General features: G+C 40.5%; 4 protein-coding genes and 5 pseudogenes across 17 annotated transcripts; 3 read left to right on the forward strand and 6 right to left on the reverse strand.

The window, feature by feature from the left end:
- The first annotated feature begins 30,282 nt into the window (after positions 1-30,282).
- Positions 30,283-117,213, forward strand: PKP2 (plakophilin 2). Its single transcript, XM_080663092.1, has 13 exons — positions 30,283-30,609; positions 47,458-47,570; positions 47,931-48,628; positions 55,943-56,078; positions 70,903-71,110; positions 78,620-78,797; positions 94,225-94,342; positions 95,200-95,364; positions 96,419-96,592; positions 101,922-102,075; positions 108,630-108,819; positions 114,984-115,071; positions 115,218-117,213. The coding sequence occupies exons 1-13, from the start codon at positions 30,309-30,311 to the stop codon at positions 115,284-115,286; spliced, it is 2,592 nt and encodes an 863-aa protein (XP_080519218.1). The 5' UTR covers positions 30,283-30,308; the 3' UTR covers positions 115,287-117,213.
- Positions 41,381-41,956, reverse strand: LOC308243332 (large ribosomal subunit protein uL6-like; annotated as a pseudogene). Its single transcript has one exon. The product of its transcript is annotated as a large ribosomal subunit protein uL6-like (transcript).
- A 39,674-nt stretch (positions 117,214-156,887) lies between the features above and the next one.
- On the forward strand, positions 156,888-206,448 carry YARS2 (tyrosyl-tRNA synthetase 2). Of its 2 annotated transcripts, none has more exons than XM_080659840.1 (6): positions 156,888-157,686; positions 158,365-158,532; positions 168,642-168,797; positions 170,078-170,248; positions 173,338-173,631; positions 206,028-206,448. In XM_080659840.1, the coding sequence occupies exons 1-5, from the start codon at positions 156,905-156,907 to the stop codon at positions 173,495-173,497; spliced, it is 1,437 nt and encodes a 478-aa protein (XP_080515966.1). In that variant the 5' UTR covers positions 156,888-156,904; the 3' UTR covers positions 173,498-173,631; positions 206,028-206,448. The 2 variants fall into 2 exon arrangements, with proteins under 2 accessions (XP_080515966.1, XP_080515965.1); XM_080659839.1 differs by lacking the exon at positions 206,028-206,448 and adding an exon at positions 203,041-203,316.
- On the reverse strand, positions 174,977-221,622 carry DNM1L (dynamin 1 like). 8 transcript variants are annotated; one of them, XM_080659831.1, is made up of 21 exons: positions 221,372-221,622; positions 203,005-203,152; positions 200,038-200,076; positions 198,496-198,542; positions 197,805-197,876; positions 194,219-194,305; positions 192,446-192,608; positions 190,370-190,490; positions 188,892-189,023; positions 187,870-188,076; positions 184,915-185,035; positions 184,572-184,727; positions 184,239-184,328; positions 182,772-182,864; positions 180,511-180,567; positions 179,460-179,537; positions 179,167-179,199; positions 177,429-177,605; positions 177,157-177,266; positions 176,873-177,032; positions 174,977-176,659 (listed from the first exon to the last, which is right to left on the reverse strand). In XM_080659831.1, the coding sequence occupies exons 1-21, from the start codon at positions 221,471-221,473 to the stop codon at positions 176,603-176,605; spliced, it is 2,250 nt and encodes a 749-aa protein (XP_080515957.1). In that variant the 5' UTR covers positions 221,474-221,622; the 3' UTR covers positions 174,977-176,602. The 8 variants fall into 8 exon arrangements, with proteins under 8 accessions (XP_080515957.1, XP_080515961.1, XP_080515958.1 ...); XM_080659835.1 differs by lacking the exon at positions 179,460-179,537; XM_080659832.1 differs by lacking the exon at positions 179,167-179,199.
- Positions 221,623-237,932: 16,310 nt separating this feature from the next.
- Positions 237,933-467,989, reverse strand: FGD4 (FYVE, RhoGEF and PH domain containing 4). The gene is made up of 17 exons (XM_080662971.1): positions 467,335-467,989; positions 310,046-310,198; positions 301,609-301,792; positions 296,407-296,914; positions 273,488-273,577; positions 269,470-269,615; positions 268,868-269,024; positions 266,357-266,495; positions 263,355-263,413; positions 262,645-262,791; positions 255,892-256,064; positions 251,710-251,740; positions 250,895-250,987; positions 250,464-250,589; positions 247,371-247,511; positions 242,018-242,158; positions 237,933-240,613 (listed from the first exon to the last, which is right to left on the reverse strand). Exons 1-17 carry the CDS (start codon positions 467,609-467,611, stop codon positions 240,371-240,373), a joined length of 2,808 nt encoding a protein of 935 aa, XP_080519097.1. The 5' UTR covers positions 467,612-467,989; the 3' UTR covers positions 237,933-240,370.
- On the reverse strand, positions 312,102-312,603 carry LOC308243333 (adenylate kinase isoenzyme 6-like; annotated as a pseudogene). The gene has a single exon. The product of its transcript is annotated as an adenylate kinase isoenzyme 6-like (transcript).
- Positions 388,640-390,125, forward strand: LOC308243334 (leucine-rich repeat-containing protein 34-like; annotated as a pseudogene). Its single transcript has 3 exons — positions 388,640-388,645; positions 388,807-389,292; positions 389,547-390,125. The product of its transcript is annotated as a leucine-rich repeat-containing protein 34-like (transcript).
- On the reverse strand, positions 397,290-398,549 carry LOC308243335 (small ribosomal subunit protein eS24-like; annotated as a pseudogene). The gene has a single exon. The product of its transcript is annotated as a small ribosomal subunit protein eS24-like (transcript).
- On the reverse strand, positions 449,193-451,948 carry LOC308243336 (keratin, type I cytoskeletal 19-like; annotated as a pseudogene). Its single transcript has 2 exons — positions 451,934-451,948; positions 449,193-450,170 (listed from the first exon to the last, which is right to left on the reverse strand). The product of its transcript is annotated as a keratin, type I cytoskeletal 19-like (transcript).
- Positions 467,990-476,517: the final 8,528 nt, after the last annotated feature.

Genomic DNA, 476,517 nt, shown 5'->3' on the forward strand with positions numbered 1-476,517 from the left:
AAATTAAAATGAATGGAAAAAGAATTGTTCCCAGAAAGGGATTTTGAGTTACAGGAAAATAATTTGCCTAATATCACACTGGAAACCATCCTAAGTTCAGTATTATGCTAGTGCTTATGTCTTTAAAAAATACCATTTTCTTCTGGTGATTCTTACACAAGGGATTCTGTGCATAGAAATCATGGCAGATCATCTTTATGTACTGATTGATTATTATATATCTCACTATCAACACTACCACTAGAATATAAGCTATAAGTCAGGGGCCTTATCTGTCTTATTCTCTACTGTGTATAGTGTCTATAATGGTGCCTAACCCATAATAATTATTTAATTAAAAGAAGATATAGCAATGCCCTGGCTGGTGTAGCTCAGTAGATTGAGCATCGCCCCATGCACCAAATAGTCACCAGTTTGATTCCCAATCAGGGCACATACTCAGGTTGAAGGTCTGATCCCCAGTTGGGTGCATATAGGAGGCAACTGATCAAAGTTTCTCTCTCATATCAATGTCTCTCTCTCTCTCTCTCTCTCTCTCTCTCTCTCTCTCTCTCTCTCTCTCCCCCTTATTCCTTTATCTCTCTCTAAAATCAATAAAAACATATTTTTTTTAAAAAGATGATAGCAAAGTGTCTGCCAGGTCTTACCAGGAATTTCTCCTTTTTAATACACCATTTAAAACTTAGTGCTTTAAATTTTCTAAAGACAAGTTAAAAGTAAGCAAAATCCAAACATTTTCTTTTCAAAATAATTTTAACAAGTACATGTTTGACTTTATTCAACAGATAAGATCTTCTTCCTTAATATTATCCCCTTGGGGACACTTTTCCAGTGTCTAGACATAAGCACCAGCAGGAATCTGGATTTACATATTAATGGAATTATCATATACTATTTTTTAAATAAATCTTTATTCAGATTATTACAATTATTTATCCTTTTTCCCCCCATAGCTCCCCTCCACCCGGTTCCCACCCCACCTTCTGCCCTTACCTCCCCCCCCTCACTGTCCTCATCCATGGGTGTATGATTTTTGTCCAGTCTTTTCCTAAACCACCCATACCCCTTTCCCCCTGAGGATTATCAGTCCACTCCCTTTCTATGCCCCTGATTCTATTATATTCACCAGATTATTCTGTTCCTCAGGTTTTTAATTCACTTGATTTTTAGGTTCACTTGTTGATAGATATGTATTTGTTGTTCATAGTTTTTCTCTTTACTTTTTTCTTCTTCCTCTTCTTTAAGAATACCTTTCAGCATTTCATATAATACTGGTTTGGTGGTGATTAACTCCTTTAGCTTTTTCTTATCTATGAAGCTCTTTATCTGCCCTTCAATTCTGAATGATAGCTTTGCTGGGTAGAGTAATCTTGGTTGTAGGTTCTTGCTATGCATCACTTTGAAAATTTCTTGCCACTCCCATCTGGCCTGCATAGTTTCTGTTGAGAAATCAGCTGTCAATCGTATGGGTGCTCCCTTGTAGGTAACTAAATGTTTTTCTCTTGCTGCTTTTAATATTCTCTCTTTGTCTTTTGCTCTTGGCACTTTAATTATAATGTGTCTTGGTGTGGTCCTCTTTGGATTCCTTTTGTTTGGGGTTCTGTGGGCTTCCTGGACTTGTAAGTCTATTTCTTTCACCAGGTGGGGGAAGTTTTCAGTCATTATTTCTTCAAATAGGTTTTCAGTATCTTGCTCTCTCTTTTCTTCTGTCACCCCCATAATTCTGATGTTGGTATGCTTGAAGTTGTCCCAGAGGCTTCTTACACTATCTTCAACTTTTTGGATTTTTTTTTCTTTTTGCTTTTTCGGTTGAGTGTTTTTTGCTTCTTTGTATTTCAATTCTTTGACTTGATTCTTGTGTTCCTCTAGTCTGTTGTTGGGTCTCTGTATAATATTTTTTATTTCAGTCAGTGTATGTTTAATTTTAGTTGGTCCTTTTTCATATCTTCGAGGGTCTCTTTATATTTATCGGCCTTTTCTAGGATATTCTTGAAAAGCCTTATAACCGTGGTTTTGAATTCTATATCCAGTCGTTTGTTTTCCTCCATTTCTTTCATTTGTGATCTGATTCTTTGACGCCGCATTTTCACTGCTTCCCTGAGTTGGTAGGGTAGATTTGTGTGCTAGGTTTCCTATATGGCCCAGTGGGTTGGCCTCCCCAGTTAACCTGAGGTTGACACTCTTGGTGCACCCCTTTGTGGACTGTGTGTACAGCCTTGTTGTAGTTAAGTCTTGATTGTTGTTGGTATCACTGGGAGGAATTGACCTCCAGGCCAGTTGGCTGTAAGGATCAGCTGTGTCTACGCTGGGAGAAGTTCAGTGCTGGAGACAGCCTTATAGGATTAGACTTGCCAAATTGCAATAGCCTCTGTGCTCAGCTTGGATGGGGTGGAGTCTCAGGGCGGAGCAGACAGTCTTGGCTTCCAGTCAGCCTTGCACTTGCCTGCGTGCGCGCCTGCTGACCTCTGCCTTCCCCGGCTCCCGAGTCTCCGCCCAAGAGTCCAGATTCCCCCCACAAGAGCGTGGGTCCCCAGGGACTCACCTGGAACTGGGGTTCAGTGCAGTCAGAACTGGGGCTCAGTGCAGTCAGGAGCTTCTGACTCCCTTCCACTAGGGAAAGCCTGTGGCAACATCCACAGCCTTTGTGCGCACTGGCATGCGCGCGCCTGCAGCCTTCTGCCTTCCCCGGCTCCCAAGTCTCTGCCCGAGAGTCCAGATTCCCCCCGTAAGAGCGCGGGTCCCCAGGGGCTCGCCTGGAACTGGGGTTCAGTGCAGTCAGAATTGGGGCTCAGTGCAGTCAGGAGCTTCGGACACCCTTCTGCTAGGGAAAGCCTGTGGCAACCTCCGCAGCCTTTGTGCACACTGGCGTGCGCGCCTCCAGAACCCTGCCTGCCGGGGCTCCCCTGGGTCTCCCCCGGGTCTCCGAGTCTCTGGGTGCCTTTCTCTCTACCTGACAGTCCAGACTCCCCCTGTATGAGCCTGGGTCCACGGGGTTTCGTCCGGGACTGGGGTTCAGTGCAGTCAGAACTGGGGTTCAGTGCAGTCAGGGGCTTCCTTCCCCCTTCCGCCAGAGAAAGTCAGCCAGGCTCTCAGCCATCCTTTCTCTCTGTGCGCACAAAGACCCTTTGCCGTACCTCCAATTCTCTGTGAGCTTTTCTCTTTCCTTCTAGTTGTAGAATTTTCACTCAGCCAGCTTTCCTGTGGTTCTGGATGGTGTCCATTCTGTCTTTTAGTTGTAGTTTTGAAATTGTTGTGCGAGGCAGCAGTTTAGGTGCTTACCTAAACCGCCATCTTGGTTTCTCCGGAATTATCATATGCTATTGCTTTGTAATTATTTTCTTTATACTTATTTATTGCTTTGTGTTTATATTTCTTTATATATTGACTAGAGGCTCGATGCACGAAAATTCGTGCAAGAATGGGCCTTCCTTCCCCTGGCTGCCAACACCGCCTTCACTTTGGCTGGAGCTGCCTTTCAGCCTTTGCTCCGGCCCGGAGCCACCTTTCTGCCTTCCCACACTGTCCAGACGCCTGGAGCAGCTGGGGTGGTGCATAATGCCCCCAGCCGCTTGGCGCCTGTGTATGCAAATTAACCCGCCATATTTGTTGGGTTAATTTGCATACTCACTCCTGATTGACTGGTGGGCTTCGCGAAGGTACGGTCAGTTTGCATCTTTCTCTTTTATTAGTGTAGATCTTTCTTATCTTATTTACAATCAGGTATCTTCAGAATAAGGGGAATGACAGATCATAGATTATGACACTGTTGACTAAAATTTGAGAACTCTGCTCTTGACTACACTCTCCTTCATATCCAACCACCCCCTCCAAAAGGAAAAGGTATACCTCTCCAGAGATAATAAACATTAGTTTTCCTAGATTCTTCCATTCTCTCTCAAAACAGCTATTTGAGACCTTGTATTAGTTTGGTAGGCTACCATAACTAAGTACCACAAAGTATCTGGCTTAAACAATAGAAATTTATTCCCATACAGTTCTGGCAGCTAGATGTTCACGGTCAAGGTATTGACAGTATTGTTTCTTCTGTCACCTCACTCCTTAGTTTGCAGATAGCTGTCTTCTCCCTATAACCTCATGTGATCTTCCCTCTGTGCATGTCTATGTCTTAATCTCCTCTTCTTATGAGGAAACCAGTCATATTGTATTAGAGCTCACCTAATGATCTCATTTTACCTCTTTAAAGACCCTATCTTCACATATAGTCACATTCGGAGGTAACTGGGGTTAGGACTTCAACATATGAATTTGATGGATACAGTTAAGCCCATAACAGACCTATATTTATGTTTCCATAACATATACATTCAAACATTAAGTTTATCAGTAAAAATTTTGGGACTACTGTACTTTATCAAAACTCTAGATTAAGTAGTCCAGATAAGGTAACTACAACTTTGACTAGAAGTTCCAGTTATTGGCAGAGATAGAGATGGTTTTACTACTTAATTTATTTGTATTACTTTTTCCATTTGGATTTGCAGCTCATCCATGCTTTTATTTATCAGAATGGATGCTTACTGGAAAACACACTAATCTTCTATGTGAAATCACCATCAGAATGTAGTGGCAGCCAATAGCAGTTGAGGAGACATGAACATCTGGCATGCTGCAGTTGGTAAAAATGAAGTGTTTAAAATGCTTAATGTAGTCACTTATCACTTTGTCATCCAGGCATTTTCATTTCCCAGTGAGATCCGACCCTCAATTGCATCTTAAATTTATGCAGTATCAATTACCTATGCCATTTGATACGGCACAACCTTTTCACAAAGTACCTGCTGGGGAATAGTTTCTTCTTGCTTAATGTCCACATTAATTTCCAAGACACCAGGGGCCTGAATAAAAATCAAGGTGCATATTAATTTCCTTCCCACTCAATTTTTTATTCAAGAATTATTTTCATGTATTAACCTTGGTGTGAACAATTTTCAACACCTCGCCTACAAAAGGCAGTTACATAGACAGAGCTCAGAGGCAGGAACCTCACTCACTTAATTGTAAAAATGGGGTCAGTGACCCATTTTTTTCAGCCTTTTATTGGGAAGTTTATCAGCAAGATACAACAAGCTCGTCTATGATTGCTGTTTTCGTATTTCCTGAGTGTATGTGTGATAAACATACCTTAGGCTTAGAATATAGACTCTATGGGAGAAAAGGTTTGAGAAAACTTCAATATCAGAACCAGTGGCCTGCAGAGAGAAAGAAACTAAGACCCTTATGTTGATGTTTTGCACTCTAACATCTCCTGTGAAAATCAGTGGTCCCAACATTAAATTGAAGCCTCAGTTAACATAAAGGGGGACAATTATAAACTATCAGGTGATTTCAGTACCTCAGTTTTATTGGCAGGTGAGAAAGAGATTATTTTTAATATCTCCATCCTGTATAAATAACCAGAAAGTACCTGCTGAGTATTAAAAGGTCATGAGTTAAACCTCCTCTGAACTTTGCCACTATAAATAGCCAGTGCATATAGTCAATTTCCAGGACACACTTCATTCTGAAAATGTAGTATTTTCCAGACATAAAGAACACAATGAAATGCAACATCATAAATATTCCATGAATTAGTTTATCCATAAGCAAAGCTCTGCTACACCCAGGAAAATCAATTTTGTCAGTGGGCATAAAGAAAGGTGGGCAAGGATAGAACCACATTTCTCTTTTCAAAATTATATAAACCCAAAACTAGTACTAAACCTGAAAAACCACAGCTTGAATTAGATCACTGAGAAATGGCCTCTATTCAAAACACACACACACACACACACACACTTCCTGTCTGCAGATCTCTGTCTTAATATTCACAAAGCGTCTAGGGAGAGCTGAAACTCATTGACCAAATGATGACAGACTTACCACCTCCCCTCTCCTCCACTCCTAGATAGACAAGGAAGCACCTAATAGATATGAAGTCCTCCTACTTCTTTCTCCCTCTAACCCAGGAGAGCCAAGCTTATGTCTTTTAGCCCAGCCCCCACCCAAGATCCATGGATCACAACAGGTTATGTTTCGCCTCTCTCTCTCTCTCTCTCTCTCTCTCTCTCTCTCTCTCTCTGTGTGTGTGTGTGTGTGTGTGTGTGTATGTTAGAGGCCTGGTGCATGAAATTCGTGCATGGGGGGGGGGGTGTCCCCTCAGCCCAGTCTGCACCCTCTCCAATCCGGGACCCCTTGGGGGATGTCCAACTGCCACTTTAGGATGTCCTAAACTGGCAGTCGGACAGCCCTCTCATAATCCTGGACCACTGGCTCCTAATCGCTCACCTGCCTGCCTGCCTGGTCACCCCTAACTGCCCCCCCACTACCATCCTGGTCAACCCTAACTGCCGCCTGTTGCCAGCCAGGTTGTCCCCAACTGCCTCCTCCCTGCTGGCCTGGTCACTCCTAACTGCCCCCCCACACTGGCCTGTTCACCCCTTACGGCCCTCCTTGCTGACCTGGTCGCCCCCAGCTGCCCCCCTCTGCTGGCCTGGTTGCCCCTAACTGCCCCCCCTGCCAGCCTGCTCACCCCCAACTGCCCCCCCCCTGCTGGCTTGGTCACACCCAACTGCACCCCCCTGCCGGCCTGGTCACCCCCAACTGCCCCCCCTGCCGACCTGGTCACACTCAACTGCACCCCCCCCCACCAGCCTGGTCACCCCTAACAGCCCCCCTGCCACCAGCCTGGTTGCCTCTTACTGCCCCCCTGCCAGCCTGGTTGCCCCCAACTGCCCCCCTCTGCAAGCCTGGTTGCCCCTAACTGACCCCCTGCTGGCCTGGTCAACCTCAACTGTTCCCCCTGCTGGCCTGATCACCCTCAACTGCTCCCCCTGTGGGCCTGGTCACCCCTCATGGCTCCCCACCCCCCGTCGGCCTGGTTGCACCACACAGTCTGCTGTTCAGTCGTTTGGTTGTCCCTCACTAACCCCCCTGCTGGCCTGGTCACTCCGCACAGCCTGCTGTTAAGTTTTTTCATCATCCCTCACTAACCCCCCTGCCATCCTGGTCATTTCACAAGCCTGTTTGTTCAGTCATTTGGTCGTCCCTCACTAACCCTCCTGCCAGCCTGGTCACCCCATGCAGCCTGCTGTTAAGTCATTTGGTCGTCCCTCACTAACCCCCCTGCTGGTGTGGTCATCCCACACAGCCTGCTTGTTCAGTCATTTGGTTGTCCCTCACTAACCTTCCTGCTGGCCTAGTCGTAGGCAGCCATCTTGTGAGGATGTGATGGTCAATTTGCATATTACCTCTTTATTATATAGGATATATCCTAATATATAAAAACCCTGGGTCCGTCACATCCACAATGACCAGGAAGCTCGACCAAGTGGAAGTCAGTCCTGCAGTCAGTGCTGGGTTGCCATGACAACCCAGCACTGACTGCTATGGCTGCAGGCACGGTGACCCAGCACTGACTGCTGAGGGGGCTGTGAATCAGGCCCAGAGAGAGGCCTGAAGAGAGGAGCAGGGTCTAATCCGTAGCCTCTGTGGCAGCTGTTGATCAGCACTTGCCTCTCTCTTTCTTTCTGGGCCTGGTCAGCAGCCGTGCCTCCATTTCTCTCCAGGCCTCCACCGGAGCTGCTGATCAGCCCCGCCTTTATGATCAGGCTCTGTTGATAGGCCCAGAGATGCTGACTGGCATAGAAACCAACCAATCAGAACCAAATCTGGGTTAACTGTGAGGAGCCAATGGCTGCCTAGGAGGCAGAGCTTTTGACGCTGACTGGCATAGAAACTGACCAATCAGAACCAAATCTGGGTCAACTGTAGGAGCCAATGGCTGCCTAGGAGGTGGAGCTTTTGATGCTGACTGGCATAGAAACTGACCAATCAGAACCAAATCTGGGTCTACTGTGAGGAGCCAATGGCTGCCTAGGAGGCAAAGCTTTTGATGCTGACTGGCAAAAAAAAACAGTCAGAACCAAATCTGGGTCAATTGTGAGGAGCCAATGGCTGCCTAGGAGGCGAAGCTTTTGACACTGATTGGCATAGAAACTGACCAATCAGAACCAAATTGGCCAACAGAGGAGGGCAGTTGGGGGTGAGATCAGGCCAGCAGGGGAGGGCAGTTAGGGGTGATCAGGCAGGCAGAGGCAGTTAGGGGCAATAGGGCCGGCAGGCAGAGGCAGTTAGGGGCAATCAGGCCAGCAGGGAAGGGCAGTTGGGGGCCATCAGGCCAGCAGGGGAGGGCAGTTGGGAGGGTCAAGGCCTGCAGAAGAGTGCAGTTAGGGGGAACCAGGACTGCAGGGGAGGGTAGTTGGGAGGGACCATGCCTGAAAGGGAGGGCAGTTGGGGGGGACCAGGCCTGCAGGGGAGGGCAGTTGAGGGCAACCAGGCTGGCAAGGGAGGGCAGTTAGGGGTGACCAGGCCTGCAGGGAAGGACAGTTAGGCATGACCACGCCTGCAGGGGAGGGCAGTTGGGGGTGACCAGGCCAACAGGGGAGGGCAGTTAAGGGCAACCAGGCTGGCAAGGGAGGGCATTTGGGGGCGGCCAGGCCTGCAGGGGAGGACAGTTAGGGGCAATCGGGCCAGCAAGGGAGCAGTTAGGCGTCAATCAGGCTGGCAGGGTAGTGGTTAGGGGGTGATCAGGTTGACAGGCAGAAGCAGTTAGGGGCAATCAGGCAGGCAGGCAGGCAAGTGGTTGGGAGCCAACAGTCCTGGATTGTGAGAGGGGTCCCAGATTGGAGAGGGTGCAGGCTGGGCTGAGGGGCACACCCACCCGTGCATAAATTTCATGCACCGGGCCTCTAGTTTGTATATAAGGAAACTCCTGAGCTCCAGGGGAAAATCCAACAACCAGAAAAGAGCAGATGGAACAGTCTTCAGAGCTCACACTGGGCTGGAAAATGTTCCTGTTCCCATCCAACAGAGTGCTCAAAAGGCCTCAGGATAGGGCAAACAAGCCCTAGACTGCTCTGGTCCTGCAACAAAGGCTAAAAACAAGGCTCAAAATTAAAATGTTTCAAATAACTGTATCCCAGAATAATGTTCAAGAATCTTACCTAATAATAGACAAACATGTAAATTGACTGTACCTCCGCTACGCCCACAGCCAATCAGAGTGAGTATGCAAATTAGAAGGCCAAAGATGGTGGCCACCCAGCTGCTCCAGGCACGGAGTGGCCAGGCAGGGCAGGATGCCTGCTATGAGAGGGAGGGTGGCGGCGGGGGGCGGCGGGGGCGGGGGGGACAGGGTGAAGGGATCTACAGGAGCGCAGTGCCGCAGCGAAGACAAGACACAAAGACAAAGATGGCAGACTCCAGCCTGAGTCTGCAGCAAAGATGAAGAAGGCAGACTCTGGCCAGAGCGAAGGCCTGGGTCCTGGGTGCCGGAGGAAAACCGGTGCTTGAAGCCAAGGGAAGGAAGGCCTATTGCACGAATCTCTTCGTGCAACGGGCCTCTAGTATTATTAGAAAATGCAAAATACCCAGCACTTAACAGGTAAAATTCACAATATCTAGCACCCAATAAAAATTGGCAGACATGCAAGAAGCAGGAAAATGGCTCCAATAATAAGATAAAAAGGCTCAGAAAGATACAAATGTTAGAATTAGTTGACAAGGACATTAAAACATATATATGCTATATATTATGTTCTCCTTATATTCAGGGATGTAGAGAAAGATTGAGCACATTAGGTAAATAAATACAATGTCTTAAGAGCAGATTAGACCCTGCCAAAAACAACATTAGTAAACTTGAGGCATAACAATAGAAACTATCAGAAAAGACTGAAAAACATTGAAACAGCACATCAATGAGCTGCAGGACAACTTCAAAGGGTCCTAATATACATATAATTGAAGTTTTGAAAGTAAGGGGATGGCCAGAAAAATTATTTAAATAATGGCTAAGATTTTTCCAAATCTGGTGAAATCTTTAAGCCCATACATCCAAGAAGCTCAACAAATCCCAAGAATAAAGAAACATGAAGAAAATTATACCAAAGCACCACATAATGCTTAACATTAAAAAAGCAACTCTGGAGCCCTAGCCAGTTTGGCTCAATGGATAGAGTATTGGCCTGTGGACCAAAGGGTCCCAGATTCAATTCTGGTCAAGGGCACATGCCCGGGTTGCCAGCTCGAACCCCAGTAGGGGTGTACAGGAGGCAGCGATCCATGATTTTCTCTCAACACTGATGTTTCTATCTCTCTCTCCCTCTCTCTTATTCTCTCTCTGAAATCAATAAAAATACTTCTTTAAAAAAATATTAGCATTTGATGCATTCAAATTTTTTTTAAGAAAGAAACCCTGAACCTCATCCTATCCCTTACCATGCTGTATTTTCTTCTTAAAATCAAATTTTATTTATTTTTATAGTTATTGAATTACTATTTCTTTCACCCCCTTAAAAGATGAACTTTTATAACAGCAAGAAATTTCTCTTATTTTTATGTATATATTTCAATATACCCAACAAAATCATGCCTAACACACAATAAACACTCAATAAATATATGTTGAATATTTATTCAGAGGTGAGTTTAATTATTCTTGACCCAGTTATTTATTATACTTAAGGAAACAGAGTTTAGACTACTTCATCTGCTATACTCACTTATTCTGTTACATGTGACATGATACTGGCCACTGGGCTAGTTTTATAAGTAGTCTATACCAATTCTCTCAATGAAGTTTAAGCATTAACTGTAGGCATTTTTAAAACAGGAAAAGAGACAACTCAACAAACAAACAACAACAAAAAACATTAAAAATGGGCAAAGGAATTGAATAGACATTTTTCCAAAGTAGATATATAAATGGTCAACAAAGCACATGGAAAGGTCCTCAACATCACTAATCATTAGGGAAATGAAAATCAAGACTATGGTGAGATTCCACTTCACAGCCACTAGGAAGGCTACTGTAAAAAAATAAAATGGAAAATAACAGGATGTAGAGAAATCAGAACCCTGTCAAGGATGTAAAGAAATTGGAACCCTGGTGTACTGTTGGTGAAAACAGAAAATGTTACAGCCTCTATAGAAAACAGTACAGCAGTTCTTTAAAAAAATTAAAAATAAAATAATTATGTTATTCAGCAATTCTACTTCTGGATATAAATATAGAAGAATTGAAAGCAGAGTCTTGAAGAGATATTTGAACATCCATATTCACAGGAGCATTATTCACAAAAGCCAAAAGGTGAAAGCAATCCAAGTGTCCATCAGTAGGTAAATGAATAAACAGAATGTGGTGTGTACATATTATCCAGCCTTTAAAAAAAAAATAAATAAATTCTGCCCTAGTGGGTTTGGCTCAGTGAATAAAGCGCCAGCCTGCAGAACAAAGGGTCCAGGGTTCGATTCAGGTCAAGGGCAAGAAAGTCGGTTGCAGGCTCCTCCCCCACCCAGGCCCTGGTCAGGGCGCGTGCAGGAGGCAACCAATCGATGTGTTTCTCTCACATCAGTATTTCTCTCTGTCTTTCCCTGTCTCTTCCACTCTCTAAAAAATCAATGGAAAAATATCCTCAGGTGAGGATAAAAGAAAAAGAAAAAGAAAGGAAATTCTGACACAGTGATACAACATGGATGAACCTTGAGGATGTTATGCTAAATAGTCACAAAAAGGACAAATATTATGTGATTTCACTTATATGAAGTACCTAGAGTAGTCAAAGACGGAAAGTAGTCAAAGGCAGGTGATTCCTCAGCGTTAGGGTTGGGGGAGGGAGGGTTAGTGGGAAGTTGTTGTTTAATGGGTATAGAGTTTTAGTTTTACAAGATGAAAAGAGTCTGGAGATTGGTTATACACAATGTGAATGTATTCGATGCCACTAAACTGTACACTTAAAAAAGGTTAAGATGATAAGTTTAATGTGTTTTGTATCTTATCACAATTAACAATTAAAAAGCTAAATTAAAACAAATAACCTAAACTTTTTTTTTTTTTAAGGAAAAGATGTTATTTTGAGTGAATGGACAAAAAGGAAAAGAGAGAAATGGCACCCTATCACCCATCCCCCATCTTCACCAAACCTGATTCCAGGTCTTGCTCCTCTGGTGCCTTTGGCTGACCCTCCCCCTACATCCAGAATTCCAATCCTGTCTTTCAAAATCCAGCTCAGATGTCACCACCTCTTACTTTATTGATTCATCCAAATAAATCTTTCCACCTTTGAATTTCTGCAGTCCTTTATTGATCTTCTACAATGCATTTTACTTATATGCATTTTTTATCTCCCCTAAAAGATTGGGGATTCTTTGAGTGTCTAACACTATAAATAGTTATTTTAATATCTTCTCCCTTCCCCAAACTTCAAACCACAGTTTACATAAACCTAATCCTCAGCTATTTATCCTGCCCTATTTCCTTTTTTTCCTTTTTTTATTTAAATCTATTGGTATAACATTGGTTAATAATATATACATTTTAGGTGTACAACTTTATAATACGGCATCTGTATATTCCATTCTATGCTCACCACCCAAAGTCTGGTCTCCTTCTGTCACCATGTATTTGACCCCCTTTATTCTATTCATCCTTCCTCCAGCCCCCTTCCTCTCTGCTAATCACCATACTGTTGCCTGTGTCTGTGAGTTTCTTTTTTTGTTGCTGTTTGTTTTATATCCCACATATGAGTAAAATCATATGGTTCTTTTCCTTTTCCATCTGACTTATTTCACTTAGCATAATATTCTTAAGATCCATCCATGCTGACACAAATGGCAGTATTTCATCTTTTTTTATGGTTGAGTAGCATTCCATTGTATATATGTATCACACCATCTTTATTCAATCATCCGTCAAAGGTTTCCTGACCCGATCCTGTGCCCACCGCAGCGTCGTGGCCCACAGTTCCTTTCAAGGTACACGAATTCATGCACAGGGCCCCTAGTTATGAATAATGCTGCAGTGAACATAGAGGTACATGTATCTCTTTTTCCATTTTAGGGAGGGGGGGAGAGAGAGAGATTCGGAGAGAAACATCAATTTTTATTGTTACACTTATTTATGCATTCATTGGTTGCTTCTTGTATCAGTCCTGACTAGGGATCGAACCCACAACCTTGGCATATCGGGAGGACACTCTAACACAGCCAGGGAGGGGTACATATATCTTTACAAATAAGTGTTTACAAAAATTTTAGGTAAATACCAATAAGGGGGATTACTAGATATATGGTAGCTTTATTCTTAATTGTTTTAGGGATCTCCATACTGTTTTCCATAGTGTCTGCAGCAATTTACATTCCCACCAGCAGTGTGCAAGGATTCCCTTTCCTCCACTTCCTCTCCAACACTTATTTCTTGTCTTATTGATAATAGCCATTCTAATAGGTATAAGGTGGTATCTCATTGTGGTTTTGATTTGCATAACCATTACAGCTAGTGAAGTTGACCATCTTTTCATATGTCTGTTGGTCATCTGTATGTCTTCTTGGGAAACGTGTCTGTTTGGATCCTTTGCCAATTTAAATTAGATTACTTGGGGTTTGTTGGCTTTTGTTTGTTTTTTGTCATTGAATTGTATTATTTCTTTATATTTTTTTTATATCAGCCCCTTATCTTCTCCCATTCCTGACCTATTTCTTGCTTGACAAGAATAGAAAAGTAAATGCTTTTGGAAGTTACATAATCTAAAACCCATCTCTTCTCCTCCTGCTTATCTACCCCAAGGCATGGAACCTTATTCTGGTGATATGATACTCAGAGACCCTTCCTCTAAAAAAAGAGATACTGAAAGATATTCTGAGTTTTCCTCTTTAAAAAAATAAAAAATAAAAAATAACTGTAGCTGATTTTGGTATAGCCCATGCTGTCAATAATGTTCTTCATTCCCCAGGGTCAGTTTTGCTTATCAGAATTCAGCCCATTAGGCTTTCACATTCCCTAACTTGAAGTGATGAGGAAAGCATATTAGCTCAGAACATTCTCTATGGAAACCAATAATAAGGAAAGAAGAATACAAGACACGAGCCTAGGACTAAAAGAAATGTAGAGTATTAGATAGTGCTCCTCAATACTGGGCAAATCCCTCAAATTCTTGGTTCTTACCTTTTCCACTTGGATAAAAAGGGAGAGTTAAAAGATCTCTGTAGGACTTTTTTTTTCTTTTTTCTTTTTTTTAGCCCAAATAGTTTATAATTTTATGAAACTTCTTTCACAAAAAAATCACCAAAGACCATTTTAATTGTTACACACAGTATTTGTTAGTCTTTTCTCATTTTCCTTTGCCTCTGCCGCATTTTTCACTCTTAACTACATTTTCTTCTTTCCCTTGATTTAAATGAAAAGTTGTGATTTCCTTAGGAGAGGTAACACTTAAGACCACCGTGTATGGTTGTATAGGATGGGCATTGCCCAACACACCACATCCAAAGGGCAGTATTTCCATCAAATACATCATGCCTGTGTATTTCCTCAACAATGACCAGCATGTATCCAAACAAAGTTATTTTTTAGCATTTACTCTTTTTAAATGAGAGAGAGAAAAAGAGAAGTTCATATAAACAGACTCCATTAATTCTACGCTCCTTTCCATTTTCCAGCCACAGTATCTGCCAGTCTCCCTACCTTTGGTCTCATCCTCCACCAATATGTCTTACACATCGCTACCAGTTATGTCTTCCCAATATACAGGCATGATCATCTCTTTTGTTTTCTTGACAACATCCATTTATTGCTGAAGAAAATATGAGTCATCCATGTTCTGGCCCCAGTCTACTCTTCTGGCTTATCTCCTGATTACTAAGTATTACATACTAATGAGTGGGGGAGGGTTAATAGAATGACTTGGCAAAAGAACAATTATTATTGGCTACAATATAAGTGCTTATACTATGTCTGTGTCCAAGTAGACACAGTTGTTTTCAATCCGTTTTAACGTCTGATTGGGTAAAATAAAATTAAAAATTCTATCCTCTTATTTGGTGCCTTGAGATAATTTCATAGGGATTTATAAAGTGCCCAGTATTTCAATCCAGGGACACTTTCCATTTAAGGTAAAGCAAAGCATTCTTTCTCATCTTGGAATGATTTATTACTCAGAAGCTAAAGAAAAGTACTCATTAATCCCTCTCTATTATTCACATATGAATGTGACATGCAGAGGGATGTCTCATCACTTAGTCATTCACAAGTTTTAGGACATTTAGCTCAAAAATAGATGATAACTCATAAAAGTTCTCTCCCATTTATTGTTTCTGGTCATTACATTGTCTACAGCAGCAAGTCCATGACATACCATTATCAGCTGACTGCTGTTTTTAATTTTTATATAAATGTTCCTCTGGTGAATTTTCTAAATGGACTAGAGGCCCGGTGCACAAAATTCGTGCACTTGGGGGAGGGGGAGGGTTGTCCCTTAGCCCAGCCTGCACCCTTTCCAATCTGGGACCCCTTAGGGGATGTCTGACTGCCAGAATCGGGCCTAAACTGGCAGTCAGACATCCCTCTCACAATCCGGGACTGCTAGCTCCCAACTGCTCGCTTGCCTGCCTGCCTGATTGCCCCTAACCACTTCTGACCTCCAGCCTGATTGCCTCCTAACCACTCCCCAGCTGACCTGGTCATCCCTAACTGCCCTCCCCTGCTGGCCTGTTCGCCCCCAACTGCCCTCCCTTGCCAGCCATCTTGTGGCAGCCATCTTGTGATGACATGGGGGTGGCCATCTTGTGACCACATGGGCGCAGCCATCTTGTGACCACATGGGGATGGCCATCTTGTGACCACATAGGCATGGCCATCTTGTGACCACATGGGTGCAGCCATCTTGTGCAAGGGCGTGATGGTCAATTTGCATATTACCTCTTGATTATATAGGATTATATAGGATAAGTCTTCTACTTGAGATGTAAAATGAGTAAGCATCAAAGAGCTAAACGGAAGGCCTATTCTTTCCCCCACTTAGAAGGTGGCTAAGTCTATTTTAAAATGAAACCTATTTCATTTTAGTTTCAGATTTTAGAAGCATAAGATAGACATGTTGAAAAAAAATAAGAAAATGAGATTTGAGAAACACAGGTGCAAAAGTAAAGAGCACTTTCTGTGAACTGGTGACTTGGCTCTACAGTTCTTGCACTAGCATAGTCAGCCTGGGACTAGTGGCTCATCTAGTTGCACTTGCAGGATCTTACACAAATCTTTGGTTCCACATACAAAATGATGGTCCCTGGGATCAAGAGTAATCCCACATCCTTTTTTGTTTTTCTTTTTTTTAATAATTCAGAGTTCTTCCTCTGCCAGTGTTTTGAAGTGACACAGTCCAGAGTAACCAAACATCTACATGCCAATTAATTTACCAACTTCCTCTTCTTTCTTTTATTTGTAAGTTGGGTGTGTCTTACTCTGTTCAACAATTGTATTTCTTTAAACTGTGTATATCAAATATTTATAAACTTAGTCATAAATATACTGTGAGATCACTGTTTAAAGGAAATCTTTGATGAATGCTATTTTAGGTAAAAATAGAGAACCACCTCTTAATTTCTCTCCTATGAAGTCAGGGATTTTTTTGTGATTTCTTTAGCATTGTTATATTTTGGGTACCTGAATTTTAGCTCACTAGGCATGGTTACGAAAGGAGCGTTGACCTTTGTCATAAACTCATTGAATTTTCTTGGCATCAGCCCGAAGTATTCTCACTTTAGTCAAGTTCATAGTGCTCTCTCCTTGATGAGTCATATTGTTTTAAAACCACTGACAGTTTCATCAACATTATCATGGTTTTTGCATGTACAGTTTAGCTTAGGCTTTCTTTCACTTCACTGAAACCACCTGGTTCTAGAAACAACTAACAAAGGTGTTTATATTGGAGAGCACTCAAAGGATCCCGTCTCAGGGTCAAATTTTTGTTGTTGTTTTTCTACACTTTTAGCATTTTTTGGCAGGTAAGGTGTGCAGAAACTAAAGAATACATCCTGAAACTGATTGGGGAGGAGAGAACAATACCCTATTTAAGTTAATTCATTTAAATATCAAAGTCCCAAATAAAAAGGAAAATACCCTATAACAACCACTTGATGTCACTGCTGTAGCTCCTCTCCAGCTTTGGAGAAGAAGGGAAGTGAGCTACTTCTTAAGTCACCAGAAAAGAGAAGACAAAGAAGGTTTTAATATTTTCTCATGGACATTTTTTTAAAAGTAATGATTGCTTCTGTTTTAAACTGGGTTTTTCCACCATGTATCTTTTACTTGCTCTGCAGAGAAGGGAATTGTGTGAAGGGACTGAACAGATACTACTGGACAAAGGCAAATATTTCATTCCCTTGTTTGCAGTTCTCAAATGTAGCCATGTATCAAAATTTATCTGGAGATGTTTTTAAAAACACAGATCACTGGACTCTACCGTACAACTACAGAATCAAAATCTCTGGGGTGGGGCATGGACATTTACGTTTTTACAGGTTTTTCAGAGTGATTCTGAATATCAGTAAGGTTTGAAAATCTCTGTTTCACTTTGTCCTAATTTATAATGTTAGAGAATGTAAGCTGACTTGATATTCTATATAACTGAATAATTTTACATTTTTATATCTTCATATGCCACTCAAAATGAACTTTTATCCCTCATTTGGCCCTGTTTTCTTTCATCTCCTTTCCTTCATAGAACTTCTTTATTTTTCTCTTCTTTAAATATTACACTGTATACGTATCTCTAATAGTAATAACTACATATTTTGCTTTACTTATATATCTATTTTTCAATTGAAGGAAAGCTGAGCTAATTCCACTCCTCTTTGCTGCTTGGTCTTTTCTTTTATGACAAGCACAATTTTAGTTTCAGCATTTTCCTAATAATAAAAACAAACTCCCATATTAAATTTATATAATGTTATAGGTAAAATATATATGTGTTTTAAAATAATTCCCTTTACTGGTCAATTACATGCCTCATCCTATTTCATATAAGTGCCTACATTCTCTCACAAAATCCTTCGGGAAGTATACCATTAATGTATCTTTACAAATGAAACTGAAGCCAGAATATTGCCTCCTCCACCCCCACACTCTAATATTAGAGTCAGAAATTCTAACACAGATACCTTTGCAGGTTTCAGATATTGCTTTGTCTTATCAGAAATATGATCACCTTGCTACTGACCAATTTATTAAGTGTCCATGTGCAGACTTCAAGGAAAATTAGACTGCAAGCTAGATATGAAGAGCCTTACATAAAAACATAGCATGCAATCTTCTTGATGTGTTATACACTGAGTGGCCAGATTATTATGATCTCTGAACGCATAATAATCTGGCCACTCATTGTATATCCTATATATGCAAATTGTCCCCTCAACCAGGAGTTCGACCAGCAGGCAGGCCAGCCAACCGCCCATGTACTCTCCCCCTGGCCAGGCTGGCCGGACACCACTCATGCACAAATTCATATATATATATTCCACCCCTCTTTGCTGCTTGGTCTTTTCTTTTATGACAAGAAAGAGATCATAATAATCTGGCCACTCAGTGTATTGTTTCTGATTACCAGGGAAAAGAAGCTAATGGCAAACCCCAGAGCTGTGAGCCCACTGCTCTATCAGAGTCCAACACACTTAGAACACTTCCCAACTTTTCCTAGGTAAGGGACAGAAGAATCTATGCCTTGGAAAAAGAATCAAACGAGTAGCCCCACCTTTGGCTGATAAATTGAAGGTTATAATGTCTTCTTGGTTTTTATTTTGTTTTTCAACAACACTCAGTGCACTTCAGCTCTTTTGTAGAAAATATCAACAATCTCAAGTTTCTTGCTTGCTTTTAGACTTGCTTTTAAAGGGGATTTATGACCAGAAACACACTCACCCAACCAATCATTTATGTAAGAAAGACTGATTTAATTTTAGCATACTGCCTAATTCTTCCTTCTTCCTAACACAACAACTGGGAAGAATACCAAAGCAAAAATTGCATACTGAAGTCTGATAATAGCCAAAATAATGATTATGCGAGCACCAGATACTTGAAACACTGCCAACAGAAAGAAAACAAACACCGTTCATTTTGTCTGAGTAAAATTGAAAAAGAAATTCAGGTATTTTTTTTTAAATAAATGAAGCAAGCCCATTACTTAAGTCTGAATAAAAATATTTTGTCAGTCTTTACAAGCAAAAAATATCTCATGACAAAAGGGGACTAGTTTCACTCATATCTCAAACAGTTGCACAAATGCTTTTCCTCAAAACAATCCTCTCACTTCTGTAAGCAGCAGCAGTTCTTTACACGTGTTTCCAAATTTGTCATTCTGGATTTTTAAAAGGCACACACTCAAAGATCAAGATTTAATAAGATGAATAATTGTTACCGCTCCATCAAGGATCCCCCTGAGTGAAAGCAGATTGTCTTCTTTAGCAAGTGTGTGGCAGTGAAGCCTACCACGACTCCTCGTGCAGTGCAGGGCCATTGTCGGGCCAGCGGTTTTACCCACCACTCTTTTCCACCTGACTAGAGCACTTCTGGCTGCTATTCCCAGACCCAGGTAAACATTAGACTCAAAGAAGAAACGTTAAAAATCATACAGATTCTTGGGCTCCATTGCTCCATAAATCAGAATCTCAGAGGTAGTGCTGGGAATCTGTGCAAATGGCAACGTGGTGAAAAAGACAGATAAAGTTTTACTAGTATTATTATGAAAACAGTTTTACTATGCAGAACTCTATGAAAGGATCTCAGGGAACTCTAAGGGTATGAACACTATGCTTTAAAAACTATTGCTTTAAACTTAGAAGCCAACCAGAGAAGTTATACAGGATTTTTTTTTTTAGGCAGGACTAGAAATTTGGGATTCCCAAGCAAATCAGTAGAAAATGTGTCCCAAGAGTTGCATGTGTTAAGAGCCAGTGAGTCAGAGGAAAGAAAAGAAGCAGCCTTAACCTCCTAAACAACCAACCTTCTTCAGGGTCTTTTGAATAGTGCTGAACATCCTTTCCACATCAACATTGTTTCTGCTACTATTCCTTCCTCTGGCTGAGAAAAATACATACTCTAGAGCCCTATTTCCCCTTATGACCCCAATAACCACTACATTACCTCTATGGGATCTCCTACATGGAGATCAACTCATCTCTACTTTCTTTTCTCTTCCAGGCCATTCCAGAGACTATAAGTAAGTAGATGAGTATCTTAGATCCATACCTCAAAGCACTGTCACTCCTCCAAAACTTTCTATGACTCTCCATTGACTAATTGCAGGCTTTTCATAGGGTTGCCAGAGACATTTTCCCCATTGAAAAGTATCCATACATTACTAAAGTTTGGGAAGTACTTTTGTATACAGTACAAAACCTACTCTTAACATTCAGGGCCTTGGAGTTTGGACCTCAACTAAATTTCTTGCATTATGGCCCATTAATCCTTTTTACCTGTGGTTCCCAAACCTGCCTGTTCATCAGAATCACATTGAAAGTGGTTTCAAGCTACAGATTCCCAACACTACCTCTGAGATTCGGATTTATGGAGCCCAAAAATCTGTATGATTTTTAATGTTTCTTCTTTGAGTCTAATGTTCACCTGGGTCTGGGAATAACAGTCAGAAATATTCTAGTCAGACTAAGTTCTTATCAACCTTCCAACTATCACATGTTTCTTCTACCTCCACACTTCTGCTACCCACTTTCTTATACCCTCTACCCACTTGCCACTTAACCAATTCCCACTCTAAAGATTTAGCTCAATCAATACCCAACCACAGTCCCTACAAATATCCTCCGTGACTGCACCAAGAGGAAAGCTATCTCTTATTCCTGGGACTTTAGGAATACTGTTGATCTTTTCAATTTATTCGGCACATCACCCCAGACCACTCCATTGTTGAATAATTTTTAATATGTTATTGTTATTTAACCTTTACATATTTTTGTTTTATCTCCCTATCTACAATCTACAATGGAAAGGCCTCCAGAACAAGAATGTGCCTTACCCTTTTGGATACCAAGCTTATAACTATTGTCTTGCATATTGCTGGCTTTTAAAACAATCTGCTACTTTGATGACACATATCTAAAAATTCTAAAATATGCAAGGTAACACTTAACATTCACATAGTACTTTATGATTTATGAAAAACGTTTCTACCTATTATTTTACTTGTGATGTTATCTCTATTAAATGCAGTAGTATTTACTGCCCCCATTATTAAGGCAGAACTAAGGCTTAGGGAAGTCTAACAACCTGACCAAGGTTAAATAACTATTAAGCAGCAGAGTAGGGAAAGTAATTCAGGTTCATCTAATTCCATATTATATTTATATATCATACCTTATTATTCATTTTTATCCCCTAATTTTTCATTTTAAGTATCTTATAAACAAGCAAGCATAAAATGAGCCTCTTTATTCAGGACACTAGGCTAAGCTCCTAAAAAATATCATCTCATTTAATTCTCAGGAACAAAACCAAATGATACTAAGGGGTCTGGGGGTGAGGCAAAGAGAAAACATGAGGACAGATGAAGTCGGCCTTGCTAAGGAGAGGAAGCATAAACTGGACCTTAAGAGATGGGTAGAAATAAACTAGGCAGCCACTGAAAGTAAGAGGAAATGAGCACCAGTAATTTAGGGGCTGACAAGAATTTTAGCCTGGCCACTTCAGAATCTTTGTGCTAGAGAGTTTCATATTGTAAAATAAAGTCATCTTGCTAGGTGAGACTGATGGGCAAGATCTTAGAATGCAAGGATAACTAATACTGGCTTGATCCCTTAGGCAACTGACTGTTACCAGGGTCACTTTCTTACTTAAATACTTTCCAGATAATATCTTTGAAATTTGATTTATTGAGTCAATATACTATAGTATGTTGTTATTCATGGCCCCAAAGCTTGATATTTCTGCTGAAATCTAGAACATCGAAATATGAGCAGGGTCCATCAAAATACCCAGCACATCATTCTGAATCTTTTCTTTAGAAGCTGTTGCCACAGTCATAACTTCAGAGGGACTTCTTTCTTACCTTTTTTTGTCACCTAAAGAAACCACTAGGATTTCTATTTGACTTCGGTTCTATGGCCAGAATTTTTTCTTCAAAAGATTTCCTGCTTTCTGAGATACACGATTTTAAGCTTTAAAAGAGCAGACCTGAACAGGCTCTAATTGGAACTTATTTGTTTCACTGCAATAGTGATATTGAAGAATTTCAGAAAACGTGGGCTGTAAAGATAACACAAGAAGGCTCAGGAATGCAGAGTTATGTGTCCTGTTTAGACCTATCCCTGAAACCATGAAAATCCAGAGCTTCTCAAAAGGTCTTTGCCCTTTAGAGGATTTGGGTCACGACTCTGGGAGATTTGCCAGAAGTCAGCAGTAAGCTCTGGGTTTCAGGTTCCAGGATCTACTACAAATTGTGAGAACAGGCAATTGCTCAACCTTACTCTCATTTAACACATTGTTACTCAGAGCATTAAGTTTTAAAATAAAAATAATGAAATAAAATAAGTAAATAAACCTCAGAATCCCATCTTCAATTATAACCCATATTTTTTAAAAAACACTAAAAGATTTGTCCCCACATTGAAATTCTACTTAAAAAGAGAGAAGGACAGCCCTAACTGGTTTGGCTCAGTGGATAGAGCGTCGGCTTGTGGACTGAAAGGTCCCAGGTTCGATTCCGGTCAAGGGCATGTAACTTGGTTGCGGGCACATCCCCAGTAGGAGGTGTGCAGGAGGCAGCTGATCGATGTTTCTCTCTCATCGATGTTTCTAACTCTCTATCCCTCTCCCTTCCTCTCTGTAAAAAAGCAATAAAATATATTTAAATTAAAAAAAGAGAGAAGGACTAAAATTAAGGTGTATTTCTATTATGCATTTATTTAACAAGTCATGTGAGCTTACTAAATGTATAGATTCTAATAACTACAGATGAATTGGTGAACAAGAAAAAGTTGCTGCTTGCATGGGTCTTACATTCTAGTTGGGAAATAACACATATGAACATATATATCTCTGTAAATAAGAAAACTATCGGGCCATGGTAAGTGCTTTGTGGAAAGTGACAGGATAGCTATTTAAGACTGGTTGATCAGGGAAATTCTTTCTGAGGAGGAGATGCTTAAACAAATCTGAATGTCAGAAAAAAGCCAATCCCTTGAAAATGCAGGAAAGCATCTTCCAGGAAGAGGAAAGAATAATGCACAGGTATATTTCATAAAGAAATAAAAAAGAATACTACCCCTCCATACACACACATACCCATCCTCACCTGGACAATTTTTAAATTGGGGTTTATGCTGCAGACCTAATAAAAGAGAACAAAACATAGTTGCTATGGTCTGAATGCTTGTGTCCCCAAAATTCATATATTGAAACCCAATGCCCACCGTGATGGTATTAGAGAGGTGGGGCCTTTGGGAGGTACTTAGGTCAGGGATGGGGTAGGGGGGTTTGGAGGAGAAGACAGAGCCCTCATGAATGGAAGAGACCACAGAAAGGTACCTTCCCTATCTGCCATGTATGGACACAGCAAAAAGGTGCCTTCTGTGATCCAGGAAGGGTCCTTACCAGACACCAAATCTGTTAGCGTCTTGATCTTAGACTTCCCAGCCTCCAGAACTTAAGAAATAAATGTTTATTGTTATTAAGACAGCCAGTCTATGGTATTTTATATAGCAGCCTGAACAAACTAAGACAATAATGGAATAACAACGTAAAATAATGGGGTTGGACTGACAATTGGTCTGTCCTCTCTCATTCACATCACTCTTTGCAATTGTTATTCTTTTGAACTATAGCAACTATATTCCAAGTGAATAGTATACTTTCCTTACTGTTATAAAGGTGTCATGTATTTTTCCCTTATCATTGTAAGTAGGGATACCACAATAAAATTGTTATGACATTGATCACTTTTGAGGTTAAATTTTTTCATTTTTATTTATTTTTTAAATTTAGTTATGAGTATACTCTGAATAAAATCCAAGATTATGATTGTTCAAGCACCAGTGACCTCATTGAGATGGTGAATAAACTGGAACTCCATTCACTTTTAAACCAGTAGAGGACAGACAGTGAATCCTTCACATCCAGTGAAACACATCTGGATTAACTGCACTTGATTTGTAAAGATACCCAAGGTTCCTCTGAATAGAGTTTACACTCCACTGATAGGACAGGCAGAGAGCTATTTGTATCCGCTAATCTTGGGTAAATCCAGATTGCTTTCCTTTGGCTTTGTTCCTCCAGCCATCAAAAGGTAATAGCAATTCTGCCAAATTCTGAGAGATATGCCAATTCTAAATAATAATAATGATGATTATGATAATAATAATATCAACTACCATTTATGGAGCAGTAAGGGTGTTATATGGTTTGTAAAGATGGTCACAATATCTCCTCCCATCCCTGCATGCACATCCCTTGGAATAAAACTTTGTGGCCTCTCCTTCAAGAATTAGCATCTTTTTCTCTACTCTTTGAATCTGAGCTAGTCTTGTGACTTGCTTTAGCCAAAAGGATATATGGTGTACCCCAAAAAAGTATACACACATATTAAATAATTATAAAGGCAATGTTTATTAAAATACATTCCATTTTCCATGGACACAGACAATGGTGTGGTGAGGGCCTGGGGAGCGGGGAGACAAGCTGGAAGGGGTCAATGAGGAAAAAAGGGGACATCTGTAATACTTTCAACAATAAAGATAAATTTAAAAAATAATAATAAAATACATTTTATTTTCAAAATTGAGCTATCAGCTGTTAAAGTGTGGATACATTTTTGGGGGACACCCTGTATATGGTCAAAATGACATTAAGCAAGTGCCAGGGCATGGGCCTAAAAAGACCTATTGCTTCTGCTCTTGCTCTTAGAATGCTGCTGCAGCCCACCCTGTAAAGAAGCCTACTGGAGGATGGAAGGCCATATGGACAGAAAGGCTCAACCATCCCAGCTGTTCCAGCCATCCCAGTTGAGGTACGGGACTCATGAGAATGGCTGTCTCAGACCATCCAGCCTGAGCCCAGTCACCAGCTAACCTCAGCCACATGAGTGAGCCCAGGCCAGACCCACAGAAGTATTGTGGAGTCAACCACAAAACCATGAGGAGGAAATCATTCTTGTTTTAAGCTCTTAAATATTGGGATGGGTTTTTTGTAATTATAGATAATTGATATGCTAAATATTGACTAGAGAGCTAAGGGCTTTATATTTAGTATCTATATGAATCTTCCTAATCCTGTAAGGTCAATACTATTAATGACACCACATTACAAATAAAGAACTTAAAGTTCCGTGAATTTAAGTAATGTGTCCAAGTCACACAGTAAAGAAACAAATCAAACAGAGCTCTGGCTTCAAGCACACATTTATATCAACCAACCATTCTATATGATGTTTGTGAAGGAACAAGGGGGGTTGGTGAGGCTTTTAAAATCCAACTCAGATTATTAGTACTATTTTTCTATATGGAATATAATAATTCTGTTTGGGGAATTTCAAGAAAATAGTAATGTGTATGAAAAAAGGAGACAAATATTAAAATGCAGAAAATATATTTATGAAGGACTAATATATCATTTGATAACATATACTGTATATCAATCAATATCTTATGTTCAAGTAACTTCCAAACAAATAAAAAAGTATATAGTGCAATAATCTTAATAATTTAAACAACATATGACACTGACATGTTAGATCTTCTATAAAGTTATATAAAAATAATCAATTCTACTGAATTTCTCTGCTACTTTCATAAGGTTAAAAATCACTAAACATTGTTCTCCTCTGGGTACTCAAGTCACTTTGATGTATTGTTTCAGGCCAGGCCACCTCTTCAGAATCCTTTCTTTCAGCTGCATCAAAATGCCTATAGGTGAGAGGTTACACTCATTACTTAATAAGCACCTAATAGTTATCTCATTGCAAGATTCAGGGCGGAGACAAAGAGGTGAAGATCATGGTCTCTAATGTGGACAAGAATATGTGATAGAAATCAACCAAATTTTCCCCTCCCTTCACCCTCTCTGGCCTTCAGATGAGAGGTCAGACAGCCATTAATGTAGCAGCTGTAGTCACCACCCAGAAGGTAATCATTTTACCTGATCTACCGAGCTCATACGTGCCATGAGTCACGATTAAAGGAACTGTCTTGAAAGCTTCAGTAACTAGGAACAAATTGTGCATTGCCAGCCCTAGTGGTTGCCCACCTGGTTTCCACCTCCCACACCATTTAGAATAATTTTCAGATCTACACACTCACAATATAGCCACAACAGCGGACAACATGAACATCTGCATTAAAGAGAAACACCTTAACCCTCACTGCTATTGAGAGTCCCCACTGGAGATGTGTCCAGTGCCTCCTCGTTCAGAGCTTCCTTTTCCAGTCCTGATCCACTTTCGTTACATGTGGCTAATGTAAAACTGCTACCCATTGCCTTGGCAACACGTCCATGTGCTAAAAAAGGAAACAAAACCTGAGGTTTATTTTAAATTTCCTATCTGCCAGAAATACTAATTTAAGAAATACTTTTTAAAAGCAATAGAAAATAATAGCCTACAAATAGTAACAGAAAAATAGTTCCTAAGAGAAGACATTCATGAAACTGTATTAGAGTTTATCTTTTAAATATGAATCAAAGACTTTTGATGCTGTTCATGTTATTTAAAGTTCTCCATTAAAATAATATTTCCATTCTATAATTTATACTATATTTAGTCTTTTAGGAACTTCCTGAATGTTTTGCATATTGAAATTTCCCATAATGGAATTTATATATGGCTAAAGGAAATAAAATTACTCCGAGGAAGCCCTAACTGTAGATTTGAAAACAATAAAAGATTAGTGCTTTAAAGGTAGAGTGTGTAAATCAAAGAAAAATGCAAGTGTAAAGTTCAAGAATTTCTGAATCATTATTTTAAGTTCCCAGCAGAAGGAACTGTAGCCTCATAATTAAGTTGTCTGTTATTTACATTCTACTTCTACATTCCTGTGGTTCAAACATTTTATTTTTATTTTTTTTTATCAAATTCAGTTGGTAAATGAAAAATAAAAGAGTTTCAAAACTGGGCCTAAATATTAAAAAGTAGCAGATTGTAGAGCAGCCAAACACCACAAAGGTACTGGGAGCATTTTATTCCCACACTTCAGTATGTTGGCTGGAAGCTACTGTCCGCTGTCATCTCAGGGCTTGCTCACAATTTAGGAAGCTGGCTAGGCAGTTTTCCCAGGAAACAGGGCAGGGCCTGCATTTTGTTGGAATAGAAGCATAGCTAGGACTACGTTTTGGGGCAAAATGCCAGTCTGCATACTTCCTCACCCGGTAATTAACAGTTGCTATTACAACAGGATTCTTATCTCCAAAGGGAGCCATTTAATGAGTTTATGTTATTTTCAAAAGGATTGTTTTCTTGAATTATTGAATTCTGAAACTATTTAAAATTTATGTCAGTATAATTTTTTATTTATAGGGATTATTACATAACTAATTAATTGAATACCTAGAGTACATAGGATATCTATCTGACTTTTTAAAAAATAAGTTACATGCCCTGGCTGGGTAGCTCAGTTGGTTAAAGTGTCATCCCATACGTCAAGGTTTTGGGTTCCATCCCCAGTCAGGGCACATACAAGAATCAACCAATGAATGCATAAGTAAGTGGGACAACAAGTTTATGTTTCTCTCTCGAGTGCATTTTCTCTAAAATCAATAAATTACCAAAAAATAAATTAATAATAATTGTAGTAATTATTATGTACCATGTAATAAACTAAGTGCTTTTATGCATCATTCATTCATTCATTCAACATATACCTATTATCTACTATGTGCACTATTCCAGGACCTGGAGATCAACAGTGAACAAAACAAAATTTTTGCTTTCATTATTCTACAGTAAGGAAACAAGAATTAAATAAGCAAAGCATAAAGGACGTGTAATGAAAATAAGTGCTATGGAAAATGTGTATTTGAATAAGTGTCTCATTCAATGATAAGTTGACATGAGCAGAGACCAAAGGAAGTAAAAAAATCCAAAATTGGCCCTAACCGGTTTGGCTCAGTGGATGGAGCGTCGGCCTAAAGACTCAAGGGTCCCAGGTTCGATTCCAGTCAAGGGCATGTACCTTGGTTGCAGGCACATACCCAGTAGGGGGTGTGCAGGAGGCAGCTGATCGATGTTTCTAACTCTCTAGCCCTCTCCCTTCCTCTCTGTAAAAAAATCAATAAAATTTAAAAAAAAATCCAAAATTGGATCTCAGGGGGATGTCTGTTAAAGATCATTGAACAATTACTTATTGAGGATTTCTTATAACCACTTACCATTCAATCCTTACAGCAGCACTTCATGGTAGGTGTCTTATTGCTCCCATTTTGCAAGTAAGAGAACTGAGGCTTACAAATGTAAGGAAACTTTCTTAAAGCCACACTACTTATAAAGGACAAGCTAAGATTTAACATATCTGCCTCAGTCACAAGCTGTGCTTTTGACCATCTTCCTCCTGTCAAATCACCCAACTACCCAAAATCAAGATTTTTACATGCTCAATATTGGTGCCTATTTAATAGGATAGTCAATGATAACATCACATTAAAGAGAAAAAAATAAATTTGAGGGGGAGAAGTAAATGAGGTTTGGCTCAATCAAATAAATAAATGGGAAAAAAAATGCTCTTCACTCCCCTCTTGAGGGATCTAGATGGAGGCAGAGCAGACCTCTTTAACTATGGCTCTCCAGGCATACACACACAAGGATTCCCTAGCTGGCCCTGTAGAGGCATGTACTGAAATCGTCTTCCAAAGCAGCACTCTCAGAGCTGCCAAAAGAGGCCGTGAGTAAGGAGAGGGAGAGAGAAAGAAGAGAATAAGAGTTTGTTGTGGGAAATCTCTATCATCACTTCCCCTTCTGTTCACCCCTCTCTGTTCAACTGAATCTCAGCATCAAGTTGGATATTTTCATTTGGCTACATCACTGAACCCTTCATAAGGTACAATCTACCTCAATACTAGTCCTGCTGGGATGGAAGGAATTGCTTCCAAGATCTACCATCCACATGACTTCACTTAAGCACTAGTTCCGCAAGGACTTAGCCATGTGGTTGGCTGAGAAAGGGTGGCAGAACTATCACCATTTCCTTATTCAGGATTGGGACCCCTTGATTTCCCCTGACTCCCTGACAGCTCAGGTAGCTTTGCATTAAGGGTTTATGTAAAGATAAAAGGGCGTGCATAGGACAATGGGGAAAGGGAAAGCTGTGTTCTCTAGCCACTCCAGATCTGAATAAGTGGAGTTTTACAGTAATTGAGTGGCTTGAGGAAAAGTGAACATAGGAACCCAAGCAATCAAAGGAAGATTATCTTACTTAATACCTGGGATAGATGTTTTTCTTTCTGCCTCTCAAGTCCAAAGAGGAAAATCAGGATGAGTAGCTTAGGTTGTAAACTTTAAGGTCAAGGACCCTTTCTGTTGAGCTTAGCTTTCAAGTTCTCAGTAGTCAAGTACGTGTGAAACATATTTACTAGAGCGATAAATATAAGTTGTGGAAGATGAAATTGAAAGTCAGAGGTCCCTTCCAAGGGCCCCCTACAGAGCCTGTCATAAGGAGGACATAATCAACATTAGCAGGGCTATTAAAAAGTATCACCTATTAAAGTGTGCTCTTCCCTAGAGCCTCTAACTGGAGTTTCTCTGTGTGGGTGTGTTCCTAGGAGAGGAGTCGTGTGCATAGAGTGTACTGGGTACAATGTGTATTTATTTGTAAGAGGAAACAGAAGATCTCAATGAGGAAGAACATATGTTTCTGAGACTGCATCTGTGCAAAAAAGTACATAGTCCTTGAAGTTGTACTAAGAAAAAAAAGTACCGTATTATAAAAAACACACAAAATCTTTTATTTCACGCAAGTCCTCTTGGCACAATTCCCTCCTGCTTTTTCTGCCTGACCAAATAATTCTTTCTCACCCTCAGGTCCAGGAAAACCACGAAATGTTTTGAACAGTCTGGCATAGCCTGACTACCCAGGTTAGTACTCAGGTGGGGATCCCAGAGGCAAACCTTAGCCCTAGAAGAGACGTGACTCTTCAGGGATCACCTGCCCGAGGCGCTACGCAATGGAGCTGAAATCATCCTTTGAGGGCTGGGCAGAGGCCCAGGAAGGAAACTAAAGTTGGGCGCGGCCCTGGCAGGTAGCAAACTAGGTGATCTGGAGTGTGCGCGACCACCAGGTGTCCCACTCGCCAGGTGTCCCTGCTGGCGGCCGGCTCCGCCCCCGCTCCCGGGCCCAGTGCGCCTGCCTGGCAGGAGCCGCGCCCCCTCCCCCTGGGAGGTTGGGCTCCAGGGCTCCCTTGGCCTTGCTCCCCTCCGGCCTCCCACAGGCGCTGGGGGCGGGGCCGGGAGGTGGGGCGGGGCCGGGGCGGCGGGGCGGGGCTCGCACCAATGCCCCCGGCTCGTGGGCAGCTGCTTCACCCGCAGATCTCGCAGCAGACGAGCGGCTCGGTCCCCTCGGTCGGTCCCATGGCAGCCCCCGGCTCCCCGGCGGAATGCGGCTACATCCGGACGGTCCTGGGCCAGCAGATCCTGGGGCAGCTGGACAGCTCCAGCCTGGCTCTGCCCTCCGAGGCCAAGCTGAAGCTGGCGGGGAGCAGCGGCCGCGGCGGCCAGGCGGCCAAGAGCCTGCGGATCCAGGAGCAGGTGCAGCAGACCCTGGCCCGGAAGGGCCGCAGCTTCGTGGGCAACGGTGAGTGGAGCCCGCCACCCCCCTGCATCGCTCCGACCCTCCTCCTTCTCCCTCCTTCCCCCTCACCCCGTTGCTCCGACTCCCTGTTTCCTGAGGGTGCGGGACCTGGTATCCTGCCCACCTGTTGCTCCCGGTCCCTTTGTACGAGGTGGCGCGCCTCACGACTCAGACCGACTTACTTGGGGAAAGCAGTCTTTTCTAAAATAACCTCCCACTCAGCTTTGTCCTATATGTATCAACGTATATTAAATGCACATATATATCTCTGTGAAAGAATTCAGTCTAAGATTTTTACTCCTTCCTTAACCGGCTCCCCTCGCCGTCCTCCTCCCGCCCGCCCCCTCCCCCTCCCCCCCGCCCCCTCCCCCCTCCCCCCCCCGCCCCCGGGTCTTAATGGGGAGGCTCCGGGAGTCTGTAAACACTTTCAAATGCTATGCTATGCAGAAAGTCCATAGGATCATTTTTCTAGGGGAAAGGTTTTATTAGTTTTTTTTAAAGAGTCTAAGGCCGCAATGAATATTTTGAAAAAGAAAACCTGAAAGTACTGGCGCTCCTACAAACTGTAAATTGGGATGGCGGTGCCTCGCCCAGGTACTTGGGGCGCTCCACCCAGTGTACTGCGCGAGTGGTTGATCTAGGAAGTGAAAAAATTGGGAAGGAGGCTTTGGGCCAGGAACAGTCAGCACCCCGCGAGGGGAGATGGGGGGAGGAAAGGGACTTTGGCCGGGCCAGCCGCAGCACCCACACCCACACCCCCCTCAGCCTCTCAGAGGCGAAAGGGGTTTTTAAAAAAGTAAAACACTGTATCAGTAATTGATAGTCAGGGGAGAGGGAAGGTGAAGAAGATGGCAAACTAGTTCTACCAATTAGAAAACATGAAATATTTCTCCCCTGCTAAAATCAGGTGATCGAAGCTACACAGTTCCACTTTTATTATTATTTTTTCATTATAAAAGTATTAAAGGGTTATAGGAAAGAGAACCGGTAAGAAATTGAACAGTTAATTAAGTTGGGATATCGTTTGTTTCCTGCAATGTTGAACTGTTTCTCTAGGAAATAATTCAGCAATGGCAAATGAAGAGCACATTAGGAAAAAGAAAAACGCTTGCAGGTAGGACTAGAAATTTAAAATATAGTTTTCAATTCGTGTAAAAGAATCCTAAAGGATCAGGCAGTCAATATTTACATATTTGAAAGGTAAACAGATGTTTGATGATTACAGTTAATCTGAGTGCCTACTATGTGCCAAGAATTGGACTATATGGTTTATGTTCATTGTGTTATTTATGCCCCCACCCCCCAAAAAAGAAAATCTTGTTAGGTAAGCCCATTAATCCCCATTGTACAGATGAAGACACTAAGCAGTTAGGTAAGACTCAAGTTCCCACAGATAGTAAGCAGCAGAACCGATATTTAAACTTCCAAGCCTGAATTTTTAAACTACTCATCAGTTATATTGTTAAGCTTTTTGGTTATTAATACAAAGTAGGATCTTTATCAGACACTAAGTTCCCTCCCACTTTTCCTTAAATAAAATTGAGGTGGTTCTGAGAGAGGAGGTGTAGGTAACACAGAATTGCCACAGTGCATAGAAAAAAACCTCTAAATTTATGTTTAGGTGGCTGACTAACGGCTTCAGGAGAGCTGAGGTCAACTGTTGACCAATGGAGTCACTGCACCCCATTAGTCTGTGCCAGTCCAGTGCTACACTAGAACCAAACTAGCTTCTGCTTGGAGACACAGGAATGCGCATTATCAGGGGTCCTCAAACTTTTTAAACAGGGGGTTAGTTCACTGTCCCTCAGACCGTTGGAGGGCCGGACTATAGTTTTAAAAAAAAACAACAAACTATGAACAAATTCCTATGCACACTGCGGGCCTGGGACGAGTCGGCTGCTAAGCAGGACAGGCAGCGGCACCAGCGGGCCAGATAAATGTCCTCGGCGGGCCGCATGTGGCCCACGGGACGTAGTTTGAGGAACCCTGCATTAGATCATCTTCTGTACCCTCTGAGAGTGGCTAGCCAAAAGTAACAGGACATCAACTATTCAATAAACCTGAGGAATAAATAGAGAAGGAAAGGGAGCATTGCTGAGCATCTAGTATGTGCCTAACCCTATTTAAAAATATGTTTGCATTTTATTATATCCTTAAAACAATTATATAAGATAGACACAAGGAGTCATTTCACATATGTAGAATGTGTTGGTCTCTCCACATTTATTGGACGCTTAGTCTCAAATCCACACATGATCTGTCTCTCCTCTCTTACAACGTGATGAATTCATGTTGTTTCATGAATTCAAGAACTATCAAATGAGTCTGTTCTTCATGAAGGGCACTAAATTAAACATAGACTCTGCTTGCTTTAAAGCAAGGAGTTTAAGGTCTGAAGAAGGAAACCTATCTCTAAAATAAATGTATCAAATAAAACATGGTAAGTGACACTAAAAAAGAACAGCTAGTACATTATGGAGTTTAGAAGGATGAATTAGACCACTGACTGAAGGGAATTTTGAGGAGCTGCTTGGAAGAATTGGGATTTTAGGTCCCCCCAAATTCAGTGGGATTGGACATATGTTGCTGGAGAGAACATTTTAGGCGGGAATAGCAGGAATGTGTCATAGTTCACATGGTTGATATGGTAGAGCAAAGTGCACTGTCATGATACTTCTCCTCTAATGCTAAGGGCAACTGGCTGAGTGGCTCTTCAAACTAAGGAACAAAGTGTTTGAAATATTTTGTTTGCAATGGGAGCTTCCCAGCAAGCTGACATGCACTCAGCAACCTACACAGAAGTGCATGTCAGGCAGAGAGATAAGGCAGCAAACACCTACTTACTTTAAAGCCTCAGCTTTCTGAAGCTCAAAAAAAGTAATCCACCTGAAAGGAATTTAACATGACCATGCCATGAACAATTACCAGAGGTGGTTCAAGTATGTTGTTTAATCCAAGTTCTTTGAAAAGGTCTGGGGGCTCTTGATGGTTGTGAGAATTGCATTTATTATTTCCGTATTACTGTCATGTCTATACAGTTGAAACAGACAAGCAATTGTTGAAACAGTGCTGGTCTGGAAAGAATCCTGTATCAACACAAGAAATTCAGGGAAGAAATGACCCTGGTGTTGACTGTTGTTAGTTCCATGGGCCCTGGAGAATTCTGAATTGTTGACATACCTGTAAGATTGAGGCAGCAGATAATCTGCTGAAAAACATGAGCTATATGGGGCTGATCTGTTGATAAATACCCTGCAAGGATCTTTAACCCTGTTAGTTTCTCTCTAGTCCCTTAATATTGGTGGGTGGTTTTCGTTGTAAATCACTCTAACTTGTGTTGTTATTTTAAACTGTGCTGAACGCTTTTAAAGTTAGCTGTAACTCATGGGGGTGGAGGCAGAGGTGTACAGCAGCATTGTGAAATGAGTCTGTATTGTTGGGAGTTGTTTTTAATTCTTTTGTAAAAGTCACAGAGAAGACATTTAAGGATTGCAAGTATTAGCAAAGGGAAAATTTTTAATATCCATATCCTAGTTATTACACTTTGGAAATACTACCACTTTACATATTGCATTGTCCCCCCTGGGTGCCAATGTAGGAAGAAAGTCATGTTTTAAAGTGCTGTCTGTAATACTTATAAAACACAGTGAACAACAGTATCTTAATAAAACTTGCAACTTCTTTCAAATTTTACCATAAAAACTTGAGGCATGCCATTTACTTAGATTGTTTCCCTGGCCAATATCTTTTGCATATCTGGCATCAGGGGGAATTCTGGAGAAAGGACTGAAAACTGGCTAAGGCAGCAAAAAGGCAACTGATAGGTGTTACTGGGGAGGGGGAGTTAGACACTGTTCAAATCCTGTACGAATTCTTTTATTGCCAAAAAGGAATTCCAGGAATGAAGCAATTCTGGGAGGGAAGTGACTAGTCATTCTGAAGGTAAGAGAGATTAGGAGGGGGGAGAAAAAGAAAAAAGAGTTCAGTGATGGGGTGATAAAGTCATGGCCATGCTGCTCTGAATGAAAAGTGTTGGTAGTGCCACCTAATTTAATGTACCTCCATGTCTACCTAATATCGCCCATGGGTGACCTTTTGTCCAGTGTCTAACAAATTGCTTACAGAGAATTTTTTTAAAAAGTCTTTTTTTTATTATTTTTAGAAATTCTTCTGATTATAATTATTCGAAGAAAATAGAATGTTAAGACAATGCTGATTACAAAAAAATGAGCTCTTCACCCCTAGAAATGGTGAGAACACATCTTTTGTGGGTAAGGCAGGGTCTGGTAGAGAGGTTTCAGAATCAATGGAACAGTGTGTGATTATAAAAGTTCCTTGCCTATGTGTCACAGATAAGATACAGGAAATTACCTTAAAGAGAAGACGACTGTTCACTCTGGTGTTTTAAAAGGCTCCATTAGTGTTATCTATGCCCTGTGCTCCTGGTTCCAATAATAGGAACAAAGGGTAGCTCACTTGAATTAGATATTCTAGGTATGTGTTGTTCACATTAGCTCATTCTCCTGAAGTGTTGTTTTGGATATCAACTGTAAATGGCTTTCCCATATAATAAATTAAGGCTACACATATTTATATTATTTTCTCTTCAAATAGTTAACATTGATTTTACACTCAAATTGAATTTCTGGTCTGGTCAACAAAAATTACTGGCAACTTAGCAATGATAATAATGAAATATAATAACAAAAATGTTGCTAAGACCTCTGGTATTTAAAAATCAGACTTGATTAATGTGACTAATAATAATATAATTTGGTTCTATCTCAGATAACATTCAGGAATTTTAAGTTATACAGATCTGAGATTAATGTTCCAGCTATTTTGCATGTACACAAATATGTGAAGACAGAAGCACCATACTTCTCCTGGGGAAGTAAACAGTAAAAGGCAGTGCAAGTGGGATAGACAAAATTAGGAAAAAACTTAATCATTGTATTAGAATGAGCCATCTCACTCCCCTGCCTTATTAGGGTAAGAATAATAATAGAATTTCAGATCCTCTTCCAATGGAAATATTAAGAAATCTATTATGTATCTCTGTGTAATGCAGTTAATGATGATTGGATATTGGATATAAAAACAGTTGTTATGTTCTTAAATTCTTAAAGATGAGCTAGGGAACCCAATATATAGCCTTAGAGAAAAATGCATATTTACCAAAAAAAAGAAAACACAATTTCGCCACTACCATTAAAATAATTCACATATTTATATTCTTGGAATAATCAGCTTTAGGCTTTAACAATATTAATTGGCCAAAGCATGATAACCATATTTCAGCCATTCCTTTATTTTCAGAAGGAAATATTGCTCATTAGAAGTTTAGTAAATTATTCCCACTAAATCTTAAATCTCAGTAATACATCCATGGGATGGGGTTGAGAAGGATCACATCAGAATTATTGTATCTTTGTATCTTGATTACCTTTTTTTCTTTGAAGGAAACAAACAGGAACTTTTCTTGAGAGATAATAGAAAGTTATTGTAGACGACCAAAATATTACAGATAAATAAACAAGCCACGCAGAGAAGAGAATGAGAGTAAATATATATTATCCAGATGTCTAACTAACCTTGCCAAAATGAGCATAGTCAGCTTTCCTAGTCACTCAGGAAGAAAGTCTGCCTATATTTGGGAGAAATTTTTCTTCCCTATATGTTTCTTTCTTTTTTTTTTTTTAATAATGATTATTTTATTTTATTTTTTATATATATATTAAATAAATCTTTATTGTTCAGATTATTACAGGTGTTCCTCTTTTTTTTCCCCCCCATAGCTCCCCTCCACCAGATTCCGCACCCCACCCCATGCCCTTACCCCCCGCCACTGTCTTCATCCATAGGTGTAAGATTTTTGTCCAATCTCTTTCCGCACCCCTCACACCCCTTTCCCCCTGAGAATTGTCAGTCCACTCCCTTTCTATGTCCCTGATTCTATTATATTCACCAGTCCATTCTGTTCTTCAGATTTTTTATTCACTTGATTTTTAGATTCACTTGTTGGTAGGTATGTATTTGATGTCATTTTGTTGTTCATAATTTTTATCTTTACCTTTTTCTTCTTCTTCCTCTTCTTAAATAATACCCTTCAGCATTTCATGTAATCCTGGTTTGGTGGTGATGAACTCCTTTAGCTTTTTCTTGTCTGTGAAGCTCTTTATCTGACCTTCAACTCTGAATGATAGCTTTGCTGGGTAGAGTAATCTTGGTTGTAGGTTCTTGCTGTTCATCACTTTGAATATTTCTTGCCACTCCCTTCTGGCCTGCATAGTTTCTGCGGAAAAATCAGCTGACAGTCGTATGGGTGCTCCCTTGTAGGTAACTAACCATTTTTCTCTTGCTGCTTTCAAGATTCTCTCTTTGTCTTTTGCCCTTGGCATTTTAATTATGATGTGTCTTGGTGTGGTCCTCTTTGGGTTCCTCTTGTACGGGGTTCTGTGCGCTTCCTGAACTTGTAAGTCTATTTCTTTCACCAGATAGGGGAAGTTTTCTGTCGTTATTTCTTCTAATAGGTTTTCAATATTTTGTGCTCTGTCTTCTTCTGGCACCCCAAAAATTCGGATGTTGGTACGCTTAAAGTTGTCCCAGAGGCTCCTTACACTATCTTCATATTTTTGGATTCTTTTTTCTTTTTGTTTTTCTGGTTGGGTGTTTTTTGTTTTCTCATATTTCAGATCTTTGGTTTGATTTTTGGGGTATGTTGATCTACAGTTGAGTTTCTGTATATTCTTTATTTTAGACAGTGTATGCTTAATTTCTGACTGGTCCTTTTCCATTTTTTTGGCATTCTCATTAAGGTCCTTGAAGGTCTCACTAAGCTCCTTGGAGGTCTCATCAAGTTTCTCGGCGGTTTTTAGAAGATTCTTGAGTAACCTTATAAATGTGGTTCTGAACTCTATGTCGTCCAGTAGTTTGCTTTCCTCCATTTCTTTCACTCATGACATGTTTCTTTGTCTCCGCATTTTGCTGCTTCCCTGTGTTGATGGAGTGGCTTTGTGTGGTAGGTGACCTATAGGGGCCAGTAGCTCAGCCTCCCCAATCACCTGAGGTGGACGCCTTTGGTACACCCCTTTGTGGGCTGAGTGCAAAGTCTTGGTGTAGTTAAGCCTTGATTGCTGTTGGTACACTGAGAGGAATTGACCTCCAGGCCAATTGACTGTGAGGACCTGCTGTGTCTATAATGGAAGAACTGCTGCGCTGGAGACACGCTTATGGTGCAGGACTTGTTTCAGTGGGGCTTTGGTGCTCACTGAGTCTGCCTCTTGAATGTGTCACTTATGGATGTGAGGAGTTGAAATCTGGTGTCTCACTCTGACCACTAGGTACACTGGCTTCTGGATCTCCAATGGGGTGCAGGTCAGCTACTGTCTGAGGCCACCCAGCAGGCGCTACAGCGAGAACTACAGTTTTCTCCTCTTTGCTTGGGGTTTGGAGGTTTTGGAGCTGTCTGACCCGGGCTGCAAGTTTGCTAGGTTAAGCTGCGATAGGGCAGGCCATTCATATGCTAAAGCCGCTGCTTGGAGCTAGGGTGGGTTTGTAGGTTGTGTGGGGCGGGGTCTCAGGGCATCACTAGGCTAGGGAGTGGCAAACAGCCATGGCTGCCAGTTAGCCGGCTCTGAGTCCCCGCGTCCCACGCCCCAGCACAGTAAACAATTATTCCTGCACGCAGCCCTGCAAGCAAGCCTCCCTCACTTTCTGACCCGATGGCAGACAGTCCAGCTTCGCCTCATAGGAGTTTGGGTCCCCCGCGTCTCCCCAGAAACTGGAGTTCGGAGTAATCGGGAGCTTGTCTCCCTTTGGGTTGAAAAACGCAGCGCTCCCAGTCACCCGTCGCCAGCCCAATTCGAGCGTCTCCGTACCTCAGCTTTTCAGCACTTGTGCACCTCTCAGTGCTGTTTTCTCTTTCCTTCTAGTTGTAGAACTTCCACTCAGCCAGCTTTCCCATGGTTCTGGGTGATAGACGTTTTGTCTTTTAGTTGTAGTTTTGAAATTGTTGTGCAAGGCAGCAGTTTAGGTGTTTACCTATGCCGCCATCTTGGATCCTCCTTATATGTTTCCAGAATAACAGGAACAGTAGAAAGTATTTGAGTATCTTACATGTTCTCCAAGGCAAAAACACACAAGCAGCCATTCTCTCACATTTTGGTTCCATGGTGGCAAACCGCAGGATAGATGTCAGCCTAAAGCATTAAGTGTAAACTGAATTGTGTGACTAGCAGATTTTGAATGGACAGGAAATATGACTCATCAACAATTAACTTGTCAAGTGCTAATGCAGGACTGTACTAGACATGGAAATAAAGGATGTGAGTCTTCATGTTGAGGAGGTAAAAATTTACTGGAAAGATAAGGTAACCTCTTCCTGTTTTAGTCTGGCCTCACTCCAATCCATTCTCCCTATAGCTACTAGAGTAAATTTTCTAAAGTCTTATTGAATCATCTTCTGATTTATTATCCTTCTGATTCATTTTCTTGCTGTTATCTGCAGGAGTAAAATCCTCATTCAACATGGCATTCCAAAGTCTTCATGATCTAATGCCTGCAACTCCTCAACTGTCATCCTATCACCACTACTCCCACGGCCCACCATACAAACATGTGCATTTATCTTATATGGTGTTCTTATTTCTACCCCTACCCCACTCCTCCCTCCCTTTTCTGGGCCTGGTTAACTCTTGCAAGCCCCTCAAAATGCAGTTCAGTCGTGTCCTCCAGGGGCAGCCTTCCCTCACCCCTCCTCCACCTCACAGTATACAAGGAGATTTTAACTATGAGTTAAAGATTTGGTCATTATGAGTCACAGAAGATGTTTCAGCAGGGGAGAAACATGGGAAATGCAAGGGTTTTCTGAAACCACACTTGGCAGATTTGGTGGATTTAAAGGAGAAGGGATAGAAGTTATAAAAATCAGTTGGAAGGGAAAAGGTTAGCCCTGGCAATTGAGAAGCTATAGAAATATGATGACTTAAGACCCATTACAAAACCTGTAGTGAGTTATATAAAGAAAAGAAAATTTTAATTTGTGAATTCCAAAAATTCATCTTTTTGACTGTTGCATCATTGTGAAAGTATAATGTGATACTTGTCATTGCAGTTCTAAAGTAATCATTACGGGGATATCTCAGCAAGTGAATTGGTAGGAACGCCAAAGGAGACAAATTACAGGAATTAAGAGATTTAGACATTTCCAGGCTGTAGCAATTTAGTACTTCACCAGTACTAAGTTACCAGTTTATAATGACAAATTCTATAATCACATATTCTGGCTACTCAAACAAAATACATTTATAGCCACCAGCACTATAAAGGTCCTTTTTAATATGTATTTTTTGTAGTTATCTATAGCAGTAATTTAAAATCGGCCCCAAAATGCCATAAACTGATACATCAGAGGATAACCTCCAACTGCTTAGGGGGCTCCTGAAAAGTAAGGACTTACAGTGGCTGTTGGTATATCCATTGACTAGTTACAGAGTGGCACCTGGAGCATGTGACCCATTCTCCCAAGAGAGCTGGTCTGTCCCTGGCATAGTCAACTTTGTTGGGAGGCAGTTATGCTCACCACTATGCCACCAATGCTGACGCCTGGTATATACAACTTAGTAAGAAATTATAGGCAGTACTATCCAGGTGTACCCCCGCTATACTGAATTATTTCTTAAGGTTCATTATATGAGCTGTGTTAACTGTAATAAGAATGACATAATAATCACTACTGCACACATTTTGTTAATTTCTCAATAATGTGAAACATTATTAGACTTTGATGTGCTTTAAAACATCTTTTCACCATTGTTTTGAAACCAACAACTTCTACTCGTTTTCCAGCCTGAGCTAGTACCTACCTGAGTTATATGCAATATGTGAAATTGTTGCATATCTGGTCATTTTTCTTATAAAGCAAGAAAATAAGAAGATAAAGGAAGTTAGTTTGCTTTTTTAATGTAAGTCTGGGGGAAAGAATCCTGTGGTATATGCCCTCACAGACAAACAAAAATGTGTCACCAACTCGGAGAGTCCTGGTAATATGGTTCTTGATGGGTCCTAACATATTTCATATTCTCTTTTAAATTACTGGTAAATAACTTTAAGGAGCCACAGAAATATGAATTGCTATACAGATTTCTTCTAGTAAGTTTCAAGATGCCATGTCTTACCTGTAATGGCATGCCCCCAGTTTTCCTCTAATGGAAGAAGTGAAATATTTGCAAGGTGTGAAGAGAAAGAGCGCTGTTGTTACCCAGAGGTTCCTGTAGAAAGACCAAGTACCAGAGGTGATAGCAGTTAGACTTCCAAGTTCTCTTTCCACCAAAAAGACCATTGTGAATCCACACTGTGAAGGCAACTGCTTGTGAGCACAATTAAATGTAGTATTTATTTTTTTATTTTTATTTTTTAAAGTACATTTTTATTGATTTCAGAGAGGAAGAAAGTGGAAGAAAGAGACAGAAACATCAATGATGAAAGAGAATCATTGATCAGCTGCCTCCTGCAGGCACCACACTGGGGATCGAGCCCACAACCTGGGCATGTGCCCTGACTGGGAATCGAACCTTGACCTCCTGGTTCATAGGTCGATGCTCAACCACTGAGCCATGCCAGCCAGGCTAAGTGTAGGATTTAAATTAATACCAGCAGTGAATGCTGACTGATTTCTATGCATACATGTTTCCCCCCAAAATCAATACACGGCCTTTATTGGATCTTTAAAAATCAAGGTAAGTCTGAGGAATCACCTGACATCTTGTTGTTTCTATAGATGGACAACGTAGATCTCATTTATCAGCCTGCTGACCTGTTCCTTTTTCAGAAACATAGATACCATCCAAATATTTCTGATATCCTTCTTTTTAAATGTTGTGGCTTGTTGAATCAAAGCAGCTGAATTTTATACAAGTTCAGGGTCAGCTCCTTAAAAAATTAATTCATCTTTCTGGGCTTGAGATGCTGAACAAGCAATGCCTGACCTCATCCAAACCCTGCAGATGTATTTTTCACCCAAGAAATTGTGGGTTTCAACAAGAGAACCATTCTGAATAACAATGTTGGTGGGGAATTGAGCATATACAGACCTCATCTTACAATGGAAGCCTGGTGTAACACCCTTGTTCACGTTCTGTACAGGACAGCAGATAGTGCAAATGGTAGCCATCATTTGTCAACCCAGAACCTATTTTTCCCCACCAAGGGAACTGAGTTCTTCATTTATGTGATTGAAGTCCCTCCACTGGGTGCCTTTGGGTTCCTTTACAATACCTGTGCATCCCTTCCAAGTGATGTTGACATTTTCTGGAATGTCAACAGTCTGATTGCTGAGAATGGTCTTCATCTTCTCAATAGAGGTGGCAAAAGATGTGGCATACACTTAACAATACCTGTTTTCCTAAGACTCTCTTGTCCTCCCATCTCTGTACCTTCTCCTTTTAGAGCTCAATGTGAACCAAGCAAATTTGTTTTTAACCAGGCTCAGAGGGTGCTAGATGCTTGAAAGAAAAGATGCTGTGCTGACTATGAATGCTATTCTCTTCTCTAATAGAAGGTTATCTAAAGGATTTGTTTCCTTGTTTGTTTAGCAATTCCCTGTCATCTACTTACCTTAAGGGAAGCTATAGTTGATTTTTCAAATGTGCCCAGATATAAGTAATGGTGTCAAAATAGAGGCTTCTCAATGTGGTTTCATAAAAGTATTTGATTTAACTAATTAGGTAATAAAACTGCTCACAAAACCCACAAAGAAAAAACTGATTATGGAAATCAACTTATTTTTTTAACCCTAAAATAATCCATTATTTTGGATAATGCATAGGTGACCAGAAATCAAGGTATTTTCCTACTAGCTGTTTGGGTATAGTATATCCCTCAGATTAACATTCAAACTAGGAAAGAAAGAGAATTACATTGTCCTGTAAGGTCTACTACACCTCTGCCATCTTCTGAGCAATTTGGAATCCTTCCATCAAAACCAGCCCCCCTTAGCCTACTCCTCCAGCCCCAGCCCTCTCCCGCCCCACCTACAATTGCTTTGACCAGAATTGCTTCCTATTTGAGGAGGGTGGAGTTTAAAGTTGTTCTGTAACTGCTTCCTTTATATCCCTTAAAGTGGGTTCCATAAAATGTCCATGGTGTTCTTATAAGAAAAGGTTTGGATAATATTGCCTGAGTTAATATTAATTTGAAATATTCCCTAAAATCATTACCTCCTTTTTGGAAACACCAAAAATACATAATGCATGGTGCAAATGAAATGAATGGCAAAAAATAAAACAACCCACTATAATGTTATTCTGATCCTCAGTGGCCAGGTTAATCAAAAATAGCCTATTTGACTGTGTGTGGTGGACACACAATGCAATATACAAATCATGTATCATAGAGATATACAATTGAAACCTATATGATCCTATTAATCAGTGTCACACAATAAATTTAATGAGAAAAAATAAAAAAAATAACCAGAAAATAATCAAATTCATTATCACTGGTAAAGTTACCAGACTAAAAGCTCTGAGGTACAACACAATGTAAAGCTTGCATACTAGCTTATTTCTCCTTCTAGAACAAATTAATTCAAGAAAAAGTGTGAACAATAAATTTTTGTGATCCAAATTCTGTTTTAAAAACCATGCCTCATTTTTGCATGTTGCTTTACATTTTCAAAGCATTTGAATGAATGCTTTCTCAGGTAAACCTCGTTCTCAGCAACTCTGTTAGTAGCTGGAATTGAGGGAAACTGAAGCAGCTCAGTGATTTGACCAGACACGTAGAAAGCAGTAGAGTGGAGGCCCAGACCAAGTCCACAGATTTCTTTGGTTGAGGGAAGAGACCCACCTCCTTTTGTGAAATAAATGAATCCTTTGAAATACAGCCACACGCTCATTTTCCATGTTAGAAAAATGTGGGTTTTCATGTTGGATATATTTAAAGCAGGATGTGCCTGTATGTATAGTATGTTTTTGTTTGCTCTCATTTCTATTTTTGGAGAATAATTCATGGCTGAATTATTTTATCTGTTACATAGTCATTATTATGGTATATAATATTTTATCCTCTGATTGAACAGAAAATAATGACTTGCCTTAAAGAGATTAGTTTCCATCCTGATTAATATTTATCTTTTAAGAAAAAATTCCACCTTGTTCAAAATTTCTTTAAAATCTTAGAACACAGCTGTGAATTCACCTTTAATCCACTATACTGATCTCATACGCATGACTACCTAGGCAAATTAATCTGCATTATTTGTTGTTTGAGGTTGGCCTTTTAACCAGAGAAACCATCCTTTGTGCGAGCCTGCAGGTTGAATATCAGGAATCACAACTTCTCTGGAAAAAGGAAGAGAGTTTGTGGTTTAAAGATCCAGTCTTATTTTATTCCTGTTACCAACCCCGTTGTAGATACTTTGGGAACCAGTAAACTGGTTTCAGTTCATTCATCTGAAAACTCAAGGAAAAGCTTCCTTATAAGGACTTGTGTCAGCAAGTAAAGAACTAATATTTACAGCGTATTTTGAATTGCTCAGGCGAAGGTTCTAGAGCAGGAGTGGGGAACTTCCGGCCCGAGGGCCTTATAAGGTCTGCCCTGCCAAGGCATTAGGGGTAGTTAATTAAATGTTTGACCAAATATAGCAGGCTAATTTTTAAGTTGATAATATTGTATGGCCTGTGAATGATGTTATAAATACCCAAATGGCCCTTGGCAGAAAAAAGGTTCCCCACCCCTGTTCTAGAGGAAGGAGAATGATCGTTTTGGGTTCTTATATCAAAAACTAGGATGATAATCCCTTCAAGGCTTTCATATTTGACAATTCTAGAAAAGCTGCCATGCACTTAAACAACAGAGACCAGTGGAAAGGAGGAACCCAGAGTTCAAACCTCATATTAAATCTCTTTGCAATTTAAAGCAGGTAATTTGTTTCCCTGTTTATCAAGAGAAATGATAATAGCTGGCTCTGCATCACAGAATATTGAAAAGAAACCCATAAAATAATTTGAGCTCCTGAAAGAAAAGTAATATTGAAATGTAAGGAGTTCATAGAAATTGCTTTAAAATGCCTTACACCCCCCAGCAACAATGTGAGTTAAACTTCTTACTTCAACAGGCCAGCTTATAAAGCTCAATGATTAACTATTTTGACAGGCTATACTGTTTCCCTGGGTCCTGCTCAAAGATTCTTACACATTTTAAAAATCCTTGCAAGAATCTTAGCTTGAAGATGCAAATAGCCCTCTAACCCCCCAGTAACTGTTTATGAATATCTACTTGTTCCTGGACACTGCAGGGACACGCCAGGCTAGAGGGACCCATTGAAGAAACGTTGAATTCCTAAATCCCTTTCATCATTTGCCATTTAGCATAGAGTAACAGGAATTAATCGTTCTGGCAGCCATCCATATATGCCATTAGGATTTTCCCATTCTGGATTGTCCCTGCCTTTCATATATTTAGTTTTCATACAGTCTAAAATTCTGAACATGGATAACGCTAAGCTACTTTTTTATTAAAGTAATAAATTTAGTTTCTTATACATCAACTGACCAGTAATTTTCCTCCTCGCCATAACCTCTGTAGAAAAGGCTTCTGTTTTATTGGAGGGGGCACAGTTTAAGCACTCCCCCACTCCTGCTCCCCACCCCTCACCACACCCCGCTGCTGAGGACTCCCTGATTCCCAGGCCCTTCAGAATTACAGCCAGCATATTCCCTGGACCTGCTCAGTCAGTCTCCTTTCCCATACTAGCAGGACCCTTGCAGCCCTGCCTCCCTGAAAGTCTGGGATGGATTTGGGGTGGGGGTGGAGGACAGAGGGAACAGTGAGGGGGGGCAGAGTTGGGGACTTGGGGCAGCCTGAGCAGGAACCAGAGGTAGGCATTGAGAGCTCCGTGCTAAGGCCACTCATAACCTTTGCTCTGGGATCTTAGAGAAGATTCCTTTCCCCCATTCATTGTCCCAGTTTCAGGCATTTTCTGTCATTGAGGTTAAAAGTTAAGGGGCTACTTGACCTTTTACCATCTCTTGTGGAGAAATCAGCTCCCTAGAAATCAGGCCTGGCTTACCTCAACTTCTCTGGTCTTTAGAGTGACATTTACAAACCTGCACTGTCTCCCCCAGGACCCCTTGAGGCCTAAAACTTGTTTACCAGCCAGATTGTTTAGCTCCAGGAAATAAGACACATGTACACGCACGTTTTGGGATGGATTCATTCTTCTTAGCGCTCTCACACAGCAATCCATTCCCTCCTCCCTCAAAATAACTTGTGAATCTTACCTTTGAAATGCTGACTTTATAACAATGTATTGGAAAAGTATGTTGGTGTGTTCCAATTGTATTGGAAAGAAAAATCTGGGCTAAAATTAGGGAATCAGAAATGTCCTAGGTTTTGCCAGAACCGGTTTGGCTCAGTGGATAGAGCATCAGCCTGCAGACTGAAAGGTCCCAGGTTCGATTCCGGTCAAGGGCATGTAACTTGGTTGCGGGCACATCCCCAGTGGGAGGTGTGCAGGAGGCAGCTGGTCGATGTTTCTCTCTCATCGATGTTTCTGACTCTCTATCACTCTTCCTTCCTCTCTGTAAAAAATCAATAAAATATATTAAAAAAAAATTAAAAAAAAAATATATATATATATAAAAAAAAGAAATGTCCTAGGTTTTAGAGATCTTTGATTATTTTGACCAGCTTGTGTGTGTGTGTGTGTGTGTGTGTGTGTGTGTGTGTGTGTTAAGGCAGTGGGAGATTATAAAGGAACAAATAACAAGATGGGAGAAGGATCGAGTTGTAGAAGAGGGTGACAACACTGTCTTCCACCACCCGCTCCTCAGAGGAGTGCTTTAAGAGACGCACACATCAGCTGAGAGTCCCTGTAGGCCCCCAGGACTGAGCAGGAAAGGCTGTGCTCACAGCAGAGTGGGCTGGCTGTTAGATCACCAAACTAAGAATGAGCCAACCCAGCTCATTCCAAAAATGTACTCATTTGTAGGGCAGAGGCTGATTTCCTCTCCTGCCTCACTCTCACATGGCTGAATACCTCCCCCCACAACCACCCTCCCACCCCCCACCCCCGCAGGCTTGGTCTTTTGAAGCGGGTCCTTGTTTTCTTTGACTGCACTGAGCCACCTTGTTGTTTATACAAGCTATCTTATCTAGTATTGTTGAGTCACCCTTATATTTATTGCCTACACCTACTGCCTTCTCAGGTAGCTTCTGGGGTCCTGCCCTGGGAATAGTTCTCTGACTTAAGAAGCTGAACTTTTTTTAAATTTTTTAAAGTATATTTTTATTGATTTCAGAGAGGAAGGGAGAGGGACAGAGAGAAACATCAATGATGAGAATCAGTGATCAGCTGCCTCCTGCACACCCCTACTGGGGATGAAGTACACAACCTGAGCATGTGCCCTGACTGGGAATGGAACTGTGACCTCCTTGTTCATAGATCCAGGCTCAACCACAGAGCCACATCAGCCAGGCCAAGAAGCTGAATTTTTATAGTATAGACGCACCTAAGCCAATAAGTGATTCCCAGATTTCTCGGTATTATAACAAACAGACACTTCCTTTATATTTGTGAAAATTTCCTCTCCCCTTTCTTTGCTTTCCTTTAAAATATTTAATTATATATTTTACTTTTAACTCAACTATTATTTTGAAAAGCTTGTAGATAATGCTGTGATAACCTTTCATCATTTGCTACATCCAAGGATAATGTTAAACCAGCACGGAAAAACACTAATATAAATCTAATACTTGTTATTGGCCTTAATACTTAACGCTTAAAATATGCTACTGTTATACAGTGTTTAACTACTATTTTATCTTAATGTACGTGCTTGATTGCAGGAAATCTTCACCGAGCTAGCAGTGTTCCTGAGTACGTCTACAACCTGCACTTGGTGGAAAATGACTTTGCTGGCGGGCATTCCCCTGCTCCTAAAACCTATGACAGGCTAAAGGTAGGATGCCAAAGAATGCGACACTAGTTATCAGAAACATTGTTCATCTCCCATAGATTCGTTTTTAATGTTGCCTTTCCGAAATACTGCTATTTCCTAAATGAGTTATGGGAAGATTGATTTTGTGTGGACAGTGTAGAAAACTGGAAATTTAAACAGCATCAAATCCCAGTGCAAAGAAATCGTCAAACTAGGTTAACCAAGTCTTGTTTAAAAACAGATTTTATCCAGAAAGGGCCCAACTTCTCCAGGTGATTCAGAGACAGGGACACCTTGTGTAAGAGCCCTGGAATAGTTAGTCTTCAACAGAGATGGACACTGACTTATGCCTCATGTAATCTTTATCTCTCCCTGGTGCAGTCAGGCATAACCACGGCGTATGAAGGTCGCTGGGGCAGAGGAACTGCACAGTACAGCTCGCAGAAGTCCGTGGAAGACAGATCCCTGAGGCAGCCTCTGCGGAGACTGGAGATTTCCCCAGACAGCAGCCCCGAGAGGGCCCGTTACTCACACAGCGAGTACCAGTACAGCCAGCGGAGCCAGGCGGGGCCCACGCTGCGGCACCGCGACAGCCTGCGGTCCACCCTCCTGCTGCCGCCCCGATACGCCCGCTCCGAAATCGTGGGCTTCACCTCGGGGCCCGTGAGCAGGCAGCGCTACTATGACACGTACCACCGGCAGGTGCAGTACGGCTCTGTGAACGACTCTGTGTTTGACGGTGCCCCTCCCAACCCCGTGGTGCGGGCGTACCCCAGGCCCGGGACCAGCCACAGCATGAGCAACCTCCTGGAGAAAGAGAACTACCTGACGGCAGGGACGGCCCTCGGGCAGGTCAGGCCGCTGCTGCCCCTGCAGCCCGCCACGCAGAACCGGGCCGCCCGGGCCTCCTGGCATCAGAGCTCCTTCCACAGCACGCGCACCGTGAGGGACGCCGGGCCCAGTGTCGCTGTGGATTCGGGCGGGAGGAGGATGCACATGACCATGACGGCGGGCCAGGTGGCTGCAGGAAGTGGGAACGTGCTGGCAGAGAGAACCGTTTTCACCGACGCCCAGCTCAGGTGAGGCCCCTTCTCAGTCTGCAGGTCCCACAGCCCTCAGGCTGAGTGGCACTTCTGAGGCTGCAGAGAAAGGTGTCCAGAGATAAGTGATTCCAGGAACGACTTTGCAGGCAGCTGCCAATTGACAGATTAGCCTATTTACCTCAGGGACAGAGGCCAGGCTACCTGCTCATAAGGCAGCTTTGGAGGGAAATGTGACGAGTCCATCTGTTACAGTTCCAAATTAGATGCTGGCTGAAGGGTTATGGCTACCTCTCAGCTGATTGAGCACTAACTCCAATAGACCAAGAAATGGATAATTGCATGCGTATTCTTGAAATAAAGCAAGGAAAAGGGCAAAAAGGCTGTTCCAGGTGCTGAGTGAACCTCAAATGCTATTTTGATAACTACTACCACAGAAAGACTGATTGCTAAGCAAGGAAGCTAATTTTTAGATGTCTCCTTCCTTTAGTACCGATACGTTTTTGTTTTAAAGAATGTTTGTAATTAAAAAAATTATTGATTGATTGATTTTAGTGAGAGAGAAAGAGGGAAACATTGATTTGCTGTTCTACTTATTGATGCATTCATTGATTGATCCTTATATGTGCCCTGACCAGGGAAAGAACCCACAACCTTGGCATTAGGTGCTCTAACCAACTGAGCTACCCAGCAAGGGATACTTTTTTAGTCAGCGATTTGGAGGGTATTTTTTGGCAATACCAAATAATTTTAAAAATTGAATTTTCAAAGTTATTCCTTTGCCTGGCTTACTTTGGCTTGACTAATCTTACTTTGGAACTAAATCCTATTCAAGTTTAATGCTGGGGCACAAATTTTATAAACTGAGGAGAAAGTTACAAAGAGAAAGGTTTAAGAAATGGATGGATGATTAAGTTACTAGGTCCTGAAATAATGATGTATCATTATGGTAAAACATTAAATAGATGGTTTTTGTTTGATTTCTAATGTTGCTTAGTGGAAGTTGTCACCTTTAATTATCACTTTAAGTGACATTGTACAGTAAAATCATTGACTATGCAGGTACTGCTGATAGAAGATGATAGGGCTAGTCTAAACTTAAAGCAGGAAATACTTTTTATAAAGCAAAATTCTGCATGAGACTTCAAACATTTCTTGTAGAAAGCAGATCTTTGTCAATATGGACACACTTAAAGAGAAGAAAAATGCATGATAATTATGGAAAGAAAAAGCTGATTAAGGCTTTCAAATGGCTAATTCAAAATGTATTGAATGCCTACTATCCTATATAATAAAGATGTAATATGCAAATGGTCGTTACGCTGTGAAGCATAATGACCGTCCTCGTAATGACCAGATCACGAATCAGGAGGAGGGTGGGGCAGGGAGCTACAAGCAGGTGGTGGAGAGCTACAGGAGGGGGCAAGGCAGCAAGCTATGGGGGGGAGGGGTGGAGGGAGCTACAGGAGGGTGGGGCAGTGGGCGGAGAGCTACAGGAGGGCTGCAGCAAGCTACTGGCTACAAGCAGGCGGTGGAGAGCTACAGGAGGGGGCAGGGCAGCAAGCTATGAGGGGGGGAAGGGGGAGCTACAGGAGGGCGGGGAGCAGGCAGAGAGCTACTGGAGGGTGGCAGTGAGCTACTGGCGAGCTACTGGTGCACACGGATTCATGCGCAGGGCTATTAGCATTCTAAGATTTGTGCTAGGCACAATTTTAATGAAATGGTTTTACCAATAACAGAGCTATCATGCCATATCCTCCAGCAACTGGCATTCTCTTCCTTCACCCCTGTGCCCCATGCTCCTTAAGCCACCCTGTCACTTCCCAGTCTCTCATCAACCCACTGCAATATGGTGTTGCTCCCCGCCTTTGACTGCCTTATTGCTACACGAGAAGTACACACATATCAGTCCTTTACAGTACTCAGCTTCTGGGCAGCATCTGACCTCTGCCTGGGAAATTCTCTCTTCCCCAGGTTTTCAGGCACCAGCCTCTCCTGGTTTTTTGTTGCAGACATTTCTTCTTAGTTTTCTAAGAAAAGACTTTTCTGCATGCCCAAAGAAGTAATCTTTGGTAATCTTTGTCTTCCAAGTTTTGATGCTCTTCCAGAGAGGCCCTGAGTACTATGCTTATATCCTGTGATTCCCAAAGTTTTATTTTTACCTCTGTTCTCTATCCTGAACTCTAGATTTGTATATGCAGGGTGGGGCAAAAGTAGGCTTACAGTTGCGAGTACACGAAACACAGAGTTTATTCTTATATTATTATTTATTAACTAGAGGTCCGGCGCACAAAATTCATGCCCAGGTACGGTCCCTAGGCCTGGCCTGCAATCAGGGCCCACAGCCAGCCCTGCCCCCCCGCCGTCACTCACCCCCAGTTCCTCATTCACCATCAGACAATTGGAGCCTGCCGGCAGAGGGGAGGAACAGAGAGGTCGGCCATTCCTGCCCGCTTGCTGGCCCCACCCTCACCGCAGGTCGCCCTCTATGTGTGGGGCAATTGGCAGGGCAGGGGCTTTGGCCTGGTACCACCGCATCCCTCGCCACCCACCCCTGGTTCCCCATTTGCCATTGGGCAATGGGAGCCTGACAGCTGGGGAAAGGGACGGAGAGGCAGTCAGTGTGCCTCATAGTGACTAGTCCAGCAGTCTTTCTGGTCATTCCACCGTTAGGGTCAATTTGCATATTACCCTTTTATTATATAGGATTATTGTATTATTTTCCATACAAACAATTGATTATTTCTCTCTCTAGTTCATAACCTTTCCATAATCCCACCAAGTTTTCCTGCCTTTTAGCATGGCACGTAAGGCCCATGTTTTCTCCTGCTTATCACTCCAGTCTCATCTTTCTAATCTTCATCCTTTGTAACCACCCTCCCCACACCACCCCCACATAACATTCAAACCACTGGGAACTCTTTTATTTCCCTTAATGGAAGATATTCATGCATATATTTCCTTTCTTCCTCCATCTATCTTCCTAGCTATCTAGCTACTTACCTACCTGTCATCCCTTTTCTCCCAGTAGCTCTGATTTTGCCTGGCTTCACTCAGATATCCCTTTTCCCTGACCACTCCCCTCTCAGTCTAGTCTAGGTGCCCCAGTTAGCTGCACTGTGTGGCTGTCTCTACCAGAATAATATATTATGGTTATCTATTTACTTACCTGCCCTCCCTCTAGACTTTGAGCTCCTTGTGAGTGAGTCTTATCTTTATATTCTCAGCACCCTAAAACAGAGGTAGGTCCATAATCGTCACTATGTAAATGTGTGATAAGAGAATGAAGGGATTAAAGAAGGGAGAAATGAAGTATAAACTCTTTCCATCTAGGTTCTTTTGTTACCCAAATTCTGGAAGAAGTATTAACCACAGTATTTCAGGTCATTGTTTTAACAAAGAGGGTACATTTTATTAGAATAATTATATTTCAAAGAAGAGAAGGAACACTTGGGATTAAGAAATATAAAATAAAGGAAAAGATATCTATTGACTAGAGCCTCAGTGCACGAAATTCTGGCATGGGTACAGTCCCTAGGCCTGGCCTGCAATCAGGGCCATCTTCCCCAGCTACCCACAGCTGGCCCCACGCCCTGCCGCCAACCATGCCTGGTTCTCTGTTCGCCATCGGGCGATCAGAGCCTGCCGGCTGGGGGAAGAGACCAAGAGGTCGGCTGTTCCCACCCACTTGCCAGCCCCACCCCTGCCTCAGGTCACCCTCTGTGTGTGGGCTGACTGGTGGGGTGAGGGCCTTGGCCTGGCACGGCCCGCCCGTGTCCCCCCGCCACCCACCCCCAGTTCCCTGTTCGCCATCAGGTGATGGGAGCCTGCCGGCTGGGGGAAGGGACCGAGAGGTGGTCAGTGCACCTCATAGTGACTGGTCGAGCGGTTGTTCTGGTCATTCTGCCATTAGGGTCAATTTGCATATTACCCTTTTATTATATAGGATGATTACTAAAGTTGCCATCCTAGAGATCAGAAACCATAGAAAGAAACTCTATTTGAAAATGTTGCTCTCTACAGAAAAGCAAAGATATTGCCTATAATGAGGCAAACAGGTGATCAAGGTGCTGTGTATGCCTGACTCTCTTCCCTGCTTTGGTGTGCCCCTGGCTCACGTCAGTGTCTCAGGCTGTCCCCTGCGAGTCCTGCCACTGGGTATGCTCTCCTTTGTGTTGTCTCGCATTTCAAACCTACCCAGCCCCTATTAATTAATCTTTATTGTTGAAAGTATTGCAGATACCCCCCTCTCTCCCCCATTGACCCCCTCCACCCCACACCCATCTTCGGAGGTGTAGCCCTATCCTAGAACCTAGGAACCAGCGTGCAGCAGGGCTGTGCTGTTAGCTAGTAGGGACACTGGTTGCCGAGGGATTGCACACATAAAAAAGTATTGTTTGTTATTTATTGCTAAATAGTTCATATTCTGACCAGGGATATTTTACACTGCCTCATCTTAGATTTTTCATTTACATTGACATCATTTTAACATATTCACTAATAATATATTGAAAAGACTCAGTTTTAGAGAGTATTTTCAGGGGATAATGGGTCCAGGAATACCTGCTCTTCCTGATCCCCTCTTCCATTCCCAACCCCATTCCCAAGTCCCAATTCTGCAGGTTTTAGGAAGAGCTTGAATGAGAGTGAGGAGGGAGGGAGGGGCAAGAAAGAAGGGGATGGAAGGGAGGAGTGCTATAGGAGAATAGAGGAGGAAAGGAATAGTTCTAGCTGGGAATAGGTACACAAGAAAGATTTCACAGAAGAGAGGATATTTGGGTTGAATCTTGAAGAATAGCTAAGAATTAGGTAAAAGGATGGGCTTTCCAGAGAAATCAGAGAGTGGCTTGTGAAGAGGCATGCAGTGTTAAGAAAAGGATTAAAAGTCACATGTGATTGGAGGATGGGGTGGTTGATCAGAGGAGGGAGAAGAGGGGATTGAGGATGGTAGGATTTGGAGCCAGACTGGGGTCAAAACATAAGCTGTATTTTAGAGTTGGGCATCACAGACAGCAACAAAACAGAAAATTGATGCCCTGACAGCTGTAGCAAACCTTCTATTGAAGAAGTTTCATTTAGTTTGGGAACTATTTTTGATGATAAAGTAAAATGGCACTAGATTGGCTAGGAGTGCATGCAGAGTCTCTTTGTGAATCATGTTCAGGAAAATAAACGATTCAAATAATGGAATTATTTTTGGAAATTCAAACTCTCCTGAGTCATTTATGACTTATGAAGTGGATTAATGATTGAATCCTGGGGAGGAAAAAGCTGTATTAAGCAGAAGGCTATTCCAATGCTATGAGTGATCTTTCATCAATTAAAACACCTGCAGTAGTAGATGCTAAAGGCTTAAAATTGCCATTAAAATGAGACTGGTAGAGTTTTGGTATCTCTATAAAGACATTGGAGTCTAGGCATGTAAAATATTTCCATCTCTTTTACCTGGCTTCGCTCAGGTAAGAAGCTCAAAATCTAGAGGGAGGGCAGGTAAGTAAATAGATAACTATAATATATTATTCTGGTAGAGACAGCCACACAGTGCAGCTAACTGGGGCACCTAGACTAGACTGAGAGGGGAGTGGTCAGGGAAAAGGGATACCTGAGCGAAGCCAGGCAAAATATATACACACACACACACACACACACACTCAAATTCTGTTTTTAATGGTAACAGCCTGCTTTTTTTATTTTTACCAATTAAATTAACTCCTCAGGCACAATATTTTAAAATATGAGATCATTATATAATTCTCAGTATAGATGCCAGAACTGTTTTCTGCCTAATTTTTAATACTGTTATGCCCATGAGGTAACACTTCTGTGTTTGAACATGTGTTTCCGAAGCAGTAGGTATTAGATTTTAGTCATGAGGCTCATTTATCCCCTCACCTCTGCCACATCCACCCGTACACAAATAGAACAGTCACAACACAACACACACTCACATCTGAACACGTGTGCATATATTGTGCATTAGCCTGATATAAGAGAGAATTTACTTACTGTGCTTGCTAGAAGGTACTGGAAAACACTCTCCCACAGAGTTTACAACCTGGAATGAAGCAGGCATAACCCTCTTTGAAGCCAAAGCAGGGTCCTAGGTTACCTTTAAGACATGTCTTTAGCTATAATTCTAAGATTAACAGTGTCCTGAGTGGTTTCATGAGTCAATGCTTAAGGAAGCGCATTGATAATAGACTTGTCTAATCAGGCGTCCCTCCAGGCAGAAATAAAAGGGGAGAAAACAATGTCGTTCTATGAGGCATTTGGGAGTTATTGTTTATTTTTTTTACAAATAGCATTTTATTCTTTTTTTTAATATATTTTATTGATTTTTTACAGAGTGGAAGAGAGAGGGATAGAAAGTTAGAAACATCGATGAGAGAGAGACATTGATCAGCTGCCTCCTGCACGCCCCCTACTGGGGATGTGCCCGCAACCCAGGTACATGCCCTTAACCGGAATCGAACCTGGGACCCTTCAGTCTGCAGGCCGATGCTCTATCCACTGAGCCAAACCAGTAGCATTTTAATTGTCCTCTGTAAATTATCCTCTCAGTGTCAAACTGCCTTAGATTTTATCACCACTATAAATACCTACAGTTAGTAAAGAACAAACATATGCTACTAGCTAGACATAATCTCAGTGTCATACAATAGCAAAGGAAATGAAAACATATGTGTATAAAATTTTTTAGGAAAGTGCATATTTATAATTGCATTAAATCATTACCTTTCCTGATAGATTTTGTCAAACCAGCAAAACTTATTTTAACAGAACAAACTCAGTTTTCCTGGCTGTTACTATTTATATACTGTTATACTCATTGAATAAGAACACTTTTTGAATGCTTTTTTAGAAGCTCATTTTTAGCTGAAATGACAGATTCTGTGCAGCTTTGAGAAAAATGTAATGATTTTTGAGGAAAGGTGTTTCCTCTACAGGTGTGACATTACCAGGGCAGCAATAATTTTTCATTCCTGTGGCCAGGTTTCTTTTAAATTTCACCTAAAGTGTTATTGTGCCTTTAAAGTCACCTTTAAGATGAAATGCTCACATTATCCATATTTATCTTAAACAGAGTTCAGTTTCTTTCTCTGGTCTATGTTATGATTCTGCTCAATTCACTGATGTCTTCTGAGACTAGTCTGACCAGAGCTGGAGTATTTCTGCCTCTAGCTTCCTGTGCCTTCTGATCTCAGCTTCCGATTTTTCTCTGGGCTGAAGAAGAGCCAAGACTCAGATGTTCTAGGTGCTTCCCGATATTAGCCGAGTCATCTCTGGAAGATCAGGTTGGTAGGCAGGAGGGAGCAGGTGGGAATTTTGCTGAACCTGTGACTGTTTGTCTAGGAATGCAGACCTGGAGATGACCCTGGAGCGGGCCGTGAGTATGCTCGATGCAGACCACACACCACCTGCCAGGATTTCCGTGGCAGCCACCTTCATACAGCACGAGTGCTTCCAGAAATCCGAAGCACGGAAAAGGGTGAGTAGCATCTTAAGTCCGTTGTGAAACTACATTTCTAGTGGGGGATTATAGTTCAAAAAGGTATGCAGTGAAAACTGAGTTTCTCTCCTACTCCAAACCCCAGCTTACTCCCCATTTCCCGCTTTTTCTCTCACTTGCCCATTCTCTCTACTACTCCCTCTCTCCTTCACTTTCGCTCTCTCCCTCTCTCTGTCTCTCTCTTACCAGTTTCTGGGTATCTTTCCAGAGATACCTTATGCATGTAAAAACAATTATTGGATGGGTTGATTTTGTTTGAAACAAAATCACAAATGGTAGCAGATTATTTACAATGCTCTGTACTTTGTTTTCATTTAATATCTTGGAAATCTTTCATATATATTAGCCCTACTTTATTTTTTTGAACTGCTGCATAGATTTCTGTTGTATAAATACACTGGTTTGTTCATTTTTAAAATACCTTTATTAAGGTGTAGTATAACAAAGTTTTGACATGCTTTGGCACTGTGAAAAATCATCACAATCAAGATAGTATGTCCATTACCTCCAAAGTTTCCTGGTGCCCCTTCGTAATCCATGCATCCCACCCCTCCCCAATCCACTTCCAGACCCTAAGCAACCAATGATTTGCTTTCTGTTACTATAGGTCATAGAGATTTTGTATAATTTTATATAAATGGAATCAGATATTTATTATGTACTAGAGGCCCGGTGCACAAAATTCGTGCACAGGGGAGGAGGGGGAGGAGGGTCCCCTCAGCCCAGACTGCACCCTCTCCAATCCGGGACCCCTTGGGGGATGTCTGACCAGCAGTCGGATATCCCTCTCACAATCCTGGACCGCTGGCTCCTAACCGCTCACCTGCCTGCCTGCCTGATCACCCCTAACTGCCCCCCTCTGCCAGCCTGGTCGCCCCATGCAGCCTGCTGCTCGGTCGTTTGGTCACCCCTCACTAACCCCCTGCCAGCCTGGTCACCCCACACAGCCTGCTGCTCGGTCATTTGGTTATCCCTCACTAACCCCCCTGCTGGCCTGGTCACCCCACGCAGCCTGCTGCTCGGTCGTTTGGTCGCCCCTCACTGCCCCCCCTGCTGACCTGGTCGCCCCATGCTGCCTGCTGGTCAGTCATTTAGTCATCCCTCACTAACCCCCCTGCCGGCCTGGTCGCCCCACCAGCCTGCTGCTCGGTCGTTTGGTCGCCCCTCACTGCCCCCCCTGCTGACCTGGTCGCCCCATGCTGCCTGCTGGTCAGTAATTTAGTCATCCCTCACTAACCCCCATGTCGGCCTGGTCGCCCCCACACAGCCTGCTGGTCAGTTGGTTAGTCATCCCTCACTAACCCCCTGCTGGCCTGGTTGCCCCACGCAGCCACATCATGACCAATTTGCATATTACCCTTTTATTAGTATAGATTATTAGTATAGATGCTATTTTTGTCTGGATTCTTTTACTCAGCATAAATCTTTTGAGATTCATTCATGTATGTATCAAGGAGTAGGCGTAGGGGTGTGTGTGTGTGTGTGTGTGTGTGTGTGTGTGTGTGTGTTGCTGAGTAGCATTTCATTGATGGATATACCATTTAGTTGTAGATGTACATTTGAGTTTGGGCTATTACAAATAAAGCTGCTTATGAACATATTTGTTCAAACATATATTTTCATTTCTTGGGCAAATACCTAGGATGAAATGCTTGGATGATATGGTTTTAGGTGTATGTTTAACTTTTTAAGAAATTACCAAACTGTTTTACAAAGTAGCTGTACCATTTTATATTCCACGAGCAATGTATGAGAGTTCCATTTCCTCCACATGCTAAAATTTGAAATAATGAGTCTTAATTTTAGCCAAAAGTGGTATTTCATTCATTTTAATTTGCACTTCCTAATGACTAATGATAATGAACATCTTTTGACGCACTTATTTGCCATTTGCATATCTTCTTTGGTGAAATGTGTGTTCAAATCTTTTGCCTACTTTTTATTTAGCTGGGTTTTTTTGTTTTCTTATTGAATTTTGATAGTTCTCTATATATTCTGGATATGTTTATTTTTAGATGTGATTTGGAAATATTTTCTCACAGATGTGTTTTGTCTTTTCATTCTCTTAATAGTTTTTAATTTTGATGGAGTCTAATTTATCAATTTCTTTTCCCTTGTAAAGCATGCTTTTCATGGTGTATCAGAAATCTTTCTGTACTCTAAGGTCACAAAAATAAACTCCTATATTTTCTCCTAGAAGTTTTATAAATGTTAGATTTTATAGTTGGTCTATGGTCCATCACCACACAGAGTTGCAAAGTTTTTTCTTGTGATACTTTTAAGATTTACTCTCTTAGCAACTTTCAAATATAAAATACAGTATTACTAATTATAGTTACCATGCTGCACATTAATCCCCATGACTTATTTTATAATTGAAAGTTTGTACCTTTTGACCATTTTCACCCGTTTTACCCATCCCTCAAATACCCACCTCTGGCAACCACCAATCTGTTCTCTGTACCTATAATTTCCTGGGTATTTTGTTTGTTTGCTTTTTAGATTCCACATATAAATGAGATCATATGGTATTTATCTTTTTGTGATTTATTTCACTTTGCATAGTGCACTCAAAATCCATTCATTTTTACACAGTGACAGGATTTCCTTCCTTTTTATGGCTTAATAATATTCATGTTTATTATATATATAATATAAAATGGTATATATAATATACAGTATATGAGTATTATCCTATTCTAGAGGCCCGTTGTACGATATTCATGCAAGAATAGGCCTTCCTTCCCCTGGCTTCACTCCCAGCCGCCCGAGAGCCGGCAAGTCCCCGCTCCTGGCTCGCCCGACAGCCAGCAAGTCCCCGCTCCCTGGCTGCCCGGGAGCCGGCACCTCCTCGCTCCCGGGCCACCTGGAGCTGCAAGTCCTCGCTTCTGTCTGAAGTACCACTACAGTAGCTCCCTCCACCAACCCCCTTCCCCTCATAGCAGGCTTCACTCCGCACCGCTCCACGCCTGCTTATGCAAATTAACCTCCATCTTTGTTGGGTTAATTTGCATACTCACTCTGATTGGCTGTGGGCGTAGCAGAGTGATGGTTAATTTGCATGTTTCTCTTTTATTAGGTAAGATAATAAAAGAGTAATATGCAAATTAACCATCACTCCACTACACCCACCAGCCACACCCACCAGCCAATCAGGAGCGAATATGCAAATAAACCCAACCAAGATGGCTACGGCCACAGAGAGCAGGAGGGAGGCTTGGGTTTCCCCGGCAATGGAGGAAGCCAAGCTTTCCGCCTGCCCTTGCCAGCCCAGGCCTCCACTCAAGGATACAAAGTTTCAATGATAGAAGATACATAAACCCAAACAGAAATGGCAGCAGCCACGGAGCTGGAAAGAGCAGGAGGCTAGGGTTGCCCCCGGTGATGGAGGAAGCCAAGCTTTCCGCACACCCTGGCCAGCCCAGGCCTCCACTTAAGGCTACAAAGTTTCAATTATAGAAGATAAATAAACCCCAGATACCAGGGCCTCCGCTTGGGTCGCCAGGGGGCGTGGCCGGCCGACAAACCACCACAGGCCCCTAGCCCAGGCCGCCCCACGCCCCAAGGGAACCCCCACCCTGATCCGGGACACCCTTCAGGGCAAACCAGCTGGCCCCACCCGTGCACCAGGCCTCTATCCTATCTAATAAAAGAGTAATATGCAAATAGACCATCACTCCAACACACAAGATAGCTGCCCCTATGTGGTCAAAGATCCTGCCCCCATGTGGACACAAGATGGCCACCACAAGATGGCCATCAAGGGAGGGCAGTTGGGAGGGACCAGGCCTGCAGGGGAGGGCAGTTAGGGGTGACCAGGCCAGCAGAGGAGGGAAGTTTGGGGTGACCAGGCCTGCAGGGAAAGGTAGTTGGGAGGGACCCAGGCCTGCAGGGGAGGGCAGTTGGGGGGGACCCAGGCCTGCAGGGGAGAACAGTTTGGGGGGACCAGGCCTGCAGGGGAGGGCAGTTAGGGGTGACCAGGCCTGCAGGGGGAGAGCAGTTAGGGGCAAACAGGCTGGCAGGGGAGCAGTTAGGCATTAATCAGGCTGGCAAGCGAGTGGTTAGGGCAGCCGTGGGCAAACTACGGCCCGTGGGCCGGATCCGGCCCATTCGGCTATTCTATCTGGCCCGCGGAGCCGAAAGAGCAGAGGGTTCTCTTGCTCTCCCCTCCGCTCCTTCACCAGCAGCAGTGTTAACATGGCAACGTCAGGAAACACGGCCGCAGCTCCTTCTTCTGAGTGGGCAGATTTATATCCGCCCATTCAGTAGAAGGAACAACCTCTCAATCTTCCAGAGGCTCCTTGTAATGCCCGCGGACGTGTCCCCCGACATCACCCTGGGAATGCGTAGACACGTTATCATGGTGATGTAGGGAGACACGCCCCTGGAGAGCACAGTATCAGAGCATTAGCTAAAAAAGAGACCAACAACACTGTTCCCACTGAAAAACCTTTCAACCCAGTCTACATTGCCATCTACATCTACGTCCCAGGCATAATTTGGAAGTTGCACTAAAGAAAATGTTTAATTTACTGTTTACACATTTTGTTCTTTTCTATTTGTTTGTTTTAAATTATTTTATTATATTTAAGTTTAATTTGAAAGGCTTTTGTACCTTTCCTTTGTTAGGCAATTTTATTTTGCCTTTGCCATCTTCAATATAAGGTATGTTATTGTGCTATGATTCCTCCATTTTTTGAAGTTTCAAATTATAATAATTAGTGTTTACATTCTTCTTGTTAAAATGTTTGAAATGAATAAAACTATTGAAATAATAAAAAAAAAGACCAGACCCTTTTATGTAATGATGTTTACTTTGAATTTATATTAGTTCACACAAACACTCCATCCATGCTTTTGTTCCGGCCCTCCGGTCCAGTTTAAGAACCCATTGTGGCCCTCGAGTCAAAAAGTTTGCCCACCCCTGGTTTAGGGGTTGATCAGGCTGGCAGGCAGAAGTGGTTAGGGGCAATCAGGAAGGCAGGCAGGCAAGCAGTTGGGAGCCAGCAGTCCTGGATTGTGAGAGGGATGTCCGACTGCCCGTTTAGGCCCGATCCCAGTGGGAGAGGGTGCAGGCTGGGCTGAGGGACCTCCCCTCCCCTGTGCACGAATTTCGTGCACCGGGCCTCTAGTATATTATATATATGTTAAATGTTATGTATAACATTTCTTTATCCAGTCATCTATATGTTAAATATTATATATAATATATGAATATATAACATAAAATCTTATATATCATATATTTTAATATTATATATATGTTAGATGTTATATATATACATATACAGTATATGTACACATATGTATGTACATATACAGTATAGCATTTTCTTTATCCATTCATCTATCAATGGACACTTAGGTTGTTTCCAAAATTTTTTGAAGAAATTATACAGCTATATTTATAAAGGTTACTAATCTGTGGTTTTCTTTTCTTGTAATGTCTTTGTCCAGTTTTGGATTGAAGGTGATACTAGCCTAACACGATAAATTGGAGTGTGTTCTCTGCTCTTCAGTTTTCTGAAAGTTTCATTGTAGTTTTTTTAGACAAGAAGTCTCCTGTCATTCTTATTCTGCCTCTGTACATAATGTGTCTCTGCCTCTCCCCCACCCCATCAAGCCAAGTTGCTTGTAATAGTTTCTGTTTATCACTAGTGTTGAGCAATTTGGTCACAACGTGTCTTGGTGTAGTTTTCTCGTGCTTAGGAGTTCATTCAGCTTAAATTTGTGGATTTCTACTTTTCATCACATTTGGAATTTTGGTTGGAAATGTTTCACCATTATTTTCTCAAATATTTTTTGGCCCTTCGTTGGGAACTCTATTTACATACATATCAGGCTGCTTGAAGTTGTCCCACAGCTCACCCATACTCATTTTTTTTCTCCCCCTGTGTTTCCTTTTGGATAATTTCAATTGCTCTACCTTAAATTCAGTAATCTTCTACAATGTTTAATATGCCATTAATCTTATTCAGTGTATTTTTGTATTTCATAAATTATAGTATAGTTTTCATCTCCAGAAGTTAAATTTGAGTCTTTTTTATATCTTCTATGTCCCTACCTAACTTGTTCCATCTTTCCCCAAGATTTCTGAACATATGGAAGACTGTTTAAATTGCTGCTTAAATGACCTTGTCTGCTAATTCTAATATCTGTGTCCATTCTTGGTGGGTTTCAGTTGATTTATTTTTCTCCTCATTATGGGTCATATATTTCTCCTTCTTTGCATGCCTGGAAATTTCTTATTGAATGCCAGGTATTATGGATTTTATCTTTTTGGATACAGCATATTTTTATTTTTCTGTAAATATTTTTTATCTTTGTTCTAGGCTGCAGTTAAGTTCCTTGAAAACAGTTTGGTCCTTTCAAACCCTGCTTTGGAAATTTGTTTGGTGGGACCAGAGCAGCATTTATTCTAGAACTAACTAGTCCTTCTTATGGCAAGACACTTCTGAGAACTCTACCTAATGCACCATGAATTAGGAGGTTTTCTGGCTAAGTGAGAATAGGAGGGTTTGTGGCCCGTATGTGCAAGAGGAGCTGTTCCCTTAATCCTTTTAGGTGGCTATTTCCCTGGCCTCAGACAGTTTTCTTACACACATGCATTTATTAATACTCTGTTCAATACTAGAGTTTCTTTCTCTGAAGCTCTTCTCTCTGGTACTCTTCCCTGCAAATTACTAGCCTCTTCGTTTTTTCTTAGACTCTGCACTGTCTCCTCAACTCTGCTTGTAGAATTCCACTTATTTCCCTTGATGCACTGCCATCACCTGGAAACTCTCTCCAGGCAATGATCCAAGACAGCAGTGAGGTTCACCTTGCTTGTTTTCCACACATTGAGTCATTTTCCATCATTGCTCCCCACCCGCCCCATGTCCAGTTATTGAAACCATTGTATGCTTTGTCTGTTTTTTTTGTTCATTGTTTCAGGCTGTAGGTAAATTCAGTCCTTTTTACTATTGAGTCATTTTTTATTTTGATAAATAAGTCCTCGCCCAAATTATACAAATTTACACTCCCACCAGTATTGTGAACCATTACTACCCCAGGATGTTATTTCTTGTTTGCTTTTCTGTTAATCTGACAAGCCAAAAAAAAAAAAAAAGAAAGAAAATCATCTCTTTGTAGTAGAATTTTACTATTTTTTTTAAATCAAGACTAATAGTTGGTTAATCAAACAGAGTTACAGAGAAAATGTTTTTTAAAATTATACACGTACACACTTACAAAGTTTGTCATCATCTTTCTTACATAAATGATGTCTTTTATGTATTATTTGCCATTTTTAGTTTCTTTAAAATGAAATAAGAACTTAATGGCACTAATTCCTATGAAATCCTTTTAGAATTTTATATATTGTCTAGTCTTTTAAGTTAATGTTGTCTACAAATAATTACAGAGCTTTTTAGAGTTCTTCACCTTTATATAACCTTTCCAAAGCACTCAGATTAGTTTTCAGAGAGACAGAACTCTTTTCACACTTATATTTCATTCATTTTCAGAATCCAATATAATAAAGAGGTAATATGCAAATTGACCATCACTCTAACACACAAGATGGCCGCCCCCATGTGGTCAAAGTTGGCTGCCACAAGATGGCCGGCAGGGGAGGGCAGTTAGGGGTGATCAGACCAGCAGGGGAGGGCAGTTGGGGGTGACCAGGCCTACAGGGGAGGGCAGTTAGGGGTGACCAGGCCTGCAGGGGAGGGCAGTTAGGGGTGACCAGGCCTGCAGGGGAGGGCAGTTAGGGGTGACCAGGCCTGCAGGGGAAGGCAGTTAGGGGCAAACAGGCTGGCAGGGGAGCAGTTAGGCATCAATCAGGCTGTCAGGGGAGTGGTTAGGGGGTGATCAGGCTGGCAGGCAGAAGCAGTTAGGGGCAATCAGGAAGGCTGGCAGGCGAGCAGTAGGGATCCAGCATTCCTGGATTGTGAGAGGGATGTCCCAGATTGGAGAGGGTGCAGGCTGGGCTGAGGGACACCCCTCCCCTCTTTCACCCCCATGCATGAATTTCGTGCACTGGGCCTCTAGTCAGTAAATAAACTGCATTATTACAATAACCACTACAGTTGAGATAAATACATGGAGAAACAAACCCGAGTTATTCTTGTTAAACACGTAACTCAACCAGTAGAAACAGGAGTGCAAAGCCCAACAAAGAGTTAGCCTACCAGCTTTGATAGTACTCAGGGAATCAGTAGATTTCACAGAGGGAAAAGAAAATGTGGTTAGTCCTGCAAATCAGGTACGTCAAGTCAGACAAAAGCACTTCTAGCTCCAGTTCACTCATGAGATTATAGTCTGAATTTGGCCTAGAGCTGCTGGTGTCTAAAGGCTTGAATGGGGCTGGAGAATCTGCTTCCCAAATGGCTTCTTACATGGCCAGAAAGTTGGTGGTTGTAATTTGCAGCAGAATTGGGCTAAAAATTACTCCTTTTATGGCTAATTCAGGCAAATGGTCATAGGTCAACGCTCAGCCACTAAGCCATACCAGCCGAGCTACATGTTTAAATCTTTTTTATTCCTAATCTTTCAAAACGGGACATTATTATATGTACTTTTTATAATATAGAATTTCATAATATGGAATTACTTGAATTTTCTTTTGTTACCCAAGTTGGGGGCAGATTTCTCCTATCTCTCTTTTATTTTTATTATTTTTTATTTTATTTTATTGATTTTGAGAGAGAGAGAGAAACATCTATGTGAGAGCAAAACATCTATCAGCTGCCTCCTGCACTCCACCTACCCGGGATAGAGCCTGCAACCCATGCATCTACTCTGACCCAGAATTGAATCCAGCAACCCTTTAGGGCACTCAATGACCCCCAACCAACTGAGCCACACCAGCCAGGGTGATTTCCCCTATTTCTTAAATTACTAATTTGATTTTTTTTTTTTTTTGCTTAAATATAGAATAAAAGCTGTGCTTACCTTTTTAACTCTTATTCCTTGATAAGACTAGAACAAAGACTAGTCTTGAGAATAATGAAAACTATATTAAAAACTAAAAACATATGCTTTGTAGAAAATCTAAGAATGGAGATGTTAGAACCCACAAACATTAACAAAGTCCTGCTAATATTAAGCATGATGCTATAGTTTTTAAATTTATGTATAAAAGACAATTATGAGTTGGACATAAAGATCATTTCAGTTCTTAATTTATATGATTAGCACTCCCAGCATTTAACACCGTCCATCACTCTTTTCTTTTTGAAACTTTCTTTTTTTGTTCCAGAGTTTCTGGGTTCTTTTTCCACCTCTCTGGCTCCTTTAGGTTTCCTCTGTGAAAAATTGTTGATTGACCTGTCCTTTAAATACTCGTTAGATGTCTTCCTGGGAGTTTTCATATTCAGCACCATCTTTTGACCTGCCTAATCCATATTCATAGCTTCCATTACTGTGTGATCTAAATGCTGATGACGCGGAACATCTCCAGCCCATATCTCTCCCCTGGGTTCCAAACATGTCCATCTACTTCCTAGCCTTCCCACTAAACTCATCAACCTATCAAAAAATGAACACATGGTCTTTTGCTTTCCTTATCCATTATCCAAACCTCCCTCTATACTTGTTCTCCCTGCTGTGTTGAGGTGGGACACTTGGTGGTTTGAGTATTGGTGCTCAGGAGCCACTCAGGGATGGGTTTGTATCCCAGCACCCTAATTAACAGGGTGAGCTCGAGCAAGATATTTTGCCTCTGTAAGCCTCAGCTTTGCTGCCTGTAAAGTAGAAATAATAGTCCTACTGCGAAGAATTGTTGTGAGATGCAATCAGATAACGGTGCTGTGCCTGCCCAGAATAACAACTCAGAGAAGATTATTTCCTGTGTGTGTGAGTGGTAGTTCACCCAGGTAGTGGTACACATCATCCCTGTCACCATCGTCCCTGTTAATCCAGCTGCCTCCTAATGAATCTCCCTTCCTCCACTCTTATCCACGCCTAATCCGTTCTCCTCACAGCACCCAGGAGACCATCCAATAGCTGCCCTGCTTGTCTGTCTGCAGGATAAGAACAAATTCCTTAATTTAATCTGCAAGACCTTCTTAAACTGGCTTTATTTTATGCTTGTTTTAGATTTCATCACAGAGGCAGTGACTGCCATAACTGTTTTGTAAAGCTAATACAAGTTCATTATAAGAAAAAAAAAAAAAAACATACCCATGGTTCCACTATTATTATCATTTTGATTTTGTTCACTGATTTTTTAAGGCATATATAGGCTGAGGCAAAAGTAGTCTTACAGTTGTTTGCATGGAAAATAATGCAAGAATCTATATATATAAAAGGCTAATATGCTAAGTGTCTGACCATCCGACCGATTGCTATGACGCACACTGACCACCAGGGGACAGACACTCAATGCAGGAGCTGCCAAGCTGCAGTGACTTGGCAGCAGTGGTTCTCGAGTGATGCACCTCGAAACCAGAGAGGAGGGAGCCCCATTCCTCGCGGGGCTGCGCGATTCCACCTTCGGCTGTGGGTTATGTTGTTGCTGGGGCACTGTTGGCCCCGAATCTGGTTTATTGCACACTTGCGTTTTTATTCCACAACCTGTACAACAGCAACTTTGCAGAGTGCCCTCTTGCACTCCAGGATCCCTTGGGGGAAGTCGGAGAGCCGGTTTCAGCCTGATCCCCACAGGCTAGGCTGAGGGACCCCACCTGCCGGAGGGACCCCGCTCACTCCACAGACCCAGGGGAGGGACCGCGGGAGGTTGGCTCCAGGATATGTCCGGCCCATCTCGCCCAGTCCCACCCTGCCGGCCACCTTCTAATTAATTTCCTTTCAATGTGCATGAATCCGTGCACCAGGTCACTAGTTGATAAATAATAAGACAAGAATAAACTGGGTTTCATATACCCACAGCTGTATACCTACTCTTGCCCCACCCTGTATGTACAAAGCTATAATCAAATATGTTACCTTGTCTGTAGGGATTTTTTGTTTTGCTTTTTAAAAGTATGCACAAATATATGTTTGCTGTTTAAAAATATACCAAGTAACAGGCCCCATTCATAATTTAAAACCCCTTCATTTCTCCCAAACCCCCTCATCTCATTCCCTTCTTTATGTCTGTGTTTATTAGTAGAAATGCAAGTATTTTATTCAGCTTTTTTTCAGTAACATTATATCATAAGCATTTTCTCATAACATTAATAGTTTGTAGGCATTTTAATGGTGGCGTATTAGTAGTGATAGTAGTAGGTACCATGCGTCAAGTAATTACTGCATGCCTCGCACACAATTGCTATCTTACACAGTCCTCTTTTGATGGACAAGGGAGCTGTGTCATTGTTCTGCCTCTCCCATGGATACCTACCTCACCATGTGGATATGTGACAATTAATCATTAACCAGTCTTCCCCCATTGTTGGACAATTATGGTTTCTTATTTTTCACTATTATAAATAATGTAGTGACTATCATAGTGTGGTATCATAGTGTCTGCATTTCAAATTGTTTCCTAACTAAGATTTCTGGAGTAGACTCTTCTTACTTTTTAACATAAATTGTCAGTTGCCTTCCTGAAAGGTTATAGTACCAATCTATAGGGAGTGATTAATTCTAAGGGGACAGAAAGGAGAGAACGGAAGTGACATCTCACAGAGGAGGTGACATTTGAGCTGGCTTCTGCAGGATGAGTAGGGCTTTGCCAGAAGAGAGGCAGAGGGGGCCGAGCATCCCTGACAGGAAAGGAAGTGAGAGCAAAGGCACTGGGGCATGAGGGGAGCCCTCACCCCAAGAGAGGCAGTCTGTTCCCTTTGCGGATTTGCCACCAGAAATCCTAATCAGTTAATTATTTTAGAGCTGGCAGGGAAGAGAATCAGAATAGAGTCAAAAGAGAAACTTAAAATTCTAATATGTGATTTTGCCCTTGCATATATTTAGAAACCATCTCAAATGAAAGCTCCTTTGAAGTCCTGAGACATTCGTGTTAGTCTGTTTCTTTTTTCCTTCCCCCGAAGGGAGAACAAATCCCCTGGGGATTTAGTATAACTGGGAAACAGATGTAACCTCTCTGGCTCCAGCTGCTGCCCTGAATTTAAAGGAGCAGGAACAACACATGTGACATTAGACCTGATGTGTATAGGGTTCATGACCAGTGTCCTTCCAGTTCTATGCAATAAGGAGAATATCAGCAGCTTCGTGCATTTGATAAGATTTATATCCATTTGCTTGATAAAAGGGATAAAAGTAACTTTCCTATTGTTAAATGTAGGCTAGATGTCAGACACTAGTGAGTCAAATTCTGCAGTAAAGTAGAGTTGTAGTCGGATTTCAGCATTTATCTGAGCACGGTGTGTCTACAGGTGCTGAAAGCCGAGGGATAGAAGTGGCAGGCTAAGAGAGCGGGTCAGAGAACAGGTCAGAAGGCTGGGAAACAGAAGCCTGCAGCCCGGTCAGAGGTTTCCATGGACCACTTCTCACTAATGCTGTCCTCACGGCTGGAAATGCGGATGGTCAGTAAGCCACCTCAGATCATATTTTGAAGAAGGCAGCTTATGAATTATAAACTAAGTAATAAAATATTTCTAAATCTGCCAAAGTACCTTCAGGACAAATAGCATTTTCCTTTGCATCTGATGTTTATGCTGCTCCTGTGAAGATTTAAAATAGCTGGCATTTGTGATGTTTACAGAGTGAACCACCTCAAAACCTAACTATGAAATAAAATTTGAAGGAATTAGGGAAACGTGAGTTACAGGCTGTTTTTAAATAAATTCTACCTTTCTGCTTTTAAGGAAATATAATAATGGGAATAGATGAAGTGATCCAATAGATAATCAGGTTTCATTGATAGCTAGGAAATGAAATCTTTATCTTTGTCATTGTCATACACATATATTACAATGGCTCTAGACATCGCCTGTCAAAATTGGTGTGGTCCATCTTCCAGTTGTCTCCTGTTCTGCAAATGTCTCCTCTGAAAGGAGCCAGTAAGTGGAAATATGACTCCTCATTACCACCAGTGGAGCCTTAGGGACCAAAAGAGTACTTTCCTTTTAAGGTTCTAGCAAGCTATTGATTGGATAATATTTATAACACTCTTAACATTGTGCTGGCACTTCCTAATGATGGAAGTGGGAGGAGGAGTTATTTTTGTTTTATTATTATTGTGGTGATTATTTAGGTTATTTTATTATTTTGACTTTCATTCCTGCCTTCCTAGTCTTCTTTCCAATCCTAACAAAGGAAGATGTAAAATCGGAAGACTGGATCGTAATAATATTTATCTGTCTGTGGAAGGCAGGCTGGCGTTTGATGAGACACAGGAAATATGAAAACGTGCCCTCCAGGCCAGGTGTGCAGCTCTCACCAAACATGAACCGCTGTGTAATTAGGGCATCATAGGCGATGAACTTCATCTGAAAGGGAAACTCCTGCCCGTTCACAATTTATGTCCTAAAACTGCCTGCATTAAGATGTTGAAAATGACTGGGATCTTTATCAAAAGTTCTTCACCAACTTAAAAATTTTTAAATCACATGCTAATGGAAGCCTATGGGAAAGAAAACTCTTAGTCTGCAACTTAACATTTCTCTGCAGCAACCCTGTGTCCACCTCTTGATTCCTTTCAATAATATTTGCTGCCTAAAACACAAATATCCTTGCTCAGGCTGCCATTACTTGGCTTCTTCTCAAGCAGCCATAGGTTTTGGGATCTAAACCATCTATTTTTCTTCTTACTCCTAGCTCTGGCCCTTTTTCTAATAGGTAGCATGTCCTCTCTTGTGTATTTGTAAAAAAGAAATCTTTTTAAAATAGCACAATAAAAAGTGTAAAGTTATTTTATTTACTTGAATTAAAATGTTTGAGTAATGTATATAAATCTTTTTAAATACTCAAAGCAATCTATATATATAAAAGCCAAGCGACCAGAACACTGGAATGATGGGTCACTATGATGTGCACTGCGGCCGGCCAACCGGCCCGATAGGAGGGCGGCCCCTCCCTCCGGCCGGCCCCAGCCAGATTGGGGGCCCAGCTGGCTGGCCAACCTTCTGTGAACCCTCCCCTCAGCCAGCCCCTCCTCCCAACCAGCCCCACCTCTGATTGGGGGCAGGGCTGGCCGGCTAACCTTCCATGTCCCTTCCCCCCTGCTGGCCCAGCCCAATCAGCCCCCATCGAGGGGGGCCAGCCAGACCCCACCTGTGCACGAATTCATGCACCGGGCCTCTAGTTGATCATAAAAATAGCTTACATTAAGGGTTAATTTGCATTGCTACTATGATTGCCATGGTAAATGAATTTTTATTGCTACCATTGATGAAGGTGATTTCTGTTCAGTTTCTATTGATTATAAAGTTCTGTCCTAGAAAAAAACACTCATGTAATGTGGTGTTCTTCCATAAAACTTCCCTTATTCCTCAAATTCCCAGTTCTCTTCACCTTTCTTATGCTCAAGGCTTTTATCACTTAACTCTTTATATCCACTTCGCTATCACTTATTCACCTTTTATCACTTAATTTTCTCTTTAATTTTTTCATAGGTTTTTGTGTTAACTTCTCTAATTTATTGTAAGCTCCTTGATGAGAGATGCCTGATAGCAGGACTATATTGTACACCACGCATGTCAAACTCGTGGCCCACGGGCATCATGCCTCATTTATTTGGCCCATGTTGGCCTTTGAGTTTGACATGTTTGTTTACACCATGTGCCACACATAGTTGTTGATTGATGGGAGTTATAATCAACTTCATCTGTTCATTCAAATTTCACTGAATGTCTTTAATGCCACATCAAAATCAATACATATGTACAGTATCTGAAATGTACACCCATTTCTCCCCCAGGTCTATCAGCTTCAAGGCATTCCCAAGCTTCTGCACCTCCTAAAAGTTCAGAATGAAGATATTCAGAGAGCTGTGTGTGGGGCCTTGAGAAACTTGGTCTTTGAAGACAATGACAACAAGTTGGAGGTAGCTGAACTCAATGGGGTACCTCGGCTGCTGCAGGTGCTAAAGCAAACCAGAGACTTGGAGACTAAAAAACAAATAACAGGTAGTGTTTATTGAATATTAAAGTGTATAGACAGTGCACCTCAGCCAGATGTGTTACGTCATCTCTTTTTCTTAAGTTTCCTGGGACAAATGACTGATGGGCTCGCTGTTATTTGACAGGTGGCTTTTAAGGAATATTGTCACCTGCTGGCTAAGACCCCAGGTTCAAGTCAAGTTTGAATTCCTTTTCTTCTGAAGAAGAAATTACAGTGAACTTTGTAACGGGGTTTCAATATTGTCCAATATGTCCAAAACATTCTGAAGAAACCCAACAAGAACCACACTCAATTTATTTAATTACTTACTCAATACTCTATTTGCTGAATCTATACAAAGAAAGTAAATTAGTCAAATAGTGTCCTAACGTAGAGGGTCAGTTTAATCAAATTAACCAAAATACCAGTAATTGTATTTCCCAATCCCTCTATCACCTGAGCCCCTCAAAATACCAGCTTCCTAGCCCACCTAGCCCTCCACCCCAAAAAGAGAAAAAGAAAAGAGTGGCTGGATGTGTTTTTCAATTCTGGACTTCCTATATCTGTTCAAATACTGATTTGAACAAAAGAATATCTCCTTTCTACCCAATGTGTTTTACACGAGGAAACTAAAACCCAAAGAAGATAACCCTTTTAATATATAAATCTTTTTTCAATGGTAATAGTTGACTGTTTTTACTTTAAAATGAATCAGTACTTCATAAATGTGGTTTTAAGTTGAATATATTGTCCTTATGCCATCCACACTTTATTATACAACAGCTTTCTTTTTTTCTATAAAACTATTATATCCTCTCTACTTATTTATATCTTAAAATATCACATGTTTTCTATCTTGATGTATTTTAATTTTATAAAACTACAGAAATTGAGTGATCTAGATACCCATTCATTTATTCAGCCAACATGTACAGGGCAGCCTATCAGGGCCAGGCAGTGAAAATCACAGTCCAGAGAGGTGTTGTGGCTTTTATTTTCCAGCCATTAAAACATGAACAATTATGTAATGGTTAGCATTAAAAAAAAAAAAGCCTCACATTTAGAACCTAACATTTTCTTCATTAAAATATAGTAATGAACCACAGGAGAGAATCAGATTATATTGTTTTACAATTAAAAAAAAAATAAAAGACTTCATGAAGGAGGTATGTTTCATTGCAGACCTTAAAAAGGGGATAGCCTTGCCCTGACCGGTTTGGCTCAGTGGATAGAGCGTCGGCCTGCGGACTGAAAGGTCCCAGGTTCGATTCCGGTCTAGGGCATGTACCTTGGTTGTGGGCACATCCCCAGTAGGACGTGTGCAGGAGGCAGCTGATCGATGTTTCTCTCTCATCGATGTTTCTAACTCTCTATCCCTCTCCCTTCCTCTCTGTAAAAAGTCAATAAAATATATTAAAAAAAAAGGGGGGGGATAGCCTTTAGGCTGATGTCTTAAGGGAGAATGAAAGTTATTCCCAGCAAAGTGAACATTACTACTAGCAAAGCAAAGAAACAGAAAGGAACTGCTGGTCATTTAGAGGAAGCTTGGCTAAGAGTGATTGAGGTTAGGGTACTGTGGTTGCTAGAAAGCTTGGGAGGATGTGTGGGTGTGTATCAAGGAAGTGATTCATTGAATCAGACTTCCTCTTCTTTTGTATAGGAAAATAGGAAACTAAGGTCAGACAACATTCTGTGGTATTGCTGCCATGGAAACCATTCAGTCATCTTTAGATCATCTACAGAGCTGATCAGTGGAGTTTGCTTGTGCTAGTCCCAGGACTTCTAATACAAGCCAAACATTCCTACCAGAGGGTGTTCATTATATGTTCATTGAATTGAGCCGGTACTTGAATGTTTGATACAAATCCTTCTAAATAACTCCCTTTAGTTCTATTAGTAGAAAAGTTAAATAAGTGCTTTCCTGGCCTCAGAAATAAATTGTTTACTTAAATAGACATGTTTATATCTTTTGTTGGAAACACAAAGTGAGTAGCCATATATGTGAATCTCTTCTTGTCTACTTCACAGACATCTTTTTATTGAGTTCCTGTTACGTGCTAGTCACTAAGCTTGGGCTTTTCCTTTTCCATGTCTGTTCCTCCTGACAGCTCCAAAAGGTATTATTGACGATTTACATATGATCAATGTGAGGTTCAGGGGGATTAAGTAAATGGCCCAAGGTTACACAGTTAGTAAAGAACAAAGTCCAGATTTGAGTCCAGTTTTATCTGGGTGTTTTGCTCTATCAAAGTGGCTCCCACTGACAGTGATTAATCTTTACTCATCTTTGGGAAGGGGCTGTCTTTGAGAATCTCGGAGGAGAGAGCTCTCCCTCACTTCTCGTTGACCCTCCCTCTCTCCTCTTGTCACTGCCTGGGTGCAAGCCCTTTCCCACTCTCTGTTCTGCTCTTGTGTAGCCTCAGATCCGGCCTCTGTGATTTGGTATCACACATGCCCTGTCTATCCACCACTCTGCTAGTGATTTCTTTCTAAAATGAAAATATTGTCTAATTATGCCCCCCGTTGCCTATGAGGTAAAGTCTGTACTCTGTGCATGCCACACACAGACTTTATTATCTGAGCCTGATGACCTTGGCAGCAGTGTCTCCTCTCGTACCCCTCCAGCCCGAGTTCTGCAATGCCAAAGGATCCACCGGTGTTCCACGTTTCCCTTCCGTCTCGATATCTTTGCCGCTGTTGCCTTGGACTGGCATCCTTTCTACACCTAGAAACCTTCGATAGCTGTCTCAGGCATCACTTCTCTGAAGTATTTTCAAAAGCCATCCCTCTATTTACTTTCAGCCCCTCCCCCTTGATTTTGAAGGAAGAGGCTTCTCTGATCTACCTTTGCATCCTTTAATGTTAGGTTGCCACTCATTTCATGCCTGTTGGTTTATTGCCATAACACTGTGGTACTCATGTAAGATTCTCAGCAACTGTGGATGTCTGACCAAATATTTTACAAAACCACACTTGTGGCCTGGAAATATTTGGATTATACATAAATAAGAGAATCAGGTGTGTTTGCAGATAAGAACTTGATTTTTCTAACCAAGTTATTAATAGAACCTTCAATTTATATGTTCTCTCCTTCTCTCTCTCTCTCTCTCTCTCTCTCTCTCTCTCTCTCTCTCTCAGAGCTTTGTTCCCTATAGAGAATGTCAACTCACTGACCTTTCTGGCATTTTCTGTACCAGCCTCGGAGAGAAGCTCTTTCCTCTTCCAATGAAAAGACTTCAGGATCAAAGATCTCTCCCTAAGAGATTGTTCCCCCTTCCTTACCAGGGAATGTGGTAGTATACTTTGATTGAAATGAGAACAGTACATACTAGTCTCAGAGATTCATTTTCAAGGTCACTGAGGAATGAGCACTGGCTGTCATGTGTAGGGCTCTGCCTTGGATTAAATCAGACAGGTGATAAGATTTAGGGGATTCTTGTCCCGCTTCTGCATATGGCAAGGAAGAGTCAGGGGAAGACTGTCAATGAAATTTGTTGAAAATTTATTTTAACCTCTGTGTATTTTATGGAAATACTTTTTTGGATTGCTGTATTTTCATAAGATATCAAAAACATTTTTCTATAAAATATTTATTGTGCACCTTCTTTAAATAATTGTATATTATTTTTTTCTGCATTTGTAATGTGCAACAAGATACCTTAGGTTTATTTCTAACTTGGTATAAATGGCCTTTGTGGTAATGTAATATCCCAGGTAAAACTTATAAAATTTAGGTGAAAGGAAGGGTATGTCCTTGCAAAGGAGATTGTTTAAAAAAAAAAATCCTCATGCTCTGTGATCACTTTGTGGTTTTGTTGTTGTTGTTGTTTTAAAAAAACAAAGTTAAGCCCTAGTAGGTTTGGCTCAGTGAATACAGTGTTGGCCTATGCACTGAAGGGTCCCAAGTTCAATTCCAGTCTAGGGCACCTAGGTTGCAGGCTTGATCCCCATCCCTGGTCCAAGCGCATAAGGTAGGCAACCAATCGATGTGTCACTCCCTGATCGATGTTTCTCTCTGTCACTCCCTCTCCCTTCCACTCTCTCTAAAAACAATGGAAAAAATATTCTCAAGTGAGGATTAACCAAAAAAACAAAAACAAAAACAAACAAAGTTAAAGACCCCAGTTCTTTTCCTGCTCCCGCTCCCCTTCTCCTGCACTGAAGAGAAGGATTCATTTAATCATAAAATTTGCACATTTTGCTACCTCATTGTCATGCAGACTTAGTGAAATAACTATACTTCCAGTTATATCTGCAAGATATTAAAATATAGGTAATATCTGTAAGATCCCTTTACAGATCACTAGTTAGCTATGTTTTGCAAATATCACAGTTGACAATAAGTTTCTGGATAATGCAGTTATCATTATTGCTAACTATTCAAAGTGTATCTCTTACTAGAATCCAGTTCCCTTTCTTTTTGGCTTGAATAAGAGCTTAGTGATAGAAACAATAGGCAGACCAACTACAACAAAGAACTATAATAATTGAAATTTAGGCACTATGAATAAATTACCCAGAAGTTCAAGGTGAGACAAATGAAAACCTAAACTCTAAATATTATATCAGGGAGTCTAGAATCAGATCATTGAAAGGGACATCTATTCAGGGTATCTAGTCCACTAGTTTCCCAATACCAGAAATGGGAATCATTTTGAAAATATGAATTCTTGAAATTCATCCTGAGATTCTGGCTCAGTCAGTTTGGGGTGTAGCCCAGGAATATGTGGTTCTGATTTGCCACTGGGCTCATTTGGGAACTGCTGGTTGAGTCTAAAACACTGGTTTCAGAATAAAGCCCTCTCATCAATATTTTGGTAAAAGATGAGCTCATTTTTATCAGCTCCGATGATAGAGCTGGATCTTACAAGCAGATCTTTCTGTTTTCTTCAGTGCTCTCTTAGAAGTTTATGCTTTCAGTGAGCCAAAAATCTCCTTCCCAATCATGTCCACTCATTGGTTCTGGTTTCACCTGCTGTAATCACAGAAAATGATTTTTCGCTGTTGAATTTGCATTTCTTCAGTTACTGGAGAACATGCATTCCTATGTATATTAGACTCTAATATCTGTTAACTTTGGGTTAATTTTTCTACTAGGCATTGAATTTTAATAATTTATAAGAACTATGTATTTTAAGAGTATTAACTCTTTGTCTCATATTGTCATATATGTTTTCCCAATTTGTAATTGATCATTTGTTGTTTTTGTGTGTATATGTGTGAGGGTGTGTTATAAGTGTGTATAATCTTGCATCTCTGTTGAGCATTTAAGCTCTTTCCTAGCTTTGTGCCTTACAGAAATTTGGCAGGCATGACATTTCTGTATAATACCCTACATTGAAAATTCAAAAATTATGTGTACTAAAACACCCCAAACCATAGAAATAGCATAGAAATAATAATTGCATGTCAAGCTATAAAGGACATTGAAAGAAAATTCCACTCCCTTTGTTCAAATTAATCTTCCCTGGGTTTTATTGTAGGTGTACTTTTCCTCTGCGTGCCCTGTGTGGTCCTTAAAGAAAAGGAAAGTATTATGCTTCACACTTTTAAGCCTTTAGCAGGGAGAAACTCTTATTTATTTATTGGGGTGATATTGGTTAACAAAGTTAAATGAATTTCAGTGTACAATTCTATAAAACATCATCTGTACATTGTCTTGTGTGTTCACCACTGCAAGTCAAGTCTCCTTCCATCACCACAAGCAGAGACTCTTAACTTGTTTGCTTATCTAGAACAGGAAGCTTTTTTTCCCTTTTCTCTTTTTAACTTTCTTTGGTATCTTAGTAACCAAAACTCTACCTCAGACCTGCCTTTAATTGTTTTCAACCACCTCGGGTTTTATTCTGTCTCTTGCCCTTCCAGGGCCTCTTAAGGTGAAGTGGGAGGAATGAAGTCATTGTGTTGCAAAACCTGTGGCTGAGGGACACTGAGGATGACTAACTCCAGTGCTAGTTTGATCAGGAAGAGACCTCTGCATTAGCCAGAATTCTAGTCCTTACAAGACTCGAGACCCAGTGTCGCCATATCTAATGGAAGCTAAGTGTAGGTTGCAGTGGAAATCTGGTTATTGTTTTAGAAATTAGTCACTTGTACACAGCCAAAGTAAATTGTTTAAACACAGAAGACTGCACTAAGCTTATCATGTTCTAATTGATGAGCCAACTACAAGTGTGGTTGAATAATTACCAAGCTTTAACTGCACAGACTTATTTCAGTCCTTAATGTTAGAGATGATATCACCACATAATTCAGTCAAGACCGCCATCTTGGCTTTTTTTCATAAAGTAGACTGCCCTGTATTCCTATGCTTCCTCTTTCCTTTCATTCAGACAAAGCAGTACCTTTAACCCATAGGCGTTATTGACTGGGCAGTAGGAGAGTGAATGGGCAAAAAAATGAAGATCCCTTCTCTTTCTGTTTCCCCTCTTTCTCCCTTCCTGGATGCTAGTGAGTTAAAGAAGTTTGCTGAGGGTATGAAAGATGGCCAGGCAACTTTATACCTGCTGAGAGTCACTGGAATAGCAAGCAATAGGTATGTAGTCCTTCCACTGAATCAGAAGTATTTGAGCAAAAAACTTATTTTAAAAAATCCTAAATGTATATACCATTTTGTATTCCTTCTCACTACCCAGCTTCAGACTGTCTCACAAATGCCTGGAAAGTACAGTATCTTATTATCTTCATTTTTTCCTGAGTTGGCTTATATGGCCTTTCTCTCTTTAATAGGGGTGTGGAATGGTATGGGGAGAGTTCAGAAAGAAAGGGAAAGTTAAATGAGCAAATGTGATACCCGTCTTAGACCAATTCTCAGGCCATACAAGTTGGCAGACAGATAAAATACTCTTGTCTCTCCTCCGTTGCCAAACTGTAAATATAAGAAATAGGTGAGGTAGCCAGCATAAATTCCAGGAGGACATAAACTCTATCACTGGGTCGGAGTCAATAAATAGCAATTGGTAATATTGATCAGCTTACTGTTGACAGGCATAAGCATAGTTGGAGGCTTTCCTCAGGCCCTTCCTGTGAGTATTGGGAGGCAAATGTGAGGTGGAAGTTGCAGGTCATGAGGAGCAGGAGGCACAGTGGCGTATTCTCTCCATGCATCTAAGGGAGAAAAATAGGACCCTTTGAAAAAGTTGAAGTCAGTTATAATAGGGTCATTGCAAGCCTCCCTCTTGGTAGCTCAGAATTTATTATTTCAGTGAGCTCACCTTATGGTAGGGGCTTAAGAGAAGTGGCAATAAATGTTTAAGGATTTCATTCTCATTCCTGATGAATTTAAATTTGCATAGTTTTATATTATAAGCTCTCTTGCCCTCCCCCTTCTCTATCTATCTATTTTTCAATTGTTCTTATGGATCAGCTTCCATTGCCATCTAATTACCTCTAAATAAGTTGTTTCAATTGGAAAAGGGGCTGTCTCCCTAGCCCCACCCTTTTTGTTTATTACTAATCATAGCCCTAGAAGTGATGGCCTTAACTGATCTTTTCAGCAGTTCTTTTGACCCAATCCTGCACTGTTTTGATTCTAGGTTTGCTGTGGAATTTGTCCTCTAGTGACAAACTCAAGAATCTCATGATAACAGAAGCCTTGGTTATCCTGACTGAGAATATCATCATCCCCTTTTCGGGGTGGCCAGAAGGAGACTACCCCAAAGCGAATGGTTTGCTCGATTTTGATATATTCTACAATGTCACAGGATGCTTAAGGTAATGCCACTCTGCAATCCCTCTCCACCCCACCCCATACACACACACACTCTTTTCTCTATGCACCTTAAATACTGTATTCATGTCTGTCTAAAACTCTACCCTATGACCTGTAAGGAGAAGCTGTAAGAATATAGATCATTCTAACTACTAGAACCACTATGTAGAGACAATGAGAAACTTTCAAATATCAATAGAGTATTGTTTCCAAACCCATTTGATTTCAGAAGCTACCCACTATAGCTCATAAGAGAGCCGACGTCATTTTCAATAGAGAACCCAGGTATCTGATCTGAACACCTAGAAGTCCATGCAGACTGGCCTTCCCCGTCTTACAGGTTTTAAAGCAGTTTTCATGCTATTTTTAATTCACAAAAATCTGCTTTAATGACATGGCTAAAAGACATAATTTTGAACCTGGTGTTTTATTATTTTTATTTTTTATTGAGGTATAGTTGACCTACATATTATTTTCAGGTATATAACATAATGATTTGTTATATGTATTGTGAAATGATCACCACAATAAGTCCAGCTAGCATCCATCACCACATATAGTTGCAGAATATTTTTTCTTGTGATGAGAACTTTTAAGATTTACTCTCAAATATGCAATACAGTTATAATTATAGTCATCATGCAGTACATCACATCCCCAGGACTTATTTCTTTTATATTTTTTCTTATTTATTGATTTGAGAGAGAAAAAAGAAAAAAAAACTGATTTTTTGTTCGACTTATTTATGCATCCATTGGTTGATTCTTGTATGTGCCCTGACTGGGGATCAAACCTGCAAAGTTGGCATATTGGGAGGGTGCTCTAACCAGCTATGCTTACCCAGCCATGGCCTGTATTTGCAACTTTTGGCACCTTTCATAAATGTTGCTAACACCCTCCATCCCCCAACTCCTCTCCCACCTTCAACAGTCTGTTCTCTATACCTATGCTTTCGGTTTTGTTTTGGTTTTTAGATTCCACATATCACTGAGATTAGACAATATTTGCCTTCCTCTGCTTGACTTTTTTCAGTTAGCATAGTGCCCTCAAGGTCCATGCATGTCATCACAAAAGGCAGAATTTCCTTTTTTTTTTATGGCTGAACAATATTCCATTGTGTATGTGTGTGTGTCTGTGTGTGTGTGCATGCGACATTTTCTTTATCCATTCATCCATCTATGGACACTTAGATTGTTTCTAAATCTTGGCTATTATGAATAATGCTGCAGTGAATATGGGGTTTCATATACCTTTTTGAGTAAGTGTTTTAGTTTTCTTCAGATAAATACCCAGAAGTGGAATTACTGGATCATAGGGTAGTTCTCATTTTAATTTTCTGAGGAACCTCCATACTGTCTTCTATAGTGTCTGTACCAACTTAACATTTCTACTAACAGTGCACAAGGGTTCCCTTTTCTCCTCATCCTCCCAACACTTATCTGTTCACATTTTGATGATAATCATTCTAACAGGTGTGAGGTGATAGCTCATTGTGATTTTGATTTTTATTCCTCTGATGATCAGAGATACTGAGCATCTTTTGTTGTTGTTGACTTTTCTTTTGGTGTCAAATCCCAAAAATCATTGCCTAGACCAATGTGAGAGAGGTAGCCTATATTTTCTTCTAAGAGTTTTATGGTTTCAAGTCTTTAATTCACCTTGAATTAATTTTTGTGTCTGGTCCAGTTTTATTCCTTTGCATGTGGCTGTTAGTTTTCCTAGCACCATCGATTGAAGAGACTCTGCTTTCCCCATTGTATATTCTTGACTCTTTATTGTAAATTAATTGACCATATATGGGTGGGTTTATTTCTGAGCTCTCTATTCCGTTCCATTGATCTATTTGTCTGTTTTTATGTCAATTCCTATACTGGTTTTTTTTAATACCATACTGTTTTAATTAATTTAGCTTTATCATTTAGTTTGAAATCAGGAAGTGTGTTACCTTTAACTTTGTTATTCTTTCTCAAGACTGCTTTGGCTAATTGGGGTCTTCTGTGATTCCATACAAATTATAGAATTTTTTTTATTTCTGTGAAAAATGCCATTGGAATTTTTTAATCCTCACCTAAGGATATGATTTTTTTTCATTGATTCTACAGAGAGAGAAAGGCAGAGGGAGAGATAGAGAAACATTGATGTTAGAGTGAAACATTGATCACTGCCTCCTGCACACTCCCCACCAGGGACCAAGCCCACAACCAGGTATATGCCCCAACCAGGAATTGAACAACTCACAACCCTTTGGTGCACAGGACGATGCCCAACCAAATGAGCCACACTGAATTTTGATATGGATTGTATTGAGCCTGTAGATTGCTTTAAGTAGTGTGGACTTAACAATATCAACTGTTCCAACCCACAAGAGTGTGGTATATCTTTCCATCTATGTATGTCTTATTAATTAATGTCTTACAGATTTCACCTTCTTGTTTAAATTTTTTCCTGGGTGTTTTTAAATAGCTATAAGGCAACATTGCCTAAAGGGACAGAATGTCTTGCCAAAAGAACTTACAAAGTAGTTAGTTTGATCAGCATTTCCTAATATTGGGATGAAAAATGCTTGAAATGTTATTTTCCCTTGGGTTGTCAGATGACAACTAAATCAAGAAGAAATAGAGCCCTCGCCAGTTTGATTCAGTGGTTAGAGCGTCAGCCCGAGGACTGAAGGGTCTCTGGTTCAATTTCAGTCACGGGCACATACCTCGATTGCAGGCTCGATCCCTGGACCTGGTCTAGCTGCAAGCGAGAGGCAACCAACCGATGTGTCTCTTTCACATAGATATTTCTCTCTCTAAAAATCCATGGAAAGATTTTCCTTGGGTGAGTCTTAACAAAGAAAAAAAAAAGAAGAAGAACAAGAAGAAGAAGAATAGAAGCACATGCAAAAGGAACAAAAATGCTAGTGTTAACTTCTCTAGATTCATGCATATCAAGCTTTCTCATATTTGAAAATATTCATTGTTCTTATGTTCAAGGATTAAAAGAAATCAGATGGAGGATGTAATAAAAATTAGGCAGCCCCAAGAAGTCAAGATGTATTCTGCCTTTCAATCTTTTCTCTAGTTACAGAATTCATTTTGTTGTAGTTTTTAGGGAATCTGGGTGTTAACTGAGGGAATTTATTATGGTAAGATGTTTCTCTTACCTCCACAGTTAGTATTGCGTATCAGATACTACTTTTGTGTAATACAGTATGTTAGTTTCTGAGAGTTTTACAAAGAAAAATTAGAAAATCCTTCAGGAGCTTTTAATCTAGCAGGGGATTCTGATAAGCAAACGGTGTAGAACACTGCCACAGTGAAATGTGTTAGAGCAGTGGTTCTCTAAGTGGGGCCCCAGAGCAGTAGCATCTGGAACTTGGAATTCTTGGAATTAGACGCTCTCGGGGTGGGGCCCAGCAATCCACTTTTAACAGGCCCTCCAGGTGCTTCTGGTGCACTGTGGTGTCATCAGAGGTCCAGGTACAGTGCTGCAGGAATGCAGAACAAAGGGCCGTTCATGCCAGCTGAGTGAGATCAGAACGACACTAAAGAAGAGGCAGAGGCGCCAGGTGAGCTGGGCCTTGCTGGACTATTTCAATAATCAGAAATTCTCTAAGGACAAAATTCTTGAACAATATAAGAGGTGCTTAAATGGTCTCCCTTGAACCCATCTCCTATATACAGTACACTGGAACTGCTTTTTAAATGCATTTTTGAGCCTTTAAAGCTTTTTGATCCATTTTAAAACATTTTGCATTTTAAGATTTCTCTGAAGCTCCCTTTACCTTACCATGTGCAGCTGAGTTCTTAAAGTGGCAATTGTGTCAGTCAGGATTTTTTTTTTCTATTAAAAATGGCAGGTGCCAAGTTGGGATTCCTGGGCTCAGGTGGCTGAATGTTGACAATCACTATGAAATTGAAGGAGTTACACCAGGAACTATGGCCTCAAGGACTGAGACAGACATTCAGCATACCTGGGACTCACTCCTTTTTAAAAAAAATTTCATCTGTTTCCACTCCTTTTGCATGTTGGGCTCATTCTTGACAAATGCAGGAAGCATACACATTTTAAAAATCTCTAATTCCTAATGCCTAACAAAGTTTCTGGCATATAGTAAGCAAATGTAAAGTATATGAATGAAAAGAATAAATGAATGAGTAAGTGAAGATACATGGTGAATTAGTTGAATAATCAAGTCTGTCGAGAATGTCAAATTTTGTTGTTGTTGTTATTGATCCTTACCCAAGGAGATTTTTTCCATTGATTTTTAGAGAGAGTGGAAGGGTTGGAGGAGGGGCGGGAGGGGGGGGGGAAGAGACATTGATGTGAGAGAGACACATCGATTAGGTGCTTCCTGTACGCACCCTGACCAGAGCCCAAGGGTTGAACCTGCAATCCAGGTACATGCACTTGGAATCGAACCTGAGACTCTTTGGTTCGCAGGCTGGTATTCGAACCACTGAGCCAAACCAGCCAGGGCAAAAGTATCAAATTTGTGATGGAAAGTAATCAAACAGAAGTTGGAAACATAGGCTAAGGCCTGACTCTGGAGGCCCTGAAGGTCATGTTAAGGAGTTCAGTATGGCCCTAGCAGGTTTGGTTCAGTTGGATATAGCGTTAGCCTGCGTACTGAAGGGTCCCAGGTTTGATTCCGGTCAAGGGTACGTGCCTAGGTTTTGGCCTCGATTCCCAGTGGGGGGTATGCAAGAGGCAGCCGATCAATGATTCTCTCTCATCATTGATGTTTCTATCTCTCTCTCTCTCTCCCCCTCCCTTCCTCTCTGAAATCAATAAAAACATATTAATAATTTTAAAAAAGGAGTTCAGTATCTTCTTCTGTAAGCAATATTATCTAGTATGGGGCGGGTAGGGATATGATAAATTCTAGGTAAAGAAGAATATTTTATCAACAGGAAAGATATATTGAGATGGTAAAAATCTAAAGAGAAAGACGTTGCTTAAAAATCTCCTCCAGTGTCACCCCAATAAATTCAAGAAAAAGGAAAAAAGTATCTTCCTATGGTCTTTCCTGTGATTGAGGAATTAAATGCCTATGTGGTTTGGGAAGACGTAATAGCTGAATACACTCCCATTACATAGTCAATCCAAACTACCGACTTGAACTACTTTTAGAGGAGAATATAAAAAAAAAATCTGGGACATTAAGCACCATAGCATATGCTTGCTAAAATATCTGTTCTTATTTCATCTGTATATCTACTTTATTATAATAATAGCTAATATTTATTGATTACATTCTAGAAGTTGTTCTAAATGAGGATTTTCTCAGTTTATCCTCATAGCAGTCCTTGTAAAGTATATTTTCCCCATCTTATAGATGAGGAAACAGGGGCTCAGAGGGATTGAGTGATTTTCCCATCATCATACAAGCTAGTAAGAGACAAAACTGAAATTTAATACAGGAAGCATGTCTCCAAAGCCAAAGCTCTTAATTAGTATATAGGATACATTAATGTTAGTCACATGTCTACAGACTGTGCTGATGTGGATAAAACCTCTTCCTTCACAGTCTGGCAACCTCACAAGGTCAAGTAGGCCAATTACAGACATGTTCACATCTCATTATGAACACTGTACCTGCATTTTATTATTTTTTATTTTTTTAATAAATCTTTATTGTTCAGATTATTACAGATGTTCCTCTTTTTTCCCCCCATAGCTCCCCTCCACCTGATTCCCCACCCCACCCCATGCCCTTACCCCCGCCACTGTCTTTATCCATAGGTGTAAGATTTTTGTCCAGTCTCTTCCCGCACCCCTCACACCCCCTTCCCCCTGAGAATTGTCAGTCCACTACCTTTCTATGCTCCTGATTCTATTATACTCATCAGGTTATTCTGTACATCAGATTTTTTATTCACTTGATTTTTAGATTCACTAGTTGATAGGCATGTATTTGTTGTCATTTTGTTGTTCATAATTTTTATCTTTACTTTTTTCTTCTTCTTCCTCTTCTTAAAGAATACCCTTCAGCATTTCATGTAATCCTGGTTTGGTGGTGATGAACTCCTTTAGCTTTTTCTTGTCTGTGAAGCTCTTTATCTGACCTTCCATTCTGAATGATAGCTTTGCTGGGTAGAGTAATCTTGGTTGTAGGTCCTTGCTGTTCATCACTTTGAATATTTCTTGCCACTCCCTTCTGGCCTGCATAGTTTCTGTTGAGAAATCAGCTGACAGTCGTATGGGTACTCCCTTGTAGGTAACTGTTTTTCTCTTGCTGCTTTCAAGATTCTTTCTTTGTCTTTTGCCCTTGGCATTTTAATTATGATGTGTCTTGGTGTGGTCCTCTTTGGATTCCTCTTGTTTGGGGTTCTCTGCGCTTCTTGGACTTGTAAGTCTATTTCTTTCACCAGGTAGGGAAAGTTTTCTGTCATTATTTCTTCTAATAGGTTTTCAATATTTTGCACTCTCTCTTCTTCTGGCACCCCAATAATTCAGAGTTGGTATGCTTAAAGTTGTCCCAGAGGCTCCTTATACTATCTTCATATTTTTGGATTCTTTTTTCTTTTTGTTTTTCTGGTTGGATGTTTTTTGTTTCCTTATATTTCAAATCTTTGGTTTGATTCTTGGGGTCCTTTGGTCTACTGTTGAATTTCTGTATATTCTTTATTTTAGACAGTGTATGCTTAATTTCTGACTGGTCCTTTTCCGTTTTTTTGTTTGTTTGTTTGTTTGTTTGTTTGTTTGTTTGCATTCTCATTAAGATCCTTAAAGGTTTCACTAAGTTCCTCAGAGGTTTTTAGAAGATTCTTGAGTAATCTTATAAATGCGGTTTTGAACTCTATGTCCAGTAGTTTGCTTTCCTTCACTTCTTTCATTCGTGACATGTTTCTTTGTCTCCACATTTTGGCTGCTTCCCTGTGTTGATGGAGTGGCTTTGTGTGGTAGGTGACCTATAGGGGCCAGTAGCTCAGCCTCCCCTATCACCTGAGGTGGACACTCTTGGTGTACCCCTTTGTGGGCTGAGTGCAAAGTCTTGGTGTAGTTAAGCCTTGATTGCTGTTGGTATACTGGGAGGAACTGACCTCCAGGCCAGTTGGCTGTGAGGACTCGCTGTGTCTATAATGGAAGAACTGCTGTGCTGGAGACACGCTTATGGTGCAGGACTTGTTTCAGTGGGGCTTTGGTGCTCACTGAGTCTGCCTCTTGAATGTGTCACTTATGGATGTGAGGAGTTGAAATCTGGTGTCATCTCACACTGACCACTAGGTACACTGGCTTCTGGATCTCCAATGGGGTGCAGGTCAGCTACTGTCTGAGGCCACCCAGCAGGAGCTACAGCGAGGTCTGCAGATTTCTCCTCTTTGCTTGGGGTTTGGAGGTTTGGAACTGTCTGACCAGAGCTGCAGTTTGTTAGGTTAAGCTGCGATAGGGCAGGCCATTTATATGCAGAAGCTGCTGCATGAAGCTTGGGTGGGTTTGTAAATTGTGCGGGGCAGGGTCTCAGGGAATCACTAGGGCGTGGCAAACAGCGATGGCTACCAGTCAGCCATCTCTGCATCTCCGAGTTTCTGCATCCCTGCGTCCCACGCCCCAGTGCAGTAAACAATGATTCCTGTGCGCACCTCTGCAAGAAAGCCACCCTCACTTTCCGACCCGATGGCAGACAGTCCAGCTTCTCCCCAAAGGGGTTTGGGTCCCCAGAGTCTCGCAGGAAACTGGAGTTCAGTGTAATCGGAAGCTTGTGTCTCCCTTCGGGTTGAAAAAAACAGCGCACCCAGTCACCAGCCACCAGCCCGATTCACGCGCCTCCGTACCTCAGCTTTTCTGCGCTTGTGCACATCTCAATGCTCTTTTCTCTTTCCTTCTAGTTATAGAACTTCTACTCATCCAGCTTTCCCATGGTTCTGGGTGATAGACGTTTTGTCTTTTAGTTGTAGTTTTGGTGTGGTTGTGAAAGGCAGCATGTACGGGTGTATACCTTGTGCTGCCATCTTAGTTTTTTGTGTACCTGCATTTTAGAAATTCTGTGCCAGTGGACCTCTGCACTGCACTTTATATAAAGAAAAGGTACAAAGGATGAAGCGTATGAGAGTAGAGGTTGTCAGAATGCATGTAAAAGCCACCAGGAGATAAGAATCAGAATGTAAGAAAGACCTGCAGGGAACCTGTAATTAAATACTCTCAGTTTCTGACAATAAGAGATGTCTGCTGAGGAGTTGTTTATTTAAGACCCCAGCTTACTCTAAAAAGATTTTGAGACAGGTGCTGTATGGTTCTAAGAAGAGTGAACGTTAGCTGCATAAAAAGGTCATAAATATTAGCAGATATCTTAATTGCTACAAGTTCACTCAGGTATCCTCTCCCCCAATGGGTATAGAGCCAACAAATGAATTAGCAACATGCGTAGTATTTCTGGCATTGCGGTTGGCTTAGGTTAGTGTCACTAAATTCTTTCAATCTACTTTGGGAAAAAACTTCTGCATACTTCAGTTCCCCTGGCCTATATAGCAGTGGTGCAGAGTGAATCTGCCCTGTAGTTAAAATGTTTGCTTTGTTAATGAACTTGAGGCAACGACTCTGGTTCTGCCCACCTTGGAGCTGCTACATCGAAATTGTGTTCACATAGGAGAACATGCACGATTTATCCTTCAAAAAGACTAACACGGTCAGATATGTCATTTTTGTCAAGTATCAAATATTTCTTTATAAGATTAGCATCTGCCCACAGCAGCATGTACCATGGGCCATGGTGCTTTCTTTAGGTCCTTTTGGAATTATATACTTTTCATGGCTGAACTTACTCACTGAAAAGGGATACAGATTTTGTAATAGGGAAAACAATGTGTTCATGCAAATATAAACTTTTTTCTTAAATATTATAGTAGCATAATGCGTAGTAAAATCCAAGTTAGGAGAGGAGAAATAAATTGATACACTCCAATTTGTGCTACAGCCAGCAAGAGCAATTGTCAACATCTTCATAGCTCCACATATGTGGCCTCATGTTTGTAGGTTGAAATCAGCCATAGTGGAGTATTTATACCACAGAAATTGGCAAATGCTACAAATCAGAGCTCTCCCTGCTCCCCTGCCTCCAGAAACCTAGTGGTTAGATATTTACCAGCAAACTACAGGTGCTGAGTTTCCAATAGTTGATTACTTTAACAACAAAATGTGGATAATTGGAGTATAGGCCATTATATTGAAATTTCTCAATGATAATTAAATTAGTGAAGCAAAAAAATAACATTAACAAAACAAACATGGCCATGCTTACCTGGTAACCCCTTTCTGATCTCCCTGAATCCAGTGTTTCTACAAGTATGTGTCTTATTGGAATTGTCAAGCAGCACAACTAACAACCACCCCCCTTGCAAAGGTCCGCACACCTCAGACTAAATTTTCACTATCTTATTCATGGCCTTAGGAGGAGGGCCCAGATTAAAAAGTTGTACTTCACAGAAAATATATGACATTTCCGTTTGCCCAAAAAAACTCTCTTTATTGTTTCCTATCGGTCCATAAATAGTGACTGCCTAGTATGAGCCCCAAACTGTGATAATTATTAAAGAAAACAGAGAAAATATGGAGGAAGAAGAATCAACAAAGCAAACAGAAGAATCATTTTTATTATATCAAGAACACTGTATTTGCTTGTCTTTCTTCATCAGTTAGTTTATGAGTTGAGTCTTAAACAGGAAAAGAAATTTCCAAAAATGTCTTTGTCAGAGATTTTTAAAAATGTCTTTGTCAGAGATTTTTCTTCATGTTTAAGAAAAATATCTGCGGCCCTAACCACTTTGGCTCAGTGGATAGAGCGTCAGCCTGCGGACTGAAAGGTCCCAGGTTCAATTCCGGTCAAGGGCATGTACCTTGGTTGTGGGCACATCCCCAGTAGGAGGTGTGCAGGAGGCAGCTGATCGATGTTTCTCTCTCATCGATGTTTCTAACTCTCTATCCCTTTCTCTTCCTCTCTGTAAAAAATCAATAAGATATAAAAAAGAAAAAAAAATCTGCGAATACCTTACAATTTCAAATAGTGTTTTACTGACTATATCTTTTGGCACTGAGAGTCTTTAAAAAAAAAAAAAAAACCTGAAAACTATCATCATAGTCAGAACTATTATTAAAATTTTTAATTAATCATTATAAAAAATGAGTGAGTTGACATATTTGGATAAATCCACTGATGTCTTTCTTGTGCTTAGAATCTGCCCCTGTCTTGGAGGTGCAGGCTATTGAAGCAGAATATCATCTACTCTAGGTCTTGAGCATCTTTATCAATTCTAGTCTGGCACCCTAGAGTCTAGGGCCTCTAGACCTTCCCTTTAGGTATCAAGAATGTCTACTCAAGTTCCAGTGGCTTCTGGGCATGTTTTAGAAATTCATTTGCTGTTTATAATTGATTTTAAGTGGAACTTGGCACTCTGTCTTGAACAGCCTGCTACATCAAGAGGAAATGACTGTTGCCTACCAACCAGATGATTACTGGGTGCGTCGGCTATTCAGAATACTTTTGGAAGACCCAAAAACGCAGGAAAGCAGAGCTAAAGGATTTCAAGGATAGATTTTCTCCTCCGCATTCTGGTTTCTTGATGTGTAATAGATGCTGCCATATCCTTGTTCAGTTAATGCTCCTTGTCCTGGAAGGAACAAAACGTGTAGGTTGTAGAGCTTTGTTCTACCTCCCAATGTTGCTTCTGTTTGCAGATATAACAGTTGACTTTGGCTGATGTTGCGGATACGTCAGGATCTGATGTTGACTTCAGAATAACAGGCAAGCCCTTCTTTGGGCGGAGACTTCTATTGCTCTGCCAGTTCAACTGAGGCTCCCCTTTTGTTCTGTGCCACCACAGGCTGCCTCTGCGGCTTTCTCTGGGTTAATGACAGACAAGGCCCAACTGTTTGATAGGTATCAGCTGAGAGTTCAACAAAAGCCCAGACCTAAATCTCAAATAACAAGAGGAAGAAGGATGCCTCCTTATCAACCAGTGTCTTATCAAGTGCCTATTGGGTCTTAGAATGGACTCTGAGGAAGTACTTACTTGACTGGTACTACTGGGGGCCTTAACTGCACAATTTACAACACATGGTGTTGGGAAGCCTATAATTGTTGGTGAACAGGAAGATGCACCCACAGTTTTTTTAAAACTGTTGAGGAGATCACTGTCTCAGTGTGCTGGTTAGGACTTTAACACTGGTCCCATAGGCAGCAGGTCTTGCATACAAGGTGTGTGTAAATTGTGCATTAATATGAAACTGCACCTATTATCAGTAGAAATGACCCCATTAAAAAAATATATCTGCCTCTTAGAATTACTTATTTTGTTGGTAAAGTGTCTTGAAAAGATTTACTCCCAACACTATTATTGTCTGCCATTTTCATGTCATGGAAATAATTATACCCTTTTACTTTAAAACATTTCATATCAGCACATCGTCTGCCCAGGCCAGTTGACCATTCCCTGAGCTTGACTTTCAGTGCTGGCAAACTGACAACACACCTGCCTGTAGCCACGCACACACAGCCCTGCTATGGAAGGCCCAGTAATAATTCTGTTAGGAGCAGGCAATTCTGATTTTAGACAAGAGTCACAGGTCAGGATTCTGAATGAGAGTTTTACGAACCTTAATTGCAGGAATTTTGTGAAAGTTACAGGTCATGATATTTGTAAAGTACCTACGATAATGTCTAGCACACACACTAAATGGCAGCTGCTTTTATCATCTGGTGTTGTCCATTCTTTGGTGTGCCATATGAATTTAAGGTTCAGTCACACTGTCATTCATCTTAACAAAGACATACCATTCTTCCTCTTAATTCCAGTAAGATGCAGAGTGTTTGATTTTTTATTTTTCTCTTTTTCATTGTGATACTCAGGAACATGTGAGATAAGTGGTCCAGGGATGAGTCATGAATCACCAATTTGCTTTCAGATGAAACACCTGAATCCTAAGTATGTGAAGTTTTATTCAGAGACCTACAGAGTTCAGATTCTATTCTTCTCACCCCTTCCAAGTCATATTACCAGGAAAAATTCTTAATTTCAAACACAAATTACAGTTCCAGCTGCATCCTCTCATTCAGGCCCAGACCTACAAAGTAATCCTGACTGTATGTGACGAGTTGTTACATCTTCTTCTCCACTTCCCCCTTCTGAGCGAGTGGGCAGCCTCCTACCCCCAGTCTAAGGACCTGGGTTTTTAAATTTAAGCTTTAGTATACAATAGTATACAGTTTTAGTTTCCTACAAGGTACTCATATACTAGTATTTACCCAGACTTCTGTTGGATTATACCTGCCGAAAATAAACTCATTGTTTAAGCAAATTCAAACAATAGACACTGAATTAAACATCTCCAGTATATTCATTGGTAAATCTAATAATCAATTTTTAGTGAGTAACTACTCTGTATGCTCATTCTCTTTTACTTTTCAACAAGATAATTGTTTTGATATATTTTATTTATAGTTCTGAGATATTTTTCCATATTAAGCCTCTACTGGGCTACACATAGGAAACAGTTATAGGTAAATATTTCTCAGGATTCAGGAGATACACTGTAAAAGGATCAATTCTTCCTAAGATTAGCCATGTTAATTCTCTGATTCCCACAAATTGAAGTATTAGCTATTGAGAATAATACTTTATGATAGATATATTAATTTCTAATAATTATTAGGTGGTACAATAGCAAATTCCTTTCTAACTAGTGAGTTCTATTCATGGAGTAGTGCTATAAAGTAATACACCTTTATCATTCATATTTCTGGGTGGTTGAGTAAGGTAGGAACTATTTTTGATATGCAGGACCAAATACTGAAGCAGTGGGGTTCCATGTGCTTTCTGTCAGCAAAAGTATCAGCTAACTGCCAGCAATCCCTGATAAGTCCCGTTTCAAGCAAGGAGAGTCTGGATAATACCAAACTACAAGACAACAGTTAGTGCGTGTGAACTGTCAGTGCTGCCAAACTGAATTACCATTCCCACCCAAAATAAACACCCTGAAGTTGAAGCTAAGCCATCCTTCTGTAAGGTATGTAGTGGATTTAGCTAGTGAGAAAGACAGATCTTTGATTTGTCAAAGCAATCTTAAAATACTGCCATTTTTCCAAGCCAGAAGTTGAAAAGGTCAAAGGGGAGCTTTAAAACGTGATAACATTGTCTTGGAATTGGGGATGTATGGTATTTGCTAAGCAAATGGCAGACTGAATGAATGTCAAATGAGCTTTGCTCCACTCTGGAGCAGCCCAGAGCACAGAATAAAGACCAGCTCTCCGATCCTGACTTGACCACTATTGCTGTTACCTGGAAAAGTAACCTACACTCAATGGGCCTCAGTTTTTCCATGTGTAAAATAAGGAGACAGGCTCAGAGAGTAGATAGAGGATCTTGATTCAAATGATCATTTCTTGAGGAAAAAAACATAGTAAAATGGTTTTATTAACAGGTTATGAACCCAGTCATTATCTTTTTTAATGTACCAAATATCAAAGTTTTGCCTGGCTGGAGTGAACATCGTCCAGTGCACCTAAAGGTGGCCGGTTTGATTCCTGGTCAGGGCACCTATCTGGATTGTGGGTTTGATCCCCAGTTTCTTTCCTCTCCCCGCAAACCTCTCCCTCCCTTCCTCTCTCTTCAGGTGAGGATTTTTTTTAAGTGTCAAATGTTTTCAGGTACAGCGAAAATTAAGTAAGGAAGTGAATCTTTAATTAGAAATGTCAAAAAAGAAGTAAGGTCAGAGAAGGGATTTTGTTAAAATAAAAAATTGGGGTTGTATCAATTCTGCAACCATTAAGTTATTAGTATCCTTAGTGTTAGGTGTATTTGTCTTATCTCCTCAACTATTAGGTTGAATCATGAAATTGCAATTTTGTTGGTTAAAAACAGTCAGGTATCATCAGTTTCGCCCTATAGATGTCATCTCCATGGGAGCAGAGAACACACAGTGCTGTGTGTTTTTCCCTTATTTCCTTTAGTTCTTGCTATAATGCCAGGCACATTTGTTCTTTGACGTTACTAATTGAAAGTAGTATTTGGGAGCAGAAAGTCTTTTTGAAATCACTTAGAGCAGTATATTATTTTTTTAAATGAAGAAAATAAGACCCCAAAAGTTCTTAGAATTGTAGTTCTTTTGATGTTCAGAATGACATTGAGACATTATAAATAAGTCTTTAATGTGCTTTGAATATTCTACCTACCAGTAAAAGGAACTAGTCCAATACATTTTTAGTAATAGTTCTTAGCAATTGAAGTTGGCAAAAGGCATTGATCTTTTGCCATTTTTGTTAACAAGGAGGTTAACATTTTGGGGGGAGGGGTATTTTTTAATGGTTAATGCTAACAAGAAAAACTTAATCCAAAGGAACATGGTAACAATAATACCTGAATAGCAGCATGATCTGAATCTGAAACATGATCCCCAAATGCATTACTTTACTATATTTCATAAACTTCATTTCTCTATAAGGAAACAATCTCTGCTTGTGGATTTAGTTACTGTTTATAGAAAGGTGTCATAGCTTAGCAAAATTAGAAATAGACTAAGTGCAAAGATATTTATAGGTCTTGTTTTTTTACTTAGGTCGAACACACTGTGAAACCCTGCATTTTTTGTGACTTTCTGCCACTTTAATTATAGAATAATCACATTTTAGTGCATTTGGTTTAATATTTGTCAGTAACAGTTTACACTGAAACCTACAAAAAACCCCAAATAATAGAGTCCAGCACCCTATCTTTATAAATGAGGAAACTGAGGCCCAATGAATTTAAGTAACTTTTTGTACCTTGGAGTTAAGTCACAGAGCAAGTTGGGACTTGGCTATCATACTACACAATGTCTGTTGTGTCATTTGTTCTTTTAATTGCAAAATCTTTGCCTCATATGAGTACCCTCTCAAAAATGGGTGAAGATTAAGTAAATAATGCTATAACCTTGTTGCTTGGAATGAAGCAGAGCCTTTGATTGATGATGACATGTTATCTATACTAATAAAAGGGTAATATGCTAATTAGACCAGACATCCTTCCAGACAAAGCCACAATGGCGGGGGCCGAGGCAGAGGCAGTTAGGGGCGATCAGGCAGGCAGGCAGAGTTGTTAGGGATGATCAGGCAGGCAGGCAGGTGAGCGGTTAGGAGCCAGCGGTCTCTGATTGCAAGAGGGATGTCGGACATCCCCCGAGGGGTCCCGTATTGGAGAGGGTGCAGACCGGGCTGAGGGACACCCCCCCCCCAAATCCCAAGCACGAATTTTGTACACCGGGCCTCTACTATGAATATATTTAGAAGCTGTGTACAGATTTAATGACCACTGAACAATTGATAGAGACCACAGGGCAAGACTGTCACTCTTTGACAAATTTGCTAGTTTTCCAAACCCTTGGAAGAAGCATCAAGTAAAGCTTTGAAACAGGGGCCTATTGGATACATGGCCTATGCTTGATGGTTTTTTGTTTGTTTGTTTTTCCTGATAGAAACATGAGTTCAGCTGGCCCTGATGGGAGGAAAGTGATGAGACGGTGTGATGGACTGATTGATTCGCTGGTCCATTATGTCAGAGGAACCATTGCAGATTACCAGCCAGACGACAAGGTGATGCATGAGTTAAATATCTTACATGTTGAATTACTTTGTCTCACTAAGACTCTTCAGAGTATTCTTGAAGTAGTAGTTTGGGTTTAGCTTTATTCCTTAACTCATTTACTGAGCTGAGGATTTCCCATACACACTTAGAAATATTAAAATATATCAAGCCCCATTTTTTTCTATTTTCCAGACTTAAATTTCCAACTATTTCTTTAACAACTCTGTGTAGATATTCAAAAGGAGCCCAAATGCTCCATGTTCAGCAATGAACTTAAATTCATCTCTTCCCTCCTCCCAAACTTGCTCCTTCTCTGTGCAATCTTTCTTCATAATCACCATCATCCACCAAATAAAAATAGAAATATGGGTAATCTCGCACTGCCTCTCCTCACATCCCACAGCAATAAATCATGTCCATTCTACCTGTGAAATGCCCTTTGCTCTATCATTCCTCCCTAATGCTGCCTACCTCTGCGGTCCTAGTTTGTGCAACTTTCATATTGATTATTGCAATTGGCTCCTGATTGGCCCCTACAAACAACCTCTCCTCATGTTTTCCAATTTCACATGGCTACTAAGTTATATACATAAAATACAGAATCATTGGGAACCCACTCTAAAAAGTAAACTAGAAGGGCTCGCCACTGTTTCAAGAAATTCAGCCTCAACGCCTTAGCACTATGCTTGTGATCATTCATGGTCTAGCCTTAGCCTTTCTGGCCATACTCATTCTATTCCCCCAGGCTCCCTATAGTCCAAGCATCCAGTAAACCTTGTAAGATCTAAAGCCTAATAAGTGCTGTGATATCACACTTGCAAAGGGATGTCTATATGTATCTGATCAATATTTGTGTGTTTCTCAGGCCACAGAGAACTGTGTGTGCATTCTTCATAACCTCTCCTACCAGCTGGAGGCAGAGCTCCCAGAGAAATATTCCCAAAGTAACTATATTCAAAACCGGAATATCCAGATGGACAACAACAAAAGTATTGGGTGTTTTGGCAATCGAAGCAGGAAAGTAAAAGAGGTAAGTTGGGGGGAGGGGGGCTTTAAAAGAAAAAGTGGTTATGTATGTACATTTCCATGTACTTAGTATACTAGGGTTGGCAAAAGTAGGTTACCAGTTGTGCGTACACAAAGCACAGGGTTTATTCTTCTATTATTATTTATTAATTATTGAATTAATTTTCACATAAACAATTGTAGACCTACTTTTGCTCACCCCTTATGTCAGGCATTATTTTGAGTTATTTTCATCCTTACATCAACCCTATAATGTGTGTGTGATTAATACCCTCATATACTGAAGAGGAAATAGAGGTACAAAAAGGTTAATCAGTTTTCCCGGAATTATTCAGCAAATTAAGAGGGGATGAGGTTCAGTTCCAGGCAATCCAGCTCTAGATTTCATTGTTAGCCATTAAAACCATACTGCTTTGTGCCCTGTTGCTTAGGAAATAGGCTTAAGGCACCATGGCCAATGGTATATGAATTGTTTCAACGTTTAAAAACAGCCCAGATATTCAGATTTGGACATTCTAAAAACAAACTTCGGACATCCCAAACGCAAATCCATAGGAAGGAATACTGTTCACACTGGCATTTTATGAAAACTGAAAGAATGTGACCTCTCCTACTCCTTGGGGTGTCGTGGTGTTTGTGAACTTGGAGAACAGCTGGTAAATTTAGAATCCTGATGTGATCCTGGACCACTTCAGTGGACTCGGAGGGAAGAGGCCTGTGTTTCTTATCTTCAGAGAGTTTGTGCCTAATTTAGCTTTTCATTTACCAGCAGCCTGGAGACTGTTCTAGGGCAGCCTGTGCTTTATGCTCTGAGTTCTTTCTCACAGTGAAATGGAAAGTTGAGGGTTGCTAGGCAGAAATGGTCATCATGGGCTAAAAGTGAAGTGATTGGGAATCATACATATTTGCATTTTCATTTCCATTTCAGGGGTTTCTTACTATACAAATTATGAGTCTCTCTAGACGAGTCTCAGTGTTCCTAGTCTCTTGGTTTGGGTGTGGAATTGTAGAAATCCCTTGAAAGCATTAATTCTAGATTTCATCGTGTGTGTGGTTAGCAATACCAGGACATGCCTATGCCCGAGGAAAAGAGCAACCCGAAGGGTGTGGAGTGGCTGTGGCACTCCATCGTGATCCGGATGTATTTGTCCTTGATCGCCAAAAGTGGCCGAAGCTACACCCAGGAAGCATCTTTGGGAGCTCTCCAGAATCTCACGGCAGGAAGCGGCCCAGTGAGTATCATGCCTGTTTTCCTACTTTGTAAAGTAATGACATTATAGACGTACCTCCATTAGGTTTGAAGATGAGATGGTGAGGTAAGAACAAAAACGTTCTCCCTTCAGTTAAGACAGTTCTCTGTCCTGTTGATTCTGGATGAATACAAGTTCAAGGCCTATCAGGAATTGCCAGAGAGTTGCAGGGTTCCAGAACGTTCAGCTTCTGCCAAGCCAGGTCACTGCGAGTGAAGGACTCATAAATACTGATACTAGTCAAAGCTCTTTCAGTTACAAGTCTCAGAATCCCACCTAAACTGACTTAAGTATAATAAATATTTTTAAAGACGAATTTCTTGGTTTACATAACTGAAAAGTCCAGGTGGGTCTTTCTTCTGTCATGGTGGAATGTAGGTGCCCCAGAAACTGGAGTTATGACTATATCTAGGCTCCATTTTCCTCTGTTGGTTTCATTTTTTTAAAAGATTTTTTAATTGATTTTTAGAGAGAGAAGAAGGGAGAGGGAGAGAAAGAGAGAAACATCAGTCAACTGCCTCCTGCACACCCTCCACCAGGGATAGAGCCCACAAGCCAGGTATGTGCCCTGACCTGGAATCAATCCAGCAACCAACTGAGCCACACTAGCCACAGCTGTTGGTTTCATTCTTAATGGCTCTCTTCATGTTGTAGCAAAGATAGCACTAATGATTTCAGGCTTACATTTTATCCAGCCCTATGTCCCCATAGGAAAAGAAATTACTTTTGCCCAGTAGCTCTATTAACAAATTGCGGACCAGTAGTTTTATTGCTAGCTTTACCCAGTGGCCAGATAAGTTTCTATTGAACGAACACAAAAAATAAATGTTTTACATAAATGTTAAAGGCACACTTTAAAATTAAATACCCATTGCATTTTGAAGTTATTTATTACACGTTCTAACAAGCTAATATCTTTTTAAAGAATTCTCGTGATTGGCCACAAGCCTTAGAACAGAAAACACGAGAATTCTTGTGGTCCGTCCACAATGTGTTAAGAACTCAGAACAGCGTGGCTCAGTGGTTGAGCATCGACCTATGAACTAAAAGGTCACTGTTCGGTTCCTGGTCAGGGCATATACCTGGGTTGCAGGCTCAATCCTCAGTGTGGGGCATGCAGGAGGCAGCCGATCAATGATTCTCATCATTGATGTTCCTATCTCTCTCTCCCTTCCTCTCTGAAATATATATATATATATATATATATATATATATATATATATATATATATATGGGTTTTTTTTGTTTGTTTGTTTGTTTTTTTGTTTTTTTTTAAGGACTCAGAGAATTAGTCTTCCTTACCCACTTCTGAATCAGTACCAGGGCCAGGGGCCTGTGATGTTCTGATTGGCCAGGTCTGGGTAATGTGCCCACATGTGGATTTCAGAGGCATGGATTTGAGCAGGGGAGGGTCACTAACACTTCTACCACTGAAATGGTACAGGAGGAGTAGCACCTCAATGGAAAAGCAGAGTGTTGTTACCAACAGGAATAATAAATGCTGGGCAGGCAAATATAGCAGATGTCCACTGCAGTGTGGAGTTGGAAAGGACATCTGTGCTTTGTGTCCAAGAACTTCAACTACACACTAAGAACTGCTTCTCACTTACTTTATATGAGCAACGTCAAAATACATGAAACAGTAAAAGCGTATTCCCACCTCCATATATTTTGCACCTTGCTGCACATAGTTAGGGATTCTATAAATATGTAACTATTTGAACTAAAATTATTTGCCTTAATCATAAAATGATTAGAATAAACTCCCTCAAAATAATTCATGGTATGGCCAGGTGCCAAGTATCCATCCTTATAGGGAAAAGCATCTTATAGATAACAAAAATATTATTTATTCTTTATTTGAGAAATCATATTCATTCTTTAATGAGTTTACACAGAAGCTTGCTCTGCTCTGAATCAAATTGTTCAGTACTAAAACCAACATCTTAGCACTGTGGTTAAGAATATGTATGAACAACTTTCGATCTTTTTTATTTTCTGTAAAATGTACTTGTGCTCAAACAGAAATGGGAAACTACCAAAGAGACCTGAATGACACAGGGACATTAATTTATTATCTTACCTTCTCGTTTTCCCATGCTGAGTTTCCCAAAACTACTGTCACTTTCCCAAACCACAGAAGCCATCTTATTAACCACCAGCCAGCTTACAAGAAAATGTCAATAGAGAGTATTATGCTAAGCAAAATAAGCAAGTCAGAGAAAGATAAGTATCACATGATCTCACGCATTTGTGGAATCTAGTGAATAAAATAAACTGATGAACAAAATAGATCCAGAGATAAAGAAGCATGGAACAGACTGTGGAACCTCAGGAGGAAGGCAGAGGAGGGTGGGTAGGGGGGAAGAGATCAACCAAAGAACTTGTATGCATATATACATAACCCATGGTCACTGACAATAGGGTGGTAAAGGCCTGGGGCACAGGGTGGGGTGGGCTAGAAGAGCTCAAGGGGGCGGGGAAAGAGGGACATATGTAATACTTTCAACAAAAAAGTTTTTTTTTTTTAAGAAAATGTCAGAAATTAAATTGCACTGTGTGTGTGTGTATGTGTGTGTGTGTGTGTGTTTAAGCTTGTTATGCTCTAAGGATGACTAACTGAGCAAACCCTTTAAGCTTGGATTTTAGCCTCTTGCAATCCAAGATCTCTCATGGAATCCAAGCAACAGAGATATCTTCATAACTGCCCTTATTGTGTGTAACCCCTGACCAGTCCAGTCCCCTGGAAGGAGGCCTACAGTGAACTGGTATTAATCCAGAATCAAGATTATGACAATCGAACTTGCCTGGACATTTATAGGAGAAACTAGAGGCCCAGTGCACGAAATTCGTGCACTGGGAGGGGGTGTCCCTCAGTCCAGCCTGCACCCTCTCTAATCTGAGACCCCTCGGGGGATGTCCAACTGCCGGTTTAGGCCCGATCCATCAGCCTAAATCGGCAGTCGGACATCCCTCTCACAATTCCGGACTGCTGGCTCCCAACTGCCCAACTGCCTGCCTGCTGGATTGCCCCTAACTGCTTCTGCCTGCCAGCCTGATCACCCCCTAACTACTCCCCTGCCAGCCTGATTGACGCCTAACTGCTCCCCTGCCAGCCGATAGCCCACAACTGCCCTCTCCTGCCAGCCTGGTCACTCCTAACTGCCCTCCCCTGCCAGCCCAATCACCCCCAACTGCCCTCCCCTGCCAGCCCGATCGCCCCCAACTGCCTTCCCCTGCTGGCCCAGTCGCCCCTAACTGCCCTGCCCTGTAGGCCTAGTCGCCCCCAACTTCCCTCCCCTACAGGCCTGGTCGCCCCCCCAACTGCCCTCCCCTGCTGGCCCGGTCGCCCCTAACTGCCCTCCCCTGCAGGCCTGGTTGCCCCCAACTGCCCTGCCCTGCAGGCCTGGTTGCCCCCAACTGCCCTGCCCTGCAGGCCTGGTTGCCCCCAGCTGCCCTCCCCCACTAGCCATCTTGTGGCGGCCATCTTTGTGACTACATGGATGCAGTCATCTTTGACCACATGGGGGTAGCCATCTTGTGTGAGGTTGTGACAGTCAATTTGCATATTACCTCTTTATTATATAGGATTATTAGCAACATGTAACAATGTTACAGGGACTCTTTGTTCTTGCAAGTTAGGAGATGCTTTTTATTAACATTTTTACTTTTATGAATATCTTCTCTGATTATTTTCCTAACTTTGTTATGCTTAGATGGTGTGATTTTAAAAAAAAAATACTTGGTTTTGTAATTTCTAAAAAGAATCACTGAATAGAAAAACATGAGAAGCAAGCCATTATACATAATTCCAGAAAAAATCCACTCCATAAACCTGTGTTCATAACTGACCTTTAGGAAACCTAGAAACTGAGGTAATTGAAGTGGTCATCTACAATGGATAGATGGATAGGAGGAGGAGAAGGCTCTGAGCCCTCTAAAGCCCCAGTGGATGTTGGGAAAGGACCACTAGGGCTTGAGATGACAAAGAAAATGCTATGTGGGTGACAGAGCTGGATGGCAGTAACTCAGGAGAGCAGAGGTTTGCATATGAGGGAAGACAAATATATAGACGAGTCCTTGGGAAGAGAGAGGAATCCTAAGCCCACCTACATGCCCGAGACATGGGGGTTGTACAGAATAAACTGCCTCCTGTCTAGACGGCTACAGGGGAGGATTCTTCTCAGAGGAGAGCAAATAGTCTAATGAAAAGTGTTGTGAATTAGTGAAAGATAAAGTGTTTACAATAAAACAAACATTCTAAAATAGTGGTTATTGAACTTTTTTGAATCAAGGAGACTGAGTAATAAAAGTTATGGACCCTTTCCCTGAGAAAGATAAACACAAGAGCAGTTTTAAGGGCCACCTGTCCCCTCCCTGAAATCTATATCGGACCCTATATTAAGAGCCCCTGTTCTAAAAGGTACAGTGGAGAATGTAAGAAGGACAGCGATCCCGTAGGGAGCGGGAGAGAAGGAACAAGCGGTGTTTGAATAAGATAAACAGAGAAGATACACCCTGAAAAATGGTCATGAATTGCAGGAATTTCTGGCATGGTGACCTCAAATTAGCTTCAAGTAGAACTCTATAAAGTTGCCAACACACAAGCTAAGGCCTTGGTATGGTTGGAGGTTTGCTGATGCTCGGAAGAGCCTAGTCAGAACCCAGATGCCCTGTGAAAGTAGGCGACCAGCCTAATTCTAGAGATTTGCCTCTAGAGGACCTGGACCTGCAACTAGCACATGAGCCTCTGACACAGAGCATAGCCTTACAGATAGTCTGACTAGCAATGCATTTCTTCTTTTAAAAGCCCAGTGTCTCTTTCATAATACACTGGTTTTTTTGGAAACGAATAACTTGATTAAAATATGTAAAATGCCAAAATTTGAACAAGACGAAACAGAAAAGATGACTAAGCCAACAACCAATAAATGTAACTTTTATTCTACAGCTGTGATACCAAAACATTGTCTTTATCATGTTCATTTCACAGTGACGAACTGAAACTGAATAAAAGGTGCACTGATCAACAGAAAGGAAAGACAAAGAGAGGCCCATTTTATTTATAAACAGATGCAAAAAATACAGTAGCTAACCAAATCTACTGCTACATTAAAAACCACGGCATAAGCTGTTTTTACCCAGTAATTCAATTGAAACCCTAATAAGAATTTAAAGACAGTATCTTTAGGCTGATTTAGTCACAGTTGTAGTTTTGAAAACGTCTTGCTCAATCTCTAGCAATCGACAGAAACAGTATTATTGGGAAGTCAAATGCAATAGTATTTATAGGATGTGTCCCACAAAACAGATGCCGATGTCAGTAGCGCAGACCGTGGTCCAGAAGGAAAATGGCCTGCAGCACACCCGGAAGATGCTGCACATTGGTGACCCCAGTGTGAAAAAGACCGCAGTCTCCCTGCTGAGGAATCTGTCTCGGAACCTTTCCCTGTGCAATGAAATTGGTGAGTCAGTAAGGATGGCTACATGTAGTGTGACCATGTTGGAAATACAAATGCAATAAAACATTGTCCTTATCACATTGTTTTTACAATGATGGGCTGAAAATGTGAATAAAGAGCAAAATGTGATAACTAGACCTGACTTTTGTGCACCCAGGCATCAAGGGTAGGCTTTCTAACTGGGTCTCCAATAGGATTTTTCTTCGTATCCAGCATTTTTGTTCGTTCATTTTAATTACTGCAGAAGATTCAGCATGGATGGTTTTAGAATAAATACAATGAAACATATTTGCTCCTTTTTATGAAAGTCTGTATTGACAAGGATGATAACTATGTTACACTATCACATAACAATGTTTTATTTACTTGCTTAATACTTAGAAATATCTGATAACTGTGAATCAAGTAAAAAACTATAAGATGACATAATGGGAAGATAATGTCAAAATTAAGTATGTTTCCTAATGTTCTATAAAGTAGTCATTTCTCTGAAATTATAAACAAATTTTTGTGGGTTAATTTAATGGAGTGGATTATTCTAAAATTACACACACACACACACACACACACACACACAGCATGAGAGATATTGAAGACTGTGGTTATGTTTTAATAATGTCATTTCCAAAGGCAGCAGGCAGCCCAACCCTGGACAGGTGGTTTCATGCCCATTATAAATATGACGAGCCTGGAAACTTTTCAGTGGATCTAAAAGAGACTTTGCCATCGGCACTCAGCGTTATGGGAGTGTTCCCATTGTCTCATGTGGGCTTTTGTGCTCCGCTTCAGTTGGTGTATAATCCTTCGACTTTTTTCTTTTCCCAAATAAGATGTTGACTCCATCTTTAAAACTTTGCTGATGAAAATAACTGCACTCTACACATTATGCATGTGCCTTCCAGGTAGAAGTGCTGCAGGTCTCGGCACAGGTCCTCTAACTGGGAAGATGAAGCTGTAGCGCCGCAGTTTATGGAAGATGAGTTCACTAATAACCCGCCCCTCATTTTAAGGGCAATAGTGAGATGAGGCTTCAGCAAGATAAATGCAGTTTTTAAATTTTAAATTGGCTTTATGTCAAATATATAATTTGAGTAAAAGGACCTGTCTTGGTTCAGAGTATGAAGAGCCAGGAATAAATGAAAGTCCCTTTGAAATGCATGTTTTGTGTTTCTCTTGAGGGACTTCATGGCCAGGTAAAACTTTCCATGTCTGGCCCGGAATGCAAGCATCACATTTTACTTAGATTTAAAGAAATAAATGTAACACTTATATATTTTTTTAAAATGTGAAGATAGGCAGCTTGGTGTGGTGATGGAGTAATAGGCCTCTGCACAGGACATGGACCTGCGTCCGGCAGTGCCACCAAGGTCACCGTGACTAGTCATTTAACTGCTCCAAACAGGGAGAGATTAGTAATCGCCACCTAACAGTGTTTTCCCAGGATCAGGTAACAGTGTACAGTGTGTGCAAGCAACAGGAAGTATTTGGACACTTCTCTAGGATCTCAATTCACATTCATTCATTGTTTCTGAAATTTTCAAACATCCATGTCTTGGCTTGGGTTTTTAGCCATTACATAAAATCTCCCTCAACAATATGATTTTGAGTTATAACCTTCCTATATCATGATAAGGCCTTTCATTTTAGATTTCACTATTAAAGATCCAATTTTAATTGTCCCAAAGTGAATAAGTGAATGTATTTGTGGAGGCCCACTGTGTGTGTGTGTGTAAACACAGGGTGGGGCAAAGTAGGTTTACAGTTGTGAGTACACAAAAGAATTTATTCTTGTATTATAATAAGAGAGGAAGAGCAATACAAAGAGACCCTCCCTTTCTATATTGTAGTGTTAAGCTTTGTCGAGGTAAACAGTTATATTTTCTAAGAAAAACAAACATGACACAAAATGTTAAAAGACTCTATCTTCTATAATTCTCACTCCTTAGACATGACCCTATCTTTCAACCTTAAAATTGAGCTACAGAAGTGGACTTGCTGGTGGTGGTAAGGCGGAAAGGTGGGGCTCACTCATCAGTGATTGTTCTCACTGTGGGCAACCCCGGTCTCAGCAGCCACCACTGCACCTCACAGAGAGACTGAGCATTTTCTGTTGTGATTGTCACAGACTTACTTTCATGTTTTCAACCTAAATTGAGTGGAAGGAAATGTCATGTTTTCAAGGCCTTTAGTTCTGTGGTTTAACTTATTAAAAAGAGGAAGCCTTCTGGTAGTAATTCATCTCTGTTGAGAGCTTACGAGGCACAGGGTATTATGATGCAGTAATACATATTAACTTATTTAATCCTTCAAACCGGTTTGGCTCAGTGGATAGAGCATCAGCCTGCAGACTGAAAGGTCCCAGGTTCGATTCCGGTCAAGGGCACGTACCTTGGTTGCGGGCACATCCCCAGTGGGAGGTGTGCAGGAGGCAGCTGATCAATGTTTCTCTCTCATCGGTGTTTCTAACTCTATCCCTCTCCCTTCCTCTCTGTAAAATATCAATAAAATATATTTAAAAAAAACAACCCGGGAGAAACCAAGATGGCGGCATAGGTAAACACCTAAACTGCTGCCTCGCACAACAATTTCAAAACTACAACTAAAAGACAGAACGGACACCATCCAGAACCACAGGAAAGCTGGCTGAGTGAAAATTCTACAACTAGAAGCAAAGAGAAAAGCTCACAGAGAATTGGAGGTACGGCAAAGGGGCTTTGTGCACGCAGAGAGGAAGGGCGGCTGAGAGCCTGGCTGACTTTCTCTGGCGGAAGGGGGAAGGAAGCCTCCGACCGCACTGAATCCCAGTTAGGTCTGAAGGCGCCCGCGCGGGCCAGTGCGCACAAAGGCTGCGGAAGTTGCCACAGGCTTTCCCTAGTGGAAGGGAGTCAGAGGATTCTGACTGCAGAGCCCCAGTTCTGACTGCAGTGAACCCCAGTTCCAGGCGAGCCCCTGGGGACCCACGCTCTTGTGGGGGGAGTCTGGACTCTCAGGCAGAGACTCGAGCTGGGGAAGGCGGAGGACTGAAAGCGCACATGCGCGCAAGGGCAAGGCTGACAGGAAGCCAAGACTGAGACTCCACCCCATCCAAGCTGAGCACAGAGGCTATTGCAATTTGGCAAGTCTAATCCTATAAGGCTGTCTCCAGCACCGAACTTCTCCCAGCATAGACACAGCTGATCCTTACAGCCAACTGGCCCGGAGGTCAATTCTTCCCAGTGATACCAACAACAATCAAGACTTAATTACAACAAGGCTGTACACACAGTCCACAAAGGGGTGCACCAAGAGTGTCCACCTCAGGTTAACTGGGGAAGCAGACCCACTGGGCCATATTGGAAACCTAGCACAAATATCTACCTTACCAACTCAGGGAATCAATGAAAATGCGGGGTCAAAGAATCAGATCACAAACGAAAGAAATGGAGGAAAACAAACGACTGGATATAGAATTCAAAACCACGGTTATAAGACTTTTTAAGAATATCCTAGAAAAGGCTGATAAATATAACGAGACCCTCGAAGATATGAAAAAGGACCAACTAGAAATTAAACATACACTGACTGAAATAAAAAATATTATACAGAGACCCAGAAACAGAATAGAGGAACACAAGAATCAAGTCAAAGAATTGAAATACAAAGAAGCAAAAAACACTCAACCGAAAAAGCAAAAAGCAAAAAAAAAAAAAATCCAAAAAGTTGAAGATAATGTAAGAAGACTCTGGGACAACTTCAAGCGTACCAACATCAGAATTATGGGGGTGCCAGAAGAAGAGAGAGAGCAAGATACTGAAAACCTATTTGAAGAAATAATGACCGAAAACCTCCCCCACCTGGTGAAAGAAATAGACTTACAAGTCCAGGAAGCCCACAGAACCCCAAACAAAAGGAATCCAAAGAGGACCACACCAAGACACATCATAATTAAAATGCCAAGAGCAAAAGACAAAGAGAGAATATTAAAAGCAGCAAGAGAAAAACAGTTAATTACCTACAAGGGAGCGCCCATACGACTGTCAGCTGACTTCTCAACAGAAACTATGCAGGCCAGACGGGAGTGGCAAGAAATTTTCAATGTGATGAATAGCAAGAACCTACAACCAAGATTACTCTACCCAGCAAAGCTATCATTCAGAATTGAAGGGCAGATAAAGAGCTTCACAGATAAGAAAAAGCTGAAGGAGTTCATCACCACCAAACCAGTATTATATGAAATGCTGAAAGGTATTCTTAAAGAAGAGGAAGAAGAAAAAAGTAAAGAGAAAAATTATGAACAACAAATACATATCTATCAACAAGCGAACCTAAAAATCAAGTGAATTAAAAACCTGAGGAACAGAATAATCTGGTGAATATAATAGAATCAGGGGCATAGAAAGGGAGTGGACTGATAATTCTCAGGGGGAAAGGGCTATGGGGGGTTCATGAAGAGAATGGACAAAAATCATACACCTATGGATGAGGACAGTGGGGGGGAGGTAAGGGCAGAAGGTGGGGTGGGAAATGGGTGGAGGGGAGCTATGGGGGGAAAAAGGAGAAATAATTGTAATAATCTGAATAAAGATTTATTAAAAAAAAAATAAAAAATAAAAAATAAAAAATAAAAAAAAAAAAAACAGTACCTAAAAAAAAAAAAATAAATAAAAAAAAAAAAAAAAAAAAAAAAAAAAAAAAAAAAAAAAAAAAATAAAAAAAACAACCCTGTGAAGTAAATACTGTTATTACCCCACTTTACAGATTAGGGAAAACCAAGCATAGAGAGGTTAAGGAGCTTGCCCAGACCACACAGCCATTAAGTGGCAGAGACAGGACTGAAACTAAAGAGGTGTGGCCTCAGAGAATGAGATCTAAGCCCTTCACACTCTGCTGCGGTGCTTAAACACAGTCAGAAAGGAAGTGTTCCGGCCTTTGAGGAGAAGGTATGCCTTTCCTGTCAGTGGGGCCCAGGTGTCATCAAAGGATGACATATTGTTCAGTTCCTTTTATCAAAGGTCTCTGTTATAGGCATGGCGGTCGAATATAGACATCCAGAAACGAATACTATGTCTTCAAGGGACCCGTAGCCACACCTGGAATTCAGATAGTCATGTAACTTAATCACAATGTAGACTCATAGAGAGAGAAGTACAGTTCAAGGTGCCACATAAACTCAGATGAAAAAATAATAAAATTAAGCAGAAATATGTAGTTTATTGTAACTACAATAAACACAACACAAAGAGCTCTGAGGAGCAACAACAGCAAGAGAAATATGTTCCATATCTTTTTGTAAATAAATCTTTATTGTTGAAAGTATTACATATGTCCTTTTTTTCCCTCATTGCCTTCTCCCCCATTAACACCCCCAATCCTTCACCACCCTATTGTCTGTGACTATGGGTTATGGGGTGGGCAAACTTTTTGACTCGAGGGCCACAATGGGTTCTTAAACTGGACCGGAGGGCCGGAACAAAAGCATGGATGGAGTGTTTGTGTGAACTAATATAAATTCAAAGTAAAGGAGCGGAGGGGAGAGCAAGAGAACCCTCCGCTCTTTCGGCTCCGCGGGCCGGATAGAACAGCCGAACGGGCCGGATCCAGCCCGTGGGCCGTAGTTTGCCCACAGCTGGGTTATGCATATATGCATGAGTTCACTGGTTGATCTCTTCCCCTGCTGTTCCATATCTTTTTAGAAGAGTCCAATCTAGTTAGAGAAAAAGAGAAAGCATATGTGAAAAGAATTATTGCAAAAAATCAAGTACACATTCATACTGTCCAAAATATATACCATAGGGCAAGTTATAATGAAATCATCAACCATTACTCTCTCTTATTTCTACAAAGAAGCCAAACTAAAACCCTGCTACCAAGAACTTACATAGTTAGTGAAAAATAAATTTAAAATAATCTGTCTTTTTTAAATGATAGTATTATTTGTGTATTAAAGAAACTTTGGGCAGTACAGATAATTTTTTAAAAATATATTTAGGTCACCTTTATACTGTTATAGAAAAACAACTATTAATATTTTAATGTATTGCTTCTAAGGTTTCTTATGTGTATTTTGTTTCCTAATGATATAATATTATGTGTTCTTTATGTAAATAAGTATAAAATTTTTATATAAAATATTAATATAAGTATTTTATTATTTGTGTGCTTCATGGGTATATTTTGCATAAAATTCTTTGCAGGTGTAGTTTAATTATATTCTGTTAAGCTTATAATTTTTCATTTATACATAATGCTATAATAAAGATTTCTACATAAAGTTTGTTCTATTTTTAAAGTGATATCTTTGGTATGAATTCCCAGAAGTAGAATTACTGAGTCAAAGAATGTGAAAATTTTTAAATTTCTTGATATTTCTATCAAATTCCTTTCTGAAAAAGATTTCCAGTGTATTGAGCAAACAGCACCATCTTTTTAAAAATTATTTCAAAACTCCAGTATTAGAGAGGTTACATCTTTCCATATGCTGTATTTCCTCTTTAAAATGTTCTTTACCCAAAACTTCCTGGGATATTGAGATTAAAAAACAGTCTTTAATCAAGTGTTCTTTTTCTTTCATTTTGTAGCCAAAGAAACTCTACCTGATTTGGTTTCCATAATTCCTGACACAGTTCCAAGTACTGAGCTTCTCATTGAAACCACAGCCTCTGCCTGTTACACACTGAACAACTTAATCCAGAATAGTTACCAGAATGCCCGGGACCTTCTAAACACCGGGGGCCTGCAGAAAATCATGACTATCAGCACAGGCGATACGTAAGTCCTTTAGCATCTGCCCAGCGGCTGTCTCCCCCTCCCCACCACCACTCCCGAGTGTAAATCTAGTTATAAACATTGTCACTGTGGACCATGGGCAACATTCAGAAGTGGTCAAACTCCAGAGCTTCCAGCATTTCATTGACCTGATGTATTCATTTGTTTCCCAGAACTACAGCTGTGATTAAAGAACAGCAGAATGTAGGCGGAGTGGGAGGACTATGGACAGGGAATACTCTTCACTGAAATCTGTGGAGCCCGTGTTGGCCCAGGTGGCTAAGAAGAAGTCACAACACAAGTGGGAGACAGCATAATAAGTTCTTCCTCTCTCAGTTTTCTCTGTCACATCTCTTTCCACTTCCTGTTTCCGTTTGAGAAGGGAAGGTCTAATGCATATACATCATCCCACATCCCCGTTTCTGTCTTTGAATTTTCCCCATTTAGAAAGGGAGAAAGAGGCCTGGCTGCGTGGCTCAGTTGGTTGGAGCATATACCAAAAGGTTGTGAGTTTGATTCTCAGCCAGGGCACATGACTGGATTGTGGATTCACTCCCCTGTTGGGGCAAGTACAGGAGACAGCCAGTCGATGTTTCTCTCTCATATTGATGTTTCTCTTTCCCTTTCTCTCTCTCTAAAAAATCAATAAGAACATATCCTCAGATGAGGATATAAAATAATTTTTATATATAAAAGCCTAAGTGACCATTATGACTGGACCACCGGACAACCAGTCGACTGGCTGGTCACTATGACAACACACTGACCACCAGGGGGCAGACGTTTAACGCAGGAGCTGCCCCCTGGTGGTCAGTGCGATCCCACAGCCAACTTCCCATAGCTGGCCAACCTCCCACAGTCCCTCCCCCCAGCCGGCCGACCCCAACCAGCCCGATCAGGACTGGGAGAGACAGTCTCGATCAGCCCTGATTGCCGACCATGCCGAGGGACCCCACCTGTGCACGAATTCGTACAGCGGCCCTCTAGTCCTATATAATAAAAGGCTAATATGCAAATCGACCAAACGGCAGAACGACCGGTCACTATGATGTACACTGACTGCCAGGGGGCAGACACTCAATGCAGGAGCTGGCCCCTGGTGGTCAGTGCACTCCCACAGGGCTCACAGCTGGCAAGTGCAGCGGCTATCAGTCAGACATCCCCTGGGGGCTCCCAGACTGTGAGAGGGCACAGGCTGGGCTGAGGAGACCCCCCCACACACACCCCAGTGCACAAATTTCATGCACCGGGCCTCTAGTAATAAAATAAAAAGGAACAAAGAGAATGAAAAACCTTGTATAATCAAATTATTACTATTACTTAATTTAAAGTGATAGGATTTAAAGAGAGCATGAAGATTATTATCTTTTTCTCTTTATACAATTCTGAATTGTTTGACTTGTTAAAGATAACTTATTTTTATAAATATCTAAAAAAGAGAGAAGTGTTATAGCCCAGTTCTAATGAGTTGCAAAGCAAATGGACTTCACCTGTAATGGACAAGCATGTGCTTGGCCACACAAGGGTAAGCAGAGGGGTCTGTGGCATCCTGGATGATCACCTGTGCCTTCTACCACAGCCCCACCCAGTGTAAACCCCTTGTGCTCTGAGCCCCCCTCTGGCAAAGCTCATGGGAGGGAAGACCCCATTCAGAGTCACACGATTAAAAGGAGCACTGGTTAGATTAAGGTCAGTTCCCTAAGAGCAGGGAATATTCACCTGTTCCCAGAGCCTGGCAAATAGCAGTTGGTCTGTCTTTGGGGGGAAAAGAGAATTATTGCTGCAAAACAGAAATGACTATTTGCAGTAGTCATCCAAACTTCTAAGCAAATTTCCAAAAGACTATATGATTTTACTTATTTGAGTACTCAGACGTAACAGGCACACTGGAGTACACACTATTGCAGGTGAAAGTGGGCTCTTTTGTAGTGTCTCAAGAAAGAAATTTCAAAGGGCTCATGCATGGAGAAGTTTAAAGGTAGTGGTAAGATTTTTATTGGGGTGAAGGGAAATAACACACCCTCGGGGATGTAGAGGGTGGGCAGGCTCTAGCAGCAACTTCCTTGAAACTTCTGATAATCCTCCATGTATTTTCTTGGTTCTCCATAACGAGCAAGGTGTCCCTCAAACCATCCAACCCACTTCCTGATTTCTCCTGGGCTCTCATTGGGCCCTGCCCTTAACCAATCCCTTTCCTGGACCTACCAGGGTTTCATGCCCCCTATCCAATCTGATTCTCTTCCCAGAGTTTTCCAGGCTAGGTTCTGCCTTTTTATGTCACCTTTTGGCTTTTATTTCACATGCTTCAAAGTAGAAGCTCCTCCCCTGTGCCATTTGACTTCTAAGAATTCTGTTGCGTCATCTGATTTCTGCTGTGCATGTGCTGAGCAGAGGAATTTTCTCTCCTCTTCCATCCCATAATCTGTTATCATCAAGCAGCACCCCTCAAGAAGATTTTCCTGGTTGCTTGGAGGGTTCAGTCTCCTCCACGGTCCCCTGGAGTGTGTACATGGGTTTAATGCTATAGCCTCCTAGTAAGTCAGCTTAATGGGATGCTGTAACTTCCTAGTGAAGCAGACCCAATGTGCGATTAGCTTCCCAGTTTATTAAGCTTAATATTTGATTCAGCTCCCTAGTTTATTAAGCTTGATGTCTGCATCCCTTTGGTCTCCCTCTCTTTATTAATAACTAGCTAACTACCTCTGCTTAACACCATCACTTTTGGGAACTTCTTGTAGCTTAGCAACATATGGATGAACTAATCTGTTCTTTGTTGCCCCAAGTGTCCATTTGTGAGCCAGTCCTCACATGCCCTGTCTAAAATAAGAAAAGAGAGAAAGTCAACAAGGAATTTCTACTGTCTGTGCCTGATGCTCCTTGCTTGCTAAAGTGTTGTACAGCTGACCTGTAATTTATGGCATCAACTTAAATGAAGACATTAACTGAGGCAAGCTCAGATTCCCAGAATTTTGAGTTCATTCAGGAATAGCAGAGAAATGACAATGCCGGTAACCCATGCTGCAGCAAGCTACCGGGGAGTCTCAGTCTTCTCTAACCAGACATTTACAGGGAGTCAGTCTCTCAGTTCATACGTTCTCTTCTTCTGAGGGGTCATGCATGGCTTTCTCTATTTCATATCCTCTGGTTTCATTCTAGGTTGAAATCCTTTCACGTGGGCTAGCCTGGGGACCCGTTATCATTTATATCATTTTATCTTTGAATAAATGAGTTCCCAAGTGTCAACAGCCAACTTATAAACAAATTTTATAAATATAACACCCTTGTGAAGGGGAGGAAAAATACTTTTTTCTCTACCCTTCTAGTGTTATCGGGGGAATTGAGGTATTGGGGGTGGAGTCCTTACGATATCTCAAGAAAAAGCATTTTTTGAGACTCACACGGGAGGATGAGTGATTTTTATTTGTATTGAATTACATCCCTAGGTTTCCAAAGCCCCATTTCCCTGAATCCAGTTCTTGAAGAAGTGCAGCTGGGGCTTCAGTAGAGCTAAAAGCAGAGTCAGCGCCCACAGTTGCCATTCCACATTGCAGCGAGGTCCAGTTCAGCAGCAGGCTAGTTATACAGTCCCTTAGTCCATTGCGCGTAGGGGTGGTCATGGGAGTGAATGCAGGAAGCAAGAGTGTGAGAGCCCCGAAACCAGGAGTCAGCCAAGAGCACAGCACGCTAAGAGCATAAGAGGAACCGAGAAAAAAACAAGAGAGCTAACTCCTTTGTTTAGGGGATTAAATTTTCCTGTGCTCGCAGTGGCCACGCCCATTCTGGCCAATGACATTTTCCCAGGTGTGACTGACAAACAAGTACCTTTCCAGTGTTACCCAAACTTCATGGGTCATGTATCCATCACCCCCTGTTCTATGCCTTCCTCCAGCAATCTGTAGGGAATAGACTGGTGGCTCCCTGGAGAGTGTAAAGCTTTCACTTCCTGTGAAACTGCCTAAATGACATGTCTATAATATTTGGCCTTCCCTTCGCTCCTTTCCTGTTATTAATAACTAGGTTCATTACAACAGTATCACTAAGTTCTTGGCTGAGACACCCCTGCAATAAAAAAGACAGGTTAACGAGAAAAACAAAAGAAGTTTGATAACATGTAGACCTTCTGTATCCTTGGGAGAGACCCAGGAAAACTGAGTAACTCCTAGCAATGGCCCAAGCCTCCAACAAAAGATGCTGGGGAAGAAGGGAGGCCAGTTTAGGGGGATTCCCAGGAAAAGCACAGTAAACAAGGGTTGTTAGGCAGATTTAAGTCCTTGCCTTCTCCATTGATCAAACTTTCTAAAGATTTCGTCATCCCTCACTTTCTGGTACAGATACTCCTTACAAATGGAGATTTTCCTTATGAATGTCTCTTTCAAGGGTAACTTCCACTCAGTTTTCAGAGCTTTCTCTATGTCTGCTGTTCCTTAAAAATAATCAGCCTAAAATAATGCCATGCCAGAGAGGCATATTTTGGGGTGGTAAATTCTGTTCTCCTTCACTTGCTGTTGAACTCTTTCCAATTTTAAATATTAGAGACCCATAGCTTTCATGGATTATTTAGTGTCTCGGTTATAAACAAGCTAGTCTGAGAAACCCATGAGGTAACTAAATTCTGTAGGGTGCCGATCTGCCTTACCCTCTCTGCCAGGTTGGTGTGGAAGAGAAAGGCTTTTCGCTGGAGAAGGAGCCCAGCATGCACTTCTCCATATAGCTTTGCATTCTCTATTCTCGGTTGCATGTTTACAAACTCCTATGATAGGAAAGATAAAAGATATGTTTCTTTGTTAAAAGCAAGTTCAGGTGATAGAAGAGAAAAAGATCAAAGAAAGCATTTTCTCCTCAGCCAGAAATAGGAAATATAGGACAAATTTAAAAGCAGAACATCAAAAACATTTTAAGGCAGAACAATGTCAAATTCAGTAGTGACTTGGATTTAAAACAGGAACACATTTGACATTTGCTCTACACAAGAACAAAGACATTTTGAACCTATTTTAACAAATGTTCCAACAAGAATTTTGATTAACTTGAAAAAATTATTCCTACCTATAGAGTCACTCAGTCTAAGAGAAGCATATATATTTTTCAGTCACACTTTCCTGCATTTGCATTATAAATACCAGTATATATATATATATATATATATATATATATATATATATATATATACACACTAGAGGCCCAGTGCATGAAATTCGTGCACTGGTAGGGTCCCTAGTAGCTGCTGGCTGGGTACTCCCTTCCCCCAGCCAGCCCTGCCCCCTGGTCGAACTCCCGGACGAACTCCCGGTCAAGGGGACAATTTGCATACTACACTTTTATTATATAGGATATATGTATATTATAAAAAATGCATGCACACACATTATAAACATACAAATATATTTGTTCTATAAATAACAATATAAATATACAAATATAAATTATATTCTATAAATAATTTTAAGGATTTGTAACATATTGCTTATAAATAGCAAAAGTTTGCTCTATAAAGTATTTATTTGTTAGCACTGTTAGTGGTTTTAAAATACTTTTTTTGCCTGGCTGGTGTGGCACAGTGGTTGAGTGTCAATCTATGAACCAGAAGGTCACAGTTTGATTCCCAGTCCGGGCACATGCCCAGGTTGCGGGCTAGATCCCCAGTAGGGGGCATGCAGGAGGCAGCCAATCAATGATGTTCTCTCTCATCAATGTTTCTATCTCTCTCCCTTCCTCTCCCTGAAAATCAATAAAAAAAATATTTAAAAGATTTTTTTCAAAGTAATTTCTAGCCTGGCCAGCATACTTCAGTGCTTAAACATCAACCAGGAGGCCATGGTTTGATTCCTGGTTAGGGTACATGCGCAGGTTGTGGTCAAGATCCCTAGTGGGGGACATGGAGGATGCAGGCGATCAATGATTCTCTCTCATCATTGATGTCTCTATCTCTCTCTCCTCTTCCTTCTCCTCTGAAATCAATAAAAATTTAAAAAATAATGATACTTTCTAAAAAGTGGTTCCTGGCCTGAAGCTTACCATTTGATTTTCTTGTCATTGTGAGTAACCTGACTTAATGGATGGCTACAAAGCAATAGCAGTTAAAGAAGATTTACAGACTGTCCAACGGCCACCTCCAGGAGCCTCGGACTCATTCTCACTGATCTCGGAATGTCCTTTTCTTCTTTCAGCTGTGCCTCCAACAAAGCAAGCAAAGCCGCGTCTGTTCTCTTATACACCCTGTGGACACACACGGAGCTCCACAATGCCTTCAAGAAGGTAAGAGCACTCCAAAGGCCTGTGTCCTAGTTAGCAGAGCCAGGTCCTAATAGCCCACCTTCTGACCCTGCTGGGAAATCTAAGAACTGCAGTTTTGTGTGTGAAAATGTTGTTACCGTTCATATTTTTGTTTGCTTATTCCAAAGGCTCAGTTTAAGAAGACAGATTTTGTCAACAGCCGGACTGCCAAAGCCTACCACTCCCTTAAAGACTGAGGAAAGTGAAAAAGTGCTCTCAGAAATACCAACCTCACCATTCTCGGCCGCAAGAAAACCCCAAAGGAAAACACCTATTTTTCTACTTCCCAGTCCAAGAAACCTCAAAAATAAAGCATGCCCTGTTTTTATCTTTTTCTGTTTCCATGGTCCCCTGAATCCAGAAGATTTTCACACGTTTGCCCCCAGAGGATACTGGCTTCAGGCTCTATTGGTCTTTGGGATCAGGGCTTACGGATCATGGCCTCCTGGAACCAAAATGTGAATTCGTGTGGAATGGACGTTGACAGAATAAATACAGAAAAAAGCTGTTGTAGTATTACTAGGATTTTAAAAGTTTGATCTACATTTTCATGTTCTGGTTTCCATGTTTTGTCACTTATATGCACATTGCTTCACCAGAGGGCCATGAGTATATTGTCTGCAGTGTTGAAACAGAATGGAAAGGACAAATATTTGCTAAGTTATCAAGGAAAAAACTGAATGGCAAAACTGTTTTTTGTTTGTTTTTTTATTACTTTGTGCTTGTTCTTATCCTCTTGAATTTTTTCTCTGACTTTAAATGAACTTAAGTTTAAGTCATGGAGCATGCATGTCTATAAGAAAAAGAATTGAAAGGTAGTGATCAGCAAATTTAAAATCTTTTCTACAGAAAAAGGAACTTTGGCTATGAAATTCAGTGTTTCCTCTAACCATTGAGTAAATGAGATTTTTGCTTAAGGAAATACTTTACCTATAACAACAACCTATAACAACAGCATTAAATGCAAATCTCTTCTGAACAGTAGCACTCGATGTAATCTATTTCCTGGACTTTCTCAGCCTCTGCAGTGGCTGGTGGAAGAATGGACTCTATATTTAGCTACAAAAGGAACCAAGGTCTCTCAAACTGCAGGGCCAGCCCAGGACTCTGAAAACACAGTTCATTTTAATGAGTTACTTTATCAACCAGCCCAACTTTGCCCACCATTTAGAAAAGAGCACAAAGCCACTAAGTCTCATAATCTTCCTCAAGCCATTATTTTAAGTAAAGGAACCTCTAGAGAAGAAAAATGAAGACGTTATGTTGAGGATAAAGAGGTCTAGGCCACCCAGAAGTGATATGAGAAGTACTAATATGTAAAAGTTGACAACATTGTCTATTAGGGCGAATCTGTATTAAGTGTTATTTTAACTGGACTATGGTTTATGCCATTCATAAAGAAGTAGTCTTCTCAACTACAGTTCTGTTTTATTATGCTTTTTAAAAGAAATCTGACAATGTTTGTTATAAGAAAGTAAGAAAGAAAAAAATTCATCTCCTTTTGTCCAGAAAAGCGTAATAGAAAATAAATCGCCATTTTCTATTTGAATGTGTACGTAAGTCTTTATTATATTTAGAACTTGAAACTTTTTCCATTTTAATAGCTCAATGGAGAAGATTGAAGTTACTAACCTAGTTTAATCTGAAATTATTTGATACCCATTTTTAAAATACTGAAGATAGAAATTCTCTTTTTCCAGAGTTTTGACAATAAGCATTTGGAGTATCTTTATTTCTCCAGGTAACTGATTTCTGTTCAAGAAATTTCTGTATTTTTTAAGGCACTAGTGGAGCCTTTAGTAAAGTTCAGCACAAAGTTAGGCAAAAATAACGTTGCCTGCATTAGTATCTGGGCATCTAATTTATGTATCTTAGTATATGTGATATGATTGATGTCTCATTTGAGGATTTGACCTTATGAACTTTAATCTAATTACTAAGAGTTTAATACTTTGTGTAATTCTTCCCTAACTAAAGTCCTAAGTCCTTTACCAACTAACTCTTCCTGTAAGAAAAATAGGACTAGCTAGTGACTAAAACATGTTAAAATGGAGAGACATACAAGTGCGTTAGTGATTGTTAAATTTTAGTAAATGAAGTGAGTCTGTGACCACGAAAGATAGACTATGTTTGATCCCTGTGTTTTGCTTTGTCACTCTGCTTACAAAAACTTCATACTTTGTATCTGTGAACATCTCTGAGGGAGGTCATTGTTTGATTGATTATCAGTTTTGATCACTGGTCCACACACAAAGCTCTTTTATTTCCCATGTACCCAGACTGTGCCCACATCACCAAAGGAACTGACCAGCTGAGCGGGCCTTTGCATGTATTCGTGCTAAGAGTTCCAAAGGGCTGTGCCTTGTCAGGAATTCTGCGTGGTCTTCGGGAATATGGGATATTGCTACCATTTCTATAACTGGAAACATTTGGTTATACCGATGGGTATAACTAAAGGATTATCTGACAAAATAGAGAGGGATTAACATGTCAAATGGGAAAATAAACAGCATGAGTAGATAAACCACTTTAAAACCAATATAATCACCCTCTGAAGAAGCAATTTCCTAGAAGAAAAGGGAAATGGGAAACATTTGTGTGTGTGTGTATATATATATATATATATATATATATATATATATATATATATATATAATAGTTATAAATGAAATTTCCTTTAAATAACATGTGTGATGAACTTACTGCATTGGAATGACAAGGACTTCAGTATATGTGTACTTTAAGCAAAATTGAAGAAGCCTCAGTCACAGAATCTGAGGATTAAGAGGGAATTTAGAGGGCATCTGGTCATGTCTTTCTTTAAAGTATCTTCTTGTGTCAGAAAAGACTCCATTCTTATTGAAGTGACAGAGAAGAAAAATATGCCAGCATTAATTCAACTAATGCCCAACATAATCCTGTAACTAGCCCAACTTAAGACTCACTAACTGTTGCATTAAAGTGTTTGTTGTGTGGCTCAGTGGATGAGCATCGACCCATGAACCAGGAAGTCGTGCTTTCATTTCCAGTCAGGGCACATGCTCAGGTTGCAGGCTCGATCCCCAGTAGAAGGCATGCAGGAGGCAGCTGATCGATGATTCTCTCTCATCATTGATGTTTCTATTTCTCCCTTCCTCTCCAAAATCAATAAAAAATATATTTTAAAAAGTTTGTTTCCTTTTTTATATATACTTACTAGAGGCCTGGTGCATGAAAATTTGTGCACTTGGGGGGTCCCTCAGCCCGCCTGCGCCCTCTCGCAGACCAGGAGCCCTTGGGGGATGTCTGACTCCCAGAGGGAGCGGGCCTAAGCCGCAGTCTGGCCTCCCTCTGTGGGAGGCAACCCACAAGCCTGTTGGGGGATGGCGCTAGCCAGCGAGTGGCCAGCCCCACCCCCCATTGCCCTGCCGCCACTGCCCCCCTCCCCCCTTCCCTCTGCCTGCTGGCACCTGCCTTGGCTGGCTTGGCGCTGCCCGCTCACCAGCCCCGCCCCCTGCTGACCGGTCATTCCACTCTTCGGTTGATTTGCCTTTTAGGCTTTTATTATATAGGATTCCTTCCCACAACAAACACTTTATTTTTTTTAAATTGATTTCAGAGAGAGGAAGATAGAAACATCAATGATGAGAGAGAATCATTGATTGGCTGCCTCCTGCATGCCCCCTACTGGAGATCAAGCCTGCAGCCCTGACATGTGCCCTGACCAGAATCAAGCTGTGATTTCCTGTTTCATAGGTCAACACTCAACCACTGAGCCACGCCAGATGGCGAGAAACAAACTTTTCAAAATAAAATTCTTTTTTACTAGTAGGTCTATCATTTTAGTTTATACTAGTATTGACCATTTAATCTCTTATTAAATTAAATGTAGCCTTTTAAGGACTGTAAGGGAAAAAAAGCTCTTTTTGTGATTTGTTCAAGAAAGAGCACTCAAAATGCCACATATTGGCATAAGAACTGTTTAAAATAGCAGAAGGGAAATCATTCTGAAGGCCATAGTTTGGGAAACACAGTTAAAGAATCTGCAATATTTAGCTGGAGAGCGGTACTATGTTATTCTGACAGAGTAGAGACTTGTGAGACTAACTCAACAATAGTAGACATATTGAGTATGCCCTACAGCATCCTCTGAAGTGTGTATATATATATTTTTTCTTTTTCTTTTATGTTTATATGTGAAAATAACCTGAAGAGAGAGAGGTTAAGTCACATTCCCAAGTCACATAGCTGGAGAGTGCAGAGGGGCTATATGAACAGGGCTAGGGTGACCAGGGCTCCTGTGGGAACCAATAATGACAGACTCATGTCTCCATGCTGGGAAATGTGGGGTCTCTGGCTTGTCTCTCTTTGGAGAGTTCAGAGGACAGAATGTTGGTTTATTAGGGTCTGATTCTAAAACCAGCTAGCCTGAGCTCAAATTGTGAGTCCTCCACTGCCTTCTCCACTTACTCTCTCTGAGCCTCCGCTTTCCTTATCTATTACATGTGAATGAAAGTAGTGGTTACCTCATGGGGTTGTTCTGAGGATTAAATGTTTTCATAATTATAAAGCTCTTTAAAGCAGAACCTGATACTATGTCCTCAGTAAATGCTAACTAAATTTTGTGGCGTTCCTGGTTTGGGGGGGTCTTTGCTTTTATTTTTTAGTCCATCTCTTTTGAATTTCTTTTTTCAGTTAGTTCAGTTAAAAGTCCCAACCTTTCCCTCATCTACCCATTTTACATCATACACACACACACACACACACACACACCCCTTAGAAGGCCAGGCAGAAATGAGGAAAGCAAATATGGCTCAGACAAGTGATTCTGAATGTTGATTCCTCAGAACACAAATTCTTGAGGGGTATTTATGAATGTTAATGTGAAAAGAAATACCACATACTTCAGTAAATTGCGAAGGGTCAAGTTACACAAAGATCAAAAACACCTGGATTAATCAGCAGATGAGTGGATTGGAAAACTATGGTACATCTACACAATGGAATATTATGCTGCTATAAAAACGAAGGAATTCTTACCATTTGAAACAGCATGGATGGAACTGGAGAGCATTACGCTAAGCAAAATAAGCCAGTCAGAGAAAGATAAGTACCACATGATGTCACTTATTTGTGGACTATAATGAACAACATAAACTGATGAAGAGAAACAGACCCAGAGTCATAGAAGCATCGAACAGACTGTCCAACCTATGAGGGAAGGGGGTGGGGGGTGGGGGGTAAGAGATCAACCAAAGGACTTGTGTGCATGCATATGGACACAGACCGGGGGAGGCGTGGGGGGTTGAGGGCATGTGCTGGGGGTTGGGGCCGGCTGGGGAAAGGTCAACGGGGGAAAAGGGAGACTTATGTAATACATTAAACCAGTGGTTCTCAACCTTTCTAATGCCTCAACCCTTTAATACAGTTCCTCATGTTGTGGTGACCCCCAACCATAAAATTATTTTCGTTGCTACTTCGTAACTGTAATTTTGCTACTGTTATGAATCGTAATGTAAATATCTGTGTTTTCCGATGGTCTTAGGCGACCCTGCTAGCGGTTCGCTGCTGTAGAGCCTAAGACCGTGGTTGGCAAACTGCAGCTCGCGAGCCACATGCGGCTCTTTGAGTGTGGCTCTTCCACAAAATACCACGGCCTGGGCGAGTCTATTTTGAAGAAGTGGCGTTAGAAGAAGTTTAAGTTTAAAAAATTTGGCTCTCAAAAGAAATTTCAATTGTTGTACTGTTGATATTTGGCTCTGTTGACTAATGAGTTTGCTGACCACTGGCCTAAGATCATCAGAAAACACAGATATTTACATTACAGTAGCAAAATTACAGTTATGAAGTAGCAACAAAAATAATTTTATGGTTGGGGTCACCACAACAAGAGGAACTGTATTAAAGGGTCGCAGCATTAGAAAGGTTGAGAACCACTGCATTAAACAATAAAGAACTTAAAAATTTTTAAAAGCAAAAAAAAGAGAGAGAGAGAGAGACCTGGATTATAAATCTTGATTATAAGATGTCTCAGAGTCCCTGACATGCCATGTGCACTGTGAAATCTCAAGGAAGAGATAGAGTGATGTGCTGCATGTCACAAACCTTTTGTTTGAATCAATAGTCTTTTTTTTCTTAGATGACTCTTGAAGAGGCTGTGCTTCTGTAGTAAACACTTTGACTCAACAGTGATCAGAACCATAAACAAGAGGACGGAATCTATTTATGTGGTTCACAGTGCCCCAGTTCATCTTAAGACAGCCTGGAGTTAATCATGAACAGTCTATTAGGAAAATCAGTGATTTCAGTAGACTGAGGTCTAGTTCCTGAGCATGTGGTTTTCATTCCCACCTGGAATGCTCCTAATCTGCAGACAGGATGATGCCTCCTAGTCATTAGCCCAGAGAAGCAGGTGGAGGCATAACAGACCTCCCTACATCTGGCTGATCAGACCCCCTCATAAATCTCACATCAAGAAGCAGCTCAATCCCTAAGAAGCCGGATTTTCACCTGGGTGCCACTAACGCACAATACACCTGGCAACGAATGGAAAACAAGTCCAAAATGTTGCAGATTTTCTTACAACGGTAATAGGATATTCTTCCCAAGAACAACTAATCCTTTGGGTGTTTGTTTTAGAAAAAAAAAGGGTTTCCATTTTTAATCCTTTCAGCATACCTGTGGTGGTAATTCATTGCTGGAGCAGAGGACCAGTGAGAGACATGTTTCTGAGAAACTGCTCGTGGACCTCAGTGAAACTGGCTTTATCGTGATGCACAGTGTCACAATTTACAGTATACTTTGCTTCACCTGGGAAATGAAAAATCACCAACTGTATGGTGAGGGTTAAGGAGCTCTGGGCACATAAGGATCTGCTGGAATGTGTCTCTCTCATAAAACAAGAAATGGTTAGAGTGAGAGGTGGAGAATCATTAAGAAGATATCTTCATTTTTAACCAGGAGTTGTCAGAATTGACAACTTGTAATAAGAGTGCATGAAAATTTTAATATTTAGAAAAGTGATCAAAAAATTTTTTTCTCAAGAGTTTATTTCTTTTACCCCTTGCTCTAATTGGATATTTTCTCCGTTCCTAATTTAAAAAAAAAAAAAAGATGTAATCGGTTTTTTGTGTATTGCCTAAGTATCTCTTTATAAGAATTATGCCTGAACATATTAGGTAGCACATCATCTCGTGTTCACTTTCTCCTGCTCTAGTTTATCACTTAAAATGCTTTATTTGCATTTGAATATCAAAAAAGTTCAACTCAAAATGGCTTAAGCGATAAACATTTTCATTGTAACAAAGACATAAAGGTTTGTGTAAGAGGAAGACCAGCTTTGGGCACAGGCTAGGTTATTTCAGCAGCTCATTAAAGTCATCAAGAACCCAGATCCCTTCCATCTTTCTGCTCTGCCATTGTCAAACTGTACCTTTTGTGTCCTTGTTGTTTTTTCCTGTTGACAGAATGGTTGTAATAGCTCCAAACATCCCATTTCCACAGACTAGAAAGTAATACAGTCCTTTCTTGCATCTGTTACTTAATAAGTAAAGAAATTTTTCCCAAAAGCCTTTATCAGACATCTCTCATTTCATATTGCCTGGAATTACATCACACATCCCTTCCTAAATCAATTTCTGATAAGAAAAATGAAACTAGTGTTCCTTTCTTAAACCAATCATATTTCACTCAAGGCTGGGCCTCATTGATGGTGAGTACTTAAAGTCAGGTTTTTACTGAGCAAGGGAAAAGGGCTGCAGAGTAGTCAACCAACATCACCTGCCCTGTGTAGAGATACTCAAAGAAAGAATTCAATATTTTTTAGCAAACTGACTTCTGGCCTGTAAGATAACTGGGTTCTTTAAAAGGGTGCAGGTTTCCTGCTATGGCTGCTGTTGCATTGCATTTAGGACAAAGTCCATGAAAGTGTGTGGATAAAGAACAAAGGGAGAGCAAAGAACTGCAGATAAATAAACCTAATACTCATGATCTCAAGGAGAATAATGAAAGAAGATGGTAAAACTGGTATCTTCTGAACGACAAGGATGGAATAAAATCATTTCAGAAGCTTCTGTGCCTCTTGTTCATTCTCTCCTTTTCTTGATATCTACCATTCCTTACCTTTAACTACAAATTATGAAATCCAACTATCTGCCCCTCCCATCTGGCAACCATCACTTTGCTCATCTCTGAGTTTGTTTCTGTTTTGTGTTAATTTACCTTATTTTTTAGATTCCACATATAAGTGAAATTATATAGTACTAGAGACCCGGGGCACGGAATTCGTGCACAGGGCGGGGTCCCCGCAGCCCGACCTGCACCCTCTCACAGTCTGGGAGCCCCGTGTGGAGCGAGGCTAAGCCGTCAATCAGTCAAACGTCCTTAGTGCTCAGTGCGCATCATAGCAACTGGTCATTTCGCCTTTTGGTCAATTTGCATATTAGCCTTTTATTATGTAAGATTTGTCTTTGTCTGACGTATTCCATTTAGCATAATACCCTCTAGGTCCATCCATGGTGTCGCAAATGGCAAGATTTCATTCTTTTTTATTGCTAATACTCTATTGTATATATGTACATTTTCCTTGTCCATTCGTCTATTGATGGACACTTAGGTTGCTTCCATAGCTTGGCTATTGTAAATAATGCTTCAGTGAACATAGGGTGTATGTCTCTTCAAATTGGTGTTTCGTATTTCTTCGGATAAATACCCAGATGTAGGATTGCTGGGTCATATGGTTCTATTTTTAATTTTTTGCGGAACCTCCATACTCTTTTCCATAGTGATTGCACCAATTCACAATCCCACCCACAGTGCACGAGGGTTCCCTTTTCTCCACATCCTCGCCAACACTTGTTTGTTGATGTATTGATGACAGCCATTCTGACAGGTGTTAGGTGATATCTCATTATGATTTTGATTTGCATTTCCCTAAAGATTAGTGATATTGAGCATCTTTTCATATATCTGTTGGCCATCTGTATGTCCATTTTGGAGAACTGTCTGTTCAGGACATCAGTATGTCCATTTGGAGAATCCTCAGCCCATTTTTTAATTAGATTGTTTGGGGATGGGTTTTTTATGTTAAATTGTATTATGAGTTTCTTATATATTTTGGATATTACCCCCTTGTCAGATGTATCACTAGCAAATATCTTCTCCTATGCAGTAGGTTTTTTCGTTTTGTTGATTGTTTCCTTTGCTGTACAAAAACTCTTAATTTGATATAGTTCCATTTGTTTATTTTTTCTTTTGTTTCCCTTGCCTGAGAAGACAGTTCCAAAAAATATTACCAAGCAATATCAAAGAGTTTACTGCCTATGTATTCTTCTAGGAAATTTATGGTTTCAGCTCTTACATTTCAGTCTTTAACCCAAAGTTTATTCTTGTATATGGTGTAAGAAAGTAATCCAGTTTCATTCATTTGCATGTATCTGTCTAGTTTTCCTAACACCATTTATTGAAGAAACTGTCTTTATCTCATTGCCTCCTTTGCCATATATTAATTTACCATATAGGTGTGGGTTTATTTGGGGTTCTCTATTCTGTTCCGTTGAACTATATATATGTTTTTATGTCGGTACCATGCTGTTTTGATTACTATAGCCTTGTAGTACTAGTTTGATATCAGGTGGCATGATTCCTCCAACTTTGTTCTTCTTTCTCAAGATTGCTTTGGCTATTCAGGGTCATTGTGGTTCCATATACAGTTTTGGATTGTTCTAGATCTGTGAAAAATATTATTGGTATTTGATAGGGATTGCATTGAATCTGTCAATTGCTTTGGGTAGTATGGACATTTTAACAAAGTTAATTCTTCCTATCTATCCTTGAGGATGGTATATCCTTCCATTTATTTTATCTTCTTCAGTTTTTTTCTTCAGTGTCTTAATAGATTTCCAAGTGCAGGTATTTTACGTCCTTATTTAAATTTATTTATCAAGGTGTTTTATTCTTTTTAATGCAATTGTGACTAGGATTGTTTTCTTTTTTTTAATAAATCTTTATTGTTCAGATTATTACAGATGTTCCTCTTTTTTCCCCCATAGCTCCCCTCTACCCGGTTCCCCCACCCCCACCCCATGCCCTTACCTCCTGCCATTGTCCTCATCCATAGGTGTAAGATTTTTGTCCAATCTCTTCCTGCACTCCTTACGCCCCTTTTCCCCTGAGAATTGTCAGTCCACTACCTTTCTATGCCCCTGATTCTATTATATTCATCAGTCCATTCTGTTCATCAGATTTTTAATTGACTTGATTTTTAGAATCACTTGTTGATAGATATGTATTTGTTGTCACTTTGTTGTTCATAATTTTTATCTTTACCTTTTTCTTCTTCTTCCTCTTCTTAAAGAATACCCTTCAGCATTTCATAGAATCCTGATTTGGTGGTGATGAACTCCTTTAGCTTTTTCTTGACTGTGAAACTCTTTATCTGACCTTCAATTCTAAATGATAGCTTTGCTGGGTAGAGTAATCTTGGTTGTAGGTTCTTGCTATTCATCACTTTGAATATTTCTTGCCACTCCCTTCTGGCCTGCATAGTTTCTGTTGAGAAATCAGCTGACAGTCGTATGGGTACTCCCTTGTAGGTAACTAACTGTTTTTCTCTTGCTGCTTTCAAGATTCTCTCTTTGTCTTTTGCCCTTGGCATTTTAATTATGATGTGTCTTGGTGTGGTCCTCTTTGGATTCCTCTTGTACGGGGTTCTGTGCACTTCCTGGACTTGTAAGTCTATTTCTTTCACCAGGTGGGGGAAGTTTTCTGTCATTATTTCTTCAAATAGGTTTTCAATATCTTGCTCTCTCTCTTCTTCTGGCATCCCCATAATTCGGATGTTGGTACACTTGAAGTTGTCCCAGAGGCTCCTTACACTATCTTCATATTTTTGGATTCTTTTTTCTTTTCTTTTTTCTGGTTGGGTGTTTTTTGCTCCCTCGTATTTCAAATCTTTGATTTGATTCTTGGGATCCTCTAGTCTACTGTTGAATTTCTGTATATTATTCTTTATTTCAGACAGTGTATGCTTAATTTCTGATAGGTCCTTTTCCTTTTTTTTGGCATTCTCATTAAGATCCTTGAAGGTCTCACTAAGTTCCTCGGAGGTCTCACTAAGTTTCTTGGAAGTTTCTAGAAGATTCTGGAGTAACCTTATGACTGTGGTTTTGAATTCTATATCCAGTAGTTTGCTTTCCTCCACTTCTTTCATTCATGACATGTTTCTTTGTCTCCGCATTTTGGCTGCTTCCCTGTGTTGATGGAGTGGCTTTGTGTGGTAGGTGTCCTATAGGGCCCAGTGGCTCAGCCTCCCCAATCACTTGAAGTGGAACACTCTTGATGCACCCCTTTGTGGGCTGTGTGCACAGTCTTTTTGTAGTTAAGCCTTGATTGCTGTTGGTATCACTGGGAGGAATTGACCTCCAGGCCAGTTGGCTGTGAGGACCTGCTGTGTTTATAATGGAAGAACTGCTGTGCTGGAATCAGTCTTATGGGGCAGGACTTGCTTCAGTGGGACTTTGGTGCTCACTGAGTCTGCCTCTTATGAGTGTATCACTTATGGATGTGAGGATCTCCAAGGAGATGCAAAGTCAGCTACTGCCTGAGGCCACCCAGCAGGAGCTACAGCAAGATCTGCAGATTTCTCCTCTTTGTTTGGGGTTTGGAAGTTTTGGAGCTCTCTGACCCAGCTGCAGTTTGTTAGGTTAGGCTGCGAAAGGACAGGCCATTCATATGCAAAAGCCACTGCACACAGTTTGGGTGGGGTTGCAAATTGGGTGGAGCAGGGTCTCAGGGAATCACCAGGGCGTAGCAAACAGTGATGGCTGCCAGTCAGCCTTCTCTGCATCTCTGTGTCTCCGTGTCCCCGAGTACCTTGCCCCCACGCAGTAACAATGATTCCTGCGAGCACCTCTGCGAGAAAGCCACCTTTGCTTTCCGACCCAATGCCAGACAGTCCAGTTTCTCCCTGTAGGAGTCTGGGTCCCCAGAGTCTCGCTGGAAACTGGAGTTCAGAGCAGTCGGGAGCTTGTATCTCCCTTCCAGTTGAAAAAAAACAGTGCACCCAGTTGCCAGCCCGATTCTCGTGCCTCCATACCTCCACTCTTCCACCCACTTCTGCACCTCCTACACAGTCTCAATGAGCTTCTTTCTTTCCTTCTAGTTGTAGAACTTCTCCTCAACCAGCTTTCCCATGGTTCTGGGTGATAGTCATTTTGTCTTTTAGTTGTAGTTTTGGTGTGGTTGTGAGAGGCAGCACGTACAGGTGTATACCTTATGCCGCCATCTTGGTTTCTCTAGGATTGTTTTCTTAATTTCTCTTCCTGGTAGCTCATTATTGGTTTATAAAAATACAGTTGATTTTTTAATATATCCACCTATTTCAATGAATTCATTTATTCTAAGTTTCTTTGTAAATTCTTTAGGTTTTTCTCTATATATAATATCGTGTTATCTGCAAATAAGGACAGTTTTACTTTTTTTCTATTTAGATGCCTTCTAATTTTTTTTTGTCTCTGATTTTGTGGCTAGGACTCTTAATACTATGTTGAACAACGTGGTGAAAGTGGACTTCCTTGTCTGTTGCTGATCTTATATGTGGAATGTAATGAACAAAATAAACTAAGTGGAGGCAGACACATGGATACAGAAAACAGACTGACATGTCAGAGGGGAGGGGGTTGGGGGCTTTGTGAGAAGGGTGAAGGGATTAAGTAAATAAAAAAGGAAGACCTTGGACACACAACAGAATAGTGATTGCCAGAGGGAAGGGGAGTAGGGGGAGGTAGAAGAGGGTAAAGGGAGAATAAATGGTGATGGAAGGAGACTTGACTTGGAGTGGTAAACACACAACACAATATATACATGACATATTGTAGAATTGTATACATGAAACCTATATAATTTTAACCAATGTCATCCCAATAAATTCAATTAAAATAAATTTTAAAATATATAAAGAACTTTCAGCTTTTCACCATTGAGTATGATGTTAGCTGTGGGTTTGTCATATATGGCCTTTATTATGTTGAGTTAGGTTCCCTCTATCTCCACTTTGCTGAAAGTTTTTATCAGGAATGGATGCTGAAATTTGTCAAATGCTTTTACTGAATCTATTGATATGATCTTATGATTTTTATCCTTCATTTTGTTTATGAGTTGTATCATTTTGATTTCTAGATATTAAATAAGATTTGCATCCTAGTAATAAATCCCAGTTGATTATGGTATATGATTATTTTCATGTATTGTTGAATTTGGTTTACTAGTATTTTGTTGAGAATTTTTGCATCTGTGTTCATCAGGAATATATCCTACAATTTTTTTTTATAATATCTTTGTCTGGTTTTGGTCAGGGTGATGCTGGCTTTGTGAAATGAGTTTTGGAGCTTCCTTTCTCTTCAAATTTTTGGAATAGTTTAAAAAAGATAGGTATTCTTTTTTTTTTTTTTCTTTTTTTTAATGTTTGGAGAAATTCACCTGTAAAGCCATCTGGTCTGGGGTTTTTGTTTGTTAGGAGTTTTATTTTGTTGTTGTTATTTTACTGATTCAATTTCATTAGTAGTTATTGATCTGTTCAGATTTTCTGTTTCTTCCTGACTCAGCCTTGGAAGAGTGTATGTTTCTAGAAACTTATCCATTTCTTCTAGGGTATCTAGTTGTCATATAGTTATTTGTAGTGTTTCCTGATAATCCTTTGTATTTCTGTCATGTCAGTTGTCATTTCTTCTCTTTCATATCTGATTTTATTTATTTGGGTCCTCTCTCTTCTTTTATGGCTAAAGGTTTGTAAATTTTGTTTATCTTTTCCCTCTATGTCTATCAATATTTGCTTTATATAATTAGGTGTTCCTACGTTGCGTGTGTAGATGTTTATGAGAGTTGTATCCTCTTGTTGGATTGATTCCTTAATCATTATGAAATGTCCTTCTTTATCTCTTGTTACAGCCTTGTTTTAAATTCTATTTAGTCATATAAATATTGCCACCCAGATTTTTTTTTTCATTTCCATTTACATGAAATACCTTTTTCTATCCCTTTGCTTTCAGTCTGTGTGTGTCTTTCAATTTGACATTGGTCTCTTGTATGTAGCATATGTACAGGTCTTATTTTTTTATCCACTCAGCAACCCTGTGTCTTTTGATTGGAGCATTTAGTCCATTTACATTTAAAGTAGGTATTGCTCGGTATGTAGTTATTGTCATTTTATTAATTGCTTTCTGATTGTTTTTGGAGTTGCTCTCTTCTCTGTATGTTGGTGACTTTCTATAGTGTTGTGTTTGGATTCCTTCCTTTTTATTTCTTTTTATATCTCTTATAAATTTTTGTTTTATGGTTACCATGTCCTTCCTATATACCAAGCTACATTTATAGCAGTCTATTTTAAGTTGATGGTTTCTTAAGTTTGAACACATTCTAAAATAACTACAATTTTAATTCACCCTTCCATGTTTATGTTTTTGTCATTTTTTGCTTTTGTGAGTGTGTTTGGTTATATCCCTTAATTTTACTGTAATTATACATGATCTTCCTACTTTTGCCTTTTAACCTTTGTACTAGCTTTATAGCAGTGGTTGAACCACTGCTTTTACTAAATGTTTGCCTTTGTCAGTGAGAATTTTTTTTTCTTTCCTGTATTTTCTTAATCATATTTATTCTCAGTCTTTTCTTTTCTACTTTAAGAAGTCCCTTTAACATTACTTTCTATACTGACTTAGTGGTGATAAACTCCTTTAGCTTATCCTTATCTAGGAAACCCTTTATCTCTCCTTTGATTCGATGTGGTAGCCTTGCTGGTTAGAGTAATCTTGGTTGTAGGTCTTTCATCTTCATCACTTTGAAGATTTCATGCTATTCCCTTCTGGCCTGCAAAGTTTCTGTTGAGAAATCAGATATCTTATGGGAATTCAACTTGTACATAACTAACTGCTTTTTTCTTTCTACTTTTAAGATTCTTTCTTTATCTTTAACCTTTGGCATTTTTGTGTGACGTGTCTTGATATGGACCTCTTTGGGTTCATCTTGTTTGGTATTCTCTGCACTTCCTGGACTTGCATGTATGTCTATTTCTTTGCCTGCTTAGGGAATTTTTCAGTCGTTATTTCCTCAAATAAGTTTTAAATCTCTTATTCTCTCCTCCTTCTGGCACCCCTATGATGCAAATGTGGTATGCTTGATGTTGTCCAACAGGTTCCTTAAACTATCTTCATTTTTTTTATTTCTTTTTTCTTTTTGCTGTCTCTTTAGGTGTTTTCCACTACCTTTTCTTCCAGATTGCTGATTTGATCCTCTGCTTCATCTAATGTTCTGGTGGTTCCCTCTAATGTATTCTTCATTTTAGTTATTGTATTCTTCAGTTTTGACTGATTCTATTTTATGGTTTCTATGTCTTTGTTGCAGTTCTCATCTGTTCTTCCCCTAAGTTCATTGAGCATCTTTATAACCAGTGTTTTGAACTCTGTATCAGCTTATCTCCATTTCATTTACTTCTTTTTTTGGAACTTTGTTCTGTCCTTTCATTTCGGACTTGTTTTTTGTCTTCTCATTTTGTGTGATTCCTGTGTTTGTTTCTATGCATTGGGCAGATCTTCTGTATTTCCTGTGGCAGAGTGGCTTTATGTAGTGGATGTCCTGTGAGGCCCATTGGCACCGTCAGCCTGTTCATCTGAGCCAGGTGTTCCAGGTGTGCCCTTGTGTGAGTCCTGTGTGCCCTCCTGTTGTCTTGAGCCTTGAGTAGGATTGACCCTCAGGCTGAGAGGCTTTGAGGACTGGTCATGACGGCAGTGGGTATGCTTGTGTACAGGAGCTTACCCTGCAGAGCAGGGCTGCTTCCGCAGGGCTCCGGTGCCAGCCACCGCTGCCCTTCGGGTGGTTCGTTTGTGGAGCTGGGTGGGTGATGCCCTGGTGTGGTCTGAAGTTGGCCACTGGGCGTGTTGGTTCTATAGCCTCTTGGGAGGGGCTCTGATGCAGCCACAGTCAGCTGCCATTTGTGCCTGGCTTGGGGCTTCCTGGTAGGAGCTACAACGTAATCTGCATTTGGCAACTGCCTGTGCTGGGCGTGGAGACACCTGGGAGCAGTGAAGCTGCAAACAAGGCTGGCTGCCACTGGTACCAGGCTGGGACTCTAAGAGCGTGGGCACCATAGTGCAAGCTGAGGCCAGCTACCACTTGTGCAAGGTCTGTGGCTGCTTCATTAAAGCTACATCCCAAGCCAACACCAGCCACAGCATATGACAGGTTTGGAGTGACCTGATGGGAGTTACAACGCAGGTTGAGATCAGTTGCCACTTGTGTTGAGCTTGGGGCCACTTAACATGAGGTTCAGGGCATGTCGAGGCCAGCTGCTGGGGTCTGTGGGTCTTTCAGAGGTTTTAGGAAAGTCCACAACTTGAACCGAGGCAAGCTGCTTGAAGTGGTCCAGGTGTTTGAGTTGGGTGTGCTGCCCTAGGGAATCACCAATGATGTTAGCCAGGTTAATGGAGAGCTCAGATTTGGTGCCTGCCATCTGGGGTGGGGGAGAGCTCAACAAAGGAGCGGTGGTGCCTGCCAGTACCTTCATCTTTGGAGAGAGCTACCCTAACCCCTGCCCTTCCAGCCCCCACCAGATCCCAGGGCCTCCGCTTGGGTTGCCAGGGGGCGTGGACAGCCTGCAAACCACCACAGGCCCCTCACCCAGGCCACCCCACACCCTAAGGGAACCCCCACCCTGATCCAGGACACGCTTCAGGGGAAACCAGCTGGCCCTTCTAGTCAATTCAGTTCCTCTCTGTATGTCCCTGGCACTTTTGGAACTAAACTGCCTCCCCTGTGCTAGAGCTTGGGCGAGTGAATTTGTGAGCTGGCGAGTCCATGAGTGGGCTCCTCAGGAGGAACATCTAGGACTCCAGCAGCCCTCCTTCTCACTCAGATGCAATCCCTGCTGGTTTTTACAGCCAGAAGGTATGAGGACTTCTCTTCCTGACCCTGGTGCCCATGGCTGGGGAGCCCAGTGTGGGCTGGGACCCTTGCTCCTCAGAAGGGACCTCTGCAGCTAGATATCCTTCCAAGTTCTTAATCACTACACGTGGGTGTGGGACCAGCCCATATCTCATCTCCATTTCTCGTCTCCAACCCTCCTACCAGTCTCAGTGTGGCTTCTTTATGTCATTAGTTAAAGGACTTCTGTTCAGCAGTCTTCAGATGGTTCTCAATGATGTTTCTCTAATTTAGTTGTGATTTTGATGTGGTCATGAGGAGATGAGCACAGCCTTTACTTATTTTATCTTTTGTTTTGTTTGAGAGAGAGAGAGAGAGAGAGAGAGAGCACACGCAAGGGAGAGAAAGAGACATCATTTTGTTGTTCCACTCATTTATGCATTCATTGGTTAATTATTGCATGTGCCCTGAGCAGGGATTGAACCACAACCTTGATATATTGGAACAGCACTCTAACCAACTGAGCTATCTGGCCAGGGCATTGCTGCACCATCTTGACTGGAAGTTTTCCTGAATTCTAACTTTACCTCTCACTAGCTCTATGACTCTGGAGCGTTATTTTAAATTTCTGAGTGTTTTACCTCATTGGTAAAATCGTAGGATTTTTTTAGGGAATAAAATAAGATGTTTTCAAAATGCCTGGCACCTCAGCACTCAAGAAAAAGTAGCGATTGCTTCCTCCCTCTTGTAGATCTGGCTGCCACCCAGGGGTCTCCAGTTGTATTCCCCTGCTTTTCACTGTGTCCCAAGGATCACCTTAGAGCAGAAAGCAAACTCCAGGAAACAGTGGTGAGGTGCTAAGAGATGAGGGAGAACTTACCCACAGAACCCCCTCGCCCCCTCGAGCCCCTCCCCGTGCCTCCAGGTTTCCCTCACTTGTCTTCTGCTGACCTGTAACCACAACCCTACAGGCCCTTGTCCTGCCCATTTTAACACCAAACTCCATCCTCCTGAAGAACTCGAATCAGGTGAACCTCCCAAGGGCAAAACGTGCACGGACTCCCCTTCTGGCTGCTGGGGTTGCAGCAGGAGCCCATGTGCTTTGTTAACTCAGGTGGAAATACTTTTTCTATTTAAAAAGTAGGAGTAAATAATGTGTCAGGTCAGCTATACAGTAAAAAAGATTAGGGTGGGGTTTTTTTTGGAAGAATATTCTGAACCAGTAAATGTTTTATGTTTGTATGAAAGTTGGGTGTGGCATGGTCTACACATCACCCCAACGACACCCTTTCTCACCTTTTTCCAATACAATAGAATTTTTAACAGGACAGGTGTCCAGAATAATGACTACATTTCCCCGCCTTACTTGCAGCTGAGTGAAGGCATATGATTCAATGCTGACCAGTGGGATGTAAGTGAAGTATAATCCTGTAGCTTCTCAAAACCTTCCTTAAGAGACAGTGGGCAAGTGCCCTTTGCCCTCTTTTGTACTCTTAATCCATTCTGACTAGAATGCTGATGCTACATACCTGGACCACAAAAGTGAAGGCCACACTCCAGTGTGGCAGGACAATGACCTGAGAGGGACCTCGTCACACAAGCTCTGGACCACTTACCTTCAGATACTGCACACGTAAGAGAGGAAATCTTGGGAGGTGTAAGCTATTATTATGTTGGTTTTCATAACTCACAATCAAACTTAATTCTGTTACTTCTTGACACCATTGTCTGGAGCAAAATCAAGTTAAAAGAAGAAATTTCCAAACCTCTATTCTAGATCCAAATGGCAACTATAAGATTAAAGAATCTAGTAAGAATACAGAGAATGAGAAGGTAATTCAGTCATTTAACTTAGGACTTCAGATCCCTTTATCCTGTTGATAAAGCTCTTTATAAAGCAGTGTTCAGCTATCTTGTGAAATTAGTTCTACTCAATGGAAAAATAAATACCATTCCAACAGGGAACTGGAAGGTGCAGGCTTGACCATATGGTATCAGGTTTCCTCTAAGAAGCATGCTTTGGGCATATTGCTTGGGGAGGAGGTAATACCTGAAACACAGTTCATAAAACTATGTGACCAGCAAAGCCTGTTTTCTACCATGGATTGGCTGACAAATGTCAAGAGGAAAGTTTCCATACAATGAAAACAGTCATTAAGTAGACAGCCAACGTAGGTCACAAACATTTTTAAAAGATCTACTGGAAAACCATCTACAGTTGCCTAACACAATGTATCCACCGGGGCTCTGTTTGACAAAAGGCATCCGATTTCTGGCCTGTGTTTAAGAAACCTTGCCAAGTCATAATAAATAGCCCTATAAGGATTGGTGGGGTTTGCATCATGGATCTTGTCTTTGGGCACTCAGAGTCCAGGCTCACCTCTTCTGAATTCCCTCCTGTTGTATCCTAAGGGCTAGAAGGCAAAAAACTACATTTTTCAGACTCTTCTAGTTAGGGTTTTGGATGCAGCTTATGGTCTGCCAGTATCATGCAGTTGGGTAGGAAGATGGGGGCCATTTTTCAGCTGCTGTTGTGCGGGGAAAGCAAATCCCAAAAGATGTAAGTGTACCAGTGTCCAGTCACCAGCCTGTGAGTGCTGGCAGCCATGATAGTAGCAGATGTGAAGGCAGTAACAGCAGCAGCTGCCCCTGACTTCTGACCCACCAACTCTTCCACAGTGTGTGAGCACCAAATTCCTGTGGTAAGCCCTTTCTACTCAGATAGCTAAAGTGAATTCTGTTTTCTGCACTGAACTCGCAGACAGTATTCCAAACACTTTTATTTTCTAGTAATTAGGGAAATTAGCTTCACAGAAGGGCCTAATTTTGTTCACTGAGATTTTTTTAAAATATATTTTTATTGATTTCAGAGAGAAAGAGAGATAGAAAAACTCAATGATGAAAAAGAATCATTGATCAGCTGCCTCTTGCACACCCCAACTGGGGATCAAGCCCGCAACCCAGGCATGTGCCTTGACCAAAATCAAACCTGGGACTCCAGTCCGCAGGCCAACACTCTCCACTGAGCCAAACCCGCTAGGGCTGTTCACTGAGATTTTTAATGTTAAAAGGAATCTTTGGTATTTGATAATGATTTGTATGCATTTCTCAAACATTAAGCTCAAATGAGATATCTGGCCATTTTCAATAAATCTAGTTGTTTTTCTATAAAACTTTTACTGGACCTGTGATTAACATTCCAAGAGCTAATAAATTTGACTAATTTACCCCCAAATAATTAACACCTTAATTAATTATATTCAGTTAAGCTGTAATCACATAATTTCAGTGTATCTCAATGCTTAGATGCATCTAACAGGGTAGACCATCTAACAGGGTAGATATTTAGAAAACTAAACTTTCCTAAGCAGTTAAATGGTGCTGAGAAACCTGAACAGAGAGGTTTTAAAAATACCTGAGTCCTTTAAACATTCAAATACTATTTACCATATAAACCAAATAAATCAAATACCTTTCTCATAAAAATTACAAGACTAGTATTAAACATTTGAAATTAAATCACAAGTACAAAATGTCAAATTCTCTTAAGTGTATTAAATAAAAAATACAGGCAGATTGTAATAATTTTAAAACTTGCCTCTAGGTGTACACAGAAGTATGAAGATTATTGTTTTGATTTATGTCATCATTTTCTACGGTAATTTCTCTGTCTCTGCTGGGTTATAAAATCACCAGTGGAACTAAGGGAAGCAGAGTTACCATCTCAGGATAGCTGTGTCCATTTGACAGGTAATCCAGGCCCAAACTCAGACTGGTTACAGTCAGATTCCAGACCTGGACCAGGGTTCTGAGTTCCATTTGATTCTACCTAGGCCACTTGAACCACAGATGACCTCCCTCTGTCCTTTCTCACTGATTACCCTTCTTAGAAGAACAGGACTTTTGAAGTACATTTCTTGCTACCTTGTCCCCTTACCCAACCTCTAGCAACATTTTATTATCTTACTTAGGTGAGGTGAATTCACATACACATACAATCACACACACCAAGCAAATTGCAGTTAAGCTCTTTGCTGCCTGGTGACAGTTAATTGAATTCTGCAAACCCACGTACACATAGTAATTAATGATTTTATGCTTTGCTTTATTACCTATCTCATCAGTCATCATTTTTAACAAAAACATTAAATGGACATTGCTGACTTTGGGCCCTGATGCAAAAAGTCTAAAATAATTAAAAACTGGAGAGCAGAATTCCTTTGAAAAGAAAAAGAAAAAAAACATTTTGTTTTTAATCTCTTGGGGTACAACCATTGTTCCTGAGAGCTTAATAGATTTAGTTCATGGGAAATGAAAGGCACTTCCAGGTCTTCATTTATATCCTACTTCAAAGAAATTTTCCTGGATCAAGAATACTTAGCAGTTTTAAAATCATTTTTGAACAAGTGCCTACTGGGGCTTTTGCTTTCCAGAGTTTTAGTTTAAATTTCGGTGAGCAGATAGTTAAAACCATTGATTTGTTCTGTGTTAAGCCACTGGAAATTATCCTAAAAGCCAAGGTTTCTTGTAGGAATTTCTTCTGCATCAGGAAAACCATTAGTGAAAGGCCATTTCCCACAATGCTATGCTTGGCAAATTAATCTTTTTGCAAGACTACTCACAACATTCATACAATATAAAAACCCAAGCAAGTAGCCAAATTCCTCATTCTTCGAGTTGTGGGCTGAAGTTCAACATTTCTTGACTCACTGCCCAAGATTCATTATTTTGAAAAGGTGTGTTCTGGGCTGAAACACCGTGTTTGATAATCGCAGCAGTAAAGCTCAGACATGATGGTCGGGGTTATTCATGAGGTGCCCGTACACACAATTTGTTTCCATATACCAGTTATTCTTTTATTCTTGCTTATCCTTCTGACCTCATTTTTTAAAAGACGGTGTTCCCTTATTTAGTCTTTCAACGGTAGAGTCATAGTTTACCAATTATAAAATGTTAATTTTTAAAACATTAATTATGATCTGACAAAAACCAACAGCCCTTTTTGGGTCAATGGAGTCTGATTATGTGATATAAGAAAAAACATTTGTATAAAAAAAGTTCCTACTTGACGAAGACATTTATATCTGCTTGTCACGGTGCCTGGCATTCCACAATTGGTGATTGAGGCTCTGGTTAAATATAAAATCTCTTTTAAATACCAACTCTCATAGACAAGTTAACACCAAAAGTCCAACCAACTACAAGAGACCATATAAAACAAAGCGGTAGCATTTCATAATAAATCATCACACAATGGAATAATAGTAAAGAAAACAGATGAGCTACAGCTACAAGTACCAATGAAAGTAAACTGCAATTAGATATTGTTAAGCAGAAAAAAAAGACTTTCTAAAGACAATATAAAGTGGGGTGATTCCATTTAAATGAAGTTCAAAAACTAAACTAAAAATCATATTGATTGGGAACAGATATTTATGTGGCTTTGACGAGCTATAAAAATGCATGTAGGGAAGTGTTTAAGAACACATGTACAAAAGATGTTTGTGAGAGTATCATTGGCCATGAGAACATGGCCAAGTCAGTGAATGGATGTCACAGACCTTCTGTAATGCATGGAGAGAAGTGTTGAGGAACACTCGTAATAAAGGTGTTTGTAAGAGGAAAGAAATGTTATAGGCTGAATTATGTCCCCTAACCCAAACCAACTGGTGTCCTTATTTAAAAAAATAAAAGCTATAAAGCATAGTCAGTAAATGATGAACCCCAAAACAGGTCAGCAGTTACCTCTGGACAGAAGAATACAATTAGGGAGATTTATGTGGGGGCTTCCAAGGTTTGGGAAATGGTATATTTGTTATACATACAGATTATCCCCAAAAAATGTATACACACTTTAACAGCTGATAGCTCAATTTTGATAATGAAATATATTTTAACAAACACTGCCTTGATAATTATTCAAAGTATGTGTGTACATTTTTGGGGACACTCTATATTATTATGAGTTCTCTAGCATAATATATGTCATGATTTAAAAGTTTGAAACTAATTTCAAAATTAAAGGTGTACTGCTATGCTTAAAAACTGAAGAAGCCCGAATTCTGGGCAGAGTCGCACACACTTGTCCCATCCCCATCTCTAGTAGAGGCCATGGTGCACACCCAGATTCTCTACTCAGGTCTGAAGCACACACCCCCAGCTCCGGGAGTGTTGGCAACCATCATCTCAGCTGAGTTCCTCTCTGACACTTTGGATAAACCCAAGGTCATGCCCCCTTCCCAGGGAAAGCTCATATCCACAGACTAACTCAAGATTATAAAGGTTAGGCGCTTTGCCTCTCATAGGATTTAAATGTGATGACATGAACATGCTCTAAATAATTATGCAAAATATTAGAAAAGTTTGAGGTTATTGAGAAAAAGTTCCAGTTAAATATCACAGAAAACAGATGTTGCTCTTAAAATGACATGTTAATCAAAACTGCATCCTTTCCAGAATCTCTTCCCCTTGTGGAGGTGTTTTTCATCAGAGACCTTGTACAGTAACAAAAGTGCTATAACATGGACTTTCCCGTTTTCTTTGTGTTTGTGGATGTGAGGCATTCTTTCTTAAATGTAATAACGACAAAATATAAAAGCCTAAATGTTGCCATCTAAATAAATACTAGTATTTCCAATGCAAATGATCGCACCCCCGTTATCACCAGGCTACTGTGTAAGGGCTGTGGTGAGGAATTTAAAAGTCAGAGACTAAAACATGATACCAGCATGTGCCTTTCAGTCTTGTCTGATAATCAGTCGGTAACATCCAAGCTCTGCCTTAAATAAAAAACAGCACTTTGTTCAGTTCTGCTGAACAGCAAAGCAAGCCCTGAGGGGGCCTCCTAAACTATGCAACAAATGGGGACTTTGGAGAGAGGCAAAAGGAATCTATTTTGGCTGAAAATGGAAAAGAGGAGAGAAATTATCTGAAGGCTCCTAGGTTTTATGTTAGAGGAGGAATGTAGAACCACCCTATCATTTTCATTCCTTCCTTCAATCTTGTTGTGTAACAATGTCCATTTAGATGCGAACTCTACAAACTACCCATCTGGAATTTCTAAGAACTTCATCTGCTCAGGGATTCTACCAAGGAATATCTAATGGGATAGTGTGACAATTGTTACCTTAATGTCAACATAATGAAGTCAGTGTCTCCCCCAAATATTTACCAACTTTCCCTTGGATTATGTGAAGGCCCTGCCATTTTTGAGCATATCTAACCCCTTCCAATACCATTCCTTCCTTCCTTCATTCAACAGATGTGTCCTTGCTACCTGCTATGCATCAGATACAGTGCTTAGCACTAAGGATATAATGAACAAGGTAAAGATGACCCTTGTTATGATTCACCCATTATAAGAGGTAGAATTTTCTTTTCTTTGGTCTAAAATGATTTCAATGTAAAACTCTCTTAAACCTTTAAAATGGGCCCAACACTGATCCTTGTTTCTACCGGAAGAACCTGGCACCAGAGCTGGAGAAGCAGAATGCACACATAGGGGCCAGCCCGAGAAAGCTGCAAAGCCACTCCTTTTCTCTTTGACCTAGAATGCTACAAAATTAAAAAATGCTAATCCTACTGTCCAAGGACTCTGCAAGAAGCGTTTGGACTGGAAGGGCTGGTTCCAGGTGACTCGAACATCATCCACAAAAGTGAAGTACGAACAAATACCTATAGAGGTCTTAGGTCAACCAATAGCATTAACCAACACTGAAACCTAATTTTCTACAGAGGTATTTATCCCAAGTCCATTTACAGTCCCTCACCGGTCCATAGACACAGACCCACCCAATACAACACAGATGGTTCATGGTGAGCCTAGAGCTTATGCCAAAGGGTTTACTCTATAGAGTTGTTTTGAAGAAGGCAGCAACTTTAGTTATATGTTCAAAGTAATCCCCTTGAGATCACAGCAGTGATAACTGTCATGTTGGGAGTTCACACTGGGTGCCTCCTTCAGTTTCATCATCCCTAAAATTGCTATTAAAATTATACCTGTGTCATAGCGTTGTTGTACTTCCAATTCCTAGCATCATGGCCTTGGGTCATCATCCTTGGAATAAAGCATTTAGACCAGAAGATCAGCATGTTTCTCCCAATTCTAAAATATCCTGTCATTTTGTTGCCTCCCATGTTCCTTTATTTCTTCTCTTGGTTCCTTTCTTAGATTAATAAGAGATAAAGTGCTGATGGTCATAGTTTATGACCAGCCTTTTAGGTTTGACATTCCTGTCACTTTCTTTGTTTCTATTTCTATTTTTAAAAATATGTTTTATTGACTCTAGAGAGAGAGAAGTGAGAGGGAGAGAGAAACATCAATGGGATAGAGAAACATCCATCTGCTGCCTCTTGCACACCCCCTACTGGGGATAGAGCCTGCATGTGCCCTGACTGGGAATCAAACCAGCGACCTTTTGATGAACAGCACGACACCCAACCAACTGTCACACTGGCCAGGGCTCCCCTCTCTAAACTCCAATCTCCACAGACACATACTCAAGAACTAGTGATAGCCCTTCAGCAACTCTCAAAACCGCTACTGCTTTCTTTTGAATAGGAGTATTCCTAGATCAAAGATTACATTCAAGATTGTTTTCAGTATATTAGGAATGTTGATTTCTAGTCTTCCAGGTAATAAAGGACCAGGAAAAATAACTGCAGGTCTACTCAACAATGGTTTCAATCTCGCTGCAGAGCTGTGATCATTTCTAGGTTATTCCACTTAAAAATATGAAACTTTTAAGGAGACTTCAAAGTGGAATCAAATAACTGAAAAACAGAATATCTAAAAACTTTTTTAAAATTAGAATCACTTAGCTTGGTAAGCAGTGGCAAAAGGCAAACTTAATAATGGCCTCCAGACTTGAAAGGTTTTTGCAGAAGAACTGTAACAAATAATTGTGAATCTCTCTTCAGAACAAGAAAACCCCCCTTTTGAGTGCTTGGTGTTTGCAAATGCACCTATTTTCCTTACGACCTATTGCACAAAGTAGTCTGATTTTCTCGTCTCGAGTTTTCTTGGTCTGTATATTAACTAACGTTTATTGGTTTTCTCAACATAAGGAAATTCATGGTGAAAGATTAATTTCTAATCTGCTTCCCTCTTACACTGTTATGAACTACAAGGATAATTGTAAGGAATGTGGGTGTGTGAGCTCTATGCTGAAAGCCTGCATCTTCCCACCCATTAAAAACCATTCCTAGCACTAAAAAGAGCCCTGGGCTTAGAACTTCCATAGGAGACCTCCCTCTTGTCTCAACAGGGGGCTTAAGAACACTTCCGTCTTTTTTATTCAGGATCATGAAGAAGAAGAGTCCACATACCTATCACATTGGAAGAGAAGAAAAGCAGAAAAAGAAATGCTTCCCCTTTATCTCTTTAAGGGCAAATAGTCATCAAGACTGCCCCAGCCCTCACTGATGGGAGGGGAAAAGCAGGCTCCGGTCAAAGGTGGCTGCAGGGTGGAGCCATAATAAAGTGGATACAAAGTGTCAGTGTTCGACAAAAATGTTACTGCTTCCAATCTTATCAATAAAACCTCATGAAGTGGACACTACTGTCACCGTATTACAGATGAGAAAGCTGAAACTCAAAATGGCTAAGTAACTTGCCTAAGTCACAGCCAGAAAGAAATGGAGCTGAGACTCAAGACCATGCTTGTCTTACTCCAAATCCTGGATCTTCACTGCACTATATGGCTCCCCAGATTCTAAGGGACTCTACTCCGAGCCCTAGCAGGTCAGTAAAGCTGCCAAAGTAGGACAAAGGCTACAGGGGTCTGTCTGCATGGACCAGCTCTCAAAGAGGGAAGCACGTGGCTACCATGACTTCTAGCAGCAAAGCAGAGGTTAAAAGCCACGTGTTGAGCTACCGCTCACCCTGAGGCCCCTACAAAATTCAAACTCTGGGTAAGCAAGTCAGAAAGAAGAGTTCAAGACTGCCAATAGGAGATCTGCATGCAGTGTCATTAACTATCATGGAATGCAACAGCCAGGCTGATTCAAGGCTTAAACCAACTATGGGGAGAAAAAGCCAAGGATAGAACTAAGGTTAGACCCATTTGGATTGGGATCAATATCACACAGTCTTTAAAAATGGAGTGTATCCACAGAGCTGTGACATTGAGGTCTGCCTCATTACCTCAGAACCAGGCCTTTCTGTCCTCTGCTTTTTTTGTAAGTTGCCATTAGATGTGGGTGAGTATGGCCAAGCCAGGGTGTTTAGCTCTCAGTCTGGCAAGGTTCTGTGTGCGTCCTTTAGACCAGAAGGCGTGGTCCTTTGCACACCTTCATGCTTCTCACAGAGCTTATGTGATCTAGAGATGACATTTATAGCAATTTACACCCTTTGGGGTAAAGGTGTAAGTAATGCAAATTAACATGTAGCTATGGAAACCCCAATGCTGGTGCACCAACCCTCTTGCCCAGTAGTTGCATCCTCTGTCCACTCTTTATTCTTTTTTTTAAATTCAGAGCTCTGGGCATCTTGATGCCATCTTTCCTGCCAATAGGATTTCATTTACTGCCTAAATGCTTTCAACTGGAGATAATGCTGAACAATATTCTCTGCTTAGTAGGTTGACTTTCATTGAAGCATTAACAAGAACATCTTTTGATCCAAAGAAGCGCACCTGGAAGAACAAAGCAGGCTTTGCTCCTCCTCTGAACAAACAGACCCTGTGAAAATGATTTATTCTTGATTTGGGGTTTATAAAACAGAGCATTACCCTTCTTTCTTAAAGCAAAAGTTTTCTGAAGGCAGAGCCGTTGCAGCTAGTCTGGTGCAAGTTTGTAGACTGAGGGTGGAGTTTAGATGGATAGCTTATGTCTGAGTTGTCTGTGCAGGCCAGGACAAGGAAGCAAGAAACCCCAAAACTCACTTGTCTAACATGAGCTGATTTTGAATTTACTATTGAGAATAGTCATATTGCTTTAGTCTTGAAGATTCTCTATTTCTCATTTCTATCACATATGTTGCTTTATTTGATTTTACAACAGTTAATGAGATCAACAAATGAATATGTGAGTTCTTAGGCACTATAAAACACTATACCCAGCATTGAAAAGGACACACACACAAACTCATAGATAAAACAGATCGCTGCTTGCAGGAATGGGTGGGGGCGGGTGAAATGGGTGAAGAGGATCAAAATGTGCAAACCGTGGTTTGTACCTAAATAAGTTATGGGGATTTAATATACACATGGCAACTATAGTCAGTCATGCTATGTTATATACATGAAAGTTGCTAATAGAGTAGATTTTAAAAGTTCTCATCACAAGGAAAAACTTTTTTTGTAACTAAGGTGATGTATACTAACTAAATTTATTATAGTGATCATGTCACAATACGGGGTGGGCAAAAGTAGGTTTATAGTGGTGAATACACGAACACAGAGTTTATTCTTGTATTATTATTTATCAATTATTATATTATTTGTCAATTATTGTTTTATTTATTTGTATTACAACTATAAACCAACTTTTTCCCACCTCTATATATTTAATATTGAATCATTATGTTGTACACCTGAACTAATATAATGTTACATGTCAATTATTTCTCAAATTTTAAAAAGGGAATAAAATTACAGGTTTTTATGAGATTATTATAAAAACAAGGGTGCTCTTTCTGTGCTGACTAGAAACTTTGCCAAGATATAATGTTAAATGAAAGAAAAAAGAAAGATGCAGAAGAGTCTGTACACTATGGTATTATCAATATTCTATATTATATATTTGAAAAGATGCAAAAGAAACTGGTAACAATGGTTGTCTTCTGGAAGAAAACTGGACCTCTCTTTAAATGCCACAAATTCGACCCACAAGCTTTTGACATTGATCTTAGGATCTGATGGCCAAATGGCCGAGATCACAGCTCTTACTGTGTCTTAGATAAAGAGTTATTTTTCGAGAGAAAAGTAGTACAGGTTTTCTTTCTATTCATGTCTCTCAAATATATTTTCACATGTGGTAAACCCCAATTTACTTTCCAAATTTCCACCCAGTTGGTGATTTATCCAGACTTTGAATGGCTTCCAGGTTCTTTCCACCTTGGGCAGAATCCAAGTGGACTGCCTCGAAGATAATCATTCCCTCCTCGCTTGTGTGCGCGCGTCCTGTCAGTATTTCTGGAAACATTATTTTGTCAAGTCAGTGTAAATGCGTATGTTTTTAAATGTTAAAATGCAATGGGAAATAGGAATCCCGAGAGAAAACAAGACCGCAGAAAAAAAGAGTGAGCAGAAAAAAAGAAATAAGGAACAAGAAAAATCAAGGATGAAGTTAGTTAAGGCCTAAAGTAAGAAGGGTTACCTGAAGGCATTAAGAAAACTAAAAGCCATCAAAAACTAGTTTAAAAATATTCCTTAAGAGGGAGCAGGGGAGTTGACCACTGCAGGGGGTGGCTTATTTGCATTTTTTTTTCTGAACTGTATTCATCCTAAAATGGAGTGTGTATACCCCATGAAGGGTGCAAATTTATCCACTGGGATACAGGATTAAAAATTAGCATTTTCATTTTTATATTTTTTGTTCCATTTGTATTTAGTTCCAATATGTATTATTCCATACATCATATATCCTTTCAATAGTACAGTAGTCCTCCCTTACTCATGGTTTCACTTCCTATGATTTTGGTCACCTTTGGTTGACCAAGGTCTGAAAATATTAAGTGGAAAATTCCAGAAATAAACAATTCATACGTTTTAAATCGCAAGCCTTTCTGGATAGCATGATGAAATCTTAGGCATCCCCCTCCATTCGCCCAGAATGTGACTTACCCCTTTGTCGGTTATCTGCACGCTGTACATGCTCCCTGCCTGTTAGTCTCTTAGTAGCCACCCCGGTTGTCAGACCCACTGTTGTGGTCTCACAGCGCTTGTGTTCAGTTGGCCCTTATTTTACTTAATAATGGCCCCAAAGCACAAGAGTCATGATGCTAGTGACTCAGAAATGCCAAAGGGAAGCCATCAAGTGCTTCCTTTAAGTGAAAAGGTACATGTGTGTACGAACAACGTAGTATATAGAGGGTTTGGTACTATCCATGGTTTCAGGGGGTCTTGGAACATATGCCCCGCAGATGATGGGGGACTAGTACACAGTCATGAGTTACATAACGATGTTTCAGTCAACAACAGAGCCCATATACAATCGTGGTCTCTTAAATTATAAGGAAGCTGAAAATCTCTATCGTCTGGTGAGTCATCGTCATGTGGAGGCACCACGCATGACCGGTGTTTGTGGTGATGCTGGTGTAAACAAACCTACTGCGCAGCCAGTCGTATGAAAGTACAGCATGTGCAATTATGTACAGCACATAGTACTCGCTAATAAATGACTATGTTAATGGTTTGCATATTCACTGTACCGTCAGTTTTATCATCCTTTTAGAGTGTACTCTTCTTAGTTAAAAACGTTTACTGTAGCCAAAACCGGTTTGGCTCAGTGGATAGAGCGTCAGCCTGCGGACTGAAAGGTCCCAGGTTTGATTCCGGTCAAGGGCATGTAACTTGGTTGCGGGCACATCCCCAGTAGGAGGTGTGCAAGAGGCAGCTGATCGATGTTTCTCTCTCATCGATGTTTCTGACTATCTATCCCTCTTCCTTCCTCTCTGTAAAAAATCAATAAAATATATTTTAAAAAAACGTTTACTGTAAAACAGTGTGCCATGTTACGCCTGCAGCAGCCTCATTCGTCTGTTTACCGCAGCTCTTGATTGTATCCTTTTCTCTTGTGCTTGTATTGTTTTGTTCCTTATGGCCCCCAAGTGTACAAAACCTGCTCCTTAGGTTTCCAGTAAGAAGCCACATTGAGTGATTGACCTGAAAAGGAAATTAAAACTGATGAAGGACTATGAAGGTGGAAAGTCAGTGATGGTTATTGCTCACCAAGCAGGCATGTTCCATTCCACCACAGCTAAGATCTTGAAGAACAAGAGCAACGTGACAGAAGCTGTGCAAGGACCTGCTTCACTGAAGGCAACAAAACTTCAGAAGGGCCTCTGTCAGACCTGGAGAAACTTCTAATGCCCTGGATTGAAGGCCAGACACCGTGTGTATCCCTCTCAGCACCAGGACCATCACAGCCAGAGCAGAAGGTTTATTGGCGATGTTAACAGGCTGGACCTGCCTGTGGTGTTGAATGTACTGCTAGCTCTGGGTGGTTGCAATGATGCAGGAGTTGTTATTCATTACACAATATGAAAGTGCGTGGTGGTGATTCTGGGAGTGCAGATGTTGAAAGCGGCTAAAGAATTTTTGGAAACTCTAGATGTGCTGATTGTGGAGGGAAATTACCTGCCAGAGCAAATATTCCATGTGAATGCAACCTCCCTGTTCTAGAAATGGATGCCCGAAAGGACTTGCATCCATAGGATCAATGCCAAATCAATGCCAGGTTTCAAGACTTTTAAGGACAGGATACTAGTCTTGCTTGGGGACAATGCTGCAAGCCACAAATTGAAGCCCTTTTACTCTAACACGGGTTTCAAGCATATCAACAAGCACACACTGCCAGTGAACCACAGAAGCAGTGAGAATTCACGGGTGACCCAGTTCCTCTTCCATGATGCCCTCCTGTGTACGGTACTGTCCTAGGCCTTCACATTCACTCCCCACTCACTCACTGACTCACCAAGGGCAGCTCCCAATCCTGCAAGCTCCACTCGCGGTAAGTGCTGTTTCAGGTGTACTATTTTTTATCTTTTATGCCATATTTTACTGTACCTTTTCTATGTTTAGATATGTTTAGACACACAAACACCATTGTGTTACAATTCGCCCTACCGTCTCCAATATAGTAACATGCTGTACAGGTTTGTAGCGTAGGAACAATGAGGTCTACCATACAGCCTATATGGTAGGCTGTACCATCTAGGTTTGTGTAACTGCACTCTGTAATGTTTGTACAATAATGAAGTCGCCTAAGGATGCATTTCTCAGAAAGCATCCCCATCGTTAAATGACTCATGACTGCAAGGTGAATAAGGTCTGAGGCTCTAATGTACTAGTATAACATGGTGACTATAGTTGATAACACTATATTGTACAATTAAAATTTGATAAGAGAGTAGAGCTTAAACATTCTGGGAGGGAGGGAGGGAGGGAGGGAGGGAGGGAGGGAGGGAGGGAGGGAGGGAGGGAGGGAGGGAGGAAAGGAGGGAGGGAGGGAGGGAAGGAGGGAGGGGAAGAAAGAAAAAAAGAAGGAGGGAAACCTCCATCACACACCTGCCTCCACATCTCTCATGAGTACATCTGATTGGAGGAACCCAACTTATGGTTAGAACCAGCTACAAGAGATTTTGGACAATATATCTTTTAGCTTTCCGGCCCTTGCAGCACACAAAGGCATAAAGAAGGAATTAGGAATAAATGTCAATCCAATATAACTAACACAAATGCTACCAGGCTAAAATAGTCTAACGTGTTCATTTCACAGCAAGCCTGAGATTGCCCACAGCACCTTCTAACTGTAATCTCCTGCTAAAATTTAAGGACAAGGGTCATCTGTTTTCCTATGTTAAATTCTCAGAACCTAATACAGTTCCAATACCTATTTCTTAAATGAAAAACTACCACACAATCTTGTACAGAGTGGCCAAGAAGATGTTCTTTGTTGTCAGAAAGATCTGGATACAAGTATTGATGTTTCCTCGTCTGTGAACTAGCTAAAAATAATGGAATTTCTATTTTTAACTTTTTGAGGAACCTCCATATCATTTTCCATAGTGGCTGTACCAATTTACAATCCTGCCAACAGTGCACAAGTGTTCCCTTTTCTCCACATACAGGTCAGCACTTGTTATCTCCAACAGATATTCTTTTTGTTGTTGTTGTTAATCCTCACATGAGGATATTTATAGAGAGAGTGGAAGGGAGGGAGGGAGAGGGGTAGAGAGAGAGAAAGAGAAACATCAATGTGAAAGAGACACATCTCAATTGGTTGCCTCCCGCACATGCCTCAACAGGGGCTGGGGATCGAACTTGCAACCCAAGTATGTGCCCTGAACGGGAATCGAACCCTTGACCCTTTGGTGCTTAGGCAATGCTCTAACCACTTAGCACACCTGCCAGAGCTACAACAGATATTCTTAATCTCTTCATGTATGGCTCCACTTTTTGTTTTTATTTTAGAGAATTTTCCGGACTCAATATGAAATATTTGTCATTTTGTTTCTGATACTACTCATTTTATAACCACAATTTTAATGGCTATAAAATATGCCAGCAAGGGTTATATCATAATATACAAGGTGTCCCAAAAAAATGTATGCACACTCTAACAGCTGATAGCTCAATTTTGAAAATAAAATGTACTTTCATAAACACTGCCTTTAAATTATTCAAAGTGTGCCTATGTCTTGGGATATTACATTTTTCCCCAACAGTTTGCTATTTAAAATAATCTGATGCACATCCTTGTGCCTGTCTTTTCCCATATTTCATATGATTGAGACCCAAATATATGAAGATTTCATTGTTCTTATACATGGCTTCCAGTGTAGAAACTTCAAATAGCTTGACCATATAATTTATTGTCAAAGCGGGTCACTTTGAGAGCAAAGGGGGCCATATGAAGAATTAGGCTGAGACAAGAGGCATCTGAAACGGGCTTATAATCACCTACTTTCACCATCATTCTCAAGCGTGCAGTGTGAAATAATGGCAGCCCATGGAGACGGTGTCACAATTGGTGGTCTATGCCAAGAATTTAGTCACAATGTGATACAAACATAAGTGTCCCTGATTCACACTTCCCTAAACCTTCCTTAAACTCTATGCTTTAAGAAGAGTTACATGAGAAACATCATGGGAAGAGGGGCACAGGTAATTATAATTTCTTATGGTTTTAGGAAAAACAGCTATGCACACACAGAGGAGTCACTCTCGTTTGCTCTGTCTGTTACTGAGATCCTTCCAGTTTGGTCTCCCGCCCATGGACAGCTACCAATGAGATCACTGGAGACCAAAACTGCTCACATCTTAGCATAGCCACTTAATTATACATTTCTGCACACATGATCCATGTTTCATTGGTTGTCACTTTCTTTTTTTAAAATATATTTTTGAACCATGTCCAGCACAGCCAGTGGTGAACCTGGGGTGGGCGGGGGGGGAGGGGCAGTGAAGGATTAAAGAAAACAGACAAAATATAGATGGGGCTAGGTGGGACACTGTTCTTGGATGGGGAGACAGTGCCATCGCCTGTAAGCCAAGTCTTTATTTTATAGTCAGATCCCACGAGGCAAAGTAAGGGCATGGTCAAGATGTTTACAATGTTCTCGTGAGTTTGGAATCTACTTACTTACATGCACCTGAGAACTCTATCAAGCTTTGTTTTGGCAGCACTTGCTGCACCTCCCGAAGTCTACATCACTCACCCACCTAGGACCACAGGTTTGGACCATAAGGTCAAGCTTACAACCATAGCCTTTGGCTATGATTGTGCTGGGAGGGCTTTGCCCTCCAAGCTGGGACCTGAACATGGCTTTGCCACGAGAGGACAGTGCCTTCTCATTAGTCTGAGGCTTGAACCTGTCCAAACACTGTAGCTGCTCTCCACATATTTTTATTGATTTCAGAGAGAAAAGGAGAGATAGAAACATCAATGATGAGAGAGAATCACTGATCAGCTGCCTCCTGCACACCCCCTATTGGGGATTAAGCCCACAACCCAGGCATGTAACCTTGACCAGAATTGAACCCGGGACCCTTCAGTCCACAGGCCAATGCTCTGAGCCAAACCAGCTAGGGCTTGGTTATCACTTTCTAAATCTTCATTTTTCAAACTGTGACATAAAACAATTGGACTCTGACTGCAGCCATGCAGACTTGACTTAAACTGACTTCTATTAAGCCAACCAATAAAGGAGGAGATAGATCAACACGCTTTTAACTCCTCTCTAGTGTGACAGCTAAAATAATGAAGGGAAAGAAACAATAAATGTGACCTTTGACTAATGTATTAGCAGAAAACACCTCGGGATTTAAAGCTGAATGAGATTTTAGAAATAACCTACCCCGGGCCTTCACCTGTAAAATGAGGACCCCAAGGCCCCACGTGACACCAGCTGGGCCCATGAGTCCTGGTCCAGAGCTCCTTGTGCCACAGCGCAGAGCTGCACTTTGTCGGGAGGATGGAGGAAGCAATGTTTGACTTTTCTGTTTGGGGCAAGTAAATGCAAGCTATGTATTCCCATTATAATGTTACCAATGGCCCGGTGCACAGATTCGTGCACATTGAAAGGAAATTAATTAGAAGAAATATTTTAATATCACTATTCACCCTTTCTCTATAATAGAAGTGTCAGAGATGAAAGAAAATTAGTAAAATGTATATGAAAATAATATATAAATTGATTAATAAATAAACAATAACAACATGATATAACAATGACATGATATAAAAACATGATATAAAAACAACATTGGTAAAAACAATGACTGATAAATTGATTAAACTTAGTCTAATATCTCCCTGTATACCACATTAAGAGTAAAAACATTTTCAGAGTGCTTGACTAATTTCCCTTGTGATGAAGTATTTACAACTTTAAAGTCACACACTCTTTGAACTCAAGAGAAAGCAACATATAACTGACCATGTCTGAAAATGGGTTCAGGTAGGAATATTCCTACTATGTCTAGAGTTTGTCCTTGTGATTTGTTAATAGTCATCGCAAATGCTGGCATCACGGGAAACTGTCTTCAAATTAATTTAAATGGGAGGCCAGTGTCAGAAGGTGACAAATCAATTCTTGGAATCAGAACAACCTCCACTTTCAGCTTCAGCATGTCAACAAAAACAACCAAATTCACGATCGACGATGACAGATCAAAACACATGCGTGCGATTGGTGCCAGCGAGAGCTTTATATGTATCATGCATGCGCCAGTCAACGTTCATTTTTAAGTTGCCAGTGCGTGTCCTATGTACCAACAAGTCGGACTGCCGGACGTGAGTACGGTCGGTCACTTAGGCTTTTACATAGAGAGATAGAAGAGCCGTTACAGAGATGTTTCCAGGCTTGTTTCTCATTAGATAACTGAGCACACAGAGTTTACAACAGAAGCACATAAAGCCTGTGTTAAAGACACTGAAGAGAAAAAGACAAAAAATAGGTGGGATCACAATGGAAATGCTCTGCAAAAATTAGACTAATCGCTTATTGTTTTACTTCTTCTCCAGTGGAGTTATACATTCACTTGGCCTTGATGGAAAGACAGTGATAAGTTGATTGATTTGCTTGGACAGTATGTCAGAGAGACGAGGAAATTACTAAGGCAATTTGAGAAATAGAAAAATTCCAAAATTATCTTATCTGAAGACGTTATAACTTTTGAACTAAGCTTTTCAAAATACAATCACAACTGGTGTCTCCAAGATTCTGTTTCTAAGAGACAAACCTGCCTTTGGCATCACATTAGCAAACAGATAGGCAGCTCCCGTGGTTTGCCAGTCACCCCTGAAGCATGACCCTAGCCAAGGGTCTGAAACAAAATGTTGGTGTGAGTGAGCCACACCAGCTCTCACCAAACTCAGAGCAAAAGAAGGGTTACTTGAAGAAAAACATTTAGTTACTTGAGAGAAAAAAATTCATCGCAGTAATTGTGAAGGGAAGACACAATTGCAGATTGAAAGGGGAAGAACTGTTTGAACTCGATCCCTTTAACTCTGGGATCCCTTTAATTCTGTGTCTCACCACAACTATTCAGTAAGGGGTCTCCTATCCTCTACAATGTTTCTCTCCCACAGCCCCATCCAAACCTGCAGGTTCCTCAGCAGTTGCCTTTGAGTCATTCCCTGTATCTGCTCCAAGGCTTGGGGGTGGACCAGGACTCTGGGTCAGAAAGAGAAAGTTGCTGAGAAAAATATAACTTCACAGAACAATTCCATCTCCATGAGGTCAGGCATCTTTCTTTGGTTCATGAATGTGTCCTAAGCTATTAGACCAGTTTCTGACTCATCGACTACTTAAATATTTGTTCAATGAGTGAGCAAACTTCTGAGTCCTTGATCCACTAGAATGGTAGAAGACTGCTTTCACCATCACTGAGCTCCTTCCTCCCAAAATTTTAACTAAAATTTGATCATCTTACAAGATGCCCAGGAAATAATATCTCTGATCTCCAACCTAATCTGATCATTCTAGCCATCCTTATTGGCCAAGGCCTCTCCAGTTGGCACTCAGGCATTCCCCTGCCTCAAATGGAGCAGAGGAACCTTTGGTAAGACCAGGAACCCCAGGCCTGAAGGGTCCCAGGAGACCATTTCTTTGAGGCCAGGGAGCAATGCACATCTCCTTTTGCAAGTGGGGCCAATAGCCCAGGCTCTCTTGCCCAGCTTGGGGGTTCTCTTTATAAGGGGCATCCTGTCCCTTTCTCTTCTGCTTCTCCAAGCTTATTTCCTCAAACTTGATCCTGTCCCAGAGGTTTTTGACCTTTGGAAATAAACGGCACAAAAAATCCCAGGCCTACTCTGCATTCCTCCCTGACTTCCCCCAGGCGCTGACACACAGAACTTACTATCAGTTAAATGGATGGACTGGAAAGGGAAAGATGAAGGATAGAAAAGCAGTGTCATAAATATCTCAAATATTCAGCTACATGAGTACGTGACCTGGTGCATATAATTAACTTAAGTCAACTGTGGGCCCTACAGGTTATTCCACTGGCCACAAAACCAGCTTAAACGAAAGTAAGAACAGTTGTCTATTCCTCTAAACTGCAATACAGAAAGGAAATACACATTTAGTAACCCGTCTTCCCCCCCGCCACACACACACACACCCTTTGGTCAATATCCTCCTATCACGAACAGCTTAAAAGAAAGTAAAGAAAGTGATCTCTTCTAAAAAATATTTGGGTGTTAAGTTGATCACCAGCCTGAAAAGCATTAGAGCCACTTTAATAAAAGGATGTAGACTCTGTTTTAAGGCACTTTACTTATATAAAATTACACTTTTAATCTAATATAATGGCATTTTCTTTCTTATAAGGATGATAAGCATTATTGATCTCACATCCTAACACATCTTAGGAGTAGGATGAACCTGGATAGTAAGAGCCTTTACTATGGCAGGATTCTTTAGGATTTATGGTGTGAGTTTCAAGAATAATGGCAACAGGCAACCCATGACAGAGGATGAAATTATGAGGCAGGCTGATGTATGAATTATACACAAACAACAAAGGATTGAAAGCAGCTTTTAGAAATGTTCTCAAGTAGTAGGAAATAGGACTATCAGGGAAATACTTCAACTGCAAGCAAGACCATCCCTAAATCTCTGAAATGAGTTGCAATTTCATTCTTTGTTCTGATCCATTTCCTTTTCCATCCTATGTCCTCACTTATCTTCCAGAAGAAGTCTACACCTCCAGTCTCCCAAGAGAAGAGAAAGCACGAGTAGGAATAATTTTTTTACTAAATTTATTGGGGTGACATTGCTCAACATGAATGTATAGGTTTCAGGTGTGGGTTTCTATGTTACAAGATCTGTATACTGCACCTTGTGCCCACCACCCAAAGTCAGATCTTCTCCTGTCACCATACATTAGGACCCCCTTCTCCCAGGAATAATATTTTATAGTGATTACAATGATCAGAATTCCTCAGATTCCTTTTGCTGTCCTTTTGCTGTGAACTTCAGACAACTCACATTTCAGGCCAGCCAGACCTCTGCTGTGATTTGAACATGTTACATGCTACAGATAAACGCTTCAAAATGAAGTGGGACTGCCTACCTTTAAGCTGCGGGGCGTAAGCTGTGAGAGCCTAGTTAAAACGCTATTTATATTTATCTTTTTGTGCCTTTTGAATGCTTGCAGGCAGACCTCGTTTTATTGCGCTTCACAGATGTGTTTTCTGCACACTGAAGGAAAGACCCTCCACCAGTGAAAACATTACAACTCACTGAGGGCTCAGATAATGGTTAGAGTTTTTTTTTAGCAATAAAGTATTTTTAAATTCAAGGATATACATTGTTTTTTAGAGACTATCGTATAGCGTGAACATAACTTCTATATGCACTGGGAAACCAAAAAAGGTGTGTGATTTGCTTTATTGTAGTACTCACTTTATTGCAGTGGTCTGGAACTGAACCCGTAATATAGCCAAGGTATGTCTGTATATGTATAATTGATTACATTTTAAAAACCAAACTATGTGAACCAGGGATCATTCATCAAATCGAATATTTCTGTGACATTTTATTAGACAGAAGGTAATGGCAAAATAGACATGCCTCTAATGCAAAGTCAGCTAACTTCAAGTTATCACAGTTGAGATAAACCGTATTTCTAAAATACTTTTTAACACTACTCACTTTTTCAGATTAAAAAAAAATAGTAAGAATCAACTTGTACACCTTTCCTTACCCCAAAAACTCAATTCATGGGTCCAGTCCCATAAAATGTAAGCCACGTATACAATTCCAAAGGTTTAAAGTCCACCGTCCTCTATTTCTCCTGTCATTTTCCCTATTACACCAAGACAAATTATACAAGGAAAATAATGGTTGCTGTCACGGAGCCACTGTCGAGTCTCTTAGAACCTACCCTGATATCAACTTCTGTACCAGGCTTCGCTACTTGTTCATGAAATAACCACACTTCATGAGAGACCAAGTCGAATTTCAGTCTGTTTTTAAAGACCTTATAATAAATGCTAATCTCATATATACATTTTCTGTTTTTCCACAGAGTTCTTCTGAGGCACAGGTCCACCACGTAATGTTGAAACAGGTACATGTTTCCATAAGGAGAAGTATGTTTTCCTGAAGTGATTAAGTAATTAAACCACAATATGAAGTCATACTTTCTGGTATAAAATTGTTAACATTCTTATAATAGCCACAGATAAGTCACCAGTCATATTAACCAGAAACCTCAAGAATGAAAGATGCCTCTGTAAAATGTTCAGATCTTCCTGTGTCAGGTACTAAACAAAAAGCGCTATCTGCCGTGTGTTCAGGAGAATTTCCTGCTACACATACTGAAATATGTCCCTGACCAAAGTGGAGTGAAATAAGGCTGCAGATGAACAGGTTTTGATCACAAATTCAAGGATATTTTGAATAACAATACGAGAGAGAGAATACACCCTGCTTATTTTCTTCAGCATTTGGGATGTTACATAGCCTGTTGAATAAGTATCTAAGCATCCTATTGAAGTTACTATTTAGCAATGAAAGTTCACTTCACTAATAATTATACATGCAAAGAAGCTAATTTTAAAAAAATATCAGGTTGCCAAATTACTTTATAATACTAAAAATTTGAAAGAGCCCTAGCCAGTTTGGCCGCAGAGTGTTGGCTGCAGATGGAAGGGTCTCAGGTTTGATACCAGTCAAGGGCAGGTACCTCGGTTGCAGGTTTGATCTGCAGCTGAGGTCAGGGGCACATGCTGGAGGCAACCAATTGATGTGTCTCTCTCACATCAATATTTCTCTCTGTGTGTCTCTCCCCCTTCCTTCCACTCTCTCTAAAATTCAATGGAAAAAATATCCTTGAGTGAGGATTAGCAACAACAACAATCAGTGGAAAGGTCCTGTAAAGAATGGTTTGGAGCATGGTCCAGATTCCTGCTTCAGGACCAAGGCACTCAATCCCCAGCTGCTGAGAATATCAGTGTTGATGGCTCACAGCTGAGTCCTCTTCTGCATCTCACCTTTTGCCTCCTTCCCCTGGGGTATCCCATATTTAATGACTGGTTAATAACAGGGTGCAAAGGCCTGCCTTCTTGCATCAATTCAGGATGAGTGAGTGGAAATCCCAGCTTCATAGCCCCATATGGTATTGGCTGAGGCCTCTACTGCAAATTGTTCACAGTTCAGTGTCTCCCTCTATCCAACTCTGCTTCCATCACTCCATTACAGATGTTGTTCCCAAGAGCACATCCCAATAATCTTTCTGTACACAAATCTCCATGTGCGTCTGCTTCCCAAGGAACTCATCCTAAGACAGTTGGTATTGATAGTGGTCCTGGAAATTAGACTCTAAAACGGGGTTTGGGGGCTGATTCCCTGCCAGCCAGCTGCCAACAAAACGCCATCCCTAGTGAGTGGAGTACTGAAAGGCAATGCGGTGGCATTGGGATTACTAATTTGAATCCACTTATGCTGAAGCTATGTCCCGACCTGCTTACCTGTAATTGAAATAAATAAATAAATAAATAAAACATAGGGCTTTCTGCATTTATTGACTTTTCTCTCGCTATAGTTTGGACAAGACTGCCACCTCCTGGAGACGCTAGTGAATACTGGGGACTGGGGCGCTCTCATCCGCTTGGGGAATCAGTAATAGGACATCTCAACGCCAACTCCGTATCTCTCCTTGAAATTAATGCCAACCCCTCACAACCTCTGCGAACAAATTTTTGTATAGAAACAAGACTTCAAAGGACAATGTTTTAACGTGGAATTTTAAACAAAAGCTAACATCTGTAGCTCGCAATATGCCACGTACTTTCTTAATCCTTACAACAGCCCTATGAGGTGGGAACTATTATAATAAACACCTCCACATTACAGATGAAGAAATTAAGTTCTAAGGGAGTTTAAAGTGACTGGGCATTAAGCGAAAGGGTTAATATCATCACTGGCTAATGAGAACTAATGGGCTGAGTTAAAGTATTAGGTGTGGGATGTACTAGAGCTCTGCTGGAAATAGACCACTAGTCAGGATCAGGATTGTGTGCTTTCATTGCCCTAAGTATCTCTTTCTGTTTCTGATTTGAGAAACTGCTTTTCTTTGTTTACACCCCTGGACAGTTGGAACTCCAGTGACTGCCTAGAACGCCAGCTCCGTAACTAAGTAACCGCCACACTCTTCCGGGCATGCGCACAAAACCTGACGCTATTTGTAGGAGGCCGACGGCAAGCGGCGCGGTGGGATCCCAGCATTCCTTTCGCGCCACCACCAAGATGGCGGCGCCCATGTTGCGGTGCATTTCTCCGAGCCGGTGGTTTTGTACCCCAGGCCCGTTGGGAGTCTTGCCCCGGGGGCTGCATGAAGCCCACTCGGGCGCTAAGGGAGTGCTGGCGGTGCAGAAGGCTCGGGGTTTGTTCAAGGAGTTCTTCCCCGACAAGGGTACGAAGGTAGAGCTCCCAGAGCTCTTCGACCGTAGCATTGCGGGCAACTTTCCCCAGACCATCTACTGCGGTTTCGACCCCACGGCGGACTCGCTTCATGTGGGGCACCTGCTGACGCTGCTGGGCCTCTTTCACTTCCAGCGAGCCGGCCACAACGTGATCGCCCTCGTGGGAGGCGCCACGGCGCGCCTGGGAGACCCCAGCGGTCGCACCAAGGAGCGCGAGGCGCTGGACGCAGAGCGCGTGGGAAGCAACGCGCGCGCCCTGCGCCGAGGGCTCGAGGCTCTGGCAGCTCATCACCAGCAGCTCTTCTCCAATGGGCGGGCCTGGGGCAGTTTCACGGTTCTGGACAACTCGGCCTGGTACCAGGAGCAGCACCTGGTGGACTTCCTGACGGCGGTGGGCAGCCACTTCCGCATGGGCACGCTGCTGAGCCGGCTGAGCGTCCAGACCCGGCTCAAGAGCCCCGAGGGCATGAGCTTGGCCGAGTTCTTGTACCAGGTGCTCCAGGCCTACGATTTCTACTACTTGTTTCAGCGTTACGGATGCCGGGTCCAGCTGGGCGGATCTGATCAGCTGGGCAATATCACGTCGGGATACGAGTTCATCAACAAGTAAGGATCTTTTGACCCTGGAGAAATCCTGGGACCAAATAATTTACACGCGAAATAGCCGGTGATGCACTGTTAGGATTTTGAATTGACGCCCGTCGTCCAAGCCCTTGTTGGTTTTCCCCCCAGGAAGGGTCTGTAATGGTGTTAATATTATCACTGGCCAATGAGAACTAGAGGGCTGAGTTAACGTGATAGGTATGGGATGTAGCCTAGAGCTCTGCAGGAAATAGACCACAGGTCAGGATTGTATGTTTTAATTCCCCTAAGTAGCTCTTTCTGTTTCTGATTTGAGAAACTGCTTTTCTTTGTTTATACCTGAGCAGGTATAGGCTTCCTTGAGTAGCCTCTGCTTTAGCTCTGCACCTTCCATGAAGCTAGGGATGAGCCACAGGGCTAGCCCATGTGCTACTCATTTTTTTAAATCCCTTTACCTTAACTCCTTTACTGTCTCCACCTGACTCCCCCGTAAGCAGCACCTCCCCTTGGCTTGCCCAGAGTCACTGGTTCAGTTGTTATTCAGAATGACAAATGCCAAAATAGAGTGAATGCTGTGAAAGCTGTAAGAGGTCACAAAAGTTTTCTTAGAACAAGAGACCGCACAGAAATTTGAAGGGTGATTAGCAGAATCTACCATCACCTATGCCTGAAACACATAATGAAGTTTTTCTTTATGCATAGGTTGACTGGAGAAGACGTATTTGGAATCACTCTTCCTCTAATTACAAGTACAACTGGAGCAAAACTGGGAAAGTCTGCTGGCAATGCTGTTTGGCTAAGCAGGGATAAGACATCTCCATTTGAACTGTATCAATTCTTTGTCAGGCAGCCAGATGATTCGGTAGAAAGGTGAGTTCTTAATGGTGTGCTGAGAAAAATTAAGCTCATAAGTTCATGATATAATTTTAGCATTGAATCTCTATGAATGTTTGGTTATGTTGTTTTTAAGTTCGAGTATATTAAAGGCATAAACAGTTACAACACAGAACATTGTAACTTTAACTGTCCTGAAGTTAAACACTTTTGGTTGGTTAAAGCAGAAAACCACTGTGGTTGATAGAAAACTTAGATCCAAAGTCCTGATTTGCATCTGGCAAGTACAGTAAAACCTTGATAGAAAGACTAATTCTGGTGAAGGGGTGTCCATTAAAGCTGCAAGTCCAGTATATAATAAAGTAGGTTTTCCGAATGTGTATGTTAAAAATTGACAAATTAGTTTACTTGTTTTTACTTATGTAGACATGTTTGTGTAATTAAAATTAAGTATGTATGAAAAGTTTAATTTCACAGAAAAGTTTTCCATATGTATTGTAATTTTAAATTTATACTGAATAGGTCTAGTAAATGTGTGCATTCACCAGTTACCGAGAGTAAGCTGCTGCCCTCAGCTGGGGCGTGGCTTAGCGCACACAGGAACAGCAGCTAGCACTGGTTAAAACTGCTGCAGAAAGTCACGCCATTCGACAACAGAACCAATAACCAAGCTTGATTCGGTGTGATCATTCCCTGAAAATTGTTTATAAGCAATGACTCTTGGATTTAAATATACAGACTATAGTTGTAGGTATGTAATATTTATTTATGTAGGCAAAATTACTAGTGTTTTTTCCAACGTGTGATCTATTCGCTAGAGTTTATTAAAAATAACTGAATTAATAACAAAAAAATAACCTGTTAATGTAATTATAAACAAATCTTGGTTAAAAGCATTTTAAAATTTACAGGGTGTTAATTTTCTTTTTTTTAAAATATTTTTATTGATTTCAGAGAGGAAGGAAGAGGGAGAGAGAGATAGAAACATCCATGATGAGAGAGAATCATGGATTGGCTGCCTCCTGCAAGTCCCCCACTGGGGATCGAGCCCACAACCCGGGCATGTGCCCTTGACTGGAATCGAACCTGGGACCTTTCAGTTCGCAGGCCGATGCTCTATCTACAGAACCAAACTGGCTAGGGCTACAGGGTGTTAATTTTCATATATGACACATGGACCAGATTTTGTCTAATAAATCCAAAGTCTGTTAAGTTAAGGTCTGCAAAATCGGGGGTTTATTGTATTTGAGCTCTGACTTCCCATCCCCAATCTTCTCTTTATTTCCCTATGTGTCAGATTAATGGTGTGTCTGTTCATGAAATTGTCCATTTATCTAAAACATTTTTTGAAAGTGGGTAATTGCTGTCTTGTGTAAGTGAAATGTCTTGCCCAAGGAATGTAATATAAATAAATAAACAGGGGAAGGCAAGCAGTCTAAATGGGTGGTATTTCTAACAGGGGAACAATCTGGTTCCGAATGCACATTTCGGCTTGAGGAAGTCCCCTCATTTGAGCCCAAGTTGTTAGGCCATGAATTCCTCAGTGACCTGAGATTATAGGGTCCATTTCTCAAGCTGGTTGGGAAGGGTTGCTATCCTGAGAAGTCTGTACCATGCAGAGTGTGGAGGGCTCAGTGAGGGAGTCTACGATATTGTTAAAAATGTCTTCTGCCATAGAGCGGTTAGTATGAGCAGAAGCAAGAGTAACAATGATAGGAATTGGGGACTCCTTCCATAGCTAGACAGCCCAAATGGGTTTGTCTTTATATGAGAAAAGTATCCCTTAGCCATTGGCCAGACCAAACTGTAAGGTGATAATAGCCCAGGAGTCTGAAAATGTGGATCTGCAAAAGTCCCCTTCCCATGGCTCCCTTAGGTGAACACCTACAAGTCCTGCCAGTTGGGCTGAGCCAGAAAGAGATGCCGGAGGCCGGGTGGAATGCCACAGCCCTGCAGCAAGCTACATTGTGTAAGCCAGCGGTCACCAACCTTTCGGACCTCGCGGACCACTGGTTGGTGACTGCTGGTGTAAGCTGCCACTGATGAAGAATACTGACTCCCTGCCCAACTGAGGCATTTGGTCCCAAGGGGTCCCCAAGCAGCCAGAGGAGGAGGAAACAAGCATTGATACTAACTCTGCAAGCCTCTTGAGCAAGGAGCTGAGTATGCAGGAGGCCACATTCTCTTGTAATTTGGAAAGGTCTTAACGTCAGGTTTAGCCCTTCTTAAGGTACCATTTCCGTTTTACCAAGGAGGCATTGGTGGCTTTGCCAAGCTACTATTGTGAAGCATCTCTAACCCAGGGCATTATAGGAATCTGGGTATGGAGTAGTACTGGCCAGTCAGGGCCTTGGTTTCTAAAATTTGATCCCATGTGATTGTGTCAACAATGAGAGATGAAGGAAAAGGTCTAGTATGTGTTGAACTTGAGAGTAGTGAGTAGTTTATAGTGAGTAACTAGAGGCTCACTGCACAAAATTCGTGCATGAGTAGGGTCCCTAGGCCTGGCTGGCAATCAGGGTGGATCTGTGGGGCGACCGGCAGGGCGATTGGGGGGACCCCTGCTGGCACCCGCCTTGGCTGGCCTGGCGCTGCCCGCTCGCCGGCCCTGCCCCCTGCCGCTGCCCTCTTGCTAGCCAACGCTGACGCTGGTCACCTCCATTTGCAGGGTGATCAGGGGGCCCCCTCTGGCACCCTCCTTGGCTGGCCTGGGGCCTGCCGGCAGCTCCTGTGTTGGGTGTCTGCACCCTGGTGGTCAGTGCGCATCATAGTGACCGGTTGTTCTGCTGTTCGGTTGATTTGCATATTAGGCTTTTATTATATAGGATTGATGTTTGACTGTTGGGGGGTTTCGTGGCCCTTAGAAAATCAGATGATGCTCAGCCTTGGATCTTGTAAGGAGCAGTTGCCCAGCCACGTTGGTGTAGGTCAGTGGTCGGCAAACTCATTAGTCAACAGAGCCAAATATCAACAGTACAATGATTGAAATTTCTTTTGAGAGCCAAATTTTTTAAACTTAAACTTCTTCTAACACCACTTCTTCAAAATAGACTCGCCCAGGCCATGGTATATTGTGGAAGAGCCACACTCAAGTGGCCAAAGAGCCGCATGTGGCTCACGAGCTGCAGTTTGCCGACCACGGGTGTAGGTGATGTGTGAGCGTGTGTAAATCTGTTCATACTGCTTCCTCGGAGGGTATGCTTCTCTCAGTATAATGCCAAAAACTGCAGTGTTCCAATGTAAGGTATTTAAACCTTGGCAGTAAAGGTTATGTGCATTTGCCGGGCTGTTTATCTCATTGGGAGCTGTGTAAATGGATATTAAGCCCCTTCAAAATTATTTAAAAAAAAACAAAAACTGGGCCTGGGATTCCTGTACGGTAGGAAAAGAACATATTAGCTAGGTCATTGGCCTTGATCACACTACTCGGTGATCACTGAATTTTATGGCAGCAGGGACATTTTGGGATAGATACCACAGGCAACAAACACATGGCAGAGGCAATATGCAAAAGCACACACCAGCAAGCGGGCTGCATTTCCAAGTGGGTAACACCAGTTAGTAAGCTAGTCTAGGCTAAAGGGTAGTAAGGCTAGTCAACCCCACAGTTAATTGCAAGTTCAGTTATGTAATCCTGCCAACTATGCTGATAATTGTGTTGGTCTCAGCCTATTGATAGTGACACTATTGGCTAAAAATGCCTGTGAGTGCTCACCTGGGCCCATACTGCTTGTGGTGAGCCCCCACAGACATTTCCACATGACAAGACCTGCCCTTGTTATCATTTCAGGATGCAACTCAATAGCAACCTTTGGGACCTTTGGCAAAACAAGATTTATTACAAGTCCGTGAGGGTACATGGCACTCTGAGGGCCACACAGCGAGGTCACAGATAGAAACAGAGGAGGGAGTGTAGAGGGGCTCTGCTTTTACTGGGGACGAGATAGGGTGCCTAAGGTTTCATGGGGTAGCTCAAGTGGTCAGTTATCTAGGTTATCCAGGGCTTTCCAAAAGGGGAAATTCATGAGTGGGGGAGGCCTACTGCCTTATCAAGTTGGTTCACTCCTAGCTGTATCATACAGGGTTGGGTGAAAGTAAGTTCACCGTTGTGAGTACACGAAACAGAGTTTATTGTTGTGTTATTATTTCCATACGAACAACTATAAACCTTTGCCCACCCTGTACAATTGGCAATATGTTTATTCAAGATGGATGTCTTTGAATAGACTATATCCCATGTACATTTTTGCCTCCTTTGTAGATTGGTAATTGATCGTAAAGGAATGGGTTTGTTTCTGCGCTCTCTATTCTGGTCCATTGATGTATACGTCCGTTTTTATGCCAGTACCATGCTGTTTTTTATTACTATGGCCTTGTAGTATAGTTTGATATCAAGTAGCGTGGTTCCTCCAACTTTGTTCTTCTTTCTCAAGATTGCTGAGGATAATTGAGGTCTTTGTGGTTCTATATAGATTTTTGGAATATTTATTTTAGTTCTGTGAAATATGACATTGGTATCTTGATAGGAATTATGTTGAATTGATTGCTTTGGATAATATGGACATTTAATGATTTTAATTCTTCCTCGTGCAGGGCCAGCACAGTCAAGGGTTCGGTGAACCTGAGGGGGGGCAGCGAAGGATTAAAGAAAAGACAGACAAAGAGAATAGCTGGGGCTCAGTGGATCTCCTGTGCCTGGCTGAGGCTACAGAGAGAGATCCAGCCAGCAAGCTGAGGCTTTATTTTATACCAGAGGTAAACAAAGTAGTGGTCAAAGTAGTTAAAATGTTCTTGTGAGTTTCACTTGTTTTGGCAGCACTTGCTGCACCTCCCACAGCCCATTAGCTACCCAGGAAGGATCTAGGGAAAGTCATAAGGTCAAGCTTAATTATCCTAAGAGGGCTGTGCCCTCTAAGCTCAGACTTATTTGCAGCTTTGCCAGCAGGTCAGTCCAAGGCTTAACCCTATAGCTGCTCCCTACATCTCGCCCTTCTTTTATTTTTAAGCTAGTACAGTAAAACTTACACATCAAGAACAAAGCTCTGACTATTAGAATAATAACAGAACAATGCCAATGCAAAACCCAAACTACAGACATGTTAACATTTTAAAACTTGAACATCAAGAACAAAACTCTGGTTATTAAAACAGTAACAAAACAATGCCAGTGTAACACAGCAATAAGAGAAATCAAACTACAGACATGTTAATATTTTCAGCTACAAAATGAAAGTTACCTACTCAGAGTCCTTAGATTTGGCCGAGCAAGACTTACAGAAAACTGGCAGCTCACCAAAGCTAGTCAGCACCTCGGTCCCTTGCTTATCCTTCGTTTTCTTCTTCCGCATCACTATTATTGGGCCAACTCTCAGTCTTTTGAATGAAGGGACAAGGAGCTTCTCTGGGTCCCCTGTACCTCCTCCAGCTGCCTGTGCTGCTTCTCCATCTCCTTGATGAGGATGCCCCACAGCTGCTGCAGGTTGGCGAGCCTCTGTGGGATGGTCTCGGCATTCAGGCTGCTGCTGTTGGTGATGATGCTCTGGCTTCTCTCGAAGATGCGTCGATGCGAAGATGTTGATGCGAAGATGTTGTTGATGCAAAGCTGGTGCTATTGGATTTCCTTTTAGAGGGTCTGATTTTTCTTTATAGTCCTCAGGTTTGGACAGTCTTAATTTCCCATGTTTTACACCTAGCTATTACTAAACTTTGCTCCCTACCTTACTTTTTGCTTTCTGCACGCATGCCTTAAGGGAGCCTCCTTTCACCTTACAATTGTAGTTCCCCCAAACGCAGGCCCCACTTTGGGCGCCACAGGTGCCGGGCCAGCACAGTCAAGGGTTCGGTGAGCCTGAGGGGGTGTGGCGAAGGTTTAAAGAAAAGACAGACAAAGAGAATAAGGTGGGGCTCAGTGGATCTCATGTGCCTGGCTGGGGCCACAGAGAGAGATCCAGCCAGCAAGCGGAGGCTTTATTTTATAGCCAGAGGTAAACAAGATTTGGAAGTTCCCTCTTTGCTGAGAGTTTTTATCAAAAATGAGTGCTGGATTTTTATCAGTGGATGCTTTTTGATATGATCGTGTGATTTTTGTTTATGTCATGTATCACGTTTATTGAGTTGCAGATATTGTACCAGCCTTGCATGCCTGGAATAAAGCCCACTTAATCATGGCATATAATCTTTTTAATGTATTGCTACAATCTGGTTTGCTAATATTTTGAAGACTTTAGCTCTATGTTCATCGGGGATATTGGCCTATAATTTTCTTTCTTTGTAGTGTCAGTGTCTTTATCTGCCTTCAGAATTAAGATAATTTTGGCTTCTTAAAAGGAGCTTGGGAGTCCTCCCTCCTCTTGAGATTTTTGGAATAGTTTGAGAAGGATAGGTGTTAGTTCTCCTTTGGCTGAATGTTTGGTAAAATTCTCTTGTGAAGCCATCCAGTCCAAGACTTTTGTTTGTTGGGAGTTTTTTTTTTTATTTCTGCCTCAACTTCATTAGTTACAATCTGTCTATTCAGATTTTCTGATTCTTCCTGCTTTAGTTTTGGAAGATTGTATGTTGCTAGGAATATCTATTTAGTCCAGATTGTTTAATTTGCAGGCATATATTGTTGTTCATAATATTTTTTATAATCCTTTGTATTTCTGCAGAGTCACGTGTTAGTTCTTATCTTTCATTCCTGATTTTATTTTATTTTTTATTGAGTCCTCTGTTTCTTAATGAGTCTGGTTAAAGCTTTATCAATCTTTTTATCTTTTCAAAGAACCAGCTCTTGGTTTCATTGATCTTTTGTGTTGTTTTTTTATACTCTAATTTATTTATTTCTGCTCTGATCTTTTGTAATTTCCTTCCTTCTACTCACTTTAGGCTTTGTTTGTTACTGTTTTCTAATTTGTTTGAGTGTAAAATTAGATTGTTTATTTGATATTTTTCTTATTTCCTGTAATGCTATTAATTTCCCCATTCGTACTGCTCTTACTGTATTGCATATATTTGGGCCATTGTGTTCTCATTTTCATTTGTTTCGAAGTATCTCTTGATTTCTTCCTTGACCTCATTGTCAACCCATTCATTGTTTAGTAACATGTTAGTTAGTTTCTATGTCTTTGTATGTTTTTCAGTGTTTTTCTTGTTATTGATTTCTAGTTTCATATCATTATGGTCAAAGAAGATGCTTGATATGAACTGAGACTTGTTTTATGTCCTAACATGTGATCAATCCTAGAAAATGTTTTATGTCCACTTGAAAAGAATTTATATTCTGCTGCTTTGGGGTGAAATGCTCTGAAGACATCAGTTAAATCCATCTCAGACATTTTTCTTAGCAAGATGACAAATTTAGAAGGAATATGTCAGAATCAAAATTTAAGGATGAGCAGAAGGAATTGGTTAATTCCTCAATTCTTGTTACAATGATTCATAATATGGATACCAGTGCTGTAAAAATTTCTCCATGAAGTTTAGTTGACCACAAATTCAGTAGTCACATAGCTACCAAAAAAACAGTATCATGGACAGCATTTTTCATTAATACAACATTAAAAATTGATCAGTTACTAAGCTGCTCTTTATATTTCTTTTCACAGTAATCATATATGATACCTATGTTGCCAATATGTGTTCTCCCATGTGTAGATAAACTTTTTTCAAGTACACTTTATACTAGATCTCTGGCAGAAACTTAGAAAATCAAAGTCCCATTGTCTTGCTTTTACCCAAAAGAAACCTAGGGCCTACAGAGAACTGCCGTACAACCCAGTGATCCCACTTCTGGGAATATATGTGAAGAAATACAAAACACTGGTTCAGAAGACTGCAGCGTTATTTACAACTAGAGGCCTGGTGCATGAAATTTGTGCATGGGGGAGGGGGGTGTCCCTCAGCCCAGCTTGCACCCTCTCCAATCTGGGACTGCTGGCTCCCAACTGCTCGCCTGCCTGCCTTCCTGATTGCCCCTAACCGCTTCTGCCTGCCAGCCTGATCACCCCCTAACCACTCCCCTGCCAGCCTGATTGATGCCTAACTGCTCCCTTGCCAGCCTGTTTTCCCCTAACTGCCCTCCCCTGCAGGCCTGGCCACCCCTAACTGCCCTCCCCTGCAGGCCTGGTCCCCCCAACTGCTCTCCCTGCAGGCCTGGGTCCCTCCTAACTGCCTTTCCCTGCAGGCCTGGTTGCCCCCAACTTCCCTTCTCTGCCGGCTTGGTCACCCCTAACTGCCCTCCCCTGCAGGCTTGATCACCCCCAACTGCCCTCCCTTGCAGGCCTGGTCCCTCCCAACTGCCCTCCCCTGCTGGCCTGATTGCCCACAACTGCCCTCCCTTGAAGGCCTGGTTCCTCCCAACTGCCCTCCCCTGCTGGCCATCTTGTGTCCACATGGGGGCAGTATCTTTGACCACATGGGGGCACCCATCTTGTGTGTTGGAGTGATGGTCAATCTGCATATTACTCTTTTATTAGATAGGATAGAGGCCTGCTGCACGGGTGGGGGCCAGCTGGTTTGCCCTGAAGCATGTCCCGGATCAGGGTGGGGGTTCCCTTGGGGCGTGAGGCGGCCTGGGTGAGGGGCCTGTGGTGGTTTGCAGGCCGACCACGCCCCCTGGCGACCCAAGAGGATGCCCTGGTATCTGGGGTTTATTTATCTTCTACAATTGAAATTTTGTAGCCTTCTGCTTGCTCCATGGCAGCAGCCATTTCTGTTGGAATTTATGTATCTTCTATAATTGAAACTTTGTAGCCTGGAGCGGAGGCCTGGGCCAGCCAGGGTGTGTGGAAAGCTTGGCTTCCTCCATCACCGGGGCAACCCTAGCCTCCTGCTCTTTCCAGCTCTGTGGCTGCCGCCATTTCTGTTTGGATTTATGTATCTCCTATCATTGAAACTTTGTAGCCTTGAGTGGAGGCCTAGGCCGGCAAGGGTAGGCGGAAAGCTTGGCTTCCTCCATTGCCGGAGAAACCCAAGCCTCCCTCCTGCTCTCTGTGGCCGTAGCCATCTTGGTTGGGTTTATTTGCATATTTGCTCCTGATTGGCTGGTGGGTGTGACTTGTGGGCATGGGTTGTGGGCGTGGTGGAGTGGTGGTTAATTTGCATATTACTCTTTTATTATATAGGATAACCAAGATTTGGAAGCAGCCCAACTGCCCATCAGTAGATGAGTAGATAAAAAAGCTGTGATGCATTTACACAGTGGAATACTACTCAGCTGTAAAAATCAAAGAAGAAAATCTTACCTTTTGCGACAGTATGGATGGACCTACAGAAGTATTGTGCTAAGTGAAATGAGCCAGTCAGAGAAAGACAAATACCATGTGATTTCACTTATGTGTGGACTCTAATAAACAAAATAAATAAAATAGAAATAGACTCATAGATACAGAGAATAAACTGACAGCTGTTAGAGGGAAGGGTTATGGGGGACTGGGTGAAAAAGGTCAAAGGAATTAAGAAAAAACAAACACCTCGTTGACACAGGCAATAGTATGGTGATTACCAGAGGGAAAGGGGTATGGGGGGGTGGGTGAAGAAGGTAAAGGGAGGTAAATGATGGAAGGAGACTTGACTTTGGATGATGAACACAAAATATAATGTACACATACATGAAAAACAGAAGTGTAAAATAAAATCATGCTTGGGAAGAATGCACACAAATTTAGATTGGTGATTATCTCTGGGGCAAGAGGAGAATATGATGGGGCTGGGGCCTTCATCTATACCTTTGTTATTTTGTGACTTTTGAAAAAAAGATCATGCTCTGGCCGGTTGTCTCAGTTAATTGAGCGTCATCCCATGCACCCAGATGTCAAGCATTGGATTCCCAGTCAGGGCACATTCCTGGATTGCAGGCTTGATCCCCATTAGGAGGTGTGCAGGCGGCAGCCGATTGATGTTTCTCTCTCTCTCCCTCTTCTTCTTTTTCTAAAATCAGTTTTTTAAAAAGACATTTAAAAATATATATATATAAATAAATTAAGGAAAGATGGCAAAATAGTAATACCTTCAGTCTGGGTGGCATGTGTATGATTGTCTTATATTATGTCCAGTACATTTCTGCATATTTGTTGTTTCACAATTAAAAATAATTTTAAAAGCAAAGGGAGCCAGAGATAAAAACTGGTATGTGATATAAATGTAACATTTTATTCTTTGTCCCGAAGGTACCTGAAGCTCTTCACATTTCTGCCCCTTCCGGAGATTGACCACATAATGCAGCTGCATGTCGAAGAGCCAGAAAAGCGGGGTCCTCAGAAACGACTTGCTGCGGAAGTCACGAAGCTGGTTCATGGACAAGAAGGGCTGGATTCTGCTAAAAGGTGGTCTTTTCAAATAATTAACACTGATGAAGTTATTTAGTTAACTAGGGGCCCAGTGCATGAATTTGTGCACCTTGAACTGTGGGCTGCGAGGCTGCGGTGGGCACAGGGGCAGGTTTCCACCCATCCTCTGCACCCCCTCTCGGCCCCTCCCACCATGGCCCCTGGTCCCCTGTCTGCCGGTAGCCCCGCTCCTGCTGCCGCCGCTCCCATGCAGTGATGGTGCTGGCCCCGTTCGCACCCACTCACGGCGCAGAGCAGTTGGGGCCAGCACAGCAGCAGGTGCGAGCAGCAGCTGCTGCCCTGATTGCCCCTCAGGAGCAGGGGGAGGTGGAGAAGCACTTCAGGGGCGATCGGGGCCAGCAGACGCCATTCACATCTGTTGACGGCGTGGAGCAATCAGGACTGGCGCCGGGTGCCAGCCGTGGGTGAGAGCTGCAGCTCCGGCGCCAGCTGTGGGTGCGAGCAGTGGCTCTGGCACTGGCAGCGGGTGTAAGCAGGGCCGGCCGGCACCAGCAGCAGGTGCGAGCGCTGGGCGGGACCACAGCAGGCGGGAGCAAAGAACTTTCAGTAACCACCAGAGGCTCACTGACAGCAACCGGCACCCCACCTTGGTCTGGTGCCCCCGCTCACCTGCTCCATCCCGCTGCAGCCAATGCCCACCATGTTCTGCACTCTGCCACCTGCTGCCGACTCCAGCCATGTTCCACACACACCCCCTGGTGGTCAGCACATGTCATAGCCACCAGTTGTTCAATTCTGCTATTTGGTCTATTTGCATATTAGGGTTTTATATATTTATATGGATAATAGACTTGGAAAAATTTAGAGCCACACTGCTTTCGAGTTGTCCTTCACTGCTAACAAGGATTGCCAGTGTGGGCTATAGTCACTTTCAGACAGCCTCTCTTTATCATAAAAACGATCCTGAATTAAGTTTATAAATTATACCAGGTAAATTTTGCTGTTTCAAAAACTTTCAGTCTAGAACAGGGGTGGGCAAACTTTTAGACTCGAGGGCCACAATGGGTTCTTAAACTGGACCGGAGGGCCGGGACAAAAGCATGGATGGAGTGTTTGTGTGAACTAATATAAATTCAAAGTAAAGGAGCGGAGGGGAGAGCAAGAGAACCGGATAGAACAGCCGGATCCGGCCCGCGGGCCATAGTTTGCCCACGGCTGGTCTAGAACATAATAGGGACTTCATAATTGGTTACTGTGTATTAGAACGTGTATCTGAATAAGCAGTTGCATGATGTTGTCCTCAAACTGTTTTTCAGGTGTACACAAGCCCTTTATCACAGTAGCATAGATGCACTGGAGGTCATGTCTGATCAAGAGTTAAAAGAGTTGTTTAAAGAAGCTTCATTTTCTGAATTAGTTCTTGACCCTGGAACAAGCGTCCTAGATACGTGCCGCAAAGCAAATGCCATTCCAGATGGTCCCCGGGGGTAAGATTATTTAACTTTCAGATTCACAGTTAATTCACTATTAAATGGTACATTTCACAGCATGTGTTTCCACAGAGTGCTTTCCTGAGAATTCTTTAATGGTGTCTCATTTCTTCTAGGAGTTATATTGGTCTGAGAATAAAGTGAAACTGATTAATGGCTTAAATTTTGGCTTATTGCTGAAAATAGCTTAAATTTCATATGAAGTCAAGTCCTACTATACTGCTTCTTATTAAATCAAACCCAGTCAATTTGTCCTCCAGCATTGGAAAAGGCTTGCATTTAAGGAATCAGTTTCTATAATAAAAGTGTAATATGCTAATTAGACTGGACGTACTTCCAGACGAATCTGGGGCTGTGAGGGCCGAGGCAAGCCACCATGGCTGCGACCGACTGGCGGGCTGCAGCGGATGGGTGGGGCCTGGGGTCCCAGGTGACTGCCAGCGGCTGGAGGGAAGCCCGGGTTCCAGGTGCCAGAGGGAAGCCGGTGCTGGCAGTTGGGGGAAGGAAGGCCTACTCTTGCACGAATTTCGTGCATCAGGCCTCTAGTATTCAATAAGTACACTGGGATCAGTCAGCTCAGGATGGTCACAGTTTGAGATCACAAGAACAGAGGCCCTAAGTGGACAGAGCCACATGAGCCCTCTCATATTCAGTCTGTGTCCTCTTTATTTGGGGGAATAGAATGGTTATCCAACCTGTTTAAAATATTAGTTGAATTTCTGAAAACAAGCGTGTGATATAACTTCCTAAGACTATTTTAACTACATACAATTATTCCACTTGTGAATTTTATTTTCTTATTCAGGAAGCAGGTAGAATACTTAAAATTCTTCAGTTATGTGGTATTATTAGGGAATAAGGTGTTCCACAAAAAAGTTATTTGGCTTATATTCAATGCTTATCCACTTATAAATGAAACAGTGTGATGTAGAAGGAGAAGCATTAGTTGGCAAAAGATCCTGGGTCCCTAATCTACAGGAGTTCTAGCATAAGTCAGACAGTTACCAGTCCATGTTCATGGTTTTGAGGGACATTTGTTATATTATAGTTGGTGGGTGTGTTTTTTTCCCAATTGTTCTGGATTATTTGCCTCTATCCTAAAGAGCTTAGATTTCTCTATAAGGAGAAAATATCCATTGTCTCTCTGTGTATCACCTGCCACTCCACCTTGGTTTCCTAATATGCTAGTTAATATTCACTGAACTGAGGGTGGTATCATGTACTTCCCCACAGTGAGTCAGCGATTCTAAGCCTTTTCCTCCCTGTGGAAGCATTTTTCATTTCCTTCTGAACTGTTCTAGTGGTTTATTTACTGATAACAGAAGTTTCACTGCTACTTAAGATGACACCATATCTGATTTAGTCAGAGTTCTAAGCAATACTTACATTTTTTTAGATTGTATAAGCTGGGCTTTTAAACAAAATGTAGAACATGATCTGGGAACAATAGCAAACAACTTAAAATAAAGCTTTGTAAGAGAAAATTTTTTCCTAAATATTAAATCTTTTACTGTTGAGCTAAAACCATGCATAGTAGTTTAACTTTGTTTGGTAACATATTCAGATAAAACCAAGATTTGCCTTGCAGAAGGACTTCCTAGGCCTTTCATGCTCTAGCCCTCTACTAAAATCTCACCTCCGTCTGGCTACTCCCATGCTTCCTCACTGTTCGTGGAAATAACTGCAACCCGCTCTCCCCGTTTCAGTGACACTTCTTTCAGGAAAACTTCCAATCCCCACCCCTCAGTGCGCTCCTAGAGCTAGTAGCTCATGACAGCATTTAATCAGTGAGTCATCTTTGTTCATTTGTTTGCCTCTCTCCACTAGTTTGCTATACTATTTATATTTAGTGCATAGTAGAGCTCTGTAGATGTTTATTGAATGAATTGGATAAACAACTTGAATAAAACCTAATTACTTTATATAGGCCAGCAAAAAGTTTTAGTAATCTATAATTTATTAAATCAGCAACTGATTTTGTATTTCTGAAATTAGCCAACTTTGCTTGGTGTTTTAACAAAATTTGCCCTTATTTTCATATACTCAGAATGTAATTTGAAAGGATTTTCCAATTTCATAAGCAAGTTTCTTAAAAATTTCTGTAGCTAATACTGTAATAGCAGGTCCTCAAATAATGTCATTTCATTATGTTGATGAGAAAAAAAAACAAGACAGTTTCTGGCCAGGCCCACTGTGCGGAGTTTGCACGATCTCCCCATGTCTGTGGGGGATTTTTTCAGGGACTCCGGTTTCCTCCCACATCCGTAAGATGTGCACATGAGGTGAGCTGTCGTGTCTACATTGTCCCAGTATGAATGAGTCTGTGTATGTGCATGCATGTGCACACACATGCCCTACAGTGAAAGGCATCCTGTCCAGGATTGGTGCCTGCCTTGCACTCTGAGCAGCTGGGCTGGGGAAAGCTCCAGCCACGTGCAACCCTGAACTGGCATTAGGGGGTTGGAAAAGTCATCTTGTTTTTATTGATCTTAAATCTATGTATAGCTCACGGTTATTTCATTGTTTAATATTGGAAGTGTTCTGAGTCTGTAGTTTTGTGATATTTTTGTGACCAGAAATATGCCATAGGAACTTAACTCTTACCATTCAGCCTATGATAAAATTGGTTTTGTTACACGTTGTTTCGCTTAAAGTGAGTTTCCAAGAACCTATCAACAATATTAAGTGAGGACTTACTGTAGTTGCCACTTGTATCTCATTAAAAGCAGCAATGTCCTGGAAGTTTCTTTTCTGTGATTTTTCTCCCCAAGGTAGGGGTTGCCCTCCAGAAAGTGATCCATTACCCCAATTCACTTTGTTAAACCCACTAAACAGTTCTATCAAGAGCTGAGATATCCCAGCTCTTTTTTGCCAAGAAACAAGAAACCTATTATGCCTTAAACCTGCTCCTTTAGAAGAGCATTAAAGGGAGACATCATCCAGTAAAAGTGAAGATAAATTCAGTGGTTCAGTGCTAAAAGTTTTCAACTGGAGAGCCTCTGAAATACAATAGTGATGTATCTGTATTATGGGGAAAGATCAACAGTGATTGGATTTATCTAGTTACTAAAGATTTCTGTTTTTAGGTATCGGATGATAACAGAAGGCGGAGTCAGTATAAATCACAAACAAGTAACGAATCCGGAGAGTGTTTTGGTTGTTGGACAACATATTCTTAAGAATGGACTTTCATTACTTAAAATAGGAAAAAGGAATTTCTACATTATAAAATGGCTTCAACTATGATGAAAAATCCTTCTGATGATTCAAACTTACCGTCATTCATTCTCAAGACATATGAAAGGTTGGCTCCAGAACTTAACCTTCCTTCACTTACGCCAATCAGCCGAGAATGGAGTATATACTATAGGCCTCACAGTGTGAGTAATTTCATTATTTATACAGGTTGGTTAATAAGTTGTTTGTGTAATGATGGGATATTTTTATTTCCTGATCCTTAAACATTAAGGACTACCATAGAAACCGTGGTTTCCAGGGTTAGTATGTTTTAAAAATTATACTTTATGAAAAAACTAAATGCTGTCTTTCCAATCCTATCTTGCTCTCCTTCCTGGACATGAGGGGGAACAATGAAAAAGAGGTAATATAAGGAATTGCAGATACTTTTATATCAAGTATATATATCTAACTGATCTCGCTAGTGTCTGTATCAAAACCAGCAGTGCCTCTAGCATCCACATTAGAAATGCAAAATCTAGTACTGGAAACTGATTTTTGTTTAGAAACCAAATATAGTTCTTCTTTAAAAAGAGAAAAATTAGATAGCCATAACTGGCATTAGAAACAATAGAAATAGTTTATTTTCAAAGAAAAGATTAAAAATCAGTACTTGAGTTTTCAGAAAGTTTCTAATTATTTTCCATTCCCTTACCTGTGTTTCAATGGAACTAAATTTACTCACCGCCTTATTTTGTCAAACTACTAAGGTAGCAATATTTTATAAATTTAAGAACTTTGCCCTGACCGGCTTGGCTCAGTGGATAGAGTGTCGGCCTGTGGACTGAAGGGTCCCAGGTTCAATTCCGGTCAAGGGCATGTACCTGGGTTGCGGGCACATCCCCAGTGGGGGGCGTGCAGGAGGCAGCTGATCGATGTCTCTCATCGATGTTTCTAACTCTCTATCCCTCTCCCTTCCTCTCTGTAAGAAATCAATAAAAATATATTTTTAAAAAAAATTTAAGAACTTAAATTAGTTTTAAGTTTCAGCTTCTGTCCCACACCAGATTACAACTTGAGATAAACTGAAAACTTAACCAAAGAAGTAAAAGAGGCAAATATTATGTTATACCAACTATCCAATTATATGAGAATATCAAAAGATACTCAGGTAATGGAAGTTTTCAGGTCAAATTTAAAAGATTTCTTATCAAGACTTAGTTAAGTTCTACATAGTTTAGGCAAATTAAATCTCCAGAACTTAAATTTCTACATATGACAAATCCATTTCCCTGAGGATCAAGTGAAAGGCACAAATATACAGAATGGTTCATAACCAAATATACTCTAGAAAACCTTATAGGCAGCAAAGAGTGGCTTTAATGTTCAAGTTCTAGCCATTTGCTACCTGGATTACTTAGAGCAAGTCACTGTCTTTATATGCAAAAATGGAGATGTAATAATTCTTCAGTGAATTGTTAGAATCTAATAATACAGTCTACACTGCATTAGATTTATAAGTTAAAAAGCTAGAGTTTAAACCTTTTTCTGGGAGTAAAGTGAGGAAGAATTCATTTATTGATAAACTTTAATGTCATTTCATATCAGCAATTTTATTTACACAGCAAGAACATACAGGTATCCATTATAAATGTCATAGATCATCTCCACATTTCAGAACTTCACCCAGTTTAGAGCCAACAAAAGTTTTCTCTTGCCACACCTTTCTTGCCTGTTTTTCTTTGTACAAGGTATGTAGTACTAGAAAGTGCATTACCATAGCATGTCTTTATAGGGAACATTTTTTAATCGGAAATGTTTGATATACTGGAGAAAGATGCATTAGAAGGGTTTTCTTTTCCCTTTATAAATTCAAAAGGCTAAAACGGTAGTTATCTGTCTAAAGTAAATCATGGATGGGTATAATTCAAAGCTAATGTTTAAAGATGGCCGAATGATTTTAAAGTGCACTAACAAACATTTTGGTACCATGTATTCTAACCAGTTCTGAATCTGGGTTTTTTTATGTTTGAGATAAATTGGTGAGCCTGTTATTTTTTAGTAAATGGGTACCTACAGTTAACAGATATATTCATATTGCCAATAGTCCTTCATAAATATTGTAACTTAAAAAGAAATGTTAATATCTGCTAGATGCCTTGAGAATTTTGACCATTATCTTAATAGTTATAATGTAATTCATATCAAAAATCACCTGAGGAATTTTAATAAAAGGTATGTTCTAAACCTCACTCCCAAGCTCCTGAATGCAAATTAGTTGTCTATAAGCCATTAGGAGTGTATGTTTCAGCATGGTTTTTTAAAAATAAGGCTCCACCAGTATTTTCACACTTCTAATTTTGCTGGTGTGAAGCAAAAGTAATGATTACCATCTAATACTTAACTGATCTAGCACAGTATTTGGTTTTAAGTACCGCAATTTTAAGATATATCTGAATTTTTTTAGAACCTCTAAAAACCAAAAGGAACTGGTCATCACCAAGTCTCACTATATAACCAAGTCTAGGTGGTTGTTTTTAATACAGGAAAATGTAGTTCATGCTTCTAGGTTTAAGTAAGAATCAGATATTTTAATGCACTAGGGCAATGTGGACCCAGAAGTGGAAGGGCTCTGTGGCTACACGTTATGCACACTGCATCGTTGTCATTGTTACAGATCCTCTGTGCATCCAACTTTCTAACACATCAAAGGTTGCAGAGATAGAACTAATAAGGACAGGTGTAATACAGTGACTATGAGTAACTTGTCAACCCGCATCTTTCAAAGCCAGATCAGCTTATATAATGCATGCAGTACAGTCGTATGAAATGTCTTGGTGCATTCTTTTTGAAGGCCTATGGCAGCAGGTTTAAGACTACTAACAGATTACACAGGTAAGCTGCTTGTACAGTGAGAACATTAGCATTTCTTTTTAAGTTCAAATGAAACTATCACAAGAAAGACTTGATGTATTTTATATATATTGGGAAACTTTAGAAACAGCCATTTATTTGGATTAAGTGTGTGATTTCATTCTGTAATACAGAGTACAATTTTCAGTGTATAGCCAGTCTTCATATGAGCAGTTCATACCATTGCAATACACAGAAGTTCATAAATAAAATAGGCAGTAATTTTTGAGTCAACAAAGTCTCAGTATTATGTAGTTCTCTTCACCAAAGATGAGTCTCTCTGATTTCAGCAATAATTTGACCTGCTCCTTGTAATGCCTGCATTAAAGAAGATTAAAAAAATTACAAATTCACATTTATAATAGCAAAGAACCTGAATTATGTCGGTAATCTCTCTATTATGTGGTTGATTTATACTAACCAGTATCTGTCTGGACTCTAATCTATTACCAACATCATATGAAGACCATAGTTGTACTCAAGAATCAGAATGCATTTTAAACAGATGTTTAAATAAAGTCACAGGAATACCTTTAGCATATCAGCTGCTTCTTTCCTACGTTGTGCCATGTCTTCAGATTCAGTCAGAAGATCATCCAATAAGGATGATTTATACAGCTGCCCTACTAACTCACTCTGAAGAGTATCTTTCACATGATTAACCAAAAAATGCATTACTGCCTTTGGCACACTGCAAAACAAAACAAGATGATCCATTTGATTGAGAATAAAAACCTAAAAAATTTTTAAATGCATGAATTTTCAAAACAGATCAAAATCATCCAGCAATCTGATTCACATCATGTACTACTAACCTGTCTTGAATATTCTTTCTGACAATAAGAAAGTAAGATTTGATGAGTCGTTCAATAACTTCACAATCTCGCTGCTCACGGGCAGAAAGTTTGCGTGCAACAGGAACCGGCTAAATGAGATGGGGAAAAATACTACTTTTGTGTCATTTTGAAATCACAATGTTTGGCATTCAAAATTCATTGATTTTTTGAGACTTTTAGTTCCTTTTGTCTTTTATAGTGTTTTCCTAGTAATTATCTTATTAGCCCTCAACCAAATTCTCACGGCTTACCACATCCAGCAGATTCACAGCATGGCCTTTTTGTGGACTAGCTGGCATAATTGGAATTGGTTTTGATTTTTCTTCAGCTAATAACTCTTCAGCTTTTGAAGTTTTTAGCATTCCTCTCCAGTTGCCTGTTGTTGGTTCTTGAACAGCATCTCCAACCCCACCACCTCCAGATAAAACCTAAAAAAAAAAACCAAAAAAAACGCACACACCATATGCTCCAAAATCTCTACCAACCATATTAGATCTAACCATAACTAAACAGAGTTCATTTTCTTTGACAGCAGTCAAGGCGAACACACATCCAGTATCCAGCTGGAGGTATAACAGGTCAGAAAGATGGGGTGGCATGTATGACCTTCTTTTAGCATTTGCTAGCTTTTCCAAGTTTTTCCTTTTTTCCAAACCCTCTTACACTAGATTGTAGAAAAAAGTATAAGATGCCCTTAAAAACAAGACTGCTTATTAAAAGCACAAGGAAAAATAGAACTACCACTCAGCTTAATTTCTGCAAAGTAACCTAACTACTGTTGAACTACGATCTCTCCAAAAGTTCTAAGAACTCAAGTTACTTTAGATTTAGTCAAAATATCGTAAGATAAAAGTAGAGACTTTTTTAATGAAACAAGAATATACCCATGATTCTTAGTGACTTTAAGCTGCCTAAAATGTGACACACACACAGGTTCCCTTGATATCTATATCCTTAAGAAAGGATCTACTGAAAGAAATCTAGTGCTACCATTAATCACAACTGTTTTTCACCTTTATTTCTCAAAGAAAAATGACTAGGAAAATGAGAAAAATAGTAATTCATCAACATTTAAGAGATCAGATGCTCTTTAAGATCTTAGACTCTAAAGTGACAACCAAAATTTATAGGTAGAAATTAAAATGGCTTATATAAACAATAGAAAATTGAGTGTTATGGTCAGTTTTGGGTATTATTCTGACCCAAATTTATCTGTTAATTAAGATGAGCTTTATCTAAATATAGGCAGTATATTTACACATTAATTTTAAAATGTCTGTTAACTATACATGAATGGTATAACATAAAATCTTAAGTAAGCAAATTCAGGGTGATGCCATGAGTAAAATAACAAGCAATGACTTATATGTTAGATGGTTCTCTTAAGGTCGAAGCACAGTGGGCTGAGAGAAGACATTTATCAGGTTTTATTTGCAGTTCAGAACCTTAAATCTGGACAATAAAGAAAGGAGCCAAGTGGCAGAATAACCGGATGAATAGTTCTGAAATTTACAGATTAATAATTTCCCCCTAAAAAGGTTATCAGGAATCAACAAGTCTCAAACTCTCGAAGTCTCCATTTGTATTAATGTGCTTAAGCTGTTGAGGCTTATGTTAAGCTACATATATAGGGGGACAAGTGTAAACTGAATGGAAGCATGAGAGGATTACCCATTAGTACTGGACAGATCTCAGAAATACCCAAAAGTATAATTTCCATCTCTGGAATCTTAATTCCCAACCAGAATATTAAATTCAAAACTATTCTCAAAGGTAACAGAAAACAGTGGGAAAGCCTATTATTGTTATTATTTAAAACAACATTAAAACTAGAATTAATGCCATCTTAAAGGGATTAGTTAGATAAAAGCAACATTAAAGACATAACACAGACAAGGAGTTAGATGCCACTGTACAGACAGGTTCTTCAATGGTTTTGAAACAGTGTTTCAGTGAGAACCAACATTGCCATTCTGAAGCAAGACTCACATTTTTAGTTTCTCTTCTGCTGTCCTGAATTAACTGTTAAAAGATATGTTAAAACATGCAGTTTAACAAGCAAAATTTCATTATCAATGGCTTGAAAGTCAAAGTGCAGAAAATTTCCTCTTTAACTTCTTTTTCTGTATGCATTTTCTATATTGCAAGCAAAAGCATTTTATAAATATACATTGTTATATATAGCCCATATTAATATTCTGTTTTTCAGTGTACTGTTTTCAGATGATTATGTTGAACCAAACAACTAGGCATGCAGGCTTAGACTAAGAATCAGAACAGACCTTGCCATCAGCCTCAGCAGAAGCAGCAGGGGAGGGCTCCTGGGAGGCAGGTGCCAAAGCACTTGGAGCTTTAGAAGACTAAAGGCAAAAAATGCAGGGAAAAAAAATCAAGGATGCCAAAATGCATTCAGAAACATTCTATAAATGTGAATTTTCCCGTCTGTATCAAAATAATAAAGTAACATGAAAAACAAAAGTAATCATGGGACATAAAATTAATGTTTATTCTGCCTTATTTCTTGTACTAATGTCACCTTTGTTAAAGGCTTTTTTCAGATGCATACCTAAGGAAAGTCCAAATCTAAAAATTTCATTTTTAGTTTTGGAATTTGGTAAGATCTTTTCTGGTAAAGAATTCGAGATATTGGATTTTTATACATGTAACTATTGCAGGTATTAACCTGTTATGTGCATATTGTTGTCTCCCTCTCCAAAAAGCCTTCCTGTTATAATAAAGTCATTAGTCATTTCAACTAATTTTACAAAGTTGATAAAATCTATGTGAATTTTTAAAAAAAATGAGGCTAGACACTTAAAATCCACCTTTATGCATTAAAAATATGTTTGATTTTTAAATTTTATTTTTCAATTCCAGTTTACATTCAGTATTATCTTATAATAGTTTCAGGTGTACAGCATGGTGGTTAGACAATCATACTTTTTGTAAAGTATGAGTTCCCCAATATTTCCAGTACCCACCTGGCACCATACATAGTTTTACAATATTATTGACTATATACCTACGCTGTACTTCACATTCCCAAGACTATTTTGTGACTAACAATCTGCACCTCTCAGTCCCTTCACCTTTTCACCCAACTCCGCAACCCCTGTCCCCTCAGGCAGCCATCAACCTGTTCTCTGTAAAAATACCATTATCTTTAAATTGTTCAAAGCCTTTTTTAAACTTGTATACCTATACTCAAAGAATGAAATAGCGCCAACAGAATATTGAAGGGAGAAAAAGAAAAAATTAGTCCAAGGAGTAATATTCTGAGGCTTACCAATCCATCTTTGCAAAATAGGGCTAAGCTTTAAAAGTTGTTTTTACCTTATCTCGTGATACAGTTGAAGGCAATTCTCTTGCTAGCCTGTTTCTCCTTTGTTCCTATAAAACACAACCAAGCAAAAAAAAAAAAAAGTGATTATCAGAGCACTGAGATATAAGCCTACTAAAAAATGTTCAGCTTAATTGAAAAGTGTGGAATAACTTACAGTATATCCTCTCACTGTTGGAACTCATGCCATAATTACATTTTAAAACAAACAAATCACTTAACCCAATGCTTCTCAATCTTTTTTTTTCTGCCCCAACACCTGAGGGACACAATACAATTGTCAGTAACAGTGGCTCCCTTGTACTGGGGATTCTAATATGAGGGGCCATGGATTGAATCTCATGAAATATAATATTTGTGTTATATGCTTACAACTCCCACACACAAAACCGCATGTTTTAGAAATATCTGTGGTAAAGGTTATCCTTTAAGAATGGTTCATTTTCTTTGCCCTAACCCTTCTCCAGAATATAAATGTAGTGTTGAAAACTGACAGTCCTTTCGGTAACCTGGCTGATTTAACAGATTAACTGCCCACTCTTCTAGTTTGCTAATATCAAAGTAACTCTAGTACAAGTAGCTAAAGAAACTCTGTTACATTCAAATCAATAGGTACTGAATAAACACCTATATGTCAAGCACCATGATAGGTGCAAGACTATGAAAATATATAAGGATGGGGTATTAATGACTCTCACAGGCAGCATCAAATATAACAGGAAAGCATTAGTTAAAATTGTTGCTAAATAGAGAGCATTTCATGAATACTCTCAAACTTGCAAAAAATTTAAAGTTATTAAAGCTTCACAATGATGTTTTGTGGCTAATAAAATTTTCTGACTTAAATTTAACCCATTTCCATTTTTTTTCCCATGGGAGGGATTAAGTTAACACATTAAAATGTACATTTTGAAGAGGGACACAAAGCAAAAGGCAGGGAAATCCAATGACCAGATATTCTCACCCTAGTCTGTTACCAAAAAGTTCCGACCTTAGCTAGCCTATAGCCCAACAGTCATGGCTTCCTTGCTTTGTTAATAACTGTACAGGTCACCATCGATCTACTCTCATGGGGTTATTGTAAAGATTAAATGAGAATAGTCACATTAAGTTCTTTGGTGCAGAGTCATTAAAACCAGAGATATACTCACTTGTAGAAAAATACTGATCAGAATGAAATCATATCATAAATGACCTTATCTGTAATTACAAAAACTTCGACACAATTTTACATGAAGTTGGTTTCAATGCTACAATAACTGAATCCTTATCCTAATATAGTGTCCACATGCTAATTTTAACATAACTGTTATCTAGTCTACTTTCCCAGTGTTTAACTTAAAGGCCTTACTCATGTGCACTTTAGAATTTTTCTGACAACAGGAGTCACTTCAGCTAAGTGGCTAATAACCAGTTCCCTGTACCTGTTAACGAGAAGTTGCTTGTTTCCTCCAACAGTGCCCAGCAAAGTAGGCACTAAAGTAACAGCTGTTACATCTGTGCATCTCTGGTTCCTCATCTGTTAGTTTAACCAAAGGGTTGAAGTCATAACCCAGGGTACCCTCCCATTTCCCAAATTCCACATTTATTAAATTCTTTTCATCCATATACGTAAGAGGAAATTTGATACAGAAGGGAACTGTGAGGTCCTACTGTATTAAGGAATAGTAGAAAAATTTACTGTTCTTGGATAAAAGCGGCAGAGAAAAATAGCATCAAATCGGTTGCCCATTTGATGCCAGGTTATCTACCAGCCTTGGCTCCATCTGAGGTCTTATGTAATTGCTACATTAACCTCAAATGGAAAAAAAAAGATCCATGAAATGCAGCCATCCCAGGGAAAAGAGTACTCTGCTTTTCCAAATTTACTATAATGCAGTAAATCTTGGAATGTTTCTCTCACAGCTTTCAGAGCCAAATGAGAACAATTTTTAAACATTCACTGTTTTATGCACTTCAACCTGAATAAACTGCAACAACAGTTAATGAAGTGGAGCTAGGTTCTTCAACACTAAAGCAATGAAACTCAGATTCTCTGAGTTACAGTTTCATAAGCAGAAAATGAGAATAATGCCTCCAGGTGGTTTTGAGAATTAAATTTAAGAATATAAAACCCTTGGCATACTGTTTAGCATATAACAGACAATAATATGGTACAGGTATATTTTATAGTTACCCCACGCTCAATATATTTGATACAACTGAATTAACAGATTTTTTTTTCCTCAAAAATGATCATTCGAATTGTATTTACCTCTATATTATTGTTCATTAGCCCACAAGCATCAGCAAAATCTGGATGTTTTGTGTTGATATAAGCCAATTCAATTGCCACTAAGTTATGGACCTAGAAAAAAATAAAATTAGGCTATATACAAAAATATGCCAACTTATTTTAAGAAACTACATATATACAATTTATTAAACAGATAATTCTAAAAAAATTATAGGCAACTGATGCCTAAATAAATATCTGAGAATTATACCCAAACTGATAAATCTTATGCCAAATAATAATTTGCTCTATCTTTTGAATTATTTTTATTTCAGCATCTGAGATTGCATTTCTGGAGAAGGGGGCAGGGATGATTAAGGTAGTTAGAAGTATTTTGTTAGGGAAAAATGTTACCTACCTTATGCAAATCTAAGTTCCAAAGCTTAATGAAGTTTGGTATTAAAACCTCAGACTGTTCACTATTCCAAGTCAAAGTTTTAGGTCAGGTTCAACTTAAAAAACATTTCATAACCAGATATAAAGATAACTTCATGGTGAAGAATACATTTAAAGACCTGAGGTAATGATTAATTAATCTTAATTATGAAGCACCTAGTTTAAATATTATAAATTACATGGGGTTCAAAATTCTAGTGGGACAATAATAAAAAAGGAAGGTTGAAAATAATTTAACCTCAGTACTGCAGAGAGATTAAAGTAACTTCATCTGCACTGTCCTGACAAATGTCAGGTATCAGAACAGCACTAAAAGGTCAAGAACCAGGTGAAAAAGATCTATTCAAATGAAATTCCAATGATTCTGTGACTTGAGTGGGTAGTTTCAGATGACCTGGGGGTCATGCTTGCTCGGGGAAAATTAGCAACACTAACATTTTCTATTTCCAAGGATGCTTTTGTCCTCTCAGTGAACCTCCTTCGGGGCTTGCCATCCTCAGCCAAGAGGATCCTAAGGCACTTTTAGTAATCAGAAAAGAAAACAAAAAACAAACCCCAGGCCAAGGGCAATTTCACATTGTTGTTGTTTTTCACATGTTTTTCTATGAATTTCAGCATTTTCATTTTAAAGGATAAGCAGCAACACACAAAATTAACGCAAGCAACCATGATATTAAAGTGTTAGGTCATTAAACAAGCACACTGTAGAAGTGGACAAATCAGAGTTAAAATAAGAGCTTGCTATAAAGGCTCAGATAAAACTAACTTTCTATTAGATCAGTGTTCAACATAACAACAAAGCTATTCATAAACCTCAATAATTCACTTGTCATGAAAACCTGTGGCTGCAGACTAATGATTAAAATATGAAGAAAAATACACTTTGTATCAGAATTATTGAAATTTCCTTTGAAATAAGACTAAATTTCACTTTATTTCCCCCTTCACAATACACTGGGAAACATTACGCCTAATCTCTAATCATAATGCTGTACAAAAACATTTTTATTATCAGTAACTACAGTGGTGATTTGTGAAATAATAGCTCACCATTTCATTTGTGACTGGCAACCGTTTACGAAGAAGACAAGTCACTACTTCAACTATGGCATCATGAAGTTTAGGAAACCGCAACAGCTCCTATAGATGGTAGAAGAAGGAAAAATATAACTGTCTCTTTTGTTTAAAGGGAAATAAAGTAATCACTGAAATAATGAATTAGATTGGAAGCTACATTTAAATATACGATTTCAAACCACTTTTAGAGATGGGAACTGCATATTTTAACTTATAGCCCATCTTATTTATATATTTCCTTCCACCCCTGAAACCACTATCATGTCTTTTTCTACTGACTCTGAGCCTGTTCCATTTCTCAGTCACCTGGGTACTGTAATTGCTGCAGTGCTGAATAATCCTTTGCATTTCCTCATGAACCAGCTCCACACAGCGGAGGCTCGGCTCTTCCAGGCGTTTGATCTGCCGCTTGACCAGTAACTCAAATGAAACTTCAGGCACAAACAAAGCTGGACGAGGACCCTAAAAAAATTAAATTTCAAGCTCTTATCTCTACATACCATTTTAGTTCTTCCCAAAGGTTAAAATGAATCACATTTTGGTATTTTTCATGAAATTACATCTAAAAGAGCAAAATAAGCTGTACAATATGGGTTTTAAAAAAAAAGTTTAACCTCATTTCAAAAAATTCTGAGTTAAACATACTCACAGTAGCATTTCTAATAGCAGTCAATATGTCAATAGTGTTAAGGCCACCTAGTGGGTCAACAGATTCTAAAGTTCTCCCAAAAGTCTCATGGAAAATGTAACAGATTCTAGCACCACCGCATCTGAAAGGCAATGACAATGAACTATATGGTTTCTAGTATTACTAAAAGGGAAAGAAGCTGCAAGTTAGAAGTCTTTCTATAAGCTTTAAGCTTGACTCATCTTCTGAGAAAGTCTCGGAGAAATAATTACATTTAGACCATTGTTATTTCCATGTGTCCTTAACTCCATTGTGAACCAGTTTCTATGGTTGTTTTTTTATAGGGGAGTCATTTCATGAAAGGCATTCTCACACACACACACAAAGCTGTTCTGTCAGGAAACACCAGTTCTGATAACTATTAAACATCTTTTCTCTGCCCTAGTTTTCTTCAACTAGATATGAGTACTCCTTAAGGACAAGAAACAGTATATTACTTATTTCTGTTTATTCACAATCCAGAGTAGAGTTCAGCAAACTTTTTCTATAAAGTACCAGATAATAAATATTTTAGGCTTTTCAGGCCATAATTGTCTGTCACACCTACTCAACTCTGCTACTGAGCACAAAAGCAGCTATAGAAAATATGTAAACATAAGCAGCTGTGTTCCAGTAAAACTTATGCACACTAAAATTTGAATTTCCCTTGTTTAAAATTTTTTCCCAATCATTTAAAAACTCAGAAATCATTTTGAACCACTGGGCTATAGTTCAGCAGTTGCCAACCTTTCGGACCTCACGGACCACCAGTGGTCAACGGACCACCAGTTGGCGACTGCTGCTATAGGTTACCTACTCCTGCTTTAAACAAATTAAATCTCTGGGCCTATGTACTAGGCATGTTGTGTTTCTTATTTTAATAACTAGAACCCCTGGTATTATCTTTCTATTTTTTTTCCAAGTCCAGTTAAATTCTGCAGATGTCTTTATGTCTCCCCAAATCACCCCTTTCTATTTTCACCATCACTATTCACTATTTCCTTACAGTAGTCCACATAAAAGCCTAACATGCTAAATAAAATAATCCAGACACAGAAGGACAAATGTTATATGATCCCCCTTATATGAAAGATCTAGAATAGGCATATTCAAAGAGGCAAAGTAAATTAGAGGTTATCAGGAGCTGGGGGAGAGAGGAGCAAGGCTATATTACTTAAATGGATAACAGTGTTTCTGTTGGGGAGGTGAAACATTTTGGAAATAGATTATGTAATTAATGGCACTGAAAATGGTTAAAATTATCAGTAATTGGTCTTTCTGCCTCCAACCTTTCCCTCTCCACATAATTTTCATAATGACCAGAATTATCCTTCTAAAACAGCCCTCTGACTAAAAATTCTGAAGATATTCAACTTTTCCACATTATTATTCTTCGGTACCTTTCAAGTCTTACCTCCTGTTATGTCCCATCACTGTACATGCCATTCTCCAAATATATCCTGGATTATTCTTTACTGTTCCAAAGCCTAAAGCACCCTTCTACCTACTGCCTTCCCAAATTCTATTCAGAGCCCAACCCAAATGCATTCTTGAGGAGGGAGCTCTCTCAATCCCTGAAAGAAATGTAAATGGTCTCTCTTCAGTGTTCTAAAAGCTTGATTAGGTGATTACAAAGGTATTTGCTTTATTAACTATTTACAGAACTCCATGTATATTATATGTACTTTTCTGGGTATGTATTCTATTTAATAAGTATATAAATAAAAATAACTGTTGTCATCTAATCAAGTCTCATGTTACCTTGACATGCCTTACTCACTAAACTCTTTAAAAGGCTCATTTTAATAATCTTTATTTCCCTCCATATGCCATACATATACTAACTATTCAATAATTAAATACTCTATTGAATTAAATCACAAAAGCCAGTGGCATCACACAAAATTACATAGAAGCAGACAGACACACACATACACACACGAATAGATGTATAATTGGTGAATTTCAATATGATCTAGGGTTTGTACCAAAGTCCATTTTCTCATTTTGTTATGTGCTACAGTTATGCAAGATGGCAACACTGGGGGAGATAGGGTGAAGAATAAATAGGACCTCCCTATATATTCACTTACAACTTCCTAGAAGGCTATAATTATTTCAAAATGAAAGTTTTTCTAAAGAGTTTATAGAAATGGAGATTCTTATATACTGCTAATAGTAAAACAATAAACTGATTAATAGTATGGCAATAAGAGACTCTGAGGATGTCATACCCTTTGATCTACTTCTAGGAATTTATCCTAAGGGTATACTTGGATACTTGCCCCAAAGACAGTCAGTCACAACATTGTTTATATTTATATGTAACTGAAAACAAACTATCAATAGTATGGTTCAACAAATGATAGATATTTAAAAAATAACATACTGTATAAATCCTAAGATTGATCATACAAACGTATAATATTGACATGTTGATTTAAAGAAACTCCAAAATAGCATATATAGCATCTGATTGTTAAAGATATATATATAATACAAGCATATTTATGTTTTACAGATGCATAGAGAAATGTCTAGGTTAATGCCAAAATCAGCAGGGATTATTTCTGGACGATGGGATTAAGAGTAATTTGGTCTTTATGCTTTATTCTTTTTTCATATCTACATTTTCTTATTTTTTCATGAACAGTTATGCAGTGCGTATCAAAAAAACAAGTATTTTAAAAGGTAAATTATGAAATATTCTTGTGTGTCTTGTAAAAAAACTGAAATTTTTACTGTACTTTAGTTACATAATTTATAAAGAATTTTAACACACACATCAGATAGAATCCTATCATTTCTACAAAATGATATTCCTGTTTTACAGGTAATAAATCATAGTCAAATAATCTCATAGTTATCTTGTTACTGTAACAGAAGATAAAGTAACCTATCCAACAGCCAAATTGATAAGAGAAATTTCTTACTTACAGCTCTGAAGTTTCAATATATTTTGCAGTTCCTTCAATAGTATTACAATATTCTGTGGCAAATTTGGTAATAAGCTGGAGTAAAGTAGCACTTTTATCATCTACAGGTTCACCATAGCTATTTAGAAGAGACTGATATTGAGCAGCTAAAACATTTATTCTTGTCTTCAACTCTGGTAAACAATCTCTGATGTGATGCATTAGTAACCTAACAAAGGTTAAAAAGGAAGGATGTTAAAGCAAAACTGTGTATTTTGAAGACCCAAGCAGGTCAAATTTTACAAATGCAAATAATGGAGACCTGTCTGGTGTGGCTCAGTTGCTTGGAGCATCATCCCGTACACAAAATGGTAACAGGTTTGATTCCCAGTCAGGACACATAGTCAGGTTGCGGGTTTAATCCCAGATCGGGGCACATAAGGGAGGCAACCAATCGATGTTTCTCTCTCACATCAATGTTTCTCTCTCAAAATCAAACATATCCCCTTCAAGTGAGGATTTTAAGAATTAAAAAATATTTTTAAATGCAAATAATGGGGAAACCTGTCAATTTGTCTTGTCAGGAAATGATGCAATCTTAGACTACTATTTAGAAAGGTATTCCAATCCCTCTACCCTCTGAGGGCATTCAGAATTTAAGGTATATAGCTTAAATTATTTTTATGAATAGGACTAAAAGATATGCTAAAGAACAGATTATACGAAAATTATACATTTTAATTCAATTCTTGAAGTCAAAAGTGCAATTGAAGTCATCAGCTATCTAGTTCTATCACCAAAAGTAAATTGTCAAAAATTTCAGACACTTCAAAACTCACTTTAGCATTCCTAGACTACATGATTTAATGCCAACTACCCCAATAAAAAGACATCTACATTACAAGAACCTATTGTACAAGAAACAAAAAGTGAAGTTGTACATGCAAGAACATTATGAAAATATAAGAAACTGAAAATGAAAGGTCTCAGACACCTATTGGCAAATGAAAAACATCTCATTTTCCAAAAGGTAAAAAACATTACCTGTTTAAAGTCCTAGCAAGATACTTTGTTCCATTTCTGTTAGCCAGAGATGGATATTTCTTTTGAAGGAAAGCATATTCATCACGGATTGAATCGGTTACACTCTTCTTATTGTTAATATCTAGTTGACTCCTAAGGTTGAAAAATAATAAAACTATTTAGCTGAAGTCCACTGTGGTTCTCTATGTACCTTGGATGATGAAGGTGATGATATAGCAGCACCAGGCATTGTTCATAATGCCTGACATGGATTGTTTAGTTTAATTCTCACAATAATTCTGTGTGGTATTATCCACAAAGGAACTGAAGCTCAGGAAGATTAACCAACTTACCAAAGGTCACATATTAAATAGTTCAGCCAAGATTCAAACCATGTGACTTATAAGTAAAGCCTAAATAGTTTAGGCCTCCTCATTACATATAACTACAGTCAAAAGCAGTACTCTTAAGTTAAAGGGAAAAACAGGTGAAAAAATGTGTGTCTTAATCAACTGTATATTTTGCCCATGGACAGGCAACTAATTTCTATGAAAAAATAATTAAGTTAACTTGAACAGCAGTCACCTACAAATACAACAGTGTGATACCACCTGCTTGCCTGAAAAGAGAAATTGTTGAGAATTAAAAAAGAAAGTTGGAGTAGGGTTGACGTAGGACATATGAATAGAAGCAGACTGTAAAGGATCTTAGATATCACTTACTGAAAACATTTTAATTTTAAAAGGTCTGAGACCCAAAGATGTTAGATGTCATTTAAACCCATGTTATATCTACTCTGTGGACAATATAATTTCAGTGCTTCTGATTTTATAAAGGCTTTGGGCTAAGAGGGATCTTCACCTGAATCTGGCTCTGCTTTCACCGCCATGTGGCTTTGGTATTGAGTTTTCTGATTATAAAATACACATCAACTCCTACTGCAAGGATGTTGTAAGGAAGGGTTCAAATCGATAGCATTTGCAAATTGATCACAGTAGAGTATCTAAAATATAATTAGACACCCTTTCCACAATTTTTAACACCAGCAATTTGTCATTAGGATACATTTAATAAAATTTCTGTCACATCCTGGCAATTACATAGAATCACTACTGCTAGGGATCAAACCAATATATTAAAATCCTACCACCTTAAAAATTCCTTCTAGATCGGGTACATATTATATAATACCTTTTCGCCTCTTATCCAGTGCTCTCTTCATACATAACAGGCTAGAGTATTTCAAGCCTACCTATTAAATTTCCTTCCATTTTGTGGCACTGCTTACTTTGAAACCTTTTGTCTGCAGAAGGCTTTCATGAATCTTTTCTCCCTTTAAAGCAATGCATTCTTTAGCAAAAACAAGATTATAGTAAAAAAAAAAAAAAAAAAAAAAAAAGGAAAATAGGGACACTGTCACATGTCAGACTGATTTTAAAAATTCAGATTTGCTCTGAAATGAGAATGCTGCAATTCTTATCCCATGCTTGATTGCTAACCTGTTAACTACTCCAATTATTCCAAGTTTGACTGGTATAACCCTTCCCATTAATACATCCATGGCATCAGTACCCGCATCCATGAGATCAAGTTTAGTGATTACAGCTAGAGTTCTGCGACCTGGTAAATGCAAAAAAGAAAAGAAAAGAAAGACTCATTAAATAAAGCTTTTAAGAATCAATCAAGAAAATCACCATCTATAATCCCACTGAACATTACCTCTTGTCATCATTTTGATGATGCTTTTCTAATCTTTGCTTACAAATGCTTTTAAATCTAATTTTAATCATCATGTCTAATTTTTTTACTTTCACATAAAAAAACTTTCGCTCCCAGGGTTAACTTTTTAATAAGCATTTTAAAATTTGTTTAAAATTCACACATTGCTGGTGTACAGTTCTATGAGTTTGTTTTGTTTTTAATCCTCACCCAAGGACGTTTTTCCTTGATTTTTACAAAGAGTGAAAGAGATGCAAAGATCTATGTGAGAGAAAAACATCAATTGGTTGCCTCCTGCACACTCCCTGGACAGGGCCCAGGCCGGGGAGGAGCCTGCAACCCAACCAAGGTTGGTGCCCTTGACTGGAATCGAACCCGGGACCCTTCGGTCCACAGGCCAATGCTCTATCCACTTAGCCAAATCGGCTAGAGCCAGTTCTCTGAGTTTTGACAAATGCAAAGAGTTACATCACTGCCACCTCAAGAGACAAACGGTTCCAATACCCCCAAATTTTCCTTGTACTACCCAATCAAACCCATTTTTCATCCTAGTTTTTGCCTTTTCCAGAATGTCATGTAAATGGAATCATATACATAACCTTTTGAATCTGGCTTCTTTCACTTGGCGTAATGCATCTGAGAGTCATCCACATTGTTGCATTTATCAATTGCTCATCACCTTTTATTGATGAATGTACTATATGGCTATACTATACTATGGTTTGATTATTCATTCTTCATTTGAGAAACATCTGAGTTGTTTCCAGTTTTAGAAAATTACAAACAAAGCTACTATAAATATTTGCAAACAGGTTTTTTATATGAACATGAGTTTTCATTAAACATGGGTAATTACCTAGGAGTGGAATGGCAGATATCATTTTTTATATTTATGGCTCAAGTTCTGTTTAAATTAGAATTAATGCATATAAAATGCTTAACAGTTTACTATAAATAAAACTTAAATCTCTTGGGATAGTTTTATCTTTTAATCTGAACTGAATATTAATTACTCATATAGTAAATAAGTTCCTTAAAAACCTGAAATAATGAAAAAAATCTAATAACCCTGTTTATGGGCATTTTAATTGATAGTCTTAGCACTAACATTTCTTATCCAATTTTTATATGAAATTTTTCTTCAGAGAAGGAAAAAAAGAAACATGACAGAGGCCACTGATCCTACAAATACTCAAAAAAAGAAGTCTCTTGTATGAAGCAAACCATATACAGTATTTATTAGCAGTAATAATAACTATATTCTTGCAAGCTGGCATTTTATATATACTAAGCAATGCACACTAAAGCATTAGCGAAGTAGCATACACTGACCCTGAGTATAAACTAAGCCTTGGGGATATGAATGCTTCATAAAAGAATTTTACCTTTATTTTTAAGGATCGCCTCTTCCTTGAACACATCTAAATGTTTTGTACCACTGAAGAATGTAGATATCATAATTATCTACTAAAATATAATAATCTGCAACAATTATCTACTATGAGAGTTAATTATTCTTAGAAGTCAGCTATTCAAAAACCCAAGTCATTTTATTTACACAAAACAAGAAACTTTTTGCAAAGCCATCTTATTATTTTTAAGTCATTAGGTAACTATAAATATGGACATTATGGTGAAGTATTTTTGCCTAGCTTATACGGCAATTTATCCAGTAAAACATATTTTCCATCAGAATTTCTATCTGAAACTATAGCAAAATAGGAAAGCATTTTTTAAAAAATACTGTATTAGCAGCTAGAGCTATTCCTTTTAAAAATAAAAAGTTCTTTCTTAAAAGTAAATAGATTTACCACTGTTAACCGAGCGTTTCAATAAATATTAACATCTGTCCTTACCATCTGGATCTACCTCTCTTGAAATTTTAAGTGCCTCTGATGTTGCCATATCTGTATTAGCAGCAGTGACAGCGAGGATAATGGAATTTGGATTACTGATGAATCGAAGAATGAGCTCTCTGATTTGAAGCTCAATATCTTTAGGTTGATCACCTACAGGCACCTGAACCAAACAGAGATGAGCAAGAAGCTAGTAATAAAAACTGACTCAGCTTTTCCCCCCATTTATTTAATCCAGAGATTATAGGAATTACTCCATTTACAGGTAGTTAAAAAGAAATTATATACTACAGTGGTATATATGAATTTGGTAATATGTGAAAGTCTCAAAATGAAACTTGCAAATATCAAGTTTACCATGTTAAAGATTGGTCAGTGTTAATTACCTAGAGACAAATTCATTCCTTCAATTAGCAAGTACTTATTGGCAGCCTACTGTATTTCAAACACTGTTCAACATACCAGGTTATGGCACAGTCATGAATAAAAAAAAAAAAAGACAAAAATTCCTGCCTTCAAAGAGCTTACATTTTAGTGGTGAAAAGCAGATAATAAAAAACAAATATAACATTTAGGTAGTGGTAGGGCTATGGAAGAAATAAAGCAGAACAGAATGATTAAACAAGGTTATACTTTTACCTAAACTGTATTGTGTTTTTAAATAAGAGTAATCAGGGAAGACCTCACTCAGATAATGTCAGCTTACAGGTATTTGAGAGAAAAAGCAGAAACTGAAGGAGATAAGAGAGGTACATATAGGTATCTAGGGAAGAATATTCCAGCAGTGTGAACTTTAAATAAAGGGTAGAAGATTGGAGCAGGAGTCAGGAGTAGAGTAACAGGGACAGATCAAATAGATACTTTAGATCTCTAAGAACTTAGGCTTTACTCTGAGTGAAACTGGAAGCCACTGGAGAGATTTTAAGCCAAGTAATGACACAATATAACTTTCACTTTAATAGCATCACTCTGGCTGCTTAGTTAAGAAAGATTATGAGGAAGACCTACTAGGAGGCTATCGCAGTAATCTAGCCGAGATGATAGTGACTAGATCAGGATGGTAGCTATGTAACACATGGTAACACAGAGTTCTGGATATATTTTAAAAGTAAGGAGAGCCAAGATGATTTGCTGACAGGAAGTACAGAGTGGAATGAGTGATAAGGATTACTACAAACATTTTGGCTAAGCAACTGTTAAAAAAAAAGTTGCCATTCATTGAAATGAGGAAGATTACAGAGGGATCAAGTCAGATTGAGGAATGGGTCAGAAATTTGGTATTAAACACAAGATTAAAAAGCCTATTAGACTATAAAGTGTATATGTCAAGTAGAGAGTTGAATATGTAATTCTGGAGATGGATATACAAGTCTGGATCTACTTGACTACTGTCAGCTTACAGGTATTAATGTATTTAAAGCTATAATATTGGATGAAATCATCAAGAGGCTGTGTACTCCCTTGACAAGAGGTCTAAAAACTGAGCTCTGGGACACTCTCTAGTTAAGACATTGGGGAGATAAGAAACCAGCATAAGAGACTTTAAGGAGTGACCAGTGAAGTAAGGCTGTAGACTGTGGTATCCTGGAAGCCAAGTCAAGAGTGTTCTTAAGGAGAAAGAAGGGCTCAACTATATCAAATGCTGCTAATAGATCAAGTTGATTAAAAAAAAAAAAAAAGTTGGTTATTTTCATATGGGGGTTAAGGAAAAACGCATTTGTTCAAGTGAAATAAACATGACCAAGTCCACAATGAGTAACAACTATTCTTTACCTTGGTCATTCCTGGCAAATCCACAAGTGTCAGATTGACAACGTTGGGTGAAAAAATCTTAAGATGAATTGGTTCAGGGCTTACTCCCTAAAAAATAAGTTTTAAAATCTCATATTAAAATCACATTGAAATTTCAATGAAATATAATATGTTCAAGTAAACCTCATTTCATGTAGACAAACATTAGATGCTTTTAAATATGAATTAAACCATGATCCCTAAACCTAAAACATTTCAATAATCAAAACCTGATGAAATACATTGGAAAGTTATAAGGGAGCCAACCAGACATAAAGTATATTATAATCCTATCTCAACTCCTATACCAATAATGCCCACAATTTATTTCCATTATACTTATATTCTTTTCTCTTGATTCTAGGCAGATACCATTTCTTAAATATGTTCAATAGACTTGGTGCTGAACAAAAGAATAACATATCACTATCCAAATTTATGAGGTTCTTGAGCTCAGAAAGCGAGTTGTTAGGTAACAAGTTATCCAAATCAATTTGGTTCCTAATCTTTAAATATTAAGTGACAAGAGTATATATTGGAAGAGAATCCTCAGAAAATTTTTCTGGATCTCCAGATACCCGAATTCAAATACTAAAAATCTGGATAGTGTGAGACAGCCATATTTTCTCTTCTCTTTAGTATGATTATTACACAGATTCTTCACCACTGGCCCTTTACAAGTTTTAGCGTTGAGTTAGCTATATGTAAAACGACACTTATAAAACGTTCGTAACTTGTCTTTTTACACGTCCTTCTTTATCCTTTAAAATATGCTCTCATCTATTTATCCATCTTAATATATCCTTCCCACTGAAAATTCCAATTTCCCAGAGAGCTTTTTTGGAACATCCTTTACTCTGAATTCTCTGTACAATTACATTTACTCTGAATTCTCTGTATAATTACATTTACTATATTAGATTACTCTGAACTACTTTGCTATTTTTATTTTTTTAAATATGTTATTACTGGTATTTTAGAGAAAGGAAGGGAGAGGGATAGATAGAAATGTTGATGAGAAACATCATCAATGGGCTGCCTCCTGCATACCCCCTCCTACTGGGGATTGAGACCAAAACCTGGACATGTGCCCTGACCAGGAACTGACTGGTGACCTCTTGGTTCATGGGTTCACACTCAACCACTGAACCACACTGGCTGGGCTACTTTTCTGTTTTTAAATACTCCAAAGTCATTACATGTTGATATTGGGTATACTTAACTTTTTTGCATACTTCTTTGTGTGGTATCATGTCCAACACAAAGCTTTTTCTAAAAGCTTTTACAACTCTAATCTCACAGATACTTTAAATCCTTCAAGGCATTATTTTGGACATATAGACCATTTAGCTATTTTCACATATAAAACTACTTATTTAAATCAAAGTATCATTTACTTTATTATAAATATGATTTAGAAATGATTTTCCATAGATTTGAAGGTAGGGGACTTCTCATCTTTTGGACACTGGATGAGAAAACCTGCAAGGAAGTCTATCATGTTCCCACCATAAATTACTCATCTTGTATGTATATGGACTAGATCCCTCAGGACATACAGTTTAGTACAACTAAAAACTTTATTTTTTGAATCACCAATCACATCCACTCTACATTCTAGTACTATGTAAAATTACCACCAATTCCTGAGTTCAGTAAATCCATGGGAATCTCAGGAAAGGTAATTCAGACTGGTGTTATCATTAATATCCCAAAAGCAAAATTATCCCCGATATAATTAAAGGACTGAGGACAAGCTAAATTAGTTTCCCCTTACTTCTTCTGCCTTCTATACAATTATTAGAAATTCAGGAACAGATGGCAGCAGTAGCAGTAACTCAAAGATTACCAGCCTAGAGTTCAATAAGAAACAAAGCTGAGTCAATCATTAAAACACAGACAAATAGCCTGCATAAGCATGAAAAATTAACGTGGCTCCAAAAATGCCTTTCTGTCAGGAAATAGCCTCTCCAGCACAGTATCTGGCAAGTAAAAGGGCTCAATAAATATTTGTTGAATATTAGTACTAGGCTAGAGCCCACTTATAAGATTAAATGTGCATCTGGGTATTTATAAGAATGGAGGTAAAAATAAAAAGGAAGGGAAAAGAGAGAAAGGAAATAGAAAAAAGGAGAGAAACAGAATCATTTAAGGAGGCAGTTTGATAGTGTCTAGTGTCAAGATTAATGATATCTTAGACACCTAATTTATCTTAAACTCTCTCAATCTTAGAAAATCAGAAAATATTCAGTTGCTAACATTACAATTGACTCTGGAACAACACGGGTTTGAACTGGTTCCACTTACATGTGGATTTTTTTTCAACTGACCTGTACAGTTAAAACCCATGTTTTTCAAGGGTCAGCTCCATGGTTGGGAATCAGAATATGCAGAGTGCCAGGATTTTCCACTAATCCCACCATTGTTCAAGGGTCAACTGTACTTTTCATATTCACTGAAATAAAAATATTTATCTCTTTGCATTAAGCAAATCCAGCCTTACTCAAGAATAAGAAAAAAGAGCTCTTTAAAATATATGTATCTCGCCCAACCGACGTGGCTCAGACATTGAGCATCAACCCAGGCACAAAGAGGTCACTGGTTCGATTCCTAGTCAGGGCACAGGCCCAGGATGCGGGCTCAATCCTCAATAGAGGATGTGTAGGAGCCGATATATGATGTTTCTTTCATTTTTTTTTTTTTTATTATTTTATTGATATTTTACAGAGAGGAAGGGAGCGGGATAGAGAGCTAGAAACATCGATGAGAGAGAAACATCGATCAGCTGCCTCCTGCACACCTCCCACTGGGGATGTGCCCGCAACCAAGGTACATGCCCTTGACCGGAATTGAACCCGGGACCCTTCAGTCCGCAGGCCGACGCTCTATCCCCTGAGCCAAACTGGTTTCGGCAAATAGATGATGTTTCTATCTCTCTCTCTCCCCCCCTAAAAATCAATACAGGGAAAATTTAAATAAATATATCTCATAAGTTATACAATGCTTCCTGAATTAAAGTACAATCAAACTATCAGAAAAAGATAACTTATTGTAGCAGTATTAAATGGAAAAATTATATAATAAAGTGGTATGGCCGAAACCGGTTTGGCTCAGTGGATAGAGTGTCAGCCTGCGGACTGAAGGGTCCCGGGTTCGATTCCGGTCAAGGGCATGTACCTTGGTTGCGGGCACATCCCCAAGTGGGGGGTGTGCAGGAGGCAGCTGATCTATGTTTCTCTCTCATTGATGTTTCTAGCTCTCTATCCCTCTCCCTTCCTCTCTGTAAAATATCAATAAAATATATTTAAAAATAAATAAATAAATAAAAAATAAAGTGGTATGTACATCACAAAATCAAGAATAAACATCTAAATGAAATACCTGACTATATAAAAGCTCTAAGAAACAAAAGGGATTTTAAGTAGTTTTAATATATTTATGAAAATACTCCATTAGTATCAAAGACCAGGATTATGAATTTACAATGCTCACCACACATTATATACAAAATACTCTGAATGATAAGATTTACTAATGTTTATACTTTCCAGCTCTAAAAGATACCTACCTTATTATTTCCTGAAATTCTCTCTGTTTCATTCTCAATTTCTTGTCGAATTTCATCAAAATCCGTGTAAAGCTAAAAATTATTGAAACAAAAAAGCATGACTTTCAAAATAAGATTAAAAGTTCTTAAGTGGGGGGTTGATAAATTTCAAGATGTTTACAGATCTGCTTTAGAGAATTAGTAAACAAATTCTAATATATACATACATTTTTCTGAGTCAAGGAGTCATAGTTGAGATTTTCAAGGCTCCCTGATTCCACAACAGTTAAGAATCTCCATATAAAAATAGTCACAGGGATATAAAGTACAGCATAGGGAATATAGGCAATAATATTTTAATAGTTATGTTTGTGCCAGATGGGTACTAGACTGATTGTGGTGATCCCTTCATAAGGTATACAGATGTCTAATCACTATATTGCATGCCTGAAACTAATAAAATTTTGTATATCAACTATCATTTTTAAAAAATTTTTAAAGGAATCTCTAAATTAGAGAATAGGGTTCAACTAGTGTTTTTCAAATGAACTACTCTGATTAGAAATGTTACTAAGATAAGCTTTATTTTACAAGCAACAGCTTCTTCAACGTAACATGCCACAATGCCAATGATAAGAAACTAAATTATCAACTACTTGTACAAAAAAATTTTTCAGCATGTTATTTCTTCATGATACTCTTTTGTCATTACCTTATTTTTGGTGTGAAGAAATTTACCCCACTCCTCTGCTTCAACTCCTGGAAAAAGAAAAGCTCCATTTATTGGAAACTATGGAAATTACTTTTTATCTTTATTTAGGAATCCAAAAACGCAACACAATATTACTGGTTCCTATTTTGCCACTAACTGCAGTTTCACGAGTACTTTAGGATCTGCTGAATTATCCTTTCACATTTTAAAAACGGTATCATGTATTTCAAAAACATGACTAATTTCAGATACAGTGGCTCACAGGTCATCCCACCATTTGAAATCTATATTTTATGAAAAAAATTGTTCACTTTTCTTCACATTTTATATTATAGTAAAAAGTACATTCTTTATTTTTAAATATCTTACACATTAAAGTAGGTTACCCAATCAAAGTACTCAATTAAGCTAATGGCTTGAAAGAAGAAAAATTAAGAATCTTACTGAGTAATGCAAAAAAGCATATATAATAGATTTACACAAATAACTTAGGGTAAAAATTTGCAATATGTGAATGAAACAGCTAACTTTTCAACCTGTTTTTTTTGTTTGTTTGTTTGTTTTTAACTTAGCTTCCCATTGGTTACCTATAAAGTCACAATTTGTTCTTCCTATAAAGAACTCTCTCAGGAGTATGAAACTATTGTGTAAAAATTTATATGCACTTTCAATGTGAATTTTTCCCTTCAGAGCCAAGACTACATTTCTAGGCTTGAAAGTAGGAAAGAAATGAAATAGAGGGGAAAGGGGGCACCCCAGCATATGCATTGTATGGAGTTGCTCCACTCCATTACTTTCCAATAATAAGTCTGTTTCTCCTACACTTGCTTTAAAAAAAAAGGAAAATATATTCACTGTAGGTACTGTTTGAGTGGTCTAAAACTTAGCATGTTTTGCTTTATGTCTCCCAAGAAGCTAGAAATGTTTAATTGTAAAAAGGTAAACTAACTTTACCTCTCCCAAGCACAGCTATTATGCTTTGCCAAATTCAGAGTTTTAAATGCTAATGACTGAGTTTATGAATAATGCATATCAGCCACCTGAAATCAAAATAAAAATGACCTTAAGATCTTTAAATAAATATTTATTGAGGGAAAAGTGGATCAATTCTTTGGTGAAATAAAGGTAAATAAAACTGGATCCTTTTTACAAGTAAAATGCTCACCTACTTGAAGCTTAGTACCTTCTTCCAAGAAGTCTCATTGGAGGACTGGAGTAATCTAGGTGAACACAACTCACAGAGGCAGGTACTACATACCAAAAGGGTGTTTTGAATTTACCTTATATTATAAAGGCCTGGCTTCACAAGCATGTTTTTTAAATTAAAAATGCAATGCATTCACCATAAAAAAAAAAAAAAAAAAAAGCCTTCAATCTGATAAAATGCCAAAAGTAACAAGATCCACTAAAACCTGCAACAATCAATGTGGATAAGCAAATAAAAACGGAAGAAAAAAAATGCACACAGCCTGTAAGAGTACATAAGCACACATGCAGGCATAATAGAAAAAGAAGGGCCAAAAACAAATGGATAAAGGAAACCTTTAGAAAGGTGTCTTGAGTTTTTCCATGTAGCAGGGTCTGCAGTTAAAGAGAAACAGCACAGAATGGTAAGTTTAGTGCTTATCCCTAATATTTTAAACCTTTTTTAAAAATGTGCAGGAACCTGAATATATTTCAAATTCTCGTAGCATTCAATTATTCAAAATTTACAACTATATAATTTTCAGTATAATTAATTCTAGTTAGAGGGGTGTATATAATATTTTAAGTGATATAAATGAACATGTTGTATGCCATAATTTATTTTTATTTTCCATTACAACTAATTATGTCACTTCTGGTTTCCAATTCTAACATAAATGGATTAAAAATAATTTACTGTACAAAATTTTGCCTTAGATATTTGATAACTGACTATAGAAAAAAAATAAATTGCCTGGTCAAAAAGAATCTATAAAACATACCAAACACATCTTTCAAAACCTTAAGAGCAAGTAAATATGCTTGTATATATTCATTAAGATTGAGCTTTATAAGGGATTCTTTGAAATGTATATTGAATTTAACAGAATACCACAAAAACAATTTGGTCTTCAATCAGCGTGTTACTTTTGGATTTTGTCTAAAAGGAAATCTTCTTCGGGAAAGCATGATTTTTTTCTTACAGTTTAATTTTGTTTTTATTAAGATTTTATCAGAAAATTCTTTTACACTGGCAGAAGTGGGGGACAAGCTGAAAAATACTATAAATCTATATACTGACACATCAGTTATCCTATGTAATTGTCAGAATGAAGGATTTCATGTTAAGTAAATTTTCCTGATAATTAAATTATACATATCAAACATTAAAATTTTGTTTAAGCCAGCTTTGCTGACCTCTATCTAAAATGGATTATATTGTTCCTCCTAAATTTAACTCTTATTGATAACTTCAGACTTTATTACATAACAAATCCCTCTGAGGCTATAAATCTCTGTACAAAATAAAATGGTAAGATACTTTTTTCCTCTTTTGAAGTTCTTCTGATTATGTTTTCCTCCCTTTCTCCTCTCTGTCAGGCTGTCAGTGGTTCATACTCCTCTGGCTGACTGTTTTTCTGCGTCATTCTTTCTAATATCCTCTGGGTTAGTTAGAATGGTTTATGACTAGATAAAATTGTTTATCCTGAGGATAAAGAGGCTCTGAGGAGAAACTAAAGAACTATCCTAATATTAATAAGACACATGAAATTTAGTACTCAAAATTTATGAAATCTATTTCGTGTTCTGGGTAGCTGAGTTGTCATTTTAAGTGAGGTTTTATCTTCTTATATAAAAAAATAAGCACTAAGCTTGGAAAATATATGTATATGCAGATACAGATATGCAGATTTACTGGCCAACCACCAAGAAGAGACATCAACAAAACAGTGGACATACAAGCAAAGAGTGAGAAACTAACACTTCTATAGCTGAAATGCACACTCTTTTCTAGAAACACTGCCACATCAGCAAATGGTTTCTGAGAGACAGGTTTATCATCTGCCTTTTTCTAGGTGACTAAAGAAAGTTAAAAGAAAGACATTTAATGAATGCCATATAGTACATTAAAGTTTTAGTTTAAGGTATTTGGCAAATTTGATTTAACAAGTTAGTAGAAATAAAATTTTAAAGTGTTATTCTATATATTTGAAACTAGACCATAAATGAGTGCAAAATGATTAAATTCAGGTCCAGAATTTCAATAAAAATATATAGAAATGCAAAGTAATGAATAATATACCAAGAAGCTACCTAATATAATTAAAAGGCTCCTACATATCCTTAGGCAGTCTATCCCAAAAAAATTACTGTTAATATCTGTAACTTCATTAACTTGCGTCAGTGATTTATTTCCTACAGTCATTATAAATGTTCATGACAGGACTCTGTTTCCCTGGGGGGTGAGGGCCAAGCTACCACCACCAAGTTCCTATAATAAGTAAAGAAAAAAAATTCAGATACAGAAATTAAAGTAACTTCAATTTCATCAATACTATCATCTTAGATCAGATACAGGAAGTAGAAAGAAATTGCCCTGAAAACAGATGTCTGCAGATGAGCAACAAACATGGTGCTCTGCTGCAAATGTCATTTAATAATTAGAGCTACTTTACAGACTTTCAGAATTTAACAGTCTGAACCAAACACTGAACTAAAAAAGGAAGGTTAAATATATTACTCTCATCAAACATTCCAAAGTTCACTAATATAAATGATTAATATAGGATACATATTTAATAAGTAATTTAAAATCTGCTGATGGACATAGACAGCATTTCTTAAATATTCAGTTTAATCAAAGAAGTGTAATAAAGGACAGTGCATATTTTCTTCTCTTAGTAATCCAAATTTACTATTTGGGGGAGGGTGATCTAAAAAATCAAAACAGTATGTGCAATATAGGTAAACCTTAGCAAGAGAAGGATAGTAAAAAAATAATTTAAAAAATTAAAACTTTCTAAAAATAATTATCTTATTGAAGGGCAAAAGATTCAAACATAGCAGGCACATTGGTAAGATCAGAAAACTGAAGGTGAGATAACACTACTATGCTAAAAAGCAAAGTCATTTAAAATAAAAATCTTTAAACTACCATCTAAATTACTTAAATTCTAAATCAAAGTATAAAAAGCAAAAACGTTTTAAATACTAGGAAAAAAGTTTAAAACAGTCAAGACAAAAACTTTTTCTTTAAAAGAACTAATTCCTGTTTGCTGAGTTTCTCACTAAATCCTCCATTAAACAGCATTAATAACAGTTTACTAAGCTGAATAACAAAAAGGTACTATTCCAAACAAGTTTATTATCCTCCTCAAAACAACAAAAATTACTCTTCTTTTTCATGAGAAAAGGTGCATACCACTTCTCTTCACAGGACTTCTGATTCTGCTACAGCCACTAATTTCTACCTATCTAATCAATTCATGGCTTTAAGATTTGACCCAAAATAATAATAATTCTTATTCCAATTCTAAAATTTACCATTTTCTTCTCCTGTTGTTTTTCGTTGATCTTCAGGTGAAACATGGACTAGCTGCAGAATGAGAGGTCTCCGGGTGACAATACCAGTGCCTCTGGGAAGCAGGTCCCTCCCCACTAGGCTCTCTAGCACTGAGCTCTTTCCACTGCTCTGAAAACAGAATACATAAGAGCAAAATGAGTTCCTTAACAGATTTATTTATAACTCAGTAAGACTATATAAACACAGCAGCATACACAAAATTATTTTAAATGATTGCAAAGACTTTTAAATGAAAATTGTTACATTTTCTATTATATGATGTTTACTTCTTTAAAATAAAAAAATACAAAAAGAATAAAGAAGTCTCACTCCCCATAATTTCCCTACTTTTCTGACAGTCTCCCAAATGTTGGTATAAATAAAATTATGTCCATAATATGTAGATATTTTACTTTAAATGGGGTAGTACTATATGTATTTTTATCTAACCTTATATTTTATATAATAATCAGAGATACCATTTTATATCAATATATTAACTACTGTGTTTAATAGTTAAATGTATTCTACTTATATAAAATCAAACCCCAACTGATGGACATTTAAATGGTTTTTGCTACTACTAACCATGCTGCGAAGTATATGATTTGTATATATAACCTTACTCACTTCTCCTATTACCTCATTAAATTTACTTTAATGAAATTGCTGTGATTAAATATCATACACATTTTGAGCAATCACAGATATTGCCAGGCTGAACACACGAAGGCAGGCACCAAGCTATATTTTTCCATTAAATTTATTACATCCCCATCAGCACTGAGCATTATCTTTGCTACTTTTATAGATGAACACTGACAGCTTATTTAAATTTGCATTACTTCATTATTCAAGTCAAGCATCATTTTGTGAAGGGCTATCTGTATTTCTCCTTCAGTGATTTGTTTGTTCAAATGCTGGCATTTTATCTGTTTTTTATTAGTTTTACAAAGCTCTTTAGCCATATAAGTATTTCATTTTTTACTGTTTTTAATATTTCCCCAACTTATTTTGAACATTTCAAAGCCACAAAGGAGTTGCAAGATAAAAAGCAGTGAATACCATATACCTTAACAAAGATGCACTAATTATGAACATTGACACATTTACTTTGTCTCTTATTTGCACACAAATACTTTTTCTTTTGCTGTCCCCTTTGACAGTTACATATATCATGACACTTCATCCCTAAATATTGAAGCATCTCTCTTAAGAACAGGGGCATTCTTCTATATAACCACAATTTAATGATCACACTCAGAAAACGTAGATACAACACATCAGGTCCTTGAATAATGTCTTTTTGTTCAACAGCATCTATACTATAAAAGGGTAATATGCTAATTAGACCAGGAGATCTTCCAGATGTCCTTCCGGACAAAGCCGCAGTGGCTGCCTGAGGCTCAGGCAAGCCGCGGATGGTGTCTGCCGCTACCCAGGGCCAGCCCAAGGCTCAGGGATGCTGGGGATGGCCGCCCAGGGGCAGCCTGAGGCTCAGAAAAGCCACCAATGGCCAAAACCAGTTTGGCTCAGTGGATAGAGCGTTGGCCTGTGGACTGAAAGGTCCCAGGTTCGATTCTGGTCAAGGGCATGTACCTTGGTTGCGGGCACATCCCCAGTAGGAGGTGTGCAGGAGGCAGCTGATTGATGTTTCTCTCTCATCGATGTTTCTAACCCTCTATCTTTCTCCCTTCCTCTTTGTAAAAAATCAATAAAATATATATTTAAAAAAAAAAAAAAAAGCCACCAATGGCGGCTGCCCAGCGGCCCAAGGCTCAGTTAGGAGGTGATCAGGCCAGCAGGGGAGCTGTTAGGGGCATCAGGCAGGCAGGTAGGCAAGTGGTTAGGAGCCAGTGGTCCCGGATTGCGAGAGGGATGTCTGAGGGGTCCCGGATTGGAGAGGGTGCAGGCTGGGCTGAGGGATTCCCCTCTGTGCACAAATTTCGTGCACCGGGCCCCTAGTTTCATTATAACATTGATGAGATAACACAGGAACTTACTCTTGTTTAAATCAATTAGCCTATGGTAAAATTGGTTTCATTATGTCATTTTTTTAATATACTTTTATTGATTTTTTTTAATATATTTTATTGATTTTTTACAGAGAGGAAGAGAGAGGGATAGAGAGTTAGAAACATCGATGAGAGAGAGACATCGATCAGCTGCCTCCTGCATGCCCCCTACTGGGGATGTGCCCGCAACCCAGGTACATGCCCTTGACCGGAATCGAACCTGGGACCCTTCAATCCACAGGCCGACGCTCTATCCACTGAGCCAAACCGGTTAGGCCTTTTATTGATTTTTTACAGAGAGGAAGGTAGAGGGACAGAGAATCAGAAACATCAATGAGAGAGAAACATCGATCAGCTGCCTCCCGCACACCCCCCACCGGGGATGTGCCCACAACCAAGGCACATGCCCCTGACTGGAATTGAACCCAGGACCCTACAGTCCACAGGCCGACGCTCTATCCACTGAGCCAAACCAGTCAGGGTTCATTATGTCTTTTTTTTTAACATCGAAGAACCTATCAAGGACACTGAGGACTTACTGTTCTAATAAACGGTAGAAAATCAAACACTAAATAAACCCTGTGTAGTATATATTTTAAATGTTTATATTTTTCTGTTTTTCTTAAGTTTGTAATTAATGTTTTTCTGTACTGTATATTTTCTTAGTAGCCAAAAGTAGTACTTCTTTTAATTTCATACTTTCTACCAATGCAAGATCCTAAATCAGAAAGGGTCTATAGAAAGCAGATGGCCCACTTACGTTAACTTAAGAAGGGTTATTTACAAGTGGACTATTTACAAAGCTGTCAATAAGGCTTAGGAGATTCTCAAAGGCTGAGTGCAATAACCCAGACTAGTAACAAAGGCCCCCTTGCAAAGAATAGGACTTTCAAAAGAGGGAAAGCCAGACTATGGAACCTACATACAGGAATGAGCCAGGGGAATAAATACCCAAACTTTAGTCTCCTTCTTTCTCCAATTCTTGCCAGGGCTCTCCATTTCCAAATCCAATCAGAAGCCAGAGGACATAGGGGCCCATTCATGTTGTCCAGAAAAGTCTCTCATGAGAGAAAACAGGATATGGAGGTCCACATTGAAGATTATGCAGTATAACTAATATTGCTACGTTTTGGTACCCAGGTTTATCCCTCTCATTAAATAAAATGGTGCTTTCCATCACTTTTTTTCTGTACTTTGAAATAACTTAAACAACATGGAAATGTCCTGTTCTTTATGTTTGATAAACCTGTACATAAAAATCATCTAATTCTCCTGGACTTTTAAAGTTATGGACATAACTGCTTAGAAATTGTTGTTACAAATTATTCATTTTTCTTATTTCTAATATTTTATTTTGTCTTTGTTTTTTCTCTAACCAAATTTTTTAAATGACCATTAAACTGATTTAGTCAAATCTGTATTTTATTGATTTCATTTTGTAATTTTTTTATGGCTTAGGTGCATTTTATTGGGTTTTTTTATTTTGTAAATTTTTAATACTGTTAATTTCCTCCTCCCCCTTCCCTTTCCCCCTTTCTTACCCCCCTCCTTTTTACCTTCTCCCCCTCCTTCTTCTTCTGGTGTAAATGTATTATTTACCTAGTCTCCTTTTTTAAAATTGCTTGAGTTAAATGTTTAGCTTATTTTCTCTATCTGAGCTACCAACACTTGCCCCGCCCACCCTATACACACACATCCCCCAATCTGAGTCACCTCTATCCTCTGTCTTCTATTCTGATATGGTGATTCTCAAGGACACAGTTTATGACAAATTAGAATAACACAATTACTCATTTGCTTTTTATTTCACATCACACAGTCTCCAAATAATACCAATTCTACCACTGCCAATATGATTACTGAAAATAGTTTTTTAAATGTTTTGAATATGATCTCTCCATTCTCCTTCCCACCTCTTTACAAACCATACTTTTTTTTTTTTAACCCTCATTTCATCTTGGTTGTCTAACTATATGTGCAATACTAACAATCAGTCCTTACATATGTCTCTCTAGTTATCTGAGTCCCTGAACTTTGTTCTCTAGAAGGTTCCTCAGGAAAGGATGATGGGAACAAAAGTTTTAGCATACTGAAAGTTTGTGACTTTTACACTTAAAATTCAGTTTGGATATTTGTAAAATCTTGGGCTCATGTTTCTTATCTTAAATATGGAATTCCATATTAAATTATGTCCTCTCATAAATTCTCTCATGTTTTCTCTCATAAACTGTTACTGTATAAAGGTATAATAATCTGATTTTCCTTCCCTTATGACGTATGTGACTTATGCCTGCATGTCTGAAAGATTTTTATTTTTCCTTGAATGTCTAATAATTTTACTAGACTGTGTGTGTGCTGGTCTTTATCTCACAAAGAATACTTTTTAAAGTTCTCTCCTGAATTCTGTATTGACTGCATTTTGTTATTCTGATTATCTCCTCCTTTATGGCTACTGATTTTCAGTTGTACATTTTTCTGTATCTACATACTAGATTTTTTTAATGACGGGTTGTTATGGACTGAATTGTATTACTCCAGAATTCATTTATTAAAGCCCTATCAACCCCCTCCCCTCAGAATGTGTACCTCAAAATGTTTTTTACGACAGGGCCTTTAAAGAGGTGATTAGGTTAAAATAAGGCCATTATGATAGGTCCTAATTCAACCTGACAGTTGTCCTTACCAAAGAGGAAATTTGAACACACATAGGACACAGTAAGAAGGCAGCCATTTGCAAGCAAAAGAGAGGCTTCAGAAGAAACTGGACCTGCCAACACCGTGATGTTGAACTTCTAGCCTTCAAAATGGTAAGAAAATAAATTTTTGTTATTTAAGCTACCCCAGTCTGTGTGGTATTTTTTATGGCAGCTCTGACAAATTAACACAGGGTTTACAAACTCAATTACCCACACAAGCAATTTTTAAACATTGGCAACTAATACATTTTTTAAAATATCTATATATATAAAAGGCTAATATGCTAAGTGTCCCTCCTACCATCCAACCGGTCGCTATGATGCGCACTGACCACCAGGGGGCAGACACTCAACACAGGAGCTGCCAAGCTGCAGTGACTTGGCAATGGTGGTTCTCAGGTGACGCACCCCAAAACCAGAGAAGAGGGAGCCCGATTCCTCGCGGGGCCGCACAATTCCACCTTCGGCCGTGGGTTATGTTGTCACTGGGGCACTCTCGGCCCCGAATCTGGTTTACTGCACACTTGTGTTTGCGTTCCACACCCTGTACAACAGCAACTTTGCAGAGTGCTCTCTCACACTCCGGGACCTCTCAGGGGATGTTGGAAAGCTGGTTTCGACCTGATCCCTGCAGGCCAGGCCAAGGGACCCCACCTGCTGGAGGGACCCGGCTCACTCCACAGGTGCCAGAGAGAGACCGCGGGAGGTTGGCTCCAGGGTGTGTCCAGTCCGTCTCACCCAGTCCCACCCCGCCGGCCACCTTCCAATTAATTTCCTTTAAATGTGCATGAATTCATGCACCGGGTCACTAGTATATCCTCAACTCAAATCCTATCACAGACACACCAAATCTACAGCTACAACCAAACCACTCCCTCTGAAACTCAAAAAATGACTGATACACATCGGGCAAAAGGCAAAAGCCTACACTGAAATGGGTAGGAGAGGCTGAAACGATTTTGCCACAAACCCCACCCCAGGTGCAGTGACCCACAATATGGAGGAAACTAAGAATACCCACATTCTTCCTTGGGAACAAAAGGTATGAGCTTCACATCTGGTACCCCAACTTCTAAGATCTACACCAGGGGTCCTCAAACTTTTTAAACAGGGGGCCAGTTCACTGTCCCTCAGACCGTTGGAGGGCCAGACTATAGTTTAAAAAAAAAACTATGAACAAATTCCTATGCGCACTGCGGGCCCAGGACGAGTCGGCTGCTAAGCAGGACAGGCAGCGGCACCCGGTGGGCCGGATAAATGTCCTCGGCGGGCCGCATGTCGCCCGCGGGCCGTAGTTTGAGGACGCCTGATCTACACCTTTGAAAGCCAATAGAGATTGTGTCCATAAGACCCACAAGGCTGTAGTGAACAGATAAACAGTCCTTAAAGGGCTCACACAGGCTCACCATACCCCCTCCCCAGCACAGCGCAGAGTGGACAGAAATGCCCATCTCCCGGTCTTCCCCAGAAAAAGCTGTGAAACGAAAAAAGATCCCAAATAGCCACAGCAATCTTGAGAAAGAAGAATAAAGTTGGGAAAAATCACACTACTTGATATCAAACTACACTAAAGGCCATTATAATCAAAATGGCATGGTACTGGAATAAAAAGATATACAGTAGATCAATGAAACAGAATACAGAGCCCAGAAATAAACTCAGGACTTTATAGTCAATACTAGAGGCCCCAGTGCACGAAATTCGTGCACGGGGGGTTGGGGGGTTGGGGGGTTGGGGGGATGGTGTCCCTCAGGCCAGCCTGCACCCTCTCCAATCTGGGACCCCTCAAGGGATGTCCGACTGCCCGTTTAGGCCCGATCCTACCAGGATCGGACCTAAACAGGCAGTCAGATATCCCTCTCACAATCCAGGACTGCTGGCTCCCAACTGCTCACCTGCCTGCCTTCCTGATTGCCCCTAACCCCTTCTGCCTGCCAGCCTGATTGATGCCTAACTGCTCCTCTGCCAGCCTGTTTGTCCATAACTGCCCTCTCCTGCAGGCCTGGTCACCCCTAACTGCCCTCCCCTGCAGGCCTGGTCACCCCCAACGGCTCTCCCCTGCAGGCCTGGGTCCCCCCCAACTGCCCTTCCCTGCAGGCCCGGTCGCCCCCAACTTCCCTCCTCTGCTGGCCTGGTCACCCCTAACTGCCCTCCCCTGCAGGCTTGATCGCCCCCAACTGCCCTTCCTTGTAGGCCTGGTCCCTCCCAACTGCCCTCCCGTGCTGGCCATTTTGTGGTGGCCATCTTGTGTCCACATGGGGGCAGCCATCTTGTGTGTTGGAGTGATGGTCATTTTGCACATTACTCTTTTATTATTAGATAGAATAGAGGCCTGGTGTACGGGTGGGGGCCAGCTGGTTTGCCCTGAAGGGTGTCCCGGATCAGGGTGGGGGTTCCCTTGGGGCATGGGGCAGCCTGGGCGAGGGGCCTGTGGTGGTTTGCAGGCCGGCCATGCCCTCCAGCAACCCAAGCAGAGGCCCTGGTATCTGGGATTTATTTATCTTCTATAATTGAAACTTTGTAGCCTTGAGTGGAGTCCTGGACCTGCCAGGGTGTGCGGAAAGCTTGGCTTCTTCCATTGCTGTGGAAACCCAAGCCTCCTGCTCGCTCTGTGGCCACAGCCATCTTGGTTGGGTTAATTTGCATACTCTCTCCTGATTGGCTGGTGGGCATGGCTTGTGGTGTAGTGGAGTGATGGACAATTTGCATATTAGTCTTTTATTAGATAGGATTTTACAAAGGAAGCAAGAACATACAATGGGGTAAAGAGAGTATGTACAATAAATGATGATGGGAAAATTGGACAGATATGTGCAAAATAATGAAACTAGACCACCTTCTTACAACATACACAAGAATAAACTCAAAATGGGTTAAAGACTTAAATGTTAGATTCAAAACCATAAAAATCTTACAAGAAAAAATAGGCAGTCAAATCTCACACATTTCTCGTAGCAATATTTTTTCTATCTCCTCATGCAAGAAAATCAAAGAAAAAATAAACAAATGGGTGTACATCAAGCTAAAAAGTTTTTGAACAGCAAAGGAAACAATCAACAAAATGAAGACAGACCACTGAATGGGAGAACAGATTCGTCAATGACACATCTGATTAAGAGATTAATATGAACATTTATAAGGAACTTACAAAACTCAACACAAAAAACAATCTAATTAAGAAATGGATAAATGACCTGAATAGACACTTCTTCAAAGAGGACATGCTGATGGCCAAAAGACATATGAAAGGAAGCTCATCTTCATTAATCATCAGAGAAATGCACATTAAAACAATCTCACACCTGTCAGAATGGCTATTATCAAGAAATCAACAAACATGAGTTGGCAAGAAGTTGAGAATAGGGAACTCTTGTGCACAGTTGGTGGGAATGCAGATTGGTGCAGCCATTTTGGAAAACAGTATGGAGTTACCTCAAAAACTTAAAAGTGGAATTGCTTTATGACCCAGCAATTCCACTTCTGGAAGATGTCCAAAGAAACTTGACACATTAATTTAAAAGAACAGTATATAATAGAATATTATTCAGCCATAAAAAGGAAAAAAAATTGGGACAATGGGGATGAACCTTGAGGGCATTATGCTAAGTGAAATGTCAGACAGAAAAAGACAAATAACATATGATCTTACTTATATGTAGAATCTTATTTAAAAATAAATAAAAACAGGCCATGGCTGGGTAGCTCAGTTGGTTAGAGCATTGTCCTGATACACCAAGGTTGTGGGTTCCATGCTCCAGTCAGAATACATACAAGAAACAACCAATGAATGCATAAGTGGAACAACAAATTGATGCTTCTCTCTCTTACTCTCTTCTCTCTCTCTAAAATCAGTAAATAAAAAATTTAAAAACAAAAAACAGTCATTGGTGGTTGCTAGAGGCATGGGGTGGATAAAATGGGTAATGGTAATCAAAAGGTAAACATTTCCAGTTATAAAAAATAAGTCCTGGAGACGTAATGTACAGCATATGTACAGCAAGATAGCTATAGATAATAATCCTGTATTATATATTTCAAAGTTGCTGAGAGAATAAATATTAAAAGTTCTCATTATAAGATAAAAAAGATTTGCAATTATTTGTGCTGGATGGTCACTAGATTTATAGTGGTGATCATTTCAACATATACACACACATCATTATGATGTACACCTAAGTCTAATGTAACATGTCAATTATCTCTCAATTTTTCAAAAGGAAAAAAAAAATGTGTATCAGCACATACAGACCAAACAAAACACGTCTCTGGGCTCCCAAATTTTTACTTTATTATTACAAATGGTGTTAGCTCCCTCAACAATTGGTTACACCAGTGCTTGTTTTCCCCTGGTGATTTAAATACCCAGTGAATGTCTACACTCTTTCCAGGAAGGTGAGTGGGTACAGGAGTTGCAATATAGAAGTCACAACTGGTTTATTCTGAAAATAGAGTGACCTTCTGCTTTTTTCATCTCCACATACTTCCAAAATTGATTCAATATCCTATGTATTTAGGGGCTAAAGATTTGTGTGCCTTGTCTCAGTCTCATCTTTTAGTTTCTTCCAAATTGTACTGTATTGACGTTTATAGCGTTTGGAATTTATATTCTGAGATGGAACCTTTTACTGAAAAGTCTTTGTCATATATTTAGCTCTTTCCCTCTGGCAAGTAGCATCAGTTGGGAATGGAGAGTTGTAAATATCTATTCATGCCCCATTGATCAATGCTGATTCAGCTTTTAATGTCTAAGTTCTTATTTTTCATCTTTTATACTATAGGCTTCTCAACTCTATTTTGCTATTAATATAACAGATAAAGATGTACTTTTCTTAATTTTTTTACTTTTTATGTGATAATAATTTTAGACATATAGAAAAGGTTTCCTTAATATTTGCTTCACTTATTTTAAATAAAATGTTTCCCAGAATGTCCTTAGAAACGTTAATTTAATGGTATTTAAAATAAGCTAAAATGTTTTTACTGTATAGGTCAAATTCTCTACCTGTTGGCAAAATTTATTTTTTCTTAAATATATTTTTATAAATTTCAGAGAGGAGGGGAGAGGGGGAGAGAGAGAGAAACATTAATGATGAGAGAGAAGCATTGATCGACTGCCTCCTGCACACCCCATACTGGGGATCGAGCCCACAACCTAGGCATGTGCTGTGACTGGGAATCGAACCGTGACCTCCTGGATCACAGGTGAACACAAACACTGAGCCACGCCGGCCATGCCATCATTGGCAAAATTTAAATCTGAAATTTAAACTACTTCATAATTTATGGTGTTAAACTGTGGTTCTTCTATGGAATAATTATTGCACATATAACTCAATAATATTAACACTCCAATTATACAAGATCCAAACTGGCTAAAGTGCTGCAGACCTAACAGCATTTTGGGGGTTAATAAAACTACTGACCCAGTGCTGTCTAAAACATACAAGAAATGAGTGCGATCCAGGTATCTAATAAGGCCATGAACTTTTAATATCCACAAAAATCCCCCCTTTTTGCATGAAAGTAGGAAAGAATAGTATGTTATATTAATCTACATAATGAAGAAGCTCAATTAACTCCATGTAGGAAAGCAATTATAATCAAACTGTTAACAAAGATTGAAAGCAATAAGAGAGCACTATACAGCAACACATGTATAAGAGATCCTCAAGATTAACAATAGATACAAAAATTTTCTCATCATGACTTAAAGTGTTGAAAAAAATAAAAACTATCAACTGAAGATTCTATATTTGATTTAATATTAAGATAGCAATACTCCCCAATGTAATCTACAGACTCAACACAATCTGTATCAAATCCCAATGGCCTTGTTTGCAGAAATGGAAATGCCAATTCAACATTGCTGGTGGGAATGTAAAATGGTATAGCTACTGTGGAAAACAGTTTGGTGGTTCCTCAAAAAGATAAACATAGAATTATCATACAACTCAGCAACACTTCTTCTAGGTATATACCCAAGCAAACTGAAAACACATTCACACAAAAAACTTGTAAATGAATGTTCATGGCAGCATTATTCATCTTAACCAAATGTCCACCAATTAATGAATGATAAATAAACTCTGCCATATCTATACAATGGAAGTTATTTTTCAACCTTTTTCTTCATTTCATGGCAAACATAAACTAATTACTAAAATTCTGTGGCACATGAAAAAGTATATCTTTTGGCTAATCTGACAAAAAAATGAAAAAATATATAATTTTACTCATGAACACTGGACAGCTAGTGTTGTGTTGGCTGTTGTCATTTTTTTATTTGACAACCTAAGGTCGGTGCCCATGACTAAATAGTCAGGCACTGCATGTTTTAAAAATTCTTACAGCACACCAGTTAAAAATTGCTGCAATGGAATATTATTCAGCCATAAAAAATAATGAAATACAAATATATGCAACAACATGGAAGCATCTCTAAAGCTGAGCAAAAGAAGCCAGACATGTATGCTATACACCTAAAACTAATACAAAATAATATTGAATGTAAACTAATTAAAAAATAAAATTTTAATTTAAAGAAAAAGTGGGGGAGGAACCAAGATGGTGGTATAGGTAAACACAGGTACTCACATTCTCCCACAACCACATCAAGATTACAACTAAAATACAGAACAACGATCATTCAGAATTACCTGAAATCTGGCTGAATGGAAATCCTACAAATATAGAGAATTAAAGAACAAAGCACACTGAGACTGGTAGGAGGGATAGAAGCGAGGAACAGGCTGGTCTGACACCCACGTGTGGTGTGCTTTTAATCTGGAGAAATTTCTCGGCTGCAGAGGCCTCCCATGAGGAGTAAGGGGTCAGAGCTGCACACCAGGACCCCAGTCCAGGGTTCCAGAGCCAGGAAGAGAATTCCCTGTAACTTCAGGCTGTAAAAATCAGTGGGAATTTAGCTGAGCCACATGGAGGCTGCTGGAGCCCCAGGCAGTTCCGCTTAAAGGGCCCACCCACAGACTTACTTGGACTCACTCCCTCTGAGCTCCAGCACTGGGGCAATAGCTTGAAAGGATCCAGGGACAGAGCATCAGGGCAAGAACTCAGGGGCAGCTTTCTCCCAGACAAAAGTGCTAGGACAACCCTCCTATTCCCCCACCCCCATCCCCATACCCCAGAGCTGACTGACAGGCACCATATCTGTCTCCATCAACCTGGCCTACACTGTTCATCCTGCCCTGGTGATTCCATGAGATCCCATGCCACCCAATTTGCAGCCCCACCCAAGCTGTTTGTAATGTCTTTCCCCATATGAATGGCCTTTTCTGACTCAGGCTTCAGACTTCTCTAAAATCTCTCAAACAAGCAGTAGCTGGCTGCAGCAAACTCATACCTCAGTAAGTGGCCCCAGACCCAGCACTAGCCACAGCTTGCCAAGGTTCACAGCATGGCCTCTCCTGGGCACCTCCTAGCCCAGTGGTCGGCAAACTCATTAGTCAATAGAGCCAAATATCAACAGTACAACGACTGAAATTTCTTTTGAGAGCCCAATTTTTTAAACTTAAACTTCTTCTAACGCCACTTCTTCAAAATAGGCTCGCCCAGGCCGTGGTATTTTGTAGAAGAGCCACACTCAAGGGGCCAAAGAGCCGCATGTGGCTTGCGAGCCACGGCTTGCTGACCACTGTCCTAGCCCAACACAAGTAGCAGCCATCTTCAGATCGCTCTGTAGCTCCTGCCAGGTGGTCCCAGGCAGGTCACAGGCAGTGGCTGACTTTGCCCCAGTGTCAGTGCACCCAGCAGTCAGCTTCAGAACATACCAGATTACAGCTCTACATATCCACAAGTGACACACTCCAGGGGCAGACTCGGTGAGCACCACAGCCCCAATGAAGCAAGTTCTGCTCCATAGGGGTGTCTCCTGCACAGCAGCTCTTTTGCTGCAGTCACAGCTGAGCTCACAGCCAATTGACCTGGGGGTCAATTCTTTCCAGTGACACCAACAGCAATCACAGCTCAAATACAACAGGACAGTGCACACAGCCCACACAGGGTCACACCTAGAGTGCCCAGCTCAGGTGACTGGGGAGGCTGAGCCACTGGATCCTACAGGATACCTACTACACAAGGCCATTCCACCAATTCCAGGAGAATTAGGAGCTCTACCTAAAACATAAAAACAAACACAGGAAAGCAGCCAAAATGTAGAGACAAAGAAACATGTCACAAATGAAAGAACAAAAGCAATCTCCAGAAAAAGAACTAAATGAAATGGAAGCAAGCAAACTATTAGGTGTAGCGTTCAAAACAATGGTTATAAGGATTTGAAGGGACTCAATGAGAGCTTCAAGGAATTTAGTGAGAATGTCAAGGAAATTAGTGAGAACATCAAAGACATGAAAAAAGGATCAGTCAGAAATGAAGGACATACTAACTGAAATGAGAATAATTTACAGGGAATAAACAGTAGGATAGAAGAGTCCAAGAATCAAATTAGCGATCTGGAATATGAGAAAGCAAAACACACCCAATCAGAAGAGCAAAAAGAAAAAAGAATCCAAAAAATATGAAGAGAGCCTCTGGATAACTTCAAGTTTACCACCATTCGCATCATGGGAGTGCCAGAAAGAGAAGAGATGGAGCAAGAAATTGGAAACCTGTTTGAAGAAAAAAATGACAGAAAACTTCCCCTTTCTGGTTAAAGAAATAGACTTAGAAGTCCAGGAAGTGCAGAGTCCCAAACAAGATGAAACCAAAGAGGCCTACACCAAGACACACCATAATTAAAATGCCAAAAGTTAAAGACAAAGAGAGAACTTTAAAAGCAGTATGAGAAAAGCCATTAGTTACCTACAAATGAGCACCCATATGACTGTCAGCTGATTTCTCAACAGAAACTTTGCAGGCCAGAGGGGAGTGGAGTTCATCAGCACCAAACCAGTATTACAAGAAATGTTAAAGGGTCTTATTTAAGAAGAAGAGGAAGAAGAAAAAGAAGCAGAGAGATTAAAAATATGAACAATAAAATGGCAATAAATACATATCTATCAACAATAGAATATAAAAATTAAAATGAACAAGAAATCTAATGAAAATAAAATAAAATGATTAATAAAATAAAATGATTAATAAAATAGAACTAGAGGCATGGCAACATGGAACAGATTGATGAATCTTAGAGGGAAGTGGGGAGGGGAGAAGGAAGAGATCAACCAAAACACTTACATACATAATCCATGCACACAGACAATAGGGTGGTGAAGGCCTGGGGTGGGGTGGGATTCGGGTGATGGAGGGCAATGGGGGGGGGGGGCAGGGGGGACATCTGTAATACTCTCGACAATAAAGATATAAAAATAAATAAATAACTTAGTAATTTCCATTCTTTTTCTGTGGATCTTGGAACAATTTAAATAGTGTTGAAAGTATCTATTCTTCATGAAAATAAGTAATAAAATAAAGTGCAGAGAGATAACTGTTAAAATAAAGTTGGTTATGAGTATTAAATATGAAATAAATTGAATGTTTACATATGCATTTAAATACTGAGATAATCAAAACTAAATGTAAATCATGTAAAATATGGTTCCATATTTGCAAACACACCTGTATACTTATCTATCTTTATATATTTACAGAGAATATTTTGGAATGACATTGACAGACTATTAGAAATGCTTAATTTTCCAAGTTTATGTGTTTAGTGAATCATTAATTTTAAATTAAAATTTTAATTTTTTTTAAAAAAGAAGCCATTTATATGAAATGTCCAGAATAGGCAAATCCACAGAAACAGAAAGTAGATTAGTGGTCACCAGGGCTGGGGGTACGGCAAAATGGCGAGTGACTGCTTATGGGTAGAGTTTCTAGGGTAATGAAAATGTTCTGGAACTGGTGGGGGTAGTTCCACAATCTTGTGTATATACTAAAACCACTGAATTGTAAACTTTATAATGGTGAATTTTATATGAATTATATTTCAATTTTTAAAATGCTAAATAAAATAACATTGATTTGCAAATTGGTCATTTAAAACCCAAGATTCCAGACCTAGCTGGTTGGCTCAGAGGATAGAGCATTAGCCTGAGGACTGAAGGGTCCCAGGTTCGATTCCAGTCAAGGGCACAAGCCTGGGTTGCAGGGTCGATCACCAGTACGGGGAGTGCAGGGGGCAGTTAGTTGGTCAATGATTCTCATCATTGATGTTTCTATCTCCCTTCCTCTCTGAAATCAGTAAGAATATATTTTTTTAAAAAAAACAAGATTACTTTTCTTTTTGCATTTGTTTGAATTACTGAAGATATACTGCTGAAATCACTGAAATAAAGGCAAAGGAAAAAATACATCTCTAGCAACACTGAGCCAGGGTCTCAGGTTCATGTTATCTGCACTTTGATTCCTATCCTGGCTGGTGCTTAGATTACATGCTAGAGGGCTCCCCCTTCCAATTCTTAATTGAAGAAATGGTGATTAAATTTCTCAAGTTGACTCATAGAAGTTATTTAAGTCGTATCTCCTCCTCCACTTGCAAAGTACACCCTGGTTAAAAGCACCAACCTTTTCTCTCCCCATTTTCTGTTCTTTCCACACAAAAGATCTCAGCTAGAGAAAGAGGAAAGCAATTTATTTAGCTAAATCATAAAATCTCTTAATGATTGACATCTGTAAGCATGATTCCCTCTTCTCAACTCCTCCAAATCTCTAGGCCCCAAATAAGTATTGGGCAATTTAATAAATCAAAGGGTTAGGGGTCAGCAAAGGCTGCTTGGGCCACCAAAAGCAACATGCTACTGGATGGTAGGTATGCCCTGAGACTCAGCTTCCCTTCCCTGTTGTTTTGGGGGTTTTTTCCAGTTTTACTCATTTTAAAATCAAAGACTCACTAATATACTTCAAATCAGAATCTATGAACCATCTACATCAGAATCACCTGTGGTGCCTGGCCCACCCCAGACATAGTAAATCAAAATCTCTGAGGATGGAGTCCAAGAAACTTATTTTCAAAATGTTCTAACATACATTAAGTTTGAGAAACATTGTTCTAAAAAGTTCAATAAAATAGGACTTGCAGCCATTAAGGTATAGGTATGTGTAAGAGACTATCTGTTTTATGAAGACATGATCACTGCCACTGAGTTTACCAGTCAGAACTAAAAGACTAAAAGACAGAACACTTTTATGTCTGGAACTCACTCACTGTACGGTACTCCATTAAATATAAATGTGAGGTGTGTGCTGTATACACACACATACATATACGTATATATAAATTACACAACATTAAAGGCATAGATGACATAGTAGTGATGTACTTATATTCAAATCAAGTAGAAGAGGTTTTCCAACATAGTGAGGAAATATGGAACAAAGACATTTTTCTGTTGGTATTTCTTCTGTACCTGAATAAAGGATTGAATTTCAGCTAATAAAGACCTAAATGGAGACAGCCCTGATTAAATCAAGTAATTTTCCTTCTGAGTAATTTCAATCATCAACATGCAAATGTGGCATGTTAACTGTCACTACCAGGTTTTTGCTAGCACATGTTAATGGTTTTCATAATGTTGAGATCTTTACTTTTCTACCCTGCCTCTCCATTGACTGATTTTTAGAGAGAGAGAGAAACATCTATGTGAGAGTGAAACATTGATCAGCTGCCTCCTGCAGTTCCTCTACAAGGCATCAAAGCCCCTAACCCAGTGGTGGGCAAACTGCGGGGCTCGTGAGCCACGGTTTGCCGCTCTGTTGACTAATGAGTTTGCTGACCACTGCCCTAACCCAAGCATGTGCCCTGGCCCTTAGGCTCAGTTGGTTGCTGGTTGGATTCCTGGCCAGGGCACATGCTTGGGTTAGGGCAGTGGTCAGCAAACTCATTAGTCAACAGAGCGGCAAAAAATTCTTCTTGACTTTAAACTATTCATGCTAGCACACTATAGTGCACACACAATATAGATTCTTTTTCTGCTTCAAGCTTAAAAAGCCTTGAGAATCTCTTAAAAGTATATAGAAAACTTCTGATCTACCACTAGGAAGCACTTCCAAATTACTAGCAAAGATTTAATTTATATCACCTCTAATTCACTTACAAAAATAGGTTTTGATTATAAAAGTACCATTGTTTTAAAAATATTTTCTACTTACAGTGAATAATATTCATTCAAAATATTTATGGAACACCTACTACATACCCCAGACTGTTACAGGGGCTAGGAATAAGAACACTGTAGTAAGAAAATATGCTTAATAAAAATACTAGTTATAACTTGCTATATATTGATGATTCAGAGTCATCAATCATTACAAATACTAAGAGTTACAAATACTACTACAGGGTGTCCCAGAGAAATGTATACACACTTTAACAGCTGATAGCTCAATTTTGAAAATGAAATGTATTTTAACAAAAACTGCCTTTATAATTATTGAAAAGTGTATGTATACATTCAAAGTGTGTATATACATTTTTTTGGACACCATCTATATGTGTAGACAGGACTGAGCAGAATCTATACAGATCTTATAACAGACCAAGGAAATTTACTTTTGAAATAATTTCTATTGCTTGAACTAATTAAAAGCACACGCACACAGTATAGGATGTCCATGGTTTCCAAGGTTTCCAGTGTTTGAATACGCTCCATACATATAGTACTTTGAACATTAAGTTCCCTGTCATAATACTAACACTCTACACTTTAATTTTGTAGCAAGATGTAGCGATTCACCACACGGAAAATAACCGGGAAACCGTCCCTTTTCTCTACAGAAAAGATCACTAAGAAATAAAAGCATTTAAAATCAATATACTAAGTAATCTCTAAAATGCGCTTCTCTGAACTCTAATAAATGTCCTGATTCCTCTTCAACCAAGAAAAGCAGCAGGCAGAGAAAATGAAACTTACACTTCTCTGTCACTCTAGAAATACCATTATTTCTTCATACTGCATATAAAAAATTGTTATCTGTAAGAGACCAGAGAACCTTGATGCCCAACTCAGATGCAAGACAAAACCACAGCCTATGCAGAAAAATAGGACATTCCTTCTTAACACTCAGATTTGGGTTTGTTTGTTTGTTTGTTTCTGGCTTTTATTTGTGTTAAACTGCTTTCGGCGTTCTCGAAACCTTGCAGGGATAGATTGCACTGCAGAAAAACACTCAGGTGCTACACAGTAGCGGCCTTGTCAGCCCCGCCCGCACGCGGGTCCAGAACGGATCCCGCAGCCCCTCAGCAAAGCAAGGAGGGAAAGAAAACACCGCACGGCCGTGAAACCAACCGAGAAGGGGCTGGCCGGCCCTCCACGAGCCAGTGTGCCCCGCGTGCACCGCGCGTCCCCCAAGTGCCCTTGGAAGCAGCGGCCCGCGGGGAGAGCCGCGCCCGGTCCCGGAGGACTCCAGTTCCGCCCGCCGGCTCTTCCCTACCCCACCCCGCCCCTGGGACCCGCCAAGCCTGCCGCGCCGGCTCCGCCCCTCGCCTCCCGGCCAGGCCCCGAGTCCAGCCCCGGTGCGAGACAGCCCAGGCGGCAGGCGCGGCAGAGCCCAGGCAGTCCCGGCCCCAAGCAGCGCCCTCGCCCCACAGGCCGCCAAGGCCGCCCGGGAGCGTGCGCGCCGCAGCCCCGACCAGGCCTGCGCCCCGGGCTTTGGCCTGGGCGGACGGCGCCCTCGTCTCTCACCTGCGTCCCCACCACGACTATCTGAGGCAACTGGATGATGTCGGCGCCCACAGTATTGAAGACATCCTGGAGCTTGTTGATAACAGGAATTAGTGCCTCCATGACTCCGAGAACACGGGACCCCCGCCCGGCGGGCCGCGGCAATGAATGGGGCCGGGGCCGGCCCAGATTCCGCCTCCTTCCTCCTCTCCTCCGCCCTCTCCTCGGGAGCCAGTACCCATTGGTGCCCGCCCGGCTGCTACCTGCCCCCTCCCGGCAAGCCGTGCGCTAAGAGGGAGGTAGCAGGGAACAAAGCCTGCCGGGAGTTGTAGTTCTGCAGCGGAGGAACGCCAGGGCCTACAGCTTCCAGAAGGCTGCGCGGCGCGGGCACACCCGGAGCGGGAGAGGGCGGACTGCTTGTTATTGGATACTTTCCAGGCTCTTGTCAAAAGACTACGGAGTTAAGCCTGGGGAGTAGGAGGGAAGAAATGCAGTTATGCCGTGCTTGAGGCGTATTGGGTGGGAAAATGCCGAATATGTGTTAAGTACAGCTGAATCTCTTGATTATCCAAGATATCAATAAGGACGGGTTGGAAAGGCTTAAATAGCTCCTAGCCTCAGACACCCCAGCCAGGTGCAAAAGGTCTGTAGGCTAATAGTAGACTGCGTGGGGTGCTATTTTGCAAAAATAACAAAACCACCGGTTTGGCTCAGTGGATAGAGCGTTGTCCTGCGGACTGAAGGGTCCCAGGTTGGATTCCGGTCAAGGGCATGTACCTTGGTTGCGGGCACATCCCCAGTAGGGGGTGTGCAGGAGGCAGCTGATCGATGTTTCTCTCTCACAATATTTCTCTCTCGTTGATGTTTCTAACTATCTCTCTCCCTCTCTGTAAAAAAAAAAAAATCAATAAAATATATTTTTAAAAAATAAATAACAAAACCAGCCCGGATTGAACACGGTTCTCCAGGATTTTTGTAAAAATGTGTTCAGAAAGAAAGAGTGTCAGTTTTAGAGGGGAAAGGCTGTGTCCTTGTTCTCTATATACGGTATAAAACGTTATTTGCTGTGTGGCCTGATTCCCTACAAAGTGGAGATCTGATAACTGCCTTACTAGCTTTTTGCTAAGTGTGCCTACTGTTCTATTCCTAAATGTTGTTTTTCTTTTTAGACAGATAGTATCTCTCCAAGCCTCCAAGGTTTCCTATCTCAAAGTAAAAAATGGTGACATTTAAGCAAAGACCAAAGTAGGTGAGGAGAAAGCCCCCTTTCCTACTTTATTTTCCTCCATAGCATTTATCCCCATCTAGCATGCTACACATTGAACTTGTTTACGTTCTCTCACTTTTACTACATTATCAGCTGCTAGCAGCCAGAGATTTATATTATTTAACTCACTGATGTATCCCTAGCCCCTAGAAAGTGACAAGGGAATCAAAATCTCAACCCCTTTGAGTTTACAATCTAACGGAGGACTATTTTAAATCAGTGGGTAGTCCTATAATTGGGTGTATTATGGAGCATAGTCTGAGAGAGAGGAAAGTTCAAGCATGACTTCCTAGAAGTCACTAGATTTAATCCCCAGGAGGGCAAGGACCACCAGCAGTGCAGTACACAACTTCAGTAGATACCATTCACCAGCACAGCCATCCACAGTCGCCCTGAGGAACATGCTTGATGGTGGGTACTCAATACATATTTTTGAACAAATGAATGAAACTAAGTCCTGAAGGTCCACTAGTGGTGGTTTGGTATCTTAACACGTTTTATGAACAATTCCTTCTTTGATTCTTCTTAAAAACAAAACTTTCAGAGACAAAGTGAGGAAACATTTTCAAAACTCCAAAAAAACAGAACAGACCAAAGAGCAGGTATGCGCATGGTGACACTCCATGACCATAACCAGGAACTGTTTCATAGGGGCAAGCTGCCCTGGGGCAAAAATGATGCCACTACAACCTTTTCGCTTATTTGCGGCACCAATAGACATAGTCTTTTCCTAACTGCTAATGGCAAAATTAAAAGAGCAAGCATAAGATATATTCCAGGAAAGACATGTCATGAATTTTACAAGACATTACATATTTCAATTGAAATGATAAAATATCTCTTGTGATGGAACATCCAGAGCCTTCTATTAACATGCTTCAGGAATAATCGTGACTGCTTTTAATTTTTTTTTTTTTTTTTTTTTTTTAGGAGAAGGAAGAAGGATCACATAGCTAGTGCTCAAAAGTTCTATCTGTACCACCACATTATGTTTAAGCAGGTTTGTCCAGTACTTGTTTAGACACTAGAGCGTTGAGTTTATTTGGCACATTAAAGTGTTTGAGGATAGAGAAACAGGAAGTGGTGAGGCCTTGAAAAAGAGTGGCTCTAATTTGATAACATTAAAAAAAAAAAAAAAAAACACGTAAGGCAGGATACTCTATGTGCAATGTGTTTCCCTGGAGACAAAGCAAACCATGGCTTTTCCCATTTTAAGTTCAGAACACTCTTGCTTGTGGGAAAGCCACTTAGCCAGTAAGTATGACTTTTCTCATCTAAAGTAGGATAATGTGTTTCTCAGTGGGTTGCTATGAAATCAAATTAAGCCATTATCAGGTACTGTCTCCAAAGGCTTTAAAAAAACAAACTCCTCCCTCAGCCATCCCTCTCTCACTATAGGTTTATGATTTAGGCAGAACTGCTTGGTTGCAGGTCACAGAAATTTAACTCAAACCAATGGACTCAAAAAGAGGAGCTACTTAACTTGTACAACCACACGGCTAGCATGACCTTGGCCTCAAAAACAACTGGAAACGTGGGCTCAAGCAGCATCTGAATTATCCCTACCTTCTCTCTCTCTCTTTCTCTCTTCCCCTCCCTCCCTCTCCGCCCCCCCCCCCCTTCATCATCTACTTCATTCCCTCAAATCAATTTATTCCTGTGAATGAGATGACCAGGCAGAGGTGGAGGCTGCTGGGGATCTCACTGAGCAAGCTGCCTCTGGGCTGATGAGGTTGAGTGAATTTGGGGAGGAACTGAAACTAGGTTTCCACCTTTTCCCTGGTGTATGAGTTTCCTATTGCTGCCTTAACAAATTACCACAAACATAGTAGCTGAAAACAACAAAAATGTATTACTTATAGCCTTGTAGGTCCCAAGTCCAACTCTGCTCTCCCTGAGCTAAGGTCAAGGTATCACAGGGCTGCATTCCTTTCTAGTGTCCACAGAAGAGTCGTCTCCTCGCCTTTTCCAGATTTGAGACTGCTCACATTCCTAACTCTTGACCCTCTTCCTACATCCTCAAAGCTAGCAGTGTCACATTGCCTTGACCCTTCATTGTCATCACCTCTCTCTCTGACCACAGCCAGGAAAGGTTTTCTGCTTTTTAAGTGCCCATGATTAGATTGGCCCACCTGGATAACGTAGGACAACCTCCCCACTGAAAAGTGTGTACCTTTCATTATATCTGCCAAGTCCCTTTGCCATGTAAAGTCCACAGGTTCCAAGAATTAGGGCATGGACATGTCACAGGGGCCCTATTTCTGCCTACCATACCAGGTTAAGGCAATCAGTCAGGGGATGAATCACCCAAGCAAGGCCATTTAGAAGTCCTCCCTGAAATTTTTTAACTTGAGTAAACCAGAGAATTTTCTCTCTCATTGTGGAGCTATAATGATGTGAGTCATTGTCTTCAAGGATCATACTTCCTACCAAGTGAAATAAATTGTTTTGTAAAATAGACTCCTTATTCATCATAAAATGTTTTTTCTGAATCCAGCAATTGTTTCCTATTTCTAAATGTACATCTATAGCATAGAATCTAGGAATTCTAATTCCCAGAGCGAATCACTCCCTCTTTTGCTTGTTGCTCCTTTCACACAATGTTATGAAACCATTCTTTATTGAGTGCTTACTGTATGTGAGGCACTGCACTATTTTACAATTGCCTTGTGGGATAGGTTTATAGATGTGGAAATTGATGCTTCAGGGGTTTAAGTGAAGTGATACATTTACAAAGCTAGTATGTGGCAGAGCTGGGATCAAAAGGGGCTATTTGTCCAACTTTTAACCTCTATACATACAGCCTCGTTTCTTCATTCATTCCTTCATTTGTTCAACACATATTTATTAATTACCTATTAGGCATATGGGTCTCAGCCAGGAAGAGTATTTGAAACAGGAGAGCGGGGGGGGGGGGGGGGGGGACGACTGTGCACATGACAGTAACATGTCCTTCCTTCTTAGCCAACAGTGATCTCGCTGAGAGAAGTGTCCTATTTAGCTAGTTATCTCCACTACTTCGTATGATGCTTGTTACCTAATACCACTCTAATAAACATGGGGTTGGGGTTCCTTTATTTACTTGGAAAATCTGGAATAGCAAGGATTTAAGTAATGGGTACAATTGCAACTAAGATTTTCAATCAAACCAGCCAAAACAAATTAGACTGGCCTGGCGTAAGACTCCTCATCAGAAGAGCTGCCACGGCCATGTTACTTTGCTAGGGCTGGCTTTGTTCTAACTTAAAATTCCTAATAAGAGAAAGTTCATTTTAAATTAAATTAAAAACTGAGACAATTTTAATAGTTCTTGCAAAAGACCATTCAGATGATTTTTTATAGCATAGGTATTCAAATTAATTTTATGCCAACATTTTGATTATCAGTCTTAGCCAAGCTGCCATTATCCATGTCTTAATACCTCTTTGCCGTATCTTGGAAACTGCCAGTGTTTTGCAACGATGATAAACAGCTTTAATCAATTAGCTCAAATATTGTCAGCGGGTGCAGGAAATTGTCTGCAGAGGGTGGAGTGGGTCAGGTGGGTCAGAAGCCAGCAATTGAATCTGGTGAGATACCGACAGCCTATTAGAGGGCAATGTGACAATACAATTAAGAGTAGTAGAGTCTTCATAGAGAGTGAAATGGTGGTTGTCATAGGGGAGGGTGTTTGAGGGACTGGGGGAAAGAGGTGAAAGGAATAAGAAGTATAAATTGGCCCTGGTCAGTGTGGCTCCGTTGCTTGGGTTTTGTCCTGTGCCCCAAAGGGTTGCAGGTTCAATTCCTGGTCAGGGCACCTGCCTGGGTTTGGGGCTCAATCCCCCAAGTAGGAGGCAGCAATCCATGTTTCACTCTCATATTGACGTTTCTCCATCTCCCTTCCTCTCTCTTTAAAAAAATCCATAAAAAGCCCAGCTGGCATGGCTCAGTGGTTGAGCGTCGACCTATGAACCTGGAGGTCACGGTTCGATTCCTGGTCAGGGCACATGCCCAGGTTGTGGGCTTGATCCCCAGTGGGGGGTGTGTAGGAGGCAGCCAAACGATGATTCTATCATCATTGATCTTTTTATCTCTCTCTCCCTTCCTCTCTAAAATCAATAAAAAATGTATTTTTTTAAATCCATAAAAATATTTTTTAAAAAAGAAGTACAAATTGGTAGTTATAAAACAGTCATGCCCTAACCAGTTTGGCTCAGTGGATAGAGCGTCAGCCTGTGGACTGGTGGGTTCCAGGTTCAATCCCGGTCAAGGGCAGCAGCTGATTGATGTTTCTCTCTCATCAATGTTTCTCTCTATCCCTCTCCCTTCCTCTCTGTAAAATCAATACAAAGTATTTTTTATAAAATAGTCACATGGATGGTAAAGCACAGGGAATATAGTCAATAATATTGCAATAACTATGTATGGTGCCAGTTGGGTATTGGAAATATTGAGGACACTATGTAAAGTATATGATTATCTAACTACTCAGCTGTACCCCTGAAACCAACACAAAATAAAATTGAAAGTAAAAAATAAAAATAAAACAGCAGTAAAGTCCTTGCATCTCCCTAGACTATTTTTTCCCTTTTGTTTCACACACATACACCAATAGAACTTTGCCTTTCTTTTAATCCTTCCACCCTCAAACATGTGACATATTTAACTGTTTGAAATAATAGAGTGATTTCTACATCACGGTAATGCCAAAAACTGAAAATTTCTATGTTAGACATCCCGGTCTTAAACGACTTTACCCTGTCTCTGGGAATTCCTCAGTAGTCTCACAAAATGTTGTTTGGTGTTCTTAAAAGCCCTTCAAATTTCCTTTCTCTGTATTTCAGGCTTCCTTTTTGTCTTCCCTACACCAACTCCATTAGCTCACACTTATGCTGAGAGACGTACAGCTTTTCAGCCCCTGTGAGCTAGCTTTGTGTATCAGAAGCTCACGAGTACACTGGTAAGCAAAAGGGACATCTGCCCTGCAATTCTCTCTTCAGCAGCCAGGTCTAGTAGAGACTTTGAACATCTTCACTCTAATTCCTCAACAAGTTCATCCAAACAGTAGGGGGCAGCACAAGTCAATTTGAGTTATAAGAACAGATTATAATGGATAATAACACACATCAGTGACACAGTAAATCAGTGACTAAGGTAGTCTATCACACAGTGCTATGCACAGCATATGTAATATGTCTGAAGGTTTATCCAACAGTTGACTTTTTGTTTCTTTCTGGTGGCTTTTATTTATTCTAATTCCTCTTCAGTCACTGAATGTTTGACTAAATGGATGGATGGATGAATAAACGTTTTGCATATTAAATATACTTCCCTGGGCTAGTCAGAGACTAAACTAGTAAGTTGTTATTTTAGAACTGGTACAGGATGAGAATAAAAGTTCTGAATTAATCCTCTTTAAGAAGCATGACCTTACTCCCAACCCCTGAGCTATGAAATGGGAATAATGTAACTACTAAGGATGTGACCTACAACCAAAATAAGTTTTTTAAAAGCATTAGCAATACTAGCACGTTAATACAAATGTAGAAAATGCAGCCAAAATCCAGACAGCAGTCTTAAATGTGTGCCTCTATTCACACCAGTAGCAAAAACAAAAATAAAAATGAAAACAGATGAACAGGCATTAAAAATACTATATTAAGCACTAAAGATACAAAGGAGAACAAAACACATTTATTGGCATTCCTCCAAACTCCTCAACTCTCCTTTCTTCTCATTCCCTCCTCTCGAGAAGAAAATGATAGCGTAACTGAGGTCGGCACATAGAAGGATCTAGCCTGGGCTTCCTGGATTAAAGGATGAATAGGAGTTGACCCAAGAAAGAGGAAGATAAAGAACTTCCAAACCAGTCAGAGCGCAGCAGCTTGTGCAAAAGTGAAGATGAAGGAATAAAATGATACATTCTGGTTACTTTAAGTAGCTTAGTGTGGCTAAGTATCAAGCAGGAGGGTCTGTGAGGGGATGGGGAGTGGCAAAGCTAATAGCTGGTCAGTCAGAAGGGAACTCAGGAGAGTGGGGAATTAGAAATGTATTCTGAGGGTAATGGAGAAAATCAGAAGAGTGAGCAGAGACACATGATCTCATGAATTTTATAAAGGTCACCCACCCCTCTTCCCACTGAATTGGAATGAGGTAAGGGAGAATGGGAAACCAGATAGGGAATGTTGCAGTAATTCAAGTAGAAATAATGGTAATGTATACCAGGGTGATAATGGAGATGGAGACCCTTGGACAAATTTAGACCAGAGGCACTAAAGATTTAAACAATAGCCAAGGGCAGAATGAGCAATAAGAGGAGACAGAAGAAAGATGTTAAGGAAACCATAAAATAATCAAAAAGATAAAAGGAAAAATAAAACAGAATGGCTTGTTCAAAATGTATTTCAATCTCCTCCTTGTGGGCTGTTTTTTGTTGTTGGTAGTGGTTTTTGTTGTTTTTTGCTTCAGAAGCTAAAAAGCCAAAAAATTCATTTCCAATATCTTTGCAACTAAGTGTTCTAGATGTAATCTTAATTCCATGAAACAGACACATTCACGCAAGATTTCAATTCTGAACTAAACTGTGAGGATGTAGAGTTACAGAAGGCATCCGTTTTGCTTGTGCAGAGATCATGGGCGGCATGGCGTGGCTCTGGAGTTAATGGTTCTAACAGTGCCCTGCTGATTCTCAGATAGTGGCTGGCGTGAAGAGATCCTGAGAGTAAGCTCCTGACCGTGGTAAACGTAATAGTAACACTGGTGCCCCAGTTGTTTGGGGAGTAATTTCTGAATGTCTAGCCTAGTCATTCTAACAGATATAATTCAGTGTATTAAATCTTTTTCTGCATAAACTTGATAAAGAAGTATATTCATTTCCTAGGGCTCCTGTAGCAAAGTACCACAAAACGTTTGGTTTAAAACAATAGAAATGTAGCCGAAACCGGTTTGGCTCAGTGGATAGAACATCGGCCTCCGAACTGAAAGGTCCCAGGTTCGATTCCAGTCAAGGGCATGTACCTTGGTTGTGGGCACATCCCCAGTAGGAGGTGTGCAGGAGGCAACTGATCGATGTTTCTCTCTCATTGATGTTTCTAACTCTCTATCCCTCTCCCTTCCTCTCTGTAAAAAATCAATAAAAATATATCTTTAAAAACAAACAAACAAAAAACCAATAGAAATGTATTGTCTCACAGTTCTAGAAGCTGAAATCCAAAATCAGTATGTCAGCAGGATTTGTTCCTTTTGAGGGCTGGGCAGGAGAACCTATTATTCCATGCTCTCCTAGCTCTTGTTGACCCCAAGTGTTTCTTGGCTTGTGGCCATGTAAATCCAGTCTCAGTCTGCTCCCTGCATATGTTCACACCCTTCTGTGCATGTCTGTCTCTGAGTCCAAACGTCCTCCTTTTATAAAGATACTAGAGGCCCAGTGCACAAAATTCATGCATGGGTAAGGGTCCTTAGCGGCTGCTGACTGTCAACCAGGGCCTCCCTTCGTTCCGCACCGCACACTGGTGGTCAATGCATGTCATATAGAGTGATTGAAATCCCGGTCGAACTCCCAAGGGGGCACTTTGCATATTAGGATTTTATATATATATATAGATAGATTGGATGAGGGCTCAGTCTAATGACCTCATTTTAAAAGGAGACAGAAGAAGGATTTCAATTCAAAGGAAATTTAAGTTGATTAGCTCTGTAAAGACCTTATTTCCAAATGAGATCATATTCTGAGGTACTGGGGGTTAGGACTTGAACATACCTATTGGGGAGAATACAGTTCAATCCATGATCAGGAGTATGACAGGAACATTTGCTATTCACTAACTATTCATATGGTTATTATTATTATTCCCCAGCCTCCTTTGCAGTCTGATTGGGGCCATGTGACTAGTTCTGCCGTCACTGTGAGCAGAAGGGGCATGTGTTTCTTCTGGGCCGGGTCAGTGAAAAGCCTTGCTCACCCTCTCGCTCCCTTCCTCCACTTTGGCAAACTCTGAAGCTTCATGTTGAGTGAGGTAGCCTGATGGTCAACCCTTAGCCTGGCCCCCTGAGTGTCTACATGGAATAGAGTTCCCTGCCAAGACATATTAGACATGTAACAAGAACAATAAATCACTCTGAATAAGACTTAGAGGTCTGTTGCAGCAGTTGGAGTTAATTATCCTCATTAGTACAGCAGCCTAATTCTGATGGACGCATTATTGGAAAAGTTCCTGACCTGTGGGTTCAGCTTGTTCTTAAAGTGGGCTTTTAAAATATCTAAAAAAAAAAAAAAAAAGAGGGCAGTGTCCTCTCCCAACAAAGACTATCCATGAATAAGAGTATAAAAATCTCTACATATCTGTATTAGTATGCTTATGTTGCTATAACAAGATACCACAGACTGGGTGGCTTAAGCAACAGACATTTATTTTCTCAGTCTAGAGACTGGAAGTCCAAGATCAAGGTGCCAGCAAAGTTAGTTTCTGGTAAGATCTTTCTTCCCAGCTTGCACATGGCTGCCTTCTCCTAGTGTCCTCCCATAGCCTTTCTTCTCTGCACGTGTGGAGAGAGAGCGCCCTCTGGAGTCCCTTCCTCTTCTTATAAGGACTCTAGTCCTATCAGATTAGGGCCCCACCCTTATGACCAGTTAACATGAATTACCTCTTCACACACCCTATCTCCAAATACACTTATTTACAATATATATATATATATCGGGGAGGGGGGGTGGGCGGAGACAACACAATTTGGTTTATAGCAATATCATTAAATAAATAATGCAAAATATGAAAGGCTCCTTACCTCTGATCACACTGTCCAGATCAGAAGCACTGTTGGTAGCTTCTTTCTGTTCATAATTTTCACTGCTCTGACACCAACGTATAAATTAGATCACACTATACATATAGCTCTATTTTTTCACTTATAGTGAGATTATAGGTTTTTTTCACTCTGCTATATACCTTCCATGTCAATACATAAAAATCCCAAAATATTCTTTCAAATAGTTGCATAGCATTCTCTTATAAGGATTATAATTTAATAGTTTTTCTCTTGGTAGATGATACATCACTTTGAATTTATTGCATTATGGATAATGTTGCAGAAAATATCTTTATACATGGTTGTATTCATACTTTTAGTATTTCAGTAGGGTAGATTCTTTAGAAGTGGAATTGCTAAGTCAAAGGGTATGCATCTTTAAAATCTAAATAGATACTGGTTTGGCCATTTATAGTTCTAGCAAAAGCTTATGGGTGTACCCATTTCCCCATACCCACCTTAAGGTAGTATCAATATTTTTTGTATTTTTAACTTAATAGGTTAAAAAATCAATCATTAGTGAATTTTTGCATATATTGATCCTTTATATTTCTTTTCCTGTGAATTACCTATTCATATTCTTTGCCTACTTTTCCCATTGCATTTTTAAAATACTCATTTGTAAGAACTTTTTATGTTTATTATGAAAAATAAGCTGTCATGGATGTTGCAAATATTTTCTCTCAATATGCATTTTGTCTTTTAATTTTGTTAATGGTATCCTTAAATGTATGGAAGTGAAATTACAGGGCTAAACATGGCCTTTTTACAGCTAGATGGTACCAATAAGTGTGTTGAGGGTTAGGAATCAGACTCCATGCCTGGGAGGTCAGCCAGGGCAGAGATGGCCTCTACAAATGCCTTCTTAGTGACTAATGCAGCACTTAGAATGCCTTATCTGACAGTCAGCCCAGCCCATCAGCCTGAATAAAAACTGACTCTTGCAGAGGGGACTTCTATATGTGTATCAGCACTAATGCTTAGCCCACCAGCTACCTTCTTTGTCCTTCCAGGACCCACTGTGCCCATGGGCTTCAGCTGAGCGATCAGAACCTTCTGGATGAAAAGCCACAGAGAGCAGACCCTCCATACAGCACTATGTTAACAAAGCACGTGAAGAACATTTAGAAAAAGAGAAGTGATTATACATACAATGAAATTATACTTGCATATGATTCCAAACACAGGTTTTTTTAAAAGGCAAGTAGAATCAGGGGAACAATGAATAACAAAAGTAAACAGTAAGAATCTTATACTACTGGAGCCTAAAGGAACATTAGCAATTCTCATCATTTTAAATTTTAGTCCAACAATGATATTGTACAAGTAAGGAAACCAGGCGAGGTAAAATGATGTGCCCAGATCACAGCGCCAGGTACTAGAAGAGACTGGATTAGAATTCGGTTCTTGACCCTGAATTTGACAAAAGCTCCCTGATTGAGGACTTTCTTGGATTTCTGGATTTAAAAAGGAAACCTATACATTTAAAACATGACTTTAAGCAGAATTAAAAATTTGTGTTACTAATCAGCTTTCACAATTATTAAGTCCTTGTCGGAGAACCACCTGCACTCTTTGGTAGAAGATGAACACAAGCCCTGAAATCAACTCAAAGCCCCAGGAAGTTGCATCGTGAAGTTTTGCCCACAGACTTGGACTTCAGTTAGTTCCCAGAATCAGCGACTCAGAGCTGTGTTCAGTGTATGATAACGATATATTTAAGTGATCATCTAAAAATATTGTGTCTTGTGAAAATACCATAAAGAGACTATGTGGTGCCATCTTAACCTCAGAGCATTTCCTTTTCTGAGACAAAACAACCTGGCTTTGTTTTTACTTAAAGGCAGGACCCAAACAATGCATGAATCACTTCCTCTAGGAGAGAGTAAACTGCAGACTAAGTGCCCATTATCTACCCCCCAGGACAGGTCCACTCTGACCCACTTCCTCAGGACGTGTATTTCAGCGCCTCTAGCTTTTTCTGGAACAGGGACCAGCTGCCTCTGATTTCCTTACAGTCCAGGTGTGGTGGTGATGCTGGTGATAGTGGGTTGAGATTGGTTTTTTAAAAAAGCAAGAATCCATCATGCAAAGATTGACTAAGGTTTTCACCATTATATTTTGAGGAAATCCTTGACTATGTTTTTAAACCCTTAATTAGGAATCTGGCTTTATTAAAACAACTTAGCTATATAAAATGTTGCTTTCTTTTACTCTCAACCACTATTCCAAAAGTCTGTAACCATAACATGTTTTGGAAGAAAGGTTCTATTCATTTTTTTCCCTTTTAAAGAACCTAGTTTTTATAGTCAGTACTTTATTGAGTGCCTACCATATGCCAGGTACTATGCTGAGAACTGGGGACATCAGTGATCAAAACAGATAAAAATCCTTACCTTTATGGAGCTTATGTTTTAGTAAGGGTAGACAAACAATAAAAACAAACATAAAAATAGGTGATTATTTAATTTGTTACAAGATTATGAGTGCTGTGGGAAAAAAAGAAGATTAAGGATGAATGGGAGTGTGTTGGGATCTAAGATACCAGGCATGGTCAAGTGAGATTGTGGTGGTGAGATTTGAGCAAAGACTTTAAATTGGCAAAGGTGTCAATCACGCAGATATCTGGGGAAGGAGCATTGTAAGGAGAGGCAACAAACAGTAGTGTGTGTTCTAAGGCTAGAGTACAGTGGGCTTGGTTAAAGAAAAGCAAGGAGCCATATGGTGCAGGGTGGAGGTGGAGGAGATATATAGGGTCTAGTGAAGCCACTCAAAGGATGTTGGCTTTTATGCTGAGTGAAATGAGGAGCCTAAGGGACTGGGGTAGAGAAGCAACATGATCGGATTTGTGTTTTACAGACTCCCCTGGCTGCATATCTGACAGTGGTGGGAGGAGGGAGAGGAACCAACCAAAATTTGTGAACTGAACATATATAATCCTAGGTGAAATAACATCTAAGTCTTTAGAATTCATTTAAGGATGTATTTATTTACAAGATACAAATGTTTAATATTTAAGAGGAATTAAAGTGCTTAATTTTACAATGTTTCTGATTCCCCGCCTTTAAGACCAAATATACATATGTTACACAATATATACACTATCTGCAAGTATTTTACATTCATATAGCTAGAAAAGAAAAATTACCTTTATGTATGCTTTTTCACATTTGAGTTAACTCTAAAATTCTGATAACATACCGTTTCAAACTGATCAGTCAACAATTCAAAACCCAGATCACACTTATTCAAAAATACCAGTCAACTGTCACTCACAAAATGAAATGCTAGTTTGGTAAAATAAAAACAGAAGACAGTTTTCTATACAGACATGATTGCTAATGGAGACCCCCCTACCTCCCCCAAGTGATACATTCCAACATCCATATAATGTGTAATATTTAATGTAATTCAGTTATCATAATGGTCCCTACAGATTATTATGCTTCTCCCCCAAAACTACATATATATCACTCTATGTATTTGGTATTCACTTATTAAAATATGCTACAATGAACTTCTTGAATTAATTTATCACTAAATCTACCTAATCTCACCTTTTCAATCTATAATGAATTTTAGAAAGGGATAAACATTGTGTAATTCAGTAACCCCAACAAGTTAAAAATGATCTTGAAGGGGCATGTGCTATTTCATCTCAAAACACAGAAAAGACACTATATTCTGCCAAATGTTCAGTCTGGAAAGTAAAAGACCAGGATGGACTTCAGAGGGATATTTTTTCTACTTCAGTAAACAGTGCTGAAAATGGCCCAATAGAACAGAATTATTTCTTTTATAGCCTAAAGGAAAAAGAAAGTAATGACATGGAGGTCAAGGTGAAAGGCTGTGGTGCAATAAATCCCATCAATATGCAATTATGTAAATTTATATTTTATAGTGTATATCCCTTCTGCAGTGCAAGTATTTTTCTCTGATCTTAACACACATTGCTCTGATCTGGAGACCAGCAGTCTCTTTCTGCCCACCTCTCTGCTCATTCCTGCTTGCTTCTGTTCCTAATTTCATTCCTCTCTACTATATCAGTAAAGAAAGCCAAGTTTTCATCTCATGACATGGTTACGGGCACACATAAGAATGAACTATACTAAAAATTCATGGGAGTAATTTATGTTAAAATATTTCAACTAAAAAGAACAGTTTCTATAAAAATTTCATTCCTATGAAAAAACAGAATTGGAAATCAACCATATTTTTACATATATACATATACTCAGAAATTCACAGAATTTTAAAAGTAGATCTAGTGGTTTTTATATATTTTCCAAATCTGGAGAATCTACAGTAGAGAGTAATATGAAAATAAAAGTAATTTGATTCAACTAAAACTGGATGAGAATAAGGAAATAACATGGTCCACTACGGATATCAATCCAGTGCTGAGAATCAGAACTGGTTAGCCACAGTTTTTATATTAATACATTCTTGAAGAATACAAAACTTTAACAATGAAAACATTAAGACATTCTTGTCTTTTTAATTAATTTTAGCTTATAAATACCATGTGCTTAGACCTGCTCACACGAACATCACATGATGTAAGAAATTTTAATTAATCTTCTGTATTATAGCAAGGGTAACTACAAAAACAAAAACAAGAAAATACGAAGAAGACCTTTGTTCCCTAGAAGTTTATTTGCTCTTGTTGGTGCCTTTTCCTTGGGATGGATCCAGCCCAGAAAGATCATTATCAGAGTTACCACAGACAATATACTCAGAATAAGAACGTAAGGCTTTGAATAGAACCAGAATTGAGATCTAAAATTTAAAGGAATTAAAACACCCTGTTCCACAGAGTAGACAAAAAGAACTAAAGCGCAATTATAAACTCAAAGTATGTTTGATTTAAGGTTTTTAGAATGAATTAATGAATCCTTAATATCCCTGAAGTACTACGAAGTTTGTAGTTTTTTTGTAATATACTTAGGACTACAGCAAGTATTCTTAAAAAAAAAACACAAAAAAACAACCCAATGTTTGTCTATAGATGGGGACAGGGCACATTTAAAAAACTAGTTCTTAAAAACAGTTTGGCAATTTTTAAAAAATGGTCTATTTTTAAAAATGAGGGTAGGTCACCCAGTGAAGGTAAGTACACCAACGTGTATGTTATTAAACTTCATGAAAAATGAAATGTTGCTTGATAAAGTAATGCAGATGTGCTTTGTTTCACTATCCATACTCATTGCAAAAGTAAAATGGTTTTGATAGTTATTTGAATCCAAAGAATAATGCCCACCCCTTCACACCCTCAAGCACACACACTTTCTCTTCCCTCTACCAAGCAATGAGTTACATGATCGAGTCTAGAAGTGAATTCTCTTCTAGAATGTGGCTAAGGGCATTCTTGTTAAGATTTCAGTATAAAAACATACCCTGAAGAGTTTTATTGCTTGCATACATGACAGCATTGTGGATGCCATTGTTACAAAAGTGGCTGGTGGCAGTTTTCATTGTTGAGTCCCACTTAAAACCTGGAGATCCGTCTGCACTACATTTCATACTTAATATCCAAAATGGTAGACTTTCAATAAAGCAAAATTTAAGTTTAAAAAATTGGAATGTTTTATAATGAACATCAGTCTTGAGCAAAGAAATATTTTTAAGTGTGAAGAAAAGATGAGTTGGAAAGCACCAACTTAGAGAAAACAAATCGTAAGACCTATACGATGGGATGCCGGCTTTAATAGGAAAGCAACCAATTACCTTCTTAGGTTCAATCCGTCCTGACTGCTCAGGTGTCTCAGAAAGCAAAAGACGTAAGTTATTCTTGTAACCAATCATACTTTGAGGTCTTTTGGTTTAGTTGAGTGCTTACTAAGTGGCTGACTAAGCGTATTCCTTTGCCTTTCTCCAAATAAAAGCATTGATGATAATTCAACAAAAAACAGGTAAGGCTGCTTCATTGCTTCTCTTTGTGCTTGGCTAAAGAACAAGGGGTGGGAGTGAAATTGGTAACTGGATAATTAAAAGTTCTCTTCTTATAGTAATATTGCTCTTTTATCAAATTAAAGATAATATTAAGAGCATGATAATATTGTCTTCATGAATATTCTCTTTCAATAATCTAAATTAAATAACATGGATATTTATTGAGCCAAAATTTGTCTATGACTTCCACTCCAGAAGAACTCACCGAAAGGGAAAGTGTAGTCTTCTTGTTGTTCAAAACAGTTTTTAAAAATAATCTGGCCAATAGATCTTCCAATTGGCCCTTACATTTCCATTGTTCTATCCACATTTACAAAAGTCACCTTCCCCTGGTAATCATTCTATATTTTTATTGCTTCTCTTTTCTTGAGATTAAGAAAACCAAAAGCATCATCTATAGCTATAGTTTAACCTTCTCAATAACCACCCATGAATACACATGTTGTGTATACACACACACACACACACACACACACACACACACACACTTGACAACTAGAAAAGAAAGAGAAGCAATGTAAAATATTTTTAAGTCTGCCCCTGATTTAATAGGAACAAGTTACCTTTTTTCTTTTTTTTGGCTCCAAGTATTTGGTTTAATATAAAGGATCATGATTGGTATTCCTTTTATGGAAGAAGGCAACCCAACCATGTCAGCCATAATTAGTTTATCTGCTCCTTTGCAGAAAAATAAATGTTTCAAATTTTCTTAAGAGGGCCTAAATAGATGAGTGAAAATTTCCAATTCTGAGCAAATCTATTCTACATTTAAGGTGTAATCCCCGGCCCTAGCTGGTTTGGCTTGGTGGATAGAGCATCAGCCTGCAGACAGGGGCTCGATCCCCAGTGGGGGGAGGGAGGGTGCAGGAGGCAGCCGTTCAATGATTCTCTCTCTCATTGTTAATGTTTCTATCTCTCTCCCTCTCCCTTCTTCTCTGAAATCAATAAAAAAATATATATTTTTAAAAAGGTGTAATCCCCAAAGGCAGAGGATAGTGAGGTCATCCTTGTGGATCTCTAGACGATGCATTAAATGTGATAACATTTGAGGCATAAAAGGGTAAAAAATAACAAAAAAATGAAAAACAAAAAACCAGATCTCATTAGCAAAAAGGATTAAGTTAAATAGCCAACTTAATGTGAGATTTTAATCATAATTACAATATAATGAAGAGCAGCCTTCGTCACAAAGAATTATATTTTGTCTGTTATGATTCCCCAAAAGGATAAATGAGAAAGGAATGCTCAGACTCTCTTCAATTATCTTGTACCTTCCCAACCTACCATTAAAACATTGCTTTTCAATACTGTGTCCCCCACCCCCATTCTTTACTGAGGAGGTTTAAAGAATTGAACATAAACTTCCTTTAATATCTATCCAGCCCCCTCAAAAATAGGTTACCACATGTGAATTTTGTATTATATCTGACAAAGGAACAGGCCCACACAGTTATCTTAAGTATCTATATATATAAAAGCCTAATATGCTAATTGTCCCTCCGACCGTTCGACTGGTCACTATGATGTGCACTGACCACCAGGGGGCAGACGCTCCAAATGGTAGGTTAGCTTCCTACTGGGGTCCGGCCGATCGGGACTGGGTGAGATGGGCTGGACACGGCCTGGAGCCCTCCTGCGGTCCCTCCCCAGCCCCTGTCATGCACCAGTGGGGCCCCTCGGCCTGGCCTGCGCAGTCTCGCAATCTGGGACCCCTCGGGATGTCTGAGAGCCGTTTCAGCCTGATCCCCACAGGCCAGGCCAAGGGACCTGGGCCTCTAGTTAATTATATAGTCCTCATTTAACTATGCTTAACAGTCTTAGAGAAGAAAAACAGTACAGGAAATGCCGTTTCCTGATGTCCCAGTTCTGCTTAAGGTCAGGTATTTTGCACAATCTAGGTTTTTGTGAAGATTTTTGTACATGCTGATATTAACTACTGTACAAATTAGTGGATCATAAAACAAAAAACAACCTATATGATTTTGACCATTCTGGTGCCCAAAATGCACTTTATCTGAGTAAGCAAGACTGAAGCATTAATTAAACCCTCACCTTATATTTAAATAGAAATTATTAGCACCTTCAAAGAGAGGCACTGTTTTAAATAGGCACAGAACAAAAAAAAAATAGTACTTTAAAAATACGGTTGGATTTCACTACTATATCCCATGCCACATAAATTACTGCTTTTTCTTATTATAAAAATATCAATACCTTTAGCTGTCAATCAGTTAAACATATATCACCAAAAACATTAAGTTTAGAACACGTCCAATTCCAAGATAAAACATGCTTTATATTTTAAAAATAAATTAGAGACAAATATGAACCTAAAGCTGAAGAGAAAGGCATGTATAGTATATAGATATATTTATACTTAATACTATATATACATAATTGCTATATACGTAAGATATTTTATTTTTTAGGAATATTTCTACAAAAACAAATATCTTTTCTTAAGTCAAAAGTTTGAACACCAACAATCTGTCCTTTTTCTGTTTTAAAAGGACATACGTTATTTATGCAGCTTGAGCTTTATACACTAAATTAAATAAGTTAACACAACAGCCTAAACTGTCCTTGTAATTTTTCTAACCATGGATCTATTTTGGCAACATGGAGGTATATCTTTCAAACTGTTACAAGTCCTACATGTGAAAAAGAAGACATTAAAATATTTCTCAAGTGAAAGTGGCCTATTCTAACCTGATAGTGACATAATCAATTGATACCATTTTCTCCAAGACAAAAGTACATATTCAAGAAATAGCTCATTAAAAAATGCTCCATTTTTCACATTATTTCCAACTTTTATCGGTAGAATGGCTCTGCACATTAATTTCACCAGAGTACACAAACATAGGAAAATAGTCCCCTAACCAGATACATTTATGAGCCTGTACTTTTCAACATAAAGTGCTAAGAGATGAGTAAGGAGAACTGGGAATGTCTTGAGCGATGAATCTTGAGACCCCCCACTCTGTGGTTGGTCTTGGAGTTCAGCATTCTGATTTTTATTTAGGTTCAGGGTTATCGTCCAAGGTAGCTGAATGGTTGTTAGGACCATCAGGTGTCTCACCTGTGACAGCTAGAAGGATGATTTTCAGCCACTTCTGTTTCAGTTCCTCACTGTCTGCAGCAAAGCTGTGCACAGACTTGGACTGGGTCAGTTTGAAACTGTGTGGCAGGTCTGCACTCCTTGGCATATCATCCACAAGATAGCCCAGGAGTGGAATGGTGGCCTGGGCTCTGACATCCTAAAGGAAAAAATAGTAATACATAGGAGTGTGAGATGTGTTAGCATGCTATACAAGTCCCTACTAAAACCTCTTTTCTGCCCTGGCCGGTTTGGCTTAGTGGATAGAGCGTTGGCCTGTGGACTGAGGGGTCCTGGGTTCGATTCCGGTCAGGGGCCCATGCCTGGGTTGCGGGCTTGGTCCCCAGTGGGGGGTGTCAGGAGGCAGCTGGTCAATGATTCTCTCATCATTGATGCTTCTATCTCTCTCTCCCTCTCCCTTCCTCTCTGAAATCAATAAAAATATATTTAAAAAAACACACACACAAGAACCTCTTTTCCTATGACTATTCCATACAGACTTGCACTGTGAAGTCTCCATGGATAGAGTTGGTGAACCAGGAACAGCACAGTGCCTGTACATGAGGTCACTGGTAATGCTGACTGCATGAATTAATGAATGAGAGCTGACACCTAACTCAGCTAGGATTCACTAACCCAATACCTCCTCTGTGGTATTTCACGAATACCCAGCTCTTCATTCCGTGAAAGAGGGAAGAAAGAATAGTTATCTTATTGTATAAAGCCAGCAAATGTTAATGATTCATTACCAAACGACAGTTTTACTTGGTGTTTCATTCATTAATGAATCAATTTGCTTATGGGCAGGAAAAGGTTATAGGAAAAACCACAAAACAGAATAGAACATATACCTTGGCATTTTAAGTCTATTTCTAAAAAAAAAGTTTTACTAGTCTTCAATGTATATATAGGCTAAAATACAATAGGTACATTGAAAAGTTTATGTATTTCCAGATGAATGCACAATTGGTATACATGCCCTGTTTTTTTTAAGCATTATATACTCCATAGTACCTGGTGCTGCTCTGGTTAGAAGCTAAATCTGCATGTCTGTTGTTCCCACAGATTTATCTCAGATCCATGCACAGATAGTTCTCTAACAACTGTTACTGGATAATGTTAATCTAAGCTTGATTTAAATGTTTTTCCCTTTCAAATTGTTTCTCTTTCGGGTATTCCTGCATTCAAGGGGGGGTAGAGGGAAAGCCTTCCTATTACTTCCTATCATTAAAAAGGCTCCTTCTCCTTCCTGCTTCTCCCTCTACTTCACCCCCTTCTCCCAATGTCCTTTCCTACTTCAACTCATCTTTTTTTTCAAGCCCATAGAATAGGAATGAGGGAAGGGGAGAAAGGATCCATGGGGTGAAGAAATTATTGGCTATAAAAGGAACCCACCAGTTTAAGTAAACTTGAATTTGTTACTATTTTTCCCAATTATAATGAAACTGAACTCTCTTGTTCCATAGAGGGGTGATGGAAGGGTTTTGAGTTCACTGTCTACTTGCTTCCCTCCCCACCCTATCCGCATGACCTCTATCCCTTCAGTCAGGTGTAGTTTAGATACCTGGGGGGCACCGTACATGTACAGCACAAGAGGGTCTTGTTTGGGGATCACACACCAAGCTTTCTGCCAAGGTTTTGACTTCTCCATATACTGAAGAAAGCTGCACACCACACTGTTTCCAGATACTTCTGCTGATTCAATCTAGAAAAATATAATGGAAAGAGTGAGAGTGAGTGAGAATGAACACAAAATGGGCCAGATAGAGAAGTAATTAAATTTAAGGCAACATTCATTAACTACAGTGTGTTTATATCAAATGTCTTCTGGGGTCATCCAAAAAGTAAATCTGCAATTATTATTTAAATACTCATCTAGATCTATTATTAGCATGGGAAAATATCTAAGTCAATTCTAACTGTCTGTATAACCAGACCTTGAATTTAAATGAAGTTACTAGTAAACATTTATTAATTGCTTACAGTGCAGACACTTTTCTTTTTTTTTTTTTTTTAAATATATTTTATTGATATTTTACAGAGAGGAAGGGAGAGGGATAGAGAGTTAGAAACATCGATGAGAGAGAAACATCGATCAGCTGCCTTCTGCACACCCCTACTGGGGATGTGCCCGCAACCAAGGTACATGCCCTTGACCGGAATCGAACATGGGACCTTTCAGTCCGCAGGCCGACGCTCTATCCACTGAGCCAAACCGGTTTCGGCGACACTTTTCTTAGCTCACTAAGAAATGTATTATTTCATTTAATCTTCACACAAACACCATGAAGTTACAACTTTCATTATCTATGAGGTTCAGAGATGAAATAGCTTTCCCAAGACCATACATTTAGGAACTGGGATACTGGGATTTGAGTCTGGATCCAGAGCCTAAACTTTTAACCATAACGCATACCAACTTCACTTATGAAAGGATCAATAACAAAAAGGCAAATACTGGCCAGCAAACTTTGTCTTGAAATCTGAGATAATTCAAGTTTTAAAAAACTTCACTAAAGCCCTGGCCGGTGTGACTCATTTGGTTGGGTATCATCCCTTATACTGAAAGGTTGATGGTTTGATTCCTGGTAAGGGCACATGCCTGGGTTGAGAGCTTGATCCCTAGTGGAAGGCATGTGGGAGGCAGCCAATTGATGTTTCTCTCTCTTTATCTCCTTTCCTTTCTTGAATAAATCAATTAAAAAATCTTAAGGAGAAACCAAGATGGCGGCAGAGGTAAACACCTAAACTGCTGCCTCGCACAACAATATCAAAACTACAACTAAAAGACAAAACGGACACCATCCAGAACCACAGGAAAGCTGGCTGAGTGGAAATTCTACACCTAGAAGAAAAGAGGAAAGCACACTGAGACTCCGAGGAGATGCAAAAGGCTGAGGTACGGAGACTCGCACGCGGAGAGGACGGGCAGCTGTGTGCACGGACAGCTGAGTGCGCGGATGGCTTTCTAAAGCAGGAGGGAGAAGAAAGCTCCTGACTACACTGAACTCCAGTCCCGGGCGAGATGCTGGGAAACCAGACTCATTCGGGAGGAATCTGGACTGTCAGGAAAAGAGAAAGCACACTGAGACTCGGGAGCTGCGGAAGGCAGAGGTCAGGAGGCGCACGCACACAGAGAGGACTGACTGCTGAATGCACAGGAGGCTGAGTGCGCAGCTGGCTTTCTAAAGCAGGAGGGAGACAGAAGCTCCCGACTGCGCTGAACTCCAGTTCCGGGCAAGTTTCTGGGAACCCCAACTCATTCGGGGAGAAACTGGACTGTCTGGCAGTGGGTGAAACTCGAGGGCGGCTTTCTCTCAGAGGTTCTTGCAGTGATTACCGAGGGACACTGAGACCCAGGGGCCTCATAGGGCAGGGCTGATGGGAAACCAAGGCTGCTTGCTCCACCCTGAGACTCTGCCCCATCCAAGCTGAGCACAGAGGCTTTTGCAATTTTGCAAGTCTTGTCTCATAAGGGTGTCTCCAGCACAGAAGTTATCCCAGCGTAGACACAGCTGATCCTCACAGCCAGTTGGCCTGGAGGTCACTTCCTCCCAGTGATACCAACAACAATCAAGGCTTAACTACAACAAGGCTGAGCACACAGTCCACAAAGGGATGCACCAAGAGTGTCCACCTCAGGTAACTGGGGAGGCTGAGCCACTGGGCCATAGAGGACACCTAGCACACAAAGCTACTCTACCAACTCAGGGAAGCAACGAAAATGCGGAGACAAAGAAACAGATCACAAATGAAAGAAATGGAGGAAAACAAATGAATGGATATAGAGTTCAAAACCACGGTTATAAGGTTTTTCAAGAATTTCTTAGGAAAGGCCGATAAATTTAGCAAGACCCTCGAGGATATGAAAAAGAACCAATTAGAAATTAAACATACACTGACTGAAATAAAAAATATTATTCAGAGACCTAACAGTAGACTAGAGGACCGCAAGAATCAAGTCAAAGAGTTGAAATACAAAGAAGTAAAAAACACTCAGCCGGAAAAGCAAAAAGAAAGAAGAATCCAAAAATTTGAAGATAGTGTAAGGAGCTTCTGGGACAACCTCAAGCATACCAACATCTGAATTAGGGGATGCCAGAAGAAGAGAGAGAGCAAGATACTGAAAACCTATTTGAAGAAATAATGACCGAAAACTTCCCCCACCTGGTGAAAGAAATAGACTTACAAGTCCAGGAAGCGCACAGAAGCCCAAACAAAAGGAATCCAAAGAGGACCACACCAAGACACATCATAATTAAAATGCCAAGAGCAAAAGACAAAGAGAGAATATTAAAAGCAGCAAGAGAAAAACAGTTAAGCCCTGACTGGTTTGGCTCGGTGGATAGAGCGTTGGCCTGTGGACTGAAAGGTCCCAGGTTCGATTCCGGTCAAGGGCATGTATCTTGGTTGCGGGCACATACCCAGTAGGGAGTGTGCAGGAGGCAGCTGATCGATGTTTCTCTCTCATCGATGTTTCTGACTCTCTATCCCTCTCCCTTCCTCTCTGCAAAAAATCAATAAAATATATTTTTAAAAAGAGAGAGAGAGAGAAACAGTTAATTACCTACAAGGGAGCACCCATATGATTGTCAGCTGATTTCTCAACAGAAGCTATGCAGGCCAGACGGGAGTGGCAAGAAATATTCAAAGTGATGAATAGCAAGAACCTACAACCAAGATTACTCTACCCAGCAAAGCTATCATTCAGAAGGGCAGATAAAGAGCTTCACAGATAAGAAAAAGCTAAAGGAGTTCATCACCGCCAAACCAGTATTATATGAAATGCTGAAAGGTATTCTTTAAGAAGAGGAAGAAGAAAAAGGTAAAGATAAAAATTATGAACAACAAATATGTCTATCAACAAGTGAATCTAAAAATCAAGTGAATAAAAAATCTAATGAACAGAATAAACTGGTGAATATAATAGAATGAGGGGCATAGAAAGGGAGTGGACTGACAATTCTTGGGGGGAAGGGGGTGTAGGGGGTGCGGGAAGAGACTGGACAAAAAGCGTACACCTATGGATGAGGACAGTGGAGGGGGAGGTAAGGGCAGAGGGAGGAGTGGGAACTGGGTGGAGGGGAGTTATGGGGGGAAAAAAGAGGAACAATTGTAATAATCTGAACAATAAAGATTTATTAAATTAAAAAATAAATAAATAAAAAATAGAAAATCTTAAAAATAAATGAATAAATAAAAATTGCATTGCCGAAACCGGTTTGGCTCAGTGGATAGAGTGTCAGCCTGCGGACTGAAAGGTCTCAGGTTCGATTCCGGTCAAGGGCACGTACCTTGGTTGCAGGCACATTCCCAGTGGGAGGTGTGCAGGAGGCAGCTGATCGATGTTTCTCTCTCATCGATGTTTCTAACTATCTACCCCTCCTCCTTCCTCTCTGTAAAATGTCAATAAAATATATATTTTTTTTAAATTGCATTAACTGTTTGTAGAGCCATTTACAGTTTTCTGCTTTGCCTCCAAATACATAAATCACTGTCTAAGAAGGGAACAAAACCATTTGACTAAATGATGGTTATTACACACATTATAGAAAGCATCAAATCCTTAGGGCAGTTTTCCGCTCTGTTGACTAATGAGTTTGCCGACCACTGCCTTAGGGTATTGCTCCTCAGTGTCGTCAATTCAAGAGTGCTGGTTTGCCAAATGTTTAGTAACTGGTTTGAGATAAGCACAGAAAGTAAGAGTAAATACTGAAAAACTTACATAGAAATTTGACTTTGTGATGATACTCAAGCAAATGATTGTGTGTTTTACAAAATTACTGAGCTATCATGAGGTTTGGAAATAAAACTGGCCCTTCATCACAGATAGTTCAAGAAGCACTGGCTGGCAAACTATGGCCTACCAGCCCACCATCTGGGAAATAAGAAAGGGCTTTCAGATAAACATTTAAAACCAATTTGATAATAGGGAACACTAATTTTGGACTCCAATTAAGGGAAATATTAGCTTCCCTTCTCCCTCTAAAGAATTCCATTCTTATTACCATATTAGAAAAAAAAAATTATACTAAATTATTGTATTTTAAATTTTGTCAATGTAAATTTGTGAAAATTTGTTTTCCCTCTTGTTAGAGAAGTAGTAGTCTCAGTTTTGCCTCTTGGCCTGCAAAAACTAAAATAGTTATTCTCTGGCCCTTTACAGAAAAAGTTTGTTGAGACCTTTGGTCTAGCTCAGTGGTCAGCAAACTGTGGCTCATGAGCCACATGCAGCTCGTGAGCCGCAGTTTGCCGCTCTTTTGACTAATGAGTTTGCCAACCACTGGTCTAGCTCATATAACACTAGTTGGCACAAAGTGAGTTTCAAATATTGCATGTACATGTGTGCACATGTGTTAACATGGTTAAGTAACTGACTCCCCCCACGTTTTTCCTAGAAAACTCCCTAGAGGTTTTTACTTCATAGATATAGCCTGAAACTCACCCCTTAAAACAAGTGATCACATTAATTCAGTCGCATCAGTTGCTGTTGTTAAGCACTGAGCCTGTGTCCTTAGGAGCCAATGAAGCATTTCTTTCCACCCAACCTGCCTGAAAAAAAACCATTTTGGCCTGCCATTCAAGTGTGATCTATACACCCTGGAACTCAGAGTTATATTTTAAGTTTGCAGACCTACACTTTAATCTTAAATGAATCTTGAAGTTCATGATCCTTTTTCAGTTATCCAAAATGACCTTTGTGTACTCTCAAATGCAGAACACTGACCCTGTTCTTTCTGTATGACCCCAAAATTCAACAACACAGAACAAAAGTATGACTTGCTCATCGTTCTCAAAAATTGTTAAATACTAAGAGAAATAATAAAATGTGTTACTTGTCTTCTTCAGGGTTAAAATACAATTCTATGTCCCTCATATAAAAATCTAAAAGACACCCAACATTTACTATTTCATACCTCTAAAATCCCTTTTTTTTTCTTTTCTTCACTGTCTGCGAATCCACTTATTATTTGGTAACAGTCTTTACAAACTTTGCTCAATTTACCACCATCATACTCCAGTTGAGCTTTGTAATCAGAACACTTCCAACAAACCACCTTAAATTAGAAAAGGTAACGAGGAGTCAATAATCATATTTTTAAAATAGTAAGATTTAAGCCACAAACATTTACAATGATAATAAATGAGAAAGAGCTATAAAAGGCAAATTTTATAAAAGGCAAATTTTTATTACGCTAAGAACATCCCCGTGAACATTAGGATTATCACCACAATATTATAGTGCTGTTTGGATGGGCTGTACTTGTTCACCTTTTCTTTCTGACCCTAAAGGTAGGAGACCTTCAGAGGCTCAATCCAGACCCTTACTCTTCATACCTCTGGATGTTTCTTGGATATCTCGCCAAAATGTGCTCATGAACTTCCTTGTCCTCAGCGCTCTCTTTCCCCCACCCCACCCTTCCCAACCTGTCCTCCGCTCCTTTTGCTCCCTGTAGTAGAAGACAGCACAGTCATTCAACCAGTCATGGCAAGTCATAAACCTAGGGACATCCCTGATACCTCTCCACGGCTCACCCCAAAGAGTCATTCTATGACAAAGTTCTGCCAATCTTACCTCCTAGTAAGTTTTCAATCTGTCCATTTTTCTACATCTTCCTTGTAATAACCCGAGTCCAAGCTATCAGTATCCTTGTTTGGACTCTTATAGCCTCGTGATTGCTCCTTGTAGCATTCTCCTTACTGGCCTCCAGGCTTCTGCTCTTACATCCCTCCAAGCTATTTTCCAAATAGCACCAGATGCTCTCTTAAAAATCATGATCTGATATGTTTCTCTCTATTTAAAATTCTTCGTTCTTTCCTTTGCTGTTGGATAATGAACACACTCTTCACTATGGCCTACAAAGTCCTCCCTTATCTGCTCCTATGACTCCCCGTATCTCTAGTGACATGGCTTCTACGGCCCTCCCGCCTCATCTCTGCTGCATGAGTTAACTCGTTCATCCTCCAGATGTTGACTCAAACTTCACTTCTTTAAGGAAGACTCCTCCAACTTCCAGAACAGAGCATGTCACTTAGCACTGTGCCAGTCAAGTTCCCTGTACTGTTTTTCATGTACTGATTTACAAGTTATACTCATATACTTGTGTGATTATTTATTTAATGTTTATTACCCCGACTAGGCTGCAAGCTCTATGAGATTGTTCTTGTGTTATTTTGCTCACCAACACACAATAAACATTTATTGAATGCCAAGGAATGAATAACTCTAATGAAAATACATATGATTTCTTAGTGAATGGTATTTTCCTTAATTACTATAGGATAATTGTTAATAAAAAAAAAAAAACCTTCCACTTAAAAATTTTATCTTCTTGCTTCTAGAAGCATATTTTCCCCCAATTCATAGTGAACAAACTCTATTTAAGAAATGTAAATATTTGTAAAACTTTTGGTTTAGGTTCACAGTATGTAAAATTCATGATATACTTATAATAAAATTACTCTAGGATTTAGAATTAGACTTGTCTGTATCTCCTATTAACTGATATCTTATTTTTAAATCATATCATAGTATTTTGATGATCCACATTCAAACACATTTTTTGTTTGTTCACTGAACCAAATATATCAATACCTAAAATCATTTCAAGCAAACTTGATAAGATTTTTAAAAGTATTACTCTGGGGGAAAAATGGGGGGAATGTTTGCTATCACTTTAATTTGACTACAAAATGGTATTGCTGAGTCAAAACTTAGAAAAAGAGGAAGAATAAATCTATAGTGTGAGGATGATCTAAAAGAGCTATTAATAAGAATAGCTGCACTTTAAGCACACTAATAATATATTATACTGCCATGCCTACCCTTCTGTTTATTCGTTGCTTTTTAGAAGGAAGTATGTAATCTTTAACGAGGTTTATAAGGCCCTTCAAAACCTGCTGCTACCTCTCTCCAGCTTCATTTCATGTTTTGTTCCTCGTCCCTCTTTCCATATGAAACAACTCAATTTCTGAAAACCTGTTATGTGCCTTCTCTGACTTGAGTTGCTGAATTTTGTCAGAGAAAGATCACTGCCATTAAATGGACTACTCTGTCCTTTTCACCTTTATAACCATACACCTGTAATGGGCACCCAGCAGTCCACCTTTGTTTCTCTGACAGGCTCATCTTCCCTGCCCAGAGATGACTATTTCACCCTCAGTCCTTTCTCAAACCGCCTCCACCTTTCTTACCTCCCCCTTCACTTCCAGCCGATGACATGTTCTCCTACCTCGATGAAAGATACATAGCACCAGACCTAAATTCCCTCATTTCCCACCAGCAAATTAAACACCCCCACATTTACAGCCATCTGTTTTGTGTGTTTTTCCCCTTTCCGTTGCCATGGAGGGAAGTTTCCCTCTCCCCAACAAAAGCCCAAACTTCCACTTATGCTAACAAGTTCTATCTAGTCTCTCAAAGCCATCAACTCCTTTGGTTATCGTTTCTCTACTGTTTCTTCTGCCACACTTCCCCTTACTCATCACACTCCAGCACACGGCCTTTGGCAGTCTCAAGAAAAGACCAAGCTCTGGCCTGCCTTGGAGCTTATGAGATACAGACTCTGCAGGAACACATGTCCCAACTCCCTTCTGTGCTTAGCTCTTCCTCACCTTTTAGGCATCAGCTTACATATCAACCCCTCAGATAGATCATTTTTCTAACTAAAAGTGGTTCCAAATCCTCCTTCCTCGCCATTATTCTCCATTTTAAACTTCTAGAATGCCTCCTTATTGCATCTATAGTCATTTGAAATGCTTATTTGTCCATTTACCTGACTTCGGTCTATTTTTCTCCATTAAAATGTAAGCTACATGAAGCTGGGTATCATTTTGGTTACCATTTTTTTCTCCAGGACCCAGCACTATGCTTTGTACATACTTGTCACTAAAATAAGTGTATCTATGAAGTGCCCTACTGATTGAGTTTTGGCGTCTTTTCCAAGTTGATGATTTTTCAATACTTATAGAGTTCCTGGCCATCTTAACGACCAAGAAATCTCACTTACATGTCCACATGCTCGACAATGATGCCTTCTCCTTGTCAGTGCGTTGAAAGGCTCTTTGCATTTCATACACATTGTTACTTCATTATCTCGGATCCATCTCGGGGCTCTTTTCCCTAGCTCAGCAGTCTAAAAAGGGAAGAGAGATTCAATTTTAACAGAGAAAAACTGTTGTTTCCTTCCTTCCTGCCTGCCTTCTTTCCAAGCGCTTTAACAACATTGCTCATACCATGTCCTGGTAAAGAAGTAAAAGGTTCAAAGAAGTTTAAGCAGCATAAAAAAGGCACTCACTATTACATTCAGCTAAGAAGGAATGAGATTTTGTCTAATAGCCAGTTTGGGCATTGTGAAGAAAAAAGGCTAGATAACAAAATGACCAGATAGATCTTTTGTAATTGCAAAGAGCCTAAAGTTAAGAATTTAACTCAACTTACGGAAACCTCTGACTGAATGTCATTATCCTTTGCAATCGCATTTCTGAAGGTTTCATACCTCTGATGGAAAGCATCGATAGTCTCTTGAAGGGCCTAAAATATAAATAAAATTCAAAGCACACATTAAAGTATCAATGCAAACTTATTAAAATACTTTATTAAGCAAATATCTATGATGGGAATCACTTTAAAAATTAAATGACCTTGCCCTGGCCTGCAAGGCTTGGTGGTTAGAACATTAGCCTACACACTAGAGCAGGGGTCCTCAAACTGCGGCCCGCCAAGGACATTTATCCCGCCCGCCGGGTGCCACTGCCTGTCCTGCTTAGCAGCCGACTCATCCCGGGCCCTCACTGCGCATAGGAATTTGTTCATAGTTTTTTTTAAAAAACTATAGTCCAGCCCTCCAACGGTCTGAGGGACAGTGAACTGGTCCCTGTTTAAAAAGTTTGAGGACCCCTGCACTAGAAGGTCGCAGGTTCGATTCCCAGACAAGGGCACATACCTGGGTTGCAGGTCCGATCCTGGCCCCTGACTAGGGGCACATGTAGTCTACAACTAACCCAGGTGTCTCTGTCATATTGATGTTTCTGTCTCTCTCTCCTCTCTCTTTCACTCTTCCCTTCCCCCTCTCCTTTCCACTCTCTCTAGGAATCAATGGAAAAAATATCCTCACTCATTGGATACAGATTAAACAAAATTTTTAAATGACCTTGATCCAATGACTACATGTGCACAATACAACAATATCTGCACATTTGCGTCCACATACAGAGATTGCCAAAACACAAACTAAAAATAGAAATAAGCTTTACCTTGATCCATTCTTCTTTGTCTTGTTCAGAGCTAAAACAAAACAAAATTAAACTGAATGCAGAGACCATTAACGAGTTACACCTGGTGAATAAAACTATGTTTTAATGTTCTTCCAACTTTCTGGAAAACTCAGGAATGTCCAAGAAAGAGTTACAATTAAAATTAAACAGACTCTCTGGCAATTGAACAAATAAATTCTTGAACAGAGTTTTAGAGCATACACTTACTTTGGTACAGATAATTTTTGATGGGGAGAGATAAGTTTAGCTTTTACAATAGAATGCCCTGCCATTAAGTTTAACAACCATCATCTAGTTACTGGTATAGACATTAGGCACTGGATATACAAGTAGCCTTCAATTCACCTTTATAAAAGTAGATGGGGCCAAAACCGGTTTGGCTCAGTGGATAGAGCGTCGGCCTGCGGACTGAAGGGTCCCGGGTTCGATTCCGGTCAAGGGCATGTACATTGGTTGCGGGCACATCCCCGGTGGGAGGTGTGCAGGAGGCAGCTGATCGATGTTTCTCTCTCATCGATGTTTCTAGCTCTCTATCCCTCTCCCTTCCTCTCTGTCTCTCATCGATGTTTCTAACTCTCTATCCCTCTCTCTTCCTCTCTGTAAAAAATCAATAAAATATATTTAAAAAAAAAAAAAAAAGTAGATGGGGCCTTTAAAGGCTATGGGCCACAGCCCATCTTAAGAAAGATTATAATTAGCTTTGAGAATCTCAAATATCTTTGTAAGATTTTAGGAAACTATTTAACACTAGTGCCCTGGTGCATGGATTTGTGCATATTGAAAGGAAATTAATTAGAAGGTGGCCAGTGGGGTGGGACTGGGTGAGGCGGGCCAGACACGCCCTGGAGCCAACCTCCAGAGGTCCCTCCCCAGCTGGCGGCACCTGGGGTGGTGCTGAGGCTCAAATGGCATCTACAGAGTGAGTGAGGTCCCTCCAGCAGGTGGGGTCCCTCGGCCTGGCCTGCAGGGATCAGGCCAAAACCAGCTCTCGGACATCCCCTAAGGGGTCCTGGATTGGGAGAGGGCAGTTCTCGGGTGACACATCCTGGAATCGGGCTCCCTCCTCTCTGGTTCCAGGGTGCGTCATCCGAGAACCACCACTGCCAAGTCACTGCAGCTCGGCAGCTCCTGCGTTGACCATCTGCCCCCTGGTGGTCATTGCGCATCATAGCTATTGGTTGGGCGGTTGCTTAGCCTTTTATATATATATAGATTCCCTTTGATGAACAGTTTAATTTTATTTTGCTAGAAGGCTTCAGGCAATACCATACCTAACCAATTACAGATAAAGCAAAACAGTTTAAATGCCTGTAGGAAGGAAGTTGCACAGATTAATGGACCCCAATATTTAATTTTTTTTTTTACTGGGAAAAAATTCCCTTGACAGTAATCAAATCCCCTGGTTTTCCTGTTGAGGCAAATTTTCTTTATTCCATTCTCTCTTGCAGGTAGCTTATAGAGCTGGTTGTTGTCATATAACTATCTTAGAGAAATCCCCGTTAGTAGACTCTGGACTAAAATCTCCAAAGAGTGGGCTCTGTTTGCCTGTGTTTGGTAGGCTAGGGCTAAGTTTGAGTTCTGCCTGAATGTCACATGCCTTGGTCCCACAAGGATCACATAGTATGAGTCTGGCAGGAGGTTTGCTCCTATGACACTGTTCATCCTTCCAGTAAATTTATTTTTGAGTACCACAATATCCCAAGAATGCTGCTGGAATCTGTACCCATAAAATGAAAGATTCTGCTTATTGTTCATCTGGGGATCCTTGGTGGTGGGGGGGGGGGAGGGGGGTTGTGATATCAATCTCTTCCCTCAAAAAAGATTCTCCCTATTGTTGTGCCCTGCCCCCACAGAATCAGCTCTACTGCCCCGAAAGCTTCCGTGCATGCTAGCTGCTTTTAGCTTTTTAAATGCTAAGGATCTTGACAAGTCTTCAATCCTTTGTTTAAGTTTACTTACCACTATATTTTTATATCCATTCAGCAACCAAAAACCATTAAATAAAAACTAAGAAACTAAGAATACTTTATATTCTTTTGAACATGGAAGGGTACACAGAGTATAAGAGGGTCAGTCTTCAGGCTAACTCATTTAGCAAGAAAAACAGAGCCCTGTTCCCCCCGCCCCCTCAAGTAGCTTCAGAAGCAAATTCTCTTGAAATATCTCTAAATATGTACCCAACTTGGGGTTCCATGTAATCCTACTAACACTCTGACTTTCAATGTTCGTCTCCATTCTTGAGTCATTACAGACTAAATGACAAGTAATCACTTAATTTTGACCTTCAATTTACCATATAATCATAAACAGAACTAAAGCAATGATATCAGGGGAATAAAACATTTGTGGAAAATGATCATGTTTCGATAACTAATTGGAACGTATCCAATACCGCATATTGAAACTCTGCAAAGTGATGACTACCTGCAGTTAAGAAAACTCCCCATGAACCAGCCCCACCCTAAAAACAGCCCAAGCTGCTAAGGAAAGGCTGGAGTCCCGGTTAGGCACCCCAAGAAGCCTCATAATCTTCAGCTGCTCCGACACACCTCTTGGTTTATAGATTTGGAAGTATGCTGACATTTCAGAGCTGGCAGCACCTTCATTCTTCCACAATGGAGACTCCTCTAACAATCAGAACTGGGAGAGTCCTCCTTGTTGCCAGGTCTAATCACCCAGTGAGTCAACATCTACATTCTTCTCCTGGGTTTGATGGCTGGAGCCCAAACCCCATCATGATAAGGTAGAAAAACCATGATATTCAAAGCCAAGTCCTCCACCATTTTAACTCGTGCTTGATATGCCACCTTCGAATCCTTAGCTCAGTCCCCTGGCAGCCTGCCACATCTTCCATAAGTGTAATTTCACCAGTTTCCTGACTTCCAGGGCACACATTCCTGCTAAAATGATTTACTCTTTTTTTTGAAAGTCTGAAGTTTAAGCTCTTACGTGGTCACCGAGTACAAATAGCCAGGATGAATTCACCTAAGCAGCCAGAACCACATACTTTTGGTGCAAAGGAACAGAAGGGCTCTCTGACTCTCCACAGATTCTAGGGTGTCAGACCATCAGTGCTGGGCCCTGGCTGGTGTTTCTCAGTGGTTTGAGTGTGCACCAAATGGTCTTTGGTTCAATTCCCAGTTAAGGGCATGTATGTGCCTGGGTTGTAGGTTCGAATCCACGTGTGAGAGGCAACCAACTGAAGTGTCTCTCTCACATCAATGTTTCTCTCTCTCTCCCCTCCATCCCCTCTAAAAATCAATGGAAAAATATCCTTGGGTAAGGATTAACAACAACGAAAAGAACCATCAGTGCTGGGTGGGACTGGTACTTAACCCTCTGACCTATGACTTTCTGGAGCCTCCCAATTTTCACCAGGCCAGGTCTTTATAGGATGAATGGATAACAGTCTTCTAAAGCAGGTATTTAAAACCCAACAGCACTCTGTCCCGTAGTGGTTCACGCACGAGGTAGCTGTGATCTACTGCAGTGGTTCTCATATTTTCTTCTTTCCAAACATGGTTATGCTAGGGGGGGTGGATGCTGGAACTCCAGCTCTTTCTCTTCCATTCAGTAATGCATCTAAGAACCATCCCTTCAGAATTCCTGGTCACTAGGGGCCACTAGAGCCCCAAATGGCCTCCTTCATGTATCCACCAACTGTGGCAAAAGAATCATTACCTTTTCCAGCCTGTCTCCTTCGAATATTCTCTCCATCAAAGTGCTAATAAGTGCCATGAATGCAAAGCCTCTGAAGGACTGAGAGTTAAACTTCAACATTTAGCACGGGATAATAAGCATCAATGAACATGTATGGACCAGAGGAAGGATGGAGGGGAAAAGGGTTAGGGGAGAACCTTTTCCTATAAGACTCAAAATGTTGGCTTAAATGCAACAACTTCATTCTCTGAGCACCTTGTAAATCTAAAGAGTAAAAATAACTTACTGAGCATTCATTTTTGAAAACGACTATCCTAGGCACTGTGGGAGAATCAAAAGGGAAAACAAAATTCCTGCTTTTTAAGGACTTCCATCTCTCCACTTATGTCCAGCTAGACTCGCAGAGGTTTGTAGCATTCACCTGGGAAAGACTCAGCATTTTCTATTCTACAATTAATTCTGATGATTTTGAAAGCTGTGTGATAAGAACGGCTCTCTTACCTGGCTTGCAATTCCAATGTTCTCTCTTTCCCAGATACCTGGAAAGTGTGCGGATATTCCTCATTGTGAGTCTCCACAATTTGCATTCCATCTAAACCGACCCTGGTTCGAACTGTGAATTTGGAGCCCACCAAGCTGAATTTTGGCACACAGTACAGCAACATGTTGTTGAACTGCAAGGAGACAGAACACATGTCAATAAAGAGGAACACAAAACAAGAAGAAAGTGACCAATACTGAATGTAGCTCTAGACAATATTCCAAGGACTTCCCAAGGAGTACCAGACTTTGTATGTGAGCAAAATTATTTAAATACTATATTGAGATTTTGTGCTTGTACCAAAATTATCATAGTTTAAAATGCATAGCTTATACTTTCCTTTGTTGGTTCACAAATATTTTATTAATATTTTAATAAACCAATCATTATTTTGAACCATTAAAGAAATTAATTCAATTCAGCAACAATATATTAAGAACCTTCCATATACCAGCAACTGAAACCATAAATCCATAAAGTTGAAGTACTTAGAGAACAAAATTTCTAATTGCTATATCTTAGAGAGCAATTCTATAATAGCTGTTAGAAGAAAAGTTTAATATTTAGCCATTCTTTTTATGTGTATTTATTAAGTTAATATATAGCCAAAATTATTAGTTTAAATTTTATTCAAACATGTGGGGTTAGCACATTGTCACTGTAAAAAAAAACCAAGTAACTGTTTTATATTAACCACATCTTGCTTAAAAATTCATCCCATATGAATTAACAGAAAAGTCATCTATTTTAGTAAAAAGTCTTTAAAGATCTTTATAGGATCTATTTTTAAAATGAAAAACTTTATTTTGAACCTAGTCAAATTATGTGTAGTCCCTCTTTTCTAGTCAACAGTGAGCAGCTCCTGCTTATCAGGCCCAAGCAATGAGTGACTTTGCAAGGGCAATTAGTTCCCTTCGAATGTATTAAAATATGCAAAAGGATGAAAGATTAAATATTTGGGTTAATCTGTGGGAAGATCCATACCTATATTCCTACTTCATGTTTATTGTTTCTAGGGTTACAAATATTTTTTAAAGACACGAGCAACTGGGACTTAAACCCTTATGCGCCACGTAACCTCTCATGTCTTAGGATCGTTCTCTGTAGAAGTTACAGGATGTTGACAGAATTAAAAGAGGAAAATTCTGGTTCTGCCAGCTCCTCTCTTTGGCTCCACGTGGCCATAAAGACAAGAAATGATGATGGATATTTAAAGATATTTCCACATGTTTATGTGATACCATCCTTTGTACTCATTCTGAAAGCCGATTTCTCACCAATTGTTCCTCATACATAATTTTGCAACTTCCTGTAACCAGTGTCAGAAATTTCATTTCCACAACTGGATAATGTAGAAATAAAAGGGCACTAAATACATTTTATCAGATATATCTCAACACCACATTTCACATTTACATTTCTAGAAGAGAACACTAAGGGGATTAATGACCCCAGCCTTTGTCATGTCCGCATTCTAACTATGCAATCAGAGCCTCATTGTAACACCTGGGATTTAGATTTGAAACCGCACTGCAAGGTTCTCAGCACCATCCCAGCTTGAGTAAGGTACCAGCTGGCCTGCTACCTGTTCATGTTTACCTTTCTTTCTCTCTTCTAAGCCTTCTGGAAGGGATTTGGTCACAGCTGTGCATGGGGCAGGACAAGCTGCACCAAAATGGACAGGGCTCACACATTCAAGATGGCAGCAAGAACCATTTTTTTCTGCATCCTGAGGGACAAATGTAATGTTTGGTACTCAAGTTCACTTTATAAAATTCAGCAAAGTCTTATTATTTTATAGAAACACAAGTTGATGAATATGGAAGTTCTCAGTATTTGCTTTTTGGAGTTTCGCTCATACAAGATGATAGGCTGTCTTTTTTTAAAAACAAAACAAAACAGCCCTTCCTCACTCCCTCCCTTCCTTCCTAAATAGTTTATTGATGTTTAGAGGGAAAAGAAGCGGTAGGGAGGAACATCATTTGGTTGCCTCCTGCATGTCCCCTACCAGGGATCAAACCCACAACCCGGGCATGTGCCCTGACCTGGAACTGAACCAGCAACCTCTTGGTGCATGGATGATGCCCAACCAACTGAGCCACAACGGCCAGGGCCAGACTATCTTATACTGAACTAGAGGCCTGGTGCACAAATTCGTGCACAGGTGGGTCCCTTGGGGTGGCCTGCGGAGATCAGGCCCCATCTCGTGCCCCCCAGCCTCACAGCCCCACAGCCTTGCCTTGACCTGGCACCACCCCCTCACCTGCTCCACCATCCCGCCTTTGGGGCGATCGATCAGGGCCAGGCCCCCCAGGTGCTGAGGGAGCCGGGTGGCAGCCCCGCCCCCTGCCACTGGTTGTTGTCTGTGGGGGTGACCGGGCCCTCGCTCGTACCTGCCTTGACCTGGTGCAGACTGCTCACCTGCTCCACCATCCCACTGCGGTCCCACTCTCGTTTGGGCCCATCAGGGCCAGCAGCCCCTTCACTGCTGCCCATTGCCAGTGCTGCATCGCCAACGCCCGCCATGTTCCGACCCAACCCCTGGTGGTCAGCACATGTCATAGCAAGCAGTTGAACTCCTGGTAGAAAGACTGCCCAAGGGGACAATTTGCATATTAGGCTTTTATTATATAGAATGATATATTTCTCTTCCTGTTTCATGTTTTCAGGATTACATTTCCCCTATTATATTCTTCCTAAGTGGAACTTCATATTCATATTGTCAATAACTATATTAACCTTTTATTACTTAGGTCACAATCTAATGCTAGTCAATAAATAATCTTTTCTTCTTCCCAGAGATGACAGGGAGAGCTCTGGAAGGAGACAAAATATTGCTTACAAAGAGGTGGATGCCATATATGTAAAGGAATTAGGTGGCTAGCCCTGCTCCCTCCGTGAACCTTGTTCCTGTGGCAAAAGCCACCGTCACCTTCTCTCTGGGTTCCCACGGATACTGAAAGAAGAAGTTAGAGCAACTGTAACTCTGAGTAGATCAACTTTCCTTTTCAGTGTAGGGAGTTCCTTTTTATTCCATGCTCATAGCTCAGAAGTAGATATTGACAAAGCAATCCCTGGCTGGCGAGGTAAGCTCTGGAGGTGCCAGGCTGGGCCCAAACCTAGAAGCAAGCTCAAGTTTATTAAAAGTGTAGGGAAGTGCCTCCTTCTTGATCTCTAATATGCCTCAATTATTTATTTCAAGTTTCTTAAAATGTATTTATTTGAATGAAATAATTCAATTTCATGTCTCAATAGTGACTGTTTCATTAAAGTTTGGGAAAGTAAAAGTATACTGTTGGAGAAATTTCCAGAGCCTAGTCTGTATTCAAAATTTAAATGAGCTGGGGTTGGGGGAGGGTGGGAATCTAAATCTATCAAGCTACAAGGAAATAAGAAATAGAACTCCAAAGGGTCAAGAATAAAACCTCTTGGGTCATTTTATACTTTATAGGATAATTCAGTGATTTTTTTTAAACTTTCAGATGTCAGGTGTGGTTATTTACTTAACAGAATACCCTACCATTGATTATATATATATGGTGTGGAGGCAAGCAAATTTGCAACACACATAAAGATTTGAAAGCCGATATCAGATTCTAAATATGATTTGGCTTTTCAGATAAATGTAATATCCCCAGTGTAGGAAACAGAAAACCGGCCCTCATTTTCTTTCTAGAGAGAAAGGAAAATAAAAATGGTACTTCAGAAGTTTCCACATATGAAAAAACCAAGGATGCTCTATGGGAATAAGAGTGTGCTGGCCAGAGAGATTCTGTGACAAGTACAGTATTAGAGGGGGAGGATTAGAAGAAGAACAAACACTATAGGAAATGCTTCTAAGATGGTCTTCAAAAGATGAATGTGGCTTTTCTAGAATCCCTGCTGTCTCACTTTATTCTCCCTGGAGGCAAATGCATCATGAGAACAGCACTAAAACAGGAGGGTCCTTGCCTCAAAGTTACTACTGCTTTCACCCCCACCAAAAAAAAAAGGCTCTTTGCCACCTGTCCTCCAAATAGCTGCTTAATTGGGCTTTGCACCAAGGTATGCAACCTAAAACTATTTCCAGAACAATCCTCAAATGTGAAAATTAAACTAAGACAATTGGTTAAAAGTTTAACTGCAGAAGCTGTAACACTCATGTGAAAGAAAAGAAAAATTCTCTAAGTACCTAAAGGCCTGGTAATGAAAAAGGGAAGACATTGACTCCCAGGCATTTTGCCCAGAAGAGTGTATTATGCATGTCTCTTTAATCTATATTTTCGATGCTTTAACATCTTTGTTTTTTAAAATATATTTTCATTGATTTCAGAGAGGAAGAGAGAGACAGAAGCATCAATGATGAGAGAGAATCACTGATTGACTGCTGCCTGCACACCCCCTACAGGGCCCACAACCTGGGCATGTGTCCTGACTGGAAATCAAACCATAACCTCCAGGTTTGTAGGTTGATGCTCAACCACTGAGCAACACTGGCTGGGTGATGTTTTGACATCTTGGGACCTTGCTGACCCTGAAGGGACTGCCCTCCCAGGGTTACCCCATTTCCAGAGCCAGGAAATGACTCACCTGCAAGAGTGCCTTTCAAATGGAAACCAACCTATCCAGAGTCCACATACCCTAAAGCCTCCTTTATCAGGCTCTCACTACCTGAGTCAGAACTGCCCTGCCCTGATCACCTAGGGCCAGGTCCCTGACAACAGCCCCTAAGCACCAGAACCTGATAAAATCATGTACACTGGCAAATCCTAAACCTGTTCCCCCTGCCTGGCCCATTCCTTCTTGCAGAAATCACAGTAAAGCTCTTACCCATATTTTCTGCTTCTTCCCTCTGCCTCTGGACTCTGGTGCTTTCTCATGTAACATCCCCACCCCACCCCCGCTCCCCCGCCATGGTGTGGAATGCCCCCTCCTTTGGGATCTGTTAGTATAACTATCTTTTCAATGGCAATCATCTCCAATCCGGTGGCCTCACCACACCTAAATAACAAAATCTACATTTCAAAATAAGTAGACCTCTGAACCCTGACAGGACATGTCCCTGATTTATATGTAGGTCTCTTTACAACTTCTGAAAGGTGAAGTGCTTCTGATGAGCTCAAATGATTCTTATAGTTAATTTGGACAATATCTATGTATTTTTAAAAGTTACTGAAATATAATTTATACACCATAAAATATACCCTTTTAAAATGTATAATTCATGGTTTTTAGGATAGCCATACATTGTGCGATGACCACTACCATCTAATTCCAGAACATTTTGTGACTTCAAATGGAAACCTTGTGTCCACTTCCTCCTCCCATCAACCCTAGGTAATCACTACTTACATCCTACCTCTATGCATTTGCCTATTCTGGACATTTCATATGAATGGAATCATAGTGTGGCCTTTTGTGAATGGCTTTTTTCATTTGACACACATTTTCAAAGTTCATCCATGTAGCAGGTATCAGTAGTTTATTCCTTTTTATTGATGTATCATATTCCACTGCACGGATATACCACATTTTGTTTACCAATCATCAGTTAATGAACATTTAGGTTGTTTACACGTCTTTCCTAGTATGAATAATTTTGCTATGAACATTCATGCACACGTTTTGTGTAGACATATGTTTTCAATTTTCTTGAGTTATACAAACTTGGAATGGAACTGCTGGGTCATATGGCGATCATGTGTTCTTTTTTTCCAAAAATGAGACCACTCCTCTGCGTGACAATTAGTTCCTAGAAATTTCCCATTTAAGGAAGTTGTAACCAGACAACAGAAACTTCTAAGCCCCCAATAAGAACTCATATTATAATGGTGAGATGACTGCCTTGCAGTAGAAAAGTCAGATGTGAGTAACATCCTGAGACTGTATCGTGTGCCAGTCATTGAGCAGCCTCTATGATTCTATGCCAATGTCTCTCTGCTTCTTTGCCTATAATAACAATCGCAATAATAGCTAACATTTACTGAGCTATCACTCAACGTTAGCTTTCTGTTACCCAATGTTAACTACTACGATGATTGTCATATCATTAGATAGGAAAAGGAGCTGGAACTACCAGTGACTAAAAATAAATCGCCTGGATTCCCCAGGAGAGATCTTACATGTCAGTCAAGGCCCAGACTAATGGTCATTTCAGGAAGTGCAGGCAGGGACAGGCCCGACTGCAGTGAAAAGGAACGACGCAGGAAACTCATGTACTTTTCACATACAAATTGTAGGCGCACGTTTTCCAACATAGCTTATATACTTCTTCAAACTACAAAGGCTAAAAAGTAGTGGTTAGACATGACTAGGAAGAAAACGGTTGTCAAGAAATAATATGTTGACACAATATCCAGGAAACAGCACCTTTTAGCCTGTAAGAATGAAAGGAGAAGAAACCAGAAAGCATGTCACACCTCATACACACACACTGACGGCTAGGACTATGCTGGAAAGGTTCAACTGTCTTCAGGATGTGTTACCAGAGTATATTACATCTGGTGAATACACAGAAAAATTATAGAAAAATACTTCAAAAATAAAGATTTGTGTCCTTGAACAAGTTTCAGTTACTGAGGACTTTCCCAATGTGGAGTCTCTTGACAGTGGCGATGGCACCAGGTTAGACACCACTGTTTTGGAGAGCAGGCAAGCATCCTACTTTTCCAAGATGCATATAACAATGCTTATAAATTATTCTTAAGCAAATCTGCTCACACGACAATACTCACTAACAAAAGGTAGCGTTCCTGTGCTGATGTGTTTCGAGCAGCTAGTTTAAGGATCTGTCCTTCTTTTATTAGTTCATTGGAAGGATTTACAATGTCTTCCTCTTCTCCCAGCATTTCATAAATCTCTAAGAGTTTCTTCAGGTTATCCTAAGAAATGAAAACAAAGCACATCAACATCAAATAAGGAAGTTTCACCTTAGTGGTTTTATTTTATTTATTTTATTTTTTAAATATATTTTATTAATTTTTTTACAGAGAGGAAGGGAGAGGGATAGAGAGCTAGAAACATCGATGAGAGAGAAACATCGATCAGCTGCCTCCTGCACGCCCCCCACTGGGGATGTGCCCGCAACCAAGGTACATGCCCTTGACCGGAATCGAACCCGGGACCCTTCAGTCCGCAGGCCGACGCTCTATCCACTGAGCCAAACCGGTTTCGGCATACCTTAGTGGTTTTAGTAATACAACAACCTTAGCTAAAATATGAATAACTCAGAAGCATCTGGAACTAAGCATAAATTTTGGTTTAAAATACGTTGATTGTGAGGAAATTAAGAGAAGATTATTATAGATAACATTAAACAGTTTATAAACAATCCTTCTTGTTTACCTGCACCAATTCATTTTGATACAAACTTTAGATAATATTAGGCTATACCACTGGCAATTATCTAACTAGAAGATTCCCGTCTCCTCTGAAAACCACTTACCATTTTTCTTATTGCACTATTAGAATGGCTTGCTGCTGTAGATATAATTTCCAGTGATTCTAAATGGAGAAAAATAAAATAAAATAAATGTATATTGTCCTTACTATGCTACTAGATAGATGAATAACATATACTTTACAATACAATAAGAAATCTGGAAAAAGAAAAAAGAAAAGCAGAAATCTGAGACCAAAGATCTATAATAATAAAAGTGCAATATGCTAATTAGACCAGACAAAACCAGGGCTACAACGGAAGCCCGGGGTCCCGGGTGCCTGTCGGCAGCTAGAGGGAAGCCAGTGCCGGCAGCCGGGGAAAGGAATGCCTACCCTTGCACAAATTTCATGCATTGCGCCTCTAGTACATAATAAAAGCAGGGGGCAATTTCCATTTACAAACTGGATACTTTCAAAAGTTCATTTGTAAGTAGATCAATACTTGGAACTTGAAGGGTATTTCCTCATTGACAATTATTAGGCTTACAGATAGATTTAATCCATAATGGAACTTTCAAAATCAGCAAACACCATGTACACTAGCTTGGGACAAGGCTCTCTGCCAGGTGCTTTCATAGGTATTAGGTCAATTACTCCTTATACAACCCTGAATGGAAAGTATATTCGCTCCATTTGACAGATGAAAGAAATGGAGTGTGATGTGTCTTGGCTAAAGTGACACAACTATGATATTAAAGAGCCACATTTAAAACTAAGTCTTCTGACTCAAATTTCTACAACATTTCAGTGGTATTATTTTATTCATTTTATGAGCAATTTAACCACTAAGTAGAACCAGCATTCTTTGGGAAAAGACAGCCATAGTTCTAGCCTCAGCCAAAGCTGATGGAGGGTTTTGCTGCAGGGGTGCGTGGTATGGAGAGATGGCAATGGGAACTCATGGTCTGAGCAAGGTAGGAGGCCTGGGGTCCCGGGTGAAGCTGGGGAAGCTGAGGTCTCCTGCTGGCTCCACCCCAGGGAATGATCTCAATACTAAATCAGGTCCTACTCTCTTCCTTTCTTTTCTATCTTGTGAATCCTGGTGGGTTAATTCTGTTACAACAGCCTCTAGTCTCTGGACCAAATTTTCTGTCTTCCTTGTTCCATTACTAAACATATTGCACTTTCGTTGCTTTCCCAACTTTTATGTCTCCCTCTGTGATTTCCTTAGAATTTTAGTGTAAGTAGAAACAGGAAATCAAAAAGAGTAATAAAATATCATGTTGCCAATTTTGTCATTTTTGACATGAGCACATAAGAGGAAGTCAGAGTCTTTAAGTATAGAAGAAACTGAATTTTAATTACGTTCTGGAGAACTATGCTGATACGGGCAATTCTGTGCATTCCACACAGAATCCATGGGAGAGGGAAACAAAGCAAGACAGGCTGGGGCTACTGCCCAGGAGACCAATTTGAGGAGTAGCAGTGGTGACTCCCACCTCCAGCCCAACTACCACCAGTTTGGCCACTAACACCAAGAACTCAGGCCAGATGTATGGAAAGTGGAGATGAAATAAAAAGTGGAAGAAAGCAAGTCAGGAAAGTTCTAAATGGAAGAGGGAGAAAGGGGAGAAGAGCAGTTCCTGTGGTCACTGACTCACTTGGATGGTGGGAGAATCAAATCAGAGACAGCCTGTGTTCAAAAAATACCCAGGCTCCTAGACCAGTGGTCGGCAAACAGCGGCTCGCGAGCCACGTGCGGCTTGCGAGCCAATTTGCTGCTCTGTTGACTAATGAGTTTGCCAACCACTGTCCTAGTCCAAAGATTGTGTTTTGTGTTTCTCATCTCTTATCAAGGTACACTTATAATGCAAGACAAGAAATTATTAGAGGAAGTAGCGATGCTTTAATATTATACACCAGTATTGTTAATACTTGTTGAATATGAACCCGTTTCTATTTCTTAACTTTCATTCTTACCTTCACAGTTAATAGATTTTTTTAAAAATATATTTTTATTGATTTCAGAGAGGGAGAGAGAGAGAGAAACATCAGTGATGAGAGAGAATCATTGATTGGCTGCCTCCTACATGCCCCCTAATGGGGATCGAGCCTGCAACCCAGGCATATGGCCTTGACTGGAATCGAACCTGCGACCTTTCAGTCCGCAGGCTGACACTCTATCCACTGAGCCAAACCGGCTAGTGCACTAATAGATTTTAAGTACATGAGAGAGTAACATTATTGAAACCTTTGAGCTTTAAAGAAAGCCTTCCTTTTATTATCTAAAAGACATATATGACAAGTCTATAATATACTAGTAAAAGACAACTAGCAGAATAGAAATAACGTTTTCTCATGGGAAAATGTTAACTGACACTATATAGCATCCTTTTATCTTCTGAACAGGTAAAGTCAATTCTGCTTAGGTTATTTTGATATAATAAATGCCATCTTATCTTTCTCAGTATGCATCAACCTATCTAATTAACCAGCAGCACTAGTAATTCCGATGGCTGTATTCTTCCTGTGAGAAGGTAATTGTATATTGCCATCCCAGATGTCTCTAAGACTGTAGGTTGTTTGATTGTTTTGTTAATCCTCACCCTCACTGATTTTTAGAGAGAGTGGGAGGAAAGGGGGTGGGGAGAGAGAGACATTGATGTGAGAGAGATACATCGATTGGTTGCCTCCCACAGGCTCCAAGTTACAGGCCGGGGATCCAACCGGCAACCCAGGTATGAGCCCTTGACAGGGAATCAAACCCACAACCCTATGGTCCACAGGCCGACGCTCTAACTGCTGAGCCAAATGGGCCAGGACTCTAAGACTATAGTTTTATATTTCAGAGTTAATGATTAATGAGAAACCAGCATGAGAAATATGATTTGCATTGCTCTAAAGTGCTTGCCTAATTGAGGTGCTGATAACAACGTCCAGTGAGATTATTTTCTGGCACCAATATTTTCCTGCAGTGTCTATCAGACCTATATCTTGCATTGGAATCACAAAGCTGCTTCGCCACTACATTATCCCATAATGGAAAAGAGCGGGGAAAGCATTTACTTTTCGCATCATTCCAGTCTGGAGAGTCAGGGGGCAATTTCCGCAGGTAGTCCTTCAGGAGCATTTCATACCGAGGAATCCGCTGCACGGGTTCCAGCATGTGGTGCTGCAAGGTCAGGCTCCCACAGACCTTCTGTTTCTGTAATTGGAAAGGTTTGTAAGGATAGATTTAAGAATAAGGTTAGCTAGTCGAAAAATGTAATACAGAGCTTTCATCAAGGGCGGTATCTCCCTACAAAGTACGGTCTGTGTATCATCTGCCTTAGATATAACTGCAGTACTATTAAAAATAGGAATTTTCAACCCCATCCCAATCTATGAAACAACAATCTTTGATGTTAGGGCCTTGGCATGTGCATTGAAAACACCTTCTTCCATTGCAGTTTGAGGACCACCAACCGAGGGTAAGAAAGGAAAGGAAAATCAAGCAGGATTTTAAGCAAGAAAATTCCAGATTGCTGGCAACCACTTCAATTAGTCATTACAAGTCTGTGTGAGGTCATATTATTAAATCATACTCTAGAGATTTTCAAAAGAAGCATCTACTGTTTAATGAGCTTCACTAAGAAAAATTTTATTAAATGACTTTGGACTCAGCAGAAACTATTTTATAATAAGGCCACTACAAACGTCATTTCCTTTGAACTTAAAAAAGACTCTACACAGGATGACAAGATCTGATAATTTCATTATCTGTCAGAATTTTTCATTAGGTCATCGCATTCTTTTCCATTACAAACCAAACTCCTTAAATAGATTTTTTTTCTGGGTGGAATTGAATCTATAGCATTTGTTTTCAATAAGCTGTTGACATAAGAAAGGGAAAATATTACTTGAAAAGTAAGATGTGTTCTTGTTCATATTAAACAAAGCATGAATCTTCTGAACATATTTATTCAACTCATACCATGATTAAGGCAAGGTTATACAAGTCGTATTAAGACACGATGTTAGCATTTAAAGCAAACAAGAAACCAAAGGCTTCACAGAGAAAGGAGCATTTAACCTGAACTTGGATGAGGGCAGGCTTTGGGTGGGAAGGCAGGTGAGGAAGACCAGGAGGCAAGTGAAGATAGAGGGACCCTGGACAACAGGCCCAAGGCAGTGGGGCATGAAACATGGTCAATAAAAGGGAACAATGGAGTTTTGTTAGCAAATAATATATTTGTATGGAAACAGGATGAAGAAGAAACAGTAATCTGGGGTAATAATGTCAAACTGAGTTTAGTATTGTTTCAGGTTTTCATGCAGAGGAGTGATATCATTAGAGGTCTACTGAGATCAACCTACTGCAATATGGCTTTAGGAAGATGTGGGGAAGCTAGTTTGGAAGTCATTATTGTAGACCAGGAAATGTAAAAAGAGCCTGAAATTAGCATGGAAGCTGAGGGGTAATGGCTTTACTTAATAAATATTAATGTTATAAGTTTAGCTATCTCTTTTGATTTTCTCTAACAAACATATTTCACACACACACACACACACACACACACACACACACACACACACACCCCAAAGATAATATTACTGATCCAAAATGTGTACATAAAGAAACTGTGGCTCAGAAGAGTTAGGACAGCTTTCTAAGGTAAAATGATTGTTAAGTGGCAGACGAGGATTCTAAATTAAGTTAGCTGATTCTCAATCCATCACGCCTTTCACAGCCCCATCATTTCCTCATAATATGGAAATGACAGACATTGCAGAGACAGATTTCTGATTTGATAAAATATTGACCACCATCACCAGCATCGTGTAGTGAGCACTTATTATGCACCAAGCTCCATGGTAAGCACCTTGAACACAGTATCTCACAGGCAAATAGAGAGAAGGAGGGAACGCAAAAGAGAGCAGTCAAGGGACACAGAATTCCCAACCCCAGAAACGTATGTGATCTAAAGAATTCCTTTTAAATATTTAAACTTTAGCACAGAATAGTTATTAACAACTTCGACTAGGGAATCAAATAGAAGTTACTATGGAATTATTAAATTTTATTATTCAGGTATCATAACATTTTTAAAAAATCATATAAACAAAGTCACAAAAAATCCAGAATAATTATGTTTCTAAAATATCAGGATTTATAACAATTATTCTTTTTAAACAACGTTCTTATTGATTTTAAAGAGAGAGGGAGGGAGACAGGAATATCAATGAGAGAAAAACTATAACTATCATTCTTTATATTCATTTATATTCATTCCAACATTTCAACCTCTGAAAGAAAGCAGGAGAGGCACAGAACTAAATGGGAATTCACTTTGTAATTTACATGGACCCTAACAAAAGCACTCTCTTGCTCTCAAAAGCAAATGGAAAATTTACTGCTCAACACATGGCATATGCTCAATATTTTAATTTTGTAGAGATGGTTTTTACATAATTCAGAGTCGAAGCAATTTGGCTAGGTATCTCAGACAAATATCACAATCTAAATTTTATATCTAGAAACTTTATGATTTGTACAGAACAACCGGTGCACAGCCTTAAACAAAAGAGTCATATTACCTGAATTTCTTCAACTACTGATTTGAACTGGGGAATACGCTCTGTCATGTTTTTAACCAATTCCACTGCGTTATCAAATCCTTTCACATATTCTCCATACATCTTAAGGAATGGTGCCAATTTCTGGAGGATGTCACCAATTCTAGGGGTAGTTTCCCTGTATAAAATATAGAAACAAGTCATTAAGATTTCTTATAGAATGAGTGAATTAATAGGACTTCAAAAGAAGTAATCACCTTTCTACACACACCCTGTGCTTTATCTGATTCACTCTGCTATGAGATTGGTAGAGAATGAAGGAAGGTAGAAAATTAAGCGAAGTTTAGGAATGATATAGTAAAAAGCGATACTAAGAATCTTCAAGCTCCAGATTACTCATAATATCGTTATCTTTGCTAGTCAAAACAGTTTGAAGAGCAGAGATGAAATCCTTTTGAACTAAGTTGAAAACGTACACCTTCTATTATTGGTCTATAGCATAAAAATTTAGCCCAAATATTTGGCTACAGTTCTGTGTAACATTAGTATTTCAATTTAAAAGCTGAATAACACAGCATCTAGTATGACTTCCTTAGACATATCATTTGCTATCTACTCCTTACCATTCTTGCATTCGTTTCTCCAGTTCTGGCAATAGGAATTTACTATGGAAGGCATTTATTGATGAAATATTAGAAAAGATTTTATTCACCATCTCTGCTGGAAATGAGCCTCGATTGGCCTCTTCCAATAGTTTGCAATAAAATACCTGAATAAGAGAATAGAGCAAACATTACTTCAAATGTATTGGCTTACCACCTGGCACTGTGCTATGCACATAGTAGGTTCTTTAACAACTTTTTGTTGAATAAATGGAAAAATTCATGATTCAAGAAATCAATCATTTTTGAACTGTAGGACTGAGTATGTGTTTTGGTTAAGAAGAACCAGTAATTACAATTAGGAAACTTTGACTCTAAGGTAGGCTATGCCTTTTTTTATGGGATGTTAACCTTTCTTGTGCCAGAGAATTTCCAACTGAGGTTAACAGAATTTACTTTTCCTATCCATAAGTAGAATTAAGAGATTTAAAAAAAACAACAAGAAAACTTTACATACACATCATAATTGTGGCATTTTCCACTCCTGCTTATGTCCTTTACTACATATTGCCTTTACTGGTATTGTCATTTGTTGCATACGTCTCTTTTTTCTATTAAAACTGTACACAAACTTGGGGAGGGAAGACATCATAATTTAGTTTCTACAGAAGAAAAGGTACTTAATAAATAACTGGTCAGTGGATGAAAAAAGAATATTTCAGTTCTCTAATGTTTTCCTGCTTTTCAGTAAAAAGACAAAAAAACAAAATCTGCAATCTTAGCTCTACTCCCCTCGGGCTCCTATACCTCTTGCCATTGTGTTAAATGTAGGCAGAAGTAGGTCTGATCCTTCATAATGTCCAGATGGTTGTTAATTTTCTAAATTCACCTCCACTGCATTTTCTTAAGGCAAAAAGAACACAAAATTATGTCCCTAGAGACTCCAATAGATAAGATATATTAGTAATTAAGAGTCTAAACTTCTCTATGGTCAGCAACAATAGCTGAACAAGCTAATATGGCTGGGGGGAAAAGGTGGGGACACATCCAATTTTTAAAAAAGACGTATCTCCATTATAGGAATACTTAAAAGTGTCAGGTCTGTGATCCCCCATGAGGAAAAAACGTTGTTTCAAAGATACAAACTCAAAATAAATTGACTGACATGAAGAAATTCTTTGGAAAGTAATATTTGAGTTGCAAACTCATTATTTCAAAGAACACAGCTTTAATTCGGCCCCTGGGGGCTCACCATAACGGGAACTCTAGGACTTTGATGATAGGGAGCATGCACAGGACCACCTGCTCCCATGAAGTTCCAGTTTTCCAACGGCAGAAGAGGGACAATTCTTCTTCAACTAACACTCAATCATGGCAACTCTCTCTTCTAATAAGAGGAGTCTGTATTAGCAGACAATCTACCAATTATCTTACTCTTTTATCACTGAAGCAGGATTAAGAGACCTTAGTTTTCAACAGTTACTCTTACAATACATTTTAAAATGTTTTCACGGAATTAGAATATTTATATGGAACCACAAAAGACCCCAAATAACCACAGCAATCTTGAGAAATTAGAACAAAGTTGGAGGAATCACAATACCAGATATCAGGCTATAATATAAGGCCATAGTAATCAAAACAGCAAGGTACAGACATATAGATCAACAGACCAGAATAGAGAGCCCAGAAATAAACCCACACCTTTATGGTCAATTAATATTTGACAAAAGAGGCATGAACATACCATGGGATAAAGACAGTCTATTCAATAATATTGAAAATTGGACAAACACATGCAAAAAAAGAAACTAGACCACCTTCTCACACCACACACAAGAATAAACTCAAAATGGATTAAAGACTAAGATGTTAGACTTGAAATCACAAATTCCTAGAAGAAAATATAGGCAGTAAAATCTCAGACATTTCTCTTAGCAATATTTTTTTCTGATATATTTCCTTGGGCAAGGGAAACAGAAAAAATAAACAAATGGGACTACATCAAGCTAAAAAGTTTTTGCACAGCAAAGGAAACCATCAGCAAAATAAAAAACAAACCACTGAATGGGAGAGCATATTCACCAATAGTACATCTGATAAGGGGTTAATATCCAAAATTTATAGAGAACTTATATAACTCAACACCAACCCCCCCCCCAAAAAAAAAGAAACCAATCCAATTTAAAAATGGGCAAAGGGCCGAAACCGGTTTGGCTCAGTGGATAGAGCGTCAGCCTGCGAACTGAAAGGTCCCAGGTTCAATTCCGGTCAAGGGCACATACCTTGGTTGCAGGCACATCCTCAGTGGAAGGTGTGCAGGAGGCAGCTGATCGATGTTTCTCTCTCATCGATGTTTCTAACTATCTATCCCTCTCACTTCCTCTCTGTAAAATATCAATAAAATGTAAAAAAATAAAAATTAAAAAAAAATCAAAAATGGGCAAAGGACCTGAATAGACACTTCTCCAAAGAGTACATACAGATGGCCAATAAATATGAAAAGATGCTCAATGTCACTAGTCATCAGATAAATGCAAATTATAACCACAACGAGGTATCACCTCAACCCTGTCAGAATAGCTATCATCAATAAATCAACAAGTGTTGGTGAAGTTCTGGAGAAAAGAGAACCCTTGTGCACTGCTCGTTGGAATAAAGATTGGTGCAGCCACTGCAGAAACCAATATGGAGTTACTTCAAAAAATTAAAAATGGAACTGCCTTATGACCCAGCAATTCCACTTCTGAGAATATATCCGAAAAATCCAAAAACTAATTTGAAAGAATATATGCACCTCTATGTTCATTGCAGCATTATTTACAATAGCCAAGATTTGAAAGCAGCCCAAATGCCCATTAGTAGATGAGTGGATAAAAAAGCTGTGGTACATTTACACAGTGGAATACTACTTGGCTATAAAAAAAGAAGGAAATCTTACCTTTTGCAATAGAATGGATGGATCTGGTGAGTATTATGCTAAGTGAAATAAGCCAGTCAGAAAAAGACAAGTACCGTATGATTTTATTTGTATGTGGAATCTAATGACCAAAATAAACTAACAAACAAAATAGAAACAGACTTATAGATACAAACTGACAGCTGACAGAGGGGAGAGGGATTGGTGAAAATGGTGAAAGGTTAAGCAAAAAAAAAAAAAAAAACAACAATAAAAAATAAAATAAACCTCTTAAACACAAACAGCAGTATGGTGATTACCAAAGGAAAAAGGGATGGGGAGAGGTAGGAAAGGATAAAGGGGGGATAAATGGTGATAGAAGGAGACTTGACTTGGGGTGGTGAACACACCATATAATATACAGATGATGTATATTATAGAACTGTACACCTGAAACCTATATAATTTTATTAAGCAATGTCACCCCCAATAAATCCAATTAAAATATAAATAAATAAAAATAAAGAAATACCGGGAGGAAAAAACAACTTTCTTTGCAAATGTGCATCTGAAATGACACTCAAGGCTCTACCAGGATGAAAGTACAAAATGTGATAAAGTAGATTCACATATTCAACAAATACTGACTGTGCAACTTTACATCAGTCACTGTATTAAACGTTTCCTACAAGGCTGAGCAAGTGAACTCTCAATATCCCTTCTGGCCCTATGACTGCAGCCACTCAGGTCATGCTCATAAGGCTGAACAGCAAACAAACCAAACAGAATCAGTGATATATTCATGTTAGCATCACATCAGAATCACAATCTCTCATTTAGATTATCATAGAAACATAGCATGGAGAATCACAATAAATGGTCAAGACTAGTGTTTAGGGTTGAAAGACATGGATAAAAGACACTTGTGTCTTGTACTGAAAGTCCGTCACTCTGCTCTTTATGAAGTATAACACTTTATACCCAGTGAATTCACTGATAAAAGCTAGAAATGTCATAAATTTCTTTTCACTGGCCAAAAATGGTCAGGTCTTTCTCTGTAGTTTCTAAAAACTTTAATTATCAAGTTAAAGTAATGTATAGTGCCGAAGATTAAAATAATTCTGAAATGGAAAATATTACCTGATCTAAGAGGTCAAGTCGGTTGACGTAAGCTCTTTCTGTAAGCAAAAGTTCATTGGCTATGTTGTGAAGTTTTTGCTCATTTGTCTCCTACAAATAGAATAGATATGCACATATTAGGAAATAAAGCTTGGACAGTATTTCTCAAGTAATAAACACCTCATCAAATGGTTTGATTAAAACAGTGTTCTCAAGCTTCTCAGGTAACCCAATTCCTTTCAGCCATCAAGGAACATCCAACCAGAAAGTAACAAAATTAGAAATGGGCAATTTGCTAGATATAATGTGTAACAACTTTTTTTTTTAAAACATAGTTTATTGATTTTTAGAGAGAGAAGAAGGGAGGAGAAACATCGATGTGAGGGAGCAACTTCGATCAACTGCCTCCTGCACACCCCCTGCTAAGGATTGAGCCCGGAACCCGGGGATGTGCCCTTGTGTGGGATCAAAGTGGCAATCTCCAGGTTCACAATGACGCCCAACTGAACCGCACCAGTCAGGGCCTGTAACAACGTCTCCTGTGACGCCTGTAGCAGTCAGTTATCACTATCATCCATCTTTGTCTTGAAACATCTTTTAACTTTTCCAGTTCCCAGACACAATACTTGTTTTTTTTCCCCACCTCTCTTTGGACATAATTTCATCATTCTCTCAGTCATCTTCTCTAATTGTCAGCTTTATGCACAGAACTTTTTGCCCTTGCAAAAAAACATTTCATTGTGGAAAATTTCAAACTATAATAATAAAAGGGTAATATGCTAATTAGACTTCCTTCCAGACGAAGTCGGGCCGGAGGAAAGTCTGGGTACCGGGTGCCAGAGGGAAGCTGGTGCCGGCAGCCAGGGGAAGGAAGGCCTACTCTTGCACGAATTTCGTGCATCGGGCCTCTAGTCATATATACTAGTAAAAGAGAAAAGAGTAAAATGAACCTCCATGTGTCCATTGCTGAGATTCAACAATTATCAACTCGTTGTTAATCTTGCTTCATCTATGCCACCTACCTTCTTCTACCCATTTTGTTGAGAGAGAGAGAGACATCAATCAGTTGCCTCCCATATGTGTAAGGTCTGGGGCTGGGAAAGCAGGAACTTTACAAACTTTGCTTTCTAGCCTGCTTGAATAATGAGGAAAATAAACTTAAACTTAAGCTGTAGGCCAGAGACTAGATATGCCCATAATTTCAATGCCATGCCAGGTGCATTTTTTAATTGGATAGAACTGTGTTGTTTTCAAGGCCAGCAGCGAGATAACCACTAAGTGCACATAGGGCTGGCTCTTTAATAAAAAGGGAAGTTCTGCTTGTAACCTTGCTTAGAATTTGAATTCATTTTCTCTAAGCCCACTGGTGAAGCCCACCGGTGAATAAAGTGTGACTCCCCCAGCCTGTGCTCTCGGACCGCGGGACCTCACCCGAGAGCTTTCAATAAATGCGATTTTTCGCTTTTAACCTGCTTGACTTGGTCAACTTATTGGTTTCGGTCGGGTTAAGTCTTACATCTCTGATTAAACCTTACAATATGTACACCAACTGGGGATCAAACCCACAACCTGGGTATGTACCCTGACCTGGAATCGAACCCATCACCTTTTGGAATACAGGATGACACTCCAACCAACTGAGCCACACTGGCTGGGGCCTTTTACCCATATTTTAAAATTAAATCCACACTTTATTATTTTTAAAGAAGAAAGGGGAAATGAAGTATTAAATTTCAGAAGTGAGAATGGGTGATTTATAGGTAGTTGAGGGAGAGGGGAACATACATGGCAGGCAAATTCTTTTCTTTCAAATTCCTTTTATTTTTTTAAAGTATATTTTTATTGATTTCAGAGAGGAAGAGAGAGAGAAAGATTGAAACATCAATGATGAGATAGAATCATTGATCCTGCACCCCCTCCCCCCCACCAGGGATCGCACCTGCAACCTGGGCATGTGCCCTGACTGGGAATCAAACCGGCAACGTTTTGGTGCACTGGACATGCCCAATCAACTGGGCCACACGGGCCAAGGCAGATATTTATTAAATATATCTGTAGACCCCTGCTAGTTCCTTGAGGATGGGAAGTTTTTCCTTATTAACTATCTCCTGCGTCTACCACATGCTTCCAATAAAATATTGACACCAATAGAATATTTTAAGTTTCACATACCTAACTATTGTTGGACAGTTATTAAGTTTCACATACCTAACTATTGTTGGACACTTTGACATAGTGTTAATGTAAACGTAAACTCATCTTTTCTGGAAAACACCATCCCCAAACTTTACCATCTTGGCAATGATGCCATCTCTTTCCAGTTATCTGTCTTTGGCATCTTGAATTACTTTAAACTTAGTTCCCTATCACAAAACCCAGTCAGCTACCAACTCTTCTCATGCCATTGTCTTTTTCTATTTTATTTTTATTTTTTGCTATTACGTCTTTAGCATCCATGTCTTAAGTTTTCATTGCTGTTACCCTGTTTTGCTCAAGACCAGGCCAATCAATAGTTGCCAAATGCTCTGATTCCACTATTTTTGGCTCTAACCCACCTTGTATACTGCCGTATGAGGGGTGTTTCTAAAACTTTGCTTTGCCCAGGTAACCCTACTTTCCATAGAAAGAGAAGCCTTCAAGAGTCCTCTCCTCAAAGACAGGATAAAATCCAGATTCTGGGTACCATTCAGGGTTGTTCAAACCTGGTCACTTCCTCAAACTTCTCTCTCACTGTATCTTCACAGGCACACTTTCCTCCAAACATAGTAATCTATCCACCTTCATCCGAACATGTCCCCGGCCATCCCCAAACCTTTCTTTTATCCTCTCTGTCTGGCAAATGCTATCACTGTGCCTCTGTAGGTGTTTAAGACTTACCTTCCTTTCGATGGCCGGCTGAATTTCCACCCCTCGTCTATGGAGCCTTCTTTAACTATCCAAAGCCCTTCGGCTTGGTCCTATTAAAATGCATTTTTTATTTTATACCTAAAATGTGTTTTTTATTTAGAAAGTTCTACCTACTTTGCTGAAATACCCTTTCACTCTAGGAGAGTATTAAGTATAATAAAGGTTTAGTAAAAACTCTAGTACCAAAACAGACCAAAGTATATTTTAACCATGGTCTAATCTGCGTAAATGTTATACTTTTAAACTGTATAAAATACTATTAAGCTGTAAGAATGCTTCACTGTATCCAACATATAGGACATCTACTTATGTTTTATAAGCAGCATCTAATTCTAATGTGGAAAATGACCAAATTGCTTCTTACAGCAGTACTGAGGTGAGGTATTTTTATGTGAAGTCTTCAGGTAAAGTAACACAATACTGTTTAAATAATTTGTGGTCTCAGAAATACTGAAATAACAACTAAGTAGTCAGCAAATCCCCCAACTAGTCAAGGTTTTGTTTTAACTTAATAAATTCAGGGTGAAGCACTAGCATTGTTACTTACCTGTCTGCTATCCTTTCCCCCCATTTTTTTTAATCCTCACCCAAGTATATTTTTCCATTGATTTTTAGAGAGAGTGGAAGAGAGAAGGTAAGACAGAGATAAACATGGATGTGAGAGAAACACATCGATTGGTTGCCTCTTGCACATGCCCCGACCAGGGCCTGGGCCAGAGAGGAGCCTGCAACCAAGGTACGTGCCCTTGACCAGAATTGAACCCAGGACCCTTTGGTTCGCAGGCTGACGCTCTATCCACTGAGCCAAACTGGCTAGGCCTCCCCCAATTTCTTAATGGTATCCAGACTTGGTTCATGTAACTCACCACTATGTAGCCTTTCCTTTGGGGAAGTAACCACTGTCCTCCCAGATTAAAAGGGGGCCCTGATTAGTGTAATAATAATGGGTACACAGTGATTGGTTCAGGAAACAAGGAGACATGAGGAAATGTGTATAGCAGCGGGGAAGAGGAGGTTCCCTACTCTGAAAGGAAGAACCACGGAAAAAGAGCTCTCTCTTTGCTGCTCCATGTAAATGAGGGACCTATGTAGGCTTCAATGCTACGAGCAGCCATTCCATAACCACAGAGGTGAAGCCAGTAAAAGTTGCCATTGTTTAAGCCAGGTCGAGTGTTACTGTTGTTATTTGTAGCATTCTGATTAATACAGAAAACAAATACTATGAAACAGATGCAACATATTCCACGAAATTTAAAAACGTTCAAGTAATTTTTAAATAATTACTACTTATAGAGAAAGTAAAATACTTAATGACCTAAAAATGTGACTTTGAAACTGTTAATAAGTGAACACAAATACACAGTAAATACATAAGAAATCTGTCAACATTTCAGGGAAAGAAAAAGCACTGTGTTATTCCACACACAGGAAATACTGATCTGCATCAACACTACAAGATATTTGTGTTTGCTTTGTTTTTTTAAAGCCAGATTGATTGACATAATGTACAAGTGATAGTAAAACTGACCCTTTTGGTATAAAGTTTTAGTTTTGACAAATGCTTGCCATCATGTCACCACCACCCCAATCAAGGTGCAGAACACTTCCGTCAACCTCATCTCAGGTCTCTTCGCACTCAGCCCCACTGCTCTCACAGGACCTGTGCCCGGAAACGCTGAGCTATCTGTTCCAGAGTGTGTGAAAACGGGATCACACAGTCTGCACCTTTTGCATCTGACTTCTTTCGTTTGTCAAAATACATTTGAGATACATCCATGTTGTTATTAGTAGTAGTAGTAACTGTTCTTTTCAAGCTTCTGGTTTTATTCTTTGTGTGTGTGTGTGTGTGTGTGTGTGTGTGTGTGTGTGTGTGTCTTTATTGTTGAGAGTATTACAGATGCCCTCCCTTTGTCCCCCCACTGCCCCCCCTCCACCTGGTTCCTACCCCACCCCAGGCCTTCACCACTCTGTCTTGTCAGTGTCTATAGGTAATGCATATATGCATATAAGTTCTCTGGTTAATCTCTTCCCATCCACCCCCACCCCCCTTCCCTCTAAGATTCCTCAGTCTACTCCATGTTTCCATGCCTCCGATTCTATTTTATCCATCAGTTTATTTGGTTCATTAGATTTCTTGTTCATTTATTTTGATTTTTAGATTCAATTGTTGATATGTATTTATTGCCATTTTATTGTTCATACTTTTCCTCCTCTTCCTCCTCCTCCTTCCTCTTCTTAAAGAATACCCTTCAACATTTCATGTAATACTGGTTTAGCTTTATTCTAATAGTAGTGATGTATCTTTTTGACTTGCATTCTTTTATATGTTCTGATTCTAGTTCTGACAAATATCTTTTTTAAAAAAAAGATCCTGCAGAATGTGTGCTGTAATGAAATAATGTGCCTTTTATTTGTCAGAATCCATTAACCAACAGGCCAGACTATTATTGCCACAAAATGAAGCCACCCCTGAAGTCTTCCACATCCTATGGGATCTTAGGACACATATGCAACAATCTTTTGCTGACTGCAAATCATATTTTAGCTGAACATGGCAAATTGTGGGTATCCTGGTAATATTTTGCAAAATCCAAGGGGATGACAGCAGTTATTAACAAAAGCTATGTTCTTTCCACACAGATGGTCTTCTAACGTTAGGTCCCTGACCTTGCCAAAACTAACACAAAGATAAGCAAAAGTAAGTTTGCTGATGGGTTTAATAACTCACGTATGTTTGTGAAAAATTACTAGGGATTTTGTGGTTGAGGTCAGGAAATCACTGACTCAATGGAGCTTTGTTTTAGGTTAATCAAAACAACAATACTAATGCCACTGTAAAACTATCTAATCAGTACAACATCCTTATAAAATAGATACCATTACTTTTCTTATTTTACAGGCAGTACCATACACAGAACAAAACAAAATCCCCAGGCTCAAAGAGGTCTGGGAAACTTGCCCAAGGTCACCCAGTTAGAAGGTAACTGAATCAGATTCTTATCTGTTGTATGTGATTTTAGGTAACTATTCACTAATAGTTGGCTCTCACTCTAACCTTTCTTTGCAACAACAACAACAACAACAAAAACAAGGCTGCATTAGTGCCTACAAGTGAACAGACTAACAAAATACTCTATCCACTTAAAGATGGAATATGGTACCTACTACACATTTTAATTTGTTATTTTTTCAATAAAAATTCTATTTAGCCCTGGCTGCTGTGGCCCAATGAATAGAGTGTTGGCCCAAGCGCTGAAGGGTCTGGGCACATACCTGGGTTGCAGGTTCAATCCCCAGCCCCTGTTAGGGTATGTGTGGGAGGTAACCATTCAATGCGTCTCTTGCATTGATGTTTTTTCCTCTCTCTCTCTCCCTCCTTCCTTTTCCTCCCTTTCACTTTCTCTAAAAATCAATGGAAAAATACATCCTCTGGTTAGGATTAACAACAACAACAACAAAATTCTACTTAAAGCTGACTTTTCAGCATTTTAGTACTAATTATCAGGTATAAAAATTCAGTCATATTTCATGTAATAATATAATGGTTTCCGACTTTAAAAATTAATTTAGCCCTAACCGGTTTGGCTCAGTGGATAGAGCATCGGCCTGCAGACTTGGGTCCCGGGTTCGATTCCGGTCAAGGGCATGTACCTTGGTTGCGGGCACATCCCCAGTGGGGGTTGTGCAGGAGGCAGCCGATTGATGTTTCTCTCTCATCGATGTTTCTGGCTCTATCTCCCTCTCCCTTCCTCTCTGTAAAATATCAATAAAATATATTTTAAAAAATTTAGTTACTAAAATTAGTTTAGTTACTAAAACTCATCTGCAAGTACCTTTAGAGGGAGAAATATACGATCCCTCTGCAGGCATGGGGCTCTTATTCCTCTATCAGACTTATGCTTAAATAACAGACAAAGTAGTTATAAAATTGTTGGTACATTGGGGCTGTAGCCTGATTTTTTAAAAATAGAAAGTTAAATAGGTAAAGTTATATAATATTAGTTCTTATTGTTTGCCACTTCTAAAGTATAGAACCCCTACTTTGTGCTTAGCACTTTACTAAGAAGTCTTGTGATTTATTCTTGTGATTCTTTGGCAAACAATAATAGTTACACAATACTGATTTAAGAAGTAATCCTATCAGGTTCTATTGGAAGCTAACACACAGGCTTGACTTTTCAAAATAATGACAAATATGTTATTTTAAAAGCATCTTACTTTTGATATCCCTCTTTACAATAGAGGGATTGGGTTATACTTGCATATTGAAAGCTGATTCTCAGAGTATTATTGCCTCAAACAAAAATACACTAGAGTAGCCCTGGCTGGTGTGGCTCAGTGATTGGAGTGCTGGCCTCTGCACCTAAGGGTCTCAGGTTTAATTCCCGGTCAAGGGAACGTACCTGGGTTGCAGGTTTGACCCCTGGCCCGGGTCGGGGTGCATATGGGAGGCAACCGATATGTGTGTATTTCTCACATAGATGTCTCTCTCTCTCCCCCCATCTCCCTCCCTCTCTCCCTCCTTTCACTCTTCTAAAAAAAAATGTCAATGTAAAAAGATCCTTAGGTGAGGATTAACAACAACAAAAAAATACATGAGTATGTCTCAAGTACCAGATTTGAAAAAGATACACTCCTCTTATAAGAATAGACTAACCAATGTACTCTTCTCTGCTGCCCTCGGACTTCTCTCTGCTCACTGCACTTCCAAGGCTATTACTGTGTACTCTCACACCTCCCGTAACCTCTCCCACAGATCTGCTCCATTCTCACTGGGGTTAGGTTCAGCCCCGTTATGTCACTGTACCTGCGGGCTCATGAGTGTGCTCCAGGGTCAGTTCTGCCTCCTTAGCCACAGATGTCACCAGCTCCTATAGTTCTTTTCAGACCTTTGACATGGCTTTCCCATAGGGCAGGAGCCGGACCAAGAGCTCCTTCCCACTACAGTTCACAGAGTTCACTAACTGGATAGGCAGAAAATGTGTGTGTGGAGCCAGTGAGTCATTCTTCAAAATCGTAGTGCCTACCCCCTGCCATATGCCTCAAAAACACCAGGTGGGGGAATGGATATTGCAGAGAGATTTTGAAAATGTTAATGAACAATTACAGCTTCCTGAAAGATGCTATAGGGATAAAATCTTCTTTTATTATTATTTTTAAAAAATATATTTTATTGATTTTTTACAGAGAGGAAGGGGGAGGTATAGAGAGTTAGAAACATCGATGAGAGAGAAACATCAATCAGCTGCTTTCTGCACACCCCCTTCTGGGGATGTGCCCGCAACCAAGGTACATGCCCTTGACCAGAATCGAACCCGGGACCCTTCAGTCCGCAGGCCAACGCTCTATCCACTGAGCCAAACCGGCCAGGGCTTCTTTTATTATTATTGTTTATTTTTATTTTATTATTACTATTTTGTTAATCCTCACCCAAGGATATTTTTTTCCATTGATTCTTAGAGACAGTGGAAGGGAGGGAGGAGGGGGGGGGAAGAGAGAGAGAGAGAGAGAGAGAGAGAGAGAGAGAGAGAGAAACATCCTGTGAAAAAGACACATCGATCAGTTACCTCCCATGCACTAACCAGGGCTGGGAATTGAACCCAAGACTCTTCGGTACATGGGCTGATGCTCTCACCACTGAGCAACACCAGCCAGGGCCATTTTAAAAAAACTGAATCAGGTATTGGCATCATGCTTTATAACTCTTCAATACATGTTCTCATGTGATTTCATTTTAAGTAGAATATTTTTCTAAAAGCATTGACTCAAATCTACTAAAAGTTATTACAGCCTTTTCCACATATTAATGAAAAGTTATATTAAAAACAATCTATAATAATAAAATCGTAATATGCTAATTAAACCGGACAGCTGAACGACCTTCCGGATGTCCTTCTGGACGACCTTCTGGATGAAGCTGGGGCTGCGAGGGCTGAGGCAAGCTGCGGCGGCTGTGAGGGCCGATTCCCTTGCACAAATTTCGTGCATCGGGCCTCTAGTATGTATATAAATTATCAGGTTTTTAGAGGACCAGAATGCCCAAATCTGCTGTCAGTTAATTATATTCTCCATGGAGAAGGAAGATGTGGCTTTGTATAGGTACACATTATCTCTGTATTCCCAGAAGTCCATTCTCTCATAACAAGATGAGTCAACTTAAGGGAATAAACACTTGATTTTGTACCACAAATCAGGAGATGCATCAAAATTTTGACATCATTTTTCATGTATTTCCAGACATCAATGTCTTCCACCTGGCTCAAAAGTCATACAGCTAGTAAGTGATTGAGCCCGCAGTCAAATCCAGGTCTGTGAAAACAAAGTTCTTGCTCTGTTACAGCCTTTTAACTAAGAGAACTTCCTCTGGATTTGGGGAATAACAGAATGAAAAGGTAACGGAATAAAAACAGATTTTGTGCTCAGTTAAGATGATGTAACAATCCCCTAAGTAAGGTCATGTAGTCTCAGGGAAGATTTGTAATCAGCAAGAAATTTATCACCAGGTTCACATTACAAGAAAAAGAGAATACCCACTGGGACACACAGACATTACTCCTGTCCCAGTGCTTCATCATGTAGTGTCACAAACATAATCAGGCTATTTTACCATGATCTGTAAGAAGCTTTGCGAGCAAAGTCTACACCTGCTTTTGACCCAGCACCAAGGCTTTTCTAATCTTATGTCCTCTACACACAGTTGCAGCAGAAACAAACAAACAAAACCCAGGAGAAGAGGTGTGTGAGAGAGCTTTTAATCTGAAGGTTATAATAACATTTTTTTGAGGTAGGCAAGGGAGGAGGGAGAAATAGAGCTTGCACTGACAAGGGCAATTTGGTTACTTGGTCAGATCAGACAGGAAATAAGTGGTAGCAAAAAGAGAAGTCTGCTCTTATACTCAACTTAGTCTACATTAGACTAAACTGTCCTTTGGGTTTTGCAGAAATTAAAGATCAGACACCAAGAAAAATTGAATAAATACAATCAATAACTGAACTAACCTATCCTAAGTCTGGGCAGGACATCAAAGAAATTAGGTCATTTATAAATATTTATGATAATAATTCCCAGGAGTTAAAACCTTGTACATATTTATAAATGAGTGCCTTATGTGGTAATGGCTGTGGTTTTTAGGCAAGAGAAACAAAACGTAAAAAAACCCAAGTTAAAAAGGAAGAGGCATGCAAACTTATTTTTGTACATCCCACAGGAGTACCTCATTTTAAAACAGAAATGATAGAAGGTGCTGGGATATTCACCAGGCAAGATATGTCAAGTTCTGGATCTACTGAGGGACATGGTCAAGGGTCTATTCATCTTGACTTACAAATAGGGAAACAGGATTTTATTTTATGTTTAACAAACACGAAGCTCATATTGTGTTTCAAGGCGCCGTTCTAAGTCCTTTACAATGATTAAATGACCTAGGCCTTGTTACAATGTTATGAGGTAGTAGGTAGGTATTATTATCTCCATTTCATAGATGAGGAAACTGGGTTTAGAGAGGCTGAGTGACCTGCTCAAGGTCATTCGGCTGATAAATGGCTGAGTCGGGATTCAAACCTAGAGAGACTGGCTCTTGAGCCTGTCTTCCTGACCACCAGGTATTGTTTTCTTTTCCTTTTTGTAAGACACATGTTGTCTTGTTTTTGAAAGCCACATATAACTGCTATGTTTTCAAGATCTGACCTTTCCATTCCTCTCACACCCACACTAAACTGGATTTACATGTGCATTGTGACCTCGATGTACCTGACTGTCCCAAATCTGGTTCATGGCAACACTGTGTTAATTCCCATCCCTGACTCTGTTATTCCTGTGTTCTCAGCACTGCTGATTAGCTGACCCTTGTTCGCTCCCACTCCAGGTTTGCTTCTTCTCTTTCTTGAGTTCCAGGCCCTGAGCAATGGTGGGAAGACTGCTGAATGGTCCCTCCATCTATGACCGGGACCTTCAAAGTCACAGTCATACGTTATCACAGGAGCCAACCTTCTCCACCATCATCCAGTTCCAAGCCTCATACCTTGAGGACATCTCACTAGCTTCTACAGGCACTTCCCAAATCATCACATCCCACATCAAGCCTTGGTACCACCTCTATGCTGTGGTCTCTTGGTACCTCACTGAGTTCCAGGTCTGCCTGGCTTCTCCACTTCTGCTCACAACAGGGAATTCAGCCTCTCCACTATGCTCCAGAACCTTAGCTTACCTTAGAATTCTCCTTTCCCCTTCACCTCATATCTTAAATAACGGTCATTTATCTTAATCCTCCTTCTCAACTGTTACTTTCCTCATTGTATTCACTGTAGTACCTTGCACCCAGTATAAGTACAATATAATTCACTCAATTTAATTTAATTACCCAGGTTCACTGAGCCAGTGAGCTGTACTATCCCTAAAAAGGCCTAGGGATCCAGGTCAGCTGGAGTTCCATATTCTAAATGATGATTGTCCTCATAAGCTCACCAATAACCCCACGTGTTCTACCCTCTCAAGCCCATTGGTTCTCACAACATCACTCTCTCTTCTTCTTTTTTCTTCTGTTAATTCACTATGTTCCTCTTTTGATTATGTTTGTGCTTTTAGGGCTCGGTCCTTGGCCTTTTCTCTGTTCCTACATATTTTATGTTGGCAATATTAATCACACCCTTGTATACAGAATATCTCCAGAATATTCTACTTTTGTTTTAGACATTTTCACCTGGACAAGATGAAGTCCTTCAAATTCACTATGTCTACATCCAATTTTTTTTGCCCCAATATATGTCGCTCCTTTTATTTCCTTGAAGTTCAATAATGGTATACCACCTGCCACCCATACAAGCTAGGAGATGAATATGATTCATTCCCCTCATCCAGTTACCAGATCCTCAGAAATCTCTCTTCCTGGTCCTAACCCGCTGCAGCAGCAAGGACCTCATCCTCTCACACCTGGGATACTGAAGTTGCTGTTATGTGCCCTGCTTCATTGTTTTTCCTTTCATCTGATTCGTTTTTCCAAAACCCACAGGTATATATTCATGTCACTTCCATGCTTTAATTATCTCAGAGGCCAGAGAGTACCAGGCTTATGGAAAGTCTGAAATAACATGGGGGCGGGGGGGAAACCCTATGCTTCATCCAACAAAACAGGATGCAGAATGACCATACATTATGCTATTGAATATAGTCTCAAAATAATCGGCTCAGAAAAACAAGGTGGAATGTTAAACATCAAAGCAGTTCTCTCTGAGTGGTAGAACTATGGATGCTTTGTGTATTTTCTATGCTTTGCTGCATTTTATTGATTTTCTATGAGAATTATTTTTAGTTAGACTTTCAAAAATCTTTTTAAATCAGTACTCCCAATGCTCTTAAAATAGATTAATATGGAAATGAATAGTTAGATTATTGAAATCAGAAGAGACCTAAGAAACTTGGAGAAATTCAGAAACTATTTTACAGACCAGCTCAACTCTTACATTTACTCTGTTAAGTTAATGAAAATGTTATTTTAACATTTTAAAAACAATTTTATTGACAAAATTATATGTTGTATTAATAAACATCCTATAGCCCGGCCAGTGTGGTTCAGTGGTTGAGTGTCAACCTATGACCCAGGAGGTCATGGTTCAATTCGCAGTCAGGGCACATGCCCTTCCACTCTCTAAAAATCAATGGAAAAATATCCTTGGGTGAGGATTAACCAAAAAAATAAAGAAAAAAGAAATGCCCTTTCCTCTTTAAGGATTTATATAGAATTAGGAGGCACGTGTGTCTGATTTAATACATTCTTTTAAATATTTATTAAATAAATACTTATTGACTGTTAAAAAAAATCTTTTGTATAACAGATGACATATAAGGAGAAGTCGCCATTGTCCTAGGGGGAGAGAAAATACAACTTAGGCAATGCAAACCCATTTCGATTTCTCCTTAGCTTACATTTTCTTTTGAAGCCTCTTCCTCTACCCCTTCACTCATTTCTCTAGCCCTCTGACCTATTATTATGAGGCCAGAAATACACCAATTATGGCACCCACTTTCTTGCCCCTACTCATTCCTCACACTTTCCTTCTGTCTACACACACTGAACACCTTCTTCCCTTCTAGTTTGGATCACCCAGAAACCTCCCACTCTTTTTTTTTTTAATTTAATAAATGTTTATTGTTCAGATTATTAAAATTGTTCCTTTTTTTCCCCCATTATCTCCCCTCCACCCGGTTCCCACCCCACCCTCTGCCCTTACCCATCCCCCGCCACTGTCTTCATCCATAGGTGTATGATTTTTGTCCAGTCTCTTCCTGCACCCCCCACACCCCTTTCCCCCTGAGAATTGTCAGTCTACTCCCTTTCTATGCCCCTGATTCTATTATATTCACCAGTTTATTCTGTTTGTCAGATTTTTTATTCACTTGATTTTTAGATTCACTTGTTGATAGGTATGTATTTGTTGTTACTTTGTTGTTCATAATTTTTATCTTTAACTTTTTCTTCTTCTTCCTCTTCTTCTTAAAGAATACCTTTCAGCATTTCATATAATACTGGTTTGGTGGTGATGAACTCCTTTAGCTTTTTCTTATCTGTGAAGCTCTTTATCTGCCCTTCAATTCTAAATGATAGCTTTGCTGGGTAGAGTAATCTTGGTTGTACGTTCTTGCTATTCATCACTTTGAATATTTCTTGCCACTCCCATCTGGCCTGCATAGTTTCTGTTGAGAAACCAGCTGACAGTCCTATGGGTGCTCCCTTGTAGGTAACTAACTGTTTTTCTCTCGCTGCTTTTAATAGTCTCTCTTTGTCTTTTGCTCTTGGCATTTTAATTATGATGTGTCTTGGTGTGGTCCTCTTTGGATTCCTTTTGTTTGGGCTTCTGTGCGCTTCCTGGACTTGTAAGTCTATTTCTTTCACCAGGTGGGGGAAGTTTTCGGTCATTATTTCTTCAAATAGGTTTTCAGTATCTTGCTCTCTCTTCTTCTGGCACTCCCATTCTGAGTTGGTACTCTTGAAGTTGTCCCAGAGGCTCCTTAAACTATCTTCATATTTTTGGATTCTTTTTGCTTTTTGCTTTTCCGGTTGAGTGTTTTTTTGCTTCTTTGTATTTCAAATCTTTGGCTTGATTCTTGCGATCCTCTAGTCTGCTGTTGGATCTCTGTATAATATTTTTTATTTCAGTCAGTGTATGCTTAATTTCTAGTTGGTCCTTTTTCATATCCTTGAGGGTCTCACTAAATTTATCGGTCTTTTCTAAGAAATTCTTGAAAAACCTTATAACCGTGGTTTTGAACTCTATATCCAATTGTTTGCTTTCCTCCATTTCTTTCATTTGTGATGTTTCTTTGTCTCCGCATTTTGGCTGCTTCCCTGAGTTGATAGAGTGGCTTTGTGTGCTAGGTGTCCTATAGGGCCCAGTGGCTCAGCCTCCCCAGTTAACCTGAGGTGGACACTCTTGGTGCACCCCTTTGTGGGCTGTGTGCACAGTCTTGTTTTAGTTAAGCCTTGATTGTTGTTGGTATCACTGGGAGGAATTGACCTCCAAGCCAATTGCCTGTGAGGATCAGCTGTGTCTACGCTGGGAGAACTTCTGTGCTGGAGACACCATTATGAGACAAGGCTTGCAAAAGCCTCTGTGCTCAGCTTGGATGGGGCGGAGTCTCAGGGCGGAGCAGACAGCATTTGTTTTCCGTCAGCCCTGCCCTAATAGGCCCTGTGTCTCAGTGTCCTGTGGTAATCGCTGCAAGCACCTCTGAGAGAAAGCCACCTTCGAGTTCCGCCCGCTGCCAGACAGTCCAGTTTCTCCCTGAATGAGTCTGGGTCCTCAGAGTCTTTCCCAGAACTGGAGTTCAGCGCAGTCGGGAGCTTTTGTCTCCCTTCCGCTTGAGAAAGCCAGCCGCGCACTCAGTTGCCAGTCCTCTCCGCGTGCGCGTCTCAGTACCTCTACCTCCTGCAGCTCCTCTGAGTCTCAGTATGCTTTTCTCTTTCCTTCTAGTTGTAGAATTTCCACTCAGCCAGCCTTCCTGTGGTTCTGGATGACGTCCGTTTTGTCTTTCAGTTGTAGTTTTGAAATTGTTGTGCGAGGCAGCAGTTTAGGTGTTTACCTACGCCGCCATCTTGGTTTCTCCTCCCACTCTTCCTTCAAGCCCAATTCAATTGCTTCTCCACAGCCTGCCCCTCATCTAGCCCTCCTCCAGGCACCTGTTTCTTCATCTGTGTTCCTGAAGCACGTATTCACCATATTATGGTGATTTACTTGTGTTCCTCTCTGCTCAGTAGACTGAGGCTTTGTGGGCAAGGTTTGTGTTGTTCATTTGTTTTAGCGCCTGGAGACTGAACCTGGCCCACTGCATTTTCAGGTTGAACAACAGGTGGTTTTTTCAGGTACAGGCTCTATGAAGTTCATTTCTTCTCATTTCTTTCTTACATCTTGCCAACAAACTATACAAAGTCACCACAAACTAAGAAGTTTCTGAGTTCACCATTCAGTTGTAAATGAATAAAGAAAAGCTATCTTCACCCTAGTGGTTGCGCAGTGGTTAGAGCAGGGGTGGGCAAACTTTTTTCTCGAGGGCCACAATGGGTTCTTAAACTGGACCGAAGGGCCAGAACAAAAGCATGGATGGAGTGTTTGTGTGAACTAATATAAATTCAAAGTAAAGGAGCGGAGGGGAGACCAAGAGAACCGGATAGAACAGCCGGATCCGGCCCGTGGGCCGTAGTTTGCCCACGGCTGGGTTAGAGCATTGGCCCATGGACTGAAGGGTCAAGGGTTTGATTCCAGTCAAGGGCACATACTTCAGTTGCAGGCTCGATCCCTGGCCCTGGTCAGGATGCGTGCAGGAGGCAATCGATCAATGTGTCTCTCTCACATCAATGTTTCTCTCTTTTGGTCTCTCCCTCTCCCTTCCACTTTCTCTTAAAATAAATGGAAAAAATATCCTTGGGTGAGGAGTGACAGAAAAAAAAAAAGAAGAAGAAAAGCAAAGCTATCCTCAAGAGTGTATGGACTATCCACATGGTTAGTGGACAACTTTCCTTATCCTGCACATTGTTTTAATACTCCTACAATTTAGTTGGCGCTCTCATTGTAATAATCTATGTATATAAAAACGCAGTGACCGTGACGACCAAAACAACTAGTCGACTGAACAGCAGGCTGCGTGGGGTGACCAGGCCGGCAGGGGGGGCAGTGAGGGACAACCAAACGACCGAACAGCAGGATTCATGGGGTGACCAGGCCAGTGGCGGGGGGCAGTTGGGGCAACCATTTGGCTGGGAGGCAGTGAGGGGCGACCAGGCTGGCGGGGGGGGGGCAGTGAGAGGCGACCAGCCGGTAGGGGGGGCAGTTGGGGGCGACCAGGCTGGCAGGCAGAGGCAGTTAGGGGTGATCAGGCCAGCAGGGGGGCAGTTAGGGGCAAATAGGCCGATGGGGGGGGGGCAGTTAGGGGTGACCAGGCCGGCAGGCAGAGGCGGTTAGGGGTGACCAGGCTGGCAGGGAGGGCAGTTAGGGGTGATCAGGCAGGCAGGCAGGAGACAGAGGTCCAGGATTGTGAGAGGGATGTCCACGGGATCCGGCCTAAATCGGCAGTCAGACATCCCCCGAGGGGTCCCAGATTGGAGAGGATGCAGGCTGGGCTGAGAGGACCTCCCCGCCCCATGCACAAATTTCGTGCACTGGGCCTCTAGTATATATATATATATAAAAGCCTAAGCGACCGTTACGACGGAATGACTGGAACGACCAGAACGACTGGTCGTTATGATGCGCACTGACCACCAGGGGGCAGATGCTCAACACAGGAGCTGCCCCCCAGCCTGCAGGGCCCTGATTGCCAATAGGGCCTGCAGGCCAACCTCCTGGTCTCTCCCCCCAGCCGGCAGGCCCTGATCGCCCAATAGGGGCCAGGCCCCCAGGCTGGGATGGGGAACCAGGGTTGGGTGGCAGCGGATGTAGCCCCTTTCCCAGAGGGGCCGAGGGCCAGCTCCCTCCTTGGGGTCGGCGGCCAACTGCCTGGGTCCCTCCCCCGGCTGGCAGGCCCCGATCATCCCAATCACCTGATTGGGGCTGGACCCTAGGCTGGGACGGGGAACCGGGAGTGGGTGGCAGCGGATGTGGACAGCGAGGGAAGGAGGGGGGGCAGGGTGCTGCACGGTGGTGGTGCGCACAGCGGCGAGGGAAGGAGGAGGCAGGGAACCTGATTGGCCTGATCACTGGCCAGGCCTAGGATCCCACCGTGCATGAATTTTGTGCACTGGGCCTCTAGTAGCAACAGTAAGAGGCTGACCAGTGGAGCTGGGTAGTTTCTTGGCAGTGCTTTCACTTGCTTGGAATTACCCCAGATTTGGCAAGAGAAGAAATAGCTAAGGAGTGACTTACTATGTCTTCTAATCTAATGAGACCTCAACAGTTATCCTTATTTTTCAAGAAGTGAACTTAAAGAAATGTAAAGCTTTACCAAAACAAAAACAAAACCTGCTGCCTATCATAAATAATGGAGAACCAACCTAAGCATTGTTTTAACTCCCAGAAAACTTTGATACCTCACATCATATCCTGTAAATTTAATTAACAATTTTAATGATTAGAATTAGACTTAGTAAGGGGTGGGGGGGATTGACAGAAAAAGAGGAAAAGTGAGTTGATTTGAATTAAAGCAATAGTTTTCTATTCACAAATTTACTTCTGAATTTGATTCTCTGTCATTCAGAGAAGACGATTATCTTAATTTTATGTTCAAAAGTTATAAACCCTCAAGTCTTATGTAATAATATAATAAATAAATGGTAATTAAAAAACCAGAAATAACTAGGAAGTGAACATTAAAGGTTTTTTTTAACTTTTAAAATGTTTCTATAAATCTGTACTTTTTGGCCAGCCACCTCCTTCTTCATCTATCTCCTACTTTACTATATAATTTCTTTCACTGTTGGTGAAATGAAAGATTAAAATTTAAAAATTATCTCTAGGGAATGACATAACTAACATGGTGACGTAGGCTGTTCCTGACTTCACTCCCCCTCCCCCAAGAACAACTACCAACTATCAGGAAACCACTGAGAGAATCCTAGAACATGAGGTGAGGCTGAAGCACCTCCCTGCACCACAGGGACCAAGACAGAATGCATCACAAGGATGGCATGGCACTGCTAGCTTGTCACATGCTTTTGGTTTCACTGAGAGACATCCATCTGCCACCACATTTAATAATGATTTAAAAAAAAATGTAGACGAAAAAGGAGGAGGAGAAGGAGGAGGAGGAGGAGGAGGAGGAGGAGGAGGAGGAGGAGGAGGAGTGGCAGAAGACTGTGATGAAGGCAATAATGTTGCCCATCAGGCCTAGTAGTCTAGGATTTGGCCGGGTACTAGATTCCCTCTAGTCATGAAGTCAAAGGCAGACAATAGCAACTACATCCTCGCCTTTCCTGTAGCAATGAACTGAGGACAATGCAGGTCAAACAGCATGATTATTGATACAGGTTTAGAAAGAAGTCTTTTATATGAAAGTAAAAGCCAACAAATCCTAGGGCAATTTAAATATTTTAAAAGAGCTTTGGCCCAGGGACTGGGATTTTAAAAAGAACTTGCTTATACACAGTTCATTTATATTATTTTTCAAAAATTCCATACTGTCCTGTGAGGGGTGGGGAGGTGAAGAAGAAAAGGCAAGAAATCAGAGACTTTTCGGGGAGTATACTTATATTGAGTAAAGTCTCTAAATCTATTTTGGTATTACATTTTATAAGGTAGGAAACCATCCCAGTGGGTATTTTAACTATACATAATAATATTACTATGACTTAAAAAACAAAACAAATCTGCTTCTGTTACAGTCTTTAAAAAAAACTGCTATTTTTAGAGGTTTAATATATTGCTACTTTGAGCTTATGTTGCCAGTAACAGAGATTTGTTATTTATTTAAACTTTAGTCTTAAAAAGCTTATAACTACACACATTTATATTTGGCCTATAGTATAAATTTATAGAGGAAAACAATAAATATCAGAAAAATATACCAATATAGTACATTAAAGTATATAATTGGGTATTAGAAGGCTCACACAAACAAAAGAGAAGTTTACATCTATATAGCATTCCACATCAGTGCATGTCTACTAAAGCTGACCCACCAAAGCCCACAAGTCTTGAGAAAGGGTGACCATTTTTAATAACATTTATTCTAAAATGTATTGACTCATTTACCCGAGTCTCCTAATTAAGCTACTTTTTTTTATAATATATTTTATTGATTTTTTACAGAGAGGAAGGGAGAGGGATAGAGAGTTAGAAACATCGATGAGAGAGAAACATCGATCAGCTGCCTCCTGCACACCCCCCACCGGGGATGTGCCCGCAACCAAGGTACATGCCCTTGACCGGAATCGAACCTGGGACCCTTGAGTCCGCAGACCGACGCTCTATCCACTGAGCCAAACCGGTTTTGGCTAATTAAGCTACTTTTGATAACACAAATTTGTCATGCCCAACAGAAATTCTAATACTATTTCAACTCCTCACCGCCCTCCCGCCCCCAAACCTCCTCTAGTATGCTTGCCTGTGCGGGTAGCACAGGTATACACACGAGTCCTTTGCCTCTACCTTCCCTGGAACTTATGGGTTTCAATTTTTCCTTATAACATCTCCCCTTCAGTAGATTTCAATCTTTTCATCTGCTGTAATACACAATTAACCCTAATTTAAAGGTACTGTAACACCGTGTGGGTGAGAGATAAAGGAATCGCAAAGTGTTAACAATTTTCCTTTGGCTCTGAGGTGTATGTGTTGTTGTTTTTTAAAAAATCTGTTTATGGTAGAGCCAATAGTTTCTGTAAGTTAGGTATTCTTTATCTTTTAAAAGGGAAAAATAACAGTATTTTCTATTGACCCCCGAAAGAGATTCTTGATCAAAATACATCAGATAATCAATAAAACAGTTACATAAGCTGAGACTATTTTAAGTCAATTATTAATAATGATGATTGTTCAAGATGCACTTTAATATGTATCTACTTTCCTGAAGTGTCTTTGTGATTCTATTCTATTCCTACCTTCCAGCCCCCAACCCCTCCTCCTCCCATTCCTGGTGGGCACTTAGGACATGTCCATTAAATTTAATTCTGGGATAAATGAAACTTATTTAATACTTTTCTGACATAAATCTCTTTATCGAGTTATATAAAGACAGACATTTTTTTCAGTTGTCTGCATCGTGAAACTCAAACATTCCATTACCTCTTAGAAGTTCAACACATGACAGATGAAGCAGCAGCTGCCAACCGGGGGGGCGGTGCTAACAAAGGAACGTACCTACTTAGATGCTGTTGCCACTGAAAAGGGCCTTACGATCATACTCAGTTCATAGCCTTTAACTAAAGGCACAGAAAACGGACTTGTTGAAAGTCGTGCCGTTAGTTAGTGGACAAGCCAGAAGCCGCATCCAGATTTCCTGGTTCTGGTTGTTGGGTTCACTCTATACTGCTAAATTGAGATTTCTGTTTTATGCTTAATTACAGTAAAATGTACATAATATAAAAGTTACCCTCTTAACACTACTAACATTTACGTTTGTACTTTGGAACAAGGGAAAGGCAATGCAACAAGCATCAGAGCAGCAAAGAGGAGCACATGGTCACCACGTAGAAATTAAATCCTAAGACTGTTTTCCGGATGGGAGACATGTGGTGTTCAGATCTACAGCTCTGCAGAGAAAAAACATTTTCTTCCCACACAGAGCACATGCCATCCACTACTTAACATTCCCATTTAGGAGAAAGGCCAGCTGTACTCTTCTACATTTCACTAGTTTAATACAGAAGCCTGATTAAGTCTCTCCCAAACCAATCTCTGAAAATGGACACAGAATACTATATGACAGTGGGGGGAAAGCAGTACCCAGCAACCACAGGCATCATTACCAACTAAAATATTTCCCTTAATAAGAATGGCTCTTACTGTTTTATAAATACTTGCTGGTGGCATCCTCCCAGCGGTAAAAGGACAGCTGTCTGAGTTTAGAGTTTCTTGATTCTAACCTTCTCTTCCATGCACCATGGTTCACGCAGACACACACTAACGCACTCTATCAAGATGGAAAGAGAGTCACTTTGCAATGTCCTGTTTTAGATGTCACCAAGTATGACTCACTTTCTCCCACCCACTTCCTCCTCTGAACTTTCCTTGCTTGAAAGTCAGCATTTAAAATCAATTCCCCAAACCTCGAGAAAATAAACCAGTGGCTCCTTTTTGGAACTGTCTTTTGTTTCAGGGGCAGTGAAAATTGTACCATAAGGTGGAGTTCACTTTAAAGTTCTAAACACATCCATCAATCACTTTTTACTCTAATATTTTAGTATCAGTCCTTTTGAATTTCTGCCTATGTTAATGCCAGTTAAGACACAGCACCATTAAAAAAAAACAAAGTACATAGATTTAGGACTTGGATTTGTCACTTACAAATTTTGGTAGAATTATCAAATTTTCAATTCTCAACTCTCCTACCTATTTAAAATTGATAAGAGACTAAGCAGTTTACATCTTCAAAGATGTAAACAACTTCCTTTTTTTTTTTTAAACATATTTTATTGATATTTTACAGAGAGGAAGGGAGAGGGATAGAGAGCTAGAAACATCGATGAGAGAGAAACATAGATCAGCTGCCTCCTGCACACCCCCCACTGGGGATGTGCCCGCAACCCAGGTACATACCCTTGACTGGAATTGAACCCGGGACCCCTCAGTCCACAGGCCGACGCTCTATCCACTGAGCCAAACCGGTTTTGGCAAAGATGTAAACAACTTTCTATTCCAGCATCTACAATGATGCCTCCATGGCACCTCTAACCCAAGAAATTCCAAATACTTTGTAAAAGCCATTACTTATTACTATTTCAAAAGCACTACACGGACATGGATAAAGAATAGAAACGCAACCGTCTTACCACTGCAATTGTATCAAAGTTTCTGCTATAGCACAGTAAATGATGAGCACATTTCACCAACAAGTCAGCGCTCTGTTGGCACAAGGGCAGAAATGCCACTCAGGTGGTTCACAAGACTCTTTAGAAAGGGTATCAACTTCCAGTAGGCCACAGTCTCACGCCCCTCTAGTATATCACTCATGGCTGCTGCACTCAACATTTCCCACATGTTGGCATTTATGTTTGTGACTCATGGCATCCGGGATACAACACTGGCCTGGGAATCAGGGCACAAGGGGTCTCGGCTATTATTATAACCCTGGAAAATCACTTCAGCTTTCTGGGACTGTTTCTACTTCTATAAATGAATTGCTGGCTCAGGCGGTTTTTAAGGAGTCTTCTAGTTATAAAATTGTGTGTCAATTAGATTAAAAAAAAAAACAACTTAGAAGCCTGGAAAGAGTTACAGATAGCTATTGGCTAATTTGTGGCTACTTGCATATTCATGTCCTTACAAGACACATTTGCTAGTATACGTTAATCTTCCAAGTCTATTTCTTCTATTAAGTTAGAAATGTCTGAAAAGCAAAGATTATACAATTTCCTCTTGCTTAGACCATAAATATTAGGGGTGCAGCCCTAACACCTAGCAACGAAGACCATTTTCTTCCTATGTAAACAAAAGCAATGTTGTGGTTTGCCTGTATCAAAGTCTTCACACTCTTCTGACTCCTGAAATCACAACAGGTGGACAGAACCTACAGAAAGTAGGGGAAACACCCATTAGCAGCGAGAGCTAGAAAACTGTTTCCCTGGGGCGGAGGGTGATCTGACTCATTCATTTCACGGGTGCTATGAAACAGAGTTTTAAAACAGTGGCAAAACATCGACCTATGAACCAGGAGATCACGGTTCGACTCCCAGTCAGGGCACATGCCCAGGTGTGGGCTTGACCCCATAACCTAACTGGTAATGAGGTGTGCAGGAGGCAGCCAATAGATGCTTCTATCTCATCGATGTTTCTATCTCTCTATCCTTCTCCTTTCCTCTCTCTCATATCAATAAAAACATATTTTTTAAAATAATGATTTTTTTAAAATGATCAGTGCTCCCTCCTACTTATGAGCCAGTCTTATGCTTTACCTTCATCTCCTGGTGCTGGTCCAGCTGTTCCAGTTCTGAAGGGCTTTCTCCGTTTTCCTTCTCTTGAGCCGTGGCGTCTGTGTCTGCCCTTTCTTCTTCCAGGGGGAGGGCTGGGTCCACACTGGGAGTCCGGTAGCCGCTGTCAGAAGCCTTTCCCTCACAGTCATTTGTTGTGGGCGAGGCGGGACCCGTGGTACTCTCGTCTCCTGCTCCATTCACTAAGTTCGTGTCAAGCAAGGGTTCAGCAGTTTGAACAGGAGTATCTGGGCTCCCCGTGGCCACTTTATCCTCCTCACATTCCATCTGGTTTTGTTCCTCCATCACACCGTTAGCCACACAAGTTTGTACACCCTGAGTTGGCTCTAGATCATTTCCCTGCTTCTGTGGTGGGTGCTGGGAGGGAAGCTTTTGCTGAGGTGTGGTTGTCAATCCATGCCTTCCCGCAGTTCTAGGAGCATTTAGGTTCACAGCTGTATTTTTCTTCAAATCGCCGTAACTTGATAATGTGCTAAAAGACGAAATACAGAGGAAGTGTGAGAACACTGGCATGGACCAACTCTAGAATAAAAACAAGTTTATTCCAGCGGGAAGGGATAGTTAGTAAAAACATTTCCCCTTCTGATGGTTTTAGAAACACAGATAAGAAAATTCCAGTGTAGTTTTCAGTCTCTGGCAATGCTATCTGCACTTCAAGAAACGTTTAAATAAAGATGATAGGCCTGACCATTATCTATAAGGGCTGAAACATTTCCTCGGGCTGTTTATCAATATTGCTAGTTAGTAGAGACTTCAATATGAGAAATATTTACATTTATAAAACCATCTTTTGCCAAGACTTCTATATTCTTAACATTTTAAAAATAAATCGAGCCAGTCCTCAATGTGTGAAAAGGTTAGAAACCAAAAGTTATATTTGTTTGGAAAGTGAAACACATCTCAAAAACTTGATTACACATGCTGCCATAGCCTCCTAACTGATCTTTCCACCCCCACGCCCGGTCCCTGCCAATCTAGTCTCTCCAAGTCAGCCGCAGAGATCAAACTCAGTGCAGGCTTCCCCACACGCTTGAAGGTCAATCTGGCATCCTGACCATGGCCCTGGAGATTCTGTATATACTCTGCAAGCCTGGCCTCATTAAATTCCATTTCTCCTCACTCCCAGTGCTCTTGTCATTCCTGTCTTCTTGCTGTCCCCCCACTTCCCAATCAGCGAACATCTAAGGATCTCTGCACTGCTATTCTCTCTGCCCAGGACCTCCTTCCCTAAGACACTGGCTGGCTTCCTCCTGCCCATCACTCAGGGTTCTGCTCAGATGTCAGCTCCTGGATGGCTCTCTCTATGGCAGCACACTCCACCACTAAATACACATTTTATTTTCATTTTCTTTAAAGCCCTTATTATTACTTACCCCTGTATAGAACCACAATAGCATGATGGAACCTAACTTCCAATATACACTGAGTGGCTAGATTATGATGATCTCTGAATGCATAATAATCTGGCCACTCAGTGTGTGTGTGTGTGTGTGTGTGTGTGTGTGTGTGTGTGTGTGTGTGTATATATATATATATTAGAGGCCTGGTGCATGAATTCGTGCATGGGTGGGGTCCAGCCAGCCTGGCGGGGGTCGGGGGGGGGAACATGGGCGGTTGGCTGGCCTGCCTGCTGGTCGAAGGGACAATTTGCATATTAGCCTTTTATTATATAGGATATACACTGAATGGCCAGATTATTATACGTTCAGAAATCATAATAATCTGGCCACTCAGTGTATTTCAATATTCCTATGGGAATATTTGTATAGCATTTTAATCTAGGATTCCAGGGAGGAAAAACATAAAACTCTGGGCTGCAGTCTTGGAGAGATTCCTATGACCTAATGAGGAATAAAGAAAAATTTAGACTAATGCTCCAAGAGGGTGCAGAGCGTACCTGTCCTGTTATCTGCGCTATTCCGACTCCTTAGCACAGCACTTGCCATATGAAAAGTGCTCAACAAGTACTCAGGGAGTAAAAAATAACTGTGGTCATGATGATGATCATGGCACCAATTCAGTATTAGCAGCTAACATTTATTAAGTGCCAAAACCTACCCCAAGACCTTCACAATGGTTATCCTGTTTCATCCTCATAATATTTCCAAAGTAGGGACCCCATAAATCCAGGCTTTGAAACTTACACAATGTGGCAATGTCACACGGCTAACACATGAGAAGGCCAGAGTTCAAACCATGAAGTCTGATGCTAAATCCTACAGTCTTAACCCCACATTATAATAAATGCACTGGGCCATGAAGGAGGGAGTGAGGAGCAGGTGAGAAGGCTGCATACAAATGTGGGAAGACAGCCCAGGGCTCGCATGCTCCCCAGCGCAGGAAGACATCAGAGGGCAGTGGGGGTGGGGTGGGGGGGGGGCATAGCAGCAAGGACCGTAGAGGATGCTGGGATGTGTGTCCCTGTCTCCCCTCACTCTACTCCTCCCAGACACCGCTGATCTGGACTGGAGAATGAAATAGGGAATAGCAATAGACAGCAGGAAAGTAATAAGGGAGGAAATAAGACACGGTCAGTCGCAGCTCCACAGGAAGGAACATATTGGTAGGAGAACATGTCATCTATGCAAAAGTTGGAGGTTATCTAAATAAATAAATTGACACACTCCATCAATGCAAGTTGTCGTCTATGAAGTACACCCTTGGCCTTGATAATCTCCCAAACGGCCCTTGAAGAACTGAATCGAACTGTGCTCCTTTTTCTGACTGTATCAGCAACCAGCAACCCAGCAGAAAGACCCTGAGAAGATCCACTGTAGCAAGGTTTGGGTTTGCTCAGGATTTCTGGAAAGGACTGGAGTGGATGACAGGAGGGAATCTCCTGCAATAAGTGACATCCAGCGGATATGTGGGGGGAATGAATGGGGTAAGGGATGAGGTGTGTGTGTGTGGGTGTGGGGGGGGGGGTGTTAGTAAAAGCAGTGGTTAGTACGTAGGAGATTCCTGATGCTTTGGAGAAAAACAGTTGGCCTAGCAGTGTCCTTGATAAAAAAATGTTCAGTTTTGTGGGAAAATGTTACTTATTTCTAAAATCCTGAAATATGTCATAGGTTGAAAAGACTAGTTTCTCTTACTCTCCAAAAAGAAAAAAATATATATAAACTACAGTGAAAAATAAAATTTCACTTGTTTCAAATACCTCCTTTATGTCACTTATCCTAATAAAACAGAGCTATCTGGATTATTGTAAAGAGCAAAACTCTGATACATGGGTAAGGTCTTAACAGGTGCAATTGGTCTTCTATGATGCCACTGCAGCAGACATCGGTTCTTCCTGTCAATCGACTGTGGTAACACACAGCCCGTGAATCTCTCTCTATTCCACAGAGTGCCGGTTCAAGCTGTAATAACTGGGATATACTAGTAACCTGAGAGCTATACTGCAGGCACATGGACATCAGTGGACAGGAAATACAAACTTCCCATTCAAGCCCCATAGACCCAATGCAGTACTAACTCCTCGGGCACTTTTAGGGTCAGTTTCTACTCATAACACCTCACTGAGAACGTACAGTTATGTTTCATATTGGCAGTGGACGTGGCCACAAGTAACAGTCCTTCAGCAGATTTGCCAAAATGCTCACGTGATATCCTAGCTTCACTTAGAACAAGTTTTCTTAAAATGTCATAAATTATAGCACATCTCCCCTGAGATCCAACCTTCTAGCTGTGCATCAAAATGTGACTTTGTATCTGTGAAGTCTGAAAGAGTAAAAGAAAACTGGTATCAATGAGTGGGAACACTGTGTACCTTTCGCATATGGAGAGGAATGCAAAGAATGGGTTACCAGATTTGTGAGGTTTAGAGGACTCAACCTTTGGAATACTGAACCACTCAGGGGATTCGGGTTCTGGCACGCATCGCGAACAGGGGCCAGGGCTCCAGGGCCTCGCTATATTACAGTCATAGACATGGCCCTGGAAACCTGCAAATATGAGGGGTCGTGCTCCAACTTGTTCTGGTAAACAAAAACTTTAAGTGGAATTAAATCATTTAGTAGATTGTTATAATTTAAGATAGCAAAACTATTAAAAAATCCTACTCCCGAGGGGGGGATGTTGAAATTTAAATATTCATGACTCAGGCTCCCACAGTTGACGGGGAATGAAAATTGAAGACAGGCTTCTGAACTTTCTCCAGAACTTGTCACTAAATATAGTCTCATTTTAAATGAGGGACACTGCCACTTTGTAATGGGTCACAATTTCCAGAAGATTTTGAAAGCATTTCCAAACTTTGGTTCATTACATATATAACAATAAATCCTGCAAACAATAAAACCACCTAATATTCCCAAATATTACACTGTCTTTAATGGAAATTAGTGGCTTCAAGGATGAGAGTAAACTTATACATATTCTGTTAAATTATACACAGTCTCTTGGTGACATCAAAGTAACAAAATGCTTCTGATAAAATTTTTCCAAAACTCTATTTGTCAGTGATGGGAATTCTAAGAAAAAACAATTGAGGTCATATAAGTAGAAAAGCAACTTATGTGAGTTTGTTTTTGTGGTTTTTTTTCTTTAAGTGAGAAATACACAGTGTCTCACCTACCGTTTTTGAAACAGTAGGACTAAAGAATATAAAACTATATCAATTGTCAATATCTCTTCACAAGACCTAGTACACAGTAAGAACAGGGGTGTGGGGAGAGCGGAAAACACCGAATGGATACAGAAGACCCACATTAAATACAGTGTGTCAGAAAGAAGCCTACAGAGATGGGACAGGCCCACTGGAGTCACATCCACAAACATACAAAGCAAGAAACAGAGACAGAGACAACCTCCTGCCTTTCCAACCCAATATCCAGTGACCAACACAATGATCCCCAGGACACACACAGATACCGAGGCAATGAGAGGGCATCCCTGTCACATACACAGCACACAATGTGAAGAAGCGGGTGCTATTGGTGCTGCACACAGATAACAAACAGTAAATGACAGTTTATATTAGGGCAAGATTAAATGCATTTAAAATTCACTCTTTCTAAAGGCCTACCAAACCCAATGGAAGAAGATGTATGTTGGATTTGGAAAACTTATGACTCTATCATCTTTTTCAAAACTCAGCTTTCATCTCCCCTCTGCCTTTTTCAAAACTCAGCTTTCATCTCCCCTGTATTGTGAATTAGCTCTTACCTGCCTCCTTCAAAGCGACTGATGAGATCTGATATTTTACTGGATTTTTCTTTTGAGACACAAGAAGCAGAGGCAGGTTTAACTTCCTCCATCCTGGGTGCTGCACTAGATAAAGCTTTATGCTTAGGGGTTGGGTGTACACTGGACAAAGGTGAATTCTGCAGATGTAATGGCTTTGGAGGCACTGTAGAAAAAGAATTAATAGAATTCAGTATTTCCTTAACAAAACAAAGCAAAATCTGGAGTCCTGGGTATAAAAATCCTCAGCATTATCAAACTTTTACAAAGAGATCTGTCACCTTCGTATTAAAACTTAACCAAGGGATGTTTGTCTGTCTTGGCTCTGTGTCCTGTAGAAATTCCATTTCCAAGATTCAAGTGGTTCTTTTCATTTTAGGTCATTTGAAATACGGCATTATTAAACACCTAGGGGTCTACATAGGGCCATGGCATTCCAATACTATTAGAGATAACATAGCAGTTATTTATCTAATCAGAGAAAAGAGAGTGCTAAATTTGAAACTAATTCCTAGAGATATACTGCTTGCTTACAAAACACATTTTTAATAACAGTGAATAACAGATATGCCAGAATCCAGACCAATAAGTTAAACATAAAAGCCAACAAAACAACAGCAACAAACAACAGTAATGTTGCATTACTAGAGCATCTTCCCATTTAACGAAAGCATCTTATCTCATTTAATCTTAGATAAAAAGGATCAGTGCATGGGCCGACACTCTAACCATTGAGCAACACTGGCCAGGGCTCATAGCTGGTTGGAGCATCTTCCGTACATTAAAAGATTGCAGTTTTGATTCCTGATCAGGACACATACATAGGTTGTGGGTTCAATCCCCAGTTAGGGTGCACATGGGAGGCAACTAATCAATGTTTCTTAAATCAATGTTTTCCTCCTATCCTTTGGTGAGGATTAAACAAATAAAAACAAACAAACAACAAAAACCTTTCTCCTAGCTTCTGGAAGAAGGCTGGGGAATCGTGTCTCTTCCGAATCACATGCCCCAATTTCCCCAAGCTGGTTACCCTGGTTTTCAGTCCTCTCATCTCTTTAATAAACTCAGTTGACGGTTGGTTGCCTGATGCTCACTGGCCTAGATCTTATCATGTCTGTGTCAGTTATCAATTCATACAGAGAAGAGACAAAAATGTGTATCACAATGAGCTACAGGTGTAACAATTCATCTCATTCCCTTTCAATACAAATGAGAAGAAAATCCCAATGGAAAAATGATATTATTTATAAACATGATATTATTTTCTAAGATATGCTTGGGGGAAGGGTTAATATAGTATCTATTGGGAAGGAGAAGGCTTATTTAAGTGTGACATTTGTTAATCTTAAGGAAAAATTTCTTGTGTAGAATAAATACATACCAAGATAGTAAACCAGGACAACACCCCACCAAAAAAACAGTTTCATCGTTAGGAGTAATTTCAACATTCACAACTAGAATATTCAAAGAAAGTAAATATGGTCTTTATAATTCTGTTTGCAAAGGTTGTTATAAAATAACTCATCCTAATCTTGAGTTTACTCAGTAAACATTTCTTATTTGTTATGTTCCAGTCACTGTCAAATGCTTGAAAGTTTCAAATAAAATGATGAGTTCCAGCCAGTCAGGTTCTCAGAGTGACTCTACCGACCTTCCCTGTCTCAATTACCTCTATCTCTTAAACCATTTCATAACAATGTGTATGTACTTTCCCCCAAAGTGCTCATATTATTATGATTATTAATTAGCTGTAAGTAGTACTAAATAATAGAGCAGCAATAAAATATCAAATACATTCTAGATATAAAGCTTTCTCCCCAAGGCTGGAGTTCTGTAAGGGTAGGAACATGTCCCTTTTGACCACAATTACATTCCCAGTAACTCTGCACAGTGCTTGTGGCACATTTGCGGAATACATGAAGGAACTAACTGAGTCATCAAGGGCTCATAGTCTCGAGCGGAGACAGTTTAATTACATGGATAAAGGTGGGCATTGGATACACAGTTATGTTAGAAGCACAGAGGAGCCATCTACTTTAGCAAGGGAGATGATCCAAACGTTTAGTAAATTAGTAAATATACACGTCCATATATTTAAAAGTTTAAGCGACCATCGCAACCAAACGGATGATCAAACAGGCTACGTGAGGTGACCAGGCCGGCAGGGGGATTAGTGAGGGGCAACCAAACGACTGAGCAGCAGGCTGCGTGGGGCAACCAGGCTGGCAGGGGGGGGTCAGTGAGGGGTGACCAAATGACCAAATAGCAGGCTGCGTGGGGCGACCAGGTCAATCCTGGGGTGACCAGACTGATGGGGGAGCAGTTGGGGGTGACCAGGCCAGCAGGGGGGCAGTTAGGGATGACCAGGCAGGCAGGCAGGTGAGCAGTTAGAAGCCAGTGTTCCTGGATTGTGAGAGGGATGTCCGACTGCCGGTTAAGGCCCCATCCTGGACATCCCCTGAGGGGTCCTGGATTGGAGCAGGTGCAGGCTGGGCTGAGGGGACCCACCGTTCACGAATTTTGTGCACTGGGCCTCTAGTATTAAATAAAAGAGCACAAATGCCACCCTGACTGGTGGCTCAGAGGGCTGAAGTGTCATCCCCTACACTAAAACGTTATGGGTTTGTTTCCCCACCCAGGGGCATACTGAAGGCAAGAGATTAGTGTTTCTTTCTCACACAGATGTGTTTTTTTTCTCTCTCTCCCTTCTTCTAAAAAAAAAAAAATCAATAAAAACATCCTTGGGTAAGGATTTAAAATAAAGTTTTTATTAAAAGAGCATAAGTGCTATAAAAAATCTCAAGATGGCACATGAATGGCTTAAGTGTCACAATACACTTAGAGGAAAATAATGCATACTTTTGATCCTAGTGAACAATGTTACCCCAATAAATTTAATTTTTTTAAAAGAAAATGACTCCTCTCTTTCTCTCACCATATCTGACCTTTCTTTTACACTACGGAAGGTGTAAACATTTTGAAATGTTTTCTGAACATCTCCCAGATGTCCTATCAGCACATCAGTTCATTATGACTAAAACTCAAGAGTCTTGAATTACTACTAATTTCCCTTGAAGCCCAAAGGATGTGAATAGGAGAAATAGTAAGTGTGATATTTACGTAATTGTGATTATCCATGCACTGCTAATCAGGGAAATGCAAATTAAAACCACAATATGATATCACATTAACCCCAACAGATTAACCAAAAATTTTAAATGTGACAATACCAAGTGTCAGTGAGGATATGAAGCAATGTGAGGTCTAAATGTGAAAATATCAAATTTTCAAAGGAAATATAATTAATACAACCATTAAGAACCTGACATTTCCAAAATATATATCCTTGAGAAATCTTACACATCTATATTATACAGGATTTTTTAAAAAAACATTTATTTATTGCTTTGGTGGGGGGGGGGGGGGAGAGAAACAGAGAGAAACATCAACTTGTTCCAGTTATTTAGGTATTCATTGGTTGATTCTTGTATGTGGCCTGACCAGAGATCAAACCCTAAACCTTGGCATATGGGGATGATTTTCTAACCAACTGAGCTACCTGGCCAGGCTGTACAGGGTTGTTATTGTCTTTAAGCTTTCTTTTTCATTAATTCAACAAATATTTAATTCCTATTAAGCTCTATGTACTTGATCATATCAATGAACAAAAGGAAAAACAAAAAAAAAAACTTAGCAAGTAAACCATATATCATCACAAGGTGGTAAGTGCTAAGAAAAAAAGGGGGGAAGGTTAAAAGAATAAGATAGAAAGGATCAGGAGTGTAGGGACTGGAGGGAAAAGAGCAGATTGCAGTATTAAGTAGTGTGTGTAAAGTGGGCCTCTCCCAGAAATTCTGATTTTACCAAGACTTGATGAAGTTGAGCAAAATGGAGACCAATGTGACTGAACCCAAAGGAGCAAGCACAGAAGAGCAGGGATTGAGATCAGAGGGAGGGCCTGATAACACAACTTTCTACGGATTTTGAAATGAGTGAAATGAGAAGTCACTGCAGAGTTCTGGCCAGAGGAGGGACATATGACATAAATTCCAACGGCCTCACGCTGGCTGCTGTGTTGAGAATTTAAGGGAGGTGGGTAGACGTAGAAGAGGTGGAACAGTCAGGAGGCTATTGCGAAAATTCAGGCAAGAGATAATGGTGCTTAGAAGGAGATAGTGAAATAGTTGGATCCAGGTATATTTTAAAAGTAGATTTCCTGGTAAGATTAAACGTGAGGTCTGAGAGAAAAAGCGAGGAGTCAAGGATCCTTGACTCTGAGACCTTTGGCCTGAACAACTGAAAGGATGGAATTGTCATCAACTGGCAACTTTGGAGGAAGGATCGATAGCGCAATTTTGGACATGCTAAGTTTGAGATACCTAGATGACTATAAATAAAATGGGCTCTATTACAACCAATTTTACAGACAGTAAATAGAACAAAACAATTTAATTTTTCAAAAACTTTCAACTAAGCAAAGTAATTATTAAGAATGAAAAAGACACTAATTGCAGTTTAAGTTTGGGGATGCCCACTACATTTTAAAAATTTGTTTTTATTGACTTTAGAGAGAGTGGAAGGGAAAGGTAGAGAGAAACATCAATGAGAAGAGAAACACTGATTGGCTGCCTCCTGCAAGCCCCCTAATGGGGATCTAGCCCGGGTGGGAATGCCCACTACATTTCAATTACTTTTATTTTACTATGAAAAACAATAGCTGGCTATATATTAATACATTATAAATTTATAGTGTTATAACTTAAGAATTGAACATTCTATATAGAATGCTTTATTAAGAAGCAAATGAAATAAGTTCGAGTACTTTAAATATACTCAAATTATTCAAATAATAATGTGGCTTTCCAAGCTCATGAAACTTTTCTAAACATTTAGGTTTAATGATGAAGAAGTGACAAAATGTGGGTTTTATCAAAATAATTAACTATGTAGAATGTTGTGGATCAAAGCTCTTAAGGGAAAAAGAACTATTAGCTTTAGTTGCTAAGAAAGTTATTTTGAGTCCTGTCTAGCATGGCAGGAAATAGGCCAATTTTAAAAGCAGTGAACAAGAGGAAAGACTTACATTTGAAGTTTCTCTGTAATTTATTTGTTTGACTGGTAGGGTTGGTATGAATTGAATAAACCATTGTTTTCCAAGCCTTAGGGTATTTTCCAAGGCGGAGGGAAAACAAGCCCTAACTATTGAAGGAACCCATTTTTATATTTACAGGCTCCAATTTATATTCAAATGGCAAGGTTATCTAATCACTAATCTAAAATTTGGCTCTTTTATCCTTTTAAAAACTATAATTCTTAACAAATATTTACTTATTGGTAATTAATAAACATAAACCTGATGTTGTTCCAGACACATTACTACATAAACACCACTAATAAAGTTATTCAATATTGTGTCTTCTTTTAAAATTCACCATAATAAATTATAGCTACGATCTTATTAGTATTCCACATGAGAAACAAACAAGATTTAATTATGAGCTGTTTTTATGATCTAGATCAGTTTTATATTGGCATTTCAGGTTGGATAATTCTTTGGGGTGGCGTGGGGTAGGGGTATTGACCTGTTCTTATAGGATGTTGAGCAGCATCTCTGGCCTCTATTTAGCAAAAGCCAGTAGCAACTCCCACAAGTTGTATCCAGCAAAATGTCTCCAGACAATACCAATGGGGGGACTGTCTCCAGTTGAGAACCACTGATCTAGATAAGAGTCTTCAATTAAATTAGAAGACTCTAATTTAAATCTGGAAGCCTCAGCATCCTCACCATTCATAACTTGTAAGGGATTTGCAATATACTAGTGAAAACACAGGGGTTGGTGTGAAAATCCCTTCATCTGCACAGGAAGTGCCATTAGCATCCCCTTCCTTTCTCGGCCTTCGTCACCCAGATGTTCCTAAGGATTCATTCAACAAGTATTACTGAAGATCTGCTATGCTATGTGGCAGGCATGGGGGGTGCAGCAGTGCAAAAGACAAGGAAAAAAAACATTGTGGATGAATAAAATATATAATAGGTCAGCTTGTAATGAATGAGAACAAAAAGTAAGGATGGGGAAATATGAAATGTCAGAGTTGAAGGTGTGGTTTAAATTTTACCAAGGGGGGCTAGGGAAGGGACAAAAATGAGTGAGAATTTTTTTCTAATTTACTGATTTTAGACAGAGAGAGAGGGAGGGAGGAAGAAAGAGAAACACTAATTTGTTGTTCCACTTATTTATGCATTCATCGGTTGATTCTTGTATGTGCCCTGACCTGAGATCAAACCCACAACCTTGGCATATCGGGACAAAGTCTAACCAACTGAGCTATCTGGCCAGGTCAAAAATATTTCTTTTAAACATTTTTTATTTTCCAACTTGTTAGACAACAATGAAGTACAGTTTATTATTTTTTGGGAAAAATATTATTTTATGCCTTACTTGTAATGTACAACAAAAGTGAATCTTGATTGATAAGTATTAGTTTCCTCCTGTACAAATGTGAATTTGAGAAGGGAAAAGAATATTTTTAAAAGAAGTATAAAGTACTTATTTAATTTATTGAGTACAGTCATGAACTATAACAATGTTTCAGTCAATATATAAGTAGTCCCTTTTAAAATTATAATGGGGCTGAAAAATTCCTATTGCCTACTGCCTGTAGCTGTCATAGGTGATGCTGGTGTAAACAAACCTACTACATTGCTAGTCATAGAAGTATAGCATATACAATTATGTACAGTACATAATACTCAATAATAAACAACTATGTTATTAGTTTATGTATTTACTATACTATATTTTTATCATGTTAGAGTGTACTCTTCATACTTAAAAGTATGACTATATTTGTAGTTATGTAACATTGTATGCATGAATCCACATTCAAAATAGGAAGTAAATATGTACTGAAGTAGCAATACATTGACTTTCATATAACTACAGACAGCAAAAGCAAGGTTAAATGTTGTCTCCCTAAAGAATATGATTATTTCAGCACACAGCTCTGGAAGGACACTTCTGTAATTTATCTCAGTGAACTATGAAAAACAATGAAGTAATGCAATGATGCTTCCAAAAAAAGGCTTTATAAGGCTTTATAAATAATGAAATTCTTGCTTTTGATCTGGGCAATTACATAAAATTAAATTATATTCTATTTTTATATTCTTACCCTGTTTGATCTTTGTCAGCTCAGGTTTAATAAGCAAGATGGAATTTTGTACTTTGCAAATAAATGGCTTAATTAAATCATGATCAAAAATTGCTATGTTCGTATTCACATCAATGTTATAGGGATGCGTATGGTGAAAGGAAAAGGTATAAACACATGAATAGACTATTCATTTGAATCACCAATTTTTTCACCTTGCTTTTAGCCATAACTCAAACCACCACCAATACAGCTAGTAGTGAGAACAAAAGAAAAATATCTCAATGTGGAAGTCTCAATTTTAAATCCTTTTTAAAAAATTTTTTCAGAAATCTTTAAAACAGAAGAACTTTCGAGAATAACACGAGCTCTTTTATAATGCATCCTCTATAACACGTTTTTTTCTTTGCTAGAACAGGAAAGAGACAAAAGTAAATACAAAATAAACCAAATATAAATTGATTTTTCCAAAGTAGAGTAATTCTACAAATGCCCAGTTTGTTTCTTGGCTGAATGTTGAGCATTCAGTATAAATAAAAATCTGTTAGGAAGAAACTACACATTAAACCATAAGGGAGCTTAGCTTTACATTACATTTCAAAGGGCGTTACTATCTTCAAAATTATAATTTTGTGCTTCTCAAAGTTAATATCCAGTTAGAAATTTATTGTAAAAAGAAATGATTACTGAACAAATTCACCATTATAATTGTTTTGCTACTTGTTGGTTACTCCTTTCTTTAACCATTTATTTTTATTTTCTATGGATGACTTTATTAAGAAGGTTTTTCAAGCCCAAGTTTCTTAATATTGTAAAAGCACCTTCTTACTCAGTACGTTAAGCACTGTTTTAGAATGATCTGTTTCACAGATCCTCTGACATTTAGCAAGTCATAAGAACTGCTGACAGTACTTCTAAACACACATTCCTTTGTCACACATTTATTACGCAAACAGTAAGTTAGGCCCTGTGCTAAGTCAGGCATAATGCATGAACAGACCTCAGTCCCCTTAAGGGAACACATAAACTATTTCTGAAACATGAAAGAACTGTAACAGAGAAATGTATAAGGTGTTTTAGGAGCAGAGGAAATACCCAACTCTGTCCAAGAAGATTCACTGACTGACTTTTATCCTGAAAACAATAAATGCACTCAATTCCTCCCATTTATAACTTAAAACTCTTCCTTAGCGGTCACCATTCTTCTGGGTTGCCTTCACGGATGAAGCAAGTACCCAACCTATTCCAAGAACCCCCATCAATGTACCTTGTGGCTTTGGACTTGCAGCTGAGTGTTTTGCTGGCGTTTTTCCATTTATTCCCTGAGCCTCTTCGTCAGATACATTCTGATCAATCAGTGTGGTTGTGCTGCTTTTCAAAAAGGGTGGAACGATAGTGATCTTTGGACAGGTACTGCTGCCTGCGAGAGTTCAAAAAGAAAGGGCAGGTCAATGCAGAGGCAGAGCACAACCATGTCTCATGACTTAAATTTCTTCTGACCCCATAAAACAAAAACCTTCTCAGTTAAGAGACTAAGCACAGAAATGCTTTTCCCATGTGTGCTGACCTTGACAAAAGAGTCTCCCTGAGAAAGATCTCATTCCACGTGCTTGGGAAACCTTATAATGCACATTGACAGACTGTCGTGCACGCGTGTACACACACACACACACACACACACACACACACACAGCCTGTGAGCAACTCGAAAGAGCAAAGCAGGAAAGCACCAACCTGACAGTCACTAAAGACTGTGAGAACCAGGAGAATGGCTCCATTAGAAATGAACAAATACACACTCACTCACCAGCTTACTCAACTCCAAATTAGCATATACAAGCTAATAGCCATGCCTCTCCCAAAGAATGATTAGATTATATGGATAACACTGTCCTACTTTTACAATTCAAACCCCCAAATATGCTTTAAAACACTGAAAAACATCATGAGAGATAGAGGAAAAAAATGGATAAATTTTTTGTTTGATTTCTAACATAGAAGTTAAATGTTGAACTTCAGAGACTTTTTAAGAAATCATATGCCAATATTTTCTCTTTACACTCATATTAAATTTCCTTTTCTTCTAGTTGACATGGTGATATTAACAACAGATTGGACCTTGCTTAGGAGAAAAAAAATTTTCTACCAGGGAATTCACTATTACTAAGTAAAAGTGTGCCAAGAAAATGTGATTTGGTTAAAAACAGTTTCATTTTTACAGACTCCAAATATCTATGAAAAGAGAACTATTAGAAATAAAAAGTATTATTAGTCAAAACAAGAAAAGCTAATAAAACCCAGTCAATTTTCTATTGAGTAAAAAACAAATCCTTCTTATTTCAATTGATTGTTAAATAGTATTGATTAAAAACCATACTACTGTTTTCTTGTCTGTGCTCCCTTTAAAATTTATCTTGGTAATACTGATTTTAGAAGATGTTAAGAGTACCAAATATTGTCTGAGAAGTTCTGAGAGACCCAGTGTTTTAGAACAAATGTAGTAAGTTTTCATCAGACAGCTTTCTGCTAAAGTGGACTGCCCGCTGGATTAAGCATTTCATTATTTAGCCAAATTATGACAAAGGCCTTTCTTGAATGTAAGATGTACGGAAAATTATTTCACAGCATATTACTAAAATTGTAAAGAGAAGAAATAAAAGCTCAAATCTTTAAATGTGTGATCTTATCTACCTTCTTAAAAAACTGTGAAGTAGGCCAAATATATCCCTAAAATCTGCAGCCAATCGTCCAACTGGCTAGTTAGTCTTTTAGGGGCATGAGGACTTTCATTCCCGTGGTGATCCCAAGAATGTGTTGGTAATCCTACAGGCCACCTGCTGGGGTCTAGTGAAGGACAGCCAAGGTTGTGGGTTTGATCCCTAGTCAGGAATCAACCAAAGAATGCAAGAATAAGTGAACAAAAAAAAATCTGTTTCTCTCCCTCTCTTAAAAAAAAAAATCCATAAAAATTTTTAAAAAAGAAAACACTTTTTAAAAAATCTTTAGACTTTAATTTTAAGAGATCATGTTCATTTTCTTTTGTAATAGACTTAAAAGATTATCCATCTACCCATTTGGTCAGATTTACTTATTCTTTAGCAATCGAAGCATTAAACAATGACAGTTTTTATTCTCAATCTTTAATAACATTATATTCATTATACTTGAGATTGCTTTGCTTTCCTATGAAAACAAAAGCAAAAAACACCCAAACATAAAACATTATACTATCCACCTATTAGTTCTGCAGCACAATTTTAATAAAAAGTTTTACTCATATTTGGACAATTTATATGATGTGGGCAGAGAAATATTAAGAGTGATTATAAAGTGTCCAGTCCTATAAGTGAAGAGCTATGTTCTTTGATCCATTCCTCAATCCACTTTGATATCTGATGGATATTACCCTCTAGATTTGGTTTATTGCTGGGCAGTTGATGCATTATTTCTTCCTTGTAGGATGCCAATGCTTCTTTATACAGAATTTGAAAAATTTCACATTGGCTGTTACCTTTATTTTCTTCTCACTAAATCCCTTGTGTTAAGTCTTTTGCACAATACACTGTTATCTGTTTCCAGCACAAAAACTATATGAAACCAGCATTTAGGGAAGAATTCACAACTGTGGTAGTAAACAGTAATTCCACCTTCACTCATTTGGTTTTCTAACTCATCAACTACTCTATCTTCATCTAAAATGGGACAATCATACTCTTCCTCACAGCCATCATATAATTGCCCTTCTTGAGGTAAATCGCCTACATTAATGTATTTCAGTCCTGAACTTGATGCAAGTGTGGTTTTTCCAACTCCTGGAAGCAACATGGTCCTCAACGTGATGGCTCTAGAAAACACATGCTTAAATGGTTGGGTTTATTTTTAAAAACAGTGACAAATATGCAACAGAAACCATGTATCGCTGTGAAGCCAAAAATATTTACTATCTGGCCTTTTATAGGAAAGTTAGCTGACCACTGTTCTAGGTAAAACACATAAGGTAAAGGAAGTTTACCTAAAGGCAACACCATTTCATGCAATACTTCATCTTCTAACATCTTGGATATTAGCAATAAAAAGTTAAACTTCTTTTTGCTTGTTTATGACTGACTTGGCCTACTCACATTTGGAGACAATCCTCTTTTTGGATGCCAGTTGCATAACAGAGTTGAAACCCAAATTGTAACCAGATGGTCCACCCATTCAAGACAATTTATATTAACTAAAGAGGCTCTTTGGTCCCAATTTACCAAGAAGAACCAGAAGGAATGATTAAATTGTTATCTTGGACACAGCTATAACTAATCACATTAGTATGGGGGGGGGGGGTTGTCCTATTTAAATACTGTTTTCTCTTGATGATTGGTAATCTTTTTTAGCCACTGGCCCTAAGCATTTCGAATTGCTCTGTCTCCGGGTTACTCACTTAAGCTTTCTGGGTCTTATCTCCTATAAGAAATGTCTAGAACTATGCTAACTGCAGGGGCTCCTCGGATTATCAATTAATCCAGCCTCATCTTTGACTGTATAAGGCTCCCTGTTCCAACGCAAGAGTTTGCCCCTATGGCTTAACTTTTATTTACCTGACTTCTTTTGCAGGACACCTGTGAGTGGCAAATAATGCCTCTGATGGGTTTAGGGCAGTGGTCGGCAAACTCATTCGTCAACGGAGCCAAATATCAACAGTACAACGATTGAAATTTCTTTTGAGAGCCAAATTTTTTAAACTTAAACTCCTTCTAACGCCACTTCTTCAAAATAGACTCGCCCAGGCCATGGTATTTTGTGGAAGAGCCACACTCAAGGGGCCAAAGAGCCGCATGTGGCTTGCAAGCCATAGTTTGCCGACCATGGGTTTAGGGCAGCCTTGGGCAAACTACGGCCCGCGGGCCGGATCCGGCTGTTCTATCCCGTTCTCTTGCTCTCCCCTCCGCTCCTTCACTTTGAATTTATATTAGTTCACACAAACACTCCATCCATACTTTTGTTCCGGCCCTCCGGTCCAGTTTAAGAACCCATTGTGGCCCTCGAGTCAAAAAGTTTGCCCACCCCTGGTTTAGGGTAACTTTGTCTCCTATTTGCAAAACTTTGTATTGGGCTGTTATGTTTTGCCACACCATTCTTGAATAGCTCTTTCACATTTTAAGGTTGGACTTACTTTTTGGCCATCCATGCAAAGCAAAGTCCACTCAGTTCTCGGATTCTTCAGGCCTAATCTCTTGCCATGTTATCCAAGACTTCAGATCACATCTTTATGGTCTCGCTATGGCCAAGTCTGTACTGCCTCATCCACTCTAACATCTCTCCCAACTGCACCAAGTCTCTAGCTCAGAAGATTACAATGGACTCCACCCCTCAGGACAAGAGGGATTGCTTGGATTTAAGAGAACAAAAGTAATTTTCTAGGGGAGGCAATCTTTTTAGGAGAACAGAAGTAAAAGAAATACCTTAAAAAACAAAACAACTTTATTTTGAAATAATTTTAGATTTACAGAGGAGTTGCACCCAGGTTCCTAAGCACCTTACAAAACCATGGAATATATATCAACACTAAGAATTTAATATTGGGATAATACTAAACCACAGATTTCATTCCAATTTCATCAGCTTTTCCACACACGTCCTTTTCCTGTTACAGGATCCGATCCAAGGTACCAAGATGCATTTAGTTTTCATTGTGTCCCTTGATGCACTCCAATCTGTGAGTTACTCAGTCTTTGCTGCTCTTGCATGACCTTGGCACTTTTGAAGGTCAGGCATTTTGTAGACTGTCCCTCAATTTAGGCATATACAAACAATGGGATTTTATTCAGCCTTAAAAAGGAAGGAAAGTCTGATGCATGCTACAACATGGTTAACCTCTAGGCTATTATGCTAAGTGAAACAAGACAGTTAAAAAATACTATATAATTCCACTTATATGAAGTACATAGTCAATCAAAATCAGACAGAAAGCAGAATGGTGGTTGCCAGGTATGGGGGTGGAAGGTGGGGGGGGGGGGGGTGGCGCAGAGAATGCTGACTCTACAATCTACCAGCACCACCTCCACTGCTACTATTCTGGCCTAAATTACCACAATCTTTTAACTGGAGTTCCTCAGAACGCTCCACCTGGTCTCCCTGCTCCTACCCTTATCCCCTGGACAATCCGTATTTTTAACCAGGACTGGGGAGATCCCTTTTATAATCCAAGTCAGATCATAGCACCCTGTGCTTAAAATTCTCCAAAGGCACTCTATGTTACTCCGAGTAAAAACTCAGCTCTTCACAATGACCGACAGGCTCTACATCATCTGGTCCTAGTCCCCTTACCACTGACCTCAGGGCTAGTATTGCCCCCTTGCTCTCTCAACTCAGCCATATTGGTTTCCTTGCTGTTCCTCAGGCCAAGCACACCTGAAGGCCTTTGGTCTAGCTGTTGTCAATATGAGGAGCCTGACAACTCTAGTTTAGTACTACTCTTGTCATGTCTTACGGTTTATTTTTTCCAAAGCACCTTCTAACAAACTACATTATTTTGTTTGTTGTTTATGGTCTGTCTCCTGTGGTTATAATGTAAGCTCTGGGAAGGCAATGATCTTTGTTTCTGATACACTCAAGAAGCATCACCTATCACATAGTAGATGCTCAATAAATACTTGTTGAACAAATGAATTCTAGGTAGTCAAGTACCTCTCTTCACTTGCCTACATTCTTAGAGGCTATCTTATAAGAGATGTTTTCTAAACTCCAACAATAAGGAACTATATACCTGTTTTAGAGCCCATTCTATACAAAATTTCAAACATTTCCATTCTTATCTAAATTTCAAAACATTTAAGGTTATTTCTACACAAATTATAAATACCTAGGAAAAAACTTGCATCCAAGTAATCTTCCCTTGCAATCCAGTTTTCTAAACATTGGGCATTGTGAAATCCATGTTTGTCTTGATAAACTCGGCAGCAGCCAAAAAATCCCAGCAACTGATGGAAATGTTTTCATTTATTATAATCTGTAATTTTACTGACATGTACTCGTCTCGTGAGCTAAAATGCTCTAAAGGCTGACGATGTTTCAGACTCATCATCTGATGCTACCTAAAATTCGAGAACCTGTTATACTGTCAAGAAAAGCTGATCGCTGGAAGTCCTTACAGTTCAAAAGCAATATGAACTCAAGCCTTGAAGGTAAGTAACTGTGGATATTCGATATTTTTAAAGATCCCACAGCTGGATGACACAATGAAATGTGTAAAAAGGCAACTGTTACTATTGTATCATTCTTAAGCAGATGCATGTATGTATAACATGAGATAAAAATGTGCAGCTTCAAAACACACAAAACTTCTGCTTTAAAACTAGAAATATTTGATTTTCCTGAAATAGAAAACATGTCCCTAATCCATTACTGAGTGATTTTTTTTTTTTTTTGCTACCCTGAAGGGATGAAAAGAATAACAAAATTCCTATAGAATGCTATTGTTGGTGGACACTTACAGTTAGAATTCTGCTAGATGAACTGCATTGAAACCCCTTTCATTAAGCCTGTCCAATTTCTAGTTTTGAGTTGGCCCTCAAAGATGAGGTCCATGGCCACAGAGCCTGCTATGTAGGAGACTGCAAATATTACAATTTAGATGTGGGCTTAGGGGTCTGAGTCCCTGCTCCTCACCTGCAGAGTGACCATTCATTAGCTACCATGAATTCCTGCACAGGAAGCATGGAAAGTGCACATTGCACGATGACGCCGGATTGGTGCCGGGACTGGTCTGGTCAGTGTGTTCTGCTGTGCCTGGGATTGGTGTTATTTCAGAGACCCAGCTCCTTGCAGAATCCCAGTGTTGGGAAGGGAGCTGGAGGCAGCTCGCTCACCCCCAACCACACACCGAGGGAGGTTCCCCTTTTATCTATGTTCAAGTAAATATATTGGTCAAAATTACAGAAAGTTCTTACTATTTAAAGCAACCAAAATTAGTTTGTATCTGCAGCCATGACTAGAGCGGAAGGTGGAAGCAGAGAAAAACCACAATCAATTACATGTTTCTTTTCGCTTCCTTGCAAAGGGTGGTTCTAGTTGACAACATCTTGAGTTGGAGGAGATTCATAGCCTGCTGTGCTTTCTTTGGTACATGGTTCCTAATTTATAACACCCATTTCTGGGCTTATCCACACACCCTATGTTACTACTGTGCTGGTGGTGAGAAATGTCTCTGAGAAGCTGCCCATTCATGCAATCAACTGCTATGTTTTGAAGCCGTCACTCTTTTTGCCAGAGCCTAAGATTCATCACAATTTTAAGCTTTGATATTAATGACTACAGCACAAAGATCTCTAGATATAGTATTGTGTGGGTGGACCTGATAACTGATGTTAAATTTCTCTGATAGAATCACCTATCAAAAGGGCAGCTCAGATGCTATGCACATGCGCACCCACGCAGCTTTCCTTCATCTCCAGAGCTGGCTGTTTCCGTGCTAACTGCATGAGTTATTGTAGATTAGTAAGCATTATATCATTAAGCACTAAATATACCCCTACTGCAATTTAAACATTCTTCAGGGCACCTCAGTCATAGAACTATCATAGAACTAAACCCTGGCTTCTACATTTACTAGCTGGATGACTGACTGACTTTCTCTATACATCAATTTCCTCATCTATAAATAAGAATTCATAGGATTCATAATTGTACCCCCCCCCCAAGGTTGTTGTGAAGATTATGATTTCATCGGTGCTAGTGAAAGTACTAGAGTAGCAGCAGGCACGTGGTAAGTGCTATACATAACTATGTGCCATGATTATTACCGTGTTTCCCCGAAAATAAAACATCCTCCGAAAATAAGACCCACTTACAGGTTTCCTTCTGAGTGAAATATAAGTCATCCCCCGAAAATAAGGCCCCCAGGCTCTGTCTCAGAATGAAAATTAATTTACCATAAACTGGTCGCTAGGGCCGCCCCGACTGGCGTCTAGCAACCAGTGACGTTACGCGGAGTCCTGACGTCACTGCTGTGTGGAGGCGGAGCGGAGATCGGAGTGAGCAGTGAGCGCGAGGCGGGAGAGAGGAGGAGACTTTCGCAGATGCGTGTAGAAGAACAGGAGGATTAGAGCGGATGGGACGCGGTGAAGGTGGTGAGTGCTGGTCTGTCTCTGGTGACACTACCTGATGCTCGCGGCCGCCTTCATGATGACTGAAGGTTCTCAGTCAGTGGCAGACCCTGCTCCAGCCCAGATCCAGGCCCCAGCAAGCCCAGTGACAGTCCCCAGGCAGGCCCCAGGGGGTAAATGTCTGATAAAGGGGTAGGGGGGATGTCTGGTGAAGGTGTTCAGTGGCACAGGGGTGGGGGGAGGGGGATCACTTAAAATGACACAGAAGGATCAGAGGGGGCAATCAAAATGACACAGGAGGATCAAAAGGGGTTACTAAAATGGTAATCCCCCCTCTGATTCTCCTGTGCCATTTTGATTCCCCCCTCTGATCCCTCCTGTGTCATTTTGAGTGACCCCCCCCACCTTGATACCCCAATTCCTTTTTTTTTTACCCCTAGAAATGAGCGCAAAAAGAAAAAGCTACTCCGTGGAGTACAAGAAAGGAATCGTGGAAGACTCTTGGGGTCAAAATCTTACTGCTTTCTGCAAAGAGAAGATGTTGAGTATCCGATTGGTCCGAAAATGGCGAGCAGAGTATGGTAACCTCATTGACAAGGGAAATGCTAAAAAGCGCAAGTGTGGATCAGGTCGGCAACCATTATTTTCCGAGCTGGAAGACCTGATCTGTGAATGGGTTGTTGACAGGAGAGCAAAGGCTTTGGTTGTGAACAGGGCTCAGATTCAAGAATTTGCCCTTGCAATGGCACCACAGTTTGACATAGCCCCCGAAGACTTCAAAGCATCACAACACTGGCTGGATAATTTCCTTCAGCAAAGTGAACTGTCTTGAAGAAGATCTACAACATTGTTTAGGTTGGAAGATACTCAAGTTATTAAGTGAGCACTTGCATTCAAGTCCTTTATTGATGATGCTGACTTCTCTAAATACAATCTTTCCAACATGATTGCTATGGATGAAACTGCAGTATTTATGGGCCAATCATCTCAAACAACAATTGAACAGCGGGGTGCCTCCTTAGCATACATTCCCTCCACTGCTTACAAAAGTGCACGTGTTTCCTGTATTTTGGCAATTCGTCTGAATGGCACTAAAATCCCACCTTTAATCATTTCTAAGGGCAAGAAGGAAAAGATTGAACGTGTTTTGGGCGTTTTTATTCCTGAAACTGAAAAAGCCTGGGCCACACAAGCAGTTATAAGGAAGTGGGTCAATTTAATGCTGCTGCTTGTTATGCGAGGGAGCCAAAGAGGTCTGCTAGTCTGGGATGCAGCCAGCACTCACCGCGCTAAAGACATGAAGACATTTCTTCACGAAAGAAAAATAGATCAGATAATGATTCCCGCAGGAATGACGGCCTATCTCCAGACTCTTGATATTGCAATAAACAAGCCATTCAAAGACAATTTGCGCATGGAAATTAATGACTACATTGAAAATAGAATGGAGAGAAATCAGCGTGGAAACTTTGTGAAACCTAAACTGCAAGAAGTTGTGACTTGGGTGAAGAATTCATGGGAGAAAATCACTGACAGTTGCATTGCAAATGCACTGCGAGCAGGCTACCTTGACAAGAAGTACTCATTTAAAGACAGTGCTATTGCTAAACATGAGAGATTTGGTCCACTGATTCTGAAAGAAATGGAGTCACAAGAAATTCACCAGGAAATTCAGGAATTGGATTGTTATGATGATGTTCCAGAAGATGATGATATGATTGTCATTGAATAAATGAGTAAATTCTTGATACTGTAGGATTCACAGTTTGTCTGGTTTGTGTTGACAACTACCATACTACCGTACCGTATACAGGTAATAAATTTCCTTTATTTTCATTTAACAATAAATGTGTACCGTATTCTTCTTCATGGAAAAATAAGACATCCCCTGAAAATAAGACCTAGCGTGTCTTTGGGGGCAAAAATTAATATAAGGCACTGTCTTATTTTCGGGGAAACACGGTATTTGTATGGCACTCCAATCTATAAAATGCCAGCATAGGGGATCAGGGGACGAGATCCTTAGTCTCTTTTCCCTCCATCCTCCTACGGCCCTCACCTGTTTGCCTCCTTGTCAGTTTAAATTTGCCCTCACCACTGCCTAAAATTTTATTTACTACCACCCAGCACTTGCTGTTGCTGCCTTACTTTCTCAGTTTTGTAGCTGCCTTTTGCTCTAGCGCCCAATCTCTCCACTTTCAGGGATTCCCAATAGAATGTTTCAGATAAATTTTGAACAAGTAATGACTCTTTTGCAAATTAATATAATAATTAATTATTTACAAGTGTATGGCCTGGTACATCAACTATGAATCTCTTATTCACTAAAGATAGTAACAGTGTTAGTAATGATAAAATGATGTCTGACATTTGGAGAATTTACTGAAGATAATTTTAACCCCAGATGATTTCATCACATTCTTCACTCTTTATCATGATTGCAACGGTGTGTCCTGGATCCATAGAATTTTTTCATTTTTCCTCCATTCAACATTTCTTCATTTGATCCTAATCACAATTGCTGGTTTTGATTAGCACATTTAAGTATGCTTATGACCACTTAAATTTGGTGCTTAATCTTAATAGCTCTCATCTTTATGCTGCCAAAGCACAAACTATTTAAGCACTGAGAATACCTAATGGTCAACTGCAGAGTGATAAAACCTACCAAGTGTCTGATTTTTTCTACTCTTTGTGTTTTATTTTTGTTTCTACTTAAATGTATTGACTGATAACTCCCTAATTAGAAGTGCCAAGTACTCTGTTTATTACTGGGGACAGGAGAACAAATAAGACAAAATCCTCACCGTCACATAATTCATGGTTTAAATGGAGAAAGAGATGTACAATTCCATAGATGTGTAGAACACCTGCCTCCCTTCCTCCCCCTCCCCGCCCCATTCCCTTGCTAGCTATGGTTAGGAAGCAACAGCACCAGTCCTGAATGATGGCAATGGTTGAGGGTGAAGAGGAGGAACGGCTGTGGACATGCTGAGGAGAAAACCCTTAGGGGAGTGGCTGAAGGAGAAGGATCAGAGAGGAGTCAAGGAGGATCTGTACTAAGGCTCCTGCCTAAGGTGACATGCAAACAGTGCCTTTCACTTTAAGGAGAACACAGTTCCTGCCTATGAGAATGTCTAGAACAGTGGTAGGCAAACCGTGGCTCACGAGCCACATGCAGCTCTTTGGCTCCTTGAGTGTGGCTCTTCCACAAAATACCACGTGTGGGCGCGCACGTCCAATGCGATTTGAAACTTCATGGCCCATGCGCAGAAGTCGGTTTTCGGCCTGGGCGAGTCTATTTTGAAGAAGTGGTTCTAACGCCGAGCCACACTCAAGGGGCCTAAGAGCCGCATGTGGCTCGCGAGCCGCGGTTTGCCGACCACTGGTCTAGAATAACCAGTCTGCCCTGACCTTCACTGGGTTCAGCCATCCCTTTACACTCCATCTGCCTCATTTTTCAACCTCATTGTTAAAGTTTTCAGACAGAGTCCCTTTGATACATTCTTTAAAATATCATTTCACTGCCTTTTAAAGGAGGGGAGAAAAAGGCTATTCGATGCAGGGCAGGCGGCCAATTGTATAGAGGCTCTGATCCACGTTTTTGTTAGGTAGTTTTTGGTCTCAGTAATTATGGGTTAAATCACTTGTCCTTCTTCCTATGTGGACTGATATCCTTAATTTCATTACCAGCAGGATCAAATGCCAGTTAAGTGACTAGGCTGGAGGGAGGAAAAGAGCACTTACTAAGAGCCTAAAGACCATCTTTGGGGTGTTTGTTGGTTCCTTCAGGACTACACGGGATGCAGAGCGGCTCCTGAAAGAGCCCGCGCCACACGCCCTAGGGCAGCTCTTCCCGAGGGTGTCCTGTGTGACACTGCTTCAGCCACAGGACCCTTCATCCGCACCATCCACTTACCCCGCCCCGACCCCAACCCGCCATGGTTCTATATTAAACATATAGGTGACCTGACAAATGTGCAGCTCTCTCGTGTATATTCATGATGCCAGTGGGCATATTAGAGGCTGTGAAAAGTCCGACAGCAGAAAAACCTGTTTAACTTAGAACCCGGTGTGTCCAGGAAACTTCCATCACATATTATGCACGATACAAGTAAACATCCCAGGGAACTACTGTGACTTGAAACCTTTGGGAAAAGTTGCCCCCAGGAATTCTTCCCACGTCTGTCAACTAACCCCGTGGCTATTTCCCACACTCCCCCCGCCCCCACCATGGCTGGTACCTGCTCCCGACTTCCCAAAAATCATTGTGGCTGCCCTCATGACCATCTCAAATTATGAACCGAAACTCTAACCTGCCCTAGGTTTCTGAACATGACCCTGCTGCCGCCAGCTTCGAGGCTACACAATCCCACCATGAGAGGACCACAAAAGTGCACCCGGGGCAGGTGCTCGAGTTCTGCTTCTGGAATCTCTAACCGGAGTAGCTCTCAGATTAAAAAAAAACACAACAGGTGAAATCACATGCTGTAATTCTGCCAGTCCACTTTTTCTCCATTCTCTTCACCTCCCTTCTCCTCTCAGCTGCAAAATCCACAGCCTAGCACACTTGGAGGCATACAACTTAGAAATATGGAAAAATCTTAAAGTGGTCATAAAAATGGGATGTAATGCATTGCACTCATTAACAATGCGGAGAATAGTCATATGTAGAATAACGCAGGCAGTTTTATTTCATTGAGACAAGTATTTTCTCTGTTTTGCCAAAAACTCCACACACCACATACAAGCATTGTAGTGATCTTAAATCCAAATGAATTAAAATACTGTTTTGAGAAACTAAGCCTACTATGAATGTAAAAGCACATCACTGCCCTTTCATTCTGCAGTCACAAACAGATGGAACTGTTCCTATGCTCTGTGATCTCCCTTGTTTAAACCCCAAGAACAGGCAAAAAAACTTCATTTGGTAAGAAGATTAACTTCTTTCTGAAGACTTATAACCCATATACCAACAGTGTATCAGAACAGAGTGGCCAACCGGTGGTCCGTGAGGTCCGAAAGGTTGGCGACCGCTGGTTTAAGGTAGTAGAAACAACTAGTTCTCAAAATGGCCTTTTCTCAACTGATTTGTCCTCTAGACACCAAGAGGAGTTTATATAAATGCAGTGCAATGCATAGCTTCAGACTGGGATACATTGATGCTGAAAGATATGCCCTTCAGTAACATACCCTCAAAAACATCCTGAACATTACAAAAATATTTACAATCAGGGAACTACTAGTGCTTTAAACCTGACACCAAATTTGCTTGCAAATACTACTATGGTTCTTGCTACTATTAGCAATAATGGTGGCAATAAAATCTAACAATATTGTTCATTCTGTGCCAAGTATGCAGTATGTGAAGCACTTTGTATGCATTATTTCATTTGCTCCTCTTAAGTTTACATAATAAAGTAAGGCTAATGTTTTTTTGAAGAATAGTTTATTGATTTTTATTGAGAGAGGAAAGGAGAGGGAGAGAGAGAGAAACATTGATGTGAGAGCACAACATCAATCAGCTGCCTCCTGCACATTCCCTTCTGAGAATCAAGCCCAAAATCAAGCCCTAACCAGGAATCAAACTGGAAACTTCCTAGTGCACGGATGGCACCCAACTAACTGAGCCACACCAGCTAGGGCAGTGGTTGGCAAACTCATTAGTCAACAGAGCCAAATATCAACAGTACAACGATTGAAATTTCTTTTGAGAGCCAAATTTTTTAAACTTAAACTTCTTCTAACGCCACTTCTTCAAAATAGACTCGCCCAGGCCATGGTATTTTGTGGAAGAGCCACACTCAAGGGGTCAAAGAGCCGCATGTGGCTTGCGAGCCACAGTTTGCCAACCACCGAGCTAGGGCAAAGCTGGAATTTTTTTAAAAATATATTTTATTGGTTTTTTACAAAGAGGAAGGGAGAGGGATAGAGAGTTAGAAACATCCATGAGAGATAGACATCGATCAGCTGCCTCCTGCACACCCCCTATTGGGGATGTGCCCGCAACCAAGGTACATGCCCTTGACTGGAATCGAACCTGGGACCCTTAAGTCCGCAGGCTGATGCTCTATCCACTGAGCCAAACCGGTTAGGGCCAAAGCTGGAATTTTTATATCCATTATAAAGGTGAGTAAACTGAGGTAGTGTTAAGTGACAAGCTGATGTTAGATGTTATATTTACATATAATTTGTAAGTGCCTCTGGATAAGGACTCTAGCTCATACTCCTTTGACGTTCACTCGGCAGGTAATCAAAAGTTTACATCTCTGTTATATTACAGCTATTTGCTTTGACCCTGTACCTTTATATAAGGCAACACTGTGCAGCCAGGAGTTTCACAATACCCAACACACACAAAGAAATCCAATTTAAGAAAAACAAGAGATCCAAGATAGCAGTGGAGTAGGTGAAAGTTACACTCACCTCCTCCCAGGACCAAACTAGAATTAATACCAAAATATAAAACAATCAAGTTGAATAACCAACTGAAGACTAGCTGAACAGAAGTCTTATAATCGAGTATTTAAAGAAGAAGCCACATTGAGACTGATAGGAAGGGTGGACACAAAAAGAGCTGGCTAGGACCCTGGTGCCCTGCTTGAGAATCCGGGGGGCTATCTCAGCTGTAAAGATTCCCCCTGAAGAGCATGGAGTTGAGACCAGAGAACCACAGCTGGAAGAGGCGCCCACATAACATCTGGCAGTGAAATCAGTGGGGATTCTGTATCACCAACAGGGAGATACAGAAGTTTGCTAGAAACCCAAACACCCTCTTAAAGGGTCAACACACAAAATCACAGACACTCACCCTGGGCTCTGGAGAAGAGAGCAGCTTGGAGCAGAACAGAGTCTTGTGAAGAGAAACTGGGTTCTGTGGCTATGGAGAGAGAGCTGAAAGAAAGCGGCCAGGGTCCCTGTGCCAATTCCCTCTTCCAAACCCCAGACGCCATCATCCTTGAGTGAAGGACTCCCCTCCACAAGGTATCAGCCTGAAGGAATGCAATAGCCCCACCCTAACGACTCCAGGTCCCATGCCCTGAGGAGCACACACCCTGTGGAGGAGTCAGCTGCCTAGGCCCCAAGGGTGTAGAGGTTCTGAGTGTGTCAGAGACTAAGCTGTGTTGCCGAGGGTGCGGGGCCTTCCCTCCACCGTCACACCAGTCTAACTGGCACAACCCCCTCATGAGAAATCCACTAGCCCCACCATCCCTGGAAGCCACAGAATCCAGGACTGAATTGTGTCCCTACAGGTCAGGGAACTCTTTTTTCCCCTCACATGCCTGATAGGTGCAGAGTCCTTCCTTCACACAGCCAAATCTTGGTCTGTTTGGGCCTGATAAAATCTGCTGGCCTCACCATGATGATTCCCTGAGACCCTGCCCCACAACAAAGGTCTGAGGGCACCAGGTGGGTGGCAGCTAGCCTTGGGATAGCCTGAGACTTCTGCTGAGTGAACTGAGACCCAGCACTGACACCAAGTTTGAATCAGTAACAGTCCGGTGAACACCACTGTCCTACCTTCTGACTCCTGAGAACCGACCTCATGCAACTCGCACACCACCAGAGGCTCTTTCAGTGACTAAGCCTAAGAGGAAGCCAGCAGGCGGAGGCAGCTGGAGGCAAAATGGGGGTGGCTTGGGCCTTTTGCTGACCTGCCCCTAGGCTAGGTGCTGGTGGAAGCTGGCGTTGGTGCTCAGCTTGGCCCTTCCCATGTACACCCAGGCCAAGCAGAGGAAGCCACAAACTGTGGATGGCTTTGTAGCTCCAAACAGGTTGCCCAAAGCCAGAGATAGGCAACGACTGACATTGACCTGCACCAGAGTCCCTCCCAAGAGGTCCCAGAACCAACCCACCCAGTGGTGAGCTTCAGACAACATCAGATCAGGATACAATTAGCTCAAAAGAGAAGTCCAAATTCTGCCTTGTGTGGTAAGCTCCCACACGGCAGCTCGTACACTATGGTCAGGGTTGATCCTCAGTAAGCCAGCATGAGGGTTGACTCTAGCTGGGCCAACAGCAGTCAAGATTTAACTACAATAGGTGGGCTCACATAACCCACACAAGAGACATTCCTGGAACACCCAACTCAAGTGATCAAGGAGACTGTACCACTGGGTCCCACAAGATACCTAATACATAAGACCATCCTACCAAAATACACACCTAATACACAAAGACAAATATAGAGAGACAAACAAAATGGAAGACAAAGAAACATGCCCCAAATGAAGGAACAGAAGACATCTCCAGAAAAAAAAAAAAAAAAGAGAAAAAAAAAGAACACACAACTAAATGAAATGGAGACAAGCCATCTACTAGATACAGAGTTCAAAATAATGGTTATAACAATGCTCAAAAACCTTAGTGAGAACTTCAACAGCATGAAAAGGGATATAGAAACCATTAAAAAAAAAAAAACCCACCAGAAATGAATAATACATTATCTGAAATAAAGAATAGAAGAGAAGGAATAAACACTAGGTTAGATAAAGCAGTGAATTGGGAGACAAGGTGGCAAAAACACCCAATAAGAGCAGCAAGAAGAAAAGAGAATTTCAAAATACAAGGATAGTTTAAAGGACCACTGAGACAACATGAACACAACAACATCCAAATCATGGGAGTACTAGAAGGAGAAGAGAGAGAGAGAGAGAGCAAGGGGTTGAGAACCTATTTGACGAAATAATGACAGAACTTGGTGAAGGAAAAAGACAATTAAGTCCAGGAAGTGTATACAGTCCTAAACCAGATGAATCCAAACAAGCTCACACTTATAGAATAATTAAAATGACAAAGGTTAAAGACAAACAGCCAAAGAAAATCAGTTAGTTAACTCAAGGAAGGTCCCATAGGACTGTCAGCTAATATCTAAGGCCAGAGGGATTGGCATGAAATATTCAAAGTAATAAAAAGCAAGGACCTACAACCAAGACTACTTTACCCAGAAAGGGTATCATTTAAAATTGAAGGAGAAAGAGTTTCCCAGACAAGGAAAAGCTAAAGGAGTTCAATACTACCAAACCAGTATTGCAGAAAATGTTAAAGGGTCTTCTGCCTTAGCCATTGTGGCCCACTTGGTTGGTACACTGAAGGATCAGGGATTCTATCCCCAGTCGGGGCATGTGCAGGAGGCAGCTGATCAATGTTTCTCTCTCACATCAATGTTTCTCTCTCTCCCTCTCCCTTCCTCTCTCTAGAAAATCAATGAAAAACATTTCCTTGAGTGAGGATTAAAAAAATAAGGGTCTTCTTTAAAAAGAAAAAAGAGACATATAGTTATAAAAAATTAAAAAGGCAATAAATATGTACCTATCAATAATTACTTTGAATGTAAAAGGCTTAAAAGCTCCAATCAAAAGACACAGAGTAAATGAGTAGATAAGAAAACAAGATCCATATACATACTGTCCAAAGAGACCCACCACCTCAGAACAAAAGACATATACAGACTACAGATAAAGGGATAGAAAAAGATATTTCATGCAAATGTAAATTAAAAACATAAAGTTGGGAATAGTAATACTTATATCAGACTACAGGCCCGGTGCACGAAATTTGTACATTCAGAGTGGGGGTTCCTCAGCCTGGCCTGCGCCTTCTCGCAGTCTGGGAACCCTCAGGGGATGTCCGACTGATGGCTTAGGCCGGGAGCTGGCCAAAGCTGGCAGTCAGACATCCTCACCACTGCTGTGGAGGTGGAAGAGGCTCCCACCACCACCACTGTGCTCGCCAGCTGTGAGCCCGGCTTCTGGCTGAGCAGCGTTCCCCCTGTGGGAGCATACTGACCACCAGGGGGCAGCTCCTGCATTAAGCATCTGCCCCCAGGTGGTCAGTGCGCATCATAGCGACCGGTCGTCCCACCATCGAGCCAAAACCGGCTCTCTGACATCCCCCGAGGGGTCCTGGATTGCGAGAGGACACAGGCCAGTCTGAGGGACCCCACCGGTGCACAGCTGGGGCCAGGGGGGGACATGGGAGGTTGGCCAGCTGGGGAGGGACCGCAGGAGGGCTCCAGGGTGTATCCGGCCCATCTCTCTCAGTCCTGATTGGCCGGACCTCAGCAGCAAGCTAACCTACCAGTCAGAGTGTCTACCCCTTGGTGGTTAGTGCATGTCATAGTGAGCAGTTGAGCAGCCTTAGCATATCATTTTGATTGGCTGAACGTCCAACCAGACGACCGGACACTTAGCATATTAAGCTTTTATTATATAGGATAAGACAGACTTTAAAACAAAGGCTATAATAAGAGAAAAAGAAGGACATTACATCATGATAAAGCGATCAAACCAACAAGATAATATAACTCTTGTAAACACTTATGCACGCAACATAAGAACACCTGAATATATAAAGCCAATCTTGATGGGCATAAAGAGATCGAAAATAATAGTCATTGTAGGAGACTGTAACACCCCATTCATATCAATGAATAGATCTTCCACATGAAAATCAACAGGGAAACAGCAGCCTTAAATGAAACACTAATCAGATGGATTTAACTGAAATATTCAGAGCATTTCATGCAATGCAGCAGCATATATATTCTTTAAGGTGCACATGGAACATTTTCTAGGCTAGATCACATGTTAGGACACAAAACAAGTCTCAATAAACTTAAGAAAACTGAAATATCTAGCATCTTCTCTGACCACAATGTTATAAAACTAGAAATCTATTAAAAGAAAAAACCTGAAAAACACACAAACACATTGGGGGCTAAATAACATGTTACTAAACAATGACTGGGTGAAAATGCGATAAAGGAAGGAATCAAAAGATACCTTGAGACAAATGAAAATGAAAACACAACCACCCAAAAATCTGCGGGACACTGCTAAAGCTTTCCTAAGAGGGAAGTTCATAGCATTACAGGCCTACTTCAAAAAAACAAAATAAAACAAAAATCAAATAAATAATCTAACCTTACACTTTAAGGAACTAGGAAGAGAACAACAAAGCCCAAATTGAGAAAAGAGTAAATAATAAAGATCAAAAGGAAAGCTAAGAAAAATAATCCCATTTACAATTGAATAAAATAAAACCCCACCTAGGAATAAATTTAACCAAGGAAGTAAAAGACCTATACTTGGAAAATTATAAGACACCAGAGAAAGAAACTGAAGAAGGTATAAATAAATGGAAGCATATACTGTGCTCATGGACAGGAAGAATAAACATTGGTAAAATGTCCATACTATGCAAAGCAACTTATAGATTCAATGCAATTCTTATCAAAAACCAATGGGCTATTTTACAGAACTAGAACAAATAACCCAAAAATTTTATATGGAACTGCAAAAGAATATTAAATTTAGCCATAGCAATCTTGAGAAAGGAGAACAAAGTTGGAGGAATCATACTACCAGATATCAAAACATTCTACAAGGCCATAGTAATTAAAACAGTATGGTACTGGCATAAAAACAGACATATAGATCAATGGACTAGAATAAAAGGCCCAGAACTAAACCCACTCAGAGCGGGCCTAAGCCAGCACTCGGACAGCCCCTGAGGGGTTCCAGACTGTGAGAGGGCGAAGGCCAGGTGGAGGGACCCCCCCACCCCGAGTGCACGAATGTCATGCCTCTAGTCAACAAATAAAACAAAACAACCCGTTGAATGGGAGAACATATTTGCCAAGGATACAAAGGGTTAATATCCAAAAATGTTTAAAGAACTCATACAACTCAACACCAAAAAAAAAAAAAAAAAAAAAAAAATCAAACAATTCAATGTAAAAATTGGCAAAGGATCTAAATAGACACTTCTCCAAAAAGGACATACAGATGGCCAATAGACATATGAAAGGATGCTCATCTTCACTCATCATCAGGGAATGCAAGTTAAAACCACAATGGGATATCACCTCACACCTGTCTGAATGACAATCATCAATAAATCAACAAACAAAAAATGTTGGCGGGGAACTCTTGTGCACTGTTGGAATAGATTAACACAGCCACTGTGGAAAACAGTATGGAGTTTCCTCAAAAAATAAAAATAGAACTGCCTATGACCCAGCCATTACAGTCCTGGTATATATGCAAAGAAGCCCAAAACAATACATCAGAAGAATATATGCAACCCTATGTTCATTTCAGTGTTATTTACAATAGCCAAGTTATGAAAGCAACTCCAGTGCCCATCAATAGACGAGTGGATAAAAAGCTATGATATGTATATACAAAGGAATACAACACAGCCATAAAAAAGAACAAAATCTTATTTGTGATAGTAAGGATCTAGAGGGCATTATGCTCATTGAAATAAGTCAGTCAGAGAAAGACAAATACCATATGATTTCACTTATATGTAGAATCTAAAGAACAATATAAACAAATAAAACAGAAACAGACTCAGCTATATAGATAATAGTCTTATTGCTTCCAGAGAGGAGGAGGGTTGGGTGACTGGGTGAAAAAGGTGAAGGGATTAAGAACTACAAATTGGTAGTTACAAAATAGTCATGGGTATGTTAAGTATAGTACAGAAAATATAGTCAATAATATAATGTCATTACTATGTATGGTGCCAGGTAGGTACTGGAAATACCAGGGAAACATTTCGTAAAGTATATGATTGTCTAGCTAGCCACTATACTATAGAGGTGAAACTAATCTATAATAATAAAAGCATAATATGCTAATTCAACCAGACGTCCTTCCAGACGACCTTCCAGATTAAGCCGGGGCTGCGAGGGAAGCCTGGGTCCCGGGTGCCAGAGGGAAGGCGGTGCCAGCAGCCGGGGGAAGGAAGGCCTACTCTTGCACGAATTTTGTGCATCGGGCCTCTAGTACAAAAATAATATTAAATTTAAACTGCAATTGAAAAATATAAAAAGTAAATAAAATAAATTTTTAAAGCATAAAAAAAAGATAAGAATGTGAATCTTGATTTGGGATAACTAAATGGATCAAGGCAGAGTTCCAGATTTCCTTGCCTCTCACAGCTACAAACCTTCTATACTCACTTGCTCTTCAGTTCTTCAGATTTCTTGCTGTACTGAGGCCAGTAAGGCACCTCCATTATAGACTCTTAGGCATTCTGTCTGGAAACCAATGGGCACACCTGCTTCGGTTCACTCCATGCTAGCGTAGTCCTAGTTAGCTCTGGGCTACATGGGTCTTGTTTCTGCTAGTCTTAACCCATATCTCGTTAAGGAGAGGTCAGAGAAGACCTCCTGAAGCACTTTCACATCCATCACACCACATTTCACCTTCAGCACCCATAAAAGGTACGTAGAACATTCATCTGCATATTATAGTTTAAGAAAGTAAGGTTGGTAAATAGGGGTTAAGCCAAGAGTCAGACCAGGGCTTTTGATTCTGTGGCCAGTGCTTTCCACTATAGCGCTTTCTGGCCCTGTTGTCAGACTCACCCATGTTTTGCTCTGAAAATGGGCTCATGATCTGGAGCTGTTTCCAGTATTTCTGGAGCTGTGAGGACCCATCAGTTGTTTGCTCTGTTTTGTCAAAGACTCCACCCACCACATACAAGCACTATAGTGATCTTAAATACAAATTAATTGAAATACTGTTTTGAGAAACTACACATACTCTGTAAATCATTAACAACACTCCAGTTGTCACAGAAACACGTTTAAGAAACACTTTGAGTTATTTTTCTTAAATATATTTTTACTGATTTCAGAGAGGAAGAGGAGAGAGAAACATCAATGATGAGAGAGAATCATTGATTGGCTGCATTCTACTTGATCGGGGATCAAATCCACAACCCCGTCATGTGCTCTGACCAAGAATCGAACCGTGACCTCCTGGTTCATAGGTTGATGCTCAAACACTGAACCATGCTGGATGGGCAACACTCTGAGTTTTAATGTCTTAGAATCTGCTCCAGGAAATTAGGACAATAATAAATGTCTTCAGAGCGAGTAAAAGCTCTATTCACTTCAAGAATTCTACCAAACCCAGGAATTATAACCTGCCACAGACCTCTATGAACCAAAGTTCCTCTCCCTAGCTGGAAAATGTGCCGACTTTTCTCTCTACTGAAAGACTAGTTACAAGAGTAGGTTATGGATAATAGAAAAAAGGCTGAGTTGCATGTCTGCAATTCAACAAGCATTTATTGAGCACCTTGCAAGGATTAGTAGCAGGGTCAGTTAGTGCCAGGCACTGTGTAGAACCATTAAGATCCTCAATCTGCTCTCAAGTAGAAAGACTACAATTGCTCCTCAATCAGGGGACTGCAAACTACAGCACTCGAGTCCCTCTGTGGGAAGATTAAAACACCCCTGAATTGGAGGTCTGGAATCCACAGCTCGCAGGCCAAATTTAGCCCACCACTTATTTTTGTCAATAAAATTGTATTGTAATACAGTGACACTCATTCTTTTACATATTGTGTATGTCACTTTTCACTAAATTGGCAGCACTGAGGAGCTGCAACAGAACCCACATGGCTGGCAAAGCCTAAAATATTTATGATCTGGCCCTTTACAGAAAAGGTTTGCAGACCTTGACCTAAATAATCAAGGCAACAAACCATGGGTGAGTGCTATAAGTGCTATAATACAATCCTATATAATAAAGAGCTAATATGCAAATTGTCGTCACGCCCTCGCACACTCACGCTGGGGCACCTGAGGCCACGCCCCCTGCCTCCCGGGAGACCTGAGGCGGGGAATGTCCCCCGCCATGGCACTGGACTGGGGGGACCTGAGGCTGCATCCCCCACCCTGCAGGGCTTGATGGGGGTGGGGCCAGCCAGGTCTGGGTCTCGCGCAATTTCAAGGTGTGTGCAGGTGGGCGGGGACTTGACTCTGAGTCGCACGGTGCACTCCAGATTCTGACAGGAGGGAGATTTTCATATACATTTTACTAATTTTCTTTCATCTCTGACACTTCTATTATAGAGAACAGGCAAATAGCAATATTAAAATATTTCCTCTAATTAATTCCTTTTTAATGTGCACAAATTTCATGCACCGGACCACTAGTACTGTTATAAAAACTAGAGGCCTGGTGCACAGAATTTGTGCACTTGGCAGGCGGTGGGGTCCCTCAGCCCAGCCTGGGTCCTCTCAGAGTCCAGGAGCCCTCAGGGAATGTCCAGCAGTCAGACATCCTTAATGCTGCCGTGGAGGCGGGAAAGGCTCCTGCCACAGCCGCTGCACTCACCAGCTCAGGGCTTCTGGCTGAGCGGCGCTCCCCCTGTGGGAGTGCACTGCCCACCAGGGGACAGCTCCTGCATTGAGCATCTGCCCCCTAGTGGTCAGTGCGTGTCACAGTGACCGGTTGTTTCGCTGTTCTGTCTATTTGCATATTAGCCTTTTATTATATAGGACTAGAGGCCCGATGCATGAAACTCGTGCATGGGAGAGGGGAGGAGTGTCCCTCAGCCCAGCCTGCACTCTTTCCAATTAGGGACCCCTCAGGGGAAGTCTGACTGCCGGTTTAGGCTTAATCCTGCAGGGATCGAGGACTTTTGGCTTCTAACCACTCACCTGCCTGACTGCCTGATCACCCCTAACCACTTTGCCTGCTTGCCTGATGCCCCTAACTGCTCCCCTGCCTGCCTGATCACCCCTAACCTCTGCCTGCCTGCCTGATCCCCCTAACTGTTCTTCCCTGCTGGCCTGATCCCCCTAATTGCTCTCCCCTCCGGCCTGATTGCCCCTAACTGCCTCTGCCTCAGCCCTGCCACCGTGGCTTTGTCCAGAAGATGTCTGGTCTAATTAGCATACTACCCTTTTATTAGTATAGATTAGTACTATAAGCAATCTTGATTCTTATCACTAGCCAGCAATGTGAACTCTGGCAAGTAAAAACCTGTAGGTTTCTTGGAACCACTGACACAGCAGACTCGGGGGTGCATTTGGTAAATTAACAGTGCTCTATAGAGTATCTTCAATTTCTTATTGGTCTAAATCGCATAGGCGTAGCATGCTTCTGATTCCATTGCCTTCCTAATATTTTTAGAAAAAAGGATCTTCCCCACCCATCTACTGCATGTCATCCAACAAGTCAATAGGGCATGCTTCCTGGTCAGTGGTGCTCAACCAGGATCCCCTGTGGGGCTGCAATACCTGGGCTGCACCCCAAGCCAATGGAACCATACACTCCGGGGCGAGGGGCCCAACGATCATTGCGTTTTAAATCTTCCCAAGTGATTCCAAAGTGCAGTCAAGGCTGAGCACCACACTTCCTGTTACCATGATAACAGGTTTGGATCCAATTAGTATCTGCAGGGGAAGTTAAATGAAATGAATTCAGTACTTTTAAACCGTTAAACTGAAGTTTCACCAAAATTATACCCTAAAGAGGGGATATCATGAAGACTTGGTGAAATTTTAATAGAAATGATGTAGGCTCACAGCATCGCCTGATTCCTCTGAAAGTCACAGCCAATAGCCCAGCCAGAGTGGCTCAGTGGTTGAGCGTCAACCTGTGAACCAGGAGGTCATGGTTCGATTCCCGGTCAGAGCACATGCCCAGGTTGTGGGCTCGATCCCCAGTGTGGGGCGTGCAGAAGGCAGCCGATCAATGATTCTCTCTCATCACTGATGTTTTTGTCTCCCTCTCCCTTCCTCTATGAAATACAAATGTATTTGAAAAGAAAAGACACAGCCAATGTATTTCTGTCCAGTGTGAGGCCCTCTTCACCATGTGGTAGATAAAAGTATGATTATCTGATTTTAGAAGCTACTACTAAAAATAACCTAGACCTCCCTGGTTTATACAAAAAGCTACCCATTAGGACTCTTGAGAATTCAGAACAGGGAGATGATTTCTGGCTGATGTAGAGTATGGCAAGCTCTGCTATGAAAGGAGAAACTTCTGAAACAATTAAAAACTTTTACTGACTTCATAAACTCTGAAAGAAATAAAAACAGATGTAAGAAAAGAACTTGAAGGGCAAGAGATAGTTGTGTGTGTGTGTTTTCTGAGAGCTACAGCCCACACTTATTTCCTCAAGATGTCTGGTTCATAAATTAACAGATTCTTGGCTTTCCCTCTTCCTTCTACCCACTGCCAAACTATTTTCCGTTTACTCACAATAAATTTATCTGCAGATCCAAAAAGAAGAAGCAAACCAAAATGGCCAAGGTTTCATAAGGCTACAAAAGGATGTTGCTAAAACCAAACAGAATTGTTTTAATTATCTTCATCACAAGCAACCAAGAATGGGCTACTGTTTCTCTTCACAAAAGGGAATATACATGCTTTTTCTAAACAAATCCTTCCCGACCTTGCTTGGATTTTTATTAATTTTGTAACTGCTTTTCTGGTTTTATTTTTCTGAACTTGATTTCTCTAAGCCTGATTCCCAGCAGCTAAAACATCGCAGCCTAACGTTCTCTGTAAACTATTTTCTGGGCGTTTCTGCCTACTCATATTGCCTACTTAAAATTACTGGCCCACGTACACTTCTCAGCTCACTGTCCTCCAACTCTTGGTTTTGCAGTTACTGACACTTTTCAAACCGGTATTTAGCTTCACGGCAATAATGGAGAAAACGAACAAGTAGGAAAAGCTCCTTAAGGCCAGCCAGTTCTTCACTTTGAAAGCTACTTTTTTTTAACGGTGCCAGTTCTATCCATGGACAGGGTCAGCCGAACCAGTTATAAGAAGCAAGGGTGTATTAGTAAAACTAGAGGTCAAATTTTAACATAATAACTTATTTAAGTTGGACCGTGAGAAAGTTATTTAACTTCCTTATAAATTAGGAGAAGTTTTTACTGCTCTAGTGACATTGCTTAGATACCGGTCACAGGTGTGTAGATATAGACTTCCAAATGCTTTTACTTGACGTGGCAATTTTTAAAGATATATCTGACAAAGTTGGTGGCTTTCTAAAATGGTCTTGGTGCCAGGCTCTCCTCTATTCTAACCCTCCTTGTCATACTGATACTCTCTCCTTTAAGACAAGCATGAATATAAATCCCCTTTCACTAAATTTTTTACATTTCACATCTTACAAAGTTAGATATTTGCTTTCCTTACTCCCTGCTGTGTAATCAGACCAGCAGGCCTCATATTTTTCCACCCCGGCTAGATTCTAGACCAGGAGCACAATAGCATTGTGTGTTCAGCTTCTAACAGTGTAGAGGATTGTTTCAGTCATACAGAACTTAAAAAAACAAATACTGCATCTAGCTTATGTATTATTTCCCATATTTTTTTTCTGGCTGACAGAGGAAGGAAGTTAGGAAGAAAAATAAGCCAATTCATCGAAGATAACCACTTTCCTAATTCTGAATTTTAAAACATTACATAAAGTGAGGTTTGGTTAAGTCTAATATGATTGCTCCAACAACAAAAAAAGTTGAACTATTTTATTCATTCACTGATAAAGCCCATCTTATTACTCCCTTCCTTAAAATTCTTTATGCAGAACTTCAAGCTCTGAAGGAAAACTCTAATTTTCATAAGGACCCTTCACCATCAGACATCAACCTACCTTCATATCTACCTCCTCACAGCCACACACCACTAATCCTCCAGCCACATTCCAATCTTCTCCATTCCTGGAACATGTTATTCTCTTTTGTTGTGTCTCTGCATGTTTTTGCGTAAGTTGGTTCCTTTAGCTTGATAGTCTTTCTTTAAACACATTGAGTTCCAATGTCACCATTTTGAAGGACATTTTCTTGAATCATATGAAGGGTCAGTTGCTTCCCCTTTTCTATTCTCCAAACATGTCTTTTGTACCTCTTCTATGGCATCTGTCATGCACAATCACTGCTTCTAGATGTCTATGGTAGAAACAAACTTAAGCTTCCTTCAAAGCAGAAATATTAAAAGTTTCAGGATTGAGTCTAGTGAAATACATTAATATTTTCTGTCTCTAAGCATGTCTTGTTACCATTGTCCTGTGTCTAATAGTTAATCTATTTTGAACTAAAGAGGTACACAAAATATCTTCTTTGCTAATTTACACTCTAAATTGGCAACTCTGATAAAAGTCAATCAAGAAACAAAATTCTGTTGGGCAATATTAAAAGAGAAAAACTGATGATATGGCATATAAATTTGCAACTCCACCAGTTCAACAATCCTTGGTTTATATTTATAATCATTTTTCAATCTTTTTATATTTCTTTTTACAATGTAATCAAAACAGATTTCATATTTCTAAGAAGCGATGTGATCTAATTATGTCATTATTATTCAGATTAAGGATATTCTTATACAGCAAATAATAATTCACAAAATTTAACTGTTATAGGTTTGTGTTTTTTTTTTAAAATATATTTTATTGATTTTTTTACAGAGAGTAAGGGAGAGGAATAGAGAGTTAGAAACATCGATGAGAGAGAAACATCGATCAGCTGCCTCCTGCACACCCCCCACTGGGGATGTGCCCGCAACCAAGGTACATGCCCTTGACCGGAATCGAACCTGGGACCCCTCAGTCCGCAGGCCGACGCTCTATCCACTGAGCCAAACCGGTCAGGGCTAGTTATAGGTTTTAAAATGCAGGTCAATTTCTAATTATCCAGATGCATTTAGAAATGAATTGTATGAGTATAAATATATACATAATTCTCACACTTTAATTCATGCACTGGTTTTCTACCCCTTCAAAACAAGTTTCACAAGAACATTTAAAAGGAAACATTTTTAAATTGTTACATTATATTCTATCTTCTTTCTTTCCCTACATCTCCAGGGGAGTTCAAAGAGTTAAATGCCTTCAGTGCAAGAGGAAAAAAATAAGAAAAAAATGCACACCCTTAATACATAGCAAACCATCTTATATAGTTTTTCTTCATCTTGCCACAATTTTCTCCATGCAGACAATCTGTCCCCCAGATTTCTTGGTCTCACACTCCAAAAATCCTTCCATCTGTTTTCTTCTCTCCCAACAGAGGCCCATAGTTTGTAATCCAAACCATTTCTTTCTTTCTTTTTATTAATTTGAGAGGGGGAGAGGATTTGTTCCTCCACTTTCTTATGCATTCACTGGTTGCTCCTGGTAGGTGCCCTGACCAGAGATCAAACCCCCAACCTTGGTGTATCTGGACAATGTTCTAACCAACTGAGCTACCTGGCCAGGTCCCAAACCATTTCTAGTGGCCAAACCATCTCTTGAGTCCATCAGTAGACTCCAGTCTCATTACCCTCTCCTTATGCTCAGCTCTTTATAACTGATCAACTGGGCTTCTCAGGCCAATGAGAAGAAACGCATTACTCAGATTCTGTTCAACAAGAGAGACCAGAAAGTAGTAAGTAGAATACTTACTCTTCAGAAGAGAATTCAGGGGAAGAAACAGAAAACACTATAAATATTTATAATTAACTTCTCTTATATTCCTGCTCATTTAGCTTTAAGTTTGCAAACAGAAAAGGTCTATAAATATTAGAAATATATTCATTCATTCAGCAAATATGAATGAAATACCCAGTATAAACCCTTGAGATACAGCAGTGAACCACACAACAACAAGCATTTCTATAACATGCTAGATGTAATATAGTGCTAAGAGGCCTGACTGGTGTGGCTCAGTGGTTGAGCATCGACCTATGAACCAGGAGGTCAGAGTTCGATTCCCAGTCAGGGCACATGCCCAGTTGTGAGCTTGATCCCCAGTGTGGGGCGTGCAGGAGGCAGCCGATTAATGATTCTCTCTTATCATTAAGGTTTCTCTCTCTCCCTCTCCCTTCTTCTCTAGATCAATAAAAATATATCTATAATAATAAAAGTGTAATATGCTAATTAGACCAGACGTCTTTCTGGACGAAGCCAGGGCTGTGAGGGAAGCCGGTGCCGGCAGCCGGGGAAAAGGAAGGCCTACTCTTGCACGAATTTCGTGCATCAGGCCTCTAGTTAAAAAATAAAGTGCTATGAGGAAAATAAAGCTGAGTCAAAGAACTAGAGAGTGCTGTTGGGTAAAGGGCTGCTATTGTTTGTAAGAAGTTCCAGGAAAGCTTCTCTGAACAGATGACAGCTGAGTAGAGACATGAAGGGAGTGAGGCACACAGATATTTGGGGGATTCGCTTTCCCTTCATAGGGTAAAACTACAAAAGTCCTAACAGCAACATAGTCAATGATGTGTTCATAGGGGAATAAGGAAGATGACACAGGTAGAGGAGAATGAGCAGGGAGGAGGCAGCCCGGCATTGAGGTCAGAGAGTTCACAGGACGGGACAGGTACGGCCTTGCACATCACGGAGAGGACAGAGATGGGACCCACTGGAGGGTTGAGCAGAGGAGTGACAATAATCAGTTTTCACTCAGGCTGCTGGGTAGAGAAGAGACTTCAGAAGGTCAAAGGCAGGAAGAAGCTACTGAAGTAATCCAAGGGAAAGCTGAGTGTGGCTAGAACCAGGGAGGCATTATGACATGGTCAGTGTGATGTCTTTAAGCAGGATTTGTCAACAATTTAATATGTGTAAGGGAAAAGATTCAAGCAAGACTAAGGACTTTGGCCTAAACATTTTTTAAAAAAAGTTATATAATGATATGGAGAAAACTGAGCCCATAGTGAGTTTGTGTTTTTATTTTTAATTTAAATTTTTTTAAAAAAATTTTGTTTGTATTCATTCTCTAAGAAGGGGAAATAATCATTTTCTCTCCACCAGGTTTTCATAATCACCATGTAGAATGACCAACTAATGCTGTATTTCTTGTCAAAGGCGTTTTGGCTTTTGCCTGCTTCAACATATGGCCAAGTTAACTACAGACCTCGGTCATTTAAAGAAAAATCACCTTAGAAGAGTCTGATCTAAGCAGAGCTTACCAGGTACTATGGAAGAGGGTCAGTCAGACAGCATTTAAATCAGGGTGAAGTCCGGCTGGTGTTGCTCAGTGGTTAGCATCAACCTGTGACCCAGGAGGTCATGGTTTGATTCCCGGTCAGGGCACATGCCCGGGTTGTGGGCTCGATCCCCAGTGGGGGGCATGCAGGAGGCAGCCGATCAATGATTCTCTCTCATCATTGATGTCTTTCTCTCTCTCTCTCTCCCTCCCTCCCTCTCTGAAATAAATAATATATATATGTAAATCCAGGGTGAAGACCTTTACAAATATATTTCAGACCAATACAAATTAGCTCCCTATTTTATAAGGAAGAAAGAGCTCAGAGTGTAAAGATGATAAATCAGACACGGGTAGGGATGGGCAGGTCTATAAGCACCTAGGAAAAGGCCATTTTATTTTCAGAATGAAGGTTGTTTTAATGTCTAAGGAGAGTTGGTCAAATTTAAATCTTAATTTTGGATTGCACGTTAATTTATGAACAGTTTGGATACATATCAAGGACAATTATTATCATCCTGCAAAGACAGAAACAATACTTCCTACTGAGTCATTCATCACAATCTATTTTTCACTGTTCAGTTTTTGCATGCTTTTGCCTACAAGCACAGGTTTTAAAAAGAAAAGTTTTTTCAAATAATAAAAAAACGACAAAACTTTTACAAACAACATGTATACTAAATATGTATATTTACACTTTTTTTCTGATGCAATAAAAGAACCCAGTAGTGTGGGTGGGAAGTGCCCACTACATTACCGTCTTTTCAGTTTAAAAAACTTCAAAGGAACTTCTAAAGCAATGTCACTACAGGGAGTTGTCCATTACTAGAGAAAATTCTAGCAGCAGTTCTTCCTTCCATGGAGAGCTGCCTTCCAGGAGAGAATACTAATTCTCTCTCATCATCCCTAACTAGTTGAAGATTGAATAAGAAGAAACAGAAGCTTCTTCAGGAGAAAAGAGAACTTCACTGATGGAGCAAGAAAGTACTTCCCTTTTGCTACATTAAAAATTTTTCATATTTGCTCTAGCCGGTTTGGCTCAATGGACAGAGCATCAGCCTGTGGACTGAAGAGTCCTGGGTTCGATTCTGATCAAGGCACATGTCCGGGTTGCGGGCTCGATCCCCAGTAGGGGGCGTGCAGGAGGCAGCCAATCAGTGATTCTCTCTCATAATTGATGTTTCAATCTCTCTCTCCCTCTCCCTTCCTCTCTCTGAAATCAATAAAAATGTATTTTAAACAAACTTCATATTTAGATTGCAATGATAAACCATGAAGAAATCATAGGAATTTTGAACTTTATGCAAAAATGTGGAAACCCTGCAAAGAAATCGAGGCCCCTGCCTGGATGGTAGAGGAAACCAGGGCAGGCAGGGAGGGGCTGGGCTACTCCTTCTCTAGCCAGGCTGGGACCCGGGAACAGAGCCAGCCCAGGCGATGCAGCTGCAGTCCTGGGACCCAGCCCACCCTTGGGCTTCCACACAAAGTTGGAAGAAGCCCCTTTGAGGAAAAGAAACACCACAAGGAAGAGAATCCTGGTAACTCTGAAGACTGCCTGGTCCAAGTTCAGTTTGTCTTATTTAGCGGTGTAAACATTCTTCAGGAAGGTTTGTATCCATGCAGAAACAATGGGGAAAATAGCTACACAAACTAACCCATTTCAGTTTTTAAAAATATCTTTAGCAAACAGACTGGCGAATCTCAGAGGGAAGGTGGGGGTGGGTGGCAAGAGATGAACCAAAGAACTTGTATGCATGTATGCACAACCCATGGACACAGACAATAGGGTGGGAAGGCCTGGGGCAGGGGAAGGGGGGTGGGAGGGGCGGGAATGGGCTGGAAGGGTCAGTGGGGGGGAAAAGAGGGGACATGTGTAATACTTTCACAATAAAAATTAAAATACATGTATTTTTTTTAGCAGAAATGTCCTATCACATGATTATTACATTTCTACACCATAGCATTTCATTCCTCTTTGAAAGAATCCATTTCTCATTAATATACTGTACAATAGTAGAAGAAAAACAGTGGCTTAATAGCACTAACAATTTAAAATAACAAATCCCATGCCTGTCTCTACAATGTTATCTTATATGGAAAAACAAGTCACACCCACTCCCCTGAACTTTGCTAAAACAAGAAGATTGGGACTTTGTTTGTTTCAACAGAACAGTGCTCCAAGCAGTAGAAGTAGAAAAGGATTAGTGGTAAACATTTCTTAGCTTTGCTCAACACCAGAAACAGAAGAAAAAATGAAAACTTGCCTTCTTCTGCATTCAAACTTTCAAACGTTTCTAAATGTAAATGTTACCAAAAGAATGAGGCAGAGGACCGGACAGACAACTAAACAGATTTGAATTTCGCAAGCCCAAAAGAAGCCTCCAGGAAGAGGCACACCTCGCAGACACAGTACATATTTCTAAGGCTGAAGTTGAAAAATAATGTGAACCTTATTCTTAACTTTAAAACAAAGCCAAACTGCCACTTGGATGTCCCTCAGCATGCTGTATTCTAAACTGACCCACACATCAGAAGGAAAAAACAAAAACAAGAGAAAGATACCCTAGAAAATGAAACTACTTACCTTGGTCAGTGGACATGATTTCACATAGACTGATAATTAGCCTACTCTGGTTTGATAAGAAAATATTTGGCTTCACTCTTTTAAAGTTCATGTGATAGAATCTCACTCCTGGCTTTAAAGCCTGTGGTAGACTGGAGATCACACACATCAGCCAGGAGCTCTGACCGGAGCACTTTAACTTCAAGGCATTCCTAGACCTCGCTGCTCAGAGACAACCTCATGCATAATACGCCACACCTCCCCAGAGGAAGGGCCGGCGCAGTGCTTTTCATGAGACTAAGTATATGAGGATGGAGAGACTGCTATTTATTACAGTAAAATAAACAACAACGGAGGCACATGGACGTCTCAAACACACTACAAATACATTTGGGAATAGGATGGTTAAGAAACGAATTCCTTAACCATTAGTAATGGCCTGAAAAAGCTGACATGAACACAGTTTGTTTCCACTGTAACTGGGTACAGAGGTTACAGATTCAGGATTCACAGGCTTAAGATGTTACAATGTCATTCTGTGTGACCTCAAATGTTATTTTGCCACTTAGGCCTTTCCATTTTAGCCCAGCTCGTGGTTCTCAGTGAATCCATAGTGCAGAGTGAATAAATAATTCTCATGAAACTTCCTAAGGAAACCAAGTCCCATATGTAATTTCAGCACACTGTTTTACTGGTAAAATGTTTATTATTTCTTTTTGTATATCTTATAAGCTTATATCATTTCATCAATACTTGGATGGCATTTTAACATGCATGGCCTAGTCCCCGCTCCCCCAGAATTTGTATTTTTCACAAGCTCCCAGGGGTCACTGACACTGCTGGGCTGGGACTGTATTTCAGGGACCACACAAGGAGAACTGCTGGCGCAGAGACTTGCTTGCTTAAAGGGTGAACAACTCACTCCCCCGATGGCCTAAAACTCTGGTTCAATTGCACCTGCTTAGGAATTGCTTAAAGTCAGGGCAAGGGACAAGGCTTAGAATGAGATATGAGGGAGGCTTCTGTGCATATTCAAATGGGATGCACAGGTACTTCTACCTACTCATCGGGAAACGGGGTTACCAACTTGCCAATTATGTGTGTGTTTTTAATTTTGTTTTATTTTGTATTTGTTTCAGGTATACAGTCATAGTGCTTAGATAATCATATAGTTTACAAAGTGATCCCCCTGATATTTCCAGTGCCCACCTGACACCATACATAGTTATTGTAACACTAGAGGCCCGGTGCATGAAATTCGTGCGGGGGGGCCGGGGGGGGGGGGAGGCGCGGGGAGGGTCCCTCAGCCCAGCCTGCACCCTCTCCAATCTGGGACCCCTCGGGGGATGTCCTACTGCCTCTCACAACCCGGGACCACTGGCTCCTAACTGCTCGCCTGCCTGCCTGTCTGATAGCCCCTAACCACCTCTGTCTGCCTGATCGCCCCTAACTGCTCCCCTACCGGCCTGATCGCCCCTAACTGCTCCCCTGCTGGCCTGATCACCCTTAATTGACTCTGCCTCGCCCCGCACCCAGGACCCAGGATTCCCTCCTCCGGCCGGCCACAAGCACCCAGGACCCGGGCCGGCTTCACCCGAGCTGGCCACAGCCACAGGGGACCGTGAGCAGGCTGCTTCTCCCGGGCCGCAGGCGCTGGCGCCTGGGACTGCAGGGTGGGCGGCTTGTCCCTCTCCCGGGCCGCAGCCTAGCTGGTCCCCATTCCTCTCTTGCGAGCTTATTTGTGCCTGGCTGGTCCCCATTCCTCCCTCCCCAGGGTTGAGTGTCTGAGCTGTTATGGTGTGATGGCGTGAGGGCATGATGACCATTTGCATATTAGCTCTTTGTTATATAGGATTATTGACTATATTCCCTATGCTGTGCTTTACATCTCTGTGACTATTTTCTAAACACCAATTTGTAGTTCTTAATCCCTTTACCTTTTTCACCCAGCCCACCAACCCCTCTCCTCTCTGGCAAGCATCAGCTTGTTCTATGAGTCTTTTTGTATTTTGCTCGTTTATTTTGTTCTTTAGATTCCACATATAAGTTAAATCATATAGTATTTGTCTTTCTCTGACTGACTTATTTTACTTAGCATAATACCATCTAAGTCAGCCGTGGGCAAACTACGGCCCGCGGGCCGGATCTGGCCCGTTCGGCTGTTCTATCCGGCCCACGGAGCCGAAAGAGCGGAGGGTTCTCTTGCTCTCCCCTCCGCTCCTTTACTTTGAATTTATATTAGTTCACACAAACACTCCATCCATGCTTTTGTTCCAGCCCTCCGGTCCAGTTTAAGAACCCATTGTGGCCCTCGAGTCAAAAAGTTTGCCCACCCCTGGTCTAAGTCCATCTATGCTATAGAAAATGGTTAAGATTTCATTCTTTCTTATGGCTGATTAATATTCCATTGCATATATGTACCATGAGTTTTTATCCACTTTCCTATTAATGGGCACTTGGGTTGCTTCCATATCTTGGCTATTGTAAATAACACTGTATTGAACATAGGGTTGCATATATCTTTTCAAATTAGTGTTTTGGGTTTCCTTGGATACATATCCAGAATTGAAATTGCTGGTTCATTATCAACTTCATAATTCTTAATAAGTTTGTTTGCATATTAGGTATGAATAGATTTTTAAACTAATCTAAAAAGAATAGACATTAGAGAAAAGGAGTCATGGAAAGAGAAGAACTCTGAATTGCCTTTTATTTCCTTCACAAACTCTATCCGTGTGTTTAAATTTCATCGTGGCAGGAAAACTGTTTGCATGTGATTCCAAGACCACTTAGCCTTGGCAAATTTCAGTAATGTGAAAAACAGAATGCTTTCCTGTCATAAAAATGCCCCAACTTCTGTACTTCCTGAGTTTGATAGCAATGTTTAAATTACAATCTCAGGTTTGGTTTTCAAACAAATACCATTTCTTTTTTGGGGGCCAACGTTTACTTTGTGCCAGGTGCTACGTTAAGCACTTTCCATGTGGCATTTCATTAAATCCTCACTATAAGGTAATAATAACTCATCACAATTTTACAGAAGAGAGTCACTCTTCTGTAAACGGCATAATATAGGTAAGATAAGAATAAAATTTATTAGCATTTTTCAAATGAGAAAACTAGGTTTAAGAGGATAAAAATCTTGGCCAAGGACACTAGTAAAATAACTTTTAAGGAATTTAATTCACTTTTAACACAATAAATTAAGATATAATGGAATCCATGTTGACTCTCTATAGATGAAAACTAGAAAACCAAAATATGATTTATAGCTTAGAAAGTTTTAATTAAGATAAAATACAACTACTGCCAATGATTTTCATTGTCCACAAGTGGATAAACTGCAATTGTATTCAGTATCTACCACAAACTAGTAAATAAACTCTAAGCTTCCCATTAGGAGCCACAGCAGTTTTTATAAAGTTAAACATGCATTTTCTTATGAACCAGCATTCACATTCCTCGGGTACTCGTCCAAATGAAATGAACACTAACATTCACATGAAAACCTGTACATTCATTCATAATCACCAAAATCTGGAAATTGGGTCAATTGTCCTTCGATGCACAAATGGATAAGCCAACTGTGTGAAATCTACACAAAGGCATAGCATTCAGCAATAAACAAGGACACCCGCATGTACATTAAAAAGAAGTCACCTTAAAAGGCTGCATAGATAAGATTCAACGTGCAGATGACATGATACTGTATATGGAGAACCCTAATGATTCAACCAAAAAAACAACTAAAACTGAAAAGTAAATTCAGTAAAGTAGCGGGATGTAAAAGACATATCCAGAAATTGGTTGCTATTTTATACACCAATAATGAACTATGTGTAAGAGAAACTAAGAAAACAGTCCCATTTACAATTGCATCAGATAAAATAAAGTAAATTGAAATAAACTTAACCCACAGCTATTCACAAAATACCCTGTGCACTGAAGACTTGGTGGGCTATCACCGGCCCTTACGCTTTTCCTCTTAGAAGAGCAGGTTATTTACAAACTCTGCTGAATAAAGAACTTAGAAGCCCAGCGGTCACATGGTATTTCATAACTACTTGTTTTTTCATTACATGGAACTTACTTTACTTTTTATTAAAGGCTATCTCTATTATTTTCAATAACTTACTAGTTCTAATGAAAATACCTAATCTAAAACAAATATTTGCAACCTGTGCTTCCTGAATTAAAATTTATTAATCTACCATGTTTTAAAAAAGGCAGTATGGGGACTAAGTTCTCTACTCCACCATTTGAAATTTTTTTTTAATTTAAATATGACTTTACTGATTTTAGAGAGAGAAGAAGGGAGAGGGAAAGAGAGAAACATCTTTGATTGGCTGGGGATTGAGCCTGCAACCCGGACATGTGCCCTGACTGGGAATCAAACTGATAACCTCTTGGTTCCTGGGTAGAAGCTCCATCCACTGAGCCACACTGGCCGGGCTGCTCCACCATTTTTTTTAAATATATTTTTATTAATTTCAGAGAGGAAGGGAGAGGGAGAGAAAGAGAGAAACATCAATGATGAGAGAGAATCATTGATCGGCTGCCTCCTGCACGCCCCCCACTGGGAATCGAGCCCACAACCGAGGCATGTGCCCTTGAACGGAATCAAAACCGGAACCCTTCAGTACACAGGCCGGCGCTCTATTCACTGAGCCAAACCAGCCAGGGCTGCTCCACCATTTTTATTTAAAGCTACCCAGCACACCATCTGTCATATAATTGAAAATTTCCATGCACTAATGGCAAAGTTGGCTTTAATTATTATTTACTAATACACATTTTGGAAATAAAATAACAGGACAATTATATCAAGTGAATGTTAATATTTCACTTTGTTCAGCTAGAACAAGCTATAAGAAAAATAACTTAAGTGCTTCTGACCTTCAGTTATCCACTAAGAAGAAAGAGCCTCAGGCGGATATTCCAGTGTTAACTGGAAGGCCGTCTCCCTTTTTTATAGAATGAAACTCATCTGAATCTTAACCCATTTTGCACTCTTTAGTCTTCTAATAACAATCTAATAAAATTAAATAGCAATTTGGTATTAAAACGATTCCCTCGTTGGCTTAAAAAACACAGCTTAATTTAAACAAAAAACACAACCAATTGATGCATAATTCTCATTTTGCATGTCTGCGAGCCTTAATGAAGTAAGGCCTGGAAATTCTTGAACACATGCCAGGCAAATCCTGTTGGTTGAATATCTTTGTACCAAACTATTTTTATACAGATCTTCAAAGCAAGCCTATTACCCCTGAATCTCTATTCTTTTTTTAAAATTCAGTGTATATGTTTTATATTAATTCTTCAGTTAGATGTTCAGTTAACGTCCCAACCACACAGTACAGTTACAATAGACAGTAAACTTCAAACCAGGGTTCCTGGGTGGATGACAACATAATCCTAGACCAGGGGTGGGCAAACTTTTTGACTCGAGGGCCACAATGGGTTCTTAAACTGGACTGGAGGGCCGGAACAAAAGCATGGATGAAGTGTTTGTGTGAACTAATATAAATTCAAAGTAAACATCATTACATAAAAGGGTACGGTCTTTTTTTTTTATTTCAATAGTTCTATTCATTTCAAACATTTTAACAAGAAGAATGTAAACACTAATTATTATAATTTGAAACTTCAAAAAATGGAGGAATCATAGCACAATAACATACCTTATATTGAAGATGGCAAAGGCAAAATAAAATTGCCTAACAAAGGAAAGGTACAAAAGCCTTTCAAATTAAACTTAAATATAATAAAATAATTTAAAACTAAAACAAATAGAAAAGAACAAAATGTGTAAACAGTAAATTAAACATTTTCTTTAGTGCAACTTCCAAATTATGCCCGGGACGTAGATGTAGATGGCAATGTAGACTGGGTTGAAAGGTTTTTGGTCTTTAAAACATCAACTTCAGTGGGAACAGTGTTGTTGGTCTCCTTTTTAGCTAATGCTCTGATACTGTGCTCTCCAGGGGCGTGTCTCCCTACATCACCACGATAACGTGTCTACACATTCCCAGGGTGATGTCGAGGGACGCGTCCACGGGCATTACAAGGAGCCTCTGGAAGATTGAGATGTTGTTCCTTCTACTGAATGGGCGGATATAAATCCGCCCACTCAGAAGAAGGAGCTGCGGCCGTGTTTCCCGACGTTGCCATGTTAACACTGCTGGTGGTGAAGGAGCGGAGGGGAGAGCAAGAGAACCCTCTGCTCTTTCGGCTCCGCGGGCTGGATAGAACAGCCAAACGGGCCGGATCCGGCCCGCGGGCCATAGTTTGCCCACAGCTGTCCTAGACTAAACTGCTGTCCATTCTGTTCTAATTTAATTTCCTTACTCCATTACTACTTTGGAAGCCCATGGAGAGCTACATATCTTTCTGATGACATGTGACTAGGGATAATTTTATATTTTAGGTACTCTGTATGACTTAGGAGAAGAAACCTTATATCTGAAGTATCATCTGATTTTAATAATTCTCTTCCAATAAAAAGTATATAATCCGGGGGAACCAAGATGGCGGCATAGGTAAACACCTAAACTGCTGCCTCGCACAACAATTTCAAAACTACAACTAAAAGACAGAACGGACACCATCCAGAACCGCAGGAAAGCTGACTGAGTGAAAATTCTACAACTAGAAGGATAGAGAAAAGCTCACAGAGAATTGGAGGTACGGCAAAGGGTCTTTGTGCGCGCAGAGAGGAAGGGCGGCTGAGAGCCTGGCTGACTTTCTCTGGCGGAAGGGGGAAGGGAGCCCCCGACCGCACTTAACCCCAGTTCTGACTGCACTGAACCCCTGTTCCGGGCAAGCCCCTGGGGACCCACGCTCTTGTGGGGGGAGTCTGGACTCTCAGGCGGACACTCGGGAGCCGGGGAAGGCGGAGGACTGAAAGTCCGCTCACGCCAGTGCGCACAAAGGCTGCGGAGGCTGCCACAGGCTTTCCCTAGCGGAAGGGAGTGAGAGGCTCCTGACGGCACTGAACCTCAGTTCTGACTGAAGTGAGCCCCAGTTCTGACTGCAGTGAACCCCAGTTCCAGGCGAGCCCCTGGAGACCCACGCTCTTGAGGGGGGAGTCTGGACTCTCGGGCGGAGACTCAGGAGCCGGGGAAGGCGGAGGACTGAAAGTCCGCTCACGCCAGTGCGCACAAAGGCTGCGGAGGCTGCCACAGGCTTTCCCTAGCGGAAGGGAGTGAGAGGCTCCTGACGGCACTGAACCTCAGTTCTGACTGAAGTGAGCCCCAGTTCTGACCGCAGTGAACCCCAGTTCCAGGCGAGCCCCTGGGGACCCACGCTCTTGTGGGGGGAGTCTGGACTCTCGGGCGGAGAATCGGGAGCCGGGAAGGCAGAGTTCTGATGGCACACACGTGCGCGCAAGGGCAACGCTGACGGGAAGCCAAGACTGAGACCCCACCCCATCCAAGCTGAGCACAGAGGCTATTGCAATTTGGCAAGTCTAATCCTATAAGGCTGTCTCCAGCACCGACTTCTCCCAGCATAGACACAGCTGATCCTTACAGCCAACTGGCCTGGAGGTCAATTCTTCCCAGTGATACCAACAACAATAAAGACTTAATTACAACAAGGCTGTACACACAGTCCACAAAGGTGTCCACCAAGAGTGTCCACCTCAGGTTAACTGGGGAGGCAGACCCACTGGGCCAAATTGGAAACCTAGCACACAAATCTACCAACTCAGGGAAGCAGTGAAAATGCGGCGTCTAAGAATCAGATCACAAACAAAAGAAATGGAGGAAAACAAACGACTGGATATAGAATTCAAAACCACGGTTATAAGGCTTTTTAAGAATATCCTAGAAAAGGCCGATAAATATAACGAGACCCTCGAAGAGATGAAAAAGGACCAACTAGAAATTAAACATACACTGACTGAAATAAAAAATATTACACAGAGACCCAAAAACAGACAAGAGGAACACAAAAATCAAGTCAAAGAATTGAAATACAAAGAAGCAAAAAACACTCAACCGAAAAAGCAAAAAGCAAAAAAAAAAATCCAAAAAGTTGAAGATAATGTAAGAAGACTCTGGGACAACTTCAAGCTTACCAACATCAGAATTATGGGGGTGCCAGAAGAAGAGAGAGAGCAAGATACTGAAAACCTATTTGAAGAAATAATGACCGAAAACTTCCCCCACCTGGTGAAAGAAATAGACTTACAAGTCCAGGAAGCCCACAGAACCCCAAACAAAAGGAATCCAAAGAGGACTACACCAAGACACATCATAATTAAAATGCCAAGAGCAAAAGACAAAGAGAGAATATTAAAAGCAGCAAGAGAAAAACAGTTAGTTACCTACAAGGGAGCACCCATACGACTGTCAGCTGACTTTTCAACAGAAACTATGCAGGCCAGACGGGAGTGGCAAGAAATTTTCAATGTGATGAATAGCAAGAACCTACAACCAAGATTACTCTACCCAGCAAAGCTATCATTCAGAATTGAAGGGCAGATAAAGAGTTTCACAGACAAGAAAAAGCTAAAGGAGTTCATCACCACCAAACCAGTATTATATGAAATGCTGAAAGGTATTCTTAAAGAAGAGGAAGAAGAAAAAAGGAAAGATAAAAATTATGAACAACAAATACATATCTATCAACAAGTGAACCTAAAGATCAAGTGAATTAAAAACCTGAGGAACAGAATAATCTGGTGAATATAATAGAATCAGGGGCATAGAAAGGGAGTGGACTGATAATTCTCAGGGGGAAAGGGGTATGGGGGGGTTCATAAAGAGACTGGACAAAAATCATACACCTATGGATGAGGACAGTGGAGGGTAGGTAAGGGCAGAAGGTGGGGTGGGAAATGGGTGGAGGGGAGCTATGGGGGGAAAAAGGAGAAATAATTGTAATAATCTGAATAAAGATTTATTTAAAAAAAAAAGTATATAATCCTAGCAAATAAAATCACTTTCCTAACTCAAATTATGGTATTGATCCCCAAGTCCTGATTTATAGCCTGTCTGATCTTATGTGCATGGATTTCCTGCACCACACCACTCATTTCACGTTTACTAGAACATACACAGTTCCGTGGTAAACACACTTCATGTTGGTGATATTTCTTCCGTTTCGGCATTTCCTCCCATCATGGTCAATTCTTTTCTCTAACTCTGGCATGACTTTTATCTAATTTTGTTTTTATACTAATCTGGGTTAATTCATGCAAAGCAGAAACAAAGTTAATGGATAAATATGGGGTTTGTTCCTTCTTTATTTATGAACATTATTATTTTTACGGAACTTTGGATTGCATGTGCTCAGTGCTAAGTAGCTACCCTACATGGGGAGAGCTATGTATTTCCTGTAGGGAGATCACATTCACTTCATTAAGTAGTAATTCTGAGATTTCAAATACTACAATTCTCACCTTGTCACCACCTAGATTTCTCTTTCCTTCTCAAAACTCTTAAATGAACTCATTGTTAGCTTTCATAACAACTTCACTAAAGAACATATACAAAGCCCTTAATATTATGCTGGTTTGCTCCATCCCTTCCTATCACAGTCATTCTGCCTCACCACCTCACCACAGAGTCGCTCTTTACAAATGCTTTCTCTAGCAATATAGCATCTCTTTCATCTATACCTATCATGACAATGTCCACCTAGAGTGTTCTGGTGGGAGGCTGCCATGTATGGTGAGCAAAATATGACAGCTACAATTTAATAGGCACAGAAGTTCAGTCAAGAAGATGGAAGGGTTCCAGAAACGGATGGTGGTGATGGTGGAAGAACAATGTGAATGTACTAAAGCCACAGAACTGTACTTTAGCCACTTACAAATGGCTAAAAGGGTAAATGTTATGTAACGTATATTTTTTACTGCAATAAAAAAAATATATTGCATCTACAATATTTTCTGCCAATTTATACTGCCCAACCAAGCTACCGCTACTGTGTCCCTATTTGCCCATGCTATGAATTTCCTGCCATAGACTCTCTACTGCCTGTACTGTTCCTTTGCATTCTTCTCTTTCTTCATTATCTACTCTGGATAACTGACCTCTCGAGGGCTGAACTCCTCGGCCATGCGGAAGACCCTAAAATGTCTATTTCCGGTACCAACCTCTCTTTTCAACTTTATGTTCTCACTTCCACATGTCTAGAAGCTAGCTACCTCCTCCAGTGACGAAGGAAAGTTTGAACTCTATCTTGAAGGGTAAGTGATATTTCACTAAGCAGCAAAAGGTGGGAAAGGATCTTATGTTGGGTCTGTGATGAGGAAATCTGTAGCAGATTTGACAGCTTCATTCTGGCCTGCAGAAATGTCCCTCACTCACCACTGAGACCCTCCCGGGCTGCTTGCTGCACTTACCTTAGAATGAAATCCAAACTCCATACAAGGCCTCAAGGCTCTGTCTCCTCCTTACCTTTCCAGCCTCATCTCTTGCCACTGGGCTTTCAAAATATGTTCCCAAACCATGTTCCCTCTATCAATCACCATTTTTGAGAAGGAAGACAAGAAAAATGTTTTCTTTTCATAAATTTCCACAGGAACTTAACTATTATTTTTTCCAACTTTAAAATAATCATGCAGCTTCCAGAAAAGGCTCCTCTGAGGCTTTAAGAAAATAAAATGTAGGCTTTGCCCTTGCCAGGTCAGATAAAGGGAAAGGCACATCCAGTCTGGCTGCTATTTGGGAGAAAAGAGGAAAAGCTTTCATTTCTCTCTTTTTTTGGATCAGCTGCCTCATACAGATTTCTTTTAATAACTGTCTTCCTTTCCCTAAGACCCAATGCACAGTTTATTGGCGTAACAGCAGCTGCTTAGGCCTTTTGTATTGGCCCAAATATTCTTAAAGAACAAGCTCAGAGTGTGGAAAGAAAAGATACCCTAAATATAACCAACACCATCCTGTCTTTGCCAATCATCCACTCTACCTATTTCTTGCCTTTTGTCCCACTGATAACGACACACATAACCATGTCCTTTCCTTTTTGATGCAATCTCAAAAGTATATTTCTGGAATAAAGAAAAGTTCCAAAAGGAAGAAAGAATCATAGTAGATCCAGATTTCAGTAAACTTTCAGATAATTTATCTTAAGTTACTGCCTTTGTGGTTGGAAATAAGATCAAGCATAGCCCTAACCGGTTTGGCTCAGTGGATAGAGCATCGGCCTGCAGACTCAAGGGTCCCAGGTTCGATTCCGGTCAAGGGCATGTACCTTGGTTGCAGGCACATACCCAGTAGGGAGTGTGCAGGAGGCAGCTGATCCATGTTTCTCTCTCATCGATATTTCTAACTCTCTATCCTTCTCCCTTCCTCTCTGTAAAAAATCAATAAAATATATTTTAAAAAAAAAAGATCAAGGATAAAAAGGGAACTAATTTTTTTTTAAAATTCTATTTCCATCATATGGGCCTTAACTGATAAATGGGTACTTGATAAATTATAAATTTATTTGCTTGAAAATTTCAAATTATTATCCTAGCAATCTATGTATGTGACTTTACCAATAATGATGGAACATAAACAGGTTTCAATATTACACTAAGAATTATAAAATATCCATACAGTCTTTTAAAACTTTAGTTTATACATTAATCACTAGTCTAACTCAAGATGAACAATCTTATATTAGTAAACAGCTCACTGTCTATAGAGTGTGGCAGATCTTTATCCTCTACACAGGGTAGCAAAGGCTAATCCATATAGCATCTAGGTGGATAACTCAAATGGGTAAGGATACAGGTTTAAAACAATATGAATTAAGATTCACTTGTGGCAAACTGTTGAATGATTTCTTTAATTTAAAATTTAAAACTCAAACACATTGGGTGGGCCAAAGAAAACTATAAATTTGAGGGCCCCTTCCAAAATTGTTTTATCTGCTTATTTACAAAGAATTATTGAGCCCCTACTTGGAACACAATATATTAAACATGGCACATTGTGAGGCACTTGGGAATTTTTAAGAAAGTCTTGACCATTACTTTCCTATAATCTAATTTTCTTTCAGCTACATTATTCTTTTTCATGCCTATGGCCTTTAAGGTCTTCACATATGACTAATCTCACTATCCCCTGTGGATTTCCCTTGAACACTTATTTACAACTGTAATTAAATGTTCAATGTCCTTGTTTAGCATTTGTCTTCCCTACTATTCCCAAAGCTTCTGGAAAGCAAGGACCATGAATGTCTTGCTCATTATTATGGGCCCCATGTACACAGTGTCAGGCACTTAATACAATCTCATTAAGTGGTCCCTTCCAAGGAGTCAAAGGGAGAGCTGACAAGTAAAATGGTGATTGGGAAGTTTGGTCGGGATCCAATTACTGTTGTAGCTGCATTAGAGGAGGGTCAGGGAAGGCTTTCTAGAACAGTATCTTCAAACTGTTGATGACATATCTCTCTCAGTATGCAATCTGGATATTGCACTCCCATGTATGTATGCACTTGTGTATAAGTTAAACACAACAACTATGCCCTAAAATGTCTATTGAAAAAACACAAAAAGAGAAGTTAAAATAGAATGAGATAAAGAGAAAATACTATTTTTTGAGAAAACAATGGGATTTTAAAAATCTTGGTTAATATTTCATTGATTCAGCTATTTGAAAGAGCAGATCTAAGTCAGTTTACTGCCATACTTGGTTTTAATGATTGCCCTACCTGGGAAAGCATCCTGGGCTGCATTCGCTAAATAATGATACATTTCAAAATCCCATCTGCCAATCATGCACAGGTTTTCCTTGAAATCTCTCTAGTAAATTTCCATCTACCTTGATGTCTTGGAACTTTTTTGTTGTTGTGAAAAATTTGGTCTAGGGGACATCTGTAATACTTTCAACAATAAAGATAAATTAAGAAAATAATAATAAACACTTATTGAAAAATATTTGGTCTATACCCTACTACAACTATTTCAAAGATTTTAAAACAAGGCTAAAAAGATGTGTATTTATGTTTGAATGTATGCACAGAAGTGAGGGTCTTAAAAATAAATGAAAACAATAAAAGATACATAATAATTTTGGTGATAAAATTACACAATATTGGAAACATTTCCAAACAATCATTTCAAAAATGCTCTGTCCAGCAAGCACATTCCTCTGCTGACTGCATTTACTTCACTCAAATCTCACCTTTACCTCAAAAGAACAGGTTGTATTTATTTTTTCAAATATATCTGCTGGGTAAGAACCTGCTAAATATGTACTGACAGACACTTGTCTTCTCATGAGAGGTTAGTGAATGGGGAACATCTGTGTTTTTTTGTGTGTAAAAGTAAAAGACACAATTCTTTGTTCTGACAACTCATTTAAGTACTGTGCCATTATAATAACCTACAAATCTGTGAGGTGGATTGGGGGGGAGGAGGTACAAAAGATGTTTATGGTCTCTTATTTCCAAGCATTCTCAGAATTCCATTATCTAAAATAATAAAATCTCAGTCTCTTTAATCAGCTAAACCTAAAACGCCATGGGCAGAAAGGACACAAGCTGCCATGACCATCCCCCATTCTTCCTCTGGAATTCCTCACATGCACCTGCTATACTAACTACACTTGACACATACACTGAATAAAGGTGGTAGAGTAAGTCCATAAGTATTAAAAATGGTAAGGTGTTTAAAAAAAAAAACAAAAAACCACCAAAACTCCTTAGGGAAAATGTTCCAAGTTCTAGGATCAGCTTCCCACACTAAAATGGATTGTCTCTGGTTCATCTTCTGGTATAACCCTTCCTGGACCATTGCTTGGGAGAAGGCAACTTCTGGAAGATATTTAGTATTTATGTTCCCAGATAGTTTCTCACAGGAAAATAGTTTGCACATTTCATCTAATAGTCCTTTGATCTTAAAATTATTACAGAAATTTATGTCAAAAAACTGACATAAATGCTATTGTACCCATGTTAAAATGGTGATAAATGCATAAACCATAAATGCTACAAAAACACTAAAATAATTTGAAAAAAATACACAAAAAACCCTCCATAATTATTTTAAATTGAATTCTTCTAAAACTTTAATCTATCTCCAGATCATTCTAGATGATATGAAGACTACCTAAACCAATGGTGTGATTCTAGGTTATCCTATCTAATAAAAGAGTAATATGCAAATTGACCATCACTCCAACACACAAGATGGCTGCCCCCATGGGGTCAAAGATCCTGCCCCATGTGGATACAAGATGGCCACGACAAGATGGCCAGCAGGTGAGGGCAGTTGGGAGGGACCAGGCCTGAAAGGGAGGGCAGTTGTGGGCGTACTACTTCGTGCTGTACGGGATCGAGGTGGACAGAGAGCTGGAGCCCGACGAGCTGGCAGGTGAGCTGGCAGGTAAGGCCGGGCTGCAGTGGCATGGAGGTCCACTGATCCCCACAGGCCAGGCAGAGGGCCCCACCAGTGCATGAATCCATGCACTGGGCCTCTAGTTTATATATAAATCTCCTAATAGCAACTCTGAAGTTTGAATTGAGAGATTTCTGTTTTAGTAAAATGAACTTCATTCTATGTTAAATGTAACAATTTGCTCTAAAAGATCACTTTATAGTTTACACATTTTGTAGTCTATGGTATGCCTCAATGGAAGCATACATGTTTAGAATAGATAGCCCTTGTCAGCTTCACTATCATTACTATGGACCTGCATAGTGTCTAAGAGACCATGCATACTCAGTGCAAAGAGAAATGCTAAAGATACTTACCACAACTTTAAAAAGGGAAATTAGTTTCACCTCCTAGAACTTTTCAAAGGAGTTTTTCCCCCTTACTATTGCTTTTTTACCCTGTTTTCCAAGAAGAGTTTAAGTGTTTTTTAATTAAATTTGTTGGGGTGACATTGGTTAATAGTCATATAGGTTTCAAATATAGATTTCTATGACACAAGCTCTGTATATTGCACTGTGTGCCAACCACCGAAAGTCATATAATCTTCCATCACAATATATTAGCTCCTTTTCACCCCTCAACAAGAATTTAAGTATTGATTTTTGACAATTTCATTATTACATCACATACTAATTTTGAATTAGCAGCCTGTTATTTATGAAAATCACATTACTGGTTATAGGCTGAGGTTGAGTTAGTTACTCAATAGGTTACCTCTATTATAGAAAATTCATTTGACTGCCCTTCTAAATGTGTACAGTAGTCTCCCCTTATCCGTGGTTTTGATTTCCATGGTTTCAGTTACCCCTAGTCCAAAAATATTAAAGGAAAAATCCTAGAAGTAGGCAATTCTGAAGTTTTAAATTCTGTGCTCTTCTGAGTAGTGTGATGAAATCTCACCCCATCCTTCTTCCTCCCACCCATCTAAAAGATTGTTGTTGTCCTTATCTCTGCAGTTCCGACTGTGGAGATAGCTGGGTAAGACTCAAGGTTTTCCTTATTCCTTCCATTTGATGCTTTATCTAGCACCTCCTATATGATGGGCTTTGTGCAAGGGTTTGGGAGCATAAAGGTGATCAACAAAATCCATGACCTCCAACAGCTCCCAATTTAGTCAGGGAGAGCTGGACGAGAAGGGATCCAGAATCATCAGAAATTGGAGGAGGAAGTGTTTGTGTTTTTTTGGGGGAGTAGGGCTCTTCCCAAAGAGGAGACAGGGCAGCTAGGTGAGGCAGTTACTATGGTGTGGATAAGTTCCATTATGTTAAATTTTTTCTTTAGTCCTAGTTCAGTTCAACAATTTAAAAGTAAGCATGAGACCCTAGTCCCACGTTCGATTCTGGTCAAGGGTACATACCTCGGTTGCAGGCCTGATCCCCAGCCCAGTCAGGGCACGTATGGGAGGCAACCAATCAATGTGTCTCTCTCCCATTGATGTTTCTCTCTCTTTCTGTCTCTCCCCCTCCCTTCTACTCTATCTAAAAATCAAGGGAAAAATATATCCTTGGGTGAGGCTTAACAACAACAACAACAAAAATGTAAGGATGGGGTCAGTGCTAAGCCAAAAGCTGGGGATCTCAGATAAGCAAATATAGCCTCAGGAACTCAATCTAGTTGGGGAGAGAGATAAAATAGCAGCCAAATGCAACATACTTGATGACATATATAGTCACAGAGTGCTCCGGGGGCTTAGAGAAGAGTAATGGAGCTGTGAAGAAAGCTTCACTGGAAGGCTAGTGGTTGAGGAGTCTTCTTTTTTTTTTTTTTAATATATTTTATTGATTTTTTACAGAGAGGAAGGGAGAGGGATAGAGAGCTAGAAACATCGATGAGAGAGAAACATCGATCAGCTGCCTCCTGCACACCTCCCACTGAAGATGTGCCCGCAACCAAGGTACATGCCCTCGACCGGAATCGAACCCGGGACCCTTCAGTCCGCAGGCTGACGCTCTATCCACTGAGCCAAACCGGTTTCGGCGGTTGAGGAGTCTTGAAGGAACTCAGTTAACACTGAAATTTTTTTCTACCATTAAAGAAACTCCAATGTCATATAGGCATTTCTTGCTTCAACATTCATAATGCTTCAGCATTTTATTACTGAAATATATATAACCAACAAACTAATTTCCTGCTTGAATAGATTTTAGACATTTTCTATAAATATTTGTTTTTCCAAGTTGCACTGTAAACTCAGAAGACCTCTGTTTTACTTGTGAAGTTCACTCCACAGCAAGGGCTCAGCCACCTGTTTATAGGCAACAATTAATTTTAAATGCTAGAAAGTACTAGAATTTGAAGTATAATATACAAAGAAAAACTGGGAGTTGTTTCTAAATCTCTGATTCTTTTCCTTTTGCTGTCATATTTCCCTTTCTTTTTGTAAAATGGAATCTCCTACATCAGTGGTCGGCAAACCGCGGCTCGTGAGCCACATGCGGCTCTTTGGCCCCTTGAGTGTGGCTCTTCCACAAAATACCATGGCCTGGGCGAGTCTATTTTGAAGAAATGGCGTTAGAAAAAGTTTAAGTTTAAAAAATTTGGCTCTCAAAAGAAATTTCAATCGTTGTACAGTTGATATTTGGCTCTGTTGACTAATGAGTTTGCCGACCACTGTCTTACATGTTACCATACTAAGAATTTATATGGATTTATTTGGCATTTCTTTTTGAAATTGTAAAAAATATAAATTTCATGTATAAAGCTAAACTAGTTAGACATGTGATAAAATATTTAATAGTATTCTCAAATCAAAAGTAGCCTGCTTTGCCCACGACTAAGGATGCATCATCGCCTGCCCTAGCCAGCTACCCAAACTGAAAACTCCAGAGCGGTCCTTGACGCTTCCCACACCTCCACCAGACCCACACATGCATTTTGTCACCAAGTCCTGATAATGCTCCTACAGACTTTTCAGTTCCTTATCTCTTCTACATCTTTGAGCCATTCATTGTCTAAATTCAGGAACTCATCATCTCTCTCCTGGATCATCTGCTCCCTATCAAATGCCAGGGCTCCTGCACCTTGCCCCCTAATCCTTCCTCTATGGTGCTGTCAGTGATCTTTCCAAAGGTACCAAGCTGCTTGCCAGGTAAAGGTCCATACGCATTCTCCCCTGCCCATAAAATACAATCCCACCATGGCACAGCTTAGACAATCTAATATAATTGGTGCCAGTGATCGACTCCGACACCCAGTCCCAAATACACCAACTGTTTGTATTCCAAACAGGTGTTGTCCTTTTTATAGTTTCAAGCCTTTGTGTTGTTCCGTTGATAGGAAATGTCTTTAACTTTTCAATCTGGCAGAAACCCCCTCACCCTTAAGACTGTGCAGCAGAGCTGTCTCTGGCCTGGGCATGCATCCTTCCTTGTCTCTATGTAATCACAACACTTTGCCCTGACCTTGGCACAGACTTACGAATCTGAATTACACATGTTACTAACGTGAGCTTCCTGAGAGCCAGACGGCATCTTTACTGCTCAGCACAGGGCTGGACACAAAGAAAACACTACATGTTTTTTACATGAATAGCCAGGTTGCCCGGACCAGGTGATAAACCAGGGGTGGGCAAACTTTTTGACTCGAGGGCCACAATGCGTTCTTAAACTGGACTGGAGGGCCGGAACAAAAGCATGGATGAAGTGTTTGTGTGAACTAATATAAATTCAAAGTAAACATCATTACATAAAAGGGTACGGTCTTTTTTTTTTTTTATTTCAATAGTTTTATTCATTTCAAACATTTTAACAAGAAGAATGTAAACACTAATTATTATAATTTGAAACTTCAAAAAATGGAGGAATCATAGCACAATAACATACCTTATATTGGAGATGGCAAAGGCAAAATAAAATTGCCTAACAAAGGAAAGGTACAAAAGCCTTTCAAATTAAACTTAAATATAATAAAATAATTTAAAACTAAAACAAATAGAAAAGAACAAAATGTGTAAACAGTAAATTAAACATTTTCTTTAGTGCAACTTCCAAATTATGCCCGGGACGTAGATGTAGATGGCAATGTAGACTGGGTTGAAAGGTTTTTGGTCTTTAAAACATCAACTTCAGTGGGAACAGTGTTGTTGGTCTCCTTTTTAGCTAATGCTCTGATACTGTGCTCTCCAGGGGCGTGTCTCCCTGCATCACCACAATAATGTGTCTACGCATTCCCAGGGTGATGTCGGGGGACGCGTCCACAGGCATTACAAGGAGCCTCTGGAAGATTGAGAAGTTGTTCCTTGTACTGAATGGGCGGATATAAATCCGCCCACTCAGAAGAAGGAGCTGCGGCTGTGTTTCCCGACGTTGCCATGTTAACACTGCTGCTGGTGAAGGAGCGGAGGGGAGAGCAAGAGAACCCTCCGCTCTTTCGGCTCCACAGGCCGGATAGAACAGCCGAACGGGCCGGATCCGGCCCGCGGGCCGTAGTTTGCCCACGGCTGAGATAAACCTACCCAACTTTATAAAAAGAAGATTCCATTTGGTCTGCTGTCCACCACGAATTTTATGCACATCCTCCTTTCCCTCTTTCTGCCAATACTCACAAATGATAAAATAGCTTCTGTGGAAATATGTTATACTTATGGTAATCTAGAAAAAACAGTTCGGGATGTTCAAGGATGCAGGAAAAGTAGGTAGCATGATTTGCTTCAAACCATCTGTCTTTCACTCCATCCCCCTTTCATTTCCATCTGATCAAAACAACTCAATTTTCACTAATGTTAAAATGTATATGTTCCCTGGAAGAGAAAGAGCTGGGCCTTGGAACAGCCTTTTTCAAAAGCAATTGTGCACTTTAGGTAGTCAAAGTATTGAATTAGCTTACTCTACCTGGTACAGAGCTGGCTGTTCTGAGAAGAGAAACTACCACTCCAACAATTTTCTACAAAAAGACAGTGACAAACTTTAATAGGGGCCGAGGGGTCCCAAATACACCTGAAGGCCGAAGCTAAGTGAGCTTAAAGTCATGAACACTCCACCCAGAGCCCCCAAAGTGCCCATGACATTGAGTTTAGGGTACACTCATCAGAATTAGTATAGAAGTTGTTTATCACAGAAAGAGACTCAATGTACACAATGATCAAAAAGCAGAAAGATAAAAAAAGGAAGAGCTATATTAATGATCACTTTTACAGCAATAATTTTATACCTATCCCAATTTTTTAAAAGAAGGGAAATTATCTTTATAGAAATGCTGAACTGTGGAGCGTCGGCACGGCCATGGCATACTCAGCCCCAGGGTGCCTTATGTGCCGCGCCAGCTCAGCCAGGTTCAGTGACCCTGAGTGGGGGCGATGAAGGATTAGAAAAGACAGACAAGAGAAGGAAAGCTGGGACTCGGTGGGACGCTGCTTCTCTGATGAGGACCCAGCAGTGCCAAGCGCCCACAAGCCGTGCCTTTATTTTATAGCAGATGCCACGAGGCAAAGTAAGGGTGTGGTCAAGATAGGGTTTCAATCCTACTCAATTACATACAACTGATCAAGCTTTGTTTACTTGCAGCCTATGTTACTTAGGCACGTGGGGCCAGTGTTCGGACCATAGGTTCAAGCTTACAACTATAACTGATGGCTATAATTGTGCTGGGAAGGCCCTGTCCTCCAAGCTGGGACTTGCACTTGGCCATGAGAGGACTGTGCCCTCTCATCAGTCCAAGGCTTGAACCTGTCCAAACACTGTAGCCGCACCCCACACTAAACTAAGGTTAAACACTGAGATCAGCTTACTCTTTAAGGAGCGATGCCTTTTTCTAATGAACAGAAAGAATATATCTTTAGTATTACTTTACTTTGGTAAAAAGATAACACACGCACATAGACACACACCCCAGTGAAATGAAAGGCCCTTGGTTGCTGAGTAATCGAGATTTGGGGCAGCCATGGTTCGTGCCCTCCACACAGAGGGGCAGATGAGGTCAGTCTGAGGGAGCGGGAGCGGAACAATCCTCGGTCGGGCTCCTGTGAGGCCCGATGATCTTCCTGTCCCCGAGGATTTAGGAGATACCTTTTTATTGTTTCTACTCACCTCTCTTTTCTCTAAGGTTTAGGGGGATTCTTCTGTTCCTTGCAACAAAATGTTCTCTAAGATCACACATATTATCAAATTGTTTTCCAAAAAGTTGTATCTATTTATGTTGGCATCCGAAGTATATAAGGATGCCAAATCCAAAATGTAAGCATTCAAGAAATTTTTGCCAATGTAATAAGAGACTATTTATTTTGTAGATTGATTGCCAGTTATAGAACACTTTTTTCTCATGTCTTAGTCATTTGTGTTTCTTTTTGAAGTTTCACATTCATGTTCTTTGACAAGTGCTAAGTACCTAAGAGCTTCTTAAAGGCAGTAACACAATTCTTCCTCTTCACCTCTTTGGATTTTTTCATTTCTATACCCCTTCTGCTACTGCAATATTTACATTTCATATATGTGTGAAACATATATGTGTGTGTATATACAGATATATATACATATATGTGTATATATAGCCTAGGTTAATGCAATAGCTTTCTAATTAAAGAAAACTGAACATAAGAGCTAAGAATATAGAATTGAAGCCACAGTGGATCAGGGTTTTTATTCCAGTTCATCATTTAATTAGTGAACTTGAAAATATTATGTATCTCATAGCAAGAGTTTTATTTGTTCAGTTAGGATAAATTCCACTTATTTCAAGTGTTTGTTAAAGATGAAATGAGATGATAAATGTACTTTGCATTGTCTGGCACGTAGAAAATACTGCAAGTTTACAAAGCAATTATAGTAGTTGTACTATAAGTGCATTAAAATGTGCTCAAATTGAACCATAGACACTGTGCAGATATAGAAAACAGATGTACAAGAGAGCTCACAAAAACAGGTGTGAAAGTTTAAGTTGTTCAGGCAGCTTGACCCCAATGCTCACGTGCCCTGTAGTAGGAATGAGGCAGAGATCATGAACCTGCTGTCCCTTATATTTCATACAGCATGACCCCTAAATGAAAACACAGAGATTATTTCATCTCACCCCCAAGCAAAGCAGCAGCAACTCCTTCCAACCCTGGAAAGAGACCCACTGCGCTGGCCTTAATGAGAGAGTTGATTCCCACAGCTATGCCTTTCTAAGGGATTGCTCAATAATTTTTGGACTCTATGCAGATTTTACTTTATGTGCGGCTTTAGAATCTAAATACCAAGAATAAAATATGACTTAGCCGTATGGTTGTGGTGATGATAGAAGAAACATTCTTTCCTGCTATAGATGAAGAGGAAGAGGAAGACGGTGAAGATGAAAAGAGGAATTCAGCCTGCCTTGGATAGTCCCTCCAATGTTTGCATTACTTAAACTGCCAGTTGTTTTTTTAGACCACAAAACTGAAGATCTATTCTTTGAATGTTTAAAACTACTGAAAGATTCCTCATTCTGTACAGGATACAGTAAAAACATCAATGCAAATCAAGATCTCCACTCGCAAATTCCGCCCTATCTCACCTCAAATTCTGTATTCAGATATTAGCACTTCCCAGGCCCATCGCGCCAAGGACATTTATCCGGCCCGCCGGGTGCCGCTGCCTGTTCTGCTTAGCAGCCGACTCGTCCAGGGCCCGCAGTATGCATAGGAATTTGTTCATAGTTTTTTTTTTTAAAACTATAGTCCGGTCCTCCAACGGTCTGAGGAACAGTGAACTGGCCCTCTGTTTAAAAAGTTTGAGGACCCCTGGCCTAGGAGAAGAATTCTTGGACTCTCCTGTACAATTACCTGCTTCTGTCCCCGGCACCCCTCCTCCACCGGGACACCAATCACAGGAATGCAACTGATTGGTCAACAGATAGTTACCTGAGCACTGTGAGCGCTGACCATGTCTAATCATGTTCTTTATCTAGAATCTAGCAAGGGCAGAGGGACATTTTTAAAAAAGTTCTTTTGGAGGTAATGAATATGTTTATGGCATAGATTGTGATGAAGGCTTTTCAAGTGTATACTTATCTCCCAAACTCATCGAGTTGTATCCCTTAAATATGTACAGCTTTTTGTATATCAGTGTTATAATAATGTTATGGTCATAAGGAAACCCTTCTAATGTGTGAAATGTTTGCTGTGTCGAGACCCCAATACCCTGTAACTTCCAAATTGGTGAACACCCCACTATCTTGATGTAAGCCCTTAAAGTGTAAACACCCTGCTCCTAGCATAAGGCACACTGTCTGGCCCACACTGTTAAGACACAAGTTGTTTACTCCTGGCTATATAAGCAGTGGACCTTCTTCAGTCGATGTCTCCTGCCTGATATGAGGAGGACTCCACGTCGCTCCTCGCTCTGTGAGACGAGCCCGACTGACTGCTCTGCTGTGCGAGCCTGAACCAACTGCGGCCGCCTATCTGTCTCCGTCTTCGTCGTCCGTCCTTCAGTGTGCATCGCCGGGTGGCCTTTGCCGGAGCCTAGGACCCACTAGGAATAGGTAAATAAACCTTGTGTGATTGCATACTAATTCTGTCTTGTGTGTTCATGTGTTCCGGTTCGGCTCAGCTGTCTAGACAATGAAGTACCAGGGGATAGGCCGTTATTGCTGACCCCTGGTCACCTGTGTATGTCCCACTAAATCTAGGCAGATAATTAATTAATTGGGACAGTCATACCTTAATAAAGTGTGTTTTTTTTTAAAAAAAAGTTTGTTGAATAAGTGAATGCAGGGGTGAATGAATGAACATAAGGGATGAGAGAGTGAATGGGAGAGATAAAAAAAAAAAAGTTATGCTGTACAGAGAAGGTGAATAGTTCTCTGGGCTTTCACTGCCAACGGTAGCAAATACTTTAACATTCATGGGATTATTATTGATGCCTCTTACAGAACATCACAACTATCACCATCATCTCTAGCACTAAGTGGGTTTCTGAATATTACCTCCTTTAACACCAACAATAACCCTGTAAGTTCTAACAATTAAGGAAACAGGTTTAGAGAAGTTAAGTAACTTGCCTACACTCCTCCAGGTGGCCAGTATGTGGAGGGGGCTAAGTCTAGGTCTGCTTGTGCTCTTCACCACTGTGCCAGCCCATTAAACTCTGATTTTGAAAAAGAACATATATTCAGGATCAAGTTCTGAAAGAAGAGACAACACGCACTGTGGGAGTGCAGTACTAATTGAACACAGAATGAACCAGATGACAAGCTTTCCTCAATTTCCACTTGAATCAAGTGGAGATAACCACACACCCACTACTCCTGGATTCTAATTATTTGTGTCTCAGCTTATCTGAGTCCTCCCCAGAGAAGCATTTTCTGATGAGCCACTCTATAAAGTTTGCTGCCCCAAAATCCCTCTGTAACATACATCGTGTTTTGTCTTCATATACTTACCACTGTTTGAAATTACATTGTTCACTTATTTGTGTATTATGTCTCCCTTCTTTATTATGTAAATTTCACTAAAGACCTTGTCCAATATGTTCTGTGTCCTATCCTCTGACACTGGCAAAGAATAAAATGTTAAATAACGATTTGATGAATGCATGCAAGATCAACACTGGTAATAGTAACATAGCCAAAGAAAGAATGTCTCCGGAGGTGGTAGGGTGGCCCAAGGTGAGGGGAGGAGAGGGAAGGGAGGCGGGGTAAGCAAGCGCAGGTTGCCTATCCATCAATCACTCTCCACAGAAGAGGGTGCGTTAACCCACAATAGGAATGTACTACTACGCAGGTGACAAGTGTGCCCTAGAGTGGAACTGTATTTGTCCTTCAGGCTGTCCTTCCTTTGTGCTCCACCTTACCTGCTCTGGGCTCCATAATCACCAACCAACATTGTGATCATCATTTCACTTCTACGGATATGGATGTAAGGGAGAGAAGTTGAAAACTAAAAAGCACAAACATCTAGTTGGTTTGGCAGTTAAAAAGTGTTTTGTGGTTTTTTTTAAGTATAGGCATCTATAATGAGAGAGAGATCTGTTTCTTATGACCTTGGTTATTGAGAGAATCATCTTTTAAAGCTGCTCTCCCTCTGGGCATACTGAAAATCACATCTGTGTGACTTTACGGTGACACCTTAGGGGTCCACTCCTCCTAAGGGTAGAAACTTAGGAAGACAGTTGATCTTGCCCCCTATCTTTGCATTTAACACACAATACTCAACATTAGCTGTTTCTGCAATGCCAGTTTGGTGACGCTGTGTAAACTGCTTAATCTTTATGGACCTCAGATTCTTCTCTGTAAAACGAGAGAACTAAAAACGAGATGATCCTGGCAGATCTTTAAATTATAGGAGAATACACCTCTAGCAATGTATAATAGAAATCTAAAAAATCCAATAGAGTCCATCTGTTTGCCTTCTGGGAATATATCTTGTCACATGATTTCATTAATCTGAATTCAGCACAAGAAAATTAGTGGGGGGGGGGTGAAAGTGAAAAGGATTTAAACAGACAAGAAGGAAGAAGGGAAGGAAACAATTGTTTACAGGGGAGTCAGTAACTCAACACATTTGTTACCAAATAATTAGCCCCATAGAGTGGGCATTATTCACAAAATATAGAACTTTTCTCAGAATAAGGTATTGCTAGATACCCTCATTCAACTCCATCAAGCCATTCCTGGGCTTAAAGTGGTGGCAACTGAGTGGGAAAGGAATACTAGTAAGTGCATTATACCAAACTGTTCCAAGGATCTGCAGCTGCCTACATAGACCGATTTACTGCCAATTTATAGCAAGTTTGCCTTTTTGATTTACAGAAAGCATAGAAGCAGTTATAAAAACAGAAGAGGAAGCATCTCAGAAGAAAACTGCTGCTGAAAATAAAATATATGGCACATTCATATAGAGAGAAATCCTGTAAAATGCAGCAACCCCCTGTGAGCCATAGCTTTTTTGGGTGAGTTTACACTGTTCACATGCACACTTTATATACAGGCTTCACATCCTATAGTTTTCTCTCTATGCGTATATATAGAGAGAGAACTTTTTAATGTACTGATTTGAGGGAGAAACATCAATTTGTTGTTCCACTTATTTATGCATTCATTGGTTGTTTCGAACCTGTAACCTTGGCGCATTGGGACAACACTCTAACCAACTGAGCTACCTGACAGGACCCTGTAGTTCTATATTTAATGCATCCATACAAAATTATACTAATGCACAAAATTAACTCATTCTAAATATTTCTTGAAACCATGGCAATACAGAATTGTGGGAAGAGGCAGTTTTCAGTATCTCTATTTTTTAAAAAAAAAATAATATATTTTTATTTCAGAGGGGAAGGGAGAGGAAGAGATAGAAACATCAATGATGAGAGGGAACCATCGATTGGCTGCCTCCTGCACGTTGGACCGTGCCTGCAACCCAGGCACGTGCCCCTAACCGGAATTGAACCTGGGACCCTTGGGTCCGCAGGCTGACGCTCTATCCACTGAGTCAAACCAGCCAGGGCAGTATATCTCCTTTTAAATGTCATGTAGAATCAAAACAGCTTCAACACCAGAGACATGTGAACATAACAGCATCTGCCGATTCCCCTTCTGTTCAAATCCCTGAAAAGTCCATCTGTGAGACTTCAAGGTGACATTGACTGCTCTGTTCCTCGTAAGGTTAACAATGCAGGAAGTCAGTTGACCTTACCTTGAATCTTTGCATTCAACATGCAATACCCAACATTATCTGTTTCTGCAATGCAAGTTTTGTGACCCTGGACAAGTTGCTTAATCATTATGGGCCTCGGATTCTTGTCTGTAAAATGAGTTAAAAATGAGATGATCCTGACAGCACAGACAGCTCATGGGCCAAAATGGGAGTTTTGGATTATAAGTCTGTACCCCAAAAGCAAATAGAGCGACTCAATTTAGAGGTTAGACAGAAGGTGGCAATAAAACATAGGAGAAAAATGTAAGCTCTAACAGCTTTACTCTGTTCATTAACTCTGTCGTCTACTTATCCAATCCTAAGTCAAGCCAGGCAGCATTCCAGCATCATGTGTCAGGGAAGAAGCAGAAAAACCTATTTGCGTTGACCTAGTGGTGGATTGATTTGCTATCTGCTCAGATTGTTATGAATTTGAGTCACTCCAAGCACTTTACTTAGAGTTTCTGAGTTGTCATCTATATAACACTTGTAAAATAAACAACTCCGAATAAGGGTAGCTTTACATATTTATAAACACACCTGTAAACTTGTCATTTAGTGACATCTTAAAGTGGGACTGGAGGACTGAAAAGCATCAAGCCATCACAGAGTTTGAAAAGCGGGAAGAAGCCTCGGAACTCACTGAAATCAAGCACCTTTCCCCACCCTCACAGACAAGGACAGAGAGAACCAGAAAGTCCCTTTTTGGAGCAGCCCCGAGAACTCAGTATATTTTAAATGCGTTACCACAAGCCTGTGGACGCAGGGTGGTGGGTCTTACCGCTGACAATGCTTGTGAATAGAAGGGAAATCTCACCAGGGGCAATAAAAAGACACCAGGTCCAAAAGCCACATCCCTCCCGGGGAGCTGCAGGTCGCACAGCCGTGCACCCCTCACCCTCGGCAACACTGGTTGGGATCACAGGCACTCCAGGGACTGTCCCTGCTGCTTACTCCTCTTCATAACTTCAGGAAGTATAACCCTAAGTTTCCTCTCCGTGGCTATGGAACCAAGTTTTTTCTCTAACATATCTTGAACGCCTTAGGGCTTTATTTATTTAATTACTCCGAAAACTCAGTCGAGGAACATAAGAAATATGCTTAAAAGTGCCTGCCAATATCCATAAACCATTGGGATAAAATGACAAACACCCACTTAAAAATACACAATTAAACTTCAAATCAGTAACCACAAAAATAGTAAGAAAACTCACAAACACGAGAGAACTTGGAAAGTGACAGATTTACCCAGCCCAACTCAACTGCAACCCAGGCACACGAATGCTCACACACTTCACACCCATTCAATCACAGGCTTTTTCAGGTTTGCTCTCACATTATCTTATTTCCTTCCGAAACTTATACTGCTTATGAATGACTGGCATCTGTGGCTGAAATTTTCAACAATACAAGATTAGCTTAAAAATTTTTACAAATGCTAAGAAAAATTCCAGCCAGACATACATCTATTATTATTGAAAAATATGTTTTTTTAGACCTAGTAGCTACCTAATCAAATTTTGCTTATTTAAAAAACTTAAAATAGTAGTAACAATAATAATGTATAGAGGTCAATAAACACAAAAGGTAAAAATGTTCATGTCAGCTACAATTTGTACCAAGAACCCACAACTGACAATCCTGAAAAGCTGTTCTTGAAGTAAGAACAGGAGTCCTTGACCAATACAAGGTTATCTAATTTTATACTATTATTAAAAAGAAAAAGAAAATTAAACAAGTAGGGTCCTTTAGCAATGACCTTGTCTAGCCCTCTGAGCAGCCACTGATGCGAGTGTCCAAGATGACAGCTGAACAGCACTATTAGAATGACTACAGCTGCATAAGCAAAGCCTGTCCTTGCAACCCTTCCTATAGCAAATAAAAATGGCAGACCCAGCCAGGCTCACAGCGCCCTGGCGCCGTGGTTTAAATGACAGGAAAACTTACACAAAAGAAGTATCCAGAGTATAGACAGCACTCTTTTTGTTCTTCACTTTTATATGTTAGGGCACAGTTTTAGGGAAGGGGACACAATGCTGCCTTGCAAAGGACAGAGAAGTCCCTTGTTTGAGCCACCAACCTCTTAGCCACCCAGAAAAATGTCAGTCATCCATCTGTTAGCACCAAAATCTCCTTCTACTGCTCACAATATGCATCACACATTTTAAGGGGCTGTTGAAACAGAAAAAAAAACCAAAAACAAAGGAAGCCCTTGAAATAGAAGCGCAGATCTTCCTAGCTTTGCCCCTTCCTTTATTCGTATGCCTGCAAGCCCGCCCGCTGTTAAAAGCACTGTCACATTGTTTCCACATGCTCCGGGCCCTTGAAACTTGTGCAAAAGCATTGCAAAATGAAACTGCAGAAGCATCACATTTCAAAACATGAGCTAGTGATGGTAGGTCAGTCTTATGGGCCAGAATAATCATTAATTAAACCATAACCTACAAATGTCCCTGACCTGAGACGTTTTCTTATTTGAAGAATAGACCCTGAACACGTGGCCATGGGAGTATTTCAAAAGAGAATATCGGTATAATTCATTCTGAGAAACTATTAAAAATGACAGTCTTTTTGCCACTTTCAGAGGACATAAAACAATTTCACAGGCACACAAAAAAACTGTAAAAGATGAAAGAATAATTCTTTCATTTTTCCAACATTAACATGTCATTGTACAGGAGCTGCTTAAAATCGATACAACGGAAGTGTGTAATGCTGGAGATTTCTTCCAGAAGAGCTTATAGCTCCCTTTGCTTGGACCACATGGACATAATGCCTGACACCAAATGTAGTACAAACTGAATACACAGTACCATGGTTACTTACCTTATAAAAGCCGAATTTATTCCTCTTGGTTAGAAGTCACAAATGGTGGAAGCAGAACACCCTTCATTTGTTTTTCCAGCGAGCCAAATCTAGCCTCCCATTAACCCAATCCATCGCAGATAATTTCACAGGGCACGCACTCCCCTGCTTCCCCCAGTTCCCAGCCCAGCAAGGATAATCACATTCTGGGGGGGGAGTGAACAGATGGTGGATTCCATGGTAACCAGCCCTCCTAAGGCGATTGGTAGAAGTGTGTGACTACTGCTTATTGGGTAACAATCGCTGTCTTTGTGCTCCAGCCTTGCAAATCCTAAAGGAAGGCACATATAGCCCCACTCACATGCGCAGGGCTTGCCTAGCAGGTGTTTGGCTATTTCAACAAGGCAATGCCGGCCAATTAAAAGCTTTCCAGTGAATCTGTCATTGGTGTTACTAAGTCCTAGCACTTCAGAGAGTGTCTGCTGCTCCTTCAAGGAGAAAGGCCACAAGAAGCTTAACTGGACAAACAGAAAACAGAACTTGAAAGTTAACTGAGAATTTATGGTAAAGCATTCTAGAAATCTAAGGTGCATCAGCTTGTCATTTTCTGATTTGCAATCCACAGCAAAGTGAAACAGGTTTTGTATTTAGAAAAGATTTTTCAAACAAAAATAATTTTCAAAATTGCAAAACTATAGTATATTAGTTTGAAAACACAAGTTTTCAAAAGCAATTGTTTTATAAATCATGTAATAATTATTTTTAAATACTTGTAGTATAAATTCATGTTTACTGTGTTGATGGGGTGGGGCCAGGCTATTCAATTTTAAATTTTCATTAGAGCCCTACCCCAAATCTCTGGTTATTATGTACGTTCTACTGGGTTTTAATTTTTTTCTGTATCCATGAAAGTGAAATGCTAATTCAGCCGGAGAAGAGTAACCATAATGATCAACAATCAGAACATGTCCTTAGAAGAGCAAAATGGCTGGAAATCAAATATACCAAAGTCAGTCATTAGGGATACTGCACAAACCTAAAACAGATAAGCTCTTGGCACTCAAAAAATCCATCAAGTCCTGGCCCATGTGGCTCAGCTGGTTGGGTGTGGTCCACGCACTGAAGGGTTGCCAGTTCGATTCCAGGTCAGGGCACTTGCCTGGGTTGCTGGCTCAGTCCTTGGTAAGTGTGGGGGTGGGGGAGGGGGCCTTTCAGGAGGCAGCCAATCAATATTTCCTCTCACATTGATGTTTCTCTCTCTCTCCTCTCCCTTCCTCTGTCTCTCAAATTCATTTTTTTTAATCCATCAAAAATAAAGTTTTAAAAGGGCAAGGGGAGGAATAATTGGGACAAGCCTAAAGCAAGAACAAAACAAAAATGGTAAGCTGTGATTAGACTTTTAGGTATTAATTGCCTCCTTACTTTGCAGTTACCCCTTATCTTAAATTTAGGATTTCTTTTTTTGGCATGCCCAGAAATAAGACTCAAATATTGAAAGGAAAAAGACAAAATTATTATTCACGGGTGATATGAGTCTATTCCTATGGGGAAAAAATCAAAGAAATCAAGTAGGATATTAATTATAGTACTAGAAGTTTAATAAGTAGTCAAATATATCAATGTATAGTAATTCCTTTATAAAGCCAAAACCTATCAAAATACCAATGAAAAGGATTTTACTGACAATGCCAACAAAAAGTATATGACACTTGGGAAAAATATGATCAACAAATGTGTGTGATGTATGTGGAGAAAAAGAATGAATGTTTATTGGGAAAAATAAAGGGAAAACTAAATGGAGAGACATAATGTGATACTAGATACAAAGATCCATTTTAATGATGCCAAGTCTTCCTAAAAGACTTCTAGTTTTCTAGTAAATATATTATAGATATTATATACATATATGGTGGGGCAAAAGTAGGATTCCAATTGTGAATACTTGAAACAGTTTATTCTTATATTATTATTTATTTATTATTGCATTATTTGCCATACAACAATAGTAAACCTACTTTTGCCTCACCGTGTGTGGTGTGTGTGTGTGTGTGTGTGTGTGTGTGTACTCTTCTAATAAAACTTCCAATATATAGTACTTTAGACAATTTTACATAGTGATTGAAGTTTATTTGGATTTTTTAAAGATGAAGATCCCAAAGAAAATTCTATGAAGTGAGTAATGGCTTAAATAACTAATCACATTTTAAAAACATGTTATAAATGCCACAAATATACAGATACATCCCAAACTTATAATTTGGGGACAAACCAGACTCCTACATCTAACTACCTATTGAACATCTCTAGCTAGCTGTTTAATAACTATCTCAGACATACCATATTTCAAAACTCAGCTCCCGGTTTTCTCCCCAAACCTGCTCCTCGTACATCCTTTACTATTTTAGGAATGGCAACTCCAGCCTTCCAATCACTCAGGCTAAACACCTAGGAACCCATCCTTGACTCCTCTCTTTCTCAGACACCTCACGTCCAACCTGACAGCTCAGGTTGTGGGTTATTCCAACCTGGCCACCTCTTACCACCTCCACCACTCCCAACTTGGTTAGGCCACACCATGTCTCACCTGGATTCTTTAATAACTTCCTAATTAAACTCTGTTTCCACCTTGCCCCCTACAGACTGTAAAACCTAAGCAGATAACGTCATTTCTCTTCCCAAACCAACTGTCCCATTGCACTAGGAAGAAAGCTCCATTCTGTATGATAGCTTAAAAAGCCCTTAATAACTTGCTCCCTACCCCATTATCTCACTAACCCATCTCCTATGACCCTCACCTGCCTTCCCCAAGCTTTCCAGGCAGAGTGTGACAATTTTGTCCTCCAATCTGCCCTTTCGCAGTAACTTGGATAGTGATGTCATTTACCACAGGACAAGAGTGACCTGTACACATCTCCTTCCCTTGACTGTGAGTCCCTCAAGGCCAGGACTGTGCCACTCTGAGTTCTGTGCTCTTAATATCAAGCAAAGATCCTGGCACATAGTGAGCACTTATTGAATCTGCTGACTGAGTAACAGTTTGCTGCAGAATTTTTTTTTTCAAGTACAAATTTAGAGGCAACCTAAGAATCTAATAACAGATAAATAGTTAAGCAAATAAGAATGCATACAACTTGATGGAGTATCATGGTCATTAAAAATATCGTCATAAAGACTATATGACAGTCCTGGCAGGTTTGGCTCAGTGGATGGAGTGTCGGCCTGCGGACTGAAGAGTCCCAGGTTAGGTTCCGGTCGGGGGCGTGTACCTTGGTTGCGAGCGCATCCCCAGTATGTGCAGGAGGCAGCTGATCAATGCTTTTCTCTCATCGATGTTTCTAGCTCTCTATCCCTCTCCCTTCCTCTCTGTAAAAAATCAATAAAATATATTTTTTTAAAAAGACTATATGACAAAAGGGAAATATTGATGGCATATTAATAACAATTTACTGAGTCCCACTATAATAAGCACTTTACAAGTGTTTTATTGAAATTTCACAGGGACTATGAAGCAGGTATTAGTATCCTCATTTATTGTTGTGGAAATTGAGATTCAGAAATTAAGCTCTGCCCTGCAACTCATATCTGAGACTAGAACCTCATTTGAGGCCAAAACTTAGGTCTAAGTCATTATGCTATACCACCTCCTAGAAATTGGGGGGAAAAAGAATACACAACTAAATAACTTACTATGAACAACTACATGATAAGGAAAAGATTCTTAGAAACAAAAGCTTAGACTTACCTACCTCAAAATTTAAGAGCAATTGTGAGAAAGAAATATGGGTGACCATTTTTTTTCCTGTTTTCCAAAATTTTTAATGCCATAAATAATAATTTCCTAAAAATATTATTTATTCCTCCTACACATATTTTTCAATGTTCACTTCACTGTGTTCTTGGGCGAATCTGCTAACTAGCAAGACACAATAAAAATACTAAAAAGAAGCTGGCTTGCCGTTTCTAGAAAACTGATTCTATGGGAATTACTCAGAAAGGAAAACAATGGCCGGTCTAAGAAAGGCAAGTAAGTGTCCTCTTCAGCTCCAAGCTCACCTCTGAGTGCTCTGACATTGACTCCACAATCGTACTTCACGCCACACTGCCCAGGACCTCACAACTGGGCCCCCAAATGTAAGCTGTAGGGCACATGACAAAGAGCCAATAGTCCCCATAAAGGTTCTCGAGATAAAAAGGTGTTGAGAAAGTAGGGAAGCCGATAATTTATCTTCTTCAAATATTGGGCAGGCAGCGGCTTCGCCTAGAATCTGCTGGAGCAGCATTGTGCCAGCTAAGCAATGATCACATGAGCCTGGGAGTGTTGTTCTCCCTCCCCTCACTACTGAATATGCCCAGTCTCATTCACCCTTACTCAGCCTCTCTTTTCTTTGGTAAAAAGCTTACACAGAAGATACACTAAAGTCAGAGGGTCTCAGACTTATTTGAAATTATGGAGGCCTCAGCATCTCAGTAACTTTTTCATGGCTCCCACGTCAAGAGAAATACCTAAGTACTCCATTTATTAAGTATTTCATATGAAGCATTTAATAATTATTTTTGTCATAGCAACTTGGCATTATTTTAAAATATAATAAAAAAATAAGTGCAAGAAAATTTAATTTTTTTATTCCATTCTTCAATCACTAATACTACTTATTAATAAGTGTGGGTGCCTATTGGGCTCTGCACGGCCTCTCACACCATAGGGCAGCAATTTTCAACCGATGTGCTGCAAGAATTTTTAAAACATGCAATACCTGCCCTAACCAGTTTGGCTCAGTGGATAGAGTGTTGGCCTGCGGACTGAAAGGTCCCAGATTCGATTCCAGTCAAGGGCATGTACCTTGGTTGCAGGCATATCCCTAGTAGGGGGTGTGCAGGAGGCAGCTGATGTTTCTCTCTCATTGATGTTTCTAACTCTCTATCCCTATCCCTTACTCTCTGTGAAAAAATCAATAAAATATATATTTTTTTAAAAATAAAATAAAAAAACATGCAATACCTGACTATTTAGTTAGGGTCACTGACCTCTTTTCCCTTAGATTGTCAAATAAAATAATGACAATAGCCAACAAACAATAGCGTTTGGGTGTGAATGAATCAAAATTATACCAAAAAAATTTGTCAGATTAGCAAAAAAACATATTTTTTCTTGTGCCACAAAATTTTAGAAATTAGTTTATGTGTGCCATGAAATGAAAAGGGTTGAAAATCGCTGCCATCCTATATAATACGAGGGTAATATGCAGATTGACCGTAACGGCAGAACGACCAGAGCAACCACTGGACCAGTCTCTATGAGGCGCACTGACCACCTCTTGGTTCCTTTCCCTGCCTGGCAGGCTCCGATCTCCTGATGGCGAACGGGGAACCTGGGGGTGGGTGGGGGGGGACACGGGTGGTGACAGGCCAAGGCCCCCACCCTGCCAGTCACCCCACACACAAAGGGCAACCCGTAGCAGGGGCAGGGCCGGTGAGCAGGCGGGAACGGCCAACCTCTCGGTCCTTCCCCCCAGCTGGCAGGCTCCGATTGTCCAATGGCAAATGGGGAACCGGGGGTGGGCGGTGGCGGGGGGCAGGGCTGGCGGCGGGCAGCAGGGAAGATGGCCCTGATCGCAGGCCAGGCCTAAGGACCATACCCACACATAAATTTTGTGCACCGGGCCTCTAGTAGGATCATGTTAAACATTGTCATGCTCATTTCTTGCTCCACATTGAATTTCACCAGGTACTTGCTTGTTATCACTGAAAACTGCTAAAACCTCAGCTCTGCAAAACTAAGGTGTCATTGAAAGAAATACAGTCTAATATTAAAACTGTGAACCACCATTTCCATAGTATTTGATAGATGTCTGTTTCCCTTGAACTGTTTAAATACCCTGCAGCTGGCACCCTGTGAGTAGACAGCAGGGTCCCAGACCACCTAGGCATATGTTTTGGGAATGATGTTTCTAAGCCCTTAGCTTTTGTGAAGCCCAATAATACAAAGACTAAATAAAAATTCAGAAACCTAAAATAGTTCCTGTAAGGACAGAAAAAAGGGGGCTTTCTTTTTCCTTATTGTGGCTTTCCATAATTTATAAGAAGCACCCAGTAATTAAACTCCAAGATTATTAGCTTCTCTGATTCAAACAGCCCCTCTATTCAAGCTGCAAGACAAGATAAACTACTCTTAAGGCTACATTCTTGCATCTTCCTCCTCCCTGCTGTTTTAACTACTCAGGGATAATTCACACCAAAGAGTCTCTATAGTTAGTAGAAATCTGCCCCCCCCCCCCAACCCCTCCTCTTCAGCCTCTTTGGAACTCTTCATAACTTTTGCTCTAAGCATGTTTTACAGGCTTAGGAAAAATTCTGATAAGACACCTCCCTAGGATATCTGCCTGGACTGTCTCCTGAAAAGCAAACAAACCACACACACACACCCTGATGTCTGCTCTGTTTCAGCCCTAAATCCTCCTTCTTTTTTTTTTTTTTTCACTTAGCAACAAGCCATTACCCTTTAAAAGGGGAAACCACCTTTTGTTTCTTGCCCCGGTATTGATTAACAATGCACCGGCTTTTCCCTCTCTTGGAAAGTAAAAATAAACTTATTCTCTGCATCTCTTCTTTTAGTTGTGAATTCTTTCACAGCCCACATAACCAGCTAAACCCTAACAGTCCCTGCTTAGCTGCTCATACGACATACACAGGCCATTTACCCTCTCCAGTCCTGCACTTCAGTCACAAAATGAGGGAGCTAGGTTTGATCATCTCCAAAGATCTCTTCTGTTCTAAAATAATAAGAATGAATGTTAGAGGAGGAAGAGTTCTTTCTCATTCTTACTGGTTTCAGAGGAAAAGGAGAAAGGGTGAGAGCAGAAAGGACAAGAACAAATATTTATTTTACAGAAGGAAATGGCAAACTAAAATTTTCCAGGTTCAACCCTTAGGTGTAGTATGACAAAGATTAGAGCGGGAGGTGTGACTGAAGTACCAGGTGAGACACAACTGTACCTGCCCCAAGATACCCGTGTAGGTGCTCTCTGAGTAACCGTGCTGCCAGCCCTCCTCTTTCCACGTTCTCTTTCACCTTTTGTGGAAACTCCTTCTCAACATGTGGTTTCCATTATGAAGTGACTGGACATTGTTAGGATTATATAGTCTGTGACACAGACAAATGACCTATCCTAACTGGAGATCAAATTTACCATGTAAGCCTAAAAAGCACCAGGGTTAACAACAGAGCTAACCTGTCACAGACTGTGAAACACAAAATACAGCTGTAAAGAGGTGACAGTTCCCTAGATATTTTAAGTGTGTTACCATGAATTTTGTGTTTTTACTTAAAGTTGTATGTTAGTGTTGTTTTTCTCATTTGACAGGGTTTTTTTTTTCCTTTTGCAAATTCATTTTAAAAAGGAAATTTACCTAAAGAGAGAGAGAAGAGAAAGAGAACTCATGGACAACAGTGTGGTGGTGGGGGGAGGTGTTTATGTGTGTATGTGTATGTGTGTGTGTGTGTGTGTGTGTGTGTGTGTGTGTGTGTGTGTGTGTGTAAGGACATAGAGGGGATAAATGATGATGAAAAAAAAATTTTTTTTTAATATATTTTATTGATATTTTACAGAGAGGAAGGGAGAGGGATAGAGAGCTAGAAACATCGATGAGAGAGAAACATCGATCAGCTGCCTCCTGCACACCACCCACTGGGGATGTGCCCGCAACCAAGGTACATGCCCTTGACCGGAATCGAACCCGGGACCCTTCAGTCCGCAGGCCGACGCTCTATCCACTGAGCAAAACCGGTTTCGGCGAAAAATATTTTTAAAAAGATGATTTAGAAAAAAATGTAGGGGGGTGAGGGCATGTATGGGAGTGGGGTGGGAGGGGCAATGGTAAGATATGTACACATATAATACCTTAATAAAAAAAAAAGAAAAAAATGTATTTGCAAGGTACCTTATAAGCAAAAGAAAACACATTGATCTGTTTGTTATTTAATAGCACTTATCACTGCTCAACATTATATCAAACTAGAGGCCCGGTGCACAAAATTCTTGCACAGGGGGGAGAGGGGGCAGGGTGTATGTGTCCCTCAGCCCAGCCTGCACTCTCTCCAATCTGGGACCCCTCAAGGGACATCCCTCTCACAATCCAGGACTGCTGGCTCCCAACTGCTCGCCCGCCTGCCTACCTGATTGCCCCTAACTGCTTCTGCCTGCCAGCCTGATCACCCCCTAACCACTCCCCTGCCAGCCTGATCAACACCTAACTGCTCCCCTGCCGGCCCGATTGCCCCTAACTGCCCTCCCCTGCAGGCCTGGTCACCCCCAACTGCCCTCCCCTGCTGGCCCGGTCGCCCCTAACTGCCCTTCCTTGCAGGCCTGGTCACTCCTAACTGCCCTCCCCTGCTGGCCTGGTCCCCCCCAACTGCCCTCCCTTGCAGGCCTGGTCCCTCCCAACTGCCCTCCCCTGCAGGCCTGATTGCCCCCAACTGCCCTCCTCTGCCAGCCTGGTCCCCCCCCCCAACTGTCCTCCCCTGCTGGCCTGATCACCCACAACTGCCCTCCCCTGCTGGCCATCTTGTGTCCACATGGGGGCGGCCATCTTGTGTGTTGGAGTGATGATCAATTTGCATATTACCCCTTTATTATATAGGCTGTTTCTTTTCCCTCATTTTGTTTTCTACTCTAGAAGGTAAATTCCATGAGGATAGGGACTTTGTTTTATTTACCAAGGACTCCCCAGGGTCCAGCACAAAGTAGGTGTTCATCCCATCTTTGTTGAAAGAACAAAGGGAAACAATAAAAAATGGCAGGGAATGAATGAAGACAAGGCTTAGTACCAAGGAAGTGACCCTGGGGCCAGGTCAGGGACATATACAAGGGAGTGGGAGTGGGTGACAAGTTCTGAAATAAGTCAAGCAGCAAGTGTGCTCTCCCGTCTTGAGGAACCTGAGGCAGGAAGCTGTGTCCCAGGACTCATGAATTTTATTTATCATGATACCACAATTTCTCCAAGACAAGAGAGTGGTGCTCACAGGGAAGATGCTTGGCAGCCCCAGAGATAATGAGGCACCCTACAGAGGTCATGACAATCTAGATGCTTTCTGGGGGAAACTAGAAAAGAGAGGTACACCTTTGCAAGACTATCAGTTAAGTGAAAAAAAAAAATTGTTACCATTTCTTTGCACTTCTCTATTTCCTTGCTCTCCAGGGTGGCTGGACAATGATGGCCTGGCGATACCGATCCTAGATCTCCTCTTTCCCTATCACCCAGACTTTTACCCTCATTATGTAAACCTGGTAGTCACTGAAATCCCAACACTCTTCCAATGAGCTCACATGGAGTTTTCCTCTTGGAAACAGAAGTGGAGTCAGCAGTACTGGGGTCTACTCTAGCTGGTCAGTCTGTAGGCACCTAACTGCATCCTCTTCATGTGTCTCCACCTTCACTGTCTGTCACTGCAGAGCAGGGCTGCCTGTGCCGAGGACAGCACCAGCTTTTCATCTGCTAAAAGCTGGAAGAAATGCGGACTTCCATGCTTGCTTTAAAACAAAACAAACAAAAACTTTATAAACTAGTTATGCATGTTTACTGCAAAACAATTTTTTAAGAGAATAAGCAAAGATAATTCAGCTTACTCTGATCACCTAGAGATCACCCCTATTCACATCTTGGGGTACTTGTTCTAGATGCTTTTCTGCACAGTTATATGCTATAAACATGGATATATCACAACCATTTTAACAAAAGCATCCTCATTTATCTTGTTTTTTTACTAAAAACTATAGCAATTTCAGTTATACACTGAACATATTTGTAAGTATATTTAAAGTATGAAGTGCAACTAATTTAAACTGCTATGCTTACTCTGAGAAAGTCTCTACTTTATTCTAGTTAACTCTTCCAAATTGTTTAACTCTTCCATTAAACAATAAAAATAACTGACTATAAAAACCACCATGTAAAAATGATCAGCATTTTGATGCATTTCCTTAAAAGCTTTTGCGTAATACATATCAAGATTGGGATTTTTCTCAACATTGGGCTTTGTAAGAAATTTTACTAAATCCTTTCAAAGGAAGAGTCTGCTTCATTTTTTCTCAATCATATCAGGGTATTTGGGGTTTAAAAGAAGACTTTAATTTAAAAAATTATGTTACTTAATTTATTTTATAGGGGTTGACTGATCGGGTACATAATTTCTGTAATGGCCCACTATCATTACATTTATTTCAAATTTCTTTAAATAAACAAAACTCTCTGCCCGAAAAGATTTGCCATTTGATTCAAAGGAGACTTCTTTATTTTCAGTTGATGTAGTTTTCTCCTGCAGGTTGAGCTATTCATTATTCAGAGTCATTTTTATAAGGCTTTTTTCAAAATAGCCTCCTAAATACTGTTCACGTTAGAGGATTTTCAACTGTAAGCTGAATGCTGGATGAAACTAAGAAATAATTGGGCTACTTTAATTTGGTTCTTTCTTTTAAAATGGGCCACACATCGGCCTTAGCCAGGTAGCTCAGTTGGTTAGAGCATTGTCCTGACACACCAAGGTGTGGGTTCAATCCCCAGTCAGACACATGTAAGTGGAACAACAAATCAATGTTTCTCTCTCTCTCAAATCAATAAATAACAATGTAAAAGAATAAATAAACAGAGATTCCAAAATGGCAGTGGAGTAAGTGGAAACTACACTAATACTCCCCCAGGTCCAAACTGGAAATACAACTAAAATACAGAAAAACCACACTGAAGACTAGCTGGAGAGAACCCTGATAACCAAGGATGGAAAGTGGAGACAGCATAGAGGCTGGTAGGAAGGGCAGAGGTGTGAAAGGGCTGGCCGGGTTCCCACAGACAGTAGCTAAAGTTTTGGAGGGCTATCTCAGCTGTGGGGGGTTCCCACTGAAAACTCTGAGGTCTAAACCCCAAGCTGGGCTCCTCAGCCCAGAGCACCAGAACTGAGAAAGATGCCCACAGAACATCAGGCTGTGAAAAGCAGGGTAGCAGGGAAAGGCAGCTGGAAATGCAGGCACCCTCTTATAGGGCCAACACACAACGTTTTGTGTGCAGGCACTCACCTGGGGCTCAATCAGAGGGAGGGCAGAGTGGACTGGAGCTGTATGAGCAGAAGCCAGGTTTGGGGGCTCTGGGGTTGGAGCTCAGAGGGCAGCCACCCCAGTTTCCTATGCTGAATCATTTCCCCTCACACTGCAGAGGACATCTTTCTTCAGTGAACTTTTGCCTGGGGTAAAGGCAGTTGCCACCCTGTTGGAAGACTTCTCACCCCACCCTGTCTGTCTGAGGTTAATCAAAACTGAGTGGCAATGGGACTGCAGGCAAAGGCAGGTCTCTGGAGGCTTTGAGTCCTTGCAGTGATCTAATCTGGGGCCTGAGGCTAGGAAAAGCAGAGCCTGGTGCAAATCTTGGTCCTCTCCAAAGGCACCCAGCCCCAGCAGAAGAAGCCACAAGCTCTGGACTGCTGATAGCTCCAAACAGGGGGCTCAGGCCAGTCACAAACAGCATCTGATATTGTCCTGCACTAGAGATTGGGACTCATAGCAGATCTACCTAATACATAGACACAAACCCAAACAGGCCGCCAAAATGGGGAGACAAAAATACACGCCCCAAATGAAAGAACAAGAGACTTCTCCAGAAGAAGAGCTAAATGAAATGAAGATAAGAAATTTATCAGACACAGAGTTCAGAAGAATAATGGCAAGGATGTTCAACAGCATGAGAAAAGATATAGTAACTATGAAGTATGACATAGCACTAATAAACAACACAGTGGACGGAATACACAGCAGATTAGGGGAAGCTGAGGAAAGGATCAGTGAATTAGAAGACAGGGTAGAAAAAAAAATCACTCAATCAGAGAACCAAAAAGAAAAAACAATTAAAAGCCAAGAGGACAGCTTAAGAGAGCTGTGGGACAATATGAAATGTAATAATATTCATATAGTAGGAATACCAGAAGAAGAAGAAAGTGAGCAAGGGAGAATGTGTTTGAAGAAATAATGGCAGAAAACTTCCCTAACCTGGTGAAGGGAAAAGTCATACAAGTTCAGAAGGCACAGAGAGTCCCAAGCAAGAAGAATCCAAACAGGCCAATACCCAGACACATCATAATTAAAATGCCAAAAATTAAAGACAAAGAGAGAACCTTAAAGGCAGCAAGACAAAAGCAATTTTTTACCTACAAAGGAGCACCCATAAGGCTGCCAGCTGATTTCCCATCAGAAAATCTACAGGCCAGAGGGGAATGGTATGAAATATTCAAGGTAAGGAAAAGCAAGTATCTGAAACCAAGAATACTATATCCAGCAAGGCTATCATTCAAAATAGATGTTGAAATAAAGAGCTTCCCAGACAAAAAAAAAGAAAGCTAAAGGAGTTTATCACCACCAAACCTGCCCTGCAAGAAATGCTAAAGGAACTGCTGTAATGAGAAGAAAAAATATAGAGAGAACCTTAAGTGTAAAGAATTAAAATGGCAATAAGTAAGTGCCTATCAGTAATAACCTCAAATGTAAATACAGTAAATGTTCTAATCAAAAGACATAGGGTAGCTGAATGGATACAAAAACATGACCCAATTATACGGTGTCTACAAGAGACCCACCTCAGGACAAAAGACTCACACAGGATGAGAGTGAAGGGATGGAGAAATTTTCCCATGCAAATGGAAACAAAAAGAAGCTGGAGTAGCAATACTCATATCTGACACAACAGACTTGAAAATGAAGGCCATCACAAGAGACAATAAAGGTCACTACACAATACTAAAGGGATCCATCCAATAAGAGGATATAACCCTGGTAAACATATATATACCCAATATACGAGCATCTAAATATATTAAGAGAGATCAACAGCAATACGGTCATGAAACCATAAAAATCCTAGACAAAACCATAGGCAGCAAAATCTCAGACATCTCTCCTAGCAACATGTCTATGGATACATCTCTGAGGGCAAAGGAAACTAAGGAGAAAACAAAATGGGACTCCATCAAAATAAAAAGCTTCTGCATGGCAAAAGAAAACCAACAAAATGAAAAGAGAGCCCACTGTATGGGAGAACAAATTCAGCAATGATACACCTGATAAAGGTTTAATATCCAAAATAGATAAGGAACTCATACAACTTAACAAAAGGACGATAAACAACCCAATTTAAAAGTGGGCAAAAGACCTAAATAGACACTTCTCCAAAGCAGACTACAGATGGCCAAGAGACATATGAAAAAATGCTCAAAGTCACTGATCATCAGAGCAATGTAAATTAAAATGACAATGAAGTATCACCTCACACCTGCCAAAATGGCTACCATCAACAAATCAACAACTGACAAGTGCTGACGAGGATATGGAGAAAAGGGAACTCTAGTACAGTGCTGGTGGGAATCCAGATGGGTGCAGACATTATGGAAAACGGTATGGAGTTTCCTCAAAAAATTAAATATGGAACTGCATTTAACCGAGTAATCCCATTTCTAGGAATATATCTTAAGAAACCCGAAACACCAATCAGAAAGAATGTATGCACCCCTATGTTCATAACAGCACAATTTATAATAGCTCAGATCTGAAAAACAGCCCAGTAGATGAGTGGATAAAAAAAAAAAAAAGCCGTGGTACATTTACATGATAGAATACTAAGCAGCAGTAAAAAAAAAAAAAAGGGGGGGGGATCTCTTACCCTTTGATACAGTATGGAGGGACCTGGAGAGTATTATACTAAGTGAAATAAGCCGTCAGTAAAAGACAAGTATCAAATGACCTCACTCATATGTGGAATCAAATGAACAATATAAACTGATGAACAAAATAGATCCAGAGACAGAAGCTTGGAACAGACTGTGGAATCTCAGGGGGAAGGCGGTGGCGGGGGGGTGGAGGGGAGGGGCAGAAATCAAGCAAAGAACTTATATGCATACTAGAGGCCCGGTGCATGAAATTCGTGCACGGGAGTGTGTGTCCCTCAGTCCAGCCTACACCCTCTCCAATCTGGGATCCCTCTCACAATCCAGGACTGCTGGCTCCCAACTGCTCGCCCGCCTGCCTGCCTGCCTGATTGCCCCTAACCGCTTCTGCCTGCCAGCCTGATCACCCCTAACCACTCCCCTGCCAGCCTGATTGATGCCTAACTGCTCCCCTGCCAGCCTGTTTGCCCCTAACTGCCCTCACCTGCAGGCCTGGGTCCCCCCCAACTGCCCTTCCCTGTAGGCCCAATTGCCCCCAACTTCCTTCCTCTGCCAGCCTGGTTCCCCCCAACTGCCCTCCCCTGCAGGCTTGATCACCCCCAACTGCCCTCCCTTGCAGGCCTGGTCCCTCCCAACTGTCCCCCCTGCTGGCCTGATCACCCACAACTGCCCTCCCTTGCAGACCTGGTCCCTCCCAACTTCCCTCCCCTGCTGGCCATCTTGTGGTGGCCATCTTGTGTGTTGGAGTGATGGTCAATTTGCATATTACTCTATTATTAGATAGGATAAGCATAACCCATGGACATACACAATAGGGTGGTGAAGGCCTAGGGCAGGGGGTCGAGGTGCGTTAGAAAGGTCAATGGGGGGGGAAAGGGAACATATGTAATACTTTCAACAATAACAATTTTTTTTTAAGGCAGACCAAAAATAAATAAATAAAATGGACAACAGAGTGTTCAACAGAACTATAAGGTAAGGAAACACACACGCATTGCCTTCCCCTCCGAAAAACAAAATGCCATTGGTAGAAAGAGGACTGGTGTTACTTTTGGCTAACTCATGTAAGGCACTAGCAGCACTTAGGATGTTTAAAGCAGCATGCCTGGGAGCAATATAGCCCACACTCATACCCAACATGACTTAGATGGTCACCAAGGAAACCCTGAGATAGTGCTAACCATGCATGTGTCATTTCACATTCACAAGAAATTAAAGCATTCTCATTTCAATAGGGTCCATACGTTTTCTGAAATGAATCAGAGAAAAGATTAAAGATTCCTTACCAAAGAAAGAAGATTAAAAAAAAAAAGTTCAATTTCTCAAGAGAAGGGAAATTCTCTACATAGTTCCATGTCATTCAATCAATTTAATTCTATTAACATTTACCAAGAATGTGATGTCACATGCGGATCATCAAAAGAGCCGTGAAGGTTATTCCTTGCACTCATGGACCTCAGGGCCTAAGGGTTTGGGTTCTTGAGCCAGTAGCATCCTGGCATCTTTGATAGAAGATTTTTAATTGCAAACTCAATGTTTTCAGCTATTCACATTTCTATTTATTCAGGGTGTTTTTTTAAATTCACTTTGTCCCTCAAGCATATAAGGTTGCTATATATATTTTTCTTGTTTTACAGTTTTGAGGTTTTTTTATGGCAGGAAGGGACTCCAGTATACATTATGCCATTCTGGCCAGAACCAAAAGTCTTTCATGGAATCCTTTCTTGGAGCTTACTTAAAAATCATGTTGGTTATTGAGAAGAACCAATGAAACAAAAAAAATGAGGGGGGGGGGGTCCCCTCTGTGGTAAACTACATTAGGTTTATTGAGTACATATAGAACACATCAGATAGTGCAGCTAAAATAGTTGTAACTCAAAATTTGATCCCTGGAATATATAAAGACAATCCATTTTTTTGTTTTATTTTTTAATAATGGGCAGAAGTCTTGATTGGGCACTCACAAAAGAAGATCTCTGATAAAATCATTAATCATCAGAGATGTGCCAATTAAAATCACAAAATGATGCCACATGGCTAAAAGTTTTAAAAACCAACAAAAAGTACTAACAAGGAAGTGGAACAACTAGAATATTCACACACCAGAACCATTATGGAAAACTTTTAGGCAACATCTCCTAAAACTGAACATATGTATACTCTGTGGCCCAATAATTCCACCAAAAGTCATGTAAAATAATGTTCATAGCACCTTTCATAATAGTCAATGTCCTTCAACAGCAAAATAGAAATCAAATACTACACACACACACTACTGCTACAGTGTATGATGGATAGTCCAAAGCTCTGACAACAGATGATCTTGAACTTAATTCCAGTTGTACAATTTACCATGTAATACTAAATATGCAGCTGTGAGTGTTTACCCTCATTCAGTCTGCTTTCTCCATCTGAAAAAGAGGGTCATATCATCTCTCTTACAATATTATCCTAAGGAGTAGATATAATGTACATATAACACAAAGCACTGTGACTAACAGGTACTCAAAAATTCCTATCGAATTTAGGAAATATAACTTATACCACTTGGGATTAATGATCAACCCCTTTTATACATAAACTCTCCTCCTGCAAAATAAATCTGTAGTATTCCTGAGTTGCCAACTCAGGCATCAGTGAAATGAAACTATACAAGAACTGGGTCATGGCCTTTTCTTCTTCAGCTACTTTATGAACCCCATATGCAATTGCAGCTGTCAGCTCTCATGCCAGAAGATCAAATGAACCGGAAAGATTAAACAAATGGGCAGGAGAAATGCCAAAATGTGTGTAACTGCTGGACGGGAGTCCAATTGGTTCAGTTACAAAGTCAATCCTCAGAACACTCTGTGCACTGTATACACGCTCTGAAGAGCAGCATATGCAGTGTGGGGTGCCCAAAAGCAAGGAAATGGGGGCAACAACAACAGAAAAACACTGCAGTTTTCAGCCTAATTCTGCGTCTCTTTTAGTCTTACATGTAAATCTATTCATATTTGTCATTAGAGAATAAAACATATAGGTCCTGTAATAAATCTCACTTCGACGTCTTTTTAATGTCGGTGGTAATGTAATATATGTAGAACCAGATCCTAAATTTTAAAGCTACAATGAAAATTAAGTGAAATGATTATTTCTAAGTGTAACACATTTTCAATAAAATTTTACTTGTTTTACAAAGAAAAGTCAGGATATTAAGTTGTATTGCCATCTAAACTAGCAAGGGGAGGACAGGGGCAGGGCAAAGAAAAAAATAAATACCCTGTCATCTTGAAATCAGATTTGATGACCCAAAATAATAACTGAAGAATGAGGCTCTGAACTTCCATATTTTGATTTCCCTACCGATTCCTCCCCCATGAAAACTGATCTTCATGCCTTTAGAAGCAGTAACTCAAAGTACTCTACACTCAGTACCACTCATCCCACCAGGAAGGTCAGCACTCCACGAGGGTGCTAGTCTGTAAAGCAGGTGCTCTATACGATGGGAATGAGGAACAACCGCTTTTCCTTTTTCCTGTGACTGAATTATTGGGAGAATCTCAGGCCATTTCTAACCTAGTGACATAAGGAAAACTTTGGCCACAGCCTTGTGAATTGGTTTTTCAGGCACCACTGTTTGCAGAGCCCACGCTGGATGTACCTTATACGCATGGGTCTAGTTTTCCATTCACATGAGGCGTTTGGCATAGAAGAACCTGCCCTAGTTAGGGAAGTCCTCTTGCAATGTTCCTCAATTATCTATTTACGAAAATCCAGTTCCAGTTCGTCTCTATGAAGAAAGCAATGTAATTCACATTTTCAAAAGCTTGTATATAGGTATCTGCCACATAGAAGTAAAAGTTTTAAAAAAAATGAGATAAGTTTAAACAAACATGGCACTCAACAGGTTTGCTTAAAATCCTAATTCAATGGTTGTCCTTAAAATCCTAGGGTCAGGCTATTAATCTCTTAAACCAAGAATAAATTACAATGGAATTTTTTTTCCTGAAGGCGAGATAGGTTTTAAAAATGGCGGTGCGTCTTGGCAAGGCTGCCGCTACAGCCCACAGGGTCAAAGGAGCAGGTTCTACCCCCCTACTCCACACCCTACTCCTCCTCTGGTCTGAGCCCAGGCCATCCATAGCAAAGCTCCAGAACCTACTGGCAGTTTCTAGGAACCTACTGGCAATCTCCAGGAATATTATAATAACCTATGTATGGAAGAGCCCCAGAAAATTAATCCCTTTATATTGCATAGACTCCAAGCAGTGGAGGAAGAAATTGAAAAGGGATTGGGAGGAATCACGTTAAATATTGCTGGTAGCAATCACTCAATGACAGTGGAAATAGTAGCAGATGAAGATTTTGGGGGTTCTTTACAGAATTTTAGAGAAGAATCCGTATATTAATGGTCTGGATGTTAGCTTTTACTTTATAAGGGATGTTGGTGCATACGATGCTGCAAAACTGTGTCAGAAACAATACAATCTCATTTACTTAACCCTTACGTTTAATAATATTGGGCCCGAAGGAGAACTGACTGCTAAAGCGCTACATAAGACTAAAACTCTGAAATGCCTAAGAATCATGGGCACAAGATTGAAAATAAAGGTGGAAAATTCTTGGCTGCATTGCTACGAATTGATTCATCCCTAGAGATTTAGATCTGGGTGACTGATCTGGGAATGCAAAGTGTGATAAGCATCATGGACACAAACAATAAGGTGGTGAAGGCCTGGGGCGGGGCGAGCTAGAAGGGATCAATGGGGAAGGGGGTAAAGGGGGATGGGTGTAATACGTTCAACAATAAAGTTTAATTTAAATAAATAAATAAATAAATAAAACGAAGTGTGATCAACACTGGCTACAGCCCTAACTCAAAACCAATCAGTTACAGGAATAAATCTAAACCGACCAATACTGTGTGGTAAAACAGGAAGAGTCCAAAGTTCATCTAGGCCACATGTGAAAAGAAAATCACTGCCTTGTTAAACTACGGGAGTAAAGCATGATATGAAAAACTGTGGTCTGAAACAGTTACACACTGAGCCTGAACAAAAGCCTGCGCTACCTTGATGTCAGCTGTAATAAAATAACTAGTGATGGGATGGGGACTTCTGCTGATGTACTGAAAAGCAACACTACCCTGGCAGCAAAGGATCTTTCTTTTCACACAATAGAAAATGCAGGGACAAAGAATCCCGGTGAAAGTGGCTTCACACAACAGGGGTCTTAAAGTGTTGTCAACAGTCAGCAGCAACATAGAGGGAGAGGGACTTGTTGCACTTTCCCAATCAATGAAAACAAATCCCACACTACTACCTACATTAGGGGCAACAAATGTGATGAGACTATACATGTGTGGCATATTCATATTTCATTCAAATGAGCTGTCTAAAGCTAGACAATACAAATGTGGAAGCCATTTGTGGGCGATGGACATTGGTATCGTGCAGAAGTCTGCAATGGCCGTAAAAAGACCAGAAGGTCAACAGCCATGAAAAACAAGCTCTAAAAAATGTTCACACATCTGTCCTCTACCTTCACAGAGAATAATATTTTATTGCCTATTAAATTTCTTTCATAAATTAGAACAAGTTACTTTTGACAAAAGTGTAAAAGACATATATTAAACTTTGTATAACTATCCATTAAAAAATAAAGAAAATGGTGGTGTTCTCAGTTATTTATAATCTAAAATCTTGAAATTTTTAAATGTCTAACAATAGAGGACATGCTAACTAAAATAAAGTACTACTTTGAATATCACTCATCTATTAAATGTTTAGTAAAACGAAATAATTTAATGTTATGTGGGAAAAAGAAAGCATGATTTTTTTAAAAAAAAAATCCATGCACAATATAACCACAACTTTCAAAACAAACATATATAAAGATAAAAAACACATCAAAATGTCGCCAATAGTCATACTGGATGTTTAGTTTCTTTCTTTTTACTGCCCAAAAAAATTTGTTTAAAAATGTTTTTCTGAACAAAGACATTCACCTAACATGGTTTTTCAGTTACATATAAAAGACCACGAGGACATTAAAGGCACAATGATAAAAACATCTAGTGAAGTCAACTAGACTTCATATTCTAATTTCAAGAAATCCTCACTTGTGTATTACCAATGTACCTTGCTAGTGTTTTAGAAGTAGAGGGGATTTTATTCCCGAATAAGTGGTGATTGAGAGAGTAATAAGTTCTAAAAAACTGGCTGAAGTAGAGCTCTTGTATGTCAGCAACAGAAACAAGAAATAGAGATAAGAAATAGGAGAGAAGTTGTAATAAAAAGTCTCATGTAAGAAAGGTTAACAGTAACTGCACTTAAAACCCAGCTCATGCTCTCTACTGTCAGGGAACAATGCCGAGCAAGGAATCCACAGGAAGTGTACATGAACCATGAAACGAAGAAAAAGAACAGTTTTGGGCTAAAACCACAACATAAAACCACTCGAAACTAGAGCCATAATAATTTTTCAGTACAAATTACTTACCATTTAGTAGGAAACAAAAAGGCAAATGCTAGTTATTTCACCTGCTCATCATATATTTTGTATTCTCAAAAGTTTCAAATGGTAACCGGAAAGATTGCAGAAATAAAAATTGCAAATAACAATACTCACAGGCCCCCATAGAAGATTCCTTTTAAACATCCAGCAGCACCTTTTACTCTTCTGATTAATCATTATTTCCTGCTTGCGGAGGAATTATCTGGATATGTGATTCGTGAGTAAAATCTATAGGCATTCTGCATCAGACACCCACACAACTTCTGATCGACGAGGTAAAGAACTAACTAATGGGAAGTGCACAGCTAGGTTTCATAACTTTATTTCTAGCAGTGATGGAGCCTCAAGGAAGTACGCAAGCAATGCATTTCAAAATCCCATGAAGGTATTTCAAAACGTGGCGAGAAAGCGCGGAATACTGTGGTGGAATGGGAAGCATGGCGCCAACTACAGGTGACTTGATGGTAGTTACAGCCTTCAGATGTTTAACAAACTATCCTTCAAAATTTCAGTGTTAAAGGATCTTTTCTTTTCTTTTTTAATATATATTTTTATTGATTTCAGAGAGGAAAGGAGAGGAATAGAGAGATAAAACATCAACACTGAGAGAGAATCATTGATCTGCTGCCTCATGCACGACCCACACTGGGGATTGAGCCTGCAACCCGGTAATGTGCCCAGACCAGTAATGGAACTGTGACCTCCTGGTTCATAGGTCTACACTCAACCACTGAGCCACACCGGGTGGACTGTTAAAGGATCTTAGGATTTCTTTTTTCATGGTGACTAGATAGTCAATAGAATAATGAAACCATGTTTAAGCTTTGCATCTCCCCCAAAGCAAGCAGGCTTCTATTTCCCTCCCAGGACACCTAGCTATCCCAAAAAACTTCGTGAAAACATACCAGGATTTTAAAGAAGGCACCAATGAACAAATTTCTCATCATTGCCATGTTTACTAGGTAAAGTAAAGGTTTTAGTTAATACAGTAGGTCCTCGGGTTACGTCGGAGATCCATTCCCACAGTGCTCGAGGTAACGCAATTTTTGCCGTTAAGTCGGAGCCCACCTACATAAGCACCTACCGTCACTCACATGGAGCACACACACAGCAGTAATGAAGTGAAGCAGTAAAAAATTTTTTAAAAGAAAGATAATTCCTGACCTTTATTTGTGGTAAATAAATAAAAAACATAAAGCACATATGTACATACATCGAAATGACGGAACTTTTTTTTTTTATAAATAAATGGGAGATGGTGACGTAACCACGAAACGACGTATGTCGAGTCCGACATAACCCGAGGACTGTCTGCATATCATATTATATAGACTTCTCAAAACACCTAAATGTTTATCACCATGTGGACTGAATATTTACACAATAATTCAAATTCTAATTTTCCTTTTATGTGACATATAGATGTTTGCAGTCGAAATCAAACTATCAAACCTGGACTCAGTTCAACTTAGCAATATTACTTCTTTTAATTATTGAGTTTCTGAAAGAATAAAAAACTAACAATAGTAGACTACCTTAAAGCACTTGAGGAAACTTTAATGGTTAAAATTAAATAAACATTTAATGTAGCTTATGATCCAACAAGTGGACGAATGGAAGAAACTACTTGGGGAAACACACACTAAAATCATCAAGTCTTAGAAATTTGAAACCCTCCCATTGTATGGGTAAGAAAACTGAGGTCGAGAGTGTTAAGATAGACATAGCTATGTGGATATTAATGGACAAGCCATTTTAGATCTTCTGACAGATTTTTTTCAGTGCAATTTCTATTGCACTATATATGTATAATATATGTACATATATTTTGGGCAGTTTTATAACTTTATTCGCCATACAGCAGTTCGTTCTTCTCCATAGTAACTGTTTGTAGATTTTTTAAAGTGGTGACAGGTATGGAGGTAACCAATGAATAGAGCTTGTTTGGTGAATCTTCATCCTCATTCCATGTTCTGGACAACTGCATCCAGGTACAGTATGGGGCATTCCTTATTCCTTTGGCCCAGACAGCTTTGTTGAGCCTGGTGTCGATGCATATGTCTGGAGTTCCCATCTTCTTTATGATAAATTTCTGGATCTCTCTGAGTGCCCGAGGGGCATGCTTCTTGAAACCCACTCCATGGATACACTTGTGAATGTCGATGGTGCATTCTCTGGTCACTACCTAGTTGATGGCAGAGAACGGCCCTTCTACCCTTCTTTGTGGCAGCCATTATGTCGGGCCCACATTGGGAAGGAGGGGCATTATATTTCTAAATTAGCTCTTTCTTAAATATGCTGTCATCCAGCCTATTTTCATGAGAGTGAGTAACCCGCCTTGAGTAACAATCGCTTGCTCTAAATGAAAGTTATCAGAAGCGTTGAAAGCCAATCTCTATGAAGTAAAAGATACAGTAAGGAAACACGGCATGTTCCCATAACTGGGCGCTAATGCCTTCCAAACGTCATTAATCCAAGCACCATCCCTAGCCAGGTCTGCAGAGGGCTGGGGTGTCCTCTGCAGTCAGAGCGGCTTGCACCGGAAGCGTTGGTGCATATGCTCAGGCATGAGTGATGAAGTCAAAGGAGGTCAGCACTTTTGGTTCCCTCTCTCCCGCTCGGGGGGTGCAGCAGGAAACTTCAAACTAACCACATGCCAGTGAACTATTTGCCGAAACTAAAACTGCCCCACTCTGCTACCGGGCACCAAGGCTGGCAGGGTCTTAATGTGGTTCTTGACCTCTTTTTTTCTGTGTGGTAGTAGTTTAGTGGGCAAAGAAAATGCTTATGGAATAGTTTCTGATTATTTGACACTATACATTGTAGATTTTCATATATCTTCATAAATCTTTTCACTGTTCATTCGGATATTACGTGACTATAGCTGTAGAAACATGCTTTTTCATTTATTTTTTAGTTTGCTGCTTCCATTTTGGTTTGCTAGATTTTATAAAAACAGATTTATTCCTCTTGGCTTTAAATCAAGTGACTTTGATCAGTCATACACAGGTGTTTAGTTTAAATTTGAGAATGGCTTTAGGAATCATGATATCAACCAATGTGTTACAAAGGTAAATAACCCTTCCCCCCAAAAAAAGTATGTGGCTAAAAAGAAATCTTCAAAAAGAGAAAGTAAACAAAGCTATTTATCTTCTCCGAACACCACCATCATTTTATTCCCTATCTCAATAAAATTAATATTGTTATCTATAATTACAGCTGTATACTGAACTTATTATGTGCCCTTCTCATAACAGCCCTAACAAAGTGGTATTATTTGCTCCATTTACATAGATGGTGAAATTGAGAACTAAAGTTAAATAATTTTGCCAGAGAAGTAAACAGCAGAATTGCAATTCAAACCCTGGACTGTTTAACTGCAAAACCAGTTCTCTAAAATGGAAAATGTCTGCTTATTCTCCCAAAGTTTTCTCAAAAAGATTAAACTGGGATGCAAAAATAAAAACGTTTACCCTATATCTGAATTTTCTTGCTTTTATCCCCAAATTCAAAACCTAAAACTGGTAAACTTCCTCTTTTTATATCATATGACTCTTTTCATAACTAAATTCCTCAAAACTTTGTGAGTACTTTACTTGTAAGCAAATAGTTTTACACATAACCTAAATTGGTAGGATCATTTTAGAATAACTTAGAGTTCACCGAGCAATAATCAGTTTTATTTTAATTCGCTTACTGGTTATGAGAACGAGAAGAGTAAATTTGTCACTTCCTCAAGGTCACTTTGAGCCAAAAATAGAATTCTGGTGTAAGGTCTGGTTGCTAAACCAGGCTTCCCCTGCAATGGTAAGCTGCCATTGGTAAGCTGGTCACTAAGAAACAGAAAAGAGAAGAAGAAGATGGGATATTTAAAGTATGTTCCTACTGCTATCTCTTTCTCATACTTGTCCATCCCCTCTATTTTGCCCATTTCCCATACTGTGGGTTGCCCGTTTCCCGTGCTGTAGGTTCTATATTACAGTTATGGGAAGAAACTGCAATGGCCTTGGCCGATAAGGAAAAAACCTTATTCCTATTTCAAACATGAAACAAATGTTTCATTTTCCTTTCTGATTAAAATACGGGATTTAGCCCAGCTGGCGTGGCTCAGTGGTTGAGCATCGAACTATGAACCACAAAGGTCACAGTTTGATTCCCGGTCAGGGCACATGCCTGGGTTGTGGGCTCGATCCCCTAGTAGGGGGCATGCAGGAGACAGCTGATCAATGATTCTCTCTCATCATTGATGTTTCTATTTCATCCTTCCTCTCAAAAATCAATAAAAATATATTTTTAAAAATACATGGGATATAACCTCAAAAATTAAGATTCTTTTTAAAATTGTCTTGTTAAATTAATTTCTTCTATTAAAAATGCTTTTCATTGATTCCTAGAGGAAGAAGGGAGAGAGAGAGAGAGAGAGAGAGAGAGAGAGAGAGAGAGAGAGAGAGAGAAACATTGATGTGAGAAAGAAACATCACTTGGTTGGTTGTCTCCTGTATGTGCCCCAACCAGGGATTGAACCTGCAATCTAGGTATGTGCTCTGATTGGGAATTGAACAAAAGACATTTTGGGGTACAGAACAAGGCTCCAACCAACAGAGCCACCCGGCCAGGTCTCTTCTATTTAAATTTTCTTGATACATATTATTATCTTTTGATTTATAAATTTACGGCAGTTCACTAAGACATGTGTAGGTACCTGCACATATAGCCTTTGGCATATGTCTAAAGCAGTACTACCAACTTTTAAAATAGTTTTTTTCATTTTTATTACAAATACTAGAGGCCCGGTGCATGAAATTCATGCATGGAGGTGGTGTCCCTCAGCCTGGCCTGTACCGTCCGTCTCCAATCTGGGATTCCTCTCACAATCCGGGACCGCTGGCTCCTAACCACTCCTCTGCCAGCCTGATTGACGCCTAACTGCTCCCCTGTCATCCTGATCACCCCCAACTGCCCTCCCCTGCTGGCCTGATCACCCACAACTGCCCTTCCCTGCCGCGACCCACCTCCTCCGCCGAGACCCACCTCTTCTGCGTGAGGTAGTGGAGATGCTGGGACCGGCCTCCTCTGCGCTGTGCAGAGCCGCGGGCCCCCCAGGCCTTACTGTGTGGAGCGGCCTCCAGGCCCCGCCTCTGCTGTGCACATGGCCATCTTGTGGCGGCCATCTTGTGGCGGCCATCTTGTGGCGGCCATATTGTGCCGACTTTCGCACAAGGGCATGACGCCACCTAGGCTTTTATTACATAGGATGCACACACAACCAAGATGTCATAGGTCATTTCTTGGCTCTACTTGCATTCAGTCCTTGCTCTTGAGCAGCTTTCTTTGCTCTTACCATCTCAACACGTTCCCTATCGTTTCTGGCAGGCCTTCTTTGTCCTTGCCAGTCTACACGGAAATTGCAGAAGTACTTTCAGATGTACTTACTGGTTGGTATGTTTTCAAAGCTTGTTCCAAAAGCTCCTGTTCTGTTGTCCACGGGGTGAAATCTGTGCACATACCTTCAAATCATTGTGAAGGTGTTGCATTGTCTGCTTGAGGCACTGAAGACTGTCTGTTCTTTTACAAACTTATCAAAAATCTTTTTATGTCATTTCCTCAATGAAGGTCAAGTGTTTGAAGACTCTTTGCTTTTCTGATAACATCTTTGGTGGTTCTATTGATTCCAGAAGAAGAATGCATGTTCAGATAATTAGCAATAACTTCCCATCTTGAATTTGTGGCAGCAGGAAAGAAATTCACAGATTTAATTAGTAACTGCTGATCATATTCTGACCAATCTTGACTGCAATTTCCACCTCCACCAGTTGATTTCTTGATGCTTATCACATATGAGCCTCAGCTTCCTCTTTCTTGTTTCTAATTTGCTCATTTCTTTCTGTTTTTCCAGAGCAGCCTTTTCTATTTTGAGAATGATGTGTTTCATTCAAACAAACACTGTAAACTTGCTAATTCAAGGTGCTCACAAAGTTTTCCCACTTCTATCATTTTTAACCTGCACTTCCTCGTTTTCACAAAAGTGATTCCAGGTCTTGCATGAGCTTTGAAATTTTTGCCTTTCCTCTGTAATGGCTTTTGTCTGGCTATTTTGTCCTTCTTTGCCAATAATGCTTGTTGTCTACCTTCCTCTTCTTCCTCTTTAGCTAATGGAGCAGCTCTAATCCATTTGTCTTTGTTTTTCTTTAGCTTCTTGCTCCTTCTGTTTGGCTTCTGCTTTCTTTCCTGCTTTTTCTTCCCACATGGAAGTTCTTAGTTTATTAATCCTCTCATGAAAAATCTGCACAATCATCACGGATGAAGTCAGTGAAGAATCATTAATACTTCTGTTATCCAATCCTAGCTCACTTTTGCCAGCACCAACACGGGCCTTCGTAGTCCCTCTGACTTTCTTCATCCTATTATTGCATTCCTTTCTGTTTCCTTGGGGTCTTCTTCTCCTATAGGCCATGTCTTGCAAGTCTATGTTTGGGTTCATTTTTCTTTGCATAATCCAAGGAATAATAAGTCATGCCAAAGCCATTTGTCTTGCCACCACCAAAATGAGTTCTGAATCCAAACACAAAGATGATATCTGATGTTATCTTATACATGTTGGTTAATTTTTCCCAACTTTCTCTCTTGGGTTCTGTTGCCTTCTGAGGGTGAAGGACATCAATGACCATTGGTTTGCCCTGAAGTAGTCTGTTGGTCATGAACTTCCTGGTCTGGGTAGTTGCTGTGTCCTTCTTTCTTGGCCTTCCCCTCTTCCTTAATTTTTTAAATCCTTGGATCAAGGCTATATGCATTGTCAATGAATGTCCTTATTCAGTTTGTTTCTTCTTTTTTTCATTGTGGCCCTGCTGCTCTGTTCCGTTTTTCAATCCATCTCCTCTCATCACAACATTTTTCTTTTTCTTCTTCATCTAAATGGGAATAATCTTTCTAAGAATCAAAATTGTATCAGAAAGAATAAAATGTATCTACATCTTCAAATCAGGAATTCATATCACCAAGTCTCGGACATTTTTAAAATTTGACCTTTTGGAATTCCTTTAAACCTGGGAAAACACTTTGAAGAAACTGTAGCTTGCTTTCCTTTAAGAAGCAACCGAGATATCAAAAATACGTTGATCAGTTTCGGTGTAACTTTGTATCTTACATGGCCAAGTCGAAGTACTACCTAATGATCTTGGTTCTACAGTGGTGGGATCAAGTGTTTTTAGAACAGGAAATTCTTCTCATTACAATTCTTCACCTTCTGATTCCTCTGATAAATCTTTCTTATCCTCCAGTTCCTGAAAAGAGGCAGAAGAATTTCTGTTTCTCCCCTTAACAAAAGCTTCAAACCATCTTCCCAAAGGTTCAACTTGATAGTGTTGAGGCTGTGATTGAAAGAGTTGAGAGTTGGCCTTCTGTAGTGGGAAACGTTCTATATTTATGCTATATAATAAGATAGCCACACGAGCGCTTGTGTGACCAAGGAACAAAAAATAATTTTATTTTACTTAAATTTAGAAACAACCTGTGGCTAGTGGACAGCATAGCCCTAAAGTCTGGGTATATATTTTATTCTTAACACTTTTTATTTTAAAATAGAGCCACAGGAAGTTGCAAAAATAGTACGGAGAGGTCCAGTTTCCCCTGGTTTTTCTCAAAGTATGTAACTATAGTACAATATTAAAACCAGGAAATTGACACGGGTACAGTATATTTAGTTTTATGTCATTTTTACACTTGTATAGAGTTGTGTTGCCCTGGCCAGTTTGGCTCAGTGGATAGAGCATGGGCCCAGGAACTGAAGGGTCATGGTTCGATTCTGGTCAAGGGCACATGCCTGGGTTGTGGGTTTGATCCCCAGTAGGGGGCGTGCAGGAGGCAGCCGATCAATGATTCTCTCTCATCATTGATGTTTCTATCTCTCTCTCCCTCTTCCTTCCTCTCTGAAAGCAATAAAAATATATTAGAGTTGTGTAACCACCACCTTAATCAAGATACTCAACAATCCCATCACCACCAAGAATTCCCTTGTGCTATCCCTTTACAGTCACCCGCAGCACTCTTATCCCCACCATGCCTAGCCTCTGGCAGCCACTAATCTATTCTCTAATTCTATCATGTTGTCACCTACAAACGTTGTACAAGTGGAAACACACAGTATGTGACTTTCTGAGGTTGGCCTTTTTCACCGGGCATAATGCCCTTGAGATCGATTAAACTTCTTGGCATGCATCAATAACATGGTTCCTTTTTACAGCTGTGTCGAATTCCATAGTGTGGATGTACCACAGCTGGTTTTATCTATTATGTTAATGAACATTAGGTTGTTTGAAGTTTTAGGATTTTATAAATAAAACTGCTATGACCATTCTCACACAGATTTTAGTGCAGATTTCATTTCTCTGGGATAAAGGCTTAGACATGCGACTGACAGATTGTGTGATGAGTGGACGTCCACCTGTGGTTTTGTTTTTTAAAATATTTTTTATTGATTTCAGAGAGGAAAGGAGAGGCACAGATAGAAACATCAATGATGAGAGAGAATTATTGATTGACTGCCTCCTGCACGCCTGCTACTGGGGATTGAGCAGGCAACCCAGGCATATGCCCTGACTAGGAATTGAACTGTGACCTCCTGGTTCATAGGTCGACTATGTATATATCTTCATTTACTTAAATCTTTAATTACTTTCATCAGTACTTTGTAGTTTTCATGGGTATATCTTTTAAAAGCAACCTAAATAATAAATTAAAAATTGCTTACAAATGCTACCGAAATAAAAAGTGATAGTCCAAACAAGTTTTGAAAGTAAAAATTATCTTAATGAACTAAAGTTAAAAATCAAAAGTAACATAAATCCAAATATGTCCATTTGGGGCAAATAAGCAGATTTTTCTGAAAGTCATGGTTTATATAATTTACAAAGAAACAAAAGGGCACCACAGGGAATTTTGCAATTGAAACAGTAAACAGAGCAGATTGGAAGTATAAGGGAGGATAGAATAAGTACCTTCCAATTATACGCAGCACTGTTTTCCTCCCCTTTTTTGATTGTTATGTTTATTCTAGGTATCAAACCTGTTCATTACATGTGCAGGTATAGTGCAAGATTAGGGTTTTAAATTATATAATTGCAATTACATAACTGTATAAATGATATTTTTAAAGAGTAGTGGTAAAAAATAATGCTTTATCAATTTTGCTGCTTAGCTATTTACAGAAGGAAGGTCAAGTAGAAAAATAATTCTGTTGAATAATAAATGTATTAATATTAACTATTTAGACAATTTACTGAAGCTATGGGGAAAGTGGGATATGAGAAAATCAAAGGGATTAAAATTATTTAGCCCAGAAATGAGAATTCTGTGAAAATACCTAGAAGACAATCAGGAGGTTATATATCTATTCAAGGGAAATAAAGGAAAATTTCTTAACATACCCAAGAATACATTTGTAACAAATGGAGATCAAAATAATGATAATGCAGCAAGTAAGTTGTACAAACCTTGAAATAAGGAAGGTCCTATTGATGATGAGTGAAATATAGTTGTGAAGGCCTGAGATGACCAAAATAACTCACAGAATCTCCCCCCGCCCCGCACCCCCCGCCAACATTCTACAAGTGTACAATCCAAGCCTTCAGAAAACATGTCCAGTTTTCAAGTCTGACTCAGAAAGAAGAATATGAAGACTGGACATGAAGAGCAAATAATAGTGACCATTTTCTGTTCACCTCTATGTCTCCCAGATGCTTTACTGGTTCACACAATTGCTTGATATGAGCACGTACTGAGGATATCCCAAAGCAAATGGAATTATAATTTGTGGAGAGACAAAAAGAAGATAATTTCTGAAAAACAAGAGTGTGGACATCATTTTCTAAACTGTTGGTAGTGATATCATGCCAAGAAAGTTTGACAGTGGATGGAGAGAATCAAGAAGAAGCTAAAGGACTTCTCATACAAAATCAAACACGCATATCATAATCATTTCATCCCCACTACCCATAATATCACTGCTGAGTATGTCTCACCACCAGACATACTTAGCAGTGGTAGGGTCTGAGTAGAATAAAGAAGAAAAACGTAAGTAGAAGAACCAATGAGAGAGAGACAGAAAAGGAGGAAGTACATTATTAGTAACACTTAACGACTATTCAGATGTGAGAGAGTAAAACTAAAAGCAAATAAGCAAAACTAGTGTTGCCCCCAAAACATTTTTACAATCAAATGAAATAAAAATATTCAAATTACCTCAATACTGAACAACTTATTGGTGCCACATGATAATGTATAGTAGTAACCAAACTCAAAAGCATGAAACCAAAGCTAAAAACAGGAACCAAAGTTAAAGGTCAAAGATTGCATATCTGTCAGAGTCTAAGAATCTTAAAGCTACAGGATGTATTTAAACGACATTGAATCCCTATTGTAATACAGCATTAATTTGATTTTTTTAAATAGAGCATCACACTGGATAGGGACACATTTACTAATGTAAGTGCTTAACAAATTCAGGAAGCCGTTTCCTAGCCTGTATGAGCTAACCAACAGACCATCCGGTGAGTAAGCAACAGGAGAAGCAACTCCTGCTGCCACCTGTTTTGTCCTCTCGTGCCAATGTAGAGACAGCTGCACACAGAAGCTCCAAATGACAGAAAACCTTGGAATTCTTTCATCCCATTATCGCCCACTGCCTTTACCACAATCATTTCTACAACATACACAGAGCCAGCCTTTCACTGTCCACAACTCTTAAACAGCATTTAGTCCATATTTTAAGAAATGGAGTCTGTGGAAGGGGACTATTTCTCTGCATTCAGTAACATACAGTATGAGGCAACCTTTACTAAAAATAAACAGCTCAGTGTTAAGACCAAATAAGATACATAATGCATTCAGATGGCCCCATCACGTAGAAATCTTGACACAACCAAAGGTGAAGAGTATGATTACGTTGATGAGGAATTTAAAGATGTAATTCTACCAAAAATATAAAAAATGACTTCTGTCCACCAGTGAAATATAACATTTAAAATGTCCAGATATTGAGAGGTTCTGTCTATATAAATGTTTTCTTTTAAACCTCCTTCTAGAGTTTGACCTTTCTTCAAGTGATGAACAAATTACTTTTCACCAACTCCTAACTTTAGCCAAGAGTGTCTTTTCAGTATTTTTTAAAAAAAACAACACACACACACACAACACAAAGAAAAAAACCTTAACAGATTACAGAGGGGTAATGATAGCCACAAATTCTCTGTCACTACTCCCAAGAGGTGAGGTCTATTTCTCCACCTCCTAGAATCTGGGCTGGGTCTATGACGGTTTGTCCAACAGCAAAGGACAGAAATGACATTGCGCCAGTTCTAGGCTAACACTTTAAGGGGCCTGGCAACTTCTGCTTCCTCCACTTTGGAATCCAGATGCTATACTGTGAGAAGGTTCAAGCAGCCTAAATGAAGGAGAATCAAAGTTCCAGCTGACGACTTCAGCTAAAATCCCAGTTGACAGTCAGCAAGCACCAACTTGCCAGCTGTCTAAGTGAGCTCTCTTGGAAATAAATCCTACAGCCCTAATCGAGCTGTCCCAGCTGACAACACGCAGGCCACAGATGAGCCATCCTTATCAAACCCTGGCCAAATCTCAAAATTGTGAGCAAGATAAATATTTTCTTAAGCCAATAATTTTGGGGTTGATTTGTTATGCAGCAATAGATTACTGAAACAAAATTTGGTACCAGAATTGGGGTTCCACTGTTACAAAAACCTAAAATATGTACTGGCTTTCGATCCCAGTAATGGGCAGAAGATGGAGGTGACTGTTAATAAAGATTTGAAAAAGTGAAGAAATGCTAATGGTGGCTGAAGAAAGGGAATCTACTTTATGTACGGCAGAATAATTAGCACACCCACTGTGTGCAGTAATGTGGAAGGTCGAAAGTTATCCATGGGATCTAAGGAGAATTCCAGGAAGAATGTTGAAAGTACCAACTGGCTTTTCTTAGCTTCCTGTGATAAAATACAGGAGTAGTGGGGTGAACAAAAAAGAAACCATTTGGTTCCTTTCCAAGCAGAATTTAGAGGAAATAAACATAAAGGAGTCAAACTTGATAGGTTCCCAAATAAAACTATTCCTCATTTCAGTATCTTAGCAAATGACGCACAAAATAAGAAATAGCTCAGGGCAAAGATAAAATCCTGTGGCCTCAAGTGTGTGGCTGCATAGCCCTTTGTTGAGCCCCATAAAGATTTTAAGTGGTTCCTCATAGACTCTTTCCATTTAGACCAGTGGTCCTAAACCTTCCTGTGTGTCAGACACAGCTCAGAGGTTTGCTGAAACCCAGATTGCTGGGCTGGATCCTCACAGTTTGATTCGGCAAATCTAAAATGGGGTCTGACCTCTGTAGTCAATTTCAATTCCCAGATGATGCCAATGCTGGTGGTACAGGCACCACACTTTGCAAATCAGAAGTAGACCAAAAAGGCTTGAAAGAATTTTAAGGGTGCATCTTAAGGACTATCTCTACCAGACACTAGAGCTTCTAAGAATCTTAAAGGTATTTTCACACAACATTGACTTGAAGGTAGTCCAAGGCAGAGAGAGAGTTCTGCCTCAAAGAGATTTGTGGGAATGGGTTTTTCTCTAATGCTGGGAACCCCAAAGAGATACATGGGAAAACCCACAAAGACTTTGAGAAACGTATCCGTGGAAGCATTATCAGCCTGGACTGAAAAGACAGAAATGGTTCAAAATAAAAATATATCAGCGCCTTATGCAGATACAAAGAGGCTGCAAACATGAACCATTTCTTGTGGAAAAGTAAGAAGATTCAGAAAATACAGCCCAGAGCCTAGGGTGGAGATAAGAGCCATGCAAACTCGCCCCTAAACAAGAACCACAGACATGTACCTAGCTGGGTTTTAGAGCTGCCTATGGGTGCCTCCCATGTCCCCGCTTCTGGCCTTTTTAAAAATTCACACACCATACAATTCACCCCAAGTGTGCAATTCAAAGATTTTTAGTAAATTCAGATACAATCGGTTACTTTTAGAACATTTTATCACCTCCAAAAGAAACCTGTACACTTTAGTTATCAAGCTCTCCCTCACACAGCCCTCAGAAATCACTAATCTACTTTCTGTCTCTATAGATTTGCCTATGCTAGGTATAAATGGAATCACACAAGCTGTGACCTTCTGTGACTGGCTTCTTTCACTTACGTATTTTGAAGGTTCATCCATACTGTAATATGTATTAGTATCTCATTCCATTGTATGGATATCCTACATTTTATTTATCCATTCTTCGGTTGATGGAGATTTGAGTTGTTTCCACCTTTTGGCTCTTACAATGTCACTATGAACATTCACGTGCAAGTTTTGTATGGATACGTGATTTCCTTTCTCTTGGGTTTATGCTTAGGTATGAAATTGCTGGGTCCTAGGACACCTCAGTTACAACTCTGTTTTAACATTTTGTGAAACTGCCAGACTGTTTCTAAAGTGATTGCATCTTTTTTTTTTAATGTTTTTATGGATTTTTAGAAAGAGAGGAAGGGAGAGGGAGAGAGAAACATCTATGTGATCAATGTGAGGGAGAAACATTGACCTGCTGCCTCCTGCATGACCTCTAATGGGGATCGAGCCTACAGCCTGGGCATGCACCCTGACAGGAATCAAACAGGCAACCCCGTAGTGTATGGGACAATGCTCAACCAACTGAGGCACTCCAGCTGGGCCTGACTGCATCTTTTTACATTTCCACCAGCAATTGTTCCACAGCCTCTAATACCTTTTTGAAGGGGCATGTCTGGTGATATTTTCCCATCCCTGCCTTACTATTGTACATGTATGTGTGGTGGGGGGAGGTATATCATTTGTCCCTTTCGTTCACAGGTGTTCAGTTGAGATTAGCTGTACTGAAAGAGCCTCATCAGTTCTTTGACCTGATTTAGACGATGAGATCCTGAACTAAGCTGATGTAGTAATGAGGTGAGATAGTGAAGGTCTTGTGTGGGGGTCAGCACTGTTTACATGAGTGAGGGGCCAGAGAGCACACACCCTGGTCAACTGTTACTTTGGTGACCACCTCCAACGAACTCCACTTCTGAGTATTCATGTCTTTGCGTAGTCCCTTCTCACACTGACTCTGGGATGGGCCTATTGTTAGACCATTAAAATACGGCAGAAATGATGCAGCGCCAGTTCTGGGCTTAGCCCTTGGTGGAACCCAGATACCACAAGGCAACTCAAGCAGCCACTGGGTCCCGCTGAGCTCCTCTCCAAGCCTCAGAGGACAGCAGCCATTCCAGCATCCAGCCAACATCACATGAAACAGAACTTCCTGGTCAACCCACTGAATCCCGAGGTTACAAATTGCTGGTTTAAGCTATTACATTTTGGAATGGTTTATTAAACTGCAAAAAAAAAAAAAAAAAAATAGCCAGAACACAGGCCCCTTTTGGTATATTTTGAACTTCAATTCTCTCTAGTCATGATAAATTAGTTATTTATGAAGCAATACAATGTGGAATAAACATTTTTTTTCCTGCCAAACATTTAATGCATTATACCTAGGATCAATTTAACAATCATTTAAGCAACTGAAATATACTTTCGAAATCTCAGGAGAATTTTCTTACAGTCTATCCTATAGACAGATCTTAGAGTCAGAAATAATGACAAAAGTTAAGAGTTTTTGCCCTGGCTGGTGTGGCTCAGCATCGTCCTGTACACCAAAGGGTTGAGGGTTCAGTTCCAGGCCAGGTCCCATACCTGTATTTCAGGTTCAGTCCCCGGTTGGTGCTGTGAGAGGCAACCAATTGATGTCTCTCTTTCTCTCTCTCTGTCTCTGCCTCTCTGTCTCTCTCTCTCTCTGTCTCCCTTCCTCTCTCTAAAAAAACAAAATTAAGAGTTTTCATTTTCAGTTGAAAGCAATGAACAGCTCCACAGGGTCTCGGGGGACTGGCCAAGGCCAAGTGACCTCAGCTAACTGGCATCTCTTGGTGCTCAGCAAGGACACGAGGGGTACAGATAAATCCAAGGAAAGGCCCCTGTATATCAGGTAAATTCACAACAGGAATTTGAAAGTCGGGAGGTGATACACAGAAGCAATCTGTAGAAATAGCCAGGGACTCCTCAGGGCACAGTTACAAGGGTTAAGATGTTCTTCCAAAGCCTGTTGTTATGGCAACCAGCGAAGATTTTTAACATCAGTAATTTCAATAAAAATTTGTAAGCTCTGCTTTCTCTTATGCTGAGGAAGCTGCTGTCTTCCTGCTTAGCTGCTTTGGCTCTAACGGCCCTCACTTGCCTGACCCAGGCACCAGGTCTTTCAGTCCATCCTATGGATACCACGCTGGCACACGGGGAGCCTGGAGGCTTCCTGCATCTCAAGAACAGGGGCGATAATAGTGAGCCCCTCAGATGGTAGAAGTGTTCTTCTAACTTTCACAGAATAGTGCTTAAAAAGTTCCAGGGACATAGTAAACTCTTGATATTATATATCAACATGTTACATTTGTTAAATTATAAGTGTATCTGCCCTCAAAACAACTTTCAAGAAAAAAAAAATTTTAATATAAGAGTATCAAATCACAAGTCTATTAATAGGGAACTGGCTCAAACAAAGTGTCATACACCTATATAGTGAAATAATATGCTGCCTTAAAAGAGATAATAAAAGAAAGGAAGAGCCTTTCCAAAGATTTGATGTGGAATATTTCTAATCCTATCTAATAAAAGAGAAACATGCCAATTGACTATACTCTGCTAACCCACAAGCCACGCCCACCAGCCAACCAGGAGCAAGTATGCAAATTAACCCAACAAAGATGGCGACGGCCACAGAGCTGGAGAGAGCAGGAGGCTTGGGTTGTCCCCACGATGGAGGAAGCCAAGCTTCTCCCACCCTGGCCTGCCCTGGCCTCCGCTCAAGGCTACAAAGTTTCAATTATAGAAGATAAATAAATCCCAGATACCTGCTTCCAACCTCTGCTTGGGTCGCCGGGGGGCGTGGCCGGCCTGCAAACCACCCCAGGCCCCTTGCCCAGGCCACCCCACACCCCAAGGGAACTCCCACCCTGATCCGGGACACCCTTCAGGGCAAACCAGCCAGCCCCCACCCGCGCACCAGGCCTCTATCCTATCTAATAAAAGAGTAATATGCAGATTGACCATCACTCTAACACACAAGATGGCTGCCCCCATGTGGTCAAAGATCCTGCTCCCATGTGGACACAAGATGGCTGCCACAAGATGGCCAGCAGGAGAGGGCAGTTGGGAGGGACCAGGCCTGCAAGGGAGGGCAGTTGGGGGTGATCAAGCCTGCAGGGAAGGGCAGTTGGCGGGGGGGCCCAGGCCTGCAGGGGAGAGCAGTTGTGGGGGACCAGGCCAGCAGGACAAGGCAGTTAGGGGTGACCAGACCTGCAGGACAGGGCAGTTGGGGGGTACCAGGGCTGCAGGGTAGGGCAGTTTTGGGGGACCCAGGCCTGCAGGGGAGGGAGTTGGCGGGGGGGGGGGGGGGGAACCAGACCAGCAGGGGAAAGCAGTTAGGGGCAATGAGGCTGGCAGGGGAGGGCAGTTAGGGGTGACTGGGTCGGCAGGGGAGGGCAGTTAGGGGGGACCAGGCCTGCAGGGAAGGGCAGTTAGGGGCAATCGAGCCAGCAGGGGAGCAGTTAGGCATTAATCAGGCTGGCAGGGGAGTGGTTAGGGGTGATCAGGCTGGCAGGCAGAAGCGGTTAGGGGCAATCAGGAAGGCAGGCAGGTGAGCAGTTGGGAGCCAGCAGTCCTGGATTGTGAGAGGGATGTCCGACTGCCCGTTTAGGCCCAAACCCAATAGGGATCGGGCCTAAACGGGCAGTCGGACATCCCTGGAGGGGTCCCAGATTGGAGAGGGTGCAGGCTGGGCTGAGGGACACACACCCCTATGCACGAATTTCATGCACTGGGCCTCTAGTACTATATAAAAGAAAACCTGAGTTGAAGCAAACTTAATTCCATTTTTGAAATGATTATATGCTCTTTGTATATTTGTAGGAAAAAAATCAGGCTAAACAGACATCACAATTTGGGTGGGAATTTCACTTTCTACATGATATATTACTATAATGTTTTTTAAATAGTAAGCACATATGAGTCTTATAATCAGAAAAACATTCATGTAAAAGCACATAAAAATCCTTCTTAAAACACAGCATGCTTTTACCTGAATTTGTTTATACAGTTTTCATTGTTCATTCCTGTTTAGCACACAAGCAGCTCAAGTCTGTTTTTAGAACCATGTCAGAAGCTGCTATATGAGCTGTTTCCTGTATCAGGCAGCTATTTTTAATTAATGAACATTTTGTTGTAAGAGTTCACTGGAAAATAAAAACACCACCATTTCTGCAAGTTGAACTAAAGAAAGGCTTACTCTGTAAAACACTATGAAAGATTTAAGTTATTGAAAAATGCTCTATGTATTATTTAGTGATATATAATATTGAGTGTTAAGCCCTTTATTTCCAATGTGATATTGAGATAAATTAATCTCATTAAAAATCCCTCAAGGAGCAGATCTAAATGCTATTTGCTTAATTTCACATAAAAAAACATAACACAACATTCTTCACATAGTAAGCACTCAAATGTGAGCTGCCAGAAAATCAGAGGTAAGAAAGAGAAAGAATACAGAAATAATATGACTTCTTTTAAACTAAATATTTACTAAGCAATTAGATGCAAAAATACTGTCCTACACTGACTTGTAGCTGCTCTATCCGAAAGTATGAATAGCAATAATCACCCCCTCTACTTTATTATATTGTCCCAAGGTTGAAAGGAGATAATATGGCTTAAAAGATAGCTGCTATGTTAACAAATTATATTTTTCATCTATCCAATTCTTCAACCCATGGGTTGCCCAGCACAACAAGGAGTCCTCTGAAGAGCCAGCAGCAGTGAGAGTCGGTGAGAACTCAATGGCTGCTCAGCAGAACCTGAGTTCCAAAGGTCCCACACCAAGCCATTCTCCCACAGAACAGCGATGGGATTTTCATCGAGATCTAAGAGAAGGTTCTAAGAAAGTCCCACTGCACTGTGTATGGCGGTCGCAAAAAAAAGGGGGTTTATTGTTCTCTTGCCAAACTATAATCCTCATGACAGGTGGCAAGCAATCCAACTATACTAAACTCTACCCCACACCCTCTTCACTCACTACTTCCCTAAATTCCTTGCATTTCTATTTTTCCTTATCCATTAATTCAATTCAGACAGGTTATAGACTTTCTACCTAACACATTTAACTAAAACATGTTGTCATTTAAGAGAAATTCTGAGGTTGGGGTGGATTCAACATATGGCCCCCAGGGAGTGGTGAAGGCTGATGTCCTTGAAGGAGCCTTACACCTGTAAGCATATCCCATCCGGGCTGTGATGGCTAATTCTATGCATCAACTGCAGAGACTTTTTGGATGAGATTAACATTTAAATCGGTGAACTCTGAGTAAGCAGATTGCTCTCCTTAATGTGGATAGGTCTCATTCAATCAGTTGAGACGGAATAAAACAAAAAGCCCAGCCTGCCTGAACAAGAGAAAATTCTCCAGCAGACTACCTTTGGACTTCAATCTGGACCACTGGCTCTCCTGGGTCTGGAACCTGCTGGTCCACTCTGCAGATCTGGGCTTGCCAAGCTCCATAAACACATTCTCCAATTCCTCATAAAATACTTGTGTGTGTACATGTGTGCACACATGCACATGGACACACATACATACAAATCCTATGGGTTCTGTTTCTCTGGAGAATACTGACTAATACAGGTAGTCCCCTTGGGAAGTCATAGCCTGGCTACCAGCAGTTTAACATGCACACAGGAAAAGTCATTCGACAAGGGACAAATGGCCTCCTGTGACCAGGGCATGCCTCACCTTCCTTCCTACCATGGTGCTCTCCAGCAAACCACATTGTGTGGGGCTGCATGATTATGCCCAGAGAGGACATAGCTAGGCACACCTTACTATCCCTTACTTATTAGATCCCGAAGAAGAGAAATGACCCAGCCAGTGTAGCTCATGATTGAGCATCAACCCATGCACTAAGAGGTCAGGGCACATGCCCAGGTTGCGGGCTCAGTCCCCAATTTGGGGCATGCAGGAGGCAGCTGGTCAATGATTTTCTCTCACCATTGATGTTTCTCTCTCTCTCTCTCTCTCTCTCCTTCTCCCTTCCTCTCTGAAATCAGTAAAAAAAAAAAATAAAATAAAATAGCATAGGATCTCGTCAGATCATACTTGTTCCATCACTTACCAATGCCCTCAATATTAAGCTAAACTATTAGTAACTTGGTTTTATCATCTGAAAAAAAAAAATTGGAATAATAATGGTATCTATTTTTACCGGGATTTTCAGATAAAATCCCACATGAGATAAAATGTGTAAAACATTTTGAACACTGCACGGGACATAGGAAGCTCTCAACAAACTATCCATTCTTATTTAATCAGCCTTTCGATGTTTATAAAATGTAAATGCCCTACTCACCCTCGTCCTTTTTCTCTCATCTTCTGTAGAATCAAGAATTTCAGCTGGATGAGGCCAAACACACTTAGAAACTATATCTAATCTAGTGTTTATTTACACAGCACGGTTCATTGGGTCACATGCAAATTAAGTGCTTACCAAAGCTTCAATAAAAACGGAGGACATAAAGAAAAATCATGACTTAAAAAATATTTCTACCTGTTGAGTTGACTACCTACTGGCTTTGTGAAATACCCAGTAAGTGGAGAACTTAATTTTTCCCTTATGGGGTCCCTTTATAGGACACTGACAAAACAGTCTTGGTGTGGCTGCATTCTAAGCCCAAGAGGCAAATGCAATGTGTGTGGTTCTCTTCCTTTGCCATTTGTGACATGTGGCCTTTACTTAAGACATTCAGTTACTCTGCCCACACGAAGTTAATAATTCTGCATAGCAGTGGGCAGGCTGAAGACCTGAGTTCTCATTTAAACTCTCACACAACCTTCTGACCTCAGTGTTGCCAACAATGACACCCCCTGCCCCCTTACTTCACAGGTTTCTTCAGAACAAAAACAGCAAAGATGGTGGGCATTTAGCACAGGGTTCCAGGTTTGCTGCACAGAGGAAAAAGAAAAACATATTTGTGGGGATTGTGACAATGTTCCTTCAGTGAGGACTTCATAAATATTTGAAGGACAAAGTCAAGATGAAAGAGTTACTTGCCTTTAAACAATGATGTATTTCTTGTGCTATACTCTCTTGTGCTATACTCTTCTAATTTCTCTCCCAAAGAATTCCTATTTAGTATTAAAGTGTCAGTGTCAACAAAGGTACTCTTGACACTGACACTTTTAATTACACATTACAAAGGATTTTGGAAATCAAGGTTGTCAGTAGTAAGGCAGAACTGTGTTGAAGCTTTATTCTCACCTACTAGCTACATAGTAGGATAGCAAGACTCTTCAATCCTTGGGTTTCCTTTGCTTGCTTGTGTTTTGAATAAAGACGACAATTTCATCTTTACTCTGAGGCCCAAATAAGATCACACACACACCGCTATGAACAGGAAGGCACCCGTCAGGATGGCTGCCCTACTCCATCAGCAGCTAGGGCGGCAGATGTTTCCTTCAACAGTTCACATCTGAACTGCTAAGGTTGTCTCAAGTGGATTTGTTAGGCGATGCGACTTAACACCAGCCCACTGATCCAAGAACTGCAAGAAACAAGGTTAGAATTCACCCACAAAAGACATACAGGGTGAGTAAAAGTTTTAGCCAAAATGTCAGCTGTGAGTCACAGTACTTAGGTTGCATTTTCTTTCTGTTCTCACTGCCTTGCTTTAATCATCGCGATGACACAAGTAAGTGTGGGGTGAGCTGACAAAAATGTCAGTGCCCCCAAATACTATTTGAAGCACCAAAGCCTAGGATCCAATGCTACATCTCTCAAGAGCTATATAACCTTCTCATTTTAAATGCAGCCCTAGATATTGCCAACCTAGAAAGTCTTCAGTTAAGAGAGAAAATAAAGGTAAAAAGGCTTACTTATTATTTTTTTTCTCTAAGGAAGATTTTTTTTAAACTGTGATCCTATCCCATTTAGTGGGTCCAATAGTAAATAGCCAAGTGAATAAGCACACAGGATAAGTTCCATCTCAGACACACACACACACACACACACACACATGCATGCATACCCGCAGTACTGTACTGGGTTATAGTTTAAAATTTTGAAAGTCACTATTTGAAAGCATAGTTACTGACTATTCTCCTGAAAATAACTGAAAAAGTATTTACATATTCAGTCCCCATGGTAACACTACTTTTTAGAAGCCCATTACTATGACAAAGAAAAAGAAGACCGTTTAAAAGGATGGGCTCTTGAGAAGAAAGTGTTCTCTCCCACTTCAGCACTCTGGTTCCAACTGATCATCGGTATGCCCAGAAAACCAACACATTTTCGAGACAAGAGACAAACATATGAAGAGATTTACTAGGGAGGGGGCAGATACAGAGGGGAAAACATTTAATTAATTCCAGGTATTGTACTAGATTATAGGCCAGCCACACATGCAGGCTTTCTCCTTTAATCCTCACAATCCTGTAAGTATCACAGTGCTGAAGCCACTATGCTGTTATAGTTTTGCCTGTTAAGTGATGACCTAATAAAGGTCATTTTCTTACAGTTATAGGACTGGCAAGTTTGGTCATTACTGATCGTTGACTAGCAGTGTTTGGTTGAGGATGAATAGGTCCTACATTCAGGATTATGAATAACCAGCCAAAATTTGGAACATCTTCCAGATTCTAATTTGCTCCATAAATAGACCGCACTCAAAACAATACCTTAATTGGCACAGAAATGGAATTCAAGAGTAAGTCCAGCCAGTGACTTGCTATGAGGTCTTGTGAAAGCCAATTTCTATGGCCCTCTAATTGTGCATCTATAAAGTCTCCCTGAAGGCAGAGCTTTGCAAAGTTTGTGATGGCTAAGATTTTATGACTCATGCCTTTAAGATGACGACACATGCTAAGTAATAAATTCCATTACCAGAAATTTCATCACCAGAGGTAGAATTAAAAGAGGTAACAGAGAAATAAACTCTAGGGCCCCAATTCTTTCCCTGACTGGCCTCTCGCTACCCCTCCCAACCCTGCAGGTATGGGCTGACCAGTCTTCCTAATCTTATAGATCAGTGGTCACCAACCTTTCGGACCTCACGGACCACCAGTGGTCCTCGGACCACCAGTTGGTGACTGCGGCTCCAAAGGTTTCCTTAAATCTGTCTAGAATTCTTGCCTCTGTCTTGCCACCTAGTGGCAACAGAATTCACATGACTAATGTTGACTCATTATGTTCAAAAGACAGAAAGGGCCTGGCCTTTCCCTGAGCCAACCATGTTCTTTCTCAGTCACCAGGCAGGCGCCACAAGACTCCAATGTAAAATGGGGATAATACATTCTATAATGTTTACTAAACAGCTAGGCACTGTGCCTGACATGTGGTAGTTGTACTCTCTCTCTCTTATTATCATTCTGGTTCTACTTTCTTTAAACAACAGGGGGAGAGGTGGTACCCCTTAGGAAGCGAAGTAGAGTCCCAAGCATTTTTCACTGATGAATTGGCTCCAGTCTTTGGTCTATTTTTAGCAATATTTGGAAACCTAGCTGGATAAAAATTAAGTTTTGTTTTAAAACAAAGTACATAGTGGCTTCCTCATAGGTGAAAAATAAATTGACAGAAAGCAAATGCTAGTGCATGGTAGGGTTTCATCAGCATTGATGTGAAAGGTGAGCAAACCCTGGAGAGAATATATGAAGTGAAAGTTAATAGCCTTCAACCAGAAAAGGAAGAGAGTCAAATGCAGGAGAAATTAATGTAATAATAGCAAGTGATTACTGAGTACTTAAAAGTTTTGTATGTGTCATTGTATTTGACACTCGCCAGAAAAGGCAAACCATGGAATAAGCTGCGAAGGCATTTAAGGCTGCCACATCAGGAATGGAAAAGTAATTTTTTTGCCAACTTTCCTATGACACATATGTAGTGTTTACTAGTATTTGTCATTAACCACCTGATACTCAGCAGAAAACAAACCAAATTCAAGACTAAGAAGGTCACAGTGAAAACCTTTAAAAAGCCAAAAGGAGGGCCCTGGCTGATGTGCCTCAGTTGGCTGGGGTCTTCCTCTGCAGGGTGTGGTGGGGGTGGGGATTGCTTGTTCAATTCCCCTTCAGGGCGTATGCCAGAGTTTCGGGCTAGGCTCGGGTAGGAGGCGTGCAGGGGGCAGCAGATCGAATGTCACTAATATCAATGTTTCTCTTTCTCTCTCTCTCTCTCTGTCTCTCCCTCTCCCTTCCTCCATCTCTAAAACTCAATAAAAAATCTTAAAAAAAATAAAAAAGAAAAGCCAAAAGGAAAGATAATATCATAGGGCAAAGAGCATAAACCAGGAACAAGAGACACAGTTACTTCTATTTTTAAAATTCACAACATTCTTGAAATTCCCGCAGGAAGGTTTCTGTTTGTTTTATAGCATCTCTCAGTACTTTGTGCAAATATGTTCATTCAAATTCCACTCTGTGAGTTCTATAAGTTCATGTCAAAATAAGCAGAGAAACAGATGAATAAAATGGAAGTATGATTACTAAACTCATCAGCATTGTGGCATGTAAGCATTGTGGCCTTTTTCTTCATCTTGTTAGCTTCTAAGACTGAAGAAATCATGTGAAAACTTTCTTACAAGCCTAGAGACACAGGAGTCATAAGGAGCCATGAAAACCTTTATCTGAAAAGGACAACAACAATCAGTAAATTTCTATTGACACCGGTTTTAGTTGCTTGAATAGTTATGTTTTCTCCTCACATTCTCCGGATTCAAAATATGATCATTTCCCAGATGAAAACTAGTTTTTCCCAAGTGAATATTCCACTATCTAACACAAACTTAGAAGAGTCAATATGAATTTTGAACACGGTGCATAAGTGATGGACCCCTCACACAGAAACAATAACACACCTTAGCTCTGGATTAGATGTCTCAGGGAGGGTTACTATAAATACAACCTCATAAAAAATTCATTAGTAATATGCTGGAGAAAATGAATTACAGGTAGTCTTTATTTTAGTTTTTCCAGTGCCCTATTATTCAAGAAAAATATGTAGAAAGACTGTGGGTTTTGAAGAGAGCTCAGCTGAAATACAGAATCCGCAGTACAGTAAGTGTGATCTCCATTTATAAAATGTCAACATCTATTTGGCAGGATTACCGTTAATGTTATGTCACTTAGCGTACACTAAAATGTAAGCCACAGACTACAACACCTGGTAGAATCTAAATAGGTCTTCACGTTAACCGGAAAGAGGACCGCCCGAAGCAGGTCTGCCCAGGCTGGCAGCACTGTGGGGTCTTGACTTTGTGCAGGAAAGATTTCACAATACGAGTCCAGGTGATTTTTTAATTTTTCTTTTTTTTAGAGAGAGGAAGGGAGAAGGGAGAGAGAGATAGAAACATCAATGAGAGGGAAACATCCATTGGCTGTCTCTTGTATCCCCCCTTCTGGGGATTGAGTCCACAACCCAGGCAAGTGCCCTGACCAGGAATCAAACCAGTGACCTCTCAGTTCATGGGTCCATGCTCAACCACTGAGCCACCCCGGCCGGGCACACTCCAGGTGATTGTGAGAGTATGTTTATTAAAGCTAGGGACAGTGAAACCAAGTAAGGTCTTAGGACAGAAGAAGCAAGAGGAGAGAACCTCTGGGAGGCTGCTTTGGCTTCCAAGAAAAATTATAGGAAAGAAATGAGCCTAGGCAGGGCTGCTTTGGGGGGTTAGCGGAGGATGAGTTATGGACTCAGTTTCAAGTCTCATGGGGATGCTTAGAGTTTAGGGAAAAGGGAGGGAAGGAAAAGGCATGGGCATGCTCCTGAATCAGATTTTCCAGGTGAGTCCTTTCAGGGTCGTGGTCTCCACTGATTGGTCAGCTCCAGGGCAAGGGGGTTATTAGTCATTGTAGCCCACCTGGTTTTGCTGCTTTTCTGGGCCTGGAGCTGAAATATAACCAAAGCCTAGATGTTATCTCCAGGGACCTTCTATACCTGGCTGTAAATTGCTCAGCCAGTGTGTTCAGCTCTCTGTTTTTCCATTCCACTTGCAAAGGAATTTTCCTAGCTTCTTACTATCCTGCCTCACTCAAAAGACCAACCCCTCTTTGCCTTAGTTTTTCAACATCCTTCTCTAAATTAGTCACCTCCCAATGTTTTCATCAGACAAACCATTAAAACTTTTTGACTCTGCACCCCAGGATATGAACATTTCTAAATTTTATATATGCACTTCAGTAATAATATATTACAAGATACACAAAATAGAACTGTTAATAAGATGAAATAAAAAAAAAACAGTTTTAAATATTGGCTTTGTAGGATTAGTTAATATCTCAAAACATGATAAAACAGAAGCCAAAGTTCATGCTTAACAACAGTGGATGTCAATTCAGATTTCAAAGAATCTTTGTGACAATTCTGATTTTATTTTTGTGGTCACCTTCTTATCCTATTGTTACTGAACTCAGAGGTTTCGCAGTCTGCAGTGCTCTTATTCAAAAACAAGGCATGGTTGTCCCAAGGTAGCTTTATTTACTTGCAGTAAGTAAAGGAGACGGGAGATTCATATTCAAAGCTCTGCCTCTCCGAAGGGAGGCTTAGCATTCTTATACACACAACTAGAGGCCCGATGCGTGAAATTCATGCAAGGGTCTTGGCCCTCGCCACCGTGGAGGCTGCCTCTGCCTTGGCTTCCGCCTGCCGTGGTGAACACCTCTGCCTCGGTCCCCACTGCCGCATCTTCATCCAGAAGGTCATTCGGAAGGACATCCGGAAGGACATCTGGGAGGACGTCTGGTCTAATTAGCATATTACACTTTTATTATTATAGATTTGGTCATTGGAGCAGAGCTAAAAGATCAAAATACTAGATATTCTCCAAGCTCCCTTTCAGCTCTAGGACTCTGACCTCTACTGAAATTTGCATTTGATTAGTAATATGCTACATACTGTTCTTGGCACAAATAACAATGTAAAATGTTTTAATAGTACCTAATAAGCTGACCATTTTTTATTTTTGTTGTTTAATTACAATTGACATTAAATATTATATTCATTTTAGATGGATAGCACAGTGGTTGGACATTTATTTAACTTATGAAGTGATCCCCAATAAGTCTAGAACCCACCTGACACCATATATAGTTATTACAATATCACTGACTATATTCCCCTTGCTGTACTTTACATCCCTATGACTATTTTGTAACTGCCAATTTGTACTTCTTAATACCTTCACCTTTGTAACCATGATCATTTATATATATATATATATATATATATATATATATATATATATATATTCATTGATTTCAGAGAGGAAGGGAGAGGGAGAGAGATAGAAACATCAATGATGAGAATCATTGATCACCTGCCTCCTGCACGCTCCGTACTAGGGGATCGAGCCCACAACCAGGGCATGTGCCCTGACGAGGAATCGAACCATGATCTCCTGGTTCATAGGTTGATGCTCAACCACTGACCACACAGGCGGGGCCCCATGATAATTTTTAATGAAATAGAGCAGCCTACATATGTATGCACTCACACATAAACACACTGCAAAACACAACTTTTGAATCTGAGAATCCTTTAAGCTCACAAAATGCTGTAACAATACATATTATTCCATATTAATTTGACAAACCAAGCACAGGCTGTCTTTTCTTACAAAAAGACTCTAGCAATTAGATATTAGAAATTTCCCTCCTCACTCTACGGACACTGCTGTGTATTTGTGATGTATACTTGTGGCATGCATTGGGTAGACTAGTTCCAAAATGAGGACGGTTGTAAATGACAAGAAAAGTAATCTAGTTCCCACGATTCCTATCTTAAGAAGATCATTATATCTTTAGGCTTTATTATTTTGGGTGTAGTAGTCCTGAATTAAGTTAATGGTCAAAAATGACCCTAGACACTCTGGCTAAAATATAAAATGTCTCACAGTGATTCTCCTTCATTACCTCTGATTCCTAGTTTAAAATAAAAATGATAAGCAATATTGAGACAGAATACTTTTAAAAACAACAGTTTTTCTTGGTTGAAAGTATATGTTTATGGATAAGTAACTTTCTAATGATATAATATAGAATACATGAAAAGTAGAGAATAGAGTCCTATTTTGCTTTTTAAAATCTAAAGGTTTCCAAATAATTTAATTCTTTCATCAAGTACACACCTGTCCATTATAGAGCTCAGAACTGGTTATACCAGCTCATGTTCCCTCATTTCCATTTTGTCCCCAATATTACCCTGTTAATGCAAAAACAACAAACATTTAAATGAACATGTACTGAGGAGGAGGAGGAGGAGTGAGGGGAGGAAGGGGGAGAAGAGGGAGGAGAGGGAGGAGGGGGAGGAGAGGGAGGAGGGGGAGGAGGAGGAGGGGGGAGGAGAGGGAGGAGGAGGGGGGAGGAGGGGGAGGAGGACAGGAAGAGTAAGAGAAGAGGAGGAGGAGGAAGAGAAGAGGAGGAGGAGAAGAATCCCAGCTCAGATGATTCAAACAAGAAAATGCCAGATTATTTGTTCACAGGGACTTCCATTTTAAAGGACTGCATCTCTTTGTGCAAAAGAACTAATGGACTTCTTTAGAATATATAGCAGCTTTAATTTTTCTTAATGTCCATCAGCTCTTTCAGATTAACTTTGATTACTTTAGTTAAACAGTTCTGGATTAAGTTCACTCAAGGATTAAAGAGCACAATCTGAACTTTAAGAGGCTTTGGTTGAAATGGGTCCAACATTAAATTAATGACAATAACAATAATATGAATCTTATAAATAAGGTTATAAATAAACCCTCCTCCCACCAGTTCCGTTGCCTTCTAAACTGACCTTTGAGTGTTGAGCAGAATACATTCTCCTAAAAGTGGCAATTCCAGAAGAACCAAGGGGCATTTTTCTTTTACTATCATACTCTCTCCAAGTTACTAAATAGCAATTATTCAGGTGCCACAAGAACAGGAAAAGGAAGAAAAATAGGCTACAGAATGACTGCTCACCCAGTGTCCCCTAAAGCTCAGTCACAGTTCCTATTCTCCTGAATCCAGCAATAGTCACATCATGAGTACATTTTGGTCGCATCCAAAATTATCCAATTACAGTGAAAAAACTGACAACGCATTGCCTGAATTTCAACCAATTTTAAATAGTTTTTGTTTATTAATCCTCACCGAGGATATTTTTCCCATTGATTTCTTTAGAGAAAGTGAAAGGGAGGAAGTGGGGGAGAGAGAGAAAAAAACCACGATGTGAGAGAGACACGTGGATTGGTTGCCTCCCACATGTGCCCCGGACCTGGATCAAACCTGCAGCCCAGGTACATGCCCTTTACTGGGAATCAAACCCGAGACGCTTCAGGACGAGGGCTGACACTCTAACCACTGGGCACACCAGCCAGGGCTAGATAGTTGTTAATAATAGCTACTAGTATAGGAGAGCTACAACACTGCTAAATGATTTTATTCGAATTACCTTTAAACAAACATAACATAGTACTTTAGCAAGAACACCAGCTAGAAATAAGAGACCCAGACTCACTTTCCTGACAGTAATGCTTGCAGAGCATTTGCTCCAAAGAATTGTGGTCTGCAAATGGACAAGTACCCACCCATTAAAATTACTAATTCCTTTTACTTTTGCAACCACTAGGCTACTGCTATGGCAATCACAATAATTACTCTTTCTTTTTAAATACAAAGAAAATAACACAATCACAATATCTCCTTCTGTGGGATTCTGTGACTAACAGCTGTTAGTTTATTCATTCCCAGTGTAACTTTATGATTCAGAGGACAAATATTTTCATGCAGGCCAAGTTCTTAAAATGAGAAAGGACCAAGTTTCCTTATTCAAAATCCAGACATTTGAACTAGATTATGCTGCCTCCTAGAGGCCAAAAGTACATTAAAACACCTCTATATTCATCACAATGTCTAGTTTTAACATCACATATCCTCAAATTCATCTTGATAACGACCACACAGAACATGCCCTGCTTGTTTTCTTACGTTAACTGATTCTTTTTCTATTTATAGGTGGATATCTCCTTGCATTAAAAAAAAAAACTGGAATGGTTAGGGAAGCAGTCCACTGCAAATGATCCAACCCTGAAGAGAGAGAGCAAATGACAGACCTTCTGCTGTCAACCACAAAAATGGAATATTAATAAATGCAAACGTTTAAAAATGTATAACGTTATGTTTAAATACAATGACCCTGGTAGTGTAGAGCCCTATGCCTAAAAAAAGCTCTAAGTATAAAGTAAAACTTTATAAGTATCATGTCCTGTTAAACAAAGTGGATAAAGGTGCTTCTCACCCTGGAGAATATGTAGAGAATGAACACACATGGCCAGCAACTGTTGCTGGGAAATCCTTGTTCACAAGATTACCATTAAAGTATCCGTAGAAAACACTGAGATGAATAAAACTTAACTCAAGGAAGTCAAGTACAATGCAACCTTCCTCACTTCTTTTTGGCTGCATGCTGCTTCATTGTGTTGCTGTAATAAAAGTTCTGACAAGTAGGAAGTTTCAATGCATTCACACGGAGCAATTCTGTAGCAGTTACCCTGGGGATTCCAGCACAAAACCATCCTAAGTAGGTCAAAGCTCCCCAAACAGTATTTAGATCACCAAAACCTTCATAGAAGACTTTAATGCTCTGTCACTTCACCCAGAAAGGAAGAAAAATACAAAGGATCACAAGATGCTTTGTTAGAAACAAGGGCATTGAGGATTTTAAAAGGGCAGCTATTAAAAGAATTTTCTGAGATTCTAAATTGGAGTCTGGTCAATTTAAGTTATTTACCAGCAAAATACTTGGTCAAAAGCATACTTATGATCCTGATGAATTAAATGAAAAAAAGTAAAACAAAACTTCTAGATTACAAATACAGACGAATAGAAATTGAAACTTGTTTAAAACAATCATTTGGTATGGACTCAGAAGCTGGATCTATGGCCTCAGTTCTGTTTATAAAACCTTCATGATTTTAAAAAACATTTTTAAAAAGCTTAAAAAAGACTAGTGATTGACAGAAGGGCAAAATCAAAGATTCTATCTGACAAAAAGAAACATTTTGAGATGTTCTAAATTAAATGACAGTGGGCTGGAGAGTGAGCAAGAGACAGGGCATTTAGTCTGTTGGTAGCTAGGGGCCAGCTATCAAGACTGCTCACATTCCTGAGTGTATGCTGGAACTCCGAATTAACTTCCAGGTGGCTGTTTCTGCTCCTGTCTAGAGAGCACAGCAGCCTCTGCTTCTTGTTTACACGTGAACTTTCCAAAATGTTGCCCACAACCAATCCAAAAGAGCAAACACCTCTTCCTTAGGGACTCTGCGGAGCCTATCCCAGAACTAGCCCCTCTCGACCTTTTCCCATCCCTTCACTGATAGCCAATGTACATTCTTACAAAACAACTTACATCCTTCTCCCCACCACTTGATGTATAAAGAGGTGTTGGATCACCAATACTGGGCTGCGGAGACTTTGCATTTCCCCCTGGCACTGCAGATGGTGGTTTCAACTTCATACCCCAGGACCTGGTCTTCTTCTTCTTGCCAGCAATGACCCAATGAACTCTTTCTTTTAGAAGACTTTCGGTCGTGAAAATTAAAAATTTACATGTCTACTAACAACCAGAACATATGAGTATCTTGTGAAGAACACTTGAAAAGCAAATAGTACATATGTTAAACCCTCATTTTTCCCGGAATTCACCTCCAACATTGAGAAGTACTGTTTTCCTCATTTCTTCAACAACTTCTGGCTGCCTGGGCACATTAGATGGTGACAACGGGAACTAACTTTAAAAGTTACAGTGCCGCCAAAACCGGTTTGGCTTAGTGGATAGAGCGTCGGCCTGCGGACTGGAGGGTCCCAGGTTCAATTCCGGTCAAGGGCATGTGACTTGGTTGCGGGCACATCCCCAGTGGGGGGTGTGCAGGAGGCAGCTGATCGATGTTTCTCTCTCATCGATGTTTCTGACTATCTGTCCCTCTTCCTTCCTCTCTGTAAAAAATCAATAAAAATATATTATAAAAAATAAATAAATAAAAGTTACAGTGCCTTGCCCAGCCAGTGTGTCTAGTGGTTGAATGTGAACCTATAAACCAGGAGGTCATGGTTGGATTCCCGGTCAGGGCACATGCCAGGGTTGCGGGCTCGATCCCCAGTGTGGGGCATGCAGGAGGCAGCTGATCAATGGTTCTCTCTCATCATTGATCTCTCTCTCTCTCCCTTTTTCTCTAAAATCAATAAAAATGTATTTTTTAAAAAGTTATAGTGTCTTTTCCCTCCATTATGCAACATAAATTCAAGGCCTTCATGTTCACCAAGACAACATGATGGGCCTAGAAATGCTAAATCCTTATGACTGACTATTATTTCTGTTCTTATGTTTAATGTGACCTCAGCATAGGAAGAAAATTTGGAACTGATCTTTTGGTTTTTTTATGTGTGTGTGAAAAGTATCCAAGAACCTGTAGTAGAGCTAACATAAAAAGAGGTAAGTTTATGCTAAAGATAGACTGGTTTCTCACAGAACCCAAATGCAGGCCTGCAACTCAGACTCAGGAAAGAACTGGGAATGGGAAGGCCACAAGGAATCAAGGGAGTGCCTGCTTCTGGCCTTCATGGCTCATGTCAAGGACTATGCTTTTTCCGGTAACCTTCTCTGTTATTCAGCCTCCCTGGCCTACCACGCTGTTGGGAAAATTTCCCAGCCAAGGGGCCAGAAGAAGAGGCTGACAGCTTTATCACATTTAAGAGTATATTAAGGAAACTTACATAAGAGGAGCCCTGCTGGGTGGCGGTGAGACACCATGGATACCCTCCCCACTGTGCCACTGGTGCTAAGGGGTTACAGAGGAGTAGGCAAGATGGACAGGGGTTTTAGGGTATGACCCTGTGAAGATAAGGGGGGAATGCCTATCATGTTTTCCTGGGGCAGAGCAACGGCCTGTACCAGGAACATCACAAACGAGCTCGCTTTGGTATGAGGCCTGCAAAATCATTTTGTCTGGTCTTGCCAAGGCATGAGGGGTGTGTTAATTTAATGTTTGACCAAATACAGCAGGCTAATTTTTAAGTTGATCATTTTGTACGGCCCTCGAATGATATTAGAAATATCCAAATGGCCTTTGGCAGAAAAAAGGTTCCCTACCCCTGCTGTAGGGCCTAGGGGAGGGGTCCCTCAGGCAATCTCTGAGGGTATTTTTCATCTGGAGCTAGCGGGCAGTTCCAGCAACGCTCAGGCAGCACTCATATCGTGGAATAGTCTTTCCTTTATACACACAGGCCCCAATTTCACATATTAATATGATTTTCACAGTCCAACATACACATTCCTAGAAGCATATTCTGACTGGCCCAGCTAAGGTCTGTCTATTAAATTATCTGTGCTTAATCAAACAGAGCACCTGAAAGCCCATCTACTTGCTAATGAGTTGTATGGGCTTTTGTATGTCTGACATTTAAAATGTCCTTATTTACCTGGAGAGCATTATGCTAAGCGAAATAAGCCAGTCAGACAAAGGTAAGTAGCACATGATCTCACTCATGTGGAATTTAATGAACAAAATAAACTGAAGAACAAAATAGATCCAGAGACATAAAAGCATGGAACAGACTGTCCAACCTCAGAGGGAATGTGAGGGGAAGAGATCAACCAAAGAACTTGTATGCATATATAAATGCATAACCCATGGACACAGACAATAGGGTGGTAAAAGCCTGGGGCAGGGACAGGAGTGGGCTAAAAGAAGTCAATGGGGGAAAAAGGGGATATGTAATACTTACAACAATAAAGATTTAAAGTCAATCAATATATAAAATGTTATTTTACCTGTAATCATTTTTTTGTTTTTAATTATAATTGATATATATTAGTTTGTCACAATACATCCTATCTAATAAAAGAGTAATATGCAAATTAACCATCACTGCACTACACCCACCAGCCACGCCCACCAGCCAATCAGGAGCGACTATGCACATTAACCCAACCAAGATGGCTGCAGCCACGAAGTGAGCAGGAGGCTTGGGTTTCCCAGGCAATGGAGGAGGCCAAGCTTTCCGCCTGCCGTGGCTGGCCCAGGCCTCCACTCAAGGCTACAAAGTTTCAATTATAGAAGATAAATAAATCCGAACAAAAATGGCTGTGGCCACGGAGCAAGCAGGAGACCTGGCTCTGCTCAAGGCTACAAAGCTTCAATTGTAGAAGATAAATAAATCCCAGATACCAGGGCCTCCGCTTGGGTCGCCAGGGGGCATGGCCGGCCTGAAAACCACCACAGGCCCCTCACCCAGGCCGCCCCACGCCCCAAGGGAACTCCCACCCTGATCCGGGACACCATTCAGGGCAAACCAGCTGGCCCCCACCCATGCACCAGGCCTCTATCCTATCTAATAAAAGCGTAATATGCAAATTGACTATCACTCCAACACACAAGATGGCTGCCCCCATGTGGTCAAAGATCCTGCCCCCATGTGGACACAAGATGGCCACCACAAGATGGCCAGCAGGGGAGGGCAGTTGGGAGGGACCAGGTCTGCAAGACGGGCAGTTGTGGGCGATCAGGCCAGCAGGGGAGGGCAGTTGGGAGGGACCAAGCCTGAAAGAGAGGGCAGTTGGGGGCAATCAAGCCTGCAGGAGAGAGCAGTTAGGGGTGACCAGGCCGCAGCAGAGGAGGGAAGTTGGAGGCAACAGGGCCTGCAGCGAAGGGCAGTTGGGGGGGGACCCAGGCCTGCAGGGGAGAGCAGTTGGGGGGGGACCAGGCCTACAGGGGAGAGCAGTTGGGGGGGACCAGGCCTACAGGGGAGGGCAGTTAGGGGCAAACAGGCTGGCAGGGGAGTGGTTAGGGGGTGATCAGGCTGTCAGGCAGAAGCGGTTAGGGGCAATCAGGCAGGCAGGCAGGCGAGCAGTTGGGAGCCAGCAGTCCTGGATTGTGAGAGGGATGTCCGACTGCCCGTTTAGGTCCGATCCTACCGGGCAGTCAGACATCCCTCGAGGGGTCCCAGATTAAAGAGGGTGCAGGCTGGGCTGAGGGACACACCCCCCATGCACGAATTTCGTGCACCGTGCCTCTAATAGTTATTATAATACTAGAAGCCCGGTGCACAAAATTCATGCATAGGTAGGATCCCTAGCAGCTGCCAGCTACTGGCCAGGGCCTCCCTTCCCCTGGCTGCCTGTCGCCACTGGCTTGGGCCTCCCTTTGCACCCACCTTGGCCTGGTGCCACCCCCTCATCTGCTCCATCATCCTGCTGGGGTCCCACTCTTGTCGGGCCGGCAGCACCTCCACTGCTGCTCACTGCCAGTGCTGTATCGCCAACACCCGCCATGTTCCACGCTGCCCCCTGGTGGTCAGCGCATGTCTACCTCCCAGTCAGTCAAACTCCCACCCGTAAGGACAATTTGCCTATTAGCCTTTTATTACATAGGATTACTGACTCTTCCTTATGCTGTACATTACATACCTGTGACTGATTTTATAACTGGAAGTCTGTACTTAATCCTCTTCCCATTTTCTGCCCATCTCCCAACCACCTCCCCATTTTACTTTTACTTTTGAAAGATAATTTCTGTGAGTATAAAATTCTAGGTTTATAGTTTCTTTCTTTGAGTACTGTAAAGATGTTGCTCCTTTGTTTTCTCGCTGCATTGTCACAGAGGAGAAATCAGCTATCAAAGATCCTTATCTTTATTTCTCCATATGTAATGAATCCTCCCTCCAGCTGGCTGTTTTAAAATGTTCTTATCACTGGTTTTGAACAATCTGATTATGATGTGCTTCTGTGTAACTTTCATAGTGTTTCTTGTGCTTTCAGTTTACTGAACTTCTTAGATCTATGAATTTACTGTTTTCATCAAATTTGGGAATATCTTGGCTATTTCTTCCATTTCTTTCCCGTCCCCACCCCTGCCTTCTATCCTTCAGGGATTACAAGTATATTGTATCAGGCTGTTTAATGTTGTCCACAGCTCACTTATCCTCTTTTCCTCCCCAAACCCCCATTCTTCTCCCCTCTCCAGGGGATGTATTTTTTATCATTTCTATTATGCCTGATAGTTCAGTAATCTTCTATAATGTCTAATGTGGCATTAATCCCAGCTGGTATATTTTTCATCTCACATATTGTAGGTTCCAACTTTAGTTCTATCTGGGTCATTTTTTTTTTTTAATATCTCCCATGTCTACACTTTACTCCTTTTAAACATGTAATAGCGTTATACCTTGTTTTAATGACCTTCTCTGTTAATTCTAACATCTGTATTACTTCTGGCTTGGTATCAAGTGATAATTCTTTTCATTAGGGTTGTGTTTTCCTGTTTCCTTGCAATCATTGACTGGATGCCAAACATTTTAAATTTCACTTTGCTGGATGTTGGATATTTTTGTATTCCTATAAATATTCTCGAGTTTTGTTCCAAGAAATGCAGTTAGAAATTACTTGGAACAGTTTGTGCCTTGCAGGTCTTGCTTTTATGATTTGTTGAACAAGTCCAAGGCATTTCTCGGACTAGGGCTAATTCCTCCCCTCCGTTATTACAAAACCATCCCGAGTATTCTACCCAAGACAACTTTTGGATAATATTATTTGCTATAATCTGAAATATAAGAACTCAAATCAGGCTCTATACAAGCAAATTGGGCAAGTATATTAATAAGTCTAAACACCATTTTGCTTCTCTGTAGAATGAACATATAATTTATTAGCCAAACTAGGACACTTACCCAGGACAAATGCTAAACAAAATGAGATATCAGTATAAAATCCAGGGAAGTCCCAGGAGACTAGTATTATTCAGAAAATGGGATAACAATATCTACCTCGGGGTTATTGCTGAATTGTAAACAATACTTTAAAAGATTTAACAGAGGGTTTATCATAGAAACCATCTATTTTATCATAATTGAATATAGTTCTGTACATTTCAGAGATCTGGAATATATCCTTCCCAACTCCCACCTGTCCTTCTATATTTTACCACTCCTTCAAAATTAAGCTAAAATATCATTTTAGGGGCATTCATTTCATGAAGTCATCTGTAACCATCCAAACCTAACAGCCAATTGCAAAAAAGTGCTATGATCTAAAAGACCAGACTCTAGAATGAGATCATCAGGGAGGGAAGAAGAAAAACAAAATTTAAACCAAGTCAAATACCACAGTACCCAATCTGTACTATAGTGGGAGATGCTGTGCTCTTCAAAAGGTTCTCTAGGGAAAGGATTCTGGAAAGATGGCAGAGTAGAAAGTACCAGGTATCTGTTTCCTCTCCTGGACAACAATTTCACTAGCAGAATCTGTCTGAATATAACTACTTTGAAACTCTAGAGTGCTGAAGGCTTGCAACTTCCAGCGGAAGACAAGGACGGTAAACTATACTTATTATAGGTCAATTTCAGCTCTTTGCACAGCAGCAGTAACCCACTCTCCACCCCCAGCCACTTGGTAGGCAGCTGGGCACATGTTCCTGGAGCAGCTGCACACAATTTATGGGAACCAGGGCAGACAAAAAAGATTCTATCCTCCAAATAATGGAGATCTATGCTTTCATTGCTGATTACTGCTTCTGATCACAGAAGGACAGACAAAGGGGTGGGCAGCCTTTATTGTTATAACTTTCCATATTACCCTCCCCCACCAGCTGAAGTGATTTATAGAAGATTTAAAGAGTACGAGCCCTGTTTTCCCACTTCATTTTTCACTTTTTCCACTTTCAGGAGGCAGACATTAAAGACTAGGAACAATAACACATACAGGAGAATTAGAAACTGACGAGGCACATTTCCACAGAAAGACTCAGAAAAGACCTGAGGCCGACCGTAAGTATACACTTCAGTCTGACCTCAGCATAAGACTAGCCTATGACAATAAGGAAAAAAACAAAACAAAACCACAGACACACACAAAAAATAAAAACAATAACAAAATATGGGAAATTCTGAGAAAATGGAGAATCTAATCTCCTGAGTTAACACATAATTAGATTCAAATGTCCAATGTTCAACAACAACAAAATCACAAGGCAAACAAATCAACAGGAACATATAACCCATTCAAACAAAGAATAAGTAAATAAACAGATATTGTCCCTGGAAAAGACCTAATGGCAGATATATAAGACAAAGACTTTAAAACAAATCTCATAAAGATGTTGAAAAACTAAAGAAATATGAGTAGAAAGTCAAGAAAATGTGTGACCAAAATGAGACTTATAAAGAGGTAGAAAACTAAAAAAGATACGAAAAAGAAATTCTGAAGCTGAAGAGTACAATAACTAAAATGAAAATTTCACTAGAGGGATTCAAAGGCAGATTGGAGCAGGCAGAAGAAATAATCACCAAACTTGAAGATAAGACAATAGAAATTATCAAGTCTGAGGAACAAAAAGGAAAAAACTGAAGAAAAGCAAACGGAGCCTAAGGACCTGTGGGACATCATCAAGTGGACCAAAATACACATCACTGGATTCTGGAAGTGTGAGTTGACCAGTTTTGTTCTTTTTCAATAAATTTTGGGTTATTTGAGGCCCCCTGTGATTCCATGGGTTTTTCTATTTGTGTAAAAAATGTCACTGGAATTCTGATAGGGACTGCACTGAATCTGTAGATTGCTTTGGAATGCATTGACATTTTATTTTATTTTTTAATATATTTTATTGATTTTTTACAGAGAGGAAGGGAGAGAGATAGAGAGCTAGAAACATCGATTAGAGAGAAACATCGATCAGCTGCCTCCTGCACACCCCCTACTGGTGATATGCCCACAACCAAGGTACATGCCCTTGACTGGAATCGAACCTGGAACCCTTCAGTCCACAGGCCGACACTCTGTCCACTGAGCCAAACCAGTTAGGGCTGCATTGGCATTTTAACGTTTATGTCTTCCAATCCAAGAACATGGGACATGTTTCCATTTATATATGTATTTTAAGATTTCTTTTAGCAATGTTTTGTAGTTTTCATTGTACAAGTCTTTTGCCTTCTTGGTTAAGCTAATTCCTAAGTATTTTATTCTTTTTAATATTATTGTAAATGGAATTGTTTTCATAATTTCCTTTTCTGTGTTCACTGTTTGTGTATAGCATGCAACTGAATGGCGTGTGTGGACTTTGTATCCTACTTTGCTGAATTCATTCATCAGTTCTAACAGCTTTTTTGTGTGTGGAATCTTTAGGGTTTTCTACAGAAAAGATCATATTGTCTGCAAATAGATAATGTTACTTCTTCCTTTCCAATTCAGATGCCTTTTATCTTAAAAAAGAATAAAACTGGCCAACCTCACAGTTACTAATTTCCAAACTTTACTGCAAAGCTATAGTGATCAAAACAATGTGGTATTGGTAGAAAGACAACCATGTAGACCAATGGAACAGAATACAGAGCTTAAAAATTAACCCTTATCTATATGACCAAGGGTGCCAAGATGACTCAATGGGAAAAGGACCGTCTTTTCAACAAATGGTGCTGGGAAAACTGGATATCCACTGGATTAAAATGGCTATCATCAAAAACAGAAAACGGTCCTAGCTGGTTTGGCTCAATGGATAGAGCATCAGCCTGCAGACCAAAGGGTCCTGGGTTTGATTCCAGTCAAGGGCATGTACCTTGGTTGCAGGCTTCTCCCCAGACTCGCCCTCGTCAGGGCTCATGCAGGAGGCAACCAATCGATGTGTTTTTCCCACATCGATGTTTCTCTGTCTTTCCCTCTCTCTTCCACGCTCCCTAAAAAAATAAAAATAAAAAAAATCAGTGGAAAAATACCCTCTGGTGAGGATTAACAAAAAAACAACAGAAAACAAGTGTTAGTGAGGATCTGGAGAAACTGGAACTCTCGTATACTTTTAATGGGAATGTGAAATGGTACAGCCACTGTAGAAAACAGTATGGTGGTTCCTCAAAAAATTAAATTTTTTTTCCTGTGGGAGCCACCAAGTTGAGAGGAGGATGGCCATCACCTCTTCCCACCATGGCATGTTGTCGTCCACAGATATCAACGTGGCATGTTGTCGTCCACAGATATCAAAGTACTCTGACAAGGGGTGTGCAGGAGGCAGCTGATCGATGTCTCTCTCTCATCGATGTTTCTAACTCTCTATCCCTCTCTCTTCCTCTCTGTAAAAAAATCAATAAAATATATTAAAAAAAAAAAAAAAAAAAAAAAGTACTCTGACAAGGGGAAATAATCTGGCAAAAGTGTCACTTTGCCTGCTATGTTCAAGGCTCTCACGTGACTGGATGTTATGAACTTTGTTCACCCCAATTTCCATAAAAACAATACACAGCCCTAGGCTGTCAGTAAACTAGCAGTCATCAAAAACAATTGACAGCCCCATGCTGTTAGGGAATTATCAGTCATGAAACCAGTGCTGAGTCATGAAGTACTAGCAGAGCTATGGCTGGAGTTCAAGGCAGTGGGACTCATTGTTCTAAATGAGTGCCTTTGGCAATATGTGTCGTGGGAGCCACACGTATGCACCAAACGTATGCACCAACTAAAACGTAGTGTCACTGGCACTACAGAGTAAACACAACACAGAAATGATATGCCATCTGCTCTGCCCTGGCTGCCTCAGCCTTATCAGCCCTTGTCATGTCTAAAGGTCATTGTACTAAGGAAGTTCCTGAACCTCCTTTGGTGGTTGAAGGTAAAGTTAAAGGCTACAAGAAAACCAAGGAGGCTGTTGTGCTTCTTAAGAAACTTAAGGCCTACGCCCTAGCCAGTTTGCCTCAGTGGACAGAGTGTCGGCCTGTGGACTGAAGGGTTCTGGGTTCGATTCCGGTCAAGGGTACATGCCTGGGTTTGGGGCTGGATCCCCAGTGAGGGTCATAAGGAGGCAGCCAATCATTGATTCTCTCTCATCATTGATGTTTCTATCTCTCTTTCCCTCTCCCTTCCTCTTTGAAATCAATAAAAATGTATTTTAAAAAAATAAGCGTAAGGCCTAGAGTGATATCACAAAGATCTATGCCTCTCAGCAAATGAAAGCTGGCAAAGGCAAAATGAGAAACCGTCATCGAATCTAGTGCAGGGACCTTGCATCATCTATAATGAGGACAACGGCATCATCAAAGCCTTCAGAAACATCCCTGGAATGTTGCCATGGCTCTGCTTAATGTAAACAAACTGAACATTTTAAACTTCTCCTGGTAGGCACTTGTTTCTGCATTTATACTGAAAGTGCTTTCGGCAAGTTAGATGATCTGTATGGCACTTGGCGTAAAGCTGCCTCCCTCAAGAGTTACTACAACCTTCCCATGCACAAGGTGCTCAGTACAGACCTTTGCAGAATCTTGTAAAGCCCAGAGATCTGAATAGCCCTCCAAACACCTTGCAAAAAGATTCATCACAGAGTGTTCAATGGTTATAACATTTCCATTTTGCAAGATTAAAAGAGTTTTGGGGATGAATTGTTCTGATGATTGTGCAACAATGTGATGTTATTTAATACCACTGAACTGCACACTTAAAACTGATTAAGATGGCCCTGGCCAGTGTTGCTCAGTTGGTTAGGCATAGTCCCAGGCACCAAGAGGTCACCAGTTCGATTCCCAGTCAGGGCACATGCCTGTGGTGCAGGCTCGATCCCTGGTAGGGGGCATGCAGGAGGCAGCCAATCCATATATCTCTCACTCTCCCTCTCCCTTCCTCTCTCTCTCTCTCAAAAAAAAAATTCAATACATATATTTTTTAAAAATATGGTTAAGATGGTAAAATTTATGTTATGTGTTTTTTACCACAATAAGAAAGGGCTAGAGGAGGGTAGTTCTCTGTGGATGTACTAAATGGACAGGGAAGTAATGGGAAAGAACATCAAAAAATCAGGATGGGGACAGATCTTGCCATGCAAAATATCTCCTTGAACTCTTTTAATTCATTCAGGAAGCTAACAATCATCAATGCTATAAGGATCTTATTTGTTTTACTTACTGTTGATTAGGCCTATGGGAAAATTTTTTTCCAGAAAGTAACCTGAATGATTTCACAAAACAAAGAAAGGGAATAAAGAGTTGATAGTCAAAGATGAACTGGACTCTTAGGGAAATTACTTATTTGCCATATTATAGACATTCAAGGTATACACATACGAATAATTGCTTTAAATGTAAATTATTTTAGTTCTGAGAACATAACATGCTAAAGGTTATAAATAAGTCCCATTTCATTAAAAATATGCAAAGGGCTTTTAAAAAATCTTTATGCCGGGCTGGTGTTGCCCAGTGGTTGCACATTGATCTATGAACCAGGAGGTCGCAGTTTGATTTCCAATCAGGGCACAAGCCCAGGATGGGGGCTCGATCTCAGTGTAAAGTGTCCTGGAAGCAGCCAGTTGGTGATTCTCTCTCATCACTGAGGTTTCTATATCTCTCTCCCTTCCTCTCTGAAATCAATAAAATTATATTTTTTAAAAATCTTTATAACAAATTTATTTGGCCACATGTTGATAACTGTCAAAGCTGAGTGATAGAGCTAGAGGTCATATTCTCCTCTATATTGCATTAAGTTAGAAATTTTCCATAAGAAGTTAAATAAAATTTTTTATTTGGTGCATTCTTTACCATAAAATGTTACATCGCTTTTGGCTATTAAGAGTCACATGTTTCCATAGGACAACATGGACTGGAATGCAAAGCAAGGAGAATGCGCAAATGAAATTATGCACCCACCATGTGATCACTGAAGCTCTCTGCTTTTTCCTTCAGGATCCCAACCTCCAAAGAATAGCAAACGTAACCAATCTGGCCAGTTGTATTACTTTGCAGTGTGACTGTACCTCACAAACTGATATACCTACACTTGTATTGGTAACTTCTTCAGCAGCTTCCCACTTTTGATTCACCAAAATTCCATTCTTAGACAACTGAAGGCATTTACTTGCTTTTGGATTAAATGTTATCTGCCCACGCACAGGTGCAACAGTGATCTCCAGATTCAAAACAAAAAGGGATGTGAATAGTGTCTGGTACGTATTAAGACTCAGAACTTCACAAGAAGTTCCATGTACCACAGGCAGCAATATCAAATGCTTTTCCTATAAAACTATTCCCCAAATCACTAAGAAAAAAAAATAGTGGAATAGGATGGCTTCCCAGAAAAGTTATGTCAGGACAGACTTAAGAATAGACAATATAAAGAAGAACAAATTTAAAAGAACTTTGAAGTCAGCATGCTTTTTAATCAATTAGAACTTTAGAGATCAAAAGCTGTTCAGAGTGCCGACATTTACACAGCTTCCTCCAAAATACATAAGTGCACATAAAAAAGGAACATCCAGGAAACTCAATTTTCCAACAAACTGGCTTGTTTGTGAAGAATGTCCAAAGGATGTAGTTCAGGAAGGTAAGAAACCCTGTGATTGTTATCATTACATCAGTATGACCTTAATCAGTAACTTTCTCCTCATGCACAGGTGAAAGAAAACAAAAATAGACATCTTTCTAAGGAATAACACAAATACCAAAGGAAATTAAAACACCAATGTAATGTCTTTATATAATTTTAAAATCAGAAAAGTCACAAATTTGTGCAATGTTCTAATTTACATTGCAATGGAAATGAGAATTATAGGTAGATTTTAGGTGGAATTTTAAAGCCAGTTCTAATCTCTTTGCATCTTATGCTGCTATATAAACATATGGCTTTACTATTTATGCCTAAAATACATCACCATATATAACATTTATGTAACATACCACAAATTGTCCCATAATAGATATATTTAAGTACTGATATGAGAATCAAAATATCCACATGTAAATATATTCATTGCTATTGTAAAAGATACCTGGTTAGATGGCGGGGGATGGGGGGAGGGTGTGGGGGAGTCTAACAACAAAAAAAGCAATTTAAGATTGAGAGAGTACAGGAAAGCTATCAATTATCCCTTCACAAAACTTTACCCAAGATATAAATGAAGTAAACTAGTCCTTTCATACTTGCCACACTCAAAACTAGACCCAAACTCAGCCTGAGTCAGGAGGGTGTCCACATGTGGGGTCAGCCTGGCACAGTAGGTATCAGACCCAAGTGGTGTGAGGACACCTGCACAGAGGCAGAGGTGGCAGCAGCAATGGGAGATTAGTTATGTATAGCAGGATTGACCAAATCAATAAATACAGGGGTGGGTGTGGGCAAAAGTAGGTTTACAGCCCTGGCCATGTTGCTCAATTGTAGTTGGAGCATCGTACCATACACCAAAAGGCTAAGGGTTCGATTCCTGGGCAGCAGACATACCTAGATTGTGGATTCGATCCCCTGGTTGGGGTGCATACGGAAGGCAACAGATTACATCGATGTTGCTCTCTCTCCCCCTACCTCTCTCTCTAAAAATCAATAAAAACATATCCTCGGGTGAAGATTTTTTTTAAAAAGTAGGTTTAGCCAAGACCGGTTTGGCTCAGTGGATAGAGCGTCGGCCTGTGGACTGAAGGGTCCCGGGTTCGATTCCGGTCAAGGGCATGTGCCTTGGTTGCGGGCACGTCCCCAGTGGGGGGTGTGCAGGAGGCAGCTGATCGATGTCTCTCTCTCATCGATGTTTCTGGCTCTCTATCCCTCTCCCTTCCTCTCTGTGAAATATCAATAAAATATATTTAAAAAAAAAAAAGTAGGTTTACAGTTGTGAGTACACGAAGCACAGAGTAAATAAAGATACTGCAATAATCATAACCTGCATTTTCCATATGAACAACTGTAAACCTACTTTTGCCTGCCCCTGTATATTAAGGATAATAGAAGCCAGGTTTCTCACTTTCAGGAAAGGAAGTTGCAGATATGACAAGGGCAAAAACTGGAATGCTGTGGTGTCAGATTAGAACTGGATATATCTGTATGAAAGACTCATGATTTTTAGATACAGAGGCAAATTGTAAATGTACATATTTGTTACTGGAGAGCCAGCCAAGTCACAGGAAGCTGGCTCTCCCCTCCTTGGCTCTTGTCAGCTATCGAGAAAGAATTCAGATGATTGACAGAAAGCAGTGTTGAAACAAAGCAAGCAACTGCCATCTGACCCAGTTATCCCACTTCTAGGAATATATCCTAAGAAACCCAGAATAGCAATCAGAAAGAATATATGCACCCCTATGTTCATAGCAGTGCAATTTACAATAGTTAAGATCTGGAAACAGCACAAGTGCTCATCAGTAGATGAGCGGATAAAAAAGCTTTGGTGCATTTACACCATGAAATATACTATGAAGCAGTAAAAAAAGGATCTATTACCCTTTGAGACAGCATAGAAGGACCTAAAGAGCATTATGCTAAGTTAAATAAGCCAGAGAAAGACAAGTATCACATGGTCTCACTCATATGTGGAATCTAATGAACAAAATAAACTGATGAACAAAATAGATCCAGAGACATAGAAGCATGGAACAGATTGTCAAATCTCAGAGGGAAGGCGAGGATAGTTGGATGGTGTTAAAAGATCAACTAAAGAACTTGTATGCATATATACATAACCCATGGACACAGACAATAGGGTGGTGAAGGCCTGGGGTGGAGGGTAGGAGCTGGCTAGAAGAGGTCAATGGGGGGGAGGGGACATATGCAATACTTTCAACAATAAAGCAAAACAAACAAATTTATTAATAATACACTTGGCATAAAGCACAAGTGGACAACTCAGCTTATCTGGGTGTCCACCTGGTGGGGGTTCAAAGGTTTTATACTTTTCCCCCCTATAGGTTTCAAGGTTCCCCTGCCAGGTAGACTACATTTCAAGGTCCCCCTTTTACATTGTTGTGGCTTTTCCCAGAGTTTATGAGAACATCTGGTGATTTTATCTTGGCAAGTCCCAAGCCTGCTGACTTCTTTGTTCGGTGGGTGAGATAAATTCCCTCCCTTACCCTTACCCTCCTCCTGCCCTAACAGCTATCTTTCTTGCCTAACATCCCCCCTCAAGTGATACCATCAAATGCTTTTGGGGTCTTGCTATTTGTCCCTCAGGCTTCATTTGACCCACCTCCAAATCCCACCTTCAGGGCCCCAGTCAGTGCCTCTTCCTCTGTGGACTCTTCCCTGTTGCCCTGCTGCAGGTCTTTAGCACACTGTACATGCTGGGAACCATCACTTCTCAGCTGGTATCACAAGCAGTGATGTCTCTCCTGAGGGCAGGAGCAGGCCTCACACCACTGAGGCCAGAGAGTGCATGTGGAAACTCTGCCCATCAGCATGGTTTGTTTGATCCACAAAACAAAGTAACATTTTTTTCATTAGTTGTAACCACTGAGAAATTTTACAATGAATTCCAGTCTTTAGGCTTCTCTAGAAAAACTGGAAGTTACACAGGCAGGAGGTCCTTACCAGAGCTATTTTGAATCTGTGTTTAACCAAGAAATTTTAGACTCTTGGAAATAATATGTATCTTATTCACAACTCACAGTATCAATGTATGCCTCATTCTCAAAATGATTGCTTACATGGGATATGTAAGTTCAGTCCCAAAAAACCAATGCATTAAGACCTACTGATGAAATGTAACGAATACATTTTCTGACTGCCTATTTCAGCACCCACAGAAACAACAGATGTTTTTTTTTTTTTCAATTACAGTTGACATTCAATATTATATTAGTTTCAGGTGTATAGAATAGTGGCTAGACATTTGGAACATTTACAAAGTGATCCCAAGTCTGGCACCATACACAGCTATTACAATATTATTGACTTATTCCCTATGCTGTACTTTACATCCCTGTGACTATTTTGTAACTGCCAATCTGTAGTTCTTAATCCTTTCACCTTTTTCACCCAGATCCCCAACGTCCCTCCCCTCTAGCAACCATCAGTTTGTTCTCTGTATCTATGAGTCCAGAAACAACAGATTTTATTCAATAATTCTATCAGGAGTTGTTTCCTGCATTCCTACCCATATAAAAAGCCATTGTACTCGAGGCAAACCCAGTTTGCAACCTAATCATTCCTAAGCAATGGTCAGAGGGTAAGAATTATGTAAGCCGAAGACACATTTCCAAAATTCCTATTTTACACCACAGAAATAGCAAAAGAAAATTTAAAAAAAGAGAGAGAAAATCTTTTTTTTTAAATAAATCTTTATTCAGATTATTACAATTATTTCTCCTTTTTCCCGCCATAGCTCCCCTCCACCCATTTCCCTCCCCACCTTCTGCCCTTACCTCCCCCCCACTGTCCTCATCCATAGGTGTATGATTTTTGTCCAGTCTCTTCATGAACCCCCCATACCCCTTTCCCCCTGAGAATTATCAGTCCACTCCCTTTCTATGCCCCTGATTCTATTATATTCACCAGATTATTCTGTCCCTCGGGTTTTTAATTCACTTGATTTTTAGGTTCACTTGTTGATAGATATGTATTTGTTGTTCATAATTTTTCTCTTTACTTTTTTCTTCTTCCTCTTCTTTAAGAATACCTTTCAGCATTTCATATAATACTGGTTTGGTGGTGATGAACTCCTTTAGCTTTTTCTTGTCTTTGAAACTCTTTATCTGCCCTTCAATTCTGAATGATAGCTTTGCTGGGTAGAGTAATCTTGGTTGTAGATTCTTGCTATTCATCACATTGAAAATTTCTTGCCACTCCCGTCTGGCCTGCATAGATTCTGTTGAGAAGTCAGCTGACAGTCGTATGGGTGCTCCCTTGTAGGTAACTAACTGTTTTTCTCTTGCTGCTTTTTTTTTTTTAATATATTTTATTGATTTTTTACAGAGAGGAAGGGAGAGAGATAGAGAGCTAGAAACATCGATGAGAGAGAAACATCAATCAGCTGCCTCCTGCACACCTCCCACTGGGGATGTGCCCGCAACCAAGGTACATGCCCTCGACCGGAATCGAACCTGGGACTCTTCAGTCGGCAGGCCGATGCTCCATCCACTGAGCCAAACCGGTTTTGGCTCTCTTGCTGCTTTTAATATTCTCTCTTTGTCTTTTGCTCTTGGCATTTTAATTATGATGTGTCTTGGTGTAGTCCTCTTTGGATTCCTTTTGTTTGGAGTTCTGTGGGCTTCCTGGACTTGTAAGTCTATTTCTTTCACCAGGTGGGGGAAGTTTTCAGTCATTATTTCTTCAAATAGGTTTTCAGTATCTTGCTCTCTCTCTTCTTCTGGCACCCCCATAATTTTGATGTTGGTACGCTTGAAGTTGTCCCAGAGTCTTCTTACATTATCTTCAACTTTTTGGATTTTTTTTTGTTTTGTTTTGTTTTGTTTTTTGCTTTTTCGGTTGAGTGTTTTTTGCTTCTTTGTATTTCAATTCTTTGACTTGATTTTTGTGTTCCTCTTGTCTGTTTTTGGGTCTCTGTATAATATTTTTTATTTCAGTCAGTGTATGTTTAATTTCTAGTTGGTCCTTTTTCATATCTTCGAGGGTCTCGTTATATTTATCGGCCTTTTCTAGGATATTCTTAAAAAGCCTTATAACCGTGGTTTTGAATTCTATATCCAGTCGTTTGTTTTCCTCCATTTCTTTCGTTTGTGATCTGATTCTTTGACGCCGCATTTTCACTGCTTCCCTGAGTTGGTAAGGCAGATTTGTGTGCTAGGTTTCCAATATGGCCCAGTGGGTCTGCCTCCCCAGTTAACCTGAGGTGGACACTCTTGGTGCACCCCTTTGTGGACTGTGTGTACAGCCTTGTTGTAATTAAGTCTTTATTGTTGTTGGTATCACTGGGAAGAATTGACCTCCAGGCCAGTTGGCTGTAAGGATCAGCTGCGTCTATGCTGGGAGAAGTTTGGTGCTGGAGACAGCCTTATAGGATTAGACTTGCCAAATTGCAATAGCCTCTGTGCTCAGCTTGGATGGGGTGGAGTCTCAGTCTTGGCTTCCCGCCAGCCTTGCCCTTGCGCGCACGTGCGTGCCTTCAGACCTCTGCCTTCCTGGCTCCCGAGTCTCTGCCCGAGAGTCCAGACTCCCCCCACAAGAGCGTGGGTCCCCAGGGGCTCGCCTGGAACTGGGGTCACTGCAGTCAGAACTGGGGCTCAGTGCAGTCAGGAGCCTCTGACTCCCTTCCACTAGGGAAAGCCTGTGGCAACCTCCGCAGCCTTTGTGAGCACTGGCGCGCGCGCGCTTTCAGTCCTCCGCCTTCCCCGGCTCCCGAGTCTCCGCCCGAGGGTCCAGACTCCCCCCGTAAGAGCTTGGGTCCCCAGGGGTTCGCCCGGAACTGGGGTTCAGTGCAGTCAGAACTGGGGTTCAGTGCTGTCGGGGGCTTCCTTCCCCCTTCCGCCAGAGAAAGTCAGCCAGGCTCTCAGCCGCCCTTCCTCTCTGCGCGCACAAAGACCCTTTGCCGTACCTCCAATTCTCTGTGAGCTTTTCTCTTTCCTTCTAGTTGTAGAATTTTCACTCAGCCAGCTTTCCTGTGGTTCTGGATGGTGTCCGTTCTGTCTTTTAGTTGTAGTTTTGAAATTGTTGTGCGAGGCAGCAGTTTAGGTGTTTACCTATGCCGCCATCTTCTTTTAGCATCCAAGAAAGACTTGATATAGGCTTTTTCTGTATTAACTTACTTTCAAAGAGCCATATTATGAACACTGCATATCTCATTATGGCAAGTGCGAACTTTCCTATCTTTTAAAGGAACTTTGAGCCATCTTCACACTTCATTGGCCACATATTTTTTCAAGGACCATTTACAAACACACACAAAAGTCTTCAACTGGTAAATGTTAGATGTGCATGGGAACCTACCCATCAATGGCCCTTCCATCTCAATGTGCTAATAAGCTTTTGTGATATTCCAATAAGTCAACCAAATCTATTTACATTATCAATCACCATTTCAAATATATGTCACACAATTTGGTAGAAAGCATTTAAAAGGTTACAAATTTAGGACAGAGTATGTGAAAGTTGCCCAATACTTTCTGAATTCGGAAGGAATGCTACCCATCCTCTATTTGATCCTCACCTCAGGTCTTACCTTGATACAATTAAGCACTTTTGAAGAGAGAAAATTCCTGTCAAAAATCGTTACCTAACTTGAAGTTCTATCGAACTATATAGAAACAATCCAAAGTTTTTCCATCTCAGAAATCAGCCTGCCTGTTTAAATGGGGAAATTGTATAGTATATGAACTATTATCTCAGTAAAGCTGTTTTGTGTGTGTTTTAAGTCAGCCTGTCAATTTTGTTTTAAACTACAATTTATTACTTTAGTTTGGTGTTAAGCCCTTTCAAATAAGCCCTGTTCCTTTTCCAACACCGTTAGCATAATATTAAAAAATTGAACTAGAAGGTTGTATCGTCAATTTTCATCCCAGCTTTTTTATGACTACCAGCACTATGTTCTCCTAGAATAAGGTTCCTTCAGTCATAACAACAAGCAAACACTCTGAGAAATGCGACAACTTACGAAAAGGATGGAGCTCTGAAAAGAAAGCTTTTGCTTGAGGGATAGCTGAGGACAGGAATGCAATGAGCCACTGTGACCAGATCATAGCGTTGCCAGTTCAATGAACTTTTGCTTAACTAGGAAGGGCAGAGGAATTCATCATAAAACATACCATAAACCAGATGGCTACTAGCCAACTGCTCATAAAATAGAAAGTTCCTTTAGGTGATCCAAAGAACTGATCCAGAGGTTTTATTTATGCTATTGGAAGTAGGCAGAGACAATAGTTGGGAGATATGTCTGGGTGATTTACACCTTTATCTTACCAAAAGGCAACAGTTTCAAGTGCATTCCCTCGCCTCTCTGTCCTTAGAAATAAATTTTTAAAAATCTACCTAGACGAAACAGGCTACTACCATAACCAGGAAGCCAGGTGCACACACCCAAGGAATAAAGGAATGAGAGTGGAGTTCTGCTGGACATGAGTTCTCACACAGGGCAAGGAGCACTCTATGTTGACTCTCAAGAAATCTTTGGCAATGCCTGGTATTTAGGGAGGAGAGGGCTGAACATCCTACAGCTAATACATTTACATCCTTTAACTTCTCATAACACAGTTTCTATTTTTTTGGTACTTTTGAGAAATGATTCAATTGAAAAGTGCTTTTAACTATAACTCTAAAAAATGTATTTGTTTTATGTAACAGGTATCCTTTCATTATAACTAGTTATTCACATCACTTCTAATTTTTTTTTTTAAGACAAAGTTACATTTTTAAAAATCTCTACCATGGGTGGGGTACAAGGGGGGAAAAACCTTCAGTAAAGCAAAGGGATTAGCTATCTGATAACATGTTTAACCTGACCTACATAACAACTTGAGCCTTTCCCTTTCTTTTCTAAGTTTCCTCACACACTCCAGCTCTTCCCAGCTCTTTTCTTTAATACTACATTCTAAAACTTTCTGTCTACACTTTTAAGACGGAAGAGAACCTGAAACCTCGGTAATTTACTGTGTTAGCTTGCATTAGATCTTGCTTAGCCACAAACAAGTTACCCTACAACTAAAAAGTGAGGCTCAGGTGAGCAGTAATAGTTTGAATACAAATAACTCTTTATAGCTGGAATATTTAAAATAATTTCCCCTCTTCCTGGTAAATTTCACACACATGAAAATAATTCTAATTCTTAGGCTAAATTCATTTCTTAGCTACTGTGAAACAGTCTGGCCTTTACAAAGAAGAAAACTTTCATCACACTGTAGTCTTCAGGAAGGTCATTTCGTTTATGTGAATTAGTATTTTTATGCATCTGGGCCCACTCTGGGTTCTTTATGGGTGTAATTAACTTACTCGCCTTCTCAGTGCTTTATTCTAGGAAAATGGGAACAACTTGACACTGTTGAAGATAATTGACATTTAGAATATTATTAACTTGTGAACAGGGTTCAAATTTATTCTAATTCAAAAACCTACACAATGTGACAAGGCACCATATGGTGCTTCGACAGAATTTTGTCTGTGTACTGCATGTAAGTCATGGAGTAGCGAATAAGATTTTTAAAAACTAAATATAATGGTGAATGACAGAAAATTTTTGTTTTGAGGAGAGCAGCTTCACTTCTTGAAAGTGTGGTAAAAGTGCTTAAGAGACCCGGCTCAGAATCAGTCAGGCCTGGGTTAAAATCCTGCCTCTACTAATTTACAGCTTGGGGCAAGTTGAGTCTCATGATCTCCCTAAGGCAGCTTCTTTATAAAATCAGGACAATGGAAGTATTTGGTAAGGTCCTGAAGGATTAAATTAAGTAATACATGTATAGCTTGGTACATTTACATATTCAGTACTCAGTAATGCTAGCTATAAATTTTATTTACACACATACACACACACACAAACACACACACACACACGGTGTTTGTGTGTATTTTAACTGGTAATTGGAATTGACCTGAGCCCTTTTGAAGATATATAATAAAACTAATGTACCAAAATTTTTAGCAGATCCCTGTGGTATTCATTTGAGTAGAACCAGCAGTTTTCACATTCTCAGATGTTTGCATTTGCTCCAAAAATCATGTAAAGAAAACTGAAAAATATATTTTTTTAATTTTTCAATAACAGTCTGCATTCAATGTTATTTTGGATTAGTTTCAGGTGTATAGCATAGTGGTCAGACAATCACCTACTTTACAAAATATTCCCTCTGATAGTTCCAGTACCCACCTGGCACCATACATAGTTATTACAATACTAGAGGCCTGATGCACGAAGATTCGTGTAAAAATGGGCCTTCCTTCCCCTGGCGGCCGGCACTGCCTTCACTCTGGCCGGAGCTGCCTTTCCACTCTGGCTCAGAGCTGCCTTTCCACCTTCCCATGCTGCCCAGAGGCCCAGAGTGGCTGGGCTGGTGCGGAACAACTCCAGCCGCTCAGTGCCTGCATATGCAAATTAACCCACCATCTTTGTTGGGTTAATTTGCATACTCACGCCTGATTGGCTGGTGGGCATCGCGAAGATATGGTCAATTAGCATGTTACTCTTTTATTAGTGTAGATCAGTGGTTGGCAAACTCATTAGTCAACAGAGCCAAATATCAACAGTACAATTGAAATTTCTTTTGAGAGCCAAATTTTTTAAACTAAAACTTCTTCTAATACCACTTCTTCAAAACAGACTCACCCAAGCCATGGTATTTTGTGGAAGAGCCACACTCAAGGGGCCAACGAGCCGCATGTGGCTCGTGAGCTGCAGTTTGCCAACCACAGGTGTAGATTATTGATTATATTCTCTATGCCGTACTTTATTATTATTTTTAAATATGTCTTTACTGATTTTAGAGAGGAAGGGACAGTGAGAAACATCAATTGGCTGTCTCCTGCATGCCCCCTACTGGGGATCAAGCCCACAACACAGGCATGTGCCCTGATGGGGAATCGAACCATGACCTCTTGGTGCATGGGACTATGCTCAACAGACTGAGCCATGCAGGCCCACCAGGCTCCTATGCTGTACTTTATATCACCATGACTATTCTGTAACTACAAACCTGTATTTCTCAATGCTTCAACCTTTATCACCCAGTCTCACAACACCCCTCCCCTCTGGCAACCATCAGTCTCTTCTCTGTATCTTTGAGGGTGTTTCTGTTTTGTTCATTTACTAATATATTGTTCTTTAGATTCCACATATAAGTGAAATCATATGTTTTGTTTTTTTTTTTTGACTAACTTATCTCACCTAGCATAATATGCTCTAAACCAGTGGTCGGCAAACTGCGGCTTGCGAGCCACATGCGGCTCTTTGGCCCCTTGAATGTGGCTCTTCCACAAAATACCACGGCCTGGGCGAGTCTATTTTGAAGAAGTGGCGTTAGAAGAAGTTTAAGTTTAAGAAATTTGGCTCTCAGAAGAAATTTCAATCGTTGTACTGTTGATATTTGGCTCTGTTGACTAATGAGTTTGCCGACCACTGCTCTAAGACCCTTCCATGGCAAAGTGAACTTATATTAACATATTGTATAAATTCCCTGTTAGCCTTTTGGACATTTTGTATGTGACCAGTGTCTTTATTTTCAGAGAAAGTGAGATACCTTTTTGCTCTTTTGGATGTTTTGCATTTCACCAGGTCTCTTCATTTTTCAGCAAAAGTGAAATATCTTTTCTAGACACACAATTCTGTCACACATCATTTCACTGTATCATCTACATATCACATACATGTTCTTTTCCATTGTGAAAATGACTTTTTTCAGGACGTTACTGCTCTCCGGTGATGCAGGTAGGAATATGCAGTAGTGGTCTTTGAGGCATTTCTTCTCATCTTGGAAGACATTAAATTCTCACTTGCTTTATAGAAATGGCTTGGAAATACATAACATCTAATAACATTGGGACAACAGTAGTAACCATTAGGACATCAGACCAAGTTGAAAAAGAAAAACGTTATCTGCTCTTAAAATAATGTTGAAAACGCTGTACTTTACTCATGTTAGCCTTCACTTAGCAAATTCCTTAAGCGTGCTTGTAATTGTTCCATTGCTCACAGCAGATAAAAAGCCACAGATTAGGAAAGAAATGAGAGGGACTCTGGAGGGGAGGAGTTACAAGAGTGTGTAGCTTTTAGATATTAACAGGAATTATCTAACAACCTGACATGACAAATAGAAAAAAAATATGACACCACCCATTTCAGTAATGAACATTTATAATTACATCCTTGTCATAAAAAATGTTATGCCCTGCCAGTGTGCCTCAGTGATTGAGTGTGGACCTATGAACCAGGAGGTCACAGTTCAATTCCTAGTCACAGCACATGCCTGGGTTGTGGGCTCGATCCCCAGTAAGGGGCATGCAGGAAGCAGCCGATCGATGATTCTCTCTCATCACTGATGTCTCTATTTCTCTCTCCCTCTTCCTTTCTCTCTCTAAAATAAATAAAAAAATACTTTCTTTTTTAAAAAAGATAAAGGATCTTAAAGTTCTCTACAAATCAAAGTGGTTGGTAAACAAAGGATTTTCTTTAACTACTGACACTAATTATGATGGTTAAGATGACCATCAACAAGATTGGTTAAGTATAGGCTTTCTCAGGTTGGCACTATTAACATTTTGGGCTGGATAATTCCTTTTTGTGGAGGCTGTTCTGTGCATTGCAGGATGTTTAGCAGCACCCGAACCTCTCCTCCTCTCTAGATACCAGTAGCTCCAGACATTGCCAAATATTCCTTAAGAGTCATGCCCAGGATGAGAACCACTGGTTTTGTTAAGTGTATTTAAATTACTTACCGGACTGGCATAAAATACGCACTTTGAAAATGTAGCACTCAACATAGGATTTTATTCACTCACTCAGAATTTCACAGACACCTAATATGAACCAGGAACTCTTCTGGGTGTTGAAGAAATAGTGGGGAACAAGATAGGTATAGTCCTGCTCTCATGATACCAACTAACACAGAGGTTCATCTTCTTGTTAACGTGATTCAACAAATCACTACAAGAGGCGATGAAGAAAGAGTCTCTGTATACACAGCTCTCAACTTGGTGAACTTGGGGAACTGAAGGCCTCATGCCAACTCATTTCTCTATTCTTAAATAAGTTTGATCCCACGCTCTGCCTCCACCTGTTCCTGTCAAGATAGCAGCCCACGGTGACCCAGTTGCTGTAGCCACTAGTGCAAAGGGCGCAGGCCTGCCACCCTACTTCTAAGGTCTGTGCAATGCTCACTTTCACCACCCACCACAATCACATTCCTCCCTGTCCCAGAGACCAGCTGTCCAGACCAGGTTCTAGGCCTAGAGTCCTGTGGCCTAAGCCCGGCAGTGTCCACACTGGGAATTTTGATTGTACCCTTCTTTCGCACAAGAGAATGCAGCAGGCAAAGCCTTGGTTCTCATGGGGTTTAGTGTCCTGGGGTGGGGGCGGGGGTGGAAGTGGGGGACAGGAAATAAGATAAAAAATCCAGAGTTAGTACCCTAGCTGGTTTGGGTCAGTGGATAGAATGTCGACCTGCGAACTGAAGGGTCCCAGGTTCATTTCTGGTCAAGGGCACATGCCCAAGTTGTGGGCTCGATCCCCAGTTGGGGGTGTGCAGGAGGCAGCTGATCAATGATTATCTCTAATCATTGATGTTTCTCTCTCTCTCTCTCTTTCCCTCTTCCTTCCTTTCTGAAATCAATAAAAATATTTTTTTTTTTATAAAAGGGTAAGATAGTGGTAAGTGTTATAGTGAAAAATAAAACACAGTAAGCAGTTGAGGTGTGGGGCTTCCAATTTTAAATGAGGTGGCCAGGAACGGACCTCAGTGAGAAGGTGCAGTGAAGTGAAGACATGAGGCAAATGAACTCAATATTTTTTGAACACAGAAAGTAAAGTTTCAAGTGACTGAAATTTTGTATTAGTCAAGCCTTTCAGGTCCACAATAAAAAAGCGGTGTCACTTAACACATGAGCAAAGAGAAAATATTAGAAAAAAAATTAATAAAGGGAAATTCTTTTCTTTTTTAAAATTTTTATTTATTGGTTTTAGAGTGAGGGAGAAAGAAACAGTGATTTGTTGCTCCACTTATTTATGCATTCTTCGGTCGATTCTTGTATGTGCCTTCACTAGGGATCGAACTCACAACCTTAGCGCATTGGGATGACGATCTAACCCAGTGGTCGGCAAACTCATTAGTTAACAGAGTGGCAAACCGTGACTCACGAGCCGCATGTGGCTCGCAAACCACAGTTTGCCAACCACTATTCTAACCAACTGAACTACCCAGCCAATGGAGAAATTATTTTCTTAATCTATTTTTGGGGGGATATTTTGAACAAAAGAAAGTAAGCAGAGAAGAAACCAAGATGGCGGCATAGGTAAACACCTGAAATTGCTACCTCCCACAACCACTTCAAAACTGCAACTCAAAGACAAAACGGACATCATCCAGAACACAGGAAGGCTGAGTGGAAATTCTACAACTAGAAGGAAAGAGAAAAGCACACTGAGACTCGGAGGAGCTGCGGAAGTAAAGTGCAGAGGGACGGAGGCGCACGCTTGGAAAGGACTGGCAACTGAGTATGCGGTTGTCTTTTTTCAATCGGGAGCGAGACACAAGCTCCCGACTGCTCTGAACTCCAGTTCCGAGTGAGACTCTGGGGACCTAGACTCATACGGGGAGAAACTGGACTGTGTGGCATCGGGCAGAACTCAAGGGCGGCTTTCTCTCAGAGGTGCTTGCAGCGATTACTGTGGGACACTGAGACCCGGGGCCGCTTAGGGCAGGGCTGAGGATCAGCCATAGCTGTTTGCTCCGCCCTGTTAATTCCCTAAGACCCCGCCCCACCCAAGCTGTGTGCAGAGGCCTTTGCATATGAATTGTCTGGCCCTTTGCAATCTAAAATTACCTAATAAACTGCAACTGGGTCAGAGAGACCCAGAACATCTAAAAGAAGGCCCAAGGCCCCACAGCAGCTGGCATTGCTTCACAGCTGGGCCTAATCTGGGCACCTCCAAACCCCAAACCCCAAACAAAGAAGAGGAATCTGCAGATCTCTCTGTACCTCCTGCTGGATGGCCTCAGGCAGAAGCTAAATTAGCACCTCCATTGAGATCCAAGAGCCAGTGTACCCAGTGGTCAGAGTGGGACCATCCAGATTACAACTCCTCAGATTGTCCTGTGGGTCGGCAATGCCCGTCTGGCTGAGGATGACTTCCGAACCTAAACGGCAGTCGGGCATCCCTCTCACAATCCAGGACTGCTGGCTCCCAAATGCTTGCCTGCCTGCCTTCCTGATTGCCCCTAACCGCTTCTGCTGGCCAGCTTGCCAGCCTGATCATCCCCTAACCACTCCCCTACCAGCCTGATTGATACCTTAACTGCTCCCTGCCAACCTGATTGCCCCTAACTGCCCTCCCCTGCAGGACTGGGTCCCCACCAACTTCCTTTCCCTGCAGGCCTGGTCGCCCCCAACTTCCCTCCTCTGGCAGCCAGGTCACCCCTAACTGCCCTCCCCTGTAGGCTTGATCACCCCCAACTGCCCTCCCTTGCAGGCCTGGTCCCTCCCAACTGCCTTCCCCTGATGGTCTGATCGCCCACAACTGCCCTCCCTTGCAGACCTGGTCCCTCCCAACTGCCCTCCCCTGCTGGACATCTTGTGGTGGCCATCTTGTGTCCACATGAGGGCAGCCATCTTGTGTGTTGGACTGATGGTCAATTTGCATATTACTTTTTTATTAGATAGGATAGAGGCCAGGTGCACGGGTGGGGCCAGCTGGTTTGCCCTGAAGGGTGTCCCAGATCAGGGTGGGGGTTCCCTTGGGGCATGAGGTGGCCTGGGCGAGGGGCCTGTGGTGGTTTTCAGGCCGGCCATGCCCCCCAGTGACCCAAGCAGAGGCCCTGCTATCTGGGATTTATTTATCTTCTATAATTGAAACTTTGTATCCTTGAGCGGAGACCAGGGTGGGCAGAAAGCATGGCTTCCTCCATTGCCGGGGAAACCCAAGCCTTCTGCTCACTCCATGGCCACAGCCATCTTGGTTGGGTTAATTTGCATACTGTCTCCTGATTGGCTGGTGGGTGTGGCTTGTGGTGTAGCAGAGGTACGGTCAATTTGCATATTACTCTTTTATTAGATAGTATGCTGAAAGGTATTCTTTAAGAAGAGGAAGAAGAAGAAGGTAAAGATAAAAATTATGAACAACAAATACATACCTATCAACAAGTGAATCTAAAAATCAAGTGAATAAAAAATCTGATGAACAGAATAAACTGGTGAATATAATAGAATCAAGGGCATAGAAAGGGAGTGGACTGACAATTCTCGGGGGGGGGGGGGGAAGGGGTGTGGGGGGTGTGGGAAGAGACTAGACAAAAATCATACACCTATGGATGAGGACAGTGGGGGTGGGGTAAGGGCAGAGGGTAGGGTGGGAAGCGGGTGGAGGGGAGCTATGGAGGAAAAAAAGAGGAACAACTGTAATAATCTGAACAATAAAGATTTATGTAAAAAAAAGTAAGTAAGCAGATATAAACTATTAAACGTTTCCAAAGTCATAACAAAGCCTTCCCCCCCCCCCCCCCCCACCACCACCACCACACACACACACACACTTGGGCCATAAAATAACACTGACAGGTCAGAGGAAGAGCTAGAGGTAAAGGTCCCTCCCTCTCATGCCCCTACCCAGGAGCATCCATTCCCCTGCTGGAAGGAGGAAGCCCAAAAGGCTGCTGGACTCAGGTTGCTGTAGTAGGCATCCTGGCCCTGGAGCAGGCTGCCTTGGTGGTGATCTCCTGCTGCAGCCCCATCTTGATGCCATGAGATTCTGGTACTCCAAGTTCTGCCACTCAGTGCCAGCACTAATGTCACACAGCAGGACTTGATACTGCTGATCAGTGCCAAGTTGGCTCCAAAGCGAGCCTCCGGTTCCGCCAGTGTGTCTTCCAGGCTGCTTTATGCTGAGCTGAGACTGCAGCTTGATCTTCAGACCAAGGAGGGTGAGGTGCAGGTCAGTGACCTGTTTTGATAATCTGCAGTTGTTCTGTGTGGCCAGCGACCTCCCGGTTCAGCTCCTCAGTCTGGCTGGAAGGATGCTGAAGTTTGGTTCACCAGTCAGACTGGGGAGTTTGGACAACCTCATATTGCTTCTCATGTGATTGAAGGTCCTGGCTAGGTCATGACCTCCCACCTGGCCCCTCAAAGCCCTGATCTCCTCCTCATGGTTCTGCTTCAGGCCTTCAATCTGCATCTCCAGATCAGCTCTGGAAAGGGTCAGCTTGTTCAGGCTTGCCCAGGCCGTTGATGTCAGCCTCCACGTTCAGGCACATGCAGGGCCTGCTCTGTCTCAAAACTTGGTTCAGAAGTCATCCTCAGCCAGAAGGGCATTGCTGACCCACAGGACAATCTTGAAGTTCTCAATGGTGGCACCAAGAATCTTGTCCCATGGCACCTCAATGGTCTGGTAGTAGTGGCGGGCCTGGGCCCCTGCTTCTGGTACCAGTTACAGATCTTCATCTCCAGGTCACGGTTGGCTGCCTCCAGAGCATGCACTTTCTCCAGGTAGGAGGCCAGGTGGTGGTTGAGGTTCTGCCTGGCCACCTTCTCATTGCCCACCAGAAGCCTATCAGACCCAGCCAGGGTGCCCACATACTAGGTGTACCGGTTAATAATGGCGGAAATTGTAATCAAAGAAAACAAGATAATTTCAAGAGAAACATCAAAAGTGCTTTATTCAAAGTAATGTCCATTGCTAGCTACACATTTCCCCATCTTTCAGGTAATTTTTGGATACCGTCCCAATAGAACTTTTCTTGTTTTGAGGCAAACCATTCAGAGACCCAATTTTCCACTTCTTCGTATGTTTTGAAGTGCTGTTCAGAAAGTTCGTGTGCCATCGATCGGAACAAATGGTAATCTGAAGGAGCAAGGTCTGGTGAATACGGCAGATGGGTTAATAATTCCCAGGCAAGATCTTTTAACGTGTCTTTAACTGGTTTTGAAGTGTGTGATGGTGCGTTATCATGAAGCGAAATTACCTTGCCATGTATTCTGGCACATTCTGGTCATTTCACAATCGAAGTGTGGTTCTAATTGATTATTTGTTGTTGGTAGCGATCAGTATTAACAGTTTCACCTGGTTTTAGAAGCTCATAATACACCACACCTTCCTGATCCCACCAAACGCAGAGCATTGTCTTCTTTCTGAAGTTATTTGGCCTTGCAGTCAATGTTGATGGTTGACCTGTATCAACCCATAATTTTGTGCATTTGGGATTCTCAAAATAAATCCACTTTTCATCACCAGTCACAATTCGATGCAAAAAAGACTTTCTTTCGTGCCAATGAAGCAACATTTTACTAATGACTTTTCAGTTTTCCATTTGTCTTTTGTTCAGTTGATGTGGCACCCATTTTCCTTCCTTTAAAATCTTTCCCATTGCTTGTAAACGATTGAAAATTGTTTGCTGAGCAATGTTTAATCTTTCTGCAAGTTGTTTTTGAGTTTGACATGCATCATCATCCAATAATGCTTATAATTGTTGGTCTTGAAACTTTTTCGGTTGACCTGGACATTCTTTGTCTTTCACATCAAAATCATCACTTTTAAAGTGTTTAAACCAGCATTAACAAGTATCTTGAGATGGAGCATGTTCACCATAACCTTCCTGAAGTATACGATAACTTTTTCTTCAAAATAAAGTAATGAATTAAAACTTCCCACAAATGCTCTTTTTTTGGCACAAAATTGGACATTTTTAAGCGTAAAAATATCTATGATGTTAACACCTTCAGCAAATTTGATATATGAAGTTTTTGAAGCTTGTCAATACAACAAAATAGCATACATATCAAATCGCATATATATCAACATATGTGTAACTCCATCTATTGAAAAAAATCCGCATTATTAACTGGTATACCTAGTATCCACCTCCCTAGCTCCCAGAGACAGCTGAGGACACAAAGCAAGTGGAGGACACCGATATACCATGGCCGCCCAAGCCCCTGAGGATGCTGGGCACACAGGAGGCACCTCCCGCTCAAGTGCACAGTGCCACCACCCAGGCCCACGAAGGATGAGGCGGCTCATGACTGGCAATAGCTGGAGGAAGTCATAGCGAAAGAGGACTCAGAGACCCTAGTCGCAGGAACTGTGGTCGGCAGGAGTCACAAAGCCTATTTTCTGAATGAGTCACTATAACATTTGTAGGAACTAATTGTGAGACCCAAAACAAGGAATCAAAATAAAAATCCTCTTTCAAATGAAAAAGCATAAATTGTAGGGGGACCCAGGAATCTAGGCTAGAAATTGGCAATTAACAAAAAAATCTGTGGGAATGAGTATTCTGAAAGCAGGACTGTTAGTGCATCAGCAATACATGCTATTGCCAATTTAGTTTTCCTAAAGTTACCGAATGAGTCACCATCAGGACTGTAAGTAAGAGAAGTACCTTTCCTACCCTGCCAGCTCATCAGGGAGCTTTCATGACATTATATGATGACAGCTGCCCACTGAAAGTGGGGGTTATGTGAACATATTTTAATTTTCTATTCCCTTTTTTCTACCTTCCCAATGCCCACAATGTGGTTAAAGCAAATTTCCCAGGTTAACAAAAACATACAAGTTGGTCATTCAGTTCCAAAATAGGAAATGGGCATTAGTTCTTAATGAAAATGAGCTTAAACTGGGCACCACACTGACCTCAGAACAAAGACTGTATCATTGGCAGTTGCCTCCTTGCTTCCTCCTGAATCCTACCCTTCCCTTCTTTTCACTGTTTTCATAACCAGTGGCCTGAGTTTACCACTTTCTACGAAAGGACTACAGAGGGGCTCTAATTAGCACCCCAGTCAGTTCCCTAGTTCTTGCTCCCTAGTGGACAGCATCTCTGGGTATGACTACTCAAATCCAATTTTTTTTTAATGATAAGAGATATAAAATCTTTTTTATTTTTTTTATTTTTAAAAACTTTACTGTTGAGAGTATTACAGATGTCCCTCTTTTTTCCTCCCATTGCCTCCCTCCACCAGGTTCCTGCCCCAAATCAGGACTTCATCACCCTATTGTCTGTATCCATAGGTAATGTATATCCTATATAATAAAAGCCTAATATGCAAATAACCGAACGGGCAGAACCACCGGTGGAATGACTGGTCACTACGACACATACTGACCACCATGGGGTAGATGCTTAACACAGGAGCTGCCCCCAGCCCACAGGCCCCAGGCCAGCCAAGGTGGGTGCCAGCAGGGGGCCCCCGGATTGCCCCACAGAGGGAGGTGACCAGCAGCAGGGGGCGGGGCGGGCGAGCGGGTGGCACCAGGCCCGCCAAGGCGGGTGCCAGTGGGGGCCCCCTGATTGCCCCACCGATTGACCCACAGATCAGCCCTGATCGCCCGCCAGGCCTAGGGACCCTACCCATGCACAAATTTCGTGCACCGGGCCTCTAGTATGCATATAAGATCTTTGGTTAATCTCCTTCCACCCACCTACCCCCTTCCCTCTGAGATTCATCAGTCTGTTCCATGTTTCCATGCCTCTGATTCTATTTTATTCATCGGTTTGTTTTATTCATTGGATTTGTTTATTTTGATTTTAGATTCAGTGTTGATAGATATGTATTTATTGCCATTTTATTGTTCATATTTTTGTCCTTCCCCCTCCCTCTCCCCTCTCCCCTTTTCCTTCCTCCTCTTCTTAAAGAATACCCTTCAACATTTCATGTAATATTGGTTTGGTGGTGATGAGATCCTTTAGCTGTTTCTTGCCTGTGATCTTCAATTCTAAATGATAGCTTTGCTGGGTAATCTTGGTTGTAGGTTCTTACTATTCATCACTTTGACTATTTCTTGCCATTCCCTTTTGGCCTGCAAAGTTTCTGTCTGACATCAGGGCAGGAATTCGGGGGCGGCTTTCTCCCAGACAGGGGTGCTCGCAGGGGTCATTGAACCTGTGCTGGGACCTCCCCCATCGCAGAGCTGACTGGCAGCCATATCTGAGTTTCCATCAGCCTGGCTCATGCTGTTTGCTTGGCCCTGGTGATTCTCTGAGACCCCACCCCATCCAATATGCAGCCCCACCCAAGCTGTTTGTAGCTGCTTTTCTTTGTGAATGGCCTGTCCTGGCTCAGGATTCAGACTTTGCTAAAACCTCATAAATAAGCAGCAGTGTGCCCCATACTTATCAATAAGAGGCTCAAGACCCAGCACTAGCACCAGCCTACTTTGCCTCACAGCTGGGCCCCACTTGGGCACTTCCTAGCCCAACACAAATATCAGCCCTCTGCAAACCTCTCTGTAGCTCCTGATGGGTGGCCCCAGGCAGTGGTTGTCTTTGCACCTCCTGGGAGGCTCCAGAGTCAGTGACCTGGTGGACAGCTTCAAACCATACCAGATTACAACTCTAAACATCCATAATCAACACATTCAAGGGGCAGACTCAGGGAGCACCAAAGCCCCACTGAAGCAAGTCCTGCTCCTTAGGGGTGTCTCCTGCATAGCAGCTCTTCCACTGTAGACTCAATTGGTCCTCACAGCCAATTGACCTGGAGGCCAATTCCTCCCAGTGATGTCAAACAAGGCTCAACAATAACAAGACTGTGCACACAGCCCACACAGGGGTGCATGTAGAGTGCCCAGCTCAGGTAACTGGGGTGGCTGTGCCACTGGGCCCTATTGGACACCTATTACATAAGGCCACTCTACCAATTCCAGGAGACATAACAGCTCTACCTAATACATAGAAACAAACACAGGGAAGCAACCAAAATGCAGAGACAAAGAAACATGTTACAAATGAAAGAAATGGAAGCAAGCAAGCTCCTGGATACAAAGTTCAAAACAATGGTTATAAGATTACTCAAAGATCTTAATAAGAAGTTTAAGGAACCTAATGAGAGCTTCAAGGCACTTAGTGAGACCTGCAAGGATCTTAGTGAGAATGTCAAAGACAAAAAAAAAAAAAAAGTCAGAAATTAAGCACAAACTAACTGAAATAAAGAATAATTTACAGGGGCCCAGCCAGCATGGCTCAGTGGTTGAGCATTGACCTATGAACCAGGAGGTCATGGTTCAATTCCCGGTCAGGGCACATGTCCAGGTTGCAGGCTCAATCCCCAATGTGGGGCATGCAGAAGGCAGTCGATCAATGATTCTCTCTCATTGTTGATGTTTCTAAATCTCTCTCCCTCTCCTTTTTTCTCTAAAATCAATAAAAATATATCTTAAAAAAAAGAAGAAGAAGAATTTATAGGGATTCAACAGTGGAGCAGAGGATTCAGAGAATCAAATCAATTATTTGGGATATGAGGAAGCAAAAAACATCCAACCAGAAGAGCAAAAAGAAAAAAGAATCCAAAAAATATGAAGATAGTGTAAGGAGCCTCTGGGACAACTTCAAGAGTACCAACATTTGCATTATGTGGGAGCCAGAAGGAGAAGAGAGAGAGCAAGATATTGAAAACATATTAGAAGAAATAATGACAGAAAACTTCCCCTACCTGGTGAAAGAAATAGACTTACACGTCCAGGAAGCACAGAGTGTCCCAAACAAGAGGAAACCAATGAGGCCCACACCAAGACACATCATAATTAAAATATCAAGGGTTAAAGACAAAGAGAGAATCTTAAAAGCAGCAAGAGAAAAGCAGTTAGTTACCTACAGGGGAGCACTCATATGACTGTCAGCTGATTTCTCAACAGAAATTTTGCAGGTCAAACCCACTTTTTTATTACACTAAAAAGGTTTAGAGTGGGGGGGAAAAGCTATGACTAATTCTTTTAGTTAGAAAAATTAAAGTGATTTGCCAACATATACAAGTAGGATCCTAATATTACTATATAGTATTACATATAGACATGTACATGCATGTGTGAATATACAGACACATTCTATTATGCAGATATCCATTATAGTCCTTTTTTTAAAAATGGGGTAAAAAGAAATACAGTTTTGCCTGTTTTTGCAGAACACCTAAAAGGAGCAGGATTATTTTTTTCTAAATATATTTTATTGATTTTTTACAGAAAGGAAGGGAGAGGGAGAGTTAGAAACATCGATGAGAGAGAAACATCGATCAGCTGCCTCCTGAACAGCCGTACTGGGGATGTGCCCGCAACCAAGGTACATGCCCTTAACTGGAATCGAACCTGGGACCCTTCAGTCCACAGGCCAATGCTCTATCCACTGAGCCAAACCGGTCAGGGCAGGAGCAGGATTCTTAAAAATTAATACTATTCACATAACTTCAGAGTTTACTAGGCAACTGTCATTCAGCTAAATGAGATACGATATAATGTAGTTAAACAAGTTCTCAGGAAAAAAGTGGCAGAGGGCTTGAGTTAGGTAGTCCCAAGAAATTTGGTTGCACAGCAAAGACCAAAAGCTATTCTTGTTTACATTTCCAGAATCTCTTCTATGAATATGTTTATTTCTCCTTGAAAATGGCTTTCCCCTCTTCCTCATTAGCTACAGTAGATTATAGTGTTGCTTTTGTATTTAAACTCTGGATAAAAATATAAGAGGAAAGTGTTTCTTCATAACTAAAGATCCTCAATTAGTATCTTTATGTAAAAACTGGTGTGGCTCAGTTGGTTGGGTGCTGCGCTGTACACAAAAAGGTTGCCAGTTCAATTCCGACTCAGGGCACATACCCGGGTTGCTGGCTCGATCCCTGGTAGGGGGTGTGCAAGAGGAAGCAGATCAATGTTTCTCTCTTCTCTCCCTCTCCCTTCCTCTCTCTAAAAATCAATTTTAAAAATCTAAAATAATAATAAGAATGTTATGGGAGATAGAAAGTATGGGGGTTGAGAGCATTAGTTTAAATCCCGCCTCCTTTAGCCATGGGAACTTGGACAAGTTATTTAATTCTGTCTGGGCTTCTGGTTCCTACTCTGTACAATGGGAATAAGGGGTTCTATTTGTGATAATTGAGTTTATGGACATAAAGCACTTAGAACAGTATCTGACCAACAAAGAAGGTGCTCAATAAATAATAGCTATTATTATTATGACTCTCAGAATTGTAATTAAAATTAAGAGGGCTGAAGCCGTAACCAGAAATAATGGAAGGGATAGCCACATAGAGTAAGTATGTTTTTGGTTTATGGGAGGAGGTGAAGAAGTTGTTAGTCAATGTTTTCAGTTTTTTAATCCAGGAATGTATTTCATAAGCTTTACTATTACTCAGAGGCAGTAAATATTGTGCCATTATATTTTAAAATTTAGGCCAACCTACATTTCAATGTCTCACAATTTTTAAAACACCATCAATTAAAAGAAACATTACAATTTCAGAGATGTTAAAGTGTGAAAAAGTGTACATTTCAGAGTTGATGAAATACATTAAGAGATGGAAAACAATACAGTGATATTTCAGGTATCATATATGCCCCAGGCTCATCTTTTTCTATAAAAACTGGGAGCTAAAATCTAACTTCTGATCACTCCTAGTTTCTACCCTCAGATTTTTTTTTAAGAGATGCCCATTAGAGATGGCAGAAGAAAGGAGGACTTTCATTAGGAGTTTTGTCCTTAAAAGCCAAGTCCTACAAGTGACAAACAATAGGCAAAGAAAAAGACTATGAAAGGTGAAAGAAGACAGCAGAGATGGAAAATGATCTACATATATAAAAGCCTAAGCGACCGGCTGACCGGCCAGTAGCTATGACGCGCACTGACCACCAGGGGGCAGGCGCTCAATGCAGGAGCTGCCGAGCTGCGGTCACTTGGCAGCAGCGGTTCTTGAGTGATGCACCCGGACCCAGAGAGGAGGGAGCCTGATTCCAGGGTGTGTCACCCGAGAACCGCCCTCTCGCAATCCGGGATCCCTCAGGAGATGTCAGGAGTCGGCCTGATCCCCACAGGCCAGGCCGAGGGACCTCACCGGGGCACGAATCCATGCACCGGACCTCTAGTAAAGCTATAAGATAATGGAACTCCTGACAATCTAAGAGAGTATTTGGGAGCCTTTCAGTGGAGGAGCAACCCCAACCCTGTAAACCTCAATTATCTCTCCAGTCAAAACATCACAGCATCAAAAAGAATGCCAGGAATAATAAAAAACTGTTAAACTGAAAGGGATATCTATTCCATGAAGCCTCAAAGAGAACAAAGTATACTATTCCCACGCCTTTCTTAATACGCCCCTACACAAAATTGCTGCATGCTCCTGAGAGGAGCATATGAATGGTGTAGACACAGAGGAAAGCTGAGAACCACTGATGTTAGAATATTTTGTTTGCAAGCTGGTATCAGGAAGGGTTACATCTGACATTCTCTCTCTTGTACAATATAGCCAATTAAGTCATTTCGCCTCTCTTTGAGTATCCTCATTAATAAAGAACTCATCAGGCCCACCGAAGGAACACAATTTCATTTTCTAACAGTGTTGTCAGAAAATTCTTATATTGAAGCAAAGATGTGCCAAGCTAGCTGAGGTTCTTCTGTTTATTCAATATTTACTGAGTCCTTGAACGGACCCTGAGGACTGATGGAATGGATGACTTGAGTTAGGGATTGGTGAGGCAGGTGGAGTAGAAAAACAAGGAGGAATATCAGTGAAGAAATTGAGGTGGCTGGCCAGAGTGAATGCAGGGGGATTTTTTCCTATAGGGGTAGAAGACAAATAGTCAGGGAGCTCTGTGGACCATGGAAAATAACCAGTTGCCGCTTGAATCAATAGGGGATCAGTGTTGAGAGGAGAGGAAACAGAAGAAGAGGGTGGTGGTTCTGTGAGGCAATTCAGGCTTTAGGGAAGGTTGACATTGAAGTGGATGGGACTCAAGGAGGAAAGACTGAGAGGCCAGCAGTGGCAGGCAGCTTTGGCAGGAACTAAGTGGGCGAGGGGGCAGGGGAGGCATAAATAGAAAGCATTATGAAAAGCAATGAGAGGACAAGTGGTAAACAACCAATCACAATCCAGTAAGACAGTGCTAGATTAGAGATACACTTAAAATGCCAAAATAAACCCAGACTATGAAGAGTGCCTGTGTTCATCCTAACAACCTGAAAACCTGTTATTTGAAAACTTCCCAAGCACCGTTCTAAGCCCTTTAAAAATATTAACTTTTTATTCTTCTAACAACTCTACAATGTGGGTAATATTTATATTCCCATTTTATAGATGAGGGAACTAAGTAAAAAAAAAAAAATCACTCAGATAATTACTGCAGAAGGCTTCAAACCCAACCAATCTGACTCCAGGGACCACACGCTAAGCCATCATAGCGTATTCTTCCCACTTTGATTTTCTAGGGCCTAACACAATGACTGGCCCATAGTAAACATTGAAATACTTGCCAGAACTGGTTTGGCTCAGTGGATAGAGCGTTGGCCTGCGGACTGAAGAGTCCTGGGTTTGATTCCGGTCAAGGGCATGTACCTTGGTTGCAGGCACATCCCCAGTGGGAGGTGTGCAGGAGGCAGCTGATCGATGTTTCTCTCTCATCGATGTTTCTAGCTCTCTATCCCTCTCCCTTCCTCTCTGTAAAATGTCAATAAAATATATTAAAAAAAAAAACACAAAACATTGAAATACTTGCCAAAGGGTTGAAGGATCCCTAGCTTTTGTGGGCTCATAGAGACAAACTAAGAAGGATCTACGGATTTGAAAAAGAACACAGATCCTAGTGGAATTAAGTGGCTCAGGGGTCTGAATGGTACTTGGGAGAGCTATTTTCCAGCCTGGTATAGATTTCCAGGTTGTATCAGCAGGATACTGCTCCCATCGGATGCATAAGCCAACAGACACAGGCTTACCCGGGACCCTGAAGGTCCAAGTTGGCTGGGCAGTCTTCCCTAAAATTGGATGTAGCAGAGCAAAGTGTGCCTTCCTCAGAACTACAACTACTCTGATCACTGCTCTTATACCAACACTGACTTATATATCACCTGGTTTATCATATATAACCACACCGGTTTATTATATATCACATTCCTCCTTGTAGGCTGAAAATACTTAAGGTCAAGGCATTTGTATTATTCATCTTGGATTTCCAACACCAATTATCATAGTAAGTCACCAATATAACAGCATTAAAGCAGCCTGTGTTTTTCTTTGCGGGGAGGGGCGGGTGGCTGGGGGGAGAGTTACATGTTAGTCAACTCTCTACAGAGGAAATAAAAATCACTTTGTTTAAAAGCTTTATTGTTCTATGGAGGATTTTTAGTAATAATTTTTAACCAAATATGGCTATAATTTGATAACTTCCTATACCTTATACTGCATTACACTTGAAATTATAAGTAATAACCTCTTGTAGTCTTCTGCTGGGATATCATATAATTTGTTTGGTTCTATATACTGACTTTTCACCTCTTAAATGTATTCATTAGCATAAATTTAAAAAAACACACACAAATAACCCTATCCTAAAGGCATTGCACTTGTTAAGGCTTCTATTAACATGTAGCCTAATACAAAATGTTGCCCACCAGAAGCACAGGGAACGTCCGTAGCCTTGCACAGCAGGCTGGCTGTTTTCCTTGGTGCAGTCCCCAGAATAGTGGCTGTGAGGCAGGATAGTCAGAAGTTAGGAAAATTCCTTGGCCAAGTAGAATAGGGAAACTGAAACAGCTGAACGAACTGGCGGAGCAATTTCCAGCCAGATACAGGTCACATCCCTAGAGATAACATCTAGGCCTCAGTTGTATTTCAGCTCCAGGCCCAGAAAAGCAGCGAAACCAGGTGGGCTACACCAGGACCACTGGCAATGACTAATCACCCCTGCCCTGGTGCTGACCAATCAGTAGAGACCACGACCCTAAAAGGGCACACCAGAAAAGGGATGCATATTCTGCTGAAAACCTCCCCTGAGACCTCCCCTAAGATTCCCGCCAGCAAGAGAGAGCTAAAAGCCTCAAAACAAAGGACCCAGTGTGTGTTTCCCCAGCCAGGAGAATGCCTGTGCCTTCTTCCCCCTCATCTTCCCCCACAGGCAGGCATCTCCTAAACTCTAAGGGTCCCCATGAGACTAGCAACCAGGGGAACAATGGGCAGTGATAGCTCATGCTGGGCTAACCCCCTGAACCTGTCTCCAAGGCCCCCTTTTCTCTGACTTCCCAGTGAGCCAAAGCAGCCCTCCTTGGCTCACTTTATTTCTATAATATTTCTAGAGAGCCAACCAGAGCACCACCTAGGTCTCTCCTGTTGCTTCTTCTATCCTAGACCCTTCCTTGGGCCCCAAAATTTAAAAAAAAACATACCCTCCCGTTGTGAAATCTTTCCTGCATGAAATCAAGAAACCGTACTGGCCAGCCCCATGCCGACCTGCTCAGGGCCAGCTCCCCTGTCCTGTAACAGCTGCAGGTGGAGAATTCTGGTGAATGGGCCCAACAGCTAAGTTTTATCTTCAGGCTATTGCTGCATAAGTGAGACAATAACACAAAACTGACTGTGGGGTCCCAGAATATCTCCTGGTGCTAACGTCCACTGTCAACCACACTCCAAGGACAGATGACTACTTCTGCACAACGCTCTGCAAACGATGTCAATGTAGCCCTGAAAACACACACGACTCCTAAAGTGTGGGCAATGCGTAACTAGTCCAGCTTTAGGAGTTCAAATAAGATTGAATATTTGTATGAACTCCTAAAGGCCCATCTCTATATGGAGGGGTTACTGGTAAAAGTTTAACCAACAATCAGTCACCAAATGATCATTCTCGAATACAGAGTATCTCGTTACAAATAGCAATAACCATCAGTTGAGGAGCCATAGAAGGCTTCTGTCCATGGGAAAGATGTGTTGTGATCAATACCCAGATTTAAGAAAATTAATGGGGGCGGGGGGGAGGGGAGTGGATAGCAGTACCGCTGGGGAGAAAAGTGGGGCTGAAATATGCCATCAGGAAAGGAAGGGGAAGCAATAGTACTGGAGGCAGATGGGATGGCAAGTAGATAACAGAGAAGAGCAGATTTAAAATAATCTTTGAAGCCGAAGAAAAGCAAGGTTGTTAATACCACCAAGGAATGTCAGGAGAAAAGGCTTGGTTGCATCAGAAGTTGCAATTTGGTGCCCTTATGACATTTACATTTCTTAAGCAGGCCTTGAAAGCAGCAGAGCAGTATACATGACCTAGAGAAGCCCAGAGACTGAATGAGACGGTTAAGAACAGAGGTGGCAGGAATTAACAGAGGTTGCAGGAAAAAAAGGAGAAAAATGGGCTAGCCAGAGGACGAAACTTTGAGATTTAGTGAAGTGGGAAAATCAGGCGATCTCATGTAATCCAGACCCAAAAGAGGGCTTCAAAAAGAAGCAAATGCCACTGAAAAAAATTAACAATAAGGCTGGAAACAGGCTGTTAGGTAACAGGGTACTGATCCAGTTGGGAACAGAAGGTAGCCTAGAAATATGTGGGGAGGAGGATAAAGAAACGGAGACAGCAAAGGAAGTACAAACAGCAGTTTAAGTAAGAAAGCTCTGTTGGGTGGTAGCTCCAGAGAATATCAAAGCTTAAACACGTTTGAAGAGAAGAGAGAGGGAGGTGGAAGTAAAAAGAGGTCAACCGAGCTCACATCAGATATTCCTGTTGGATATAAAAAGTATATCAGCATAAATTAAGGTCTATTTCAAGAGGGACAGGGTGGGGTTGAGAAACAAGAGCAAAGTAGAAAAGACGTGTAAAAAATGCAATGAAGAATCAATAAGGAATAGGCAAGAAGTTTGCCAAAAAGTACAGGGGGCCCAGATGATGTTAGTTGAGGGGCAATCTGTATCATTCATTACCTGGCACCAGCAAAACCTATCCTCAGGACCAAAGGTGGAGTTTACCCATGTTGGGAATGCCCAGTGGTTCAAAACTAGTTGCATTCAGAAAAATCGGGGCACCTGTTGAAAATACAGCTTCTCTAACCCTATCCCTGGAGATTCTGACTCAAATCTGGGGTGTGGCTGGGAATTTTTAATTAGCACTCCAAGCAATTCTGATGCAGCCAGTAAGGTGGCTTTTGGAAACCAAGCACATCATCAGAATTATCTGATACATTTTTAAAAAATACAGATTATGAGCTCCTGTCCAAACCTAGTGAATTTCACTATGTTCACATCAACAAAATGAAACACACCACGTTTGAGTCTTTTTTCAATCAACTTTCCAGCAAATGCATGTTAAATTTTTTCAGTACAAACTACACAAGAATTGAACCGAATACCTTGAAAGTCCAGAGGTAGTGGCCTTGGGCAGATACCTAATGAATGGCTATTCATTAAAAGACAACTGCTCATTAAACTGCTCTTGGAAGGAAATTCAAGTAAAAAAAGAAAAAAAAAATACTCTTCCTGGTTCCTGTTCCTCTGAAGGACTTTCCAATCTCAAAGTCCATCTTTAAACAGCTTCTAACAAACATTAACAATATTGACGTACATCATCATTTCATTATAAATCCTTAAACAAGTTACTTGTTTAGATCACTGTTTTAAATATAAGACACATTCATTCATGTCACAAATATTATTAGCCCCAACATATATGTAAACATATAGGATACATTGTCATTGAATTGCACTTTGCTTTTCAAAGCTCTGGGACATCTTAAAAACTAGTGTTGCAAGCATGTGAGAAGTGAAGCCAGAGAGACCTACTTCAAATCCTGCTTCTGAAACTTACACTAGTTGTACAACATTACAGGTAATATTTTCTGAAACTTGATTTCTTTCTTCTGTAAATGGTAATAATACCACCTATCTTGCTGGGTTGTCACAAAAATAAGAATTGTAAGTAAAGCACATATAGTTCTGATTCAGAGCCAGCATTTACCGTAATAAACAGTACTCTTTTCCCTCTTACCCAAATTTCCACTGCAACTCCCTCTCAACAAAGGTGAAATTAGTCCTCTAAAAGTACTCATGATATTGGACTTTATGTTGAAAACCGAGTATTCCAGTCATGGTGACAACTTTAAAAAGAAACTCTTACTTATTATGAAAGCTTGCATGTCATAATAATGTGAAGAGTCCTTTGTCACACATCACCCAGATGCTCAATAAATAACAGAAGATATACTTTTAAGTGCACTGCTGAGATAAGATGATGAAGGTTCCCAAGGGTAAGAGAAAAAACCGAAGGACTTGTACGCATGCATATAAGCATAACCAATGGATACAAGACACTGGGGGGGTGGGGGGGGGGCAGGTAAAGGCATGTACTGGGGGGGAGGGGAGGCCGGGGGGAGGTCAATGGGGAAAAAAAAAAAGGAGACAGGAGTATGAGTGTACAAATATGCTATATAAAGATGTTCGTTGAAAAAAAAAGAAAAAAAGAAAAAGAATGACAAATCTAAACCCTAGCGGCAAACTAATTTGTAGGCCCGTGCTGCCGTGGGAGCAATACTATTCCCTCCAGAAACCTGAGGGTCCAGTAAGGGAAAGGGAGACTTGATTCTGAGCTTCTGAATGGGAAAGGACTGAACATGAGAAACCACCTCAGTGTTCCACGCTTGAAAGAGCTACACCTCTGTTAAAAGGGTGAGGTAGGAAAAATCTGCCTTCCATCAAAGCAAACTAATGAGTAAATCTGCAGACCTACACCAAACCTAGATTAATTAGCGAAGATAATGACACTGATCTCCCCTGAGCAAGCCTGAACTCAGATTTACATCTTCAAGTCAGGGAAATGCCTGGTTAATAGAAGTAGTCTGGGAAGTAGAAACAAACAAGTATTTTCTACAGAAAGGTATCTTCAATACACATCCTTCAGGATTCCCATAAAATTAAGGAATAATTAAGGAAACACGCTACCTTGAATAATAGCAGGAAACACACACATTCAGTAGATAAGATTTTCCTCTACCCTCAAAGGTTTCAGCTATTCATACCACGGAAAGGGGGAAGGAACAGAAAAGTTGAACCAAATAAAACACAAAATAAGAAAAGTTCAATCGGACACCACACACACACACACACACACACACACACACAATACCCTTTTAAATTTTTTTCCATAATGGAATTATGTGCGTTATATTATGTGCTTTGATGCCAGGTGTACTTGAATTTGAATCCTGGATAAATAAGTACCAGTTTATGATTCCAAGCAAGTTAGTATAACTTCTGTGCCTCAATTTCTTCAACTGCAAAATGGGCATAATACTGTACTACCTACCTAGTAAGATTGCTGTGAAATTTCATACACATGTCTTCATGTGTGTATCACATAGCAGAGTTCTTTAATACACAAAACGCACTTAATAAATAGCAGCTATTGTGAACATTAATAGAGTGTCTCCTATGTGCCAGTGATAGTGCCAGACTCTGGGACAGAGATGGATAATGAGTCCTTATTAGGATACTATCTGGCATGCTTGTTTTGTGCCAGACATTTACCTATATAATTGTACTTCATCCTCCCAACAGTCCTATAAAGTACTATTATCTCCATTGTCCAGGTGAAGAAACTAAGAAATGAGTTAAGTGTCTTGGTCCAATTCATACAACTAGTAATGAAAGTGGGACTAGAACTTGGGTGCTATATGTCCCCCTGTCTTAATTACCTCACCTCTCTTTTCCCTATTTGAGAAGATTCACATTCAGCTACATATGGAGGACGCAGTTGGTAGACTTTTTTCCCTTTCCTTTCTTTTTTCTTTTTGGCCAAAAAGCAGAGAACTCTAAAAATAGTGGGTTTCACAATCATGGAATATAATACAACACGGTTAAACTGAATTCTCTGCTGAGTTGTTGACATCTCAGTTTTTGTTCCTTCTTTGAAAGGGAAAGTAATAACTTGATTATGAGTGTGCAATGAGTCTAAATGCTGTGTTTTTCATATGTAAATACTTTTCTAGGTACTATAGGTTGGCACTTCTTAGGAATTTAAACCTTGTTTACCTTTTATGAAGACTCTATTTACATAATGATAGCTGAATGACACTTAATATTGAGTAGCAGATTTGATTAAAACAAGGAAGCACTTTCTAATTGTTTTACCCCACCAAATTGAATAAGGTGTGGTCATTCAATAGTTTAAGACTACCTGTCAAAACACCAGATAATTCTCCAACAGATACTGCAGACTATATTATGATATAGAGAAACAACTGTACCCAGGAAGACACAGTAAATACTTTTCAACCCTAATAATAATAGCAGCAAAAACTTGGAGTTCATGTTTAGAAAAAGAAAAAAAGAAAGGGGAGGGGAGGTGATTTTAATTTTCTCTGAATAAAAAATAGAATAGAGCCCTAGTCGGTTTGGCTCAGTGGAGAGAGTGTTGGGCCCTCTGAAGGGTCTTGGGTTCGATTCTGGTCAGTCCCCAGTCTCACATCAATGTTTCTGTGTCTCACTCCCTCTAAAAATCAATGGGAAAATATCCTTGGATAAGGATTAACAACAAATAGAAAAGGAAAAGAAAAAAAAAGAACTCTTTCTTTTATAAGCACAGTACCTTGTAGAAATATTTATAGGCTGCCACAACACTCCTTCCTCCTAGATGGAGAAGGGAGATAGTATCTTTTGCTCAGAGTTTGAAACTATGTAGGTGATTTTAAGTAAAGTGATATAAAAGGCTTGGATTCCATTACCCTCAAGTTGGAAGACAGCTGATGATTAAGACATTGGGTAGCTCAAACAACTGAAAAACGGATTAATAAATAACTTCAACACAAAGCAATGCAGTTTCACTTTAAAAGGAAGAATGAATCATTTAAATCTGGAAGAGATTTCAGAGATTATTTCACCAGTGTCTTCATTTTGCAGATGAGGAAATCCAGACCTGAAGCACTGTAATTCGGTTACTTGTTTACATTTTTTCTCATATCACTATTTCTGCCCTTATCTATTGTGGCTATAAATTCATCATAATGGTAAGTCATTATCATATTTTTCTGCCCTATGACTACCACAGCTTCAGGACAAGGACTATTTTTAAACCTCCAAAGCGTATCACATTCAAATCATCACAGCAGCTTTGCTAAACCAGAACAAAATGAGTGAAAGTGAGTTAAAGTATCTGTATTCCTGCTGCTTAAATAAGGGTTTTGCCTCATAACTGGTCTACATACGAGACATCTCCGGTTTGGCAGAATAAGAGCACAAAACAAGGTCGAGGGGATTGTAAAGAAAAGTTTTGCAAATCAAGAAAAGTATCTCTAGTGTGTTCTACATAGTTTCAAGTTCCCCTTGGGAGAAAGGAATGCCTTTGAAGAGCTAAGGAGATGTGGGCTTGAATAGATCATCTTGCTCATTTCTTCCAATACTAAGATTCAATGAGAATTCAGAACTCAAAATACCGCATTGCTGATACCTAAATTTGTCAGTACGAAAACAGCAATAAGAATTAAGTTTCTTCATATTAGGAACGTATTTCCTTACGAGAGGCTTGCAGCTACTCACACTCAGGGTGGGAATCGATGGGGTTGTTTCCCAAAAGGGAAAACGCGGAGCACTCAGGATTGCTGGTCCTCGGTCACTCAACAGCGAGGCTGCCAGACCAGGGTGACTGACCATCAGCCTCCCCATCCACTAGTCCCTTCATGAGGACTTGCCGAAAACAAGAATTTAGCGAAGAAAGTAAACTTTGGTATTCAGAAAATGGGCATGATAACCAAACTTTTATTTTAAGAGTGATACGTTTACTTCCGGAATTCTCTGGTAACTGACCTCCAAGGCAAGCTCAGCCTAGGGGGGTTCCTGCCCAAGCAAGGTCCTTTGGGGAAAGGGACAAAAGAGGCAAGGGGGTAGGTGGCCAGGCGCAGCCCCCTGGGAAAACCTCCCCGGCTGGCTCCCTTTGCAGCCGGCAGACCCGGCGCACCTACAGGGCGCGTCCCACACCTGAGCCCACGCCCCCTGCTCATCCCTTCCCTCCCGAAGCACTTACCTGGGGTGCCCGCGGGTGACTGGATCCTGAAGGCGGCCGTCTCGGGCCATCCCGGGTGCGGCGAGGGCCGACTCCAGGGTCTGGGGGTCCCATGCAGCAGGTAGGAGACATTGGACTTCCGCCGAATCGCCACCCGCCTGAAGTCGTAGCCGCCCTTGCTGCTTACGGGGCCGGGCTCGCTCCCCGCTCCGCACTCTCTCCCTCCCTGGTCCGGACGCGAGTGAGCGCTCGGCGCGCTCCTAAGGGGCAACCCGACGCGGGGGGGTGTCGCCTGCATGCCCACGTTTGGCGCAACTCAAGAGCGGTGACTCGGGGCTGCGCCGCGCGGCGCCCCTCTGCTCCGGCGGCTCCTTGACAAGTCTTCCTCGTCCCTTCCTTCCCGGGACGCGGAGAGCCACGCAGTTTGGCGCTCGCTCTCTGCGGCTCCCGCACTCACCTGACGCCGCTACAGCTGCGACTGGGCTGGGGCTGCTTCCACCCCCTTCTCTCCGGAGCCAAACGCCGGAGGCCCTGTGGGAGGGACGGGGATAGCGCCAGTTCAGGCCGCCGGAGCCGCCGCCACAGCCTCCTCCTCCTCCTCTGGCCGGGAAAGCTGCCAAGGACGCGCGGTGCCTAGTGGAGCGCCCTGGGCGCGGTCTAGAGCCCGGACGCCACTGGAGGCTCCGCCCCGCCCGCCGCCCAGCGCTCGCCCATTGGCCGAGAGCAACCGCGAGGCGCTCACCTGCGGCCGCACACCTGGGGCGCTCCCGAGGTCCGCTGCGCTCACCTGCGCGCCGGGATTTGGAGAGGGGAGATAATTACAGCTTCTTTGGACTCTGCCCAATGGCTTCCTGTTCTCACAGACCCACATGACAAGGGTCTTCCGTGTGTCCCAACCGCTGAACTGAGCCCTGAATAATAATCGTATTTATGTCGTAGAGCTAACCAGCGAGTTAAGTGTTTTAGATTAGGAAACCAAGATGCGGAAGCGACAATGAGCAGAGTTGATGTGTACCACCTTCAGACCTGGTTTCTGCACCCTTGTCTTGCCAGGAAACTACCCTTGGCCAAGTGCCAGCTGGCGTGCACAGGGGCCGGTGGAGGAACCTGGCGCCCTGGACCATGGAGATCCACTGTACACCCAGGAGCGGGCAGCCCGGAATCACCCCTCTCCTAGGAATTAGCACAGTAACAGAAGACTATGGACTGATCCATGTTCCTTAAATTTTATTTTTATATTTTCCAATGTAGCAAAAATTATATGTATACTGATGTGTTTTAATTCTAATTAAATGTTTTAAACAAACATTCTATTTAATTTTATCAACATAACCTGTCTCAGACTGATCTATTTCCTAATAAACAAAATAAAACCAAAAAAGAATACTCAGGATAAAAATAATGAACTAGTAAGTTGCTTCATCTACTGGTAGAACATCACTTCCCACACTAGAATTTAATAGAAGTCAGTACTTTACAGCAGATTCACCCTTATTTCAATCTCACTGGAGAAAGGTGAAAAATTTCTTTCACTTTAATAATAAATCCTTATTATTATTAATAATTAATAATGATTGTTATTTAATAATAATCCTTATTTCCTCAGTAAATGAATTATAAATGTTAATTATTTACTTTAATGCTTTCACTAGATAGGATTTCATATAAATATCATTAAAGAAAAAAAGGTCACTAAAAGGCATAAATGATGCTGACTTTATATAGAAGCATTAGGGGGCTGACATACAGCAGATAATTTCATGAAGATCTCATTGAAGAAGAGGATACAGTTATTTTAACAGGAACTGAATGGGAGAACATATTTGCCAATAATACATCTAATAAGTTCTTAATATTCAAAATGTATAAGGAACTTATAAAACTCAACAACAAAATAAATTAAACAATTCAATTAAGAAGTGGGCAAAAGATCTGAATAGACATTTCTCTCAAAAGGACATAAAGATGGCCAATTGACATATGAAACAAAGCTCAACTTCACTAATCATCAGAAAAATACAAATTACAACCATAATGAGATATCACCTCACATCTGTCAGAATGGCTATCAATAAATAAACAAACAACAAGTGTTGGCAAGGATGTGGGGGAAAGGGAACCCTCTTGCACTGTTGGTGGGGATGCAGACTGGTGCATCCACTGTCACAGACAGTATGGAGTTACCTAAAAGAATTAAAAATGGAACTGCCTTATGACTCAGCGATTCCACTTCTGGGAATATATCCAAAGAAACCTGAAGCAATGACTCAAAAGAATATAAGCACCCCTAGGTTCATTGCAGTGTTATTTACAATAGCCAAGATTTGGAAGCAGACCAGTGTCCTTCTGTAGATGAGTGGATAAAAGAGCCATAGTGCATTTACACAATGGAATATTACTCGGCCATAAAAAAGAAAGGAAGGAAATCTTACCTTGCAACAGCATGAATGGACCGAGAGAGTATTTTGCTAAGTAAGCCAGTCAGAGAAAGACAAGTACCATATGATTTCACTTATATGTGGAATCTAATGAACAAAATTAACAAATAACATGGAAATAGACTCATAGATAGAGAGATCAGACTGACAACTATCAGAGGGGAGGGTGCTTGAGGGGGGCTAGGTGAGAAAGGTGAAGGAATTAAACAAAACAAAAAACAAAACAAAAAAACAGCTCATAGACAATAGCATGGTGATTCTCAGATTACCAGAGGAAAAGGGGATTAGGGGGAGGTAGAAGAAGATGATAAAGGGGGGATAAATGGTGATGGAAGGAGACTTGGAGTGGTGAATACACAATAAAATATACAGATGATGCATTATAGAATTATACACCTGAAACCTATAAAATTGTGTTAACCAATGTCACCCTAATAAATTTAATTTAAAAATAAAACCAAATAAATAAATAAAAGGAGCCCATAGCCTATCTACCCTCTCCCTACTCCTGCTTTTTTATGTGGTTCTGTAAGGATGCAGATGTAAGTCCTGAGCTGCTGCAGCCATCTTGTGACCAGCAGGGGAGATGTCATGGATCTACTGAGGGCAGCAGAACAGAATGATGAAAGAGCCCGAGCTATTGCTGAGTTCAACACGGTACTGAAAAACCCCAGAAACTTCCCACCTCTTAAATCCTGGATAAGTGGCAAAATAAACTGTCCTTATTGTAAAGCCACTGTTAGCCAGACATTTTTGTTATTGTTTAGCCAAAAGCGTACTGATACAAGAAAAATAGTTTATCCAAATTTTAGGAAATTTCTTGTGCAATTATAAAGCTATGTATTTAATGTTTTATTATTACTGCTTAGCACTGTTTTAGTTTAGGAATTACACATATTCCTTTGTTGTTTTCAAATGAGATAATCTAGATGAGGGGTCAGTAAATTGTGACCTGTGGGCCAAATCCAGCCAATTCCCTGCTATTTTTGTATGACCCACGAACTTATGGGTGGTATTTATTTATTTATTTATTTATTTATTTATTTCATTTTTTAAAAATATTTTTATTGATTTCAGAGAGGAAGTGAGAGAGATATAGAAACATCAATGATGAGAGAGAATCATTGATCAGCTGCCTCCTGCACGCCCCTCACTGGGGATCGAGCCTGCTACCTGGACATGTGCCCTTGACCGGAACCAACCAGGGACCCTTCAGACTGCAGGCTAATAATCTATCCATAGAGCCAAACCAGCTAGGGCCTGATGGATGGTTTTTAATATGTTAACTGGTTGGAGGGAGGAGGAATAAAAAAAAAAGAATATTTTGTGATACATGAAAATTATGTAAAATACAAATTTCTATGTCCATAAATAAAATTTTATTGAACACAGCCAGCAGTTTATGGCTGCTTTCACACAACATCAGTATTGAGTAGTTGAGATAGAGACCAGATTGACAACAAATCTGAAACTGGCCCTTAACAGAGAAAGTTTGTTGATCCCTAATATAGATGAAAATAAGAATCTTATATAAAAGTTTTGTTTGATTTTGAAAAATTATTAAACTATTATCAAAAACTGTAATTTAAGCTCTGACATATTATGCCTTTGTACATTCCATAACAATGTCAACAGAAGGTGACACACTGAAGCTACGAGACTGTAGCCAATCTATAATTGTAAATTTACCTCTTTCTCCAATGACACCATTGCTTTATTACAAACTCACACATCTATAGGCATTTGCAGTAGTCTACATAACTCTGCATCATTAGAATACAAAATAAGCATATTCAAAACAGCCCTGAAATTATTCATGAATAAGAGAAAAGTATAAACTGAAGTCAGTGATGTTATTTATGCAATACCTCAAATAGAGTTTTTTCCAAAGTAGACACAAATATGTGATAAGCATTTTCATGAGAATATTGGCAATCAGAAATACTTTTAAAATCACAGAATAAACATTTTCATGCTAACATATTCAACTGATTATAAGAAAACAGACTCCTTTTTTTTAAATATATGTTTATTGATTTCAGAAAAGAAGGGAGAGGGAAAGAGAGATAGAAACATCAATGATGAGAGAGAATCATTGATTGGTTGCCTCCTGCAGGTACCCTAAGGGGATCAAGCCCATAACCCAGGCATGTGCCCTTGACCAGAATCGAACCTGGGACCCTTCAGTCCGCAGGCTGATGCTCTATCCACTGAGCCAAACCAGCTAGGGCCAGACTCCTTATTTTTTATTATCCAAAATGCAAACCTGAAACTCAGTGGGATGTGTCACTTTCTACCATATTCTGTATTTACGTATTTTCTTTCAAGACTACAATCGCCTGATGGCAGTCTAATTCCTATTTGTATCCTCTGTAGCATCTTTTATAGTAGCTTTCACAAAGTAAAATACTTATTAAAATACTTTTTTAAATATATTTTATTGATATTTTACAGAGAGGAAGGGAGAGGGATAGAGAGCTAGAAACATCGATGAGAGAGAGACATCGATCAGCTGCCTCCTGCACACCTCCCACTGGGGATGTGCCCGCAACCAAGGTACATGCCCTTGACCAGAATCGAACCCGGGACCCTTCAGTCCGCAGGCTGACGCTCTATCCACTGAGCCAAACCGGTTTTGGCGTAAAATACTTATTGAAACTAGCTGAAGACAAATGCATGACAGGAAAAACTCTTCATGACTGTGAACAGTATTCCTCCTGAAGGAATGGATCCTACGTAAATAGTCAGAAATTTAGATGACAATTTCTGTATAAAATTTTTATGAAGTGTTTTTTTTATATAATATGTTTTTTATTGATTTTAGGGAGAGAGGATGGGAGAGGGAGAGAGACATAGAAACATCGATGAGAGAGAAACATCAATTGGCTGCCTCCTGTAGGCTCCCTTCTGGGGATCAAGCCCGCAACCCAGGCATGTGCCCTGATGGGGAATGGAACCTGTGACCTATTGGTTCATGGGTTGATGATCAACCACTGAGCCACACCATCCAGGCTTTGTATAAAAATTTTAATAGCATCTTTATCTGTGAGAGTAAAGGTGTGGAAGCAATTTACATGTCAATAAGAGTCTTTTCTTTTTTAAGAAGTATAATTCATCCATGCCAAAGAAAATTTTGCCAGCCTTAAAAATAATGTCGTTGATAACTTTTAATAACCTAGAAAAATATTCATCCTAAAATGTTTAGAGGAAAAAACAGGATTCAGAATTGTATATTCAGTATGATTCAAGGAAAGACACCAAAATGTTAACAGGAGTTTTCATTGAAAGATAAGATTATAGTTAATATAATTTTCTTTTTACTAGAAAAAGAAAAAAAGTTGGGAAAATAAATGAATGGTGTGGGCAGAACCTCATCTGTGACCAATCTGCAGGAAAATAATCTGATTAATTATAGGTGAAATGAATGTTTTTATCCTGAACTGAGCAGGTCTCTCCCAAGCTGTGAGGGAGAGATGTAACTCTTGTCCAAGGACAGAGAAGCTCTGCCGGGAACAAGTATAAGGAGCAAAACTGGGCTTGAATCTTGAACTTAAAAGGCTGACACTGCCTCTGTAGCCTCATTGGTGTGATCTTCACTGACCCGGCCAATTATTATCTGTGTCTTTGCTGATCTACAAGATATTTAAGAACAAAATCAGTTGTTAAATAATATGCTCAATACCTTAGACGGTTTAATAGACACAGTCAGAGGCTCTCTGTGCTTATTTTCAGATTTTTATCAAATGTATTCTGTTATATATTATAACTATATTATATTGTATTCATATATCCTAAATAACCAGACTGCTCTAGAAGCATCAATATTGTTTAGTATAGAGCTGCAAGCACCATTACTTCCATGTCTTTTCCAGTTTTTCATGTTTGGTAATTGGTATAATCTTGCTCAATTGGTTGATCTTAAAGGAATTTTTGAGATTCCACTGATGCATATAGTATGTGGTCAATAAATGTCCATCTACAAACTGCCACAAGAGTTTTTAGTAGTGGTTAGTTTATAGAAAAACACTGCAGGTTTAATAGTCATATGCAAAGTTATTACCAGGAGAATGTAAGAATAGATTGATACCTACCTATTGAAATTATTGGAACCCATTTACTTATTCCATTTCCCTGATTTGATCTCACTCTCAAAGTTCTAAAAAAAAAGTCTTCAAAAACCAACAAAACAGAGTTCTAATGAAATATACTAAACAAAAAATATCCTTAAATGTCACACATATATCCCTTAAAATGTACAGAAACTATACAGTAATGTGCACAATATATTCAAACGTGGACTTTGAAAATATTTAACATCCAATAAGAATGTGTTTCTAAGAAGTATTTTGGGAAAATCTTGTTTTTCCCACCAATCATGATGTGGAAATCAAAGGATATTACAGTAATGGTAGGCTACCATGGTCCAGTGCCAAGAACAGCCATTTTCCAGATAAAGCACACTTTTAAAGGACAATCTCTGACCTGTTTGATGTGTGTAATTAAAATCACATTATTATAACTATACCTGAATTCAAGCCAGCTTTTATTTTTGCATTTGCTAGAAAGAAGTGATGTTAAAAAACTTCTCACAGGAGATAATTAGATTTGTAATAGGCAATATTTTCATTAGTTCAATTTTGTTTTCATCTTTGTTTGATATTAAGTATACATACTTACCTAGGCATGTAATTTGATGAGGCCTCTTTCACATTGCATATATTTAGTAACATGGCCTTTATTTTCCAATAGATTGTTACCCAGGATTAGGGCAATTATTCATGAAAATATTTTTAAAAGCAATTTTAAATATATATTACTTTCTGCCAATCCTACTGAAATAGCCAAGCTTGAAGTCTGAATCTATACACATCTTAAGAAAAATGGTTACACTCAGCAGCAAGTTAATGCAAAACTTACCTTTGTATGAAGAAGAAAGTTTGTGAGCATATATTTTAAAAGACAGCTCTAATGTTTAGAAAATTTGGATGAAAGAATCATTGAAAGAGGAGAGTTGGAATTAAGGACTAGAAGAAAACATAGCTTAGCTTCTGACTATGGACAGGGTAGGGCAAAAGTAGGTTTATAGTTGCAAGTACATGAAACAGTTTATTCTTGTACTATTATTTATTAATTATTGTATTATTTTCCATACAAACTGTAAACCTACTTTTGCCCCACTCTGTATTGAAAAACAACATTATGATTTATTTTAAAAATTATTTATACAATTCCAGTTCATTAGAATTGACAGTTCTAATGAGATTGTTGAATAAAATTATTTGACTAAAATTTTTATTAGAGAAGTATAAATGGGCATGCCCATGCCCTAAACCTCCAAGAAAGCATATCTAATTCTAAAATAAATATTGGGATTTTTAAAGCAACATCGACAGGAAATAAAATATATGCATATTTTGAAATTGTTACTTCAAATTATTAGAACATTTTATTTTTTATTTTATTTTTAAAAATATTTCTTTATTGATTTCAGAGAGGAAGGGAGAGGGAGAGAGAGATAGAAACATCAATGATGGGAGAGAATCATTGATCGGCTGCCTCCTGCACATCCCCCACTGGGGATCAAGCCCGCAACCCAGGCATATGCCCTTGGCTGGAATCGAACCTGGGACCCTTCAGTCCACAGGCTGATGCTCTATCCTCTGAGCCAAGCTGGCTAGGGCTTATTAGAACATTTTAAAAGACTAGTTTTTAAAAAGGCTATTGCTTAATGTGAATTGCTATTTGATATTTTAAAATGGCTAATAACTTCTAAAAATTTGAATAAGATATATAATTTAATAATTTTAAAAACTGAAGCAGTCATGATGTGAGCAGGATAATTTTTATCTTTTTCTTTCAAACTAGTGACCGGGTGCACGAAATTCGTGCACATTAAAAGGGGATTAATTAGAGGAAATAAGTTAATATTGCTATTTGCCCTTTCTCTATAATAGAAGTGTCAGAGATGAAAGAAAATTAGTAAAATGTATATGAAAACCTTCCTCCTGTCAGAGTCCGGCGCTCACCACGGGACCCAGAATCAAGTCCCCGCCCACCCACATGCACCTCAAAATCGTATGAGACCCAGACCCGGCCGGCTCACCTGCATTGGGCTAGATCCAGACCCAGCCAGTCCCACCCTTGTCAAGCCCTGCCGGGCAGGGGGCGTGGCCTCAGTTCCCCTGGCCCGGTGCCAGGATGGGGGGTGTGGCCTGAGGTCCCCCAGCCCAGACCGGGGTAGGGGGTGTGCCTTGAGGTCCTCCATCCAGCCCCACCAGGTGGGGGACATGGCCTGAGATCCCCTGTCAAGCCCCACTGGCTGGGGGGGGAGGGGGGGATGGCCTGAGATCCCCCGTCAAGCTCCATCAGGTGGTGGGGTGCAGCCCCAGGTCCCCGGTCAAGCCCTGCTAGGCGGGGGTGCGGCCTGAGTTCCCCTGACGAAGCACTGGAGGTGCACCTTGAGGTACCCCATCAAGCCCCGCTGGGTGGGGGGCACAGCCTGAGGTCCCCTGTCAAGCTCAGCCAAGCAGGGGGGCACAGCCTCAGGTCCCCTGGCCCAGTGCTGGGGCGTGGGGCACAGCCTGAGGTCCCCTGTCAAGGCCTGTTGGGTGGGAGGTGCGGTCTGAGGTCCCCCGGCCTGGTGCCGGGGTGGAGGGCGCGGACTGAGCCCCAACTGGTGGGGGCGCGGACTGAGGTCCCCTGGCCTGGCACTGGGGCGGGGGTTGTGGCCTGAGGTCCCCCAGCCTGATGCCAGGGCGGGGGTCGA

This window comes from Plecotus auritus (genome assembly GCF_963455305.1).
Source record: "Plecotus auritus genome assembly, chromosome: 3".
Taxonomy (NCBI): Eukaryota; Metazoa; Chordata; class Mammalia; order Chiroptera; family Vespertilionidae; genus Plecotus; species Plecotus auritus.

What these genes read in the sequence shown, in the direction of transcription:
- YARS2 (XM_080659840.1), top strand. Translation starts at nt 156,905, where the DNA reads ATGGCGGCGCCCATGTTGCGGTGCATTTCTCCGAGCCGGTGGTTTTGT. An exon ending in GGATACGAGTTCATCAACAA is followed by an intron (nt 157,687 to 158,364) that starts GTAAGGATCTTT and finishes CTTTATGCATAG; the next exon opens with GTTGACTGGAGAAGACGTAT. An exon ending in ATTCCAGATGGTCCCCGGGG is followed by an intron (nt 170,249 to 173,337) that starts GTAAGATTATTT and finishes TTCTGTTTTTAG; the next exon opens with GTATCGGATGATAACAGAAG.
- FGD4 (XM_080662971.1), bottom strand. Translation starts at nt 467,611, where the DNA reads ATGCAGGCGACACCCCCCCGCGTCGGGTTGCCCCTTAGGAGCGCGCCG. An exon ending in GACTTGACCTCTTAGATCAG is followed by an intron (nt 269,616 to 273,487) that starts GTAATATTTTCC and finishes TCTCTTATTCAG; the next exon opens with GTATTTTATTGCAAACTATT. An exon ending in ACATTGGAATTGCAAGCCAG is followed by an intron (nt 251,741 to 255,891) that starts GTAAGAGAGCCG and finishes GTTTTGTTTTAG; the next exon opens with CTCTGAACAAGACAAAGAAG.
- DNM1L (XM_080659831.1), bottom strand. Translation starts at nt 221,473, where the DNA reads ATGGAGGCACTAATTCCTGTTATCAACAAGCTCCAGGATGTCTTCAAT. An exon ending in AACAACAGGAGAAGAAAATG is followed by an intron (nt 200,077 to 203,004) that starts GTAAATTTTAGA and finishes CTTTAACTGCAG; the next exon opens with ACCCTGCTACATGGAAAAAC. An exon ending in ATTTGCCAGGAATGACCAAG is followed by an intron (nt 192,609 to 194,218) that starts GTAAAGAATAGT and finishes TGTTTGGTTCAG; the next exon opens with GTGCCTGTAGGTGATCAACC.
- PKP2 (XM_080663092.1), top strand. Translation starts at nt 30,309, where the DNA reads ATGCCCCCGGCTCGTGGGCAGCTGCTTCACCCGCAGATCTCGCAGCAG. An exon ending in AAACCTATGACAGGCTAAAG is followed by an intron (nt 47,571 to 47,930) that starts GTAGGATGCCAA and finishes TCCCTGGTGCAG; the next exon opens with TCAGGCATAACCACGGCGTA. An exon ending in TCCACAATGCCTTCAAGAAG is followed by an intron (nt 115,072 to 115,217) that starts GTAAGAGCACTC and finishes CTTATTCCAAAG; the next exon opens with GCTCAGTTTAAGAAGACAGA.